This window comes from Microtus pennsylvanicus, chromosome 12 (assembly GCF_037038515.1).
Source record: "Microtus pennsylvanicus isolate mMicPen1 chromosome 12, mMicPen1.hap1, whole genome shotgun sequence".
Taxonomy (NCBI): domain Eukaryota; kingdom Metazoa; phylum Chordata; class Mammalia; order Rodentia; family Cricetidae; genus Microtus; species Microtus pennsylvanicus.
Window position 1 is genome coordinate 5,741,690 of NC_134590.1, and position 576,716 is coordinate 6,318,405.

General features: G+C 41.5%; 2 protein-coding genes across 19 annotated transcripts in view; one reads left to right on the forward strand and one right to left on the reverse strand.

Annotated features, from left to right (window-relative positions):
- Mapk10 (mitogen-activated protein kinase 10) overlaps window positions 1–34,415 on the forward strand; it is a 274,012-nt gene extending 239,597 nt beyond the window's left edge. For 6 of the 12 annotated variants that reach the window (XM_075943979.1, XM_075943981.1, XM_075943978.1 and 3 more), the window contains 3 exons: window positions 19,984–20,047; window positions 21,987–22,064; window positions 33,475–34,415. In XM_075943979.1, the coding sequence (XP_075800094.1) occupies window positions 19,984–20,047; window positions 21,987–22,064; window positions 33,475–33,491 (159 nt within the window). In that variant the 3' untranslated portion in view covers window positions 33,492–34,415. The remainder of the gene's footprint in view (window positions 1–19,983; window positions 20,048–21,986; window positions 22,065–33,474) is intronic. The other 6 variants (XM_075943972.1, XM_075943974.1, XM_075943975.1 and 3 more) reach the window with 1 other exon arrangement.
- Window positions 34,416–51,478: 17,063 nt separating this feature from the next.
- Window positions 51,479–442,829, reverse strand: Arhgap24 (Rho GTPase activating protein 24). 7 transcript variants are annotated; one of them, XM_075942976.1, is made up of 10 exons: window positions 442,311–442,829; window positions 379,324–379,520; window positions 271,725–271,812; window positions 101,688–101,810; window positions 86,336–86,543; window positions 67,486–67,618; window positions 64,769–64,842; window positions 62,666–62,787; window positions 56,449–57,514; window positions 51,479–52,315 (listed from the first exon to the last, which is right to left on the reverse strand). In XM_075942976.1, exons 2-10 carry the CDS (start codon window positions 379,498–379,500, stop codon window positions 52,072–52,074), a joined length of 2,235 nt encoding a protein of 744 aa, XP_075799091.1. In that variant the 5' UTR covers window positions 379,501–379,520; window positions 442,311–442,829; the 3' UTR covers window positions 51,479–52,071. The 7 variants fall into 7 exon arrangements, with proteins under 7 accessions (XP_075799091.1, XP_075799093.1, XP_075799090.1 ...); XM_075942978.1 differs by lacking the exon at window positions 442,311–442,829 and adding an exon at window positions 420,504–420,520; XM_075942975.1 differs by lacking the exon at window positions 442,311–442,829 and adding an exon at window positions 379,670–379,784.
- Between the last annotated feature and the right edge of the window lie 133,887 nt (window positions 442,830–576,716).

Genomic DNA, 576,716 nt, shown 5'->3' on the forward strand with positions numbered 1-576,716 from the left:
ACAACACAACACAAAAGCAAGTTGGGGAGGAAAGTGTTTGTCCAGCTTACGTTTCCAAGGCACTGTTCATCATTGAATGGCATTGGGGCAGGACCTTAAGCAGGGCAGGAACCTGCAGGCAGGAGCTGATGCAGAGGCCATGGATGGGTGCTGCTTACTGGCTTGCTCAGCCTGCTTTCATATAGAACCCAGGACCACCAGTCTGTGGATGGCACCAACAACCATGGGCTGGGCCCTCCCCCACTGATCGCTGAGAGAATGCCCTACAGCTGGATCTCATGGAGACATTTTCGCAATGGAGCTTCCTTCCTTTTGGATAACTCCAGTAGTTTGTGTGTCAAGTTGACAAGCCTAGCCATCACAAGAAATTACATAAAGTTTTGGATGTGCACCCACTCTTATAGAGTCATGAAAGCATCCCTTGTTTTTCTTTAGCTCCTTTAAGTCATTTTTATTACTTTGAATCTAAGTTTGAAGAACCCACGATGAGTTTTTTTCTATATATTTGCAGCTAGACACACCACTACACATAGAGAAGGCCTACCAATGGGTGGCTTTTAGTTTTGAAGAGTAAGGCCCCATTTGCAGATTTGACGAAGAGAATTAGTTTCAGAACGATTCCTCAGCTTGTTTTTGGAATTTTATGAAAATTGGATTAAAATTGTCTCCCATGTATTCAAAAGTAGATTTAAAAATAACCAATGTAGACTTAGAGAAAGAATAACTTCCTCAGTAGTCAACTGCTCAGTGTTCAGTTCCAGAGTCCATTATCACAGTCATTACCCATAAGTCCATTTCCCAAGTACTTATTGTAGTTTGCAAGCTGGTCATGGGTAACCTTTTTCCACAGGACAGACAAAGGCACTGCGAAGGGACTGGGAAGGCAAAAGCATCATTATTTTCTTCTCTCCTCTTTGCTTCCCTTAAATTTTGGTTTCCAGACTAAATGTTCCCAAGAATTCTTTTAAGTATGGCGTGTCCTGTTCTCACGAGCCTGTGAACTGGCTGCATCTCGCTCAGCTGTTGCCTCCATCTGTCCCGACACGAGACCTAGCTCACATGATTTCATATCACAGAGTACCGTGTGCTGTGGGGAATGGGGGGGGGGGCAACAACACAGCGAGCTCAGTTAACTAGTTCAGTGCCATCTATCCGTCACGGAAGGCCCTTGTAGTGTGAGCTGCGCCCTAAGTAGTTAGAATGTATACACATTTAGAATTAAGTGGGAAGAGACAGGAGCCCAACAAATGTGAATTTAATTACGTGTTTAATTATAGAAAAGCACCTCATAGTTTGTAGCTCTTGTTTACTTGGTAGAAGTTAAATCAATGTCGGTGGTTCCTAATATTTTCCATTTGCAGATTTTAAAAAAAATCCATCTGTTCATGTCAATGTATTATTTTAGCAGCAGAATGTGAGCAATTTACTAATTGCCTTCTAGAGAAAATAGAATGTCACTCCACGCTGTGTTGCCAGGATCTAGTTGTTCCAGTGAAGACGTCTTTGAATTACATTCTAGTTGCTTTGATACTGTGTAGTATTATGTTGCTGGGGGCTTGCCACAATGTTTGTTGTAGGTTGACTTGGCCACCTGGTTTTAGAGGCTCCTTTCTCTCCATGACTTTTCGGGGCTCCTTACCCTCCATGACTTGTGCAAACAATGTGCACTTCACTCTTAGTTCTCTCTAATTTTAGAAAATGCTCCTACTAAAGACAAAGATCCATCTTGATTTTAATTTCCTGACATACATAAAATCTGCAGAATGGGTCAAAAACTGGCACGGTTGTGTGGTTTGTTCTCCAAAAATACACCTGCATTGTATACAGAGATGCTCCTGGGAGTCCATGTTAGGATTTCCCACAAGGCACTCAGAGTAACCCTTATTGTAAGCTGCAGATGAAGGACGACATTAGTGCTCTCCCCAGGTGGATGCCCAGTTGGAGAAGTCCGAGACAGGTTTGCTACTTGAAGCCTTTTTTCCCTCTCAGATTCAATGCAGTTTTGCTGAATGATAAAACTCTATACTCTATGATACTTTTCATTAAAAAATACCCAAGTGTCCACCTTCCTGTCTATGGTATTCCCTATTAAATATACTCACTGCATCCCATGCTCACCAATGGTGCCAAACCCATGTCACACAAAGAGGGGAGACAGTTCCCTGCACTTAGGGGTACACAGTCAAGCCCTGTGCATTCTCACTGTGCAATGGATCCTTGGACAATCTGAGGGCTTTTGGAAGTCATTCTGAGATCATATGGGTATATCTTATATGTGTGGCTTTCTGGGCTCTCGGTTCATAGTCTTCGCAAGGTTTTTGGAGTGCCTTTACTCCAAACTTAGTTATTATATAGTTAGCTTTGTTTTTGTTGTGCAGGGGGTCAAATCCAAGGGCTTTCTTATGCTAGGTAGACAGCTTACCACTGAGATGCATCCTTAGCCTCCAGATTTAGTTCTGAAAAACTTCAAAGCATTGATGCAGTGGAAAAGCTTTTGTCTAGGGGCTTCAAAAATGCTGATAATGTACTTAGAGTGAACCATTCATTGAGGCACAACCAAGACAGTTGCTTGCTTTTATAACACTAGTTTATTCTCCTGATATAAATCCCTGATAATATGAAAGGCTACCTTCATTTGAAAAGGTTTCACTATTTTAAGAAGTAGCACAAACTAACTGCTATGCATATGGACATTGTGTTTTTAACTTTCCCTACTGGGACTTCCTAAAACACTGGCATTATAGACCCCCCCAGGCAATTTTTAAATGGTCTTTTTCTAAGAAATAGAAATTGACGGCCACTGTTCAAAAGCTCTTTGGTTGGAGAGTTTCTCAGCGTTAATTCGCAGCTGGTCCACAGATTTATGGTGACATTCTACAATGGGTGACACAGGTTTCACAGAAGTGTCAAGTTCAGCCTGCTTTGTGTCTTGCCTAGGTTGTTCTTCCTACATAATGTTCTATGTCCTTTATAGGGTCCATCTTCATCCTTATCCCAACAATTTCTGTTTGTTTCTGTTTTCAAAGGTATGGACTATACTGAGTGTTGCAACAGAAAGGTGGAGTAAACAAACACTTGACAGATACACCCCATAAGGCTGAGTTTGATGTGCCAGACAGCGGACACCCCAGATTAATCCAGCAACCTGGCTATACTCATAAGGATAAAAGATAAAATAAAACATATAGTCTAGGAGGGTTGGGAGAGTAGAAACGCTGACGATGCTGAAAACAGTATTGTGATCACGTGAGAACAGATGGTTATAAACACTAGAGAATATTGATACAGACCTATTTTTAGAATCAAATGAAGACTGTAGTGATAAAGGTAGAGTGTCCTCAGAACAGCAGAAGTCTGCAGACTCGAGGTGTGCAGCTGGGAGAAGGCTCAGCAGCATGAGAGGCAGGAGCGTTAAGTCCTGGAAACCTGCAAGTCCGGGAAAAGCCTGAGTTTGAATGTTCTTCCTGCACATAGAATCACAGCTCAGGCCCTGGGGCATCTGCTCGAAGAGAGATGGTAGAGTGGATTCATCCAGTGATGAGATGGAGTAGTGAAAAGGTTGCCCTCCCATTTTACAAGTCTATTAAAGGTTGATGGTCTTCCACAGAGTGCGCACTAGAATAAAACTGTTATGTTCCCTTTTTAATGCCAATGCAGTCATAGGAATGATAAAAATCTCTTCCATAACTTGTTTCAGGTTTAATATGAAACTCTCAGTGTCCTTTATGGCCCACAATATCTTTTGAAAAGGTACGGAACTTGTTGTCTACAAAAATACCTTTTATCCCCAAAGATTACCTCCAATTACTCCCTTGTGTATAGTTCCAGGAAAGTGCAGTTTCTATCTTCTTGTACATCATGCAAACTGAACCCTTCCATGTACTTCTTTAAAAAAAAAATAGGAGGGACACGGTGGCTGTGCCTCAGGCGGAGCTCCAGAGAATATCCTATCAACTGTGCGAGCTGCTTTGGACTGGGTTTTGGTGTTTTTGCTTCATGACCCATGTGGCAGATGCTGTTTTCAGAGTGCAGTGGTCTGACACCACCCCTTTACCTGAGGCTGGCTTGCCGCCTCACCTTGCGGTAGCTACTTGATCACAAATCAGGCTGGTTTTCAGCTAAAATTCACACAAATCCCTCCAGAGAAAAAATTTAAAATCTGAGGAGCTCCCGTCCAGATGAAAGGCTTTGCTATAGTTTAGACCAGAAGCATGGTTTGCCATCAGTTGATTGTGAGGATGCTTGCATCCATCCAAGCTTTCCTGATTCGAGATGTCCTAGGCACAGGAGAGGACCAACTGAGGAATACAGAGTGGGAAGCCACACTCCCAATGCAGGGAGAAGGCAAATAAAGAAACCACAGAGGGCAAACAAGACAAAGACCTGGACTCGGGTCATATAACTCAATTCATTCACTAAAGTTTGTATTGCATTTTAATTATGCACCACCCGCACTGGTAAATATTTCTACTAAATTTATTAGTAAGAAACTTATGCTACACAGAGGCTTATATAGTGTGTATGCTCTGCAGTCATATAAATGAGAAATGCTAACCACCCAGATAAATTCTGTGAAGAGGGAATTAGAGGTGGACAGAAGGGCAAAGGTATAATGAAGCCCATTCTTCAGTCGACGACAGGGCTTTCAGGGGGAAAACTAGCGCATCAGTACCGAATGATGAGCAGGACAAGGGAGGACAGCAGAAGAGTGGGCTCGTGGAGGAAGGAAAGCAGCCTTCTCTAGGCTACTCAAGGAAGGAGACCTGGGTGACCCTGGTGGGCTTGGTGCGGTTGGCCTGGAGAAGTGAGAAATGAACTGGGTACTTGGGCAGAGACCAGGGCAGGAAGCGTTTCTGAGTCGATCCCAGGGAGTCCACCTGGGCTGCAGGCTGCTGCGCCACTGTAGTGACTTTAACCAGGGGTTAAAATAATAGGGCTTATGTTGAAGACAGTCATTTTTATTCCAGTTGGTGCAATGATAGCTATTAGCAGAAAGATCAGTTAAAAACCTTGGAAAGTGGTTGGTATAAAAGATAGCAAACAAAGGACTTTAGCTCACGAGGGACAGAAGAAGAATGGAACCCAGAGATGACTTTGCTGTAATTGTCACCACTGATTTCTACCCAAGAAATGTCCCATCTAATAAAGTCTAAGGAATTAGGTGAAGTGCTCAATTAGCTTTGGGAAGGTATGATGCAATTAGAGAGGTTTCTGTGGGTATAATTAAACATTTTAAATCCAGCTGTCCTAATCTATAAAACATAAGGGGGATGAGAAAGGCTTTTATTCCTGTCAAGATAATTAAAAAGCCCACATAGGCTTGTTTTCTTTCTAAATTAGTCCTTCGAATCTCTCTCTACCAGGCGAAATATCTCTTTACTTGGCTTACCAGAAAGGAAATGCCTTTGTAAAACAGAGAAGCAGAGCGTGGGCATGGGTTATACTACATTATAGTTTCTTCCATTGGGTTTATTCTTCTGGAGACACAGCCCCCAACTTCTTCCTGTCATCCACTTACCCATCCGTGTTTTTAAAGGAGGATTTTTCATGATACACGGAGGGTAACATGGAGCACAGTGGGCACATGATCAACCAGAAATCATCCTTGCCTTCAGGCAGTTCTATCCTGTGGAAACCTGAAGCTGGTCGCCTCCAGACTCCCTCTCCTGACTTCAGACTTGATCATTCTAACAGCAACTTGAGGATGAGCATTTTGTCCTAATTGTTGATATCATGTATTGGACTTTTTTTTTTTTAGTAAAGCGGGAATTTAGAAATATTAGTTGAATTATTGATGGTTTTGAATTATTAGCATATCGACTATTTTATGTGCTTTTCCATTGATGCTTCAAGTCTCCATTGCTCTAGCCAAAAGACTCTAGGCTTTTGCTCTTGTTCTAGACAAGATTAAAATGATTTCACACAGACATACAGTGAGAAGCTAAGACTGCAGCCAGACCCATGTAATTTAAAAAGCTGGTCTCCCTTCACAGGGGCAGAATCTTAATAATGTACGGGCTGGAGGAATTTAAAATTGCAATAAATTTAGAATAACAATATTGTCCACTGTTTGGGTATTCATCTTGTATGTTAATGTGGTATACAAATGTGTTCTGTGTAAGATGCTGGGGATGTCAGTCCCTTTAAAACTATGTCAGCAGAGAGAAGTCTTTATAGCTGGTTCAAAGAGTTTATCAACTCAGAACGTAGACCCATTCACAGAAATTGGTGATAAAAAAAAAGATAAAGATCTGGAAAAAATAATTATGCGCTCAACTTGCTAAACATTTGGGAATTAAAAATCTGTTAAAGTTTATGTGAAAATATGATACTGTCCTCTAATGATGGTACAGTGTGTTCAAGCTAGTTTCCCTTAGTGCAGCATCTAACTGTGGTCCAGGATCTCTGTGGGTTTACAGCCCACACTCTGCACTGATGCTTGCTGAGAAGCATGATTCCCTGGTGTGTCTCAGGGCTGATGTGCTATTTATTGACTCAGGAGTTGACCCAAAAACCCTGAAGGCCCTCAGCCTCCTTTCCTTCTGTTTTGTGCCCTATGGCCAACGTGTGAGTGATGCAGGCTTCAGTCGGCTGACTCAGCAGTATCTCTCTCTCTCTCTCTCTCTCTCTCTCTCTCTCTCTCTGTGTGTGTGTGTGTGTGTGTGTGTGTGTGTGGTGTTGACTGTCACACGACTCTTTCTCTACTTCCTCGATAGGCCTTGTCACCTCTTGCCTAGGCCGATAGGTCCTTTAGACCAGCAGAAAGGCCTTCTAGCAGAAGCTGTTGCTCTCAGAACTGTCAGTGGACTCTTCCCTGACCTCTGTGCACACACCATTAACACACCACACACTGTGCTGAACTGATCCATTGGACTCAACTCTACTCTCCCAATACTTCTCCTCCATGTTCCTTCCAGAACGGAGACTCGGTCTGACTGTCTGTGTGCAGACAAAGTGGCACCAGTAAGCAGTGTCGTTTGTAAATGTCACTTGAGTTCTGTTCCTCTGTGTTGTGCCAGTTTGAGCACTTTCCCGCTTTCCCAGTCTCGTCTGAGCCTGTAAAAACTCTGGGAAAGGATGATGTCCTCCAGGAATCTTGGCATCCTGGTCTAAATAAGCTCTCCTCGTCTTGTGAGCCGCACAAGTGCCACCTCTCCCTGGGTCGAGTGCTCATCTAATTTCACACAGCTCCACTGTGGGCAGGCACCTGCAGGTCTTCAAATGTATAACGAGACACATTATCTTAGACATCCTCCAGAAACTTATCATTTTTATACTAAAAATTCAAGCAGCCATTAAACTTTACAGCGCTCTACATCAGCGCTGCTCCAGATGGTGTTTCTTCTATTGCCCACCACCAAGCACTTAGCAAGGGATGTGCACATACTCGCAGGCAAACACGAAAGCTCCTAAAGTCCTTGTACTCGGATGGTCTGTTTCACCCTGCACATCTTGGTGACCATAATAACAAACTCAAGTTCAGAAAGCGTTTCTCCGCTTAAGTTGACAGCTGTCTATACTCTGGCCATCTTTCCTGTGTCATGGCTCAACTGTGTTTCTCCAGTGTTCCAGCCACCTTCGGCTTCTCTGACCATAGCGAGCAAGCTCTTACTTTGAAGGTTTTATGTTGCAGTTCCCTCTGGAACATTTTTCCTCACTGTGCGCACTTGGCTCTCATCGTCAGTCCATTGGTCTTCTCACAGGCTCCTCTGCTAAAAACCCTTCTGTGACCATTCTTCCTAGACAGCACCTGAGTGAGTGCGAGCTTAGTCTCTTCTTGCTACTCAGCATAATGTGTTTAGTTTGTTGTTGTTGGTGGTGGTGGTCAATATGACCTGGATGCCTTGAATCTGACAACCTGACTGGGACAACCAGGGAATGAAGATGTGATAGACACACAACTCCATGCACAGGAAAGTTAGGGTCAGGTGGTGTGCTCACACTTGGATGGATAGGCACCTACTACTGCTACAGCCAGACCTCAGTGTGTTTTTCATGGGAGAAGGAGGTTAGCTAGTCTGAGTAGGAGGTCTCCACAGGTGGCTTAGAGTTAGTATTGTGATGGACAGCATGACCAAAAGCAATGTGGGGAGGAAAGGGTTTGGCTTACACTTCCATATCACAGCCCATCATCAAAGGGAGTTAGGGCAGGAACCTGGAGGCAGGAGCTGATGCAGCAGTCATGGAGGGTCTGCTTACTGGCTTGTTCCACATTGGCTTGCTTAGCCTGCTTTCTCACAGAATCCAGGACTACCAGAACAGGGTTGATACCACCCACAATGGCTGGGCCCTCCCCCATCAATCACTAATTGGGAAAATGTTCTACAGCTGGATCTTATGGAGTCATTTTTGCCAGTTGAGGCTCCCTCTGCTCCTAATAATAATAATAACTTGTGCCAGGTTGAAATAAAACTAGCTAACATAACAGGCAAGCAGTTTCAGGATGTAAACATCAGGGACATCGAAGCTACAGTTGCTGGTTATTGTATACAATGATCAATTGTTTGCACTGGACCAATGAGGAAGGTCGGGCTATCATGCCAACCCTCACCTAGGGGTTGAGGCATTGGAGTCATTGACATGGCTATGCTGGTGTCAACACTGCAGATTCACTCTGGACTTCACTCACCCAGGGCTTCCTCTGCTCCCTACAGTTGATCCTATACATAGAACTGAAGATCAACAAAGAGAGACCCTTTGGAACGTTTCTCAAGTATTTAAAATGCACTTTGGATCTTAGTAGTCAGATAAATATTTGTTAGTAAATAGTTTATACTTAAACTAAGTTCAGAGACTCATGGATTTTAGTAGATGCTAAGCCTTGACAAAACTTATGTGACTGATACGTATACATGTAAAGGTTGGGTCTCTTTGTGTGTTCAACCTGTGGAAGGTTGAACCAGCATCATTCATTTAATTTTGCTAATTGATAGTTTTTTCCAAGTTTGTATGCATACATTCTGAGCACAGTAATTATTCCCACTTGTTGATGATCTGTTTCACATGATGTACAGAGCTACACACCAGCTGAACAAAGGGACAATCATTGTCTTCTGTTGTTTGTACCATAGTAAACTGAGAATATATGTTGAGTGATAGATAGTTCAAATTTTAAACACAATATAACATAATTGCATAGAGAAACAGTTCAGCAATGTGCATTAGAAGAGGCTCCTTGGAGGACTAATCTCTAAATAGAAGTGTGGAGGATAACAGAAATTATAAAGTAGAGAAGAGAGGCAGAATTCAGACCATATACACCCATTCCAAGAGAAAAGAGGTTGAGGGGAATTGCATACCTTTAGGTTAACTGAGTGAGTACAGGTGAGAAAGGAGATTGGGCTGGAAGCAGGAACCAGAAAAGGAAACACCGTTTTGGACCCTGCAACCTCTCTCCACTGAAAAGAAAAGATTTCTCAGAAGGCTGGAGAACACTGTGTTATTTTAAACTTTCAACAAGTCATTTTCTTTGCTAAACAGAACTTCAGTGGATGACAGACAGGTGGCAGGCAAGAAGATACAGCTGTAGTAACAAATCAGAGCTAATGGAAGCCTGGGAGTAGACATAGGAAGACAGCGCAAGAGATGTTTACACACTCACCAAGGGTCTTGGATTCTTGTCTGTTACTGGGATAAAATACCAAGGCAGTCAGGCACGGTGGTTCACGCCTTTAATTCTAATGCTAGGGAGGCAGAAGAAGTCAGATCTCCAAGTCTGAGGCTAGCTTGGTCTACAGAGTGAGTTACAGTACAGACAGGGCTACATAGAGAAACCCTGTCCCTAAAACCAGTCTAAAACCAAACTAATCAAATCAAACCAAAACATAACACTAAGGCAACTTTTCAGAAGGAAGAGGGATGGAGCCCATCAACATCACAGTAAAGAACACAGCAGCAGGCAGGCATGGCACTGGAGAAGCAGCTGAGAACTCAAATCTACATCCACAAACAGGAAGCGGGGAGCATCCTGGGGATGGGCATGAGGCTTTTGGATCCTTAAAGCCCACCTGTGCTGATACACCTTCTCCAATAAGATCAAACTTTCTTCCCCAGTGTTCTACCAACTGGGGGTCAAATATTCAAGCATGAGTCTACATAGGCCTTCTCATTCAAACCACCACACCATGTGATTCTGGTGGGCCGAGATTCAGAACCCTGTACTCATCTCTTACGCAGGAATAAAACAAGTTCTGCCCTTTGCCTAGGTAACAGGGTGTCTTTAGTCTGAACTTTGTGTAATAACTTACAAGGAATTTTAAATCACATTGGAGCTCAGGGAGGTGGAATTCTGGGATGACTAACATGCAGCAGTTGGGTCGTACATGTGTGTGAAACAAATGAATAGATGGATGGTGTGGGCAAACGTGGTTGTTGGTGCAAGTGTTGAGTGGTTTTCGGGTAAAGAATCGGAAAAAAATCTAATGGGGCCATAAAGACAATCTCCATTTCTAAGGCGTGACTAAATCTAGAAAGTGTCTAAGCCAACTGTCTTAGTTAGGGTTTCTATTGCTGTGAAGAGACTCCATGACCACACCACTCTTATAAAGTAAAGATATTTAACCAAAGAGATGACTTAGAGTTTCAGAGGTTTAGTTCATTATCACCACGGTAGAGAGCATGGTGGCTGGGAGTATGGCAGAGTGCAGGCAGACATGGTGGGGCTACACCTTGATCAGAAGGGAACAGGAAGTAGTCTGAGATACTGGGCTGAATCTTGAACATATATGAGACTCAAAGCCTGCTTCCACAGTAATAGACTTCCTCCAATAAGACTACTCTAGCATGACCACACCTCCCATTAGTGCTGCTCCCTTTGGGGTCACTTTCTTTCAAACCATCACACTGACATCTGAAAAAACAAAAAAGCAAAACTCTGCAGTAGGAAAACCACCTGATTTCACCCTAACTTCTCGATCATTGCCTCACTAAGCCCGTTGTTACACTCAGTTCACACAATAATTAAAATGTGCCCTGCTAGATTTTGAAGGGTCCCTGGTCATTTAGTGATGTGATGTCTCCTAGCAGTCATCGCTTGCTTGCTTTATGTAAGCCTTTAAGAGACATAGTGCACCTCACAATGAAGGTTTCAGCAGAAGTTTGGTGATGTTCCTGACAGTGAGCATTTAGAATTAGTCTTCTCTTTAGTAAAGCAAGATGTAAAATGATTTCATTGCAAACCAAGTGGCTTGCACAGGGACACCATTCAAGCCCCGCTGCCATGGTGTCTGAACACCACATTTGATCCCTTTCTGTTGGAAGGCTGCCCTTGACTAGAGGATACAGATCTCATGTTCACTGATCCTCCTGTGTTTTCAAATGTACAGTAACCATTTCAGTCTTCCAAGACAGAGTCCACTGAAGGTTGTCATGTGTTTCCTTAGTGTCTGGATACACGGAGGACACCTAGGTAGAGGACAGAACTTGGTTTTATTACTTTGTAAGAGATGAAAAAAGTGTTAGGGATCACAGCCATGCAGTCTTACCTTTGGGTGCGCTTGTAACCCTCCTCACCTTGGTACAATTGCAGAAGAACCTCTAGCCTGCGTCAATGTGGGCACTGGCATTTTCCATAGTCCCAGATGGTCTTAATGCACAGCCACGGCCTTAGAACTGTTGGTGGAAATGATGAAACTGGAGTATTTTTCTCCTGCTGTGTCCTCTTTTCTACAGCCATAAGGTGGCAGTAGCATTGTACAATGATTCTTCTGGTCCTGGCCTGAACTAGATACTGAACCGGAATCTGTAATTCTAATTAACAGCATTTGGAGGCCCCATCCTTCTGAAGGTAGTGTTAACCTTTTCCCACAGCATTCTAGGTTGATTTATTTGCCTAATAAAACTTTATCTAATATGTATTCAGTCTAACAAGTTCAACAGAGAGGAACCATGTCATTAACCCAGAGCTGTTGAAAGGCGAAACATTTCATGAAATTTATATTGAACTAGGTGTGGGTTAAAACATCGCCACCTCTGACATCTGACAGATGTTTGAGCTTCGTGTTTCCCATGAATGCCTGGATGAGAAGAGGGTTGGCACAAATGTGTGAAATCAGCTTCTTGGAAATGCTAACAGGATGATGAAGTTGTTGAAGGGAAAACCAATGGCAGAGTCAAAAGCTAGGACAGCATTCTTGATTGGGATGCTCCTTTCTGGATTGGAGTCTCTTCTCCTGTGTGTGTCCTACTGGTTTCTGCAGAACCTTATTTAATACAGTAACATACTCCATCTCCTCTCATTTCAAAGAGCAAAGTCAATACCGACTTCAAACAGTTGTGTCTCTGCCTGTAGCCCCGAGATGTCATCACCTTTACAGTGCGTGTCTCCTGAATGTAGTGCTTGTTTGATGATAATCCCCTTTCACTTTTCAGGCGTTGAAACTGTCTTCTCCAAAAATACTAGGCACTTCCATGGCAGATCAAGGAGAACTAGCCCTTCGCGTATCTGTCCTCTGCCCAATTGAGGTTGCCATCCTTCTATTGTGACACCTCTTTCCCTTGGTGTCCATGGTGACAGCACACGCTCCACATTCCAGGTTTACTCTTCCCTTAGATTATGTGTGCAGCTCTTTTTTTCCAGATCTATTTTATCTCTCCCCTGAGCTCTTATCTTCCACTTGGCCTTTCTCCTATATCGCCTTGTGCAGCTGCCCTGAGTTCAGATCTCTAAATCAGTTGCTGGGTTGTGACTGCTGTTTCAGATGAGCATCCTGAATACCAATGTGAGTTAAGTCATCCAAACAGAGTCTTTGCCTCTTCTCGGTCCACCCACCTCCAGCCACAATCCAGCAGCTGCCAGGAGTTACTCAGCTCTTTCTCTCAGTTCCTTCATATCCAGGCCACGGGGTACACTAGCTCTTCAGCATCCTTCCTAACAATAAATCAAGCCAAACCAAAGTAGACATCTCGAAGTAAAACTGACTCTGAGTTGTCCTTTCTTGCCCACTGTTCATTCTCTGCTGGACCTGTCTTTCTCTGGAATGGAAAGTGCTTCCAAGGGACATCCCTAGCCACGAGAGCTCTGCAGTGATGCTCTCCCATCCTGTGAGGCCCCAAGGGCATCGCTGCAAATGGCCACTCGCACCCGAGTCCCGCTCAGCGATTGCTCTAGGAACACAGTTGAAGATGCTTAGGAAGAGTTTGTTGGATTGGATAGCAGGTGTATATGTTATTGTTCCCAGCCTACAGACACTGGGCTATTTGAAAATCTAACAAAAGTTTTGCACATCTACTATGTATGATGGAGTATGTCTTTATTATGAACTGTTAACAGAACTAATTGACATCCTTTCACCTGGCATGCTCAGATCATTGTGTGTGGTAAGAACACGTATAATTTCTTTGTTAATCTCAAGAATACATTGCTGTTAGCTGTCGTCACAGTGTCTCCAACTTTCCCCTGTAAGGGATTTTATGCTTTGACAGCAAGCTTAGATGTTACCGGTTAGCACATTCTTTTCCAGCGTAAAGAACATTTTCCTTCTTGCAAAACATTTATGATAATGATGGACTCCAAAAGCTTTTATTTGTCTAAAGTCTTTTGATCTTTCTTTATTCTTAAAGACAGTTTTTCAGGCTAGTATATTGATTACTAGGTCTTTCTTATTTACTGCTTTTATTTTTGAGATTAATATATTCACAACTTTTCTCCCTCCAAACCTACTACATATCCTTTCTTGTTCTCTTTCAAATTTATGGCTTCGTATTTCATTGTTATTGTATGCATATATGTGTATGTATATAAATATATATTCTTAAATATAGCTTTGTTTATCTCTTTTCCTTCCTTCCTTCCTTCTTTCCTTCCTTCCTTCTTTCCTTCCTTTCTTTTTTTCTGCACTTTGAATGTATTTTCCACTTTTATTTTGGACTCTAAGTTTTCTACTGAGACTCCCTTTTTTTGTTATTTGTTTATTATTTTTCTTACCAAGTGTAAGATCATCAATCTGTTTTTGAATTTTGATAATATTATTAGAATGTATTTTTGTGCATTAGAATATATCTATCTTTGTATCTTTAATCTTGCTTGGCTTAAAATGATTAAAGACCTTTAGTTTTCCTATAATAACTGGATATTCATACCTTTTCCTAAAATTTGGACAGTTTTATTGTGATTAACTTTTTTTTTTTTGGATTTTTCGAGACAGGGTTTCTCCGTAGCTTTTGATTCCTGTCCTGGAACTAGCTCTTGTAGACCAGGCTGGCTTCGAACTCACAGAGATCCGCCTGCCTCTGCCTCCCGAGTGCTGGGATTAAAGGCATGCACCACCAACGCCCGGCTGTGATTAACTTTTAAGTAACTGTTTTATACCACTGTCTTCTCTTTCTTAAACTTACATGATACAAAACTTTTCTGTTTGGGAACTACCCTATGACTACTGTAAAATTTCTTCATTTCTTTCCTTTTCCTCATCTCAAGTTTCTTATCTTTGTGTTCACAAATTTTGCTGCTTGAGTCTGCCATAATGGTATCTTTCACATATTACTTTTTAGCTCATATTTATTTCCATTTAATTTTTGCTTATAGTTTCAATCTTTCTATTAAATTTCTAGTTTTTATTTTAGGTATGTTCTTGGTTTCATTATTTGTATCTCTCTTTCTCTCTGTGTATGTGTGTGTGTGTGTTTTTTATTTTCTAAATTCTATTAAGACAATCATTTTGAATTTTTTGTCAGGTGGTTCATATGCCTCCCTTCCTTTATGGATCAGCTAATAAGATTATTGGATTTTTTTGATGTAGCCATTAAAACTTGTCTTTCATGATTTTTTGTAGCCATGTATTAAATATCTGTAATTTTGAAGAATCGGTGACATTATTTCAGTATTTGAAGATTTGTTTTGTAGAAGTATATTCTACAATATGATATTAGCCAGAGAAGGGGCTGAAAACACAGAACTACATATGACTTAGCGCTGCATGGGACATAATGTGTCCATTTTTGTCTGATCAGGAAAAGAAGGCTTAAAAATGTTTTGTTCATCAGAAATTTCAACTCTTCTTAAATTATTAATCTTCTATAAATAGATTATATTTCAAATAAGATATTCCTTAAATGTGTTTGGTAATCTATCCAATTTTGCACTTAAAATACATTTATTGGTTAAAACTTTTCAATAAGATAGGCGTTTTTGGCAATAATCAAACTGCCAAACTTAGTAAGGGGAAAACAAAGCAGGCTTCAATATAGTAGGCTATCATGTACTTTAAGTCACCTCTTGGCTTAATATAGAATGCACACACAAAATCATGGGGCTATAAATATTTTATTAGCATGTTTTGAAAAGCGGCAGTAGAGACAAAGATGGATAAGCCTGCTTTGGACAGAGGCTGAAAGCACAAACCAACATCTAGATGGCTGCTGTATAGGTCAGAATATAATAGTCACAGAAGAAAATGGCAGATTGTCAAGTGAATGCTGGATATCCTGTGTCCCAAACTGGATAAAAGGAACAACTTTGTTCAACTCTTGTTTCTGTTTCCCATCTGCTTTAAGAGTCAGAATAGAAGTATTGATGTTCAAGATATTTTGACAGAAAGCATTTAGGAATCTAAGTATTGATTGCCGTGTGATGGTTTCCAGATATAGTTACACATGTGAACTAACAGAACATTGAAATAGAAATTAGAATCACAGGCTAAAACTTGTCTTTAATTAAAATATTTTGCAAGTGTTAAATTATCCAATTTAATATTTCTAGAACTCAAAAGGATTTATTCGCTCTGTCTTTTTTTGTGGGAAACTTTAAAGTTTATCCATAGCTTTGCTCTAATTTCCTCTCTGATCATGAGAAGGAGGGGTTGTTTCTCAGTGTTTCTGTATTTTCATTTGCAAATTGTTTCAAGGTGGCACCGAACACTCACTAAACCGTCTTCCATAACTTACATGGAAGTACACAAACCAGTATTGTTTAGGGGACTAGGATCGGATGGACTGAGACATCACGTTCAGTAGAGAAGTTTTGTTTAAATACGTGGTACACAACGACATGGAAAGAAGAGACAATTTCATCTTATAGTGATCAACCAGAGAATGCAAAGGTAGTGACTAAAGAGTTCCCTTCCGCACACCACAGAATGACAGCTGTGTTCCTCAACCCTGGCTGTGTGTGGAGACTTGCATTCTTCCAAGAGCTCAGTCTTACGTTCTTTTTTAAAAAGGTTTATTTTTATTCGTGTACGTGTATATCTGTGTGTGTGTGCGTGTGTGTACGTGTGTCATGTATTTGTGGGCGCTCATGGGGGCCAGTGCAGATGTCAGGTGACCTGGAGGCAGTGGCAGGTGAATCTGAGTCACCTGATGTGGTGTTGGAAACTGAACTCGAGCCCTTTGCAAGAGCAGCCAAAACTCAAAACCTCTGAGTCAGTCACCTCCCCAATTCTGAGTTTAACATTCTGAAAAGCTGAATAATTAGAAGAAAATGCTGACATGCTTTTTTGTAGAAGCAAAAACTTATAGCTGCAATAGTTTAAGCCTGTTATAGAAAAAAAATGAAATGCAAAATCATTAATCTATCCTTAATTTGTCATGCAATTATATACCTCAGATCTCTATCACAGTATCTCCCAACATCCCCATTTATCTTCCAGTCCATCACACTTGGCATTGTGAGGGTAGAAAAGTTTACAAAAAGACAGCGAGCATAAAGTGGGGTTCTTTGGGGCGACTATGGCCATCACATTGGCTACGTGTCTATGCCCTAATATAAATATAGTTTATTTTAGAATAAACTCCACTGGGTCTGGATAACTCCTTATGTTTGGATTTTAATAAAAATTCTGTCACTAATTAGTCATGTGACTTCAAGTTATAGATTTGAATATTCATCATAGTTTCTTGATTCTGATGATTGTTAAGGTGTGTAAACAGCCTACACAACTACGGCCTCTCAGAAAACAAAGGTGCTTAATCCTAACTAGAACAATGATGGTGATCTTCACTTATTCACCTCTCAAAGAGAACTGAGAGTGTAAGGCCCGTCTGTTTTCCCCTTCCATACTTCTTTTTCATATACAGCATCAATATTGGTATTGAAGATATTTCATTATATTTTCCAACATTTTAGATGCTATCTCAAATTTAAAATGTTCTTTCTGTGCCCTGTAGCAGTTTCGAAGAATGGAAAACTCCCTAACAGTGAGCTCATTGAGTTTGGCAGTCAAATTATTCCATTTTGAAGTCTCATTTTTAAGTATCGTCTGGTACGTGCTCAGCAAGTGTCTTAGTTCCTTGTCTTGTTGATATGATAAAATATTAACAGATGTTCGACAGAAACCACTTGAGCCTTTATTCTGGCTTCTAGCTCAAGGGTAGAGTTCATTACGGAGAGAGGCCAAAGCCCAAGGAGCGGGAAGAAGCTTGTCATGTCATCCTCACCCTCAGGAGCAGGGATCAGTAGATACACGGTGTTATTCCCTTTCTTTCTTCCTTTGCTCCAGGCCAGGACCCCCTGCCCACGGGATGGTCCTACCACCATCAAGGTGGGTCTTTCTCTTCAAGATAATTCCCTAGACATACAAAGAAGCCTATCATCCCAGGTGATCCTAGATCCTGCCAAATTGACAGTTAACACTAATTATCACACAACTTAAGATTTTTTATTGAATAAATGAATTCAATAGGTTAGTAAATGGATGATAATATTTACTAACTCATGGTGAAGGTGTGATTTTCTAAAATGCCTCGTGTTTCTTTGCCCTTGTTTTTTTATTTTTTATTTAAAATTTTACCTACCAAAGGAAACTCCTCCCCATTTACTGAGGTTAAGAAAGAGAATAGCTCACTAATCAAACACCAGACATTCCCTTCACATGTGAAGGCCGAGCTATTACGGAACATCACATGCTAATGACTGCTTCCGAAACACGAATATATGAGTGAGTGTGTTATCACTCTACTCTCTTTCCGTTATTGCCAAGAACTCCTTTGCACTGGCATTTTGGTGACATGTTTGTGTGAATGCACTTTTCCACTGTAGGTGATATTTGCTTACTCTCTTCAGGAAAACCTCAAAGCAAAACAAAAACCCAAACTTATTTTTAAAAAACAAAACAAAACAAAAAAACAAACAAACAGAGGACTCATATGTTAAGGTGGTAGCCAGAAACACAAAGGAGCTTAAAGCATCCCTCGTGGCTCACTGAAAGCAAAAATCGCAGACTTAGCACTTCACTTGCCTTTGTAGTTTGTGGTTCGCGTCTGTGTGCTTCGTGCTTTGGACACCAGGGACATCTGCACGCCGAAGCTCCCAGAAAAGCCTCCCGAAAATAGCTTTGCTGCAGAAAATGACATTTACGAATCTTGGCAGGAACTATCGTTTTAAGTCATGTTCAGTTTCGAGACGTGAATGGAAAAATCTCCTCTGCAGGGAAGCCAATCACACAGCATCCCGAGCCCAGTCTTTCGTGAGAGCACCGAGAAATCAGCGATGCTCAGAGTTTCTGGGTTCCAAATGTTTGAGCATGCGTTCTCTCAGGCTTAGTACGCCTCTCACGTTCTCAGGACAGACAGAAGACTGTCTGCCACACCGCAAAATATCTCTTCCAGTCCACACTCCACTTCACTTAGTTTAGAACAGTTTCGTAAATATTGAAAAATAGCTCCAGTTTCATCCATTTTCTTTCTAGAAAGCCAATGTATTCCTTTAGACGTACTTTACGATTTGAAGGAGAGGGTCCTTCCTAGGTTAGGTCTCATTGCAGCGGTCGATGCTCTAGGCCCTCGACTTTGCAGTCCATGTTCAGGGTTCTCCTTTGGGTTGGGGGGGTGCAGAGCCAAGGCCTCCTTTGTTTCACCGTCAGTGTGATGACCACTGAGTAGCGCTGCTCTGTTGGCCGCATCTGAACAACAAGGGCCACACGGCTCTGGTGGTGGCTTCTGGGCCAATGAATCTTGCACAGAAACAAGAATGTGTGAGAAAATCTTCAAGAAAGTCTTCATTGTAAGGACACCCTTTTGTTTGTTTGTTTGTTTGAATCCGTGCTCTAATAGGTGGGAGTTCCTCTGATTCTGTAACACTTTTGAGTTTCCCAAACACTATTGCCGTTAGCCTACTGGGCAAGAATGGATTCCTCCCATTGCAACAGAAACGCTGTAGCTCCTGCCTGGACTGGTCAGGGCTGGATACCGTGTTTCCTCTTGCTCACCTCCCTCCACCTTATGCTGATGCGCTTGTCCAAGACTCCTTTGCCTCTCTGTACTGTGTCACCTAAGCTGGGGCCTTCTAGTTTATATGGCAGATTTCCCCAAGTCCGCATATCAGGAACAAGAGGCCAGACAGTTTATATGGAAACCGCCAGCCTAGGAAGTGTGTGACTGCCTGTCGTACTGACCTCCGTACTAAATAAATGGTAGCTGCATCTTGTCAGGCTGATGTCACCTCAGAGAGCAACCCAGGGGCCACTCTGGGGGTTTAGGTGGCCCCCTTTTCTATATTTCTATATTGATCAAGAAACTTCTTCTGCCTGGAGGGGAATGAGTAGAACCATTTTTTCAGAAAGTGCTAGGCTATGTCTGAAGCATGTTAGAATGTTTCAAGAAAAACCAAAGGTTAATTTCATTCAAATCTCGCTTTACAGTGAAAACTTGTGCTATGCTTTACAGAGCAGCATAGGATAGTCTCTAGAATATGTTGAAATTGAAAAAGTCTGTCATCTGGGAGAGCAGTACCAGCTGTGTGAGCAGAGAACACTGATTCTGGGTCTTTGCAAGCAAATATGCTATCCAGCCACTTGCCTTTGTAGGGATTAGAGACGAAGGGGCCAGGAAGTGAGATTTTCAGGTGTGAGTTGAGCAAGATGTTAGTAAATCTTCCACAAGATTTTGGAGAAAATTGAACTGTTGGGCCTCTCTAATTCCCCAAAACTTATATCAGGGTATGGTCACCACCAAAATCAATGAGTGGCAAGGCATTGTCCACAAATCATTATGAGAGCACTGTCGTGATTGGATCGGTTGTCATAGAAACTGTCTTTTCTCGTCCCGCAGCCTCCTCCTCAGATATACGACAAACAGCTGGACGAGCGGGAGCACACCATTGAAGAGTGGAAAGGTGAGAACTGCGCTGTGTTACTACGTACACTTTGCTTCCCTGGAAGGCAGAATACAGAGAGCATCCTGTTAGTCCGTACAAAGAAAGTCCCTGCACCTTCCTCTTGCACAGCACTTGGTTGAGAAGTGTTACTGCGTTGGCTGTAACTGGGCCAGTGCTGGAGCTCCACCCGTGTCTGCCCAGTATATACTGTGTCTGAGTTTAGTCTCACGAATGAATGAAAAAGGAAATACTTTGAAATTACCTAAAGTTTATCTGTCTTTTATGTTAATAGAAAAATTCTACTTGATGTAGAATAAAACGAACTCAATCATGTACACCTTTGCAAAATAGTATTGATTGCCAAAGTGTTTGTCATGAGGTCAAACTTCATTGAATATTTAAAAATTAAGCTCCTGTGTTTGTATATTAAATTTAAATTAAGTTTGGTAGCTCCAGTGATGGATCAGTGGAGAGACTGCTAATCCTGAAAATCCTCATTTAATCTCTGGACCACAGGAGGAAGGAGAGAACTAACTTCCATAAGTTCTCTGACTATGTCCCCTGTCTCCCAAATACACAAAACATAATCTAAAAATAAGTTTGAAATGCACTTCAAGTTTTAAAAATTAAATATAGTTAATACATAAATTAATTTACAAAATTTACCAGATTTGAGAGTTTATGTAGAATATATGTGAACGCAGGAGGCTTATTTTTTCACCTAAATAAAAGCAAATCAGTGAGTCTATCATTCCATTTTTTCAGTGAAACTTCTCCAAATGCATGCTGTACCTTCAAACTTATCCTGAGAGAGACACAAAAGAGAAAAAAGAGTTAGACCTACAAAGAACTGTTAAACTAATTTAATCAACCACAGAGAAGAATGAATTTAAGGAATCTGAATACAGATGGTGTCTCATGGTCAAAGTAAAATGAGCAGGAACAAAAGAGAAAGGAAATTTTGAGCAACTTTTAAAGAACTCTTCGTACAAGCTGGGAAAAGGAAAATACCAGATGGAGGACACAAGGAGAAACCAATGTTAGAAAGAGGCAGAGGGTCTTAGGAAGAGATGCCACTGGTCACAGGACCGTGTTGATGAGCATGGGAAACAAGCCCATGAGCGGCACCAGGGAGAAACTGAGGGCAGATGGTGGGTACAGAAGGGTGGCATCATTGGGGCTTACGAGGTAGCAAGAGAGGAGATGTAGCCAATGTGAGCAGGGTGCACACTAAACTAGATGTACCTGTGGAGGATGGTGGTGCATAAACCATTGCAAGAAAGGCTCAGTGGCCCGAATGATTTTCAGCTAAGTCTGGCAACAGAAAGAACTAGAGCTCTCAAGGCTAAGACAAGAAATTGGCTGCCAGTCTGGGGATAAACAAGATGGTTTTTAATTCTTAGGTTTCTGTTGTGCTTGGGTTTACAAGTCCAAGGTGTAAGTCTGGAAGGAAAATAGTATTAGAAACGGAAGCTGTAGGGATTGATTATGATATAGAGCTCATAGGATTTGCACGGAAGAAGTTACTATAAAAGGAAACAAGAGCATCCCAAAGTGAAGGCACTGGTTGGGAACACAGTCCAGGGGGAGGGTAATTTCCTAGCACACACAAGGCCCTGGGTATGAACCCCAGTCCTGCAAAAGCCACTCAAGAAACAAGTGAACAAACCAGCAATGTTATTTAAATCATTGTACTCAGTTCAGTTCAGTTCAGAAAACAGTAATGTATTTATTTCTAGACATTTATCGGCTTATCTGCTGTATCAAGGACCTGCTTTAGCTAAGCTTCGTGCTCAGTGCAAGCAATTATAAAAATGGAAGATTGAAAGTCCCCAGTGATTTAATATTCTATTCAATGCCACAGAAATGTTAATTGTCTTTAGTCAGTGCATCTGTTTATAGATTAAGGAAGTCTTTGCTTTTGTGTTAGAATGACACAGACAACTGTTTCTTACAGAACTTATCTACAAGGAAGTCATGAACTCAGAAGAAAAGACTAAAAATGGCGTGGTAAAAGGACAGCCCTCCCCTTCAGGTACTCGCTCTCTGTGAATGACCACAAACCCAGTACTGTGTGTTTTCCTGGCCTATGAGGGCATCGTCACAGACAAAACTGCTTACAGAGTCTGGGAACAGAGATGTCATATGACAGACTATGCCCTATGTTGCATTTATCTTTCTCTTTTGAAACCATGCATTCATTCTGGGAATTCTAATTATAATAACCAAGCATGTTGTTTTTTTAATAACACTTTTATTTTTGAGATTATAGTATAATTACAGTATTTCTCCCTTCCCTTGCCTCCCTCCAAGCCTCCTATATATCCCTTCCTGCTCTCTTTCAAATTCATGGCCTCTATTTCATTGTTATTGCATGCTTACATGTATACGTACATGTACGGGGGTATGGTGTGATTCCCAAATATAAACATCTCGGTCTATATCATGTAACTTTTATGTACATGTTCAGGGCTGACCATTTGGTATTGAATGCCCAGTTGGTGTGCTCTTCGCTGGGGAAGACTCTTTCTTTCACTCAGCAAATGTTCTATATTCCTGGCATCTCCAGTTTCCCAGGGTTCACCTTTTTCAGCCCAGGCTTCACCTTCACAACTTCATGTATTACCTTTTCGTGCTGTGTATCACCCTACCTCTCTGGCCTTTCTTTAAAATATTAGTGGAAACCATTATGACGCCTTAATTCCTGAATTCTACATACCTAAAATATTAGCACCCTCAGGACGACACTATGGTCTGGTGACATCTGGAACACATTTGGGGCTCTGTGGACCTACCGAGCACTTCTGGTTTCTGGAAAGACACTTCCCTGGTTGGTCCTGTGTGATCTGAGCACCTTTCTCCAGGGAAAGCCATCGAGTGAATTTACAATTCTATAGAGCAGTGGTTCTCAATTTTCCTAATGCTGTGACCCTTTAATACAGTTCCTCAGGCTGTGACCCCCAATTGTGAATTGTCTTCATGGGTACTTTATAACTGCAATTTGCTAATGTTAAAAATCGTGATGCAAGTTTTTGTGTTTTCCGATAATCTTAGATGACCCCTATGAAAAGGTCGTTTGACCCTAATGTGGTCTCGACCCACAGGTTGAGAACCAGTGCTCTAGCTCCTGGGATACATGGGGGTTTGACCATTTTCTGCATTTCTCAAGCAAATTCAAAGTATTTGGCTCCCTTTCACTGTGTTTGTTTTTAAAAACTATTTCCAAGTTTCAGCTCACTTCTTTTCTGGCCAGACTACACATAGTTAAAATATTCCTGCTCCACTATTTCCCCCTGATTATCACTTTAAGGTTAAGCATCCAGCAAGAGCCATGCCACAGCCTGAAGGCCAGCTTATCTTGGCATTAGGATAGCTAAATTAATTAATTACTTTTCAGTTTTCATCCATAGTCTCAGGACACAGACAAAATTATAGACAAATTATTTGTGAGACCATGACTCCAATAGCCCCAAGTCAAAATTCTGACAGAGCCCCTGTGCCATAAGAAAGCAGATTTATTTCCAGCATTTCTGTCAACATCCCATCTTCTCTGCTTACAATGCTCTTTGTGTTCTTCAGCCTGGGTCTCCAGACCCTCACAAATGCCTCTGGCCAACCAATTCCACTAGCCTAACCACACAGTCAGGTTCCTGACTGGGGAGCAGAGAATGGGGTACCCAGAAGCTGGGGAGCAGAGAAAGGAGCATTAACTCATCTCAGAGTGTTCAGTCCAGCATGAGGATGTGTACCACAGTGGCTGGGAACAAAGAATGGGGTACCCAGCAGCTGGGGAGCAGAGAACAGGAGTGATAACTCACCATCTCAATGTTCTGTTCAGCATGAGGACCCACATCACAGCAGCTGGGGAACCGAGAAAAGGGGTGCCCACACTCTCTGCTCTCCTCTGCTTTCCCTTTTATTCTTTCCTAAGTCCCAGTCCATGGGACGGAAATACTTATATTCTGGGTATCTTTCGTATGCATACAGTCCTGACAAACAAACCAACAACAATCAAAACACCCTTACAGTTAGCTACACCAAGAGGTGTATCTCAGCATCCAGGTTATTCTAAATCCATCCAATTTCTCCGTAAAGACTGTCCATCTTTACTGGTGAAGAGATAAAGTCCACGGTCACAGTCTCCTTCTGCCCCTCCTTAGTCGCTCTGGGACTGGGCTGACAGAATCTGCGGAAGCTGTTTCTTGGACACATGCTCTGTTGGCTGCTTAGGGAAGAACTCACAGGTAGAATCTAACAGGCTTGAGGTAGAAAGGATCCTGTAGAGTTAAAATCACCATGACACGTTTCCACACTGTCATTAGAGGGTAGAGCGGCCATATGTTATGAGGGAGAAGCTCACATCTCAGGCTGGGTGGACATGGGTTTGCAGAACTGGTTTCAGTCATCTTTGCTTCAACTTATTTTCTTCCCACACTACCCTGTCCAAAGAGAGCTTTCACGATTTCCCCAGATAAGAGCTTCCTGCCTTTTCTACTAAATCTTGTGTTGCAAACATGGACATTTTTCTTATTATCTTTTATTTATTAAGGGTTCATTGAGACAACTGTATGTACTTATCTTTGTGACCATAGAGGGTCTAAGTGCTCTATCTCAGTAAATATTTATTATGTGGAAAATTGGCATTTAGTTCTCTCTCTCTCTCTCTCTCTCTCTCTCTCTCTCTCTCTCTCTCTCTTTCTGTGTGTGTGTCCACACACACACACGCACACACACGCACACACACACACACACTTCAAAGACAGAACTCAAGGCAGGATTGTTGAGTTAATGGCGTATGCAATTAAGTATGTTCTTACACCACAATTATACGTATTTATGTGCCCTGTTAATCTTCTGAAAATGGGTGAGCTGAGTTACTAATGTAGGCAGTAGTAATTAGGGCATTTTCCCCATTTTTAAGATAAGGCTTTCTGGTTTTAAAGGTGATAGTTTGGCTCATTTGTTTTGGAAAATGTACTTCCATAAACCTTTATGTGGGCCTGAGTAGTATAGTGTCTGAATAGTTATTTTTAAAGAAAACTAGTAAGTTAACCTTGTGAGAAAGTTAAGACTCTTTTAACCATTCCAACTACCGGAACCAATCAAGAATTGCCCAATTTTACATGTTCTCTATCGTTAGCAAGCTATCTATAGCTCAAATAGCAGTATTAGACATTATACCAAATAATTTTAGAGTAAAAATATTTTGTTAATTATATGCATTCTGTCTTACATGACGCATTCATGTATAATCTATTTGTGTGTGTCACGTAGAGACTGGATAGCAGCTGGAGCTGCTTCTACCAGCTTGTGTGAACAACCCTGTACATCTCTTCTCTAATGAGAATTTATTGATCTCAGATTGGCAGCTTGAAGCTAACCAGGGAAGATTTACAGCACAGAAGCTGGCAGAACCCACAAATCCTAGTGATTCCCCCCAGAGGGCAAACTGTTGACTTTTTATCTGTATGTCACTGCATGTGTGTATTTACTGTGCATGCATGTGTACCTGCACGTGCAGATATGTACATGTGTGTGCATAGCATTTTGCTTTGTAAGAAGCCAGGATGAAATAGTTTTATCATATAGTTTCTCTTTGATAAATAATCATCTTTGAAAACACAAGGAATCTCATATAAGGAATAAGTTAATGTCCCTCTTCAGGAACAAAGTAGTTCCAATCATATAGTGGTGATTTAAAAATGTAGCTAGGAAGTTAAGTGCACACTCAAAAAATAATTTATAGGTCTGAAATTTATTGACAGAATCATCATATATCAATAAAAATTCATCTAAATTTCAGATATATCCCTAAATAATTGTACCCCCTTCTGCTATCTGATTTTCCCTGCAGAGCTATCTGCTTTCAGTAGCGGCACCATTTGCTTCATGAATTGATTTGTAATGCCTGCCAAGGGAAAGCAGGAGCAGGCATCCATTTTTCTCTGGAAGCAGATGTTACACACTGCTAGCTCTGTAACACATGCAGGAGGTTGTGTGCACTGGCATCCCTCTTCCTCCTGAGAAGTGAGCTGCCCTAAGCAGGTAACTGACTTGCAAAGAGGGAAGGATGCTTTGTCAGAACAGGCAGAGGTTTTTCAGTAGCTCGTCAAAGACGGAGCTTCCCAGGTGTTCTGAGTGTTCAGTCCTTACTTCTCAGGTGCTCAGTCTTCTCCATCCTGGGAGCACAACCCCCTCCCCAACTCCCGTCAGGCAGTGGTCGGACTACTAAGATTGATTGATTAAGGAAAAAAAAATTCAAGCTCAAATAACCTGAGGTTCAAGATCTTGCAGCTACTGGAGAATCTGTCCCTCAATAATTATTTTTTCCCTTTAGTTCTTCCTCTTTGTATTTACGTTTTCATTTGTGATTAGGAAGATGTTATCAAGAAAATAATTCCCATTTTAAAAGCAGCGACCAATGAATAGATAACTTAGGGCCAAAAAAATTTCCATTAATTATTTTATTCCATGAAATCAGTTTTTTCCAATTAAAGCTGCAAGTAGCTAATAATCTTAATTTGTAACACTATTAATATTTTTGATTCATTTAAGCCCCATTTCATTGAGAAATTATAATACTGCACTGATGACAATTTAAAAATTGTATCTCTCTACCTAGTCCTCCTGAGTGCTGCAGGAGAAGGGGGTGTTTGTCATGTGCTGGGATGTGCCCGAAATAAGGACACTGTAAACAGATAAGATATAGCTCAATTCTGTTTAAGAGAGTTTCATAAACTCCTTGGTAATAAATTAACGTGAGCCAAAGTCCATGTTCTTATTCCTTTTACTTGAGTTTGGTTTTATGCTTTACAAAGTCCATTTATTGGCTACTTGTAAACATCTCACAGCCAGAGGGTCAGGTGTCCAGCCAGGAGCGCTCACTGTAGCTCAGTAGAGGACACACACAAAGGCAAACTCATTCATCTCACTGGAATGGGGTCATTAGTGAGCAGCATCCATCTCTAAGAAAGGTGATTAGTGACATTTATTAATATGATATACATATTCTCCCTGTAACTAATCTCAAGAAACCAAGGTGGTACAAAGGCAGATACAAAGGGATGCTGAGGATTGGCTTTAAGACTTACTAAGATCCTGCACCAGGGTACCACTGGCTAGTCCACATCCTGATATCTTTATCACTTAATCTGCTTAATTTCCAGCCCACTAGTATTGAGGTTTTTATACAAAGAAATTAGATGTGTTTCTGTACACTAGCCATGAACAGACAACAAATCAGTTTAAACTATCGCCATGAAGAAAAAACATGTAGCTATAACTTTCAGTAAATGAAGTGCAATCTTTGCACTTGGGAAACTATGAAAACTGAAAGAGTTAATGTGACCTAAGTAGATGAAAGCCCCTCGGTCACTCTCCACTTTCTTGGATGGGTAAGGCTGGTCTTCCCCAGGGTGGTTTATTGGACAGTCAGTTAAAAAAATCAGTGGGTTTTTTTTTTCCAGAAATTTCAAAAGTTATCTTAAGATTCAAAAAAAATAGCCTAAATAATCCTGAGAGAATACAGTTGGAAAATTCGCATTTTTCTGATTTGCATACTAACAAAGTCATGCTACTAAAGACAGTATTCACTACTTTTCTCATTGCTGAAATGTGCCGACAAAGGCACATTTTGTAAGGAAGGGCTTGTTCTGGACCACAGTTTGAGGGGACACAGTCCCTCACAGCAGGAAGGAAGCCAAGGAGGGTAGGTACATTGGTGTGGTGGGAGGGTGAGGCAGCTGGCCAGGGTACTCGTACTCCAGGAGCACAGGGAGGTGATGGCCGAAGCTCAGTTAGCTTCCTCTGTTTTCCATTGCATTTAGTCTGGGACCCTAGGAAACGAGATGAGGTCACCCACATTTAGGGAAAGTATACCTTCTACAGTTAAGCCTACCTAGAAACACCCTTAAAGCTGGGGCAGAGGAGTGTCGTCTGGAGGATTCCAAATCCAGCTAAGTTTATGATGAAAACGACATCACAATCTATGACTGTTACTGAACCCCTTAGGTACAAGGTATTAAAATGGGTCTAACACCTACTAAGGTGCATATAAGGCACACACATTCACACACACACGCTCACACACACGAGTTTATTTGAATTTTCAGCCAAAACTGAGGAAAAATTCTCAGTCTATCTTTCAGTTTGTCTATGAGTTACAATGTTGTAATTCATAGAAAATATTAAATGAAAGCAAGGAAATACATATAAGGAGGTTTAGCTGTGAGCCCCACTTTCCCAAACTTGGAGAAAAGACTTTTCCCTGGAGCCAGAGTTCAGGGCTTTGGGGCCAGGCTGTTTCCACTCCCATTGTTGTTGGTGATTAGGGTCTGACCAGGTTGCCAGTGGTTGGAATCTTTCCAGGTATTTCCAAGTTCTTTTATTTTATTCAAGAAGGGAATGAAGGGACACACGGGTCACAAAGTAGCAAGGATAGTTTCTTCAGCCCGAAGTTTTATTGGGTGGAAATATGGAGGAGGGATGAACTGGTCAGTTTCGTTCTCACTCAGAAGGTATCCATATACCTCTCAGTTTCAGTTATGACTCCCAGAAAGAGGCCCTTGTTTAGGATAAGAGAGGTAAGGAGAAAATGAGGCCTCTCATTTGGCATTTGACCAGGACAAAATAGAAGACTTGGCCTGAGGCAAGGACATTTGGACTGTTATACAAGGAGAAAAATCTGTTCACCTTTGGGGTCCTCTACCCTGAACTGCTAGCCAGTTTCTGTCTCTGTTTTATTACTATGGAGCTACTAGATGTCTAGCAGGCTGCTGGGTATACTGTTCAGAGAAGGTTGCCATATAGCCAAAGCCAACTGAAGTCTCCCGTAGTCATAGGGCCACTAGATAGTTCCTGGCCGCTTGGCCCTGAAATAATCACACAGAAATTGTATTAATTGAATCACTGCTTGGCCCATTAGCTCTAGCTTCTTATTGGCTAAATGTTACATTTTAATTTAACCCATTTCTATTAATCTGTGTATCACCACATGGCTGTAGCTTACTGGGTAAAGTTCCATCTGTCTGTCTCCTGTGAGGGCTACATGGCTTCTCTCTTGACTCTACTTTCTTTCTCCCAGAATTCAGCTTAGTTTTCCCTACCTAGCTCTGTTTCCCTATAGCTCTGCTATAGGCTCACAGCAATTCTTTATTTATCCATGGTAATCACAACATACAGAAGGAAATCCCAGATCAGTCTCCACTTGCTAAGATACTCTGTGCCTGATGGCCTCACCACCATCATATTTTCTGTAGGAAGCTGCAGTTTCTAGAAACATATCCTACTTCCTAGGGCTTTGATGATTTCCATGGCAGCCCAAGTACAGCTCAATGGCAGAACTGAGAGTACAGAAGAGGATTGGTTAACATTTCACAAGAGCACCCTGACAGTTTTAGAGGGGAAAGCACCTTTAGAGTAAATGGTGCCGCAACAAGCAGAGACCCACCTACCAAAGGATGAAGATGGCTCTCTGCCTCAGAACATGTGCTGACGGGAGTCCAAAGTGAGTCACGGAAATTCAGTGTAAAAACCAAAATGGAAAACTCGTAAATGAAATTATGGGAGCAAATATTCACCGTCTTAGGTTAGGGAATGCCTTTTAGAATGAACAACACAAGTTCAGGAACAGAAAGAGCAAATCTGACGTCATTGTGTGTGAAGGGAATCAAAAGAGAAAAGATAATCCATAATAAGAATACCATTTGCCAATCACACCTCTGAGAAGGACTTGTTCCCAAGGATGAAGTGCTTTTATGGCCCAGTAATAAAAAGAAAATGAAGCGATTTTTAATTGATCAAAGCATACAAGCAGATTTTTCTCCAAAGAAAGTATACAAATAACCACCAAGTGCATGCAAAGGTATTTCAAATGCTTAGCTGCTGGGCAATGCAAGCCATCCACAGTGGCATTCAATTTACGCTTACTCAGTGTCTGTAATCAAAAAAGCTGATACATGCTAGGAAAGGTGTGGGGCTAATTCTTTAAAGCTGCCCGTAGGAGAGTAGAATGCCGTGCTCACTTTCAGAAACAGTTCCATGCTTCCTCAAATAGAATCAAGTCAATAGAACTCACAGAGAGTTGCTCAGTACCCAAGGACTATGAAAACATAGCCATACCAAGTGTCCATATGAACGTTCATGACAGCAGTGGGGCAGCATGATTCATAACGCAGTATTTAGCAAATGCACATCAACCAGGAAGTGAGTAAACAGAATGTGATGTGTGGGGTGATAGCTATTATTCCACTATAAAGGCACGGAATGCTGGCATGCCATTTAAGCTTCCTCTCTGAAGATGTATTTTGCTCTAAGCAGTATCGGACAGAAGCCAGTAATGTTCACACTGTATGCTTCCGTGTATGTGAAGTGTTCAGAATGCACAAAACCACGGAGGACAAAAGCTGCTGAGTCCTGCAGGATCAGTTCAGCCTGTGATGATCTCCATTCTATCTCCCAAGCCCCCGGGAAAAGCTGGACACTGCGGTACATGCTTGTGAACCCATTCCTGGAGAGGTAGAGAAAGGAGAATCTTTAGGACTTGCTGGCCTGCCGGTCAGGCCTACTTAGTGAGCTCCAGGCCAACAAGAGACTCTGCCTCAAAAAGCAAGAGGTGGACAGTGCCTGGGCATGACACCTGAAGTTGTTCTGTGGCCTTCATTTGTACATGCAAACATGGATGTACACACATTCACACGCGTATTTTTTCACACAGGGTGCACGTATGTGCACACACACATTTGATGGACGGTGGAGAAATCTAGTGTAAGACTTCCTTCCGGGTGATGAAAATGCTGCACATTTGAGTGTGCGTACTGTACAACTGAGAATTCATTTAAAAACACTGAATTGTGCAAATCGAGTTTATAACATATCTGATACATGAGTTATAGCTTTATAAAATGATTGTGGGGAGATATAAACATGTTTCAACTCTGCAGTAAAAATCTGCGTATAAACTGTGCTCTTTTGATTTAAAAGTCAAACATACCAAAGTTACATCGTCCCAGACACAAATGGACAGCATGAAGAAGCAAACCCTTTCTGTTAAATCTATAATCGATCCTGCACTTATCAGAGTATTGTGCGCTGTTTTTATCCCAGCCATGAAGATGATCCTCCTAAGAGGAGCATCCCAGAAGCACTGGGGTTTTAGAGATTAGCACCTTTGGAAGGAACAGGAAGATACTGATCTGTTGTAAATGCAGGATGTAAACGCAGCTGATGGAGTTCTAGGGCAGGATGTAAACACAGCTCCACTGTGGGGTCCCTGGCTGACTGCGAGCAGTGTGAGGGGCTAGCCTACCTCTGCACCATTTCTATGAGGGTTGTAACTGGGCAATATTGGAACAAACTGAAGCCAGGTAAATTTACTTTATACACCACTTTGGTAAAGGTAGTAATTATTTACAGGAAACTGGCAACTTTTAAGATTAGGAGTATGAGCATTTTTTTTTTAAGAATTTAAAAGGCATGTTACAAATACAGAGTTTCTGTATATGCAACTACCAAGGTACAAAGGTATACAGAGAGGATGATCACAGATAGGGAAATGAATAGTGAGGAACACTAGGGAATACAAGAAGAGCTTAGTCAGCCTGGCGGTGGTGGTGCACATCTTTAATCCCAGCAGCACCTGGGAGGCAGAGGCAGGTGGATCTCTCTGTGAGTTTGAGGTTAGCCTGGTCTACAGATCTAGTTCCAGGACAGGTAAGGCTGTTACACAAAGAAATCTTGCCTTGAAAAACAAAATAGCTAACTAACCAAATAAATAAATAAATAAATTTAGTCATTAACTTGGGCATTGGTGCACACTGAGTTTTCTTTAATGTATTCCTCATAGTTTATATAAGCATTTTACAATCAAATAAAGCTCTAAATGCATGCAAGTGAAGAAGTTGTGTGGGGTAAATGTCTGAAATACCCTCTAGATACTTTTACATTTTTATGAAATTTTCCCATAAAATATCTGCTGTTGGAGCGCATCCTTGAAACGCTTCCTCCTCTTGAGTTTGTCCTACTGTCCAAGTCTGTGTGACAATTCATTTGTCCCTCACTTTAGCTATGGTCTCACCACATAGATCCTTCACACAATTGCTTCTCCAGTGGGAAGTTTTCGTTCTTATAGGTTGGTTAAGCTACAGGTTTGAACAGCATCCTCTTCTACAAAGCACACACTTCATTAACACACCACCCAGGCATCAAGAACATAGAAAAGGGGAAGGCAGGAAACTGGCTGTTTTCAGGTTGCTGTGGTTTAATTTTGCTTTCCGGTGCCTTTGGCTCAACTTTGCTTTGCCATTCTAAGTGCCTTCCCAGAGTTCCAGAGTCTCGTAGCCGGATAAAAATGTTTTCAAATGAATAACCCAATTTTTGCAGATCCCAAGCGAGCCAGTCTGTTGAAGGAAACCCGAACTTAAAGGTGCACACTGGCTTAGTTTTCTGTTTTCTCTTTATTGACTTCTCTCAAAAGTTTTGGCTTTTCTACATGGCTTTACCTTTTGGTATTATATTTAATGATTAACTCATTAATACTCTGTTTTATATACTTTCATTTTCCTAGAGCTGTAGTCATTAAAAAAATCCAGGTCACTGGGCTTCACCTTCACCTGTTTCTGGGCTAAGACCACCGCTTGTGTTTCTTTTGCTTCTTCATGAGGAACATCGGGATCAGGCTGCTCCATTCGAAGACTTTATGCTTCTCTCATCTCCATAACTTAGTGCCTTTCTGTCCCTGGATGCCTACAGTCTCTGTGGTCCTAAGGATGCAAATGCCTTGGCTTTAAGCAAGCTCTGTTACATGACAGCGCTGTGGAATTTAGGGTTGGGGCAGAGTGACTGGTCATTCCTAACTTGGAGTGGAATTTGATAACCATTAGCCTGTGGGTAAATGTGGCCTGTGATGCGGATTCTGAATTGTTCGGTCTGATTTTCACCATCTAACTCAGTTTTCAGTTTCCGGTGTCAGTTCTGTTGTAGTTTAGAAAAAGCAGCGGGAGAAAGACAGGCCATGCAACAGAGGGGTTTGTTTTTAATTGGGGGAAAGTGAATGGGAAAAGGAGAGAGGGGAGAGGAGACTGGCCTCTGGGGACAGAAGAGGGAGAGAGAGAGAGAGAGAGAGAGAGAGAGAGAGAGAGAGGGAGGGAGGGAGGGAGGGAGGGAGGGAGGGAGGGAGAGAGAGAGAGAGAGAGAGAGAGATGGGAGGTGGGCAGGGCCTTAAAAGGTGAACAACTAAATGTGCTCAAGTGGTGCTCTTAGTGGCTACAGCTGAGGACATATACCCACGGTCAGGCCAGTATAGATAAACGCTTGAATACTAACAAGTTACGTGAGGGTTCCCGGCATAGAGAAGATGTGTCTTCTTGTCTGCTCCCATCCCTGTGCTCTGACTAGCACTTACAAGGGTCTAGTTCCAGATTTAGTCATGTTGGTCTTCATTTTCTCAGCACAGGTGCAGCAGTGAACAGCAGTGAGAGTCTCCCTCCATCCTCGTCTGTCAACGACATCTCCTCCATGTCCACCGACCAGACCCTCGCATCCGACACTGACAGCAGCCTGGAAGCCTCGGCAGGACCGTTGGGTTGTTGCAGGTGACTAGCCGCCTGCCTGCGAAACCCAGCGTTCTTCAGGAGATGACGGGATAGAACACAGCACACATGCACACACACACACACACACACACACGGTTCGCACACACATATGCATACACAAAGACACTCTCACACACGCACAGACGCACACATGCAATGTCAAGAAAATAGCAAGAGAGAGATCCAACCTGGAATTAGGATAAATCTTTCTGCCTGCTTCTCCAAAGTTCTGTATCACAGCTAAGCCGAAATGTATACTTAACTTCTAGTAGCTCTCGCTTCGGTCTCCTTCCAACAGTGCTTACTACACAGAACAAACCAGACACAATTAGAGAAGCCTTTCCCTAAAGTGTAATTTAAGTGGCTGCAGAACCAGCAACCCGTAACTGCCCTTCAAATGGCATGACAAGGTGTGCAGTGGCCCCATCCAGCATGTGTGTGTCTCTATCTTGCATCTACCTGCTCCTCTTGGCCTAGTCAGATGGGTGTAGATACAGATCTGCATGTGTCTGTATTCATACGGCACTTCTTAGAGATGCTCCTGTCAGTGTCCTCAGGGCTCCTCCCAAGACACCGTGCACTGGGGTACCACCTGGTCCATTCCATGTGACCTATTACTCTGACATCAATCCATCTGTAATATATTGCCAGTATATAAGCTGTTTAGTTTGTTAATTGATTAAGCTGTATGTCTTATCAGAAAATATGTAAAGGGGGAGGGACATGGGAGAGTGAACTCAGACCCTTCAAGATGTAGCTTCCGAATCTGAACCGATTAAATGGCACCTGTATACCAATTTGTAGAAAGAACATATGTGATGCTTACCTACAGTGTGGGGGGAGGGAGGGAGCAGTAGCTTCCAGATGTCAAAGAGCTTGACCTTCAGGAGGACTGTGTGAGTCAAGGTTACATTCTCTGGCGATGGATAAATAGCAGGGACTTGAGCACAGGCTAGACCATGCTCTGTATTGCTGCAGTATAGACTGTGGATGAAAGGAAATTGCTGCCCAGATACTGGGAGACACCAAAAGCCCATGTTTTAAAGATTAGACACCATTTGTCATTTTAAAATGACGTCAAAAGATAAAGCTTCTGGAGAAAGGGGAAGGCAGAGAGGCAGCATCATTGTGCACACAGCCAATGGTAAAAGCCTTTGCCTAAAATGGTGGAATTACCTCCATGTGATCTCCTTCAGAGAAGATAGCCCTGCCTAGACTAATTCGAGATTGTGGGGAATGTTTCCCAGGTGTGGGCTGCTTCCCAGAGTCATCCCTGCCAATAGTTTTGTTTCCTTTCCTGGACTAGACTAGAATAAAACAAAATGGGATCCCCAAAGCCAGGGTGGTCTTCAGGACGGCATCTATAAGTATCTACATGGAAATGATTGTCCCTCAGAGGGGTTGTTCCTCGTGGGGGCTTCCCAGACTCCTTGATATGACTGGTGTTTCATACTTACTGATTTATTTTCATAAATATGTGTAATTTGAGAAGGGCTGATAACCTGACTTTTGTATTGCCGTAGATCTATGAGAGCAATAATTCTGTGCCAACGCAGCTCCTACTAGCTAGCATTAGAAAAGACTTTGTCTTACAGCCATGAAACATTAACGTGTTTAGCAAAATCATCTGACCTTAGCTGAAATTCATGGAAGATCCTACCTGAGCACTCTTGGAGGCACTACCAAACATCGTGGTTATATACCGGGCAATGCCGGTGCGGTTTCTGAGCAATAACAGGCACCAGGCCCCGCTTCCCTTCTTCCTTCCCCGAGTGAAGCATCCACCACAGCTCTTTGCACTCTGGCCATTTGGTGCTCACCTCTGTGGTGATATTTCACCTGGAGAGGAAGTGAAACGTGCGAGGCGAATGTGACGGGCCTGGCCAAAGGGGAAACCCCCAAGTATTCAGAGTAAACAGCAGCGTCGGAGCTCTGCAAACTGCCTTAAATACAACACCAGGGAAGCCCTTATCCTTTCAAGCAGTAGAGTCAGTTAGGAACTCACCTGCCCAAACACTGCACACCTGCGCACACCACACTGTAGGGCGGCTCTTCCTGGGACTGCCTCCCGCAGCACGATTCTTTGCAAGATGTGGTACTGAAAAGGAGGGTGGAGGCAGGCAACTAGCTGTCTTGAGAGCTCACTTGCAGTTCATCCCCTGGAATAAAGGTATCTCAGTCTCTGTCTTTTCCCCATGCTTTTTGGTGAATGTTGATGATCTTTATAAATGCCGATGAATTTTTACAACGTCTCTCATTTTCCCCTCTGCCATCTTTTGTCCTTTTTAAAAATGTATCTGTATCCCTATTCTGCTCCTCTTTCTCTGTATTTTGCTTTTACGCCTGTGATATTCACCCCTCCAGTCTGTATGACACCAGATTAATGTAAAGAAGGGACAGTGGGCCAGGCGGTGGTGGCGCACGCCTTTAATCCCAGCACTTGGGAGGCAGAGGCAGGCGGATCTCTGTGAGTTCGAGGCCAGCCTGGTCTACAAGAGCTAGTTCCAGCACAGGAACCAAAAGCTACTGAGAAACCCTGTCTCGAAAAACCAAAAAAAAAGAAAAGAAAAAAGAAAAAAGAATGGACAGTGTGTATGGAAGAAGCAAGTCTCAAAGGGCATCCATGGGGCACAAGAAGGCATAACAGACTGGCAGGGTTCCTGGCAGAAGGGCAGGAGAGGAAAGCAGGCACAACAGATCACCTCCCAGCTCCTCAGGCTGGCCTGGGTGCTCCCGTCTGTCTGTTGGTGTATGTGGTGTATGGCCTTGTCCGGCTGAGGATCCTCATGCAGAGATTCCCCCACGGAGAAGAAAAGACAAAACAAGTCCCTTGGGTTTTCAAAAGTCCATCCAAGTGGAGAAGGGGACTGGGATCCTGGATTCCGTGCAGGATTAGTTTTAGCGGATGGAAGGAGAGATTGAAGGCGGGACAGTAAAGAAGGCCACCGTGTTGGAAGTTTCCCTTTCGCCGTCAGACCCCCTGTTATTCTCGCTCTTGGGCATGGTTATACTCTGAGAAATTTCTCAATATGCATTGTGCCCTTCACTGGGTATTCTGAGGGGAAAAAAACAAGTAAGCAACTGGAAAACCAAATATTTAGTTTATGTGGCCATCTATTACTCCCAAAGGTGTTCTTATTTGAGGGGCAGGAAACTGTCCAAGAAGACCTGGACTGTGTCTGTGGGAGAAATGAAGGAGCTACGAGTGTTCGCATCGAAACAGGAAGTTGGCATTCTAAGGACTCGAGCATCTGTGCTTCCATGGGCAGCTGGTTAGACAGTGCAGTGTTCCGTGGTGTTCTGTAGAAAGGACAGGAGTGTACCCCTTACCAGGAAGAACTGGATTGCTACCATGTTCTCGATTTCTTGGCTACTTTAGGGTGTGTTTGCTGGGTGAGTGTACTCATTTTTCCAATGGGATACATTATAGCACAATTGTTTCTTGTTCAATAAAGATTGAAAATAGTCCCTCATCCCTCAGACTCTAGTGTTAGAACTGCCTGGGTCTGTGACCTGCCGCTGTGCCAGGATTTGGCCAAGCCCCAGTAGTTGGAGGAAACTTCTTGGATTGATGGCTTCACACAGTCTGCTACCCCTATCAACAACAAGTGTTGTCTAAAGACACTGACAACAACTGACCAGAAAGTGAAAAACTTGCTCATGGAACACAGAACAAATGGAAGGCATGAAAATGCATAAATCCATTCATGATCTGTAAGTGAAAATGAATAAATATAATTTTAGAGCTCTTAAATGTTTATTGTATAGTCCGGGTTATACAGAGTCTATTTCTGTTTCATTTTCTTAGCAAGTAAAATCTGTGCCTGGAAGAAATCAACAAGTTTTGCTGAAAGAGATAACCTCTATGGTTCAGAGACAAAAGGGAAAATGTTTGGCGGAATTCTGATCCCCACTTCTCTGGGTTTAAAGAAAAGCCCCTCCCAGCTTGGCAATGCTCCCACCCTCACAGACATACACACGCGTTTTAAATAAAAGAAACCAACATTTTCTATACTTATCGTTGGATAAGGCAGTCTTATTTGAAAGAAAGACTAAAGAATCTAAAAATTTATAATGTAAATAACAAAATCAGTTATTTTCCTTGTGATTAAATATCAATTCTATTTCTTTGGGCACCCAAACATGTCTTTAATTGTTAGTACACTTTTCTTTTGTCAAAGCAAAGTGAAAGGCTTGTTTTACATGTGAACCCCTGTTTATTTCATCTTTGATCAGTGGGACCAAAGGCCAGTGTATCCCAGCAGGAACAAACGTCCTAGCCCGTGTATGCCATCACTGGTCCACCTTGCCATGCCCGTCTTGCAGTGCCAGCTGCCTTGCCTCTGCCTGTTATTCTGCATGATTGGACTCCAAAACCACACCCGATGAAGAGAATTGTCCTAGATCAGTGTTTCTGAAATGTATCTAGAGCGCACATGCACATAACATACTTATATATTCTCATGTAGTTCTTTGTCAACCTGGAAGCCAAAACCATGTATGTCTGATTTCTTTGCATAGTCTCAGAGGTGAGACCTGTTGTCAGTCACATGGTAGATACACTGTGCTCTCAATGGTGTCTAATATGGATCAGAACCAATCAGTCCATTCCTGTGTTCTTTCTCATGTTCTTTCAGTTCCATTTGTTCTCTTATTTTAAATGTGTCTGTTGGAAAGAGCACGAGTTGGACTCCCAGGTGGAATCACGTCAACACGTTGTGATTTGTATGTCTTATGGAAGTACACGTCCCTTCTCATAAAGCCAATTGAAACCTAGACTCTGTTGGACTTTCCTTTTGGCAATGCTGTTGCTCGCTCTCCTTTGTTTTCCCACACTGCCAGAGCTATCAAGGGCGTCCAAGATTTCCTTCTGACCTCGCTGAAATAAACTTGAGGCATGGTCAGGTTGTACCATAGAGTAAATAAGAAGGAAGAGATGGTCTCCTTCTCGGCCTAGAGAAAGCAGGTCGAATGGTGTATTTGTGCTTGAGATTCATTCATTCCAGAAAGGCCTCTGCTCCCATCGGCAGACACTAGGGTCGTGGCCACAGTTCAGGAATAGCCAATAAGATAACAATGAACAAAACATTGGTAAGCAGATCAAGGTTACATATTTTTCAGATTAATCAACAAATGATCCAATTGTAACTTTGTCTAAGAGATTAATTTTGTCTACACCATTATCTAACACTTCTTATTGAATTTAAGGATGTGAATGACAGCTTGGTGGAGTTCACCGAACCTATCATGGCTCCCCTGGCAATGTCTGAACGGTATTGAGGAGCTGCCTGCGTATTTCTGTGAACAATACATTTTGCTCGTTCAATTAATAAAGAGCTCGAAAGGCAGACATTCCCATTATTATTTTTTCTCTTATTTAGAGAAAATGGAAATGAAAAGCTGTTTATTTCCTTTGCAATGACTCTTATTCTATTTTCTAATTATTTTAATTTCTTCTTTTTTTATTAATTTTATTTGAGAGAGAGATACATAAAGGTTTCTTCCTGAGTAGGTCAAATGATCCTGGTACACTCAATCCCCCTGCCTCAGATTCCAAGCTTGTTCAACTATGCCTGGCTGCCTATTCTGACTTCAACCCACAACTCCTTACTTTTCTTTTTTTTTTCATTGAAAGTGACCAAACATACAAATCTGTAAATACACATAAGAGTAAAAAGGGAAAATTTATTCTTCATGACAGTTTCCCAAAGAGAGCAAATCGTCCGTCTGAAAACATTACCCTATATATGATTGTTATGATAAAGTTTACAGTGAGGCAAGGTGAAGGTTATTGAGCAGTGTTTTCATGGAGAGACTAATGAAAAACCCAGCCTAGAGGGATGAATCGCCTTGCTCAATAATGATTGTAAAGAAGGTAAAAGATGTTTACCTTACCAACCAGCTCATTACTCATTGCTGTGATTTATACATGTAGCACCCCCTCCCAGGGTCCCGCAACAATGTTTGAAAGGCAATGCCTGGAAGAAGCATCCAAACAGTGGTACACAGGATGTCCCGTGTCTCAGGTCTGTTCAGGCCTTGCACCTCTGCACGATTCTTCCCTTTCCATTCCAAATGGGGGTCCATAGGCTCAGCATCTAAAGCCACTGCAGTATAGTACAGAAATTTATATGTCTCAAACACAGGAAAGATAGGGTGCAAACAAGAATCAAACAACCCTTCTGTCGAATGTTTCTTTTTAAAAAGATATCCTATAGGTGTGTAAAACTCGAGACTAAATAAGTCTAGACTGCTAACTAGAGGGTTCGAGTTCGCTCAGTAGAGCGGTGAGTTCTGGTGTTGTCCTCCAGTCCACCTTGCTCAAAGTCTTTTTGCTCAAACAATAGTCCATATTGTTCGCCTTTCAATAACATATTCAGTGTCTTTGTGTTACACACCCTCTGTAATCTGCTTAGAAGACTGGGTCTTTCATTATGTGGTTTTCACTACAAATGCTAAAGTCCATGTTCATGCAAGCATTGTCTAAAAACAATTACACAGAAAATAAAGTTCTACAATGCTAATAGCATTTCACACAGTTGAAGGAACTGATTTGGAATGATTCTTTTCTAAAAGGAAGACACTTGGAAGCAGTCAGTCGCATGGTCCTTAATGGGTTGGTAACTTGAATTGGCATAAATTAATCTCTGAGAAGGTTATTTTGAATTTTTAGTTTAATTTCTGGGCTACATTCTAAAGTATTTCATCAGTCCATGCAAACACATTTATTGAGTGGTTCGGGGTAGAAGACAAATGTATTATGATTTTTATCCTCAAAAACACATTTATTGAGTGGTCCGGGATAGAAGACAAATGTATTATGATTTTATCCTCAAAATGCACTCAGTAAACCCGTGTCTAAAAATAAATGTCAATGCAAAATACCTTACTTATTTATCTTCTTTTAAAACAACAATGCATTTAAATTAGAGGTGCATCCTAAATGAACCCATTTTTATTATTGGCATAAAGAAGAAATCTTCTTTCAATGTTCTCATTTGTCTGATTTCAAGTATACATAATGATCAGCACAAAGAGAATTGTGGGTATTTCCCATTGTATTGTGGGGATGGGTAATTTTTCAATACATAAAAGAAGTCAGTGTCTGTATTCTTTTCTCCCCATTATGGATTATTTTGATATTTGTTCCTCCGGGAACTCTTGGGTTTTGATGCTGAGCTAGAAGCTCACACTCTGGCATCACTGGCTCCCAAGTCACAGCAGGGACTAGAGAGGCTTTTCAGACACACTACAGTCAGAAGCCAAATCCTGTGTAAATTACTCAGTCTATGAGGCATAGAAGACATCCTAAAATAACAAGATACAACCCAATTACTTCTCATTTTGTATTAAAGATTGAACTCAGAGCTTTCTGAATATCTCTTCTGGAAAATTTAACAACAGACCACAAACATACCTTCAACGGTTCATGCCGCAAATATTTATCGAACATGTCAAATCTCCAAAGATTGCCTCATCATTGAGATGAGTTTACATACATGACACCTCATGCTATCTGCATATCAGTGTGTGGAGTGAGTATATAACTCTGCATGCTGAAAGGACATGCAGATTGAAGGGTAAGGCATAAAAAGGGATGCGTGGGAGATGAGGTGCCCAAGGGACGCCTCTCAGAGGAGGTCACACTTGGTCAGAGGCTTGAATATAGTGAGAGAATAAAAGACATCACCAGGGAATGAGAAACATTCCTGCTGAAGGGAACACCAGGGCAGAGGCCTGGGAAAAGCTGACTTTTACAACATGAAAAAGATATTCAAGAATCCTGAGGATTAAACAGGAGAAGTTAAAAAAAAAAAAAAACCATAACATCCATTGAAACTGGAGCTTAAGCAGGAATCTGAGCAAAGGGATATATTGGGAATGTATTCTACATATGGAGAAACAAAGACTAGAGTTGAGCAAGGGTGTTATGCCATCTACACACACACACACACGTATATGAATTCTTCTGGGTTTCAAGAAGAAAGACGATGGAAGCAATCCAGACATCACAGGTTATAGTGAATATCCAGAAAGAATTATGGGGTTTGGATCAGGGAATAGAATATCCAAGAGGAGTTTGGCCAGGGATGTATTTAGGAATGCACTGTGAACAGGGGTCGGGGGTGCACACTTGTGGTTTTACTTACTTGGGAGACAGAGACAGGGGATTAGAAGTTTAAGGTAAACCTAGGTTCGTAGTTTAGGAGCTTGTCTCCAACTAAAGAGTAAAACAAGGCATGACTTACCATAAATGAGGCTTTAGGCTCAAGCCTCAACACAACAAACATAAATATTGTTAGAATGTATTGAAAATAAACAGAAAGGAAACCTTGCGAAAGTAGAACTGACGCTTTCCTGTGAACTGATATTGTGTAAATGAACGATGAGGAATAATTCCAGAATTTTCCCTTTCACATGAGCATGGGCTATAACGGGCGATTGGTACAGATGACTGACTTAGTGAGCAGAACGTGACTCTGACAGTAAGCAGCCTACAGCTTATATTAAAATTCACCCCTCTCTATAAAACCAGGAACGGAATGCAGCATACAGGGAGAGGGCGGAGATGCTTCCGGTTCCAGGACAGAGACAAAGGGCAGAGTATTCGAGGGATGTCAGTGAGGAACAGGGAAAACCAGACCAAAGACCGAGCCTGGCTTTGCCAAGGTCATTGCTGACTTTAGGACAGCAGCTTCTGTGTAAAACTGGGCAAGAGAGCAATGCCAATGAACTCAACAGGACCCAGGAAGTAGGAAATGAATAGACACAGAAAATCCATCTTCCTTACATGCGGAGCAGCAGACTGATGTTAGAGTATAGTGTAGATTCGATGTTCTCTACAGCACTGGGACCAGTGGGTGGGCAGAGAGAGGAAGAGAAAAGGGATGGAGCCAGAGAAAGCCTTTGTGGCTGAGACCACAGGGTGCCTCAGGCTGGAGGCTGGTGGGCCAGATTACCAGAGGAGAATATTCACTTTCAGAGACAGGGATGCCATAGGAAGAGGCAGGGTGGTACTTGCAAATCTGTATAAAGCAAAAGCCCATTTTTGTTAGATTTTTTTTTCTCAGTGAAGATGGAAGTAACGTTCTTACTTGGGCTAGAGGCAAAGTTTATGGAAACCAAGCAAGAAAACTGTGAAATGGATTCAGGAACAGTGGTGACAGATTGCTCCATGTGGCCATAGTTACATGATATCACTAACCAGGCCTGCATGGCACTCTTTGCTTTCCATTCCCTACTCAGCCTCTTCCTCCTTTCTTTTTAAAAAAGATTTATATGTTTAGGCCTACAAAGGCTATCTTCATATATGCCAGAAGAGGGCATCATATCACATTATAGAGGGTTATGAGCCCCATGTGGGTACTGGGAATTGAACTCGGAACCTCTGGAAGAGCAAGCAGTGCTCCTAACCGCTGAGCCACCTATTACCAGCCTTGCCCCATGCTTAGTTTCTTACATACCAGTTATGAATAAACAAAGTACAATTAGGCAGTTCAGTTGTTTTACTTCTTCTCTAGCTGGGAGTTAAGGGGCATGAGAAGGAGATACCAGAGCACTCACTGATGGAGGAGTTACTTTCATTTAATAAAGAAACTGCCTTGGCCCATTTGATAGGCCAACCCTTAGGTGGGTGGAGTAAACAGAACAGAATGAAGAGAGAAAGAAGCTGACTCAGGCAGTCGCCATGGTTCTACCACTCCAGACAGATGCAGGTTAAGATCTTCCCCGATAAGCCACCTCGTGGGCTACACAGATTATTAGAAATGGGTTAGATCAATATGTAAGAGCTAGTCAATAAGAGGCTGGAACTAATGGGCCAAGCAGTGTTTAAATGAATACAGTTTCCATGTAATTATTTCGGGTTTAAAGCTAGCCATGCGGGCAGCTGGGTGCCAGGAATGTAGCCCGCCGCCCATACTACAACAGAGTGGCATTCCAACGTGATGGACTAAATCCACTTAAAAACCTGAGAAGGCTTAAAAATAAGGAAGAGAGAGTTTAACACAGATTTTGCTATTTGCTAGGGCATGCTGTAGAGAGATTTCCTGATTCAGCAACAGCAGCAGAAAAAAAGCTGCGTCATTTTAAAGTGTGGCTTCCTAGGACTGTGCCGCCAGTGCAAACTCTGGCTTTAAAGCATTTCAATGGCTTTTATGGGACTGGATGTTTGTGTCCCTGCTTGGGATTGGAGAGTGCTCTGAGACCATGCCGATGGCTCAGCGCTCCCTGCCTGCACCTGGGCAGCCGGCAGAATCAGGCTTAGGCAGGCGGAAGAGCATGGCGGATTCCGTGCCATACAGAGAGATGTTTTCAGACTGTGCAGTGCTCTGCGTGTCAGATTTGGCTGTAACTTGGTTGAAAAGAGTTTCTGTGCCGCACGCTTAGTCTCAGAGTTAAACTGCTGACTGCGGCTCCGATGTGGACTTGCTGTGTGCCTGGAACTGTGAATGGTTCAGGGGCATGAAATGGCTCTGAGGCAGGAGTGGCTCAGCTCCGTCATGCTGAACTGTGCTGGTCTCAGGCAGGAACTACCGTAATTATTATAATAATAGCACAGTTAAGGTTTAGACCGGGCAGGACACAGGCAGTACCGTATTACCTGTACATGGTGCAACGTAAGTTTTTAAGAAGTACTTAACATTTTAAGAAATGCTCCTGGATAGTAAAAAAAATTACAGATTCACAATAAAACAGATTCAGACATAAAAGACCACAGTGTTGGATGAGTGTACATAGGCTTGGGAGAGAGAAGAAAAAAATATAGAGAATAAAGTTAATGCCTTAAAAAAAAGGGTAAAGTCTTTAAAGAGACAGAATAAAGTAAAGTGATAGAGTAAAAATAAGCCATGTAAAAATGGAAGATTCACAGAGAGTCTGGATTATGTACATTGTGTTTTCTTTAAATTTTTTGACTGTGAAGGAGCTAGATACAGAGAGACATTTTATTGTGTGGGCTGCCAAGCTGAACCAGAATGGATTTCATAAGGGTATTATGACTTCAGAATTTGGGTCTAAGGATATGATGCTTTGGAAAGGAGTTTCTTCTTTTGTTTTCACAGAGGATGAGACCCTATAGATTACTTCTATCCCAATATGGTATGATAGACCATGCCCTCCTGAAAGGTTGCTGTGAACACCTTCAAAAAAATTGCTTCGCTCAACTGCCAACTGAGATGAAACTAGTACACAGGTTATACCATGAAAGACCTAAATAATAGTGCCCCCATTCAGCAGGAAGCAGTTTGGAGAGAAAAAATTGCACCCATGTTCCCAAATATTGTTTATAAATGTTCTTTTACACTTAAAGGGGGATATGATATAGGTATGAATAATTTGTATCAGTATGGATTTTAAGGTCAATTTTGTTATATGTATATGCATATTTCTAATCTTGATTAAGGTATTGTGATTGTGTAGTTCATTTTTAAAATGTAATTTATAATTAGGAAATATATGTTGTTAATGGATAATCATCGATAATAGTCAAGCTTGTAGTCATATTAGTTAGATTTTCTAGATATAAAGAGATATATTAGATAGGCATTCTTCATATCTTTCAAAGACTACAGAATATGGCATTTAAATGTTTTAATAACTTAGGACTTTTCGTGACAATGAGACACGTCTGCTCCTGGCAGCACCCATCAACTTCAACAGGAAGATGGGCATCGAAGAGGCTCCTTATGGAGTTTAATAGCCATTTGGGCAAGAAACTGCTCTTGCCTGGACTGATGCATGAACTGGACACAAAGAACAGGCAGAGAGAGGACTACTGAACTTGCCTAAAGGTGAGATGATCTTTCGGGGTTCCTGATTCATGAAGGAGTCTGCGAGACATTCTATAGGACACAGCAGATAGTGACTGAACTGCCTTTGAATTTTCCTGCTTCATGGAAATGTCTCTGGATACCATGAGCCTGTAGGCTGAAGATGGATGCCCCAACGGTACAGAGGAACTTTGGGTGACTGTCCAGGCAGCAAAATGTCTCTGTCATTTCTAGAGCTTTGGATTTCTTGTTTGCTTAGGTAATATATCCTTCTGGAGTTTTTGATGGAGTTGAAGAATGGATAGATAATTATAGTTTTCCTTAGTTTTGATAAAAGATAAAATAGATATAAATATTGTAACTGTAATTCTTACTTGATAACTGTTTTGTTATATGTAATTTTACTATGTTAAAGTTAAAGCCTTTCTTTTTTGTTTAAACAGAAAAAGGGGAAATGATGGAGGAGTTGCTTTCATTTAATAAAGAAACTGCCTTGGCCCATTTGATAGGCCAGAACGTAGCCCGCCGCTCCATATCTTCAACAACTCACAGTAAGGAACCACAGACCAAGCTGGTCAACTAGAGAAAGAGCGACCCCAGGGGACCTTCCTAGGTCAGCGGCTCGGAGTCCCTCTTGAGGAAGATCCAAGAAAGGTTGGAGTGATGGGTTTAAGGGACTGACCTGAAAGAGACCTGGTGATTAGAGAGTGGGTGTTTGACAGGGACACCTAGGAGCTTGGAGGATGAGTGACATGTAGTCATGGTGGGGCTGCCTGATGTTCGGGGGCATATGGTTTAAAGACATGGTCAAGAGGACTAGGAAGGGAACCCTGCAATGGGCCTTGGGAATCCAGACCTCTTTAACCAAGGACTATTACGGCCTGGTGGTGGTGGCACATACCTTTAATCGCAGCACTGGGGGTGGGGGCAGAGGCAGGAGGATCTCTGTGAGCTTCAGGCCAGCCTGGTCTACAAGGTGAGTTCTGGGCTTCAGCCTTGCTTACTTTCATGGTACTTAGTCCAAGGTTTTTATCAGCAGCGCAGTACCCTAGGGCATACAGACATCAGCCCACTGCACGTATCCAGTACTTCACTATATTTTACTGGATACCTTTAACACCCAGCACCACCCTCCTTGGCAGAAAGAGATGACAAAGCACAGCTGCTGGCATAGCCCCTTCGATCTCGTGTTTAGTTCTGAGACCCCACTGCCATCATCTCGGAGCAGAAAAAGACAGGTGACTTTGCTGCCCCTTTAAGGTGTCAACCTCAGGCCAAGCTGGGGAGACATGAGAGTTGAGTCCCTAGGACTGGGGCATCCTTTGCTGGTGTATGTGGGGTGTGTTGGGTCTCTAGGACTGGGGCATCCTTTGCTAGTATATGTGGTGTGTGTTGACGGCTGTCTGTGCTGTCAAGCCAGGTCCCTGCTTTAGTCTCCAGATGGAACAATGTGAGGCTGGGTGCCATGACTTGCTAAGTAGCACTACCTTTGCATTGTATTGCTCTAACCACACCAGCCATCCAACTGTCTCCCACAATAACAAGACAAGGGAGGCACAATTGTATTTCCTACTTCAGAGAAATATCAAACATATTCTTACCAACGATGTCTCACTTTTACAAAGATTCTCTAGCTATGAGTTGCAGGGTCAGGGTTTGAAACTAGTTTCAGATCACAATTTCCCCTTTCCAGATGCTCACAAGGAGGTGCCATGGAACGTGTAGCTTACATTGCAGTCTTCAGCACCACTCTGAATTACAAAGGCCACACTTTCCCTCCTGGGAACAATTAGTAAATAAGTAAATAAACAGATCTGAGTGGCTTCCTGTAAGCTATAGTTAGAATTTTTAACATGTAATAGCAACGTTCCAATTGCATAGACAATTCTATTTATAGTGCTCTCCAAAGCACAAGACATGATTTGACCAGTGAAGACAATGGCATAGGTTCAACATCTGGAAGCAAATCCTTTCTCTTGAGCTTGTAATTTACGATCATTTCAGTTGTAAGACCATTTGAAGTCTGTAAATGTAGGATGGAGCAAACATGTTTAAAAATATTATTCAATGCGCATGGGTGTTTTATCTGCATGTTTCCATGAGCACCACATGTGTGCAGTGTCCAGGAAACCAGAGGAGGGTATGCTCAGGATCTGGAGTCACAGAAGGTTCTGAGTCACCATGTGGGTGCTGGGAACTGAACCCCAGTCTTCTCCAAGAGCAGCAAGACTGAGTCATCTCTCCCGTCCCCACAAAGAATTTATTTATACAATCAAATTTGTTAATTCCAAACTTACTAATTTCTACTTCATTCTTGTACCAGATTATAGCAAATGTCCTTTCAGCTTTTGGCTGAAACACAGGTGGCCATGCTGCTCAAGGTATCCATGGCCACTGTCACTGCGATCAGTTGGCAAAGGATCCCTTAGAAATCAAACATTGAATAATACAAGGGCTACTATATTTTCATTAAAAAGTTTTAAACTTTGTATATTTATTTAGTATGAACTGTGGAAGGTGAGAAGTTGAAGGCCGAGAAAATATCACCATGGTTCCTTAACACAGTTTGCTTACCAACTGAGCCATCCATGGTTCTACATGGCCTGCATTGAGTGGCGCATTACATGGGCCTTTTAATCACAAGGATGTCAGTACTTTGTAGGGATTATTTCCAACTCAGACGGCAACACCGGCTGACAAGAGCTTGGTGACTTACCCTTCCTGGTATCTTGCTTAAGAGAGGTTGAGAAGCCATTGTGTTTGTTTGTTTTGTTTTGTTTTTTGCTTTTTTTTTTCTGGACTCTCAATTTCCTCATGTTTTCTCTCTACCATTTTGGCTCCTAAAACGATTCTTGTTCAATGTGGAAAGAAAAGTGAAAAAGAGCTATACATAAATTAGACAACTTTTTTTTTCTGCTTTGAGATTCTAGAGTTCTTCATAGAGAACAAGGACTGAAGCAGAGAATCACTTTTAGTGTCTGGATGAGGCAGTGTAAGAGTAGGGATGACTGCCCTGGAGCAGCTTCCAAAAGAGTGAAGTGGATTCCGGATAAGAGGGGACGGAGACTCTAACAAGATTGAAGTAGAGGACTCTTGGGAACATAGAACCATGCACTTCATTTGTGTCTGGTGAGTCTTACACTGAAGTGGACATGAAGATGATGTTCTGTCCTGGATAGCCTTGCCTTGGCAATAAAATTGCATCTCACCTCCTCAGTTCAACTAAGGCAGAATATTTAAGCACATTCTGTTACTGTTGTAATACCTTGTAGTCGCTAAAAGCTACTCCAAGTGACCCCATACGATAGAAGGTTGTCGGCCAAGTTTAACTGTGAGTTTGTATCTGAGCTTTTGATAGCTTGGGTCAAGAAGGATGGTTAATTGGATTTATTCTTAGTTCACCGTTTAGATTTGTTTACATCAGTTTAAGCCTTGAGGTTTAGTTCAGGTGTTTCTTAACTAAGCTTGATAAGTAATTTGAAGTTTGCTTTCTGAAATGGGAGCATTTAGAAGCTTAAGCCGCCTTTTTGACAGTCTGCCTCTTTTCCCAACGCCCTCTTGGTCTAAATTAACAGAAGTAACAGTGGTTTGACTCTTCAAATATGGAATGTGCCACCCAGAAGGAAAGCAAACAAGACCATAACAACAGTCTACAGGTATTGACTGGCATGTGTTGTTACAGAAATCCATAGGAGATAGGCATGACCTCTTGTTCAAATCCTACACTAGTGAAAATCATCACGTGCCTTTAGCCAAGGCAAACTAGGGTCAGAGGATAGTTTTGTAAGGCAGCCTGGAAACAATGGAGGCAGCAGAGTGGAGATGCCAGACAGGCCCTGGAGAGCAGCTTGTTTCCGTCAGATTAGGTCTGCCGAGAAGAGGAGCACAGGACTAGGGGGCGGGAAAGCCAATCGAAGAGCAGAACAAGGTGGAGTTGGACAACTCAGCTAACGTTTATAGAGTCCTCCCCGTCCACCAGTCATAGGGTCAGCCTGTGACCACATCACAGAGCACGGCTATTTTATTATTCCAACTCTACAGAGTCAGCAAATCATGCACGGAAGATTCCGCAATGGCTGGCACACTGCCAACATGTTGAACCCAGACCATTCGCTAGCCTGACCTTGGTGTGTACTCATTGTGTAGCTCACTGGATGTGCTTGGGGCCTTTTGGAACTGAGTCGCAAGCTGGAGAGAGTTTCCGAAGCATAGAGGGAGGTTCTGAGCTGGAATTTGCTTAATCTGACTCTGAGTTTCTTAAGGGATACCTGGATGAACCACTCTTGTTGTGGACATAGAAAAACAAAAAAGATAGAAGACAAGAACAGTTCTTGCTAGAGAAATATTGATTGAATCCAAATGACCACACGGACTTGCTCAGTGGGGAGATGACTAAAAGCTGGAGTGATAAAGTGATGTCACCTGATAAAATGTATGAAGTGATAAAACGTATTCCCCGAAGTACACAAACATGCCATTTCCAAAAAATGTAAATTACACACACTTCAACAGTATGTGTCTTATAGTCACCCCCCTGTTCCCACCCTATCACTAACTTTCCTTTGGTTGCCTTACTGAAATGCAAAAAACAAAACAAAACAAAACAAAAAAACTGTTTTCCTAAAACAGTAACCTCAAAGAGCTCTGGATTTTTCTAGAAAGTTAATATTGCTAATAGTCACGTATTTGTCCAAGACGTACCTTTACACTTTAATATTTAAAATTATTAATAATGAAAATGTTTTTTGCTAGGGAAAGTGGCATTGTAAAAATAGAAAAATACATTGTTTCTTTCCCATTACTCCCCTGTTCCTCCTGGTCCCCTTTCCCTATCATCTTGCTGGAGACTCCTTTGTCAGCTGTGGTGCAGAGAAAAATCCCAAACAACAGCCAGAGTGAGAGAAAGATGTCACAAAATGACATGCATTCTAGTAGTCTGATCAAGACAGGCACAGGCAGATCATGCATGTGCTGGCAGGTCTGAAGAGGGGGATGGAATTCTGTGGGGGTAACGGTGACCATGCAGCAGTTCCCAGCTTTCTAAGGCTGTCAAGAAATCCCCCAGCAGCCAGCAAGAATTATGGTTATACAGAGTTACTTCCTAAGGGCAAGAAACGCACAACAGATGAAAGCAGTTCCTTACCATTCCTTCCCCGTATGGTGCATCCTGCATGAGAGCTTCCTATCTGTGCTCACTCAGCTCAGCTGGAGGGGGACTTTCCAACAGAGCTTCCATGCCCTTGTGCCAGATCAGCACACAAATGAAACAGCAGCGCTAAATAGTGTGTTGTGTGTGTGTGTGTGTGTGTGAAGTTTGAGCATCCACGTAGGTAGAGGCCAGAGGAGAGTGTCAGGGGATTCTTCCATCATATTCTGCCATATTCCGCTGAGACAGCATCTCTCAGGGAAGCTGGAGCTTGCTGCTTTTCAGGTAGACTAGCGCTGCATAGCAATGAAACTCAGTCCTGGAGGGAGTCTCACTAAGACTCAGGGAGTAAATAATTCACAAGTTTCAGAATGTCCCTAGAACTCAGGTTCATAAGGCCCCTCCAGTTCCAAGATTGTACAATAGGAAAGAGCCCCTCCAGCCTGTTGAGCTGCTCGCGTGCTGGGCAGGGAGCTCCAGGGATACATGACATGAGCTGTCATTCATGATGTGTCTTTCTGAGCTATTGTTCAGCCCAGGGTGGGCTTCTCAGTGATGTAGCGTTTGAGTTGTCTGTGCTCCTGTAAGTGATCCCTCAATTAAACCCCCATAAGTAATCCCAGGTACCTGGCTCACCAAGTTGCATTTTGGTAGAATTATTACTTTGGTCTGGTGTCATTTCCCTGCGTGGACTTTCGTGATATGTCTCCCCACAACATGTTCCTCTCACAACAGGGTTGTTGTCTAGCAAAGCTCTAGCTTCCTCTACTCCCAGTTCTGGAGTTACATAGGTGTGGGAGGCTACATCTGAATCTTTATGTGGTTGTTGTATATCAGAATTCAGGTCTTCGTGCTTACACGGGAAAACCTCATACTCACTGACCCCCACCCCCCACCGCCTGCCAGGCCACACTGAAGAATTTAAAGAATGATTGACAAGTACCTGGTGATTCTTCTATATTTTATAAAACATTCTTACATCTCTCTTTTTGGTCATGGCAAGGTCTATTGGCACAAACAGCACAGCCACAAAGTGTTCTCTGACTTTAATAACTCATCTTATATATATTTATATATTTATATTTCCTCTTATCTCCATTTCCTCAGCAAAAAGGGAAATAAAAATATCGATCTATAAAATAAGCGGATGATAACACGATGCCAAAAATAGCTTATGTTAAGTGCAAGGGGTGAAGCTTGAATGCAAGCTAAATTGCAGCAACATATTGATTCAACATTTAAATACGGGACCTGCAATAAAATAATCATTGAGATATGCTTCTTACTATTAATTGACATTTTAGAAACTACTTTCTATACACATATCCAGTTGTAACACTTGACAGTAGCATTATGGAGCGTGATAGAACTTTGGTACACACTGTAGATATGGATAGTGATGTCTGTAAATGAGATTTCCTCACCAGATGAAGCTCTACACAGACCAGCCACCTGAACCCACACTGTTCCCCTATACTGTTTGCCCCCAAGTTCCCAGAGTCCTCCCTGGAGTTCTCCAGGACAGCCGAGAAAGGCTCACTGGATCCATATCGTGTTTCCTCTCTCGCTTCTCCTGGGTTCCACCGTCAGGTCTCCAAACGTGGAGAAGAACTGCTCCATTTCCTTTTGGAGCATGTCATTCCGTTTCTCTGCATCCTCTTTGGCTCGCTCGGCGTTTCTCATCTTGATCTCTATCATGGTGAACTTCTTCCTTTCTTGATCCAGTTCATCGTGGAGACTCAGCATTTCTGTTTCCAAAGTCAGATTCCGCTGTTCTAAGCTGTAGAGCGTGGGAAGGGGAAACAAGAGACAAGTGAATTCTCTATCTCCGAAAGGTGAGCGCAAACGATATCTGTTTTCTAAACTGTCTACAGCATTTACAAAATCAAAATGAGCCCTGTCAAAGCATCAAAGCCATGTCTAATAAGGTTTTCTCGGTGTTATTGATTTACTATTTGCTACTGTGATTTATTGTCATCATCATGAGTCTCTAGGACATCTCTGGGAAGTGCTTCCTTGTCACTTCATGGTGAATTAGTAGAGTCAGCACAGACAAGCTGGAGACTCAAGCACACAGCACAGAAGGGACAGAGGCGGGGCAGCCTCCTGCTCACTGCTGCAAGTTGCCTCTACTGAACGGATGGGGAAGTGTGATGGAGGTGGGAAGGAAGGAAGATAATCACACAACTTTCTAGGGAAAATGTTTCAGCAATGATCATCATCAGGTTACATCTCCTGATGAGAATAAAGTTTTCAAGAGGGTGTGGTCCTGCTATATGAAAGGACCAATAGTAACCCACATCATAGCCAGGCATGGTGGGGCATGCCTTTCAAACCAATTTAAAGTAGTTTCTTTATAAGAGACTATTTCTCTTGTGTTTGTGTATTTATGATTTTAGAAGAGGAGTATTGGAACTTGGTTCTTGATGGCTTTCTCTGCTAACAGCTGACTTGCACAATTCTCCTTTTCTGAGCTAAAGGATCATGGGGTTTCATTCAAGTTTGTCAGACCAGTAGAACCTAAAAAGCAGATTACCTTAATAGTAACATAAAAAATTAATTTGGTCAGATAAGCAGAGAGTTAAATTGAACATGAAGCTAGCATCCCTTTATGAATAACTTCAATCCAAAAACAAAAACAAAAACACAAAAACAAACCCTTCTTAGTGTGCAATAGCTAAGAAGACTATTTGCAACACACAATCGAATTTTCACTTAAGAGGTTGGAAGCGTGCTGGCTGTCACTCAGGATTACCATACAATGCAACTTCTCTCTATAGTCTCTAAAACTATTTTTCAACTAAATGTGTTAGAAAAAGCTGAAGCTTAAATAACAAGCGAAATAACCCATGCAGAAAATGTATGTCAGAGGCCTTTGTGCAAAACATCCAGAAACCAAAGGACTAAGCAGAAAATAATAAGGAATTTCCTTAACACAAACACATAAAAGTGTTGGATAATTTTAGAAACATTTTATGAGTGCTTTGCCAAGGTTAAAGTTAAAATAATAGTATTTTTTTTTTAGTTCCAGGACAGGCTCCAAAGCTACAGAGAAACCCTGTCTCGAAGAACCAAAATAATTAATAATAATAATAATAGTAATAATAATAATAATAGTATTTTCGTATGTCAGGGCCCAGGAATAAACGCAACATAGGATAGTAAGTAACACAATAGTGTTCCCCTACACTGAAGCCTGAGAGGAGAGACCATTCTCTTCTTCAGCTGGTGAGAGATGGGGACTCTGGTATAAGAGAAACCATAAAGTGCTAGTAGATTCAACTGAGATCTTGAGTCATGAGTTCTCTTTGCAAGTTAGGGAATAAAACAAAATCTATCCAAGAATTTCTACGGGTGGCAGACTTGGATCATTAAAAAAGAGAATTACATTACTAGAAATTAGACTTGAGAAACACAGCATCACATGGGCTAATAATTAGGAAAAATTATACAATAAGCAAAAGTTAAGATAGATGGGGGGGGGAGTAGATTAAAAATGACCAATATACCTTAGTAAAACTATGAAGAGAGAAACAGATGAGGAGATACAGCAGACACAGAGGGAATTGGTGAAATAGGCCATTGGTGAAAAAGAGACGCAGCATTAGATCAATAATCAAGCATGTATTTTGTAAATAAAGCAATGGAAGCAGCACATGGTAAGTCTACAAGGAAGGAAGCCTTCCCACGGTAGTGTCAGAAAGGAGGACTTGGGGGAAACCCTTAATATAAAAATGACATTTATTCCATGATCTTGGATTGATTAGCATGCACATAAATGATTCTGAACATCCTGTAGAGCATCACACTATCCAATACACAACACAGACTCAAAAGGATAAATGGACAAGCCCCAAACAATGGTATGAGACTTTAAGATATCTTCTTCAACATTTCTACCTGTGAAGGAGAAAAATCAGAGAGCTACAGATTTAAGTAGTCTGATTCACAGCTTCGTGATATTGTTATACAGTTATATATTACAGTTATACAGTTATAAATTACAATTAAATACAGTATTCTAAACTAAGAATAGATTAATCAAGCTAAAGAACTGATATAATATAAATGGATTTCTTTGAGTACAATTCAGGATTTTCTATGAAAATATAGGTGGAAACCGAGGAGGGGATGGGCAGAAAAGAATAGTAAACTCATACTTGTATTTGAGGCTAAAAACAATACATCTCATTGGTAGACAAAGGGAAATACTCCACCACTCATTCTGCCATCTCTCTCTCTCTAACCATCCATAGTATTGATGAGGTGGAGTTAGGAGAATGTGAAGAAAGTGTGTAGAATTCACAACAATGGCAGGGAAGTAACGAGAGTACCAATCCTTGCACAACCCATGTGCTGGGTGTGCGACAACCTCCCCTGACCTCTCCCTTGGCTTGGCAGGGGGAGAGAAAGCTTAGAGGCATGGGTCACTGAAATGACACATTCTTTAAAAGTTCTGCTGTTTGTCAAGCTATGTGAAAAGCACTACAGATGTCGTGGCATATATCTATCCCGGTCCTAGGAATGGAGATACCTCAGAAGACGGCAATCTTTTTAAATACCACCTGGTATTATAGTGCCATGGAGAAACATACAAAGGCTCATTTTCTTTCAATGAAGCTCACAGAAAGACTTTGGCAAGGGAAGTAATTTTCCAGGCTCCTAAGCAGTATTTTAATTTATATTTAATTATCCATAGCTTATGAAAGTATGCTATTTTTTGTTTTGCAATTAATCATTAGATGCGAAATTACAATATGTTAAAGACAACTGTGTATATCATCCATTTATCTATCATCTCTGTACTGAAGATATATACATATATCACATCATGTAATTTCATAACTAAATGTGGGGTTTGGAGTTATCAAGGCAGTTGATAGAGTCAAATTATTAACGACCCCAGCAAGCTATGCATGAAGAGGCTCTCTGATAAACATGGCTCGAACCTGGGCCAGCCATTCCTTGTGCCCTGAACCTCAGCACTGCTTCTCCTTACCCCATAATTCAGCACTTGCTGCTATACAGTGAGCTAAAGGAGCACAAGCTTAAACTATTTATAATTCCGTGACCGTGGCAGGGTTGGGTGAGCTTCAGGTCTCTAGCGTAAGGCTTTGTCTGTGAGTTCTGCAATCCAGTCTAGATGGAGCCCTGACTCTCAGGAGTACAGTGGACACAGAACACAGCTACTGGCCCTTAATTCACCCAGGCTGCTTCCCCGAGCAATCTGCTAAGCAAACCGTGTGCCCGGGTCATAAGCAGGGAGCATAAGTTGCTGTGAAATAGATTTTAACATAACCATGCTCTCATAATCATGTAGCTTGCACCTCGCTTGGACCACATTTCCCCAAGCTAGTCGACAGAACGTGTCTGCTCTGGTTCTCCACACATTCCAGTGTCAGAGAAGGGACTGGAAAATGAGCCCTGCACATCCTGGGTCACCTTGGACCAGTTGTCTCTTAGAGCTCATCAGATTTTTCCCAGTCTGAGATGGCTGGGAGCTAAAAATACTGTCTCAGAAGTAAATGGTTGAGAAACGGAAATAAAACTTTTCTTTGCTTTTGAAATTTTATCCTAACATTTTACCCAGCTTCCGGTTTTACTCTGTTTCTTTGCTTATCTTACCAATGAAAATAGCCGGCTGTTGTCTGTCCCTCAGGGCCCTTTACCACAGACAGGGATATTCATTAATCATTCAAGAGGACCTAATTTTATCCCAGAAACAAGGCCCAGTGACTTCTTCTGTGCTTTTGATCTGAGGTAGATGCTACCTAACTTCCCCAACGTTCTTTCGAACACACGGCCTGAATCAGATCTCCTGGGTGGAGCATGCTTGCTTCCGGACGACTCAACGCCGCCTTGGGAAGCTGTCGCAACTCTCTGGTCACACTAATGATTTCTGAGTTTTCTCACCTTTTTATCCTGGACTCATATTCGATCTTCTGCTTGGTCATCTCCTGTTTCAGGCTGGACACCAAACTGTGAAGTGCACTGTGGTTGCTGGTGTTGTTGCCGACAAAGGTCTCACTGTTGTCACTGCTGCTGGTGGCACGGCTACTTCGACCACCCACACTCCTGCGGTCACTTTTGTTCTCGTAGTCCCCAGGATGGGCAAGGTCATCCTGCGGGGGTCCGTCTAAAACAGGGTCCTCAAAGTTCCCACCGTAAAAGTCTTGCTCCGGGCAGGTGGTGGTGGAGGAGCGGCAGGAGGTGGAGTTCTCGGGGAGGGAGATCTCACAGGAGGAGGTGGACCACGTGGCACTGCCCACGCTCTGCTTGTCGTCGAGGTTCATCAAGGAGAACTGCTGGTGAACGTTGTCGTAGGTGGAGAGCCTGTTGTGCTGGCCTGACTCCGCAGCCTGCTCCTTCTGCTTGTTGTCACGCAGGGTCACGTAGCCGTTGGGCAACCAACTCATGCTGCGACCATTCAAGGGGTTCCCTACGGTGTCCGTGTTCAAAACACCCAGGCGGACCGTTCCATTCTGTACACTGTGAGTGCCCATTTTGGTACCAGAGCTCTTCAGGGAAGAGGTCCTTCTGGCTTGTAAACTCCCATTAGGGGTGGTTTGGATTTTCTCGACACCTTCTGCATTACTGCTGCTGAACGACCCGTTGGTGACTATCCCGCTACCCTTATTGAAGGCTGGGTTCTTTTTGACCGTGAGAGGGGGGCTCCTGGAGCTATCCAGCTTGTGAATACTGTTCCTTGGGCTGTTGGTTTTGCTGCCTGACAGAGCTGTGGGAGATCCATTGTCCATGCTGCTTCTCTTTGGGGACTCAGACTTGTCCCAAGAGCACCGTCTGCCCGGGCTCTCCTTGCTGTTGTTATTTTCCTTGTTCTGCAACTGACCCATAGTGGCTTTCTTATGACCGTCATTGTTGTTGCTGCTCAGTCCATCTTGAGGCTCTGTGTCCTTGGGGAAGAGACGGTCATGTTTACTAATCATCACTGACATTAACTGCTGGACCACCACAGTGCCTGTAATTACAGAGAAAATAAAATAGAGTGAGTGAGGTGGTTTTGATGGGTTTCCATTTTGAATTGGACTCTTGAGGAGAGATATTTAGAAAAAATTTACTATGACTATTACCAATAAGAACTTATACTCATGATTATATATTAGCGATACAAACTAGTTTCTTGAGCATCTAGTCTGTGCCATGAACTGTAAAAACATGTATATATGTATGTATGTGTATATACACATATAATCACTATTACATTATTTTAAAGATTAATTATCTTGATTAGGTCACCAAACTAACAGAGGTCAGACTTCTGGCCTTGAAGTCAGAGTAATATGATTTAGAGCCAAGACTTTATTTTATATACAACACTTCTTGCAAGTTTAATATTTCCAGCATTAAATGCTTAAGAAGAGGTCATGTTAATCTAACCATCACTGTTGCTTTAGTATTGTATTTGGGTAGAGCCTTAGATGGACTATGGTGTGTACATGGTCCATCTTTTTACTACAATAAGCCAATGAAGTTCCATGTGACTTTTGTCATTAAAAAGATTTAGGGCTAAGGGACATTGGCTAGAATGGTAGAGTAAGGACCTCTAAAAGTCATCTTTTCCATAAAAGCACTAGTAGCATTTTCAGAATCAACCTCTTCAGAATTATGGGAATTAACTTAAAGATGTAAGCATTATGGAGAAATCTTGATAAAGGACTGTCTCCACGCCGTTTTGAGTTGCTTGGAATATTATGATATTGGTACCCATCATTGGAACTTAAAATTAAAAACACACACGCCCCGTGACAACCAACGGTCCGGCAGCCAGGGCAAAAGAACTGTATCAGGTGGAAGCGCTCTGTTCTGGAGAGCTGCCATCATCTGAAGTCTAGTTTTCCTCCTGAAGACTCCATTCAGTGATGACTTATGGGATCCAATTAGAAGCTTGCTTTAGGCACCAAAAATAGTGCCTTTTTTCCAATTAATTACATAAAGCATCTCAAAACCATCCTTTCCATCTGAATCAGTGAGTAAGAGGTAAGACAGAAAACACTGTACCAATCCAGATGGTAAAGGACAACCCTGGGAATGAAACCGTGTTGCCGAGACTTTAGACAGCAACAGTCTCCCTTACTTTCAGGCTCTGGAAAGAAGGAAGGAGCCTGCAAGCTCTCACCTCTGGCTGACCTTGAAGCACAAACAGAAACTGTAGGCTGACTGAACTTGTGGCCTGCCTGCCCAGCTGAGTGTTGACATGAAGAATTTTATTGGCTCCAGGCACTTAAGCAAATCTCTACTCACTCACTGACAACTGAGTACACCATATACAGATGTAAAAGTTCCATGTAATGAAAAGGATGGACTTACACAATTGTTATTAAGACAATGAACAATAACACAGAAGCAATGTGGAAGGAGAATCACATGCAAGGTCTCAACATGCTAATAAACATGCTCAGTTCTCAACAACAACAAAAAGAAACAGTCAGAGAACAAAGTATCACTGATTCAAGGGGGGGAGGGAGCTGACTCAGAGGAAGTCCCAACACTGTAGTTACTAGAAATGCTTTAAGGCAGCTAACCGGGCTAACTGGGAGCAGCAGGCAAATGCAGGACATAGCTGCCCTTTCCCTTAAAGCACCACGCCACCCAAACACTTAAATTCAGTCTAACTAGGAAAAATGCCACTCTCATCCATGCTCTGCATACTCTTTCTATGATGATTCAAAATTTATTATTTCCAGTGTGGCAGGGTAGCTGTTAGACCAATATTTACGGTTCATAAACATTATATACATTTCTTATTAAAAGTCATATTTCAATGTAATAGTCACTGGGTTGGAGGTGAGATGCTGTGTGTGTTTATGTAGGTTTCATAGGACAGCAAGAAAGTCTAGAAACAGTACTGTCATCTGGAAGCTTCACCGGTTCAGGACCTGCCTGGACACACCTGCGTCTGAATTTGCATCTTCACACTGCTCCTAGATGATTCCTCTGTGTCTGAGAGATGCTGCAATAGGTGGGAACACTCCAAGTGTCTCCACACACACACACACAAAGCCCAGGAGACAGAATACAGCACTTTTTTTTTTCAGATGAGGCAATCGAGGTCAGGAAAGGTTAACATCTTTGCTTAAGGTCACAGATGAACAATGACAAGGTGAAGTTTAATACCCAGTCTTTTGGTTCCAAATTCCGCATCTGTTGTCACACACTTCCATGCTCAGATTTAAAAATGGGGTGACAATCACTAAATCTAGGCCGATTTTAACAGGGAAGCTAAGGGCAAGTTTTACTGAATCACCAGCCGTTATAACAGCGTTGCAGGTGGAAAAGCAAGGCAATGGAAACGCTTTGTGGGTCCATTCAGCTTCTCTTTCCCAGTAAGCTCTGCTTCTTTAGTCACATTTTCAACACAGTGAGCCTAATGAAAAAATTTTAAAGAAATTCACACAGTCTGGGCTGGGGAGACATTTCAGCACTGAGGTCAGTTCCCAGCGCCCACGTGTGGTGGCTCATAACCGCCCGTAACTGCAGCTCTACGGAAGTGACAGCCTCTTCTAGCCTCTGCAGGAGCCTGCATGAGCTGTGTGTGCATACATGAAGACAAAATGACATGCGTACATATGAATAAAAATAGAGCAGGGATGTTCAAAGTGGTCCTCAGCCCTCTCATCACTGAAAGCAAGAACGTGACACTTCTTGTTTGTGTGACAGACAGAGCTGTGAAGATTGACAGCTTCCATCACAAATGGCTTTGACTAATACTGGGGGAAAATGAAGCCTTTCTTCCATCCCCGGAATAATAGCATTTGAAGCTTCGCTGCTTTTTATGATAGTTATGGATTCTGGGCGACATTTAATTAACCGGACAACAAATTTCCTGTGTTTTCAAGATGAGCTTGCGAGCATCCGAGATAAAGTGTGCCATCACAAGGCAGAGTGAGTGTCAAGGCCCCACAGATTGAGAATATTCTTTCTTGTGTGTCGGGACGTTTTCTGCTCCCTAGTCTCGGGGATGAGCCATGGTAATAGTCTCCCGCAAAGGGACTTTCAATTCCGTAACTGGTGATAATGATGTGCACCTGCTACCGCATGAGCTAGCGCTGCTTCCTTTCTTCCATTCCTGGCTGTCGTTTACTTCCTTAGAATGCTGGTGCAGAGAATCCAGTCCCAGTAATGAGGTCTAAGCAGTTGTTATCACCAGCCTCTAATGCAGAGTCCAGGCTAACTCTGGAATCACACTGAGCTGTCCAATCCAGCAATTCCCTCATGGCTCATATCATTCTGTGCAGGTTAAATTAAAAAGCCATATCCAGGCAGTTTGCTTTATAAGCATTGGCTAAGAATCTAATTTTCCTGTAAAGATACATAGGCAGTATTTTATACACTATAACTTCAAATTATATGTTTGTAGCAAATATGTATATAGCTGTCATTTTCTACGTCTGAGGATATGCAATGAGTTATGGCAAGTGTACATAGCCCTGGAAAAATTACCTAATTATAATATGGTTAATTTCCCCTGTGCCCTTTTGCTGTCAGCCTTTTACCCACATCTCCTGTTCGTGGTCATCACTACTGTGATTTCAATGGCTACAGTTTTACTTTTGATAGAAGTTAATATACAAATGCAATTACACAGCTGTTCAGTTTCATTTCTGTTGCTGGGTTAAAACACCCCAACAAATCACAACTTAGGGGAAAGGTGGACTTTTCTAAGTTCACAATTCTAGGATACAGTCCATCATAGCAGGAAATCAAGCAGGAGCCACAAAAGGTCACATCCTGTCCGCAGTCAAGAGCAGAGAGATGAGGCATGCATGAGCAGTGTTCCGCCAGCTTTCTCTGGGCCCCACGCAAGGGAATGGTGTCCGCATTCAGGCTGGATCTTCCCCACCCATCGTGGTAACCCAGAGAGTTTCCCATGGATGTTTGCCCACAGGACTGTGATCACACGGTCTTTCACTGAGACTCCTTTCTCAGTGACTCTAGGATGCCAAGTAGAGCAGCTACCACAGCAGCCTTCAGTGTCCAGGAATCTGAACTTTAATTTGTTGTTCATAGTATTTCAGTATGTAGCTATGACTTTATACATGATTACCTTTTCTCTTATTCTAATTTTTATTAAATATGTTCCTTGACCTTTTCAGATATGTATATAATCCAATCTGGTTGTTCCTGTCAGTGCTTTTTCTAATCCCCCTCCCACCATGGTCAATTTTTCCTCTGCCTACAAGACTTTCACACTCATATTTTTTTATTTTATTATATGATATTATGTCCATTAGACAGAAAGCATCCTTGTGTCTATTAAATTCTTTAGATGGTAATTAAGTTTTTTGGATTATCTTTTACCCAAACTATGATGCTAACTTACATTTCCCTCAATATCAGAAAAGTGCAGCTAAGTGAGAAAAGGTGATGGGCACAAACTTGGTGGCTTTGTCTGCCATACTCAAAATGCAGAATAAAAATCTTAGGACTTGCAAGAAAGGAAGAGCAGCATACTTTCTTTGAGACTAAATTAACTCTGAGTGAAACTAAAGCTAGTTTTCCTCTCTTCTAAGTTGCATATTAAACTCAGAGATGTTCAATCGAGTCATTTTTAGAAAACAATGATAGCAGTACTCACAGGTAAAAAAAGAAAAATCTTCCATTCTTTAAAGTTGCTAGAACTAACTAGAGGTAGACTATTAATGGAAATAGTGTGAAAAGTTTTGTAATTGGAAAAGTAATAATTCCTTTAGGTTTCAACCAACAAGTAAACAGCATTGTCATATAAAAAGTCAAATTTGTTTACCATTTGAAATCATTGAATCTCTTCAAACAAATAAACACTTATTAACTAAAAGTAATCTGACCGTTGCACTGGATGCAAAGTGAGCACTTGCCCCAGCTCTGTCTTCGAATTTTCAGGTGATCAGCTAATCTGTGCATGTTCATTTGTAACGGGATGCTATTGTGGAATTATTTTACAATTTTAGTTCGAGTAACATGAAGAAAACTCCCTTCTCAAAAGAAAATACTTTACATTTAAGGACAAAGCATTGAGAAACTGTGGTCTCACTTATTCTCTTAGTTCGTTGAAAGAAGACTAGGTTCGCGCCAACTAAGGCCAACCACTTGGTTCTTTCCTGGTGAGGGCACAAGGCCATCACTCACTTACCCTCCATTATGGTCAGAGGATCTTCCACCTTTGGGCGCAGGATGTTCGGGCCAAAGACGGTTGCCAAGTTCTGGGCGCTCATCTTGTTAATTCCCGAATAGGATTGCACTTCGTCCAGGAACCTGGTGGTGGCAGGAGTGCCATTGAAACAGTGAGATTCAGTGTCTTCGTGGAATCAAGTGGATCACTGGGAAATGTATGAACTGAAATATATTCAGGGATGGCTATGGAAAATACATGGGGATTCAAACACCTCTCACTGCAGTGCACAGACATTACAAATGCTGAGACATCAAGGTTTGGCACTGTATCGAAGAACTTCTCTGGCTTGGTGCAGTTTCATCTGCACTGTTAATTAAGTGTGTTTGGATGTTATTATGGATTTTGAGCATCAATTACACACATTCCCTTCTGTTGTGGTTTACGTGACAGTGTTTGGAAATAGGGGGAACCATCAAAGATGGGGTCTAGAGGGAGGTTCCAGTCATCAAGAGGGTATCCTTGGGGGAGATATGGAGAATCAGCTCATCATGGACAACAGTGGAGAGAAAGAGAGAAAGAGGGAGAGAGAGAGAGAGAGAGAGAGAGAGAGAGAGAGAGAGAGAGAGAGAGAGAGAGGCAAGAAGAAGAAAGGTAGTAAAGCTTCAATCCTGAAATGCAATAAACAAGGCAGCACATGGCACCAATGAAGGATACGTGAAGCTTCAAAACAGCCCTGGTCACTAAACAGATGGCTTTTTGTCCCATGTTCCTTCCTAGTTCTCCTGCTTCACCACAAGATCTAAGTGATGAGACAGATCACCAATGAACTGAACCTCTGATACTCTGAAACCGCAATGAATCATCCCCAATCATTGATTCTTGAAAGTTGATTTGCTTAGGTGTTTTGTTTCAGTAATAAAAACACACAACTAGCCTGTGTCTAATGTCTTGGATGTTACCAACGATGCACACATTCAGTGAGAGACCAGCACAGGAGATCATCTAGTAAAATCCCGGTTCCACAGAAGAGGAACCACTATCGTCATGGGGAATTTGTGAGCTCCAGTTAAGATCTATTAAAATGTAAGTGCAAATATTTTTTGGAACTAAAATGTCAATTCTATTGATGAAAAACTACAAATACATATATCTCAATTTACTGTGCGTTAAAGGTTAAGGAGCACCAAATAGTCCATCCTCGGGCAGTTTTAGTAGAAAAACCATTCTGTTTCTGTTTCCAGCACCCACATTGGACGGCTCACAGCTATTCCAGACCCAGGCAATCCACCTTCTGGCTTCTGCTATCACTAGGTATACACTTGGTATATACATAGATGATGGTCACACATACACATATAAAAATTTAAAAAATAAAGTTTAAAAAAATCTGCCTAAGTATTTCAAGAGAAGTATTTTCATTGTGTAGAGACTTGCAGTAGACTCAAACAAGCCTATTTTCTCATTTTACTTCAGGAGGAGGCAAACTTCTCTTGCCTAACGCAATAACCTGAATGAATGAAAAAACTGGTGAATGATAGCATTCTGAGTTTGTAAATACGTGTTGGTTAAAACATTTTCTTGCTTTTGGAAGGTGTGACATTCAAATTCCTACTTGTTTCTAAAGTCAGCAATCACTAGAAAGATCTGATAGAGGTCTGGGAACACCTACTGTCTGTGAAGGCCACAGTGCCGAGTACCGAATCTCATGGTAACTGTGTGAAGTATCTGGTTTTATTTCCTCCTTTTACTCAGGAAAAGTAGGGAAATTGCATAAAGAGGTAGAAGAATATAGTCCATGACAGACTGCATTCCCAAGCCGGCTTCTTCATCCTACGGCCCACATGTTGCTCTTTGGAGCGCGAGACACAAATGACTTTGGTGAAAGCTCGGATCAATACAGCTTCAATGTGTGGCGGTAAGAGCTATTTTAAAACCATCAAATTATAAAATCAAACAAATTTTAGTGCTCAGGAACTCTTCGCAATATCTCTGTCAAATTTATTAACTTGCTGTGAGACTAACATGGATTCTCATGTTGCTTTATTCATTGCAACAAGTAAATTACTGCCAAATTAAATATGATGCTGTCTGGCTTAGCTTGGTGTTTAGGAAAGCTCTTACCTGCAGATATACTTCAGGAGGTTGTAGTTAACCACTGGCAAACTCTTCACTTGCTTCATTAATTCCTTAATGCCCTGAGCGCAAACGAGAAGAGAGCGAATACACGTCATCTTTCCGTGTGTTAGTCTTGAGATTCAAGCAGATAGGAAATAGCCAGACAGGCTTTGTGGCTGCTGTTATTAATTTTTTAAAATATAGTCAGTAAATGATCCCACCATGAAAACGTTCCACTGTCACAATGAACAGCTTAGAAATATTTCCAAAGACGCACAGATATTTTAAGTACCCCTATAAATAAAGTCACCTATCATGTGATGAGGTGTCAGTCAAAGACAGTGTTACAATAGACTATCATTCAGAGATGCCGTGTTGTCTCTGTGCAATAAACCAACCACCTAGAGCCACCTCCTTCATGGCAGGTGTGCAACAGGTGGTCACCGTTGCAGAGAAAGTTTGAAAGTGAGGCTATTTTAAACATAAAACACTCTTTGCAGTTGGCTTGTAAACAGAAGACAGCTGTATTTGCAATAAAGTTATCTGCAAAAAATAAACAGCATTGAGGTAGTGGCTGCCATACACAGTCAGACATGCCCAGCCAGAGCCTAGCGCCTCTCTGTGTGGAACGCGTCTAGGACATGCCTACATTATATAGTTGGGGCTAGAGCATTGGGAAGACTGATTCAAGGGATTGTCACAAAGGATGAATTTCTGTGGTTTTGATGATTGTAGAGTGTCCTCTAACATACAAAGGCCAGAGAGAGGTCAGTTGATGTTGGGAGCTGATTTATTCTTTCATTACACGGTGAAGTGGTATGTATTTTAGGTTTCACAAGACAGATGGCCTCTGTTTCAGCAACTTAAGTATTCTCTTTTGGTACAAAAAAAAGCTCCAGACAATGCTATGCAACACACAAGATACGAGTGTTTCTATAAAGAGGCAGCAATTCCGGCTGTGAATGCCAAGACGGCCACTGGTAGAGAGAACACGTTTTTCAACAGTGTTGAGACCATTGAATGTTATGGGCGGAAGAGTAAAGTTACCCTCACCCCATCTCCCTCACACCATAGACAAGAACGGACTCCTGAAGGATTGCAGCTCTCAGTGTAAGAACTGAAGCAAGAGCTAAAAAAGCATGGGCTAGATCCTTATGATTGTCCATTAGACAGAGCTGCTTGGCCAGGAAACAAAAAGAAAGAGCAACAAACATGAGTAAATTAGATGTCATCGAAACTGTTAAAAAAAACAAACTTCTGATACAAAGTTTTGATAAAATACAGCGTCTGGAGGGTGAAGAGATAACACATGGAATGGGAGAACTGTTTTCAAATCATATATGAATATTAGTATCTAAACTGTATTTACAGTTCAACAACAATAGACATATATGGTTGCTTTCCATACCTGAAGACTCAACCAAGTGTAGATTAAAAATATTACTTTTGTATTGCACGTGGGCAGATGTTTCCTAAATAGCCCTCAAATCATTATGTTTAGAACCCCTGTATTGTACTAGGCTTTATACATATATAGGACTGACTTCAAATATACAGAAATTTGTGCAGAGGCTATACAAATAATATACACATTCATATAAAAGACACAGATATCACCTGCTTAGGCATCCTCAGGGAATCCTGGAGCCAAGCCCTTTAGGGATTAGATAAAAAGGCATTACTCATCCTCAGGGATCTACCACTTGTCATGTGGGAGAGTCTATGCTAAGTGTCAGCTCCTGATGGCAGACAGGTGGAGAAGCTGGGAATGGCACATTTGCTGATAAGGTTTGAAAATCTCACGGCCTCTTAAGGCAAAGTTTGAGTAGTCCCAAAATCCCACCTCTTGGGTACATAAGTAAGACACGTGTAAAACGTGTCAGTACAAACTTGGTGGGTACACGGGCATTCATGGAGATATTATTCAATAACCAAATATCGGAAGTAAAATGAGTGTTCCTTACTGAAGAATGGATAAAATAGAATATAATTTGGAATTATAAGAAATGAAATACTGATGTGTGGCACAGCATAAATGAATTCAAGAACATAAGGAAGAAGTTACAAGACAGACAAGACACTGAACAGTGAGATGAAATGTCTGGAAGAGGTAAGTCTATAGGGGAAGCAGCTACAAGGATAGGGGAAGAGAAATGGGAAAATAAGGACTGAGGACTATTTTGGGATAATAAAAACATTACATATTCTAATATTAGATTTTGGTCATGCTTGAACAGCTTGGAGAACATACTAAAAGATACTGAAACACATACTTTCAATGGTTGATTTATAGTGAACAAATAATATCACACACACACACACACACAAAAATGATTTTTAACAAAACAAATAGAGGCACCAGTTGGTACACAGGACATTTTTATGCCATTTTTGGGGGGAAGATAATACTAACAACACGGCACTAAGAAACAGGGGTCAGCCCTCTCCTGGACTAGGAGGCCCAAGGCAGCACTGCCATCGGCCACTAGGGGATCATAAGGGCAGTGATTTCACCTATCCTTCTGTATTCTGTTAATCAAAAAGGGTCAAACTGGGTGTTTGGTTACACATGGCGATCTCGATGTGATGTCACACATAGCACAAGGTAAAACAATTCAAGGATTGGAGTGGGGGTAGGGCGGGGGAGGAAACTCTCAAATTGAAGACAAAAGTGTCACCAACATCCTGAACACAACGTTTATGCAGAAGCAACCTGGACTTACTGCTTCCTCCTCCTTGCTGAGCAGTGTGGCACATGACAAAAAGTCTTCGTACTTTGCATAAGGAATGACAGGTTCAGGAAGTTCTCGGAGGTACAGTTTTAGCAGGGATGCTACAGTGTGGACGTCCGTGTTGCTGCAGAGACAGAAGTTTGGAGACACTCTTTGGCACAGATTCACATGATTCTATTTTTTTTTTTTGTCAAATGTATTTATAAGAAAAATTGGGTCAAAGTTTGCCATTGAATCAGCTGATCCAGTTTTCAGGGGGCATGGGTTTCCACAACGGCCAGTAGAGGTCACCACAGGTGGCAGGAGAGGGACACTGATGGATACCAAATCTCCAGGCTGTCTTGAAAACATTTAAAAGGTCAATCATTCCTTTTTAACATGTAGCTAACAATAAATAAAAGCACCAACTTTGGAAAATAGTAAGAATAGATCAGCTCGTAAATGATATAAGACACGATTTACAAAGCCTCCATCAAGTCTGTGGAAGTGTGAATGCATACATTATTTCTGGCTTCTCACTTCATCTTCAAAAGGTTGAACTTATTTTTGGGAAGACACAGATATGTGGTTTCTGATATCTGAAACTTAGCATGCTTATTTTGAACAGGACTGATTTTGCATAATTCCTTGTCTAGTATTATAAAATACTTATGGGTTCTTATAGCCCCTAGAAGCACAGTGTTAGGAACATTTAATATTACCTTTACGTAACTTTCACAATTTACCCTTGGTTAAATACCCAGAGTGTCAGAATAATCTGCAAGAACATTAATTTACATTTTTGTGGTTCGTGTCTCCCTTTCTTGTGAATTCATGAAGATGTTGACAGTGAAGACAAGTGTGGGATGGTATTTCTGTACACTGTGAATATGTGTTGCTCTCATTGGTTGATAAATAAAGCTGTTTTGACCTATGGCAAGGCAGGATAAAGCCAGGCAGGAAATCCAAGCAGAGATACAGGAGAAGAACAGCAGAGTCTGGGAGACATTGTGCAGCTCAAGGAACAACACGTCAGCAGACTGATAACGCCACGGCCACATGGCAATACTTAGATAAATACAATTGGGTTAAGTTGATGTTAAAAGCTAGCAAGTTAAAAGTTTGCTATCAGTCAAACATTTACAATAAATATTAAATCTTTGAGTGGTTATTCAGGAACTGGTAGGCAGGAAAGAAGCCTTCTATTACAAACGGCATACCTACGTGAGACTCTTGAATTTCTATAGGTCCTGAGAAAGCTATAAAAAGGGGGGTATAGAAGACATAAATGGAGCCCAAACCAGCTTCCTAGTGTGTCTCTCATGTGGGCAGGGTACAGAGACGCAGTGGCATGTGGACCTGAGCACAGCACGGTGGGTTCCTGCCATAGTACATAGGGACATCTCCAAGACCCACAGCATACTGCATGGCAGATTTAGCTTTTGCTCATGCAGACAAAAAGGGCTAAAAGATACGTAGTGAAAGCGGTCTAGGTGGAAAAACCCCTAAACAGGGCACAACGCATTTTACAAAGTATGTAGGCTTAAGAAAGAAAGGAAATGGGTCTAGGCAGGTACAGAAATAAGTAAATAATTTAAAAGAAGAACAAAATCTTTAAAGAGAGGGTAAAAATAATATAAAAGGAAAAAGCCACGTAAAGATGGAAAATACACAGGGAGTCTGGATTCTATATTTCATTGTGTTGATTTTGAATTTTTTTTTTTGATAGCTGATGGGCAAGAGACAGCACCTGAGAGACATGGGACTGAACTAGAGACTTATAAAGTGGACCAACCTAAATATTTTTAAAATGACTTAACTTTAAAACAGAAGTTAAAAATATACTTATAAAGCAGAACTTACAAGACACATTGCTTTGGAGAAGCAGTTCTGCTTTTGTTTCCTCAGAAGATGAGAAGCTACGAATTCCTTCCAGGCTAATGTGGTTTGCTTGAACAAGACCTCCTGAAAGGTCTCGGATGGGAATAATGGCCCAGGTGATCCAACACTCAACAGCTTCAAGGGTGCTGGCTGAGAAGGACCAGCTTCACAAAATACCCCAGTCAGGACTTGAGCTTAATTCTAAATTTTCTCAGGGTTCCTCAAATATTTCCAGTACCCAACTAACAGCAGGAAGCAGTTTGGAGGACATGACATCCACATTCCCAGGAGTTGGGGGGTATAAATGGTCTTTAGTTATTTAGTAGGTTATGAATATTTGCCATATTTATGGGATTGTAGAAATATAAGATAAAAAGACAACTAGTAATCTCAGGTGTTTTTATTGGCATGGATTTTGGTATAATGATACAAATTTAAAGTTAATTTTGATACCCTGTGTATATGTTTCTATTATTATTTAAGGATTTTTGTATATCGATGCAAATTTAAGGTTATTGCTCTTAAACTGCACATCTCTTTCTACTTTTTCTTTAGGTATTACCTACACAGCTCATCCCTATACGTCTTGTTTAATTATGCGATATGAAGTTTTAGTACTTAAAAGCTATTCAAGATAATATAGAAACACAGGCTAATAGTCAGCCATATCTATCAAACTTATAGTCATGTTACTTAGGTTTTCAAGGTAACACGGAGGTATATTTAAGATAGATAGGTAATCTTCAAACACTTGCTTAAATAACAGATTTTTCTCTACATGAGACATGTCTGCTCCTGGCAGTACAGATTATTTCAAGAGGATGATCTCATCCTGAATTTACTGCCTGCCTACTCCATACTGGGTTATGTCCAAGACATCAGGGTTTGAGGAAAAGGCATTATTCTAGCCTGCTCATCACATGAAGTCCAGAAGGCACAGCAGATACCCTAGTCAGAGTGGCTAAGATCACACACACACACACACACACACACACACGCACGCACGCACGCACGCACGCACGGTGGTAAGGAGGCTGGGGAAAGAACACGTCTTCACTCCTATGGGAGTGCGGCTGGGACAGCCACTATGGAAATCGCCTGCAGCATCTTCATGACTCCAGAGACAGACAGCCGCATGACCCAGCTAGACCACTCTTGGGTGTGTACTCAGAGGACTCTACATTCTACTGCAGAGACAGCTGCTCACCCGGGTCCACGGTGGCTCTACTCACAATAGCCAGGAAATGGAAACGGCCTGAATGTTCAGCTGATAAATGAATGAGGAAATTGTGGTATATTTCCACAACTGAATATCTTTCAGCTGTTAAGATGTATGAAATTATGAAATGCTCAAGTAAATGCATAGAGCTGGAAACTGATTTTAAATACAGTTTTTCAACTTTCTGTAAGTAGCGTCATTGAGAATGTTTGGACAGTAGGTGGCGCAAGTGCGAAGTGAGTGAGATTCAGGAGACAGCCTGAAAAGTCTAAAGGGCTGCAAGGTGGTTCCCCCAACAGGCTGTGTAGGGCCAGAGCCTGAAAGCTAGGGGGTGAACACAGCAAGAACGGTATGGGATTCCTTCTCTGCGTGAGATTACAATGAACTGTCTAGCATTACAACACATAGGCAGAACTCTAATTATACAGAAATGATTAATACAAAAATGACCAAGAATAGTTTTCCTTCATTCAGTTGGTAACGGTTGTTCAAGGTTTTTGCTTAAAGCCTAACTTTTAAACTGTGCGGCTGTTTTGTGAGCTTATTACATCTCAGACATTTTGTAGAACCAGAGGCTTCTGCGTTTTTCTCGCATCCTTGGCTTGGACATCCCCCTCTGCCTCTGAATAGAAGAATACAGTCAGTTGTGGAGAGGTTCCAGCACTGATTTACCTCATGGGGCTCTCAGTCACTCTGGCCGCTGCTACCAGGCTGCAGCAGCAGGAAGTTTGGGGCTTCTCTGGAATCTCTCCATTAAAAAAAAAAAAAAAAAAAAAAAAAAAAAAAAAAAAAAAAAGGCAACCAGCAACCCTCCCTCTCCAGCCTCAGCTCAATGGAAATCTACTGCTCCTCCCAATGAACATTTACTTTCACATGTAAAACCAATTAAAGACCAATATTGTTTGTCCATTTGCAGCATACCCAGATATCTATCTCAGCACTCCCCAAAGCGAAGTGAGATGACTTGCCGCAGGAAAATCTATGAACCACAGAGAATAAAACCCCTGAGTGGTAACAGCGACAACCTGTACACACGCAGCCTTCACTGCAGGCCAGCGGGGAGGTCCTGTGACAACCTGACTCCTGAGGGCCTGAACAGGACACTGCAGAGACAGAAGGTCTCCATGGTTAGTCACTCAGAGCTGAGCTACCTCAGAGACAGCATCAAACTCCCTGCCCATGTGTCATAGCACAGTTCCGAGTTCCTCTGCTAAAACCCACGCAGAAATGAAGATGGGCTGTCATATCCACTATGCCCATGGATGGCAAGAAAGCAGAGATGATGCAGACCCCGGTGAAGTAGTGATTAGGGTTGGAGAAACTACGTGACGGCCTTCTGGACTGACTGGCACATGTGTCTTATTCCCACGCCTCAATCTGATCTCACTGTGTGAAGTTCTTAGTGGAGCGTTTCCTGAGGTTTTCTGTGCCTGAACTAATGGCATATTCTTGTGGTTCATCGTCCGTTCATCCCAGGGTCATTGGCTCTCTGGGTAGTTCCTGAATGTGTGGTGCACACTGCCTTTTGCTGCTTGTTAGGAAAAGCAGAAGTCAGTCGCACGGGCCCCTTTATTTTCTGTGGGCTTCTATCCCCAGCTGGACAACACCAATGCTTTTTATTCACGACGCCTCCTTGTGTCCTGCTTCATAATATTCCCTGTATACTCTGCCTGATGTGGCAGGCATGTAATTTCCAGAATACTCCCTAGACTGCCTGGAAATTCTTTGCGCTGTATATATTCTGTGCACAATATGGAACTCTTAGTCATCTGAACAGAGATACAGGATCCTAAAGAAATCCCTTCTTGCTCAGCCTCTAACTCCAGTGTTTTATTCCTCTCTCTCTCTCTCTCTCTCTCTCTCTCTCTCTCTCTCTCTCTCTCTCTCACACACACACACACACACACACACATGCGCATACACACTCATATATTCAAGTGCCAGCATAATTACAAGTCAAATTCTACACAGCAAAACCTTGTAAGGTTTAAGCCTCAAAATCAAACAAGGGAATTTTTCAGTCTGGGTACTGTGTGCAGAACGCAATATAATCAACCCCTCGGTTTAACCCAACACAGTGAGCTTCCAGTGCAGCCACAAGTTGGCATAAGAGGTACTGTGAACGTATCAGCAAGAAGCACAAGAACCTATGGCTCCCTTGAAATTAAGAAACAATAATGTTGTACCCATCATTATGGGATGTCAGACAGGAACACGAGTGAGACTGAAGTCACCCAGCAGCAACATTAAGCAGCAGGTGGCTCTAAACTGCCCTGCTCTAGCAGGGCTCTGCTCCTGTCACAGTTGATCAAGATGCAGAGAAGTCCATCCTAGGACCACACCAAACTTCTATTTGTAAAAGCTTGTCTTTTTTAAAATGTATTTTTTAATTACCTGTCAAAAATGGCGCTGCCTTTGGCAGTGGAACCTGAATCTAGTTAAAGCCTTTTAATGTAGGCCTACACAGGTGCGACCACTGACTCCTCCACAGAAATGAAAGACACTTTCACCTCCAGCAAAGTCCTGGACTAGGCAGAATCACAGCTTGCTCTGATTTAATTCTCCTGGTTTAATGGCTGTGAGGCAGAGAACAACATCACGGTCTGAACTATCAAGTGCACTATCCTCTCCCCCAAAGCCATCTGTGGAGTGATTTGACCCCTAGCAGGAAGGCATGTGGAGGTGGGACTTTGGAAAGGTCCTTAGGGGAAGTGACAAAGTCATAAGGATGTGTCTCTCGTCTGCCAGGATAACTGGTCTTATAAGAAGAGACCCTCAGGAGGGATGCCACTTCCTCCCCACTGGGATGTGCTGAGGGGATGAGGAAGATCTGCATGGTGGCGTAGCAAGAAGGTTCCAGCTGCAGTCTAGGGAGATAGCTATCCCTTGAGGTCAGCTTTGCTGTATGACTGATCATGGACTTCAACTCCCTGAACTGTGAAAAATAAATTTTATTGTTTAAGTTATTATTGTTCATGCATAGCTAACAGCTGTAATGTTTTCTTCCTATGTCTAAGATCACATATGTAGGCATATGTAGCATAGTTTCTTCCTTGCAATGCTATTCACATAAAGGACTGATAATCTCATGCACAATTACTTCAGTCTACCACACACACATACTTAAACATACAACACACACACAGATACACACTCTAACACACAAACTCACACACACAAGCTCTTTCATACAAACTCATACACCCTCTTGCACACACATACAAAAAGAAATCTTTAAAGAAAAAAAGTGTTCAAATTATTGATGATTGTTATACCAAGAAAAAAAGTAAAAAAAATTATGATAATAAAAGAAGCTAGATGTAAGAGAATATCGAGCTATGTGAAACTTCCAGAAGAGAGAAACCATATAGAGACAGGAATTTAATTAGCTGTTGTTCTGGGAAGGAACCAGGGTGGGGCAGGAGAAAACAGGAAATGGGCACAGGAGATATTACTATAGTGATAGAATATCCTGATATATGATTAAGTAAATTTATTAAACTCATTTAGTTTTATCTTTAAAATAAGTTTAACTTCATGACATAGCCAACTGAATAAATTTACTTTAGAGACATGATGCCACTGTGCAAAGTTTCATGCAAAAAATTAGGATCGGAGTTATGAAACATTAAACACATGCTTTAGAGCACAAACCCCGGTGGGTGCTCTATCTCTCCTTGTAGGAACTGCCACTGTGACTTTAAAAAAGAAACGACTTCTCCTGATTTAGAACACTGAAGGGAGTCTGGGTAACCGCTAGTCTCTGCCTTGTGTAGATATGAGTATATGATGTTTTCTTATCACATAGCCAGACAACTACCATTATCCATATCGTGGTTCCACCAACGGTGGTCCCAGCTAGTTTGCCATAATGGCGGTAATAGATGCCTGCCACCAGCCAAGGATTCACTCTCATTACAGTGTTGGTTCTCTGGGTTTTCTTGAGTGTGGGGATGCAAGTGCTTTGCTACCGACTAACCCCACTCCTGTGTTGTTTTGAAATAAATGAACAGAGCAATTCTGTGAGGTTTGCTTTTGTTTTACATGGGGAAACTAGATGCTTTGCGAAGCCAGTAGGCAGTCCTGAGCATTATCATTGTAGGCAGTGGCCATAGACTTTAGTGCCTGGCTACCTGTAGGCAAAGCCTGGACTCTTCTCTCCTATGCCATGCTCTTATAAGTAGGCAAACATGTACAGACTATAGAGCTTCTTTAGTCATTTATTAATTTATAGCCCTGTTGGACACTAGCAGAAGCAAGCCCAATTCTGCTAAAGGAAAGCAAAGGTTTTGCTCCCACCATAGGCAGCTGGGTCTCTAAGTACACAGCAGCGAGAGCATAGAACAAAGAAACAGGCCTGATGTGTAGTTACAGCCCGAGCCACATTCAACCTTTGGTAAGTATCCATTCGTGTGTTTCCCACAGAGGGCAGTTCTCCTAAAAGCCTACTAATTTTTCAGACCTTCTTATGCTAAGAGGGATTCATGGAACCCGTTTGATGGGAGCAATGTTCAAACTGCAGAGTGACCTGATCGTTTCCCCAGGGTGTGGGCTCTTCCAAGTAATGCCACCTGTCATGGGAAAAGTCACTGACATCAGCTTGCCTTGAAGAGCAATAGTTTTTGTTGCTTTCTCTCCTCTTGATCATATCAAAGAGGAAGATTCACACCGCAGTCCTTCCCCATCTCCTTATTTATCAACTAAACAGATCCGCATAGGGGTTAAGACTTTGGAGCAGGCTGGTTTGTTGGCAGGATTCTGTTGTCAGTGCACCAGCTTCACATCCCTGCGAGTGGTACTGTGTTACAATGAAAAACAAAAACAAAGATGCAAAAATACCCACTCAAAAATTTGTATAAAATCCATAATGTTTAAAGAAAAGTAACATTATTCTCAGTAGATGTGTTATATGGGTATAGTGTTGGTGGGGCTGGTCTGGCTCAGTGGTTAGAAGCACTTGCTGCTCTTCCATAGGACCTATGTTTGGCTCCCAGGGCCCATATTGGGCAGCAAACAACTGTTTGGAAATCCATCTCCAGGGTTCCCATGCCCTTTTCTGGCTTCCCCAGGCATCTGCATACGCATGACAGACATACATGCATACACATAATTCAAAATTAAAAAGAGAATAAATTCTAAAATCATTCTGGTATGCAAATAGCAAATGTTTAGAAATTCCTAGAGTTGATGCTAATAAAATCTTGCCACACCTTTGTACCTATCCACGGTGTGACATAAAATGGCACAAGAGATGGGAATGCTAATAGTTACCAAACTAAGCAGGTAGATTTAGAGGGCTGGTCTGTCTGGACTCAGAGAGCTGGTGCTATTCAGCACTGAGACAGGCAGTCAGTCTCCCATCTACACAACCGCGGCTAGCCTTAGGCCAGCTACCAGGGGGTTCTTTCCTCCTCAACCCTTCCGATGTGGGACTCCAGCACACTTCGTTAGCCATCGGTCCTCCAGGTGCAGCTGCCTACTCTACTTCTCCCATCCAAGCCCATCCTTAGATGTCTGGGTCACACTAGGATGCAAAGCTTCCTAACTGTGGGTTTTGCTTGAACTGCAGTGTTTGAATCTTCACTGGGTCAAGGCAAACATAATGTACATAAATGTCCCTTTCATGCTATCCCCCAAATCCAGGCCCTCCAAAGGATGGGTAATTCTGTGTTTTTCACATCAGCTCTGCACTTCATGAAATAACTAATCTTTCATACCCAGTCAGAAACAGTATACAGTTCCTGACGACGTTATTTCCCCAGCTTCTTCCAGACCAACCGAGACGCTTTGTGACCTAAGACATCCCCACATATGCGCACACTGCTGCAGCCTGGCTTCCAGCTAGCACTTACCAGGTTACAGTTTTAGGACTACACAGCTAAAAAGCAAACCACCTGAAGATGCATTTAAAGCACAGACTACTAGGTGCCTCCTAATGTTTAAATTAGAAGAGTGGATTTAAATATTTACCTGCAAATTATTCTCATGCAAAATGACACCTAGGAGCTGTGTTCCCATCTGCAGTGCTCTCTGCTTTGAAGATGCCATGTTATAACTCAGATCAATAAAGCCAAGAGCTCTCTATTGCTTCCCAGAGGATTCAGCACTGTTCTTCTAATTTCATATTTTAAAAAGAAACAACTGTGCTGAGGTATAGTCTGTTATTTTTTTATTTAACAATTATTTTTGAGAATGAATGGGAGGTAAGAAGGAAGGGTGAAGGAATTATGAACACAGTATGTGAGTAGATGTCTGGAGTACTCAGGACATTTGCTGCTTTGCAGGCCCCTTGGACAGAAGGAATGGTGTCCTCAGCTGCACACAACCTTTGCCCTGTCTTGAGCAGTGTTGTGAGTTTGCAGCTTTGTCACCACTGAGCAGCTAATGGTAGGGCAGTGACCCCGGCCCTGCCAAACTCTTGACCCCACCCTGACAGCTGACGCCATCTGGAGAGCTTTGCAAACAACAAAAGATTTCCTAATTGGATTTTACACCTCCCTTATTCTCCTTGCTTTTAAGTGGTAGGGGAGTTTAATACAAAATGTGACGCGTTGGTTTGTTTTCATTCCTAAGGAGCAAGATGGGAACAAGAATGCTTGGAAAGTATGACAGCTATGTGTGTGCTTGCCGTTTTCAACTGCTGAGAGAGACTCACAAACTACAGGGCAGGGAGAAGAGCTTTTCTCACAGAACTTCACTCTTTCAAGGAGGCTGGAGGGGTGTGTCACCATGACAGGACCACAAAGCCACATGCTTTCCTTCACAAGGCTCACGTGCCATGTTGCAGAGAAAAGTTTCAAAAATCCACGACTCCAATACCATGTAAAGTAAATCTAAATCCTGACAAACCCTACCTATAAATCTAGATGTCACCTGAAATTGTATGCTATAGGTACCAGGAGGCTACTGAGCTTATTGAACTTTGAAATATATGTCTCCCCTTTATTCCCCTATATTCTAAATCTTATATAAAATATAAGTATAACTTTAATAATATTTAAATTAAAATTATGACATTTCATGGTGTCAATTTTTTTTAATGTTTTAACTGTCATTAGAAAAGATACTACAAATATCAAATGTCAGGACTTTACAGGAGATCGTTACTGACTAGAGATTATTGGTGAAGAAGAACTTTCCAGAGCCTCTTTCCAGTTTTTAGCAAATACACCCTGACTGGTCAAGATGAAAACTAAATCCTATTGACTGTTAAAAGGAGCCATGATTAGAACACACAGGAAGAGATGGTTATTCATTTAGCTTTTTAATATTAATTTAAATTTAATATCCTACACTAACGGTGAATCTCGGTTGACTGAATCTGAGAGCATGTGAAGCCCCTACTGCTTGCTCTCCTGCGAAGGATTTTCTCAGCCAGATTGTTTGAAGCCAGAAGAGCCACACCGGAATCTGAGAGACTTCTGGTGGAAGTCCAGATAAAGCGAGACAGAAGAAGGAAACTTTGATTTTGCCTCTTGCCTTTAGACTTGCGGGGAGAACCATCTACTCTGTGGCTGCAGCCTTCCTTTACTGATCTTAGAAGCAACCTTGGATTCCCATGCAGACTGGAATCCTCCAAGCATTCAGTGCCAGACTGAACTGCTGAGTCAACCAGCCTCAAGGACTGAACGAATACAAGATTCTCAGTTCCTCCAGTGTGACCAAGCCACAGCTGAACAACCCAGACCTCATCCTGTATGCCAGTCTAATAAATCCCTTTCATGTATATTCATTATGTTAATTTTGTTCCTTTAGAGAACCATGACTAACACATGAGTTTCTACGGCTTTCATTACATTCCCTTATTTGTTGAATTATGAGATAGGCTTTCAAACACAAGCCTGTATATAAGCCACACCCCCTTGTCCTATTACCTCTAGGGGGAAAAACTCATCTAGATTAACTTTGAATAACACACATTCCCAGACAATTCTCTCCAGCTCTTAATGCAGTCTGTTAAGACTTCTGTATGTAAAATACCAAACCTAACTGGTTAACTCAACATATAGATGGAATAGAATACTCTACTTGTTGGAGTTGCAGTGTTGTGTTCTGGAAAATCCCCCCCCCCATCTGTCTTAGTTAGGACTTTTACTGCTGTGAAGAGACTCTATGGCCACAGAATCTCTTATAAAGGAAAACATTTGATTGAGGCTAACTTATAGTTTCAGAGGTTTAGTCCATTGTCATCATAATGGGACGTGGAAGTGTGTAGGCAGATACAGTGCTGTAGCTGTATCTGAGAGTTCTTCTACATCTTGTGCAGGCAACAGGAAGTGGTCTGAGACACTGGGCATAGCTTGAGTGTAAACAAAACCTCAAAATCCACGCCCACAGTGACATACTTCTTCCAGCAAGGCCATACCTATGCCAAAAGAAAACCCACACACTTCCTAATGGTGTCACTCCCGATGAACTTATGGTGGCAAATTCCATTCAAAAGACCAACCACACCATCTCTTTAGCACTTGCGGATTTTTGTCCCCACAACAAAGCAGCTCACAGTCATGTTTGGCCACAGACATGCTGTTGCTGCTACTTCCTGTTCAGCTCACTGATCCAGGAATTCCTCCCCCCTTTCTAAAATCAGACGCATCCATAACTTTCCACATGAAGGAATCAGCAAACTCTCATCACTGGGTCAAATATTTACTGTGCACTGATCATCTTCCACCACTCCAGAAGAGCGTGGACCTGACCTCCCATTTCACCCACGAACAGTGTTGGAGACAGAAGTCCCTCCAGAGTTACTTGGTAATGGATGAATGTTTCATATTGTCTTCCAAGGTAACTGTGGATAATTGATCCATCTCTACATTTCTATCCCACAGTTTCTATTAAAAGATAAATTCATTTTTTCTATTCTTTTAATCTGAGTATATAGGACTTGATTTGCTTTTACCTAATAATATCAGGGGATATTACTCTGTCAAGTTGTAAGCTGTGTCCTTGTGGTTTCCACAAGACTTAAGCTGCCATGAAAAGAATCCCAGTACTCAATAAAGTGTGAAACCCCAAGGATAGATATAAGACTTCAAAGAGCAGACCTGCCACTCAACCAGCCATCAGGGATTGTGGCCAGACCATCTTACACATTTGACTTTATTTATTAAAGCTCTTATTGATGGGAAAAGCTTGTTAGCCAAATCCCAGTTAAGGTGTGGCTTTCTGGAGCCCGAGAAAACCTGGGGCACGGACCAGGTGCTCACTCTCTCTGTGTGATTCCCGTGGGGGCACAGCTGAGCTTGGACTTCTCGTTCCTGTTTCATGAGTTTTACCCTTATAATAAATAAAAAATATAATTGTTTTATCCTTTAGCTAGCCTAGTTATTTCCCCAATAGAGCTACTTTCTACAGTTGGCACCCAATGTGAGGCTAGAGTGTCCAGTGGCTGTGACCAGCAGTGGTCAGGCTCCATGCCATTCATTTTGGGTATAGAATTTCTGGCCATGAGTAGCCGCTACTGTCTGACTTCTGGGTCTAAGGGGGGTGGAGAGATGCGGGAAGCGGAGGCAGAAAAGAGGAGCTCAAGCCTAGTGCTGCCACCGCCACTGTGGGCAATGGCTGAGGAGCTTGCGCCCAGCATCACCATCACCACTGCAGGCAAAACAGTCAGAGACCTTTTTGGGGAGCACACAATCTGTGATTTACACTAAATAAGTGTTTTTAATTTAATCATCTCTTTCAGTATTTGATGCTAAATTCAGATTTAAACCATCCATGTGACTACAAGCACACAGCGACATCTACTGGCAGATAATGGTTATCGCACCTATTCCAGCTAACTCAACCACAGGTAAGATTTAAAAAATATATATAGATATATATATATAGATTTAAATATATATTATATATAAATTGTAAATTTATAATTTAAAAGGAAAAGTGATGAAAAATTTAACAATTCAGAGATTCACTATCTTTTTTACTTATACTATATATGATGCCATGCAAGGTTTCTATGATTTCCCTCCCATATCTTATATTTGATTCTGGGGATTAGTTTTGTTCTCCAAATTTTCTTCTTAAAAACATGGTTTAATAATAGGGTAAAGAATAAGGCACTTTAAAAAAATAATACAGTCTTTGCAGACTGACAATGATCAATTAAAAGCAAAATTCAAAACTCTGGAGAAGGATATAAACAATTTGACTAACAAAACCCAGTCAAATGAGGTACTTTTAGAAATGGTACAGTTTTTACAGACTGATAGTAATCTACTAAAAGGAAAATTCAACACTCTGGAGAAGGATACAGCCAATTTGACAAACCAAACCCAGTCAATGACAGAGGGTGCTGAGACATTGTCTGAGAGAATTCATACTGTTGAATGTATTAACTGAACTCTGTCAAAGGGGTGTGATAGAGTGACTGATAGAATGTCTCTCCAGGAAGGTAATATGCATGCTATAAAAATTATGTCCAAGGATGAGACATTATCTCTACTGGACAGACTTCACACACCTTGGAATCCTCAATGAGGGCGTTAGAGCAGAACACTGGACAGGAGGTCCAGACTTTACAAAGGCAGTGCACTTTATCATGACATTCTGGCAGAACTCCAAATAAGAACTTAAAAAAAAAATAACCTATCAGCTTCTCAGAAGTTGTTTGCAATTTTACTAGAAAATAACCTTGAAATTTAACCATCACTTTACTTTTGCAGGATCCCATAAAGAGAACATCACCCCCATGACAGCTGGAAGCAATTCTAGAGGATGATGCTCCTCTCCCAATAAAGTTTGTCATCACAGTTGGGAACACCATTTAGGGGTTGTTGATTATTACTTGTATCAGGTAGAGGGTTGGGGTGGAAACTATGTAGGTTCAAAAAGGAAAGGGGGATCATAGTAGTGTGTAATAGAGTGAACACTTGTGAGCTACTATTTATGGATAATTTACATTGGTATAGCTTTTATATATTGATACAAGTTCAAATTATATTTGTTATTTTTATTTACATTATTTGTATACCTATGCAAAGTTATTCTGTCAGATTGTATACATGCATGTTTCTACCTCTGTTTAGAACATTTTCTATATTGATACAACTTTTAGGATATATTTTCATATTGCATTATATATTATTCTTACCTCTGATCAAGACACTTATACATTGTTTACTTTTTGAGGTCATTGTTCTCATTTGCTGCACATTTGCTTACAGATTACTTAATATTCTGACATGAAGTTTTGGTCTTGAAGTTATACAGATATTAAATATTATAGGTCAATAGTTGTTCATGTTTGTTATACATATAGTCAGATTAATTAGGTTCTTTAGATACATAGAGATTATATTCTGCCTAGATAGGTAATCTTCAACCACTTTAAGGATCTGTAGAATATGACATTTAAATAACTTAGGGTTCTGTTGACATAAGACATTATTGCTCCTGACAGCACTAATCTATTCCCCAGAGAATGTTGAGCACCAAAGACACTCCACATGAAGCATGTTTTATTCTTGGCAAACCTGGCCTTTGGGCAAGGAACTGCCCATGCATAGACCACTGACAAAATGTACAATGTATGGACAGAACAAGCAGGATACAAGAAAAAGACTGTCAAACCTTGCTAAGACAGGGTAAGACAGTTCTAAAAAAATTCCCTGCCTCTGAAAATGGTCTGTCAGTTATGCTAGGTCTTAGCCAAAGTTGGTTACTTCAACACTGCAAATGAGACTTCGGTGACTGCTCAGGTAGCCAATTGTTTCCATCACATACTGCTCACTTTGGAAGTTGCTTAATTGCACTTCCTGTCTACTCAACTGATATTATCTCCCTTCTCAGGCCTACAATGGGGTTGAAGATTAGATAGTCATAGTTATCTTCCTCTTATGATTTATCTGAGACTCTTTGGAATAAGATGTTTATAAAAACATTTGTCAAGTGTTCCTTGCTTAATATTGTTTATGTTGGTTGCAATTTTATGTGTGATATCTGTTCCTACTGTATATAGTAGTATTAGATTTGGGTCTCTCTTGTTTAGAAAAAAGGGGGAGGTGATGGGGAAACCTTGTTAGCCAATTATCTTTAAGAGGTGGATCCTAGTTATGGTGTGGCTTTCTGGAGCCCGAGAGAAAACTGGGGCATGGACCAGGTGGTGCTATCTCTTTGTATGACTTCTGCAAGGCACAACTGAGCTTGGAATTTTCGTTCCTGTTTTGTGAGTTTTCATCTTATAATAAATAAAAATATAATATTTTTATACTTTAGCTAGCCTGGTTATTTCCCAAATTGGGCTTATTTCTACATCTCATGGATACCACAGTTGTACTAAATTGCAACCAGTATCATGGAGAATAGAGGTAGGCTGGCTATCTCTGACAAGCACTGTCCAAAGGAAGAATCTGAAGATGTTGGTGTTTTAACTCCCTGCCACCAAAATCCATCATGGTTTGTCATATAGCGGTGTGTACTGTGGTACATTGTGTTACCATGAATCTGGAACTGCTTTAATGAAATTCTAAGACAATAAGGTGAATCAAAAATGTCATGTGTGGTTGTAGGAGCACTGGATAAAACTTCTAAGGAGTAGACATCTCACAGAGCCTCTTGGCAATACAAATCTTGTGTTACATTTTTTAGTCTGTTTACACATAACATGCTTCATATAGCAATACATACATTTGCATAAAAATCATATTTTATATAAAGGTTATACAATATTTCATTATAAGACAGTAGCTGGTGAGAACTTGGTTTGGAGAACACTTGCTATAGAGAACATTCATTCTTACAGGTGCCCAAGATTATATAAAACATCACTTAAGTCTCCCAAATTAGCAAAGATTTGCTATAAGAATTAAATAAAAAAGCTAGAGGCATTGGTTAACTTCCTTAGAGAATAAATCCAAGTAGAGGAAGGATTATTTTGCCTCACAGCTCAAGAGTATAGTGTGTTTTGGACAGGATAGTATGGGGCAGGAGTATGTCACATTCTGCCCACATTCTCTGTCGGGATGTAACTTCCTTTCTCCTTGTCATTTAAGTTGGGATCCCTGGATGTGGAAGGGTGCCACCCACACTTAGAGTGGCTCCTTTTTTTGTTCCAGTTAACCTAATCTACAAACTCTCTCAGCTACATGCCCAAAGTTTTGTTTCCATGGTAATTCTAAATCACATTATGCTGGCAAATAATATTAGCTATCATATCATGGCAAAATTATTTTCTAGAATATGCCATAATCTTACCAGCAGGTATGTGTAAAGCCCTTAGAAAAATATTTGAAAAGGATATGAAATTCATTATTTTCTTATGAAGTCCAGTGCAGAGGAAGGTGCTTTTTCCATCACATAACAGCCTACTACATCAGATTCCTCGCAAATCAGTGCTAAAAATGTACACTTCCTCCAGCTGAACTGCAATCTTTGTGGTGTGGCTGTGACTCTCTATATAACTGCTCCTCATCTTCAGAGGAGAGAGGAAGACACCGACTTCTTAGACATAGCATATGGACACTCTTGAAATCTGTCCTCTGATGCTAGTTTTGAAATCATTTATTTATCTTCACACTTAATATTTCTCTCTCAGAGGGCACATGTAACATTTTATAAGTTAGGGGCTGGAGAGATGGCTCAGTGGTTAAGAGCACTGACTGCTCTTCCAGAGGACCAGGGTTCAATTCCCAGCACCCACATGGCAGCTCACAACTGTCTGAAGATCCAGTTGCAGGGGATCTGACACCTTCACACCAATGCACATAAAATAAAGTTAAATAAACCATAAAATATTAATAAAACATTTTATAAGTTATCTATAAAACCTTTGTGAAAAGGAAGGGTTTCAATCAAATTTGTTTTCCCATTTGCCACTATGTACTATTTTGGGGAATTGAAGACACATGCCTCCAAACACTCTGTCTTGTTATTTGGAGGCCATGGAAACTTTGGATGGTAGGGTCTAGAGTGAAATCTTATCAATGGAGTGTGCCCTTGAAAGGGACTGGGGAACTTGACCCGCCCTTCTCTCCCTCTTGTGTGTCAGCCGTGAGATGGACAGCTGTGCCCTGCCCTGCCCTCCCCATCACCACACGCGTCTTATCTCAGGATTATGAGGCATCATCCCATCCCAGACTGACACCTCCAAAGTGAGAGCACCACAGCAGCCTTCTTTTGAAGTGTGTTATCTCCGACATTGTTGTAGCAACAGAAACTTAATGAAGTGTGTTAATATGAAATTAGTATTTTTTCCAATTTTTAAGGTCTGCATAATATATTTGTTCCAAGTGAACCATTATTTCATTCATCATCTGTTGGGAAGAATAGATTTACTATTGTAAAAATCAATAATAAACAATTCTATATTTAAGGTTTTCTTCGCGTATATACTTCACCTCTAGTGATAAACCCGTTTAAAGGGAGCACTTAAGAGCATATCCTGTTTTTTCAGAGTACCAGAGTTTGGTTTCTAGCATCCATGATGGGTAGCTCATAACTGCCTGTACCTCCAACTACAGGGCATCTTACATGCATGCTCTTTTGAACTTCACGTGTGCCCAAACTCACATCCGTATATTCTCTTACACAGATACACATGCCTACACATAATTAAAAATACATCTTTAAAAGAATAATTATTGTTTTGAAGATCATAGTAAGTTCAGTTATTTTAGGGGGACTATGGCATAGCACATGGCTGTGGGACTGGGCAGGACAGAAGCTTCCGTCTACACCATACCGACGCACACTGTGGTTGATACTGGAGTGGATGCCTTGTCCACACCGTCAGAAGCACACTGTGGTTGATGATACTGGAGTGGATGCCTTGTCCACACCGTCAGCTCTGTGATCATCATTAGACCTTTGCTGGCAGGACAGAAGCTTCCGTCTACACCATACCGACGCACACTGTGGTTGATACTGGAGTGGATGCCTTGTCCACACCGTCAGCTCTGTGATCATCATTAGACCTTTGCTGGCAGGACAGTAAAGGCTTTTGAGTGCTGCAGTGAGCATGGCTTGTCTTCTCAGTGAGAACACCCTACACCCTCTCGGTGACCCGCCCCTTACCACAGGTGTTAATGTCTTGTCTTTCTGTCCCCTGGAGCTGTGTCTAGTGGCATTAGTGTGAGGCCAAGGGGTGATTACAGAAGGTACTAGTGGGGAAATTCCGTCTTCATATATGTATGACTAAATGGGCATGTTTCAGCTTTCAGAATGCAAAATTTTCTGCTGTATAATGCAAATGATATTAAGATAAAAGATTATTTTTCCATTAAATGTTAAAGTAAAAGATGGAGATCATTTAAAAAATATCAACAGTGAAGGATACTTAATAGTTTCTTGTCTGGAAGCTTCACTATCAAATTTTACAATTCTTTACTTCTGACTTTCCGAATATATTGCAGACTAAGGCAGAGCTATACATTCTTAAATATGATATTATCATTGAAATTATATTCCTAACATCTCTATCACTTTTTAAAACATCCCTTAACTGAAAGAAAAAAAAAACATTTTAAAAGACATACAATAGACTAACCTCCCAAAACAAAAGTTCAATACAGTTGGAATTCTAGGATGGAGGTCAAGCGTGAGTAATACTGTTGCAGGTGAGGCAAAGTGAGTGGCAGGGAACAACACTGGGTGTTCCACAATTTTTCCTTTGTTACTTGGAAAAATGAATTCAAAATCGTGCTGTCAAATTTAATACTTTGCTCTCCTCATATCTGCCACATCAGTCGCTAGACACTCAGCCAGGACATTGCTTTGTCCAGTCTGAGTGTCTCTTGAGGGATGGTGACCTGTCTGACGTACCTGTCAAAGGCGGGCTTCTCTCCACAGTCGAATGCATCCTGAAGCTCCTTGACAAGGTTGGCCTGGCCTGGCAGTCGGAAGAGGCCCTCTTCCTTCAGGCCCCGCTGTCGGATGAAGTCCACACACTGCTCCACCAGCAGAGGCGCCAGCCGGTTCCCATATCTCTTCTCGTATCGGACGGTGTCTTCCAGTTTCTGTCCAAAAATACCTGGAAAAAGAAAAGATGGAAGTAAACCCGAGATTCCCATTTTCCTCTCATTCACTGCTGTCTTCCTTTCAAACCCACTGTAAAGGACACAGCTTGGAACAGTCACAAGTATCTGAGGTTTGCTATTTCCCATTGGTATACAACCAAGTTCACTGCATTCACTTGTCCAGTGGACCGGGTTTCCCTCTGCCAACCCTTCTGGGGGTATTCTTTGCTTAGATAAAATAGGAAACTGAAAACTCATATGAGTTTCCTGAAAGGAGAAGGAAGAAAAGTAAATGCTATGTGCTAAGATTGTGCAAGTCCCCGGAGGAGTGGGAGAATATTCAGCAGCTATTAAGCCGGGGATTCAATAACAACAGATGGTCTTCTCCCATCTGTTATATAACGCATTTATTTACAGACTCACAATTGCAGAATCATCACATTCCAAACAATAAAACATCTTACTACCAGAGTATTAGCCTGGCTGGAAATGGTACCAATACACAAACGAATTCTTTATCTTGTGCCACATCTAACAAAAATGGAGTTCACATGCTGATTTTATGAAAGAAGAATCAGAAGTGGCATTTTCAGGGGCAGTGGGCATGGCAGCCCGTCATGACAGAGTGACACAGCTTCCTTTGTTGTATTTAGAATGAGCAGTTCCTGGATAATGGTGTGGCAAACACTGTTCAATAATTCAGCAACCATTCGCGCTCCTGTTTTCTCTTGGCATTTCAACTTTAGAAGCCAGGAAATAAACACGTCTCCCATTTCTCTTGCAGCAAGGCAGCCACATCTTATACCACAGCCTGAGAAGGGGTGAGAAGCGCCTGTGGATAGCTGGTTTTCTGTGTGAGAAGGGTTCTAGATAGACTCATCAAGGAACTAACTCCTTCCTGCTTTTGCCTTTTCTAATGAGTTAGGAGTGGAGAAGTATCAGGCACAGCTATTAAAAGGAAGGCAACAGACCCTGGGTAGCAGTGGTAACTGGTGTTGGCCATGAGAAGCAATGAATTACAACATTCACAGGATTAAGAATTACCAAAAATAACTAATGAACTGGATAACCAGGATTTGCTTGTTAGATGTGAATTTTTAAAAATTAATATTAAACTAATACAAAAATGTAAAGGTATTCATATTTATAGGGTACCATGTGATGGTTTAATACATGCACATACTATTCAATGTTTAAACAAAATGTGTGGATTTTCTCAAACAGTTGGCATTCTTTTAGGTTGAAAACATGAAATCCTTTCTTCAGGGTTTGTTCTTTTTATTTATTTGTTTGTTTGTTTATTTTTTTTTTTTACACAGGATTTCTCTGTGTATCCCTGGTTGACCCAGAACTCACTCTGTAGACCAGGGTGTCCTTGAACTCAGAGTTCCACCTGCCTTTGCCTCTGCCTCTCGAGTGTTGGGATTAAGGCATGCACCACTACCACCTGTCTGATTCTATTCTTTTTTCTGGTGACTGCCACCTAAACTCAGCGGCATACCAGACATCTTGCTTCTATCCAGCAATAACACAGTATAATTCACCAGCCTCTCTATTACTTGTTCCTTCCAAGTCTTTTTAACTTCTGGTATTCACCATTGTATTCTTGACATCTGAGAGATCAACAGTTTTGGATTCTGTACATGAATGATCTCATATAATACTGGACTTCCTGTGTTGTTTTGTTTCATTTAACATAATTGTTTCCAGTTCCATCCATCGTTTTGTGAAAAGCAAGATTTCATGTTGTGTGGCTAAGCAGTAGTCCTTTCTGCTTGTACTACTGTTTTTTTTTATTAACTAGTTGATAGACATTGGTGGTTTCACTATAGTTAAGGGACTACAATATACATGGGCATACTAATATTTCTTCAAAACGCTTATTTCTGTTGGATAGACTGATACATTGTATGGTGGCTTTATTTTTAACTTTTCGAGAAACCTCTTGACTATCATAATAACTGCACTAGATTTTAGCTACACTTTCCTGCCATTTGATCAGAACTTTTGTGGATTTTTGATACAATTGTTTTTACTGGAGTGAAATGATTATGGTTTCGCTTTGCATTTCCTGATGATAAATGATATTGAGCCTTTTCATGCATACCTACTGGTATTTAGTCCTTGTTTCTTTTAAGAACTATCTACAAATGTTTAGACCCCATCAGAAATATACTTATTTTGCAATGCAGTTTTCTGTGTGTGCAGTGTGAATCCCTTTTTCAAATGTACCCTATATAATATCATCTCCTATTCTGCACTCTTGGCCTGACACTCTATTATTTTCTATGTAAAACTTTTATAGCTTGATGTCACTGCTCTTTTCTGTTTTCTGGTTTTGTTCTTTTTGCTTTAATCATCTTAAGCAGAGAAAATTAATATTTTCAAGCCAATGACCTTAAGTGTTTCCTTGTATTTTTTTTCTTACACCTTATTCATTACAGGCAGGGTCTCTCGGTCAAGCTCAGAGCTCACCGATATTGCTGGCCTTGCTGCCACCATGCTCTGGAATCATCTTTTTCTGTTTTTTGAGGCTGGAATCACAGATGGGCTGCATGCCTATCCAGCATTTATATGAGTTTCTGGGGATCTGAACTCTGGTCCTTGTGCTTGTACAGCAAACTTGTTAACCATCTCCCAGGCCCCTGAGTATATGACTTTAAGTTAATAATTATTATTTCACTTAAAAAAAATGCTGAACCTAACCCCAGCAGTACTTTCCTCCAGATAGTTTTTAAATATGAGAAAAACAAGTCTGCATTTGTTCAAAGTGACATTAAATCTTTAGCCCCACATTTTCTATAAGTTGCAACAAAGCAAACTTTTAACCCATTGGTGTGATTCCTTTGGAGCTATTCTAGGTTTGCAGACTACTCTTGAGCAAACGTATGGTCTTTATTTCCCTGTGGGCTTCTTTGAAAACAAATGTTAAGTTTGATGCTTTGATGGTATTTTGTCAAAATTCAGAAAATAGTCTTTCATGGCACTGCTAGGTGATTTAAACACCAAGTGTCAATATTGAAGAGTAAACTTCTGTGTCTGTGGTTTTACTCTAGACATTAGATACGTCTTGATACACGCACAACAAAGGCTTTCTCTCCTAATCTGGAGACACTTCAGGAAAGCTGTTCCCATTCACCTCCCAAGTGCACTACAAGTGTGAACTACTCTCTCAGGATGGAGTTTCACTCAACAATAGAATAAAACCATGTCTTCAAGCTCTCACAACTTCTTTTCTCACTGGTTCAGGAGATGCTACCGGGAGATCTGGTCTACCTTTGACTTCTTTGAGTATGGAGGCTTGTCTTTACATTAAAATAAGATTCTCCTTACAAAGAATAGCAAGGAACATTTATTATATATCATATACTAAGTCCTTGATGTATATTCTTTAATTTCCATGAGATATTTAGAACTACTACATTCCCTATTCATGTGCGGGGAAATGGGCTCAGAGAGATTCAATAATTTGTTCAGGTCAGAGCTGCAATGTCAAAGTGGAAGTGACCTCCTATTCAGATCATCCTCTGTAGAACTTTCGGCTATCCCCAAGTGTCAGCCATCCTCCCCTTTAACCACACTTGTCATGCGCCTTCATTTTCAGAAAACTTAAAGTCTTAGACGTAAGCATAATTTCTAGGTCAGGCGTTTTACCAGGCATTTATCTACATTCTCCCATCTCATCTCACAGCGCCCAGGAGGCAGGCACCACCTCCACTGCCGTTTTACGGATGCCTTACCAAAGAATTTGTCGAAAGGTGACCAAGTCAGCCAACGGTGAAGTCTAATTTCTCACAGCTGAGGGATCTCAGAGTCACATGGGCTCCTTTTCTTATACAGTACTTAGGGTGGATAACTGCCGAAAAGAGGGTGGGAAAGAAGCCCTCTATTTCCAACTCTCCAATCTCACTCTGTCTCACCACACTAAGGGGAAAGGGGTTCAGAATACTGAGAATAAAAAAATTTGTGGACCATAATGGTTCTGATTTCAGATATTTTTAAATTTGAGGCTATCTGCAAACATAATGAGATACTTTAGCAAGAGAGTTCACCAATGTCTCCATACATCTATACACATAAACTAGCTATATTTTAGGTAGTGTTTTAAATAATTCTGTGCTTGAGAGAGTTTCATGGTATTGAAGTTTCTACAGTGGAATCGTGTTGCCACTAGAACATCTCAGATTTTGGATTTTCAAATTTGTATTGCTCAGCATATCCATCAGCATCCCCATGGACATACGCTGCTTCAGATTCCTGGAGTATAAGCTCAGCACGGATGAGACTAAAGTCCTGCACAAACATTTGCAGAATGAACTATGCATGCATGAAACCAAAACATGTCATCTTCCTAATTAAACAAAACAAATGAACAACTACACAAAATGAAATGAGATGTGCTGCCAAATTTCTATTAAAAGCCATAAAGATAGAACAGTCCTTGTTTTCGAGTGAAACAAACACATTAAACTTCCTAATTGTTGCTCCAGGTCTTTGCTATTGGTTATTGTAGAGTTTCTGTCCCATCTGGTCACCAGATCATATGCTTAGCAAAGAGGAAAAAAAATGTTCTGGTTCCCCTGTTAACTAAAGCTCTGCTAGCAGACAAATCCTGCTATCGCTGGGGCTGTGAAAGCTTTCAATAAACATTCACGCTTCCTAAATGGATAAGACAAAATAAAAGATGACTATTTTAGCTCAGAACAAGGAAAGCCGGCCAAGGCTTACTTCTGTCTCTCACCAGCTTCCTAGTTCAAAAAAATAATTCTCGCAAGAGTGCTAAATCTAAGAGATAAGATTCGTAGCAATGAGCAGTCAGTGAGTGCAATCATGTGATCAGAAGGAGGAAAGGAAGAGGAAATAAAGACTTGGAAAAATGAGGAAAGTGTTCCAGGATGAGAAGCCTGACACAGTGGTCCCGGCCTCAGAAGAGAACAGCAATTATAGACAGCATCATTTACATCCAGGAATCAAGCCAGAAGATTTACATGTGCTTCAAGGATGTGCTTCACCAGAATCTTCTGTAGCCAAAAGACACCAGGTGGCCTGTCTCAGGCCCCATGTTTAATAAAGAAGCCTATGTAGGTTACAGATAAAGGTCCGTGTGACTCTGAAGGTCTTTCTTCCTCTCTCTTTTACTAATTCAGCTCAGGTGTTTTTCACAAGTGAGCTGCATGTTCCCTTAGAATCATTGAAGGAAAAACTCAGTCTCATGTAGGTTAAGTCATTCTCTGTTATCCAGATGAGCTGGGAAGTCAACCTTTATTCCCAAGCAGCTGAGGCTCCATATAACACTTGGTACAATACTTATCCCAGGTTGGCATTCATTATTCCATTTTCCCTAGGGAGTCTGCAAGATCCTAACTTGAAGCACGCAGTCTGTCTTTCTTACATCCGCAGCATCGCTTGCTGGGGACTCCAAAAAATGCCACTCATTTACAGACAATACAAGTTAAAACTATATGTGTCCGGACAATGGTATTTGGATGGGACAAATCAACTTCCAAAAACATGATTATAATGTAAACAACATTCATTTTCTGAAGATAATTTTGGCTGTATCTCCAAACATATGAAGTCATTGTATTTTAACTCAAATTGCTTACAGACTAACAGGAGAATGCAGAAAGCACTGTAATGCTCTAAGTGTTTATAAATACCAGGCTATATACAGCCACTCAGCTCACAATACATTTTGAATATTAACTGATAGACCTATCACCTCACTTTGGATGGAAATAAAGCGAACAGTGTGTACTAAATATGTGCTGCTTAAGGAGTATGTACACACACACACATATAAAGATACAGTTTCCAAGAAGAAGCTCGTATAAAACACAAGGCTGAATAGCAAGAAGTGTGAAGTGAGAGCCATCCATGTCTTGAACAAAGAGGAAGTTTGAACGCAGGAGGAGCACCATGGTGGAGGACACAAAATGAAAAGGCAAGAGGAGGTGTCAAGTATGTGTTCAGTAGGAAGAACACATACTAACTAACATGGGTTAGCCTGGGAAGCTGGGGGGCTATCTCTTGGTAACCGGTGGAACTGGTTAGACTGTGTTGATGATTATGTAAAGTATGAATTACTCCTGTGGGCAGTAGGACATAGCAGTTCTGGGTGGTGGAACAAGGCTTGAGAGCACAATGAAGGAATAGGGATCAGGCAGTGCTTTATGGAACAGACTTTGATGTAGGAATCTATGAAGGGTGTGACAGACGGGGAGGCCATGGCTGTCCTTGTGAAGAAAGAGCATTGCAGACCCAAGCAAGAAAAGTGCAGAGGCCTAAGGTGGGGTTTGAAGGACCCCAAAGCAAACCCCAGATGTTCTAAGTGTTTATATATAATGTGCCACATTCTATGAATAGCCGCTGGGCAACTAGTAACTTATCTCCAAGAAAGGGACACCTTTGACTAAATTAAGCTTAAACTCAGAAGTTAAAATTTTACTTTAGTTTTTAATTGCAGAGAAAATAGTTCTTAATATGAAGTCATGATGAAATATCAAAGTTTAAAAATGAATAGGTTAAAACTACATTATAGTTTTCTTTTACCAACATACAAATTCCAAATACCACAATCCCCCACTTCCCGACTAGTAGATGTTAGGTTTGTGAAAACCCGCGGAGGGAACATTTTCAGTGACCTAAATTAGTTCTTGAAAAAAATGAAAGGGCAGTGAAGGCCGGAGCAGGTCTGAAGAAAAGCCCTCTGAGAAGTGGCTGGGCTGCACAGCTCAGGGCTGGCACCTACAAAGATCCCCCACTCTACCCTTCGTTCTGGCAGTCGTTCTAAAGCTGCTGAGATCCAGTGAGTCTCTCTTTCTCATGGTCTACCCACGATAACAGTTAAAAACTTATTTGTGGATCAGGAAAACAGCAGCCTCAATGCTTTTGCTTTTCCTGGGTGCTTTCTTAGCTTCACACACTCGGCTTGTTTCTTTGGGGAAATGACAAGTGGGTGTGCGGGCAGCCCAGAAAGCGGGGTCCACCGTGGGAAACAGGTGAGCACAGTCAGTAAAGCACAAAGCCAAACTTTCCTTAAGGTGACACAGTTTGGAGTCCGGGATCGAGAGGGAAGTAATTCTTCTTAGCATCAAAATTTCAGTAAAGATGTGCAGTCCCTACACCCCAGGCTATAATGCAGGGGTGACAGATTAGTGCAGCACGCTAGCCTGGCAACAGTGCAGCTACAGCAGCTGAGGACCTTCCTCTATGAGCCCCAGTGCAGAACTGCGGTTATGCGGACAAGGAATCAGACAGGGAGGGGCTGCATGCTCCCTCCTTGCTTCTAACAGAACGCAGAACACAGCACTGTGGAAGGGCACTATCTCTCGGTCCTTGACTCCAATATTGAACATTCCCTAGACCAGGAAGACTTCCTAAGGAAAAGACAGCTGTAGAAACATAGTATCAGGACGTTCCTCCTTCTGCCTGTGCCAGCCTGTGGGGGACTTTCTCCTCAGAGGCTGCCTTTCCCTTTGTATTTAAGGAAACATAGAAGAAGGCGCAAACACACAGCAGGCTTGCAGGCATTCCCACACATCTACGGTCTACACATCCAGGAGGAGGGGAGGAAGAAAGGGTGAAAACTGCCTTGCTTTGTTTGAGACACATAAACAGTACTCCAAATATCTCCAATTACTTTCAAAGAGCTGAGAAGCTATAACCCAAGGGGCATGGCCTTTGAATATTAGCTCTTGAGCCTCTCTCAGTTTCTGTATGTTTCAATTTCTCTATCAGTGATGTAGTTGGGCAGTAGCCATGAGATGCTCACAGATATTTAAAACTTGAGAGCTAACATTATGTGTTTCTCATTTAATATCTTATGGGTGAACTTGGAACACGAGCAAACACCTTGCTGATAGCACGTAACCATGGTCATTGCTCAAAGAGAAAGACCCAAAAGGAGTATTTCTTACTAAGTTCCCTCTGTATTTAATTTTCATATTTCCTCATTTTTGGGTGACTGCTACGTAGGGGATTATAACGAAGATGTGGCCGACTTCAAAAGAGGAACATAATGGTCCTACATCTCATTCAGCTCTGCGGCTGACGAATCAGTGGTGGTACATTTACAATCGCTTACTTTCCATTGGACATCTTCCTCCACTCTATTGCTCTCAAATTAAGGCAAACAAAATTTTAAAAAATACACATAAACTTTTTTTCTGAGAACATTTATTTCACTAGCACCTGAAAACAATACAATTCAGAAATGCATTAGTTTGTATTGTTGATTATAGTTAATTATACCCACATTTGCCCTTTTCCAATAATATATGTGGAAAGTCAAGGTGATTCCAATTTCTAGCCAATGGGAGTCACCACAGAGAACCTGATGGTCCAGACTTTCTCAGCATGCTAGTGAGGCTGCACACGGAGTCATTTGGAAATCCAAAGGGGTAGGACTCAGAACGTTTTGCAAGGGACCCCTTTCCAGTGATCAGAACCAGAATGCTGGGTTTAGATGTGGGAAGGGCCCAGGAGAACTCTGCCCCCTCTCTTCAGATTTGCTCTGTTCCCTCTCTGTCAAGGTGATCCTTACAGGACCACTGTGTTTAAGCCCCACCTACCCTTCACAGACAGCAACACACAGATCTATAGGAGCCTTGAACAATCAACCCAGGCAAGCAATGTCTTACCCAGCGCTAAGCCCTCCGTTTCCAATGCTTCCCCCCCCCCGCGCCCCCCTCCCCGCGCCCCGCCTGATCCTCACAGACCTGAAAGCTGGCGCTAAGAGACAGACATTCAGACATGAGTTAGAAGGACATTAGGGTACCGTCTACCGACCTTTCCGGAAACTAAAGCACCGTTTGATTCTTCTGTATGTTGTTTTGGGGATGAAAGGAGTTGATGCACCTGAGGGGCGTCCCCCCGAATTTCGGTCTTCAGGCATCATACAGGCCCCAGGTTGGGAGATCAGCTCAGGCTTCCTTAAACCCTGCCTCTGTGCAGAAGCCCATGGGCACTCCTCTCATGCTTGCTTAGGTGTCAAGTCTCAAGTGCTGGTCCCTAGCACTCCCGGGTGGGTTTTGATCGTCCAAGTCCTGAGTTAAGGTAACCTCTCATTTACTCCTTTTTGGTAAGAAATAAAACAAAATACACCACTTCTTTTTCTTTTGCCCAATTCGGGGGGTTTTGAGGATCTTTTTTGCTGTTGATGCTGTTTGTTTTTGTTTTTTTAAGTTTCTGCAGACATTCCAAAATGTCACAGAAAAAGAATTGCAGCAAGCAAGCTGCGACTACCGTCACACGGCAGGCAGGAATTGTTTCGTTTTGTTTATTAAGAACTATCTTCTCAGCTGGACAGAAAGTCCTCTGGAAAGGTCAGCCCTGTGCATAGGGGAAGAGGAACAATGACAAAAGGCCCCTCGGGAGTACTTCAGGACAGTCCCAGCTGGCTCCTTTCATCTCAGGGAAAAGGGAAGAAATCCTTGGCACCTTCTCCAGAATGCATTCCAGTGCATGACAATTCCTTGCAGAGGACTCCCCAGTTCCTTTTATGGTACCCCTCAGCCTTTGATGCTCTCTGCAGGCGTCTCCCTTTCCTCTTCTGTCTTCCAGCTCCCCATGGAGTCGCCACGTCAGAAGAGTCCGGTGCCCATTCTAGGAGTCTCCTTGGCTGTTCCGAGGCGGCTTTGCAGGGAGCTCTCCTCCCCCCTCCTGCTCCGGTTCCCTTTTCTCAATGAGAGCTGGGCGGGAGCTGGCAGGGCTGCTGCTGCCGAGTCACAGCTGTGGCCGCTGCCGCCTCCAGTGCCCGCTGGTCAGACTAAGCAGGTGCAGTCTCATCGTGAGGGGAGGGAGGGAGAGAGGATGCCTTGCGCCCCGTGAAACCTTTTAATTTTTTTTTTTTTGACTCTGCAGTGACCTCACAACTCTTGCCTGACTCAGCACCTTCTCTGCTGCCTGGCTCAACCCCTACACAAAACAGTAGTGGGGGATTTCTGCGTGCTCACTCACACTCTCTTCCCACACGAGATTTTTACGTTTCCTCATTCAGACCCTATGTAGTTCAATCTATTTGCGGATGCTATAGCAAAACGCATATCCTTAAGTCACATTACATATTGATACATTTTATGTGTTTATAAAAGTTAGTTTTGGTGGCCATGAGCCTGCAGGTACAACCGCAAAAAACAAACCAACTCATGCAAGATGGAAATGCATCCACTTCCAGGGTTCGGTCTGAGCAGCAGCTCCTGCAAGCTGTTGCCCCTCACCCGTGTCCTCCCCTGCTTTCAGTCCTGGTCACTGAATAATTTACTCTCTGGGTTAATCATTCATCCACTGGCTGCTCCCTAAGCAGACCTGGAATGCTGGTGCTTTAACCCTAGCTGACCCCCGGCCTCTCATTCCTCCTCAGTCCCTCAGCAGAGCTTCCCCTACCTCTGAGTTGTATGAGAAAGGTAGCCTCCAGAGCAGCATCACTGCCCAGTGTGGCTTTGCCGGTCTGTGACACAGCCAGGGAGGTGAAGTGTGTGTGTGTGTGTGTGTGTGTGTGTGTGTGTGTGTGTGTGTGTTCACTCTAGGTGACTGGAAGCCACAAAGCAGACTAAGTACTCCCTTGAAAGTCTTATTGGTCCCCTGCATGAACACTGACTCAAAATCAACTGGAACAAAATTCAATTTACAGAACAAGCAAGGGGCTGAAGAGATGGCTCTGTGGTTTAGAGTGCACGCTGCTCCAGCAGAGGGAAGTTTGGTCCCCAGAACCCATGCTGGACAGTTTGCAAGAATTATAGACTTAATTTGAGAGTCATCTGGTGCCTCCGATCTCTGGAAACCTATACTCAATATACATGTATGTCTGAATGCATGTATGCATGCATGTATTATGTATATGTGTGTATGAGACACCCTACATATACATATTAAAAATAAAACAAAAAACAAATAAAAAATAACTAAAACTAAACATTTCCACAGTTGAGCACTTTAAGAACCCAATTTTGTGGTTTACTTGTTTCTATGAATTTTTTTGAGAATTTCATGCATGAGTACTCTTTTTATATCATTTTTACCTCTCCCCATTTCAATTCTTGTGTTCAACTCCTACTCCCCTCCAAATTATCTATGCTTCTTTTTAATTATTACTGATACACACTCACGCATACTCACACACACTCATACATACCACATACACAGCCCCTCCCCAACACACATACACACACATCCTCCACATAGTCACAAATACACCCCCCCATAGACTCACAACTCACAGAATTACAGACCCCCCATGCACACACACACACACACTCACACCACACACAGGTCTACACACTCACACAGCCTCACACTTACACACGCACACATGCCATACAGACACAGACAGGCCTGAACACTCACCTTATGCAAAGCCCCCACCTTCTACAGGCTGCCACACCCACACACACTCACACCCACACAGGCCCACACTCAAACCCTCTCTCTCTCCTGATTAACTTATTAACTTTAAAGCCCACACTGTTTCTTCCCCCACGTTGTTAAGTCGTGAACAGGAGGAACTGGTCATGGAACTTTAAGCGCATCGCCCAGTTTGGGAGATCTAGAATCAGTGCTGAAGTTTCCTTTCCCGGCTGAGCGGTTAGTCTGTTCTGCGGTCCAGGTGGTTTGCTTTACTTAGCTGGATAGGTGTAAAATGATTGGCTTCCTTTGACGAAGAGCCCTACACCTTCTCTCTCCTCAGTTTTTTGTTGCTAGGAGAGTGAGGCACCAGAAAAGCTCCCCAGGGATCTTCAGGCCACTGTGGAACGTGGCCTTTCAGTTTGGTACTGAAGCATTTTAGTCCAGGTGCATGGCCACTCACAAACTTATGTATTCATGCAAAGATAGGTGCTTCTTCACACACATACACACACACACACACACACACACACACACACACACACACATTTAATTTCCTGGTGTCAATTCAGATTTTTTTTTTTTTTTTGGTTTTTCGAGACAGGGTTTCTCTGTGGTTTTGGAGCCTGTCCTGGAACTAGCTCTTGTAGACCAGGCTGGTCTCGAACTCACAGAAACCATATTTTTAAACATCTAAAAAACTATTTTAACTAAAACGATCTTATATTAAAATTTTTGTTTGATGTATTTTCAATATCTATTATAAATAAGGCATGAACTTGTGTTTACCACAGTAGAAGGACCAGATAATATTATTATCCTATCAATCAGAGGAAGAAATGAATTTTCCTGGTGCTTTGGAACTTGACAGTCACCCACCTACTCTGGGCCTCAGAACCTAATCCACAGAACAGTAAGCAGAACTAAACAATGACTTTAAAATAAGCTAAATAATGGAAAACTTACTTTTAATGCAAGGATAACTGGAATTTCAAAACATGAAATAAACAACATTTTTAATCATATATGTGTATTGTTTACACCTAAAATTTAGAACTTTCTTCAAATTTCAGCCCATGGTCATGGAATTAGTGCGAGCATTTGAAATGCAGGGTCCAGGGTGAGAACAGCAACAACCGTGATCTAGCAAAGACTCCAGTCTGCTCGGTTCTCGGCACTGCATTTGAAATGCAGGGTCCAGGGTGAGAACCATAACAACCGTGATCTAGCAAAGACTCCAGTCTGCTCGGTTCTCTGCACCGCATTTACGTATGCACTGGTTTTAACACTGAGAGGAATCAGTGAACAGTTTGTGAAAGTTAAGTTAGTGTTTTCAAGCTTATCCTATAATTCCTTAAGACTTAAAAAGGAGAACCTGAGAAATTCATTCTTTGAGGGATTGTTGTTTATTATTGTGAATGACTTATGCTAGAACACACACAAACACACGCGCGTGCACACACGTGCGCACACACACACACACACACACACACACATATATATATATATGAGTTATCACCAGTGAAAACAGCCTACAGAGTGGGAGAATATCTGAGAGGTGAGAGACGAGTTGTATACAAGGGATCAATATCTAGAATACATAAGGAACTGTGAATCCTCAACACTGCTAGGTGCCAACCACTTTCCTGTGTGTACATTTACATGGAGTATGCGGGCAGAGGAGCCCATAGAGTGGTACTAAGGAGGCTTTCAGGTCGTGTGTTGGGAGTGTCAGAGAGCACAGAAGGCAGAAGAGTAGCAGAAGTGGGCAACGGTGAGGCAACCAGACCTAATGATCCGAAAAGGTCACAAGGAAATACAAAATAAAAATCAAACATGGGAACAAATTCATTCATTCATTCATTCAAAAACTTGAACCATGTATTTGTGAAAGTCACTGACGTGGTGGGGGTCGAGCTGTGGATGCAGTGCTTACTGCACAAGCCTGAGGGCCTGAGTCCAGATGCCCAGAGCCCTTGTCGGGGCATGTGAGGCACTAGGCAGCCATAACAGCAGTGCTGGGGGCAGAGTCAGGCGGGTCACGAGGCTCACGGACCAGCCAGTTTAGCTGAAGCAGTAAGCTCCAGGTGCAGAGACCCCTGCCTCAAGGACTGACACTGGGGGTGAGAAACGAAGATACCCTAAGGTCCGTCTCCGACCTCCATGTTTGCCTGTTTGTTATATACCAGCACACGCATGCACATACATGTAGAAGCCTAACGTGTATAAATTACATAAGATCGTGGAGAGCTGGAGTATCCCTTTCAGGCTCATAGACTTGGAGATTCATGGACTGTTGGTGTTTCTATTGGAATCATCTCTTTCGATTCTAGGCTGATAGCAGTGTCTGTGGTCACCAACTTTACCCATCTTTCTTGAGAAGACAGACAGAAGAAAGAAAGAAAAGGAACATGGACACGTTTGATATAGTCACTCTAAAACATTCCCCCTAAGCTGATATTAAGGCTCCTCCTGGACTCGGGGGCCTCAGCAATCTGATGAGAGAGAAGAGGAAGCAATAGGAACTCTGAGAAGTCACATTTGCTGGGTGCCCACAAGTCTCCAAACTGGAACCAGTTGTGCGTTTATTTCTCATGTATGCCAAGGGGAATTCTGGATGAGGGCAGTCTCCATTTGTGGGTCTACAAATATTTTAGACTGTCATGCTAGCTCATGAACAGGGTGAGTGCAGGAACTCCCATACCAGGAAGACCGGAGTAGGAGCGAAGCTAGTACTATGACTCCCTCAGCACCCTGGGCTGGCAGCCGGAAGTCAGGGTGCTACTGGACAGGCTGGGACAGATGGTAGTCTTGCCTCCCTTTCTTTGTTTCCGCTCTGGGGCTCAAACCCAGGCCCTCAAGCATGTTAAACACACAGACTCTACTACTGATATATCCTCAAAGCTCAGCATTTATCAAAACCTAAACAACTTCACATTATAAACTGCTTTGGAAATCATTCTAATATACGAAGAGGTCAGTCATGTTCATAGAAAAGAATGGTTTTGAGAATTCAATGTGCTGACAATTTATAAAAATGAATGCAAAACATGGAAATTATATTTGGCTGGTTAAATGTGAATTTGAGTTAATAAAACTGAGCCTGGTGGTGGTGGCGCACGCCTTTAATCCCAGCACTCGGGAGGCAGAGGCAGGTGGACCTCTGTGAGTTCGAGGCCAGCTTGGTCTACAAGAGCTAGTTTCAGGACAGGAACCAAAAGCTACGGAGAAACCCTGTCTCGAAAAATCAAAAAAAAAAAACCCTGATTTTTGACTACATTAATATTCACATAATTCATTTTTAATAGACATTATCATACCTCATTGAAAATACACTTGGTGGTATACAAATACTTTTATTATTTCTTAAAAAAACATTTCTATTTATGTTATTCCAGCTCCTGTTTCTTGAAGGATAAAATTATCACCTTTAATTTCTTCCTCTTTTCATTCTATCTGACTTAGTTTATTTCCTTTTAGCTTATTTGCTGTGTTCTGCATTTTCAACATTGTTTTGCTGGGATTGTATATATACTCTAATCACTTACTGTTAGTCAAAAATGAGAAAAATCGAAAATAAAAACGAAGTTATTCCGTTTTAGAATTCAACATATTCACAGAAGTTTGGTTCCTACAGACAGGCGATCTGAATTAATTAATCCAGGAGTTATTTAGATATGCATCAGCAATGGTGCTGAATAATTTACTATTCACATTAACGTTCACCCATTTGGACACAGGAGCTGACCCCCTGCCGGCTGGAGGAAAGGTTGACGCATCTACCTTCTGCTTTTCTATGACTACACTCTGCTCACCTCCTCCGAAGGGTCCCCATATGACTCGGCGGATGGACTTCACCCAGTCTTCCATATCATTCTGGGTGCTCGCCATGAGGAGGTAGCTCTCATGATTCGCTGTCATCCGATCTCGGTCACCTCCTGCAGAAACATAAGCACATTGGAAGGACAGTTCAGCCAGTGAGAGCCGAATTTTCCTTGCCAGCCTCGAGGGCTTCCCAAAGGGCTGGGCCTCCTGCAGGCAGGCCCTGCAGCCTGGTGAATGAATGGGAAATATTTACCTTAGCTGCTGGCTGACCTGAGATGGGACTGCTGCTTTAAAAGGAAAAGCTCTTATGTTTCCAGGAGAAAGCAGGAGAACAAATGCCATTCCCCAAACAATGCTCGGGGTTTTCTGTCCTAGCAACAACCCATGGGCCTGCAGTAACTCATAATCCAGTCCATTCACAGACAGAGCTGCTGAATAGGGAGAAACGGCAGAGACAAAAGGAAAGGAGGAGATGATGGGGGTAGTGGGCCACAGGTGCCTGGAACTTCATCAGAAGCACCAAGTCTTTCTGGCAGGTCCCTGGTTCAGGGTGGGACCTTAGGAAGGGAGCAATCAGTTAATATAGGTGACCTACAGTTCCTCTGCTTTGCCTTTGTTGGTCAGGGGGAACTCAGTCCTCAAGGTCTCACTTTAAGGAGTGGGGGAGGGGACTGTTTGCATGCCTGGTCTACTACAAAAGCCAAAACATATCTAATGACCCCGATACCTGAGTAGGAAATTTCAAAAGCCCTCAGGGCAGAAGGGGTGGCCCCTCTTTTATTTCCCCCACCTCATGCTCTGAAAAATCTTTACAGTCTCTAATAACAGATTTAAAGAACTAAAGTCTAAAGCACACAATTTAATCCCTGAGAAACCCTATCGTGTACTTCAGTTTCCCTGGAATGCAATTTTCAGGTGTGTAGAGAAAGAGCGACCGCACCCGACCCTGAACCCTAAGGATCTGTCAGATGTAAAGATGGGGCTCTGAGCATCCTTAGCTATGTTAGCTAGTGACACAGCTGTAGGGCTTCAGTCCTGGGTGATAATTCCTAAGGCGCACAAGTGAATAACTTAAAAAGCAGTTAGTATTTCACCGAATTCTAGTAAGTTATACTTACTGTTCAGGTGCTCTGTAGCTATCAGTACTTAATTTTCACTGAACATTCTAAGCTTGCAGCCTCCGGATCAATAATCCACATTCAAGTGTTTTATTTGGTTAGTTCATTCTAAGTAGACTGGAAGACCTCTCAGAAAGGCTTGTAGGTTTCAGTTACAAAAGACACCTCTGGCCTCTCCCCTCTCACACCCAAACTAATTCACACATTGCAGTGAAAGGTGAAGTGGAGGCATCTGAGTCCTGGATTCCACAGGACCTCCCTGGCTTGTGGCCCTGGCTGGGAAGTCCTGTGTGGCGAGCAGAAGTTAAGTCAGCCAGCCAAGTAACTCATCTTTTCCGTCTCATACAACAGTATCAACATGTGCTCGATGGATGTCCAGTAGCTTTCCCTACACTACCATGCTTCTTAAATAAACAAGGAGTCGATGTTTGTGAGGACAAACCGAAAAGCCCATAAAAATACTGGACTATAGAAATGGAAACCCTTGAAGGAGTGACGCATTTCATTTGACTGCCTGTTACCAGGGAGACAACAGTAACAAGGATTATTCTCTTAAACATTATTTTCCATCCATACCACTATACCTAGGAGGCACATGTAAACCTTATGATGTACATGCCTGTGAATATAGCACACTTCAGCAAACGTGCATGCTCATATCACATACGGATGCCAGAAATAACTAAACGGCGAAATAAAATAATGCTCCAACGGCCCTGCACAGTGCTAAGAATCTGTTTTGCATTCTGATCTGTTTATACCACTGTTTGGAGCCAAAAAAATTAGCATTTTGAAATCAGAATATTTTAATTATTGCCTTTGCCTAAAGGATGCTCAGTGAACTCAGATAGCAATTTCCTGCTGTGTCGCTCTCAGCCCAGGCAGAGAAAGGGCAGGACAGACAGGGACTGCAGAGCCCAGAAGCAGAGGGACACGCGCCTGATAAACACAACTGGCCAGTAGTCCTGGCTTTTCATCTGATTCTTTATCTCTGCTAAGGGTGCTGTGTGTCTGACCTTGAATCTCATTTAGTCCACCACTCACAGCTGTGAAATCTCGTGCCCGAGTTCTACGCATTGATACAGGTCTTGATTCCTCAGTGTATTAGCAAAGAAAAAGAATGTTTTAGAACAGCCTTTGCCACAAGTCTTGGTGGAAACCACACACTTTCTTACTAAAAATGTGATTAAGTCGTCACATAGATTAAGAATGTACTATCCAGTGTTCATATTTTCTGAGAGTCATACAGTTATTTGCTGAGGCCTCAAAAAATTACATGAAAATCCCAGAAATTAACAAATCCTGAAATCCTAAGAATTTACTTCAGTATATCACTACCAACTTTCTCCTTATTGTTGATCAATCATTTCTTACTGAACTAAATTTGTGGAACCTTAATTAGTGTAAGTGTGTGTGTGCTTAGGAAGCATATGCATGGGGTTCCAGGCAGCCACTATGGGTCTGGGGTCACACCCTCTGGGTGGGGATAAGATAGGACCGGTTACTGAAAGCTAATGAACAGGTCCCCTCCTAAGACTACAGATGTCTTCCGCTCTAGTATATATGACCTTTCAGCTACAAGTCACCTGTGGGGCAATGCAATTAAAGATCTCCAAACACAACTTAGCAATATTTTATTCCATAAATGAATAAGTTCATAATTTAAACTTCGAACCACAAAGGTGAAGTTCAGCTTTGGTTGTCATCTCTCTTTAATGGTACCTAATGCTTAATGTAATCAATTTAGAAACAAAAATTATTTCAAGAGGTGAAATTTGAAAACAACATTGAGTTTTAATAGTCACGAGTTTGAGAACTACCTTACATCCAGACATAATATATGGATGCATATATCTGTGCCCCTTACACTGTACCGCAAAGCCTTGGGATTCTACACAGTCTCCATTCTTCCACTTTGCCTGGATCCATGCCGAGTTCAGTTTTTGAAAACCTACTCTAACATACACCAGGGGGTCTGCACACGTATTAAGGGTATGACTTCTGTTGGCAGTCACGCTTACTGCAAGCGCTCCATTGCAAGGCTTGGTGATTCAACAGGAGCTAAGTAGGTCACGTCATTCTCTTGTGTTTGCTCATAGGTAACACCAAATGTTTGCACATTTCACGGAGCTCTGAAAATCACACCTGTTCGCTTTACTCTTCTCAAAGCGAAACAGATTCCCCCAAATAAATTACATACTGGATCTGATTACCGTTTGTACAGTTCCAAGGTAGAGTTACAGCAGCCCGTATGCATGCTTGCAATCAAGGACCTGCACTTGGGACCTTCTTGATGACAAAAGGAACTGCTGCCCCTTACACTCTTCTAAAAACGCAAACCTAGGACATGTTTGATTGGCTCATTGAGTGGAAGGTTTCAAAATCTGCCATGGTTGGTTTCTATTTTAAATGTAACCCAAAAGGCTGAAGGCGGGGTGCTAGCCTGTAGCACTATTGGGCAGAGCTAGAATCATTCTGAAGAGGAACCTAGCAGGAGGAAGTTCAGCCGTTGGACAGATGGCTGAGAGTGACATTTTGTTGTGCCTATCTGTCTCTTGTTTGTTTCTCACTGAGCATGTGCAATGTGTGCCTCGCCATGATACAGAGCTTTACTATAGGCCTGTGGGTTGGGGTTATGTAAGCATGGAACCTTTGGAACCACGAGAAAAAAAACCAACAACTTTCCTTCAAATAAATTGCTTATTTCAGGTATTTCACTAAAGTCACAGAAAGCTAGCTAACCCACACACAAAGATTTTTTTTTCCCTTTTCCCTTAAAGGAAAATAATTATAAGTTGCTAGTACAATTGTGAACTAAAATATAAGATAGTTTCTTGGAAAGAAGAAAGATTTGTAGCAGACTTTATTTTGGGCCACCAAGAAACTCCCAAATCATGACATGGAGATTTATTATTAGTTATGAATGCTCAACCTTATCTTATGCTTGTCCCACCAGCTCTTGAACTTAACCTGTTTCTCTTCATCTATGTTTTGCATCAGGCCTTTTTACCTTTCTTTCATTGTACATCCTATTTCATACCTGTCTGTCTGGCAACAGCTGCCTGTCTGGCCTCATGCATCTTCCTCTTTCTCCCTTGTTCTGATCTCTCCCTCCCGTTCTCTCTTGAGCCTAGATTCCTCCTCCTACCCATTCTCTCTGCCCGCCAGCCCCACCTATCCCTCTACTGCCTAGCTATTGACCATTCTGCTTTTTATTAGGCCAACTAGGTCTAATATCCCACATCATAAATAAATGGAACACATCTTTCCATAGTTAAAGTAATTTCCCACAACAAAGATTGGCGGGGAATCGATTGTTTTCATTTTTTAAATGATTTGCTCAAAGTGAACTGTAGCCCACAAAGTCACAGTACAGACCTGAGGACATTTCAGCGAACACTTTCAATGTTGTTCATAACTTCAAGGGTGAAATGTTTCCTCATTCCTAAGTACAAACAGGACCAAACCCAGATTATTAAACTATTTTATTAGCACTTGCAGAGAAGATATGTCAATGCCCTAAGACTTATTTTCACTCGTCAAGTGAAAAAATATTCAAACAAACAAAGGAACCTATCAATTTCTATAAGCTCTAGTTCTTAGGTCTTTCCTAAGAATGGATTGTGAAGGTAAAAGCTTTGCTCAAACATCACAGTGGAAAGTCACAGAGGTAGAAACACATGACTCTCCTTTTATAGAGACTGATGCTCAGGAAGGAACCAGAATTATATGGCATGCGATCAGGAAACCCAGGGCCCCTGTGGGTGCTCAAACCTTTTAACATATAACAACAGGATGTGATGAGACAACGCACTTCACGGAAGAAGGCCGAAGAAGGGACATTGGGCCCCCTTATACTAACATGCGAAATACATTATTATCTAAAACAAGAAGACTTTTTGTCATGTCTTGTTAATCATTTCCGAGTATTTATTTCACAAATATTAATTTAAAAGGTGCAAGGTCAGAATTTCAATGAATTTTCTCAACAGCAACATTTCTCAATGCTGTACTAAGATTTTTGAATATTTAAAAACATCCCTTAAGTCAGAAAATGAGAATGTATTCAAGGTTTTATAAACAAAAAGCTGCACAACTCTACAGTAATATTTCAAACCTCTAAACCAAAATGAGATCAATTGGAGACCTAGTAACGGTAAACACATTGCTTTTATAGTAAATATATACAACAAGCATGCTGCTAAAATGTTATTTTGTATTTTAGCTCAATTAATCTTAGGCTTCTGTTTCCTGAGGTTTTTATTATATTGATGTCTTACATAATTTATGCCCTCAAGAAGGCTCTAATCTATTTGTGAAAAGAGACCACTCTGTAATGTATCACAAGCTTAGGTTTAAGCTATGAATATTATAATGAATATATGTTAGTTTACTGCTTATTGGTTGGTATTTACTAATTATGGTAAGTTTCCAAGGATTATATTTCAAAATGATTTGAGGGAAGTCTCTCTGCTTGAGTATATACTCAATTTAATATATAACATATATTAAAATTATGTATATATACTATATACATACACAACACACATATACATATATGATGAACTAAAAAGTCTATATCATAATTCCTCAAAAGTTACTATAGAGAGTGAACAGTGAAACACTGGACGGGGCTGGAGAGACAGCTCAACATTTGAGAGCAGTGGGTTCCATTCCCAGGACTCATACAGTGACTCGTGACCATTTGTGACTCCAGAGCAATGGGTCGCATGCCCTTAGCTGGCACTAGACAATCACACGGTGCACACCACACATGCAGATAAACACTCATACACCATAATAATAAAATAATAATATATCAATGTACTGCCTCTATTGATCTGAAAATGCAACCGTGGCTTAAACAGAGGTAGCCAAAGGGGAGTAAGAATTGCACCAGGTAGGCCAGATCCCGGCTTCAGGTGCTCATTTCCTAGCTCTGAAATCTATTATCTTCAGTTGTGGTAATGGGACTTCCTCACAGGGTCACTGTGCACTAATTGAAGAAATGCGACTTCAAACACATCAAAGACTGTTGGGCAATAGGTCATTTGTTGTTTTATTATGAGTTTGTAAGATATTTTTTCATCTAAACTTTTTTCAAGTTTAATATTTTTTAATTGAATCATTTCAAATGCAAGAAAATCGTTTTTAGAAAATATTCTGAATATGATTATAAAGTAAATTTATTTAATAAAGGAAATAATGTTTTATCTTTCAAGCTAATATTTATTTCCATTTTCATGTTTTTTAAAAATAATGATGTATTTATTCTATTAGTTTTGATGCCTTTAATTATATTGTTCTGAGATTGTTTTTCTGTGTATTTATGCAGTACAAGTTGGTCTTGAATGTATGATCCTCCTGCCTCAGCTCTCTGAATGCTGGGATTATAGGCATGTACCACCATAAACAGTAAAAATACATTTACATTAAAATGATTAGTTTTAAAACTTTAAAATTTCAAATAAGCACAGTTTGGATTTCCACTAATTTCCAGCTTTCTCCGGCTCATTCTTCTGAAAAGCACAAGATGTACTGAGCATATTCATGACAATGATGAAACAGTTAATTGTATTTCAGTTACCTGCTACCTACACTGCACTGGGAAGCCAGGAAGATCTCAATTTCAGCCTAACTGGGTATTTGACTTCTAATTTTCTCAGAGGTTACGCACCTAGTCATCTACGCCCAGAAGTGTATTAAATCCTTCTGGTTGAAAGAGCTGGGAAGTAAAGGTACCGCATGCTTTAACACCCTCCCAGGTGGTTCTGAGGCATCAAGAAGTCAGAGCACACCCGCTGTAGGAGGCTTTACTATAACTCGTCAAGATTTACAATTTAAGATTCAAGTCTTTCAACGACAGGCCTCCCATTTGCTTGTATCCATGTCAGTCTCTCCGTGGCAGTTCTTTAATCAGAAAGCCCTGAGCTCTAAAGCTACGGATCATATACTGTGTCTAATTGCTTATTTGCATTGTAAATGATTAACACCACAACCAGTTTTGTAAGAACAAGTCATTTAAGTTAATATTAGCGAGTCTGGCAATTTTGTGAATCTCATGCACTAAAGACAGTTTATTTGATCAAAGTGAACGTTAAGACACTCCTTTTTTTGCATTTGAATACAGATTCGCTATTTCACTATTCCTCATGCCCTGAGTTTGATAAGTTGAATTGTTTATTGAATTTGGAGAGAGATTGTTTGAAGATCTAGAGGAAAATGCTCCAACACATTGAAAAACTTTATGTATTATTTCCCTCTTATTATTTTGGAATATTACAGATTTGCAAGGCTAATAATAAAGTCAGTTGGTAACTTATTTACAGTTTGCAAATTATCTTCATATCTCTTGATCTGGTTTTGAAAATAATCCCAGGAGGTGAAGCAGAACATCACCCATCTATCAAGCACATTGATAAAATAAAAAACATGTTGCTGTTCCCAGCAGCGTTCCAGGTCTTGAGGACACAGTGGTTAGCACAGGTCCTGAGGATACAGTGGTTAGCACAGGTCCTGAGGATACAGTGGTTAGCACAGGTCCTGAGGATACAGTGGTTAGCACAGGTCCTGAGGATACAGTGGTTAGCACAGCAGAAGTGAGAGCTTGTGGCCAGCATTGGACTGAATGTCCTGCTGTGGAGGTCACCATTATAACGCTGTTTAAATCACAGGTTGTATGAGATCAGTAGGGGAAACCAACACCAGAACAGAGAAAATTTAGATTCGACAAACAGAGATCACTGGAGACTTTAAGGTATAGATCACCAGGTTAGGCAATGTGGAGATCATTGACAACCTTGTAAGAGCTACTTCAGTGAACGAGATCAGTCTGGACTAACAAAATGCCTCTAAAGAAATGTGTTCATCAACTGGTGGAGGGGAAAAGAGCAACACCTGGTATAAGCAAACCTCTGAGAATTTCCTTGTAGAACAGAACAGAGAAATGAGGTGTGTGTGTGTTGGGAGGACACAAGGCTTGTAAAATGGGAAATATTACAGAAAGCTTATATGCTTACGAGAATTATCCACAAGACTAAAGAAATGGCTCAGCAGTTTTGAGCACACAGTGTCCTTCCAGAGGACCTAATGACCACATCAGGCATCAAAACCTCCTACAGCTCCAGCTCCCAACATCTGATGCCCTCTTCAGGTCTCCACAAACATCTACACACAGAGAGAAACACACACACACACACACACAAACGTGCATATGCACTCATTACACATACATGTGAATATGCACACATTATACACACACAAACACATACACATGCACACACTCACTTAAAATAAAATAAATATAAAAAGATCACTGGGAAAGTTGTCAACTTGGAGAAAGGAAGCTTAAGACATCTGTAGTTCCTCAAAGCTATGATGAATTTTTCTCATTTTCTTCAGAATCCCAAAAGGGACTGAAAGTTAATATGATTCAGTTTTCCTCAGAGTGATGATTTTAAATTATATAATATTTATAGAAAATATCAATGAGAGAAAAGGGTTTAAATTCATAAATCATGTACAAGGACAAATTTTTAATTGTTTACTTAAATACAATTTTTAGTATTATCCATTAAGACGTTTTCACAAATTTAATTTAATTGGAACAATTTTCTTCATCTCTTCATTTGACTTGCCTAGATGCTAATTATCCACTTGTACACAGCAGCAGCGTCACAGAGTGTTTTCGGGCGTACATGAAGCAAGTGATGCTATAAAACCAAATCTTATCACCGATTCTCACAACCTGATTGCTCTATCCCACGGAGGACAGCCAGTGATTACCATGGTATGCAATTAAGGGCGAGTTAAACCTCAGTTTTAACTTCATTCTGCCGTGCAGCTGGAAATTGCAGCGAGTGTAAGTGAGAGGGGTCGACGTAAGAACCTCAGTGGAAGAGTGATAGTTTGTTTGTGCTGTAACAGACAAAGCTTGCCTGAGGATCAGAGTGCGGAGGGAGGCACCAGTTAACCACAGAGGCCAGGTAGTGTGGGTGCGCACCTTTAATCCAGCGCTTGGGAGGCAGAGGGATCTCTGTGAGTTCAAAGCCAACCTGGGCTACACTAGATTGATCCAGTCTAAAAGAGAACCAGAGCCAGGTGGTGGTGGCTCACACCTTTAATCCCAGTACTTGGGACTCAGAGTCTTTAATCCCAGCACTAGGAAGGTGGAGACAGGAAGGGGTATGGCCGGACACGTGGGAGAGAGCAATATTAAGTGGGAGGAGACAGGAGCTCAAGGCCTTCTGTCTGAGGATTTGTGGATATAGGATCTTGTCCTCTTCGGTCTGAGGATTCAGTAGAGGTAAAAAGGACTCTAGTGGTTGGCTGCACCTTGACTTCTCTGATCTTTCAGTGTTTACCCAGATATCTGGCTCTGAGTTTTTATTATTAAGAACAATTAGAATCTGCACTGCACCTGAAGACTCTGGAATTTCCATAAAGGCCCAGGGCTTCACAGAGCACACAGCCTGATTCTCCAGTGGACACGGATATTCGTGATTCAGGACTGCCACTCCCACTATTAAGAACACATGAACGTGTTTTTCTAATGTACTTCATATGTACAGAGTACAATACATTACTTCATGAAAGTAAACTGTTTTCCCAGTAGAAATGGTGAGAAGAACCCATGTTCACTGGTGACTTTCACCTTATGCCAGGAGTTAAGGGTCTTAGTTAATCATTCCATTCTAATAAAAAAGAGATCAACACATGGGAGATCTGGAGAGTCACTTCTTAGGATGACTTGGCTCATCTGTCCTCATAAGTGTGGATTGTGTGCTTGCTCCGTAGTACCAGGTCTCGGTTTCTGTTCTTTATTAAGTATGCACATGGCTACAGATCTGAAAGTCTATAGGAATTTTGCATCAATGAGCTTTTGATGCAGCCTGGACTGTACTGATAGAGTTTTATATTTAAATATTACAACTAATGTTGCACATTTGAAGAGAAGCATCACAGAGCTCAGAAACCTTCGATTATTTCGTGATTTCCTTTCCATCTCATGAAATAATGTCATTAATCATCAAGACTTAAACCACACTCACTGGGGCGAGGGAGACGGCTCAGTAGGAAAAATGCTTGCAGTACAAGCGTGAAGCCCTGAATCCAGATCCTCAGAACCTTCATTAAAAAAATACTAGCAATCTGCCTGGCATGGTAGTGCATGCCTTTCCCAGCACTGGGGAGGCACAGGTAGGAGAATCTTTGTGAGGTGCAGACCAGTCTGATCTATAGAATGAGTTCCAGGGCAGCCAGGGCTAAACAGAAAAACCCTGTCTCAAAATAAAAATAATTAATTAATAATAATAATAAATCTTGGTTACCCAAGCCTTTGTAACCCCAATGTTGTGTGAGACAGACACAGGAACATTACTGGGCCTTTCTGACCAACATTGCAGTTCCAGGTTCAGTTAAAGACCCCATCAAAGGGGAATAAGGAAGAGTCTCAGAGCAGGACATGCTATGTTCTTCTCTAGCCTTGTGGACTGGCTAGACATGTGTACTGGTGTGTGCAACAAGTGTATGCTTAGTTAGGACACCCTAGTCTCACACACACACACACACACACACACACAGAGGCAGAGAGAGAGAGAGAGAGAGAGAGAGAGAGAGAGAGAGAGAGAGAGAGAGAGAGAGAGAGAAGAGAGAGAGAGAGAAGAGAGAGAGAACAGAGAAGAGAGAGAGAGAGAGACAGAGAGAGACAGAGACAGAGTCTAAAATAAACAGTGGCTCTTCGGCAAAGTGAAATGTAGCACTTACTAACAAGAATATCTTTGGATTTCTCAGAAGTTTCTCTTTATTCACTTAGAGCCTAAATTTGAAAAAAACAAACATCCAGCTTTTATATGAACTTGATAACCGAGTCCGGTAAGAGATTCTTGAAACCCAAGCGAGACCAAGGCAGGGGGAGAATCCAGAGCACGCTCCATGCTTCCAGGCGTTTACACTGCATTCACGACTGTCAGGGATTATCTTTCATATCTTGCGCAAATAAATACTTCTTCGAATTCCTGAAGCTCTTCAGTTTTCCCCTCACCTGCCATACATTACATTTTGATCCTTCCTGCTGATAGATTGGTGCCATATACCTCATAATTGTAAACTGAAGACTAATTGCCCAAATCTACTACAACCCCGCCCAGCCCAGAAACATTTAATGAACACCCCATCTGCATACAGTAGTATTGGAATTGAGAAAAAAAGCTATTGTTTGGAATATTTCATCAGCATATATATGAAAAAATAAAACTACAGATACAGAAACTTGGAAGACAGATTGGCTGATAGACAGGCACATTGTTAAGGTAGAGCCAAAGTTGCTTAAAAAGTATACAATGAGAAGAACACTAGGACATTCCCAGAGGCCCAGGACACCTGCTTGGAGACAGTCTTGGGGATCTGCCAGGTAAAATGCACCCACGAGATACTAGCAGGATGATTTCCTGGAGAAGAGTAGCATAATGACATTGTTGACAGGCCTAGGAGGACCATGGGAATCCCACATGGTTCCACCTCTAGCACAGAGTTACAGGTGCTCAATGGCATCTGAAAGATAAAGAATCAGTGACCCTTGGGGACAAGCTCCAGCATAAGTCATCAAACCCCAAGTGCTTAGCCTTGGACACAGCACACACAAATAACACTAAATTCACTCAGTAAGCTCTATAGACATGTTTATGCACATACCCATATATACAGGTGCATATATGTGCAAACACATGCATATACATGTAATAATAGAAAATGAAGAAGAGATCATTGAATGGAGCAGAGAAGCAATTGAAGGGAAGGAAGGGTAAGATTAAAGTAGATACAATGTTCATGTATGAACTTCTTAAAAATTATATATCAAAAAGAGATATATCTCCCAATATAACTAAGGCACAGAAGAGGTAATAGGCACATGTCTCTTGATCCTGCATGGCATTCACATGCTCCAGGCAGAGAAAGAGGGGCACATGAAGCTGTGCACTTACTAGAGACGATTTTGTAGCTAACAGTAAGAAGGACACAAGTTCACTGGGGATTCCATTACCACCTCAGAGTTGGAGAACTCGGTGATCTCACACAGCAGACAGCGTGCAAGGACCGGCAGCACATATCTTAACGACTGACTTCAAAGCCAGGCCCAGTAGCACACTGCGTCATATTGACATTCCTTGATAGATGACTAGAGAAGTGGAGAATTAGATGACTCCATTAATTAAACTTATTATTGTTCTTTAATATGTCTGCAAGCTAGACCTAAAATATATTAAAACTCATTAGACCTCACAGAGGCTTACAAACACTGAATGCTAAAGCTAATTTGAGTTTATTAGGGCTTTTTGGTTTGTTTGTTTGTTTGTTTTAATTAACTGAAGGCAATTTTCTCCTGGCCACATTATTAATTCCACCTGCGCTTATGTCCAGGTTCTTTAAGTGTATAGTTTGTGGTTGCCTCTGTATCGAGATAAAAACCCGCTAGTCATTTCAGGAGACTACTGTACTAGGATTTTATTTGGAATTCAACAAGGAACACCTTGCTGCTGTGTCTTAGACGGGAAGTGCTTTCACCATGGTTAGAGTCAGTAGTATGTCACGGTTGTTTGTGATTCCCTCCATGCCAGCTCCAGGTCTACAGGACACTCCTAGGTACAGAAATCTCCTGGATTAGTCCTGGGGTCTGCCGTCTTCCTCAGTAAGGACTCATTCATACAGTCAAGTTCAGGCAACTGTTGTATCATGGGTGCAGTATCACAACTCGTACCTCAGAGCCTTACTAATTTAATCATTTACGCCGTGGTAAGTGTGATATGGGGACGCCTGTCTGATAAAGAGACCTTAAAATATGACTCATGGACAGGCACTTGCATGTTTCCTGGGCAATATGAGGTAAAACTGTATGGGATTTCACCGGATTAACCCAGGGTGGTATGCAATTTGAAACTTACGAATTATTTCTGGAATCTTCCAATTAGCATTTTTGGATGGAGGCTTGCCACAGGTAACTGAAACCATGGAGTGAAACTCCTGATAAGAGGAACCCGGGCACATGGCAAGCACTAAGCTAAGAATCCAGGAAACAAAGATGCTTAAGATACAATTGCTGTAGACACGTAGTACAGTGTCAACTAGGGGAAACATTGCATGCATGCACGCACACACACACCCAAGTTTATTAACTACAATTTCCAATACACATAAGAACAAAGGCACACGGGCCATGCTTATCAATGGAAGCATTTTCATATGCATAAGAGCAGTCACGTACCAGCTTGGCCAAGAACTGGTTTGCAGACACTAATTGAAAGCAGAAAGTTTATAATGTTGAGATCAACTTTAGGCTAGGGAGATAGATCAATAGGAAAAGTATTTGTAGTACCAGTGTGAAGACCAGCGTCCAGCACCCATAGAAATGCCAGTAGGGCATGCTGGCCCACTGTAATCCCAGATCTCCAGCACCCATATAAATGCCAGTAAGGCATAGTGACCCACCACAACCCCAGTGAGTAAGAAGATGAAACATGTCCCCCTGGGTTAAGAAGGCTTGTTGACTAGGTGTATCAGTGAGATCCGGGTTCAAGTGAGAGACCCCACCTCTCACTTTACACACAGGTGGAGAGTGATCTAGGATAGGAGGGCATGAATGCCAACCTCTGGCCTGCACACATGTGTACACACATGTAAATCTGCATGCACAGATGCAGGCAGAATATAAAAAGGCACACACGCACATGTACACATGCATACACATGACTTTTTTATTAACAAGATAAAGTAGTTCATCTTTGAAGAATATCAAGCCAAACCTTTTTCTGTATATATCTACTGAGGTTTCATACAGTGGTCTAGCTGAGAAAGTCATGTTGAAAATTTAAATAAACATAAAACTTTTAACAAAAGGAGCTAGATTTTTTGAGGATCCAGGTTTATTTGGCAGTTACAGGAATAGCAAATGATAAATTGGCCCCAGGAGGGCTGTCCTTTTCCTTGGAACCTAGGGACATATTACCAACTACAAAGGAGAAAGGCAGAGACTTGAAAAGCCAGTGTAGCTGCCAGAGCTTGGGAAACAGCTGAGTCCTTATTTTGCAGCAAGATGTCTTAGCAAGCAAGATTTCATGCAAATCAGATTAATTTTCTCTTCACTTTGCTTCTAATGAATATGAAAAGTTCTCTACATAGCCAGTCCACATTTTTGTTCATGTGTACCTTTCTACCAGAACTTTTAAATAAATTTCATCTCTTTGAAATAAAAACTATAGGCCATTGAGATGACTCAGTGGTTAAAGGCACTTGCCTTGAGGCTGACCACCTGAGTTCAATCCCTGCAAAATGGTGGAAGGAGAGAACTGACTTTTAAAGTTGGCCCTTAATTGACGACAGCAGGTGTCCCATGGCACAAATGTGATTGTATGTGCACAGGCAAATAAGCACATACAATGAAACAGAAATAAGGAAATACACCACTGATTCATATAGAACAGGATGAGCTAATGGTAAGGGAAGCTGACTTGATATTTCTGTGCAAACACAGATGATAACAGATGTTTTGTTCTTGCACCCATTTTATAAATCGATGGATGAATAGATAACTCATCTCTGATAATGCTAACAACTGTAAGGCCCAACGAGAGCCACTTCAAAAACTCTCGAAAGCTGCTAATGATGAAACTTGAAGATCTATTACTTATGTACATGCATAAGACATATGGGGTCGGTATGATCTTTTTACATATTATTTATTCAGTTTACCATTTACTTCTTGAGATAGAGTACCCCCACTAGTTTCAAACCCTCCTCCTGCCTTGGCCTCCAGAGATAACTTTAGGCTCACCCACCTCTACGCCTGGCTAGGAGGACAATTTTGGGTGTACTGAGATTTCCTACTGGATTTTGGTATATGACAATTTGTCAAGTTAAGACTAAGGTGGCACAAAATTTTAGGAGCACTGAAACATTCAGCAAGTAAGATAAATCATATTTTAATAATATTTTTGAAGTTAATAAAATGTGTAATGAAGAAAATATTGAAATGAAAGTAGAATCATAATTACTGGTTTCTCTTCTTGTTTTACATCAGTGCCAGTATTAAGAATCTATCTTGTCCCCATCTATTGGAATATTATGAAGCCCTAATACCTTCTTTCTAAGCCCCATTTCTGCCAGATGAGGACAGAATTTGCTGTGAGATGTCACCATTTACTGAGCTGTAAGAAACAGCAGAGTCCTGTAGGCAACCTTTTGAGTAACGGGTTTTATTGTGAAAATCTGTAATGTGCACTCTATGCAATAATGGTGTCAGAATTCTGAAATATCGGCAACTTTCATTATCTATTTTTTTAGGTGAAAAAAAATCACAACACAAAGTTGTCATGTAACACAAATTCTCAGCTACGCAAAGACCTTCAGCTTCCAGCACCAGGTGAACGACAACTCAGCTAAGTCTCTGGTGCAAAGGGAAAATGAGCCGGCGACCTCATTCCACGTCCTTCTTGGCAGACATCCAGGGAACTAACCAGCACCCAGGTGACAGTCCCATGAAATCACTCAAGGTGAGCCCAGTGTGGAAAGGAATCGGGGCAGATGCATAACTCCATGTTGTCTACATCTTGAAGCGGTGCCCAGCAAGGCCTTCTGCTTTCCTGATATCGGGTGGCTGGGCTGATTCTGACTGGCTCACAGTTTATGTTGTGAGATAGAATGCTCTTCAGAGGGATTTCAAGGAAAGACAACAGGAGCTTATGGAGAATAAAACCGGGTCCAAAGGAAGCTGAACGCGGAGCAGACACAGCGCTCACACACTCAGGTGTGGCTCTTCTACACTTTCAACTGTACTTGGGAGTGGATTATAAGGTGGTATTTCTTAAGGGATGGCAGAAACAAGAGAGGTGGGGGCAGACCAAGGATGGCCTGTGAGGAAAAGGAGGGTATGGATGTTAACACAACATCTTTGCGAACCCTAATTATACAATTTTAGTCTTTGCCACACTGATAGCATTTGTGGTTGGTACAGGAAGACTTGAAGAAAATTGCTTCTATTTAAATGAAATAGTTTGTATAAGGTTCTTAGTTACTTGATAGGCCGGCATAACCTGAAAACATCCAAATTGCCCCCAAACTCCCTTTTTCTAGTTTTAGTGAAATACTATATCTTTTGCCCTTTTCTGTGTGTGTGTGTGTGTGTGTCTGTGTGTATATGTGTGTGTGTGTGTGTGTGTGTGTGTGTGTGTACACTGTGGTACACTTGTAGAGGAGGGAAGACTTGTGGAGAATCAGTTCACTCCTTCCATTGTGTGGGTCCAGAGGATGCACCTCAGGTCTTCCTGCTGGAGGCTCCCAGCATGCCATCTTCCTAGCCCTGCCTTTCTTTCTCGTTAATATTTTCCAGTACTATGAAAATGCTTAGGGTCAGGGCCCTGTCTACCTCCTTCAAAATTCTCCATTTTCCTCGTGGGAATAACAAGCAAATCGACTACAACCCACACTGTTTTGAGCTTATTACATTCAACAACAACAACGAAAATCAAGTAACTAAGTTTTGGGAAAATCTTCATTCCCCTGAGGGAAATTTTCAATCTGGTTCTAAAATTAAAGGCGACAATTAATTATTTGCAATTCCTTTTCTTTCCCCACCAGCCTGCTTCTGAGTCATGTGAGGAGAAAGATTGCTCATCAACAAAACGCAGTTATTAAAGAACTTTAACTCAGCACACACTTAAGGACATTATCAAATAGTTAACAGCTCAGCTTCATGGGCCTCTCTTCTTTTCCGGGGATTGGCAACCAAATTACTGAAATCCATTCATTATCGCTGAATTGTTTTCTTCCTGATTACTCCATGGAATGACAAACTAGACCATTTAAAACAGCATGACCCTTTAGGACTTTAGTTTTATATGCCACATTGGTAATTGGAATATTTCATTCCTGGTCTAGAAGGAAAACACTCCTCAGGCCTGAAGTTGTGCGGTTAAAACATCATTTTGCATTTAAAACTAGCAGGGGGGTGACAAGTTCAATCTTGTCAAACTTCATTCAGCAGTATCTCTTGGGGGGGTGTACATCCTGGTCTTAGTGATGTCAGATGACAAAACGTACCCAGCATCAACTCACTAAAGAAAGCTACAGCATCAGTGAGCAAGCCTTCCCACCTGAGAGGAGCTTCCCCACCTGCGTAGACGTTCTGACTCTTTGCATTTAATGCTGCAGAATTCCAAGAAAGGGTGACACAATCAGTATCCCTTATGGATGATGTGAAGGAAATCTTTGCAAATCATGTAGAGAAAATTGTTTTATGGATCATATATGGAAATCATTAATTTAATGTCGGTCGTTAGTGAACAGAAAGTCATGGAAAGGGGTCTTGGTTCTTCACTTGCCTTCTAGTTAATTGGGATTTGCTTGTTCTTCTATAAGCAGACTGCCTCTATGTCGCCCAAGCTGACCTGGAACTCAAGCTGCTCCGTCCACCCCCTCAATGCTGGGATGGCAGGTGCACACCACACAGTCAGCCAGGGAAGGGTGTGGAGCAGACGGGTGGAGACTCCAACTCCCATCAAGGGAAACTATGTCTGTAAGGACAGAGAGGCTTATACATGTGAAAAGCCGGTAAAACAATTTTTTGTGCTTTAAATAGTCTGTGTTTATTTGTATTATTCTTTTGTGTTAAAGAAAACACTGTAACTAGTTTTAAAAATATTTTAATAGATTTTTCTATCTGTGTGTATATGTGTATGAGTGTGTGTGAGTGTGTGCACGGTGTATATGTGAGCATGTGTGAGTGTGCATGGGATGTGATTTTGTGTGTTTATATGTATGTGAGTGTGTGTGAGTGTGTGCAGGGTGTATATGTGAGCATGTGTGAGTGTGCATGGGATGTGATTTGTGTGTTTATATGTATATGAGTGAGTGTGTGTGAGTGTGTGCACGGTGTATATGTGAGCGTGTGTGAGTGTGCATGGGATGTGATTTTGTGTGTTTATATGTATATGAGTGAGTGTGTGTGAGTGTGTGCAGGGTGTATAGGTGAGCATGTGTGAGTGTGCATGGGATGTGATTTTGTGTGTTTATATGTATGTGAGTGTGTGTGAGTGTGTGCATGGGTGTATATGTGAGCGTGTGTGAGTGTGCATGGGATGTGATTTGTGTGTTTATATGTATATGAGTGAGTGTGTGTGAGTGTGTGCACGGTGTATATGTGAGCATGTGTGAGTGTGCATGGGATGTGATTTGTGTGTTTATATGTATATGAGTGAGTGTGTGTGAGTGTGTGCATGGTGTATATGTGAGCGTGTGTGAGTGTGCATGGGATGTGATTTTGTGTGTTTATATGTATATGAGTGAGTGTGTGTGAGTGTGTGCAGGGTGTATAGGTGAGCATGTGTGAGTGTGCATGGGATGTGATTTTGTGTGTTTATATGTATGTGAGTGTGTGTGAGTGTGTGCATGGGTGTATATGTGAGCGTGTGTGAGTGTGCATGGGATGTGATTTGTGTGTTTATATGTATATGAGTGAGTGTGTGTGAGTGTGTGCATGGGTGTATATGTGAGCATGTGTGAGTGTGCATGGGATGTGATTTGTGTGTTTATATGTATGTGAGTGTGTGTGAGTGCTTTGAGGATGTGAGAGGATGTGAGAGTGTGTGTCACACATGCCTCAGCACTCACGTTGGGGTCCGAGGACTGCTTTGTGAGTCAGTTCTCTCTTCACGTGGGTTCAAGAGATGGAACACATGTCCTCTGACTTTCAAGACAAACAGTTTACACACTGAACCAGCTCACTGGTCCTACGTTCAGTTCTAGGATATAAAGTTGGACAGTGCAGCAGCTCTCGTACGACTAACTGCGGAAAAATAAAAGTATGCCACTTTATATGGTTAGTGCAGTATATTTTTATACCTATTAAACTGAGATACCTATGTCCTTATAGAAAAAACAAACCAAAAATACAGCTGTTACATAAGAACTGTAGTGTGAAGACATATAGAAATATAAAAACTGTAACACGAACAAAAACCAATAGCACAATTTTAGACTGTTATAGCCAGGCTGAAACAAATCAAATCCGGTCCCAACCAGTGTCCTTAGCATTGCCAGGGCTAGCACATGACAGGATTTTATACTTTAGATTGCTTTGACAAATAGTGAACTATTCAGCTAACTACAGGAAATACTTTGTGTTTGGAGAATGGTTGTGTGGATAGCTTCTCATTTAAGAACGGTATTCAGTGCTGCCAATATTCCAGGAGGAAAAACCTTTCCCATATATTTTAATTCTAACTTGAATTTTCTTAAAGCATAATGGAAAGCACCTGTTTATGGGAGAAAAATCTAAAAGAAATCAGGATGTGGTACAGAACAACTCAATAGATAGATGGACGCCTTCTCCAAACTCAGGTCAGTTTCAGCCAGAACGTTCTGAATTCTCTGATTCCAAAATCCTGCTTCATTGGCTTGGTCCTGCTATGTTTTGTTTCAGACAGTCTCTTTAAACACAGATTTGTGACCTTGCTGCAGGGGAACACACTGTGAACAGCGACAAGCCACAGTCACCAGACACAGTTACCAGACCATGGAGGTTTTATTTTCTTCTCTCAGCCAACCTTAAAAACAAGTAGCCAGTTAAAAACTGTGGGGGTGGGGTCTGAGCCAGAGAACAACGCGTCACACCGATCTGTGTTGCGGTGTGGAAGAGCATGTGGACATGTGGAAGCAACACATCCTGGGAAGGAAATATCTGACAGCAAACTGACCAGGAGGGCCAGGGCTGCAGCTCCACGCATTCACACCAAGTTTCTTCACGCCCCATTTTATTTTGACTCCTCCAGTTTAACCATTGGCAACTATGGGGGCACTCTTACTAACTCTTCCTTTTTTTCCTTCTCTCTCTTTCTCTCAAGCCTAAACAGTGACCAGTGAAAGAACTTCCATTTTTATCGGGTAGGTCTTAGTCAACTGTTTGTATGTATTGAGTTTCTGTCATTACTATACATGCAAACAAGCGGTATCACATAAAGGAAATAGATTGAAAGTTAGGTAAACTGGGGGAATACGCACCACTATAACTGCTTCAAGAGATGCCCAAGTTACACCAACATGTTGAAATCCTGAAAAGAGCAAGGCTTATTGGACAGGCTTGCATAATTCCAGGGCTTGGAAGAAAGAAGAAACAGGAGGAAGGCCATCCTGAGCTACGAACTGAGTTCTGAGCTAGCTTGGGCCACAGAGTAATAGCCTGTCTCAGTGAAATCAAAACCACAAAATAAATGTGAATTCCCAGGCATATAGTAGTAGTTCCTCAACTTACTTGATCTGGATCATTTAGAAGCATCTCTGCTCTTTTTAGTCTGAACAAATAGACCCAGGTGTGCAGCGTCAGCAGTACTGATATTGTGTGTACCCACAAGCATAGGGTTTAGATATGAATGTGAAACAAAGAGAGGTGTTTTCATGAGAACTGACTTAACGCTTGCTTTCGGGGACTGTTAGGAAATGCAGTTACTACGAGGAGGGCTTGGGTGACTAAGCTGTAATTACCGGTTTAAAAATCATACTTAAGCAAATGCGACTTGAAAACAAGCCCCAGAGAACTAGGAGAGTTCTCAGCTCACATTTTCTCAATTTCTCTGTAATTTTTGTGTGGAAATTATACATAACAAATTATGGGAGAAACTTATGCAAAAAAGACAAAGATAAAACCAAACATTTGAATCAAACTCGGGGGGAAAAAAGCATGGTCTCATATCAAAGTCGACAATGCTCTCATAAAAATGTTTATCATTGGTAGAAAATAGCGTATGTTGAGTGTGTATGTTCTACAGTTTCTGTTTTTTTTCTGATAACAATGGTTTCATTTTTCATTTTGTTTGTAATTGTTCTTCGATTACCTGAGGCTCAAACTTAAAGGGGCACCTGTCATAATTATTTCATAACTCTATAATCCCCACTTCTGCACTGATTGACAGTGAGCAGAACCAGAGGGACTGCCCAACCCACCCATGACTGCCCCACTTACAGCCAACTCTGTGAGAGGAAGCTGATGCTTGACACTGCTGGATGGGACCAGAGGCAGGACAGCCCAGAGACCCAGACAGAACCAAACATGACTGAAAAAAGTCAATGCAATGATCCCTAATGATATTCTGCTATACTCATCTACCTATTGGTGCCTAGCCCAGTTCTCATCAGAGGGGCATCTAGCAACAGATAGGAGCAGATGCAGAGCAGATACAGACAAACACTAGGCAGAGCCAGGGGAACTCCTCAGAAGAGGACAGGAAGGATTGTAGGAGCCAGAGGGGTCCAGGACACCACAAGAACAAAGACCATAGAATCAACTAGGCAGAGCTCATAGGGGCTCACAGAAATTAAATCACGAACCCCGCATGGATCTGAGCTAGGTCCTCTGCATATACCTTATGGTTGTGTAGCTTGGTCTCCTGTGGGAGTTCCTGTGGGAATGGGGAGTGTCTCTAACTCTTCTGCCTGTGCTTGTGACCGTTTTCCTCCTCCTGGGTTGCCTCATCCAGCTGTGATATGAGGGTTTGTGCCCAGTCTCACTATATCTTTATAGGCCATGTTTGGTAGATATCCCTGGGAGACCTGCTCTTGTTTGGGGGTGGAACAGAGCGGGAGTTAATCTAGGGGAGAGGGGAGGTAGGAGAAGAAATACGGAGGAGTGGAAGAAGGGCAAACTGGGCTTGGGATATAATGTATGAGAGAAGAATAAAAGCTAAACACCCCCCCCCCCGTACTCATGGAGTTGATATATCTTTCTGAACATAAATGGGAGGAGGGAGTGGTTTCCATCTGGAGGAAAGGGACAGGATTTAGAGTTGTTCCAGTTTAGAAGTGACCAGAGCTCTGCTTGATGGACTGTATTCCATGAGTTTCTAAATGTTAAGCTGGCTTTTTTCTTAACAGCCCAATTATAGGTACATGAGCCTAGATGTGGTGGTTTGGTGGCTTCAGTCTACAGAATTAAATGAAATTAATCTTCTGCAGGAACCTGTTCTATCTTTATTATCGCAAGAGAAAATTAATAATACAGAGGGTATGCCTGAGTTTGCACCTTCCTCTAAGGGCAATCAAATGGAGGCATAAAGTTCGGGACCCAAGACTTAGCTTTGGTGCCTCCGTTTATTCTGCCTTCCCTGGGGTTTGAAAGTGGAGAGGGTCTCACTGGCGTACTGTACTGAGTCTGTTTATGATTTAGTTCTGGGGTGAAACCTTAATGAAATCATTGGAGAATCAGGAACTGATGAACCCCTGTACCTGAAGCCACATGTGTAGACTCTACTCATGGGTCTAGGAGTCAGTCCTGGTTTGAAAACAGCTGGAAACAGGGGGCCAATAGCCCTGAGTTCTCAGCAATACAATCTGACCCAGCACCTCACACTGGGCTGGGCTGTTACGTGTTGATGGTCTGCTGAGTGAAGAACCCGTCTCAGCTCTTTTGAGCCCCAGAAAAATCCTCTTAATATCAGTACTAGGGTCAATCCTCTGTCTGAAGAAACCATTGGTATGCAAAATCTATAAGCTAAGGCAACTTCAAATTCATTTTTAGATCTTCAAACAGATCCATGAGTTGATTGTGCTTGCTGAGCTCTTGATTTGTTAATAAACCATGAGAGGACATATTGCCATGAGCACTCCACATTGCCCCCAGAAGCTATTGCCCCCGTGTCATCATGGACAGCAGGTGGACAGCTGAAGTGTTTTAATAGATACACGGTTCTTGCTCTGGTCTTTTTATTTTATCAGTCATTTTAATGCTCTAGAAGTTAGTAAATATTTATATACTAAAAACTTTAGGATCTTAACTATTATTGTCTAAGATTCACCACATTTTCACTTGAGCTTGACCAGTGATGGTTTCTAAGCAGTATTACTTATTACAAATGAAATATCGGTGCTCAAGGATGTTTGGTCCTTCAAACACCTTGGGAGAGAACCTAGACTTAAGAATTTGTTGTTTGACCTGTTTGGGTTTAATTTTATCTGGAGTTGGCCAGAGGATATCTTTAGCTATCCCCTGTTATATTTGCTGTGTCATAGTCCAATAGTCTCCTCTCTTTATCACCAGAAGCCACCTTAGCACATTAACCTATTAAAAATAGCTTCTTTATCAACTTTCTCTCTGGTGATTCTGTTTCTACACATGGATTTGTTTATGTAAAGAGCAAAGAGAACAAGTGGTGAGCTCTGGGAATATGAACAGAGCAGTGCTGGGCCCTCAGGAGGTTTGCTGAAGACTGCAGCACAGCCAAGGTCACTCACTCATTAAATGACCTTGCCTCGCACAAGAGCCGTGAAACTGTGTTTTAGTCACCAACATAGTTTCACGCTCCATTTGTGTTCTATGAATCTACCTCAAGCTACCTACCAGTACAGATCTTTATTCTACCTCCTGCCATGACTTTTTTCTTCACAGATAAGAATTTCTAAAAGTCAGCAAAGAGAAATTTGGACCAGAAACTCACCACCAAAAAGCTTGTGATTTTAATTTCCCAGAGAAAAAGGTTATCTGGTTAGTTCAATCTTTATATATTTATATAACTTATGCACACATAAATGTCTTTAATTTCTGGTGGCATAGCTCTTACAGAAGGAGTTGCCAGCTCTGCCAGCTGTTTGCCTATCTTGGTTCAGCTGCTTTTATTTTCCTACGTGTCAATCTTTATTCATGTTCACAGCCTGACATTCTTCTTCTTAAATGATTTACCAAATGCAATTCTTCATCGCAAAAGGAGCATAACCCATACTAACTCCGTTGAGAATGGGCATCTCAATTCCAGCCAGAGGCGGTCAACTTGTTCCTTAATCAAGGAAATGTGTGGCTACAGGGATATAAATGCATATCTGAGTGTGAGCCCACGTTTATGCAAGGAGCTGCCAGTGACCCGTGCAAAGGAAGAAAAAGCTGTTGTTAAGTCAAGCAAAGCTCACAAAGTTTTATCAGCTCATCCTTTTTCCAGAGCTCTCCTCCCAAAGCTCATGTGGTTATACCAGCTCATTTTTTCTTCGGAACCCTCATCCCAAAGCTCGCATGGTTATATCAGCTCATCCTTTCTCTGGAACCCTCATCCCAAAGCTCGCATGGTTATATCAGCTCATCCTGTTTCCCGAACTCTCATACCATGAGGAAGTAGGTGAAACCCCTGGGCCTGTCTAACCTGCATGAGCTGGACATAGCTATGGTTTTCCGTTAGCCTTTCTTCAGACAAGAAGGCAAACACTGGCTGACCAGTAACAAGAAGGTCATGGTAGGCCATAAAAAGGCATTTTAAGAGAGATGGCCATAACTTAATAATTATGAATATAACTTCAATTAGGGTATAAACTCTTATTACTGGAGGGGTACAAGACCTAAAAGAACACAGTGTCTAAAAGAGCAATACAGATGTGCTGAAAACAGAGATAACACATTTGACAGGTTTCCAGAACAGAGGCAGACAATGACCACTTAGCATAAGGGTGGTATAACCAGAGAATTCTGTCTGCACTCTGAACATCAGAAGAGGGAAGCAGTGAAAGAAGCAGTGTCTGGGGTCCTGAGAGCTTTCATCCCATCTCCTAATAAAGAAACAGCAAAGTGAGCACCCAGTATTTGCTGTGGAGAAAGAGAGTCTGCCAGCATCGTCTGCAGTCATCTTTACTGGTGAACTGCTTCCACAAAGGAGTCGCACAGCAGCTTCAGAGGCCAGAAGAAGTGAGAGTCCCCAGCACGGGCTGAGGGAAGGATTCAAATCAGAACAAACACTGTTTATTTCATAGAAGACAACCTCAAGTGAAATGGGTAGCCATGCCTGTTAAAGCAAGTGAGATAAAAATGATGTAGAGATTTCCAAAGGATACAAACGGCAAACACAAAAATGCATTAGTAACTTGACGGAGTGCAGAAGGACCCTGCTTATCGGAGACCTAGGAAATACACGACCAATCAGTTAGCCTGCGCCTGTGTCATTCCATTAGAACATAAATCTCAATATCTCCAAATAGTCTATACTCAGCTGTACATGATATCAGGTATGTATGTACTAAGGAATGTTTGTACATGTTTTTTCCCTCAGTTACTGTTACACACATTTAGTCCAGACTCTATTAACTTTATACTTATTTATCTGACTATGGAATTAATATAAAGCCATACATTATATACTGTGAGACTCATTCAGGACCTTTGAATGAGAATTGACTTTCGCGTTTATAAGAGAGATTAAGGAAACAGCATTTGCTTTATCCAAGTACTGTGTGGGCTGTCTAGACATTGTATCAGTGTTATGAGCTACCACTAATCTAAGGCTGACCTTGTTGAAGTTAGCTTGCTACTCTTAACCTTTCTTCTATACTTCAAGTAAGCAGAGTGGCTGTAGAATACATGTTGGCCATTTGGTGTCTTGATACAACTCTATACTAAGAAATGATACAGATGCCCAAATGTCAGGGTGCCACAAAATCACAAAGAATGTTGCCTCCAAGCTCAACTGATAGAGATAATTGTGCATCAATAGCTACAGGAAGCAAAATTAGGAGTAAAACTGTCCTCTGTAGAGCAAGCATCAGAGCGGGACGATGCAGTGTTCCGAGCACATGGACTAAATTCCATGCTCATGCACGTGTGAGTCTGCCATGAAGGATTTGCTGGCTGGGGAAAGCATGAGAGCGTTCATAGCCCAAGTTTGCACAGGTCACCTTCTAAACTCCTCATTGTGAAATTCTACATCCTGAGCTGGAGAAGCAGGAAGACATTAAATAGGCAAATTGAGTTCTACATATTGTTTCCTTTACTAACTGGTGTTTTACCTCCTACTTGTTAAATATTGTAAGGAATACTGTGGAGTTTGCTCATCAGCATTAATTAGATGGCTAGGTATGCGATGAGAGATGATACAATGTCTCTGTCCCTCATGATTGCTTCGGAAAGAAGATTCAAGATTTTAGAGAAGGAGAAGAAACACCAAAGCTTTCACTCACTCCATTTAACTCTTCAGCCACCTTCTTTTCATGTGCTCTGCTCTATCTCCCATGAGGAATCAGCTGCATGTGGGTTGAGCGCCCTCTGAGCATCTCATTTATCATTTCCCCTGTATTCCCAGCGACCGGCCATGGCATCTGAATCCTAGTTTCCACCTTCCCTTCCTCCATCCATCTAGAAAGTTTATATTTGGTTCATGCATTGGTTTTCACCACACAGTGAACACCAGTCACTCCCCTAACCTGAATTTATCCCTTGCCTTTTTCTATGTTGTTTAAAATTTCATTGTAGAAATATCTAATCTCTAATTCTTGAGGTCCTAAACCTTATCAGTCACTTGGTCCAATCAGCACTGCATCCCTCATTATTACATCATCAGCACCACATCCCGCAATACATAATCAGCACTGCATCCCTCAGTCCCATCATCAGCACCCTATCCCTTATTACATAATCAGCACTGCATCCCTCATTACATCATCAGCACTGCATCCCTCATTACATAATCAGCACTGCATCCCTCAGTACACATCATCAGCACCCTATCCCTCATTACATCATCAGCACTGCATCCCTCATTACATAATCAGCACTGCATCCCTCATTACATCATCAGCACTGCATCCCTCAGTACACATCAACACTGTATCACTCAGTCCCGTCAGCAGTGCACTGGAAGTCTCTGTCTCTAGTTTATAAGCTCAGCTCACTTTTCAATGGCACTTGCTTCGATACAGGTTATTAACATCCCTCTTCTCCTAGATTATCGTACTTGGCGCAAGGACCTCTGGGTTCATCTGTCCATCAGCTGTTCCACAAATGGTAATGTAATTTCACTGCATGTAATTCAAATACATTGGTACTTATTTTGCTCTGGGGATCTTACAACGAATTAAACAAAATACCTGCTTGGATGACCTTATGCATAATAATATTTCTACTCATCACATTTGATAATCACTTGTCTTAGATCTCTAAGAGCAATCCATCACAGAGAAGGTCAGTTTGTGGAGCACATAAGCCCTTACTTCACCTTCTCAACTTGACTTTCTGGAGCATTCCAGCAACAGCAGCCTAAACAAGCATTGCTTGCCTCCCTCTCCAGCACTTCTTTCTTCCCTTGAAAAAATCGTATTCAGTCTTGAGGGTCAAGCTTGAAGTTTGTCCCATTTTCTTCATGGCCCCAGCCTCACTTAATTGACCTTTCCTTTATGGCTGTGCTTATTTGCACTTCTGTCATTTCTCACACTCACAGAATATTATAATTCTTCGCCTGCACATCTGTCTTCCCTAGCAGCTTGTCAGGTTCTTAATTGCAGGAAGAATGATCTAGCCATTTTTTGTATCCTGGGTCCCTAGCAAAATTTCTGCCACATTTAGTTCAGTAAGGGCTTGAATAATGAGGGAAGCAAAATGGTGTGGAAGAGAAGTCTTTAAGGATAGCTTTGGTAATTGAATAGTTAAATGATCTTTATTCTGCACACAGAATAGAAAGGATTAGTAATAGTAATTATTAGTCATAGAAGGATTCTGCACAGAGAATAGCAAGTACTAGATGACAGCTGAGAGGACAGACACTGCAGTCCCCTGCCTAGTGTACATCAATCAAAGCCAAAGTGGTTTGCTTGCTTTAGGATAGAGAGTCTTTGCTCTTCCCCATCCCTGCGGAGTGAGGGGGAGGAACTGGAGACACATATCATCCACTGGAAAATAAACCGTACAACTCCCGAGCCTCCTTCAGCCCATGGATTTAGGAATAAAATAAAGGAAGAAGAAAGAAGGGGCAATAAAAAGAGAACAAAATGGCAATAAAAGTCTTAGCGGGTCAATACAAGCCTGTGTCGGGACTCACATGATTTACACGCCGGTGAGGTGTTTAGGGAGGGAGCAGGAGATGCTGCAGCAGGGATGCTCTTGCTACCACTAGGCCTAAATGATGAGAGGACCAGGAAGTGTGGCGTTATTTATGGAAGAGGCCATTTTAACTGCTGTGTAAACTTTTAATGTGCGGTGCTTTAGCCAATGAAACACTGTGAGTTTTCTCTTGGCTTTCCATCACTGTTGCTCTGTAAACACCACAAGACACGCAACTGAACAGGCCTGAGGAGAAAGGGGTGTGGTTATCACCGTTCACTGACATTTCAAGCACAAAATCCCAGGGTGTGCTATTGATGTGGAGCTAACCCTCACAATGTTAATTACAATTTCACTAGTTAAGGAGGCTTCCAATTATGGAGGCTCATAAAACTACAGCTTATTATTAGAAGACACATCTCATAAATATAAGCATCCCACCTCTGTTTCCTATCTCTAAGGAAGGAAAGCAAAGACCTGTATTTTAAGATCTGCATTTTGTTTACAGCCATCTTAAATTCACAAGAAAGATATTCACCTTTGCAGGCAAGTTCCAGACCTAGGACTTTAGCCTAGTGAGACCTGCAGGCACCAGGCTTTTAGAAAACATTAGCATTTTCCTTTGTTAGTCAACAATCACAGACCCTCAGTATTTACTTATCAGCTAGGGAAGTCTCCAGGCCTGAATTCCAGCAGACCTGACACACCTCCCCTTTCGCCTTGTCCCTCCATTTGCTATATAATAGCCTCTGAGAAAGAATTAATGTGGTGGCTTGATCAGAAATGCTGTCTTGCCATCATTCATTCCTCTTCCTCCTATAGGTTTATCAGGGACCCCTGTTCGCATCCCGCTGGCAGGGATAATTACCAATCTGCACCTTTCACAATGAGCATGGAAAGCTAAACCCTTACTGTGGGTTCACTCTATGTCCACACAGCGCCAACACTGTTAACTGAAATGGTTTGGGTCAGGCTTGCCCTCGAAACAATTGTTCAGTGAGTGTGGAAGGCAGAGCTTTGTCTTTTGACAGGAGATCTAGTGTGTGTGTGTGTGTGTGTGTGTGTGTGTGTGTGTGCTTTGCCTGCCCTATGTTCCTGAATAGCTCGCAGAAGCAAATGAGAAGCCATGCGAGATGCCTTGGAACTAGCTGTATGACAGTTGTGAGCCGCTGTGCGGGAACCTAGGAACCAAATCCCGGTTCTGTAAGAGCAGCACCTCTCTTCTGCTGAGCCACCTCGCCAGCCCCCATTAATATCATTTTTGGCTGACGTAACAGTTACTACTCAGAGCAGTTAGATCAATGGAAATAAATCTGGAGCTATAAATATTACCCCTATGCAGGAAAGCAGAGGTCACTCAGACACAACGAAGAACTTCAAATGATTTCTCAGAATTCAAAGGCCCCCAAAACAGCAAGATTTAGTCTATTTGGAGGGGAAAAATGTAAAAGATAAAAAAGTTTAAAAATAATTTGATGTAGTAAATTTTAAGTTAGTAGGATACAGAACTTTTAGAGAATGGAATTTCGAAACGGAGCTGGCTGGCCGCATCTGCTTACAGTAGAGGCAGTAGAAGACAATGGGAACTAGTGGAGCAAAGGGAGCAGCTGCTGGCTCCACCAGGAAGTCTGGAGGTGGCAGAGTGATGGCACTTTCTCCTTGACCCCAGATAAAAGTGAAGCCTAAGGGGCTGAAGGAATGTAAGACTCTATCACAAAGCTCCCTTCATGGCTGTTAAGACCAACTGCATGAGTCATGGCTGTTGTTCCTCTGCAGAACTATAGCTCCCAGCCTTTCCGCTGGACTACGCTGGCGCAGGACACATTTCCCAGAAGCCTTTGCATTCCCCGTTAAAAAGCAAAGACCACCACGAGTTCCCCCCCCTCTCTCCCCACCTTTCCCATCGTGTCCGCACACCCCTTACCTGCCTGTTACCCCTCCCCCATTAAAGTGCACCCACGTGGGACCGCCACGTGTCTGTGTCTTCTTCCTTGCGTAAGGTCTTTACCCTCTAACCCGCAGACAAGAAAGCCAGTCAGAAATTAAGAACAACAATGGCAACCAATGATTTACTTTACACTCCTAGGGAACTCTCTGCTTGGAAAATACCAGCTTGGATGTTTCTCAGTAACTTAAGAACCAAGACCTTTCAGGCCTTACCTTTCTTTTCCTGGGCTATTGTTAAGCACCATATTTAATTTTCTTCCAAAAGGTAAATAATTACAAACCATTATGAAGAATGCATTCTATGTTGATATGAGTTCACATCGAAAGAGGTCTCGTGGTTGACTTACCTAGGAGTCAGCTCTGGGAATGAGTATATTCCCTGACAGAGAAAGAGGAGTAACTTTGAACAAGAAACATTCTTTTTTATGGGATTTATCATCTGCAGAGCACTGCTGCATGTTTGCAGCCATGCTTGCTTGCAGTCATGCATGCAGATGCTACCTGCATTGCCTGTCCTGGTGAAAGCAGCCTCCCAAATCCTGGAAGTATCAATGTATTTGCTGAATTTATTTCTTGCTGTGTCAATCCCTCCCTATTGTTTTAAGGATAAATTTCCAATTTACATCAAGTTTCCATGAATTTACACATATTTATTGTTTGATTAATAATTCTTACAAGGCAATTAACATGTAATTAATGAACCATGAATCGGAAAATTGGCTTAAAGAATTTCATCATTTTAAGGACTTTTAAAGCTAAACGCTAAAGGCTTCCTTTCAAGGTGTACATTATATAACCACCTGGAAATCTTAATGAAAATATCCAAACATCATCATCATAGCAAGTGAATCTGTTTTTAGCAGTTTACTTTCTTCTAGTGCTTTAAAAAAACGGAGTACATGAAAGACTTATTGGTTAAATTATCAGTTGATAGCGGAATTTGCTTTTGTTCCTTCTAGACTCATACTTGCAATATTACACATAACTTGCAGGTAAATCTATTCTTAGCAATAATGCCAAGGCAGGCAAGGTCAAAGTTACCCACAGCTGATGGGCTGCTGTTACCTCTGCAAAGGACAGACCAGGAAAGCCACACAATTCGTAACCGTACAGTCCATGTGAGTCCATGTAGCTAAACTTTGTCTCATAGAAGAACACATTTTTGATCTTTGGGGTTACTGTTTTAATGTGTGTGAGTATAGGTATTAATTAAATCTTAGGGAGAAAATGGGTGTGGTCTAGGCTCAACCTTTTGGCTATCTTAGGGTACAATTTCACCTATTTAATAATTTTAAACTACCAGAAAAAATGTTTTAGTTTTACAGAGTTGCTAAACATCAAATGACTGTTCTCTCCCTCAACAGCCTCAGAGACGATAAACTCAAGATTGTCTTAGCAGTGATTTTAATGTGGAATTTTGGTCTGTGAAAGCAAGGCTCATGCCCTTTTAAGAGCACCTTTCAGGGAACAATTGTTCATCAGTGAAGTGCTCGCGTGTACAGGCCGTGAGAATGCTAATGGAGAATCTGGATGGAAACTGGGCTTGAAGAGCCATCTCTACGCACAGGACCCTGCACAGCAGGGGCAATCCAAGCTCAACATCCATTTTATTGGTTAAAGGCAACACAGTTGTTAGGAAAGTTCATAACACTACAGTAAATTCTGTTCTCAGATAATGGGGCTTGGAAATCATTAAACCACTCCTGGTTTGTTGAAAGTTGTCTTGGGCCCTTTGACAGTCGCTGCTAAATTAAAGGTAAACACAGCCCCTAACTTGTTTCTTTCTTGTGCTTTGTTTTAAACAACATTAGATGATTAAAAAATTTCTACAGTCACAGGGTAGCGATACAGTTTGGAATAGTGTTCATGTGTAACTCTTGAACGAGTGAAACAATGAAGCTGAAGGACCACAGCATTTACACTTCTGTGTGTGGGATACACTAGGTACCACACAACTAACACAGAATCCTGTTAGCCAAAGCAATCAATAAACAACAAGCAAAAAAGTTGACTCATATTAACTCTGTATTTACAAAACATAATTGTTAGGAATATTTCTTAAGACGAGTCTCTCTGCCCACACAAATTCCTAACAGTAATTACAAAGTTTTACAGTAGGAAAGATAACCAAACTAGAAATATACATTTTTATTTCGACTTCCTGTGTGAAACAGTGTCAAAATTTGAAGGACTATGGATAACATATTAAAACAGCCATGCTTTACTTAGCTAATTAAATATAGTTTAAAATGTATATATTAAAAATCACAACGTAATTATTTTCTATTTAAGTTATATAGTATATATGTGGCTTTTGTTATTTTTTGAATTCTTCCGTTTCAAAGACAAGGAATAATCTTTCAAAAGAATGTGATCTTGAAGATTCTAAATTTTTTTAGCATATTCTCTAAGAAATTAATAAAAGCCCCAAACTGGTTAAAAACTAATAAGTATTTACAGATTTCTAAAGAATGGGAATTTCACATTGGAATTTGTAAAAAGATTTTTTTAAAACTACAAAGAAAAGAATGTGTTTTAAAGCCTGTCAATAAAATGGTTGCAGAAGCAAATCACACTTCAATTAAGCTATGTAGATGACAAAAAACTAACAGATCAGAGGGGTTGTACAACACCCAACTTCAAGACAGACATAAACTCCACAAGAAGCATAGGGAATTTACGATGTACTAAAGAGAAGCTGAACCCTAAACGTCTTCCTAAAACGTCTAAGCTACTATTGAGTGAATCTGAACGCTGAAGAAAGGACATGCATCTTAAGTAGGGAAGTTAAGTTTAAGCATTGATGTTTTCTTATCTGCTTCTAAGATCTGACACAATTCAACGAATTCCAGATCCATTTTACCAGACATATAACTATGTGTAGAAAGTGGCAAACTCTAGAGATTACATTTCCAGAGCTAACTTCTGGATGCAGGAGATACGCTGTTATCTGCAATAACAGACTTTAAAATAAAATTTAAAAAGAAGTTGACGTGATTGTTTTTCTTGCAGTCAACACCCACCCACCTCCAAGGTCCCAACAATTTACCAAAATACTGAAGCTCTTCTACAAGGAAGGAAGTGATGTAACTAGTTTACCTTCTCTGCTTGTAGGAAAAAGCTCAAACATCCTACCCAGGATGGTCCCAGACGTCTTTCTCCAGGGCAGATGTGTTTGGAGACAAGTCAGGAAGGTTAGCTTACAGACCCCTGGAGGAGAGCTCACTGAAGCCTTTCTGGCTTCCTGCTCATCTCTCCTTTTATCAGCTAGGGTGAGAGACCACTGGCTACTCATTCTGCCTCCCTAAGTCTCCATTAACAAATGTTTAGAAGGCTAGTCTACTAGAAACTGATTGCCAGGGTAGGAATCACACCCCTTTGTCCCTTCATGACAAAGAGCTCAACAAGAAGGTTAAGTCAGACTTTGAAGTGGTTTATTGTCCCAGTGGTCTTTTAAGTTTGAGTGGGCAACACGCTTTGTTTTGCTTTGTTTTCCCTCATTAACTTTGCAGGTCTTTTTGTTTTTTTAACTCTAAAATGGACTGGAGTCTTCTCAGATCAGTTGGTGCCTAGAAGAGATTCATTGAAGAAAGTCTTTGCAAAATAGGTCACAGTAATAAAATGGGTTTTTGATTCACAAGGAATGGCTAGACCAGCTGATGGTGTTAATAAAAAAATTTTTTAAATCTTGCTACCAATTACAATTTCACTTATATGTTCTTAAAGAAGATAGACATGCTAGATGCTTATTGATTGTGGGGACAGATATACATGCTAGGTGCTTATTGATCGTGGGGTCAGATACCATAAATAGTTCCCTACACGTGTCTTCAAAATGTTGTAGGTGTAGGGCTTTCTGGATTGAAATAGCTACTTTACATATAAATTGAGATATAGGGCGCTTACTAAGCGTGGATGAAAAATGTCAGCATATAAGAAACCTACAGTAAATGCCCTCGGCATAATCAATCACATAAGATCAAAATACGCAGCCTTTTCAGTTTGGGTGACATTTTGAGAAGTTCTATCTCTGTGTTTGGGATTTTCACTATATCACTATATAATTTCCATAGAAACCGTCACTACCTTTGCTTCCCAGATCTTATTATTTTCTCCTAATTGTACTGGTTGATCAAAGCCATGGCACTGGGCCTCTGAGTACGATGACCTACTACACTTAATTCCCCAGGGACAATGCCCAGAGCGAGCACTCAAAAGTCTGCCCTGAACCAGATGGCTCTCTCTCCTCTGAGAGACTGTCTGGTTGTTGCCTCATGTCTCCTCCCATTGTTCCTGTTCAGTCTCTTGATCCCTTTTGTATATCAAAATATAAGCAACACGGGTAATCTAATTGCTTCTAAAATTTAGCCAGGGTTGAAAACCAGAAAAATAAATACAAAATTTCCCCATCTATTCTGTCTGTTTGGCAATCCTGTTCTGCCAGGTGCCACGTTTGTGTATTTTGGCATTCTTAATCATAAATTTATAGTGATCATTACTAAATTTCTCTCTGAAGGTAAACGTCTAGACCCACCCTTCTATAAGAACCATGAGAGGACGTGATACTGTCATTGTCTCGTCCTCTGATAACTGCTTGCAGGACTGTCCCTGCTGATTGCATTGACTCAGACCATCCAAATCCTGCACAAGAAGCATGTAATGTCTACATTGTCTTTCCTCATCCGTCTGAGACAAGCCAGCAAATTCTTTCTCGCTCTTCCAGATGGTGGAGCAGAGCATGAACTTGTGTACTGGGCAATGTAGATTATGTCTTACACAACCTTCCAGTCGCTAATCTGTTCTGGGCTGAGGTTGCATTACTTTAGACCCTGTTTGACTGGTTCTAGAGTCCACTTTTCTCTGGGTTTTCAGTCCAATCATTGTGTCTGGCTAGGCAAACATTGATACCATTCTTGTTCTTTATGTTTTCTGCTTTTACCTAATGGGAATCAAGAACTCTTGGGAAATTTTTCCTAAATACATCATGAGTCCCTTGACAACAAGGGCGCAACACTTGGATTCACTAGCTGATGGTCACCTTGGCCTACCTCCCTGCCTTCTGTGACTTTAATTGTTGTCCCATGAGTTATACCATGTCTTAAAGCTATTGCTACCTCCTTCATGTATTATAGTGTTAGACACTGACAGGCATTAAACTTGAACTCTAAAGTAGATAAATGATGTGGGATTTCCCTCTGTATGCTGTGAGTAGCACTGGTTAATAAAGAAACTTCTTTGAGCCTATATCAGGGCAGGGCAGGACAGGACAGAACAGAACTAGGTAGGGAAAACTAAACTGAATGCTGGGAGAAAGAAGGCAGAGTTGGGGAGAAGCCATGGAGCCTCCACCAGAGACAGACATGCCAAAACTTTGCCGGTAAGTCACAGCCACATGGTGATACACAGATTAATGGAGATGTGTTAGTATAAGAGTTAGCCAGAAATACGCTTAAGCTATTGGCCAAACAGTATTGTAAATAATATAGTTTCTGTGTGGTTATTTCGGGAGTCTGGGTAGCCAGGAACACACAAGTGGACTCCTACAACAGATAAATGTATACCTTAATTGTCTTCAATATAGTAAGTCATAAAGCACCTAGCATATAATATATTTATATTAAAGTATAAAATGTAAGGTATAGTCAAATGCTTTTGAACTAAAATTTCATTATTTAGATTTCTGTTGTATTTTTTTCTTATCTTTGCCCTTCTGGTTCAAGTAACTCAAATATATCTATTATAGAATGCTTTTAAAAAATTGAAATGAAACTGTAAATGTCTTTGTGTCTATGCCCTCCATTTTACAGATGTTAATTTAGAAATAAAAAAAGCTTAATGAACTGGCCAAGATCAGACAGAGTTCGAAGGAACTCCTTTCTTCTAATGATGTCACTGTAATTATCAAAAACTGCATTCAAGATCAAACATTGGGTAAATGGTTATTGATTACATATATCCCAGAGACTAAATCTTCACGTGCTGTGTCCTCTGACTCTCATAATAAAGAGACAAATGGCTAGATGCAGATAAAGAAGAGGAGAATGAGAGTAACTGAATTAAAATGTATTCTCTAAAGTCATGCACATAGAGCAATTAATAAAGACTTGGGGCCTAAATCTATCCATCTCCAGAGCAGAGCACATGGCTTTGCCTCTGACAACCTAATCATAGAATTAGAAAAAATTTCTAGTAAGAATCTGTGAATGAACTAGGAACTTCATCAAACGCAGTCCCTGGAACAGTCTCTAAATTTTAATTCTTTCACAATAGCTCAGATGCCAATGTAAAAATATGTCTTAGGACATCCTCCTGGGCTAAGAGATAAACACTGCCATGTGATGCAAAGTACACCAGGTTTATGGAAGCTTGCTAGATGAATGTAGTGGCATTTCCAATGTATTTTAATAAATAAAGACTGTCTGAATATCGGAGAGTAAAACAGTCCCACTGGTCAGCCTTACAGACCAGGTTATGGTAACACACACCTTTAATTCCAGGAGCCACCCTAGTAGCCATACAAATCGGGTGGTTCATGCCTTTTTGCTCCCAGCCCTAGAAAAGAATATAAGATGGGGCAAGACAGCTCTAAGATGCAGTCTTCTTCTGAGATGTCAGGAGGCAGGATCCCCATTTTGGACTGAGGATGAGGTAAGAGACAGTGGCTGGCTGTTTTGTTTTTAGATCTTCAATTAGAAACCCAATTTCTTACCCTAATCTTTATTGATCGTGCTTCAGATGAACTACTGCCCACCCTTGTCATCCTTTATGAACAGCATTCAACTGGTAAAACACTGCCAGAGCTGTTTAAACACTGACCAATTACTTTCCACTTCTCTCATTTGTACGTAAAATATTTGTGAGTAGGGGCCAAAGGAAGGCAGTGAGCTGCCTCACGGTGTTTTGTCCAGTGTTAAAACCAGAAGCTTAAGCTTACAGTGGAAAACTGAGAGCCAGGTTGCAGAGGATCCTGGAGCACTGAGGGCAGCAAGACCCGCTTCATCTCGGTTCCTTTGCTCTGGTAGCAGCTTACATGCCTGGTTGGTGATTTGAAAGCCTACCAACCACTCCCTGACTCCCATACGTAGAACGGGCCAGTTCACATTCCTTTGAAATAATCCTGTCTGTGAAATCATATACACATGAAGAGGTGAAAGAAAACTTACCCCCCAAAAGAGCTTACATCATGCCAGACCCAGGCAGCTTAGCTTTTCTCTACTGTGTAGTTTTCTATGTGAATAAATATCCTGGTAAGGCTGATAATCGTAAAACAAATGAAACATGCAGAAACTCTTTATCCCAACAAACCAGTTAACTGTGTGTCTTTGCAGGATTTTAGCTAATGTCCTAGCAAAATTACTACCTATATCATTAAACAAGTATACCGCAACTGCAATAATATTTGTATTTGGAAAGACTATCCTTAGTTTTATAATAAAGAAGACAGAAACCCAAGTTTCATTTCAGGAATGATACCATTTTAAGAGAATGAAAGAGAATTACCATCTTAGTTGTGTGTGCTTTATTTTCAATATTACAATTAACCATTAATTTTTTAAATGTGATTTGTAATGTCACATTTCTATAGGCTATATACCTCTTATTTTTATAAATAAACAAGACCTAGATAGTAATTTCTAGGCCATATAAAAACAGGCAATGTGTCAAAGGAAATCAACTGTATTTTATTGTGCAAAATGCAAACATATTTCCAAACAGTGCTTTTCACAAGCCCTCTGATATAATTGACAAGTTGGCAGGAGAAGGTTTAGTGACTATATTGTGTAGAGGGCAATACACAGCAAGAGAAAACTATGCTGAAATTTCATTTAAAAGGCCAAATAAAATATTTTTCCTTAGCAGACATTCAATTTTTCTGAAAAAAAATATACAAATTAACTACTTCTTAATATTTTCCCTCAAAATGAAGTAGTAACTCCCTTGTCGAGCAGTCATTATGTACAATATTTCACAAACATTGAAACATTTGGTAGCACACGTGGCTGAACAGTCAGTGGACACTGGCTGCCCTGCCAAGTTCCCACTGCAAGCCTTTCTCACAGCCCTTTGATGCCTTCCCCATGAGGACGCCTTAAACCACACAGCTTGGCCAGAGGAGAACAATTCGAGGTTGTGGAGAAAAAGGCTACCCTGGAGATAAAGGGAAAGTGCTGTCTCATTTACCCCTTCAGGGGTGCGGCTGCTAGCTCTTCACGACAAACTCGTGGGACACAGACCATGAGCCCAGTGCACTGTGCAGCTCCACAAAGGACAGGCCACACCCCTTATTCTATGACATGGCTAAGTGATCCATGAATGTAAAGTCTTTTCAATGGAGGGAGTTTGGCATGACTTCAGTATTGCTCAAGGTATCCCTTGAACCCTGACTTTCACTTGCTAATGACCACTAACTACCACTGTGTGCTAAGAAGGGTGTTGTCTATTTCAAAGCTGACAACACCAGATCAGTAAGTAATTAATCCATCTTCTAAGTCACCTATTTTGAAAACTCTACCTTCTACAAAATAAATAAACATGACAGGCACACATGTTGTGGATACATTAAAATACTGTGTTTATTGTCTTTCTGAAATCCTTATCTAGATACAGTAACTATACTCTATGGTACACTGTACACTCTATGGTACAATTCAGAGTTTCCTTTGAAAGCGACAACCACATGAATACACGCATATGCATTCATCTAGACTTCTTAATATTCCTGTTATCCTCTTTTATGTCCTCTGACCCCTGCCAAGCTCCAAATCCCTTCGTTTTCTCCTTAGGTCCTGTTCCCACCCCTCCCACGTACAGTTCTCTGGGCTTGTTGTGACCACTGTATTTAAGCAGGGTTCTTGCACGCACATAGGTAGGAGTTTATTTACTTTAGCTACCATGGCAACTTGCCAGAGGCTACACTACCAGGCTCCGCCTCCTCCATCCTTAGCTTCTCAGGGAGTCCCTCCCTGCTCCACCACCAATTGCTCACAGGTTCAATCTCTTATGGGTAATCACAGCAACTATAAGTTCCTGAGTTTCACAGCCGTGTCCTGTCTAGAAGACCACATTCACGGCCCTTCTCTCCACCCTCTGGTTCTTACATACTCCACACTCTCTTCTGCAATGGCCCCTGGGTCTTGAAGGGGTGCGTGCTGTTCCTTAGGACAATCAGGAGGGAGCACACCCAAAACCGCTGTGAAGTCGGCAATCTGACCTCCACGGGCCCGCACCGACAGGTGTGCCTGGACACGCGCGCCTCTGGAGGACCGAACGAGTTCCAAAGGGGTCAGAGGTCAGATAGCCGAAACCTAAGGCGAGTCCACTGAAATAGATACGCAGGAAATGATGTCCCCGGGAATAAGCACTGGGGGTTGAAAGGACAGGTTGTGGTCATGCTGTAGACAGCTCATTCTGAACATTCTGGATGTGCTGCGACCTCGCTGATCACATTACGATCACATTACTCACGGGCTGGATTTTCTGACCTGCCCTCCTACAGGAGCTCCCAGGGGCAACATAGCTTTTCCAGCCTTGTCAACCAGCCTGGTGGCCCAATAACCTTGGTACATAGTAAATTCTCTAAAGCGTGTGCTGAATGAGGTGATTTAAACGAAAACCTTGTGCCTACTGGAAAAGAAGCATGGAGAAGAACGTGAAAAAGAAAGAGGAGAAGTAACAGTTTCAAGTGGCTGGCCTTAATTTGTTATACAGTGAGTGCATATGTACCATTACAGGGACTCTAGTGTTGGATGTTCCCTGACAGACAGGAAGGTGAAGTCCAGAAGCTTGTTAATCACTCAGAATTAATACCGGCAGCAAGGAGCTGCAGAGTCTGAGGTCTGTCTAATTTAGGAGTCTGCACGACCAGCTCAGGCGTCCCAGCAAGTGGCAGGTGCTGTCACAGTCATGGAATATTTTGTTCATGACACGATGTCAGACTGAAAATTCTTTGAAGTCCGGAGTCCATGATATCTCCACTAAACCTGACTTCCCTATGAGTGAGAAAAGTCAGAAATGAACATTTTTGTCTCATTTTAATAGTTCAGTTCTGGTAGCTCAGGTCAGCTTGCGTACAGTATGTTTTATGATTTAGAGTGATTCCTATGCTAACATGCTGATTGCTTCTCTCGAATGCAACATGAGACAAAGTCCACATATACGAGAAGATGAAAGGTTCCAATACTCAAGGCCACTAGTCCATAACATCTTGTTAGAGAAAAGCAAACATCCATTCAACACGCCTGAAGTGGGTGAGGAAATACTCCATGAGTATTTCATGGTTCTTTCTGTGGGCGCATTAGTAATCTATACTTACAGGTGCCCACTAGAAAAGTTAAATGTGTTGGGCTGGAGAGATGGCTCAGTGGTTAAGAGCATTGCCTGCTCTTCCAAAGGTCCTGAGTTCAATTCCCGGCAACCACATGGTGGCTCACAACCATCTATAATGAGGTCTGGTGCCTTCTTCTGGCCTGCAGACATACATACAGACAGAATATTGTATACATAATAAATAAATAAATATTTTTAAAAAAAGAAAAGTTAAATGTCAAGTTTGGAGAACAAACTTTAAAACATGTCGGCTATACCCATTCCTTTTTATTTTTAAATGAAAGTTATTTCCTCTCATCTGCGTGTTAGTGTTTCAGTGCCTACAATAATTTTAGATGGGGAAAACATATGGGTGATATTTGTGCCTCTCTGTTGGGGAGAGGAAGATCAAGGTGTCTATTCACCTTGTTCCCAAGAGCAGCAATAATTACGAAATAAATGAAGCTCAAGCCTCATAGCTAATCGGTTGCATGAGTCACCTTCAAAGTCCTCAAGGCACTGCTTTAAAGTGCTTAAATGGTTAAATATTTTATTCAGATAACTAAGTATCCTCTCTCTTCCAGTTTACCTGCCACCATACATTGTCCTGCATTGGTAAAGGGAGGGGGACTTGCGCTTCGGTACTCAGCAAGGATGAAATAGACATTTAGTTCCAGCATAGATGAAATATTTACAGTCAAGGAAAGGTTGCCCCCTTTTTCTGAAATGGTCAACATGTGTACAGCCAGATAAAGCATGAAGAGCGATGCATGGACACTTTATAAAGAACAGATCAATTATATTTCTGATTTTTCTTATTTGCCAAATTTCATGTATCATATTTAATTTAATAGAGGTTGATTTTTTTAAACCCACAATGCTGTACTTGCTCCTCAATGAGAAGCTTAGACTGTGTAAACTGTAGTCCCCAAACAGCAACATGAAACATGTCTAAGGCTGAAAACTCTAAGACTATGCATGGGACTGATATACACTTCCTAAAGCAGGTGAGAAAACTGATATTCTCTCTCCTCACTAGCAATTATCCAAGAACCCCTCAGCCGAAGATGAGAATAAACAGGCACAAGTATAAAATCACTACTACCCAGCCAGGCAGTGGTGGCACACCACACCTTTAATCCTAGCACTCGGGAGGGAAAGGCAGGTGGATCTCTGTGAGTTCAAGGTCAGCCTAGTCTAAGTGAGCTAGTTCTAGGACAAGCTCCAAAGCTACAGAGAAACCCTGTCTTGAAAAACAAAACAACAACAACAACAACAAAACAAAAAAAGAAAGAAAGAAAGAGAATCACTGTTGTCCAACAGTCCCTTATTTCAACCTTTCCCCATCCAGCAAACAGGTGTACAATCACTCCATTGAGGAGGTAGAGTACTCGCTCCGAACAAAGAAATGTGAAGTCAACTCATGCAACAACAAAGAGACCTCCAACACCTTTAAGACAAAAGAGGCACTGTACTTTTCTCACCTTCCCCAGAGACCTTTCCCTGATGTGACTGAAAAATATTTCCTTGGTACATACCCAATATCAAAGGGAGAGCACATATGCACTTATTCAAAAGCAAATAAGAACAGCATAAGTGTGCGCACACATGCACAGAGGCATGCATGAACACACACATGTGTGCATACACACCATGCACACACACACACACACACGAGAAGGGGTTTGCGGAAGTTACCCAGGCTAGAGCTGAAATCATGATCCTCCAGTCCTAGTCGTCCAACTAGCTGGGACTGTATGCCTAGACTATTCAGTTCTGGCTTATGAGTGGATTTTAAAGAGATCAGAACACTAGGTGAAACTTACAGACATTTGGTCCCGTGCACAGAACACATAAAACCTTCAAATACTCACAAGTCTACACCCAAACAGTGAATCCATGGAAAATAAGTGTCTACTAGCCAGTGGACCTGGAATTCGCTGACCCATTACTACTGAGTAGTGTGAACACCAAGCAGCCACAGGCAGCGAGAAGCACGAAGCAGAGCCTCTCCTGCCACGCAATGGGTCAGCATGTGTGCTGAGCTTACGTTTCTTCCTATAGAGCAGAATCGGCCACTAAGTGCCGGAAGCAAAGGCCTGCATTGAGATCTGCATTTTGGTTACAGCCATCTTAAGCTCACAAGTTAAGAAAAATATTTACCTCTATCCCTTCTGCAGGGTCTAAGAAATCAACCTGGTATCTTATCTCCTAGCAGAGACCTGTAGGAACCAGGCTCCGGAACTCATTAGCATTTTCCTTGGTTAGTCAACAATTACAGACCCTCAGTATTTACTTACCAGCTAGGGATGTCTCTGGACCTGAGTTCCAGCAGACATGAGCTTCCTGACACCCTTCCCTTCCCCCTGACACCTTTCCCTTCCCCCTTTGCCCGTTTGCTATATAACAGCTTCTGAGGAAATAATAAACAGAACGGCTTGATCAGAAATCCTGTCTTGCCGTCATTTCTCGTGTCTCTTGTCTCCTTTCATTCCTCTCCACTAGGTTTATCAGGGACCCCCGTTCATATCCCATGGGTCGGGATAACTAAGGACATTAAATGTTTATTTCCATAGCAAATGAAAATTTTGAGAGGAAATACAGCTAAGTCTTTTCAAAACCAATAACAATACAGGCAGGGAGCGGTTCCGTTTGACTCAAGGGTTGGCTGATGACATTTAAAGTTAGAGGAAGAGAAAAGGCAGAGAAGAGGCACATCATGCACAGTGCATGCTACTGTGAGAACAAAGGCATTTCCATCGCTCTCATGTGCCACTGCTCCTGTGCTCATAATATGCACAGCTGACATGTATGGAATGTTTCTGTGCCTCAGACGGTTCTGTGAGCGCTTCATATGCATGCCTCAACCCTCACAGCATCTCAGGCCGGTACTAGGACCAGGCAGGTAGTATTTTACAGACCTTGAAATTAAGGATCAGATTGCTGAGCCATCAGTCAATGGCACAGTGACACATTTTGGGCTGGAACATGGACGCTGGCCCAGAGGGCACAGCAGGGCATAGCTCTTCATCTTTATTCCCATGTAATGAGCTAACCTCCAAGCTTGCTCCAAAGAATTCTAATTACAGGCAATCTAGCCTTAATTTTTAATGAAATCTCCCATTTCTCAGGAACAGAACTTTCAGAGATTTGATGAAGTTTGTGACTTTAGCAAGAGGCTTATATTAATATTTAAAAGAAACAAAATGATTATGGAAAATTCATGGGAAATGAAAGTTTTTCCTATTGCCTCAGTTGCTACGCAAACAAAAACAAACAAACATGTTCCCGGGACGGGAGAGACTGCTCAGTGGATAAAGACCTTGCTGCACAAGCATACGCACCCCAGTTCAGGTCCCCAGTGCACACGTACATGACTGGCCTGGCAGTGTGTGTCTGTTATGTCAGCAGCAGTAGAGACAACTGGAGACAGGAGGATTCCTGGGGCTTGCCTTCCAGCCAGAATTATCAATCCGCGGCTCCAGTTTTAGGGAGAGACTCTGTCTCAGGAAATAAGGGATGACTCTGCATGGACGTCCAGCCTTCATATCTGTGTGAGCACTTGTGTACATATGTGCACACACACATGAGCATGTGCACATGCATATGCCACACACGTAAACACAGTAAAGAAACAAAGAAGGAAAAAAGTTTCAAAATGCTCTCCATTATTCTGTTCGTCAGGTAGATATGAAGTGTGAGAGGTTCTCCACAGAAGTTTTCAACTGCCTGAGACCCAGCTCTGAGCCCTCAAAACAGACGGTAGTAACCTGGAGTTAGGGAATAGTAAAGGATAGTTAGACACTCGGACCGTCCTCTAATAGTGATGTCTGGGAGTTAGCTGGTACCAATCACTGAGAACCAAGTTTTCTACAAAGACTGAGAAAGAACCGAGAAAGAGTAGACACACTTGAGGGCAGGGGCAGAGACATGGGTACTATTTCCAACTCAGCTTCTTTGAGGAGTTGCTCAAAATACCCTAGAAGTAGGGCCTTTGGCTGTCCATTGACAGGGCTCTGAGAAATGACATAGGTGTCTGGCACAAGGGGAAAGGCAGGGTAGAAAACTGGCAAATGGCATGGAAGCTGCGGTGCTTTGCCCCCCTTCTTCCAGGTGAAGCCTCAGTAGGTCCTGCACGGCTGGTTTTGACCAATGGGCACCTCTGTGGCATTAGCTTGAACATCCTGCCATGCTCCAAAGACCACGAACTCACTTCTGGACTTCTTGTTTTGTTGGGAATAGAAACCCCTGTTATTTTGAGCACTGCGGTTCGGGAATCTCATTTTTGACAGGAGCAATACTGGCAGACTTGGGGACAGAAAGATAGTTCATCTACATAGTATCTAGGAAAAGTATTCCAGCAATGCTTAGATGATAAGTACTCATGAGATAATGCTATCAATTTTAGAGTGATAAGATCATGGTAATTTTTAAAATACCAACTTATTTTAAGATAGTTTTAGATTAATAGACAATAAGAAAAGTACAAAATTAGTGTGCCATATAACTATGATGTGTTTCTCCTATTATTGACGTTGTGTGTGTGTGTGTGTGTGTGTGTTTAAAGAGCACTTTTTTATTATCTGTCTCTGTGATGTTATCCAGGCTAATCTTCGTGCTTATTTTGACTCAACACTAAATAGAGATTTCACTTTCACAGTAATCTCCTTTCTTTTGTTGGGTGGCATGATTGGAAAGAAGTATCTAGGTGCTTGATTTGGGATTGACTGTGTAGCTGGGTTTTGGTTCTTTAAAATGTTTCTTTAAGTGAAGTGTGATAGTTTAGCATTGCACAGCTCACATCTTTCCCCATAACTTCTGCCTTTTCCCTTTCTTTAATATGCCAGCTCACAATATCCTCAAGGGATCATTGCTTTCCACACACCGAGGCAATGGCATGAAAAGAGATGCCGTCTCATTCAAGTCTTCCCATACAAGGATTACAAGACTTTTTAAAAATCACAGCAGAAAAAAAAACCCTCCCAAACCACATCAACCTTCTGGAGGTGCAATCAGCACTCACATCCATGCCAAGCTGTATACTTCTGTACTGAATATGGCATCTGGGGCAGGTCTGATGCTATACACATTAATTAAATGTGCTATGAATAATATATATACATATATGCATAATTTAATTAAGCACAGCACTTATAGATCATCATTATTGTTTGGCGATAATACAGAGGATTAAAAGTTGACCAAAACTGTCTTTCACGCTGTTCCTCTGAAAAAGCAGGCAGGCCTTTTCCTGCTTCTTTTCTTTTCTCTGTTCCCTTTCTTTCTTTCTTTCTTTCTTTCTTTCTTTCTTTCTTTCTTTCTTTCTGCCATTCTCTCTAAGGAGGCAGTTTTCTGTCTCCCTCTTTCTCTTTGTCTCTCATTTTCTTTTCCGTTCTCATTTTTTTATCTAAATAAACTCCACACTCGAAAAAAAAAGTTGACCATAAAAATGGGATTTAAAAAAAGACTAGATGTAATTTCTAGTACAGTTATGCTTCCACTTGTATTTATTTTCTTTCTAAGAAAGCATGGACGATTAATTCATTGAACAGAACAAATCATTCATGCTATTTTTAGGAAGAGAAAATGTCCCAGAGAAATCCACAAAGGAAAATCATATGTTTATTATTGTTCTTCCCAGACCAACTAGAGTTCTGTCAACATCTCAATCCCTTGGCTGGCTAGAAAACCACATAGTTTCAATATTATCCAATGAACATAAATGTGGTAATTTCTCAGATCTGACATCAAGCACACATAGTCTAGGAGTCCATGGATGAAGCTCAAGGCACACTTAAGCAAGCATGTTAGAGGCAGAGCCCACAGCGCTTAAGTGAAAATGGCATTTTAGAGGCAAAGAACACTATTCAGTCAACATGAAATTTATTTAGGTGGAAATCCATGCAAGTGTCACCTGTTTTTGTATATAAACAAGTTATTTCATGTAACCATCCTGGGTAGTCTTCCTGAACCAAGCACTCCGAATTGCACATTATAAATAATGGTTAAGGGATCTGTTTAAAGACCCTTGACAGCTATGAAGAGCAGAAGGCATTCTTTAGCTGCAACTCATGTAGCGAACAGAGCCACTGTTGTTCTGTGTAGATCAGGCTCCCATTGGGGAATAGCCTAGGTAATACCCATGGATATCTGTAGAGATTTTACTATAAAGACCATTTACAAGGGCGTGGACAGGAAGGGAGGGTACTGCCGAGGCTAGGCACGGAGAGGTTACCACCATGCAAGAATACCTCTCCTCTGTATGAGAAAAAGACGCTAAATTATATGGAGTCATTTTAACCTCTCCCCCCATTGGATGCCTTGGGTGGTCTTCCATGCTCCACTAAAAGTTAAGGAACCATGGAGGAGCTGGGTGGCCCTCACGGATCTGCCTCTTGGAGTATTGAACAGGATGGCGGGAAGGCCAGGGCAGGAAAAAATAAGTGAAGTCCCAGCAAGTGTGGCGTGTTCTCCCTTTGCTTGAGTACGGAAGCAATAGCTAAAGGGAAAATCACATTTCCTGTTGAAAACCAGCAACCAAAGGTCTTTTGTTCTGAATCATCCTAAATGTGTAAAACTCAAAGGTGAATCTGTTCTTGTGGAAAACAACATGCAAAAAAGGTGAAAATCTCAAGTAGGTGGCTCACTGCCGATTGAACCAAAGCAACAGTGTTTGAATTGAAATGTGCGTGTATGTGTGTAGTGACAATTCTTCAAGCATGCTTTGTGTTAGTTGACAAGCATGTCTGAATCGTGAAATACTTTTTTAGACTTCTGAATCCTTAGTTCTCACTCTGATTAAGGAATTAAATGTGCCCAGACAAATTATTAAAAGCTTTATGTCTCAGTTACTTTTTCTGTTTTATGGTATCTGTTGTTTGAGTGCAGAATGTCATAGGCTCCTGTATTTGAACACTTAATCCACAGATGGTGGCTATGCTTGGAAGAGGTATGGAACCTTTAAGACACGAAGTCTGCTGAAGGAAGTATGAGAGTGGAGTCAGGGTTTGAGGTATCCCCTCTCCTACTCTCTCTCTACTTCTGGACTATAGAAACAGCGTGACAGGCTGGCCACAAGGTTTTGCTGCTATACTTCTTCTGCCACTGTGGACTGTTCTATTTCCGCACTAGAACTGTAAGTCAAAACAAACCCTCTCTCCAGTAAGTTGCTTTTGACATAGAAACAGAAAATAACTAAGTTGATACCTTATAATATCGTATCTGTATGTTATATAAATTATGTATAGTATATATAATTATGTAAAATTAATACTAAATCTGATTAATGTGGAGTAAACTGAGAGGAATTATTAAGAGGCTGTGGTGAGTGTCACAAATACATGGCCTTACACGATGAGAAAAGATGCTGTTTCAGATAATATTAAGCACATTTTGAAAATTCATGTTTTCAGCATGGGAGTTCACTTCTCCACCTCATATTGATGATTTTTGTCCTGTATTATTACACTGTCTTGCAGTCCACTGTAAATTATCAAAAACCTTTAGAAGAATACAAGAAATATTTCAAAGACTAAAAAAAAATATAAATATTTAAGTTTAATTTTAAAAATTGGGTCATAGTTTGAATGTAATAATGATTCTTCCTATATAAAAGTCCAAATGGAGCCGGGTGGTGGTGGCTCACGCCTTTAATCCCAGCACTTGGGAGGCAGAGGCAGGCGGATCTCTGTGAGTTCGAGACCAGCCTGGTCTACAAGAGCTAGTTCCAGGACAGGCTCCAAAACCACAGAGAAACCCTGTCTCGGAAAAAAAAAAAGTCCAAATGGAAATCTTTTAAAATATAAACAGTACTTTACAATTAGTTCTACCTATTTTCTATACACCAAGTTCAATATTATCTGCTAATTTCTAACATAAATTATATAATTAATTCCTAAAACATAGAAAAGACATGTTCGTTGTCATGATTTGTGACTGTCTAAAATGAATGATGACACCATGGTAGTCTGGTCAACTTGTGGAGTCACAGGGCATCTGCCACAATCACCATTTGCTCAGAAAATCAAGGACTAGTGATAACTGCTTTCTAGCTATAAAATGCAGCATCGTACAAATGAATGAATGAGTGAGTGAACGAAAGTTATGGCCTGGCAATGCTGAAGCACCCATGGGCAGCTGTCTATGACGGTTCTGTTGAACTTGTCCATATCGGGTTTCATGGTCTAAGTTGATAAGGACGACTGACCAGGTCTCTTCCTCAAGAGGGCACCAGATCTCATTACAGATGGTTGTGAGCCACCATGTGGTTGCTGGGAATTGAACTCAGTACCTCTGGAAGAGCAGGCTGCGCTCCTAACCACTGAGCCATTGTGAAAACCCTATTGTGCAAACTGTCACAGTTAATGCACATGCTTCTGAAAAGACCCCCTCCCAATAAGAGGGCCAACAAGAGTAGACTGGAAGAGCTAGCAAGCACCACCAAGGCCTGCGCCCAAGCAGAGGTGGCTGAGAGGACCGTGTGGAGAAGCAGACAGAACTGAGGTTGGAGCGCTGTAAGTGGAGTGGAGCTGGGTGTCACATATGGAACTAATTTCCTCACAGTAACAGGCTTTTCTCATTTCGGATGTGCTCACATTCTCAAGATGTTACTCCGAGTTATTTTAAACAGTTTGGTAGGAGCGCTCAGCAGAGCTCCTCTTTTGCTCCAGCACATGAAAGGGAAAAGCAAGCAGAGGGGAGGATTGCATGACACCCCTCCCCCGGCTGGACCACATTTTTGGACTCTTCTTGCTAATCTTATCCATCACAGATGAGCAGTGCTCATGGACACTCTTGAGGTCTCTTCTCTCCTTCCTTCTAATCCTATCATTTGAGTCCTCTGTTCCACCCCTCCCTCGAGGATATATTCCATATCGGTTTATCAGAGAGGTCTCATTTTCCCCAATTGTCACATAATTGCTTGTCTATCATAAATCTTGCCTCAACTCTTTGCGCAGACCTTTGCTAGGTCAGAGGAAGTAGTTCTGCGTCTCTTGAGAGGTGCTGAACCTAAGATAAATCTGTACCAAATTTTCTATGGTAATTCTTACATGACTACACTGTTTCCTTTGGCAGGATTTTACTGTCTTATTCAAAGTTCTTGACCAATATTTAATATGAGGAATAATAAGACGTTTCCTCGTAAGTGTTCCCCTCCTCCCCCAGCCTCTTCTCACATGCGCTGTTGGACAATTCAAGGCTCTTACCTAGGTTCTTACTTTACTAACATTAAAAAAAATGAAATTAAAATATACTTAGGATAAGTTGTAGACACTGAAAACAAACAAACAACAAACAAACAAAGAAAGAAAAAACCCCAAGCCACTACCTAATGAACTCATAACAATTGTGCAGAGTCACAAAGAGCAGGATATCTACATTCTCCAATTAATCATCATGTAATTAAAACTGTCTGCTGCCATTGCCAAAGCTGAGTCCCGGGAATGCAAAGTTAAACAAGCAGATCCCTGCTCGACCTCACTGAGCTTACATTCCAGTATTTACGATGGGTCAGTGTAGCAAATGGAGACCATGATATCAAGTAGTCTATGAACAAATCATTAATGATGGGAAGATAAATTTGCCATCAGGAACTAAATAGTGTTGTGCTAGAGTATGAAAACCTGGTGGCCTCTTTATTTGGAATGGTTAGCAAAGGTCTCACAGAAGTATAAGCCAGTACCTGAAAGAGGGAGTGTCACTGGCTAGAAAAATAGATCTGCTAGGAGGAGACGTGACTTTGGCTATGGGGGCAGAAATGTAAGAGTCCTGGTGGTGTGGCTGTCTAGGAATCGGCAGACGTCCATTGTTGTTGGAATGTGGTAAAAGACGGTGAGAGAGGCCTAAAATGAGTTTGAGAAGGGCAACTGCTGTGTCTGTATTTGATGCTAAGACACGTGGGTGGTCTGATTTCTCTGTTTTTGCGTGTGTTAGTAGAGGTTTCATGAAGAATGAATTTGGGTGACTTTTAGGAGAGTATTATAATACTCTTGAGTGATGGTACCCAGTGCCACTGTGGTAGCAATAAGCCCGAGGGAAGACTGAATGATGGGAGATATATTTGGGGGGAGGGCGGAGGGAACTAATAGGACTTGAAGCCAGGTGGGGTTGGTGCACATCTTTAGTCCCACCACTTGGGAGGCAGAGGCAGGCAGATCTCTGTGAGTTCAAGGCCAGCCTGGTCTACAAGAGCTAGTTCCAGGACAGGCTCCAAAGCTACAGAGAAACCCTCTCTCAAAAAGCAAACAAACAAACAAAACTAATAGGACTTGGGAACAAACTGAATGTGAGGAGCAGGAAAAACAGGGATCTTGTTGAAGGTTTGTAGGTGGTGTTGTCCCTTAAGAACAGAAGCAAAAGGGACAGACAGTTGTCAGAGGTCTCACAAAGATAGGCCTTTCAGAGGATGTGGGACACACACGTGTGCAAGGGCTTGGTCTCTGAGAATGCTTGTGACAGCAGAAAGTGGGCAGGGATTCAGAAGAGGTGAGCCTGGCTAGAAGGGCTAGGACAGCAGCTGCCTATTCAAAGAAGATTAGAGCAAGAGAATTGGGTTGGAGGAGGGCGGCACCTGAGGTCTTGGCGTCAGAAACTGACCTCATTGTGGAGCGGGACTGATAAGCCGAGCAGCAATGCAATGTCCTGGGAGGGATTTCTTCAGCAAATAATGGAGATCATCTCAGTCTCAGCTAATACATGTCTGGGGTAGGGTAATTCAGATTTCAAGTAACTGAGCAAAAGTATTGGGAAGGAGGTGTTCGTGAAAGAAGGGTATTGTGAAAATAATTATCAATGTACATTTATTTCTGGTGTTCACAGACGGGGAAAACCCTAGCTGGTGTGGTACTCTTTGAAACATCACTTCGGAAGTTGTGGCATGAAAGGTTTGGCTTATGATGGTGATAACACAGAAAGGAAAAGAACAGGATGTTACCAAGAAAAGGTGGGAAATGGGTTGAGAGGGTAGGAGGGCACAGGAAACATTTGGTAAGCGCTACTCAGTGTTTTTCTTGCTTACCCACATTCACTGGCAATGGGCCTGAGCAGTGCACAGGGCCGGTAGCTTTCTGACTTGCTTCCTCCGCAAAGGTCAGCCGTCATCCACACAGCAGTCAGTTGACACCAGGGAAGCTAATGATCGCCAGCCTGGGGGTGTTCCAGGGAGAGGAGGAACACTGACGGAGAAGACCCATGTCTTCAGAGTCTGTGCTTTGACTCAGGAAATGCGCACAGAGCAATGCGTTACCCAGCCTGCACGGGGAAGCATCTCCTCTTCTCCAGCTCTCCCTCATGTTGGAGAATGAAGGGACAGGAGTGATTAGCATGTAAACATGAAAGTATAGTAAATAAAATGTGTGAAAATATAATAGCCAGCAAGCGCTAGATGAACAACAAGGTATATTAGTGAAAATCCTATACTTAAGTTCTGTATCTTTGCTCTCATTGTGCTATTAGGACTTTATCTGGCCTAGATAGCTCTTGCACTCTCGGTACCCTGGGGCTACCAGGGTAACATCTGTAAAAGAAAATCATCCAATCTTGTTATTTAGAAGAACAGAGTATACGTGTGTGTGTGAATGTATGTGTGTATGTGTGTGTATGTGTGTGTGTGTGTATGTGCGTGTGTGCATTGGATCATAGTATTTGATCATATAAAAGAAAAAAAGAGACACTACACAGATAGGAAATGTTGATAAAAAAGGATCTGAGAAAATAAATATAAAACTTATTTATATCTTTCCAAGTATCTTATTGAAAATATCAGTAAGAAAAGTTGATACCGTATTAATAAGCAACGCTTTCACATAATATAATGAACAGGAAATGCTATGTCATGGTTCATTTTAGCAACTAAAGGAGACACAAGACGGATGTCTGCAAATGCTTTTCATAACACCCAACTCCGTTCTGCCGGTGCCTGACAAATCATTTTGTCTCTCACCTTGAGTACAATAATAAATCCACTCCTAATCAATCATTACTTCCTGACCGTCCTGCCATCGGGGGCTCTGGTTATTTTTCATGCTTTGTTCCTTTAGTGACTGGCTCCTCACTCAGTGAGGAGCCCTCTATTGCGAACCAGCTTTGAGTTCCACAGAGACACAAGCTGTGAAAATCTCCAGTCCTCTTAGCTTACTGGTACGGCCGTCCTTGCATAAGGAGCCCTGCCATAAACTGTTGAAGGCATTCTCTGGCAGAGGACTGACAGGTTTAATATTAAACTGCAATGAAGGGATGTCACAAGAATAACACGTGTACTTAATATTCGGTCTCTTGAGAGACTCCCCCTAACTCGTGGATTCGTCTCAGCTTCTGCCACAGTTTCCACGGAATATACGTCAATGTCCTCTCACGGCGCACTGTATTTCCACAAGTCACCCCGATTCCCCACTCTCTGCACAGTTGCCTTTTATAGTCTTCATAAATTGTGCCTTGTGCTATCATTTATCTTCCATGCCTCGTTCATTCTAAACCTAAGCTTCTTGGCCCTGTTTCTGCCATATTAAAACACTTCCCACGGCAAGCTCATGTTTGAGGAGAAAATCAATTGTTCTGATTCATTTGACAAGAGCTTCTGGGTGTTTTTCTATAATTTACTGCTCTCTCTTAGGCCAATACCTCTATGATACCAGCATTAAATATTAAAGGCCTCCAAGGGCGCAAGCCTTATCAGAGTGCTTTGCCCCATTAATATCTGAGCTATGACCTCCTTCCTGGGAAAATGCATTTTAAAACCACAAACTCTCAGGATTGTCACTTTATGCAGAAGAGCAAATCTGCTCAGGAGCTGAAAGACGGCTGAGCACAAATGATGAGCTGTGCTCCCTTCTCTTCCCCCTGACGGCTACACAAACAGACTCAGTTGTAGACTGCAGCCCTCAAAGGAAATGGAAAGTTAAACTCTGGCCCACAAAAGCTGCAAGAATCTGAGAGTACAAACAGCTTATGCAGCGAAGGAGGTGCACAAGAGTAGTGTGGCTGCCCCTGAACTTGGTATCACACACACACACACACACACACACACACAGACACACACACACACACACACTCATGCCTAGGTGAGCCAGGATGACTCTCCACTCTAGCTACTGCTGCTCCATATAGGACTAATATGTAAGTAAGCCTGTTCATGTGTCTGGTGTTGAAAGTTTCTGAAATAATTCTCAGAAGATATGTAATGGAGTGTCTAATCTTTCCTGACCATGACGGAGGGTACGACATGGTCAGGGAAGTAGTCTATGGACTGCACCATGGGAGCTCAAAGGAGCTCATTCTGCACTAAGCCGACCATGCTGTTTCTCACAGGGGGCAAGGAGCCCATGCACATTGTGTGTGTGTGTGCATGTGTGTGTCTACTGTGAAACTGTATATGAATGTATATATGTGGAACATATTTTATAGGCACTCTTGATTTATGTGCATGTGTGTGCCCGTGCATGTGTGCACATATGTTGTTAGATATGTTGTTATGTATGCACATATTCATATGTATTTGTGTATGTATGTATATGTGCGTGTATGCAGGTGAGTATTTGTGTGCACATAGGTGTGTGTAAGTACTATAGAATTGTATATAAATGTATATGTGTGGGATATAATTTATGGACATACATGTATTTATCTGTATGTATATTCCAGTGAATGGATGCATGTGAGTTTGTAATATTATATATATATATATATATTCAAGTAGGCATTTGTGTGCATGCGTGTATGTGAGTACATAAGGAGGATATCAGATTCCACTCTGTAATACTCCCTGTTTTTCATGTGCAAGTGTGTGTGTGTATCCAAAGGGGAATTCAGGTTGTACTCTGTAATACTCAGTATTTGTGTGCATATATGTGTGTGTGCATATATGTGTGCATATGTGTGTGTGTTGTACATAAGAAGGATATCTGATTGCACTCTGTAATACCCCCTATACTTTTTCCAGGTCAAACAATGTTTTAATAACCATAAAGGACCTATGACAATGTACAAAAGCAAGACAGAGCATTGTCTAAGGTCCCAAACTACAGTGGCATGGATACTACAAATTGTATGTATTGCTCTTATATACCTGCGGTTCAGGCATTTTTCCCTCTCAAGTACCATATAACTTAGCTTAGTGTAAAAAGTTCTTTAGTATGTGCCATCTGCATTCCTCTCTAAACTCACGCTGCTTTATTTACAACAAAGTCAACCATGTTCTTTTACACATAAAGTATCATCTCGCAGGCTTCCCAGGCCCTTCGGACACCACGCTGCTTTTGTCTGTATACATTTCCCAATTTCAGCCACCCCCACTTCTTTCCTGGGTAAGGTCTTGTCAAGGACATTGCTCTTTGGAATCAGCCTGTCCACAGAGGCAAAGACAATCCGCCCTTCTAGATGCGGCCCCACTCTGTTCCACGAATCCCTTTGTTTACATTCGTCCAACACCTTGCTCGTGTATGTAGTCGAGCTGCACTGAGTGCTTGTTTATTGTCAGACAAATGGCGTTGTTGTGTACAGGAAGAATCGAAGAAATATCACATTGGCCCTGGGCATCATAGTCTATGATGAAAGACAGAAATTCCAAAACCTAAGGAGAGGAAGCAAGACTATGCATTCCTATAGGTTTTAGATAAGCATGACAAAATGCAAATCAAGTAAAATATTATGTGCCTGCACTGGCACCTAATGTTAGGGACTCCGGGGACCGACTAAGGGGCCAGGCTTTTTTTTTTTTTTATCTGTTTCTGCTTCACAAATAAAAATGCTCTCTCTCTCTCCAAACATCAAGAAATGAAAATTTATATACAATGAACAACCTTTAAAAGTTCTTAAATGATATAAGGAAAATAACTATTTCATAAAGTCCTGTAATTGTCCCTTTGTCCCCTACTTACTTCACAGAATTTTTATAGTAAAGAAGAATTGGTTCTGTGGAGATGATTAAAATCAGTATTTGTTGCACTTGAAATTCTTGAGTATAAGTAAAAAGGAAGAAATGCCCTATGGCCTCAGAACCAACAGGGAGCTACAGTCTAGGCCTCAAAGGCCTGGAGGATTGGGGAAATAATTCTGTTAAAGTGACAAACAGAGCCTCAGAAGCACAGTCCCCTGTGGGCGACAATAATGGACTTGCATCCATTGGGTCTTCTGAAACTCCCTCAATAGCACAGTGGGAACCACTGACTGTGTATCTTAAAACTCAGAGACAAAACAGATTAGTCAAAGCAAGTCTGTGTGCCTGCTTTCTGACTCTGTGGGGCAAGGAAGGAAGGATCCCATGTTTTTTTCCTTCTTTAGAAAGTGTATAACCTAGAATTTTCCAATCACTAAATGATAGAAACAGTCTCACCACCGCAACTACACAGAGACCTCTTCTGAACGACCAATCCATCAATCAATCAACAAAGACCTCTTCCGAACGATCAATCAACAGAGACCTCTTCCGAACGATCAATCAATCAACAGAGACCTCTTCCGAACGATCAATCAACAGAGACCTCTTCTGAATGATCAATCAACAGAGACCTCTTCTGAATGATCAATCAACAGAGACCTCTTCTGAATGATCATTCAACAGCTCTCTAATGGACTTAACGCCTGTTCCATAAGAGGGAGGGGTTTCTGATACTGGAAACCTAGCCAGCTACCTAGGGCCAATGAAGCCACAGATCTTGAAGGAGAATGTACGATGTCCACTCTATTAATTCAGCGCAGTCACTAAGTACATCCCGAATATCTGTCCTCATGCCCACAGGTAAGTGTCCTCACCCTCGTCAAGGCAAGCCTCTTTGCAACAGCAGAAAAGCATTTCAAAAAACTACAACTTATCAAAATGAAAATGTGTGGAACCCAGTCCCTATGGATACAACAACACAACTCTTACACCCAAGGCTCAGGCACCACTGGGGAGAAGAAGCAGGAAGGTTGTAAGATCCTTCCCCCAAAAGAGGAAATTTACCATGAGATTGTGTCTCTTAGAATTGTCAGAAGATGCATTCATGTTGTCTACAGCATTGGAGCGGAGTGTATGCTAGATTTGTTAGCTATGGGAGACAGGGTATGGGTGTCCTAGGCAGGGCCACCTCCCAAACACTACTATATACTACCCCCATAATCGCTAATGCCCTGGACAGACGATATTGTGTTTAGCCCTAGTCTTTGGCCTGCCCTCTGCCTCCTGCTCACGAAGTCTCAGCTGAAACTTCCACGTGCAATCTCACAGACCCCACACAAGGCCCCCTCACATCGAAACCTTCACCATTGGTGCTCTCCTTTGCCTCCAGAAGCTCATCACACAGATGGCTTCCTGGGGCCTTCACTCAGAATTCACCGCAGATAAGCTGGGCAGAGCAGGGACCCGCTCTGCCTGTCCTCGTCCTTCTGGTCCTTGACTCTCTCCAGCCGCATGGTCCCGTTCTGTCTGCTATAGTCTGCACTCACTTTGCTGGGCATCTAGTACAACTCCCTGTTAGCAAACCCCTTCTGTTGGGCACGCACGGTACCGAGGGCAAGAATTTTGCCAGCCTACTTGACTTCTCTAGTCTTGGAACTCATGGCAGGCCAAATGACATCATCTAAATCAATAGTGGTTTTTGGGGGGAATGCAATCAAACAGCCATTCTGGGTGTGAAAGGTCGGGTGACACTTTAGATCTCCTCAGTAGATCTCTTGTGGATGCTCAAGTGCAGAGGAAAAGTGAGAAACTGAACTATTAGAAAACTTCACTGGTTCAAATTTTCAGCACGTACTTCAGCAAGTTTTGGCAAAGATATTTTTTAGTACTTAAAATAGCCTGCAAAGCTCTGGACCCTCATAACGTCTCCCTCTTGCTTCTACAACTGGCTGGTACTGGGTTTCCCAGAAGAGACTACCTCTAGTCTCCACCCTTCACAAACCACACCTGTATACATTCATTACTCTAAAATTTCACCCTTGGACCACTCTTCCACATTTCACAACTGGATCAAAGTAGTCCAAGTTAGCACTTTGTAAATTGGATAAGAGATTTCCTATATTCACTTCATAAGCAATTGTTAATGACTTACAGTATGCTGGGCATCTGGGCACAGAACTCTGGCTACAGATGTGGCAACGAACGATTTACCCTTTGTCCTCACTCTTCTTAGCAGATTCTGTTGGAGACTGTTCGGCGTTGTATGCAGCGTTTCCTGCTTGTTTCTTCCTCCTAAATTCCTAAGTCTACATCACAAAATTTCCCAGTTCTATTGTGATGAAAAATTAGCAGTTCTGTACCTGTTGCTTTTTGTCAACTTGACACAAAACTAGACCTGGGAAGAGGCGATCTTTCGCAAGATTGACCTGTAGTCAGTCTGAGTGGTATTGTGTTGATTAATGATTGATTTGGGATGGCTCAGTTCCCTGGTGACAGTCCACCTCTGAGCAGATGGTTCTGGGTTGTACGAGCAAACAGGCTAAGTTCCACAGGGAACGAGCCACCCAGCAGAGTTCCTCTGGAGACTCTGCTCACGCTACCTTCCTCAACAGTGACTGTGACCCGAGAGGTGTGAGACAGAAACACACCCATCTGGTGGTGGTGTTCATCACAGCAATGGGAACCCTAAGACCAACACAAATACTACTAGCCAAGGTGGTGTCAATGGAGACATTGAATACTGTATTAAAGGGATGAGCTCTATCTTTTATGTCATAGGTGCTATTTCACTGACCCCTAGTCTTGTTTTTGACAGAGGAGATCAAACTCCAGAGCTCAAATATGCTAGGTAAATGGTCAACTATGGAGCTGCTTCTCTGGCCTCATCTTCTTGTAAGATGTTTGTACATGGTGTGAAGATGTAGTGCTGTGATTGGTGTAATAAGAAGCTGAAAGGGGCTAATGAGAAACACGGCACTAGGGAAATTCCCAGAAATGCACAATGATGACCCAGCTAAGACTCTAAGCAACAGCAGAAAGGATGCTTAAACTGGCCTTCCCCTGTAATCAGATTGATGACTGCCTTAAAAGTCATCATAGAGCCTTCATCCAGCAACTGATGGAAGCAGATGCAGAGATTCACAGCGGAGCACTGTGCCAAACTTCCGGGGGACAGTCCAAGAGAGGGGGGAATGATGATATGATCAGAGGGGTCAAGACCGTGATGGGGAAACCCACAGAAACAGCTGACCTGAGCTAGTGAGAGCTCACTGACTCTGGACTGATAGCGGGGGAACCTGCATGGGATCAAGCTAGGCCCATTAAATGTACAGGATAATTGTGAGGCTTGGGCAATATGTGGGGCCACTGGCAGTGGGAACAGGATTTATCCCTAGTGTGTGATCTGGCATCTTGGAATACATTCTCTTTGGAGAGACACCTTATTCAGTCTAGATATGGATGGGAGGGCCTTGGTCCTGTCTCAAAGTATTGTCAGGCTTTGTTAACTCCCCAAGGGGTAGGGGGGTTACCGTTTCTGGGGAGCGGATGGGGGCTGGGGTGGGGAAAAGGTGGGGTAGAAAGGGGAGCAGTGGAAGTGGGGACGGCTGTGTGGAATGAGAAAAGATTGTGTTAAACAAAAGCTGAATGGCCAATAGCTAAGCAGGAGGTATATGTGGGATTTCCAGGCAGAGAGAGAACTATACATACCTATCTATGTATGCATATTATAGGGAATCAAACAAAAAATAGAAACAAGAGGCACAAAAAATTTTTCGATAAATTAATGGAAAAAGCACAGTCACTTTCTGGAAGGTGGTGGCATTACAATCTCAGCACTTGTGAGGTAGAGGCAGGTGCCTTAGTTCAAGGCCAGCCTGGCCTACACAGTGAGGACAGCTAAGGCTACGCAGAAAAATCCCCCTCTCATCCAAACATACACACACACACACACACACACAAATACCACACTAGTCCTTAACAAAAATTTGCTCCTTATAAAAATTTCAAATATCTTTACCCACAGAACCAGCTAACCTGAGTGCATAGAGGCTCTCAGAGACTGAATTGCCATCCAGAGAGCCTGCCTGGGACTGACGTAGGCCGTTTGCATATGTTACAATTGTGTAGCTTGGACTTCTTGTGGAACTCCTAACAGTGGGAACAGGGGCTGTCTCTGATTCTGCTGCCTGCTTTTGGGATCCTTGCATCCTACCAAATTGCCACATCCAGCCTCAACAGAAGAGGAGGTGCCTAGACTCACTGCATCTTAATATGCATGGTATCTTAATGGTATCTTAATACCATGGCTGGCTGATATCCATGGGAGGCCTGCTCTTTTCTGAAGAAACATAGAGAAGAAGGAGTTGATGGGGGGAGGGGGGAAGGGGGAGAAGCTTGGAGGAGAGAAGGGCGGGGAAACGTTGAGTGGGATGTAAAAACCAAAACGACAACAAACAAACAAAAAGAGTAATTTCAAACATCTTACTGCAGAAGATGGTTCTGTGTTTCCACAGAGTTCTCCGTTTCAGCTGCTAATTGCAGCCTATGGGGTTCGTAGCCCATGCTAGCGTTCATAGCAGTCAGTGGTTCTTCACTACGCTGGCCTTGGAGTGAGACTCACACGTGTTACTTTGAGTTCTTTGCTGTCAGTCAACCTGTAGAAGCCTGGGGCACCATGGGTAGGGCAGCACCTTCCCCGAGGATAGGGATCCAGGGAGACCTAGAGTTACACTGGTTTTACTGCCAGCACGAGATTTTCTCCCCCTTCCCCTGCTGCCAGCTGGCTGGCACACCACACTACACAGAAGAAGGAAGCCGTGCGCTTCTTTTTCCAGACAGCTGGTGACCCAGACATCACAAATGCTGTCTAAACAATGTTGACTAAGTTTTGCCACAGCTGACGTGCATACAATGTAGCCTGGCAGGTCTTCAGTCCGGCTGGATCACTGACCAGGGGATAATGGGATTGTTGTCTTTGTTACCCCTTGTTTGATAGGACCCGAATGGGGTGAAGTGGCAGTTTTATGGATTTCATAGACCTAGTAGGCCTCTTTACCGTCTCGCAACAACAATATAAAGTGCTTTGTATTGCTGGCTCCTGCGCTTCGGCGGATGGTGCCGATAACATCGCCTTCAAATCTGCAGAGCAAATGTGTAGGAGTCCAGGTTAAGCAATATGCCTAGAATTACCTGGAGAATCATCAGAATCAGGATTTGACTCCAGAAGCCCTGACTATAGAGCCTGCACTGAAATAGCACAGAAAAGAAAAGGCTTCATTCATATGTCCCATTAAGTAAACCCAGCATTAATCCCACTTGGTTTAGACTGTGCTCAGTAGTGGGTCAGTCTGAAGGCAGGTTACATTGCTTTATGCTAGTTGAGCATGAGGCAGCCAGCAAGCCAATAGGCAGATTCCTCAATGATTTCTGCTTCTGCTCTTGCTTGAGCATGGGGCCCTACTTCCCTCAATGATAGACTGAAACCTATAAACCAGAATAAACATTTGCCTTCCCAAGATGTTTTGGCCATTTCTACTTATCGCAACAGAAAGGGAACGAGAACAATACAAGTATCTAGTGTATATGCTGGACTGCTATTAGCCAAGAGCAATTCAATTCTAATCTTTACCATATGAGATAGATCCCATTATTCCTGCTTTATAGATGATAAAACTAGAGAGCCCAAGAGATTCATCTCAGTTCTCAGTAAACAGTGTCTGAGTCTGGGCTCTAAGGCACTATGTTATATGTCTTCCAGACAGCAAGGAAAGTTGCTCTTCATATATGCTTTGTAGTTCTCAATCTCTGTTTTTGAACACAAGTATTCTCAGTTAGTAAGGAGAAATGAAAGTCATAGGCTTTCATGTTTACACACGTGAAGAGAGATTCCAGTGAAGAGTGAATGCAGCCTAGAAGCAATGATATGTTACATTTTGGTCTTTGATCCAAATTTAGTTCAGGGAGTGGTGTGGGAGTGATTTCTTTCCAATCTGTTGCTTTCATTGATTAATTAATAAAGAAACTGCCTAGGCCCATTTGATAGGCCAACCCTTAGGCAGGTGGAGTAAACAAAACAGAATGCTGGGAGAAAGAAGCCGAGTCAGGAGTCGCCATGATTCTCCCACTCCAGACAGACGCAGGTTAAGAGCTTCCCTGGTAAACCAGCTCGTGGTGCTACACAGAATATTAGAAATGGGTTAGATCAATATGTAAGAGCTAGCCAATAAGAGGCTGGAATTAATGGGCCAGGCAGTATTTAAAAGAATACAGTTTCCCTGTAATTATTTTGGGGCATAAGCTAGTCATGCAGGCGGCCGAGTGCCGGGGACGCAGCCCCGCTGCTCCTTACAACAAGGGAGCCCCCCTAGGTCCCAGGAATCCAGCAAAGGATCCACCCATTCCCCTTGAAGCTGTGTCAAGAGCAAGTCTCAGTTCACCTTGTTCCAAGAGTAAGGACTTGAAGAGTCACCAGAGATTGGCAGGCTGTAGCAAGGAGGCTGCTCGTTTGTTCCTGGCTGCTTAGTCCCAAAATAACAATATGGAAACGATATTAATTAAAACACTGCTTGGCCCATTAGCTCTAACTTCTCATTGGCTAACTCTTATATCTTAGTTTAATCCATTTCTATTCATCTGTATATCACCACGTGGCAGTGGCTTACCAGCAAAAATTCAGCATGTCTTACTCTGGTGGCGGCTCCATGGTGGTTCTGATTCTGCCTCCTTCTTCCCAGCATTCAGTTCCATCTTCCCCACCTACCCAAGCTCTGCCCTATCAACAGGCCAAGGGAGTTTCTTTATTCATCAGTGGCAATCACAGCACACAGAGGGGACTCCCACACCAGCAGGCCCTTTGGTAGCTACCAGGCATCTCATGAAATACTCTCTTTTCGTCCTGTCATTGAGAACAGACTATCTGCCCAAACTGTTGAAAAGATGACAACTTGAAATGATTTTACAATACAGTACCTTTCTTTCCTGTCATTATGTCTATAATCAAGGTTTCATAAGGATTTTTTTTTTCATTGTGAGATACTGTATGTTTTTCAAATAGCTCAGAACTCAATCAGCTAACAGGCTTATGTTTTCCTGAATGGACGTAGTCTACCACCACTCACTTTGAGTTTCACTTAGAAGTAATAATAGGTAGGTCTAAGAAAGAGCATCCCTTGTGCCACCTCTACCAGGTGTATCATAGCCATTTCTACGGCTCCATTATCGTGGTCTTTGGAACACTTCAGAAAGTCATAAAGCAGAAATTAAGATGAAATGAGACCCTTCAAAATGAGCAGCAGTTTTATGTTTGCTACATTGATATGCACTGTCTGGTCTGGTAATTGAGTCCACTCTCCATCGGCTTGTGCCCTTCACACAGGAGATTTGTAACAGGAACGATCAAGTGACATGATGGATGGGTCTTAGCCACCCTCAAAGCTATTACCAACAAGTTGTGTCAAAATGCTAAAAACATTGATTGGATTTTGATTTATAGATGCTGTGTTTCAGCGTTAGTTCAGCACAGGCGGGGGCTCTGTAAGTATTCATGACAATCCTTTGCTTTGAAGATGTCATAAGTTTCCTTTTTAATCTAGAACCTCAATTATCAAATCCAGTCCCACTAAATATTCCAAATATCTCCCGCACTTGTGATAAGTGAATGATTTGACTCAAATAACAAAGAATGGGACAGAGACATGGAGAATGGCACGGGTCAGCTGCAGAGGTGTCCACAAGGCTGCATGGTCATCAGACCTAGAGAAGACACTGGACAAACTGTACCACGCAAACCTCATCTCCTCTCCATGGTGTTCATTCACATATCCTCCACGCTTTGAGACAAGATTTAAAATGCAGCTCAGAAAAATGATGATTCATTAGGTCTCTTGAGAAACTGTGAAGGTGGAACCAGTTTACTTAAATATATTTTAAAATCAAAGTTTACTTAGTGTGGTGATTTGAATGACAATGTCCTCTGTAGGAGCAGATATCTGAACATATGGTCCTTAGAAGGTGGTGTTATTTGGGAAGGTTATGGGACATTGAGGAGGTGCAGCCTTGCTGGTGGAAGTGTGTCACTGGGGGAGGGCTTTGAGGTTGGCATCCTCCCCACCCCAGTTCTCTCCCTGTATTTCTATGTTCAGCTGAAGACGCCATCTCTTAGCTTCCTGTGGTGCTGACACCCCAGTCACTTGCTATTCTGCCTCCCTGCTAAGATGTCAACTGTCAGCGAATGCAAAAACTGCAATACATACTTTTAAAACACACATTTTTGTGCAGCTATTTTGACATTTTAAAGACAGATTAAGAAACTTCACATGTCTCTCTTGAGACCAGTCTCCATGGTGGTTGAGCCACAAGCTGTGGAATCAGATTTGAGCTCTGACTCAGCCAAGAGCTGACTGAAACTTACTTAGCTGCTGTCTCATTTCCTCAATGGCCCAGTTTCTTTACCTGTTATTTATAGCACCGTTATGAGAATTAAGAGTGTTTGGGTGTGGACAGCACTCAGGAAAGTGTCTGGCACATATGGTCATCACTCTTGCTATGCAATACAACATTTAAAGACCACTAAAGAAGGATGGCTGGGACTTTTAAAATGCTTCTCCTTCTAAATCCACTGATAGTGCCACAGATCTGAGACTCAGCAATTACTTAACATGAGAAGAGTATCCAATTTACGGTCCTTCATTCTTACATAGGGAATTTGTTTGTAATATTATCTACAGCACAACAGTTTTCATTGGAACAGAGCTGTGTGTGTGTATGTGTGTGTGTGAGAGAGAGATGTTGTGACTCTTAGGGGAGCAGACCCCTCATCATGATGTAGTTTTGTGGCACAACCATGTGTCACATGAAGTCCCCACCCCATAGAAACTTCACTTTTGACCTCCCCTTGGGAGGTGCCATTTGTTCTCCTGCTATTTATTATAAGTGCTTTCCCAAGATGACTTGGGGCCAAGTCCAGTCCAGTCTCTTTTATTTTAAACACTTCCTATTCATCATCACGTGCCCTCGATTTCATAACCACAGCTTCCGTCTGACCTGAAATCTTAGTCAAGGGCAGCCTGTCTCAGGACAGAGAAGCTGGACAGAGTCAGGAGCTCACCATGTCTTTTTGCAGCCTTTATATCCCCGCAAATTATTGGTAATTACTTTTCTTTCTGAGTCATTCCATAAAGAAATAAAGCTTGTTCTCTGACGATCACACGATTTGCATTAGTAAATGTGCCATGAATCTAGGTAGAAGGAATGCATCATTTGTTAGTAGATGGGTGAGGTGTCTGGGAACGAGGCTCAGCTGGTAGAGTGCTTAGCGAAGCCCTGGTTAAAATCTCCAGTGCTACGTAAAAGGCATGGTGATTGGGGCCTGTAACCCCATCATTCAATAGGTGGAGGCAGGGGGACCAGAAGTTCAAGTTATTCTTGGACTACACATAATAGCCAGCCTAGAATACCTGAGGCCTTGTCTCCATGAAGAATAGAAGAAGTAGAAAGAATAGGAAGGCTAGGTTATCCAGTTAATCTCACTAGCTCAGTGATGACTTCCTGCAATTCAGACTCATAGTAAGCACATTCCTCAAAAGACTTTATGACTAACTTCTGGAATATTATGGCATGTAATTGGATCTTTTATTTGTTATTGTTTGTTTGTTTTCACATAGAGTTTTATGCAGCTCAGGCAAACTTCAAACTTCTTACGTAGTTCAGGCTAGCATTGAAGTCATGATCTGCCCATTTGTCCTGAAGTGATAGGTTACAGGCATGCACCATCTGAATGTTCCTCCATTTAAATGAACAAAAATATGATTGTGAAATTAATGAAGCGCCAGGTGGGTAGACCTGATTTCTGACGTTTGGCCATTGCAATGGCGGATGTAGTTTGGATGGGTTTGCATCTGCTCACTACTTCCCTGCCGAAGGCTGCTAGCTACCATCCTGATGGGGAGTTTGTGACACGCGAGAGAGTCTGGGCTTTCACACAGAGATGATATTGCCATTTAGTGAGCAAGGGCTATCGAAACAAATACAACACAAAGCAAAGAACAATCAATATTTGTTCTTCACAAATGGTCTTGTAGGTAGGGGCCTGTTTTCAGGCCTGGGTTTCTGCCAGATGGACTCAGTTCTTTTCCCTTTGAGCAGGTGCATCACGTTCTGTGTGTTCCGAGCACACTGAGTCCCTCTGTGTTTTTCCTCTCTATGGACCGATAACGCATTCCTGCAATCAGTGTATCTACACTTCATTATTTGTTGTGGCCTTGTGCCGGGGGTAGGGGTGGGGGGACCAGAGGGGGGGCGTTAACATTACAGGTAAATCTGACCTAAAGAATTCAGATAAGACGTCTTGGTGATATTTTAAAACTACGCTTTCACGCACACCTTTCTTTTCCTTCATCCCGCTCTCTCCATCTTTCTCTGCTTTATTCACCATCAAACACAGTTGAGTGCCTCCTTCTGAGTATGCTATGGTGTTAGCACTGGTGGTGGAGGTCCTCGGTGGTGGTAAGACATCTCTGATAATCACAGCCCTGGGGGTGGAGGTCCTTGGCAGTGGTAATCACAGCACTGGGGTAGAAGTCCTCGGTAGCAATAAGATACCTCTTCTCTGGAAACCACACTGGCCCTATTTATTTTCCACTCATTTTCCTTACTTTCTTTAGGAATCACTACCAGTCCTTATCATCCCCCCTCCACCACCAGTTAGGAAAATTCACAAAATTCACAAGTCCACCAAGTCGTGGAAATCCAACTGTTAAAATATTATGATTCACAATGAACTTTTCATGTCCTCTGCTGTGCAAAGTCTGTGTACATATTGTAGCATTGATATGTGACTTAGGCCAATTTTACAGATGTAAAACTGAAGTCCAGAAAGACTAAATCACCATCCGACAGCTCATTCAAGGTTCTTAACGGAGGTCTAGGTTCCCCTCTTTTCTGTGTTCATTGCTCATAGTAAATATTTCTGATAATAAAGATCACCCCCTGCTGACGTCATATACTCTGATTGTTCCACATCGATATTTTAGCGTCCATACACACAACTCTCATTTTAACTACTTTGACTAATTTTATTGGTGTTTGTTTTTGAAAATGGTTGCTCCTCCCAAGTTTCAGTTAAAGTTAAGTTTTCAAATGTTTAAAAACATTTGTGTTTCTTAACTAATACAAGCCCACAGGCAGAAATTCCAGATCCAACTAGGTGACCTTCTGTTTTCAGTGGCTGCAGCTTTGGAGGTTCTGTGGATTTGCCTTAATCTGTTGCTAGGAACATTGCACATCGCTCTAAACAGGCTGCCAGACTGAGGAACTGAGCGTGAATGACATAAGTCGTTCTGTTGTCCAGGTCACGGTGTGGTGTGAGATGCAGGATAAAGACACTAGCCAGAAGAACAGGAAGTGAGAGATAAGAAATGACAGGCTCAGATGAAAGAAACCTTTCCCAGCTGAAGACCTCCTGTTCACCAGCTTGGTCTCCCCTTGATCACTGGGGATTCAGTGCAGTCCAGCCTGACAACAATGGAGCATCCAAGCACAAATCATAACTCCTCATTCCATTGCCCCACCAACAAGAATTCCAGATCAGAATCCTGCAAACATCTCTCTGTGAGACGTCAGGCAAAACCCACACTTGGGAAGCAACAGTATGAGCAAGGAAACACTCTGGATTTTTACCAAACATGTGTGTGGTTCTAGTATAAAACATACTGTAAGGATTCTGTCATTGTTTGTTCCCGAAGCCTGTCAGCATTGAAGGCCGTGTTGGACCCCTCTTTCCTGCTACAGTAGAATGCCTCTCACAATCCTGCTCAAGGCAGCTCAGAGACATTGGTACAGCACCTACCATGTGCAAGTAGGCACACACTCCTTCCTGCTCTACAATACTCCCGGCTTCATATTTTATGTCTTTGACTCCTTTAGATTTATTTTGTGTATCAGACACTTATTTTTCTTTTCCAAGTGAGTCCTTGGTTGATACTCTTATTGACTCCCCATTTTTTAGATTCATAAGAAAACTTAGAAACAACAGAATATGATACTTTATAACTACAAAATAATATCTCTGGACACGCTGGCATGCTCTGAAGATCCCTGTCAGAGGCACCATTTTGCAGGATGCCAAGAGCTGAAAGAGATGGACTCCCCATACTTTTTCAATACTTCATCATTATACAAATGCACAAAGCATAATGATCTCTAAAATATTTCATCAAAAGAGGATAATAAAAGCATATTTTCATTGATTTAAAAAATACTAAATTAAAATTTTTGGACATCCTCTTAAAGCCCAATATACCATTGGGTACTTGGCAATGCTTTCTTTGTGAAGAATACCTATGCTCCGTGAAAATATTATGAAGTTGTAATTGCACTGTTTTGATGACCCTTTGCTAGTAAAAGTCTGTGTGTGTAGTGGTGGGTCTCGGGGAGTAAACACACACTTTACATGTGCTGAGGAGGTTCTATGTCACAGATCTATGCCCCAGACTCTATGACTTCTGGAACTGCAAATTGAGGAGAATGTTTGAGTTATTACATACAATTTGCTTTTCATTGATAATTAGTATTTTCTTAAAAATTGTGTGTAGGACAAGATGTGTCCTTTTTTAAACCTATGCTAGTACAGTAATTCAAATATTTAAACAGGAATTATATTGATAATAATACATAGATATACACCTTAAATTTCCAAACCCTCAATTTCTAAACCTTCACTACAAAGTGCCCTACAGTCTAGCTTCTCGAAGACCATCCCACTACCATAGTGGGAAATTTCAGCCACGACCTCCCATGGCAAACTGCAGTCACAGCACAGCCCTTCAGAGTTTGTATGGAATTACCTCCCAAAACACTATGAAAGCAAAATGAATTTCATATCTAGACCTGAGATCTATACCCAAAAAATGTCATACATATACAAATATGCCAAACTTCAGAAAAAAGCAAAAACACAAACTGCAGCTGTGATCCCAGGCATTAGGATAAAGAACAATCAGTTCCTTGGGTACCTCCTGTCATGACCAAGGATAATCAGAACTACAATCTAGGTATATCTTTTGGTAACTGCCATTTCCTTTTTCTTAGAAGCCATTGAACATAATATTAAAGACAAGAAGCTAAGGATGCGGGCCAGTTGCTAAAATGTTTTCTAGTGTGCAAGAAGCCCTGGGTTTTAACTTCAAAACTGCATAAAGAAAATATGGTGTTATATGTCTGTGATCCTATCACTCCGGAGGTGGAAGCTGGAAGAATCCAAGTTCAAAACTGCCCTCTGTTCCAAAGCAAGTCTGAGGTTATCCTGACCATTATGAAGCTCTGCCTCCAAAAGAATAAATAATAAAAAAGAAAGGTCTTTTAATCAGACATGCAAGAAATGTCTGTAGCCCCACCTGCTTCTACTTAGTTTCAAAACACTTATAGCCCCAAATTCTACTAAGGAGTTCTGTGACTATCAGGCCTCTGCACTCCTCACCCATGACTGTGACGCGGATCCTATTGTTCCAACTCACATGGAAATCGTGCAGGTGGTAGAGTCAGGTTCCCAGGGTCTTACACAGATTCTGAAAGCAGGAAGCCATGAGCAGAGAGGCCAAGGTACTAAACAATCTGTATGTATGTGAAAACAGGTGACATTCCAGCTGGGCCTCCAAACATTCCTGCTAAACTGGCTAAGGCAGCATGCACAATTTTAATATTCTATATTATTTGTTGATTGTTTTAAAATAAGTTTAAATGCACTGAATTTTAGTTAAATATATGGACTGTGTTCATTTTCAGAGTCTACCTACATGTAAACTAATTTTAAACAAACAGTTTAAAGTATTGTGTTTATTGTTTTTATTTTTCGTGTCAGAATTAGTACAGACAAGTGCATTCTTCAAGTTGACAGCATATTTTACTAAACTTTTTCTGGGCCACATTTCTGCTGACTCTGGATTCCCTTAGGCATGGTGTTGCTCTTTCATTAGAAATTAACGTCTGAGGCTGTGGGGTCCTGCACTGCTCCTCCACACGTGATTTAATTTAGTACAGTGTCTCTTTCCCCACTTAAACTCAATAGCATCCCGCATTGTTTTCTAATCCTACTTAAACAAACCCTGAATACTATACATTCCCCCTTTCTGAGATGTGATTCATGAATGAAAAATATCCTATCTACTTATTTAGTCACTAAGAAACCATATATATATGTGTGTGTGTGTGTGTGTGTGTGTGTGTGTGTGTGTATAATTTTACAGGTTTGGTGTGGTAGCTAGCATGCTGCAGTGGCTAAGGATTAAGGGCCATCTGTTTACCCAAGAATATGGGTTAATTCCTGTTGTTAAAACTCAGGGGGAGTGTGTATTATGTTCCCATATACTTTCACAAGCTACTACAGTATCTGCGTTACTTAGTAGGCACAAAACCTAAGGCTGTACAATTTAAATGTGCTTATAAAAACAGTGTATATGCTGTTAAGATAGAAGCATATCAGAAGGAAAATGTTATTGAATTTTTTTTGGTTCTGAGATATTTTCACACACATACGCACGCATGCACGCACACACACGCACATATGCACACCCACACACATGGCCAAGTAGAAACTTTATTTTGAGAAGCAAATGCACAGAAGCCCCGCACTGCTTCTGTTTTTAGATCATCAGAGAGACTCTAGAAAGTTTCGGTGCTTAGCATGTGGGCAAACAAAGAATACATCACACCATGAACTTTAAAAATAGTAATTCAGACCTCTATCTAAAGCATGCCTTCCAGTTAGCACTGGGAATCTGTATAAGGACAGCGCGACACTTGGCAGCAGCCATTAAGGAAAGAACTGAGGAGACCACGAAACGATCACGCTGCAGGGACAGAGAGCAGCTCTACGTTCAGTTTGTTGCCATGATTCAGACACTTAAGGCGGGGGAGCTGTTTGGACTTTGAAGACGAACCAGGGCACAAACAGAGCCCCCACAGTCAACAACCTAGGTTTGTCAGTGATACACATCCCCCCAAATTATCAAGCATAATCAACAGCAATACCCGGCAATTTGTCTCCAAATTAAGGAAAAGCCCCGCTCTCACCTTGCACAAACACACACTTCAGTGGTCAGTGGCAGATGCAGGCTGGAAGACTGAGCAGCTGCTCTGTCTTGAGCGGCTTAGCGCACACTCCAGCCGGCTCAGGTCCCACTATGTTTGCTCATTGCAGTTTCTCCCATGACTCCATCACCCAGGAATGGAAACCATGGCTTGGTCTCAGCTCCAGTGGACTCTCCGGCTATTGAGCCCAGGTGAAAAATGCTGAGTTCTGCAAGGTTACGAGAAGGTGAACCCAAGCAAGGGGGAGGGCACGGGGGAAGGGGAGGGGCTGTGAAGCAAGGACCCTAAACTCCAGACACCTTGCCTTTGGAGAGAGGCTAAGTCCCATAAATCAGAACTGGGACAATAGGAGGTCAGAGAACAGTGAAGCTGAGATTCTTAAATGGCATAGAGCCAATCAGCCAACCCAGAGGCATGCTTCAAGCAATTCTCTCTCTCTCTCTCTCTCTCTCTCTCTCTCTCTCTCTCTCTCTCTCTCTCTCTTCCTCCCTCCTTCTCCCTCTCTCTCCCCTCCTCCCTCCCTCCCTGTCTCTCTCTCTTCCCTTCCTCCCTCTCCTCCTCCCTTCCTCTCGCCCCCCCTCGCCTTCACACACACACACACACACACACACACACACACGCACACGCACACGCACACACACACATGCACACACACACACATGCACACACACACACACACACACACACACACATAGCACATACCAATGGCAGGCACCAGTGCAGTTACACTCATTAAATAGAAGCCACCTTTTTACGATTTCAAGCCATTAAGGTTTTGCTGATATCTTTAAGGTAACAATGTTTAAGAGGAATCTGATACAATTAAAACATTTGCCCGTATCAAATAGTACTTTTAAGAGAAAAATATTTTTGGTTCATACTATCTCATATCGAATCTTTATTTGAGGTGCATGCTGGAATTATGCAGCAATCACCCACGCTGAAGAAGCAGTAATGATGTGGGCTTTTATAAAGCTGACAGATGAATTTAAAATTTCTCGTAAAAATTCTTGCCATTCCTCTTCAAGAGCGGTCTTGACTTACACACATATTTCAATACTGGGAGGCTTCCAGAAGGCCTTTCTATCTATAACATGTACATGTTCGCTCCAGACTGATACAATTATTGTTGTAGATGATTCTCAATTGCTGGTTTCAAATTTTTAGTTCTCCTATTTTTATTTTCTCTGAAGTGAGTGAAGGAGGAAAATTTTAGGCTTTTGAATGTTTTGTGAAACAATTTTTTCTTCTTAGTGACATGGTTTTCCCCACAGGCAAATAATTATTTACCAAACTATAGGATGATTGCATGGACGAGAGGCTAGCTCTGCCCTTTAGCCACTTCCCCCCTCCTCCAAATTCTGCTCCTCACCTGCTGTGTATTTATCCTCCTAGGCATCAGTCCTTGCTGCCAGCATGTGCTTTGTCTACTTTTTAGGATGGGGTTGGGGGTGGGGATGGAACAATGTGTGGGTAAAAATGCTTTGTACATTGTGGAATCCTGGGGAAAGGGCAGTTAGTTGCCTCCTTCCTCCCTCCGATTGCCCTGCTGAGTGTTGTGGCCTGTGAATTGATGTCTCTTTTTTTTTTTAGGACTCCTTGGCTTATAGAAAGTGATTGCTTCAAGTGGCTCTAAATAGAGTTAAGGATTTTATTGAACCACTGTCCTCTTTGTGGCAGGTCCTGATGGCAGTCGCCGTATGGCCCACGGCTGGAGTGAGTGAATTGTGAGCAACATGGGCTCCATCTAGGCTTAGGGGGAAGAGTGAAGCAGAGAAGTCGAAACTCTGCTGGATTGCCCACGTGCATAACTGGCCTCACTGTCAACCCAGTGCGCTGGTGGACTCTCGCTGGTGGACTCTCGCTGGTGTGGGCTGGAGAAGACGATTAGTGGAGGGGAAAGGTTGGAGATGGAATGCTAAGTTCACCGCTGAGTTAATTCCGTAGCACGTGCATCTGGGCAGTAACGCTGGTGTTCCTGCAGTTACTTCTGCATTATTTAGAAGTCAGGTTGTGGGAGACACAGAGGAGGGAGGCAGGTGAAGAGCAGAAAAGGCGCAGACAATGTGGCTTCATCTGTGTTATATGAAAAACACAGGCCTGGGAGGCTTAAGGAAGGAATGCTACCTCCATTAATTCTCATAATAACCCTATGAGGCAGCTTCTATTATCCCCTTCAGCAGTGAGAATAATTAGCCTGCACACTGTTAACTAGTGATTAGTGGAATTTAAATTACAGCCAAGTCCTTTATGACCCAGAGTCCCCATAGTCTGGGCAAATGAGTTAACTTGTAACTTTCTCAGAAAGAGAAGGAAGTTTTGTTTTCATACTGTGAGAAGGCAGAGATGAAACTTAACAAGAAAATTTCTTCACTTGTAAGTACAAGGCAAGTCTATGGAACACACAGATTTGAAGGAAAATATATTTTGATTTTTTTCAGCAATGAACTAGATGTAAGATGCATAAAAAGAATTTGCTTTTAAGGTTTGCTAAATTTTTAGTTATGTATATGTGTGCATGCCTATATGAGTGTGGTTCCTGTGGAGGCCAGAAGAGGGTGCCAGATCTCTTTCAGCAGAATGTGCCCATAGGGTGTGGGTACTCACAGAGGCTGTAAGAGGATGCAGCTGCAGTTATATGTGGTTTTGAGGTATCCAACATGAGGGCTGGGCAACAAATTCAGATTCTCTGCAAGAACAATACCTTCTTTGAACCACTGAGCCATCTCTATTCCCATCAGTTTTGATATTATGTGCCAGTATTCTTTTTGTTGTTTAAGCAGGATCCTGTCTGTCTTCATATTAAAGAAACAAGTTTAGGCATTTTACTATAATAAAATGCTCCTCTCCTTTCAAAATACAACAAATGCATTATTTGTTTGAATGTGTTTAAATTATGAGACCTTGAAGATTGCCTTAGAATAAAAGAAGGCAATCTCATCCTGATTTATGTGTAAGATGACTATTTATTATTTATCCAATTGTAGTGCTGAGTAGAACTAGAAGAACCAAATTTTCAGGATCGTGGGTTGAGGATGTAAATGAAATGCCAAGTTTATTCATTGAAAGGCTGCTGCAGCAGGGCTCTGAACTACAGTTCTCTTTGGGGTGTTCATACTGCTAGCTCAGTGCCAGGCCCAGCTAAGGGGTATCTCTGTTGTCTCCTACCAGGAAGTGCAGTTTCTACCAGCTTCCCATGCCCCACAGGTTGTTTCTACCCTTCATCCTGTTCCACACAGGTTGCAACTTCACTGAGTGTGCCTGGTGATACAATGTTTCTCTGAATGTGCTTGCTGATACAATGTTTTCTCTGAGGTTGTCTGATGATACAATGTTTTCTCTGAGTGTACCTAGTGATGCAATGTTTCTTTGAATGTGCTTGCTGATACAATGTTTTCTCTGAGTTTGCTTGTTGATACAATGTTTTCTCTGAGTGTGCCTGCTGATACAATGTCTCTGACTTTGAAATCCCCATCTGCAAAGCATTCTGCCCAACAGCTTTCATGAATCCAGGCTTCGCTGTCTTTCCTAACCTAACCAAGAAGGCTGAACATTTGAAGATCTTGTAACAGCAGCAGTATGCTGTTTCAGGTGCTGCCACTACAGGCAGGAGCCATCCTTATCTTTCTTGGCCATTGGCTAAGGCAGCAATAATACAATGATGCAAATAAATGACAAGGAAATCAATTGTAGAGAAAAAGACCAACACAAGGATTTTCATTTAAGCTTTTCTTTTAAAGTTAAGTTCTGAATTAAGGAACAACACATTGCCAGGTGCTCAGTGCATGTCTGTAATGCTAGCCTTGGGAGAAAGAGACAGGAAGATCAGGCATTTAAGGGCTTTCTTGGCTACATTGTGAGTTTGAAGACAGCCTGGCTAAAGAAGGAAGCTGTCTCAAAACACAAAACCATCCAACCAAGCAACCACAGCAACAACAAAACTAGTGGCATCTTAAGTATCCAGTTACTGGCATCAGTGAAGAACCCTCCCCTTCCTGGGGTTTCTGGCATTGCTGTTGAACTTAAAATATTTACTTTAGCGCTTAGTCTGGAGATAGCAGATTTCCCTGAAAAGCTGAGTTTTTCTAAGCTAATGTGCTGTGAAGCCTATCATGACATACACAACATACGTCAAATAGAAATTTTTTATCATGTCTAAAAACATGTTTTCCCAAATAAAGGAGGAGAAAACAGTTACAGTCATAATTATTAAAAAGTAGCATCTATTCAAATGATTATTTAAATAAAATCCATTGACACAAATTAATTGTTTCTTGGTTCAGAAAGTTAAAAATGAACATAGAGTACAGGACAGTGTGTTTAAGCCATTGTACTGCCCAATTCAATACTTGGAACATATTTATAATATTTATAAAGGAATATCTGTATAGTGTAATCCTCCCCATCACTTCTACCACACACAGAGAATATGCCACCACAGGTCATTCTCTGAAGGAACCAGGAGCCTGCCTGCACCAGAAGATTAGAGACCAGATGATTTTCCAATTACATGCTGTGTTCAGGGCTCGTTAAGGAAGCTGATGTGCAAGGGGACTATAACTGTTCTTCAGCAAGCGGAACCTTGAGGGTAAATCTTCTAAAATATGGAACTCAAGGCATCTAGTTCTCAACATGCAGCCAGTTGCCAAAATGCAGTCAGGATTGCAGCTACAGAACTATGTTAAGATTTTCAAAAACACATCTTTTACATTGCAAATTATAATGTATGTATAGTGTGCTCTATTGTATGTATTGCATAGTACATGATTTAATAATGAATCACTATAATTATAATTAATAATTAACAGTACAGAAAAAAATCTGAAATGCTTTACAATGTTAGTAGCATTTAACTCTTTGTAATGAAACAATAGAAATTTTATTTTCCATTTGACGTTTGTTTTTGTAAATGTCCTACACTGACTTCTACATAATAATTACACACAGAGAGAGGAGGACGAGAGAAGAAAGAGAACCGCAACTGTAGGGAATGATGTGGGGATAATTTTTAAAATGTATTTTTTGACAAAGTGACTTTGTCATGCTTTTAATCTCTGCAAGTGGAAAAGGTTAGTCCTAAAACATAGCTACCAAGAATTGTAACACCTGTATCAAATTATTCGTGAGCATTATTAACAAAATTCTCAACACTACAAAGAAAAATACAGATCAGCTTGGGGTTCAGTGATTTTGATTTTTCTGGTTTTTTTTTTTTTTGTTTTTTTTTTGGCAGGGTTTGTCTATGTAACCCTAACTCTCTTGGAACTTGCTCTGTAGACCAGGTTGACTTGGAGCTCAACAGAGATCTGCCTGCCTCTGCCTCCCAAGTCCTGGGATTAAAGGTGTGCACCATCATCAGCCAGGTGAATTTTAGTCTAGACCAAACAATGCAGGAAAATGCAAGCCTGAGTATATGTGTGCACATTCCATCAGGGAGAGAATGGACATGGCACAACCGTCAAGAGCATGACGTGCATTCATGAAAACACAGACACAGTTTTGAGGCCACCGCCTATGACCAGAAGGGGTATAGTGAGTTATCAATGCAAATATGATCCAAAACAAATCTACTATCACCTAAGAGGCCCTGCTGGTCTAGCACATTCAAGTGACCTCAATAATGGCAACATGAATGTTCTTGTGGAGATCAGGCTTTTGGGGGACAGGGCACGTGTGGAGAGCAGAGAGAAGGGGAGAGGGCATGTGTGATGCTACTTTGGATTTATTTGTGCTTTTTTTAAGTACTTTCCCAGGTCTTTGATGTGACCAGGAAGTAGGTGGCAGAGGAATTGGGGTTAGGTACCTTAACCAACAACAGCCTGTTAACGAAAAAGCAAGTGTGGATCTGGTATGTCTATGTTTCTTGGACAGAAAAGTCTTTAAATTAAAAATCTTGGCACCAAGTCAGAATATTTAGACTAAACCTAATGTTAATTCACCTATTCACTGATTTTTTTAGTCTGTTGAAACAATATTTGAAAGACTGGACAAATAACCAGAACAAAACTCACACAAATTAAGCATTTTACTTTTCAAGAGTTAATTTATAGCAATGGGTTGCCCTGTTAAATACAAATACATTTTTCTAACATGCTTACATGAAGAAAGAGCTTCCTTAGTAACACACACCATTTCAAAAGAAAGGGATGTGCCCTGTGGACACGCAATACAAATGTAACTGGGTTTGACCATACCCTGTTACCATTGAGAAGAAACTCAAAGAGGAAACACTTCATATTTTCAATATAACAACCTGACAATATAACAATACTATTAATAAAAGCAGAAAACACTTATGCTCATGTTATACCCTCCCTAGGGCCTGTAGGTAAGCAAAGGTATGCACCGACACTATTATTATTCTATAATTCAGACATTACATTTAGTTATTAAAAATAAGTAACAAGTGAGTACAGTTATGTCACATTTATTTGGAACGAGGTAATGTTCTGCTAAGCTTCATTGTTGTTCATTAAAAAATAAAACATTCCAATTAAACATTTTTATAAAAATAATACTCAAAAATTAGTTTTTGGATGGTACTATATAGAGTGGAAGATAGTGCTATGATTTAGCTTAATGCATACAATGAGACAATCGTATCGTGCCTCCTGTATGAAAGGTAAGAGCTTTCTCTGTGAATATATTTGTATATGAGTATCTTGACTTTGAAAAAAAACTATTACTGAATTTCCTAAATGTTATCTGTATGATCTATTGAATTTCCTGCAAAGACATGCATACACATGTATATTACATATGTGTATTCCAACCCTTTTGTATGGACACATGTGTAGAGTTTCAGAGATAAAATTGTAACAATGCAGTTGTAGTTTCTGCTCCTTCCCCTGAAATATTTTATAAGCATTTTCATACCCATAATCTTAAAATGAGATATTGTAAGATATACTTAAAGTTTAAAAAAGGTTAAAAATAAGCATTTGTTATTTCAAAGCATTTACAGCATTTTGGGCATTAATGGGATACAGTTCTACATTTCATTATTGGGGGCCAATGTGATATAGTTTCTATATTTCACTATTGATGGTGTGACTCGATTTCTTCCAGGCTTCTGATAAAGCTTAATACTGTTACACAGCTGAGAACAGTTCCATTTTCTGTTAGGTGTTATGCTCAAAGTGTTCTTTTAGAACAAATTTCTATAGATAAAGGAGCACGGTGTGAAAGTATATTCTTAAGACTTGTGGAATAAATAGCCTACATTAATGATAAAGCATTTGTTTGTGGCAAACAGACTGGCTACTTACCACTAATTGTCATTAAATTCCATGGATGCCTTAACCAATATGCCAACTTTCTGTGTGCAACCGCTCTAAATTTGTTCACAAACAAAAATTGAATTTATTTTTAATACTAGAACAAGGATAGATATTTATACAAATAAAACATGTAAATAAAATTTGATACTCATTACCACCTGTGGAGAAGCCTTTGCCATCAGTTTCCTAAGGCCCATGTACAGATCCTACGAAGGTTTCAAAGTACCTGACCAATAAAATCTCCCATAATCATAGTTCATAACAGGACTGTTTGCATGCACAAACCATCCATTTGCTATAAAGCCATGTTTGAGCTTCTTCATGGTTCACTTTCGGAGTTTTGGTGTTTGCAGCTGGACCCCTTGGCCACATACATGGAAGGCCTGGTCTCTCCTACTGGGCTACAGCCCCATTTTTTAATAGGCATTTCAAAATTGCTATTTTGGTGCTTACATAATTTATACTAGAAAACATAAAGCAACAATGAAAATGAATTTAGGTCATTGTCCCACCTATACTTCCTGCCTGGCTACTGATCTCCATTTTGTGTTAAAATAATAGTCAACAAGACCTCATTTTAGCTCTGTGATTACATAGTAAAATACAAAGTGAAAAAATAGTAAATAGTGGTCTGTTTTAAGAAATAAAATCTACATATGCAGAAAAACCTATCAATACAGCAAAAGTTTACATTAATAATAATGTTCTTATCCACCACTGTTTCCTCTACCAATTCAAGTTATGGTAAGGGGAATCGGGAAAATCGGGAAATCCACCAGTCAGAACCAACAGCAAAGGTAGAAAAGGGGTGGGAATAGAAATGAGTGGGACTCTCTCATATCTCAGCTGAGCAGCCAGGGCCTGTCACACCGTCTCCACTTCTATCTCATCAACTGCTGGTTAGGAGCTTTGCAGATGTAGGAAGGACAGGTACTCTGAGAACCTAAGAAACTGGCATCAATGAGAGACTGCACCAAAGTGGTTGAGGCTTGCATTGTACTGGTAGCTTGGGAGAATGGTGTGTATTCTGTCAATTATATTTTAAATAAACGCTGATTGGTCAGTAGCCAGGCAGGAAGTATAGGTGGGACAACCAGACAGGAAGTAGAGGTGGGTCAATGAATTCTTGGAAGAAGGACGTCTTGTCTTCAGTGTGACCCTGCCACAGAAGAAGCAAGATGTGACTGCCCTGCTGAAAAATGTACCGAGCCATGTGGCTAACATATACTAGAATAATGGGCTAATATAAGTTATAAGAGTTAATAAGAAGCCTGAGCTAATGGGCCAATCAGTTTATAACCTAATGTAGACCTCTGTGTGATTCCTTTGGGACTTAATGATTGTAGGAACTGGGTAGGACAGAAACTCCAGATAACATAATGGCTTTACCAAAACCTGACATTGATGGCCAGGCCACGCTAGGCATGTGCTATGATATAGGACCATCAACTCATATCTGTATTTATGTGTAAATTCAAGAATAGAAACATGAGAGGCTGCTAAATCTATAAGCATATATATATGTGTGTATATATACATACATATATACATATACATACATATATATACATACACACACACACACACACACACACACACACACACACATATATATATATATATATATATATATATATATATATATATATATAGAGAGAGAGAGAGAGAGAGAGAGAGAGAGAGAAAGCCATTAGGGCTGCACTTTCCAAAATAGCAAAACAATCATGCTCAAAAACTCATCTGATAACCACTTTTTTCCACAGGCCCATGAGAGTGTCCATCAGGAAGGGGTGAGGAGTAGTGGTATGGGAGCTCAGCCACATGGCATTCAAGCAGCCCACAGTGAGTCTAGGGTCAGTGTCCAACACTGAAAGGAAAAGCATGAAAGAAAGGAGACAATTCTCCTCAAGGACGAGGGTTAGAATGCAGCTGTGACCCACTGTGTCACGGAGAAAACTAGGAAGAAGAAAGCAATGGAGCCAGGGGTAACTGAACTGGACAGCTCTAACCCCAGTGAGGAGACAGTAGCAGGTTTGATTTGGTTTTCTGAGACAAGGTCTTGTATAGCCTGGGCTACAGAGGGAGTTCCAGGGTATGAGCTACTTAGGAAGTACTAGGATAGCCTGGGGCACAGCAAGGCCTATCAGAGAAACAGCAAACATAAATGTAAGGAAAAAAAATGTCTTAATGAAAATCAGTATTATTCTGGCACAGTATCAGTGACATTTTAATAACTAAAAATAAAGAGGGATAGAGACTCCAAAAGCTGGGAGGACGGGACACCAGATACAGAACCTTCTAACTTAGAGCATCATTAAACCAGCTAAAATTCCAATTCAAACATACCACAAACTGACTCCAGGACCCTGGATAAAAGGGAAAATTTTAGGTTAAATAATCTCTAGAAGCCACTGCATTGGCAGACTCATCCTCACTCTGCTGCTAATTCTTGCTTTAAAATGTTATCATTAGTACAGTTATCAATCCTGCAAATAAATTATGTTGGAAAACTGCCATGCCATTTTATCTGGCATTTATCAAATTAATAATTCCACAAATGTCCATATGCCTTATCAGGTCCTTTCCTAGCCACAGTCCAGTGTTATTTCCTGCTTAAGGGTTCTGCTGGACACAGAACACTGGAGATTACACATGCAGAAATATTAAATTAAACCCCACCCACCCCATACACAAAAAGTAAGTGAAGCCAAAAGTAAGGCTGAAACTGGGAAACGGTATAGTAAACCATGTGGACGTTAACTTGACCTTGTCCTGGAAAATGATTCCCAAAGTACAGACAGTAAAGTAAAATAAAAAAAAAATGGGGCTAAAGCAAACAAAAACAATTAACAGTACAGAGACCACCTAGAGAATGGGAGAAAATACTTACAAAACATAACTAATTATGGGTTAATATCCAGATATGTCAGAGAGTTCACTGACCAGCAGTAAAAGCCAGGGATATGCAGAGACATTTCTCAGAAGGCACACGATGGCCAACAGCTATGTGGAGCAGCGTCCAGCATTGCCAATTGTCAGCAAAGGACAGATCAAACCACAAGTGGGCCATCACCTCAGATCTCCTGGTATGGCTTTTGTCAGAAAGACAGATTATAGTAAGTGCTGGCAAAGGCGTGGGGAAAGGATGCCCTTGTACACTGTTGATTGGAGTGTAGATTGGTACAGCCATGTCGGGACACAGCATGGGGTTTCATCAAAGAACTCAAAATAGAACTATGATATGATCCAGCAATCCTACTTCTGGGAATATGTCCAATGGAAATCAAAGCGGTGTCTGCTCTCACATGTGTGCTCTGGCATGATTCACAAGAACTAAGAGACTTTGTCTGAGTGTTCCCTGACAGAGGAGTGAGAAAACACTACACCACACACACACACACACACACACACACACACACACACACACACAAATATACACACAACACACTCACACGCGTGTGCACACACAATGACACACACATGCACACAAAGACACAGAGACACACATGCATACTGACACACAGACACAGATACATGCACACACACTAACACACACAGAGACACATGCACACACAGAGACACACACATAGAGACACACATGCACATATGCACACAAAGACACAGACACACATGCACACAGAGACACATGCACACAGAGGCACACACACACTGACACACATGCACATACACACATGCACACAAAGACACAGAGACATGCGCGCACAGAGGCACACAATGCACTCACTTCATAGGTTAATATATCTGTAAATCAAATATCACTCAGTCTTACTACAATCTTTGTCATCTGTTGCTATATGGAGGGATTTGAAAGATGTTTTGCTGGGTGAAGTGGAGCAGGCACGGGAAGACAGATATTGTGTGTTGTTACTTATACTGGCATCTCAAAATGTCATTGTGATAGAAGTAGAGAACAAAATTGGCTTCCAGCATTTGAGGAAGGGAGAATGGGCTGATGTTTCTGAGAGGGCAGGGACTTGTTAGCGGAATGCATAGGCGCTATCTAGGCTGTTGGCGGAATGCATAGGCGCTATCTAGGCTGTTGGCGGAATGCATAGGCGCTATCTAGGCTGTTGGCGGAATGCATAGGCGCTATCTAGGCTGTTGTCAGAATGCATAGGCGCTATCTAGGCTGTTGTCAGAATGCATAGGCGCTATCTAGGCTGTTGTCAGAATGCATAGGCGCTATCTAGGCTGTTGGCGGAATGCATAGGCGCTATCTAGGCTGTTGTCAGAATGTATAGGTGCTATCTAGGCTGTTGTCAGAATGTATAGGTCTATCTAGGCTGTTGTCAGAATGCATAGGCGCTATCTAGGCTGTTGGCGGAATGCATAGGCGCTATCTAGGCTGTTGTCAGAATGCATAGGCGCTATCTAGGCTGTTAGCGGAATGCATAGGCGCTGTCTAGGCTGTTGTCAGAATGCATAGGCGCTATCTAGGCTGTTGTCAGAATGCATAGGCGCTATCTAGACTGTTGGTGGAATGCATAGGCGCTGTCTAGGCTGTTGGTGGAATGCATAGGTGCTATCTAGGCTGTTGGCGGAATGCATAGGCACTATCTAGGCTGTTGGTGGAATGCATAGGCGCTATCTAGGCTGTTGGTGGAATGCATAGGTGCTATCAAGGCTGTTGGCGGAATGCATAGGCGCTATCTAGGCTGTTGTCAGAATGCATAGGCGCTATCTAGGCTGTTGTCAGAATGCATAGGCGCTATCTAGGCTGTTGGTGGAATGCATAGGCGCTATCTACGCTGTTGGTGGAATGCATAGGAGCTATCTAGCTGATGCACACCACACTTAAAACCCTCTTGATTGGTTGAAACCGCAAAGGATCTTATGTCCAAGTTTAATAAATGTATTAACTAGCTTAGCAGTGGTCATCATTTTTAGAATGTTTCCACATATTTTAACTCTCAGCTATATACTATAAGCATATATAATTCTTACTCCGCAGCCATTACCAGGATACTGAAAGGGAGAGAGACAAACGAAGGGCCAGGTTGTCCCTCTATACTTATCCACAATAAAAAGGATTCCCAGGCCCAAGAGTGACAACGGAAGGGTTACTTAGTTTCACTCTGAGTAATTATACCATAATTCAAAGACATGGAAAAGACCACAGGGCTTTATAATTGAGACACTAACTCCTCAGGCAAGTTGTTCCTGGCCAACAGCCACATGGTACTTAATGTCCAAGTCAGACCAAAGAAATGAAGCTTTTCGGTTTGATTTGCAGTATTTTGAATCAAACGTTTTGTTCAAATATTTCTACTCAGATACTCAGGTCTTTCTCTTATTGTTACTGATTCAACTAATCAAAAAAGGAAAGTGGATAGAAATTTGAATGTACCCCTTCATTATGGCACCACGGAACATCCCCTCCCCCTGTCAAATCGGGCACCTGAGGTACACCCAGACTCTTGCTACTCTGTCAAGGTCTTAAGCATTAGTCTCTTACATCATGCTCTGCCTTCAGTCTCCATGAAGGTGTTCCTACATCAGGAAATGCGAAAATGCCTTTCAGAAAGCTAAGAAGGAAGCCCTTAATCTGGGGCCTAAGCGGCATGGCACCTGCAGAAGAGCATCCTGGGACATCAGCTGCACGGACTCAGAAGAGCCTGGGGTGTAAGTGAGAGGTCACCTGGACAGTGTGGTGACTGTGGGAGATGAATTATTTGCTTATTGTTCTGCTTAGTTCCCCTTGGCTATTGCTTTCAGAATCTATCCTTGAGTAGGGAATTCCATCGCCTGTACCTGGAGACAGGTGGAGTTGTGAAAGTGAGAGACTGTGAGGCCAGCGTGGATCCAGAAGTGTGCACTTGTCTTCCGTCTGTTCGCAGAAGGCAAGAAGCTCTCAGAGTCTTTCATTTAAACCCCCTGTGTATCTGATACAAAATCCCTTGCAAGCAATGTTGGGAGTGGTGGTGATGTTCATGCTGATCACCCAGCGATGGAGAACACACTTGGGATAATGAGTAGAGAAACTGTCCTCGATATTGTCTATTTTATATCTACCTTCTCTCCTGTGCCTATGGATCTTGAGGCTGGCATTAACCCTTTTGATCAAAATCGTAAACAGAGTTTGAATGACAAATTTTATCTAAGGTTATGACTCACCTAACCTGGAGAAGAGTGGAGGGCACTTTGTAGCTCATTCGAGGTGTCATCTAAGTGTGACTTCTAGAAGGCACGGTCTGTAGCGCATATACAACAAAGCTGGTTTTCAGTGTGACTTCCAGAAGGCACAGTCTTTAGCTCAAACAAACCTCCTTGTCTGCTTCCCAACTATCTCACCTACCATCATCTCTTAAAAGAAAATTTTGCTTTGTTATTTTCCTTAGCTGCTATTCCTTTTGAGGCCATTTTGTCTTTCTTCTTTGAAACATATAATTACTGTCATGTGGGTATTTAGATTGCAGAACAGGAATAAAAGCTATCTCTCAAATCTTAGAACAGGACAGAGAGTAGAACCAGTAAATCAGAGCAGCTTTATTTAATTCTAAAGCCAGAGCTCACAACCCCTGGATGGTATCTCTTGACCTTCCTTCTCTCTGGTGGCGCTGAGGAATGCAGTATTATCAACAGGACAGAAGGCAGAAGGAGCAGCTGTCCTTCTTCACAGTGGGAATACTGTGCTCAGAGCAGCCTGCCCCAGAAGACTACTAAACAGCACGTGGCATCATGACTTCTCAACTTCAGAAATTCAGGAAAACGCCTCTGTCTGTACAACTCTGAAAGAGCATTAGAGAGAAGCAGATGTGATTGCCTGGAGGAATCAAGCTGAAGCAAAGGGTTGGAAAGGTAAAGTGGCCAGCACTTAGAGACCTCGAGAGGAAGATAGTTTGTAAGGCAGTGTTGGTGCTGGTGAGAAGTTAACATCTGCAAGGCCCGAGAAGGCCAGTTTATAGCCCAAGGGCTTAACTCCCTCATCTTGCTTGCTTTATTCTTAAGTGTACTGTGCAATTCTTTTTCAAAAGGATAACAATGAAAACTAAGTCTATTTTTGGAAGTGTGAGAAAAATAGAAAATGAATGCTAGAACATCTGGTCTCTCTCATTACAAGAAGCAACAAACAATGATATCAAACTGTCAGAACAAGTAAATAAAACACTAATTAGGATCCTCGGTAAGGAAAAACTTTCACCCCCAAGGGAGACAGGTCAACATTGTGCTGCAAAGGCTCCTGGGAGGCGGAAGCTTGGGAAGAGGACAGAGATAAGGGAGGTGCTGTGGGGATAGAGAGCCATGTTGCTGAACTTTGGGGGGAGGGGCATGATTCCTATGACCAGGAATCACAGAACCTCTGGCAGGTGCCTCATCTTGTGCCTCAAGAAGATTGTATAACCAGGAACAGAAAGGCAGTGAGCTTTTCCTCTGGGGCAGCCCTGAGCACAGAGCACATAGAGCAAAAGATGTAAATTATGGAAGGAGCCACACAGACCCACCCAGGCTGAGATAGCTGGGTGGTGGGTGGTCAAGGGAGCTGTAAGACTCAATTCCAGGGGACTGAGCTCTGTGACTGATCCCGAAGCCCCCAGTCACCTAGGCACAGAGGCAGCAGGTGTTCTCATTTGGATGACACACAGGGTTAGCGTGGGGCATCTCAACAGGGGACTTGAGAATTCACCTACGAAATTTAACACAATTCCAGTTCTAATGGTAGAAAACGAGGCTCAGCTAAGATGAAAGAATAAGCGGCAGAGTCTCAGCTTTGTTTATGCCGCATCCTGGTGACCTAAATTTCAGGGTTTGACTTAAGATAATCGGAAAAGCAATAGAGCGGTTCAGTAATAGGTCAATAGCAGAGTGACAATTGCTGTTACAAGCTCACAGTTTTTCACATGCCAACAGCTCCCTGCTTTGAAGACAGCACCTCAGCACTAGGAGAACACATCATCGACCTTGGATTCTGCTGATTTGGTTGAAAGGTCATGTAATTCTCTAAGAATAACATAAAGTGGGTCTTCTATTAAGTTAAAAATGCTCCTATGTGTTTTGTTTTCTATTACGTCAAAGATGTTAAGCTTTATAAAGATTGATGAGGACTTGGGAAAAACCATATGGACCCAAAACTGCTTATTTTGTAATAGTCACAAACTTTCTCTTAATTAGTCCCTGAATTATGTTAGCATTTTCATTTTGCAAATAGAAATGTAAAACTACAGACAATCCCAGTGAATTAATAAGAGCAACAACAGTTCAGTAAGAAATCTGGTTAAAAGGTTTACTTATTAAATTCTCATTTTTTTTCTTGTTTTAGGAGATCACAGGGCATTTAATAGCAAAGTTATCTTCTTGAATTCCCAGTGAAACCTCTGATTTAAAAAAAAAACAAATTAAATCTTTTAGGGACAACTGGTATACCTGTGAGAATGGTGTATACCTCAATTGGATTGTTCCCTACATCTTTTGCCTTATTGCTCCCGAAATCCTTCCATCGCATAGACATCAACAGTATAATCTTAGCCCATGTAATTGATGATGCTCAAACATTGCTGCTGAAAATCATATTTTACCAAAGACCCTGCTTTGCATCTGAATTGCAGTGAGTTGCAGTGAACTTTAACTTCCTTGATGGAAAGCATTTTCTTGTTACTAAGAATGCGATAGAGCACTGTGGATGGAGCATGGCTTGAGATCTAACTCAAGTCTCCCATATTTTCATCCGACATGGATCAGCAGTAGACAGGGGCTAGCACTTGAATTAATTTACCATTCCTTCAGATCAAGAGCAAAAATACTCAATGGAAGGAGACCTTGAGACTGAATCAGCTTAGGACAAGTGTAGCTTCTAAATAAGAAGTTACTGAGGAACTCAAAAAATTCTGGGCAGGGAACATTCCATCGGGGCAGGCTGGTGGAAGGGGGAAAGAATGCAGTGCTGCCTGTACGAGAGACTCGTGTGTCCAAGGAAGGACCTTTGGGGACTGAGAGATGGCTCAGTGGGCAAAAGCCTTGTAATGCAAGCCTGGAAACCCAAGTTCAGTTCTCCAAACTCATTTTAAAAAAATGGATGTGGTGACACATTTATAATCCAAAATTCTTTACAGAAAGATGGGAGGCAGAGAAAAGAAGATAAGAGACTTTCCAGACAGCTCTAGGGCCAGCTAGTGTGGAGTATATTGAGCAGCAGAAACTAGATATTGCCTCAAAGAAGGTGAAAGGGGAGAAATGACTCACCAGAGTTGACCTTTGACCCTAATATGCTCACCTTGGTATGAGAGTGTGAACATGCATCCACATACACAACCTTCCTTTGTGTTTTAAATAAAGATTCCCCTACTAAAGAGAAGAGGAGGAAGGGGAGCAAGAAGAGGGGAGATGTTGGGGATGGGGAGGGTCAGAAAAAGGGCCTCAATTTAGGATAGAGTAAAGCCTTTCAACCTTATCTAGGATTCTGTGATTATGTGCACAGGTAGACTTTTCTAGGGAGACTACTACATTTCTAAATAGTTTTATTAATTGTGGAATGTTCGTACACCCGTTGGTTATGGCCAACCACTTCGTGAAACTCTAAATAAGTTGGTGAAGAGCATGGTAATTTAACGGGTGCTAATAGGACATTAACAAAAGGCCAAGTGGAAACGTCTGAAGTTCAAGGAATTTCCATGCTAATGCAGTGACACACCTGGGCAGAGCACTGCAAACCAGAAGTCACCTGCTGCTCATAAAGCCACCTCGACAGCAGGGGAATCATTCCTGATTAAGACAAGCTGTAATATAACCCCCACTCAACACAGCTGAGGGGGCGATTTCACATCTTCCTGTTCCAGATGTTGCCATTTCATCAGCGTTCCGCTCCTCAGTGGGCTCAGTTAATTAAAGTCCTTACTGACTGTTAATGGCAAACTGACGTAGCAAGCATGGCTCCAGAACAGATGCTGGGAAATGTATCAAAGCAATGGGATATATTGACAGTGCTCTGAAGGGCTGTTCTATCTCTGCCTCGTGGACCCTTGCAGGACCTTAATCTCACCCTTCCCCTTTCCGGCTTTCAGAGAGCAGGCAAGGAGAAAGGGTCATGGTTGGGGCTGAGGAGAGCAAGATTCTTGGTCCAGGTCTTTTTGGAAGTACTCTGAAGGACAGGGGTGTAAGGATTGGGGCATGGCAGCAGAGTCAAAGGCAGCAGTCTTAAGATGATGCATGGTTATGGGGCTCCCTGAATGGCTCACCGCAAACTCTTTAATCAGCTGTATGCAGGCTATAAACTCGCAGCTCGAATAAACTTCTCCCTCACACCTTTGCTCTTGTTGGGTCAGCACATATCTGCAACTGCATCGGCAGCCTATTTTAAGCAGAGATAAGAATGAATAGATTGGGAGGATCCGTTGATTAAACAGCAAAACTGCTGCAGTGTCCACCTTCCCCAAGCTCTAAGAGGCTTTGAATCAAAACCTGCAGAGGAGCAGTGCTGTGGGATTTTGGATCTTGTCTGTTCTCTGGAAATTTCACGTCTTTGTTCTTAAGGTAAGCAAGGAAGCACCCCCAATGATTAGAACAGAAAGCTTTCACAGAATAAAATAAGATAGAATAGCAAATGTTTTTGAAACATATAAGGCCCTATAAGGACACAACACGTTTTTAAAAATTAAATAATTGACTTTTCTCAGAAAGCTTTTAAGTAACAGATCATGATTTTGTGGTTACAAGTTTTGGAGACTAAAGAATCTAGACATTCTTTAAAGACTTTTGGGAAAATTAAGTTCAAAAGCATAAAACAGGGAGATGGACGCAAATACAGTAGTTTAAAAGAAGCAATAGCTGGGTGAGCTGTGATGAAGTTACTGAAAATACTCTCCAGGTCTGGGTGTCAATGTGCTATTCTGCCTGGTACCTTTTCACCTGGGTGCATGGGAGGAGCCCTGGGAAGGAGGGATATATCTTAGGACCGACGTAAGCCCTGTTTTCCTTAAGAAAAAGGTTGTGAGCATGAAGCTTCCCTTTTGCCACAGTATTTTCTACCATTTAGGAAGCCAACTTTTAAATAATTCTTTGTCAAAAATCATTCTTAACTTGCTTTTTCCCCTTTCCGTAAGCCGAATATCTTGTCAGCTCCACTTTGAAGTAGTTTCCTCTTCGCAAAGAGTTTGCAAAAGCAATGCAGAGAGTTCATCTCTGTTATCTACCTTTCCATAAAGATAACATCTTTGGAAATCAGGAAAAAAACCTGATTCCAAGTCAGGAACTTAGCATTTCTGCATTGTGTTGGGGTTTACACGCATTAACTTGGTTGGGGTCTTATTGGTTTCGCTTTATGTGAAGGGAATGATGCATGGCTCTGCTGAGTAACATGAGACATGCTGATCTGTGTGAGCATCATGTGAGCAGGATCCGGAACAGCTCCATCACCTCCTGAAGAGTTAGTTCCCATGCTGCCTCTCCAGGATCATGCCATCCTGGCATGCATGGGTTCCCCATCGCAGTACTTTCTGCATCCCAGGACTATATAAGACGGAATCGCCCTGTGTAGGATTCCTGCCACCTTTTCAGTCAGCAAAGCGTTTTCTCTTGGTTTCCATCTAGTTCCCCCCATGCATCAGCAGTTGCTGGGGCTGCGACACAGGTGGGCTGCTATTGCGATGGGAAAACAGACATCGGCAGAGTAAGCAGGGCGTTCCTCTTTGAAAAATTACATGGTATAGCTTCATGATTTTATTTCAGCAGGCACCTTGGCTTTTAAAAAATACTCATAGTAAATAAATGTCCTGGATTTGATTAAATGAGGTAATCCTTAGCTCTAAGACCTGAAACTTTATAGAAATTACTTTAAGAATTAAGTTCAAATAAGTGTAAGGCACAATTTTGGAGCATTTCAAATTCTGGAGTTGTGTTCACTCCATGTGGCTTTGGCCTATTCAGCAACAATTTATCTTCCTTAAGTTTAACGTGCGGATAAGCATGGGGATGTGGATGTGAATGAGGACAGGGAAAGGACCAATAAGAATCCCCACCCCGGCCACATAGATTTAAAGATGGCATATGATACAGGCCAGGCAAATGAGCCACACAAACTTAATTCTTGGATTTCTTTGTTGTATCATCTTCTATAGCTGAATTTGTTCTAACAAAATATGGAGCTAGCCAGCCCAGGATGAAACCAGTGCAGAGCAAACACATTGAGAGCCAGGAAAGCAAACTGAAACCTTGAATCTGGCCACCTTTTCTCTACACCAGTCCTTCTGTGCTTTCTGTGAAAAGAGGTATGGTCCCTTTAAAACATTTCCTCTGCCGGCTGACATTATACTAACTCCTGCCACTAGAGTCCTTAAGAGAGACATTACAGAAGAAAATGGCATCTGCTCTGCAGGTTCCTGCAGCACTTGTACTTTCTCTAATGCTCAATTCTCCCATACACTATAAATGAGCAAGCACACTGTACACAGGCATATGTGTGTGCACACACAGAGCACACAGATGTGCATACAACACAGCTTACATATAAACACACACAGCACACAGATATGCGCACATATACATTGCACACTCAAACACACAGCAAAGAAAGTGCACACATGCTCAGAGCACACAGACACTCACCCATGCACACTCTACCTGGACATGCAGATGCACAGTACACAGACATGTATACATACTCTACACACAGACATATGCACACACACTGAGCACAGATATGAACACACACTGCACACAGAAATGCACACACCACACACATTAATGCACACACAGCGCGCAGATATGAACACAGACTGCACGCATTAATGCACACACAGCACACACACACACACACACACACACACACACACACACACACACACATACCACCTCTCTCTCTCTTGCACGTGAATGCACGTGTGTCTTCCTTAGGACCCTGCAGAGTGCCCGGCTTCTTCATGAAGGCTTTGCCGTGAGCAATGGCCAGAGAACTCAGGCACTAGAAGGTCTTTCCCACTATCGTTCCTACATGCCTTAGAGTATTCTCAGTGTTACACCACCAGTGAACATTTTCAACATTCTAGAGGGCAAAGGCTCATTTCAGTGATACACAGAGGAAGACTTTCCAGAAAGTTCCATGGGCATAGCCCCAGTGACTTCTGGGATATCTAGTAAGCCAGAGTACATCTTCTCAGTGAAGTCTAGACGTCAGCCTGAAGAACGAGTTCTCACCGGCTGCTCAATTCGCCACAGTGGTCTCCTCACATCTGCTCCCTGCTAGTACTTTCCCCACCACCCACCTCCTTGATTCACTACTGCCCTGTTAGAGGCTATGGTCCTGTATATTAAACTTTCCCTATTCCAGTTGGTTTCTCTCTTCTGACTGAACCCCGAGGGAAATTTCATACCCAAAGCTGAGAGTCCCATGGATACCTCCTTTTCATAGTCTAATAAATGCCACTGTTTTATCAATGTTAGCTACACTTACATTTTTTGAACTGAAGACGTTCCAACAAACCAAGACTGATAAAATCAGTAGGTAGACTATGACACAATAAATATTGCCTTCTTAAGTCCATAAACACAGCTTTAAAAATAGGTCTGAAGGCTGAGGAAGTAATTCAGATGATAAAGTTCCTGCCTCCCAGGCATAAAGACCTGAGTTTCAACCTACAGAACCCACAGCAAAAAGAGCCAGGCATGGTGACCTGAAATTCAAGTGCCACAGAGTTGGAGAGAAGAAATTCTCAGGTGTGCTGGCTGGCTAGCCTAGCTTTCCAAGCTCAGACCAAGGAAGGGTCTTCGTCTCAAATAGAGTGGGGAGAAGCCGGGCAGGGGTGGTGCACGCCTTTAATCCTAGCACTTGGAAGGCAGGGGTAGGTGGATCTCTGAGTGTGAGGCCAGCCTGGTCTACAAGAGCTAGTTCCAGGACAGGCTCCAAAACCACAGAGAAACCCTGTCTCGAAAAACCAAAAAAAAAAAAAATAAAAATAAAAAAGAGTGGGTAGGGCTTGTGGAATGACACTGGACGTTGTCCTGCAGCTTCCACATGCACATGGGTACACACATGGAAATGCACACATATGAGAAAATAGATTTTCTAGTCCAACTCTAGCACAAATTCAAATTCTTACTTGCACAAGAATAATATAGTTTTAGCTTCAAATTTGTCCTCTCTCTCTCTCTCTCTCTCTCTCTCTCTCTCTCTATATATATATATATATATATATATATATATATAGATATAGATATAGATATAGATATAGATATAGATATAGATATAGATATTGAGTAAATATATAGATATATATTGAGTAAACTTTACATTTTGATTCCAGACTGTCTCCTAAGGAACATGCTTCTTGCAGAATGCCCCATTATATTCAGCCAAAATATAATATACTGTCAGGGAGCTGACAGTAACCATTTTCCAATAGTGAATCAATGGCATTAAGGCGACATTAAGCAGTTAATGTTTTTATTGATCTGGAAACTATCCAAGATGGGTTGCATGAAAAGATGAAGATTTAATGTTAAATATAAATAAACTGGGCTGAGTGCTTTTAAGCAAAGAAAAAAAAACCACAGTTATTTTTAGCTTGAATGTTATGTTTTTGTTATTTTATGTGTTTATAGAAGTCGGCTGCTCTCCTCCCACTGTGCTAAACTGAAGTAATCTCTCTTATTCTAGAAATAGAGATGAGTTTTAAATTATAAAAAGCAAAAATAATAAAGTCTGATGGTCACTGAAAGATACTCTAAGAGAAAAGGAGAAAAAGTAACATGTAAGTTAGTAGTCTTTTTTCAGATTCTGTCAAAAACCAAGAAAGGCCATACCAATTTGGACATGGAATCAAGGCCACTGTTGTTCACAACTGACTTCTAAGCAGCAAGAAGCAGAAACACTGTAGGCAGAAGCTGGCACTAAATTTAGGTCAATGCATATTTCAAAACACAAAGAGTATTGATTAAACTCAAACAAGTAGAACTCTGAATCCTGGTTTAGTGTCGTCTTCCATCTCTGGTCTCTCTATAGAACACTATGACTCTGCTGCAGAGAGGAGGGGCCTGAACACGAGCTCGTCTGTCAGCAGGGCACAGAGGGAGGAGTAGTCAGCTCTCTTTCAGGTCTCAGACCAGACCTGGTCCATAATTGTTAGAAGAGGAGCAAAGATGATGATATGACCCATAGTTGAAAACACTATTATTTTTCTCACCTGCTATCTCAAGGTTGGATGGGTGTAAGAAATTCCAAATAATTTGGATCATAGGTCTTGCGAGTGGATTTGGGGCGCTGCAAGGGGTTGGACTATGATAGGCATTTGATGACTATCCTGGGGAAAATGAGATGTTAAGAAGTAACTTGAGCCACAAATGGTGGCACTGACCTGTAATCCTTGCACTTGGGAGGCACAGGCAGAAGATTATGAGTTAGGGGCCAGAAGACCGCACAGTTAACTCTAGGTTTTTTTGTGATACCATCTCTGTCTTTGTCTTTGCCTGTCTACACACACAAACAAAGGCATACACAAACACACAATACACATTACACACAAGCACACACATATGCACATACATACATCTCCCATCTATGCACAAAAAAAACTTTATTGTGATATTTGAAACAAAATTTGAGTTTCTAAAACTTGATCTTTTAGAAACAAAAGGACTACATAGTTTTTTCTGCAAGAGGAGACTGTGCTGACTGAATTTTACATCAGTACACATGGGAAAAGCATCTTCATACTTGTCTTTGTTTAAGGTTTTCTTAACATAATGAAGATTAACTGGAAGTTATATGAGGGCTGGTGAAAAACTAAAACAAATAAGTCAAACAGGAGAATCATCTATATCTGTGGGGACCCAGAATGACGGAAAAGGACACAGTGGTCATCGTCTGTATTGACACTTACACCTGAAATGTCCCCTGGGTGATGTTATAAGACTGCACAGCAGCATAGATCCAGCAGTGTTACTGTTCTCTGACGAAGAGAGCAAAACAACAGAACTGAGGCCTAAATATTGTGCACTTAGGCATCTGGCTTTAACTATAATTTTTTACAGTCTACAGCCAATGACCTTCTCTGAGTAAGAGAAGGGTAGGAAAGAGGGAGAATTTATTATTGTATTTTCTTGCTCCTGAACCAAGGCTGACCCCTTTATGTGAACTTCGTATGAATTTATATAACAACATACACATCAATTCTGAGGGAGACACCAATTTCAAAAATATTAGAGAATAGGCTGGAGAGATGGCTCAGTTGTTAGGAACACTTGAGATTAGCTCCCCTTGCCCATTTCTGGGTAGTTCACAACCACCTGTAACTCCAGCATGAGGGGAATCTTATGCTCTCTTCTGGCCTATGGGGGCACACACCACACACATACACACATAAAAAATAGATGAAATAAATCTTTAAAAACATCAATGAGTACAATGTTATGATGCACAACCAAAGGAAATGACGGCGAGAAGTACAGCTACCCGAACACCTTGTGGGGACAGCTGCAGCCAGGCCCCATCGCCAGCCTGGCAAAGAATCTTTGATGGATTCAGTGTTGTTTCCACCCAACACTGCAGTCCTCCGGCTATGATTGTGAGGAATAACCTGTGAGGTTCATGTTGGTGGATTTTGTTGTCACTCATAGAATGTAACATTCACAGAGGACCACAGGGTTACAAGCTGGTGTGATTTGTCTAAAAGATCACATGGTTAAGGCCAATTAGGTGACTCAAGGATCAAAGGGCAAGTTCATCAAACCTGGTGACCTGAGTTCGATTCCTGGAATCCCCATGAAGGCAGAGGGAGAGAACAAACTCTACAATGTTGTCCTCTGGCCCCCACACATGGACAGTGGTATGACCCTCCCTTCAGACATCACACACAATGATGATAAAGAGGAAGAAGAGCACATTTTTTTCCACGTTCTGAGCTAGCATTTTGAAGATAGAATTGGTGTGGGAAGTCCTTCTGTTTATGTGTTGCTTTTATTGGTTAATAAATAAATCTGTTTTGGTCAGTGGTTTAGCAGAATAGAGTAAGGCGGAGTTCCAAGCAGATAGAGGAGGAAAGAAGGTGGAGTCAGTGATGCCATGTATTCTTCCACAGGAAACAGACACACCCGCACCTTGCTGGTAAGCCATAGCCACGTGGCGATACAAAGATTAATAGAAATGGATAAATTTAAGATATAAAAGTTAGCCAGAAATATGCTTAAGCTATTGGCCAAACAGTCTGAGCATGCAGTATGAGGATTAGTAGGGATAGGATTGGTAGCAGGAAGAACTCTAGAGCCTGATCACTCTGCTTCTCTGATGTTTAGGCAAGCTTTATTTGCTACAGTGTAAACAAAATATCACCACAGATACATTTTTTCCTGTGGACTTTATTCATTAATTCACCAGCTACATAATGTCATAAGAAGAGTGATTGAATACACCAGAGAATAATCTTCAGTGGTGTGTACCATTTACTTTCACTCCATTGCTTTGTTATTTCTACAGAATTCTGCTAATCTCTTATAGATGTGAACTGTATCATAAAATTGTTACTCCACTACACTGTACAACTCTTTATACATCAGGAAAGTAAAATAGCAGACAGATACTTCAGTAGATACAAAGGCTTTCTTCCTTCAAGCTGCAGAATGAATAGCTTTATGCCCTTTGTGTTGTCGTTATTAGATGGGTTGGTTTAGGTCCTGGGCATGAAGAATATCATCTCCTGAAGAAAATGGCAGGAGATATACGATAATATGTACAGTGGCTTCTTCATGCTTCCCAACAAATCATGCTGTTTTCTTCTAGATGAAAGCCTCAATAATTTGCCTCTGAAATAATCTTATTTCTTTTGGATGTATAAACAAGTCATTCTGTTATTTTGAAAGAATAAATAACCCTAATCTTATTTCCTCAAATATATCATTAGAGACAAAAAGAGAATATACAAGCTAAGGGTCATCATTTAAAAACCTTAAAGACATGTTTGGAAATAAAATATGATCCAAGAATTTGTCAGGTGCCATTAATAGAGCTAACCAAGGAGTTATTATCCTGACCTTTGAATATTTTGTGGGAAATAAAGTTTAAAATTTCCACTAACCTTATTTTTGATCATCTTGCTGTATTTTGGGAGCATAGTGACCTCCTCAAAATATTTTAAAACCATGGCAAGAAATCAAAGCACGTATCTTTAAGAAAATATCTTAGGAAATCTTGAAAGAAAAGATAAACTCAACTATGTTTCTATAAGGATTCCTCATCATAGCTCATCATAAATGTACAAGTCAAACTATATTTGGCATTTTCTTGAAAAGCATATTTTAAAGAGATATTTCAGACTCAAGTATGTGATTTAGTCTTACTATTTAGGCAAATTTATCCAAGTAAGCCCCATACTACTTTGTTTTCCCACAAGAAGCAGAAGGGGGTGGATGGTAGATACTGCGACATTCTTGACCTCATCCTAACAATAACGATTCATTTTTAAAAAATGCTTCGTTTTGTGTAAGTGGGACCCATCTCTGCTTCTTTTGTATCTGTCAACTCTGTTTATAATTGTCTTAATTTATGATTCCAGGGAAAATATGCCTCTACATCAACAATAATTTTTTTCAATACCAGAAATAATACGTTTCCTTCATACAATGATATTTTCAAGCCTAATTAATTAAAAAACACTCCAAATATTAGTGGATAGTTACAATTTGTTGATTCGCGACAGTGGTGGCAGAGAGAACTTCAAGTTGTATTATTGCAATAAATCAACCAGATATCCCTCCAATTTCTAGATAGGAGCTCTGTGGGATCTTAGGGATAAGGCATTCCCCATGAAAATAAAGCTAACAGTGTGTGAGGAGGAGAGGCAGATGTGTTCTCTGAATGAATTGCATTGGGGAACCCAAATATGGCCTCAAAATCTCTCAAAAAAAGTTGTGTGACGCAACAGAGAGCTCCGGCAGATTAGATGGCTAACACCTTAATTTGTTCTAGATGCATTCACGGGGGAAATCATTTTACTGTGATTTGTACAGAGGTTTTTACTGCATAGAAGAATGACTTCAGTCAAGATTTGCCTTCCAAAGGAGCAGAAGAGAATAATTATAATCTTCTTATCACAAAGAATTAAGTACTTGAAATTACACTTATGGTCAATATCCTAATTTGTACAATTCAAAGCTGTATTAAAAGACAACACTATATTTTCTACAATACTGCAATTATTATAGCTTAGTTAAAAATGAGATGTTTGAAGGCAGCTTATTGTACAGAGCTGAGAGAGGCATTAATGAAGAGACGCCAAGGGAGAACCCTGCCTTGTGAGACCTGAATGCGAACACATACATGAAGATATGTTCCCCATTCCCATTCTTGATTAATTTAGGACAGTATGCTTTTGACCCTTGGCTCTTTTCGTTTTAAAATCATTCAGGTAGGGCCACCCCTTTCCTGCTTTTGATTTACAGAATCTGTTAGTGAGTAGAGGAAGCTGAGAGAGCCAGGAAGACAGGGCAAGTGAGAGGAAGGGCCATGGTCTGGGGCTCAGGGAAGCAGTTTTGAAGGTTTAGTTAGATAGACTTTGTAAAATTAGAATACGACATTTAGACTTTGGGATTGAGAATTTTTAAAAGATATTGCCGTCAACCATGAACTGGAACATATGTTACACACTTCAAGACTTCACTGGATAAAAACAAGCTCCAGCTCCTGGGCTTCTCTGAAGCAGCCCGTAGACGATGAGTTCCCAGCGGCCTGTTTATACACAAGTGGCATTATGAGCCTCCATTTTATTTCCAGGTCTTCCCTTTAAGGACGCTCCCTCAGGACCAGACTCCGAGTTCTCTTGATCCAGATAGCCATGGTTTAGAGAAACTGGTCATGAAATGTGTCAAAATCTTTGTTTTTATGAGAATATGATGTTAACTCTTCCCATATTTGTATTTTTATTTTAAAATTATTTGATATTAGAAATGATATTTGAATCACTATTAGAAACAGTAGAATCTCCAACTTGTTTATTCTCATTTTCATTTCCAATGTCATTATTAAGAGTTTAATGGTAAGTTTCTATCCTTTTACATTATATTTATTATATGTGTTTTGTTTAATGTATGTCCATATACCACCACGGCTGTGAGCTATCATGTGGGAACTGGGATTGAACCTGGGTCCTCTGGATGATCAGCTGATGCTCTTAACCTCTGAGCCATTATATACAAATGATCATGTATTCTTTGGTATCCTTTTTAGTTCCTTGTAACTTAAGACCAGCCCCACAGTGAGCTCACGTCATTTCCATAAGAGTGTCTGCTGAGTTCTGCTGAGTGATCCATGATCTACACTGCACATTGCTGGCAATCTCCACCGTTATATGTGTTAGTCAAGCTTCCGCATCTCTCTAGCCACATACCTGAGGTAAACAACAGAGGAGGGATGGATTCAGGCTTGTGGTTTCAGAGGGGTCAGTCCGTCATGGAGGGATGAGGGTGGTGTGGGAGGTCCTTCTGTGTATATGTTGCTTTATTGGTTAATGAATAAAGAAACTGTCTTGGCCTGTGATAGGGCAAAAGAACAGAGATAGGTGGGGAAAACTAAAGTGAATGCTGAGAGAAAGGAGGTGGAGTCAGAGAGACACCATGGAGCCACCAGACACACATGCTGGTCAGAACTTTAGCTAGTAAGCCACAGCCATGTGGCAATATACAGATTAATAGAAATGGGTTAAATTAATATAAGAGTTAGCCAATAAGAAGCTAGAGCTAATGGGCCAAGCAGTGATTTAATTAATACAGTTTTTGTGTGATTATTTCGAGTCTAAGCTAGCCGGTGTCCAGGAACCAACAAGCAGCTCCCTCCTCCTACATGAAGGTGGCAGCACAGCTCACACAATAGCAAACAAGAATGAGAAGGAGACTGTACTTCCTAAATAGCTTTCTCTGTTCCTGCTTTTAAATCATCTGGTGGCCAGCCTATGAGATAGAGCCATCTGCTTCTAGGGTTGGATTTTCTTATTTAGTAATTCTCTCTAAATACTCATCCACAGACATACTAGTCCAGTACTGCCCTGGTCTATCTATAGGCACTTCTCATTCTAGTCAAGTGGAGAATCAAGAATAAATGTCATAAACCTTTTCCTTTTGACCGAGGTTTCTGTCCTGCACAGTCCCATAGTCATTCAGTCCCAAAGAAATACACAGAGGTCTACATTAATCATAAACTGATTGGCCAGGTAGCTCAGGCTTCTTATTAACTATTATAACTTCTATTAGCCCATAATTCTTATCTGTGTTAGCCACGTGGCTTGGTACCTTTTTCAGCGAGGCCATCACATCCTGCTCCCTCTGTGTCTGGGTGATGGCTATAGATTCTTCCTTTTCCCAGCATTCTCCTGTTCTCATCGCCCTGACTGGCTACTGGCCAATCAGTAGTTTATTAAACAAGTACAAGAAACAAATCTTTACAGGGTAAAACCATGGTCCCCCAGCATACTACTTGAAGTTTGTTTTCCTCTTGGCCTTTGGGTAAGGAACTGCCCATGCCTCAACTATTGACAAAGTACATGGTATCCAGACTGGATAAGCAGGACACAAAGAAAAGGACTTCCAAACCTTGCCAAGACAGGGAAAAATGGTTCTAAAAATTTTTCTTCCTCTAAAAATGGTCTGTCAGTGACTCTACGCCTTAGCCAAAGTTGGTTGCTTCAAGGTTGCAAATGAGACTTTGGGTGATTGCTCAGGTAGCCAATTGTCTCTGTAATACACTGCTCAACTCAAGTAATAAATATTATATCCCTTTTCAGGCCTTCGATGGGGTTGAAGATTAGATAGTCATAGTTATCTTCTTATGATTTAGGCAAGCCTATTTTTGATGCAAGACTTAGACTCTTTGGAATAAAATGTTTATTAAAACATTTATCATGTGTTCCTTGCTTAATATTGTTTATGTTGGTTATAATTTTATACTTGATATATTTTCTTATTGTATATAGTTTTGTATTGTGTTTGGATTCATCTTGTTTAGACAAAAGGGGAAAGTGATGGGGAAGTTTTGTCAACCAATTATCTTTAAGAGGTGGGACCAAGTTATAGTTTTGCCTTCTGGGACCAGAGAAAAACAGGCGCAAGGCACGGGTGCGCTCTCTGTGTGGTTTCCTTGCAGCACAGCTGAGCTTGGACTTCTCATTCCTGTTTCGTGAGTTTACCCCTTATAATAAATAAAAATATAATTGTTTTATCTTTTAGCTAGCCTGGTTAGATCCCGAACCGAGTTAGTTCACCATTTTCCTATACAACATTAAAGAGTTTCTGGGCTGGTCAAGGTGAGCTCAAATATACCACACTGAACAACAATTCTATAACATGCTTTGTTTCTGACATATCAGTGGTCCAGTTTAGGTCAACAAGGACCTCGTTTTAACATAGGCACCCAAGGGCCCTAGTATGTGCTACTAGAGTCAAAGCACAGAGGAGGGTATGCAATGAGCTGACAGAAACATCCAAACTCCTGGGTTGTGTGTAACACTTCTTGTCAGCTGTGCTAAAGACAAATTACTTCAAAGAAGTGGGAATGTAGTGGTCTTCTGTGCTCCCAGAGGTGCAAGCTGGAAATAGATGGTGAAAGCAATTCAAAGCTGCCGTACTCTTTAACACATATAATTAATCTAGAATCACGTCATAAATCCTGGTTACTTATTAGATGCTAATATTTAATTTTCTTTTTAAAAAGACTTTTATTTTTAACTATGTGCATGTGTGTGTCTGTGTGTAGATTTGTACATGTGAGTCCACACTGCTCACGGAGACCAGAAGGGGCACTGGATCTCCTGGAAATGGAGATTCGGGTGGTTGTGAGCCTTCTGCCATGGGTGCTGGGAATCGAACACAGGGTCCTCTCTGTAACCAGCCCTTAAAGGCTGAGCCACCTCTCCAGTCTGAGATGCCAATATTTTATAGCCATGCCTCCTAATTAATGCCTTAGATGAGACTTTAGTTCTATATAAACATATTAGAGCCCAAGAATCTCTAACAATGAACCCGCTGCTGATAAGACCACCTGACAACAGCCTACTGGACCCACAATGTAGACTTCCAGTTCTAGCCGCTACCTACTGGAGACAATTGGCCTCGCAAATCAGGATCCTAATTTCTCTACTATAACAAAGGCTAAGCATACAGCAGGGATTTTTGTTTTGTTTTGATTTGGTTTGGTGTTTTTTTTTCTAGCACTGGATTCTTGGTATGCTGCATAAGCCTGGTACTGGCTCCTCGCAGTCTTTAGTAACAACGAACGCTAACTGATTCATGGTCAACTGCTTTCTTTAGCTATTTTAAAACTTCAATTTTTTTCCATCACAGTTGAGAAAGAACAAAATCATCTGTGAAACAGTCACACTAGACTTGGCTCAAAACAAAGGCTCTGGCTAGAGAGCTGGAAGAATGCTTATTGGGTATTCCCTAGACTAACATACTTCTCAGCAGAGACAAGCGCATACACTGTAGTCATGGAAAATCTGGGAAACCAAAGTGCTTGAAAATACCGTTCACACTACATCGAGCTGGAGCCCACGCAGGCAACGTAAATCTTTCCCATATGTGACGACTGCTCGCTGCCCAGCTTCCAGTCCTAAAGACACACGACAGCCAGCCAGAGCTCCTTCTTAACTTCTAGCTGCGGCCTGCAGCTGTTGTTATGCCAGCAACTGCAAGGACAGTTCTCTCATAAACTGGAGAGATATTTCATTTTCAGAAGAGCAATACAATGAAAATTTGCATTTCAGGTACAAATTGAAACCATTTTCATATCTCCGGCCAGGTCTAAAACCTAATGAAATTAAATCGCCTTTAAAATTGTAGCTCCACGTAAACTAGAGTTGGCCACAACATAAATGATGTTGAACTCTGACTGATATTCTAAACACTCAATGTTCTGACCCAGGGCATACTGACATTCTCCACTCAGCCAAGATCTATGGCATTAGAGTCATTTGTGCTGTCTCATACAGGACATGAGGCTTCCTAAGAGGGGCAAGGTGGCCAGGGAATTACCACATTTCCCAAGGCATTTGGTTGACTTTAAGTAGGCTTTCTCACAGCACTGTTCGTGTGCCACCAACATTGAAATCACCCGAAGCCCTTGCTAAAGTGCACATCCCAGAGTCCCCTCCAGATGAGCTGGACCAGATGCTTAAGAAAGGGCAGGGGAAATCTTCATTTTAAGCTGTTTGGGTTAATTTCATATTTAATAAAAATAAAACCTAATACACACAGATTTATTGAGGATAGTGGAAAAGGATACGTAAAACTAGGACTTTGGAAAACAAGCCAAAAACACAGGTGATGAGTCAATAAATAGTCCTACTTGGGCATTAAAGTGGGGTGTGCACCAATATGGTGGCTGTGAGGAAAAAGCAAACTGGGGTGGACCTGGCTCTCTCAAGGGAATTTTTCCCTACCCCTACCTAGCCTTACCTCTCAGAGTGGGCACTAGTTCTCTGAGAATGCAGCGAGTAACTGGCACTCACTGCTCACCTAGTGGCTTCGGTAGCCTGCCCCAGACCCCACAAGGACAGACTATGGGATGCCAGCAGCACGCTCAGCTTTGCTTCCCTATCTGGCTTCACTTGAATTCAGACTTCACCCTGGGCTCGGTAGGGTTAATTCACTTCCAATTCTATTGTAAGTTGAAGCTTTGGTTCTTACAGTTTTAGTTCTTGTCAGTTTCCAATGTTCAGTTATTGATGAGTGCATGTCTCATTCTTAAGTAGAGTAAAAAGACGAACAAACCACCATCACAACAATGAAACCAATCCTGCTCCTAACCCCACCTGTCTATTGACTGGCTTTATGGGGCCAGGCTTCTTTAGAAACCCCTTTCTTAGCTTGCTGTTGAATTCCAGGGTAGACTCATGTTATAAAGCAACAACTGTGTAGAACGATTGGGTAAAAAACAAATAGCTTTTTTTTTTTGGTGAGTATTCCTTAAGATAACACCAATAAGGCATTGATGTCTTGGGGAATCATACTTTTGATGAAATGGAAAGGAAACCCAGAAACCCTTCTGAGTTGTCTAAAATGAAGGGTGTCCTGTGGGGTCAATCTCTTTATCCCTTCATCTCACTCGGACTTTGCACACAGAATTTTACATTTGGTCTGTTAAGCTTGGAAATCCCTGTCGTGCCGAAGAACAGCAAGTATACTTTGCACTTTAAGCTGTTATTTCAACACCCTAATTTTCTATGTAATACAGACTACTAACAGTAGCGTGTTTAAGCTGAAATACTGACATGCTGAAAAATGAACGTTGGCTCTATAAAGCCAAGTGTGTATGTTTTTATTCTTTTTTCTACCACAGGCTGAAACTCAATCTAGAAATTCCTTTTAACTGAGCATTGTCTGGTATCAGGAACATAGATTCCTCTTTCTACATCCTGAGACAGGGAAGGTGCCAAGGTATTCAGCCTTGGAACACATGGGTATCTCTGGAATTCATCCCGCAGACCTGAGTCCTTTCCTTTAGCTCCCAATGTCTGGACACCTGCAAGTTTAGCTTGGCCTTTTCCTATTCTACTTGAGGCTGCCCACAGAGCAAGGAGTAACCTGGAGAGTATTCGGTACATGTCTGCGGCAATGCTTATTTCTAGTAGTTTTGTAGCATAAAAGCATTAAAATTTGATTTAAGGTTTTCAGCCTTTATGTCGTCTATATAGAAAGTGGTTTACATTTTCCTGTGATGTTAGATCAGACAACTCTGCTCTGTGTTTCCAATTCTGTCTCCCATGAATCCAACAAGCAGAAAGTAGTAGAACATGGGTTTTATTTAGCATTCCACTGTCTTCCAGTGTGTGGTATGTCTTCATCTCCCCTGTGATTTTCCCCTGTGTCTCATATACCACGTGTTTGTGGGCTGATAGAAAATCATGTGCTTGTGGAGATGTAGGAAAAAACTCTTTTTATTGTTGTTGTTATTGTAAGTTAAACTTTGAATACAAAGCTTTTGTGAAAGGAGGTTGAGTTTTTGAAACTCAAAGGGTACAAACAAAAATAACTCAAACTCCAAGCTGTTATTACAGAAATATACAAAATTCTTTTCCGAATTATCCTTTTTACAGAGAAATCCTTTGTCATAAAAAGAATGAGATGTGAGCAAAGCCAATGGAATGGATTTGGTCATACATTAACATTTCAAATAGTTATTGAGTATTGATGATGGATCTGTTATCATGTAATGGGACAGAAATTGTGATGCTAGGAAGGGCTCTAAAGCAGGTACTCTTAATGAAACACTGACATGATTGCTATTTAGTGAGAAACTGGAATCAGTAAGAAATATATATGTAAAACAAGACACCGAGCCACCCTGCTACTCATTCTTGTATAAATATATATCGGATAGGATACAACCTGTTTGGGCCAGCCACACTAGAGCAATATTGAATCTCAGGTTTTGAGATTTACTTTTTAGGTACCACCCTACCCATTGATCATTAAAGATTTAAGATAGACCTGATGATCAGACAGTAAGCCTTGACCCAAAGGAAGGTCTCAGCAGAGCTCTAGAGGAGAGAAGGGGACAAGCAGGGCTGGGGACAGTAGCTCAGAAGTAACAATTTCTAGGAAGACAAGATCTAGGAATGGTCTACTCTGAAAAAAAAAACAAATAAAATAAAAACCCAAACCAAACCAAATAAAAACAGAGTAGCATCTGTGTGTGGTAAATGCCATGGGAAGATGAGGAGGTGGAGACCATGTCTTTAGGTGAGGTAGAAGGCAGAGACAGGGATAGACCTTCCTGAAGATGGGGAAACATTCATTGTGGATGCATCAACTACTTTATCCTTAGCTACTTCCCCCTGTATCTTTTGTGTGTGTTTATGTTCATAAAATATAGAACTTCCATAACATAATACTGATATTATGGAAACGTACAAGTGAATCTCTGGCATGGTTTACATTACTCCCGAGAACCCTATAATACATTAGAGGGTTTGCCTTGCAGTGAATCATACTTCATTATGCTATGCACATCATGAATTCCCATTCCGGACCCTCAATAAGTTTAAAATCCAGCAAACAGGGCATAAATGCCTCCTATTCCAACCACAGCTCCACACACTGTGTTCTGCATGTCCCCAGCACTGAAAGATGGCTGAGAAAGGAAAAATAATTCCCTGCTTTATTTCTGTGGTGAATTTAGGACTGTAAGTTAATATTCCAAAACTTGATAGTATGGGTGCAAATTTTTATGGCAGAAAACCATTCCAAACGTATGTGTCCATTTAGAGTTCAGTTGTACTAGTTTGGATTGTTTTGAGCAGTGGAAATAAATGGAAACTTAGATCCTATGCTTTTAAGAGCCCTACCCCACTTCTCTATCATAACTGTGCAGCTTGATATGATAATAATCAACAAACTGATTAATGAAATAGACTAGAATGCAGAATTCTAACGCTCTGGAAAATTCCAGTTCCTCTGAAGGAAATAATTGTAGTGATCTCCAGGAGGAACCTCTAGAAAAGACATTCACAACAGCCTTCAGGAAACAGAGACTGGCTACAAGGACACACGGTCATCCTCCAGGAAAAGAGATTGGGTACAAGGACACATGGTCTTCCTCCAGGAAATGCAGACTGGGTACAAGGACGCATGGTCATCCTCCAGGAAACAGAGACTGGGTACAAGGACACATGGTCTTCCTCCAGGAAATAGAGACTGGGTACAAGACACACGGTCATCCTCCAGGAAACAGAGACTGGGTACAAGGAGACATGGCCATTCTCTCTACCTAAAGATCACTTCAGAAAAACTTAACTACCCGAGACTCTAGGACAAAAGTAAAATGAGGAGCTTAAACTGTTGTGGGACATTGTTCACTGTTGAAGGTGTGTCACTGTGGCTGGTTTAATAAAGAGCTGAATGCCCATCGCTAGGCAAGAGCTATAGGTGGGATTTCTGGGCATAGAGAGAAAACTCTGGGAAGAAGAAGGTTACCAGCCAGAGACATAGAGGAAACAGGAGGTGTAAGATAAAAAGGTAAAAAGCCATAAGCAAATCATATTTTACTATAAAAGGGTTAATTTAAGTTATAAGAGCTAATGAGATGAGCCTACGCTAAGGTCTAGTTTTCATAATTAATAAGTTTCTGTCATTTTGGGGAGCTGGCTGGTGCGATAGAGAAACACCCATTACATTAAGCTCTTACACTGAATTTTACTTTCAACTGATTATGGTATCCTATGGAGTTCTTTTTTAATTACTGTTTGTTTGTTTACATAGTATGTGTGTGTGCGTGTGCACGTGTGTGGGTGTGCATGTGTGTGTGTGTGTCCTATATCTCAGGGTGTGCAGGTGAGAGGAAAACTTGGAGAAGCCATTTCTGTCTTCCATCATGTAGTAGGTTTCCAGGTTTGGCAGCAAGTGCCCTTTCCTACTGAGGCATCTCACTTACCGTGGATTCTTAAATCCAAATAGTAGAAACAGTCTGCAAATGGGGTCATGTAGTGTCAAACTGCCCAAGATAGGTTAACTGGCTACTCTGCTTGCTTGTGTTATTATGATTCTTAGACTGAATCTTGAACAAGAAAGAAAGCTAATGCAAACACTGACTAAAGTATTATTTACTTGTGCTGGTTGTTAAAAAGAGAAATAATTTTACTTTTATTGCTACTCTCCCTTTTGAAGATTTATTCTTTCTTTGTTTTACATGTATGTGTGATTGTCTGCATGAATGGCTGTACACCATAGGTGTGCAATGCCCATGGAAGCAAGAAAAAAGAATAAAATCCACTGGAATTGGAGCTACAGATGGTTGTGCGCCACTGTGTGGGTTTTGGGAACTGAATGTAGGCCCTCTGGAAAAGCAACCCCTTCTCCTAACCGAGGAGCCATCTCTCCTGCAGCTGTACCTTTTCTTGAAAACAATAGCCTGAGATCCATTTTCTCAAAATGAGTCCTCTTAAGCATGGATGCCTAAGTGAATGGGAGATGCACAAAGCACAGGAACAGGCACAGAAGGGCTGGAAATACAGTAGTCAATTTGTCTACTTTTAGATGAGGAGGCTGAGCCTCAGAAGGACTAGGGTCTTACATATGTCAACTCATGTACATGTCCTAACAAGACCTCAAATAATGAAATTCAACTCAATAGCTACATTTAGTGTCTGCTCTCGAGGGTGAGAGAGGAGCCACAAAGCGAGGGTCGGTTTCAGTGAGGAAAGCTATGGAGAGCACAGCACTAGTCCCAGGACATCACTTCAGACTTTAAGTTAGTGAGGAAACAGGCCAAGCCCATGCAACAGGGCTGACGTCCACTGTCCTGCAGAGCAGGCATCCCAATACCAGGAAAGCACACACCAGGGAGAGAAGCCCTTCACGACAATTTACGTAAAGCTTAGGACAGGTTTGCTGGGTAGAACCTAAGCTGGTGGCACTGAAGCTATGGGACTGTATGAGAAGGCAGAGAAAGGGAAACAAAGATGCCCTAGAGACAAAGAGAACCAGGGACACAATACCCCACACCAACAGGCAGAATTACATCAAGGAGCCTGTCAGGGAAAAGCATGGATGGCAAAAAGCAGAAGGTACCGACAAAGAAAAATCCCTGCTGAGCCTGGTGGCTGATTCGACCACCCCTGGCAGCCCTTTGGGTAATTTTGGTTTTGTAGTAGATGTGCACACTTCGAAGCACGATGGCATAGAGACAGGTGAGGAAGCACACGCAGAATGCAGAAATACTTGTTGGCGCAGGGGAGAGAGTATGTGGCTGAGAACGCTGATTGTTTATTTTTAGTGTAGTGGAGGCCTGAGCATCAGTTGTGCACCGAGGAAAAGCAAAGGTGCGAGTAGCGGGGCGCAATTTGCCAAGCGAGTTTTGGGGCTGTCTTCAAAAGCATTTTTGTTTAAAAGTCCCATAAACACCAGTGGCCCAGGAAATGCCTTAGCAAATATTCATTAGCAAAATGACAGCCATTTCCCAAGTTCCCATAGCCTTCATATGTTTATCACTCCTTGTGTGAGAATGACCTCTGGCATGGAATCTTGACCTCTTCCTTGGAGGGAAGAGAGAACCTTTCCCTCCCCTGGGAACTGTCAGAGAAGAGGGGACACGGCTGACCTCTTCCTCAGACTGAAGCAGATGATGCTATCCTTCCTGTTCCGAGTGAATGCATCCCCTCAGACGGAACTCATGCGAGATGGAGAGGCTAAGAACAGAATAACGCAGCGCTCTGTCATGCCTTCTCCAAAGCGTGTACAATGGTACAAAGTTTCCCACAATGTCTACAAAAGCAAGCAAGATGAGAGAAACAAAAAACCAGACAACAAATATGTCCCCAGTCTACAACTCTGCCTTTTAAAAAGTCAACTTCAGATTCCATGACGCTTTTTCTTCATAGAAAATTTAAAATTCCAAGTGAACTCTGGATAATAGCAGTTTTATGAGTTTATACCAAAATCTAAAGAAGTGTAGGCATTTTAGTGTGACTCAATGGCAGTGTTTCTTCCCTAACACCCTCAGAAAAGCTCAGCATCAAATATGACTGTTCATCAGGAAATGTTAAGTCTTGTTCCCAGGATTCTAGTTTGGGAGGAGATGGATCACAGGGCTTGTGGAGAACCCTACCAGTTGAAGCTTGACAGGACCATAGCAGATGCTATCTGTGAGTGCAAACCTGCTTTGGTTTATGGAGAGCAGCCTCTTTCCTTCCCTTCCAGTTCAAAACCTGTCAAATCAACCCAAATACACCTTTATTCACAACAACTTTGACTTTTTAGAAATTTTGCCTTGTGAAAATTGAATTTCAGTGAAAATGAGCCCATGATAGAAAGTCCATCTGTGGTTCATATTTCCAGTGCTTAAAGCCCATGCTTCAGCTGGGATAGTATTTTCCTTCCAGGGAAGTCTTTTTATTTATCAAACTCAAGTTGGGAGCAGAAGCATACAAAGATTCTGGACAACACCAATCACACGCAGGTCCAAAGTCACATTACACCCAAAGGACTTTCCCCAGGGTATGGCTTGGAACTGAAGACATTGCCACCAGCGTGGTTCTGAAGGAAGTCGTATGACCAAGTAACTGGCAAAGGATTCTGTGGAATGTTTGAACTGATAATGGTCATGCACTCATATAGCCCCTTTGTCGGTCAGTGGCTTTGCTAGTTTGTTTATTTGGTGTGTGTCGGAGGATATGGGTATGTGGGTGTATGAAGATAAAGACAGATTAATGAAAATGATGATTATCATTCTCAAGACCATTGAGAAACCAGTAACTCAGCTTTGTTCTGGAATACAACACAAAAATGTTGGAAGGTAGGAGGACACATATTGTCATACATTCAACACACATGACTTGTAAAGATTCTTTTATGCCAAGTTTTTGCAGTTTAATACAACTCGAAACTAAGTCAGAATTCCCTTAAGAAACCCAAACCATGGTCCACACAATTAGCCTGGTAGTACCCATTTCTTTCTCCCTACAGTGTGGCCTCCAAACAGAAGAACAGTGGGCACTAGTGGCACTTTGTGTCTCTAGGCTTCCCCACAAAGTCAGATCATGCTCTGTTCAGCCATGCACGCATGTGAGCAGCGTGCCTGTGAATGAGCTTAAATAAAACCCTTGCGCTTGATGAATATTACGTCTGTCCCTCAGGATCAGTTACTCCTTGATTTCTCAACACATACCTCCAGAAACTTTATAAAAAGGAAACCAAACAGCACTCTTTTTTTAATCCAATGCAGGGATGTGTTCTGTTTTCCAGAACAGCCTCCATGGCAACCTCTACTACAAACCACAACTACGAACTTGGGCTTGAGCCAAACATCTCCCGAGCACCCAAAATAGATGTCAGTGTGTCTGTGCCCTTTTCTCAGCAGAGAAACGCACTTCCTCTCGGTCCATCCATGCTTTCACAAGCTTGTGTGCTCTGCTTTGTTCTTTAGGTTGGCAATCACAAATAATTAATAATTATGGAAGAGCATCTGAGGTTGTAGGGAGCCGCTAGAGATAACACAAACTGTTTTGCATGGTAAGACAATTCATTATTTTTAGATGGACAATGCACATAGAAATAAAAATAAAACCTGAAAAACAATACAGGGATTATGTGAACTTTCAATGGAAGTAACACCCTTCACGCAGTAGGACGAACCCAAGAGGCATCACTGCGTTATTGGAAAAAAGTGATCATGTGTCCCCACGCTAATTCCTAATGATCTGGGAAACATCAAATTTCTTTTAGTCCCCCCCAAGAGAGACATACAACCATACAGAAGATTTCAGAGAGGTCAAGATCTGCCAATGGCTGACAGCGCATTTTCACAGGCAAACTTGCCAACTTCCCATGTCAAGAGACCATGTCTCTATTTCCTGTTTCTAGGCAAGCAGCAGATACTTCAAGCTAGCTGGCTAGGTCTGGGGTTAACAGTGGCACTTCAAATGGCAGAGGATCTTGGGATCCATTCTGTCAACCTTCTGACCAGGTTGTAGCCTTTCCTTCTTTGGTTTCTGGGAGTCCCTAGAGGAGTTGGTAAAAAGAAACAGTGGCATGTGCCTTGCTTGGTAGGAAAGTTGCTCCTTCAAGGTGGGTAAGGCTAAACCATGATAAACTTTATCTTATTTTTGTTAAGAGTTTCACATATCCCAGGCTGACTTCAGACTTACTATATGACTGAGTCTGACCCTGAACTCTTGTTCCTCCTCCTTCCATTGTCCGAGTGCCGGTAGTACAGCCTTTTACCCCAATACCAAACTTACACTGTTCCCTGGAATTTTATAAAGAAACAACAACAAAAAGAAGCAAGGGTTAAAATGACCAATTAAGTAGAGAGGCAAGCTAGTGGTGAAACCCTCATTTAAAGTGTTTTTCTTATAAAATCTTCTAAGTCCTGGGCTGAGGAAGTAACAGCGATGCCTGGACCTGCCGCCTCCCGCTCCTCTTCTGGGTGGGCTCTGTATTGATTCTACAGTTCAAGCTGAAGATGTCTTAGCCCCTCCCCCTCGGCTAAGGAAGTCCGCATATACCTCCTATCCAACACATACAATAGAAGTCAAATATCACACAGGACAAGATTGGACACGGCTGAAGACAGCTTCTGGATAAATTGACAAAGATCATTTGGTTCCTGAAAGTAAAACAAAACAACCCCAGCAGCTCCGAGGCCAGCAGCCACAAAATAGTACAGCTAAAACCCAAACTCTTTGAAAGATTGCATTTTCTCACAGTAAGGAGGAAAAATAAAAGGAAAAGCGAAGATCAAGGGCCCACCGAACTCTTGTACCCCAAGCAAACGGACCCTGAAGATTTCAGCGAGGAAAAACAGTACCTTATAAGTAATTGGTCTTGTCTAACACAGCTGGTCCCAGAGTCGACTCGTTTAACTGTCTACTGCCTCCAGTTTAAAGTCAATTCTGTTGGCAAGAAAGCACAGAGCTCGTCTGGAAAATATTGTTTGGACATAAACTGTTCCTTTCGAAGCAGTGGTAGCTATATTTAAGTTTCTTGTAGACAGACTATAAACTCTTCCTGTAGCTAATTTTCTTCCTCCTCCTTCCCCAGACTTAGTCAGTATCCTCCTATCCCATATATTGAAAAAAGAGACAGAGAAACGAAGGGGGGGGAGGAGAATATACCTTAAATAATGTAGTATTTGAGCATTTGGAAAAAGAGTAGAACACAAAGAAGATGATAGAATTATAGAAAGTTCACAGAAGCCCAGTGCTTTCTCATTCTGCTAATCAGGAAAGGGAAGCCCAGAGAAAGCAGAAAGTTTGAGCTGAATGCCATCAGTCAGGCAGCTTGATTGTTAGTGGCTCCATTAACAGATAAGGTTTCATGACTACCGGTTCAGCGTTTCCACCGCACTGGGCGACTGGGAGGAAATGACCTCTGCATCATTATAAACCGCGTGAAGGCAGGGAGACAATTAGAACGTGGGAACCACTTGCCATCTGTTATCTCAGAGATAACATCTTCCTCAGCTTCAAACTCCTTAGTATTGAAAGTTCTCCCAGAATTTCAGTTCTCTTTGCATACTTGGGAATTATATTTTCCGGAGAGTTGTATGATTCTAGAGTTGCTCCTATTGAGGGTTGTTCCTACACACTAGCCTCCACAGAGCCCACTCTAGGAAGAGATCCTCATATGAGTGGGGTTAGGTTTAATCTGTGATATTTCTGTTCAGCATCAGAGAGGGACACACACAGCTCTTACGGCTCCGGAACTAGAAACATCTTGACTCTGTGTGGTTTCTATGTGTGTGTATGTCTATATGTGCACAAGGGTACATGCACACATTATGTGAGTATGTGTGGAAGCCAGAGGGTAACCCTGCGGGCATTCCTCAGTTATTTCTTGAGACAGCATCTCTCGCTGGCTTAGAACTCTTAGACAAGCTTGGGATGGTTCCCCAGGATCCATTCATCTCTACATCTCCAGTGCTGGGGTTACAGACTCAAGCCACAGTGCCAGGATCTTTAAAGATTTTTAAAATCTTCTGTTTACAAGGCAAGGAGTTTACCCGTGGTGTCATCATCCCAGCCCAATGGGAGGGTTCTTCCTGCCTGCAGTGTGTCGAGACATTGTTCACCATCCATGCCCATTTGTTTATTCATTCACTTATTTCTATGTGTGCAGTACACATACATGATTGTGTGGTGTGTTCACACACACACGAAGGTGTAGGTAACTTGTGTGACCATGAATACAGAAGTCAGAGGGAAGTTTGGTATCTTTCTGTATTGATTGCTCACAAGTTATTTTTTTTTTTTTTTGTGCGCGCGTGTGTGTTTCTTGTGTATTGTTTTAAGTCTGTATATCTTGCTGAGCCAGAAGCTCACTGATTGGCTATACTGCTTGGCTAATGAGCTTTAGGAATTTGCCTTTCTTTGCTCCCTGAAGCTCTGGAGTATAACTATATCCTCAAGCACCACCAGGCTTTTATAAGAGTTCTGGGGATTCAGACTTGAATTTCCATGCTTGTTTGATAACAGGTACTTTATCAATTAAACCTATCACTTCAGCCTCATATTTATTTATGGTAATCATTGCTGTGATTTGGTGTGTGTGATGCTGGGGATAAATTGCAGGATATCACCATGCTAAGCAAGTACTCTATCACTAGACTACAATCCAGATCCATTTTTTGTTGACAGTGGTTTCTGTCTCACTGGTCCCACAGCCATTAAGTCCCAAAGAAAGCACACAGAGGTCTACGTTAATTAAAAACTGATTTGGCCTATTAGCTCAGGCTTCTTATTAACTCTTACATCTTAAATTATCCCATAATTCTTGTCTGTGTTAGCCACATGGCTCGGTACCTTTTATCAGTGAGGCGCTCTTATCTTGCTTCCTCTGCAGCTGGGTGACAACTACAAACTAAACCTTTCCTCTTCCCCAAATTCTCATATTCTGGTCACCCCACCTATACTTCCTTCCTGGCTACTGGCTTATCAGATTTTAGTTAGTCAGTACAACTGACAAACCTTTACAGTGTACAAGATCATTGTTCCAGAGCATTTTTCAGAGTTATAAATTAAACTATATATACATATGTGTGTATTACATATATATATGTTTATATGCATGTATTTATTTATTTATATATCTGTTTGTTTCACATGCAGTTTTGCCATGCATACCAAAGTCATGGCAAATCTTACCTTAATTTCTGAGTACTGGGATTATCTTGCCCAGATCCATTAGTTTTGTTAAGAAACACAGATACATAACATAATAATTTTATTAGGAGTCATTCATGTTACATTTTCTAATTACATATAAAGAAACTATCTTCCTCAGACTGAAGGTATAATATTCGTACAATAATTTTAAACTATGATCTGTAATGTATTAATCAATTAATTTATTTGAAAACTATTTATTGGACATTCATGAAGCCACCACACTCTTTTCATGTAGAATTTTCTATACCAATTCTTAAATTCATTTTTACCCTTCAAATGTCTCCCTTTTTCCACACTAACACTGAGTTACACTGACCCTGACAACCCCTGCCTATTTCAGATAAGCCAGAACACAAAAGGGGCCCACGTGGATATCAGTCTCGTCACTGACTCTGTTCTAAAATCCCACAGCCGCACTATTTTACATCTGAAATTCAAACACGATGGGAACTGGCTGTGGCAGGACTTGTCTGTGCTCCCAGCACAGGTGACGCCGAGGCAGGAAGACCATGTGTGTGAGGATGTAAAACCTATCAAGAAGCGAACAACAACAAGACAGACAGCAAATGCTCAGGTTGCCCATGAACCATTTTTAAACTGCTACTTGATTTTGGACTGGGACTTATTATATAGATGATGCTAGCCTCAGACTTACAGCTATCCTCCTGCCTCTGCTTCCCAAGCACAGGGATTATGGGTATATGCTACCTTTGCCCACATTTACTCATCCCTAAACTCTGAAGCTCACTCTTTGGTTTTTATAATTTCTGTTTACTTTTAAGTCATCTGTGTTATATTAGGTTAGGGAGAAATTACCTTATGAGCAGGTAATTATCAAAGTGCAATGCTGCAATGACAACTACATTTGTGGAATGTATTTTCCAAAGTGAGGAATCAATGATTATGCAAACAGTTCTCCCATCTTGACAAATAAGAGACTGAGATCCAAAACATGAGTCTTGAGGAATCTGGGAAAAATACTCCACATTTTTTTTGACACAATGCCAGAATTTCATTTTCCTTTCATGATTTCCAAATATGTCTACTTCAGCTCTGTGAAAAGGTAAAGTCCAGATATTGCCACAGGATGGACAGGTCAAGTGGGGGGCATCCAACGCCCTTATATGTACCAGTTGTGTTCCTTAGTGTTTCTGTATTTCTCGAGCTTGGCTTTTCATGGTGACGTATGTCTTATAGGAGCAGTTGAAGGAAGAAGAGTGGCGTTCAGACATGGGTGGAGTGAGGCCCAGTGACTCAGGCATTTCACACAGGGAAAGAAAGAAGGTGTGGGGAGAGGCATTGACAGCAAGCCATTTAGAGAGGGAGAAGGCTGAGCCACAGGTAATAGAATAGATTACACTGAATCCAAGAGCCAGCTGCTCTCAAAATAGGTTAAGTAAGATGGTCAACTAGCAATTTTGGTGACCAGGACAATCAACAGGAAATTGGCCTTCAATCCTACTTTATTATTCATGCTTGGGAAGGGAACACGTGCTGCTGTTAATTTGTAAATTCTATACAATCTAAAATAGCTCAAGGTTTCACAACTGTTTTAGAAAACATTTCTGCCTTTCTGTTTAGGTCTCTGGCGTGTATTCCAGCCTGACCTGCTTTGCTGTGCCCTGGGTCCAGGATCCAAGGGTGACTTGGAGGGAAAGAGACTGCCTGTGCTTTAAGGTCTAGACTCATGGGGCTAGCTCCGAGGGGTGCTTACACCTGGGAAAGCTGGATCGACGGGCGAGCAGTCTGAACTCGCCACCTCTTCTGCTGCTCTCAGCCTCTGGGTTTATAGGAACAGTAGAAGGAAATGTATGCTTTGCACTTCACTCTGAGAGCTCTCGACTGGTGGTAAAGAAGGTGGCCACACAGCCACAGATGCTGGGTCGCTATTCTAGGCTTCGGGGAGATCTCACGCATGGGAAGATCTCATTAATGGGGAGATCTCATATTTAGGGGGGTTCTCATGCATGGAGAGATCTCATGTTTGGGGAGATATCTGCATGGGGAGACCTCATGCATGAGGAAATCTCATGCATGGGGAAATTTTATTCTTAAGGGAGTTCTCTTGCATAGAGAGATCTCATTAATGGGGAGATCTTATATTTAGGGGAGTTCTCATGCATGGGGGAGATCTCATGCTTGGGGGCTTTGCACACTTTAGACTGTACACAGAACATCTCAAGTCTCAATTTCATCTAATCCAGTGGTTCTCAGCATGTGGGTTGAGACCCTTTAGGGGCTCAAACAACCCTTTCACAGGGGTCACATGCCGGATATCCTGCTCCTCAGATATTTACATTACAGTTCATAACAGTAGCAAAATCGCAATTATGAGGCATCAGCTAAATCATGTTCCAGAAGCTGTTAGAGTTGCAGTCTCAGGAAGGCTGAGAACCGCTGCTTCCTCAACTCCCACCTAAACTGTCTCCAGCTTCCCACAGCCCATCCTCCCATCTCAGAATACTCACTGCCCTTCCACAACGACCAGTGGTTTCTAATCTTTCTCTTCCCCGCCTCCTGACACCCCACCTTTTCTGGGCCTCACTTCTTCTAATGTTTCTATCACTCTGCCACCTTGTGCTGCCCAGTGATTTCCCATAATGCCTCTGTTTCATTCCTTCAGTGCTTCCAAGTACACCACACGTAAATCAAAACTCCAAATCACGGCCTCTGCATGATTTAGCACCTGCTCGTCTTCTACCTTTCCTTAGGAAATTCCCAACATTCTGTTCCACGTGTCTAGAATATTTTGTCCTCATAATTTCACAGACCTTCTCAGCATTCAGGGTTGCTCTTGAATATCACTTCCTCAGCAAAAAATGGCCTCTTTATGTAATATCCTCCTTTGGGGAAACTCCATATCTTGTTTCTATAGCTTAGATTTTTTTCATGGCATCACCAGTCTCTAGAGTGATCTTTTGTGTTTTAGAACATCCCCATTCATCTGAGTACTAATGATTTTCTGGAATGAATTCTGAACTGTATCCGTCTAGATAGATAAGAGCAGATCTAATTTATAAATCACAGTGCCAGTGCTGAGGACCGTAAAATATAAACAGATATTTGGGAAGTACTACTTTTTCCCTGGGGTCCTGGGGTCCTACACTTCAGCTAGCAGAGTTCCTGCGGCATGAGCATAAGCTCACAGTAATCCATCTCTGCAAGTGACTTCCTGCATTTCCTTCTGTGGCTCGGCCACGAGACATGATGGGAAGTAAAGATGGAGTCCCAGAGGGCTCTAGAGAGTTGTATCTATGCAAGCCATCTCTAAACTCCTGAACTCGGGCCAAGCCAGATAAAATCCTTGACCTGCCAGCATATCTTCTATGAATATGTGGTGTGCACTGAACTAGATACTTGTATTTTTAGGTCTTCTAGCTCCAGGACACCCCTCTCCCCCCATTAATTGACCTACTCAATAGCAGTATCTGAAGCAGAAGACAGCCTGGAACCAGCCCTGTCCTATCCCGATTGTTTCAACATGCTTCTGTTACCTGGCAATGCTTCAGGAACAAAAGCAAAAACCTTGCACTTAAGACATACTTGTTCTGAGTGAAAATGAAGGAGATGTTGGAGCAGTGAGCTCACGGGTCATTTCATCTTCTGTCTCAATTTGGATCCACAAGGATTCCAAGCTTTCTGGTGAGCTGTAAATTAGATTTCCTCTCCACTCTCCTGCCCCCACAGCTTCCTAATTACCTGTTCTAGTGAGTCAACTCCTCTGGGTCCAGGGTCTCAGGTTCACTGTGGGATGATGTCACTGGCTCAGAGCATCTGGACAATGGCTGTGGTATGGTCAAGCAGGGTGAATCTTTGTTAGAGGAAGATGACATCCCCCATGTCCTGAGCCTCCTCCCAGAGGCCTCAGAGAAAGGAAATGGCTTTCCTAAAACTGGTGCCACTCAGGAAAATAACTCCATTTACCACATTAACACAATGAGTGTACTTTCATTGTGATATTTAACTATATATTAATATAGGTTTATGAGCGGCATTTATTTGCTTAGTGAATGAAAATGTATTTATTGATTATCTCCTTGGACAAAGACTTGTATAGATTTTGAAGTTAATGATTTTTCTTTCTTATTCCATGACTCATATTTTTCTGTCCTCAGATTACTGTGCAAGTTCCCCCTTCCCGTCCTGGAATGCACTGATCCCCAATTTAAAGTGAGTGTGGAAGATGCCCTGTATACTTATGCATGTGTGTGTGTGCACATGCAGTATATGAGTGTGTGCATGAGCACTTGTTGAGTGTGTGTATGCACGTGTGTGTGTGTTACACACAGATTCTACTGTAAGCATTACCTTTTAGAGATGGGACCAGTTGGTGGACTATAAGGGAGTCACGGTGTTAAAGGCAAGCGTCAATGTGGCATGAAACAAGATTGGAAGGAACCAGAGAGGCTTCTGTGAGGAATGAAATGGAAATGTGTTCTGAACGTAGGAGTGGATTGAGATTCCAGACAGGGTATGATGCACACGCGGGTCACTTCAGCCAGGTCCCCAAAGCTAAAATACGGGATAAGTGATGCTCACAAAGCATACAAAAGAGAAAATGGGCAAAAGATACTTTTTACTGTTTATATATTTTGCTGTTTATTTATTTGACAGAGTCTCATGTAGTCCAGGCTACCCTCAAATACAGCTCAAAAGAACTTGGGATTTCACCTGCCAAGTGTAGGAATTACAGATGTGCCGAGTGCAGGGATTACAGATGTGCCGAGTGCAGGGATTACAGATGTGCCGAGTGCTGGGATTACAGATGTGCCAAGTGCAGGGATTACAGATGTGCCAAGGCAGGGATTACAGATGTGCCGAGTGCAGGGATTACAGATGTGCCGAGTGCAGGGATTACAGATGTGCCGAGTGCTGGGATTACAGATGTGCCGAGTGCTGGGATTACAGATGCGCCGAGTGCTGGGATTACAGATGTGCCAAGGCAGGGACTACAGATGTGCCAAGGCAGGGATTACAGATGTGCCAAGGCAGGGATTACAGATGTGCTGAGTGCAGGGATTACAGATGTGCCGAGTGCAGGGATTACAGATGTGCCAAGGCAGGGATTACAGATGTGCCGAGTGCAGGGATTACAGATGTGCCGAGTGCAGGGATTACAGATGTGCCGAGTGCAGGGATTACAGATGTGCCGAGTGCAGGGATTACAGATGTGCCAAGGCAGGGATTACAGATGTGCTGAGTGCAGGGATTACAGATGTGCCGAGTGCTGGGATTACAGATGTGCCGAGTGCAGGGACTACAGATGTGCCAAGGCAGGGATTACAGATGCGCCGAGTGCAGGGATTACAGATGTGCCGAGTGCAGGGATTACAGATGTGCCGAGTGCTGGGATTACAGATGTGCCGAGTGCAGGGATTACAGATGTGCCGAGTGCAGGGATTACAGATGTGCCCTGCCACACCCAGTCTGTGATATTCTGAGACTGAATCCAGAGCATCATGGTTGCTGCTAGACAAAGCACTCGACCACCTCAGCTACATCCCCAGCCCGTACTGTTTTACCCCAAAGGCAATGATTGACAATCTAATTATTATTCTTTAAGCCACTGAAGAATTTTCTTCAGAGGATATTTTGTTTTTAAAATGATGAGTGGCTATTTCAGGAAAGGGGCATGTAAGGGACAACCGAGGAAATTATCTCTACTCCAAATAAGAAACTGCGATAATTTGGTTAGATGGGAGGGACTGAGGGAGAGATAAAAGTCTCAAAATGTATTTTGAATTTTCCTCATGTAGAAGGGTGCTAGAAAAACAAACATACTCTAAAATTGCTGTGGTTTATTACAGAACAATGAACCTCGTATGAGATGAAACTAGTATTTAATAAATCCCTATTACATAGGAGACATTTAGCATATGTTGTCTTTATGCACAAGCAAGGAGACAGGCAAACAGCTTGAAAGAGGAAAACAGATTCTGAACTTACATTCATCTGACTATAAATACATATACAACATACGTGTATATACACACATCATATACATATGTATACATATACAACACATATAATACATACGAATCATTTACAGACAGTCGTGCGTATACATCATATACATCTATGTATATGCATGAGAAAAACAAGGAAAAAGAGACTGAATTTGAAAAATAACAGAGAGGGGTATATGGGAGGACTTGGAGGGAGGCAAGGGAAGTGGGGAGTGCTGTAATTACAAATCTCAAAAAAAAGAAATAATTAAAATCTTATTCTTTACATTAAATTGCCTCTCTTCGACATTAATTCTGAACATTTTTCAAATCTGGACATTGAGCGACAACACTGCTACTAATTATTTGGAGTGTAACTTGGCAAAGCCCTGAAAGGTTCCCCAAGCAGAACCGCTCAGGAGTCCGCAGCATTACCTTGCTCAGATGGAGGTTCAGCAGACAAGCAAACAAGCAACTGAAGTTCCTTAGTTTCTATGCAACTCTGTATTTAGCTGCCCTGCAAAGCACAGATCCTTCATCGAGTTCATCTTGCTAATCTAATTCCTTTTGCAGCCTGGAGGCCTTGTTCGCACACTGTAGTGGGACGGAGGGGGGAAAGCAGAGGTAAAGCGAACTTGGCAGATAGCCTCGTTCAATCAAGTCAGATATTGTTTTGAGTTGCTTGGAGTTTGAAGGGTAATTCAGTTTCAATGAATCAAGGAAGGCAAAGGTAAAAATCCAAGACCCTAAAAATAGCAGGAGGTAGATATGGCCACATAGAAGAAAACGCTGAGATTTGCCTTGAGGTTGACTAGGCATATTCCTTCTCCAGCGTATTTTAAGCCCCCTGTAGTTACGATACGATATGCTGTTCAAACCACCACTCATGGAAAGTAAACAGAGGCACCATCGCTAATTACAGAAGGATCCAAGCAAGAGTCAGGCTGTGATGGGCAAATCTCTACTCAGGAGATGGACATGAAAGCTGACCTTTAGGTGACAGCTTCAAGAATGAGGTCATAGACTGGAGATGTGAGTCAGTGGTAGAGTGTTTACCTACTAAACATGAGGCTCCGAGTTCAATTCCTAGCACTGTATCCTCCTCTTCCTTATCATCATCATTATCATCATCATCACCTGATGGGGAAGCTCAACCAATCACCTTGTTTGTGGGGTGTGTTCCCCCGGGGCCCCAAATAGCGTATAAAACCATCAATGTGCACTTGTTTTCCCTCTTTGTTGGTTTTCCTGTGCTTCGCTGGAACTCTGGCTTTGTAAGTTCCCCTTTCTTCCCCTTATTAAAGCTGAATATTGTATATTAAAGCTAGTCTGGTTAATTCTATCGACCACTCACCAACAATCACCACCACCACCACCATCATCATTGTGATGGGGTCATAGGATTTAGAGTACCCAGCTTTAAAAGTAAGGCAACATTTGAGAATTCTTAGTCGCTCACAACTCCTTAGCAAAGGCCCCAGCAGCCAATGTATGTGTGATTCATTACTTCAGTGCCGTAGCTTACTTTGTTGGAAAACAGTGATGCTTCTTCATTATATTAGAGTCTCAGATAATAGGGAAGGATTAGCAGTTGTATCTGTCCTGTGACTGGGCCCATCAGCTCAGATGGCTGCTAATAGTTTATTTCTGGTAGTGTCTTTGATAATACTTCCAGGAAGGGTTAGCATTGTGTCAGTTGATGAGAAGCTATACCTCTCTACTGCAACAGGCACTGACCATGCCACTGAGGACAAGAACCTATCCACAGACAGAATGCTAAATCTGCTCTCTCAGCATGAGCTAGGACATCCATCCTCACCTGCCCCCACACACTGCTGCATCTAGATCTCAGAGGTTAGACTCGGGCGTAACAGGTACGGTTTCCTGCTTCTTGGGCTTGAGGGATGGGCAAGCATTCTGTATTGCTCTTCTGAGGTTCTAGTGTGTAGAAAGCAAGTTATTGGGATTCTTTCTTCCAAACTTGGGTGAATCATCCTTTAAAATGAATGTCTTTAAATACATCTATGTGCCTACACATCTCCTATTGGTTCCTCTGAGGAACCCTAATACACAGATATGTATTGTCTCTTCTTCCTTATAAAATAATATATTTGAATAAACACCTTGGCTATAATGGATGAAGACAGTGATAGTAGATAGGGGGTGTCCCCCAAAATATTTTGTTTATTTAGAATAAGCACATACTTGCTTTTGCCGGTGAGTTAGCCATCCGTGAGCCAAAGTCAACAACCACCAAACTGATTAGAACGGCAGCAGGGTCTTCCACTCTCCTCCTAAATCCCTTCTTAAGACGAACGCAAGCTCCCCTTGCCGAGCTGGACAAGGGTGGGAGGGCAAGCATGGGCAGTAAGCACTCCCGGCTACAGAAGGGATATCAACCAGACTTAATTATGTCTCCAGCCTTAGTTAAGTCCACGGTGAGCAGTGTGACCTTGGGTGGAGCTCCGCACTTCACCGGGGCTTAGTTTTGCTTGTATAAATTGCAAGGATTTAATAAGATTACTTGGAAGGTTCTCCTCGGATGTGAAATTCAACTGCTCTCTTAAATAATTATCTCCCATATGTTTTAAATTTGCTTAAGGTTCGTTTGTACTCGAAGACGGAGAGCATATTTTTTTTATATCACAGAAAAATTAGAACAGCCAGTTATTGACAAAACAGCCCTGGTGGTAACAGTAAAAATGATTTTTCAGACTCCCAAGAATACAAACATTAGTGAGCAGGGAGGCATTTCATCTTTTTAGTGTTCACTATGCCGATTAGGAATCCTGAGAGGACAAAACATCAGACATAAAATGCCAAACCTTATTGAGCTTAATAATGCTTAAGTATTAAATTTATGTAAGGCCCCCAACCACATGGAGGATGCTTTGCAGGGCTAATGCAGGAGGAAGGATTTTCTCCAGCAGGGGAAGATTGCTCCCACACTTTCAGATTTTCCTATAGTGAGAGACAGACTCCACATTTACAAGACAGCATGTTGAAGAAGAACAAAGGAGGCCTCGGCGAGGTTGGCAGTCTTTGATTAGTTCTTTAACAAATTTGTGGATGAACAAGCTTCAGAGTGGGAAAAATGAATTGCCCACATCTGGGCAGTTCTTCACATTGGGGCAGACCTTCACATCTGGGCAGACCTTTAGTGTAGCCAGATGGCAGACAGGATGTTGGATTTTTCCCTCATGTTGTATCGATTCCTTTTTATCAGAGAAGTAATATATAAATGAATATTACTATATAATGTAAAAGCTGGTGGCCCTATTGACCCTTACCATTGTTAAAGATCAGTCTCTCTCAACAAAGATTGACCTGTCTACCTATCATATCATTTATCTTCTTAACCCTACCTGTCTCTAGGCATGTGCACATACACTTAATAAGCATATGTGTATATGATACCCAGAAATATGTTTTTTAGGAAATGTTATCTTCTTTAGCTCCAAAATTTTCCAAAATTGTTCACCTTATGGCCTTTAAAGCTAAACTAAAACCCCAAAGAGTCTTCCTTCCTCAAAACCTCTCTACTATTTTAACCTATTAAACTCGTTTGTAGAAATTATCAGATAGCCAAGAAAAATCAGCAGAGGGCTGTTTTACATGTTGCAAAGTGATAAATGTTTCCTGCCTCTTACACCCATTTCTTTTTAAATCAGGTATTCAAGAAGCATTATTCAAATGTCTCAACCATTGAGTTTTATGTATAATAGATATGGCAGTTTAATAGGTATAATATTGAATATATTCCCCTCCTCCTTCATATACTGGATTTCTCTATCATATCTAGCCAGCATTTTACTTAACAATGGTCTCCTAGTACCAAAACCTCTGCTGCCTTACAGCACAAAAGATTAATAGATGGTAACTTGCTTTATTTCAGCCTCATTGTTGGACTCTGTGTGAAGGGAGGGTAAGATTTCCCTGCCTGTGTAGACCAATGACTTCAGTCTGAGCTCAGTCATGTTTCTGATTCACATTTTCCTCTTGGGCTGATGACGGTCTGGAGTCTGCAGTTTGCCTCCCTTGGATAAGATGCACCCGGTCCTGCAGTTGCATCACCCTGCCTTGGAGCCCGTGTGCTCTGAGATCACATTCCTTTAGTTCCTGTCTCATGACCAGCGCGGGCGCCTGTTGTGTAATTCAGATTTCTATCTTGTTTTCGCCCAGCCTAGATTGTTATCAGTCTGCCTTCTCCACCCGATTCTCCTTTGTTCTCATCTTTCTTCCTTTGCTTTTAACTGTTTCATTTTGGGGGATGTACTGTTTTGCTGTAGGGTGTTTGCAAACTACCAAGCCAATTCTGCTCACTTTGTGTTCAGTTAACATAGCAGGGCCCCTTACGTTGTCTATTTTCTCTGAGCTGGTGACAGTAAATATCTCTGACAGCCTCTCACCTTAAAAGAGCCCTGTTCATCTTTTCTTCAGGACCAGAACCATTCTATAGGAGTTGGTACATTTCTCTGGCTAAACCAAAGGAAAATCACTTAAAAGTTTCAAGTGTAAGGACATTTCCCCATGGATAGCTATTTCAAAGAGAAAAGCTAAAAACAAATTTTCATAACAGGAGTGTTGCCGTCTCTTGTATACAAATGTGTTCTGTAGTCACCAGAACACTTATCAGAGAATCATTTACCAAACAAGGATAGAAGATGATGCAATTCCAAGACATCAGAGCTCGGTAACACTGTTCTGTCTCTGGCATCACACCAGACATCTTCACGGCTGATAGAAAGATTTACTACAACAAGATATGCTTCTGGAATTTTATAAGGTTTCTCACTTAGGTATCTTTAGTGGCACTCCATGTATGGCAGAGGATAGACATCATTGTTCTTCTGACTACCCTAGTTATTTTTGGTTTTGTATGTTTGTTTTGATGTGTCTGTAACTCTTCCTTAAATCAATGTACAAAGGAATGTGTGTGCCCAGAGACAAATGTCTTCTGCAGAAATTCCAGCGACACTGTAGACTCTTGGGAGTGTACAAAAGGAGGCAAAGAAACCCTATGAACTTGGTTTAAACATAAACACATACAGTTATAGCATAAGTGTGCTGGGCTGGAAAACACCAATAAGGATTCAGATAATAGGAGACCTTGGAGGAGTATGGGAGGGGCTGGGGATTTGTCTCAGGGTAGAAGACTTGTCCTGCCAGCACAAGACCTGGGTTCTGTGTCAGCATTAGAGGTGAAAACTGCCTTTTCAAAGAGATAATTACAGCAGAAGATCTACCTGTGTCAGATCAGGATGGCTTGTGTCAAACGCCTTCATCCTGGTGAGCATACACACATGCTTCCCCCGCCCCTGAGCCATTGTTCAGAGAGAGAGAACAAAAGTAAGAAAATGACCTTGATTTCTCCTCTGTGCTCACTGATTCTTTGAAGGTACTGAGAAGGCTGGGAGAAGAGGGACCTTCTTATTTCCATAAATAGCTCAGCCCTAACAAAACCTCAGATCTTGCTTCTCAATCAATACCGGACTCCACGGCTAAAAGAACCGCATCAAACCGGTGTTTCATCTGCTTACTGACAGCACAGAGGTTATCTCGGGGGAGAGCGAAGAGGTCACTAATCACATTGCAGAGAAGCCATCACTTCATTACTGCTTGGGGATGCATCCCACTGTCAGTTTCTCTTCCTCCTTTCAATGCACCGACCACCAGGGCAAAGCTAAGACGTGGATCCCCAGGCCTGGGCCATGGTACACAGAATCGTGGCTGACTTCAGAATCTGCTTGTGAAATGAATTGAACCACAGTAAAAAGAAGGGAAACTGATCTGAAGTCGTGAGCATTTCACCTAGAAACTTCTTCGTGGAGAGAAAGGGAGGCCTCTGTGAGTTGTGTCCCGGGCGATTGGTGATGTAGAAAATGCTGGATTCGGTTCTTGCCGTTTAGCTCGTGGATCTGCTTCTTCACAATTCATCAGATTTACTAGCAGAAAACTCGCACTAACAAATATAGTACGACATATAGACTGATGTGAAAAATGCAGATGTTCCTTTTTAAATTTTATATGAGATGTTATTATAGATACCAAGCCTGTTTATTGCTGTGTTTGCATTTTGTGTAAGGGCTAGATATAGAAAAACGTCTTATGTCTGGCAAGAAGGTTAAATCTGTAATGCCTGAGATAGTACTTTAATAAAAGACACCACACGGTTATGAACATTTAAAGGCCATTTTAAATGTTTGGAAGGGTAGGAGAGAAGTATTTAAAACAATCCTAACTTCCAAATAAGGAAATAATCTAGTCAGCAAGCCAGGAACTGAGTGAGTAGGTGATCTGGTTGCCTCTTCTGCCCTTGAGAGCTCCATCTCCTCTGTGTTCCTCCACTGTGGCCCATTCTGGACCTTTCACTTCGGCCTGCTCCCCAGACACCTGTGTCTCCGTGAGGTGTGCCCTGCCTAAGAGGCTGCGGCTACTCTAACTGGCCACCAAGTGACCTAAAGTCTTCTCTATAAGCTGACAAACTAACAAGCTTTATCTCCTGGAAATTACAAGAAACCGTGGTTTATGCAAGTGCCCCAGGCACCCTGGTTAATCATTCTCACAAAGAATATTAAATGGGATACCAGTCTGGTCGGCTACATTCAGGCTGTAATGTGACGGTGTGGGCCTGGTCTTACGGGAGCATATGATGCTGGACCTGGTTCACAGCCCTGGGAGGCCTGCTCTTTCCTGAGGTGGTGGAGGAGGAGCCGCTTGTTGGTCCCGGCCACCCAGAACCGAAATAATCACACAGAGACTGCATTAATTAAATTAAGCTTGGCCCATTAGCTCTACCTTCTTATTGGCTAACTCTTACATCTTAATTTAACCCATTTCTATTAATTTGTATATCACCAAGAGGTCGTGGCCTACTAGCAAAGTTTCAGCACATCTGTCTCTGGCAGCGGATCCATGGCATCCCCTGACTCTGCCTTTTTCCTCCCAGCATTCAGTTCAGTTTTCTCTGCTTAGCTCTGTTCCCCTCTAGCTCTGCTATAGGCCCAAAGCAGTTCCTTTATTCATTAGCGAATCAAAGTAACACATAGACAGAAGGACCTCCTACACCGAGGGAAGATAGAGAGAGAGTTAGCCTAGGTGAGAGGGGAGGAAAGGGAGAAGGCAAAGGGGCGGAAGGGAGAAACTATGGTTAGGATATAATATATGAGAAAAGAATAAAAAATAAATAAAATAAATTTGTAGATTAATCTATAGTACCATTATGCTTGATGACACTACAAATAATAGATGCTCACACGCCTAAAAAGAGTCGGCTAATGCAGGAGAATGTCCACGGTTTATCTTTAGTGTACTCTGTATCGTGTGCTTATTATGTTGGAGAACAACACTAAATCATTCTACTTGGTAAAAAGTAAGTTGGTGTAAAAGGCACATTTTTGAGTGCATATGCATTTAAAATATTGACTTAATGTCTGGAAGATGTAAAAACTGAGCATTAAGATCATTTTATTTTAAACATGAACAGGGAACTCAGTGGACTCAAAGAAGACTTAAGATATCCAACCATTACATTTTAAATATGATTCAAAACAAACAAACAAACAGAAAACCAGAGATGCACTGTGTTGGAGTTTGTTATATTGGATTTCTTTTTTTCCTTAAAAAAAAAAAAGGCCTGACCTTCTTGATTGTTACAGCTATGCAATGACACAGAAACTCTCTTAATTGCAGACACATATAGACTCTTTGAATCCCTACCAACCTGCTTCCCTGTCTCCCAGGGCTGGTGCTGTGGAACCCTGGCCACAAATGAGGGAAGCAGAGCAGCCTATAAAGCCCAGGCTTTCGAACAGTACAAACACAGGGAATTCCAGAGGTTTGCCCGTGTGACTTTGGGCAAATTTGTTTTAATCTTTGGATTTCATCATCCCCTTCATTTTAAAAACATTGGTAACATCTATCTTCTAAATCTGTCTTAAGGAAGAAGTTGAAGAAACTATTCAAAGTCCCATCACAGTCACCTTTAAGAAGCAATACTTCTATAGATAATACTATTCATTATTAAAATAGTTAATTATGCTAATTTACATTTGGGTCAGGGTAGACAGGAAAGTTTGGGAAGCTGGTTGCAGATAATATATTTTTTCTCTCTCAGATCTTTCTTTGACCACATTTTTTCCTTAATCATCCTCAAGCATGGTGTGTCATATGACATCCTGTGGTCGTCAGGTAAATATTTCAACAGTGTCAAACGCATGCACATGATATACTAGGCTATCTTTTTTTTTTTCCAAAAAGGTGGAATAAAACTTCTTAATGAAACCAAAGATTTTTATGGCTTGATGGTTAAGTGTTTGGGCTTGGTTTGGAGCAATCATCTTTTTTTTTTTTAAAGAATGTTTCCTTTTCCTCACCTCATAACCCCTCAAACGGAAGAGCAGACTCAGGCAGAACCTTGACAGATGTGTGTACTTATAGGATGTATTTATGCATCCTCACTGTGCAATCTTGCTATGGCCAGGGGCCAACTGGCACAGGACTTAAAAAGACAATAGAATGGCTAAGAGACATAAACAGGAATGTTGGGGACGAAACAAAATACCACATGTTGACCATAGTACAGGCATTACTATGGACTGCATGCTCCCTCTCTCCGCAAACACCTTAAAACCAGCCACTGATTTCATGAAAGGTATTACTCTCCCCAGGAAAAGAATAGCCAGTTCCAGGAGACTTGAACTCTATGACATCGACTGAGGGAAAATGAGGCTGCCTTTTACACACTGAGGTGTTTTTGAATAACCATCCTTTGTATATTTCAAAATAACTATGGGAGTATCTTGTCTTTATATACCACTGAGAAATAATAAATGTCGTTATTGGTAGAGATGACGCCACACTGGTTTGACAGTGACACAGTACCTACATGTTTTGAGATACCCCCTGCACACGGTTGAGTGTGATCAGAAAGAGTCAAAGAGCAAGGACGCCTCCATGTGGACTTTCCTTCCTTCGCCATTGGTGTCTTTTTCATTTCCTCCTCTCCCTTCACCTTCTCTTGATCCCCCAACTCACAGCTTAGGAGAACAACAGAAGAATTCACTAACAAACGAGGTGCCAATCAGGACTCACGTGCTCCACTGTGTGCTGGGTTCTCTTGTGTGGACACAAAGTGATTGATTGAGGAGAAATCAGAATGGGACAGTAGAGTACTCCAGGCTACTTAAGGTGTCAGTTCAAGCAGAGGCTAAAGAGGAGTCCTTTCAAAGCCTGGAAGATCGTTCTAGGATGTCTTCACTCTACTGAGAAGATTAGGGTATTTCTCCACCTTTGCTATAACATGGGGAGCCTAGAGAATCAAATGAGGACAGCCCTGTGTCTCCATGGCATTTGTGATCTGAAGTCTAATAAGGAAGGATTCCTCAGCACAACGTAAGAATAAGGACTTACATCTCCAAAAGGACCAGACTGCCCTCGTTCCTTCACTCCTCCCATGGACAGTGTAGAGATCGTCTCACTGTAGTTTTAAATTATTGATAAACTCTATAGAGTGAGACTAACTTGCAACTGAAAATGCACAGACAGCCATGACATAACCCAAAGAGCAACTGGAACACAGTAAATACGCTTCTGTCTAAGCCGGAAGGCAAAATAAATAAATAAAATGTATATGACACACAGTTGGGCTGTTCGGTGCATGAGCTACTTGGGGCAAGTCAGAATCTAGTTTGTGAGAATGGCTGAGGTGATGGGACACTTTTCTTCCAAGCTCCGTCCTTGGCTCTCGGCTTTCCAGTCTCCCTGCATCTCATTAAGATGCAATCACCATCCAAATGGCATCCATGGTGATGCTTTAGCTGACTCCAAGCCCTGCTCCAGAGGTAGAACTCTTAGAGGTTTTGGTCCTATTCCTGTTTGGAAGCAGATTACTCAAACAACAGAAATAAAATGGCATTGCTGTCGCCATATGAGATGTTTAATGTCACAGTTAAATAAGAACATATGTAAAAACACTGTTTCTTGAGGCCCGGAATGTTGTTTCCATTGCAGTGGAACAGAATGATATTTCATATAATTGAAACATTTACCAGTAAGGAGTATAAAATTAAATTTATAGTGGATCAATTACAGAGCATTTCCCTACCTTTGTATCTAAACCCATAAATCCCAGGCTGCTCCAGGCATGCATAGCTTGAATGGCATGCTAGCAGCCTTGCAGGAGTTAAGAGAGTGCAACCCCAGAGCAGTTAAGTTGGACTCGATCTCAGTTCATTTAAGGTTTACGCTTTGTTATTTCTCTCTTGGATTAAAATCAGATGTCTTCCCCATCAACACAAGAGTGTGACATTTCATTTAAAATTTCAATTCAGTTAAACATGTCATCATGTAGCTCAGTAAATCCAAGTTTTTCAGAAGAAATAAGGAAGTTTATTTTAGCTTGAGCAAATGAAGCCAAACATCCTACAGCAATCTGTAAACAGCCCCTCGGAGCGCTGAACTGACACACAATCTTGGCCTCATCACTTTTACTTGTGTCTCGGTTTCTCAAGACTATGGATCTTGAAACGGAAGAGGGTTGTCTATTGTTTCCTGCATAGCCCATTGCTGGAATGTGCCAGGATTACAGATCTTGAAAATACCTAGACCTAGAACATTTCAAGCTAATAATCGATTCCTTCCTTAATCATAATCTGTTTTATGTCTCCCCTGCCCTCCATTTCCACAACCATGGTCCTACTTCACCGATTCATTCCCTTCCAGCTAGGCAATTCTAACTGCCTCCTAACCTGCCTTTCCCTGTCAGCTGCAGCTCTACAGAGAAATTTCCCTCAGTGCTGTGCTGGTCACCCAACTCTATGCACCTGTCAGAGTAACCACAGAATGAGTTTGGAACTCCTTCATACTCCGTGTAAAGTCTTCCACAGCCTGGCTCTTTCCCCCACAGTCAACTTTCTGCTGCGGTAACAAAATGCCTGGAAGGATGGACTTAAGAAGAGGTAAAGGTTGATGTGACTTAACGCTTCAGAGGATTCGGTCCATGGCAGTTGACTCTGTTGCTTCTGGCCAAGTCTGTAGTGGAGGAAGATGATCACTTCATGTCAGCTAGGAGCCAAAGATAGGGAGGGGAGTGATGCCCAGGGACCAGTTTTACCACGCAGGCATTTGAGAAACATTTATCTAAACCACAGCTATCTCCTTGATAATGTTACAGCCCGTAGTCACTCTTCTCAGGGTAAAGTATTACCAGTTCATATTGTGCTTCCTTTTGCTGGAATTTTCTTCCCAAATTTTCTGGAAAAAAAACCTATTATGTTTGAGAACCAAGTCCAATGTCTTGTTCTACATTTAATCTTCTCTGACTTTTCTGGCAGAAAATAATTTTCCCCACCTCTCTTCCTAACATTTAATTATACCTTTCTTTTCCATAGCATCCTTATTAGGTTCTTGAGTTACTTGTGAAGGAATTCTCCCTGTGTGATGCTGATGTAAGAACTCCTGTGCTATGAACACTCTGAGACTAAGATGTACACTTCCTCAGAAACTTGAGATCAAAGAGAAATTCCTCTCCAAAAGTCCAGAAAACAACTGGCCTCAGCCTGATTATTCTCCTTCCTCCAGGAAGTCTCTAGAGAGAAGAGATGCTCTCTCACTATGCTAAGACTGCAATCCAAGAGGCTTACAGCCCTGGTCCAGACATCTGTAGGCAACCACAGTCTCATCCTGCAGACATGCAGCTCACACAGGCTCCGGTGCTTCAGCTCCTCCCCTGCTGGTCCTGCATACCACTCCAGGTTAGTAGACACACCTCAGCATTGCTCCTCATCTTAGCTCTAGCCATCAGGCCTCCTTCTCCAGCAACCACTCAGAGGTAGCTTGGTTCCTGATGAAGAACAGAGGAAAGGGGTACCTCCTGAAAAATCTCACACTCTCTTCGGTAATGCAGCGGTTGAATTGATTCATCTCTTCAGGTGGAGAAACTTTCTTCACAGAGCACTGAGTTTATTCTTCACATTTTTATTTAAATTTCTGTGACCTGCACATACTCATATCTACTAGTTATCGGTACTATAGTTTTTCTAACAGAAGTACACTGTTAAAAAAATTTAAAAGGTGTGTTTTCCCCAGTGCCTATAAATGTCAGTGAGTGTGTTGAGTTGGTTCCATTGGCCCCTTGCTGCCCTCTAGTGGGCTACTGGTATATCCCCTAGACAGCTGGGGAGAGGCAGTAGACTGCCAGGTAGGAGCTAACATTGACTGGGGTGAGTTCCAAAGATATAACTGTGTTACAGGGATCAGCAAAAACAAAAGCGATGTGAAAGGCCAATTGCTGCAAGTTCTCCATCATACGTGAACACTTAAAAGACAGATCGCAAAGAAACAGAGAGGGGGAGCATGGTGGTCATTAGAAGCACTGGGAGAGGAAGACTTCACAATGGTACCCCAATCCAGTGAGACAAGGGGTACTTCCCACTGTTTGCAGCAAGGCGGGCAAATGGCGGTTGCTGAAGATTACTATAAGTAATATTAAAAGGAAAACCACGGGAGAAGAGTCTAAGGATCACCAACAGAAAGAAAGGATGTTCATAAGATGCAAATGAAAGCTATTTCCCAAGGATTATCTCCTGCTGTGCCCTTCAAGGGAAGACAGAAAACCGAGACACCACAGGAGGTGTTCTAGCAAGGATAAGGCATGAGGCCTGTCTGCTCAGGCTCTCAAAAGGATTTTGCCATTTGAAAATTAAAACTAAGAGAAAGGTACTAATAAAAAAAAACCTTGCTTAGCAAGTCCATTTACAGAGAACCCGTTATTACACAGAATGACGGATGGTCTAAAAATAAGCCGAAGCCAGTTTAGCTGACAATCACTCGAAAACACATTGCTTGGCACGTAACGCTTGTGTGTTAGGGTCACAGGTTGCTCTGTTGAAGTGTTGACTTCCAAACAGGACTTGGAAACAGGCACCGATTCAAAGGCTAGGCTGATGCCCTGGCATTAAGAGAAAACTTGCTAGTCCTTGAAGGGCAGCCAGGCCTTGGATGCTTTGGTGAGCCTCACTATCTGAGTACCGTAAATACATAGGTTTGATGCCCTCCCCTCCTTGATTTAAGTCCTAATGAAAGCAGCCACATTTAAATTTCATTTTATCTTATGTGCATGGGTTTTCCCTGTGTTTCTGTCTGTGCATCATGTGTGTGTCTAGCGGTTGTGGAGGTCAGGAGAGGGCGACAGACCCCTGGAGACAGGAGTTACAAATAGTTATGAGCAGCCATGTGGGTGCTGGATATTTAATCTGGGGGCTCCAAAAAGAATAGCCAGTGCTTTAACCACTGAGTCATCTCCCCAGCCCAGCAGCCACTTGAAAGTGACTTGATGAAGTAGATACCAGTACCCAAATTATATGGAAAGTAGAAAAAAAAACAAAACAAAAATCAACCAAACAAAACCCAAAGTTACTGAAATAAGTTCCTACCATGAGCAAGCCTCCGGGCCTGTTTGGCAGACTCGGTGGTCTTTTCGTTCTGCGACTGCGGTTTCTAATAAGTATAGGAAGAGCTTCGCAAGGGCGTGCCCTTTCCCTTCCCCACCAGTGACAAGGAGGTGTCTGGAGACCCTTTGTCACTGTGCTGTGTGTCCTCTTACATCATTTAAATGGTTCTTGAATTAAACACTGACCAGGAAGGCAAGCCCAGCTCCTGAAAAGGCTATTTTAGTCAGAGCCTAAAACTGATGCTGCCTTGCAAACCCTTGACTTGCAAACCATTCTGAAACGCATGCATGTAGCAGCAGCACATGCGGCACTGGACTAACACAGCAATGCATGGTGAAAGTCGGCATCTCTATGCTGCCTTCTCCCTGGCCTTGCCCACCATCCTGAAACTCATGAGTGCTGCGGCAGTGTCTTCAGCACCCAGGCTAACACCACGGCCCACGGTGGAAGTTTGCATCTATTCTGGACTTCTTTTCTACTCAGAAAAGTATTAGGCTTATTACACTGATTTTTCTCTTGCTGCACACAGGAAACACAGCCCAGTAATTTTAATGAACATTATTAATTGTCTTCTGTAGAGGAGGAAAACAGATGCTCAGAGAAGAGATGCCATTTGCCCATGGAGCAGGACCCTCCCGCGTCTATAGTGTCCCCTCCACCATTCCAAAGCATGGAAGCACTGTTCCTCTTGCTCTTCTTGTCTATAAAAATACGGAACCTAAAAATACCCCATAGCAATTGATTAGCACTGAATGAGAGCAAATGAAGCATTTGGGCTTTTTATTCAAAAATAAAAATCAAAAGGATCCCACAAAAGAGGCTGGAAAGATGTCCCAAATGGTGACTTTGAACAGAGAATGGCATTTCCCAGGGGCACAGAACATTCTGCAGGCGATGGGGAGTGACATCAGAACAAGCTGTGCTGGTCCCCTGGGCTCCCCTGTTCATGACAGGAGCTGAATTCCTGAGGGCCTGCCCTACACCCTTGGGTGATAGAGTAGAAAAGAACAGTTGCTGGGTAAGAGAAGCAGTGTGGTGTGTGTCTCTCGGCAGGCATGGTTTCCAGATTGCTGTTTATGGAGTTTGGGGATAGGTGACCACAGAGGCACATTTTTCCTCACCACTTCCTATGCGGAGGAAAGCAAAGCACAGAGGGTGATTTGCTCACGTGAGAAGCTAGTGCCCACTGAATACTCTGCCAGCCAGCGTCATAGGCATTATCTTGTCCATTTTTTAAAGGTCACTACTTCAATCAAAATAGAGAGTTAAAAAAAAGTCCCCAGCATGATTCGATCAAAAGACACCCTATAGTCCCAGCCCGTGTCTTCCCTTCTTCCCTATTGGATTATTTCGTTCCTGCAGCGGTGCTTTGGCTATGGGGAATGAGGTAGGGTGTTTCCTGGGAACATTCCTGAGCAGAGATGTGGCTCCAATTAGGAAAACATAAATTTATAGTGATAACAACCCACATATTTTTCCATTTTAGCCAGCAGACCTTAGCATCTGTATTTCCTGTCTGTTTCAACAGTTGTTAGACATTGAAAACAGAGCTGAGCTGAGAGTCCTTGAGAGGAATTTGACACGATCCATTAGGCTAAAAAAATGGTTAAACCATTAGGGCACTTCTAAATCCTAATCCCCAGAATTATTTATGGTCATGGTAATATTGAAAACAAAATACACACACACACACAACACACACATACATGTATTCACATATACACACAGTATTTGAGGCAGTTACTGTGCCCAAGCATATTTGTAAGATGTATAATAGTCACTATTAAAAGAATTAAAATATCTACTACCAGCTGGGATAAAAAATAGAGGGTACTGGCTACTCTTCCAGAGAACCCATATTCAATTCCCAGCATCCCCGTGGTGGTTCACAACTGTTAGACATTCCTGTCCCAGAGGATCTGATGCCTTTTCCAAGCCTCCACAGGTGTGAAAGGACACATTCTTGCAGGCAAAACACTTATAAAATAAAAATAAAGGAAACATTTTATGAATATAATTATTTTGCATACACACAATGAAATATCGTGCAACTATCAAAAAACAATTAGAAAATAGATCTATAATTAGTCCAATGAATACAAACTATAGAGCAAGAACAATACTCACTATTATTCTCAAAGGAATGCGTGACATGAACTCCCAGAGACTGAGGCAGTGTGCTTAGGTCTGTACAGGTTCTCTGGGTATGCATTATTGTTGGGAGCAGTGAGACCCCAGATCCTGAATTTCTTGTAATCCCCCTGATCTGAGTGCCTACAGCTGCTCTGAGCACGAGACCTTCAGACGTTCCTGATGGCAGGAGAGTGGTTTCTGGTGGGTTTGGCTGGGGCGTGATTATCTCTATATAATCTGCCCCTGAACACAATAGAGGGCATTCTTGGGGAATTCAAGGATGACCCGTGTTGCTGTCTCTCAGTCTGTGTGTGTCTGTGTATTTTAACATCCAGCTCCCTTGCCCGAAGCTCACGAATTGGGTGCCAGCGCACAGAGCGCAGACACATTTTGTGCGACATTATTACTTCCAGTTCAGTGTTTTTATGGGATCCCTGAGTGGGCGAACAAGTGGTTCTCTGTGTCTACATCTGTTTCGTGTGCCTTTTCTTGAGTTCTTTTTTTTCTGTTTATTTGTTTTGTCCTATTCTAGTCGGCTAGTTTTTGCTTTACCTTTTATCTTATTTTTTATTATCACTTGGAAGCCAGTTTGTTTTCCAATGAAAGACAGAAAAAGGGTGGATGTTGATGGGAAGGGAGGTGGGGAGGAACTGGAAGGAGTAGAGGGAGGCAAACCATATCATGAAACATTATGTGAGAAAAAATCTATTTTCATTAAAGGAAGACAAATGTATAGATACGAATTATTTGCAAATAAACACATGAATATATCATTTGAATTTGTGCACACTCTTACATACATACATGTATGCCAAATGGGGTGAACCATAAAATAAAAAGAAAACCCATTGATCCATGGTGTTTTGATGTGTGGTCTCTGGCAGCACTCGCATTTTCTTTGCTGTTTTTGTGATACTTTAAAGATGGTTATGGAAGGTGAAGCCAAGCACAAAGCCACGGCAAATCTCTGTAGACAGGAGGACAGATCCTGAAAATTCTGCCCTCAGTAGGCTAGAGGACCATATCTGAGTGCAAGAAACATGGACTGAAGTCTGGAAGGAATGAAAAGATCCAGGAGGGCTCTAGACAAAGGGTGAAGAGGAGCATGTGGCAGGCAGCAACCCTCGGGGACTATGAACTGAACCTCACTTTCCTGGGCATATGTTGCCTATCAGTGGAACCCAAGATTAAATTATAATTTGAGATCCCTCAATTATTCTGGTTTACCATCCTAAAACAATAAGGACCATGTTTTACTGTCCTTTGCTTAAACATTACCAGACACTTTACTGTCCTTCTACGTTATTTTGATGATTACAAATGGGGAAGAATTCTTAGAACTTGTTATCAAACCACTTTGTCTTTGTGCAACCATTGTGAGGGTGGGCTCCCACACAGTAATTCCACACGTCCTCTTGGCGCAGTCAGTAGACACAGGGACAAGGAGGTTCATGCTAGCAGAATAGGATTATATCATGGTGTATCATGGCTGTGGACATAAGTCACGTGTCATGTACATATATGTATAATTGCATGTCTACACGTGTATGGGTGCATTTATTCACGCACATGTATGTCTACATGTGGAGAGAAGTTAACACTGGATGTCTTCCTCAGGCTCTCTGCATCTTCTATACTGAGGTGGGTCTTTCACTGAGACCAGAGCTAGCCAGTTTGCTCTGGGGATGACCTATCCAGTCTTCAGGGTGCTGGCAAACCAAGCCAGCATAGAGGAGCACGAAGGATCTGCCTTCCTGCTTATGTACAAAGTGCTTTACCTACCAAGCCATCTCTCCAGCTCTATTGAGCTGCTTCCAATAACATTTCCCTTGTACATAGGAAGAATACAAACTAAAACAACAATAAAAACTGCTTTTTAGAACTAAATAAAACATATAGCCATTTATTAACGTAAGAAAGTATCTGATGAGGGAAATATCCTCTTGTACACTGTAAAGATTTGTCACTTGAACTAGTTTAATGAAACACTGATTGGACGGTAGTCAGGCAGGAAGTATAGGTGATGTTGTACCAAGGCACATGACAAAGCACAGATAAAAAATAAGTTAATTCAAGTGTAAGAGCTAGCTAGTAATAAAACTGAGCTGAACATTTTAAATTAATATGAGCTTCAGTGTGCTCAGGGAGCTGCTGGTAGAATGGGAAAATTCTATCTACAAGTACCATATACTGTATTTTATATATGATTTTTTTTTACTTTCGTTATTTGTAATTATGTACATGAGGAGGTTGCAGTGGTTTGAATAAAAATAGCCCTCATAGGCTTTGATATTAGGGTGCTTAGTCAACAGGAAGTGGTACTATTTGAAAGGATTATAAGGATTGGGGGTGTGGCCTTGTTGGAGGAAGGGTGTCACTAGGGATGAGCTTTAAGGTTTCAAAAGCCCATGCCTGAACCAGGCTGCCTCTCTCTGCCTACAATCAAGATGTGGAGTGCTTATCTAATTCTCCAACACCATGTCTACCTGCAAGCCGCCATGTTACCCACCATGATGCTAACGGACTAACGTCTGAAACGGTAAGCCATCCCCCATTAATGCTTTCTTTTGTAAGAGGTGCTGCAGTCATGGCGTGTCTCTACAGCAACACAACAGTGACCGGGAGAGGAAGCATGAGTGCAGGTGCCTATGAGAACAGGCATTAGAGGACCGAAGATGCAATTACGGGATGCTGCTGACATGGTGCTGGAAACCAAACTCTGCAACAACACATGTACTCTTAACTTTTGGTCCCTCTCTCCTCTCTCAGCCCCTGGATGTTTTAGTTTCCTATGACAATAGCAGGTAAGTTTGCTTACACCAGCATCACCACATATGAGAGCAAACACTGACATTTCCATAGCTTCGATGTCACTAGATGACAGACGTTTGTCATTCCCATGGCAAATGTGAGACCATAATTATGTGTTTGTTACGGAGAGAAACTTCACTTATGGTGCATGATTGTTTTAAATTATATTTTTGCTTTTGCTTATAACAGAAACAAATTTTAGAAGTCCTGCCTTCCGGAATCCAGAGTAATGCCTGGCAATACCCCACAGAGACGGAGCGATGGATGCGTTCGTGTTCATCTGCACACATCTGTGAGCAAGGGCACAGGCAGAGTGGGCGCTGATGCACTGACTGCATGCTCCCCCCACTCTGTGCCAAGCTTGCGTTTGTGGGAAACGGTTTAGAAAAAAGATGACTCAAAAGCAGCGCATAGTTTCACAATCTGACGAGAGTCTATGAAAGCTCAGCAGACCCGAATACTCTTTAGTGTGATGGTTCACATGAGGAACAGTCTCCATATGCTCCAGCATCTGAATACCCCTGGGGGTGGGGAGTGCTGCTTCAGAGGGGATGGGACTTTTACAAGGTGGGGCTTTGCTGAGGGAAATATGTCACTGGGGGTAGACTTTGAAAGTTTTTAGCCTAGTCCTGTTTCCTGCTTTCTCCTCTCTCTCTCTCTCTCTCTCTCTCTCTCTCTCTCTCTCTCTCTCTCTGTCTCCTCCCCTCACCTCCCTTGCCCCCCTGTGTGTGAATGAAATGTAATCAGGCAGCTTCTTGCCCCTGTCACTACATCTTCCCTGCCTATTGCCATGTCTTCCCCACTATGATGGGCTCAATACATTTGGAGCTGTTAGCTAAAATAAGCATTTTCTCCCCAGTTACTTTTTGTTAGGGCATTTGATCCCATTGACAGAAAAGCAACTAACACCTTTGGCATCTGGATTCATTGACTTCCACGGTCATTAGTAGTAATTTTCCTTTTAAACATTTTTTACCATTTGTCCGTGCAGAATGCATATATGTTCACGTGTAGGTGGAAGGCACAAGGACATCCTCTAGGCCACACATAGAGGTCAGAGGTTAACCTCTGGTACAAGTCCTGTCTTCTACTTTATTCAGGGCAGGGTCTCTTGTTGTCTGCTAGGGCATACTCCAGGCATGTGACCTTCCAGGATTCTCCCGTCCCTGCCTTCCATCTCACCGCCGAGGTGACACGTTTATACATCTGTGAGGTGTGTGCTATGGCACCAAGATCCCATGGGTTCTGGGGATCTCAACCCCTGTCTCCACATTTGCTCAACAAGCGGTTTATCTGCCCACTGACCTATCTCCCCGGGCCTTGGTAATAACTAACCCATGGACAGAATGGCTTTTGGCTTGTGCGTTAGTTTGTTTGCATTTGGAAGCAGGAAGTAGTGGGGCTCTCCCACGAGTGTGACCTATGGCACATAGGGTGCAGTGGACGCAGAAACTTTATTGAGTTCGAAGCAATTTGAACACCAAACCGAACAATGTGAACACCACACTGAACTGTAGCTGCCTATGGGACAAGAATTAAAGGACCCTCTAAATCCACATTTAGAATGTTATCCAACAGCAACACATTTGGTTTATTTTTTCAGTACTTGGTGTGAAGGTCAGTGGCAACCACCTGGCGCTGAGCCATCTCCCCAGTTCTGTACTCTATCCCGCTCGTGGCCAATGTCCTAGTGGGGGCACAGTGAGCTCTTCATTCCCCAAACCCACATGCTCTCACAAGCTCACACAGAGGCCGCGCTCGAGAATAACAGCCAAACACCAACAACTATGCTCACAGTATTGCTCGAAACAGTTCTGACCTTGAACCCCTTTGGTTTTGCTGTGTGCATGGAGAAGCACTGACTTTCTCTCCCACACTGGTGAGGGGAAACAAGTGTCTTCTCTAGAAACTTTGTTTTACAAGCCAGTCATTTTTTTTGAAGATTTCCCATATTATAACCATATGATCATCCATTTCTTATTGTCTCTCAAATGCACCTACAGTTAAACACACACACACACACACACACACACACACACACCCCTTCCACCAAAATCCCCAGTATTTGGCTAGTATTCTAGACAGGGTCATATGCCCTTCCTACTTTCTCATTTTAATTATCGGAGCACCCATGCTTGCTATGTTTTCTCTACAGCAGGAAAACGTGTGACCTCAAGGCCACACTGCAGTTTTCTGTCTTAGCTCATTCTGCAAACCTCACCTATTCCGTCGCTTCTTCGTCATTCTGCAATCAGACGTGTCTGATTTCCTATTGGAAAAAATCCTATTTCCTACTGGACCACAGAATAAGTCTTTTAAGAACCCTCAACATCATATGTTCCCAGAAATAGCAATAATTTGTGTAACTGCTTGTAGCATTTGTTTTCATTACAGGAAGGTGGAGATGGCCCAGGTTGCTTAATTGATAAAACCTGTACCTGTGACAGATACGTTAGAACTCTTTCAGCTAAGCAAGCCTTCAAAGCCAGCCACTTACTGTCTAAGGCAAGGAAGCACCTCGAGTGTCCTGTAGAGGGCAGTGTTGATGTGTCTTCTGTACTTCCGTCCCCACTGCCACAACTCAGGCACGCAAAGAAATGGGTATCTAAGAGCCCAATTAATTTTTTAGGACACCTGATTTATTATTCTGATTTTAAAGTATCTTATAACATATTGCAACACGACTCCTCTACCAAACACCCTGCTCACTTACTCCAGTACCATGGGTATAGATCGCTCTATTCTGGTTTGTTTCAAACACTAAAAATGTTTTTGTTTTAAACTCCAGCTCAATTCCAGGCTACCGTGAGGTCATGACGTAATTGCTTCTGTTTTTCTTTTTTGTTTGCTACGCCCTTGGTGCTTCATTTTGCTCACTACCAACCCGAAGGGAGCTGTCAAGACAGTCTCACAAACAAGGGTTTTGTCTTGTTTGTTTTCTTTTTGAAATTAGATCTATTGTCCTTGGAAACATTTTAATATTGTCCTGTTTGGAAACCAAAGTAAACAAGCTGATGATAAGACATAACAAAATAAAAGAGCTTATATTAGAGGCGGATTTGCTCTAGGGATTTCTTTGAGAGTAGAAAACTAGCTGCTAAGGCTGTGCAGGATGGATGTAAACGAAGGGAAGTCAGGAGCACACCATGGTCATTTGTACCCACTGGCAAAGAGGCACCGCCATGGTCTGGTCACACTGAAACAGGAGTCCTGAAGATCTGCCTTTCTACATTCACATTAGAACATGCCGAGTGCCCTCCCAATGCAGGGGGCTTCATAAGGCCAGAGAGGTGTAAAGCAGCTTCACCCATCTACAGCCTCTTGGGAGGTTAGGGCATAAGAGGGATATTTTAAAGAATGAAATTTTGTAATGGGGAAGAAAAGCAGTCAAAACAACAAATATTCCAATGACAAATGCATCTCTTGGAATTGGGTGGCTCAGGGACTGATCGGTGGGTCTACAGGCTGGCTGGCTAAATCTGGAGAACAGAAAACGGGGCGTGTAGGGCTGCATTAACACAAACTAGTATCGGAATCACTAAGAGGGAACTTTTGACAAAATGGGTGTTGTAGGCCAGCCTGTCTATTCCTGGAAACTGGGCACCCAGTTGCTAATTCCCGCTTCTGTTCACTGTCGCCCAAGTGAGCAATACACACAGTGAAAACACAGCAGCACCTACATCCCAGCTCCCACTGCACCCCTTAAACTGCCCTGGAAAACCGAACAAAACAAAACACACAAAATTACCCTAGGCTTGGCTTGCGTGCTAGTGTGCCTTTTACGTGTGATTGTGCCCATTTGTCAGCTTGTCTCAGTCTCCAAGGGAAGGAAGGGCCTGGGTTTGGGAAAAATAGTTCCAGAATATCAAACTTCGAAGCTAGCTAGGCATTGTGATAACCTGTGGAAGTGATGGGAACTGTCCTTCTAAAAGACTCTTTTGGGATACCATTTCAGAGATCATTTCCTACAGGGTTTACACTTACACTGGCACTCTGTGGCCAGGTAGATCACTACTCAGCAAGGCGTCTGTTATCACTTCTCAGGCTTCCCATACCGTGTAGTATGCAAACGGGTACATTGATTGTGACTACTATTTTACTGACGAAAGGACCTGGTTTTAAACTCACACCCACATTGAAGTACCATGTCAAAGTAATGGTGGAAAATACTAAGGCTACACCAAGGTCCAAGAAGCTCTTCAAAGGAATGGCGTAGTTTGACTTGACTGGTTGTTTACCGGGAACCTTCGCATATGGTATCCTTCACCAGCTGGCTAGTTCTTCTACTTAACTATTATACTTATTAAGAATTCTCTAAGCTAGAAGTTTATAGTGGCATGCATGGAAAAATGTATCTTGAAAGATGTAATGATCATGACAAAGCAAAGGAGTTCTTAGAGCTAGAAAGTCTCCTGGTCTCCTGGAACCATGGCAACTAGGATTCAATGCACACACACACACACACACACACACACACACACACACACACACACACACACCTTTTATTATGAGTTCTCCAGACGTTCCATTATTCAAGAACATCAAAGGCACAAAGGACTGTGTGGTTTGTTTCCAATGACACAGGGCAAGGGTTGTGGTAAAGTCAGCCAGTTAACTTCTCAGCTTCATGGTATTCATATCCTCTCTTGGTCTCAGCATTAGAGTGTCATTCAGAAACCAATATGCAGAATATGTATTCTCATTGAACTTTGCTTCTAGGAGTAATATTTTTACTGTTTATGTGACTTATGTCTTGCCAATTTCATGCACAGACAAGGTAAGGATGTGACTGGGAATAAAGATAGAATTATAAAGATTCATATATTCAGCAGTACATTGGAAGCCAAACAAACAGCCATCCCAAGACACATAAGCGATTACCTTGGCTCTCCAGGACTGAAGTTTGATGCCAAATATGTCTGAACTGTGGAATTATAAGTGAACCACTCTGGACTCATACAAAATGAAAAGCATTTTTTTTTTCAAGTGAAAAATAGTTTCTGCATTTTGTATGAATCTCTAGGTAGGGCTGAAACCATAGGTGATGATCAGAACAAGCTCAGCAGACCCACTGGAGGGATGGACTTAAAAATGGATGGGTTCCTTAAAGAATATGCTTTTTAATAGTAAGGATGAAAAACACATGCAGGACAACATACTGGTAGTTCTCAGGACCAGTGATAACTGGTTTTGGATCTGGGCCACAGGAAAATACCCCAGCCGTTTATCAGTTTGATTTCACCCTCAAGATCACACTGCTGTGTTGAGATGGAGGGAAAGTTGTGACCTTTCTAAGACATTTGCTGATTGGTAAATTAAGCCAATATAAGGTCATCATCACTCAGGTTTGCTGTTTCCCTGGATACAGGAGGAAGGGATGGAGTGGTAGTCAGCTCTTGTGCCACCTGTAGGCAGCCTCAGTTTACTTATGTGACTGTGGCAAGCAGAATAAAATGGACAGCTAGGACTCTAAGCCAGGGAAAATGCATCTTTCTCTGTGTTTTGTTTCTTTGACCATTAACTTTTAAAAATATTTTGAACAATTCATTTACACATTAATCTTATGTTTATGTTTTTTTTTTCCTGCATGTATGTCAGGGCACCATGCAGTGCCCATGAAGATCAGAAGAGGGAAATTGATTCCTTGGAATTGTATTATACATGGTCATGAGGTGCCAGATGGGTGCTGGGAGTGCAATCTGGGCCCTCTGGAGAGTAGTCGGGTGCCCTCAACTGCTGAACCATCTCTCCCGCTTCTGACCAATTCAAACACTTCAGTTGAAGTCATTTAAATTTGTTCCTCAATTTCATATTCCAGGGCTGAAAACTGAAACTGATTAAAGAATCTACCCAAATGGCATTATTGTGAAAATCTGCCTAATGCCTTGTTGCCTCCTGTAGATAATTAATAAATTAATTCAATTTGTATGCATATCTATTCTTACGTCACTGCTTATCCAAGTGCCTACCATGTGCATATCTATGTTTGACAATCTGTTATTTAGCCAGTTCAGGTACCCTGTTCCACTCAGCCACAGAACTGAGTCCATCTCAGGCTTGGGTGAATGGACAGGTTAGAAGGATCAGTATTTCTTGTCTTTATTTCCACACTTCTACTCTTTTCATTTTCTTCCCATTTCCAGGAAGCAGAGCAAGAGCATCAACATCTTGAGTCAATGTACATTTTTCTCTTCCAGTAGAAAGCACACCCTTGGTCAACCTCTAGAGTTGAGGACAGTGGCTCACTCCGCACCCTGATAACTAAGTCCTGCCAAATAGTGCCAGATGGTGTCTCCCTGACAGATGCCTACAAGTCACATGGTAACCAGCAAATGTCCTGGCTCCCTTAGGGCAGATCTATTCCAGCCATTGACTTTTTCACTTCAGCTGTGGCCAATGGAACACAGACTCTTGATCACTGTCATGGTTTCCATCACCTTTTCAACAGAAATGGGTTTTTAAAGAGCAGACTTTTCTTTTTTTCCATTTGGTTTTGTATTTAACTTCATCATCAAATGATAGAAGAGAATTGCAGTTTTGTAAAATTGGGCACCAAAATATCACTAGATCAACCAAGCAAATTTTGTTTCTATCTCAACTGCTGGCCGCATACCCATAGTTTCTCATTAAGGGAAATAAATGGCCACCTCAGAGTAGGAAGGAAAGACAGGCACATAGACATTGTGAGAGTTTTGGATGTCCTGTTTTACTTATTTTTTCTGGAGACAGGGTCCCACATAGTCAGGACTGGCTTCAAACTCACTACATGGTAGAGACTGGCCTTGAGTTCCATATTCTCTTGCTTCCTGCCAAGTTTTAGGGTTCTAAGAATATGTGATCATACTTAGAGGGACTGAGCTTATTTTCTGACTTTTATCTCTGTGTCTTTAATTCTGAGTCAATAAGACCTTAGCACAGATTTTTCTCTAAGATCCATACACAGTTTATTCCAACAAAAGCCACAATGATAACCATAATTTCCATACAATCACAGTATACCAAGAACATGATAAAGACTGAAATGTAATAAAATTCTTCTATTTGAGACATCTTACATAATTTGGAGAGTCAAAAGCAAGCTAGTATGACCGGAAGACCGGCAAGGGCAGCAACAGGAGTCGGGGTGGTTAGGCAATTTTGAGATTTGACGTGGAGCTAGTTGTGAATGCTAAGTGTGAAGGGGAGGTGCTGAAGGTTTTACACAGTAGGGACTTAGTTCAGATGGATTAAGGATGAACATTCTAGAATTTTGGTGGAACATGCATTTCAAGAAAGAAGGTGAAAATGTCTAGGAGAGATATGCCGTGGCTTCTGCGAGAATAAAGAGACAGGCTGGGCAGAAGACAGATGATAGGCACTCTTCGGTAACTGAAGCAGCACTAGTGCCTGACACACTGATCCTCACATTCATGACCACTCAGCAAAGAAACTACAAAGAAAAAATTATAAGGGACTCAAGCTATTCGAGGCCAAGAACACTAACAAAGCAAGAGAAGGGGGGGGGGGCAGGCAAGAGTAGAGCCAGGTGAGAAGAACAAATTGTCCTCCTAGAACAAAGCCAAACGGGAGAAGCAGGGATGTTAAGAAAATCAGCCAACAGAGAGCCAGAGGTGGCATGGTCTCCAAATTTCCCTTTTGAATTTCAGCATTTAATAACATCCAAAGTCAATTCATGGTGTTCCAATCACAGAGAATGGGCATCCACCCTGGGACTAAGGTAGACAGCAAATAGTCAAGAAGGGAATTATTGAAAGAACCTGGCTTTGAAAGAAACATGCCTGGTCTTGTGCTTTCTGTAGTTTACTCTGTCCGAGGAAGAAACCTTCATGAATCAAAAATACAAAAAGTTGTCACAGCAGAGGACAGGTGCTATGTTCACCAAGACAGCTAGATAGAAGGGACTGGGCTCCTTCCTTATAATACTTAGCATGAATACACAAAACTTACTAGTTCTTGAAAGGCAAGATATATCATCTGTGCCAGGTTGCAGAATCATTTACAATAGAAGAACATGGTAGGTGGTGGTGGAGCATGCCTTTAATCCCAGCACTCAGGAGGCAGAGGCAGGCAGAACTCATCTCTGTGAGTTTGAGAACAGATTGGTCTATAAGAACTAGTTCCTGGACAGACTCCAAAGCTACACAGAAACCCTGTCTCAAAAAACTGATTAAAAAGAAAGAAAGAAAGAAAAGAAAAACACACATCTTTTAATTCATTTGAGCTGCATCTACAACTTTAAACATTTACCCATGCTGAGGAGTGAGACCTCTACAATTTTTGTTGTGTATTTGTGTTCTAGATAATATATGTGACAGCTGTCAAGGAATGCCAAGAGGCTTCTTCATTGGTGTGTGTTCTGTTTTTCTGTAATTAAACAGTGAACACTAAATTTGGAACTATCTCAAGCAAATTGCCCTTCAGAAGTACACAGTATGGCTCATATCACAAAAGGGACATGTTCACGTCTGGAAGCAATGTGCAGAAAAAAATTCTATACTCCTGTTTGATTTTGTTATTTGCAGTTAAAGAAAAACTTTATATTATCAGGTGACTCTTAAAAAGTAGTCCTCAATATTTATTTGGCCAAGGACTCCTAGAGATTTGTTTGGTTCAAAGGGTACAGTTCCTGGCTTCAGTGATACATTGTGCTTCAGGAGGCTCAGCCCAGTCTGACACACAGGTTATCCACACAGTCATCTGTCTCTTACAGAATAAAAGCCAAGCTGAGAGTGTGAGGCATCCTTCTTCCTTTCATCATAAACCCTCTCCACTGACCCTTCCAGTATAATTCCTTTGCACTGTTGGCAGATAGCAAGAGCCTAACCTCTCCCATGTCCTCACACAAAGGAACCTGGAGATGAGGGCGAATTTGTAAATGCTATGGCTATCAGAATGCATAGAAGGTCTGGGGTTCACATAGTTGCTATATTTATTATAATCTCCTTAACACCCCAAGTAATTTCCTGTGATGGATGGTGGTATTTTCAGCTATGATCAATATCCTGAGCCACACTGCTCCTGGTTCCTGGCTTGGAACTGAGTCACTGGTCACTAGACTGAACAAAGAGGCAGACTCCTGCCTGCAGCTCCCCTGCATTGGCTCAGCAGCAATAGTCTCATTGGCAGCATCCACAGATGCCCTTGACAGGGAATGAAATGGCATCTTCAGTGCCATGGCACAAAAGGAGCCATTCACATTATAGGAGTCACCAAGTAAATGCCCTGGGGGTCAACAGGTAGACAATGGACTGAGCAGGGCAGATAGGCTCACCATCAGGTTCCAGTTCATCCTGACTGTGGAGATCCGTCATCTTGTGACTCAGAGATGAACTTTCAGCACACAAGAAAGGAAGTAAATGGAGTCTGACAGAAGAAACTCATTTTTTAAACATTGGAATATAAATCATCTTATTTCTTTTCCATTGAGTGCTTTCACACCAATTGATTCTTCGCACATTTCCAGACACAAAACGGTGAGAAGAGGCGTTAGGAAGACTCACCCCTGGATTTCAGTAAATTAGAAGTAACTAGGGCTGCTTTCCTGGGAGGTAAGTAGAAGCAGAGGTGGAGAGAGGGTCCCGGGACTCACTCATAGAGGTCGCCACCCTCATTTGGGTGACAGTGGGATTGATTGCAGGTAGTCATACAATCTACCTTGTCCAGGAAGAGACCCATCTTTCCTATTTGCTCATACTAATAGTGCCAGCGAGCACCCCAAATGGGCTTTATCAGAGTTTATCAAAAGGTTTTGCAGGAGACTACTTCTACTAGATGATCATGTAGATGGTAAGCCATAGTTCTATAAGGACACACATTCCTTATAACATGTTTCACAGCTGATTCATTTTCTTTATTTTTGAATCGAGTCCTTGCCATGTTTCCCAGCCTCTTGAAATCTTCCTGTCTTGGATTCCTAATGGCAGGCATGTACCACCATGCCCAGTTCTGCACACACCTGATTTTAGCTATGTTTGTTGAAACAAACATTGGGCCTGACTTGAATTACCAAGATACTGTAACACACACACCACCCATAGTCTACCATTTACTGATCTTACTCTGTGTCTTCCTCCCTCTTTCCCTTCCTTCTTTCTTTCCTTCCTTTGTCTAATAACTATTTATTAAGTAATAGCTTCAGATATTTTGCTATTAAAAACATAATGACGAGTAAATTGTCTTCCATGTTTTCATGGAACTTTGTATTCTTATAAGAAGAATCAAAGCATTTGAGCTTTCTAAGTGGAATGGCACATATTAGAAGACTCAGTTAGGTATTCATATCCTAAAGAAGCACAGATGAGGACTGGAACAATGGTTCAGCGACTAAGATAACTTGCTGCTCTTGCAGAGGACTGGAGTTTGGTTTACAGAACCCACATTGGCCAACTTACAACCACCTGAAGCTTTAGTTCCAACACCATCTTCCAGCCTCCACAGGTACCCTCATGTACATGCCTGTACACAGACATAGACATGGTCATGAATATGTACATAGACAAACTTACATACACATGAATGATAAAATACATAAGAAGCATAGTTGAGGTTCTATTGGGGAGATGACCTCAAGCTAGCCTGCCCTGTTTATGACTGTGAAGGAGCCAGTCTGAGTAAGGAAAGAATATATACAAAGGATGCCCACAGAGTGAAGTGTGGATGTCAGGAAACCTGAGAACCATGGAGAAGAGGGAAAGATACCAGAGACAGTTTATATAGGGGCTTTCTCGTCTGACTTCAAAAGCATTAGATTTATTGATAGGAATATTTTCCCTACATGTATGTCTGTGAGACACATGTGTGCCTAGTGTTCATGAAGGCCAGAGGAGAGCAGCGGATCCCTGGAGCCGGAGTTAGAGATGGCACTGAGCTATCATATAAGTGTTAGGAAACTCACCTGACCTTTGCGGGAGCAGGAAGTGCTCTAAACGGCAGACTCATCTCTCCAGCCTCTTCTGCTTTGTTTTTTAAATAAGAGAGGAGGGTCATATAAAACATCACTTTGCATATGAAAATTCTCTCTGCTTTTCATAGAAACCTAAAATAGTCTAAAAGCAAAGGCTTACACAAACAACACAATGCTGAGACTGTTTGTCTGTGCTTTCAGCTGTAGGGAGGCTGTGGCAGGGGCATCTTGAACTCAAGGTCAGACTTCATAGGGAGGCCAACTCTAAAAAGGCTCAGTTTGGCAATAGTGTGTAGGATGAACAGAACTGGGGGGGGGGATCATTTTAATTGTTCAGGGCAAAACGGAGAAGGCATTGAATTGAAAGGGCCCGCTGTCACAGTAGACATGAGAGAGAAGCTAGACAAGTAGATGGAGGCTCCTGGAACTAACACACAAAGACCATCATTTTCATTCGAGGGACACAGGCTTGCAGACATTCACACACACTGTTCTCATCTGATAATTCCATTTTGTAATGTTCACTGATGTCACACACAAACGTGCACAGGAAGGTGTGATGTCCTTGAAGTCAATGGAAGAGAAGAATATGAACTGAGAATCAGGGAGTTATCAGCTATGCCTAGTGATTGAAATAGGCAGATCTTATTAGAACAAAAACAATAATTGCAAACAGAAACATTTGCTCACACCAATGACATTAATAAGAAAGAGTCTTCTTAGGAATCTGAAGTGGATTTAAGCCCAACATGAACTAGAGAATAGTGCAAAAAGATGCTTGTTGCGAAAAGAAAGCTAAGTTGATGGTTCCTGAGAGAAGCATGGTCAAGAGACGATGACTCAGCATTTAATCCAAGGTATTACTGAATGCTCGTAGCTTTACAGTTTAAGGTGTGTGAGACTAATGTGATTTTCAATAGAATTGTTTATGAGAATAATGGACCATAGAAGGCAGAGCTACATACAAAGAAAGAGACATCAATAGAGCATACACAGTTCCTGAAAAGATTGGAGTGAGTGGACTTCGAAGACAGAAGGACAACGAGGAAGAAAAGAAGACCAGGAAGGGACCGGGCAGCTTCTCAGTTGGAAAAGAGGAGAAGGAGATAAGATGGGAAATACAAGAAGTTTTGTCTGAGTCCAGCAAGTCTGAGGAATATGTATAAACTTAAGTGGGTCATACAATTATGTAGGAGTCGAAAACAAAACAGACAATAAACTATTGAAATAATAATTGATTTGCCTCCGTGAAATGAGGTATTTATCTTTCAATCAAAGAGCCCATTATGATAAATCACAGGCAACAGATCAGCATCAAACAGCCTCCAAGCACGGCTTAGTCATTATCTCTCTTGATTCCTGTGAGCAAGTGGCACACCAGGGATAATGACTCAAGGGGAAGACTCTGTGATTGGCGTTGAAGAAATGAGCCCTGCATCATGTCATGCCCTGCACTAATTGTTTTCAAGGAGCCTTAATTGCTTGTATTGATGCTCCTGACTCTTCAACATTTCAGCAACATGTTGGTAATTCACAGCAGAAGGCTTGGCTGCTGGATAAGAAGAAGGGAAAGTTGATGGTGGTTTGCTTGCCCTGACTGGATATAGCACAGGGGTGTTTAATGCACTGGCTACTACTTTGGAAAAAGAACTCATTCCCAAATGAAAACCAGTCTTCCTAAAACAAGAGGAAAAGATCAAAATAGCAGTACTACTATAGCTAGTTGTTCGGTCTACTTCTTGTAGGCAGAATGTTAAAAATAAAACAAAAAACCTTGAAAATATGTAAATCAGAGGATTTTTTCCAGGAAAGAGCAAGTACATATTAAGACAAGTTTTTTTGTTTTTTGTTTTTTTTCCTGCAGGCCCCACTTCCATGGTCCTTGTGCTTCTGGCCTCTAGTCTTTATGGGAGGAAAGTCAGGTGCTGAGCTGCAGCCTGATACACATATGTCAAGGTCTGGGTTTAACAGATGAAGGGTCCCCTTTGGTATGGGTTGTGCATTTTAGAATGGGCTGAGGTGTGCTTCCTGAAAACACACACTGAACTTAAGAGTTCTAAGTTCTCAAACTGGAAGAGAGGCTCTTTGAAAAGGTCACTAAGCTGAATTTAGGGTACAGTCCAATACTATTTAGTCTCTACACCAGGACTTAGGTGTGGTGTCAACTGACCTTTTGTTCTAAGATATTGGTGCTCCTTATGTTTCTGTCTCTCCTCAGTATAAACAGAGTTTCTCCGTGTGCTGGCAACTGCTCCTAAATAACCACTCAAATATTTATTATTAATTATAAATATTTGGCCAATAGCTCAGGCTAATTACTAACTAGCTCTTACAACCTATATTAGCTCATTCCTATTAATCTATGTGTTGACACCAGGATCATGCTTTACTGTCCTCCAGCATATCTTGTTCCCTCTGCATCTCCTGGTGACTCCTCAGACTCTACCATTCTTTTTCCCAGCTTCCTCCTCGTCTGACTCTCCCATCCACTCTCTTCCTACCCAGCTATAGGCCAGTCAGCTCTTTATTAACCAATGAAAGTAATACATATTTTCAGTGTACAAAGACTGTTCCACAGCACAACAGTCTGAGGGAGGGATTCATCACTCGTTCTGATGATGCAGAACACCCAGTCTTTAATTCCTTTCCCACACTAGCCTCCAGGGATCCTGGATACTTTCCTTACACAAATGACTCCATTTTCTTCCTTTGTTAATTCTACTGGTAAGTGAAGCTCAATCTCCTTTCTCTACCCTCATCCATCTCAAGAAAACTTAGGGATGAAGTAAAGTTTAAAATCACCCAAAACAAACAAACAAAAATAAATAAAATCATGGTTCTTGCAAGTCTTTGGTGACTTTACCTTCAGCTGCCAAATGTCTTATTTATTGTTCAGGATTCTTGAGAGGAAGGACTGCACATTGTCAGATGCACAAGACCTCTCAAGATTCCCAGTGAACCATACCCTTGACCATTCTAGGACAGACGTCATGGTATGGTATTTTGAAGATGGATAGATTCAGAGACTCCCAGTGAACCTTACCCTTGACCATTCTAGGACTGACGTCATGGTACGGTACTTTGAAGATGGATGGATTCAGTTATTCGCCAGTCCTCTTACAGCTCATTCTCCCATACTCCTCAGCAGCTGTTTGCTGCATACTCATTTCCTCTCAAATATTTATTTCCTGAGAAATATGATTTCTCTAAATTATTGGCTGTTCTCGCTACCAGCCATCAGGTCACTCAAACCTGATTTTTTTTTCCAGCTAAACCCTTCAAGATGTACCTCCACAGGAGAAAACCGCCCTAGGAACTCCATTCACAGGAAGAGCCTTGATATTTGTTTGGGTCTTTGACTGTCTGTTTTCTCAGCCTCATTCAATTACAAAGCCCTTTTCAATTATTGGATGAAAGAGGCAGGTAAGCCCAAGCAGCTTGAGCATGCATAATTAAAACCATGCCCCTAAAAACAATGAGCAAGGAAAATACAATTATTCAGGCAAATAACCTATTAACAAATAGCTTCTGTCACCAAAGTAATAAAAGACCATGGGGACTAGCTTTTGAAGAGAAAAGAGCTAGAGAAGTTAATGGGTTCCTTGAGTCCCTGGTGTCCTAAGGTAGTGGGGAAAGCAGCTATGATCCAGTTCAATAAGTCATATCTGAAAGTTCCTCATCTTGACTAGCCCAGCACCATCATTCCACCAGATAAAACAGGTCATTTTTGTTCATTAAACCAGAAGACATGCATTGGCTGTTCACTATACAATGGCTCCTACTAAACACTGAGGATAGCAGGTGCTATCTCTCTTCTCAATAGCTTCCAAGAAGAGGAGAGAAAATAAAAATTGTCAGCAAATGTCAATACTGGGGACAGAAGAAGCTACAGTTTATGTGGATGCTGACTTTTCAAGACTGACTTCTTTCTGGCTATTTTTTGTGTTCCTAGAACTTAGCTATTAGTATATTCTAGAGAATATACCTATCTTCTGGTGGCAGAAGCTGGCTTGTGGGCTCCAATGGGCATGAAGCCTCAGTCTTAGTACTGGGAATTTGAGTATGTATCTCTGATTGTCATTGAGGGAAGTAATATTGACCATATCACTAAATAAACCACTGTAGGTAAAGCCTGACATACATCAATACCCAAGACCGCAAATGTGTATATATGTGCATGTAACTTCAGCAAACAATAAGTATGAATTGATGGAAGTATTCCTCTCGCTGGTGTTAAAGTCATAACATGGGGTGAATGGTGGGCAGGGAGAGGTTGGCAACTGCTCAGAAGAGAAGTTTTTTAAATTTGTTTGACCTCTCCATAGAAGGGATGTGTGTTTACTTTGTAGGATGCTGATGTATGTGCAAAAGCAAATGTTTAGAAGATGTTCCAAGCCCCCTTAGCCCTGTGAGTGCTTCCAGATCAGAATGTACCTGATCCCTGCCCAACTTGGATGGAGTGGACGAAGTATATGGGAAATAGTTTGCTTCTAAGCACACCCAGTCAACTATTAATGGCAGTCATCATTTCCAGAGTCACATAGATTTGAGCTGTGGCCAGAAGGTTCAGCTCTGGAGGAGCTGGATCAAAGCAGAGACAAACTCAGTTTGGTCCCTGATATTTTCAGCATCACGTGGTATTTTAGAATAATATTCAGAGATGGTTCTTCTAAATAAAACTGTTGACAGTCCCTTTCCCAAGAGTGGCTGACTCAAGGCAATGCTGTGCCCGAGACAGTTTGTCTCCGAGGTCTGATCCCAGCTCTGGTGGCATCAGTAAAGACTTCTATTCGTGTCTTCATACTACCTTTTATAGTTTGGCTTTTTTTAAAATCTGGCACAGGTGTTAGAAAGCCGTGGTCATGGCCAAATCTGGCCCACTGTCTGTATATCACGTTTTTAAGTGACTATAACAGGAATCAAAAGAGAAATAGCAGTTCTTTTATAATTAAATTAAATTATTTCTTCATTTTTGTTTGGTTGGTTTAAGATAATGTCTCACATTGTAGCCTAGGCTGGCCTAGAACACCACATGACATAGTCAGGTTAGCCTCAAACTAATAGCAATCCTTTTATAGCAATTCTCTCTCTCTCTCCCTATCCCGCTCCCTCTCCCTCCCCCCCCCTTGCTTGTATGCTCAAGTGGGAAGGTACATTTATATGGAGGACAGAGGTCAACCTTGGATATCATTTCTCAGAACTGTCTTCCTAATTTTTTGAGACAAAATCTCTTACTGGGGTGAACTTGTCAAGTAGGTCAGACTGGTCAGCCAGTGGGGGCCAGGATTCTCCTCCCCCAGTCTTCCCAGCACTGAAAACACAGGCATCCCACCATGATCTGCTTTATATTAGGTGTCAGGGACCAGAATTGGGTCTTAATATTCACCAGCGAGCACTTTCCCAGCTGAGATATCTTCTCAGCCTTCCTATTTTTGTTTTTATTTAAGAGGAGTTCTCACTGTAGCCTGAACTGGCCTGGGGTTCACTATGTGTCACAAAGTGGACTCAGACTTAAGGCAATCCTCCTACCTTAGCTTTCTGAGTATGCGATGAAATAGCAGTACTAACACATATATTACTGGAAGGCACATTTCAGAGCTGATGAAAACAGTTGTATTGGGACTGGCCAGCCACACTCATCTGCTTGTATCGTTACCAGAGGAGAGCAGTGGGGGCAGACACCCTGTTACCATGGAAAGCTTGTAATCTTAATGTTCCGGTTCTTTCCAGAAAATTCTCACGGATCCCTGATCTAGCACAGAGCTCTGGGGAGTGGACCAGTATGTGCACAGTGTAAAAACTTACTCCCCTCCTACACATCTCCCGAGTGGCCACTTGCTCACATTGTTCATAGGCTCACAAACTCTATAAATGCTCGCTGGTTCAAACGACACAAGCAAGAATGCCAAAGCATTATAAAACATCTAAAACATCCTCTTTGTGCTGGGCAAAGAGGCTCTTTCAAAGTCACACCTCAAGGTATTTTATGTAGGAAGAGAACTGGGAAGCAAAACAAAATCCCTAAACTTGCTCTAAAGAAAAGAATGCAGAGTGGCCCCACACTGAGTGAAACGATGTATTGACTTCATGTTCCAAGTGCTGGCGCACATTCTGCCTTCATACGTAAGCAACTCCTACTCCGGCTCTCTAGATGATCTGCATACCCCACAGAAGACGGCAGGGCTGCCTACGGACCTGGGCAGACAGAGACTGTCACCACCACTCCTGAGCAAATACAACTGCATGGATTCTAGCAGAGTTCTTTTTTTTTTAACTTTAAAAAGAAGCTTTTATTTATTTTGTAGCATGTGCATTACAGGAAACAAAACACAAGAAGCCAAGAACAGTCACCCAGCCACATGCAGCTCAGCTTGCTGCGTCCCTCTGGGTGCTGCAAGTGTACATACATCAGGTGACTGAGGTTACACAGCATGCACCATGCTTGCCCCCACATTGTGATTATTCACCATCTAAAATCCCACACTACATGAGTATGCTGATAACCAAGAATACATCACACCATCTCAATCTGTCATACAAAGCTGTAATCCTGTATTCCTTGGCAACAAAAATTTCATAGAAGACAAAAATGGCAGCAGGCCTCTAGATAGAAGTACTGGCGAAGTAACTTCACCAGTACTTCTAGCATAGTTCTTAAATAAAAGGGGGGAGTTTAAGACACAGCCACTATTGTACAAGTAGATGCCTTAGCAGCATATTTACATAGAGATCCTGACAATAACCAAGTCTTACAGCTAAACCACTTATTGAAAGTATTCCTGGAGAGATAGGACAGTGATTAAGAACATATACTGCTCTTGCAGAAGACCCAAGTTAAGTTCCCAGTATCTGGTAACTTAAGACTCCCTGTAACTCCAGCTGCAGAGGATACAATGCCATCTGTGTTCTCTGCAGGCACTGAACTCATGTACATAGACACACATAAATATACAAAATTAAAAATAAAATCTTTTTTTAAGTATCCCCATATTTACATAAATGCCAAATATTGACTTTCTTTTAAAATTTTGTTTATTTTTATTCTTGTTTATTTATCTTAATTTCATTTTACATTCCAACCACAGTTCTCCCCCACTTTTATTTTATTTTAAATTACATATATGTGTGCATTTGTGTGTGGGTTTGTACATGTGTATGTTGGGGCACCGCAGAAGCCAAAGGCATTGGATTCCCCTGGAGCTTGAGTTACTGGCAATTGTGAGCTATGCAAAATGGGTGCTGAAAATCCAACTTGGGTCCTCTGGAAAAGCAACAAAATCTTAGTCACCAATCCATCACTCCAGTCTGTGACTTGTATTTTGAAATGATAGCAAGTTAATATATCTAATGACTTCATTTGTTCAATCCAGGAGTCACAAACACAGACAAGACTGGTAAACTTTCATTGCCAATATTGCATAATTACCTTCCCAAACTAGAAAATTAGCCAAGTCTTTTCTTTCCCAGAGGCACCCATGGATATCTGTCAGAACTATTTATTACTCAGTTGGCTTGTAACGTAACACAGCTGTACTGACTGTCTGAGCAGATTCAAATTTTGGTAAACAAAGACTTTTATAGACTCCAGACCTATGAAATGTCTTACCCAGGACATGTTCCTGTGGAAATGTGTGACATAGACCCAAGGAGTTTCATGTTGTGGGACAAGAAGAACAATCAGATTGGGGAGGTAAAGTCTGATGGAGAGCACTTCCTACACTAGCTAATAGCTAGCATCCATGGGAAGCTATTGTGTTTGTGTGAGCATGTTACAGAGCTGGGGCAGGAAGTAGAGGGCACAGCATCTAAACACAGCAGCAGGAACTGAAAGATGAAGGTAGTGATTATAGTGATTAACAAAGCCTCAGGGCCTGGAGTTCAACAATTGCACTTCACCCATGTCCATGATTGAAAAGAAGTTCACAAAGTTAAAAAAAAAAAGCATGATTCCGTACACTTTTGGTTAAAAAAGGATCTGTAATACATTTAGTCTACATTCTGAACAACCATGTTTTCTACTAGCTTTTCACTGAGATCCTATGAAATCATGGAAAATACTTAGAATGGATGTATCATTATTAAAACTTGTAGAACCTATATGTTTGTGTGAAGGTGTAGGATATAACTCCATTGTGATGATTGAAGGGGAAGAAAATGGTGAATTGTTCTCTTCCTGAAGGATTTGAACTTTTTTCCAGGGACGGCAATTGCCTCAGAGAGATCACATAGGCCTTTCTGTTTCTGCAACTATTTCTCCATTCCTCATTCCACTTTGTTCTGTATCCACCTCTTCTTTCCTTCCTTTGGACAAGCAAAGACATAAGATGACCTCTGACTTCTTGTTAGACCTTGGGAACTGGTCCCACTGGAGAAGTGAGACTCTGGAATGCTGGCAACTGCCTTTGAGATCTATAATGAGTCACTCTTTGGTTGAGGGACTGGTTCCCAGCATACGGCTGGTGGCACATGTGTTTCTTGGTGGCTAGACAATGAGCTCTCTCTCTCTCTCTCTCTCTCTCTCTCTCTCTCTCTCTCTCTCTCTCTCTGTGTGTGTGTGTGTGTGTGTGTGTGTGTGTGTGTGTCTGTCTGTCTGTCTCTGTCTCTGTCTCTCTCTCTAAGAAAAATACATGTATTTGTTTACTTACTTAATGTCCTGACCGCAGTTTCCCATCCTTGCTCTTTTTCTAGTTATTCTCCCACAGATCCCCCTCATCCCTCCCAACCACTCCTCCTCCCTTTCTATTCAGAAAAGGGCAGGCCTCTGATGGATATCAACAAAGCATGGCATATCAAGCTGCAGTAAAACTAAGACTCTCCCCTTGTATTAAAGCTCGTCAAGGCAACAAAGGTGAGGAATAGGGTATATGGGCACAGATGGTCAATCTTTTACTCAGTGTGTATGGGGAGTGCGTGAAGACCCTGAGAACAGCTCCCTTGGTGCTTATTCTCTGGGCTTCAGAGTCTAATGGTGCTCGTGGGGAGCACATTTTCTTGGAGAGTGTTATTCCCATCAGGTCTGAATACTTTTGGCAAGTGTATTTTCATTTTGCATTTTCTTCACATTCTGCTGTGACCTTAGCAAGGCTTGCAATGAGTCTGTAGGCATCTTCACCCAGTGTTCATTTTATGATGCTTTTAAATATGTGAATAGTTTCAAATAAATTAAAAGGCTTACTCTCATCTCAAGTGTTCAAATTCTCCATCTTAATGGATGAGATGAAGAGAGATTTCTGTTTATCTATTTTGGTCAAAAGCAAGTAACTTCACATGCCTATGTTCCTGAAAATGTGGTCCAGATTCTAATATACTGCTGACTCATTTTAAGCCCTCATAATTACATTTATACACATTTATAGTCTCCTGAAACTTGGCCTGTAAATCAGCAACACACTGTTTTATATGCACAGAGAATCTCACACAGAGACAAGTAGAATACATGTCTATATTTATAGACTCTAGTTAATGCAGTCAGTGTTAGCTTATCACCCTTGAGCAAATTATCTTTCCATGTAGCAGTTTCTTCATGTATGTAATGGTTGTAACCATATTGCTTCCATCAAGGACCTGTGGGGACTAAGAGAAAAGAGTCATGGAAAAGAAGCTGAGATGTTCTCTAATGTCTCAAGGACTCACCAGGCCTGGATTTATCTTGCTTTATAACCAAGGAGTAGTTGATCTTAGAAAATAAAAGCCAGATCCTGTGTCTGAGCAACCTCAAGGGGCATTCCATCTTCAGAGCTCCGTAGACTTAGATACAGCCTCAGCTGCAGGGGCAGGCAGAAAGTTCTGCTCCAGAGAGCACTGCCAGTAAGAGCCCTAACGTTACTCTCCATCTGGATGAGTTTCACAGAAACTTGCTCTAAGATTATAGGTGGAACTGTATTAACATGTCTTCTATGTTATCCTAGAGTTGCCTTGAAGGACTCCTTGAAGAACACAGTGCCCTAGATTCTCAGTTGAAAAGTTGCTGTATGGAGCCCTGCTCATGGCTGACCATGGATGCTGTTTGGAACTGCATTCTTTGCAAACTATGGAAAGAAACCAAGTTAGAGACTGAGCCCCGCCTCTGGCTGACCATAGATGCTATGTGGAGTTGTATCCCTTCCAATCTAAGGATAGAAACCAAGTCAGAGATGGAGCGCTGTCACGATGGTTACAACACACGACCAGGAAACTGGACATGCTTCTCTAAGAGAGTGGCTTCATGGTAGGTGAAGGCGTAAGTCACAAACAATGCCACACAAATTTGGGATTATGATTAATAGGGTGATATTTATTTAAAGGGGAAAAAACTTACAGATCACTGTCAGCCCTCTGCGTAACCAGGAAGGAAGTCAAGTCGCCGGCGGAGCAGGAAGTGAAGAGAGAGAGGAGAGGGAAGTGGCCGCTTTTTTAAAGGGAGAGAGACCACGCCCCAAGGGGCTGGTATCTCAGCGGCGATAGGCTGGAGGAGTGGGAGGACCTCCCGTAACACCTCCCCCTTTTGTTTAAATAAGAGAGTTCTAAACCTACTATGAAATTATATACAATAAGTACAAATATCCTATTCTAACTAGCTTAGGTCTTGTATAATAAATAAATTGGCCAAGTCATGAGAGAAAAGTAACTACATCTATATAGTCTTCAACCCCATCGAAGATCTGAGAAGGGAAATAATGTTACCTGGTTAATTAGGAAGTTCAGTAAAACAACTTCCAAAACATGCAACAAATCACAGAGACAACTAGCTACCTAGACAATCACCCAAAGTCACATTAGCAGTGTTGAAGCAACCAACTTTGGCTAAGGCCTAACATAACTGACACACCATTTTCAAAGGCAAGCAACTTTTCAAAACTATCTTACCCTGTCTTGGCAGGATAAGACAGCCCTGTTTTATCCATTGATGCATGCTCTGTATCTTTGTCAGTGGTTGAGGTATGGGCATTTCTTTGCCCCAAGGCCAGTTCTGCCAAAAGGAAAGGCTCCAGGTGGAGTGTCTTTGGTGCTCAACATTCTCTCGGGAATAGAGTGGTGTTGCCAGGAGCAATTGTGTCTCACTACCACAAAACTCTGAGTTAGATTAAAGGCCATTTTCTACAGCTCTTTGAAGAAGTTGAAGACTATCTATACTGAGTATAATCTCTATATATCTAAAGAACCTGATTAGTCTAATTATAAATGACAAACTTAGATGACTATTAGTCTATATAATTCTCAATATCTATCTAACTTAAAGATTAAGACAATAAACAACTGTGAAACAAATGAGGACAATGACCTCCAAATATAAACAATGTACAAATATACATTGCAGTAGGTAAATATATATCAATACACAAACATTATATAAGTATCTTAATCAGAGGTAGAAATGTATACAGCAATATGGTAAATATATACAATACAATATATGTCAATACATAAAAATGTTTTAAACAAGGTAGAAACATGCATGCATCCAATAGTCATTATAATTTAACTTTGTATCAATATACAAGAATCTATACCAATATATTTGTCTAAAAACAGTAACTCACAATTACAAATCTATTATCCCATCATCCCTCTTTTTTTTTTTTTTTTCAAAATGATCCCTGAGCTTATAAAATTCCTCCCCCAACCCTCAATCGTATACTAATTATAATCAACCCCTAAATGATGTCCCTAAACCCAAGGGCAAACTTTACTGGGAGAGGGGACGTCGTCCTCTAGAATTACTTCCAGCTGTCATGGGGGCGACGTTCTTTCTGGGGGATCCTGTGAAAGTAAAATGATGGTTAAATTTCAAGATCAAGTCTTTTAATATTGCCAATAGTCTCTGAGTATTTTGTGCAGGTCTGGCCAAAATGTTGTATAAGATGTGCACCATTTCAGCTAACCAAGTTGGAATTGTCTTGTGCAGCTGGTACCCAAAGCAGGTCTTGTTGTAGCGCTATCAGTATCATGACGTCATATCAACCAGGTGGAGTTGTTGTTATGGGGCCCCATCTTCTTCCTGGAAACTTCAAATGTCACTTCAGGAAAAACTCATTGTTCATTATGAGAAACTTAAGCATTAATCATATAGACATATATATATTCAATGAAAGACATGATAGATATAGTCAATGAAAAGTATGATAGATATGAAGAAAAGCAAAGATGTTTTCTAAACTCATATTTCTTTCTGTCCCACATCATGGCTCTTGACATGAGACAGAAACTCCAGAAACTCTGGGTTTTTCTCTTACTAACAGGCTTGGAATTGGAGAGGGACTGAGCCAGAGTCCAACTTCAAAACCAGCTTTATAAATTTAGAAATATGGTTTAATATTACTTACACAACCCATTCAGTTTTCTTGATATTTCCTATCGGGCAGGTATTTTTCCATCTGTCAGTATCCAAACATCCAGGGTCCCTTGAATTTCTCAAAGATGAGTGTTTTCCTGTGGAGATAAGAACAGAACCCTGCCCCCATTCTATATGTTTTTCTTACCACCTGTATGAACATCATCATTGTGGATGAGTTGTCATTTCTCCTTTCCAAGAGGTTTCTCTTCTTCAAATCGAAACTTTATTAATTTTGATGGTATCCACAATTTTTCTTCTCCTGTGGAAACAAGAGCAAAACCCCTTCCCCAACGTAGCACATCTCCTGGCTTCCACTGAGAGGTCAGCACATCTTTGAAATAAATCGGTTGATTTAGTTCAGCAGACTTTTCCATTATCCAATGTCTCTCTGCTGCTGTCGTTCCTTTCTCATTAGCGTTAAGAAAATTCAAGGTTAATAAAGCATTATGTAATCTATTTCTGGGGGTATTTTCGGTCCCTTTCTGTTTGTTCAACATATCCTTTATAGTACGATTTGATCTTTCTATAACTGCCTGACCTGTAGGATTATTTGGTATACCTGTAATGTGTTTTATATTATAATAATCAAAAAAGCGTTTCATTTTCTTAGATACATATGCTGGACCATTATCTGTCTTTATTTGCGCAGGTATACCCATGATGGCCATAACTTCCAATAAATGTGTGATTACTGAATCAGCCTTTTCTGAGCTCAGGGCAGTAGCCCATTGAAAACCTGAATACGTGTCTATGGTGTGGTGTACATATTTTAATTTACCAAATTCTATAAAGTGGAACACATCCATCTGCCAGATTTCATTTCTCTTAGTGCCCTTTGGGTTACTCCCTGCAGGCAACGGTGTTTGATTATAGAAAGAACAAGTAGGACATCTCTTTATAATGTCCTTAGCTTGTTGCCAAGTAATGGAAAATTCTTTCTTTAGGCCTTTACTATTGACATGATGCTTCTTATGAAATTCTGAGGCCTGCAACACACTTCCAATCAATAATTGATCAATCTCAGCGTTGCCTTGGGCTAGAGGACCAGGCAGACCTGTATGGGACCGGATGTGTGTTATGTACATCGGACAAAGCCTGTTCCTGATTATGTCTTGTACCTGGATAAACAATGAAGTCAACTCTGTGTCATCTGGTATAAATTCAGCGGTTTCAATATGCAAGATAACTCTTTCTGCATATTGTGAATCTGTAACTATATTAAGAGGTTCTTTAAAATCCCTTAGCACCATAAGAATGGCATATAATTCTGCCTTCTGGACAGAATTATAAGGGCTTTGTTCCACCTTACTCAATTCATCTGACTTGTAACCTGCTTTCCCTGATTTATTTGCATCAGTATAGAACGTACGGGCTCCAGTTATTGGAGCATCACGTACAATTCTAGGAAGAATCCAAGAAGTTCTTTTTATGAGGTTAAGTCTACCACTTTTGGGATAGTTGCTATTAATTTCTCCCAAAAAATTAGCACAAGCTCTTTGCCACGGTTCATTGTCTTCCCATAACTTTTTTATTTCTTCAGTAGTAAAAGGCACTATAATTTCTGCTGGGTCTATACCTGCTAGTTGACGAAGTCTCAGCTTACCTTTTATAATTAATTCAGAGACTTTTTCCACATAAGTTTTTAATTTTTTACTTGGTTTATTAGGTATAAATATCCACTCTAAAATAATATCTTCCCTCTGCATTAGAATCCCTGTAGGAGAAATTCTGGAAGGCAATATGACTAGGATGCAGCTAAGATTTGGGTTCACCCTATCCACATGTGCCTCCTGTAATTTTTCCTCAATCATTGTCAGTTCCTTTTCTGCTTCAGCTGTCAGTTCTCTTGGACTATTCAAATCTTTATCACCATCTAAGGTTTTGTTTAAATGAACTATTAGATCAGGTGTTATCCCAACAGCTGGTCGTAGACTGGAAATGTCTCCTAACAATCTTTGGAAGTCATTAAGAGTCTTTAACCGGTCTCTCCTAATTTGTGCCTTTTGCGTTTTAATTTTCTCTAACCCTATTCTGTAACCTAGGTAATTAATAGAATTTCCTCTTTGAATCTTTTCAGGGGCAATTTGTAATCCCCACCTAGGCAAGACTTTCTTTACTTCTTCAAACATCCTTTCTAAAGTATCTTTATTTGAATCAGATAACAAGATGTCATCCATGTAATGATAAATAATGGACTTGGGGAATTGTTTACGAATTATTTCCAATGGCTTACTTACAAAATATTGGCACAGTGTAGGACTATTGAGCATACCCTGTGGGAGGACAGTCCATTGATATCTCCTATTGGGCTGAGAATTATTATAAGTAGGCACTGTGAAGGCAAATTTTTCTCTATCCTTTTCTTGTAACGGTATAGTGAAAAAACAATCTTTCAAATCAATAACTATAAGAGGCCATCCTTTTGGTAACAGAGAAGGCAAAGGAATTCCAGATTGTAGTGAGCCCATAGGTTGAATTACTTTGTTGACAGCTCTTAGATCTGTCACCATTCTCCATTTACCAGATTTCTTTTTTACAACAAACACAGGAGAATTCCAAGGGCTGGTTGATTCTTCAATGTGGTGAGCATCTAGTTGCTCCTGCACCAGCTGTTCCAATGCCTGTAGTTTATCTTCAGCTAGAGGCCACTGTTTGATCCATATTGGCTTCTCAGTTAGCCATTTTAAAGGTAGGGCTGTTGGTACCTCTAAAGGTTTGGTATTTGCTGTATGTTCTTGTACAGCCTGAATGGCTAGTGACCTTTTTCCATAATACCTCATCATATACTTCCCAGAATTATGAGTTCCTGGAACTACAGGAATGTTAATCTGGGTATTCCATTGCTGTAGCAGGTCACGGCCCCATAAATTTATGGCAATATTGGCTATATATGGCCTTAGTCTTCCTATTTGCCCTTCGGGCCCTATGCATTCAACCCATCTTGTGCTTTGTTTTACACGAGATAGGGTTCCAATTCCCAGGAACTGAACATCTACCTCTTGAAGAGGCCAATTCGGATGCCAAGATTCTGGGGTAATGATACTTACATCCGCACCTGTGTCTAATAAGCCTTCAATAAAAGTGCCATTTATACAGACTCTTAGCTTTGGTCTTTGATCATTAATAGAAGTCTGCCAAAATATACGTTTACTCTGTCCAACTGGGTTTTTTGACTCATCCTCCACATGGATTTCATCATTTAGACCAGTATTACTTTTTACAGCAGAAATTGGAGCTTTTAATTTTCTTGGTGAGGCACATTCTCCACTGTGACTGGGAATGACTGGGCCACTGTTGGCTTGGGGGCCTGCGAGAGGCCCCTCAAGGAGTTTCCCGACGGTATCGGGTTGCCTTGTTTGTCTGTTGTTGACCTGCATTCATTGGACCAATGTCGGCCTTTACCGCATCTCCTACATATACCTGAAGGCCTAGGTCTCCTATCTTTGTCATTCCCAGAGGAGATAATATTCCTAGAAATTCTGTGCCTGCAATCCCTTTTCAGATGTCCTAATTTACCACAATTAAAACACCTGGCAGTTTGATGTCTCCTCATTGCTGTGGAAATCGCTTCTCCTACCCAAGATTCATCGTTATAGCTAAACGTCTCAACATTCATCGTATGCTGAATCCATTCATCCATAGGTGCTGATCTAGACTTTAAAGGCCCAATTATCTTTTTGCATTCTATGTTTGCATTCTCAAAAGCTAGAGATTCAAGAAGTATTCGTCTAGCTTCTGGGTCTGTTACCCCTATGTCCAGAGCCTTAATTAATCTTTGTAAAAAGTCAATAAAGGGTTCTCTCTGTCCCTGCCTAATTCTGGTATATGATTCAACCCTTTTTGCTGGATCTTGTATCCTATTCCAAGCATTTAAAGCTGCTTGGTGACATAAACACAGTACTTCATCATCATAAAGAGCTTGGACCTGTGGATCAGCATATTCTCCTGCACCAAGAATTTGATCTTGGGAAACCTCAATACCTTTTGCTCTTCCTTGCTGTTCCATATGTTTGGATTCTTCTCTGAAATAAATTCCAAACATCAAGGAAGGTCCATTATCTAAAACTGCAGACACTAACTGATGGAAATCATGGGGGGTAGCTCTAGCATTAGAAGCCCAAGTCCTTATCATTTCCTTTACGTATGCAGAGTGCAAGCCAAAATTAACAATAGCTTGCTTAATTTCTTTTAGATCATTCATTGCTATTGGCGTCCATCTAGCTTCTCTGACTCCCTTTGAGCCTTTAGAAGTTGACGCTTTGTCAGAATTAAGTATAGGGTATGCTGCTAAAACCTTTGGTAAGCCAGTTCTAATAGCTGGTGTTGGCATTGTATCCTGTCCTTGTGCCTTATTACTCTGTTCACCAGCTCCAATCATTTCTTCAATCATTTCAAGTCTTTTTATTATTGTCTCTTTTGAATCCTTAATCTCCTGACCTGCATGAGTTTCTAGTAAAGATTGTATGGTTCTTAGGAGTGCCATGATCTTCCTAAATGAAAGAATATGCAAAAGAATACTGAAACCTAGTAACCAGTAAATTAAGTTATCCCCATAGTCATATAAACCTTGCATGATATAACCCATTGTATTGGTAACCAGAACAGTAAAATTCGCGTTGGAAACGAGAACTGCCATATTACCTATTATCCAGCAGGTGGCGCTGTTGCCAAGTCTCGACGAAAACACGGTCCTGTTTCAGAGTCCGCCTAGTATTTGTTAAAAACTGGAAAATGTAAGTTGCTCAACAAAGTAAATGTAATTAAATCAATTCCAGAGATGGAACCAGAAACCTAGAATCCAGGGGTAGAGAAGAGCAATCTGGAAGCTACTTATGCCTCCACGTGACAGAGTCACCCTGAGGGGTTGCAGCTTTCAGCAACCGCGTGCTCTGGTTCGCGCCACTTAAGAGCTGTGCTTGCAAGGGAGATTTGAAAACGACTCAGAAAAGAGCAAATCACGCGGGCAGAGACTACGCGGGCCTGTGGAGTTTAAATCCACAGGCAGCGACTGAGGAAGCAAGGGCTCCCGCCAAGCCGAACAAGCGCCCGCCAAGCCGAACTTGCGGCCGCCAAGCCGAACTTCCGGCCGCCAAGCCGAACTCGCGGCTGCGAGCCGGGAGAGGTTCTAAAACCAAACGTCGGGCGCCAAATGAAGGCGTAAGTCACAAACAATGCCACACAAATTTGGGATTATGATTAATAGGGTGATATTTATTTAAAGGGGAAAAAACTTACAGATCACTGTCAGCCCTCTGCGTAACCAGGAAGGAAGTCAAGTCGCCGGCGGAGCAGGAAGTGAAGAGAGAGAGGAGAGGGAAGTGGCCGCTTTTTTAAAGGGAGAGAGACCACGCCCCAAGGGGCTGGTATCTCAGCGGCGATAGGCTGGAGGAGTGGGAGGACCTCCCGTAACAGGTAGGTACAAACTCTTGAGGGATATGAAAGACTGTCCGCCAGCTATAGAAAATCAGAAAGTGGATAGAGAGATTGCTCAGTGCTTAAAAACACTTGCTACTCTTGCAGGGGGCCTAGGTTTGGTTCCCAGCACCTTTATGGTAGTCTACATCATCCCAATTCCAGTTCCATGAGATCCATCACCTTCTTCTTCCCCCTTGGCCTCCAGGCATAGACATGTCACACATAATTCATGGAGACAAAGCACTCATCACATAAAAAAATACAACAACACTGTACATGCTGGTTTAGGAAGTCAGGAAAATGCAAGGACACAGCTTGCAAACTGGGAAATCCTCCTCCTCCTCCCAAGGTCAGGCCTCCTGCTGGAGCTTGAAGCTGGCAGATCACTGGCTAAGCTATATCCTATGGTTGATGTCCCTCAGAGAAAAGAACAAGCGCACAAGATATGGGAGCAGGGAAACAGCCCGGGCTTCCCTCCCTTTCCAGGCCTGGGAACACGAATGTGCTGGCTGCTTAAATACCCTAAAAGAAAGCAGTTGGACAGTAAGTCCTCTTGTATTCCATCCAAAAGGACCACGTACACAGTGGGAGCAGTCTGCCATGGGAAGTGCATGTACTGCCAATCCCACTAACACAAAGCCCTATGAGTCCACCATGAAAGTATTACCATTCCAAGGGGAGCACAAAGACCAGGCGGTGTGAGGTGCTATATTCCAGTAACAGCATCTGTGGGCCAGAAGCCCTACATTCAGAGACCAAGGCATAGAAGAAGAAGAAGGAAGCAGGGCATGATGCCCCCCCCCCCATTTTAGCCTCCAGTCACAGAAGCAGAAGGGAAGGCCTCCCAGAGCACCAACAGTTCAACACAGCTGCATCTTCTTCGGCAACATCACAGATACACGCAACTGTGTGCCTGGGGTGCCGAGTAATAAGGTTGCAGCTAGAACTGTGAAGATGCTGCTCCTGCCTAGAAGGGTGCAGAGCCCCCTTTTCTCTTTGCCCCTCTTTAGCTGGGTCTGTGTTCCCTTTTACTCTTCTTGGGATGTGATTCTAAGAAAATCAATGCTTTATTGCTCCATTCATCAGTGTGCTCATTTTGTAACAAAACACGGAAAGCTCAACCCAAACACATTTTAAGAAGCAAAGACCAGCTACATTTTCTTTCTTCAATTAAAAAATTTGCCAACATTCTTTTCTCAATCATATTTCCCAAAGGCTTAGTACTTGGCCAGAAACATTTTCTCTAGTCTAAAATTTGGCACATCTGACTGTATAGTCTTCAAATATGCCAATTTGGCAAACATCTTTTTGAAAAAAAAAGTAGAAAATTGGAAAAATTGAAGTGAGATGTTGTAAGTCATGGCACTGTGCAGAAGATAATTCATTTCAGGGATAATAAATCTATAAAAAATCCACACTTATTTAGAATGGATTGTTTTCCCAGTTAGGATTTTACAAGTCTAACATCAGCATAGAAATGTGATATGCAAATGAACATGAATTAGTAATATACAAAGATGCAAGTTTCCCAATTCTGTCGAAAATTCATTATTTTTCTTATTATTTATTAGTTTTAGATATCTCAAATAAATGCAAAATACCCCTAAAAATCCATATATTGGAATACATTATGAAGCTGTAATTTACATGAAAATAAACTGCCCTTTCACACAAATCTGTATACATGTATACAGTGTTGGTATAAATAGCAAAGAGCTTGCTGGAGGTTTTCACTAGCTTTGTGGGAAATCACCAGGAACCAACGGGATTAAAGGATTTCAGTGTCTCATATTCATTCACATAGATTGGGTAGTTAGAGTCTGACATATATGTCCATAAAAACAGGTATGTTGGCTCTGTATTTATTATGTGTAAAATGTAAGGTGACAACTGAGAACTCTACAGAGATAACCAATATAGAATATAGATTTGCCACATATATGTATGCATATATGACAAATACATGTAATACAAAGTGCCAGCCATATAGTTCCAATTCTTTCTTCCTCCAGTTTCTGATTAATGAAAACATTTCACTGTAACCTCTCAAATTCCCATGTTAAAACGTTATGCAGTTGGAAAAACTGGAAAATATCATATTGCCATTCCCATTTGGAAAGATAAAGCAAGTGTCTTGCTGTTTGTAAATAATCCTAATTTTTCAAAAGTCCAGCATTTACTATATACAATAGATCTCCATATTCTTACACTGAGCACACAGGTACTTGCCTGGGAACGTCATTCTGCAGAAATAAAACCCCAGTTACTGAAGTTAGTAACAAAGACAGTTGACGTTCAGAGTTGTCTGTGAGCTTCTAGGTTCCCTTTGAAAGCACAACTGTCATATTCTCTCCGTGACAGTTCCACAGACCATGTGGAACTGTAAGTCTTAACTCACAGCACTGATGATTTAGACAGCGACCTGTCTCACTAGAGGTGTGAGAACCCTGTAAGTACTGCTATGGGAATAGCATTGAGACCTAATTCCCTGTACACTTCTACAGACTCCAGACTTCTTAGCACGTAGCCTTCAGTGTCTTCAATGCAGTGTATCATGGGCCCTACAGCATGTGCACTGTCTGTAAGACACGTGCCCAGGCAAAACATATTGGAACGAATTTTTCACAATCTCTTAGACCTGAAGACATGGCACTCTAACACTGGTTCAAGAATGCCCACCTCACAACAGAGCCTTTTCTAAAATCTGCGATCTATGGACAGCTAGCAAACTGACTGAGTGGACAGACTCTTGACGTTATTACTAGAGATAAAAAGCCAAAGCCATCCATTTAATACCATACTGGTTTAAAAGCCAACAGGCCCTGGTGTGAGAGGATAAATAGAGAAAGAGATTTCCTCTACTGATACTTCAAAGCCTCTGCAACATCTGGAATCTGGTTCCATCGGAGGTATTCCTCTAAGAAGTAAGAATAAACGGACTTTAATAGGGCAAACAAGAGTCAGGTTTCTTACAGTGTGTTCTCCCCGGAGGGAAACAACACAACACATCGGACTAACCTTTCTTCACTTCAGCTGCACTAATTAACATTTAGTCATGGATTCCATCTTGAGCCTGATGAGGTCAACGCTACAGCTGTTTCCACTGAGGGGGAAATATGCTTCCACGTTTTATAATCCCAGTCTTTGTTAATTTGGGAAAATAGGTCAGACTGACTGCTTTTGTGCCGGCGTTATTGATACAAATTACATATTACATACACGAATCAATTCACACCCACCCTACACTGCGTGGAAATCAGTCGTATCATACCAACCAGGCTGTCCAATGCCAACTCTATAAAAACACACTCTTCACCCCCTTTTATTTTTATCAGGGGATAAGGAGACACCAAAGAACTTATCAAAGACATAGGCTGTGGCTTTGGAGGCACAGTTTCAGGGCTATTCTAAGATTTACGTATGGATTAGACAGACTAAACCGGGTAGGAGCGGATAGCCAAGAAGAATGAACACAGCAAAGTGAACAGATGTTGCAGATATTGAACACTCTTGATGACCTGGGAGACAAATCCTCGGTCCACAGGCCAGACATGTGTACGTGGTTGTTTGGAAGCAAAGTGGAGACACAGGACTGTAATAATTCTTACTTGGGCATTGAGAGATTTTTTTTAAATTGAAAAGACTTATTCATAAAGCAGTTTTGCAAGGGAATTTATCAGATAATCCTCTGGGAACAGAATTTGAATGGATCTCAAGAAAAGTTTCCATCACAAGATCCTTATAAAATTAGGCTCATCTCACACGGTCCCTGACAATACCATCTCATCAGTTCCAGCCAAATCAGGAGTCTCATGGGCAAATGAACCTCCTGTGGCCATGAGCACATGCATACACACACGTGCACATTGGTTTGTATCTGTGTGCAAACGTGGTGTCACTGTCTGTGTAAATGATAGCCAAAGCAAATGCTTGTATTCTCAATTAATGTTTTTAGCCAGAATTGAAGGAGATCAAAACCTGCTGTCTTCACTTTCCCCCACACGAAACAGCAATAATTTAATCAAAACAGAAAATTGATCTTACCTGGAATGACTTCAAAAAGGAATTTCCCTGGGCTCTCTTCATTGCATGGATGCTCAATGACTTTATTTCCAGGCAGAAGAATAGTACCCTGTAAACACAAATTCCCCAAATGTCATCATAAGGGCAAGCTCCATGCAGCAGCAAACTGAGAATCCAAGTTGTGTCTGTGACCCAGTAAGTGGCCACGTTCATCAAACCCACTCCCATTTATGATAATCAAATCCCACAAGTCATAATGACATTCATTTACACTTAGTACATATTGTTGAATATCTCATGTGTGTTAGACAACATTAACTTTGGGTTCATTTTAAGTATCAGTCTATAAAGTGTACTGCATGCCAGCAAATTTATTGAGCATTCTACCAATCCTATAATATCTCACGGTTGGTATAATCTTAAGGAGTAGATATTATTTTTTTCCATTTATAACCATAAAAACTCAAGATGAAAGCATTAAAAATAACTTATGCCAAAGTTCAAATTAGCCTTTTATCTTGCTAGAGTTGGTTATGTGCCCTCTAGACTGGAAACTTAATATTAATGCAATATTGTTTGGCATTAGATCGCCTGGAAGAATAGAAAGCGTGAGAATTCTTCAGAATCTAAGTGTATTAATGGCCATTATGATAAAGTGAGGTTGAAATTTTATCTCGTGCTCTCTTTAGCACCCTCCTTGCCTTCCACCATGCGGCAACACTGACAGGATATTGGTCCCTTGCAGTTGGGCTCACAGCCTCCTGAATGTGAACCAAAAGGTTTCTGCTCGTTATAAATTTTCCAGTCTCAGTGATTCTACTATAGTAGCACAAAATGGACTGAGATGTTTTCATTATCCCTCTTATCTGATTTTTCTCTCTTCAATGAATCATTTCCACCAGTAAAGGCAAACATAAATATCTACTGCATTTTTAAAAGGTGTCCTTAATAACTCAATCCATATTATATCCTATTTTGTCTTTATCTAGAAAAATTTGCCTATACTGAATCATTTATTCACACGTACCACTGTAGCCTTGTCTTTGCACCTGTGATTGAGGGCGCATGCCCCTTTTAAGGTACATGCTTGATGAAGCTCAGTTCTCAATGAAGTATCAAACTATTGACTGCTGTTTCTTTTCTTTTTCTTTTTTTGTGTGTGTTTTATTGACATGGGGTCTCCTTAAATAGCTCTGGCAACCCAGGAACTCACTATGTAGATCAGACTGGCCCTGAGCTCACAGGCATCCACCTGCCTCTACTCTCCCAAGTGCTGGGATTAAAGGCATGGCCACTCAACTGGGCTCTGATCATTATTTCTTGAAGCACCTCCTTTTCTTGCTGCTTTGGTTTTCTCTGGGTTTCTCTCTTGCATCTCTGTTGGTGGAGTCTCAGTTGCTGACTCTGGCTGCCCTTATGACATAATTTTCCAAAGACTTGTCCACTGAGTCCATCTTTTCTAACAATTCTTTATCTAATCGTTCACATTCACCCACATTGATGACTTCAATAACGATTAGACATTCAGCATCAAGATGTCTCTAATAATGACTCTTGTCATCTCAGAGCATGTTCGACATTTCTAACTGCATTATTTAAGAAGGTATTTTAAACTCGATTAAATTACATTAAAATTAAAATGTAATTGCACCTAGTCCTCACCGTGAGTTCCCTAGCAGAGTGCCTACCAGCATCCTTCACTCAGTTGCAAAAGCTACGGCTATGGAAGCTATTATCTGCCTTCCACCCTTAGTTTACTGCCAGCCCTCCTCTGTGCCAGGGAGTATGATCTGCTATGCCAGTGTACCCCAACCTCTTCATTGGGTTCTTCGTAATGCTCTTAGCATCTCCAATCTGGTTTTCAGTGCAATATGAGTATCCTTTAGAAACAAAGGTTTAATTTCTCCTTTCCACCATAAAAGTACCTTGTGACATTTTTTTTTCTTCTAGAATGAAGACCTGGATAGCTTCTTCTGACCCATTTCTTTTCATACCCTTTTCTCTTCCTAAGCTAATTTTCCTTCATCAAACTTTAGCTTTTCCTGTGGTTTTTCTATGACCTAGCTAACTATTTTTTTTTTTAGAAAAGTTATCATGTTCCCATAATACTAAGATATTACCTCTCTGGTTATTTGATAGACATAACATTACAATTACATTAATTGATTCTTAATTTGTGACTAATGCCTAGCATTTCGAGCATATAATTAAAACTAAGTATTTATACTTGGACATATATATATATATATATGTATATATTTACTGTGAGTAAATGTGCACTGTTAGTGTAATAAATCCATATTCTAGCTAGAGAAATGTCTAGGTGGTTAAGGGTATGTATTGTTCTTCCAAGGACATGAATTTGCTCCCCAGCACACTTAACAGGCAGTTTACAACTGCCTGAAACTCCAGGTCCAAGTATCCTATTCATCAAGCCTCTACATACATCTGCATATGGGTAACAGGCACACATAATTAAAAATAAAATAAATTATAAAAATATTTTTAATAGTCATATTCAAAGTTGGCTGGACTCCGAAGTCCAGAATTTTGCCCTTTATGTTGTATCATCTTCTCTTTGCCATCTGAAGTAATACTTCGTTCAAGGAATCTTTTCCCAACTCTCACCCTATCCAGTTTAGCACAGAGAATGACTGTCATCAGTGAGTTCCTCCAGGGATTACAGAAAGCCTACATCTTGTTTTTAAAGCATCAGACTTCCCAGGGAGTAACACCCTCTCTGTTTCATTAATTTCATTAACCCTCATGACACTTTCTGATGGGAATGACACTGTGATTTTCTGGCTGGGATCTTGAGACACACAACAGCCAGGGTGCAAGTGTCCATATTTTCTCTTTCAGCGTTCTCTACTGTACCGTGATGCTCAAGATGCTGCACTACAAACTGGAGATATCGAGAAGAAGACTCAGACAGGGGAAGGGAGTATAACATTTCTGATGGTTTAGAATAGGTGGCAATAATTACACGCTAATAGTTAGCATATTCAGACTTAAATTATATTTATATTCATTTCTAATGGTCATATCCTTTACATCTTGTGCCTTTGTAACTTCAAAGTGGAGTATGATAAATACAATCTTTCATAGTATGGCAGCTTAGAGTCGGTAAAAGAAAACAAAGTATGTTTGCAGTTTGATTTCAGCTTAACTTGCTCTTAAAAAGAAATCTCTAGTTAATATCAGACCAGGGAACCAAAGCCATAAGAGCTTAGAGCAAGGCTAGATTCTGTTGAAAATAGACATGAGGATTATTCCGTTGGAACAGATTGGAAAAAAAGTATGTCTGTACAGTAAAGATGTACACACTTCGCTAGTTTCTTGAACACAATTATAAGATTATTTTTCTAGCATAAACAATAATCATGAAAGCTTAAAGAAGAAAGTAGTGTCATTTTGAATTTCTGATGAGATTTTTTATTTGAGGTGAGATAAGGAAAATAAATATTATTCAATAGTTTTCATTGTGGCCACACAAACTGATTCTTTTATATTTGTATCAAGTAATTTTGTTAATTTATTCAGCTAAAGCTAAATAGTGCATAACTATTTGCAGCCCACTTTAGACTTGAAGAATAAAATGACAAGAAAAATTAAGTGAAGAAAGTAGTGTTTGGATGCCATACAGCATATTTAAGAATTACTCAAAGGAGACATAAGGGTATAAAATTAATTTATACAAGGCCTTGTTATTAAAAGCAAACTGGATACTCGTATACTTAAGAGAAGAACAAGGTTGTATCTACAAATGCTCTGGTCATACGATGGCATTTATAACATTGGTTTTGGGTTTGAGAAAGACTGTTCTGGAGTTAGACAGGTAATGTGGGGTTCCCCTCTATATGCTGTGAATATGCTTTATTACCATTGGATAATAAAGAATCTGCTTTGGGTCTAAAGCAGCACAGAATAAAACAAGGCGGGAATTCCAAGCAGAGACAGAGGAGGAAAGAAGGCACTGTCAGAGAGATGCCATGGAACCACCAAAGGAGACAGGCACCGGGCAGAACCTTACTGGGAGGCCACAGCCATGTGGCAACACACAAATTAATTGAAATGGCTTAATTTAAGATGTAAGAGTTAGTTAATAAGAAGCCTGAGCTAGTAGGCTGAGCAGTGTTTTAATTAATACAGTTTCTGTGTGATTCCACTGTTGCCAGGTCTTCTCCAGCACATGGTCATTTTACAGCATTTATTATTTCTCATAGGAAAATAATTGTAAATGTGATGTCTTCAGAAGGTGAGAAAATACAAATGAGGGCTTAGTAGGCTGTGTGTGCATGCTTGCGTGCATGCATATATGTATATGTGTATGCATGTATGTGTGTGCCTACATGTGTTATATGTAACAACAATCATTAAGAAGTTATGAATTTGAGAGGAAGTGAGGGAGCAGAGGAAGAGCTGGAGAGGGGGATAGAGGATTGGGAATGGTGCAAATAACACCTCCATATATAAAATTATTACAAGGGTTTTTAAATTTAAAAAGTAAAAATTTGAAGTAAAGTCTATGGTAGAATAAAAAGAAAGGGAGGAAGAAGGAGGGAGAAAATCGGAGGAAGAGGGAGTGGGAAGAATGTGGTGGGAGGGGAGGGTGTTGTTACTTTGTGAATTTATGATTTTTTATGAAACAAAAAGAAAGAGGGAAAGTGTCACTGCTGTTAAATATTTATTAGGGGAAAAACTCTGAGACCCTGGGGTAAAATAATCCAATAAGCCATCATCAGTGGACCAGAAAAGTGGTGGTAAAATAGCCCCACATAAGCCGCATTTTAATTAAACCCTCTCTGCAGTTAACATTCTAGTGTGCAGGACCCAGAATTAACCTTGAAAGGCAGCGTCTAGCAGCTAAATCTACACCAGACGAACAGAAGACACTGACTGCAGTGATCCCAAAGGTTTGCTGATGGCTAAGGAAAAGTGTTTTTAAATTTCTTCAGTGCCATGCCATTCGTTTTCATATTAAACCTGGAAGCTGGAAATGGAAGAAAAACATGCTGCAGCTGGAGAGAATCAACTCAGGGTTGCTTTAACATTGAGCGTCTTTCTAAGAAAACCCATTCAATGTTACAACTGTCACCTTGAAACTACATTAATATTTTCTCTACTTGCCAAAGAAATCCCAAATGAACATACTATGTGGGGGGAAAAGCCCACAGAAATAGTACTACTCTTCGACTATACTGATGGCTATTATTCTTTAGTTTCTTTCTTTTTTCAGAATTCTTAGTTGGCAAGAATATTACTTTTTTAAAAAAATATAAAAACTGAAACTGTTATGTTCTAAACTGTTTCAGTTAATTCACAGAATTAAGGATACAGCATGCAAACTTTGTTACTCTAGACACACATATCCTTGCACTTGGGAACTGAGACCCTGCTGGGTATGCCAGCTTAAACATGTGCAAAAATGTTACCCAAGCACCTGTGTACAAGGAAATCAAGTACAGATACAGACTTCTTTTTACTTACTTATGTCTTTCTTGTCAAAACAAATAAAGAAAAAAAATACCAGTGCCAGGAGACAGTGTCAGCACAAGACAGCTGGCCCAGGCCGCACCAAGAGACAGCATCAATATGAGGTGTATGAGGTGGCTGGCCCAGACCATGATAGGAAACAGAGTCAGAGTGAGGGGGTGGGTCCAGGCTGCGCCAGGAGAGAGCAGTGACCTCAGAAACTATCAGACTGTCAGAGCCTCAGCCTCAGCTCCATGTGCACCTAGAGGGGTGAACATCTGAGTCTTGGGCCCTTATATACCTGGAGGAGCGATCACTGTGGGCTCAATTCTGCCTGCACCTGAGGGAACATTCAACAGAGCCACGGCTCCCAGCTATATTGGAGGTAGAGGGATGCATCCCTCCAAAGTACAGGCTCCACCCTTACTGATTGGAAGAAGAGATGTGTAGTGGCATTTCATTTGCATTTTAATAAATAAAGCTTGCCTGAAGATCAGAGAGTCAAACAGCCCCTCTGGTCAGCCTTACTACCAGGCAGTGGTAATAAACATCTTTAATCCAGGTAGCCACACTAGTTGCCGTAAAAACTGGGAAGTGCATGCCTTTAATCCCATTGGCGCATGCCTTTAATCCCAGAACTAGAGAGGATTATAAAATGGGAGGAGACGGCTCTTGGGCACAGTCTCATTCTGAGATTCCTGGAGGTAGGATTGCCATTTTCAGACTGAGGTCTAGGTGAAGGCCAGTGGCTGGCTTTTTTGCATTTCTGGTCTTTAGGTTGATCCCCAACGTCAGTTTCTGAGATTTTATCAAGTGTCTTCGGAGACGGGTAGACAACAGGGTAAGAATAACTCAGCAACACAAAAAGCAATACAGGACCAGCAGAAGCTAGTGATTATACAACAGTAAGACCTGAACATCCCAACACAGATGAAGCATAAGAAAGTGTCATTAAAATGAAGATGATTGAGGTCCTTAAAGAGGAAATAAAAAAGACAAGATCTCCTGAGTAAATTGAGAAAGTGTGTGTGTGTGGGGGGGGACAGGGAAGAGGGTGGAAGGGGAAAGGGGAGGAGCAAAGGGGAATGGGGAAAATGTATAGCACAGTCCTATCAAACAATTAAAATGAGAAGGATTAAATATAAATAAATACATAAATAAATAAATAAAGACACCTTTGTTTAAAAGGAAAAGAAAAAATACTGCAAGTACCCCTACTCTTCTTGCTTAGTAAAATACCTTCAAGAGAATACCTGAGATTGAAGGTTGAAGTTCAACAGTCAAATATTTCACATCTCAGAAATCCTTTTGCTCTCATAGACGTTCTCCCAGGATATCATATGATATGAGATGTGAGTTCCAGGAATCTACCCCAAGTTACTCTGACGTTATTGATTCCTTTCGCTACTTTGATTAGGTGCTGACCACTGTGATAAAGAGGCTTCACTTCCAAACACTCATTCCCAGCATGTAACCAGAGACAGCACAGCCATCTAACGAAAACCTGCTTTCATTTCACTTCCATTAATATTAATATTCCAATCTTCCCACTTCCCAAACACACTGAACAGTGAGCCTTTCCTGCAACAATTCTGATGGTTGCTGCTTTTTGTTCGCTGTGTAGGAAACCTGGGGCCTTGCACAGACCTGGCAAGCTCTCCACCACTGAACTACATTCCCACCCCCCTTGGTTGCTGTTGTGGCAACCTTGAATTCCCTACATTAGTGTTGTAACATGACACAAGCCTGAGTTTCCTTCCATCCCTTTCTGAGGCCAGATAATGTTTTAAGAGCTAACAATGGACAGAGTAAAGAAAGTGTATCTGTGCTGCCGTCTGTGCTTCTAACATGTTGGTGAGGAAAACATGCAGACATAAATAAATTATTTCACAGTGTGAGTACTATGCAATTAATTAAGATGAGGTGTGAGATTTGGAAGAGTCCGGGTGCCTGCTTTAGAACTACTGGCCAGGAAAGTCCTTTCATCAGCTGACGGCTCTGCTGAGTCCTGAGCGCTGAGAAACACCTGCCCACATGAGAAGGAAAGGAGAATGGCAATGGTTGCTGGGAGGTCGGGTGTGGCTTCACTTCATCTGGGTTTTAACCTCAGTGCAGTCAGAAGCTTTGAAGGGTGTTGCGCACTAGATCACAGAATTTGTATTTTTAAAAGAAAAGTTTTATCAAACTGATAGCAGGCGAACTCTATAGGAGGGATGAGAATAGAATCAAGACTTTTCATGAGTTCAGCACACAGATCAGCAGCCTCTAAGTGGAGGAAGAGAGGAATTGGATGCAGTGTGTTTAAAGGGAGATGGGAGATGCTGTCATTAGCTATGAGGCTTAGAGAGAGAGATGGTGAGGATAATGGCCATACCCTTGAGAGGCACAGAACATGGGTGATCTCACGTGTTGCAACAAGGAAGAGGGAGGGAAGGGGAAATAGAGCGGGAAGAAAGAATTCAGCTAAGGACATGTTTGAAATACCTTCTCTACTGCAGGGAAATCACAAACAGGAATTGCATGTATAAATGCTAATATCCAAAGAGAGATTCAGGCTGGAAAACTTAGTTTGGAAATTCATCCATCCAGAGTTATAGCTAAACCAATTACCATATTGTGAAAAACTAAGGTGAGGGAGAGATAAATTGGCAGCTACAAACAGGATGCTCAGAGAATGCTTCCAGCTAGAGTATCTCCAGCAGAGAGAGGTCCCCAGAGAAGGTTGGAGGGATGAGAGAAATGGAGAGGAAGCCACAGAACCATAGAATGCAAGATGAGAAATCGCTGTAAAAACAGTCGCCCAGGTCAATGATGTTGTATGGTCAAGTGAGGGCATAATCAGAGAGCTAGCAAATGGATTTGGCCAGAAGGAAGTCATGGGTCAGCGTAACAAAAATAGTCTCATTATGGTGGCAGAGAAGTAATGCAATTCCGGTGTGTGTGTGTGTGTGTGTGTGTGTGTGTGTGTGTGTGTGTGTGTGTGTGCATTTGCGTGCTGCAGGACACATCCTGGAAATGAGCAAGCAAAGACAGTTACTCTCAATGACTCTAAAAGTTGTGATGTAACAGGAATCAGATCTATGAGTGGGTCGTTAAAGGGTGCACCTCTGTGTCCTTTTGTCTTAAGAAAGGGTAAAATGCAGTAGGTTTATCTGATACTAAGAATATTTCTAGGAAGGAGAAATGATAAATAACCTTTCCCCCCAAAAAATTGTTTTTTGAGAAGCCCATTCCTTCCAGCTGATTTTCCCAGCAGGTGCAATGCCTCCTTCCCTTCCATGCAGGCAAGGATCTGTCTCTAGGCTTTTGGTTACTCTGTTGCTTCACTCTCTGTCTATTCCTGAACTGATGCTATACTATACTAGTTGCTGAACCTTCATATTTGATGGTACAGGTTCCCCTGCTATAGTCACTATTAAAAATAGCCCATCTACTTAAGCCTTTATAGTTCCGGACAGCGTTAGAAACTGTTTGGCAATACATCTCTCCAAATGCCATCATGGAATGCTTATTGGCTCCATGTTGAATCCATAAACAAACTTCCCTTCTCACACTATGAACACAGTGCACATGCCGGCACACGCCTGCCTTCCCAGAAATCCAGGGAATGAATTGGGAGGACTGTGGATTCAGTGTTGACCTGGGCTACATGGTGACACTCTTCTTCAAAAACACTCTACTAAATTTCATATAATATCAATAGAATCTTTGTCAGATTGGCTTCCAACCTATAGGCATTCTTACACTATGTTAGGATTTATAATGTCTTTTAACAAATAATTAAAATGAGTGTACTTTGTACATAAATATGCATCTTTACACATTTTTATTTATATATGTACATAGTATATGTGTTGATATATATTACATACTTTGTATATCTCTTTAATTCATGACGCCATTTTAAAGTGTGATATTGGACTGCTTACTGCTAGCATATGTGAATGTGTATTGATTTCATATACAGCATTTTTTTCAAGCTCAATAATTTACAAAATATTTTAGGAATATAATTGAACCTAATGGGAGTGATGAGTATTAAATTCTTAATCGGTTCTTTTGTTTAACCTCTTATGTACTGACAAGATAACTGATAAACCTGAATTGAAGTAGATCACACATATTCTTAACTCCATTCTACAGAGAATTGTTTTAAGGTCATTAATTACGAGACTAGCTAGAGGTTTAGTGTATCATCATCCTCTCCATGATCCCTCTATTCATATGAAGTTGTGATTTTTGCATCATGAGATAAGTGATGCTTTACTAGCCGGCCTCTTGTGTAGCACAGGAATAATCACGTTCTCACTTGCAAATCGTTATCATAGTAGTCATTAATTTCTAAATCTCGACTGTTTCCTTTTCTGCCTGTGTGTACTAACAAACTTCATGTCCCAGGTGCTTTGGTATCTTGCAGACATCACGAGACTTGAGTTCTGCTCAACACAGTGTGGGGAAAGTTCTGTGCTTCCTGAGTAGTCAAGAAACAGCTGTTGTGGTCATCGTCTCCTCTCTTTCCGTGTGTGTAGGGAAAGGTTGTTCTCGGTTCATTGAGCAACAAAGTATTTCATATTGGACATCAGTTCGTGTGTTTACACATAAAGCATGTGTGTGTGAACATGTGTGTGTTCACGTGTGTGTGCGTGTGTGTGCACACTTCATTATCTAGAAATATTTCGAACCACAGATTTACAGAGGTGTGGAGATGATTATAAACTTCCGACAGCTCTGAAACCTCCAGCTACCTATAACGCCATACTGAATCCTCCTGGAATTCTTGAATGACGACAATTCATCTCTAGTTAATACAACTGAAGGAATTTGAGCCCTAGAATGTTGTGGTGTGCAAAGACCTCAAGGACAGGACTGTCTCACTCCTGGATGGCTGGTACGAGAAAGTAGAAAGCACAGATAAAAGGTTATTGGATGGGATGAATAAAGGCGTTCCACCTTCGGTGGGCTCATTATCTGTGAAATGAGAATAATGATAATACAGCACATGCTTAACTAACACAGGCCATGATTCAGAGATTAAACTAAGTACAGCTTTTGGAATTCATTAATTCTAAAAACTATAGAAAAGATTATTCTGTCCTTTCAGGCTCCCATCAGAACTCATTTTGACCAATGATAATAGATAGTGAAAACTTAAATTGGTTTTCTTAGGTGAATAGAGTTATTTTTTTTGTCAGAAGTATTCAAAAGGGCCTGCAAAGTTCCTGGTGCTGTTAGGAAGAAAGTCTAGCAGTAGGCTCTTTCTACCTCCAGCCTCCTGACTTAAGATCAGAGTGATATAAGGGAGCAGGGAAGTATGTGAACTTCTAGGGCGCTTCTGCTAGACTGAGCAGTGGGGGAAGAGTGGGGGTAGGCGCGGGATGAGTTGGCCTTAAATCTGACTTCTTACTAAATATGTGACTTTGTAAAAGTTATTAGAAATGCTTTCACTTCTAATTTCTCATTAGTAAAATGGACTGAAAGGAAGAATGAATGGAAGGGAGGAAGAGAAGAATGAAGGGAGGGAGGGAGAAAGGAAGGAAGGAAGGGATCCTTCCACAGAGAAAATTTGTCTGACATTTAAATAATTTGTGTGCAGTATTTAGCATGGCACTTGACACAGGCCTAGGATTTGCAGACAGCAGTCACTGTGACTTATTCCACTTGTAGGCTGCTATTCATCAGGTACTGATTAGAGTTCAGCATCCTGTAAAGATTATACATTGCTATGTGTGTTTCTAGTCTAATATTACCACCCATGTTACGTAGCGGCTAACAAAGACAAGCCCTATTCCTGAAGGTAGCCCATCCTGAAGAGCACACGAGGCCTAGGCACGGCGCTGCTTGATGTCTGCCAGTTTCTAGGATTAGTGTTCAGGGAATCTTCCTCAGCAAGTCAGGAAATGAAAGCCAGCTAGTATATGACCTAGTCAGTGTTCTCAACTGTCATTTCCTCGGTCACCCAGATCCTTACACGCCTACGAACCACAGGGGCTTGGCAAGTAGAAAGCAGAGGTCTTTGTGGCCTTTCTGTTCTGTGGAAGAAACACAGAATTAGCAGGAACTTCCTGACCTGAAGCAGATGCCCTGTGAGTACTTAAGCTCAGTAATCACACCGGATCCCCTTCCATCACAGGTAGAGGCCACCCTGCTCAGTGACCTGATCTTGAATGGGGCACTAAACTAAAATCCGGGACGTTCTTAAAGAGCTTCTACACTGCATACTTGTCTAAGGCACAGACGCTATTTTCAATAGCTTCTGTTCTTAATAAAAAATAAAAATCCATTGGGAACCGCTATTGGTTATGGTTTATGTGCTTATCTAGCCCTCTCTGGAGAGCTACAATTTGAATTTTCTTTCTACTTGAATTTCCTGATGGCCATAGCCATGGAAGTATTAGTAAACAATCTTATTTGAACGTTTTGCCAGACATAGTGAAAATGAGGAACAAAATACCCAGTAGTTCCTAGCCTCTCAATAAGTCAGAACGTGATACACACAAAAAGACCATCTCTCTTTGGGAATTCTATGTATTCATGTACAGTGGTGGAGAAACTATTGTAGAGGAGCATAGTGATATTACAGAAGAAAGAAATTAAAACACCACTTATTTATTCAGATAATATATTTAAGAAATACATTGTTTTGAAGGACATGGTTCTCATTAAAATATCTTTCCTAGCCAATGAAAATCCATTCTCACTATATCGTTAAACTACATTAATAATTGTTAGTCACAGAAAATATTGTTCTGAAAATGGGCGCTGTAGAAAGCTCTTTATGGTGAAAGGTCATTTTAGTATGAAAGATAAAACTTTGTGTGAGAGGTTTTTGCTGACTAGAAGTTTTCTCTGTGTCCTCAGCAATTTGTATTTAGTAGTGAAATGACTTTTTTGGTTAAACTATCTTTGGTGATTAAGAGGATGCAGTCTGGCGGGCCTGGCATCCACCAGAAGGAGGAATTTTGAGACTTATGCCAGGCTGATTTCTATCTGCATACCTCATAATCTGAGAGGGAGAGAGACCTTTGAAGTTGCTGAGTCCGCCAGACTCTGAGACGTGCCAGCAGGAAGAAATTTGTGATTCTTGAGGTAACTCACCTCAGACCCCCTCCTTGTATTACAGGTACCTAGCTGACACCTGGCTCTAAGACATCCCCGTGCCTTACTCCAAACACTGACCAAGCGTACAATCTCTGAAGACAGACACATGCTCTGAAGACAGATGTCTGAGACGGACATATGCTCATACTATTTTACCTTCCTTTCTTTTTTTATTTCATACAAGACATCAACACATCATGGATGCTGAGCATATTATCCCTTCTCCATGTCCCCTACAGTCCCTCTTTCTTTCTTTCTTTCTTTCTTTCTTTCTTTCTTTCTTTCTTTCTTTCTTTCTTTCCCTTCCCGTTATAATATAATGTCATGCAATAGTCACGAATTTGAAAACATTTTAAAATAATTGAAGATAAAGAACTGAATATCATATTCTCCAACTCCTCACCCCAACCCTTAGAGTTCACAGAACACAACCTTATAAACAATAATGGCAGAACATTCTGTTCTGTTGATCCATTTGGCAAAAGTTAGCTGAGTTTGTTCCACTTTTCCCACCAGGCCTTTGCACTCTATTAATGCTCTTATGGTCTCAATTTGAAAGTGATCCTATAAAAATGATTTTATCATGGTCATCTATACATTTTAGTCTACAAATAAGAAATTTGATGCTAACATTTTTAACCCATTCTCACGAACCTACTTTAAACCTGAACTTGAAGAGGAAATGAGTTTATGGACATATAGGCTGACAGCTACATTAGTGGGGGGCGAGAGATAAAACACAATGCTAAAATAGCTGTGTAAAAAGACACGGGTTTACCAGTAATCATTAATAAATAACCCAATTGTCCTTCAACAAGTCAATGGGTAGATAAAATGTATTGCAGCCACACCAACACTTCTCAATACAAAGGGGGGTGTTAATGATTGATTACAGTGTATTTAATGGAAGAGGCTGGGCTCAGAGCTATGCACTATATCCTGAATATATACATCACTCTAGAAAAGACAAAAATAAGGGAAGGGAAAACATCACATTTGTGACAGAAACTACAAAAAGGAGAGGGGCTGACAGGTAAGGGGCAGGGGCCATTTGGAGGGAGGAGTTGAGGTGTGGTGATCATAAAGTTATATGTAAATTAGACCTCAGTAAACAAGTCTATTAAAACTGCAGTGTTGCTGATGCCCCGGGAGCACTGGGAAGCATTGCAACCTGCTTGACACTACCATGCCAGCGTACTAGGCATAGGTGAGTGCTCACACTCCTGTGCCAGCATGCATTCTCCAGCCAAGCTCACTGACTCCATGCCTATAAGCTTCCTTTATAAATTTCTCACAATAATAATACATAAGGCTTGATTTTATCTTTATTTGTTTCTAGGTTATAGGCTCAAAGATGGAGATTGTGCAATTATTCACTTTTGTAAACATTTATTAATATTTAACAAACTCATACAGGAAAAAAAATCTGTGTCTTTCACGTGTCAGGAAGTCAAGGGTTTGTGTGGAATGAATAGTTGAATAAATTAATTAAACATGTGAATGAATTTCTTATGTAACTACGGCATTGGCGACCAAGCAGGTTTTATTTAATTAGGTTTCTTTTGTTGCCTTATGTTTGTCTTTAACCTGGTGAAGATCAAGTTTCTTCCTTCCAGGTTCCTGTTTGTCAACAGTGACCCAGAAGTCTCAGTCCTAATCTTGGTAGGATTTGGTGTCCAGGTTGCTATTTTCGTTTTATCCACCAACCTTCCTCATGCCAGAATCTTTTCACACAGGCATGTCCTAGACAATGTCCCTGCCAGCTCTGGGCTACACCTTCGCTGTTCTCTCTCCATCTATCCCACATCAAAGCTTCACAGTTCCTCCTCCATCCACCCCATGCTAAGGAAATTCTTCTCCATAGTCTTTGTATCATATCGTGTACTTCTAGTACTTAGAAGTGGCTCTGAAGGATCATTTACAACAAATGAAAATTTCCACACAGGTTGGAAATGAAGCCAAACAGGCATGAGATTGTAGAAACCAGGCAAACAACACGCACATATGAAACGCAAGCCACAGGGCACCCGGTCACTGTGGTAATAACTTTGAAAACGGCCATCCAAGAGGTGAGATCCTCAGACTTGGTGAAACTATGGTCTGTGTAAATACAATGCAGATCTGTTTTAATTAACATAAGATGAGCTGAGCTTTCTAAAGGTTGTTTAACTTCCTCATTTTATTCTGTCTCCTTTACAAAACCGAAGTATACTTCCCCTTCTAGTTCCCTCACTTTATGTTCTCTGTGCAGTCACCAAAGGAAGTTTTGCTGCACATAGGTGTGTCATTTCCTACACATACATGCAAATCAGAAGGGAAAACAAGGACAAGCACACCTCACATGTTGGGTGGAATGGAGCAGAGAAGAAATAACTCATCATGGGTGAAATACGTTCACGGGGCAGATGGGCTGTTTGGACGGTTTGCTTTAGGCTGAAAAACTGGGTCAAATCGGGTTATTTTTGTCCTCTCAGATGAGCAGAAAGTGCACTAGGACCATACTGCAGATGTTTTGGTTGCTCAGCGTTCAAAGAAGAATTTTATTAAATCCATTTGCCATGTGTTTTCATTCAGGCAAAGCCTCAATCTTCTACAAACACATGCAGTACACATATGTCAGCCTATGGACCTCGATGCCCCTCGGCCTTTAGTCTGTGTTAATTGAGAGTTGACTGGTTTCTCGAACATCTGTCAGGACCACCCAAGCAATTCCTGGTCCTAATGAGCAAACTGCAATCAGTCAATATCTGACCAGAGAAGCTGTGAACAGATTTTGCTTTCCTGACAGCTGTTCCAGATGCCTGCTTTGTGAATAATATTTAGTTTACAGTAAGGTGCAATCATGCAAAAAGATGCAGCTTTTGAAAAGTACAATGAAGGTGTCCAATCAAAAGAGATTGTTATTGGCTGTTAGACATTGACTACAATGGGTGGATAATGAACTCATAAAATAGGAAGTGTGGTCTGGTGTGGTCACAAACAGAAACAAAAGACTTGGTGGGGGCTGAGCTTACAGGATGTGGTTGTCATTTCCCTATGAAACTTACCTTTAAGAATCCTCTAATTATAGTGACGAACCAGTAAGAAACCCCAGAGTAACTGACTTTATTTATTGCAATGAAATAATTGTTCCTATTCAGGATATACTTAATATGTTCTGGGGGGGACCTTCAAGGAATAAATATTGTAAGGCATATTTTCACAAGACCATAAAACTTGAGAAGAATGAAAAAGCATTTTACTTAGAGTTTACCTATTGAAAGAAACACCACGGGAGGAAAAATATGTGCAGGCACACAAAAGCAATTAGAATGGACTTTTACCTTCTCAACAGCGGTAGTGTGTAAAGATCCCCATACACACTAGCTCTTACATCCTCACTTCTGACCCAGACTTCCTTCCTTAAACTGTGCTTTCTGTGTCCGTGCTCCATCTCCACTGACTGGTCTGCTGACCAACACAAGACACTAGAGTTGAGCTGCTAGTCTTTCCTTGGCAATCCCCTCATCACCACCCCTATCTCCCCTCTGGCTGTTATGACCCCTAGATGGCAACTTCATCCTCTAGGGAACCCTCCAGGAAGGACTTCCGTTCTTTCTTTTTTCTTAATTTTTTTTTTGCATTTTAAACAAAATGAAATTTTATTACATAATTTACCTCTCCTAATCGGTTGTGTTCCTTCACTCTTGGAACCTCTCAAATTTGTGACTTCCTTTTCTTTAAGTATTATGCAAACACATGTACACACACATGCATAAATACATACAACCTTCTGAGTGTATTCAGTGTTGCTTGTATAAAAAAGATTTCAGAGATGACCTCTTGGTACTAGTTAACTGTGTAGTGGGCTCATTCTTAGAGAAGATGATTACTTTTCCTTCCTTTCCCAGTCTTTGGTTCCTGCAGTTCCTTGTCAAGTGGCTAGTGGTGGGGCTCATGAGATTTTCTTCTTCTAAGTTGGCATGTCTATTGGCATTGTCCCTGTTTGGATCTTACTTAGGCAGTCACATTGATAAGGGTCATGGGTGAAGTTTCTCTGTCATTTCTAGGAGACACTTGCAGTAGATTCCTGTTCCTTTGGTTCTTACTCTGCAATGTGCCTTGAGCCTTGGATGTGGAGCTTATGTCACAGATTCACCAGCTGAGGTGGACACTCCATGGTCGCCCATCTCGGGGTTTTAACCAGCTATGGATTTGCTAAGAGATACTTTACCCCCATACAAATGCATGAGCAGAATTTTGACCATCCCTGTCTTCAAAGTAGACTCATAGATAGTGGTTTCTTATTGCCTCTATTGAATGGTCACTCTAGGAAAGTCAAAGCCATTGCTAGGTCTGGGTTTAAAAATCTCGACTCACTCAATAGTCAGAACATTCCCTTAGCTGTGTCAGTTGTCAACAGATAAACTCACTTCATTAGCTTTGGTTTGAATTTTTGTCATTAAATAATAATATTAGACATTGTGTAAGAGTCATATATTATTCTAGGCAATTTGGTTATATTTATAAACATAAAATGCTTCCTATCAGCGAATCTTACATTGGATGGGAGACAGTCAGTAAAACAAATAACGAGAGAGTATTAAGTGTTATTATACAATATGGTGATGATTATTAGGATGAAAAATAGAGTACAGCAAATGAGACCAGAGGTTATAAAGGGGTGGGTGGATTGTCAGAGTACTAAGTAGGGGGGTCAGGATGTGATTATTTTTTGAAAAGTGGAACTTTTCAATAGACATTTCCTAGTATATTGCCCCAGTCTTTGATTTAAACATCTCATCTTGTGGGCATTATGTTTGAAAAGGAGAAAGGAAGGAAAGAAATAGAGAAGGGATTCCATAAGAAAGAGCCTCTTCTCTGGAACATCTGTGGCCTACTCATTTGTGAGCTAGTATCTAAAAGCCACTGTGACAGTGTTCAGAGATGTGACCCTTAGAGGGCCGCTACAGATAAGGTGGTGAGATGGAGTAAGTGGTCTTAGTCAGGGCTCTTCCAAGAGGAAATACAAGGAGTTTTCTTCCTGTATGTCACTGCTGTGTGGTGACACAGTAGAAGAGTGGCCTTCTGTGAGCCAGGATATAAGAACCCCACTCCATTCTTGCCATGCTGATGCTCTTGCCTCAGTCTTGCCCCCTCAGGATGGTCAGAAATGAATCTACGTTGCTAACCCTTCCAGTCTATTATAGCTTGTTAAGGTCAAAGGAGTAGTCTTAGACTCACAATTCTACCAAGTGTTAAAACACTAGCTGGTTCTTGACACCCAACAGAGTCACTGTTAAACCATCCTACTTGATTTCCCAACTGTTCCCTTGCATCCTTAGGCAGCTCATGTGAGAAACTCAACTAACCTGTGGTTAAAACCATTCAGTGTTTTTTTTTTTTTTGTTTCTGGAGCCCATTCCCTATGGAGGTTTACCTTGCTCAGCCTAGATGGGGAGGAAGTGGGGCGGGGGAGGCTTGGTCTTGCCACAAAGTGATGTATCAGACTTTGTTGGCTCCCCATGGGAAGATGCACCCTTCCTGAGGAGCGGATGAGGGGTGAGGTGAAGGAAGGTGGGGGGAAATAGGAGGAAGGGAGGGAGCAGGAACTGGGATTGGCATGTAAAATGAGAAAAGATTGTTTTAAAAAAAATAACTTAAAAATTCAGTGTCTTAAGGGCATATTTAATAATTAATCCCACAAAATCTTCTAAATTACCCCGTTAAAAATAAGATCTGTATAGTTACCTATATTATGTAGAACTACTTCCACAATCACCTCCTAGTTCGTCTCCTAGTCCTCTCTCTTTCCACGAGCAGTTAGTCACAGCAACCTGACCACAGTCACCTATGATCCCACCAGATCATCCCATGACTGACAATAAAGCTCCTCCGGTAAGAAGAAAAGGTCTAAACTGGTAATAATATCAAAACAATATGGAAATATTGCATACATGACCTAATGCACTGTCATCATCAATGGTCCCCAGGGAGAAAATTATCACCAAGGTTTAGTGGGTGACATGTCATAGCTACAACTGGCTAGCACCTCTTCCAACATCTCTCTACATAGCCACTCTCTCAAACACATTGTTCCTGCTTCACCTTGCTTTATAAAGAACAATATGTGCTTTACTGAGAAAGTGTATTAAACATGAACTCAGAATTTCTATCATTTTCATGCAGCCTTTTCATAAGAGCTGACCGCATTTTAATCTGAATAACTTTCTAGTATCTATCATCACCCTGGTCAAGGCAGCCCTTTTGGTGCCCATTGCCCCTCCTTTACCCTTGCACAAGGGTATCCACCTCCTGGGCTTTATGTTTAACCTTGGATGTACTTCATCTGGCCTTTTTTTTACAACACTGGACACAGTTTTAAAGTTTGGCCTCTCCTCTGCCTACTATTCCTTTCCTCGGTAGCTCTGTCCATTTGATGAGGAATTCGGATGAACTGATTTTCATTCACCTTCATTTGTTAGCCTATCTCATAGAACAGATCCATATATTTATGTCTTTCTTGGTGGAGTTCTGCTTATGGCTCCGACCATGCTATGTTCTAACTTTATACATACATACTTTCTCCCTTCTAGATAGTCAAGCTCAAGTATAAAATAAAGATTGTATTATTATCTATGACATTATTAGGATGCAACCCAATGCTACAGACAACTGGTTCCCTCTGCATAAAATAATTTAAATTAATGCTTGCTGATAGAAGAACATCCTGGTTGCAGAAGTGAGCCAGGATACGGTACATGTAAAATGGCACGGCTCTCCATTTTATTCCATCAATACTCTGAAGACATGCTCCAGGCAAACAGTCTACCGCTAACAGAATCCTCAACATTTTCTCTATCAGCCACATGAGCCTGGTCCAGCTCCTCCATAAATATCTCCCTCTCCCACCCTTTCTGCAACATGGTCCTTCCATGTGCATCAGGAAGGGCTCTGGCAATTTATTCTTTTCAGTTGTAAACGCTGTTCCAATGGGAATCACGGGATTATCTGCTGACTTTTTTTTTTTATTCGAAGTGGAAAAAAATCCAGCTGTGAGTTAAGTTAAAAAATAATTGCTTGGGAAATAAAATGCTTGCCTGTGTGATGCCTGTGTTGCATTCTGAGGAAACCAAGCTGATGTTTAGTGCAAGGCTTGAAGAAGTCTAAAAGGACCTTCAACTTAAATCACTGAATCGCCAGACAATCAGAGGGAAAGTGCTGGAAGCAAGCGACGGGCCGGAGGTGGTGCAGCAGCATCACCCTGTTCACTGCCTATGGCACTGGTCTGCACATTTCGGGAAGATGTGCCCTTAGGTTTTGTTTATGTTGGCTTGTTTTCCAGTTCTGAAAGAAGAGACATACCCTACACGTTGCTTCCTGGTATGGATCTGACTTCCTGGATAGAATGTAGGAAAGGTCGTTTCGGAGCAGGAAAAAGTGATCACATTCAATGCTTATTTCCTTTAAGAAATAGTCAAGAGTCATCTGTCCCTGGGAGACCCAGACCTACCAACTATTCTCTATATCCTTCAAAACAATTAAATCATACTAGTACGATCAAAATGCCTTATTTTCTTTCCTCTGTGTGAGGCTAAATACAGATGAACAGGAGCAGCCCCACACAGCTGATTTGCGGGTTTACTTTCTTTGAGAAAATCAACTCAGCGTCTATAAATCAATACACTTTGGAGGTGGACAGTACTTCTGTATATGTGTTGCTTTCATTGGTTATTATGGAAGCTGCTTTCAGCCAATGGCTTAACAGAAGATAGCCAGACTGGAAAAGGTATATATAAAGAGAGTAGGGAGATTCAGGAAAAGCCACGGAGCCGTCAGAGGAGAAAGACGTCAGCTGCTAGCTGGAACCTTGCTGGTAAGTCTCATGGCAAAATATAACACAATAGAAATGGGTTAATTTAAGAAATAAGAGGAGCTAGAAAAATGCATAAGTTAATAAATCAAGCAGTGTTGTAAATAATATCATTGCTGTGTGATTATTTTCTGGTCTGAGTGGCTGGGGAATGAACCAACAGCCTCCTCCTACACACTTTCTCTTGGGAATTCCAGTGTCTTTGTGACTCGGAAGTGTTGGGAAATATAAACATTGCTGCACGCTGCACAGCTTATTATACCAATTAATTTGCTCTCCTTCAAGTCCAGCAGATTCACAGGAAATTAAATGGACTTATTCTAATGAATACTAACTAATAGTAGTTAAATTGAAAACATTCATCTCTAATTCACTTGATTTCCTGGTGATAGAACTCATCAAACTACTTAGATCTGATTTACTTCAACTTCAGAGTTTTAACATATTAATTTCAATATGTCACGGTCACTGCCAATCAAAATATCAAGCTTACACTAATAGCCACAGTTATTATAGCAATGTCATCTCTTTCTGTCAAGATATAAAATACAAGTTTATAAAGCTGCACTTCTCTCAAAACTTTATTTTCTTTTAGTCGAGTTAGGTGTGTTTAGGAATTCTGATAATGCTAAGTTAAGTTTCAAGTTTGAACTTCTTTCAAATGGGCAAGTATGGGAAGAGAAAGGAAAACTATCCACGTGGTTTATTATAGACAAACACTTTGGGTGATGAGAAACCATCTTCCTATAAAGAACCCACATTTTGGATAAATTCCTCAGGAAATGAGAAACTGTCTTCCTACAGACATCCCCACATAATAGATAAAATCTTAGGTAATAAGAAACTGTCAATTATCAGCGTGAGCTCTCTGCTTTGCTGTATTCTTCATTTCTTTCTAAGAAGTGGTTTTATTTTCTCAAAAGTGAGTGCCCTAAAGTTCAAAATTCTGAGCATGAACAATGGCTGGAGCAGCCAAGCTGGCCTCTCACTTCTCCCAACCCTGGGCAGCTCAAGTTCCTCCCGCGTGACTATTACTCAGGTTGTTTTGCATCATGCCTCTGAATACTCAGATTTTTCTGAATCGTTACATTTGAAGCCTCATGCATATGAAGTCTTTGGCCTCTTTCCTAGAAAAGCTGGGCACTCTGTAGCATGAGTGTGCTTTCCAGATGCATTTGGATAGCTTGGAGCAGCTGTTATCTCCTGCTGACCAGCAGGGCCTGGCTCCAACTTTCCCAACAGGAAGAGAGCCTGGGAGGGGAGCAGAGCTGAAAGTCACATGAGTTAGCAAAGGTTTTCCTGAGCTTGCATCATGTTTAATTGTATCAAATGCAGCTCATTATGTGGCTACGTCAGTGGGCTTCTTGGAGAAAAAGAACAAGGAGAAAAATTTCTGGCGTTTGAACAAAACCAGAAATTTCTGTTCATTTGAGATCTCAAATTAGAATTGAGTCATAGGATTGCCAAATTGCTCATGCTGGAGTCAGCTGGGCTGGTTTGGCGCCTTAAAACACAATATACATGTTCTTAATTCATCTCCCTGTCTCACTAGATAAAAATAGGGGCGAAATATTTGCTTAAAGCAAGATTTGGTAAGAATTACAATACTGCCTTAATGTTAAGTCTTAAAACTCTGCCAGGAGTCTTTCTAAATATTTGAAAATTGAGTGTTAAAACCCTACAGCATTTCTTATATGAAAGCTCTGGTGAACCAGTGCAAAACACACCTTTGGGTGCCAAATGCCTTCTCCCCACAGTGGGAGCCCGGATTCCTTTCTCCTGTATCTGTCATTTTACACCCAGCAAATTATCAGGGTAATATAAAGGACGGCTCACCACTGAGAGTGTTCATTCTTGTTGGGCATGGCTGTTGAACTTTGAAAAAGATGTAAAGTTTACAATTTCGACTTTTATTTCTGCTGCACACAGCCCTGTAGCCATTACATTAAGAAAGAGTGAGGTGACCTCTGTCTGTGGGCTGGCATCTAGAACATTTCAATCGCTGATTTACCCGTGAGAACCTGGGTTTGTCATTCTACCTCCCGACTGTCATGTTGGCTCTGAAGCAGATATAAACACACTCATCTCATGAACTTTAGGATGAGGACCCTGCACTTTCAGGTGAAGACGTCATAAGCCTCCAAGCTACAGAGCTCACAATGCAGTGGCATCAACATTTGAATGAAACAATTGAAATTTCGATGGGTGGAAACTTCCTTGGCACAGTTTTGGCTCTTGTTCTTATTGGTCTTTGCTTAGCAACCCATTTCCAGAACTTGTGTGGGGCTCTGGGAAAGTGTGCTGATGTGTTGGGTGGAAGGTCATACTGTGGAAAATCCTTCTCACTACTGTCCAGTTTCAGGTATATCAGATGAATTTTTCATTTTCAGTGAGAAGAGCCAAGGATAAAAAGAAAAAGTTCAGGATGCTAGGGCTTTGTTGCTGCTTAAACACAGGATAGATGGCACCTGGTACTGGTTAGGCTATCAGAGTCACAGGGTTAGAGGTCACTGAGTAGAGGTGTGGTCACTGAGCTTTGTTGCTGCTTAAACACAGGATAGATGGCACCTGGTACTGGTTAGGCTATCAGAGTCACAGGGTTAGAGGTCACTGAGTAGAGGTGTGGTCACTGAGCGTCTTTGTTTCAGGACCACTGCACGTGCACATCCTGCTTTAGCCCAGAAAGTATCTTTCTTCTTCTTCCTTTTCTCCTCCTCCTAGTCTTTTTCTTTTCCTCTTTTTTCTTTCTCCTTTTCCTTTTTCTTTACTTTTCCTGCTTCTCTTTCTTCTTGATTCTCTCTTTATACTACTAGGAGATCTGAATTCAGAGCCTTTGAATATGACAACTGAATTATCATGAACTACGTCCCCATCTCTGTATTTTTTTGTTTTGAGACAATATCTTACTATGTTGCCCAGGTTAGTCTTAAATTTTCTCTAAATCCCAGGCAGGACTTGGAGCTGAGATTCTCCTCCTTATCCTCCTAAGTAACTGGGATTATAGGCCTGCCCCACCATGCCAAATGCTTGTTCTCACGAAAGAAAGAACTTGAGAAAAACTCCAAATTAAAAGAGGCAAAGTTCCAAAACTTCAGATCAGAAATAGGCTAGGAAGTCAAGTTGGGTAGAAGCTATAAACCTCCTCTTCACCACCTGTTCCTACTTCCTTGTATGAGAGTCCAGAAGAACAATGTTGGGAGTTTGATGTATGTATGCCTACGGCAGAAATTAATAGACTATTGGTGCTGGAGAATTGTCTGTATTCTGTCAATCATGTTTTAAATAAACGCTGATTGGCCAGGCAGGGAGTATAGGCGGGGAAACCAGATAGGAAGTAGAAATGATGTAATGAGAACAGAAAAATTCTGGGAAGGAGGAAGCTGATTCCTCCCACTCCTGCCCAGACCACCAAAGCAGCAGGATGTGATCTGCCCCACTAAAAAAAGGTACTGAGCCACATGGCTAACATAGATTAGAAAAATGGGTTAATCAAGATATGAGAGTTAGCCAGTAAGAGGCTAGAGCTAATGGGCCAATCAGCTTATAATTTATGGAGACCTATGTGTGATTTTCTTTGGGGCTAAACAGTTGTGGGGTACCGGGCGGGACAGAAACCACAATAAAACAAGCCTAGCCCCTCCATGTTAGACTATATATAGCCCAGAGCCAGTAGGACCAGGGATATTGTCTTAACAGAGGCACAATGTGAGTTTCAGGAGGAATGATTTCCATTGCAGTGGTTGCCATGGACTGAACCCACACTGACACTACAGTGCCAGCGACTCCCTGGAATAGAATGCCCAGTCTGGAGTCCAGGAAGGATAGGAACTATTTAAGAATGACTAACATTGTGAGACTCTCATTTAGATTGTCAGTGGGGCAAGAATTTGAAATCCACATCAATATGAACTGTATATGAACAGAGCTACACTTGATTTTACCCTGAGTGGGGGGGGGGAGAAGAATGGGAATTTGGCAGTTTGAAAGAAAATGGCTCCAAAGAGAGTGGGACTACTAGGAGGTGAGGTTTTGTGTGAGTAGGTGTGGTCTTGTTGAAGGAAGTGTGTCACTGTGGAGGTGGGCTTTGGTGTCTCATATAAGCTCAAGCCATGCCCAGTGAGACAGATCACTTCCTGTTGCTTTCTAAATTATAGTCAGCACCATGTCTGCCTGCATGTCCCCATGCTCCCTATCATGATGATAATGTATTGAACCTCTGAAACTGTAAGCAAGCTACCCCAATTAAATGCTTTCCTTTATAAGCGCTGTTGTGGTCATGGTGTCTCTTTAAAACAATAGAAACCCTAACTCAGACAGGAGCCATTTTAGTTCTTTTCAGCTCTGCCCAGGGAGACTAGGGGTACAGACAAACCCAGGCTTCCTGGCATGAGGTGTCCTATTCCAGGTGTTTTCGATTTGATGTTTCTGTCTTTCATTTCATTTCTTTTTACATTTTTTAAATTATATTATATTCTAAAAGTCCATCTTTCATGCAAGTATATAATGCATATATCAAACATATTCTACCTCTCTCATACACTAATTCCCTCCCCTTCCTGTCCCTCTACCATTAGTCTCTCAACCTATCCCACCCCTTCCTGTGCCCTCCCCTATTAGTCTCTCAAACCCTGCCCCTCCCCTTCCTGTGCCCTCCCCTATTAATCTCTCATACTCTGCCCCTCCCCTTTCTGTTCCCCTATTAGTATTCTGTGTTCATAGAAACAGTTTCTTTGGACTTTGATTTTGTACACCTATATAATAATCTAGGACACACAAACAAAGGAAACGTGACATTTGTCAATCCAAGACTGAGTTAATTGGTTTAATGTGATCTTTACATTTATACCTATAAACTTGGAGATATCATCAAACAATTCTTTATGGCCATCATAACTTGCATTCTGAATATAATCGCTATTATCTTTCCACTTTCTGCTGTTGACGGACACCCAGGTTGGCTCTATAACTTCACTATTGTGGAAAGCAAAAGCTACAATGTATATTTTAAAGTCATTTTTAAAAACACTCTACATAAAAATGAATTTGGTCTCTGAATATAGAATGCCTGCTGACAGTATTGTACTTTAATGGATTTTTAAAGCATACATAAGCCTTTTTAATAATTTAATAAAACATATCTCATAGTACCAAACATTAATACAAAATACCAACATAGCATTGGTTCCTGTCTATTTTTTGGTATTGGATATTAAGTGCAAGGCTGATTTAAACAGACTACATGTGTTTGTATTTTTTATAGGCTCACTGTTGAAAGAAGCGAGACCATCAAGGAGGCTTTCAGCTGAAATGTGATCAGAGGGTTTCTAACAATTCTTGATTTAAAATCTGCTTCCCCAACAATCACAGCGGCAGCAGGAATGAATGTATCCTGAGTGGCCTGGCAAGTCCAAGGCTCTCTGAAAATGCGTCCTGAATGTGAAACAGGCTCATTATGCCTGTTGTTCCCTGGATGTCACTCTAAGCGACAGCCTGAGGTTTGGGCTGTGAGCCGAACGAGGCTGGGTACAAACTTGAAGCCCTCCTACCCTCAGGATGGGCATACAAGATGTGGATTCTCTGCCAAGGTCGGGACTCCCAGATGAATCTTTCTATAGAAGCATGCTAACAGATAAATAGAAAAGTCATCAAGCTCTTAGAGAGAGCATAAATAGAGAAGACCATGGAGAAGAAAAGTCACGAACCCTTGTGCCTGCCACTAATGACCTTTGCTTAAAGCACCTTGATTCTTTAGCTCTATGGGCTGTTGGGAGCAAGCTGCATGATAAATAAATTCAGCAAGGGGTCCCCATCACTGCTTCCCCATAGGGTTTCTAGGCAGGGAGGGTTCTTCCACTCCTGCCCCAACCACTCCCCATCCTCCACTGGGCCACTCTCCCTGCCCCACTGGTACTTACTCATATCTTTGAATGGCACCAGGACAGGAAATTTGGAGATCCTTTTCTTAGCATGCTATATAGTGTCCTAAACCACTACTGCTTCTGACAAAAGGGAATCCATGTCAGAATGAGATCTAACTGTTCTACTCACAGTCTGGTTCCTCTGCACCACACTCATCTCCAAACGCCTCTCCTCAAATCCGTCTTATTTTTAGGGATTTTTACCAATTCTTTAAGAATTCCATACAGAGGATTCTGGTCATATTCACCTCCCCTCCTCCAACTCCTCCTAGATCCACCTCCATTTCCTTGCCCATCCCCTGAGCCTGGCCAACCCCAGTGGTCACACCCTAGATGAAAACTAACTCTTCCTCTCCCATGAGTAATCAACTGCCAATCACTTCTCAGCTAGGGGCGGGACTTACTGAGACGGCCTGACTCCTTTATGCTGAGATACCTGTCTGAACGGATTTGCACAGGTCGTATGCCAGTGGCTATAACCACTGTGAGCTCAAATATGAAAACGCCCTGTTGTGTTCAGAACACACTGTTCCCTTACAGTCATCCCCTGCCTCTGGTTCTTATACTCTTACTGATTCCTCTTCTGTGATGAGCTGTGAAAGTTGCACCGAGGGTCTAATAATACAGATGTCTGATTTGGGGCCGAACACCCCACAGGCTCTTCTTCTCTACACATTGAACAGCTGTGGGTCTCATTGTTAGTTTCTGCCTAACTGTAAGACGTGTCTCTGATGAGAGATGTCTCAATCTATTGGTATGGTGATAAAATAGTAGGAGTTGGTTTAGACCTGTGTTCATTTAGCAAAAGAATAGCATTAGGTTTTCCCCATAGCCTACGACCTATCATGGTACAGGTTCTTGGTCCCAGTAACAGTGCTAGGTATGGGTTTCCTCTTGTGGAACAAACCTTATATTTCATAATCAGAAAGTGGTTGGTTACTCTCATACCAACAGTGTTCCTATTGAAATGGTAGGCATATCTTGCCAGGCCAGTCATTACTGAGGTTCTGTGCTCTACCTCCCAGGACTCTTGTCTAAAGCATGATAGCAGCTCCTAGAGCAATGAAAACTAGCCAATAGGGATGAAGCTTCAAGGACAGAACCAGCTCGATTTGTTCCTAGTCTCTGTCTGAAGGATGTGGTGTCTTCAACAATAGGGTCTTACCATCAAGTTCTAGAAAGTTACCAAGAGCAATAGCAAAGGCAATTGCCTGTAATGCTTGGGGTCTCTAGGACCCCACGGGCAACCACTGCAAAAGAGGTAGCTCCATCGCTGGAACATGAGTTTTTATTTGCTAGCCTGTGCGTCTAGTAGGGACATGGTCCTCCATTCTAAGATGACACCATTTAAATTCTGACCTATGCTGTGCATCCAAAAAGAGAATCTGCAAGAGTGCAAGGGCAACCTGACACGGCGGGACAACCATAACAGCACCGAGACTACAGTGCTGTTCTTTTGGTTGTTTGTCCCTGTCTTCACCTCCAGTCTCTCTCCGGTTCCTCAAGTCTTCTAAGCCCAGTCCCATAGTCCACGTCCCAAGACACCATTGAGTTGCAGATATTAATACAATTCTGGGGAGGCTGATGAACAGTTGGAGGCAAATTCTAGTGAAAAAATTAGAATAGCCCCATTTAGAGAAGTTTTGCAAAAATTATCTCACAGAATTCTTGGAACACGAACAGCAGCAGCAAGGCAAAATGTCAGCATTAATTTGATGTGGCTTTTTGTTAAACGCAGAATGGTTCATTAAAGCCTTAAACAGGTGGCAGGTTTGGCAGCCTAGTGTGTGCGCTATGGACAGATTTATTATGCTTCTCATTTTAAAATATTTATGCAGAAACAGACTCAGTGAGATAAATTATCTTGTTCACATGAGCATTCTGCTCAAGGCTGCAATGATAACTGCCATATCAATCAAATTATGCAATGAAACCTTACCATCAATTTTATAATCATCATCAATTATTTATAGTCCAGGAAAACTCTTTTCATTACTTCTTCATTTTAATTTTAGTGTCTTGCAGGTATTTTCTACCCATATAGAGAAAACAGTGTCACAAAATAGAGAGCGTCTGCAGGATGCCGCAGTGGTTATGGAAGTTCAGGGTAGGGATCAGATAAGCATTTTAAAGCAAGCAACATGGAGAGCATTGGCTCTGAACATCCTGCTCGATGACTTCCAGTAGATAAGAGTGTGTCAGTATCCAAGCGTGTTTGAAAGTGGAAAGAGCTCTGCTCTGTCGAATGAGGTGAACTACGATCTGACTAGAGATCAGCAAAATGGCCAGGGAAACCAAGTCCATACTTCAGTCACCATCCAATCCTCCTGCTGCTTCCCAGAGCCCACAGGGTCAAGTCGTCAATTCTTCAGAAGCTGGAATTTTCCACTGGTGGGTTGTCTCAGGAACTTTAAACGGTCCTAGAAATCTTTGTTTGTTTGTTTGTTAATTAAATCCTTCTCAGCTTCAATTGTTTGGATAGGAATGCGCTATACATTTTTCTTCACTCCCCTTCTACCCTTCCCTCTCTCCCCCCCACCCTCACCCCTGTCCTCCATGCTCCCAATTTACTCAGAAGGTCTTGTCTTTTTTTTTTCTATTTCTAGGTGGATCTGAGTATGTCTCTTTTAGTGTCCTCTTTGTTATTTAGGTTCTCTGGGGTTATGGCCTGGACTGGAGAGATAGCTTGGTGGTCAAAGCACTCGTTGTCCCTGCAGAGGACCCAGGTTCAACTCTAGCACCTACATGATAACTTACAACTGCCTATAACTTCAGCTACAGTGGGTCCAACATCCTTTTTGGGGGGGGGTGGCTCAAGCCTTTAATCCTAGCACTTGAGAGTCAGAGGCAGGTGAATCTCAGTGAGTTTGAGGCCATCCTGGTCTACATAGTGAGTTTTAGGACAGCAGGACTGTTTCACAGAGAAACTTTGTCTCTGGGGGGAAAAAAACTTTTTAACTGGAAATCTTTTTTTTTTTTTTATTTTTAACTATAAGGGCATAGACATGGTTACCCACAATCCTTCTTTGCAGAAAACTTGCTAGGACCTGGGGAATTCCACATGCAGTCATCTACCACCCACTTTCTAGTAATTTTGACCTGATAATGCCACTTCCCCTAAGTGTGCAGTGTACTCTCTTAAAGAAAACATGCAGAGAGTTCTAGCATGGGCAGGGAACTGCCTCTCACTTCTTGTTTGGACTCCTGCCTGACTTCCATTGGAGAAATGCTGGTTATCTTCACTGGGGCATCAGCTAAGTATCTACCAGGGATGGACACGTGATCTTACTCTGTCCAGCGGGCTCTCATGCATCTACTCAATCTTTCTGGCACACCCAGCCCTTTGGCTTCTATTGCAAAGAAACTTCCTTTTTTTTTTCTATCCCAGGCTACTATTTCTTTCTTGTTATCAACTATATCAGTTGCTTTTCTCCATTTTTTTTTCAGGAAAAATTCCATGAAGATTTCATTCTGTTTGCAAACTGTTACAGCCCCGCTAACTTGAGACCTGTGAATAGATGTCTAAATATACAGTTCTTTGTGGCTACTTTTGTTCTCAAGTCCACAAGGAACTCTAGGATAAGGAATAGCAAAAACGCCAACCTGGGAGCCTACAACTAAATTCAAGGTGATTCTAGGAGTCATGGAATGTAAATAATTAAGTTCAAGCTTAATGCTAATCTCAGGTGTACACCATATGCTGTGGTAATGTTACTCAGACTGACCTGTTTTGATACAATAATGAGATGATACTACTTCACTGGAGTTTGAAAGACTGAGTTGGTCCTAAGTGTGCTTGTTTCTCCAATTGTGAGCTCTGTAATTATGAGTCACCCATGGTCTTAACAATGTGTGAGCTTCTGTATCAATAGAGTTACTACCGAGGTAGCAATTGTAGAGGAATCAGTTCTGGGATGATGATATATATCTTGGGCTGTTTTTCTGTTGCTGTAATGGACTAGATAACTTATAGGAAAAGAGGTTCCATTTAGTTCACAGTTCCAGAGATCCAAGACCACAGTGCCAGCATCTATTCAATAGTGGATAGGAACTCCATAAATGAGCTTATATGGACAGACAGCATAGGAGGGAGGGTGAAGGACTATGTCAGCCTATGTTAGAGCAAGCCCAGGAACTAATCCAGCTCTGAGAGTCCTAACCCACCTCAAGATTTAGGTAATAATCCCTTTGATTTTTAGGGTTGTGATTCAATAGTATCTTAAAAGTGTCAACAGCTTTCAACACTGTTCCACTGGAAACAAAAGCTGGCATAAATTTCAAATCATATTCAAACCACAGCAATGCATATGCATGCATCTATAGCAAAACAAGAGTGACTTAAGATCCTTGCTGCATGGTCTGGAGTGGTCGCTCATTGCATAAAGGAGCCTGCCATGTCAACATGACAACCGAAGTTCAACTGAGTCCACAGTTAGTCTCTGACCTCCACATGCTCACCCTGACATGCTGCAGTGCCACGCTGGCATCATGCTACCTTGCCATACCTGCATCATGCCACACAGCCACACCGGCATCATGCCACACAGCCACACCGGCATCATGCCACACAGCCACACCGGCATCATGCCGCAGCCACACCGGCATCATGCCGCAGCCACACCGGCATCATGCCGCAGCCACACCGGCATCATGCCGCAGCCACACCGGCATCATGCCGCAGCCACATTGGCATCATGCCACACAGCCACACCGGCATCATGCCGCAGCCACACCGGCATCATGCCGCAGCCACACCGGCATCATGCCACACAGCCACACCGGCATCATGCCGCAGCGCCATGCCAGCATCATGCATATATGTACATGATAACAATAATAAGTTTAAAATGCTAAAATTCCTGTTGATACCATATTCAAAGAAACCCATATTTTGTGGGGAGAGTTGATAAAATGGCACAATGCATATCATCACCTCAAAAAGACATGCATGTTGTGTGAGTGGAAGATGAATGGCCTGGGACAGAGCAGCAGGGCTGGTTGAGTTACATGGTTTAGCTGTTTTTAACTAGTAGACAGAAAGAGAAATAAATAAGAAATGTAAAATAAACTCTGCTGCGACAATGGGTCTTCAGATAGGATCACTGGTCCTTAGCAAAGCGGCATCCAGAAAACACAATTGATTAAGCCCCATACAGATGTACCGAGTCAGCCCCCCCCCCAGCAGTTCTGAGTAATTCTGACACCTGACAACTGGTACCCCATCAATTAGCTGGGCTTAGTTGCAGTTGCTGTCAACTCAGTAACTCCAGGGCTGGAAGTAGGATGTCATGAGCTTTTGAACATTCCGAGCAACAGCAAATTACCTCAGTTTTACCATCAGTGCAGACTCCTTGTGCTATCTCCATGAAATCTGAGTGACCGAGTGACATCTGTGAACCTTTGTGTAAGTATCCACAAGAGTCAGAAAAGACACTTCACCTAACTGGGGAGGCAGGGTAGTGTGTTCTAAAAGGACAGCATCTCCTTTGTGGAGGAGGAATGTGTCTTTAAGAGGTTAGGCGCATCAGAGAGAATAGTGACGAGCTCTCGACAAGTCTACAGAAGTCAACCCTTCAGTGCGTGGATGTGACTGCCATGGGAGAGCTGCCTTGGGTCGTGCCCAGCTCCCCCCACTCTTTACTGTGGATCTTTGTCTTCCTTCTCTGCCTTTCTCTTCCACTCACATCTTGAAAGGTTCTGTTCATTGGACGAAGGCAATAGGAGAAAGGCCAGAATGAAAACTAGAAAACTAGCTGAAGAACAGACAAAAAAAGAAAGAAAAAAAGAAAACACACAGAAAAATGTATTTCCCATATCGTGAGTAATGGAAATAAACCCAGAAAGTGTAAGTAAAATTTATCTCCAGAAAGTGAATAGAGCATCCCATTTGAAGAGCCATACACTAATGCACATTCATCCTTTACAGCAACCCCATCACCGGGATAGCTTGAGGGCTTGGGTACCACTGGGAATGGCTGTGAAAGCTGCCCAGGAGGAACAACACAAGTGCAGAGCTGCAATAGGGAGTCAAGGTCACCACGGGAGGCAAGGCTTTACGAAAAGGGAAGGGAGAAAGTCAGCACACTGCTGCCAGCAGCTCTCTCTCCTCTACTGAGAGAAAGCCTTCCTGCCAGCACTATCTGTTCAAGGTGTCGACTGACTGCTGACCTTGTAAAAGTGAAATTCACACGTCCCAAATACAGAACAAAAACCAAAAGAACGGAGTCAATGTCTCAGCCTCCAGCACCTCTGAGAAACGAAGGCAGAAACCGAGAGTGCTATTTAAATTAGTGTGCTTCTGTGTCAGGCGCACACAGGACATCAAGTAAGACACCAGAAGAAGGAGAAGCGTTTAGTGGGGGAGATGTTCAAGTCCGAGAAGGGCAGCCATTCTTTGACAATGTGGAAATCAGCCCTTTCCATCTCTAAGTGTTTTAAAGCAAAGCTTGTCTCCCAGTCCTCAACTTGATTGCCATGCAGCATTACATGTGCCCAGTGATGGAGAAACCCCCAGAGTCAGCCTCTTCCTAGAACACAAAGCCCAACTTAAACCCAGAAACTGCCTGTCTCTTGGTTGGCATTAGAACTCGCTCTCCTACTCTATGGGTAACTGAGGCACACCTTCTAATACACAGCAAAAATACAACTGGTAGGGCTGGAGAGATGGCTCAGTGGTTAAGAGCATTGCCTGCTCTTCCAAAGGTCCTGAGTTCAATTCCTAGCAACCACATGGTGGCTCACAACCATCTGTGATGAGGTCTGATACCCTCTTCTGGCCTGCAGACATACACACAGACAGAATATTATATACATAATTAATAAATAAATTTAAAAAATACAACTGGTAACAAAAAAGAGAGTGCTTCAACTTCTCTACACAACTCAGCTGAGACTAGCCTCTACCACTCCAGTCAATGGTGGAATGGCTGTGGAGTTAGCAGGAGCTTCAAATTCGGTCATTCAAACCAATGTCGCCATTGAGACCCTGTGTCTATACAATGCTTTGACTAGAACAAAGGCCAGAAGTGCCACAGAGCTGAGAGACCATTGCACACTCCCAATGAGAGTCTGGATCAAAATTGGCTATAAAAATTTTCACAAACAAGAAAGATTGTAGCCAGGAACTAAATAGGCCTTACCTGGCCACAATATAGCTTAATTAAGCATCTTTTTCTAGTTTATTCTAACTTCACTTAAACTTTCTCTCAATGTATAAAGCTAATTATTATTCTTCATAAAAAATAGCTCACATAGTTTGACTCATCTACAAACACAAATAAAACTCATCAAAGTCACAGTAAAATGAGTGTTTTTTGCAGAAAGATTTTTGATCTGATATTTTTCTTCAGAACAGAAAATTCCTATATTTCCATGTTAAACTCATGTTCCCTTTCATAGCTGAGTGTTTCATTCAAAGGACAGAGGTCCCAGGAGATGGAACACAGCGAAGCTTATCAGCCCAGATGGGAAAGCACCCACTTACATCTGACCATGAGCCCTTTTGGTTCCTCCAGTGCCTGTTCTAGGAGATTCTTCTATGTTTGATGGTGGCCTGTTCTGGGACATTCTTCCTTCAAGAAGAGGCATGAATAGGTATCCATTTTAATAAGTCAGTTCAACTCAACTTTCAACTGTAATTCCTAAGCCCAGAATCCAGTGCAATTAAAGCTCGGTAGAAAACACTGATCTCAAGCACACAAAAGCAGTAGGTATGTGAGTTTGCGGACCCTCTTGAGGAATGAGTAACCCCAGCCATCCTCAACAGAAACAGATGCTCTACCCTCACAGTTCCAACACAGGAGGCGGGCACCTGCTGGTGACTTACTCATTCACGGCTTCCAGTGCTCTGTCCCCTCACTCTGTCTTTCTCAATATTCTCCCATGTCACCGTCCCCTTTGAGCCATGATACTGGAATAGGGACATTCATACTAAATTTTGACTTCCTGGAAGAGAGGAAGCTTTGTAGAGAAATAAGAAATAGAATTATACCATTATTATCACTGTTACGTTAGACACGTGGTCAAAATACTGCAGAAACACAAACCATCCAGTTCTTTTGAGAAGCTCAGGAAGGCTTAGCAAATGCAAATCAAAAGTATGTCAGCTTTGAGCAGGGCGATGGTGGCGCATGCCTTTAATCCCAGCACTCGGGAGGCAGAGGCAGGCGGATCTCTGTGAGTTCGAGACCAGCCTGGTCTACAGAGCTAGTTCCAGGACAGGCTCCAAAGCCACAGAAAAACACTGTCTCGTAAAACCAAAAAAAAAAAAAAGTATGTCAGCTTTTTTCTAAGTGAGAAACTCAACATAAGCATAGGCTATTTGAAGCTCGTCGTATCTGTGCAAAAGCACTGGGTTATAAAAAAGACTATATTCTCCACATTTAACATTTTGGAGCAAAACTACAAGGTAGCGTGAGGAAATGCCTGGGGCAGAGCCCAGTAATTAAAGGTTCTATATGATAGAAAAATCAGTTCTTTTTTTTTCTTAGATGGTGTTTCTCTATATAGTCTTGGCTGTCCTGGAACTCACTATGTAGACCAGGCTGACCACAAGCTAAGAGATCCACTTGTGTCTGCCTCCAGTGTGCTGTGATCAAAGGCATGTACCACCACTACTCATCAAAATAATTAATTGTTCTTGTTGATCTAGATTTTCCATTACCCTAGCACATTGGGGTCTAACCTAGGAGACCACTGACATTCTCATTGTACTTTCTTGAACATCTGTGATGCATGTTTTGATCAAATGCTACTTTCATCTCAGATAAACACTACGGACAGGCTCCTTAACAGACAATATGGAGGAATTCCTGCAAGGAAAAAAAAAAGGGCAAGAGAAGTAACTTAGGGCACGTGAGGTCCCGAGGCCAAGCCAGTGAGCTTGAGAAGGGCAGGAATTATTTCACAAAGAAGGGTGACCTGAAATTGCACCCCCTTCCTGTTTTGTTTGATGATACCATTTTCCAGGGGTGGGGGAGTAGGGAGAAGAGAGAAGAAAATGATTTCCTGCCCTTGTTTTCATAACCGGTGAGGTTCAGAATATGAATTATGTAGGAGACTGAGAAGGTTTTAATTGAACATGGCCCCAAGCTTTCTCCTCTGCAGTATTGGTAATTTGGGAGTGGTTTTATTTAATTTGGCTCACATAGTGCTCTCACCATTCCAAAGCCCAGAAGCAAATGATGCAGCTGCAGTTCTAACAAATGATGCCAAGTGAATGGCAAATGGAATCGCTCTGTCCTCCCATGAAGGTTGGAAGAAGACAGCGTGAGCAACCTGAGGAACATTCTCCCCTTCCAGTCTTGTCCCTGTCCTTCCTAGCACTGCCAGACATCCGGGTACATGCTCAGCTTCCTCACAAATGCACACACTCACCCAACGATTTGATAGGAGGATGGCAGTGTGCAAAATACTGGAAAACCAGCTGTTGGTAGGAAAACCAGCTCTTGGGTCAGATTTCAAGATGCAGCCCCCACCATTCCAGTCCTGAGACGTATTTGTTTCTATGACTTTTCCCCTTCCTCCTCGCATTCCTCTGCGTTCTTTTATAGGTCAGTGCTCTGAAGACTTGTACAGAAGCCATGAAAAGGAGTCATTGACCAAGTCCCTTCCACAAGTGGAGAATCTAGCTCACCAATATGTCGTCTGGTTGTCCTGAGTTTCTATGAAAGCCACCTGTTCTATTCTGTGACAGCTCTATGTAGGGAAGTCTATAAGTATCTTCTGAGGACAGTTCAGGCCACATAATAGAAATGTTTCATGTATAACCAGGTCTTACAGATATCTGAAGTTATGGATCAAGGCAAGGTGTCTACCTTTTGTATCTAGGTATTCTACATACATATAACTATTAATAAATGTATCTCATCTTTCTCACAGCACTCTTGCTGTTGAACCTTCTCAGCCTGTGACCACCTGCTCGCACAGTGGTGAAAAGATCTATTTACCCACTGCCACAGCCCAATCTTCAAAAAAAAATGTGTGCTGTGAATTTCTAAGTATATATGTTGTCACAAACATGTGGGAAGTATGGTCCTAGACTCTATCAGAGAGAATGAAGACAAGCTAGTGTCAGAATTCCTCAATTAAATAAAGTTAGGTTCTGCCTCAGACATTTTGTACCCAAGGGAAAGACTGAATTTTCTGGTACCATTATAGTGTGGATTTTGAAAGTTAATTCTTGAATTCTATCCACCTAACCATGATCACTGAGCCAAACAGTGTGGCCCTCTACATCCTGAAGTGATCCTTGCCGTTTAACAATAAAATTGCAAGAAAAATAGAACAGAATTTTAGAAATTCCAAAGCTCAGTCTTGACAAGTTGACCAGCTTTGAGTCCTGTTTACTGAGTGAAAAGTTATCTTTTCTTTGCTTTGATATTCTCTCTCTCTCCTCTTTTCTATGAAACTCGAGCCTTAGTAATCCCTTCCAAAGAGCAAACCACTATTTTAGTTTATACTTTAAACCCCTCCATGATCCTCTGTGGCCCTCTGAATCCCAAGAGTCAGTGGGTGGACTGAATCCCAAGGCCAGTCATGGAGGACCTGGTTCTATGCCTACAGCATTATCTCTCCACCTTCTCTCCCAGATCAGATGTAGTGAGATACAGAGCATACCACAGTCTTTGCAGGGACTCTTGTTCCCTATCATACTTAATCTCAGATTAGAGGCTATTTCTTCAACGATGATACCTCTGGTGCCTCCTGTGAGAACTTTAATCTCCTGTACTAGACTGCATTTATTTTTAGCTCTTTGAAAATGCATCATAATTGTCTGTCAGCTTCCTCAGCTCTTTAACGTCCTCCACTATCCCCTTTTGGGTAAAGTGGAACTTAATTTTCCAGAAGCCCTGGTATCTATCTCTGAGCATGCTCACAGAAGTTTTAAGATCTGGTTATTGAATCAGATGGAATAAAATTGTATACAGAGAAGTTTCTGTTCTGCCAGATCCCACAGTTGTTCTGTCCCAAAGAAACAAACAGAGGCTTATATCAATTATAAACTGTTTGCCCTATTAATTTATGCTTATTATTAACCAGCTCTTACAACTTAAACTTACTCATAATTCTTGCCTATGTTTAGCCACGTGGCTTGGTACCTTTTATCAGTGTGGCGTTCTCACCTTGCTTCCTCTGAGTCTGGCTTGTGACTGTGTTTCTGCCTTTTCTCTGCCCAGAATTCTCCTAGCCTTATGTGCCCTGCCTATATACTTCCTGCACGGCTACAGGCCAATCATCATTTTATTAAACCCATATGAGTGACAAATCTTTACAGTGTACAAAAGGATTATCCCACAGCAGTTCCCCTTTTCTTCTTTTCAAAACAAGACCCTGAATCTATTCTCCTTTTTTAAGCTTTTGCTCCTGACCATTATTCATAACAACTTGTAACCAATACACTACACAAAGGGAAACATCCATAATCCATTTTTGGAAATGTGCATGCAGTTTTCTAGGCTTCTTACTGCTGATTTGGAGCACTGATAATGTTATGGGGACCAAAAAACTTAGGATTATAGTCAAGTCCTGACTGACCATTTGTCCTGTGAGACCTTGGAGGACAGAAACATGTCAACCATCCTCTTACATGGCAACAATGGACCAGGCACGATAGAAACGTGGCAACAATGGACCAGGCAGGACAGAAACACGGCAACCATTGTCTTACATGGCAACGATGGACCAGGCAGGACAGAAACACAGCAACCATTCTCTTACATGGCAACAATGGACCAGGCACGACAGAAACGTGGCAGCAATGGACCAGGCAGGACAGAAACATGGCAACCATTCTCTTACATGGCAACAATGGACCAGGCAGGAAACATGGCAACCATTCTCTTACATGGCAACAACGGACCAGGCAGGAAACATGGCAACCATTCTCTTACATGGCAGCAATGGACCAGGCGGGACAGAAACATGGCAACCATTCTCTTACATGGCAACAATGGACCAGGCAGGAAACATGGCAACCATTCTCTTACATGGCAGCAATGGACCAGGCGGGACAGAAACATGGCAACCATTCTCTTACATGGCAGCAATGGACCAGGCGGGACAGAAACGTGGCAACCATTCTCTTACATGGCAACGATGGACCAGGCAGGACAGAAACATGGCAACCATTCTCTTACATGGCAACGATGGACCAGGCAGGACAGAAACGTGGCAACCATTCTCTTACATGGCAACGATGGACCAGGCAGGAAACATGGCAACCATTCTCTTACATGGCAACGATGGACCAGGCAGGACAGAAACATGGCAACCATTCTCTTACATGGCAACGATGGACCAGGCGGGACAGAAACATGGCAACCATTCTCTTACATGGCAACGATGGACCAGGCAGGAAACATGGCAACCATTCTCTTACATGGCAACGATGGACCAGGCAGGAAACATGGCAACCATTCTCTTACATGGCAACGATGGACCAGGCACGACAGAAACATGGCAACCATTCTCTTACATGGCAACGATGGACCAGGCGGGACAGAAACGTGGCAACTATTCTCTTACATGGCAACGATGGACCAGGCAGGACAGAAACATGGCAACCATTCTCTTACATGGCAACGATGGACCAGGCGGGACAGAAACATGGCAACCATTCTCTTACATGGCAACGATGGACCAGGCACGACAGAAACATGGCAACAATGGACCAGGCACGATAGAAACATGGCAACAATGGACCAGGCAGGACAGAAACATGGCAACCATTCTCTTACATGGCAACGATGGACCAGGCAGGACAGAAACATGGCAACAATGGACCAGGCAGGACAGAAACTTCTCTCTACAAAATTGTCGACTATTAGCTGTTTGATTTTAATTATCTTCAATCTGATGCCAGAAAAAATTACCAATAAAGACAGTAAAATTCTATAAATATAATGTAAGAGGAATACTATGAAGTCACTGAGGAGATGCACCAAACAGAATTTACTAAGAAGTCCACTTCCCTCTGATTTGTTTCTGCTGTGCTCGCAGGTTAGTAATAAATGACTATCACAAAACTGAAGGGAACCCCAAGAGGCAATGCCTGCCAGACAGCCTTGAGGTGTGCACCTTTTCCACATGTAAGAAAAATACTGTGCTCATCTATTACCCTTATAATGATAATTTTTTGTGCTAGCAGATGCTTTCATTTAAGTCTGAATATTTTTATTCTGTGTATCTTCATATAGAAACAATGAAAATCTTCAAGAGCATTACAGAACTCAATGAATATTTAGTACGTACTTCTTTGGACCAGCAAGATGGCTAAGTAGTAAAAACACCAAGCCTGGTGTCCTAAGCTTGATTACCAAGACACACATGATAGAGAAGACTCACACACACACACACACACACACACACACACACACACACACACACACACACATGTACACACATATACACATATACACTCATAACACACATAGACACATCCACACACTTACACACACATATACACATACACATGCATACACACAGATACATACACATACACACATGCACTCTTACATGCACAAAATATAACATTTGTAGAAGATTAAGATAAAAATAAAATCTCTTTTGTTTGGATAATAGGTTTTTAAAAATTCCTGTGTTGGCTTTGATTCATGACACTTATATAAAAGATGTATTTTTCTAATAAAGCATTCAGCAAATTGATTGTTAGGTTCCAGAGGAAAAATACAGAAGAAATTGTACAGCTGAGCCTCACATGGTTGGTAAATTAAAGCAAACTGCCAGGCACCTTGTTTTTGACTATTTCAAGACAAGAGTAACAATAGACTGGGAGACTTTACAGACACTTAATGGTAAACGGACTGTAATAGATTTGCCTCTTTGATCAGCTTGCTTATCATCATCCAGGGGGAGAGAGTCAAGAAGAATATTGGAAAGTGGGTTACTCTATGGCTTCCATGGTTCTTTAAACAAAATCATGCCCCAGTTACCCAACTGAGCAGCTTTCTCTCTATGCCAACTGCTAACAAGGAAACCCGTGGACTGTGTGTTTCTAACAGAATACATGCACTGCATTCAATTGCAGAAAGCACTTGTATCAATTTATCACAAACTTATCTATAGCAAAGTCCAGGTGTGTTGCTGACAGCTTGTCTAGGACTGAAACACATGTCACTCACCTTGTTGTGTTTATAATCAAGTGACTTCAGCTATCTCAGTCTGAAAAGACAATTAAAGGCCACATACATCATAACGTTTCAGCCTGGCTACTTCTGAAGCTTTAATGAAAGTGATATAAATGAAGATAAACTGAAATTCATGGAACAACAAATGGAATAGAAATTGAAATTCTAAAACTAACAGTTGGTGCTACCTGCCAGCAGCTGTCTAAAGAATGCCCATCTACAGATTTTCTCAGGTCAGCTCTGCAGGCTCACCTGCCTTTGCTCGCTCTCATCCTTTGTACCTCTGTTTTATCCAAACCAGATCTGTGAATTAATTGCTCGGTTTGTTATATTTAGATGCACTTAAAACAGAAGTTCCAGAAAGGGAAAAAGGAAATAAGAGCAATAACTACTGGACAGTGTAAACTGAAGTGTAGAAAACGGTCCAACCCTTCATATGTGCATTCTCCTTGTTTCTTGGTGGGCAAGACTAAGAGACCTCCAGATTGTTTCCTCCACTAATGAGAAGTCATACAGGGAGGGAATGAGAGTGGCTGCACCAACTCAAACGTTAGCCACGGAATCTAGTGGAAGGGGTTGGAGAGATGACTCAGTCAGGAAGGGGCTTGTTGCCTTAGCTGCCTTAGCATGAGGCCCTTGGTTCAGATTCCTTTTATTCAAATCTGAAATTCCAGAGCTGGATGGCCAGAAACACGCAGCTCATTGGAGCTTGTTAACCAGTCAAGGTAACCTATGAACCTCAGCCCAGTGAGACACCCTGCCTGCCTTAAAGAGCAACTGAAGAAGATGCCTCTTGTTTCTATGAGTACACACGCAAATGAAATCTAGTGTGCACACTTACAAGTGTGTCCATGCTTGAGCATGTGCGTGCGTGCACGCGCGCGCATGCGTGCACACACACACACACACACACACAGAGAGAGAGAGAGAGAGAGAGAGAGAGAGAGAGAGAGAGAGAGAGAGATGAAATACAATGTAAAGCTACCAACTACAAACTTAAAGACTTTAAGTCATAGAGTTAAGTACATTTTACATTTTCCACATAACCCACTGTCCCGGGCTGGCAAGTACGGAGGCCAGTTTGGCCCACCCTAATGTCATACTGCTTTGAGGTGCTTGCTCAGCTGTAAATGTCCCAGACTTGGATGAAGCCATCTCAGAAAGCAAAGCGATGAAAAGAAAACACATTTTTTAAGGCTGTTCTCATGAGAATATTCTAAAGTACCACAAATGCTTCTTGAGGAAGAGTGTGGTACTATTACTCATTCCAAAATGACGGGGGGGGCATTCAAAAGGGAATTATTGAATTCTGTATCTAGTTGGAAAATTTGCTCTTCACAAAACTTATAGAGAAGAGATAATGTACGTATACTGTATGAAGAAAAATTCATTTGTTGTACTTTAATTGTGCTATGCATGCTCTAAGAGGAAGAGTCAGGTTTTCCAGAGTGGAGTGATGTCACTTCAGATGATACAGAGGACTACAAAGGAACCAAGGACCACAGGCCGTTGTCAGTGCTCACCTCAGTGTACCTGAAATAGCACGCCAGCCTCTCAGACGGCACAGCGGGTTGAAGGTGGTTTGTTGTCTGTGGGAGTTTAATTCATAAAATGATAACTTCAACATGAATTTAAGAATAAACCTCGTGTTTATGTAATATTGACAGTGGCCTCCCTGTACTAGCACATTGAAGTGCTAAAATTCTTGACTTCTCCCCCCTAGAGTGTAGCACCAGCAATGCCTTGCTCCACTTTTCACAGTCCCGTCCCTCTAGTCAGTTCAGAGCATCTTATTCACGTGCTCGCTTGCTCGGTGTTTGGAATCGACAGTTTCAGCGTCCTTGCACGAAGTGTCCTGCACACCATGGGCTTGGAGCAGGATCCTTGGCTTCTTCTTACTTCTCCCTGTTCTTCACTCTCCAGCGTATTCCAGCCTCCTCTCCAGGCACTGCCAGCTGCTCCCTGGGCTAACTCAGCCCTAGTTATGAACCAGCACTTTCTACTCTGTAGCCAAGAACGGGAGATGAATATTCTCTCTACAACATAAATGCAGTCTCCACAGAATTATTATTAGAGATACCTTTAGGGAGTTTGGCTTTTTTCTTAGCATTTTTTATTTCTGTATAATTACTGATTTGAGGAATTAAAATGTAATATTTGTGTTATCAGTAGTATATTGTCAAAATATGAAATTAGCCTCCAATTGCACAACTTTCCTAACCATGGCCCCACACTGAGGAAGCGAGGTAATAAAAGCTGTTGTCTTCACACTTAAGAGAACTAGGAGAACTCTTCCATACTTTCTAATCATTTTAGCTAAAGTTAAATATTGACAAGATCATGTATTCAGTACCGAGTCTTCAAATCCCAACACACTCTAAACACTGAAGTTCACTTAACTGACAACAATCTTTAACTCATCTACATACACCAGGTGATGATGGCCTTTAAAAACTCAATCATGTAATTGGAGAAAAATCCCATTTTTCTTTTACACAGCTTCTTCCAACTCTGTTTCCTTTTCTTTCCCAGCATTCTTCCTTCTTCTCTTTCTTCCCTCCTCTCTCCCTTTTCCCCTTCCCCCTTTCCTTGTTGTTTTGAGAGCCTTGGCTGGTGGCTGTCCTACCAATGTGTCACTGCCCTTGTTCCCCTCTGCTTCTTTGCTCCTTCTTGTAAATCAAAATAGCCCCCGTGAAAACGTCCTTTGATTGCTTGAACAGTGAAAGCCCTTCAGAGAATTTTAATTTTCCCCTCTGTTAGCTTATGAGGGGATATATTTTAATTAACTAAACTTTTCATATCCTCTGGTGAGTATTGAGGATGAAAGGCCACAGGGCGGGAATGTGTGTGCTTACCTCATTGGTAGGGTGAGGCTGTCTTTCCCTTGTACGCTGCCAATAGTACACCCACGGAGCTTGTAAAGAGTGGCTACTTGGTCAGCCATGGAGTTAAAGGGGTCTTGGTCGTCCTCAGGGCTCCATGTTATGACTGCACTGTGTGAGAACTTGCTAAGAGCATGGCAAAGATGGCCCTGAGAGCATCATTCTAAATGCTACAACCCTGGTTGGACTCCATACCCCACATGTGAGACACTTTTACACACAGATGCTCAATGTATAGAAAACATTACTGTATCTATTGTGTGCTTAATTCTATACATAGGAATTCCAGTCTAAGAGCTTAGAGTTCAGATAAGATTTGTGAAAATGGTTCTTTGTACTTTGACCCACATAGGCTCATAGTCTTCACACAAGGAAGTTCAAGCCGTGGGCTAGAAATTATTACCAGTGAAGCTCTTTGGCGTGGTAATTCCAGCAAAAGTACTAAGCACAAAACCTTGTCCCAGGTCTCAGGTAGAAAATTTCACACAAGTACTGGCTCTATGTTCCTTTGAGTTTAATAAGTTTGCCTTGCTCACCAACTAAAAATAACAACAAAACAGGCAGATCCCACCGTCCCAGGAATGATGAATTTACCTGTCCTTTAACTGAAAATATACTTTTTCTAAATTTTATATCAAAGCAGTTGAGAGAAGACTTCTTTCTTCTTTCAACAGAGAAAATAAAAAAGAACCAGCCAGTTGGTCAATAAAAATTCAGCCACTGAGAAAAGGGCTTGGTCAATGAAGTGTTTGTAGAAAAAGCACAAAGATCTGAGTTCAAGCCCCAGAACTCATGTACAAAGCCAGGCATAGGTGGCCTCTGCTTGCAGTCCCAGCCTTAGGGAAATGGAGCCTGGATGATCCCTGGGAGTGTAGCCCATTTGGTGAGCTCCAGGCTGATGAGAAACCCTGTCTCCCAAATTCACACAGCACCTGAAGAATGACACAAGCTTATTGTCTGACCTTGAAATGCATGTTCATACACAGGCAAGCCTGTTCACACATACATGAGCATAGCATGTGCACACATAAAAACATGCAGCCATCAAATGGAGCTGTGACACTTCATAGAACCTCATTTTGCAATTGTCACCTGCCCACCTGAGTATATATGTTCCTTCTAAAAGTGCCTGGAAGAAAAGGCATTGCTTCATTAACCTGCCTGAACCCTGTCCAGGGGCAGGCAGGCCGACATTTTCTGAAGGTTATTCTGGGCTGGTAGGACCGTTCAGCAGGTAAAGACATTTGCCACAAGCTTGATAAACTGAGTTCAGTCCCCAAGATTCAAATAATGGAGACAAGTGATTTCTACAAGCTGTTCTCTGACTATGACACATGAAGACATGTGTGCGCATAGCCCTAGTCACCCCCACCTACCCACACACACAAAAGAAAAATAAAAAACAAAACAAAAAAACACCGCAGCTGTGACCCTTCCGCCATTCATAGTAAGGGCCTCTCTGCTAGCCAAATGCTATTCTCTGTTGCTTCTAGAACACGCGCTCTATGGAGGTTTAAGACAGTAAAAAGAATTAGCTCTCATTTCTCTAAGAAAACTCCTTCTTAAATCTTATGAAACCAAAGGAGAGCAAAGAATTAGAACTCATGCCCTTTGACCCCAAGGCTTCAGTGTGCCCTCAGTACCATATTACAACACAGGTGGGAATGGATGCCAAGAAATTCTTTCTCCAGTTCACAGCCAGCAAGTAGATGCTGGGGGAGATGGAAAATTTTAGCCATAGCCCAGTGGGGAAAAAGAAATAAAAAAGCCAAGAGGAAAATAACATGTAGTAATTTTCATGTTAAAAAAGAGAGAATAATAAGATAAAATATCTTACTCTGTATTCATCAATAGAAAATCACGCTAAAACAAATAGCAATATTACACTTGAACTATATATATATATATATACATATATATATAATTTGACTACATATGTACCCTTCTACATTAAACTTCAATATAGTTTAATTTTGTTTGTTTAAACCAGTTTGCACTTTAGCCAAGAAAAAGCCTCAGTCAACCCTGAAAGGAGTGTGTTCCTGAACTTTCACCTTAGTACCATCAGCAAAGTCACAGCTGTGAGCAGCCCACGGCGTAGCTGCTGTTAAACGTGACCACAGCCTCTGCCATGCAGCCCACGCCGTAGCTGCTGTTAAACGTGACCACAGCCTCTGCCATGCAGCCCACACCATAGCTGCTGTTAAACGTGACCACAGCCACTGCTATCTTGACCTTCTAAAACCTTAGTATTCAAAACAAACCTAAACTAAGTCACTTACACAAGAGGAATTATTTCATTACAAAGGAGGAATATTATACTCTATCAACCTGTTCTTTCATAATGAAGTAATTTTGCACTGAATTATATCAGGCAAAAATAACAATTCTCGTTTTCTTAAAATCTTCTTTGAATTTGGTTAGAAATTTTAATTTCAAACTAGATAACTATATACATTTTTCTTGTTCCTGTTTTGTGTTTTTTGGGGGAAAGAGCTTAGGATTTTCTATAAAGATGAGGAAGAAGTGGCATTTATGGTCATCTGAAATGAGTAGCTCACATGGAATGACACTTTGGGTCAGGATAGAGGACAATCAGGGACCGTGTAGGGGTCAAAGCTAAAGGCATGTGAAACCTAAATATTTCTGTCAGTAAAAGAAACAAAAACTTATTTTATTCTATTGCAGAGTTACTCAGTAAAGGGGACTTTTCCTATGGTTAACAAAAACTGTTAATTTTATACTGATCAAAACCTTCAGATCTTTTGTTTTATTTTTATATGAATGGAAGTTTCAATTCATTTTCTTCAAGTATATGGTATATTTACTTTCTTAACATGCAATATTGCTAAACTTGCACTTTAGAGTTTGATGTCTATGATCGAGAATTGTGCTTAAGGATTCCTTCCAGCAGATATTAAAACAGACAACCTGCTTAAATAGTTAATCATTAAAATTTCCAACTCAGCTGTTTTTTGTAAAATGATTATTATGCACTACCAAAATTCTGGAGGACAGGCAGAACTCAGCAATAATATTGAAGCAGCATGGTGTTATAGCCCATGCAGTTAAACACATGGGGAGCAGTGGCTGAATGTGAGGGTATCTGTGAGCCTGGGCTCTCACACACAGAGGATTCTACAGTTGACTCCAAGTGATGCGGGCCACTGTGCTGTGGAGGAGAGTGCCCACTGCTCACACAGTCCCTAGTGGCTGTCTAACAGACATATGTTCCCTTACTTAAAATATTCAAAATAAGTGAGAATTTAAATTATGAAGCCTTTTGCAATAACAATTGAGAAAAATTAAAATAGAATATCTTATCAAACTGTTGCTAATTTGTAATATTATAATACGAAATACAGACTGAATTATAGTCTATGCAAATTTGTCTGCTGGCCAAGACCTGTGGCCTCTGCTCCTCACTTCACGACTCTGTGACACTATAAAGTGCATGCAGAAACTCACGTTACATGTCTTCATGCGGTGGGCCTGACTATAGTATAATATGTGTTTCCAACGTTTCAAAAGAGAGGCTAACGATCTGCACAGCATCGTTACCCTTCCCAGTGGGGTACAGGTTTTATCAGTAACAGAAATTTGCTCTGATGTTCCATTTCAATTTACAGATTAGCTGATTTGCCTTAATTCACGACCTTAAAATAAAAGCATGAGGGTGAGAAAGATTGGCGTTTGCAGCGAGAGAGGCTTGGATACGAGTGAGGGGATTCAACATCTGTCACGTTGGAGTCGTGGGCAGAGATTCCTCACGTGAGAGCAGGATAACACAGCCTAGCCTGCAGGACTGTCTTAACCTTCTGTATCAATGGGTTTCTAAAGGACTGATTTTCCCCCCACTTAAAAATGTTAAAATTTGAAACCCTAATCCAAAATGTGACTGTGTTTAGGGACAGAACTTCTCAATGGCAATGAAGGTTGGACGGGGCCAGAGCTGTTAGCTCCCTAACCCAATGTGGCTGTGTCCTTACAAGAAGATACTAAAGCCAGGGTGACACTTATACACACAGAGGAACCAACTGTGAAGACTCCAAACATCTCCGATATAAATATACATAATCAAGCATTCTCTTAACGATTTTATAATAGGACAATTGTAAGAAAATCAGGTTTTGCTCTGCACTTAACAATGCTCACTGAGAGAGAAGTCTACAAGCCAGACAATAGCTCAGTTTTGTCAGCATTTAAGAAATCCCCACATCTAAGCTGAATGAAGAAATGGAGTTTTTAGAAAAAAATACCTAAAAATTTCACTATCAGTATTTTAATAGCTTTTAAATCTCTAATAATGGCTGGGTGGTGGCATACGCCTTTAATTTTAGCACTCAAGAAGGAGAGACAGGCAGATATCTGTGAGTTTGAGGCCAGCGTGGTCTACAAGAGCTAGTTCCAGGACAGGCTCCAAAGCTACAGAAAAATCCTTTCTTGAAAAACAGAAACAAAACAAAACAAAAAACTCTAATAAGACTAAGAATATTAAATTAATTTTGAAATAACTAAAACATCTTTTCAAAACTTATATGCATATTAAGAATGAATAATTTTAATGAAGTCTCTAATAATGAAAATCCATTATTTTAATTTACATATGACCTTAAGGAAGAATGCTAATTTGATCAACAAATTATAAACTCATAGAGGGGTAGAATAATGCAAAACCATTGATTATATACTATTGAGTGAAAGCAGGAAAATTTCAACTACATATTCACAATCTGGATAAAGACTAAGCAAATATTTTAAAATGCATCATTGTTAACCCTGAGGAATTGGTGAGGACCAGGCCTTCTCTCAATGAGAGACCTTGTCTCAAAATAGAATGACCTTCCTCGGGAGCCACACACAGTAGACATGTGCCTGTGTGCATACATGTGTACCTCTATATATGAACATATAGACATACATATGCTCACAAAGTTTTTGCATTGTTAAAAAGTACAAATCACACTGACATTTAAATAACAGGACTTTCCCACTTAATACATACAAGCAAAGTCATTATAAGTAAAATTTGGTAATATCAGGGAGTCACCTGTGTATCCCTTATCTCCTATCCACTCCACTGATCAACAGAGCCTGTCCATTTCTACTACAAATGTCATTTGCAAATCCATCCACCTTCTCCAGCCTTGGGGTGGTCCCTAGTGTCCCATTCCTTTGGTTGGGTCCACTGGACAAATCCATCAACCTTCTCCAGGTTGCCACTCTCCCTTCTCCTTGGGCTGGTCCCCACGCTCCCTTCGCCTTGGGCTGGTCCCCACGCTCCCTTCCCCTTGGGCTGGTCCCCATGCTCCCTTCCCCTTGGGCTGGTCCCCACTCTCCCTTCCCCTTGGGCTGGTCCCCACTCTCCCTTGTCTCCTTTTCTCCTACACTGTTTTCTTCTCTGACTCCCCAAACAGCTCTCCACAGAAGCCTGCTGCTTACTGTTCATTATTTCTCCATGCCATTTAGAGACACAGCAGCCCCCCTTGACCTCTGACCCACCTAATTCCTTTCTCCCACCCACCCCTCTTTCTTTCCCGTTAACCATTTTCACTTTGGAGCATTTGTCTCAGTAAGGACTTTAACACACAATTTCCCTCCCACCTGGAACCATCTCCTCATGCTACAGTTAGGTTCCAAGTCCATTCTGTTATATATAGCAATGCCAAATATTCATGCAATATAAAATAATGTAATAATTGATGATTTCTTTAAGTCATTTTTTTCTTCTGATTATATGCAAAAATTTGGAAAACTTATTTTTCTCATGCTCTGCTTAAGATATACCTCCTGCTAATGACAATAAATAGCTCTTAACACTGTTTACCATGCTGCTAAATGGGTCACTCAAATCTACCACAGATTCACTTTCACTTGTAATAACATCTCTGGTAGTACAACCTCTGATAGGAAAATGTGGATTTTCTTCTATGGAATCAGTGTTGGATAGCTGTCGTAATTTGAATGTAATCTGCCCCCATAAGCCCATACGAAGTGGCACTATTGAAAGGTTTGGTTTTGTTGGAGTATGCATGACTTTGTTGGGGAAAGTGTCTCAGTCTAGGGGTGGGTTTTGAGTTCTCATGTCTGCTCAGGCTACTTCCTGGTGCCTCAGTCCACTTCCTGTTGCCTGAGAGTCAAGATATATAACTCTTAGGTCCTCCTTAAGCGCCATTTCTGCCTGCAGGCTACCTTGCTTTCTGCAGTTATGATAATGGACCAAATCTCTGAGCTCTAAGTGAGCCTCCATTAAATGTTTTCTTTATAAGAGTTGCAGTGGTCATGTTGTCTCTTCACAGCAATAGAAACCCTAACTAAGACAGAAGTTGGTACAGGGATTGGGGTATTGCTGTGACAAGCCTGGCCACGCCTTTGCGTGAAGGAATATGGACCTTGGGACTGTTTATTAGAAAAGCATTTGAACGTGTAAGTGCTGCTTAATGGGCCATCCTAGTAGGAGCATGGAAGACAGCGGTGTTGAGTGTGATTTGAACTGTGGGGGTCTGAAACAAGAGGTTTCAGAGAAGAACATTAATATGTGGCCTAGAGATCAGTCTTGTGATATTTTGATGAAGAATAACTGGTTTGGGCTCTTGTCTGAAGAATCTGCCTGAAGCTAAAGTGAAGAGTTTTGAATTAATTCCTTTTGCAGTGAAAATTTCAAAACACCTTAGTACAGACTCTGTCATATGGTTATTAGTGATAATTTAATGAAGATATATAATGAAAAGAGCAAGCTGAGAAAGGAAAAATACAAAATGTGCAATATGATGGGAAAAGGAGGACCAAGAAGTGGAATGGAGCTAAGTCCTGTGTTCAAGGCAATAAACAAATTAAGAAGTGGAATAAAGGGAGTGGTGAGCTCAGGGCAAGATCCCTCCCAGCAAAGTTTCCAACTTGTGGAAAGGAATTAAAGAAAATCTTAAATCATAGTGTATAGTACATGCCTTGAATCTCTGAGTTCAAGGACATCCTGGCCTAAGGAGGTAGTTCCAAGACAGCCAAGGTTAAGCAGTGAAGGAAACCACTGAAAACAGAAAGTTGGTGAAGTTTTAATTGAATGAGGGGGTCATGTTTCAGTCCCAGTAAGTAGCAGAACTTGACAGCTTTTACCACAGATTCTGGAATTAAGGATAAAAAAAGGGGATACGGAATGTGCCTCTACAACTAAGGAAAGTCACCGAAGCCAGGCATGTGTCAGGGGTGTCCTAGCACAGAGGCCTAGAGAGGCCAAGTTTATGGGGGCCAGGGAATAGAATGTTGTAGTTTGAATGTAATTAACCCCCATAATCTCATAGGAAATGGCACTATTAGGAGGTGTGGCTTTGTTGGAGTAGTCATGGCGTTGTTGGGGGAAGTGTGTCACTATGGGGTGGGTTTTTATACTACCTTGTTCCCCAGACCACTTCCTCTTGCCTGAGAATCAAGAGGTAAAAACTGTCAGGTCCTTTTCCAGCACCATTTCTGCCTGAAGGCTGCTTTGCTTTATGCAATGACAATAATGGACCAAACTTCTGAGCTATAAGTGAGCCTCCATTAAATGTTTCCTTTATAAGAGTTAGTCATGGCATCTCTTTGAAACCCTAACTAATACAATAGCATTTATCCAAAGCCTATGTGGTCCTTGTAATAGCATTATATGTCTGGAAAGTATGACACACTATATATAAGGAACATGGGAGGCAGTGAAATGGAACTATAGAGAATTGGATCTAGAAGATCTGAGCTTTGTCCTTTTGGCTCATTGCTATCTATATAATCGTCCTAACGTCTCAGGTATCTTTATGTCTCCAACAGTTTTCTCACCTGTGAAGATAGGAAGGCGATGCCAACCAAAGCATTTTGAGGCCTAATGCATACCAAAGAAATACAAGAAAATCATTGACATCACTGAAGTGGCCACGTACAGGAGGGTATTGCAGAGTGTCAGAACACAGTCCAAGCCCAACCTTGGTGTTTCTCAAATAATGGAAGGAGGGCACAGAAGGGAGAAAAGAAGGGGAGGAAGAACCTGGGGAGGGAGGGATAGACAGATGAAGGGTAAGCTCTAGTCTAAGATTTGTCCTGGTTTTACTGGACAGGGATATTTTCAGAACTAACACATATCAAAGCTAGAGAATAAATCTCAGTGATTGGATCTACACATCACAGCTTCAGGCAGACCCCTGAATAAGTCAGTAACTTCCTCCTGGCAATTAAAACAAGCTGTTTACCCAGGTTATTGAATACTCTGTAATATAGTAACTGTCCAAAAGAATGTCACTGTCACTAAGGATGGGCACAGTGTGTGCTGAGTAACTAGGGTATAGTATTAGAAGCTCTGCAGCCAGTGGCCAACTGAGCCTGAAATGAGGAAACAGCAAGAATAAGGGTCTGACTGCCAAAGGGAAGCCATTCCTCAACTAGGAGAGGGGATGACGATTCTCACAACATATAGCAACCATCCATGAGGCAAACAGTTACTAAATACTATAAAATTATGGGCCATCACACAGAAGAGCTATCCCATGATTTCAGCCAATCAGCTAACTCCTTTGTAGCTAGATGGGGCATTTTACTTTCCACTATAGAACACACATACACACTCCACCTGGAGTTCTGAAGACTCATGTGCAACAGAGTTCTAAACCCCTACAAAGAAGGTTCGTACACAGTTTTTAAAAGATGCAAAACTATACCACATTCCATTTTAAGATATTTATTTAGAGTCTTTATGCTTCAAATGGGATAATTAAAAAGTAGACACCATAAAGCTCCACAAGGACATAAGAATTAAGTTCCAAGGGGCCAAGAGTGCCTATGTCTCCAGCAACAAAGACAAAGCTATTTTTAAACAATTAAAATAACAGGGAGTAATGAACTTCTCAAGTTGAGACATAATTGTTTTCTTCTGTGTAAATCACCCAGTATCTTGACAGAAAGCCTTCCTATAGTAAAAGCTCAGAGGAAACAATAACTCTCTCAGGTGGTATTTTTGATCTTACAGCAGATGACCTTGAGTCTTTGACCTTGACTGTTCAGTTCTGTCCATTCTGTTCTCTGTGTTGGGAAAGGATGAAGCTATGAAGGCCTCCTTAAAATGCAAGGTAAAATAATACTTAAATAGCCCTGTCCCCTGCGTTCTCAAAGAACAGGTGCCTAAGCTCATTTTATCTGTGGAAATCATTTTGTTTCTTCCTAACCTTGATTTAGTAATTAATGTGGCCTTGTACTCCATAGTCAGAACAGTATACCAAACTCACTTAATAACCGTAACGGAATGCCTAAGAATGATACATGTTGTTCAGGAAAAACTCAGAGATAATAATAAAAGATTCTTGACATACTCAGCTGGGCTTTTATAGGATCTGATGGATTAGAAGTACCTTGTTGCCTTCCCATGAGCTTGGGCATGGGGGAGTTTTGCCTGAGATAAATATTCGGCTCCTCCATGTACTAACAGGCACTTCTGTAACTGTTCAATCAAAATTACCCAAACAAAGACAGACACTCAAGGACTGATGTTATAACAACAAACGAAGAAATAATCTCTTCCCTCACACACATCACATAGTGTTTGGGGAAACAGACTCAAAGAAATGAGCAATGTGTATAGAACACTAGATTGTGGTAAGCCCTATGATAAAAAATAAGACAAAAATTTCATAAAGAGTGTGGCTGTCAGCTGCAGCGTCCAGAAAAGTGGACCCTGGTCCTCCCCTGGAAAGCACAACAGTGTTGAGCCTGTTAGCAGAGGCCTGGGCAAGCTGGCCCTCAGGGTGTGAGCATGGAATAGCAGCAACACCTCTCGTCTGCCATGGGGTGGTGAGGGCATGAGAAAGATGCCCTCCCCCTTGTCCCTACCACCTGTGGTGGGAGAGGAAGCTGACGCTCCCTGCACCTAGGCAGCACAGTAGAGCTGACCCTATTGACAGGAGCCTGGGGGTGTTTGGAACCCTCCCTGAGAATATAAGCATGGGAAATATGGCCTTGCCCCCCCATCTGTCATATGGTGGTGTGGGTGGGGAAGAGAGGACAGCCCTTCTCCACCTCTCACTGCCTGAGGCAGGTGGGAGAGCTGGCCCTGGGGTCATAAGAGTGGGAGAATTATTCCTGTCCTCACCAGCTGCAGCACTCAGGAGAGCAACACCTCACCTGTGCCACACAGTAGAGCTGGCCCCGAGGTGTAGGTGTGGGAAAGCCAATGCTGAGGTTGGGAAAGCGGTTGCTCATCATTGCAAAGGCTGAACAAGCTGGGGCAATGGTGGAGAGCTCACCCTGGTGGTGAAGACAGGGAGAGCTGGTGAGCTGACCAATCCTGCAACTACCCAGGCCCGGAACCAGGGCTATGAGTTGGCCCACCCCAGCATCCACCCCATCTGTGATCTGCTGGAGCATGTGAAGGTGCTGGTTCTGCAGACCCAAAACTGCAGGATCCGCACGACACAGATATCCAAGAGGAGTCTCAGTGAGGGTCCAGCATTGTTAGTGTAGTAGAAACCAGAGGCCCTGAACCAGACCAATGACTCTCTGCAATGAACACTTGCAAGTAAAGATAGATGGATGAAAGGAGTTACTGTGTGACTCTGCGTCACACTACAGCTTCCATGACAAGATTTCCCCTTTTTTCCTCTCTTTTTTTTTCTCCTAAATTTTATTTTATTTTATTTTGGGGAGAGGTTGCAAGGGCATAGGGTAGATATGAAGGGATGGAAAATGAGTGGGATTGAGATGTGTGATGTGAAAGACACAAAGAATAAAGAGGCCTCCACGTTTGCAACGTTGGTCTGTCGAGTTTATTTAGACTGTGGTACCAGAGCCCTGACTGCTATCCCTGGCCACTAGGCAGCACCCTCATCTGGTCTTTCGTGTGGCCATTATTACTACACTTCAATTTTACACTCATCGTTGAATTCCATTTTCTGAGGTGCACACACTTTCCAAAATTCTATATATAAACTAGGGAAGTGACAAGAGTTTAAACAATTAGCTCGTCCAACACCACTCCCTTCTGAAGGGGTAGAGTTGGGACTCAAGGTCAGGGCACTGAGGCCTGAAAGTTACGTCCTTACTACAGCAGGCGTGCCATTAGCACGTCACCACAGCTGAAGGGCTCAGAGCATGAGCTGCAGGAGTCAGATGAAGCTGAAAGATACCACACGAGGCAGGGCACAGGAGTGGAGTTGTTCTACCCAACCTGCTCTATGCCGTTAAGGAATCCTATCTCCATTCACGGCGCCGCTCAGTAATTGCAGTGTAAACATACTTCATGAGACATCAATTGTAATAATTAAGTCCAATTATCTTCTGCTCCAAACACCAACATTAGGCCTTTTAGATATGATTGCGTTAGACTCCATCTCCTAGAAAGTGTGGTGCAAATTCCAGTATTTAGCTCTAATGCTATCATATGATCTCTTCCCAATTCCTTAGTTACAGTGAGAATTAATCCTTTCATTCTTAATCCGATTGCCAGACTAGTAAGGGTTTGAAGAAAGTATATCTCTCTTAGTTATGAATATTTACAAGGTAAAGCCAATGCTTTTCCTGTTTGCATACTTCATATTTTATTCAATTACACTCTAAGGTGTAACTGGCCAGATAACGGTGCGTGGTTCACTTACATCTCTAAAGAAGGATAAGAATTAAAGATTCTTAATATATTGATCTTTTAAAAACCATAAGAAACCTAGTAGTCTTGTACCTCGTAGGAATTGTACAAATGCATAGTCATGAAAATACATTATAAAATTCCTATATTAATGTTATAGTCTTAGCATTGCCTGTTTTCAAATGCAATTATCCTTAGTGTTCAGCTGTAGATCAAGAGACGAGTGCATTTGAAAGAGATAGTCTGTTCTACTCTGGGAAAGGTCCAGGTGATGGGACTTGAGCGCCACACAGGAATCAACAAGGCAGTCTAAAGGCAAAGAGTGTAGGATGGAGGCAGAGACAGAAATATAACCTAGAACTTTCTGAAGATTTTCACATAAACACAGGTTAGGACAGGGTAAGCCAGTTCGGAATTGCTTGCTGGTATGAACAGCTGTGGGCTCTGAGGCCTTGGGTTTTATGATACCCAGCTGGGAACAATAAGTTTGGTACCCAGGATGGTCTGGAGTAAAAGGTCCTGGATTCATTTGTTCATATGTGAAAGACCTGATTTAGGGCAAGCCCCTTCTTATCCTTAGAGACTAGAAGATGAAGCATTCAAATACAGAAAAACAGTAAAATTAAATAGATTAATTGGTTAGTAACAGGGATTGATTTACATTTTGGCAATTTGCCAGTTTTCCTCCCAGTAACACACTGAACAATTCACTCTGTTTCCCTGGTCCCTCACCATGGCGTTTGTGTCTGATCGCCCCTTGAGTACTAGCCTTGATACTCAGGGTCCAACAGCCAACAAGCATCTCAGAAGACATTTCATACCCATAAAGGCTCTCTAGTGAGAAAAAATCTTTGAGGGGAAACTATTTACCTGAACAAAAGATGCTCACAGTTAGTAAGACTTGTTCCTACAAGTTTTTGTATGAAAATTTAAAATGACAAAATAAATAATGGAAAATTTCCTTAAGGGCATCAACTCTTCATTGACTCCAACAGTATGCTAGCAATTAGTTTGTCGAATGTACGTGTCTTAGTGCCAATGTAAGAATCCATTATCTATTTAAATTTACTGAACACTAGACAAGGTCTAAATTGCTCCAGCTCTTATCCTTCCTCCTGCCTTTGCCTGAGATTTAGAACATGGAACTTTGTTTCTATAAGTCTACATGCTCAGAGTAGCACCTGTGATGCCAACAGGGAATGGACCCAGAGGAGACGGCTCAGGGAGAAACTGCTTGTCATACATGCATGGCCTGAGTTTGGATCCCTAGGATCCATGTACGAATCCAGGAGTGGCAACATGCTGCAATCCCAACACTGCATGTTAGAGACAAGAATAATCCCAGGCCTTCGTGATCAGCTGTCTAGACAACTGCTGATCTCTGGGTTCAGTGAGAGATCAAAATGAGGACAGAAAGTTTAAGAACGGCAAGAAAAACATGAGACATGGACCTCTACATGCCCACACAGAGGCATCTATAGCTCTATGTTCAAAGGCTATGTCTAGACATACACATACATATACACACATAGATAGAGACATTCAGACAGACAGAGAGACAGAGAGGGGATAGTTAACATGAAAAAGGGGGGAGGAAAAAAGCATGAATATGAACATACACTTCATAACTGACCATTGACTTTATTTCAGGGTTAAAGAGAACTGACATCACTTGCAGAATTTCCCTTCTCAGAGGATTTTGAGAAACCACATGCCGGCTACAGAACACATTCCATTAGTTGCTCAAGAGGAGCCAGAGGTGTTAAGAAAGAACAATAATAAATTAGAGAAGGATCTTCTCAGAATTCATCAGAACAGCTGACTAAAACCACTAAGTCAGCCAGCATCATACTCAGCAGAAATTGTGTCATGTAGCATGCATGAGTGTGAGAAGCATCATTAAAGGGGATGCTTGGCTCTAAAATAAAATACCAACTGACCAGTACAAAAGTATCTCCTCAGCAAAACCACTGCAGGACTTCTTCTTGAACTGGGGCTGATCCACAGTTCACAGTCATGAGTGTACAGGATTTATGGTTGGTGAGGTGGAAAGAGATGATACAAGTGGTCCAAAGAGAGCAAGGACACATGCCTGTGGCTGAGCCCACACCCTGGAGGGGCCAATTACATAGGACAGAGACAGAAAAAATGTGGGATGGCCGAAGTGGTGCACAGTGCTTAGGAAGCTTTCCTTGGGAGATGAGGCTCAGGGAGAGCAGATTTTAGGAAAAGGAATAAAAAAACCACAGTTTGTGTTCTCTGCCATTGACTCATGTTATCACTTATTACTGTTAAAGGCAAACTTCCAGGTATCTCTTTGATCTGGATTCACTCTAAACAGTAGAAAAGCAGTCAGAAGCCAACTCTTAAAAGTTATCTCCTATTCTTCATCAAGGAGGGAAGAACCGTAGGCACTGAGATCAAGTACAACACCAGGGCACATCACACGTGCCATTTTTATTTAGACAGTATGCAGTCATGACACTTTCATGTTTACTAACAAGTAAAAAGTCGAAGCTAAAGAAAAATGAACCTAGAACTTTATGGTTTAAATGTGAACACCAGAAGGACAAAAAAAAAAATGTTGGAAATGCATTCCTAAAAGTGAAAGCTGAGCCAAAGATATTCTACAGAATTTTATATTCTAATGATTTTTAACTTGCTTAAAAGCTGTCAAATTGAAAAAGTTAGAAATTCTAGTGGTAATTAGAAGGAGAACAATTTGTTATATGGAATATATAGTTTAAAAGTTCATGAATTCCTGAAAGCAAATCATTAAGACTGAGACAAGGTATTTTTTAATTTTTCTGTTGCATGTCACATTCTTCCTAGCACTTCTGTAAACAGAGATTGCACTTTGGTTTCCCAGCCGCCCAGACCTGAATAACCAAACAAAAACTATATTAATTACAACACCGTTTGGCCAGTGGCTCAAGTGCATTTCTAGCTCCCTCTTACATCTTAAATTAACCCATTTCTATTAATATATTTATCACCACAAGGCTGTGGCCTACTAGTAAGGTTCCAGCATCTTTCTCCTATGGCAGCTACATTGTATCTCTCCACTTCACCTTATTTTCTCCCTGCATTCAGTTTAGTTTTCCGGGCTAGCTCTACTCTTCCCTACCACAGGTCAAATTAGAATCTTTATTAACCAATGGTAATAAAACATATTCACATCATACAGAGGGAAATCCCACATCTCCCTGCCTTATAAATTTCTGTACTATCTCTGAGAAGAGAAATTATGACCAAGGAAACTTATAAAAGAATGCATTAAACTGGAAGCTTCCCTATAGTTTTAGAGGGTAGGTCCATGGCAGGTAGGCATGGCATTAAAACAGTAGCTAAGACCTTACATCCTGATTCACAGTCAGGAGGCACAGAGAGACTGAGAGAGTTAGATCAGGTCTCCCATGGTCTTTTAAAATCTCAAAGTCCATCCCCACTGATACACCTCCTCAACAAGACCATGCCTACTAATCCTTCCCAAACAGTTCCACTAACTAGAGATGAAACATTCAAACATATGAACCTAAGGGGGCCATTCTTGTTCAAACCACGGTGAGCACTGTATAATACTGAATGGAAGGAGAGCTCACTATTTGTGAGATAGCCTCTTATCTTTTAAAGTTAAATGAGATGGCTAACCACCATAGGCAAAACACCATTTGCATAATTGCATTCAAGTGCAATGCCAAATGATTTAGAAGAACTCACTCAAAGAAACAAAAATCAGTAGTTTCCACAGGGGGAAGGTTCCTGCTGAGTGTGGACAGGGGAAGAATTAAAAACTGCAGGTCAAAGAAATGTTTCCATGGGGGAAGAACCCAGTGTTGATTCACAGATGTCCACAGCCAAACACATTCTAATGTTGGTTCCAGAGAGGAGCAAACGCACCCTTGAGAGGCATAAATGAGAAGGGACTTGTTACAGAGAAGCCTCTTTGACTCTTCATTTGTAATTGCTAGAAAAAAAAGCTAACGACTTTACGAACATTATGTTTTAATTTCCTGTAACTTGGTTGATGATGGATGGTTAGATGAAAAGGTAAAATACCAAATGGTTTTTGGTTTAGCTCGGCTAGAAGATCTTCTTGACAAGAAGTGCTTTACATGGGGCAAAATAAACTGCGAGCCCAGCGCAGGGAGCAATCGTCATTAAAACTGCAGAACCTTGCAGGTGCCTAGAGCTATAAACATTTGCCTAATTGAAGCACAGAATCACAGTCCCACACTGAAAGAAAACACTAAATAAATACTTGATGAGAAAATTGGAATTACATGCTAATTTGTCAAAAATCATTTGTACTAGGTAACTTTCTCTGTACTCCAACACAATCTGGGAACGCCCCAAGGCAAATACCTTCCCCGTGTGGAATCTGTAATTAAGCTGACAGATAATCAAAGATGTGTACTAGAAGGAAGAAGGTTAGAGAAGAATCCAGATGATTGTCAGACAGTGGGGAAAGTGAGGGGAAACACAGATGGACCGGTGACGAGACAGGTGTCTGAATGTCCCCACAGGCTGCCTGGTAATGCCACATGCACACACACACACACACACACACACACACGCACACACACACACACACACACACCTGAAAGACCAGGCTTCTGTCACTAGGATTTGAAAACAGTAGGTACAGACAGCAATGTGTTCTCATGATTTTTCTCCTGCCTATATAAAGCTGAAAATGGTATCTGTTGAGACAAAACTGAAAGGAATTCTTTAATGAGCCTAATAGTCTAACTAAATGATACTATTCCCAGGGTAATTAGTAACTTAGAACATCTGTTATGTAACTGGGTGAAGTGAAATCTAATTGTTTCTCTCGATAGTCCAAAACACTTACAAACGTGCACGTGATGCCTTCCTGCGGTGAAAGAACAAATACATAAGGTAGCTGCAAATGCAAAGCCAAATGGAGCATGGAGCAGTGAGGGCTTAATAAAACACTGCTCTTAGGCATTGATTTGTTATTAATTCAGTCCTGGCTGCTAAACTGTCTACCTGTTAGCAGAACATTGGATCCTAAATCCCACTGTATATATGGAGTAAATGACTTACCACGCAGTGAGGTCATGAGGACATTTTCACTTTATATTTCCTCTAAAATTGCATGCATCCTACCTTAGGTTATGTTATGCAGAATCTAGCAAAATACAGCTCTGAGACCTTGGCTCAAAAAAAATGGCCCCTGTCTCAATGTTTTTATTTAGTGATCACATTTCTGGTTCTCCAGTCATATCCTATGGCATATACTGTAGAAGAAAAAAATTTTCTGTATAGGAGGTCAAACTATGAGTAGCAGAGACTGTCTGTCACTATGTGGTTTATATTTCTTCTAATTGTACTGTGTATAGCACTGTATAAGAGGTCAGAGGACAGACACCGAGAAACAACAAATACCGATTCACCATGAGCTGGTGGAGCTAAGGAAAGAGTGGGGGAGAAAAGCCAAAGAAACAGCTATGGGGTCAGAGTACACAAAAACATAATACAAATGACTGCAAAAGATAGAAGGAAAAATCAAAACATTTAAAGTTCAATGAGTTAAAAAATGATGTATATAGAAATAAAAGAAACACAAATTATTGAAGTAAGACCTCAAAGCCAGGCACGGTGCTGCACACTTGTAATCTCGACATTTAGAAGGCTGAGGCAGGAGGGCATCCATGAGTTCAAAGCCAGAGTAGGCTACATAAGACCATATATATATATGTATATATATGTATAAATATATATATATGTGTGTGTGTATACACACATATATATACAAATACACACATATGTATGTGTGTATATATACAAATATATGTGTATATATATTTAAAATTCTGAAACAAAGGAAAAACTAGATCTATGGCTATGAAGAGTCCAGGCTATCTCAGCACCATTTCACATCGTGACACTTTGCAGTTATAATACAGGCATCTTTATGGCACATTGAGAGTGGAGATGTCTTACTAGCCTAGCTTAGAGACATCGTATACTGAGCATGCCTTTTTTTCATTGTGACTGAGCCTGCTCAGACTTGTGTTCACCTCCACTGCCCAGCTTTGCAAGAGAGCATTATAGCCTACATTGCCAGCCTGGAAGAGTTCAAATTTCAAAGTAAATGTTTTGAAGTCTTATTTTTTTTATAAAATCAGGAAATTGAAAATTCAACCTATAAGTCAAATAGTGTCTACATGTGACTGATGAGGAAAATCCTCTTCAGGCAGTCAGGCAGCCAGAGCAAGCCACTTCCGGGGACTCCAAATCAGTCTGACCATACTCTTCATCACAACAATCAATACTGAAAGACAGCCAGAAAAAGTGACAAGAACTCCAAAGGCCTGAAACGGATAGAAAAGCCTTCCAAAACACAAACTGCTGTATGACAGACAGATTATTATCTATGAATAAATGAAACCAAAGGGTGTTACCATGGGTTCATCTTGAAGAAGCAACTGAGGGATGATTTCTTCCTGAAATAAAGAACAAGACGCCGGGTGGTGGTGGCACACACCTTTAATGCCAGCACTCGGAAGGCAGAAGTAGGCGGATCTCTGTGAGTTTGAGGCCAGCATGGTCTACAGAGTGAGTTCCAGTGTAGCCAGGGCTGTTACAGAAGTCAAAATGAATCTATTTGACCATGTGGGGGCCTCCTGACACATTTGCTGCTGGACCACACGAAAGAATAGTCCAGGAGGGGGGCAGAAAGTTGAGGGTCCTTTCTCTTATAACTAGTTAGAAACTGCATAACACAAAGATGATTGATTAGAGCCTCTCTTTAACCATCCATGAGGCCAGAGACGCCACTGGATACTGAGCAATGCACAGAGCACTCTTTCCCACACAGAGCGGGCTGGAGCCCAGATTGTCACTATTCTGAAGTTCTGCTCCTCAAGTCAACAGAGGGCACAATTTGAACAGAGTGGATCAGGAGTTGGAAATGTTTATCTGTGAGAAACAAACTGTAAATATTTTGAGTTTATGGGCTACATACAGATTGTGTTAGACATTCTTCTGTGCTTAAATTTACAACTCTCCAAAAATACATAAGCCATTATTAGCTCCTGGGCCTGACCAATGCCGGCATAACACTGAATTATGAGACTGCACATTTGCTTTAGAATACAAACACAAGGCCATAGGCTCTTCACAACACAATAAATTCCTCCATAGTCATAAAATTAACTATCAAAAATAATGACTACTTTGAGTGGGCCATGAATATCAGGAACAAAAGCAACAATAATGTGTCCATTGTTATTGCTGATGTTTTATACTTCCCGATTGATGATGGAAGCCCCCAAACATTACGCAATGGAAATAAATTATTTATCATGAAGTTGTTAAGTAGAAACTAGATAGACGATTAGATTTTCTCCGGATGCAGATGTAAATGAAAATTGTTGAATAACTGTGTTCTGCCAATAAAATGCAGACGGAAATGAAAAGTGCTGATCTGGATCTATCTAACAGGAGCTTTACAGTTGATTCTCCCCTTTGTCTTGTAGAGCCAGCAGCATGCAAAGCACACAGAGGAGAGCTCTCAAGTCTTGGGGGAGGAACTGAAGGTTATATTTATGGGCAAAATGAGTCTATAACCTGCTGTCATAAATTATTTTTTATTGTGCTGTCTGTCATGTTTATTGCACATCTTCTATGACTGCTTTCAAGTTAATACTAGAGCTAAGTGGTAAGAGCAAAGACCAGATAAAATTCACCCCATAGAAGCCTAGAGTCCTGCAACCCCTCCTGGATATATGTCCCCTAACCTATCATTCCAATCTAGGCTATAAACAAAACTGAATTGATAAACTACTGGAATTTGGTGTTCACTTCTGTAGTTCACAGTCACAAACTCATTAAGAAATAAAATTATGAGCAGTTATGTCCTGCCCAGCCCTGCAGCTGTTCGGTCCCAATGTGGCACACAGAAGCTTATATTAATTATAAATTGTTTTGCCTATTAGCCCAGGCTTATTATTAACTTGCTCTTACAAGTCAAATTAACCCATAATACCTGTCTATATTTAGACATTTGGATTGGTACCTTTCTTCAGTACAGCTTTCTCATCTTACTTCCTCTGCATCTGGCTAGTGACTGTGTCTGTGTCTTTCCTCTTCCCAGGATTCTCTTAGTCTGGTTGCCCTGCCTATGCTTGCTGTCCAGCTATTGGCCAATCAGTGTTTTATTAAACCAATACAAATTACAAATCTTTACAGTATATAAGAGCATTATCCCAGAGCACAGTTAAAATTGATGAACTGCTGTATCCAAGAGAACTGAATATTAACAAAAGAATGAAATAGAATACACACGCGTGCGCGCGCGCGCACACACACACACACACACACATATGTATTTTGAGATTGTGTACCATAGAGACCAACTTCACCTAAACGTCATTATGCTGCTAAAAATACCTTGACATTCTCATGCCCCTGCTTCTATCTTCCAGGTACTGAGATTACAGGTATGATCCCGCATGCTGGATTATACAGTGTCCATCACAGTAAACAGATTTTAAATAAAGCCTGTCACAACACTAAAGGATCATCGTTAAACAACAATCAAGTAGTTACCTCTAGTGGCATTTCATTTGTATTTTAATAAATAAATCTTGCCTGAAGATCAGAGAGTAAAATAGCCAACTAGTCAGCCTTATAGACCAGGCAGTGGTAACACACCTTTAATGCCAGTAGCCACACTAGTTGCCATGGAAACTGGGTGTATGTGCACGTTTTTAATCCCAGTGGTACACACCTTTAATTCCAGCCCCAGGGGAGATTATAAAACAGGTAGAGTCAGTTCTCAGTCTTAGTCTCATTCTGAGATTTCTGGAGGCAGGATTGCTCCATTTTTGACTGAGGTCAAGGTAAGAGCAAGTGCCTGGCTGCTTTGCTTTTCAAATCTTCAGATTGAACCCCAATTTCTGTGTCTGAGTTTTATTTATTGTGCTTCATTTGATGTCCAGCTTTTGGAGTACAAATTAATGAAAAAGCCATTTACATGAGGTTTTTAAGCCACTGGCACAGGCCAGAGATGTACACAAACTTAGCCACTTGGGTTCAGGAGAAAGACTATCGATCCCAGCTCCCATCCACCCTAGCTTAGCTTCCATGTAAAGATGGAAAATACACAGAGAATATGGCTACTGCATGTGATTGTGTTGTCTTTGAATTGTTTGACTGCTGAGGAAGAATCAAGAGCTGCTAAAAGACATTTGAATATAAATGCTTCTGGATTAATCCAACCTATATATTTTGAAAATGCCTTGACTTAAAAATTTAAGTCAAAGGATATGTTACTTTTTGTAAAAATAAGTTTTGCTTTTGTTTCCACAGGAAATGAGAGTCTGTGGATTCATTCTTGGTTAAGAAAAATAACTTTTGATAGAAACTGGGTAGAGAGCATTATGAAATGGGAGGAGACAGCTCTCACTCTCAGTCTCATTCTGAGATTCCTGGAGGCAGGACTGCCATTTTGGACTGAGATAAGAGCCAGTGATTGACTGCTTTTAGAATCTTCAGGTTGAAACTCAATTTCTGACTCTGAGTTTTTATTAATTATGCTTCAGTTACCTTCTCAGTGGCTGGCACTTGTGGACTGAGACTCCAGGCAGGACCTTGTAGACAACATTCTGAAACCTTTCTGTAGATCCTTACCTATTACAGCACATTCAGAACTTCTACAGCAAGCCCAGAAGAGGCAGCAGTAGAGTCTTTCAATATGATGCGAAGAAAATAGGTAGTCAAAAGCTACCTGTGTCATCAACAGAGAATGCACACATGAAAAGTTGCAGCTCATGAAAGCAAAGGAAATTATGACATCATTGATGGAATAAAACAGAACAATGAAGAGCTACTAATTATGTGACAAACAACTCAAAATATTAGTCTTAAAAGATGTCTGGTGAACTCTAAGAAAAACGAGATACAAAACTAGACAACCTCAGAAGAATGACAGATGGTTGAGAACTTCAGTAAGGATCAGACATCACACAAAAGAACCGTTTGTAAACCTGTGTGGATTACAAGTACTCTAAATATATCTCTCAATATAAATATACATACATACACTTTGAAATGTATCTGTAAATCTATAAATAAATATATATAGCATATTTAACTTTTAAGTATATCTAACAGACAAGCACACATAGCTTGTCTGAGGATAAAGTTAATATAAATGCATAAATATATGAAACATTTTTGCTTTCTATTTGTTGGTTATATATGTAACTATCAAGTCTTATATCTTATAATATTTTGGAAAATGTCTTTCAACAAGGCATATTAAGAACTTTCGGTAAAATGGACTTGATAAAAATGGACACACAGAAATTAATAAGAATGCTTACTTGGTATCTTCTGTAATGTCCATTTTCTAAGCTTCATAACTGACACAAAGTTATGAGCAATAATAAAATTATAGGAAGTGATGTTGGGAGATTTCCAACACAAGAAATGTCAGAAACAGGATAAACAAGAGTCATAATAAAAATTATGTAGTGGTCAGATATTTCAAAAAATTAAATAAATCTATAATTGAATATTTCGTTAGCACTATATAGAGCAGTTTCCTAACAGCCCATCAGCCCCTCTGATCACAATGCTGATGACCTGGCAATGCAGGGAGACTGCAGAGGCAGAGGCCTAATCCTTTGTTATGAATACACTCTCAGCTGCCGGGTTAGATCGCTGCATGTCTTTGGTGTTTAGTCTGAAAATGAGATGACAAACCCAATGAGGCAGATAATACATGAAGGTTTCTTGGGTTGTAAAAGGACCCGTGCAAGCTTATAAAATGGCATTACTCCAATGGCTTGTCTGTGTTCAGACATTTACTAAAACCTGCATCTTCAGCAGGGGGGACAGCACAGATCCACGAGGAAGCTCATGAGGGCAGAACTACCCAAGGGTCCTGCTTTATAGTACACAAGGTCACTGTTTTCTTAAGATAAATAATATAAACTTCTCAGAGACCACATACTTCTGTGGAATTACCCTCCCAGTGCTTACAAAACATTAAAAACAGATGACCATTATTATTCAAGCCTGTAATCCAGTCCTCAAGTGATAGAGGCATGGACTGCTGCAAATTTGAAACTAGCTTGTGCTACAAAGTGAAGTGAGGGAAGCTTGGGCTACTAAGATCTAGTCTAAAAATAAATAAATGAATACATAAGCAAAACGTACATATTTTGCCTAATAAAGCGGGTTTTCTGCACCAAACTTTTCCCTAATTCCTTTGTGGGGAGGATTTGTAATCCATGTGAGAGGCTTTCTGACCACTGGCGTCCTCTCTAGGATCTTACATCTGCTCATTTCACCATTACAATGCAGTTAACACGGGCTTCGGAGAACAACAGAATAAACATTTCTCTTGCAAACATCCCCCAAATGAAGGTATAATATGGGGAAATATCAAGCCACACATACATGGAAATGTTTAGCAGAATGTCTGATAGGAAGTATTTAATAATTTTAAGATGTTAAATCATGTCTACTGTCCTGCAATGGAATATTCCACAGCAGCTAAAACTGATCAGTTATCCTCAATATAGCAACACAGATTATTCAAAATATGTTGCTGAGTAATAAACCTACAAAAGAAGTTAAAGACTGTGATGACTTTTGAACTTTCAAAACTTGAAAATAGTGTCTATTGTTTATAGAGAGAGGAAGCTGCATAACTGCAAAAGCAAGCATGGGCATTATTACAGCACCAACTCCAGGACAGTCGTTGAAACACAGGAGTTGGATGAGCCCCTTTACCGGTATCTTAGCATTTTATTTCTTTATGTAAATGGTATTTGAAAAAGTATATGAAGAATTACTAGGTAGCAGGTTCATGGTTATCCTTAATGTCAGCTTACTTTTCTTAATTTGAGTATTTCATCATTAAGGGAAGAACTCTATTTCATAGAAACAAAAAGCATGTGTCTCAGTACACTGCATCAGACCCGTTATTTCTCGGCTAAAAATCATAAGATTGCATCTGAACTACGAATGAACAATGAGAGAAGCTAGCTCACCCCCATGCTCACCTGACTATCCACTTAGGAAGCAGAACCACAATTATTTGCACCAGTTATTTTTAAAGGATCCTTTCCAGTACATGTCCCGAATGGCACCATCCCCCAAACTGAGAGAAAAGCACAAGCCAGACAGGGGCTTGTTCTTAAACATCTAAATGAAGAAAGAAATACGTGTGCCATGCCGAGGCAGGCGAGGGTTGGGAGGCAAGTGAGCTGCTCCCATGGTCTTCTGCTTCAGCCCATCAAGTCGCAGCAGGCATGTAGTGCCGATTCTCATCAGGTTGGTCAAGTTGCAGCAAGCAGGCAGGGTAGATTAGCATCAGATGTTTGTGCTTGACTCAAAAGATCACCCTGGTCTCCAACAATAACCCGTGTCTCTCAGGTTTCCAGACTGTTTGGAGAGGAGACATTGCCTCAAGGGGAGGTCTGGTTTGTTCCATACAAGGTGAAGAAGTGGACTTAGGGGCCTTTCCTAATGAAAAGCTCAGAGAATGAGCTACTGATTGCATAACGTTAACTTAAAAACATCAAGATTTTTCAAAGAATTTTTTTCTGTTTATTTTTTGGGAGTAGGTTAAAAAAAAACAAAAATAAAGACACATTTTAGAGCTACCCTTTTTCTTTTTATAGATAATTACTGGAGATACAGTCATCCTTTATTATTATGTTTTATTACAATTTTATAATAACATTGCACTGTTTTATTATAATTGCAGAGTCTATTATTTACTTAGGATTAGGCAAATGCGGCCTGTGTATTAATTCATCCACACAGTACTTCTGACTGCTCTTTCTCTTTTTTGAAAGATTTTAAGCATATTCCTACATTTTAGAGATTTCAACATAAGTATACACCAAGAATAATCCCACCTCCAAATATTTACTAGCTCAGCTCTAACAGTAGCTATGGATGTAATTATAACCTAATTTATATCAGATTAAATAAACTACTTACTGTTCTTTTAAGATAAAATCTATCACAACCCAATTTTTACTAATTACCGAAGTCATAATAAAAAAAATCATGTTTTGCTCATTTCTATGAAATTAGATCCAAATCCCCAAATAGAATTATTTTTTTTTTCATTTCTAATTTTCCTTAGTATTGAACTCATGCTGTTCCATTAATATTGACTTTGGGGTGAATAAATTGATGCCTTCCTCTTTATTTCTCTTATATTAAAAAAAATCCACATCAGTAGCCCAGACAAATGCAGTCCAAAATTCATACTTTTAACCAGAGTGCAGCTAAGCTCTGCAAGAGAAAGTGCAAGCCCCACTAGAATTGAAGTATCGTGATACAGAGCTCACTCCCCCATAAAAACAGAGAGAGACATCAATGTACTGAGATCCCTGCCAAAAACAACCCAGAGACAACACAATGACAGGCATCACAAAACAGAGCACCCTCCACCCCCCAAAAAGAAAAAAACAACTTGACAGATACAGGGACAGACTCCTGGTACACAGGAATGGAAATCTGGGCAATTGCAGTAATCAGAAACCCTTGAAAGCTAGAAACACCTGTTCACTACAGTAGTGATGTGGGAGTCCCCGAGTCCCCTCTGTGTGGTGTGATTACCATTAATGAATAAAGAAACTGCTTTAGACCTATAGCAAGGCAGAGCTTAGGTAGGCAGGGAAAGCTAGGCTGAATGCTGGGAGGGGGGGGGGAGTCGGAGAGATGACATGGAGCTGCCACCAGAGGCAGGCATGCAGAAACTTAGCTGATAAGCCATTGTCATGTGGCGATATACAGATTAATGGGGATGGGTTAAATCAATATGTAAGAGTTAACCAATAAAAAAGCTAGAGCTACTGGGCTAAGCAGTGATTTAAATAACATAGTTTCTGTGTGATTATTTTGGGGCTAAGCAGCTGGGAACCAACAAGCCACTCCCTTCTCCAACACAGTAGTAGTAACCACAAGAAAGACACATCTGCCCTAAGGAAACTGATGTCACCTTCATAGAACTGTCTCTGATATCCTTCCAACTCAGCTTCACTGAGTTTAGAGATTCTTCCTCTGGTCTATCGGTCGGTGACAGTGACACAAATGTACTAAAATGTATCAGTTTACCTGGATAGCCCATACTCCTCTCTAAATCATGCATGTGTCATAGTGTGGTTTTCTATTGTCCCTTCAGTTTAATTTACCACATCAATGCCCAATGCATCACTATTCCAGAGCCCCATTAAGTTGAACTGGACTAGGCCTGTGCTTACAGTCTATTTACACAGATAAACAGTGTTCATTAAATTGTCATATACTCCAATGATTGTTGTACAGTTGTTAAAAGGCACACGGCTGTAAAGGTTCAAGTTTGACAGCATTTAGATTGAGAGTACCTGCTGTGAGATAATGCTCTTATACACTGTAAAGATTTGTCACTCATATTGGTTTAATAAAACACTGACTGATCAGAGGCCAGGCAGGAAGTATAGGTGGGACAACAAGACTAGGAGAATTCTGGGAAGAGGAAAGGCAGAGATGCAGTCGCAAGTAAGATGCAGAGGAAGCAAGGTAAGAATGCCTTGCTAAGAAAAAGGTACTAAGCCAAGTGGGTAAGCATAGATAAGAATGGTGGTATAATTTAAGTTATAAGAGCTAATTCATAATAAGCCTGAGCAATAGGCCAAACAGTTTATAACTAATACAAGCCTCTGTGTGTTTATTTGGGACTGAACTCCTGCAGGACCAGGTAGGACAGAAACTTCTGTCTATAATTCCCATAAAGCTAAGCAGTGACCCCTTATTTAAGTTATAACAGAAGCAAATGGATGTGGGATTCCACTCTGTGTGCTATGAATATGTTTTGTTACCACTGGTTAATAAAGAAGCTACTTTAGCTTATGACTGGAAGGTCAGAATATAAGAAGGCAGGAAAACTAAACTGAGTACAGTGGGAATGAAGGTGGACACAGGTAGACGCCATGTAGCTGCTGAAAGAGAAAGGGACCAGAAACTTACCAGTAAATCACAGCCTCGTGACAATACACAGATTAACAGAAATGGGTTAATTTAAGATATCAGAGCTAGTTCGGAAAACGCCCAGACCACTGGCAAACAGTGTTGTAATTAGTACAGTTTCTGTGTGATTATTCAGGTCTGGGTGGCCTAGAAATGGAAAAGCAGCCTCCAATTACAGCAAATCTGTCATCTTCTCCACAAAGGAAAAGCATCAGGTCTCTCATCTTCCACTGAGGTAATAGAACCAGCAAAGAGTGTTAAAAAAACTGAATAATTCATGGAAGAAAAGAAGTAAAAATGTTCCTAGGACAAAGTAAGGGCATTTTAAAGGAAGACAAGGTCATCTTAGCCATCACTAATGACAAAGTTGGAGCATCTGCAGAATGTGACAAAATTCAGTCCTGAACAAATACAGACTCCTATTCCAGGACAGTGGGGTGTTGAAATAGGAGCAGAGCTGCGGGCTGTTATTTTGCTGCCCTGGCTCACGGCCTCCTTGCTAGCTTATGCCCCTAAATAATTACATGGAAACTGTATTTTTTTAACATTGTCTGTTCCATTAGTTTTAGCCTCTTATTGGCTAGCTCTTACATATTGATCTAACCCATTTGTAATAATCTGTGTAGCCCACAAAGTGGCTTACCAGGGAAGATCTTAACCTGCATCTGTCTGGAGTGGGAGAATCATGGCAATTGTCTGACTCAGCTTCTTTCTCCCAGTATTCTGTTCTGCCTACTCCACCCACCTAAGGGATTGCCTATCAAAATGGGCCAAGGCAGTTTTTAGCCAATGACCTTCCTTCATCAGTGGGGTAAACAGAACAGACTTGGCAAGGCAGTGTAGAGAGGCCAATCAGCACAGTGCAGCCTCCTGCTCCCTGGTGATAGTGTCCACAGGCTCCTCCCTGGTGACAGTGTCCATGAAGAGAGCTCAGCCAACAGCAGCACTCAGTGGACCAGTTGTGGGTCTAATTTACTGGCACAAAATAGGGACTACAGAACCTGAATGTCAGGATTTGGACGCAGCCAATCATATCATTCTGGCATATATATTTGATTTCATCACCATATCAATTCTTGTGGTAGGTAATATTTTTATTCTTCTTTAGCAACGGGGAAGCTGAATGACAGAAAAGTTGACTGCTGAGTTGAAGGTCACACATGTGGCACATGGAGAGCCAGGGGTTAAACCTAGATGGACCAGTTGCAGGGTCCATCTCTCAACACAAATAGGTTCACATTGGAGAACACATACTGAGCACTGTCTAACCAAAGGGACTATGTGAAGCTTAGACTCAGAGAGGTGACCTGGTTGTTTACATGTTCTATGCAGACCATGAGCACAGGCATGAGATGAGGCTGCATGGGCCTCAGTGTGCTGCACACGGGAAGGAGTGTCAGCACAAACCGGCTGGCTAATATCCCTAACCCTAACTAACATTCGGTCTGTCTCTGGCCTTCCTAAAAGGTCCATATAGAACATGGACTATTTATGTCCTATAAGTGCCACATATTTCCGCATCTTCTGTTCCTCCCCATTAGGTTTCCCTTCTCTCCTCGCCTTTTCACTTGTGTTTTCTTCATTTTTAATCTTATTAGCATTTTCAAGCATCACCAGAAAAAGATTTTTTTGTTCATTTTCCCAATGAAATATCATCTGCCACTCACAAAGGATCTTAAACAGAAAAAGTCTTGACTTGTTGAGAGATTCCCATTCCAGCCTGGCATGACCCCCATCTCTCCTACACTTTGTGGCTTCCTTTCTGGAACTGCAGGCAGACACTAGATGCTCTTGCATGCACAGCAGCTCTAGAGACTTTGCTTGGCCTGAGGCCAGCAGTGTCCCCATGCTCTTTCATGCTCCATCTCACCAAAGCCCATTGACACCTGAGGACAAAGGACCAACCCCCAAGGAACCTGACCTGGTAACCAGCACCTGGGCCATGCAAAATATGAAACCTATCGCTTTCATACTTTTATGGTCACTCCTTATAATTTAAAATCCATCCCAAGGTGTCTTTGATATATGTGAGTATTAAAATATCCACAGAGGAAAGTCTAGAAGACAAGGAAACAGACTGGGTTTATTGCTGAGGTTAGGGAAGTGTGTAGATAGGATTGCAATGTGGCATTTTGTGAGCTGGTACCAGTAGACTGCTTGACTATGTCTCTTGTTATCACCAAATTACAATTTTGTGCAGAATCACATTGCTTAAAGCAAAAGCACACGAAGGGGCTTGGCTGTGGAAGTGCCACTCGCCAATGGGGGAATGTTTATATCCAGAGGGAGAATGCTCTCCAACAGAGAAAAGGAAACCCCAGCCCTTGTCTTACCAAAGGCAAATTTTCCAGAGAACTATAAGCATCCTTCCACTTTTGCAAAGGCACCCACCTCTTCAGTTTGCTTCTTTCAGTCCAATGAAGGAAGCAAAGTGGTGACTATGGCTGCCTTTCATAGTTGCCAAGTCTTTCCTGTCATGTGCCAGTCTGAATCTGACAATTCGTAACACAGTCCTTCTCTGCCCTGTGCCTCCTGTCTGTCAGTCTGAGATTTTACGTCACAACGCTCACTTCACTCTGGCATGTTATCCATCCACACACACAACACAGTTTTCTTTCTACCTCTGGAAGAGATCCTTTGCTTTGTTCACTGCTCTGTCTGGCTGTAGCAGAGACTGCCAGATAACTTGTTCTCAGTCTTGGCTAACCGAATGAAGAACGAATGGATCATTAAACACAGAGACTTGGACTTGTTCACGTTCTCAAGCTCACTGGTGGTAGATTACAAACTCAAGCTTGGAAATTTCCACCTTCTGCTCCTTCTAGCCGACATGCTAACAGCCTCCTTGAGACCACAAGGCCAAAGGGGAATTATTGCTTGCCACAGAACCAATAGTGATGAACACTCTTGAACCCGACTCTCAGTAACTGAGAAAGCATCCCACTGAATGGTAGCTATGGTTTTCCACGTATCGGGAAGCCGCTGAGAGTACTTCACCAGAGGAGGGGGTTTCCAAGGAGAATTAGAAAAAGTCAGCTGCTGTAAACACTAAAGATGGATGTTTGAAGGGATCCGTGGAGATCCATAAACACTTTGATGACTTCTCACTCCTTCAGCCCTCTCTACCCCTCTGACCTTTGTGAAATGAGGTTTTTTTTTTCTTCTTGTGCTGAACTTGGTGCGTGATTTTGTAAAAATTTAGAAAAACACAGAAAATCCCAGAAAAGGAAACTGAAATCCCCTGCATGTAATCTCATTACTCAGAATACACACAGCTGCCAGCTCGGCTATGCATACTGTTCTCGGCCACACAGGGATAAATGTCAAATGGGATTTTAGTGTACATGGTGTGCGTCTCCTGCCTTTAAACAATTAACGAGTATTCTCAAGCACTGTCCTGTTGTTGCTGTGTGTGATAGGAATAGGGGCAGTTTATGGAGAAAAGGGTGTTCCTAGGAGCGGGTCTGGGCTATGGAGCTGGAATGACAGGTCTCCAAAGCCTCCTTAAGCATTCTTACAAGGCAGCACTAAGTCGGTGCATACCTGTCCTTTGTGTGGGGAATAAATAGTTCACCTTTTCCAATGTTTATGCATTTTATTTTCCATAATTATTCATTTTAAAAATCATGAAAAATCACATAAGTAAAGATGTGCCAATTTCCTCGCTTCTTGGAATTAGTTCCCTTTTGTGGAATTGTTAGGCCAACAGATATGGACTCTTTAAGGGTGTGAGGCACACTGAGGGCTTCTCTCCAAGAAAGGCTGTATTATTTAAGGTTCTAATACTACACTGCCCCAGAGTTATGTCAAATAACAGGGTTAAAGTATGCATTTTTATTGAAATCATCTCTCATGTCAGTAACTTTATTTTGACAAAATAATGTGTGTTCATTTCATAACATAAGAAACATAAAAAAGCATGAATGAAAATCAGCTATAGTCTAGCACAATAACCTCTTAGCACTTTGGGGTTCTTCATGTATGCATGTATGTATCAAAATATAACTAAAAAGTGAATGTCACAGAATATATACAGATCTTTTAACTAAAATTAATTTCTTATCAGCTATTCATATTCAAGAACATTTTAGCAGTTTCCTTGTCTTCTGTTATACAAATAGAACTTATTTCATGAGTTCCCCACTTCTGGCTGTGATGGCTAACTTCAGTCATGTCCAGTTTATTTAAATGTCATAAAAGAATTTTTCACATATTTCCTGACAAGTAGTAATTCTTTAATGAGTTGTCTCATCTACACTTCTTTTCAAACATCACACAAACGGTTTTTGCCTAAGTTCTTGTCAGCTAAGGATGCAAGCGACAGGGAAGATGCCGAGCAAGCCAGAGAGCCACCTTCTACTCTAGCACGCCACTGATGAGGAGTCATCTTCAGCCCAGCTTAAAGCATCCTATTCAGGCTGAATAAGTCATCTGTGTTAGTTACTGGAAAACAGGAAACCCCAGGTTCCAGCCCAGTTCTGACGTCATCGGCTTTTGTAGGCAAGAACAGCATCTTGTTCTGTAGATCACAACAGCTGTGATAGTTACTGACTTGCAGTGGTCAGGAAGATCAAGCATCCTTTCTGCCCATTGCACTATGCTGTGGACCTAAGGCAAATTCAGCTTAAATGATGAAAACCTTATTTGTATACTTGATGGATTCAGAGAGCCTACGCCACTCCATCATTCTCTAGTGATCTAGTCATCTGGCGTTACAAATACTTTTCCTACAATACTCTGCTTCCGACAATACAGAATGCAGAGCCATCTGGTCCCCCAGACTCCCTCTTTCAGGCCTGGACTCATGTCTGTGTAATGTGACCTCTCTTCTTAGCTTAGACACAAATAAAAGTTTCTTCACTGCAGCTAAGCGACCACCTCTTTGGCTTAACCTACCACCACTATACCTCTTTAATCCCCCAAATCATCTCTTAGCTACATTGGAGGTCCTTCTTTTTAAGATAATGAGAACTTTCAAGCTTGTAAATCCCTCTCTGTGTCATGAGAGTTTCCTACTGATAGCAAAATAAAGAATAACTTTATTTTACATGGGCCATCTATATGAGGTTCTCCAAAATTATCTCACACTACTTTGTTCCTGCCCCTATCTATGACCCCAGTCTGCTTTTGGTAACTTCTTGCATCTGGGTTTCTCTATACTGTTCCCTCTTTGTGAACATACAATGCCAACAGCTTCCTGCCCTTGATTTGTCTTCTCAAATTTATAGTCTGTTTACTGACATCTGTACTCAAATACACATCCCTCAATGAACACATCCCACTTTGCAATGTAAGCCACAGCTTTATCTCAAGAGCTATCCTCTTGAGCAAGTCCCTTTGAATTAACTGAGCAAGGCTCATGTGAGCTCACAGAGACTGAAGCAGCAAGCACTGGGTCTGCTCGGGTCTGCATCAGGTCAGCTGTGGATATAGCTTTCAGATTAGTATATTTATGGAACTCCTGAGTGTGTGGACGAGTTCGTCTCTGATTCTTATGCCTGCTCTTGGGTCTCTTTTCCTTCTATCGGTTGCCTTGTCCAGCTTCAATACAACGGCTTTTGTTTTTATCTTATTATATTTTATTTTGTCATGTTTGGTCGTTGTCTCCGAGAAGCCTGTTCTTTTCCAATGAAAGACAGAAAGGGAGTGGATCCAGATGGGAGGGGAGGTGGTGAGGAACTGGGAGAAGTAGAGGAGGAGAAACTGTAAACAGGATATATTGTATGAGAACAGAATCTATTTTCAATCAAAGGGAAGGGGAGAAAAGGAGTTCTCCTGTCCTCAGAAAAGCTCCCTGGCACTACTCTGCATAAAGTCACTGTGTCTGTCTCAGATGCCTAATTAGAAATCCCATTAGCACTTTCACGTTAACGAGCTGCTAATCTCGCAAATGTCACCACTGCCTGGCAGACATAAGCATTAAAGAAGGGACTGAATGAGCAAACCATCACTACCCTTTACTGAGTTTTCCAGCATATATTACCATTTCATACAAACAAGAATTATTCTAGGTCAACTTCACCGTCAACTAAGAAACAAGGAGGTCAGCAATGTTCTGCTTATCTTAAGAATTTTCCCTGGTTTCCTTTTTCTTAAAAACCATAATAATGCCTGTATCAAAACAAAGGCTATTTGGTACTTAAATAATCTTTATAAAGGTGCTCTGAAGAAACATAATAAAAAAAAGTGTATCTAAACTGATATTGAAGGAGAAGGTTAATATATGGGGGGGGTATAAAAATGATAAGTGAATCCCATCCAAGCTGCAATATAAGCAACTATAAGCATTCCTAAGGGGAATGGTTTTCATGAAGAGAATTTCCGAGTGCTCAACCACCTCCATACACTCTTAAACACTCTGCATTACAAATAAATGATCTCTTTCAAAGATAATTTATGTGGATTTTTAGCTCCCCAGTTAATACAGTGAAAGGCTCTATTAATTGGCTATTAAAGGAAAATTTCATCTGAGAATAAAAAAATATTCATTTGCTTCAAAAGATTAAGCAGCTTATTTTTATTTCCTTATCGTCCCCCACACTGGAACAAAGGAAATGGGCCAGTACATTTAGGAAAGTATCTTGTGTGCTTATACCACTGAAGGTGAGGCTCATATAACATCCTCAAAGACCAGGCATTAGCATGGAGTAGGCTTCTGTGCTGAGGTGCGCAGGCCCAATCGAAGAGGAAATCATCATCTCAAGACACACATTTCAAGATTTTTCTTTATAACCAATAGTTTGGAACCAAATATAAAAAGGCCCTTTGTCAAAGACAGAAGAATTCAGAATCAGATCAGAAATCCGTACCCTGATCTTGCCCCAGCAGAAGGTAATCCAGTTAACCAGCACCACCGAGTCGAAGCCACTGAGAACTAAGCTCCCAGAAACACAGGCTGTAACGTCCGGCCTGTCAGTGTATTGCCTTCATTCTGCAATTCTTCCTCTGAAGTCACACTTACAAAATATTTTGATATGCACTGCTGTATTATTTTTCTGAGTTAAAAAAATATCTGGTGATGATGAGTCTGAGGAGTGGGGTTCGGATCACATTTTTGTGTGAAAATGGGTCCTTCGATCATAAGTGACATAGTCTTGAATGAAGCTCCGTTTTTGGTAACTTGCCAAATTAGCAAACAGAGTGAAAAACAAGATATCTGGTAGAGAGCGACCAGGCACACTGCGCCTTGAAGTCACCCTCCTGCTTGAAGCTGAGCCTCATTACCAAGCATATGCTGGCCCTTTGGTTTCTTATCAAGTCTTTCTTGAGAAATAGAGTGAGATTTTTTTCCCTTCAAGTGCTATTTCCTTTATTACACATCATGTAAACTTTTGTCATTAATGTGATTTACTTTGATCAGTAAAAATAATTTTGTCAATTTTCATGCTAACATCCTATGAGGAGCTCAATCACACAAAAAGGTCCTAGCTCATTTCCAAATTTAGAAATCCATTAGCCATTGTGAGTTAACCGACTCACTTCCTCTCCCTTTTCCTGTGCGAGTAATAGCTCTCCCTAATGACTGCCATTGAAGCAAATCACTGGCTTTCTATGTCCTCAGCCTGGGATGCTGTATTCTTATGTTAACAATCTAGTCTTCATAGATTCCCAAAAATTAGTACCTCAGAGATTCCAGGAACTCTTGGACTGGCTTTTGTAAATGGATACTCAGCTGCAAAGAAAGGTCTTTTCTGGTGTAGCTTCCTGATTAGATACCATAAAATATTTTATGAATTATTATAGAATATTACACATAAAAGATCATCAAAATTTGGTGTTGAGTAATACAAAATTTAGGTACTTTCATCATTACTAATTCCATATGAGGAAATAATTCCCTAATACAGTGATTCTTAGCTAGAGGGATTTGTGCTTTCTGGAGCTACTTTTGCATGTCAAGCTGGAGGTCTACTGGGATGTTTGGTCCATAAAGGCTGGCAATGCCCTGCAATACATGGGACACACACACAGGGACCTGTCCAGCCTCTGAAGAGAGTCAATTAAAGGGAAGTTTAAGTAGAAGACATTGCTGCAGAAATGAGGTGAGTAGTTTTCCTCTAAAGGGTATTGAGATACTAAGACTATGGGGCTTAGAGAAACAGCTCCGCCAATCAAATACTTGCATCACAAGCATGAGGACCCACGTTCAGATTCCCATCACCCATGGATAAGCTGGGCAGGATGGTGGGCAACTGTAATTCTTTGTGCTGGAAGATAGAGACAAGCAGATCCCTGGAGCTCAGTGGCCAAGCAATGAACTCGAGGTTCTGTGATTTATGAGAGAGCCTATTGCAAATAAATAAATAATAAATAATAAAATAATAAAAAGATAAAAGTAAATTAATAAATACGTAAGATGGAAAGTAAGTGAGGATCAAACTGCCATTAATCTATAGCTTCCATGTGCGCCGATACTGACACATACATGTGCACACACTCCCAGGAACACATGCACTCCCCACACACACACAGAATATGAATGTTCATTTTCATGTGTTCATTCATCTATTTCATAAACATTCATTGATCATCTTCTAGCACTAAGAACTACAGCTTCCAGCCTTGAATGGAATGGGCATACATTCCTTTCCTCAGTAGAAACAGTTCAGCTGTAAACAGAACAGAATACAAAGACCAAAAATACAGCCCTCATGGGACAAACCTCTGCTTGTTTCTACCTTCAGCATGGATTACCGGTGTCTGCCACTGTGGCCAGCTTAATTCTAGATGCCGGGATCTGAATTTGGGTCCTCATGCTTTGGAAGCATAATACAGAGATATTAATACAGTGATATTAATAACATCATGACATTAAGGAAATAAATGAAAGGCTTTAAATTGCTAAGAGTGAACTAAGAGCAATAAAATAAATATGTTCAACATGTCATAATAGGCCTGCAAAATTTAGATGAAATTAATATTTTATTATGTGTTACTAAAGCTAGCCTAACAACAGATTTATATTTTACTCATAACCTGCCAGTGATCTTGCTGAGGAAGGAAGTCTCATTTGAGAATTCATTTTTTTTTTATAAAAAGAGGACCAGAGTGCAAAACTGAAATAGTTTTTCAAGTCTTACATCAATTTGAATCCAGTGCCTGTGGATTTTTAAGTTTAATTTGATTTTTCTAAGTTTCCCTGAGTGTCCCCAGGGACAGTGAGTAAACACCGAATATCACAAGAACACCTCAAATGCTATGCTGGAGACTATGACATAAAGGAAAAGCAGCACAAGCCTTTCCTCTCCCACGTGCATCTTCCACAGATATGCTTAGGCACTGCATATGTGACCCAAAGTCACCTGTGGACACAGCCCCCAAGGGAAATAAGTGAGCGCTAAGACACTTGGATATCAAAGTCACTCTGTGGCCAAAGGGAGTGAGCTCCAGTATCTGATCTCTCGTTCTCTCTCTCTCTCTCTCTCTCTCTCTCTCTCTCTCTCTCTCTCACACACACACACACACACACACACACACACACACACAGATGAAGGCTCCAGGCTCCCTTCCCTTTCTCCTTACTTGGAGAACAGGGTGGCTTTCCTTTTCCTTTCTTATGGTATGCTCTCCTGAAACCCAGTCTCTGCACAGAGGTCATAGGGAATTATCTGGGCACAACTCCCTCATGTTACATAAACCTCTTCAATATGTTGCCCTGTGACCTGCTGGGGGAACCTGTCCCCTGAGGAAGACCATGAACTCCTCTCTTCACATATATTAAGAATGTATCTTCACTTTAAGACAATTTTTGACTAACTATTAATAAAATTTATAGTTCAGGGATGGAGGGATTGCTCAGTGCTTAAGAGCACTGCATGTTCTCCCAGGGGTTTTAAGTTCAATTCCCAGTATCCACATGGTGGCTCACAGCCATCTAATATGATTTGATGTCCCCTTCTGGCATGCAGGTATACATACTGAGCACTCATACATAAAATAGAAATAAACAAAATTTTAAAAAATTACATTTCATTTTATTCTTTTAAATTTAGCTTCTGAAAAATCTTGAGTATTTACATAGATTGAATTTTTAAGCATTATTATATTTTTCTTGAGAAGTTTGATCTAATTTCTACTGTCTCCAATTATATTTCAGAAATACTCTAAAAATGTTATTTACAAAATTTTTGCATGTTTTAATATATAAAAGTTTCAACAGTGTTGAGTCCTGTGATCAAGAAAACAGGATTATTATTAAGTGCCATACATAGTCCTACATGAGACCTACATCACTAATCAACTCTTTGGGTTATCTTCTGCATCTTATTCTTTGAAAATTACAACTTTGAGTGTAAGAAACCTTAGGAAATCACCACCCATCAATATAATAATGAAATAAACATGCACATGCAAGACACACATGCACACATTCATGGACATGCATACATATGTGCACACACTCATAAATTTACATACATAGACACACATGCACACATGTGTGGACATATATACACGCATATGATGTGGGATTCCCCTCTGTATGCTATGAATATGTGTTATTACCTTTGGTTATTAAAGAAGCTGTTTTGGCCAATAGCTTAGTAGAGAACAGTCAGGTAGGAAATCCAAACAGATAGAGAGAGAAAGTAGGCAGAGTCAGAGAGATGCCATGCAGCTGCCAAAGGAGACAGATGCCAGAACTTTACCAGTAGGTCACAGCCTTATGCTGATACATAGATTAATAGAAATGGGTTGATTCAAAATGTAGGCGCTAGCTAGGAATACACTAGAGTCATTGGCCAAATAGTGCTGTAATGAATATAGTTTCTGTGTGATTATTCAGATCTGAGTGGCTGGGAGATGAACCAGCAGTTTCTGCCTACACACATGCGCATACATACTCATAAACGCACATGCACAGACATGCATATACACATGCACGGACATACATAAACACATGTACATTCACATTCATAAACACACACACAGATACATGTACACCCATACACAAAAACATGCACACTTATGTACACACACTCATATACGCACACACTGGTCATGAAACCCTGTGTGATCTGGGACAAGTAACTTACTCTCTGTGCTGTAGTATCTTATAGATGGTATAGCAGAAGGCTCTTGGGAAGAATGTAAATACCATCGATGCAGACGTGCAAATACAAACAAGCAGACAGAGTGGTTTATTAGGTTAATTGGACTGACTCTTCCTCAAGGCAAGTTCCAGGCCTTCCACTCATTGACTAACTGCATGGAACGCAGGTAATATTTTATCTTATTTCAAAAACAAATTTGGGCTTTCAAAATAAAAAGTATAATTGATACTGTGATGGCTAATCTTGGGCTAATTTGAGTCGTCAACTTGACTGCACTTGGAATTAACCAAAATTAACCCAACCCAAACAGCTGGGCACACCTGTGAGGACGTCTCTTGGTCGGATTATTTGAGGTGGAAGACCCACCCTAAATCCAAATCATTTGAGGTCAGAAGAGCCACCTCAAATCTGCGCCACACCTTCCGTGGGAACCCACTTAAGAGGATGTGGAAATGAAATGCTTTGTCTTTGCAACTTATCATTTGCCCCGTTCCCAGCCCTCAACTTCCCCCTCAGCTTGCTTTCTCTGAGAACTCTACAATCTTCTAATACAGGGTTGAAATTCTCAAATTGGTTAGGCACCCTAAATAGGCAGTTAGCACAGGCATTTAGCTGCAGTGGACAGCACTGGGTGGCATTTAGCAGAAAAGGAGAGAATTCGCCTAGTTATTTATAAAGGAAAGGAAAATCAATATATTTATCTTTTCTATTTCTGATGATCAACTCATACCGATCAAACCTAACATCTTAACATTAGTGATGGAATATTTCTATAGCACAATTTCCAATCTGTAATTTAGTTTTGAAAGTAACACAGGAAACATACGCAAAGGTAATAATGAAAGGTGAAAATCTTGCTCTTAGAAAGTCAGCATTTTGCTGGTCTAGAAGATTCCCACACAACCTAAATTTGCTTGTCCTTGTCTCTTTCAGGTAGACAATTATTGTTACAAATTGTGGCTTTATAAATTTTTAGTAATTTTATTTCAAAAGATGCTTCATCTTCAAATAGTAAGAAATCAGGGGCTGGGAAGATGCTCCCTGGATAGAAGTCAGGGGCTGGGGAGATGCTCCCTGGATAGAAATCAGGGGCTGGGGAGATGAACCCCAGATAGAAGTCAGGGACTGGGAAGATGAACCCTAGATAGAAGTTAGGGACTGGGAAGATGAACCCTAGATAAAAGTCAGGGGCTGGGGAGATGAACCCTAGATAGAAGTCAGGGACTGGGGAAATGCTCCCTGGATAGAAATCAGGGGCTGGGGAGATGCTCCCTGGACAGACATGCTTGCTGCACAGCATGAGATCCTCAGATACCCAGAGCTCATGCAAAGTTGGGCATGGTCGACCACATCTGCAAGCCTGAGGCAAGACACCAGGTGGGTACGGGGAAGCCCCAGGCAGAGTCACTAGAGACCCTTATAACACACTGCTCTCTTCTGCATCCCAGTTTCACTCTGCTTGGATGGTGAAATACTCATACTTTCAGTCCCTTCCACCTTCTATTTTAGAAAGGCTGATCTCAGATCTGAGAGGCATGTCAGAGCAGGGGTAAGGCAGCATTCCGTGCTTAACCACAGGCATCTCCAGCCCCTCAAAAGAGAACTGCCTGAACCCTGGAAAAGTCTCTTTCTTTTGTTACCTCTTGCCCTCAGTTAGCACTCGCCCAAGCATCACTGGGACAAAAAATGTTTTCTAGGGAAGACAAAGCCAAGATTGGGAACTGCCATCCTTTCAGCTGTGTTCACACAATGGTTCTGCTGTGAGGCTGGGGATCTGGACCTCTGAGCTGTCCAGCTACTCACTCTCAAAGCCATGCACGACCCTCGGTGTTGGCACAGCCCTGGCTCCAGCCCAAAGCGTAAAAGACCACAAGGCACAGAATAGTTAGAGGCCTAAAAATGACACAGGACTTACAAGAAAGTGTCATAGTTTCCAAAAAAATCAAATACTTTTCGGGTCACTGCTTGATTGGTACATGTTGTGTTCCATTCTCGCACCATCCAGAAGGTGGACAAGCTCACTCTCAGTGAACCTAAACATCCATGTGACAACGACAGTAACTTCTGACTCAAGAGAAAAGCATCACCAGTCCCTGGGGGAATAGCCACTTACATACAAGTCATAGGCACTGAGAATGGAGTTGTCTGTTTTTTGTTAAACCTAAGACACTTTTTACTGTCTTCCAGCTAGACCATCAGCACCAGTATTGTTTGAAATCCTGCCAGTAATTTTAATACGGCCAACCACCTTGAGACTTACATTGTAATGCCTACACCTAGCAATCACTCTTAGACCCCCCGGGAAGTGATGTGGCTTTTATTATTCACTTAACTTGTGTTTTACATTGGTTTGTGAAATGATTCCTTTCCAATGTCTGCAGCCTCTTGGCCATGTCACGGGATTCACTTTCCTCCCTGCCGCTTTTCTTCCATACTGCTTCCCTAGACCATCTTTATATCTTTTTCTCTACTGGGGCTGTTTAATAGCAGCCTGCCTGTGTTCTCCACAGTGTCTTCTCATCTAAGCCATAGAAGACAGAGAGCTCTGCTTTCCTAATTGGGCAGAGGTATTCTAAACTTAGAAGCAAATGATATACCCTAAAACTCAGTCAGCACAGCAACCCAAGTGAGCTTGACTCGGCTCTTGAAGAATCTGCCACTTTGCCTTGTGTCTACAGTAAAACCACGTCTAAATACCATTCAAGATGTTTGCACTTGAGTGTTGTCCAGCGCTGGGTGTGGGTACAAAGCACACAGCTTTAGAGTGGATCTTCGTTTGAAGAGCGAATGAAAGGAGCCTGCCCCTCCCTCACATGCTCCACCACCCAGAAAGCGGGGATTCTCTTGCTGGGTTCGGGTTACTAGTTCAGTACATGCACAGTTATTTGATCATGTTCTATGAAGTCTGTTCAACTCTCAAAGTGCATTTTTTTTGTCCAAGCCTGAAAGCAAAGAAAGTTAGGTTGTGATGAGCGTGGATGTAGATGGCAGGCGATGGTGATGGGGGCCAGAGGGAGGGAGAGACTGAGGGAGAGGAGAAAATAACACGACAGCAGCATCTGACAGGCAGTACGATTTCCTTGGTGCAAATGAATTGAAAAATAGAGTGTGGATTCTATCTAGGACCTGTTTTGAATCTCGTGGATAGTGAGATAAATTATAAATGATGCTTTCAATTTTGCTTTGTTTTGTTTTGAATTTGGGAATACGGGTGCAAGAACTGGCATAAGACAGCAGGTGACTTTGAACAGTCATGAGACTCCTGTGTCACATCCAGAAGAGAGCAGGGGCCACCCTTGCTTCCTGGTGATTCAGAAAAGAGAAACAAAGAACACTTAGTTGAAGAAAAGCTAGGGAGAGCACGGGGATTTGTCACTCTTTGGTTTCCAGTTGTGGATACAATGTGACCAGGGGCCTCAGGCTCCTGCCACTATGCCCTCCTCGACATGATGGTCTATATCTTCAAACTGCAAGCCAAATAACACTTCATCGTGGGATTCTGAATAGACAGAAAGGAAATGAAATTCCTTGCAGTATGCACTGAGCAGCAAGCCAACGCAATGAGTACTGAATCTAAGGCTGGCATTAACTCTGAGCAGCCTTTCTACAGTTCTCGGATGCTGTTCTGAGGAGGAATTCTCACATCATTCCTAGGCTGGTGAGGAAGAGGTTGAAGGGGAAGATGCAGAGTTTAAGGGGTTAGATTATATGTTAGACCAGAGTATAAACTTGCTTCAGCTTCTGCCACGTTAGGCCTAGTTGTACTGAAAATAGCAAGAAAGGGTTGTTGTTGGTGGGGTTTGTGGGGTGTTTGGTCTTAATAAAATAACTCTGTGAATATGTACAGTGGTTCCTAGACGCCAGGTAGATGGTAGCCCTGTCACATGGAGCAGCACACCCGACAGTCACAAGACTCCGTTAGCTTATGTATGTATGTATGGATGGATAGATGGCCAAATCTCAGTGCTAAAGATGGTGTTATCCCTTCCTCTTTTGATGAAGAAAATGCCAGAGTGCAATTGAGTGAGGATGATAGGGAGACTTTCAAGTGCACTGTGCTTTATAAATAGTAAATTGGTATCAAGATTTAACACGAGAGCTAATGACTTTTGTCTAATGTCTTGTGACTTGACAAATGACTAATTATGAGTCATGAACATGTCCACATGCGGGGTGAGCCCTGCCTTATTACATCCAGTTATTCATTCTCGTGCCACAGACTCGTTCTCTCTCTCAAATTCTCAGCTGCACATCATAGAAATATGTGGTTTAGATGGAGGTAAGCGGCAGATAAGAATTAATAAGAAGTTATGGACAAACACCACTAGAAAATCTAATGAATGGGATAGGGGAATGGATGGCAAGCTATTCTTGCTGACTTTTTACCTAACAATATGAAAACTAAGACCAAGAACTTCCATTAGGACTTGTGGCAAATCTGTTGAAGAAGGAGTGGACTGTGTGTCAATTTAAATAAACACATCCTTACATATATTTCCAATACATTAATCTGAATTAATATACATACACATAAATACTCATATATACATATGTAGCATGAAATCAGAAGGGTTCCTATTTGGGGAAAGGAAAGGGACTAATGGGTTGGGGAAGGGAGATAAGAAAGACAATGGGCAGGTAAATATGAGCAGTGTGAAAGGGTATATATGAATGAAAAAAAAATAATAAAACTTAACTAAATTCTAAGTGGATCTTTATTAACAGCCTTTTCAGGAACATTATAGTGAGTTTCCAACCATAAATTGGGTCTTTTATAAAGGACTTCAGTAATCAGTTCAAAGTCTTTTGGGGACATTGACGTCTAGGCAAGGGGTTGAAGGGATTGATTAGCTGTTCAAACACAAAGGCCTGCATTTGAATCCCCAGGACACACTTCAAAGGCAGGCACAGCATCCTGCAGCTGCGAGCCAGGAGGAGGCAGGCTTTCCTGCTTGCTTGTCACAGCCATAAACTAGATAGCCCCAGTTTCAATGAGAGAATCTATGTCAGTGGAGCAAGGTAGAAAATGACAGAAGAGGACAACAAAAGTCTTTCTCTGTCCTGGACAAGGGTATTGTTCTAGTTACGGCCACTATTGTTCTGACAAAACACCATGACCACAACACTGTTGGTCAACAAAGGAAGTCAGGACAGGAACTCAAACAGGGCAGCAGTCTGGAGGCAGGAGCTGATGCTCAGGCCATGGAGGGGTGCTGCTTACTGACTTTTTCTTTTCTCTTCTAAGCCTACACATATTTTTAAACACACTGTAAATCATTAAAAAAAAAAGAAAGAAAGTAGATGGGTGTGGTGGCATATACCTTTAATCCCAGCACTTGGGAGGCAGAGGCAGGCAGATCTCTGTGAGTTCAAGGACAGCCTGGTCTACAGAGTGCGTTCCAGAACAGCCAAAGATACACAAAGAAACCCTGTCTCAAAAAACCAAAATTAAAAATAAAAATAAAAGAAATAGAGTTTAAAATAAAGCCACATAAAGTTGGAAAATACACAGAGAATCTGGATACTGAATGTTACTGTGTTGTCTTTGAATTTTTTGGTGGCTGAGGAAGGAACAATGGCTGCTAAAAGACATTTGACTATAAATGTTGTTGGATTAACCCAACAAATATATTTTCAAAATGTCATGACGTCAAAATTTAAGTCAAAAGATATGGATACTTTGGAGAAGAAGTTTTGCTTTTGTTTCCACAAGAAATGAGAGGTTGTGAATTCATTCTGGGTTAAGAAAATACAGGTTTGATCAAGGAAGACCCACCCTGAGAAATCTCTAATAGGAGCAGATGACCCAGATGTCTAAGTTCTACATCCAGGACAGATTCAAAACTGCTAACTGAGATGATAAAGCCTCACAGAACACTTCAGTCAGGACTTGATTATAATTCCCAATTTTCTTTAGGTCCCCATAAGATTATCAACACCCCCAATCAGCAGGAAATAGCCTAGAAAACTACACCCACATTCCCCAAAAAATGGATTATAGATGTTTGTCTTTGTTTAGAATGTTGGTTGCAAGTTGTTATGGATAATGGTCAGGAAAAAAGCTAAACAAAAGAGATTCTATTCAGAGTCGTTGTTTTGAAAAAAAGAGGGGAGAGTGCTGTGAGACAATGATCTTATATCCTATAAAGTTTTGTAAGTTGTACTGGTTTAATAACATGCTGATTGGCCACTAGCCAGGCAGGAAATAAAGTCAGGGTGACCAGAATAGGTGAATTCTGGGAAGAGGAAACCATCAGCCTATAGACATTGCCCAGACACAGAGAAAGCAAGGTAAGAACGCCTCACTGACAAAAGGTACCAAATCACATGGCTAACACAGACAAGATTTACAGGTTAATATAGGCTGTAAGCGCTAATAAGAAGCCTAAGATAACAAGCCAACCAGCTTATAATTAAAGTAGACCTCTGTGTTTCTTTGGGGCTGAATTGCTGCAGGACTGGGCAGGACATAAACCTCTGTCAACATACCATTAGGCCAGCGGAGTTTTGTTTTAATTAAGGAAATAACAAAAGGAAAAGAAACAGGGAGGGAGAGAATAAAGGAAAGAAAACAAAGGCAGTAAGAAGGGAGCAGAGGAGAGTGGAGGAAATAGATTTTCCCACTCTACAGAAGTTAAAATCTCATTTACATTAAATAGTCATTTTCTAAACATTATCATCATTGTGCTAGCAATTCTTTGTTTTGCAATTGCACATTAAGAATTTATTTAGGAGTAAATTCTCAACTCTAAAAGAGAAAAAAATATTAAATTAATATGAGGAGTGCATTGCATAGTGCTGGACAAGCAAAGACATATCATGGTGTGGAAATGTGTAGAAATGTCCCCTCAGAAATATCATGTCTAACTATCCTTACAGTTCTGAGGAAAATGTACATAAAATGAAAACACCCTGAATTTTTAAAAAGATTTCATCTATGTTGAAAATATTCTTCAACATCCAGAATTAGTATATACTGTAAGCTTCTCAAAGTATTTTAATGACAGCTATCTCAGATGAGCACCACAGGAAAAAAATCATAAAAATGCAAAATACAAAATTCCATGTTATGAAATGATATCTTGCCCTTTACTATTTCTGTAAGGGACACAATTCTTTGTGACAGAATTGGCAAAGAATTATCAGTTGTGCTTCCCTGAGGTAGACATAGCTTCCACTCTAACTCCAAACTCTAGCCAAAAATAACTTACTAGGGACATCCCAGGAGGGATCTCAAATGAGAGGCTTAGAAGACAGCTTGATGTCTAAAAGCAAAGGAAATTGAAGGTTGAGAGAAGGTGGCTAGAGGGACAGAGGATAGAAGACATTGTCATGAGACAGGTTTATTGGTCAGTAATTTCTCCAATGTGGTCTCATTATATTATACCATATTGTACTATGATTCAACAATATAGAGAACTTCATCAAATAGTTAATTTAAAACATAAAACTTCTTTTCTGAGAGCAGGGGAAATATCTCAGTGGGTAAAGTACTGATGAACATGAAGACCTGAATTCCATCCTTGGCATCCCATGTAAAAGACAGGCATGATGATGTATGCATGTAATCTGTATAATCCAAGGACATAAGAAGCAGAGAGGGAAGGATCTCTGGGGCAGACAATCTAATTAAAGTGCTGAAATCTAAGTTCAGGGAAAGTTCCTGTCTCAAAATGTAAACTGGAAAGCAATTGTGGAAAACATCCTGACATCAACCTTTAACATCAACAAGTCAGTAAGAGTACACACACACACACACACACACACACACACACACACACATGCACACACTTCTTTTCCTTAAGTAAGTTTGGCAGTACCACTGCATCTAATTCTCAGGGGTTTACACTGTTTGTTTGTATTAGAGGACTCACAGAATCCATGGAGTAGTGATAGGAAGTGTAAGTCAAGAGATATAAATTTCCCAATCCCTCCTCTTGAAGTCTTGCCTGGTAACAGGAGGTGGTGATTACATATCCACCATTGTTAGGAGTCTTAGGTGGATCATCTTTGTAGATTCCTGGAAGATTCCCTTATGCCAGGTTTCTATTTGACCCTGAAATACCCCTTGCTTTCCACTAGTCTCTTTCATGTTCCTGCTCCTACAAGTTCCCATCCTGACTTGCCCACAGTATGCTCACAGAATCTCTTCTATTTCTCCTTCCCAGGGAGATCTGAGAATCTTCCCCTTGAACCCTCCTTGTTACCTAGTTATTGTTGGAGGGTGTCCATTCATTTCCCAGCCACCCAGTCTCAAATGTTTCTGGGTAGTTATTTTGAGTCTGGGTGGCCAGGAAACAAACAAGCAGCCTTTGACAACATATTGGCACCCAATGTGGGGCTGACTAAATCCATGTAAAACCTGAGAAAACTTGGAAAGGAATTCTAGACACAAAAGAACAGAGTTAAGCACAGCTTCTTGGTAGCTAGCATTATTTTTCGAATGGGCTCTGTTTGCTGTCAGCATGCCACAGGTCCTTTAAGAGAGGTCTTCCTGATTCAGCGGTATCAAGAATGCACACAACAAAGGCAAATCCAGATGGAAAAGACCTTTAAAAAGGGGATCGTGGTGTTGGACAAATGTATGTAAACTTAGGAGAGAGAAGAAAAGGAGTATAGACAGTTATAAAAGGAAGTAAATGGTTTAAAAAATATAAAACAAAGTCTTTAAAGAGACAGAGTATAGACAGTCATAGATTAAAGGAGTAATAAAAATAAGCCATGTAAGGATGAAATATACACAGAGCTTCTGGATTATGCATACTATTGTATTTTCTTTACATCTTTTGATTGTGAAGGAGTTAAGTACAGAGAGACATTTCATTGTATGGGCTGCTAAGCTAAACCAACACACACACACACACACACACACACACATATATATATATAGATATATATGATATCTTAACTTCAAAATTTGGGTCTAAGGATTTATTGCTTTGGAAAAGAGGTTCTTCTTTTATTTCTTCAGAAGATGAGAACCTGTGGAATTCTTCCAGACTCATGTGGTTTGATAGACCAAGAACCCCCCAAAAGTTCACTATGAACACTCCCCCAAAAATTACTTTGCTCAACAAAAAACAGGAAGCAGTCTGGACAGAACTATGCCCAAATTTCCAAATATTGTTTATAAATGATCATTTTCCTTTAAAGGGGATTGATTGTATGTAATTAATGGTCATAGTCAATTCCATTTTAAAAAAGGAGGATATGCTATAGAGATAAATAATTTGCATTGGTATGGATCTTGATTTATTAATACAAATTTAAGGTCAATTTTGTTATATGTATATTTCTACTCTACCATATTGATTTCCAAAGTGACTGTACAAGTTTGCACTCCTACCAGCAATGGAGATGCGTTCCCCTTGCCACAAATCCTCACTAGCATGAGTTGTCATTTGTGGATTTGATTTTAACCGTTCAGACACCAACCCAGGCAAATAACCTTCAACCTATAGTGTCTGGCCTATGGGATATCTTGGGGAAAGGGTGTCCTAGAAATTGAGGGAGTGGCCAACCAATGACTGGTCTAGCATAAACCCTATGCAGGGAGAGTAAGCACACCCCTGACACTGCCTGGGGCACCAGGACCTACAAGCTGGATGGCCCAGAAACCTAGAATAGAACCAAATAGGAATGAAGAAAAACAATGGCAATGTAGTGATGCCTAAAGTTATTCTGCTATACTCATAGATTGGTGCCTAGCCCACCTGTCACCAGACAGGCTTCATCCAGCAAGTGTTGGGAACAGATGCAGACATACACCCAAGCATTAGCAGAGTTCAGGAAATCCCATAGAAGAGAGGGAGGAAGGATTATAGGAGCCAGGGAGATAAAGGACATCACAAGAAAACCCACAGAATCAACTAACCTGGGCTCATAGGTGTTTACAGAGACTGAGCCAATAACCAGGGAGCCCACACAGGATTGATCTAGGCACTCTGCACATATGTTACAGTTGTGTAGCTTGGTCTTCTTGTGGGACTCCTAACAGTGGGAGCTGGGGATGTCTTTAACTCTTTGGTTGGCTTTTGGGACCTTACTTCTCACACCTTACCCAGTCTTAAAACACGGGGAGGTGCTTAGTTTCACTGAAACGTGATATGCTGTGTTTGGTTGACATCCATGGGAGGCCTGCCCTTTCCCACTCAGAAAGGAGGAAGGGAAGAATGGATTGGGGTTGGGGACAGAGGGCAGAAGGAGGAAGGGACTGGGAGGCGAGGAGGGAAGGAAAATAGCAGCCAGGATATAAAATGAATAAACCAATCTTTAAAATAGAAGTATACATTTCACCCAATAAAAATGCTAGCTGTATGCTAGCTGTCATCCAACTCAACTTTGTCCCATTGAGAAAATCAGGCCAGGTTATAGATTGCAGGCTAGGGCTTCCGACCCTGATGGACCACAATTGCATTTGCAGTCCACGCAAGTCACCTGCCCTCAACATGTCCACAGAAGTTTTGCTGTGTGGAGGAAGAGTGGGGGCCCCCAAGCTGCTTTGTATACACTGACATCTCTGTGGCTGACCGTGCTTCCTTTCATAGAGTTGTGTCTAATTAAAACCTCGTCTTGCCGTTGATTTGCTTTTAGCAATATCTTGGTGGCCTTTAAAACAGACAGTTCCATATACATCTCCATTTTAAATAATTGCCAACATTCAAATGGAAACGCTATGGGTCTGGAACAAGAACTAACTATTTTGGGAACAGAGTCTGCAGCAGCTATTGTCTTGGAACTGTTTTCTCTGGGGTGGGGGTGGGGGATTACACATTGGGCAGCGAAAGGGGAAGATGCGATGGTGCTGAGTGTAGAGAAATGCTCAGGTTAAAAAAAGAAAAACAGTTCTATTTAAATGCACCTGGAGTGAAGAAGACAGTCCTGGAAGCAGCATAGGGAAAGCCTTTTGGGTTGAGGGAATAGCACGGCCAGGGAAAACAATCGTGTTTGTGGATTAACTGCATCAAACTGGATTTATCACTCTGAACCACATATTTGTGAACCCACATAAATACAATGTTAGGTACATCTAATGTCCTGAATAATGATTTAAAGCTGTCTCAGATGTAAAAGGGGCATCATCTTGGGAAGGGGTACGTTTGAGCTTTTTTCTGCATTTCAGAGAATCCTACGTGCCTGTTGTACAGGAGTTGGTGACAGTTCTCCGGTTGGTGGCAATGGACTGGGTACAGACAGTACACCCTACTGTAGGAGACAACCCCCAGCCTCAAGCCACAGTTACACAGGGCAGGAAAGAGAATCTTACATGACAAGAGGTATCAAACAAACGGTACAGGGTTCAAGTACAGTTCACACACAGCCTCCCAAGTTTCACCCCCGTTCTCCAGGCTGGGCAGAAAATGAAGCAAGAGATGATGGGCAGGAAACATGATTTTCCTTTTTCTTCCCCCTAGGCAAGTGGACAAAAGTCATTATATGAAAGGAAGGCACAAGGCATTTAGCAGGCAGGAAGCATTATCAACAGGGATTAAAAAGAACCAGGAAACTCTGCAGAGAGTTCAACCGTGTGTGCACCGTGCAATAAATGAAGGCTGCCTGGATGTGTTCAAGACATGGAAGGTCGGAGTGAGAAATCCAGTTTGATGCAGTTAATCCACAAACACGATTGTTTTCCCTGGCCGTGCTATTCCCTCAGCCCAAACAGCTTTCCCTCTACTGCTTCCAGGACTGTCTTCTCCACTCCAGGTGCATTTAAATAGAGCCGTTTTTCTTTTTTCAACCTGAGCATCTCTCTACACTCAGCACCATTGCATTCTTGCCTGGCTAGTTTCTCGTGGTCCTTGTTTGTACTCCTGGCAAGGCCGTTGCCCTCATCACAACAGAGAACGGCGAAATAGTAGCTCACTTTACAACAAGCAAATGCCAGGCCAATACTAGCATACAGAAATGGGCTCATGAAGAAATACAGAAGCAAGGCATAGGAAGGCAAAGAAGTCCTATGCTACAACGTCTAACGTATTGGCACCACGGCATCTCTTCTGTTAAAATGACTTTCTCACTCCTTCAGATTTCACTAATATCTATATTTCTAGAAGGAAAAAGAATTGTTCACTGAGTGTCATATAAAATTCAAACTAACTTATAAGCATATGCGAGTAAACTGAAATCTACTAAAATCTCAGTGTTTAGCCTGATGACATTCACGATGGTGACCGTTCTCTCCACCACAGGAGACTTCATCCCAACTCTCCCTTTTGCTTATCCTCATTCCAGGTGCTGGAAACCTTAGTCTAGAGCTGCGGCTCTCAACATGTGGGTAGCAAGCACCAGAAAACATATTCTGATGGTCTTAGGAACTGAGACACCACCCTAACAAAACTAAACCTTGAAATAGCAACAAAGATAATTTCATGGTTGGTTATCACCACAACATAAGGAATTGTATTAAAGGGTCTCCATATTAGGAAGGTGTAAGAACACTGGCTTAGAGGTTTCCATGGGCTGAGACAAGTTTTCCTTCACTTAAGTAAATGTAATACTTTCTGTTCTAAATAAACCTTTGTTCTTGTATTAGAGAAATCAAGAAATAACTCTGGCACCAATGTCTGAGAAGACAAAGGGACATAGCTATCAAAAATATGAGATGGTTCTCATTACATAATGGCGAGACTATATTTTGCTATGATAACGTTTTTGTTGTTGCTATTGTTTTATTTTGGTTTTGAGACAAGGTCCCATAATGTAGACTTGGTTGGCCTCCAGCTCGTAAGATTCTCTTATTTCTGCCCCAAAGTAACGAGATTAAAGGTGTGTGCCACCCACGCAGCTTGTTTGTTTTTTAATTTTATTTTTTTTTAATTCTGAGAGGTAAGTCAGCAGATTCCTGTTTTGAGAAGGAAGCATGTATTAGGTCACAGCCCCTTCTTACTGCAGCCCTTTCAACAGAGGACCTAGATGTGAAACTCTGACGAAAATGTTCAATCTAGTATTAGCTATTATGTAAGTATAAATATTTCTCAGCTTTATTACTAATGAAATTCTCTATACGGAACTGTAAACTTCAAGGACTCCCAGCACACTCTTCTATTAGGTTATAGGTGGAACAGTTGAAATTCAAGCCCTGTTCTATTTGAGCTACAGGGGGTGGTATAGTGCTAAGAGAGAATTACAGTGGCCATTGGCAGAGCCCATAGGAATAGTCAAGATTCTTTCAGTCAATCACTTTTCACTATGAGAAGAGGCACATTTACCTCTGGGTTCAGGCTTTGCACCAAACATCCTACTTAGATCACTCACTAGTAAACAGCTGATTTTTCCCTAAGATGAATTATCAATGACCATGATCTACAGCCTCTTGGTTTCTCTATTTGTGTTCAGAACTCAAATTCCCATAACCCCCAACACAACTATCCTTCCATTTGACCATCTCTGAGTTAATGAGAAACAGAATAAAAAGAGAAAAATAGCAAAAGTATTTGGGGTGCCTGAAGTTCTTCCTCTAACAAGGGATCTTGATAAGGAACAAATTAGATGCAAAGGACAAGGAGAAAATTGCTACTCTTTTCTTCTCAACAGTAATCCCTGGGGAAACAAAGGTGGAAAAAGAGACCAATGTCTCGACAGGATATTTAATCAGTTACAAAGATCTGTCACCAGAACAGTGGCCAGTGAGAAGGCCCTCCAACCCTCCACACCAAAGCACTGCCTCATCGCCTTGTGGAAGGGATAAGGGACCTGGAGGAAAGGAATACATGGTTTTATCCTACTTGAAGAACTACACTAATTCCCTTTCCTCCTTGGTGAACATGCCTGACTCTGTCTCCAGCATCCCTGTCAGCAGTGTTCAAGTCCCACAGCCTTCTTTCTTCTACTCCCAACCCTAAAATGGGAATACAGAGTGAAGGAACAGGTTGGCCACATGCTCAGAGTTTTTCCTAGGCCCTCGTCTACCTAGAACACATTGCATTGCAATTCACAAAAGCAGATGGCAGAGGTGGGGCAGACTCACTCACACTATGTCTCTGTCTCAGGCTGAGAAGGAAAACAGTGACATCCGCATGAGCCATGGCCACTCCATTTCCAGCAACTCAGCTGCAATCTTCAGTGCAGACCACTAGCATCTTTCTCTTGTTCCAGGCACTTGTCCATCCCATCTGTTTTGGTCCATGAACTTTCTTCCATGTATGAGTTGTAACGGTGGCCATAAATGAAACTTAACCTCTTATTAGTATTAATAAATCAGAGTGGCATCAGGTGAAATAATGAAACAAGAACTATCTATGAATATGAATGCCTGCAGAGATACTACAATTCCATTAATGGCTCCAAAACCTCCATGTTAACTGTGGGAAGATGAGCTTTATCAAGCCTTACATCATGGTCTGGACACAGGGAGTACATTTCCCAAATAACTAAGCAAGGTCTTCATAAGGCTGACAACCCATCTACTGAAGTCTCTCAATAAATATAATTCTGAATTATTAACATGGTTTGTGTAGTTGTCATGACGCCTCTAATTTATGACTATCATTTTTAAGGCAGAGTTCTTCCACAAGCCTTCCTGAGAGCCATATTCCTACATTTTAAACTTGCTATCCGGCTCCCTTCTTTTCCTTTACCATTTGACAGGTAAATCTCCTCAGAGACCCTTGGCAAAAGATTAGTCCTGCCCACCTCCAGAGAACCATTGCTTTTCTCCTTGCCTGACTTATTTTGTTTCAATTCTCGCCACTCTACATGGTTTTGCCAATTGCTGTAGAAACTGTCTTGAGAATTTGTGAAATAATCACCCAGCAAGTCCTGAGAGCAGAACACATAGTTTAGAGTCAATGTCAATATTACATTTCTGAAGCAATATTACATTACAGGGTACAGTCAGATTTCCTTTAGAATCTGTCTCTAATAACAGATTGAACTCATTTCACTTCTCATTCTAAATATATATACATATATACATATATACATACATACATACATATATATTTGAAACTGAAGAATTATGTAAGTAGGACCCTTTAAAATAAGAAAACTTATTGTTTTCATTGTGGAGACTTCCATAAGATTGCTAATGCCTTTTACAATAAAAATCTGGAACTTCCACAATGACATCCCAATATGAACATTAGAGAGGTATCAGCAGTGAGCTTGCCTCAGGAGGAAAGTCCTTGGGTGCCACATGCATGACCCATTTCACAATCTCAGTTATAAATAGAAAGACTGAGAAAAGGGGGAATAGCCTCCCTCCATGCTTCTGACGGAACACAGGGCCTTGCAAAGTGAAATTTCTGCTGAGGTGTTGGCTGAAGAAATATTAACCTAGAAAGACAGTCCGTGTAGTGTCTAGAAATTATTCCCTCCATCAAGTAAGCATACACCGCTAAACACATTAGGTATGTCAAAAGGTGTCAGTTCGATTTCCAAAGATCCATAAATTTTCAAATGAATGGTGTTATAAACATTAGGACACTGACATGAGACTCTATAGTGATTTCCCAAGACCTATAAATCTTTGAAAACTGGTTTTTAGAACATCCAACAGAAAATCAGTCTAAGTTTAAAAAATAAAAGCAACCAAAATGTCACTCTCATCTCATAACCTTAGAAAGAACTTTCAGAAGAGGCAGCCGTATTGGTTCTTGTACTGGCTGGTTTGTGTCAGCTTGACACAAGCTGGAGTCATCAGACAGGAAGAAGCCTCAGCTGAGGAAATGACCCATGAGATCCAGCTGTAAGGCATTTTCTCAATTAGTGATCAATGCAGGAGGGCCCAGTCCATGGTGGTCGGTGCCATATCTGGTCAGGTAGTCCTGGGTTCCATAAGAAAGCAGGCTGAGCAAGCCCCCCAAGGCCTCTGCATCAGCTCCTGCCTCCAGGTTCTTGCTTGCCCTCTGTGAGTTCCTGTCCTGTCTTCCTTCAATGATGAACAGTGGTGTGGAAGTGTAAGCCAAACAGACTCTTTCCTCCGCAACTTGCTTTTTGGTTGTGGTGTTCAATCGCAACAGCAGTGACCCTAATTAAGACAGCCCCCCCCGCCCCATTAAAATATCCAGAAGCAGAACTAACAAGAAGAAAGCCAAGTTTAAAATAGATACTGTCTCTTTAACAGAAGCGAATGTGAATTGACAACAGTTTAACCAGGAAGGTCTAAGATTGACTCTTAGAGATAAGCAATCATGTCACAGTCTGTGCTGATGGTGAAAACTGCCCTCACCAAAGTTGCTTCAAAATGTATCTAAGTGAGAATATTTACAGAATCTATGTTGGTGGAAAATGAAAATGCTATTCGTCTCCCTGAAAGCTAGCATGCCCAATTTTCAATATCTGTGGAATTTACAGTGCAAATTTTACAGGTAAGGTTTAGGAAATAATTTTTTTCTGCTAGAATCACAATCATTTACTTTTTAGAAAGCAAGATCAAATATGATATTAAGCAAAACCTATATTGAGAGTTGGGAGTGAAAATTAATTCTGAGAAATATCGTTTTCATCTTTGCATTGAACTGAGGAAGTACAGAAAGGAGATGCAAGGTGGCACAGATCATGAATGCCAGAATAAAGATTGCCTTCAGCCTCCACACCATTGTTACTGAAAGCAGCAACAGTGACCGGCACAATATCTCCTTTAAAATCTGAGGACTGTAAGTCACAGCATCAGAAACATCATCTCGGAAAACATTTAAAAATAAACAAGGAGGCTTGGTTCTGCAGAGCTGCCTGAACAATGCATGCGGATCTTACCTGCTGATGTGTTGATGGTCCCTATCTTCTCTGGAGAAAGTTATGAATATTAAATAGCATGGATAACTAAGGGCGATGCTGTTTAATTCAAACAGTGCTGCTCACTTCAAGCTAGGCCAAGATGACAGCATACTGAACAAACATCTAGACCCATGAGCCCAGGACTAGAGGATCGGTTCCTTATCCTGGTCATTCCATTATGACTGGCCAAGCAGGAGGTGGGCATCTAGTCATCTGCATTGAGTCTAAAACCTTAGAATATTTTTCAAGAATACTTGATTGCATATCCAAAGAATTTGTTGAATTAAGAATCTGGGCTCATAAAAATGAGCTAAGGAATGTTCCACAAAAAGACTGACTTTGCTAATCTCTTCTAGTTGCTATGGCATAGGAAGGAATGGTAAGTTAAAAGAAATAAAGTAGTGCAAATTAAAACAAATTTGATGATTAGTATAGCATATTTAGTACCTTAAAATTTGCAAATATAAAAAAATGGTATATCGGCTTAAAGCAATGGATATGGCTCATAAATAGAGTGTTGTTTCAAGTTAATCAGAAGAAACCAAGTATATGACAGAGTTTGACAACTAGACAATAGTTCATGTGAGAATGTTGATCCAACTCATCTGGGAGCATAAAAATTAAACACATTTTATTTATGGGTGTTGGCGGAGGCTGCTCGTTCATTTCTCAGCTATGCAAACCCGAAATAATCACACAAACTATATTAATTACAACAATGCTTTGCCAATCACTTAAGCATATTGTCAACTAGCTCCTATATCTTAAATTAACTCATTCCTATTATTTTATATTTTACCACAAGGCTTGTGGTTTACTGGTAAGGTTCTGGCTGGTGGTTGGTGACTTTCTCCTTCAGCAGCTACATGGCATCTTTTTGACTCCGCCTACTCTCTCTCTCTACATTTTTGTTCGGATTTTCTATGTGGCTTTACTCTGTTAAGCCATTGGCTGAAAGCAATTTCTTTATTAACCAATGGCAATAAAACACATTCACAGCATACAGAAGAAAATCTCACATCATATGGGTAATGATTTTTAAAATCTAAAAGTATGACATCATCTTTGAAAATACGATACTGAATAGGTGTTACACTCAGTCCTAAACTGGTTTCTAGAATCTCAATTCAGAAACAGAGAGGCCTTAAGAGTCCCACAATTTCAAGAGCTACTAAAATAGAATCTAACTTGTCTCACACAATTGCTACAGCCAGCTTCAGCCTGTACTCTCCACCAGATCAAGGACAAAACACCCAGAGAAGAAGTGACCACTGGAGTCACCCCAATAGTACCAAGGAGTATCTGTGACTGGTACCTCAGTTCGTCACATGCTTAGGAGGACTGACATGTGTCTGGGGCATACATGGGAGAATTAGCACAAGATCAAAAGGAGCAGAACTTTCTAGCACATCACATTCCAGAAAGTTAGTGTAAGGATGGAAAGTGGGCCGTTTGGTGATGGCACCCCGGAAGTGAGAAACCAGAGAGTGTACTTGCCATATGCGGAATAGAAGGTAAAATGGACAGCCAGATACAGTTTCAGGCCCAGCTTCAGAGATAAAACAGCAGGGATAGTAGTGGCCACCAGCCACAAATCAGGAGAGCCACAAAAAACAAAAGGCAGGGAGAACCACAAACACATGTGACCCTGATGTCCTGCCATAGTCTTCCTGCTAGTCCCAGGGCAAAAGACATGTAAGAACTGATCCTCCATCTCTCTCTTCCTCTCCCTCCTCCTTCCCCTCCTGCGCTCCCTCTCTCCTTCTCTCTCACACATGCATATGTATGCACAAACACAAATACGTACCACTCACATATGCTCACACACATGTGCACACTCACACACATAGAGTCACACCCTCACATGCACACTTGCACACTCTCACATGTGCTCACACACATGTGCACACTCACAAATACTTTCTCACACAGAAAGACACACATACACACTCTCTCACACATAGACATACACATGTGTATACTCACATATACTCTATTTCTCTCTCACACAGAGAGACACACACTCACATACACACATGCACACTCTCACACACATGCACACACACACTCACACACACAGACATACACGTGCATACTCACACAAACTCGCTCTCACACACACATACATGTACACACACACACACAGAGACACTCACACAGAGACACACACACACATGCACACACACACACAAACACACACACAAAGAAGGTGAAAATCTAGCTTTCTTCTAGTAGTCTAAATCCCCATCGACAATAATGAGCTGTCAAAACAGGTGTATGCTGGGCTGGGTGTGAAGAGGCACAGATGAAGTTTAAACTGAATGAGAGACTTGAATTTTAAATTAGACCAAAATTTAACAATTAAAAATGACCAGTACAGTTCCTCATGCTTGAACATAATTGACATACGACTTAGCAATTTTATGTTCACACACAAAAATGCTCATTTTTAAATATTCATAACAGCATTTTCATAATAGATAAGAAGAAAATGACTCAAGTACTCAATTGACAAAAGAATTTAAAAGTGTGGTATATTCATATGATAGCATACCATCAGGCAATAATAAGAAATAAAGTATAAATATATTCATTCTATGATGTGGTTGAGTCTCAAAAATATACTAGATACCATATATTAAAATTCAGAATATGAAAATAAGAATTTCTATGACACGAGATTCCTTTCTGTATTCTGTGAATACCATTGGTCAATAAAGAAATTGTCTTGGGCCTGTGCAGGGAATAGAGGTAGGTGGGGAAAACTAAACTGAATTCTGGGAGAAAGGAGGCAGAGTCAGGGAGAAGCCATGTAGCCCCACTGGAGACAGATGCCGGAACTTTACCAGGTAAGCCACAGCCATGTGGCAATACACAGATTAATAGAAATGGGTTAAATTAAGACATAAGAGTTAGCCAATAAGAAGCTAGGGCTAATGGACCAAGCAGTGTTTTAAATATTTTGGTTTCCGTGTGGTTATTTCGGGGCTGCCAGTAACAAGCAGCCTTCTCACAACATTTCTGCTTTCAGGTTTCTTCTACAGAAGAAAAAAATAAACAAACCTTTTTCTTATAACTTATGTCGTTTGCATTGATTAACAGTCCTTGAGTTAAGAAACGTGTGGTAATAGCTCTGAGAAAATAGACAGAGGCTGGATTTAGACAGGATAAAGCAGAAGGCAGGCAGATCAACTGGCAGAAGAGTCCTCAGAGAGACACGGTAACAAGTAGCTGTGAAATATCTCATGCCAGGATGAAATCAGCCCTTGAAAGGCATTGTTGTCAGCACCCAAAATGTAACTGTTCAAGTGAATCTTCCACCCTCTCACTTCCTGCTCTTACTTCTGTTCTCTGCCAGCGGGCATACTGTAAAGTGCTGAAGTCTCTGCTAATGAGACTGTGACAATATGGACCATCTGGCTCCATATGTTGACTCCCATCATGAGCTCTCATCCATGATGAACTAAAAAAGCAAAACCCAAGGGATTTGACTCCTGTGGCTTCCCCCACCATAAATCTGTGTTATAGGAAACTAGAAAACCAGGGCTGTCATTCTCTGAAATTTTTTGGAGATTCCTCTTGGATGCCATCATAATCATTTTCAGAAACTCTGAAAGAGCACCCAAATTATCTAAACAAAGAGAAAAATACTGCAGTAGTGAGCCCTGCTTTTGCTATGAGTATTGCATGGGATTCCAGTGTTGACAACACAGGTTGCAAATTAAATAAAGTCAGTCACTGCTCTGAAATTAGCCTGGCCATCCCAAAGAAACTCTTTGTGAAGCTAAGATAGACTGATCATCAAATTGTTATTTTCTTAGTTGTACAATTAATGAGGTGTGTACTACGGATTCTAATTTCTACACTCTGTGCCAGGGTCCTCTGAGCACCAGAAATGTTAGCAGTGATGAAGATGATGGTGATTGTGGTGGTAGTAACAGTAGGAACAATAGCTAACATATACTAAGTGCTTAATGAGACTAGATTCTGTGTTACATCTTGAAACACTTCACACAGCTCCTAGTCTGTAAGGTAGATATTTTTATATAAGCCAAACCAGCTCATATATTTGAATACTTGGTCACAGATGGTAGTTCTGCTTGAGGAAGTAATGAAACCTTTTGATAGATGAAAATGTGATCAGCCAACTTCTTGACCCTGCTACCAGCTCTTCCCACCAACCAGTGTGTGGGGTCTCTGCAAACACCACAGCCAGCAGAGTCTTGAACCACTTGAGGCAAGAAGGAAGTCTGACTCAACATGACTCGGTCCCTGGTATTGGTTCAAACTTCAAGAGTCTGACACCAGGTAGTTTATTTTAGGTATATTTAAACACAGTACAATTGAAAAGTATTTCCTGGTGATAATAAACTCAAACCTGTGTGCACAACAAAAGCTTAAGATGTGACTGCAGGGAAACTCTTGTGAGGCACAAGTGACATCTTCCATAAAGTTAGGTTCTACAGAGGAACTGAGGAAGCAGGCTCAATGTAAGCAAGGCTCCTGATAAGGTTCTTGGGGGAGGATAGCACTATAGACACAATTGAGATAAAAGTCTGGAGGGGTTGGTGTGGCCTTGTCGTACACATAGCACAGATGTCACCATGCTATTAACCACATCTGTTTCCAGTCTTCTGGCTGGAAAACAGGTTATACACCTCTTCCTTTGAAACGACAACCCTGTGTTTATAACATTCCTCGTTTCCCTAGTGCTTATCTATGAGCAAGACGACCTCCATGCTTTTTACAAGGATGGACTCTTCCCTCTGGAACCATAGCTAAAGTCAACCCTTTCTTCCCTAAATGATGCTTGATTGTGGTATTTTATCATGGGACAGGAAAGTAATCAGTATGCTAATCCACTGCTCCCAACTAAGGGTACAAGAACATGAGAAGAGGCATTCTTGATCCTGCTACACATTAACCCTACCTATCCTTCTCCTGGATGACTTGCAGGGAGAAGATGACACGTTGAATTGGGAAGTAAAAGTTACAAGTACAAAACAACTGGAAACCTAAGTGTCTACAGTGCTGCCTGAAACAGATTTCTCTCACTTGTTCAGATTTTTTACCGAAGAAACGAATAAGCTGTGTGCTACTTTTAAAAGCTCCCTGTCTCTTTCTCTCCCTGCACATTCCATCTGCCAGCTGAATGTCTGCAGGGACACTGGAAACCCGTGCACTGAGTTCAGCAATGCTCAGTGCTATGAGCAGCTCTGCTATCATCTGAAAAGGAAGCTCACACATGGACAGTTGGTGCTGGTTCTCTGTTTACGATGTGTGATTGCATCTTGAAATCACCCACATAAATTCTCTCGCTGCTTCTCCACTTCTCAGCCTTTTGGCTAAGACTGTGTGTACATTAATCTCATTTACTCCTCATAGTAACACCATGAGGAATGTGATAATGACCTCATTGTACAAACAAGCTCATCAAAACGTCAACTAATTAGCCATTTGCCCAGTGTGTCACAGTTTGTCAGCAGAAAGCTAAAGTTCAACACAAAGAATTTCACTCCCCAGTCTTTTTGTCTGAAATGAAAGCTATTATACTTACTTTGCTGCATAGAGAAAAACAATGAGAAATTATTCAACAGTGAAATAAAATAATTTGAAATAATCACATCTCCTATCTCTTTACATAACAATGTCTATGACACCCTCCAAATCCCTAAAAACTCATGAAGATATACCATGATATTTTAATTTTTAAAAATACCAAGGACTTCAGATGCCACACATAAAGTCTGTGTTAGATTTGACAGTGAAATTCCTTTTACATTTGCAGTATTACTTTAAGCACTGAGCTGTGGCCTTGGCTTCTTTTGATTCCTATTTTGTAACAGGGAACAGCAAGTTCCTGAGAGGTGTCTAGATTTCATGAACCCACGAGTTTCATTAAGTATATAAAATTAGACCTTACTCTTTAATCAGCAATCAATTCCACACATTTAGAGGTCAGCCCTCAGGTTACAATACTCAACATCATTTTGTTCTCTGAGTTGGGAAAATCTATTGTGATCTAATATAGTGCCATCCTCATTGCAGCCAGAAAAAAGCATTCATTCCCCACACACTGGATCAATATCTGTGGTGGAAAGTCTAAACTGTATTAATTGGGTTGGTGTCTGTCTGGGTTTTAGCCATTTTCTCAGAAGTCTCAGACTAGATTCTAAAAATCGATGTTTCCTGCTACCTTTCTAGCATAGAGGTGTGCAGGAGAAATTTACCAGCATAGTGCAAGACAAAGCTTTGCTTTTATTTATGTTCTAGTATACTCCAGGAAAGAAGTCAAAAGGCTGCCTCAAGAGAGCAGTAACACCAATACTGTTGCCTTATGTTCAGAAATAATAATATGCACACCAAATCTATGACTCTTCCTTCATGCTATGACAGTTACAGTTAAAGCCTCAGGCATTGAGCATGGTTTTTTACGTTTATTTTATCTTATATGCATTAGTATTTTGCCTGAATTTTGCATATGCACCAAATGCACCTGGATTTCTGGAACTGGAATTACAGTTATGAGCGGCCATGTCTGTATTGAGAATGGAACCTGGGTCTTCTGCAAAAGAAACGAGCGCTCTTAAACCCTGAGTCGCTTCTCCAGCCACAGCAATAGTGAAAGATGGCCAAGGGGATAGTTTCATGGCTTAAGTCTGTTTAAAACACCCTTAAAACCCATTGTTTCAAAGTTTAGGAATGGAAGGTGAAGGGAAATATTTTTATAATTTTCTGTATAGCTATTTTTTAACCTTTTCTCCATATAATATCACTTTGTTATAAGATTAAAAATGAAAAGGAAATAAATCAGAAAATTTCGAAAAATATAGTTCTATAAAATGATTAGAACAGTGGCCTCTGAGTGGTGAAACCGAAGATACACAAATGCCCACACAGATGCCCACATGAATGCCCACATGGATCCCTTTCTGCAGTTTTTCCCTAGAAACAGCTGAAATCAAGCACAGAGTTTTCAATTGGCAGTGAGAACAGTGTGTCTGGGCTTCCATGTATTTTCTTGTAGCCAGAGGACTCTCAACAGTTTTACCCTGATGAACTAAAATTGTGAGGCTGATTATCCATTTTTTTAAAAAAATGTAATATGTAATAAAGATATTTAGCTTCCTGTATTTTTAAGCTGAAGAGGCAAGCTATTACTTTCTAGGTGAGTTTCAGCACACTGCCAGGAAGTCTCGGTTGGGTCTGTAAGGCCACTGTAAGTCACCCTTAGGAAATGGCGAACTTGAGGCAAGTTCACCTTCTACTCAACAAGGAAACAGAAGTGGGGGAGAGATGCTGACGTCCTTCAACCTGGGAAGGTGGCTGAGTCTCTGGAAAGCCAAGTGCAATTTGAGGAAGATTATAAAAAAGATGCTGAGACTGCATAATCAAGTCTGGGACATACTAACTGAATATATACGTCAAGTTCTTAAAGAGATGAAAGTTGAAGAAACAGATGAAAAAAAAAAACTGAGAAAATTACATCATTACCAGGTTTTCAACAGATGAGAAATGGCTGCCAAGACTATTCTCTCAGGAAGTAGCACAGGTTCATGAGGTTTGTTAGAACTGCTTCCCACCGTCCAGTCTCTGCCTAGCACTCAGATTCCTTTGTACCAAATATATGACTGCTTCTTTGGGAAACTGAACCCATAAGATCTCAAAGATACGGTTGCCTGAAGAAGACCCACAAAATGGCAACATCAGCTGATGTGCCACCATGGATAGGGGAATCTCCATAAGTTCCCATTCCTAGAGGAAGAGCGACAGGTGGCCACCACCAAGAGAGGGAGAACCAGTCCCTCAAGGGATGAACTCCCACACTGTCCATTCTCAAGTGGTCAGCCCTACACACATGTAGACACAGCAGTACCAATGGGTTGTATATATGTGTATGTGGGTATAGACAGATCGAAAATAATGCTATATAAACCGCAAGTATTTCAGAAGACAATGATGTAAATTCTTAACTCTGGTAAGTATGGAAAAGCTAGCACTATGCCTGGGGTCCCAGGATGCATACACTGTTTTCTGTTAACTGAATCACAGAAATGAGAACCCTGTGAAACTGTCATGCTTTATGAACTTGAAATATTAAAGGTGAGTCCTGATTTAAATTCCTAATTAAGCCATTGAGCTTTCAACACAAGAGGAAGTAGCCTCAAGGACATGCTGTTAGGAATGTTTATAAAAACCACTTGCAAATAATTCTCCTCTCATTTCTATATTCCCTAGATGTAGACAAAGGAAAATTCAAATTATATTTGTTATATACTCCCATTTATGTTTACAATATTTGTGCACCTATGCAAAGTTTTTTTTAGCATATTGTATGCATGCATGTTTCTACCTCTGCTTAATATATTTTGTATATTGTATTATACATTTATACCTCTAATCAAGATACTTATATATTGCTTACATTTTGTGGTCATCATGGTCATTTGCTGAACATTTGTTTAAATATTGTTTAATATTTTAATATGAAGCCTTAGTCTTTCAGTTGTATAGGTATTAAGAATTACAAGTCGCCAGGCAGTGATGGCGCGTGCCTTTAATCCCAGCACTCAGGAGGAAGAGACCAGGCTGATCTACAAGAGCTAGTTCTAGGACAGGCACCAAAGCTACAGAGAAACCTTGTCTAAAAAAACCAAACAAAACAAAACAAAAACAAAAACAACAAAAGAATTACAAGTCAATAGTCATACTATGATTGTCATACTTAGATTAATCAGATTCCTCAGATGTATAGAGATTGTATTCTGCATAGATATGCAATCTTCAAACACTTCAAAGTACTATAAAATATGGCATTTAAATAACTTAGGGTTCTGTTGACATAAGATCTGCTTGTTCCTGGCAACACCAATCTATTCCTGAGAGAATATTGGGTACCAAAGATACTCCACTTGGAGCTTGTTTTCTTCTTGGCATGTATGTTTTTGCCTTTTCTTTGAACAATACTTGATATTTATTCTTATTATATATAATTTTGTATTAGGCTTATAACTCTCTTATTTAGACAAAATTGGAAGGTGCTGTGGGAACTCCTTCAGCCAATAGCCTTTAAGATACTGGCCCATGTTAATCATTGTCTCATGTACTATAAGTGCAGATGAAAAGCACACACAGGCCTCTTGGCTGCTGGATTCTCTTCCAGTTCCTAGTGAACACAGAAAACCACAGATCACTACTCTTACTGTGAGTTTATTGCCAAATAAATAAACCTTTGTTATATTCCATTCCAGACTATTGTGGAACTCCTTTGTATGCCAACAAGACCCAGGGATGATGCTTCTCTCTGCATCTTTCTCCTGTTGATAAACAATGACCAGAGCTGAGAAAATCCAAGAGCTTTTTCTTTTCTCTTTTCTCATCTCTCTCTCTCTCTCTCTCTCTTTATTTTTTTTTTTTGTTTAAAAATTGTGACAAAGAACATAAGGAAATAAATGACCACAAAGGAACCAGAGAGAAACATAGAGAACTATCCCCAGAGGAGTGAGGCTATGTAAGCAGTTTTCCTTAAAATATAGATTTTTTTTTTTCATTTTATTCCTAAGGAAAAAAGAAAAGCTGCCTTGGCTATGTTCTCTATTCCCTAGTAGAGGCCCATCAATATTTTTTTCATGAACTACGTTTGCCTGAGGGATTCAGACATTCCATCCCTTTAGTAAAATTCAAATTAACATTAGACAAGTATAATTTGCCTCTGAGTCTTAACTAGCCAGTTCATCATCTCCAATTCTAAGAAAATCAACAAAAAGAAGCAGAGAAAACGACGCCTGTAAACAGATCCAGTGGGGAGACTGAGACCCCTTGGACTCCATCAGCTGCAGGGATCTCAAAGGTCTGCAGGGACCGTTTTTTCCTACTTACCAAAGGCTTGGTTTCATCTTCATCTTTGAAATAATAAAGCTGATCCCCTTTGAGCACAAACCAGCGGGTGTGCCAAGTCTTGACAAAGCCTCCTTGCTTCCTCAGCCACCCACACTTGGTGGCATTTTGCCGGCCTTGGCTTTGGGGGTTCTCCGTGGCGTCATTGTTCTCCTCCATTTTCAAGCTGATAGGTTTTTCTGTTTAGAAACAAAAGGAAAGAAAAAGAATAAGGTAGTCTGTAACCACTATTCGAAGGAAGGAAGGAAGGAAGGAAGGAAGGAAGGAAGGAAGGAAGGAAGGAAGGAAGGAAGGAAGGAAGGAAGGAAAAGAATGTGTATCAACTCACTGACTGGATTTCTAAGTGCTGACCAGAGACCTGTCACTGGTGTGCCCAAAAGGAAAGCGTTTTTGCCTGTCTTCACACTGGGGGTGAGAACCCTTTCTTCCCGAGTAGAGCTACAGAATGAGAAAGTTCTAGAGGTTTTCAGCATCTAGGCTTGTGTGCTTGCTGTGCAGTGCTGGGGGCCTGCATATGCAAGCCTGGCCTGTGGTTACCTGAGCAAGCACTATTCTATTCCCACACATGTTAAAGCTTAAAGTGACTATTTAAAAAACCTCAGTGGAAGAAGTTTGGTTTGCACATGTGAAAATCTTTTTAGGTTTTGTTCTCTGCTTCCTCCAGAGTATCCACCAAGGGTTTTCTCAGCCTGGGGTCTGTGTAGTAAAGAAAGTTTAAAAGAAAACAAGAAAACAAAACAAACAAACAAAGAAATCCTTCATGGCTAGTTGATTTTTCTTTCCTCCACAGGCTCCCTCAAATTCAGGAATGACGGGGTTAAAATTCCAGGACACTTTAAGCACCTTTTCAGACTGTGAGTAAAGAGCCCAGGGGCATGCACTCCATACAAAGCAAGAAAATGAGCCTCATGAATGGAGAATCAGCAGCACCCATAGGAAGCCAGACTTGCATAGTAGAAACACGGGGGTGGTAGGAGGTGGGCTTTGGGAAGGGGGTGCCCATCCATGGAAACAGATCCTGCAAACCATAGTTAAGAACCAAGAGACTGTTTTGACGTGGTTAAGAATGAAGCGATGTGTTTTTCTGTCTCAGAGGCTCCCTCCAGTTTCTTGCTAGTGTTTATTTCTAAGCATTTACGCAGGAAATGGGAAGTGTTAGCTCATCCTGGGTGAGGACACCAACACGGAATTAACTCACAAAACAGACTGGCCTAAGGCATTTTCATGTCTGCCTTTAATTTAATAATTCCGATTTGCACCTGAAGATGAGCTTCCGGACTGATTTTCATTTCTAGTCCTGTTTTCAAACAATTATAATGTCCAGAGTCCCAATCACAAATTCCATGGTGTTTTTGTTGTTGTTGTTGTTGTTGTTGTTGTTGTTTTGTTTTGTTTTGTTTTTGCCAGCCCTTACCTCCCTGACCTCAGCTGGGCTCCTTAAGTTCTTTGGATGTAATTCTACCACTTGGTGTACAGCAGTGAATTTGAATGTGGGTTTGATCTTTTTATTTTGGTCATTTCAACCATCTTCCAGGTGGTCTCTGTCTCCTCACCTTGCAGACATTCCAATATTCTCCATCCTTCCTTCAATTTTTCCTTTAAGCTATTTAATACTTCATTTGGGTCATTTGTGCATTCTCAGGCTCATTGAGTACATACAGGTGCCCTTTCTACGCTGAACCCCACCCTGTGCGGTGCATAGGGAATGATGAAGCCTTCCCTGCCCCCGCCATGGGGCATTCCCATGGCAGTGACAGCTGATTGCAGTAACACTCACTCCACATGTGTGTGAAGTGTCTGCAGATTGGGTCATGCCTGACACTTCAAGTTTGCTACGCCCCGAGGGCAGGAACTTTCAACTCCTTTCTGTCACAGCACTTGACCTGGCATCCAGAAGCAGGCAAGCCCAGTTCTCCATGAAGAGAAAACACTATGATGTAATTTAGACAGTAAGACCACCTGAAACAATCTTCTCTTTTGTCTCCTGGTGTTTAAATTGTTCCGACTACACAATGTATTTCTTCACCATTTATTTATCCTTGACCAACTATTTGTAAAGTTAGTAAGACAATAAAATAAGCATCCCAACACACACACACACACACACACACACACACACACACACACACCTAGAATATATAACAGCCAAATAAATAAACTAATTCTTTCTTTGGGGACTTTTTCTATCTTCCCTCTCGAATTTAAGTATTTTATTAACTTAAAAAAAAAAACAACCAGCCTCTAAAGATTTGCAAGACAATTAGCAAGCTACCATCAATAATAAAGAAATGTACACAGCCAATTCCCATTTCTTTTCATACTCTTTTGGCCTAAGTGGAAAACGTTTGTGTTAGAACGAGGTTTATGGCCCTTCTTGCATCTGTTGCTTAGAAGTCTAGCGAAAGCCAGGGGAAGCGTTGCCTGCTGAACCCTGGAGAAGCTACAGTTAATTTCATGAGTTTATAATACATCATAAAGAGTCTCAGCAACACTAATTGTATTATTAAAACAAAGGAGCATGATTTATTAAAGACTTAGGGGAAAAGAATGCCATGCCTCCTGCTGTGTGGGAGAAACACAGAATGAAAGGAAACCAAACAGAAACTGAAGTCTTACAAAAATAACCAAGGTGTTTGTAGAAACAGTCAAACCCCCTCCCACCTCTACAATAAAGAGGAGGAGCTAGCTTGTTCCCAACTCCAGGTCCTTCTAGTTTATTTTCTCTGCAATTCCGTAACTCTAGGGACATTAGATATCTTAGCTACCCTCCGTATCCAGTATGACATCCATCTGATACAGGGTGAAGCCAATCAATGTTTGAAGTAATCAGCGTTGCATTAGGGCCTTGTGCTGGGTGACTAATGGTGACGTTATCGCCTCCTGAAACCTCTGGACCCCGATCTGCCACCCTTTCCAGGCCCACACATGTGCACGATAACCACAGCAGCTTCTTTTAAATTTGGAAAGCCCCAAGCTCCCTTATGCCTGGAGTCTTGACCTATGCCGATCTCTTTCCAGAATGCCCCTCGTCTGCCTCTTTGCATAGCCGTTCACTTGAATCCCAGTCTGAAATTTCCCAGGGCTGCCTGGAATCACCTTATGAATGAACTCAGCTCTTTGTGTTCTCTCTTACCCCCATGACCCCTCGCCTGCCTCTCTAACGGTTCCCTGCATTACTGGATATTTTACGGGATTTTTGTTTCTTATATGTTCTTTCACTGTCTGTCACACCCCCAACTCCCACAGAAGCCATAAGCTTCATGAGGTCAAGGCCACAGCTTTGCTGAGCACAGCATCCCGGTGCCCTTCACAGTGCATGCTGGGTACGGTAAGCATCATCTGAATGGAGGGGAGGTCGTGTGTATTCTAGTTTGTTTTTTATTGCTGTGGTAAACAAACAACAAACCGCAAAAACACTGACCAGAAGCAACTTGTGTGTATGGGGCAGGGGAGCTAGCTTACATGCCCCTGTCAGTCAGTCACTGAGCGAAGTCAGAGCATGAACTCCAGAAGGAAACTTGGAGGCAGGAACTCAAGCAGAGGCTGTGAAGGAGTGTTGCTGACTGGCTTGTTCAGTCTGCCTTTCTTATACAACCCTAGACGACTGCTCGGTGGTAGCACTCCTGAGCTGGGCCCTCCTACATCCACCGCCAGTCATGAAAATGCCCCCATGCACCCCTCTAGAGACCAGTCTGACGGAGGAAGTTTTCAACTGAGGCTCCTTCTTCCCACATGACTAACTTGTGTCAAACTGACAGCAATCTAAGCAGCACAACGTGAAACAACCACAAGAGAAGTCCCATAAAGCGTGTCTTGGAGGACTCTCTTTCTTGGTATTTAATGCCTTCAGGACAGTTGTGTACTTTAGGGACTCGGGTTCTTTTCCTTTGATACGGGAGATTTCAGATAAGATGCAGTCAGGATGATCACACTTGAATAACTTTGAATGCCTTTTACAAAACATAACAATCAACACCAACCTTGGTAGTAAACACATGTTCCATTGCTGGGTAGCATTAGACACGTGTGCTTCATATGTTACCATTCTCGGAGCATGACTTCACTAGATGCCCTCTGAGGAGCTCCTTTCCCTCATAGTCAGGGCCTTGCAACTTAGTGGTTCATGAGGAAGCAGAACAGAGTCACGACTGTCAATACTGATCAGCATGGCAAGGGCAATACTACAGCAATACTAATCAATACTGATCAGCATGGCAAGGGCAGTATTATAGCAATACTAATCAATACTGATCAACATGGCAAGAGCAGTATTATAGCAATACTGATCAATACTGATCAGCATGGCAAGGGCGGTATTACAGCAATACTAATCAATACTAATCAGCATGGCAAGGGCGGTATTACAGCAATACTAATCAATACTGATCAGCATGGCAAGAGCAGTATTACAGCAATGGGAATGCATGCATGGTGGCTCTGAACTAAAACAAAAAAAAAAAAACTGAAAAATTAACCAGCATCTTGATGTCACTCTTGGGGAAAGGCTTGATGATGATGGCTCTCAGGAGGTGTCAGGGCTGAGGATGCTCCATCATTTAATGACCTTGTGGCCGCCAATTGTTCAGTGACAGAAACTGACTTTGCATCCACTGATTTAGTCACTTTTGCAAGCAGAGGAACTAGGAACATGTGGTATGATCAGAAGGGAATTCATTTCCCTAACAGAATTTTCCAGACTCAAAGACACATGCAGGAACTTAGATTGGTGACTTCATTCCAACAGAGGATACATTTACAAAACTGCATAGAAATAGGATTGCCAGATGCCACAGGGTTTTACTATATCCCAATTTAGCCATATAGATTCAACTACACATGTCCAGAAAATACAAGAAAAGAGATGTAAGGAACAGAAGTACAAGAGAAGAGGAAGAGAGAACAATGGGAAAGTATTAGCAACCCCACGGCGATGCCTTCTGCTCCCCACTCCGCACAGGAGGGCCACAGCTACGCGAAGCTGCAGTTCTGCAGCCGCTGAGTGCAGCAAGGCTGGGATGAGATGGGGTATCACGGCACTACTGGAAGCTCAAGAGCCTGAACGCCATGATCCCAGGCCTCACAGACCCTCGGCACAGAGGATTCCTGTGGGTCTGACAGTATCTGTTCTATCCTGGGAAAGAAAATGAAAATCGGCAACATTGGCAAAACACTGCAATTTACAAGGTGTTTATGGGGCTTTCTGGAGTAATTTTGGTCACATCCAAATGTCACCATTTTTTTTTTCAGAAAGGGGAAGACATCCACACCAAACTCATTTATGAGGCTACTCCATCACACACAGCATGTGACCACGGACACCGGGCATTTAACTGGATACTCTGCTCTCTCTTATTTTCTAAAATAAACAACAGAAACAAAAACCATGCTATTTTATCAAGCATGCTATTAATAATTTATTGGTTAGATTTCCAAAGTCCAACACATAGCCTTCCTATACAGTTCACATTATAAAAACATACACAATGACTTCCAGCCTCCTTCCCCAGGAATTAAAGGAATTCGTTATTAGTGATCCAAGTTCAAGGATCTTGTTTTGTAAAACAGAAAACAAACTAGTGTAGCATGACTATGTATTTCAAGCCTAACTGGAATCTCCTCCCCACGTGCCCCTACCTCACACATGCACAGAGAGATACATGTCCACTCCTATGAAGGCAAGTGTACGGAGACAGAGAACCACTTCAGAATTGTAGACAACACCCTGTACAAACCCAGAACTCTCACACCTCTTCCTGAATTACTCTCCTGGATTTCTCTCTGCTCCCTGCATCTGCTCTTCCTGCAACAATATCACACATTCTATCCATGAAAGCAGAGTTTCCTTTGAGAAAACAAATCAGGTCATGATATCATAATGTTTGTACTTTGTCAATAATTACTCATTTACACTCAGAGGTAACTCCAAAATATTGGGCCTGTCTTAGAAAGGCCTGTGTGATACCCTCCACCGTTCCCAGAATGCTGCCCTCATGGCTTTGGACGGCTAGCTCTTCCTCACTGTGAGTCTTCTCAAATGTCCCCTTACTCCCGAGGACACATGGGAGTGTCTTGCCTGTCCCTCCATTCCTACTCATCATCCCGCCTTCTCCGCTTTTGTTTTTGTCTCACTTGTTCATCGTGTCTCCCACATACCAGCACCCTATGTTGCTTTGTTTCTATTCAGGGTACAGAGCAGAAGGGGCATGAAGCCGCTCTCAGATGCATAGCTGTGTGTTAGTGCATGAACAACCCCGAGATCCAAAACTGTCAAACAGCATGGCACTAGCTCTTGTAGACCAGGCTGGCCTCAAATTCACCGAGATCCACCTGCCTCTGCCTTCCATGTGCTGGGATTAAAGGTGTGCACCACCACTGCCCGGCAGAAAATGGTTTTTAAAAAAATGGATCATGTAGCTTCAGATTCACACAAGAGTCTGGATGTAGAGAAGACTTTGCAAATACAAACATTAACCAACAACAGCGCACAAGAGAAGATGTGAGATGGGAGCTCACCAAATCCAGCTAGAGTGGGACTGAATGAGCATGGGATTAAACTAGACCCTCTGAATGTGGCTGATAATTGGAGTAGACTGAGAAGCCATTGATAATGGCACTGGGATTTGTCTCTACTGCACATACTGGCTTTTGGGGACCCTAGTCTATTTGGATGCTCACCTTCCTAAGCCTAGATGGAGGGGGGAGGGCCTTGGACTTCCCACAGGGCAGAGTACCCTGTCCTCTCTTAGGACTGGAGGGGGAAAAAGGGGGAGTGGGTGGAGAACATGAGAGGGAAGTGGGAGGAGGGGAGGAAGTGAAAATTTTGATTGGTATTATTTATAAAGCAATAAAAAAGAAAAAAATTAGAATGTTTTCGCTGAATGCTGCCTTTGGTAATCCTTGTTAACCATCCAGTCCCTGACCACATCTGTGAGGGAAACAAGTAGAGAGAAACAAAGCACAGCAGCTGAGGGTGAGAAGTTTAGAATGGCCACCAACGGGGCGTCCTGGAGGACTCAAGGTGATCGCTTCGTACATCTCAAGCTCGATTACACAAAAAAGGTACTGTTTCTTGATTATCTAAAATTAAATCGTTAAAAATGTCAGACAATGGACAAATGCTGGACTACATCATAAACCTCAATGTACATTTTATGTTGTAATAAATATTTATGAAATTATTTACATTTGAAAGAAAAAAGACTCATGAGAATGATAGACTATAACCTCTGTAAGTATTTGCTTTGTGTTTGTTGTTTATCTAATATTTTATTTCATTTAATATTTGTGCAGAGAATGTGTTTCCTGGTAAGGAGGTTTTATTCAATTCGGGAGGGAAAGTTTTTAATCCACCCACAAGTATTTCCTGCCTTCACTCCACCATCTGAGAAATGAGGGAAAGCACAAGTGAACTCGACACCCTCAGCAGATAAACCCTGATGCAGGACTCCCCTCTGTGTGCTGTCATTACCATCAATGGAGAAAGAAACTGCTTTGGGCCTGTTGATAGGGCAGAACTTAGGTAGGCAGTGAAGACAGCACTGAATGCTGGGAGAAAGAAGGGTGGAGTCCGAGACACGATGGAGCTCCCACCAGAGATAGATGTGCTGAAACTCTGCTTGTAGGCCATGACCCTGTCGTGATATACAGATTAATAGAAATGGGTTAAATTAAGATGTAAGAGTTATCCAATAACAAGTTAGAGAGAATAGGCCAAGCAGTGATTTAACAAATACAATTTCTGTGTGGTTATTTCTGGGCTAAGCTAGCCGGGCAAGCAGGAACCAACAAGTGGGCCTTCTCCTACAGAAACTGAGCAACATAATTGCTTTACTGATGGTGGGGGTAAGAGAGCACTGACAGACACACTGTGGATGTCCTGCTCCCGTTTTCCCACTTGACAGACATTGCTAACCACGTAGGTATGTACCTAGATGTCCTCTCAGTACCACAATGGAAGCGGTCGCAGGCCATCCATCACCCACGGAAAGGACAGGGAGACTCTACTCTAATTTTGTGGACAAATAAGGAACTGAAACTATCACTGGACTCTGAGGCGTGTCACCGATGGAATGCCACTAATGCCATGGGGAATAGGTGAGGAAGCCACCTTCTCTACACCAGGGAGAAATGATAGTTTTAAGAAGGCCAGTATATGGCAATTACCATTTGATCTTATAGTTACTAAAAAAGAAAAATCCAGAACAAGGAAATATAAACATGCATTGAATAATTCCTTCTTTATTAAGCCAGTATGACTAGTCTTTTTAAAAAAGCATCAAAAACTTAATATTACAAACACATCAACTTAGAAGCTCCTGCATTCTTCTACACCGCTTGTCCACAGTCAACTTCTGTCTTGAAAAGCAGTATCCAGGAGGTTTCCACAGCTAAGTCTAAGACATAATGGGGTTATGCAAGCAATGGAGATACAGCATTCATCTGAATTTAAGGGACAGAAGGAGAATCAGTTCCTCGGATTCTCAGGACTGCCAAGCCCTGCCGACGGAACCCATCTTCCTGGGCCTCCTCTCTCCTAAGAGCAACAGTCTCTAGGCCTAAGGATTAGAGTCCTCCAACCTTGTTCCCCTATGAGCATATGTTTTGAGCTTGCACAAAAGCCTTCATGAAACACTGCTTTCATATTAGGCTCCTTTAGAGGGTCCAACCTGGGAAAATCCAATGTTATCGGTTCCATTACCATTCCAAGCCTCTCTGTGGGGCTAGCCTGTTATTCAACCACACTTCAAAGGACAGACAAGTGGGCAACTTGACTGAGACAGCCATTTGTCTGCACTGAACCTTCAGGTTCCCCTTCACATCAAAGCCTTGGGTGCTTAATGATTTCCAATAAGAACCGCTTCCTCTTTGTCAATTAATCCTGTGGGCTGAACACTGCCGGGCTTGCTCTGTAGGACCAGGAAAATTATTAGGCTCACTAAGTGTATAAATCCAGACCTAATCACTGAACCTCAATTACTTGCACAGTGGTTTATCGTGCCGAAGTACTGACAAGACAACTTTTTCATTAGAGTTTGGACAAGCTAGGGAGTCAATGTCAGGGTAGAGAGAGAGAAAAAAATATCCAACTTCTGTTCTACTTTCTCAAGATTATTCCTGCCAGAATGGACTGTGAGTTGTCAAATCATGACATTTAAAGAGCTCTAATTACCCTCATAATTTGAACAGATTTTAATTCTCAAAATCATTCATTCATGCTTTATTTTAGATAGCCAAATAGCAAGCTAGCTTTGCTATAATGGGATATACTCAATTATCTTTCATTCGAAAGAAAAAGAAGTCCTGCACATTAAAAATGGAGATTTTTACAAATTTTCTTTGCCTTGGTCCAGTTTGTTACATAAGTGAATCTTTTTATAGCAAACAGAGACACCAGAACATCTCTGAGAAATTCTATCTTTAACAAAGATCAAGGATTACATTATATAGTTTACTATTTGGTATGTATTCTCTCAAGATAGACCCTAAGCTAAAATAGGAAACCCAAGCCTTATAAAAGAAAACATAGGCAAATAAATTTGCAGTCTTGGATAGGAAGTGACTTAATAGGAAAGAAAGCAACAATATGAAATTATAATGTAGTCTTTAAACAACATTTTCTGTTTGTTCAAAAACTGTCTTAAGACAATGCACGTGGTAGACAGAGGTCATGAGATCTTTACAAAGCATCTATCAGCCAGAAGATGTCGGTCCACAATAAAGCCCTCCTAAAACTTAATAATAAAAAGTAGCAATCTTCACTGGACCATATGATTTCAGAAGTATTTTTCAATGTAAGATATGCAAAGCTTCAAGGATCACATGAAAATGCCCCAGCATCACCGGATATCAAACAAATGGATACTTAAATGACCATAAGATATCACTGCATACATATTAGCATCGGAAATATTTACAAGTGCTGACAGCACCAAGTGGTTGGTGAGGACCTGGAATAACCCAGAGTTTCCTCCAGGCTAGGGTGTGTAAATGGTACAAACACATGGACCAAAGGCTTAGCCATGTCATATAAAGTTAAATATTCTCCTACTCATATCTACCAATTCCAATTCTAGATTCTTAATAAAGAAGTGGAATCCATATGTTCATAGAAACGTTTGTACGGCAATGTTCATGTGTATGGTTTCATAGTAGTCCTAAACTGTCAAATGACATCCGTCAGTAGGTAAGCACAGGGAGCAACTGCAAACCCTGAGAGAGGTGGCGATAAAGGAAATTACTTATGTGCATAGAGAAGAATGCACGGCACCACAAGGGAAAGAGGCTACGTCCAAAGGGGTCACTGTGTGATCACATCACACACAGCATTGACTAAACATGTCCCATCCCCCACAAGACCTGCTACCTAGGGGCAGGTATTAGCTTGAGTCATCTAAGATGCTGCAAATGTCTTAGACTTCGATGGCTATGAGCTCCACACACAGAGACACTTGTCTAAAGTCAGGAACTGTTTACCTAAGTGCACCATCCTTATTATCATAAAATGTTCTTCAAACTCATTTAAAAGAGTGAGCTCGAGTCAGTATGCTCGCCTTTTGCTGCATTACTGGTTGGCAATTCTGAAATCCTTTTCTCCGTTCTTCCACACTGAGCAAACAAGCATCAACACTAACCACATAGGAAGCCAGGTATCTTAGGGAAAACTCGACTGCATAGTGAGGTTTTGAATTGGAGACGTGTGAATTTAGTTTGCAATCGATAGAAACAAAATCAGACATGTTTATTTGTGCTTCTAGATGGCCTAGAATATTGAATTACTGCTGCTCAAAGTTGTATACACCTTGGTTTCTTTTCTTCCCTTTCTTTCTTTCTTTCTTTCTTTCCTTCCTTCCTTCCTTCCTTCCTTTTTTTTTCTTTCTGTTTTTTTTTCCAGAGAGGGGTTTCTGTGTGTAGCTCTGGCCTACCTCTGCCTCCTGAGTGGTGGGATTAAATGTATGCTCTACCACCACCTGGCCACACCTTGGTTTCTAAATGTTCCTTTCTTCTACGTAGAACCGGTGCTCCCCAATTAAAGTCTGATTCCAGGACTTGGCCACAGAGTATCAGAAAACAAAGTAACATTAAAGAACTATGGAGTAATATAAAGAACATAGGAATAGCATGAGGTGGTTCCTGCTGGCCAAATATGGGACAGTTTGAGCAGCTGAATAAACGATAGTAATGGATGGTATCCATAGATAAAACACACACACACATACTATTTTATACAAGGTTTGGCGCATTTCAGAATGTGTGGCTGTGTCCTTGAATCAACACTTCATACAGAGTGAGGGATGACTCTACATGCTTGTGTGTGTGTGTGTGTGTGTGTGTGTGTGTGTACATGTATGCATACACCTAATTATTATAATAAATCTGTGAAATGTGCCATGTTATTTTTATATCATAACTAGAAAAGAAAATGGTGCCTGTAGTCTTACTGGTCATAAGTGGCTATTTAAAAATAAAAAATGGGTATCTGGACCTACATAACATGACCAAAGAGACTGTGTTCATAGACACTGGTCTATCATTGCTTCTCAGAGATCATATAAACTCTGTTATAGAGTAGCCCTATGCACTCAAAAACTCCAGAACAAAAGGTGAGTCATAAACAAGACTCAGTGCTGAAATCTAAATATTTAGATTTTGATTCCTGATATGTTTGTGGGCATAGCTTCGGGTTATGGATCTGTCACTCAAATTTGCTCATTTTGATATCTGTACACAGATAACATTTTGGGCGTTTTGTCTCCAAGACCTTCCTCATGAAGGTTTCTCTCCCTGAGGGCTGTGCTAGCTGCAGCTTTGATCCGGATGCCTCCTGGTTCAGCCTGGATTTGTGAAGACCAGCAAAGAATATAACCATGACACAGCAATATTCTCAATCTGGGCCCAAAAGGATCTGGTCTTTTTATTGAAAACGATCAATGAGAGCCGTAAACTGCTTTGTGCTTGTAAAGAAAAGCAGCTAAGGAGTGCTGTCATCTTGGTGGGAAAATTAGAAAGACCTGGGGGCTAAGGATTCTATTATAATGTGAGTGGTATGTGCTCAATTACTCCCGATTCCGGCATCTATAGTCACCTGGTTAGATCATCTAGACATCCATAGACCCTGGCAAATTACTCATGCAAAACTCAAGTGCAACTTTCCCAGGCTGAGAAAAACTAAAATACTGAACAATGTCTAGCAAACACTCTTAATTGGCAGTGGAATTACCTAAGAGAGATGAAAGTCACGAGAATAAGGATTAGGAATTGTTATTGTATTTTCACAGTCAGAGACATTGCCTCACAAAGCAATTGCACACACATGTGCTTGCTTGTGCACACACACATACACTCAATTTCTCATCAAATGCATATGTAGTCTTGAAAGATATTCTTTAGAAATGGTGCAGCCATCCAAGAGCAAAAGCTGATCTGCAGGAATCCAGAAAGGGAGACAGGAACATCTTCTACACCCAGACCAGAGAGGGAGACAGGAACATCTTCTACACCCAGATCAGAAGGGGACACGGGAACATCATCTTCTACACCCAGACCAGAGAGGGAGACAGGAACATCTTCTACACCCAGACCAGAGAGGGAGACAGGAATATCTTCTACACCCGGATCTTTAACTTTCAATTTTCTTTTTTTCCTATTAAACTCTCAGCAGCACCCTTAGGCTTACCCGGCCCATTATCTCGTGTTTCCTGGGGTTTCCCCCATAATGAAGGCATGAATAATGGAACAGAGGGCTGGCAGCTGCATATTTCCCAGACCAAAGCTTCAGGCTGTGTGCCATAAAATAAAATGCTAAGAAGAAATTAACCAGCCATTGGTGGAATGTTCTCACAATATTTACTTTTCGTGGAGCTATGTTAGGGCTTCGCTAATTTCAATGTAAGTGGATGTCACTTGTGAAAATTCTAGTATGTTAGCACAAGTTAAACCACAGCCTAAGCATAAAAGGAAAGCTGCAGTGGAGACCCAGGATGTGGCTCAGTAGTAAGGCTCTGGCCGGGCATGCATGCTTCTCCAGGTTCCATCCCAAGGCCTGCAGGTACGCAGGTGTGTGTGCATGTGTTGGGATCACAAGGCCCTTGCCCACAGAGCTCCAGGGAAAGCAGGAATGTTAAGCAGGTAGAATTGTCTTTTCAATGGAAAAGATGAAAAACCTTTCATACACCCAGAAAGCTGAGAATTGAAAGTGATTAACTGGTGATCTGATGGGCCAGGCCATATCAAGCTCCTCCACCCAGGAGCAGAGGTAACTAACAGCCCAACAGACCTCTACCCTATCTGTATGATCAAGCCCTTAAACTAATGCAGGTAACCTGTATCTAGAACCCATCTTTTCGGAAGATATGACATGTACCCTTAGTTGAGTTCTGATGTCATTATGCTTCCATGTGCACTGGGAATTGCAGTACACCAGGAATCATTTTTTTCAGAATTATAATGTATTTAAATATATTGAAAATAAACCACCTGGCATTCGATTACCAGAAGTTTGATCCAGGTTGGTGTGGTCAGTCTGAACCAAATTTTCATTCTCTTCTCCTTGGGGTTCATTTTCCTGCTTGCCATGATACCTGCAGGAAGCCCCTCATGCTTGTATGTGTGTATATATCTATACATACATACATATGTATATATACACACATATACACATATATATACACATATATAAACAAAAATAAATATGTGAATTTTAAGGACTATAGGAAGTTATGGTTTCTATGATGAACATGAGGTTTTATAGAATAATTAAATATGAGATGCAATAATATCTAATATAACAGAAACAGGTAGCCAATTTCCAATTAGTTAGAAAAGAATCACTTCATAACACCATTTAAGCTTGCTTTGTTGTTCAGAAGCCATTCCAAATCTTGCAGTACTAATAACCCCATCAACAATAGTTCCATCATTAATAAAAACCTAAATCATCTAGACTCAGCCATTCGCTTTTCTCCCTCACATATGCCAAGATCTCATTCTTCCACAGCTAATACCTCACTTCACTTTGTCCTTTCCTGCCCCTCCACGCCTTCAGCAGTTTCATTGCCCCACCACAGGGCTGCCTCCCTTTCCTACACATCTGAATGGTAATGTCACTTTATCCCCAATGTCAAAACTTCCAAGGGCCGGCCTCTCAAAGTTGGTGCCAGGCTGACCATCACCTGACATTAAATTTTATACTGTCCAACTGCACGACGTAGGTTCAAAAGAAGCCTCATTTTCTTTTTATTTATTTATTTATTAAAGATTTCTGTCTCTTCCCCGCCACCGCCTCCCATTTCCCTCCCCTCCCCCAATTAAGTCCCCCCCCTCAGCCCGAAAAGCAATCAGGGTTCCTTGTCCTGTGGGAAGTCCAAGGAACCCCCACCTCCATCCAGGTCTAGTAAGTTGAGCATCCAAACTGCCTAGGCTCCCACAAAGCCAGTGCGTGCAGTAGGATCAGAAACCCATTGCCATTGTTCTTGAGTTCTCAGTAGTCCTCATCGTCTGCTATGTTCAGGGAGTCCGGTTTTATCCCAGGCTTTTCCAGACCCAGGCCAGCTGGTCTTGGTGAGTTCCCAGTAGAACATCCCCATTGTCTCAGTGTGTGGGTGCACCCCTCGTGGTCCTGAGTTCCTTGCTCGTGCTCTCTCTCCTTCTGCTCCTGATTTGGACCTTGAGATTTCAGTCCTGTGCTCCAATGTGGGTCTCTGTCTCTGTCTCCTTTCATCGCTTGCTGAAGGTTAATATTCAGGAGGATGCCTATATGTTTTTCTTTGGGTTCTCCTTATTTAGCTTCTCTAGGATCACTAATTATAGGCTCAATGTCCTTGGTTTATGGCTAGAAACCAAATATGAGTGAGTACATCCCATGTTGCTCTTTTTGGGTCTGGCTTACCTCACTCAGGACACTTAAGGTCATGGTCAACTTCCTTAGCGATCAGGGAAATGCAAATCAAGACAACTTTAAGATACCATCTTACACCTGTCAGAATGGCTAAAATCAAAAACACCAATGATAGCCTTTGTTGGAGAGGTTGTGGAGAAAGGGGTACACTCATCCATTGCTGGTGGGAATGCAAACTTGTGCAACCACTTTGGAAAGCAGTATGGCGGTTTCTCAGGAAATTCGGGATCAACTTACCCCTGGATCCAGCAATACCACTCTTGGGAATATACCCAAGAGAGGTCTTATCATACAACAAAAGTATATGCTCTACGACGTTCATAGCAGCATTGTTTGTGATAGCCAGAACCTGGAAACAACCTAGATGCCCTTCAATGGAAGAATGGATGAAGAAAGTATGGAATATATACATATTAGAGTACTACTCAGCAATAAAAAACAAGGACTTCTTGAATTTTGCATGCAAATGGATGGAAATAGAAAACACTATCCTGAGTGAGGTAAGCCAGACCCAAAAAGAAGCCTCATTTTCAGACGTCCTCTCTGGCCTGATTAGCTACCCATGACCTCTCCAGAGAGTTTCCCATGAGGTCACCAGCCAGGTTTCTACCCTGACAGGCAGTGCTCACTTTATCTTCTCCAACTAAAATCAGCAGTGACAACACTGGAAGCAAGCAAGTTAAATGACAAGGGGGCCATCACTTCAGGGGTCAGGGGTGTGGCTTATTATTAAGAGGAAGTTAGATAATTTAGCCATTGTCCTGATTAATTTATTATCAATTTGACTCAGGTTAGAGTTATCTGAGATGAGGGAACCACAGCTGAGAAAATGCTTCCATGAGATTGTACTATAATTAATTATCTTAATTAGGGATTGACATGAGATCGTCTAGTCCATTCTGAGGAGTGTTATCAGTAGGTAGGTGGCCGCGGAGTATATAAACAGGCCGAGTAAGCCTTGGAGAGAAAATCAGTAAGCATTGGTCCTCCATGGTTTCTGCTTCAGACCCTGCCTCCAGGCTCCTGCCTTAAGTTCTGCCCTGACTCCTTGTGACGGACTGTGGCGTGGAAGTGTTGGTGGACATAAACATGTTTCTCCCTCGCTGCTTTGGTCATGGTGTTTTGTTACAGCAGTAGAGACCAAAACCAAGACAAAGTTCTTCTTAGATACTGAGTGAAGAGAGCCCAGGATGGAATGAGTCATGGTATTTATAAAGGGTCTCTGGACACTCGTCTGTTCTTTAGGACGTCAAGTTTTTAATTTTTATTTGATTATGTTTATTTATAAATATTGATACATGTGCATATCAAGGACCTGTAGCACATGTGTGCTTTCAAAAAATCTCCATAAATACTAAATAATTATTGCACAGATTATTTTAAGAATGTGGCAATTCTTAAAAATGAAGATTCCTGCTAGTCACAGCAAGGATATTAGAAAATAAACATTTTTCATGGCAGAAAACAAATTAATCTATTTAAAAACACATGTTTTGGTTTTCACAGTCAAAAGGGCAGAAAGCATGTCACGTGGAAAGGCACAAACACTGTTTCCTCTCACTTAGGCAACTTAATACAGCAAAATGCTATGCTGTGGGCAAGGTGTCAGTAAGCCCAGCTCTGCCATTGCCTGCACAACTTCCTCTAAAGACTTCCTTGTGATTGTTTTTAGAATTTATGTTAGAGGTGGTAGCTATTTATTTTTAACCAATATTTTACCTGAGTTAAGTATTCCATCAAACTCATATTAAAATAGCTTTTTTAATTCATGTAAAAATAATGCTTGATAAAGATAAGGCAAAACCATATAAAGTCATGAAGGAGTTCATCAGTTTTATTTAATTAAATTACTGGTTAAAACTGTGTCTTCTTCTCTGCTTTTATTATTTTTTTCTGTTGGTTTTCTAATGAAGAGTTAGAAAGAAGGGACATAACTCTCCCTGGTGCTGCTGTTAAAAGAGAACACAGAGAACCATGTCATTCTCAGTTTGATAAAAAAAAGAAATGCTTTTGTGTGCTTGGAGTTTCGACAAGGATAAACTGAGTATTTTGCTACTGGTCTCACAGCCTGCCAACTTCAAAGACAGATATTTTCTTATCTTGTAAATAAGTTCTCCTATTCTATCATATATTTACCATTTACACAACCATATAATTCTCCACAAATTCAATTATTGTACATATTAAATATTCATTAGCATTAACTGGAAAAGAGGCAGTGGCTATCTTGACAAAACCCACCAGGACCCCTAGGTGTTTAACAAGGTGAAGTATACCAGAGTTCTGACATGCAGAGCTGGTCCATTAGTACCAGGCAGTAACATTAACTTTGCATTAGAAGATCAGCATCTAGCAATAATAATATAAAACATTAACTGTTGAATTAGAATATCTTCCTGTGCTGAAGTCACGCTTTCAGAGTACAATGTTAAGTCACTGCAGTTAGACCCTCAAGTAAAACCGCAACAGTGAAAGGAACACCAGCAGTTCATCCAGGTTTACTCTTTCAGTAGGCCGAGATGTAGAATATTTTGTGGTGCTCCCCGATCCTGGTTAGTGCTGATCAAGAGAACGAAACATGAATTGTTTGGTTTTCAAAGTGGTCATGGTGATTGGTGATTTTTTATATGGTTGAATGCATTTCCTTTGTGAATATGTTCTCTAAATTATTGGGCTGTCTTTTAAACTTAGTATACATGTCCACACTTTTAAAAAAGTGCCTCTGCATCAGAAGTGAAGGGAGAAAACCTTGACACTAAAGTATGAATAACAACTTTAGGCAACTGAGTAGTTTAATCACACCAAACACTGGCTTTCCCCAAAAGCATTTAATAATTATCGATACGCTTCCCAATTCCAAATAAGTATTTAGAAGCAAAACTTTGATAAAGTAAATAATGTCTACCAGTGAAACTGTGTCTACCAAATGCTAGACAGGAGTATGGTGTCCAGCCTAGCATCTCACCAAGACAAAGAATTAAGTATGATCTTAAAAGTTTTCTGAGCTTATTATACCAACAGGGGAAAATATAAAAAAGAATTTTAACAATATAAATAAATAGTACTTCATCTAGATATTAAACCCAGCATAGGCTAGAGAATATATTCAAAATTCAATAATACTCATCTTAGTTTTCCCTATGGACCTTGTGTCATCCTCTACAGATTTTCATGGTTTAATTGCTTTTTTTGTTTGTTTTTTCTCTCACATTACTTCATACTAAAGATGTAGTGCTCAAACTAGGAACCTTCTACCTAAGAGCAGAGTCAAAGGCAAAGAAAAAAGAAAGCATGGGAGTATAAATGTCTGGGCACAAGAAGGGAGACTAAATAATTGTGTCTTAGTATTCAGGCTTATTTTAACAACAGACTTGCAGACTTAAAAAAAAAAGGACAATGTTGTGTAAACCATTGCACCATGCAACCTTGTGAATGATAAGGAGACTCAAAACCAGTCAACAGTGGGCTGTCCCAAATTCAACACAGCTTAGCACTTACTAATGGTTATTTTCCTTATCTGAATATTTTTCCATGAGAAAATTAGTGAAATGGGGAGTTTGCTAGTAAACATGGCTTAAAATGTGCCAAGGTATTCCACATTGTCCTCAGCAGAAATGCAAGCCATCCCCATGACCTTCAAGATCTTCCATGCTGTGCTTAGCAGAAATTCAGCACCTCTCTATGACCTTCAACACCGACTAATTTCGAAGAACTTTATAAGACCAACGATGAACTGAAATGCTAAGACGAGATTCTCACTGCATATTTATAAACAGTCACACACAGCAGTGTGTTCTTGTACTTTAAATTACAAAAAGGCAATACCCTTCAAATCTCCTAAACTACATAACAGTCTTTGACACTGACAGCTTTATAAAAGGCAATTCTTCTTCACCTTTCCTCAAGATCTATAGCCAATTTAGTTTACACAACATAACCAGCATAAAGAAATATTGCTTTTCTTGCATGCTGATAGTTTTCCCTGTGTGGCTTCAGGTTCTAAATACAACAATTCAGGCATCAAGGAACTGAAAATACTTGGAGAATCTGTACTGAAAATACAGACTTGTTTTCTTGGCATCACTCTTTGACAAACAGACAACATGTACAAACAAACACAATCACAATCGAGGCATTAGTAAGAACAAAATACAGCATTTGTATGATGAACGATAGATGGGAAGAAGCACTGAGATTTCACCCATTTAAAATTCCTGGGTGTGTGTGTCATTTTCATTTCAAAAATGACACATCATTCACAAATAAAATCATGCATAGGTCATCCAAATGACTGAGATGAAAACAACATGAACTTCCCCATTCACATTTGCTGTCTGTCTTGACAAGAAGCTAGGATGAGCTCTTACCCTCACATACCCCAGCTCTGTGATACTGGCCACAGATAGACTTCTATATTTACTTGTGTGCTTTTTTTCTTAGTGTCTAATAATAGGCCGCAACCATTGAGTACATCCTAAGTTCTTTGACAGCAATAGTTTTTGCTTGGTGTATAAGAGATGGACATCAACGATGTTGTTGTAGGAGGAGCAGGCCCTTCTCCTACCTGTCATCACATCTGTTAAATGAATGAACATGAGTAAAAACTGAAGACTGAGAACGTGAACTGAGTCATGGCTCACCTGTCAAAAGAAACAATTCCAGACACAAAATGTTACCACCTGGGAGGACCCACACAGAAAATCATGCCTTCAACATCCAAAAGCCAAGTAATAGAAACAGGGAAGGAATGGTCGAGGAATTAGTCAGTGCTGTGTCGAAAATAAACACATAGTGTGAGCACATGGCAGACAGAGGGCAGAGCCCAGCTCACTGACTGGAGACCAAGGAGACACTTGAGAAAATGGCAGTTGTAGTCAGAGGCTGCTTGTTAATTTCCAGGCCGCCCAAACCGGAAATAATCACACAAAAACTACTAATTACAAAACTGCTTGGCCTGTTAGCTTAGGCATATTCCTGGCTAACTCTTTTATCTTAAATTAACCCATCTCTATTAATCCGTGTATAGCCACGAGATTTTGGCCCGCCAGTAAGGTTTTGTCCTGCATGTGTCTCCTGCAGTGGCTACATGGCTTCTCCCTGACTCCTCCTACTTTCTCCTCTACCTTTTCTTGGAATTCTCACCTTATTCTATTCTGCCCTGTGATAGGCCCAAAGCAGATTCTTTATTAACCAATGGTATACAAGGGGAATTCCATACCAGCAGTAGATTCATAGGTTTAAGGAAAAGGTTTCAGAGTGATTGAAAGTGAACTAAATGGAAAATGCACAAACAGGAACCATGAGTCCATGCTGTAGGAAATCCTACAGCCAGTAGCCTTTACGTTAACTGCCCACCGGGGCGTGGCCTCTTTTACTATTTATGCCAATATAAAGCATGTGTCCGTCCTCTTTTCTGGCTGCGGGATTCGGTTTCTGTTCTCTGTTCCAGCAGAGGATTTTGATTTGTGAGTCTATCCCTAAATAAATAACCGTCTGTTATTCTCAATTCTGAGCTAGTATGGAATTTATTTTAAGCATCCTTCATCAAATCCAAACTAGCATGATCACACCTCAAAACAGCAACAATGAAACAGCTAAGGAAATAGAGTCTCAGACATCTAGGACTGCAATGGTAGAGATGGTATATATTCATAAATAAATACACAGCTAAAATTTTTGACAAAGTCTCTTATAACCTCCTTAGTCTCCTTTCAAGGATATTATAGGAAAAGGAGATTGTGAAGTACTAAATAGCATGAAGGTTTAGAAGTTGCACAGAAGAATATGTATATATATATATATGTGTGTGTGTGTGTGTGTGTGTGTGTGTGTGTGTGTATTCCACATGTCAATGGCTAGTTTTACTTTTTTGAACTTTATTTATGTTTTACTATGTAAGGCTACTTTGCATTTGGCTTGGAATTATGAGACATAATTTTGGATACAGTCATCATTTTCTACCTCAGAATTCTCTTGATATTAAGATGTAATTTATTTACCATCTATGGAAAGCTATAAATAAATGAAAATATTTGAATAGCACATCTATACAGCAATGAAATACCCATGTGAATCCAAGAACATCTTATAATTACAATCTGCAATTGAACACAAGGACATAAAATCTTGCAAATTTGAGTTAGCCTATACACGGTCCACACATTTTAGCTCCTTGTCTTGGGAGATATGCATAGCACTTAATAAATTACAGAGCTGTAAGACAGTGTTTTCTTTGTCTTACAAATATTATCAACAGAAGTTCAGCAGATGTCAGCCAGGAGTGTTCTGAGTTGAAGAAAAAGTGTTTATTAGTTCCTCGTTCAATTATTTTATCACTGATTAAAGACACTTGCCAGTGAATTTGACCCTGCTAAAACGACCCACATCTGAAATTGGGAAGTAGAAATTGCTCAACCTTACATATGAGAATTAGGTAAGGATCAGGACAATGTGGAGAACGGTTGTCACATGCTGGTTCACTCAGCTGACCCTGAGCTCTGACTTTTTTCCTTGCTTCTTCTGTTAGCAGCCACACACTTACACCCCCATCAGTACTCTTCAACTGTCTTCTCTTCTCTGCTAACCAACAGACCAATGGCCTCTACTATAACCAGGCAAACCTGGTACCATGTGGTCTTCTATGTTAACCCCAGCTTCATGCCTACTAGACAAGGTAACCAGGGGGCAGACCGGGATGAACTAGCATCATTCTACCGTGAGAATCACATCACAACCTTGACACAGCTTCTTCCTGCATCTTAAATATGTTATCTAGAATTCTTCCACACAAAAGCTAAACTTTCCCATTACCAGGTCTTTTACACAAAGTAGATCATCAACTGTCACTTGACTAGAAGGTGCGCAATGATCCCAACATCCTAACTGTTCCTTTTCTCTATGGTTTCTTTTCAAGTCATCCAAAATTCATTATTCCTTTCTGATAATCATTTTATAGCCAATGACTGGTAGATATACAATAAAAATAGATAATGGATATATGAAAGATATGTAGATGATAGATGATATAGGTGAAAGATTGATATATTGGTGAACAATAGATAGATAGATAGATAGATAGATAGATTGATAGATGTATCTCTGTTGCTATAACTTCTAATGTTGTGGCTTCACAACCTCCCCTAGACTGGTTTGTTCCACCTGTACTACACAGTTTCTCTTAGTTATTCCGTCATCTGGGACTTATAAGTTTTTCATATCCTAATTATTGGATCTGATATGCATAAGCTGAGCCTAGTTAGTTGCTCTTTTGCAAAAATAAAAGATTTAATGAAATTTACAATATTTCTGCCCCTTGGAAGAGCACAACGTAACCTGTGATGGTTATTTAGCTGAAGTCTTTCTAGAAGTTTCTGGCTAATGATTGTAGTTATATATTCCAGAACATTTAGTGCAATTTTACTGCATTTGAAGGAGTGTGCTTGCTATTTGCTATATTATCTATAACTACCCACAATAACATCAAATTTGATAACAATATCACTCTGTTTGTATTTCATCAGTGAGAAAGAGAGCTAGAGATATATATTTAGATCACAAATGCCAGAAATGGAATTGAAAAACACATCCCAAGCCAGGTGTGATAGTATATACCCAGCCAGCCCTTGAGAAGCTGAAATTCAAAGCCAGCCTGCAACACAGTCTGACCCCACTTGAAAACCAAACTGAACAAAAGATCAACAAAAGGTCACATTCCAAGCTGTGAGAGAGGACAGAACTTACTGAGTACTCTAAGTCACTCAGGATTTTTTTTCTTATACACTTAAGCACTGAAAACAGCACAGTTGAGAGGCACCGAATGGGAGGGAGAGTGCTCATTTCAAAGTAAGTTTTGTTTAGACATCAACACTAAGCATATCAAACAAAATAGACTATTAAAAATTTGACTGTACTGGTACAAACATATAAATGTAAGATCAAAAGTAAACATAGATGAAAGGAAAACGTAGGGAGAGTCCAGGATGCATTTCCATGAAGCACACTAGCCTAGTCTTGAAAAACCAGGAAATATCTTGGTTGATCCAAAGGACAATGAAAAGATAAAACTGCCCTTGTCAAGATACTATTTCAAAGCTGAGGAGGAGGTTTGGCTTAACTGGACCATTTCTCTCGAGGTTTACCGTTTGAGACGGCACACTTGCAGAGTGAGTGTAGGCACTTGCCCTGCTGTCCTCCCCGCGAACAATCCCGGTATATACTTTGTCTCAGCCTCTCCAAGAACGTTGTGCTTTTGGTGTTTATAATATTTCAGCACAGCCATGCCCTTGAAGGTGACTTTGTTTCAGGTCACCCTGGGTCTTAGCTGAGAGGGTTTCTCTCCCGTGTCAACAGTTTGTAGATGGAATTGGCTTTTGTCTATTGGGAGCTGCTGCTGCTTGGTAAGCAGAATGAACTCGGGAGCTTGAAGCTCTCCATCACTGACAAAAGGCCCTGGACAAGCTAAAAATGGCTTTATCCACTGAGGTTTGCTGAGGCTTCTGAGCAGCTGTGGGGTTAGAATGGTCAGTGCACAGTTTGTTCTCAAGCAATCCGAGCACCAAGAGCCCAGATGCTTGTGGGAAACACGCAGCTGAGGAGAATAGCTGCTGCCAGGTGCCAACAGATGCTCACTGGATTCAGGTTCTCTCATAAAGCTAACACTGCTGTTTCTTTTTCTCAGTGATCTCAACGTTAGTTGAGTTAGTTAACGTTAGATCATGTCTTAGCTTACATGGAGAGGCAAAACTCCACAGGATCAAACTGTGGACAAGGAATGATGGCTTAAAATACCAAGCTTATATTCCTTATCTGGAGAGAATTACACGGACAGAAACATAATTGAAGGCACAAACACAGGTGCTATGTAGAAGTTAACTGTACAGTCCTCAGTGGGAGTCATTTGTATTTAACCTTCTCCACTTGGAACGCACAGCCCTCATCCCATACAATCTTTCTCTACCTTTTGCAATCAAGACTTGCCCTCTCTATCTTAAAGAAATGTAGGGTGAATTCTGTTTCCAGCAAGGACCCAAAATGAGACATTTACAACTCACAAAAAGACAAACTCAAAACCAATAAAATGTCCCCCCATACATCCCCGTTTCAGATCACAGTTTATTTTACTTCACACCATGACATTAAGTCCTAAAAGTTAAGACACACATTGCCTTGACCACCATGCATGATGAGCTGTTCCTTGGTGAATACTTGTGCTCTGTGCTACGCTTCACCCCTGTTACTGCTCATGAGTTTTATCTGACCTTCGGCTTTACCATACAGACTATGCAATGAGTCTTTTAGTACCTCCACTCCAAGTTATTAATGCTAAATATAAAAAATAGTGATAAGTAGCTTGGAAACAAAGCTTGGGTCTGGGAGGTTGTTGCCTGAAGAACCCTGCTTTGTAGGTCTGTCTGCTTCACATGGGTTCCTTCACTTATTAATGGAAGAAACAGGTCCATTTTATAGAATTGTTATGAGAATAAAAATAAACCATGAATGTGTATTTTTTGAAAATACAGTACAATGTCTTGGTTTGTTTATTATCTTATATTTAAAGATCAGTGAGATGTCAATATTATAGATTTGGTGAAACAAAAATAAATTGCAAGGGGTGGCACATTGTCATGAGATGTCTCAGTCTAAAGCCAATAATAAGCTAAAATTATGAATATTTGTGGAATTCCTGTGCAAATAGGAAGACACTGCTTGCATTTTCAACACACTCACCAACATGAGTCAAAATCTCAGACACAGAGAACTCACATTCTTCTGTGTTGCTCATGTGTTCATTCGCTGATGGCTATCTATACTGCTGGTGCTGTTGGAAGTGGTGAGACAAAGCTGACAGAATCCACTACCATAGTTTAGTATGAGGTCCTGTCTCCTTACTTGGTGTGTATGTTCTTCACTGGAATCTTCATTTCTCCCTTTTCTTCTGACCCCACATTCTTGACTTTCTAGGTCATGTTAGCTGCTGGGCTCAGAATGCTCATAGAAAATCCTATGGATGTACTTCACTTGTGTATCACAAAAGGGAAAACGGACTTCTGTACATACAGGAAGGTATAGCATCTGTCTAGATCATGCAACTGGTGTTTCAAACCTACCTCAATGGCCTGCATTATGAAAACCAGCTTCTTCACACCACGAGAATACATGCAACATCCACTTAATCATCCACTATTTATTTGAACAAAATGTGCTAAATGCCTCATCTCTTTCTTGGTTTTGAGAATGAGTTCCCTGTGGGTACTTGAATACTCAAACATTCTGCATAAATTAGTTCAGAAAGACAATCTAGATTTTCCAAGTGACTCCAGATATTTTTTCTTTAAATCTTTGGAAACAAAATAAATATAAGACATAATTTCTGATTATGGAATGCTTATGAAGTAATTGGGGAGCTGTGATATTCCCCAGCAGAATGTTTAATGAAGCAAGGATTAAATATATTAGTATTACATATACTCACTAAAACAATATTTGAGTACTTATGGGAAAATTACAGTATTTTATCCTTAAAAGGAGATTGTTGAAAATGTGTAGCACAGATGTGTTTTATTCTTTGAGACCTTCAAATAATAAACCAAATGAAGCCTGAAAAAGATAAAGTACACCTGTGAGCACTAAACATCACGCAAGCACACTTTGCCCCATCTCTAAGAAGAAAAGTCCAGGAATGAGCTAGCAGTCTTGTAAAGATGAGGGAATGGCTTGTCACCGGTCACATCCTTTAATTAAAGGAAGGAGATACTGCGAACTTCACAGATTCACATCTAATTTTGTCCTAATTTCATACCTATTAGTCTCCTCTTTTTGGATTAAAAAATTAAAGTAGTGGCAATATCATTTGTCCATCAGACCTGAAAAAGTGTGCAGAACTTTACATTTTTTAAATTTATTTAAGAAGCAGGTCAATTTGGGAAGGATTGGTGGGGTAATTCTGTCAGACTACTGTGCCTACAGTAAGGTCCATTTTTAATGCAGTCACAATCCAGAAACATTAACTGAAAACTACTTGATATAAATATACTTGAAAGTTAACTAATTGTCAATCACGGTTAGAAAAGGCTTTTGTTGCTGATGTTTTCTGGTTTTGTTTTTGTGTGATGGCACAAGATTCATAGAAATAATAAAAGCTGCCTCACAGCTAGGTCACTCATTGGGATTTATTTGGCAGACACTTTTCAAATGGGATCCTTAAACACTAATGAGCTGATAGATGATTTGGCAAAAACTACATTTTGGTCTGAAAGTTAAAAACAACAATAACAAACAAACAAAAACCCACCAAAGTTGCTGAGATAAATCATAAACAAATTGATATTTGAATAGACAACTCAAGAAAACTATATCCTTTTCTCATTTTTAGCGAAATTTACACCAGTAATTCTCAGCTGGAGATGAATTTGCCAACATTTCTCATCCCTTGGGACTATTGGCAGTGCCTAGAGATATTTTGGTTGTCAGACTGGTGAGGTTATACTGACAACTTATAAACCAAGGCCAGCACTGATGCCAGCATCCTATTATGAATGAACAGTCAACCCTTCTCACAGAGTTATCCCATTAGAAGTGTCCATAATACCAAGAACACTGGAAGAGTGATAGAAGCTGAGGGAAGGTTGTGACAGAGATCTTCGGGCCAAGGAAAGTCCTTCACAAGTCCTCTGACAGGTTTGACCAATATTTTATCCTCTACCAGCAAATAAATTTCACTTAAGAAGCAGAAAGTGATTTTATTTGTGAGCTGAAATAAACAAACAAACAAATAAATAAATAAAGCAGAAAATGAGACCAGGTGAAAACAAATCTTTTGCAGTACAAATGGGAGCACATTTCCCTTGTAAACCTGTACTTCATTTAACTAGCCCACATACCTCAATGTGCTGGCCAAAACTTCAGCTTGGCTTCTGATGTACATCTAAAACAGTATACCACATCTCTCTTGAGAAAACGTGACTTTCAAGACAATCGTCAACACAACAATAAATTCTTATTTTATGCGCACACATCTAAAATGGTAGAACTGATGTACAACAAAGACTAAAGCGTGGCATGTAAAAGAAGGGCTTACTAACTTAGACCAGGAGCAACTAGAGGAGCTGGGGATGTTAGTTATTTTTGTTTTTTCTCAAAGGACAGAATGCATCCATCTAATAGTATTGAACACACAATATCAACTAAATGGCATTATGATTACAATCAGCCAAGAAGAGAGCTTTTGCAACTGCCTGGGCAAACGACACGGCATAGCTTTTGAAGCCAGGACTCAACTGCAGGCAGAAGATAAAGCAATATCTGCCTTTAAATTCTGTTAACACATAGACATCAACAGTGCAAAAGTGTTTTGAAAATCATGAACCATGTATCCTCAAGTCAACTAACAAATTTTGTACCATTATACCCTGGATATGAACTGACGAGGAACCTGATCTACAGAAGGGCTAATGATGTTCATACCCTTGTCATTGGAATCTAGTTACATCCTCCACATTATTCTTCTAATTGCCAACCAACCTCTCTCCTGTCTCTCTCCTTCCAATCCACGTTCCAAACTGGCAGCAGAAATATTATCATTTTTTCTCTATGTGGTATCTATTCTTTCACTGTGCAAAAACAGTGGCTTCTGATCTCTGAGTTGTTGAACTAGATCACAGTCTCAGGAACAACGGTGTATTTTTTCACCCTCTGTGTATGAATCAGGCCTGCATTAGGCACTTTAAGCGTGATATCTTGTTTGAACCCTGCTTCTGTGCTGTGGAATGTAGGCTCTGCTGCAGTGCGGCCAGACCTTCATGCCTTGCCGCATGTTCCTGCCTCTCTGTGCATTGCTCTTCCTCTTTAGTGACTTTCTTTCCCCCCTGTGCTGTTTTCCTTGTTCCCTCAGAGGTAGACATTCTCTTTGTTTTCTTCACAGTGCACTTTAAGCATCACAGTGGTCCAAGCACTGACCACATAGTCCTGTCACCTAGTCACAATATGCCTGTGCTAGCCAATCACTGACCACACAATCCTGTCACCTAGTCGCAATATGCCTGTGCTAGCCAAGCACTGACCACACAATCCTGTCACCTAGTCACAATATGCCTGTGCTAGCCAAGCACTGACCACACTATATTGTCACCTAGTCACAATATGTCTATGCTAGCCAAGCACTGACCACACTATATTGTCACCTAGTCATAATACGCCTGGGCTATCCAAGCTCTGACCACACTGCATTGTCACCTAGTCACAATATGCCTGTGCTAGCCAAGCACCCACTGAATGATCACCTATTACAAGCTGTCTCTTCTGTCAGGGCTTGAGAAACAAAGTCCACCTTCATTTATGTTCCCAGAACACAAAATGAATGACTCGGATCTTTTGAACCTATGTCTCAGGAAACCAGGGGAAGAAGAAATTGAGTGTTTGTGTAAATGTTGATTGGCAAGAAAAATCTGTGCGTGCCTCTGATCAAGTCAGAAGCCTTCGTGCATGAGGGGAAATATCAGGAGTTACTTAAAATGTGAAAGAAAAAATATTTGGCAGGCGTGAGAGAGAGAAGTGTGGGGTAAACAATAAGATGAAGGCAAAAGAAGTCCTTAAGTTGTCCTCCAGTTCCCACAGAGGTGGAAGGATGCACGGAAGCAAAGGAAGGGAAGACACAAAGGAGACATCTCAGTGTACAGACGAAAAGAAAAGCCCAGTATAAAGTAAAGCCCTCTGGAAGAATAGGACAAGCAACGGGGAGAAATCAGGGGGAAATGGCTCCCTACATCATAAGTAGGTACCTAGATTTCTATTTATCTTTAATAAAAATATACGGCACACAATTGATTTGCCTTTTATTAATACATATGCCTTATCTTCTGATATAGGCAGTGCACAATCATTATATCAGTGTGTTCTTTGCCCTGTTTGACATGAAACTGACGTCCAAACTTAGCTTACAAAGAGGGGGGACAAGACACTGAAATTACACTGAATGCAAGAAATCCACATTTGCTTTGAGTGTCACTGTTAAAGAGCTAGAAATACATCCATGCATGGACTCACCCCATAGCTACACCTGGTACTTACCTTACTTTTCTTTGACCTCATGACGTCTGTTGACACCCTGAATCCTTCTCACATCCCAGAGAGAAATGTGAGTAAAACATTGCTGACTCAGCATAAGCAATGCCATTTGTTAAACTTTAATTAAAATCGATGACAAAAAAAAAAGACAAAACAAAAGACTAACCACCTAAAAAGGAAACACATTCAGGACTTGCACAGACCAGAAGTGACTGTCTTAAATGACGATGCTAATACCATAATAGAATTGCTTTGAAAGTGTCTTATCAAGCAGAATACACCTGAATATATTCATCTTTATTGATGAGATATAAGAAACAAAATGATATTTTTTTCTTATTTTCAGAATTCCAATAAAACAATTCTAAAACTAAAGCATTCAACAATGAAGTGGAGTTTGCTTTCAGGATTTCAGTGGATGGCCAAAGCTAACTCCAGCAGAATCTGATCCCAAGAAAGATGTAGAAGTGATCCAACAATTAGTGGCACCTATGGGCCACCATGTAAACAGGAGAACTGAGCCCACAACCGCCCTTCTCCTCAGAAGCCCTCCCATCTTCTACAGTGGCTTCCAGTCAGGCTCCACGGTTAATGCACAATGCTTGAAATAGCTACGGCTTCCCCAGGCCTACTTCATAATCTGACTGAAAAAAAAGTTCTGTTGAGGTGTGGAAAAAAAATCTTCAAAATGTATTTCATGCTCTGTCCAATGGAGTTAGTGTTCATCAACACAGGTGTGTGAACAAGCAGACTTCATTAAACCCATAATCTCTGTGTCAAAGGAGGGAATTTGACAAAAGGATTGAAAGCACACTCCTCTGAGAACAGGCCTGGAGCATATAAAGTTCTTGGAAGCATGAGTCTGCATAACATAATAGATGAGACAAATTCAAGGGTCACCTTCTAAGAAAGTTGAATACCGGGAACATCCACTACAGCCCTCCAGAACACGGGGTGTGGCCTATACTGTAGACTGTCCTGTGGCTGCTATACCTACAATGTGTCCTGGGAGCCCTCAGCTCTAGAACTAACAACAGGTCTGTTCTGAGGCAGACCTATTAACCCTATATTTCCCTGGAAATCTATCTCCAAAGACTGCTATGGTGACATCATTCACTAAGCTAAAAACATGAACACAGCAAAAATAAAAATGTTGTCTTCCAAATACATGGGTATATGAGACTACTAACAAAGATGCCTCTGGAGGGCCAGGGAGACAGCTCAGGGTGTAAAAGTGCTTGCTACCATGCCTGACGACTTGTGTTCCACCCTTCAGTGACAGGAGAGAACTGGGTCCTGCAAGTTGTCCTTTGACCTCCACACATGGAACCATGGCGTGTGTGCACATGCACCTCTCTCTCTCTCTCTCTCTCTCTCTCTCACACACACACACACACACACACACACACACACACTGCAATACTGGATTTTAGTCTGTCACCTAATACCATCTGTATTTGAAACCAAACTGCATCCTCACTCTATATGTGCCCTCCTCCAGGTTGTTTTCCCCCTCCCACATGTCTCCAAACTATAAAATAGGAGCACCACCCACTCAGCAGAGCTGTTGTGAGAAGTACCTGGCCGCAGATCATTATACTATGTTTATATATTTAGTAGGTAGTATTATTATTTCTACCAGCCTCACAGTTCTATAGCAAAACCTTTAGACAAAATGTATTCAATATTTACTGACTGTACACCAATATTAGCAACATAAACAATATTGGTAGCCAGGCCTGGTAGTGCAGGCAAACAATCCCAGCTATTCAAGACACAGAAGGATTATCTCAAGTTCAAGACTTGTCTGGGCTGTGGAAGGGTGGGGTTATCACTCACTGACAAAGTACTTTCTCTCTCTCTCTCTCTCTCTCTCTCTCTCTCTCTCTCTCTCTCTCACACACACACACACACACACACACACACAGAGAGAGAGAGAGAGAGAGAGAGAGAGAGAGAGAGAGAGAGAGAGAGAGAGAGAGAGAGAACTACTAGGCCAAAAACATAGTTATCAATTATTAAATGCCTAAGAGCACCCAGGGAATTCAATAAGTATGTACCCCATCCTAGATTTCTGAGCTAGCTGTCCAGTTTGGCAGGGTGTGTTCAAATTTGGGAGCAGAGATCCCAGGTAACTTTGACAAAGGTGAAGCAAACACTGCACTGTAGAGAATTAGGCATCTGCACATGAGCCTCTGGACACCGGCCGGAGATACACATGTAAAGCAAAGCCATAGAGCTGAGACGGCCAGCACCTCCTCTGTAGGAACAACTGAGGAATGATCAACCGCTGTGTCCTGGGGTCAAGACTGGCAGTTCTGGAGTCAACGTCCTTTTCTTATCAAATTTTAACTGTTATAATGAAGTCACTGGAGCCAATTATTCACTTATTTTCTCTTCATTTTCTCAACGCGTAACTTTTCTCCACAGGGCAGAAAGTAAGCTTTCATTCTGTGAAATCATCTATAAGACATTTATTCATTTTTAAGCTAAGTATCTGCAGCTAAGTATTTTCCATAAAGTTGAGAATTACACTCAGAAGTTTAATGTGTTCCTTTAAACATAACAACAATCCCCAAAATAAGATTTTCAATTTTATGCCTTTAAGTTGGCAATTATTTTTGGCTAAGTGTCAAATTTTATTAATTAAATTTTTTTTCTTCACCATTTAACCTCAGAGGGAAACAGGATCCCTGAGTTGTTTTTCACTTGGGTTTTTAAGACCACTTAAGACTCCTGAAAGGTAAAGCGAAGGGAGTCTCTCGAGATGACATAGATGGAAAGTAATGCCTTTCAGCTCAGAATGAAAACATCCTACTTCAAAGGTCAGTGTGCCAATAGCGCCTTACCCACAGTCCTCATTCACACAAGTTCCAGATCTGAAAACCCTTAGGGAGTGGGGTTCAAGCCAAGGTCCTTTGGAAACAGGGTTTTATTTTTACTCCCCACTTCACTGAACCCCAAGAAAGAAACAGCACACACTGGATCTGAGCTTAGTGACTCCTGCAGTGTTCTAAAAACCAGCACCCAGCACGTTACACAGCCAGTGTGAGGAGCGGATTTCTGTCAGTGTCCTCGTGTGATAGCTACAGGACAATGAGATCTCAACCAGGTAGCCTGACCATAATCACATTATAAGAAAGGAATGGGAGAGAAGATATAAATTTTAGCATTATTAATAAAAGTCCAGCTTATGGTAATGAGCCTCTTAGGGTGTAAATAACAAGCAATTGCAGGCCTGACAAGCACATGTGTTTCCTTCTTGCAAGGCAGCTGGCCTTTGGTCACATAATATCTAAGCTAGACTGCCCTCAGATTGAAGAATGGATGCACACAAGGAGGTGTTCAAAGGATGTGTGCATATAACCTACAACAATGAGCTGCTCTTCCTGCTGGGGCATCTCAGGGTCACATACAGCCTGCTGTCGTGTGTGTATTTGAATTTTCAAAGGAAATTCAAGTTAACGAATAAATTGTTCTCCTTTCAGTGTTCCCTTGAAAGTGGAGCACTTGGGGAAGGTGCTGTAGAAGAAGCCTTCTTTGCTATCTTTGAAAAGAATGTGGTTGCCATTTCTGCCTGGACTTTGTCCCTGGTAGTAAATAGCTGACATTATCTGAATGTGTTAGATGCCATTCTACCGTGTCAAAGACTGTCAGCCGCCATCAGGCATGTGGTCATGCGGCCAGCGGGCTATTTACATACCCGCCTGAGTCAGAAAGCGTATTAAAGCAGCCAGCTGCTTGGATAAGCAGGAAGAAGAAAGGATGATACAAGGAAAGGCTGTAGATCTTGCATACACCTCTCCTCAGGTCCAAAGTGGGAAGAATCATGCCATTGCATAATTCAGCTGGTAAATATCATGAGAATAACCTGGGATAACGTAGCAGAACAGGTTAATAGGAATTCTGAGGTCATACAAGCAAAATTGCTGCCAACACCAGTGCTCCCAACTGAATTGAGGAGCATGCATCCTAAAAATTTGTTGGGCCAAAATTATCTCAGGGCCTGTACCTCAAGGTTTATAGGACAGAAAAAAGCCTGGCTCAAGTTCAAGGCCTATACTTCGGGTGTAGGACAGAGAAAAGTCTGGCTTGAGTTTGAGTAAGGATGAGACAGCAAAAACTAGGTAAATGCCCCTCCAGCCAGGGGGCGGGTTTGGCTGCCTCTCGTTGGCTGGAGGTGCCCTTACATCATGGGATGTTGCTTACTTTTTATAAGTGGATGCTCAAAGTAAAAAAAATGGGTTCTTGCTTTAACTTGACTCCCTATAGTGTCTGATTGTCCTGCATTGTGGAGTTGCAGGAATGGGTGGATAGCACATTCACCTTTCCCTGGGGAATAAGGAGGCTCGGGAAAGCTATCAGCAATTATCACTATTGTGAGGCTTAATCATCTGAGATTCTTGTTGCAGTTAAAAATCAAAACCACAAACAAAGTAAAAAACTCAAGTTTGGGGCTATCATTCGGTGGAGGAAAAACAAAGGCTCGAAACTGTGGTGGTTTTCAACTGATACTATGAAGTAGTAACTGAATATTTTCAAGAGGCCTCATATAAAGCTTACCTGCTGTCTCACCTAGTGTTCTGCTGCTGTGAAGAGACATCATGACTAAAGCAGCCCTTATAAAAATTAAGCATTTTATTGGGGGCTTGCTTACAGTTTCAGAGGGTTAGCCCATTGTGATCATCATGGCAGGAAGCAGACAGCATGGTGCTGAGCAGGAGCTGAGAGATTTACATTCGGATCCACAGGCATCAGAAGGAGAGATGGTGTGGAGGTCCTTCTGTATATGTGTTGCTTTTATTGGTTAATGAATAAAGCTGTTTCAGCCAGTGGTTTAGCAGAACAGAGTTAGGTGGGAAAAGTAAACCAAATGCAGGGAGAAAGAAGGCAGAGTTAAGGGGAAGCCATGTAGCTGCCCCAGAAGACAGACGCACCAGAACCTTGCCAGTAAACCACGAACCTCATGGTAAAATACAAAATAATGGAAATGGGTTAATTTAAAATGTAAGAGTTAGCTAGAAATATGCTTAATCTATTGGCCAAACAGTGTTGCAATTAATGTAGTTTCTGGGTTGTTATTTCAGGTCTGAGCAGTGGGGAAAGAATGAGCAGTTTCCACCAACAGAAAGAGAGTGAGAGAGAAGAGACAGAGAGACAGAGTGGGGGCAGAGAGACAGAGAGACAGAGAGAGACTGGGCCTGGCATAGGTGTTTGAAACCTCAAAGCCTTCCACCAGTGACACATTTCCTCCGAGAAGACCACACACCTCCTAATTCCTCCTAAACACTTCCACGAACTAGGGACTAAGAAATCAAACATATGAGTCTATGGGGACCATTCTCATTCAAACCACTAAACTCATCTAAAATGCATCAGAAGTCTCCTTGAAAACTGATACTGCCTTGCATGTAGACACGCACTGTTTCCTGTTTTCTTTAAATGTCCCCCAAATTTCTACATGACAGGCCTCAAACACTTCAGTGATGTAAAGGCAGATTTTAACAATTTAGAAGATTTAGCTTTGCCATCGACATTCCAATAAAAGTCATTTCTTTCTAAAACAAGAGCTCATCATTAGCCTGGCTTAGCGCTCCTGCTTGTCAATAGCAAGTGATAGATATATGGGCTTCCTAAATGGTTAGAATTATATCTAACAAAGCAGTTTCCTGTGAGACTCTGGGCCGATGTATGTGCACTAATAGAATTGTAGACAGGTGGCGACTGCTTCAGAGGAACGCTGAGGGTGGCTGTAACTCACTGAATGGCTATGTGAGAACCAGCAGTAGGCACTGAGCCCAAGGGGAAAAGGAGTGACCGTTGAAATCGTGACAAAGAAGAGCATACGGTCTGGGGATTACATACGATGACAGTGACAACGTGTGGCTGCGAGGTTTCCAGGTGGATGACAGACGATGGTGCTTTGGGAGCAAAGTAGCAATATACTTCGAGGGTGGTGGTAAGTGAATGCACAGATGCCTGGATGGAGGTAGGTAATGAAGGGCAGGGAAGAACTGTGTGATATCAGGGATATGATGCGTATATAGTAAGCGAACGCTTACACCTATATGTTGTCATTTCAAGTTGTTCCTAGGACCATTTGGCAGTTGGCCCACCTCCACTCACGTTATGTCTCTCTCAAGCCACTCAGCAATTTTCAGCACTTTTAAACAATGCTGGAGAGGGCTTGCCGGTCGGAGCACCAGCATGTAGAATAATGCTATTGTTGCTTACGTGTGTAGCGGTAAGTCATCTGGAGAGTAGTGTTCTGGGGCTACCGTGAGTGCCTGGGAGAACGACCATTTAAGTGAGTACGTTATAAATTGACCGTCTAATGAGGCTCATTTTTCCAGCCCAGTCTGGACGTTACAGTGAGTTACCTTCCTAACATGAAGGTGTGACCCTGTTTGTCCCCAAAGTCAAACTGCTTCCCTATGAGTGTGTGAACCGTAAATTGAAAGGTTGCTCTTACTCAGCATGGGCCTGGCCGTCCCCTACAATCGCTCTCTTGCTCCTCTAATACATACTCTGTTAGAGTCACCCCTGTCTATCCAAAGCACGCTGCACACTCTAAGTTCATCTCTCAGGACAGTCTTTTCACGAAAATTCATCTATCAAAGCCCAGTGGATTCTAGTTCACTTTTTTATCCTTAAAATTCCCTTCACCAATCATTGTACCTGTTTGAATGAATGAATACCCTTTGAGTTGGCAGCTGAATGAAGGTTCAATGCACCATGGGTAAAAGAAAAGACAAGGATTTACTGCAGTATACACCAGAATGCCAACTGTGGAGAGGAAGCTGGGCCGTGTCCTCTCCCCAATTCCTGCCATATTTGTAAAGTATCATTGCATATGACATGTGTGCCTCCTGAGAGATTCAGAGGGCCGTGCAGCAGAACCAAAGTTTTCAACAGGACTAAATGAAGTCAAAAGAGATTTGACTTGGACACTTGCAATACTCCCTGAGAGAATGGTGTTGTACCCCAGGAAGGAGGCCACCAGGGGCTCTAGTCACTCAGCTTCTCCTTTTTGAGCACTCAATCATGGGCCACTAGGAACAACTTCCTGACCGCTAGGACTTTTTGCACAACAAAAATACATAAACCCTGTATGTTTGCTTATACCAAATATGGGAAACGACCTTTTTCACACACACTATTTGTTTTCTGTAGCTGACTGATGTGAGAAAGGGGACAAAGATGTTTGCAAAGCGGCCATTTATCAAGCAGAAAGGCAAAGGATGGGAACAGCTTTGCTCCATTAGGTAGGTTTGCTTTTGGATGCTCACCAGAGCCACCGCCAAAGCTGGGAGAAGAGCAGTACCACAGCCCAGTAAGCAAGGACAAAGCGACTTGTAGAAGCTGTTCTCCTACACGAACATTCTTCTTAGAAGGAATGTGCAGAGTCGTGTTGTGGAAAAGGACAACCAAGCCACAGGCGGGGACATTTGGAGGACAGATAGTGTTTTCTCCTTCATATCCCTTTCAAATTTGACAACACCAAGAGATACACAATCCCAGAAACAATCCCTTGGAGGGAGGGGCGAAGGACCATGTAACACCAACCAGAGAATCAGTCCACAGCAATCCACTATACAGACTGTGTTCCCCCTAGTAACAAATACATCATGACCCCGGAAGAAGAAAGCTGCTGTTTTGTAAGAGCTACTGAACAGAGTAGATCTGAGCAAATTGCTAAGGTAATGAATTTCACAATTTCACTGAAATCTTATGTGCAATAAAACCCATCCCTCCTACAAAATTATAAACCATATTGCCTGCTCTCCAGGCTGCCATTCATAAGAAGAAATATAGGGTCATTTGTTTGCCCATTTACCTGACAGGGACCTCCATCAACATATGACACCATGAAAGTCACTATGACAGGCAGTTAGCTATACACACCTGCCAGACTACCCCAGGGTCAAAATCAGCCCCACTAACACCTTCTTTTCCTCTGGTCCTCTGTTTCCTCTCTTAGATCAGATCATGAATTAAAAGCAAATATAGAGAATAATGGCTCCCAGTGAGCATTCAGTGCTTTTAATACAAGGCAATGAAGGAATTGGGAAATAAATCATGGGTACTGTTCCCAAAGACTTTATCATCTGGAAAGCCATATAAAAGAGGTAACAAATAATTTTCATGAAGTGTCATATTGCTGGGAAACCCCAGGGAACAAGCCACTCTTCACGGTCAATTTTTCCAGTTAGTGAAGAATTTTATACCTTTGAGCTCCAATTATTCCTTTTCATATGTAATTATCTGAGTTAGAAACACCTCTAAAAATATGTTTTTATGTGTTTTTCCTCATGATTTTCTGAATATCATTTAATATTTTCATGATGAAGCTATAGTTGCTGCTTAGGGCCATTAGGGAGTTTTGGGCATGAGAAGGAGTTGGTTGTACTGTCTACAGCCTTAGATTGCCTACTTTTGAGATTTCTGCGTGATGTTTTCAGAAAGACTTGTCCCTTATGAACTTACAGTTCCTCAAGCTGCCGTTGTACCTATCTGCGTCATTCCTCTGCCTTCAAAGCCATGAGGGGAGAAACTCATCAGGTAAATGGGAATTTTCCTGTGTTTTGAACAAAGTGTATTCATCACTTGTGAACACATATGAAGCCTGTAAATGCTAAATTATTTTACAAAGAGCTAAAAAGTTAATAAAAATATATAGTCATAGTTTTTCTACCTAAAAGTTGCAGCCAGGCAGTGGTGGCACGGCCTGGTGGTGATGACACATACCTTTAATCCCAGAATTTGGGAGGCAGAAGCAGGAGGATCTCTCTGAGTTTACGGCCAACCTGCCCGACAGAAGGTTCCAGCATGGTCAAGGCTACGTAGAGGAAATCTGTCTAGAAAACATACACACACACACACACACACACACACACACACACACACACACACAGAGGGGAGAGAGAGAGAGAGAGACAGAGAGAGACACACACACAGAGAGAGAGAGAGAGAGAGAGAGAGAGAGAGAGAGAGAGAGAGAGAGGGAGAGGGAGAGGGAGAGGGAGAGGGAGAGGGAGGGAGGGAGGGAGGGAGAGAGGGAGAGGAGAGAGAGAGAGAGAGAGAGAGAGAGAGAGAGAGAGAGAGAGAGAACAATTTGGTAAACTGGGAAAACATGACAAAAATGGGATCGATAAAGGGATTTTATGTTCAAGTTCTTGTTAATTACTGAAAACACTAAATAAACCTGACACAGAAAGAAAGTCATAGACATAGAAATTCCCAGTGAATGAGAAGACCAAAACAGGTTTAGGCATTTTAAACAGTCACATCTGTTATTTATTTAGTCAAAATAAATAAATTGGCTGTTCAGTATGAAAATGCTCCAGATAATAAACCAATCCGCAAATCTGCACATATCTGCATGGGCAGAGTGGGTAACGTATGTGTTGTGGAGATTGGGGAAGAAACCCCGGCTGCCTGCAAGCAAGAGGAGATGGAGAAAATGTTTCCTGGGGCCAGATGCAGTAGTGTGGCGGTGAATGACCTAACCCTCCGAGCTCGGCCTCAAGACATGAAGCTGATGTGTTTTAAGACGGTGATCTGGGAATGCAGGAGTAGGCAGATAGACCAACACTTAACAAGAAAGGAAAATTTCAGAAGAGCCAAAGCTGTACAAACCTGTTACTAACAAAAATGCTGTCATAGATCACAAAATTTAAGAGGCAGAACAACCATTTGGGAAACTCCAATGTAGATCCATACTTTATACCATACACCAGAACAAACTCCAATAAAGCAATCAGGATAGTTAATATTCTAAATGAAATTGTAAAACTTCGAAAGCAAACACAGACACCAAGACTTTTTCCAATCATGATTTATATAGTCCAGATCTAATATAAGTGTAATAAATTCAATACCACAAACTTAAGGAGTGGCAAAGACTTCTACACGCTAAATAAAAACAAAGTAATAAAATAATTAGAGAGAAAATATTTTCAATAATTCCTGAAAACATGGGGCTAAATATTCTTGTATGATACATAGACACTTAACTATCCAAGAATCAAAAGTCCAACCGAAATAATTGACAAAATATGGTGTTTATAAAAGATATACAAACTCCTAGCCCTTAAACATAAGTAAAAACTGGAATTCTTAAAATAAGAGAAATCAAAACTATAAGAACACAGATTAGACAGAAAAAAATGCTTATGTTTCACAGCATTCTCTGTGGGCAGGGTTGGTAAAACACCTTCATCATGGAGGTGGTATGCCGTATTACAGAAGCCCGTGTGTATGAATCTGCCTTTACTGAAAAACAATGTGGCTATTTGACAAAGCAATATAATTTCTTGAATTTTACTTTGAAAGTTTGTCTCTAAAGGTATGTGATAACATATATTCCCTGTTATTCCTTGATTTTTTTTTTGGTTTTTTCTTTATGAGACAGGGTTTCTCTGTAGCTTTGGAGCCTGTCCTGGAACTAGCTCTTGTAGATCAGGCTGGCCCCAAACTCACAGAGATCTCCCTGCCTCTGTCTTCCGAGTGCTGTTGTAGTAACAATCTACAGACACAAGCTAAATGTTCATCCATTGGAGAATGGCAAACTACACTCTGTCTCACACACAATCATTTGAGGCTACAAGAGAACAAGAAAGTGTTTTGATAACATCGGGTGGGTGCTATCAGGGCACACTGTTGAATGGAAAGGAAGAGGAACAGAAATGTCTGTGTACACTATCTTACCTTTTGTGGTTCTCTCACAGAAAGAGTGTGTGTGTGTGTGTGTGCGCGCGCGCGCGCGCATGTGCAAGCACCTACAGATAAAACTTAGTTTATTTTTTAAAATCCAAAGGGAAGGGGTAATAGAATAGATTCTGAGGGTGAACTGGTATGTATGGGTTGGAAACAGGAGGGATCAAGTGGGATACTGGGAGAAATGATGGGAATTGGGGGCATTTTGGGGGCAAGGTGGAAACCTAGTACAATGGAATCTATGAGAGTAACCCTAGAAAAGGCTCCCAGTAATGAGGGGCACAGAGCCTGAACTGGCCACGTTCTGTAACTAGGCAAAGCCTGGCTATTGGGATTGAGACACCAGCCTAGCCACACCAGCCAGCCCAGCCACAAAACCTTCAACCTACAGCTTCTCCTGCCTGCAGAGTAGGACCGAGCCATAAAAGAGACCAGAGAGACTTCACCCATCAACCGACAGAAGATGTGGGAGTCCCACAGCCAAATATTAGATGGAGTTCTGAAGAGGATGGGGAGAAAGTACCAGAGGAACCAGATGGGACAGGGACATCATGAGAACACAGTCTACAGAATCAACTGACCATGGTTTTAAACTCCAGAATGAGGCAGTCAATTTCCAGATCTTCAAAGCCCTGTTTTGTGTAACCCTTCCTTACAGTAGCCCTGGGAAGCCCACACAGCATCTAACTCTAAGACCCCAGAATAGGTTGCTTCCTGTCCACCCCACACCAGTTATCTTCCCTGGATTATTAAAGAAACATTTGGTTACATGTAAAATGGAATTTTCCAACGGTATTACATTCTAGTTATAGGAGGACTCATTTTATATAGATGTTTTAAAGTAAAAATTCTCTTATTCTGCCTGTTATGGTAATTCATTTTATAATTATTTTTAAGTATTTTATAAAAACCATATTTTTGGCTTTTCAGAGTCATGTGATTAAATACTTTGGCTTGGCATGTTTGGAGCCTGAACAGACTTAGTCACCAGCACCTGTGACTAAGAAGCCCAGTTGGTTGGGGTCTTTCCCACAGTCTCCTCCTTTGCCCTCTTCTGTGGTTACTTAGTAAGTTGAGTCACGTCTCTAGCCTTCCTCAGCAGCAATGTTCAGCATCATTCCAGACTCTGAGCCATTCCTCATACCTCACAAGGATCTCATGCTAATCCTGTTCTTGGCAAATGGGTTCCCTCTCTGAAATGTTTTGCTTCTGCCATGTTCCCGTGTAAACCTCACAAACTGACGTCTCTGACTCACTACCCATGAAAGGCACAGTCATTTCTTAGGATCCGGTTAGTGGGGCCCGTCTCAGGGAGGACAAAGTGTCAGCCAGAGATATTTTTTTGGTAATATCAATTTTCTGAAAGGCATCTCAAGGGCCACCAGAGCATGGATGCTAGCTCTATAGATAGAAATATGCAAAACTCACATGACAATAAAGAATCTAATATCACCCACTTTACCATAATTTCGTATAGCTTAGAGCTTACATGCGGTCCTCATAGTATTGCATCACCATTTTTATCAACGTTCTGTGGAGCTTCTGTGCTATAATTAGAGTCCATCCAACGTGGCACGGCACTTATGGAGAAAGATGGTCAGTGAGGCATGCGGAGGTGAAAAAGACTCCTTCATCACAGGAGGAGCTCTGTTCTTAGCTACAGGAAGTAAACAAACAAGCACTTCTGTTCTCATCATACCAAGGATTCCTGTGCACAAATCATCAGTACTCCCGTGACCCTAGATCTGCAGAGGACAGTCCTGTCATGTGGTTATACACACAAGCTGTTAGCTGCTGGGCCGAAAAGGACCCTGCAGCACAGACACCCCATATCCCTGCAGGCCAAGGGCAGCGGTGCCATACCCACGCATCTCTCATGAGCGCTCAGTAGCTATACACCCGTGGTGCCTTCCCTGCAACAACATCCCGCAGCTGCAGCTGCATGCCTTCCATAGCACAAGTTGTACGGCCAGCAGCAGTAACATAGAAGAACATAGAGGCTTGCAATCCCTAAGTATGACTAGCCGTGGAAAAGGCATGCCCTAAAAAAACAAACAAACTTTTTCTCTTAATCAAAGCCAATATCTCACAAAATTAATAATAAACTAACTCAATGCCTGTTTGAGTCAAAATCTAACAAGTCAAATTGAAATTCAGTTTTACTTAGTGTAAGGGCTGCACTAAATGACCAACATTCATTTCAGAAACAAAATCATGCAGTGCTCGTAACTAGAGCTGGGGGAAAGACCCCCGAGGAAGCCACTATCACACCTCCATTTCCTCTACCCAAGCGTCAGAAAATACTTTCCACACTGAACCCCGAAACAAGATTAAAAGGAGACACGCTACCAGGGGTCCATTTCACCTGTCTGACAATGGCTGGTTATGAAGCAGGCTCTTGCTATACTTAATCTTAACTAGGCTTAAATTGCTTTTATGCTTTCGATATTTTTGTGCCCTCTTCTCCCTCGGCTCTTTACCCAATCACTCAACTAAGGAGGGATAGAAGAAGGAGGTGAGGAGCTGGGGAGTCCTGGGATGTGTAAGTCATATCCTTCAGAAAGACAGAAGGGTTGTCAGCTTCCAAGGTTATTTCTGATTTAAGTCATTTCTGATCTGGGGACTTTTGTGAGGTTTTAACTTGTATTCAGTTATAGAAACTTGGAGGAAGACTTGTTAGTTCCTGTTTGAGACATAAACCAATATTGCAGAAAGTAAGCTGGTAAAAATTATATATATATAAATCCTTATACTTTAAAGAATAATTCCCCAGGCTGAGGGTGTAGTTCAGTGGTAAGGCACATGTCTAGCATGCGTGAACACCTGGTTGAGTTCTCAGTACAACAATCACACACACACACACACACACACATACACACACCACATACACACACTCACACACACCAGGAGAGGTTGTTACTTTGTTGTCATCATAACCTGGGAAATTAAGGCATCTATCCCAATCCCTTTGTAAGGTAAGGGTAATTGGTTCTACTGTTTACTGAGCCCCGATGGCTGAATGCACCTGCATCCGGTGGTCTAGAATATGCAAGAACAATGATGGAATCCAAAGTAAGGCTGGATCCATAAGGAGCAACTCAGAAGTGATGATATCTCAGGAATGTTGTCTATATGTCAGGCATTTACCAAGCATATCCCATCCATTTAAACTCTATAATAATCACATAAGACTGTAATATTTTGATAATTTCTAGAAGGAAAAATTAAGACCAGCAGTTGATGGGGGAGTCATATATCAATCTGTTGATTTCATTGGTTAAGCAATAAAGAAACTGCTAGGCCCATTTGATAGGCCCACCCTTAGGTGGGTGGAGTAAACAGAACGGAAGGCTGGGAGAAAGAAGCTGAGTCAGAGAGTTGCCATGATTCTCCCACTCCAGGCAGATGCAGGTTAAGATCATTCCTGGTAAGCCAGCTCGTGGGCTACAGCAGATTATTAGAAATGGGCTAGTCCAGGTGCGAGAGCTAGCCTAGAAGAGGCTAGATAGAAATGGGCCAAGCGGTGTTTAAAAGAATACAATTTCCGTGTAATTATTTCGAGTAAAGCTAGCTGTGGGGGCAGCCGGGTGCCGGGGACGCAGCCCCGCCACTCCTATTTCAACAGATTGCCCCCTCCGCTCTTATTACTACAACAAGCAGTGATCAAGCACTTTGATGAGAATGCAAAAGTCGGTGAAGACTGCAATGTGAGCCATCCACCAAGAGCCTACTGTGCGCTGGAGGAATCAGACACACAATGTGAGCCATCCACTGAGAGCCTACTGTGTGCTGGAGGCATCTGACACACAATGTGAGCTATCCACTGAGAGCCTACTGTGCACTAGAGGAATTTAACACACAATGTGAGCTGTCCACTGAGAGCCTACTGTGAGCTGGAGGAATTTAACACACAATTTCCCAAAGACAAAGAACTTACTAAGTGTTGAATGAAGTTCAACTGAGAGAAAATGTAAAAATGACACATTCTCAAAGAAAATGAAACAAAATTTCTTTGAGTACCACAAAAGAGTGAAATTTATGATCCCTATTCCTATCAAATTGCCTGGTTTTGAAGCTTAGGGTAAGGAGATTGACTGTCAGGTTTTAATGGTACCTCAGTGGTCCTCTGCCATTCAGGCTTGTGAATCAACAAATGACCCAGGGCCCTGGTCAAGTATTGTTTATTTGGAACTCGTTTGTTTAGCTCCTTTATCAAATGCCTGTGGAACATCCCTGTAATGACAGCAGATACAGTGACAGAAAAGGCTTCCCCTTGTCTCTTGAGATAAGATTGGTTCAAATATCATATTTTTAGTCACAGTATAAATAAAGAGTGAGCAAATGAAGCAGTACACAACTCCTACCCTACAACCCGAGACTGATTAGTTCTCACTGTTGACTTGAAAGGAAACAATTGGGAGCACAATGTAGGAAAAGTTGGAGTCTAACCCAAGCTAGTGAGAGTGAGCGATACATGGAGTTTTGAGAAAGTATCAGCTCACTATTATCTATAGTATTTTAAGCAAATTATTAAAATAATCTTTATAAATAATCAGCTGAGCTTTTCACACAGAGTCCTGTACAGTTTCTGTGAGGTTTCACACTTTCTAAGTAGGCAGCATTCTTGCCCAGATTCTACAATAGCCTGAAAACACAGGACAAACATAGGACTTTGTTTTCATATTTTAACAAATAAGTTACCAAAATTGGTCTGTTGACAAGAAGTTTTGGCTTGTAGGTGACTTGTTAAGGTACGCAAATACACAGGTCAAGATGACACCACCATGTTATTCATTGGCCAAAGCTTTTCATGAGAATAGCAACCTTACAATTGAAGAACTTGGTTTAATAGTCTAAGGAACAAAAACATATAAAATACTTTGGCTCCGGGTGTAAGTATAAATCTTATACACTATTTAGTCATTTGGATTAGTAATTGAGATTTTTATTTCTGACAAACATTTAAGAAAATAAGTAAATACATTGTAGGAAGAAATGAAATATGTTATTTTATGAATAGTCACATATAAAACCCATATTTTGTGTTCTTAAATTTACATTTAGCATGTGTGCATGTGTGCATTGCATAAACACACACATGTGTCTGTAGATATGCTTGCACATAAAGATATTTGGAAGTTAGTTCTCTCCTTTCACCATGTAGGTCCTGGGAATCAAACTCGGGTCACGCTTGACAGCGTGACAGCAAGCTTCTGTATCCACTGAACCATGTTGCTAGCTCCAGAGCTTGGTTTCTAAATACCGAAATTTAGTTGCTTTAGAAAAAAAATTGATCCAGGATTGAGTTAAAAAGAAGTGTAAGAAGAACCCGGAATATTCTATAGCATTAGAAAGTAAGAAGTATCCTAGAAATTATGGAGATATGAGAAAAGGACACAGGAGACAACTTCAAGAGGACATAAGTCATCAAATGTAGACAACCTGAGCAATAAGATGTATACCAAGTGTAATTGCAGTAGGTTGTGTAAGCTAGTGGCAGATGGTGGAAGAGTCCAGTTTAAGGAAGAACGTCCACCAGATGAACCATGTGACCATTGGCAACCAGGTAATAACAGGTGATACAGGCAAGTACGATGCATGAGCACTAAAATCTATGGGTGCAAGTATGATTTTATAAAAGCTGATTGTGTTGGGATTAAAAACCAAATCCAATTGCTATAGTGGTTTAATTAAGAACTTCCAAGCTGAGTTCTCTTCAGTTTGCAAATACATTGACAGAAAGACATCTATTATTTTTTATTATTGTTTTTGGAGAGAATGTGATCTCTTCCACTCCATCATGATATTTACTAGTCACTAATGATTCTCTTTTTTTACTTAAAAAATATTTTGGGAAATTAAAAACAAAAACTGCTTCTTTGTTCAGTCTCAGAGTGCCTTGTTACATGATGCTTGCTTAGTACAAAAGGGAAATGAGCAACTCCAGACTGAGAGAGCCTGGCCAACCTCAATGAGGAACTGAACTTCCCACCAGCAGAGAAGCACTAACCAAGCGCACTTCCCTTTCCTTGTGCTAAGATGAGCAGAGCTCTGTGGTCCTCTGGTCCAAAAAACACAACCTGATCTTGGGCATGAGAAAACCAATGTGACAGACGTTCTCCACAATAGCCGCCTGCATTCTTCATTGATGCCAAGAACGTGACAAAGGAGAGAGTAGACAACCCCCAGGAAGAAATACACACACGTGACAAGTGACCGCAATGTTGCTTCTTGTTTGCAACTCTTCTAGTAAAGGAGATATTGGCATAATGAGGGATGAACGTCGAATGGCGGCTCTTAAATAGTTAACAGAACCATAGCAAAGTTAATTAGCTTCTCCTGATAACATCTAGAAAAGTTTCATAGGGATAAAAAATTTAGCATGTTGTATCTCACACTATTTCAAAATGTTAAAAAGTAAAATGTGAAGTCTTAATGTACAATGGTACTTACAAAGAACCGCCTTAACAATGTCCCAGCAAAAACAGCTGACATTTACACTTCAAAATGTTTCTATTTGAAACTCTCCCCATTTTACAAAAGATTTAAGAAACTTGGCGGCATTCACGAAGGTGGAAGACTTCTCCAATTAGAGTCTCCTTGGAATCTCTACGACTGGAAGATTGGTGGCGCAGCGGCTTGCCTTGCTGTGCACTTCCACAAGGGCTCTCTGAGGATGTGAGCAGAAAGGAGGCTTTAATAAGAACAATCATTCAACAGGTCACTCAAATGTTTGGGGCAGTTAAAATGGAAGACTAGGTCCACACTTGTATAGGTCCCAAAAGGAACAAAATTAATAATCACTGCAGTACATCCCAGAAAAGCTCAGCTTAAAAAAAATAACGGGGTGGGGTAGATAAATGCCAAGTCTAATAGCCAGAAGGACTACGGGAAAAGGAATCACTAAGATTTGGTGCTCACAGGCTCACAGGAAACAAATATGATGGTCCAGTAAGAAAAAGAGACAGAAAAAGAAGTGAAAGGAAGGAGTAAAGACAGAGGGGAAAAGAAACAAGACCTAACCTTCCAAGAGGAAGGGCCACTGCTCTCTGAAGGAGGGCGGAAACAAATGAGCGGCATCTCCCACAGCTGTCACCTGCTCAGCCCAGGGCCAACCTCATTGGCATTCAGAACCCTAGATGCTGCACTTGCAGGGGAACTTGAGGCAATTCCTACTGTACAGCGTCACAGACACCCGCCACCGGCAGCAGAAGACATCCATAGTCTTCCTTGGCCCAAGAAATAAATACAGATTCAAGGAGAAAAGCAAATGAAAATGTTTTCCAGACTCCAGTGGTCTAGTCAACCCTGCACCTCTTTCAGACCCCAACTCAGAGCCATCTTTCTCTTCATCCTGCATCCCACATGACTACACTGGATATGAACACCAGTCCCACGAGTGCAAGCAATTTCTAGATCACATCTGCTTTGAAACAGGGGTTAGCAGACTTATTAATAACAAGTCACAGAACAGTAAGTTCCAATTAACGACAAACAATGCTGGTTTCCGTTACTCACTTTGTAGTTAACACTTCTGAAATCTATATTTAAAGTCAAACAAAGCCACCAGAGAATCTGACAGAATAAAACCTGTTTCCTCAGCATTAAAAATCATTACACTGTCCAGTGATTAGGTGAAAAGCTGTTATAATCTAAAACTAGCAATTATGAGAAGTTATCAATTCAAAACTTTTCTAAGAAAGTTTATTTTGTGTATTAAGTTACAAGATATTCAATCAAAGTTTTGAAGAAAATGAAGCAAGATAGTAAAATAATTGGCCAACCTAGAATTCCAAGTTTTACATTAATTCTTACAAGTACCACTCACCATCCAAGGGAGTCAGTATCGCTTTATAATAGAAAAGGGCTAAACTCAACAAATCTAGTAATAGAAGGCAAATTGGAAATCACAGAAAGTGGTTTTGTCAGTGAACACAGAGCAATAGAAAGATCTGAAAGTCTTCAAATTGGACTGCATGGTTTCTGAGCACAATTTATTAATACATCATACAATTTTCAAAGCTTTTAGAACGCCATGCAAGCTCTGCTTCAGAAAAAGGACAACTTTTTCAAACAAGCTGTCAAATTCTAATTAGCGGCCATTTACTGCAAACAAAAATCATCATAGTCTTAGATTTACAAGTTGGGGAGACAGCTCAATGGAGAAAGGGCTTGCCAAAACAAGGTGGGTGGGGGCTGAGTTTGGATTCCCAGAACCCACCACTCCTACATGGAAACATGCCAGAATGACAGCCAACACAAAGGCCTGGCTACTGAGAGACCAGAGACTCTGTATTAAATGAGGAGGAAGAGGAGGCCGGACACTCAAGGTTGCTCTTTGACCACTGTAAACAGAGCATATAGTTCTGGCAGGACCACCCACCCCATTAGTAACTTCCTCAAAGTCAGCGAGCAAGTGCCTGATGGTTACATTGTTCAAACAGCTCTTACCAGCAGAAATACCATCGTCCCTGCCAGATTTTCAGTACACAGGTAGGTTGGTGCACAGATGACTCCCCTCTCAAGAGAATCCCTGGGCAATACAGCAAAGAAACTACCAGCTCAGGGAGAGGGCCTGACACTCTCATTTTTAAGCAAAGCTGAAATACAAGTAAACGTTTCTCCTGATGCTGCCTGTGCCCAGGTTTGTAAACACTGCCCTTGAGGATTCACAACACTGGGATCGGGAAGCAGTCTCTGCTTTCTCGGGTGGTCACAGCCCTGACAAACAGCATCTCCACCTGTAATTCACCATGTCCCAAACTAACACAAAATATCACCAGTAACTTCTTCACACTCCACCTTAATATGAGGCATTTATCCATTCTCTCCTCTCTCCAGCTCCCTTCCATGCCCACTCCCTCCTGACTGATGGTAATCAGACCTTTATTTTAGCATTTATCATTAATAATATGTAGTAATATGGGCGGCGGCAGGGCTGCGTCCCCAAACACCCCAGCCGCCTGCCCTGCCCGGCTAGCTTATGCCCCAAATAATTACACAGACACTGTATTCATTTAAACACTGCTTTGGCCCTTAGCTCTAGCCCTTACTGGCTAATTCTCACATATTAATTTAGCCCATTTCTAATCATCTGTGTAGCGCCCCTAGGTGTGCTTACCGGGAAGATTCTAGCCTAAGTCCATCCTGGGTTGGAGCTGGGGCATGGTGTGCGTCTTCCCTGGAGCAGGTAGCATGGCGTCTCTCCTGCGTCTGCTCTGGAGAGCAGAGCTGTGGAGTCTGACCTCACTTCCTCTTCCTCCCTGCATTCTGTTCTGTTTACTCCTCCCACCTATCTCCTAACCAATGAGAGCCAAGCAGCTTCTTTTATTTTAACCAATGACCTTCCTCCATCAATAATAAATCTCATAAACGATCCCATAACCTAATTGCTTGGCATTTCCGCAAACTCATCCAGTAAATTTTATTTTATCTACTGGCTATTTATAAGAGATTAAGAAAAATCTTTGTTACAACAAAAAAAAAAAAACAGTAAAAATGCACGCTTGCTATTGCGATGCATTTGATCTGGAGATTATTTGCCCATATGTAAGCGTTAACACCCAGGAGCACCTAGCACACTGCTTTTGCTTGAAAATTCCCAAGTTGGAGCCCCAGCTGCGACACCATTGAGCCATGAGCAAACATCACAAGAGAATAACGAATGTTTATTCGGTATTCTTGCTGTCTGGAGAGACAGAAGCCACCCATCCTCCACCTCTCGGGGCTGCCTGCACAGGATCGCAGCACAGAACGATGGAGCCCCCAGAGACACAGAGATCTCACCTTCCTGAAATGAAGCCCCGTGTCTGCACCTGAGCCATGCACTGTCCAGCCGACGAGCTATGTCTGTCTTGCACTGCTTGAGAAAGGAATCCCTGGGAGTCCTCGAGCTCCAGTCCCTGGCTCAGGTCAGGGAAGCTAAGGATACAGCCTGGAATGTTCCTTGAATCAAACAGCGGACGGGACCACAAAGGGTGAATATAACACCCACACATGGGTCTGGGATTCACACAGCAGCACCAGGAACAGAATTCTTTCTCCTGCCCCCAAAGATATTTGACTGTACGAGGGCAGAGCTCGTAGGGTATCATTACTTTTGTCTTTGCTTTCCTTGTGTGAAAGCACTGGTGTGTTAACCTCGGCAGTATTATTTCCCAGAATATGAAGGGAAGAATACGTGAGGACAATGTATGCTCATGTTGCAGTTAAGATTTTAACTGCATAAAAATACACACTGCATTAAGAACAATCTATGTCAAGCAGATATAATGAAATCGGTACCATTACAAGGAATACTGAAGAAATTATAATCTAAACAAGAAAACATTGTAAGTTGTATCTTGATATTAATACAGTATATTCATTAGTTTCTGTACAGTTAATCTAAGCTTGGTAAAAAGTTTCCAAAGATATTGGTGGAGTCTGATACTCCCATCCCTCAAATATGTAAGAAATTTATATATTTTCCATAAAAATATAAAATAAATATATTAAATTTTCTCTTGATCTTTTTAAAAATTATTCTTTATACCATTCAAATGATAAAATTATTATGTCCATTAAAAACACTGTTAAAAGTCACACCTTTGGATGATATAGCAACCTCTCCTAGCCTCTCACACCCATGTGCACATGCACACCTGAAACACACAGCACACATGTACACATGTGTGTATGTAAAAGTAAAATAAACTATTTGAAACATAAATAGAGATGAAAAGAGAGTTGTTGACACAGCTCCGTGGTAGAGGGCTTGCCCAGCACTTGTAAGGCCATGAGTGCTCAAAAAAAATTTAAAAAGGAAGAAATTTCGAAGAAAGAAACAACAAAAAGAGGACAATCTTCTAACAAGAGCAATCGTAAAGCTAGGTATGATTAAGCTAATTGTCCTCGGAAAATGGTAGATCTCCTATTATTTAAATTTAAAGAACATAAAATCCATTTGGGAAGGGAGGTAGGGAGAGAGACATGGAAGAAAAAAGAAGGGAGGGAGGAAGGAAGGGAAGGATGGAGAAAGGGAAGAAAGAAAGAGGGAGGAAAGGAGGGAGGAAAGGAGGGAAGAAAGGAGGGATGAAGAAGGAAAATGTGATTCCCCAGAAGTGGGTTAGGTGACAGAGCTTAGGTTGGAGTCAGGTGTCACTGTCCTGCTGAGCATCTAGGACGTATGGAGGCCCAGCATCATAGGGGTCACGGGACAGTTTCTCCATGAGGACCAGTGTCATAACAGAGTCATTGGTGATTAATACTAGATGTCTCCAGATCTCTCGGTTCACTTCTCTCAGAGAAGCCCAGGAGAGAAAGGCTCCAAGGAATAGAACAAACACGACCACCCTACTTACTCTGCTTGTTTTCTGAATGTCTGTCCTAGAACAAACCTGCCATTCCAGACCTATCTTCCTTACTGGGAAATTTGAAGTGAGGTGGTTTCTACAGAAACTTCTATTCAGAAGTTCATCCATTCACTGAGAGAAATGTGGCTAGATTAGATCCCCCACCATTCTCGCTCCTTTGATAAGCAGTAGTCTCCACAATCCAACATCTTTGCACACTTGTGTCTGAAAGACACATAAAAAGTCATCCTCCAAAATTACACTAATGTGCACACAAAAGGAAGGGGCAAACAGACTTGTGATTTAACTGAGTCCAAGACAGAACTTGCCTGCACCTACAAAAGGCTCTTGAAAAGACACTGCTTGGTAACTTCCCTCTGTTGAATGGGCACTATTCTCAGTCTGCTGGATTCATTCTCCACAAGGCTACACACGTGCAAAGCACTAGAGAGAGGAGGGGCATGAAGTTCTGGTGTTATCAGCACACTGTACAGAGCTGTCAAGCAAGGGGTATCTCTAACCATAGCTAGGAAAATCAAAGCATAGTATGTCTTAATCAGCACCGACCTGCACACATGGACTGCCTGGTTGTCCTAGAAGAAAACCTCTGCAAACGGCAACCCTAAAAAATACAGCTTTCATCCAGAAACAAGTAACTTTCCAAAGTATATCTTTAAGATACATTCACTCACTGGACTAATAGAGCCAAGATATCCCCCACTTCCTCGTGGCATAGCCAATGTATAGCGAGGAGAACTGGAGACTGGTCCCCCAGGCACCATAAATATGCTACCATCTAAGAAGAGGCATTGGTTGCCTTTGTGCTACTAAAATAGTGCCGAGCAAATGACATTGTTTCCAATTCCCCCCAGATGATTTAGTTCAATTTGAAGCTAAAACGCATCTTCCGATTTACTCAGATTCTCAGTGGGAAAGGCTTTCTTCACTCCTGAGCATGAAGCACCACTATGTCAGCACGGTCCCTGAAATGAATGAACGGCCTGAATCCACCTTACCTTCCTCTTTGGGAGGGGCATCACCTATCCCTTCAGACAAACAACCCCATGGGCTCAGGACATCCATCAAGGGAAGGCCATGCTAACCATTACACCGTAATATACAACCATCCAGGACTCACTCCCCGGGGAAATCAAAAACCCACACTTCAAAGCCCTGCCAAACACGCACAGTCACAGTCTCCAAAGCAGCTCCTAAGGAACGTCCTGCCATTTGGCAACAGACCGTTTCAGCTAAAGCCACATGAGACAGTCACTGCTCCAGCTCCCTTCACAGATAAGGAGCCGGAAGTCCAGAGAAATGAGAAGGTCTGGCTGGGTTTGCAGAAGCCAGTGAAAGCTGCAAGTCAGGTCCACATCCCAGCAACCCTTCCCCTAGGCCCTTCTCGCTTTTCCACAGCCAGGAAATGTGAAATATGATACTGTCGGAAGCATGTCTCAAGCAACTGTTTAAATATAAAATGTAGCCTTTGGTGAGCCCTACAAATGTGTCTTTCTGAAATGTCTGTCCTTAAACACATATCACGTACCACTAAGTTCTAGTTTTAATAAAAATAGTAATTACCTCTTGAAAGCTACTTTTAAAAGAATTTATTTGTTTATTTATTTAATTTTGAGATAGGGTCTCATACACCTCATTACTGTTCTAGGACTCCCTATATAGCTGAGGCTGACCCTGAAATTCTGATCCTCCCACCTCGCCTTCCAAGGGCTGAGATTATGGACTCTCACCACCCCAATCTATACAATGCTTTGTATATTGTTAGCAAGCATGATACCAACTCAGCTACATCTCCAGACCCAAGATAATCGTTTTAATAGAAAAACCTAAAAGGATATTTGCTACATCTGAAAGTGAAAATCCCTTCCGACCGTTAACCAAATCCAAGAATGCAAGACCACACACAGGGCAAAGCAAGGAAAGCAAACACAATGCTACATGTTCTGCCTGAACTAACAACATATAATCAATACACCTGTTATTTTTATTGAGTAAAAGTTCTCTTGGCATATAAATTCATATCACTCCCACATTATCAAACTACTTTCTTATTAGCATTTTTACCATATCGGCTGGATTGCCAATGTCAACATCTACATGAACTTTCCAAAATAAATATTTCTGGCTGCTGCTCAATCAGTAAAGTTCTTGCTGGGTAAGAATGAGGAACTGAGCTCGAGTCCCCAACACACATGGAAAAGCCAGGTGTGTGTGTGTGTGTGTGTGTGTGTGTGTGTGTGTGTGTGTGTGTATGAGAGAGAGAGAGAGAGAGAGAGAGAGAGAGAGAGAGAGAGAGAAGAGAGAGAGAGAGAGAGAGAGAGAGAGAGAGAGAGAGAGAGAGAGAGAGGAGAGAGAGAGAGAGAGAGAGACGCCAGAGCTGCCCAGGCAGCGACCCTCTGGGGTCTGCTGATCAGCTTGTCTATCTGAATTAGCCAACACCAGGTTCAGGGAGAGACCTTGACTCCAAAACTAAAACTGTGCAGAGTGCGAGAGAAACACACCCAGCGTCAAACTCACTCACCAAGGCTATGTGTGAGCTGCCACCCTAACGGTTCTTCGAGTACACTCTGTTCAGTATTGTCAAAACCCAAGTGCGTTTTTCATTTCTACACAATGTCACAAGTACATGCAGCTGGAATTGAAGTATGTGAGATATATTTTACTTTTTAAACACATAATGAACCCTGACCTTTATATTCAGTTCTATGCTGTCTCAGCGTATTCCCCCTTAATAAAAAAGAAGTGTTGATCAAAAATCACTAATGGGGGGGGGGGGGTTAGAGAGACGGCTCAGCAGTTAAGAGCACCTGTTGCTCTAGGAGACCCTGTTTCATTTCCCAGCACCCACACAGCAGTTCACAAGGGTTTTTAACTCTGGTACCAGTGGACCCAATGTCTTCCTTTGGAGTCGTCAGGGACTGTACACAGGTAATACATACATGCAGGCAAAACACTCATGCACAGAAATTAAAAATAAAGAAAATCCTTTTTAAAAATTACCAATTTGATTGTTTGTCATTGATAGAGCAAATCTTACTACTTGAAAAATATTGATTATGACTCTCTGGTCATTATTTAATGATAATAACTATTGATTTCTATTGATGATCACATGGTGGGGACTTCCTTCCATTTTCCACACACTGTTCACTTCATAAACTTAAGGTGAAAGATGACACTGGGATGTAGGGATCAACAAGCACCTGTTTTGACAAAGAGGAAAGCAGCGTTGCAGGCTGGCGAGGGCAGCCTGCCCGTGGGCACAAGGCTCACCCAGTCTGGAATGCGCTCTAATGTCAGAGCACTTCAACGAGCTTCACTCCTAGTGACGGCGTGATTAGTGACAGGTGACTAAGCCCTCTGGACTTGCTTTCTCAGCTATGAAACAGATACGATAGGGTCTACCTGGTGCTATGGTAACCCACAGCAAGTGCTGGGTAGAATCTCCAGGTTCCCTGACTAGAGGTAGTGGCTGAATCCCTAACCTCCACTACATATATTAAATTTTTCTCCTTTTACTTTCAGTTGTAATCCTAAAATAAATGATCCTTTTCATTACTTTCTCATTTCTGTCAAGTCGCTCACATTGTGTCTCTCTAATCCAGTACTGGAAACCACGTCCCCTCCTGCTCTGGTCCTTGGGTCTGGGCTGGATATAGATGACTGGATTTTCAGGAAACGGATACTCAAGTTTACCTTTCTCCGAGAGCAGATAGCTTCTCAGATGGGCCCCGGCAGAGTTACTCAGTTGTTGATCTGGTGAGGGGAGACTCGGTTCTTGAAAGAGAATTTTGATAGTGGCATACTAGCCACAAGAACGCCATCTTCTGAAGGACCTGTGAGATAGCTCCAAATACTCCATGCCAGTAGCTTTGTGACTGGAATCACACAGTCAGAGCAAACCCATGAAGCTCAGAGATTGTGGTTCTAGAGGTCATTGGTGAGAGTCACGAAGAAGAAAGGGACACAGTGGACATGAAGTGTTTGAACGTTAGCTTAGATACTGTCTCTTCTCTGCTTGCAATAAGAATGACCTTTGAAGTAGATGCAACATAGTCATTTCTAGAACTGTCAATTCTAATTACTTCTATGAATAGAAATAACATCTATAAAACATATGGAGCGGTTGATACTTAGTAAGTATTTAATTTATTAGAGCAATGGGCATTAAGAGGCTTGTAGAAAGAGAAAAAAAGTCACTATAATACAAGAGATGATTCCATCATTGGTGAACATGAACACTGCTTATCCTGAAGCCTCAATCTCATGTTCCGGAAGCAGCTATCGCCACAGCTCCATAACCCTGGAAGCAGCTATCGCCACAGCTCCATAACCCTGGAAGCAGCTATCGCCACAGCCCCATAACCCTGGAAGCAGCTATCGCCACAGCTCCATAACCCTGGAAGCAGCTATCGCTACAGCTCCATATCCCTGGAAGCTTCTATTGCCACAGCTCCATAACCCTGGAAGCCCCTATCGCCACAGCTCCATAACCCTGGAAGCAGCTATCGCCACAGCCCCATAACCCTGGAAGCAGCTATCGCTACAGCTCCATAACCCTGGAAGCTTCTATTGCCACAGCTCCATAACCCTGGAAGCCCCTATCGCCACAGCCCCATAATCCTGGAAGCAGCTATCACTACAGCTCCATAACCCTGGAAGCAGCTATCGCTACAGCTCCATAACCCTGGAAGCTTCTATTGCCACAGCTCCATAACCCTGGAAGCCCCTATCGCCACAGCACCATAATCCTGGAAGCAGCTATCACTACAGCTCCATATCCCTGGAAGCCCCTATCGCCACAGCTTCATAGCCCTGGAAGCCCCTATCGCCACAGCTTCATAGCCCTGGAAGCCCCTATCGCCACAGCCCCATAACCCTGGAAGTAGCTATCGCCACAGCTTCATAGCCCTGGAAGCCCCTATCGCCACAGCTCCATAAGCCTGCACTCGTAAATAAACTTTGCTTTTCAGAGGAACGTTTTTAACTTCACCTTCTCAAAGACACCCCTGAGGGAATTATTCTATACATTCATGAGAAACACATTGATAAGAACCCTCACATTTGGCCCCAAAGTATCTACTTTCAAAGTTCCCATCTCCATTCCCTTTCCAAGATCATTAGGAAAAGTACTATTTGGTGACAAGAGTATCTTCTCTGAGGAGGTACAGAAACCAGGCCTAGAATATTTCAGGGAACTATATTTAGTGACTTGAAAATACTGGCTGTAAAATATTAAAGATACACAATAGAATTTTATAAATATTTAACTATAATGTCAAAAGAGTTAAACAGTACAAAATAAATTCAAGTGCTTCCACGGTGGAAAGTTAAGGTGTTAAAAGTGTCTTAGTTACAAGCGGATGAAATGGGTCGCAAAACCATGCAGACCAGTGTGTCCCAGAAGCCTTCACTGGGGTGCAGCCAGCATCAGAGTTAGTTCTCATCTTTCCGAATTACAAGCTAAAAGGTTCCTTGTGGCTCCTTTGTCAATTCTTCCTTTAAACAAAACACATCAGGCTATCTGGGAGAAGCACACTTCTTTAAATTCCCGGGGATAAAGACCAGGGTGAATTTACCATAAAAATTCTTGCACAACAATACTAAACTATATAAAGTGAAGAGCAAAAATGTCACCCATACAACCCTTGCCTTTATCCTGACTCTCAATTGAAAAAGAAGCAATAGCTTATTAAAGAATTGTTTAGTGGAGGCTTGTTGTCTGACACGTGTCGTGTGAATAGAGTAGGCAAATTCCTAGTCACCTTTCACACAGGTTGGACTAGGAACACTTAACCAGTGGTGAGCCTCCTTCCAATACGCCCAGAGAGGCTGGGGAGTGATGTGTTTGAGGTCCCTGATTAGTATTTTGCCCAGTTGATTGAAATGTTGCCTACATACTAACTGGCAGGGAGGCAAAAGACAAAGGTAACATGGCTTTGAAAATAAAATGAGCCCATTTGTATTTTAGATCAAATGGAATGCACCAGGCAGCAGTAATAATGGGAGACAAAGGCGGAGGTTTCCAGGAAGAAATGTTGGATTTGCTTTAGTGCTCAAATGAGATGAAAAGAAAGCCAAGATAATGAGGAATTGGTGACATGAAAGGAAGCGCCCTTCCGTGTTCCCTCTTCTCTGCTCACTTCTGCTTTTGCCTTTAATTAGCTCTGACTTCCCTCTAGCATTAGCACTCAAGATAATTATTAAATAGCCAAAATTGGCATTTTAATTTTGTTTGATTAATTAAGACTATTGCCCATCCCGCGGGTAGCATATCCAAATTTAACTTTATTATTACTCTTCACAGCTAAACCCAGACCTCCCACGGGGATTTGATAGAACACAGATTGTATAGTATGAGACAAAAATAATTGTGCAAATATATATCCATTAAAACTCTTTATATTACCTTTTAATGGACAAGCATTTGTGATTTATCTTAAAAGTTGATGTTACTGCAGTTTTTGATTGATATTTGCTTTAGAATTGCAAAAGGACATATACATTGCAGGGATTAAATAGTCACGTGTGGGCTGATCTAGGGGGTGAGTTGTGTTTTGTAGTTCTCTTGCATGGGGAAAATAGATGCCACGTCCAAATACGTATTCTTCAACTGACTATTTAGATACAACTATCTGCATGAACCCTAGGCCATCAATATATCATTCACTTACAGCTCTGCTTGCTCATTGATTAAGAAAGCATCATTTAATACATTTGAGACACAGGATTAGTCATTTGTATCTAAAAGGCTTCTTCCTACCACTCACCCAGTGAGAAACTCATAGTAGCTAGGAATAGGGGAGACTTAGAACAAAGAAATCCATACAACATGCAGTATGCCATTCCAAGGTGAACATCAAATGCAAACTGTGGCCACATAGTCGGATTCTATAGCCTTAGCTGTAGCCTCCAGGTTTGTTGAGTACACTGTGAGAGTCCCATAAGGACGAAACTACATAATGAACGGCTCAGAAGAGTCTCCATCATTTGTTGACACATGACCGTAACTATTTAAAGTATGATCAAATTATATTGAGGCAGACAAGATGGAGCTGTTGATTCTTCCTGCACAGAACTGGTTTTTCCAAAGGACATTTCCTTTGAAATTGGCTGCCACAAATCGAGAGGAAATTCCTAGGCAAGAGGAGAATTCCAGAAAAATACATACGCAAGACATCAGAAATATGAACAGGGAGGATCTACTACCATGGAAAAGGAAGTTTCAAGGGAAGAGCTTTTAGACAATATGTTAAGAAGTTAGTCAACCTAAAACCACAGGCCTATAAATCTGGCTATTTCAGAGTCAGATGCAGGAAGATCCCAAGTTCAAGACCAGCCTGGGCAAGTTAGCAAGATCCTAACCAAACAAAACAAAAGGAAGAAAGAAAAACGCAAACTATATGAACAATTTTAAAAGAGCTAGACCTTCAGGAACTTGAAGGCGAGACCCCATGGCTGAAGACACTATATACTTTGGACAAAGACATAGGGAAATCAAAATAAATACCAATACTAAACAAGTGTTAACCAAGACTCTTCCTCCCTGATGGTTAACCCTCACAGCACTAGAAGGTTCTGTGTGGGCTGCTGGAACAAAAAAAATCAATCTAAAGTCTTAACTAGTCATATACCCTGTGATCTATAATAATGACCAGAATGGTATGCCATCGTGCAATAATGGCACAAATGTTATGGGAGCAAGCAATCACTTTCTAAATGTGGCCAAGAATTCACAGTTTGTGAGCTCATATTTGTTATTTTTACCCCCAAAGCTGAATGCATACATTTCCACTTATCAGAGAAGTATCTTTGTGTAGTGGGTAGTGGTTAAAGCAGAAACTGACAACAGGTCTAATTTCAGAGGACAAATGTCAGTGGAGTGCTCAGCCACAAAGAGAGCATCTCTATGACCTCTCCTTACCAAAAGGCTTAGGGATCGTAGTGACAGAAGGGTTGGGAAGAGAGCAAGAAGCAGAAGTCAGGGGTCAGGAGCAAGCCATGCTCATGAACTCACCACAGCTGTGGCTTCTCTACAAGAGATCCCACCAGCCAATGTTACAGCACGGAGGTGGCTGGGTCTCACAAGCCCCACAGCTTACTGAAAAGCTGCTATGGACAATTTATGGCTTCTGGGGTGGAGGGAAGACATTTTCTTTAAGAGTATGATCCCTAGTAAGTCAACAATTCGTGAGATCCAATGGATGGCCCCTCACTCATGAATTTAAGGGCAGCAGAAATTGGAACCAGCAGATTATTAATTTTTTTCAGTGACAGGAAGTTAGGGATAGGTAAAGAGGAGGAAGTATGTCTGGGACAAGTCAGGGAGAGTAATAGGGGTAAATATAACCAAACTACATTGTATGAAATACTCAACTAACTGATAAAACATTATATATTCATATATACGTTGTGGAATAATCCTTTATACACTGGCACTGGGAAGATGCATAAAAAGCTGAAAGGCCAATAGCTAAGCAGGATTTTCAGGCACAAAGGATGCTGAGAAGAAGAAAGGCAAAGACATCAGACAGGAGACACAGAGCAAGCAGCATGGGCATTACAAAATAAACTTAATGGAGTCATGTAAAAGAACAGAGATTAAAGGATACGGGTTAATTCAAGTTGTAAGAGGCAATGGAACCAGCCTAAGCTAATGGCCAAGCTTTATAATGAATAAGAAGACTCTGTGTAGTTATGAGCTGTTGACCTAAAGAAAAATCTAATTACATACATACATCTATATGGCTCACTGATAGAGCACATGCTTAGCATATGTTAAAATGCTTAGTTCCAATCCCAATACCTCACACAAGGAGACAAAAAACTTGAAGTTACTACTATATCTCACTGGGCTCCAACCAAGACTGCAGAACAAGGGATTTGCACATCAATTTTGTATTTGGTAAAAAGATTCATTGTGGATGGTGGTAAGACATACCTTTAATACCCAGCACTGGGGAGGCAGAGGCAGGTGGATCTCTGTGAGTTCCAAGGCCAGCCTGGTCTACAGACTGAGTTCCACGACAGCCAGGGATGCACAGGGAAACCCTGTCTTAAAACTCCCCCCCCCCCAAAAAAAAAACATGTTCATTGTAATGTTACTCTAATAGAAGACAGATGCTACTTCAAGGACAGGTGAGCCCCAAGTCTCTAAACAACGAATATGTTTTGAGTCTTCAATACCACAATCCTTTTCCTTCCAAATATGTTTGACTTGACTGTTTATCCCAATCGTGAAGTGTTACTCCCAGAGCGTAGATGAGCTAGCTGCCCTTGTCAGACTAGACATGAGGGACTCAGCACTGACTTCATGGCTTTGCTGTTCATTTACAATTGTTTCCTAAGATACCTTTCTCCATCTGGGGGAAACCTGAGTCCCTTTAGCCATGGCTTTAAGAGCAAACATATATGATTTTATTCAAAAGAAAAAGTTCTCTCTCTCTCTCTCTCTCTCTCTCTCTCTCTCTCTCTCTCTCTCTCTCTCTGTATCCCTCTCCCTCAACCCCTTTCTCCTGCCTCTTCCCTCTCCCCCCTTCTCCTTGCCTCCTCCTTCTTCTCAGTGTAATCTGATTGGGCAAAAGAGAGACTTGAGAGTGTTCTTTTCTTCTTCATTCATATGTGACAAATCCTGTGGCAAAAATCTCCCCCCCCCCCCCGCCCCTGACATCCAGGTTAAGAGGACACTCACTGCCCAGCTCAGTTTTACAACATTTACCTTTAACAAAACATAATTTAAAAAAATGAGGCAGAAAGAAGCAATCAGCCAAAATACCGGAGGAAACTGATTCCAGGTAAGACCCAGTGTCTAAGCCCTGCGCATACTCAGAACAGGAAGCAAGGGTGCATAGCCAAGATTTCACAGCAGCACTGTCTGCTTGCCACCAGAGAAGCCAACCAGGATGCTAGAAGCCAGAAAGAAAACCCTCCTCAATGGGTCAGTAGGTCACAGTGTGGCTTTTACCGGCACTGTTGGTAAACACGGCTAGACTCTCACAGTACCAGGCTGCTCATCCCATCCTCTGTACAGTTCTCACCCTGCCTAACCCATCGTCACCCTCCACCCAGGGGAGTCCAGGGTTACACCGGACATGAATCTACCATCCAGGACAGCAATCAGAACTTTGGAGATTATTATCTGGAGCACAAACTGGGCAAAGTTCACAGGAGATTTCAGTCAAAGGTGTGTGTATATATATATATGTGTGTGTGTGTGTGTGTATGAAAGATACATCGCTATTGGTTTCCACAGTGGATTTGGGGTTTGTTCTCAAGAAGTGAATTTTATCCCACTTACAATTAAGCTGGTGTTTTAAAAAATACTTCATACTCACCTTACATAAAGCCCAAAGGTATTAGAGAGAAACTACCATGTTTTAAATTCAGGGCCCTCAGATGCTGAAATAAAAGTAACGATAGCAGTGTAGCTAAAAGTTAAGGAACCTGATTTTCTCATGCAGAGAGAATCACACACAACACACCAGTATCCTGTTTAGTGTGTTATTCCATGTAGCTCAAACAGTATTCAGTTCTCCCTAGTTCCCTAAGAAACATCTTCCACCACAAACCCACCTCCCCTCTGTGATAGGATGATATCTGTTATAGAGTTATTTTCAATGGCTCCACCTTCCACCTTGTCTAAGGCAGGGTCTCCAACAAATCTACAATGGCTCCAAGACAGAAGAGAATTCTAATGTTTTCTGGAGGTTGGGCACTCAGGAGAGATGGAAAGGGGAGTTTTACTACCAAGTTCTCTTGGAAGGTAAGACATATCCCCAGAGAGGATGAAGTAAGAACCCAGGAATTTAAAAGGAGGCTGAGAACCTCACGAGCCGTGGGGAGCTCTACACTTGTTGTCTAGTTCTTTCCTAATGTGAGCGATTCTGTACGCTGTATGACGCCCAGTTCAATACCAATATCACATCTTGCCCTCAAGTATAGAAAGCCCTTTATGCTCAAGGGCTAGTTTTGAGGTCTAATTAGAGTTGGGGAAGAGATTATATTGAATCTGCCTGTGCATCTTCCCAGAAACCAAGTAAAGCTTTTAAAAGTCACTGAAAATATCCCCAGAATTTTACTAATTTGTCTTATTTAGTAGAGTCAACAACATAAAACTTTTTACTTACAGACAAACAAATCTTTTACACCGCTTATATTTCAAGTACCTGGCCTGATTTACTCATCTTCTTTTTAAAGAATGGGATGAAGGCTAAAGCGGGAATAATATAAAATATGAAGAATGATATGCTGAAAACAGCAACGAATTGAGAGGCTTATTAAAATGAGTTGGAACAGATTACAATGGAGCTAGGGTCTCTATTACTAACTAATACTGGAAAACAGAGAGCCCCTAAGAAATCCGGAGTAACAATCTCTATTTGAGGGCTTACACAAGAAATGCTACTGAACTTAGTTTTTTAAATGAGAACATGCTGCTTGCTTCTTTCTGTCTAAAAGTAGATGGATACTTCCTCAAAAAGAAAGAAAGAAAGAAAACTACTCGTTCAAAAAGTCTAAAGCTGTCTATGTGTCACCGAAGAATCTCTATCGCTTTCTGGTAGCACAATATTTCTTGAAATCTTCCACATTCCAGTTGTCTAGGTAACTCGGCGACTGGCTAAAACACCACCCTAGGAAAGGCGAAGGTGGATCGCCAGAGCTGTACTAATTGCATCTGTTTGGAAGTCAGAAACACAGGATGTCTGCTTGTTGTGTCACACACACACACACACACACACACACACACACACACACACGAGCGCGCGCGCGCGCCAACACGCACACACAAGCTCATGCACACACTCATGTACACAGGCTCACACACAGAGGCACAATCACTGAAACAGCGTGGGTCGCAGCAGCCCCCTCCCTGTCCCTGTAGCCTGAAGCTGCGACCCACCCGCCGGGTGGTTACTCCACCTCCCATCAGCAATCACATCACCTACCCTGCTGGGGACGAGGGGCCTATGCGGGATGACGACAGCTTCGATGTCCCAGGCTCCTAGGACTGACCAAAAGATGAGTTCAGGCCAGCGGGGTGTCCTTTACTTCCCACAGTCAGGGCAAGCGCAGAGCCCCATTCGCCGGGTCTGTGCGCCGCTGCTCTCGCAGGAGGAAGCCCCGGGTGGCCGCAGTGCCAGCCGCAGCTGCGCGGAAAGTTGGGGGGAACCCCCAGCCGTCGCTCTCTCGCTCTAGTCCTGTCCCCTCCGTAGCCTCGCGGCCCCGCGGGCCTACGATCTCCTCCCGAGTCCCACTGGCTTTCTTTCACCCGGGTTGAGTTGCCACATGCACTTGAGAAATCCTAGCAGTTGCGCAAATAGTCCAGAAGTTAGAAAGAGTGATTGTGTGTGAATGTGTAAATATACAGTACAAGAGGCTGGAACAACTGAGTGGGGCCAGCCCGCAGACGCAGCCGGGTTTCGGGTTTCAGTTGGCAGCTGGCGGCTTCAGAGGACCAGAGCGGCACTGGTGGGGTGGCGGGAGCCCCGCCCTGCACGCCAGCTTCACCTCCCCTCCTGAGCCCTGCTGGGAGCCCCACCAGCCACCACCCGCCTGCCCTGGCCCTCTGCAGTTGGCAGCGTTCCTGCCAAGCCAAGTGCAACAGGAGTGTTGGTCACAGATTCTGTGGGTGATGGCCGTGAGTGAGGGGCTCAGGAATACATGGCTCTCACTCTCGGGTTTCCTCACCAAGACCCGCATACTGGTTACAGGCACTGCCACTGCCTCGCCTCTGCAAGGTCTTCTTTCTTTAGCCTAAATCTTTATTCCTAGATATGCAAAGATATGCATATTTACACGAGTCTCCTCTTGTCAGGCGTTCAGAGAAATGCTAAGTATAATGAAAGGCCCTGCCACGCTTTTAGAGGTCTCAGAATCATGCCCCGAGAAAGAGAACACAGCAGCAAATAGGTTCCTGATGTTGTGTCCCCCACCCCCAAAATCCTTCCCACCGCTCACCCACTGTCTCACACACACACAAAGCCGATTCAGATTAGGAGTTGGGAGCTCACTCTCCACTTTGTTAAAGTCTCTTGTTTTCGATTGTTTAGAACGCTCACCAGGTCATTAGGGGGGTCCAGGTACGTTCTCGGGTTGACAAACACGTCAAAGGAAAGCACGGGTGGACACTAATAGGTGTTTCCTCTTGGTTGCCCTCAGGTTTCCATGGGAAATAATGAATCTGCTCCATCCCAGGCTGAGGTCCCACTAGAAAATTTATTTTTCTGGCCGGAGAAGCCTCAGCCCTTTGATGAATCAAATTAAGTTCTGAAGGTTGGGGGGACAATCTCTTTTTGCCATTTCCTTTAAAGTGTGTGTAGAATTCAGGAGGCCTGTGTTCTAATTGGTGGGAACAAACGACCTTCATCAACTCACAAAGCCTGGCTTGTTGTAATGCCACACTGTCACCCTGGCAAGTGACAGCCCACGGGCAGTTTTAGATGGGAGCGGCAAAACAATGAAATTAACCAAAATGAAATCTGTGCACATTTCATGGCCTAGAAGCCTCCGGAAGTGTCAGCTGGTATGATTCAAGACGGTGACATTTCAAAAAGGCACGAAGGCTATTATGTTGGGCGCCTACCTTGGGATATAACAAATGCTACCACAGCAATTTAGATCCAAGGTGATACAAAATTGAACCCGGGGCGGTTGCTGTGCAGTCCCCAGCCTGAAAGATTAAGACACATCCCATCCTTGTGGCCAAGGCCTTCTGCCTTCATGCCTCTGACTCCACCTTCTCCATTTGACACCACCTCACCAGCGAGTGTGATGTACAGGGATCTTAGTCTAGAGAAGACACAGAAAGAGGGGAAGGTTGTCATGGAAATAGTCGTTGGGATGAAGGAAGATTTGCATCACTAACACAGACCACAGGCTCTCCTGCAGAAAGAGAAGGGCCTTGCTGAAGCTTGTTGGGATTTAGAAGTCTGAGGACTACTGAGAACTCAAGAACAATGGCAATGGGTTTCTGATCCTACTGCACGCACTGGCTTTGTGGGAGCCTAGGCAGTTTGGATGCTCAACTTACTAGACCTGGATGGAGGTGGGGGTTCCTTGGACTTCCCACAGGACAGGGAACACTGATTGCTTTTCGGGCTGGGGGGAGACTTAATTGGGGGAGGGGGAGGGAAATGGGAGGCGGTGGCGGGGAAGAGACAGAAATCTTTAATAAATAAATAAATTAATTAAAAAAAAAGAAGTCTGTGACAAGGGAGTAAAGGTTGAACTAGAAAGCAAGAGTCGCTCACTGGATTCTGGCTGGGTTGTTCTCCCCCTGAGGGTCAGCTGAGTTGGAACACAACTCTCCTATACCCTGTAAAAACTTTAAGAAAGTGATAAATTCTGAAGCTAGTGGAGAGACACCTTATTCTCACCAGAACAGGAGGTTAACACGGCTCCCACAGACCTCTGGAAAATGATGTCTCTCCTTCATCTCCAGGCTTTCTGCTGAGACTTTGCCCAAAGGGTCATTTGAACTAAATGTGTCAAATCAACTTTAATTCCAGGTGGGAAGCACATTTTCAACAAACTCTACAAGAGCCAGAATTGGTTCAGAGGAACAAACTGACTTTCTAAGAATCCTGGGTCCTATAATATATCTTCTGAAGAATAGCTAGGAAAAGGACACAAGCTCTCAGGAAGAACTTGAAGGGATACATTGTAATCATGAAGAGTATAGAATGCCTTCACCATTAGAGAGCTCTCCAGAGACTAGAAATCAAATAGAGTGCAAAAGAAAGAAGATAAGGGCCTCACAGCTTGCCCAGGTGTTAGTCAAGGTAAGGAACACAAAGCCCCCTGGACACTACTCCTGCTCGGTCATTCTTTTGGAATTTAGTTAAGAGAAACTGAAAACCATTTGTAAAATCGATTGGTCTGATGTTTCAATATATGAGTCAAATGTTACTATTGAACAAGTGTGGAATAAAATGATTTCTACTCATTTAAAGATTGCCCTTTCCCAGCAGAGTCCCTGCCAGATTCCTCGGAGCCCTGAGCATAGAGTCAGCCATTGTGGGGCCGCCCCGTTCTTCATTAATGTCACTGACTGGGTTCTTTAATTATATTTTCTTTTAGGAAAACATAAATTCCTAAGAGGGCAAAACACACAGTAACAAAACAGAACAGTCAAGAGTTGCCAAGCTCCTTGCATTTCCTATGGGCTCCCACCAACAGCGCAGAACTTGTGTGGGTGCTGTGTGCATCAACATCGAGTGTCGGAATGGAGCTAGGCAGCTGAACTCTATAGCGTGGCCATTTCTGAATGCCTGGTTTGGTTTTATCTTTTTGTTTACCTTTGGAAATTCTATCCCAAAGTACAGCTTTGTCTTAGTTAAGTGAAATGGTGTATAAACTATAAACTCAAAACATTTTGTTTTTACTATAGATGATGAGACCGAGAACAACCAGAAGCATCTGGAAGAGTCCATAGCAGAGAGAGAAAGTAGCGGACTGAACATGGTCAGCAGATGGGACATGGCCAAGGCTGTCTGTGAGAGAAAGGAGAATAGCAGGGGACAGAGAACAGAGAAAGCAGTGGAACAGAAGAGGAGAGCGAGGGACAGAAGGAGAGAGAGAGTACAGCAGGATTATTAGTAGAACGAGTAGCTGGGGAGGGAAGCCCTGGGAACTGGAAGGAGTTTGGGGTACAGAGCAGGTAAGAAGGTATTAGCAAGGACTTTGAAATGAGTAACAGGTACTTGTGGTACTGAGAGAACTTGGAAGCCCAGCATGAGCTTTGATATGGTAATAGTCGCTAAGCCATATGTTCCTTCTGCTGGAGATAAGGAAAATGGAGAAGCAGCTTCACAAGTTCCTGAGAATTGCTGGCTTTTATCCAACGGCCTGAAATCAGCCTAGAGTCCAGGTTTCTGGATATATGAACTGCCTTGTTGAGTTTGGAGAATTGGAGTTTCCTTTAGACCTAACACTGGAAAGACATTGAAGGACCACACTCTGTATCAGAAGACATTGAGTCACATGATTCAGGTGGAGGGGGTACTGTTGTCTCAATGGGCAGAATAAATCCAGCTCCATCTCCGGTAGAAATGTAATAATGAAGAGAAGGAGTAAGAAGAGCACAGAAGGAGAATCTCCTGTGGTGTCCTTTCCATCTCTGATCCACTATAAATCAGATCAGTTATCAATCAGATCAGCTATCAATCAGATCAGCTATCAAGCAGAGTAGCTATCAATCAGATTGGTTATCAATCAGATCAGCTATAGTCGATGGCTTAAAAGAAAAAATTCAATGTCATTTAGATCCTGAAGTGGCACAGTGTCAGTCATTGGCACACACTCATAAATTGACGTAACTTTGGTGGGAGAAGAAGTCAGATTCCCTGCCTCCCTTACCTCCAGAGTAAACAGTACAAGAAATCCTCAGTGATAAATAGCTACACTTATTCTAATTAAAAGTTAGTCCAACCCCTGGGATTTGGAATGTATAGAGCTGCATAAAAGAAAGAATAAAGAATATCCATGCCTTTCACATTTATACATAAATATTACTGTGTTGAATGTATATAATCTTTTAAAACTCTCGAGTGTATGCCTAGCTTATCTAGTTGTCTGGGTGATGTTATAAACCAAGAAGGCTCCAAATTCCACTAACAGTTTTAAATTTCAGTTAAAACTGTTTTCCTTGATGCCTTTAAATCCTAAATTCAGGAGGGGGAGATGGCTCAGCAGCTAAGGGCACTTGTTTCTCTTCCAGAGGACAAGAGTTCATCTCCCAGCACCCCCACCCTCGGATGTGGCTCACTACCACCTGTAATCCCAGCTCCGGGGCATCTAATGCCTATGGTCCCTCCATAGGCACACGCTCCTGTGGTATGCAATCACACAGACAAGTAAAGTAAAATAATATATAAATAACCCTAGATTCAGAAACCTACCAGATTCTGTCAACGAAATAATCCCTTCCTTTCAGGTTTAGCATGTTTCCTTTAGCTCAGTCCCTGATGGTTCTGCTTTATACTTGTGTGTTGTTTCTAAATATCTCATTATTGTAGAGTTCCTTTGTGTTTGTTCAGTCACAAAGTTTCTAAGACAGACTTTATTTCTATCTGGACTTTATATAGCCTCTCTTCTGTACTTACCCATGAGTGAAGGCAGGTGTGGACATAAATATATGCGCACATATGTAAGTGCATGCACACACAGAAACAAATGCACATACATGTTTACACACATAAACACATGTATGGATGCACATGCACACATGCATGCACACACTATGCACATTCAAATCACATGCACACCCATAAAGTCAAACAGTTCCTTAGACATGTGTCTTTTCTCTTGTGGTCACAGCTATGAATATAAAACTGAGAACATTTAGCAACTCAGTTTTATTTGAGTATATTCTAATCCTTGTAATCTCTCCAGACAATCCTCAGTCATCTTTATTTCATATTTAAGCTTTATAAATAATGGATATACTTTCTGCCTCCAATTTTTTCCCATTCCTCTGTATTGCCTGCTTTATCTATCCTCAGATAACTTGAAAATTAGTGAGAAGAATGAACCACAGTTCATTGTGGATTCATGGAGTCAAGATACAATAAGCCAAATGCAATAAGATCAGACTGCTAAGGGCTCAGATGCTGGCCCTAATGGACTGAATACTTGATGCAACATTGTCTCCCAGGTTTCAGCTATAAATGATACTTTGGGCTAAGGTCATTGCTTTACACCATATAAACCAAACTATCAAGGAGACATCTTTATTTATTGTTACAGGCTACATATTTATCTGCCATAAAGCACTTTTAGTTGTTGTTTTTTGAGACAGGGTTTCTCTGTGTAGCTATGGCTGTCCTGGAACTCACAGAGATCCGCCTTTCTCTGTTTCCTGAGCGCTGGGATTAAAGGTGTGTGCCACCACTGCCCAGCAAACAAAACACTTTTTAAGAGGGGCTAAGAAAAATAAAAAGTAAGCAGATCTGAGTAGCTCATTCAAACACACAAGTAAAGGAAATAATAAAATGTTAAGAACATTCCCTGTAATTTTAAAACTGCTTTCCCACAGTGAAGGACACCTAAAGAAAAGTTGATTCTTGTTTACATTTTTGCAAAAGGAAGGAAGGCATTGTATTGTTCCTTCTCCCATAAGCTAATGAAGGCAGAGGTAAGTCTTGGGCTAAGGCTATCCAAGCAGTAGTCCAGGCTTCTTTTCACTAAGGAGGCAGTGGCAACGTCTCCCTTTGCAAAGGATGGCACAATGTCCCTCTCATATGTTACTTGAATTACCCAAGTACTTGACAACAACTGTTATTCTCTAATGAAGAGGGATATTATTGTCCTCATAAAGACCAATTTTAAATCTTATTAAAGGTATTAATGTGAATGTCTTATCCTATCCAATCTTTTATTCAAGTTTTGCACAAAGTTGAACGGATCGCCTTCCATTTCCTCTGTTAGCAGGACTAATGAACAACGAATTGGTCAAAAAGCAGAGATATCAGTCGGGGGAACAGCAGTGGTTTTGAAAATTCAGGAAAATGAGTATTACATTTTGGATCTTAAAACTAACATTTGGCAGTGAAACTAAAAAGATAATAATAATAATAACTTGTTTATTAAAAACAGAAAAGATAATCCAAGATTATTGCTGCTGTAAGGACCAGCCTTTAGCAGCTCAGGGACTGAGGGGGACTTAAAGCTCTATTTTAAATCCTCAGGGGACATACGAATTCATCAACAGTTTTTATAATACAGAGATGAGAGCAGAAATGGGTACAAAGAATTAATCATCACCTTTGATCACTAACTGACCCTAGAAAGAAAGGTGCATCAGCCAGCAATGGCCAGGTTGACGCTGTTTTGTTCCCTGACCTCAGCGAGTCTTTTGTTCAACTGCTAAAGGTGTGTCTTTCCTTTTCTTAATTTTTTTTTATTAATTCTATTGAGCTATACATTTTTCTCTGTTCCTTGCCCTTCCTCTCCTCTTCCCTTCAACCCTTTCCCATGGTCCCCATGATCCCAGTTTACTCAGGAGATCTTGTCTTTTTCTACTTCCCATGTAGATTAGATTTATTTATGTCTCTCTTAAGGTCCTCATTGTTTTCTAGGTTGGGGTTGTGAATTGTAGGCTGGTTTTCTTTGCTTTATGTTTAAAAGCCACTTATGAGTAACTACATATGATATTTGTCTTTCTGTGTCTGGGATACCTCATTCAATATAATGTTTTCTAGATCCATCCATTTGCCTGCAAATTTCAAGATGTCTTCATTTTTTCTGCTGTTTAGTACTCCATTGTGTAAATGTACTACATTTTCCTTATCCATTCTTTGGTGGAGGGGCATTTGGGTTGTTTCCAGGTTCTGGCTATGACAAACAATGCTGCTATGAACATGTTGAGCACATGTCCTTGTGGCATGATTGAGCATCCTTTGGGTATATACCCAAAAGTTACAGTATTGTTGGGTCTTGAGAAAGGTTGCTTCCTAATTTTCTGAGAAATTGTCATACTGAAATCCAAAGCAGCTGTACCAGTTTACACTCCCACCAGCAATGCAGAAGTGTTTTCCTTTCCCCACAACCTCTCCAGCATAAGCTGTCATCAGTGTTTTTGATCTTGGTCACTCTTGCAGGTGTAAGATGGAATCTCAGAGTTGTTTTAATTTGCATCTATCTGATGGCTAAGGATGTTGAACATTTCCTTACATGTCTTTCAGCCATTTTACATTCCTCTGTTGAGAGTTCTCTGTTTAGGTCTGTACCCCATTTTTAATGGGTTATTTGTTCTTTTGATGACCAATTTCTTGAGTTCTTTGTATATTTTGGAGATCAGCTGTCTGTCCGATGTGGGGTTGGTGAAGATCTTTTCCCATTCTGTAGGCTGCCGTTTTGTCCTGTTGGCCATGTCCTTTGCTTTACAGAAGCTTTTCAGTTTCAGGAGGTCCCATTTATTAATTCTTTCTCTCAGTGTCTGTGTTACTGGGGTTATATTTAGGAAGTGGTCTCCTGTGCCAAGGCATTGGTTCAGGCCTGAGGCAGCAACCTCCACAAAAGTGTGTCATTCTAAACTTTAAATTCCCCCCCCCCCCCCGTCCAAGATTTTCTACTTCAAAGCCATTAACAAAACACCTTAACCAAACCTTACTCACAATCTACATATTTAAATTCTTTCTAAGGGTGGTGGTTCAATCACTAATCTGCTCCAGCAGCAATGCTTGGGAAAAAAAATCAATCACTTATTGTAAGTACCTATAACATTGCCCAGTGAAGGACTAGAAACTCTTTGAGCATTTTCATACAATCTATAGATTATGGGGTGTGTGGTACCATGAAGACAACATTCAGAGATATGCTTCATAATAGCATGAGGTCCTTAGGAGACACAGTCTTCATTCTAGGGGCTTTGCCTCTCCAAGGCTCACTCAGGCCTGGCTTTGCCAATAGGCCAGGAGCGCTCCATGAGTTCCAATGCTGCCCGCTGCTGGTCCCCTCGAATGGCCTCTAACAAAGGATGGCTATCTAAAGATTACAACTGGGGGTCATGAGCGCCTCAATATTTATTGAATTAAATTATTGTAACAAATATTCTGGAAAGTCAGATTTAAAAAATATAAATGTTGGTACATTTTTAAAATCACCTCCTAGATTTCCCAGGACTATTTCTAGAGGAGAATAATCAAAGGAGGTGGCTCCAGATGTGGGCTCCTGGACCAGGAACAGAAGGAGAACCACAGCTCTATCGCTTCTGTTCTGAAGTTTATGGTTGAAAATGCTTATCCTGCAAAGTTGAAAGACTAAACGGAGGGTTGTGTTGACAAACTGGGATTCATATTGAGGTGACAAGTGGAAGAGTTTCTAAATGCTAAGCAGACTGCCCTAGGTGTCCTCAGAGGTAGGCTTTTGTCCTTGTGTATTTATATGAAAGAAATATTGGGGGGAAAGAGCCTTGTAAGTGACAGTAATGGAATCCCAAGAGATGGAAACCGAATCACCAGGGCTTCAGTTGGAGACACTGATGAATATTTAGGAAGGGATGCTCAGCTGCAGGACTTGGGAGAGCGGCCCCTGAACCTCCCATGGGCAGCACAGTAGAGATGACCCTGTGGTCCAGGTGTGGGAGAGCCAATCCTGAGGATGTGAAAGGAGGAGAACTGGCCCCGCCCCTTCCTCATTGCTACAAGGGGTAAACTAGCCAGGAGGATGCTGGAGAGCTCACCTGGATGGTAAGAACAGGGCAGAGCTGGTGGGCTGACCAACCCTGCAACTACCCAGGCCCTGAACCAGGGTTATGAGCTGGCCCGCCCCATCATCCACCCCAACTATGATCTGCAGGAGCACGTGAAGGGGTCGGTCCTGCAGACCCAAAGTTATAGGATCTCCACGACACAAGGTAACAGCAGGATGTTCAAGAGGAGCTCCAGTGGGGGCCCAGCATCAATATTGTAGCAGAAGTCAGTGGCCTTGAGCCAGACCAAGGACTCTTTGCAATGAACACTTGCAAGTAAAGATACATGGATAAAAGGGTTTACTGTGTGACTCACTGTGTCACACTGCAGCTTCCATGATGACATTTTTTTTCTATTTTCCTTTTTTAATTTTCTTTTTTTTTCTCTTAAATTATATTTTATTTTGGGAGGGGCATTACAAGGGCAGAAGGCAGATACCAAGGGATGGGGGAAATGAATGGGATCCAGGTGCATGATGTGAAAGACACAAGAGTAAATAAAGAGAAACTTAAAAGAAAGGATGCTTTGGACCAGACTCTCTCACTCACTCCAGTGTTCTCTGGCGGCAACCTTGTGGAAGAATTTTTTCAAGTCTATTCAGAAAGCCATAACCAAATAAACAAACAGAGAGAGCCCAGTCAAATAATTTAAGATAGGTGTGGGGCAAACTCTCCTCCCTGGGGGGAGAATGGCGCAGAGCTCAGCACTGTAACAGCATCAGCAGAAACAGCGAGATGGGGTCCAACGGTCACTTACAGGTTCATGTCTGGGGCAAAATAAAGCCATCAGGTCAGAGGATAAACAGCAGAAATAAAATCTGTGTTGGGAATATACCAATAGCTCCAAAGGCAGGAGCTGTGATTCTGAAAGCTCAGGGAAGATGCGCAAAGGATTGGGATTTCCACTGATGCTATTGGTTACCCAGAGTCATGCCTACAGTCTGCAATCAAAGCCTTCACAAACATCTCTGATTAACATAAATTCCATATAAATCCCTGACTAAATTCCTTGAAACTGTTGTAGATAGTCAAGGATCAAGTGTTCCACAGGAACTGAGAATTCAGGAGGGTATAATTAAGGCCAATGTATTTGGTTTCAAAAGAAAGGATATTGAAAGAGTAAGAAAATTCAGGAAGTAGCTAGCTGTTGTGGACATGGACGATTTCCTTTATACAGTCAAAAATCTCTTGTCACCTCTGAAATGCAAGACTGCACTGTGAAGTCAAATCTCGTGTTATCTGTCCCCTTATGAAATTTACATTCAGTCACTAAAATGGGTGAATTAAAGAACTTTGTGTAGCTTTCCAGTCATCATGAAACTTTAAAATGAAATGGAATTATTTATTTAAAATACTACAGTTAAAAAGATTTGCATGTGGTCTATATTTTGTGGTGTTTGCTATAACACCATTGGTCATCCCCGAGCTAAAAGAAGTCAAAAGTTATTTACTATAGAAAGCGCTTCTGAATTATTCATTAGCTAAGGCATCAGTATTCAGAGCTTGGAGGAATAATACATACGCAGATCCATTCTTCCTTCTATTTTATTGTGCTCCAATTGCAACTGTAGTATAGATAAATCAGCATGGATGCCGTCTTTCTCATGGGAAGAGAACAATGCTGTCAGATGAGCTGATGATATCAGGGGGACCTGCTCTGTCATCTCCCAGTTATCAGACAGACACCCTAGGAAGAAGCCATACATAAGACCCATGTTTCCCCCTCCTGTGTCCAATGCCTGTGGTCCTGGCCTGAGGATACAGGAAAGAGGAGGAACCGCACAGCAGCTTTGTCTGAGAACAAAAACATCAGGATCTAATAGAAACTGACTCAAACTGCCCCTCTTCGTATGGAATGACGAAAAGGCAAACTGCTATTGATTTCACCGAGTTTTTTAGTCCTTTTATGTTTTATCAATCAGAAGGGTTGATGTAACTCATATGTAAGGATTCATTTTTTTTGACATGAAAACAGTTCTCTTTCTAGCACTCTAGAGGCTGAGGCAGGAGGATGGAGATGTTGGGGCCAATCTAAACTACACAGCAATGCTCAGTTTCCAGAAACAATCAAAGAATCAAACACTTAAGAGTCCCCCCAAATCGAGGAAGGACTTGGGGCTTTTGTCTTATAACCCACCTCTTCTTTGAGCTGGCATGTGCCTCAAAGGTAGAAGCATGCTGTGTTTGTGGGGGGGCAACATCTTTGATTTCAACTGTTCTCCAACAAGCACGACCAGTATTAATTCATTACAGGGTTCACTGTGGAGCTGTCATGGTCACAGCAAGTTCTACAGCTGAAATATCCTTTTACTATTAATCTCCCAACAGGGACGTGAGAGAAGTGTGCATAGGAGATTTCTTATGAAGAATAACACTGTTGAGCTTGTTTCAAAATAGCTGAATCATTATCGCTGCCATTAATGGGACTCATTAAAATGGCTGCCATTAGTCTTTCTAGGTGGTTCCACCATAATTCAATTTTAATTAACTTGATCATTATTTTTAACAATGCTAATAAACAAGCTATGCTACACCCTTAGTCTAACCTTGGCTCTTTCAGCACAGAATTTAGAGATTTAGACCTTTTCCTTCGTCTCTTTTTAAAATTGTTATAGTGATACTGAACAAATTATGTTATTAAATTCCAGTAATTACTGTTTTTGCTAACTAGTCTTTTCTTAGAAACCTTCAATATTTTTATGTTCCAAGTGGGTTTTAACTACCCTCCTGCTGCCGCCAGCTTTATAATACAGCAACCAAGAGCTCTGGTATGAATAATGCATACATTGTTTACATAATACAAATAGATAGGGTCAAGAATTTTGTAATATATTCATGGATGGCAAGCATTTGTATTCCTTTGGAACAAGGGGATCATTTTAAACAGAAGAGCTAAGATCTCAATTCGATGTGCGATAGAATCTGGGTGTTACTATGAATGCTATCAAACTTTGAAATTGTGTATACCAAAAGCCAAAATGTCATCACTACAGAGTATCTCCTAGAAATGCTTTCCAGCCTCATTTTTCTAAACACATCATGGATAGACTGTGGGGATTTCTTTTGTCCTTCATTTTTGTTAATTTTTTTGCAACAATGAAGTCATTTTTCACATCATTATTGTCCAACATAGCAATGTTTTGATCAAAGGCGGACCATATATGAACCCATATATGTGGTTCACATATACCACATAGTCTAATTATATAGTACACTGAGCTATGTAGCTTGGTGTAAACCCATCTAAGATATTCACACAATGATCAAATAATAACATATTTCTCAGAATATGTATCTAATGCTGAGAAATGTATGACTAAACATGTATATATATGTATGTATATACATATATTTTCTGCTTAACAGCATAGGTAGTAATCATAAGATTAATCTTTCTTGGTTTTTATACATTGGTATTCTCCCTACCAGAGATTTTCTCTCCATGTGTTCAAGCCCATGTTCCCATGTTCCACCATCTACATTGTGTTTCTTCAGTTGACGAAACCCACTAGACTCATAAGCTACCATGGAAGATTGCTTCAAACTTGAACTTTTGATTGCATGTGAACTGAGAAGCATTGCATCTGGCATATAGAACACATTTTATTAGAGAGTTATCATACTCCTATCATTAATCCATAGGGAATTTTCCATAGTTCCTACCACCTTGACTCATAGAAAGTGTCCATTTTGTTTGTTTTCAAGACGCTCTGAAGACTGGACTTTCTTGAGTTTACACCATATGATATTATAAAAGGAAAATTTCATTGATCATACAAAGTCCAATATGATCAACATAGTCCATATAAACATTTGTGGCAAGTGCTACAGAAACAGATTTCAGACAAAAGTCTTAAAGATTTTGTTTAGGAAGCTTATATATTCAGTCAGAGATAGTTCTGTTAATTGAAGAAATAAAAATCGTCCCTGCGGTATTAGTTTCATTTCCTATTGCTATGGCAACACACCCTGACGAAACTCAATTTAGGGGAGAAAAAGATTTAAGTCACAGTTCCAGGCTCTGGTCCATCATAGCAGGGAAGTTGCAGGGGCAGGGAACTGACCACTTCACACCCGTATTCACAACCAAGAGCAACAGATGGATGCCTGCTTATGCTTACTTCATTCTGCCCAGTGCTCCACAGTTCAGAATCCCCTGCATAGAGAATGGTGCTGCCTATTGTGGGCAATTCTTCCAACCTCAATTAACAACCAAGACACATGCCCATAGAACAAGCTGATCTGTGCAGTCCCCTCATTGTGACTTTCTTTAAGGTGCTTCTGTGTCAAGCTGACAATTAAAACTCGCCCTCACAATCCCTAGCTGTCGAGGCACTTCCTGATATATTCACACTAGCAACTTTCATACAACTTTTTTTAATGGCCATCTAAACAAATCACTAACTGAATTTCTTATCCTTAGGGTTCATTTAGTTTCATTTTATCTTTTCTCTGTCACTCGGCCCTGCTTCATACATTACTCCAAAATTAACCTCCATGTAACACAGAGAGGGAGGGGTGTCTGGGGATGGCAGTTGCCTCTCTAAGAACTGCTGCCTTCATGCTGGACTGTTGCTGACTACCAGGACAGAATGCCCAGGATGGCTTTCCTTACAAATCCTGGCTCTAATTCTTTTTTAAATGGAGATGAAGCTCATTATAGTCTTTTATGTACCCATATCCTGGTGTGAGCGATGGGAGGAAACATAGCTGCCAATTTAAGTCTGAAGACTATAATTCCAGAGGTAAGTCACTCATTAGGACTACAGCAAGCATTCTTCCCTGAGACCAGTGAAAGGCTGAGACTGACGCTTGAAAAATAGCTTTTCCTTACTATTTCTCATGTTCTCTAAAAATTTACAGAGAGAGAGAGAGAGAGAGAGAGAGAGAGAGAGCGAGCTATCAACTAATTTCGGTGACAGAAGATGAAGGCCAAAACCACAGAGATTGCATTTTCTCACTGTCAACACAAGAGAAGATAAATCCTGTTGGAAGAAAAAAATCATTCATGCCTGGAATGAAAAGGAGATACCCAAGAGCCAGCAGGGGACAATGTCTACAGAGAGCCTGGGAGAGGAGCAGTATTCCTGCAGTTGGCGTTGCCCTGAAGATGAGCACATCCACCCGGGGACACACTCAGCGGAGCTACGCATCCTTGATTACCTTCTTTGAAAGGGTGAATGCAATCCTTTTTGTTAATACTGACATGCGATGATGAGGCCCACAAATACAAATGACTGAGTTTATTAAACTTATGGGGTAAAATGCCACCTTTAAAATATCTTTCCGCTTCTTTTTTGTCTCTACTCTAAGATATTCAATTGCTTTAGGACAAGGATGGTACAAGAAAAACAATAACCAAAGCACCAGAAACTAGGTTCCCAAGGCTGGATAGTAGGATAAATAACTCAAGATTCAGGGGTAATCAGTGGCAAATGAAACCCAAAGACAGTTCCACGTTCTGATCTAGAAAGAATAGCCTAATGTGGAGAGACAGAGCTGATGAAAAAGAGGAACTAAAGGAAAGAGAGAACTGCTCCAATATGTAAGTCATGCCGTCTCTCTCTCTCAGTGATATCTGATCCCGAGGCAAGTGTACGCCTGCCTGACCAGCCCAGGAGCTGCTTAGAACCCAAGCACCGATGATCTAATGTCAGCCACACATCTTGTGTGTTCTGGGTGTACTAGCTCTTGCCTTGTGAGACCTGGTGATTTTCTGACAGTTCGCTACCCTCTACCCACACAGCATGAAAAATGTCCCACTATTCAAGACTCTGCTCTTACATGACTCTACTCCGCCTCCACCTGGAAAATCTCCTTTCTACTACACACTTAGAAAATAGGCATGGGAATCCAAAATGCTGTTTTGGAAAACCAAAGATGAATGGGGAGTAGAAGGAAATGGTTTCCTGGACATCCTAGACAGTGGCATGGTTGAGCCAGCCATGACGAATGAAGTCAGACATCGTGCCATCCACGGCACAGAGTTTGATCTTCATTTCTAAGAGGCTTTCTTTTGCTTCCTTTTTAGCCTGCCCGAGTGCTGCAAAGCTTGATGCAATCCAGTTGGTACTCAGGACAATGAGAGTGGTGATGGGCAGAACACGTAGTCTGGTTCCAGAGGACATCGGTTGTGTTTGCTGCACAACTTCTTTGGTGAACGTGATTATTCAAGGCCTTCATATGTATTATCTTTGTTGTTTTTCCAATGTTATGAAGCTAGCAGAAACAATTTTCAAAGACACTGAATGTCAAATCCAATGTTTCCTAGAGAGAGAGAGCACGGGAGGAGGATCTAAGCCTAACTCCCCGAAGTGTGCTGGTCCAGGCTTCTTCCTAACCTTCACAAGTATTTTGCCCACAGGCATTGATTGGGATCCGGCTGCCCATGGGCACCAACCATGTGTTCTGCTCCCGGTGTCTTCAGGAATGTCTCTGAAACTATTTTTTTTCATCACCACTAAGCTTTGGAACATCAGCCAGTTGTTTCTTTTCAGATAAAAATCGAGGTCATCTCACTTCAAGGTCCTTGAGGATGTATAAAATCTGAGATTCACATCAGGAATCCCATGAGGTACCACGGAGAAAAATCACAGCAAGACAGTTATAAATATACAAGAGACTCTCAGAGAGGACACAGTTGTGCCACACAGTCACTGAAAACAACTTGTTTACTATGCTTGTGAGCGAAAGTAGATGAAGGCCCGGAGCTTTAGGACCAGGAAGCAGCCTCTGTGTGAACAGGAAGGCGGGCCGCTTGTGAGGCTACACCATGGTAAGCAAACAGCAAACATCCTGGAGCAGAAGTGGCGAGAGGCTCAAAGTCCATACGCATAGCCAGCACCCAACGGAATCTAACAACTGCCCTGACAGCCAGATGCCCGAGGCCCAAGTGCCCCAGAAAGCGAGGTACCAAGGGTGTATGATAGCCTATAATGAGGGTATAAGAAGGCAGGGCAGACATCTAACATTGCCTATAGAGGAAAGACCAGGTCTCTGTTAGGGCTTGCATTTGAAATGTCCCTCAAAAGCTTGTGTGTTGGAGGCTCTGTCCCCAGTGTAATACTCCCAGGTAGAGCATTAGCAAAGGGACTAGATCTAGATCGTGAGGGGTGTGACCTCCTCATTCCTGAGCTGACCTGGGACAGACTTTCAATTTGACAGCATTACTGAGTGTTGATGGTAATTTCACAGCATGGAGCCAGGAGAGAGGGTCCCCTGGGAGCCTGTCTTAGGAAGGCTTCTCTTGCCCTGGCTCCTTCCTCGGAGTCTCTTTGCTCTTTGGCTGCCATGACCTGGGCAGCTTTGCTCTACTGTGCACTAGCTGCGAAGAGGCTTTTCCTCAGCACAAGTGAGAGACCTCAGGTCATGAGCCATGGAGTGAGGTCTCTGTAACCCTAGCCAAGATGACTGTCCTAGGTGCTTGTCACATTGCAGACATCTGACAAGGATATCCTCTCTTCTTTGCTGGGAAGCTCTCAGAGCAAGCGTAGACAAGCTGCCTAAAGGTGGAGGTCTATTGAGGCAGAGGTGTTTTTCTGATCAGGCTGGGGGCATTATTGGTCTGTATGGAAAGATATTCACAGCAACTCATCTTAAGAAAGCAAATAAAATGGTTTCAGTGGAAATTATGTTGCTTGCCGTGAAATTCCAGCATCACAGTTGCCATACACAAATGGCAACAAGTAGACATTTTTATCATATATTACATTATTGTGGTAACTAAGGTCCCTCAAATATATATTTTTAAGCTTTTGTAAGTTGTTTGGAGAGGCAGGACAGAGAATTCAACCCAGGAAATAATAAAGAACATTTAATCCTTACTGTGTATGCATATGTATGAAAGTCGGCAAGACCTTCACGGGGAAATTTGAAGGAAATGTCCCTTTGGACCCGGACCTGCTGAGAAGGCTTAATGTAAAGAGGGGCTTGATTTTTATCAGTGCCGTCTCCCTCTCCATGAAGATATGTTTATGTCGGCAGGTTCTGGGAGGCTGAAATCTAGGATGGACCCAGTCAGAGGCAGGTAGGGAGCGAGACACTGAGAGAGGGATGGAGGCGAATGCTCCTGCAAGCATCCAGTCTAAAGATGGACGAGAAAAGCTGCTCTCATGTGTACAGATTTTAATTCAGTTTATATCTTTTTATTTTTCTGATATTTTTCATTAAGGTAAGTTTTGCTCTGTATGGGGCCATAATAACAAAAGGCAGGATCTGGGTTTGTATGTTATCATGATTTATAAGATTCTCAATATGCTAGGTGGACCCCTCCCTTCCTGACCCCTCTTGGGTACCACCGTAGGCCAACAACCAGGCTTCAGTACACTGTGGTGTCTCTTTTATTTAGTAACACTTTATTTGATTTGCTATTTAACATAACATTTTGTGACTAAAATTATGCTATGCCAAAGTAACTATGAGAAAAGAATTCTGTTATGTTTGACCTAGAGAGAATGGAACTATGTTACAAAATAAAACAAAGGCAATATTCAAAAAGATAGTCTCATGTGAGCACGTGGAGTTCTGGCTGAATCATAATCCACCCCTATCTCTCACACACACACACACACACACAAACACACACACACACACTCCTCTTGGGAGTTTTTCTCAACTGTTGGGGTGGAGCAATGCTTGTTTTTCACAAGACCAGTCCATTCTTACAAATTTACCCTCTGTCTCAGCAAGCCTACCACAAGTTTCTTCAAGCCAGCAGCACTGAGCTATTCATCATGTGAACCTGCAAATGCACCGTCGTTATGAGTACGTGAAGTCACGCTGGATAATTTCTAAACAGGAATTGGCTGGCTGTCGTCGTGCATACATATATTAGAGTCTGTGACTAAAAGAGGGGAATGTGTAATTCATATGATACTCCAAAGAATACACAAGACCTCAAAAGATAATGTGTCGTGTAGAGGGTACTGTGATCAAACTGTGATCAAACTGTGGAGGCTGCACCGTGCAACTAGGGGAGGGTTGGCAGGAGCTTTAGCTTGTGACCCTCCGAAAGAAGGCCAGGGCTGGACATTTGTTTTTTTCCTCCAGGGAATGAAGAGAATATCTTTGAGAAGAGAAACATTTTCAACAGTAGAAAGTTCGGAGTTGAGGAGTCCTGGGCCATGAAGTCAACGGACATGGAAGCCAGTGATGAGCCGACCGGCAACAGTCTCGCAGGACAGCGGGTTTGAGAAACACTGGAGCTTGTCAGACCAATGGGAATTTGGTGAATAGCTGAGTAACGAAAAGCGAGGATGGAGCCAAAACTCAGAGGAGTAAACACCGTCAGATGACTGGGTGAGGTCATCCTGTGGTGAGATTCTGGTGAGGTTCTAACTGCACAGAGTGGTTGGTGCATAGCACGCTTTGAGACAACGCTTGAGTCACTTTTCCGTGTTCTAAGGTGGCTGCAATTTCTGTGGTACTGGTTCCAGATTAGGTTTGACACTCACCTCTGACACTCTGCAGTTGGTGACAGGAGTCTTGGTCTCCGTCCTATCTTGACCCCTGTCATTGCTCTTCCTCCGACCAGTGTTCTTCTCAATAAGGGCATCCTGGTGGAGTGGGGGATCAGGGTAAGGTACAACAGAATATTCCGTGTCAGTGACAAAGTCACCGTCAGAAGTCCTGAAAGTCCTTCAGCTCCAGCCTCCCGAAATGGCTCTGAGATCCTCTGTCATCAGTGTGAGCCATGACTATAGATCTAGGTAGTCTAAGTACTTTACCTAGCCTTGAAACAGTCTCGCCTTCTGACCAAAGTAAGTTGATTTTAAAATGTTCAGCGAATGCGTGAAATTGAAGCTAGTACCCACCCCTAAGGACATACACATCAACCCATTATACACACACATATACGTACATACATGCATACATATAAGCCTATGAAAATGTTTAATTTACAAATTAGGCAAGGTAAAAGATAGATGGTAATGAATGATAATAATATCCAAAAATGATAATAAAATCACATCACTACTCTTGTGCTTTGGAGTCATGAATAAGCAAATAAGGCTCCCTGCACACAACACCACGATACCACGATACCACGATACCCAACAAGCCTACTTGATGATGAACAGGCAAGTAGCAAACCCAGCATGCATATGGATGAGTCGCGTCCTTGGTGGGATGGAAAAGGAAGATTATTAACATTTCATTACGCTACTCAAATGGAGGGCTGAATTTGAAACTTGCTATTCATCGCTGTTATCTTCCACTTAATATTTTCAACCTGTAGCTGACCAGGGGCCACTGAAATATCAGGAAGTAAAATGAGATAAGAGGACAGGACACATAACATGTCTTTGAAACTGGTTTATTTAGACAAGGGCACAATGACTGACAACGAACTCCATGGAAATGCAAAATTATGAAGAAAGTAAGGTGGCCATGGATCACTAACCAATCACATATTGTTCATAAGGGAGATAAGTTGAAAATATCATATTAACTCCATCAATTCATCCTCTTCCTTACCAATCGTACTGACACGCTGTGTCTTCAGGTTCCTGTAAGTCACAATGTCTAAATACAGGTTCTATGTCCAGTGTCTATTCAGATACCAAGATACAACTGATCACATTAAAAACAAAACAGAACCAAATTACTACAGTAATAACAAAATGGACCAGAGCAGACACATAAGATCTAATAAAGGCCAATCAGATAATGTCATAATGAAATTAATAGAAACAGAAATTTGGACTAGGGTATGATCCACAGAGCATGCAAGGTCAGTTGTCCACATATGAGTTACTATGTAAGGAGGGAGAGACTCCCGAGAAAGCCGGCATTGACAACACTGATACTCCACTTTGAAATTCATTTTACTATCTTAGCAGGCAGGGATGGGGCTACTGCATGCACTGACACACAGAGAACACAGGGGAGAGGATGGACTTCCTGGAGTCTGTCCTCTGTAGCCGTAAGATCTCAGAGCCAGGCCAGCTGGGGCTGTGCTCTGGCTATTTTAAATGTTTGGAATTTTTGCCTGTAGCTATCCGTCATTGTCAGATCACTGCAGCTCATGTCTTTCTCCTCTTGACTTTGTCTAATAACTAATATCGACAAAAATAAATCAATACAAAACAGACGCTTCTCCCTACCTGAGAAGCCCATAGTTTGTCTAAGGACTGCTGCCAGCAATCGCTCTGACTTTCTTCATCTGTGGGACACTAATATCCAGGAAGTGCATCTTCCTGGCTCTCGGATTGCACACCAAGGGTCTGCTCGGCCCTTCACTGGCATCCCCTTCTATCTGTGTTCCAGCAGGAAGGCCTGCGGAGACTAAGTGCTTCCTACAACTCTAGACCAAGTGTCTGGATCTTCTCAGCAGCCCTCCAGCCACACTTCTGAACCAGCAAACTCCATTCATTCAGTTTGAAAGTGCAACATTTCCCTGGGCTTGATGGTGCAGAGAAAGAGGCATTCGGAAACCAGAAACAAACAAAAGTATATTCTGAAGGGTAGGGTTTCTGGTTTTGCTCAGGCTTATAAGTATGAACTCTAAGTATAAGGGGTAGGGGGTTATAACATTTGGACAGGGGACCTTATGCCACCAAGGGCTCCTAGTCATGACTAAGGTACCCCCACCCCAGAGGGGGTGGTGTTCAGTCAGGGAATGCCTTCCTCTCCACGTTCTTGAGAAGCTGGGATGGTTGCCAGATTTTGAAAACCAACAGAAAGAGGCCACCCCAGTCTGAAAGCTTCTATTATACCCTGACCACACACTGAGTGTCTGGGCAAGCATTACTCAACACGAGATATTTACCTGAGTATCAGTCTCTACACAGGAAATTAGAACAGGTAAACTAAAAGTATGATAGAGGGGGAAGGAATGAGGATTCATGGCTTAGAGAAAGTTTCGAAAACTGTATTTGAGAAAGAGAAAAAGCAAAGGAAGCCAGAGGGTGGGGCCTGATTTGATAAAAACAATTAAATATTAAGCATTATATACATTAATACCACTATTATTTAGTATGTAATCTAGTAAAAATGTAATATTGCAAAAATACATACTATTACCAATTCTGGCTTATTAGTAGTACAACATTAACTACTAAATAAAACATTTGCCACATATAGGCATACCAAATGGTTTCTAAAATATACATTAGCTTTAAAATATATATCTGAATTAAACAGTATGATTGTATGATATGATTTTTTATAACATTTCAAATCTAGGCATCAAAGGAAAAAGTATTTTCCATCAGGCAGTCATACAACTGCCCAAAAATGAATAAAGTGGGCTGAGACTTTGGAAGAAGGAAATAAGACTCATGCTGTTAGACAATGTCTGATGGCAAGCAGGCAAATGCAGAGCTATCACTGAACTTCAGCGGGGACGATGGCAGGGCTGATGGTGGGGCTATGTGATGTGTGACGGAAACCTGGATGAGTTCTGGCATCGTACCTTTACTTCCTCCTCCATAAAACCCCAAGGAACTTGGGGTTCTAGAACTTTCAGTGGTGTGGTTTTACCTCCATTTGTGGGTTTTATTTCAGTATGAGACTATGCTCAGGACACTACACCTTTGAACAAAATCAACTGGACACATTTGAGCCCTCGTCTAATGCTGAGTCCCCGAGTCCTGGTAAAACCTCCAGCCAAAGCATTTTTTACTTGTCACTGGGATATGTAGACATATGGACCCCCTGAAAACAAGCATGCACTATCAAGGGGAAAAAAAACACAAAAGAACAAGAGAGGAGAAAGGACAAGAGAGGAGAAAGGACAACCTATTTCAGGGCACGGCTGAAGACACCGTGTATCTGGAGACTCTGCAGCACAGATTTGAACGAGAATGTCTCTCGTGGGCTCATATATTTGAATACTCCGTCACAGTTCCTAGACCTCTGGGGGAAGGGTTAGCAGGTGTGGCCTTGTTGGAGGAGGAGTATCACCGGGTGCAGGCTTTTAGGTTTCAAAAGCCCAAGACCTTCCCTGTTAGTTTTCTCTTCTCCTTGTTGTGGATAAAGATATAAACTCTCAGCCACTGCTCCACCACCGTGTCTCCTGGTGCCTCTGAAACTGTAAGCCCCAGATTAACTTTTTTTTGGTCAGTTGCCTTGGTCATGAAGTCGTACCATAGCAACAGAAAAGAAACCAACAAGACACACAGTAATGACATCAAGCTGTTGGTGCCTGGGATTCTTCTGCGGGTCTCTATTTTTGCTTCTTTTCAGCCAGAAGTTTAGGAAGGGTTTGTCTTGTAAAGAATACAGAGATTTGTTGGAGGAGGTCGCTTGTTTGTTCCCAGCTCACAGCCCCAAAATAACCAAACAGAAACTGTATTAATTAAATCACTGCTTAATCTATTAGCTCTAGCTTCTTATTGGCTAGCTCTTACATCTTAATTGAATCCATTTCTATTAATCTGTGTATTGCTACATGGCTGTGGCTTACCAACAAGATTCCATCTAGTTTGTTTCTAGCGGGTCTACATGGCTTCTCACTGATTGTGCCTTTTTTCTCCCAGCATTCAGTTTAGCTTTTTCCACCTAGCTCTGTTCTGCCCTGCTATAGGCCCAAAGAAGTTTCTTTCTTAACTAATAAAAGCAACACATATACAGAAGGACCTCCCACACCAGAGGATTGGAGAGATGGTTCAACAGGCAAAGACACTTGCCACTAAGTCTGACCACCTGAGTTTAGTCTTCCAGACTCACCTAGATGAAGGAAGGAACCAACTCCCACAAGTTTTCTTCTGACCTCCACACATGCACCATGGCATGCATATCAAACTCATAAATAAATTAAAATGTAATTTATTTTTTAATCTCTAGAAATAGTTCACTATTCAGTTCTTAGCAACAATGTAGTTTTATGGCAGAATCACCGTGTTCCTAAGTTAAGACAGAAAGAGTAAGGTTGTCCCCTAAACCGAAAGACAGAACTTCTAAATGCTAAGATGATTTGGGGGTGGGGTGCCCAGAGTAACTTAAAATGCCAGAAGAGAACAGAACAAGGTGGGTTGTTGCTTTTTCAAGATACTTGCCAAAGAAAACTGAAGCAAAAGGTAGGTTTAAACAATCAAGTAGAGGGAGCCTGACAGGATGGAGAGATCCCGGCATCAGATCCAGACCTGGATAGCAGACGTGCCCATCAGGGGGTGATGGTGGAATATGTACATGGGAGGAGGGCAGAGTGTGTGCTCAAAAGGAAGCTCAGAGTTTAATTGCCATGGTGCAAGAGAGACGCAGAGACAGGAATATTCAAGCGAAGGAGGCTGAAAGAGAGAGAATCCATTTTTAAAATATTCATCCTGGTACCTCCCTCGGGAAGCCAACATGTGGAAAGATGTCACCAACATATGTCAGTCTCTCTAAAGAACGGCAGGAGAGAGAGAGTCACTCTGGGTGAAGAGCCTCTGGCTCTGTGATTGTTTGAATGACAGTTAAGCTGGTCTGGAAGGCATTGTTGGTTTTATAGCTATGTGCACAGGTCCTTCTGAAGACAGTCTTCCATTTGTACAGCTATGTACATATTTCTTGTCTTTAGAAATAGGAGACAAAATCTGGGCATACACAGGCATGCGTGAGAGGAAGAAGCCCCTCTGACACACATCCTCCTGAAGGGGACTGGTCTGTGTCGCAGAAAAGCACCCCAGGAGTGTGGAGTTTGCTTTTAAAACCGTACCTGATACCTGTAGTGATCACGACAAGATCTCTCGGTGCCGAGGCTAGAAAACCCTGACTACTGAGGTACTCCTGTGTTTTCCGTTTCCCCTTCCAGTGGAGGTTACAGCTTCTGGCCTGCTGCAGCTCTGAACTATACAGAATGAGATGGTTTTGTCACCATAAGGAACGCTGATGTGCTGATGGGCGACATTTCTACTTGAAGTTCTGCCAGCTTTTATCATGATGGATGATACGATGAAAAAACAACCATCTAGTGAAATAGCAATATATTTGATAGGAGGAAAAATTACAACCTAGAGTGATTTTGACTGCAGGAATAAACATTTCAGGCATAATAAAATTTTAATATGGAACTGTTGACAGATAAAAGAATGTTAGTGAACCCAGAATAATTAAGCTACATCAATGTCATCTGATTTGTATGTCAGGATCCTTTGGCCTTTTGCTTGACCATCTACATCCACCATCTAAAGGGCTATTGTTCAACTGTCAGAGCTCGCCCTGAAAGAGAGAAAACTGACCATACAAGAAGAGGATTCCACACAGCCCTCCATTTTCTAGGTGGATTAAAGAAAGAAAGGGGCTGCTGGTTCACATTGTTAGCAGGGAATTGGTCTCCCCTCCATCCTGAAGGTCATATTAGCTAGTTTTGAAATTTATCTAACAAGAAGGTCATATTTTTTTTTCTAAAATGTTCCAGGTCAGGAAATCCATAAGCTCACAAATTCTGGAAAACTATTTGCCCTGAGAGGCTTCAAGTTCTTATTCAGCGTCCTTGTATGATTCTCCATCTGCCCTCATGCCAGCTCTGGATCACGTGCCACTGAATCATGGGAGGGCTTCATTCCCTCTGCTTCATCAAAGTCTAGCACATGACATCTGTGTCAGCCATCTCCTGCAAACCTCTCCCCGGGACTTGTATTCAAACTTGAATTTCTTCCCTACGGTCCCCTGGATGTTGTCTCTCAGGCAAACTAACACATCAGATATAGTTTCTACCAATGATAGAGATGTCATTCCAGCTCATGCCGATACATCACTTAGGTTCTATATAACCGGCTCCCCAGGGAGACAGCACAGCCATATTGTGATGATACAGCATCACTACAGAGAGGCCTGGGCTCCCTGGAGCCAGTCTGTAGCCCAGCTTTGGACTCACTCCAGTGAGTATATTTATTGTCCAAAATGATAATTACTGAGGCATTCATTTTTGTTTGACTTTAAAGCCAATATATGTTATATAACAATTAATGAGGAAAGCGAGCTCATCTTAAAACTTCCTTTGCTTTCATTGCTGACATTTGTCTAATGCACTAGTTGGGTCAGAAGTAGATTGAATTTTTTTTCCAGGATTTGGCCATGCAATCTGAAATTCCATTATTATTCTCATTACAAAGACGATCAAGAAGGCTCAGTGCAATCCTGCAACTTTTCCAAGGTCACAACTGTTTATTGTAGAAGATTTACCAATTATCACAAGAATAAAGAAGAAAAGTGGGATTTTCTGTAAAATCACCACCTGAACTCACCACCGTGAACACTCTGATACGTGTATGTTTCTAAATGTTCCTTGGAGGAGAGTCTGGCTAGGAAATGTCCCCCTACATTTTATGTGTTAAGTGCCAACTTCATACATGGATTAATATGTAGGTAAATATACAGCTGAAAGAACTGTTAGGAAGGGGACGGCTTTTGGGGGGAAGTAGGTCACTATTAATTGATCTCTGGAGGGCACAGGATGCCCTTGGACCCTTCCTCTCTGGTTCTGCCTGCTTCCTGTTGCCAGGAGGTGTGCACCACTGCTCTAACAGAAGTTCCCTGGTACCACATTCTGCTACTGCACACCCAGGCCAGAAGCAACACAAGCGAGTCTGACAGAAGTATCTGTCTAAATAAATCCTCACCTCCTCGCTTCCCTGGGCATTGTCATGGTGACAAGGTCGCTGACACTGCCTTTCATTCAGCACTATGCAGGAATGACCCGTCTCATTTGTAAGTAGGGGTGGAGCAGTACCATGTAGCTTTAATGTGTTCCCAGTAGCAGGTCTCGTACAGTCAGAATCCTTATAGAACTTCTGGAGCTCAAAAGGAGCCTGATCCCAGGTTCTGATGTGCCAAAACCTGCGAGGTAATTGCAAATCACTGTTCCTGACAGATGGCTTCTCTGTCTAGCAGAATGTGAGACCCTGGCTGACTCCTTAACCTTCTAAAATCTGTCCCTGCTCTGTAAAATGACATTACTCCTTACCCTTAACAAGTACTGAAAAGATTAATGGTCCCGCAGGCAAACAAAACCCGTCCCTGGGTGTCGGAGGCAGAGCTATGCTCACTAGGTCACAGTGTGTGCATTCCCACTAACCACTCCTCTTTAGGCCTATAAATGTGTGTGTTAACGGGGGTTATATTAGCTTATTCAAAGTTCATTCGGCCGGTAAGTGTAGATGTAAGGCTATATGACTGCAAGATTATCTTGAAAGGTTTTAGAAAATTATCAACCAAGTCTCATGATGTGGAAGCAACACTTGGAAAGTTTTGTCCATGGCTACACAGGTGGAGTCAGTCCCCCCGCCCCCGCTCTCTACTTACCATCTTTTCCTGACACAATGCAGGTGAAACCAGCACTTCCAGCTCAACCCTCTAGTCACCCTCCTCCAGCTGTCCCGACTCTCTGGTGTCACACACACACACACACACACACACACACACACACACACACACACGTGGGATCACCCCTCCTACCCCTCTTTACTTACTCTCTCCCCCAACCATCTGGCACTGCTGGGTAGGAATCAGGGGGTGAACTCTTGACCACTTCATATAAGTGGTTGCTTGTCTTGATCTGGCTATGTGCACACTGAAGATTATGTCATAGATCATGTTGTTCTTAAAATAAAAGAGCAACACATTCAGGAGACTTATGTGTAGTGCAGTAGACTAGGAATTGTCCTTCTGACATATCTTATGGACTTTTTCATTTGATTTGAACTCTTGAGAAGGAAAGGGATGGACTTAAACTGAGTGTAACTGGATACAGGCACATATACACATGTGTGTGCATCTGTACGAGTGTGTGCATGTGTGTGTATGGTCAAAAGGTATTTACAACATGGACTATTACTACATTGAGTAAGCCCCTTGCACACGTGCTAACACATAAAACAGGGCAAAGGTCAAGGGGGTCATAGCAGAGTACTGAGGCTTTCGGACAGCTGCAGGATCCTGGAAACGAGGATTGCTGCAGTGTATGATGTTCCAGGAACTGTGATTCTAGGATTAAAATTAAAAAGTCCCAGGATTCCCAGAGGCAGCCCGCTGTCTTTGTTGATAAAGAGACGTGAATCTGTAAAAAGGTGGACTCTCTGCTGGCCTCTGATGCGGCAGCAGCTGACAGGAATTTATCAGACTCTGCAGTCCAGAGGAGTGTGCAGACCCTGACTCACACCTGCAGACTGCTTCCCGTGACCCTGGAGAATGTTCCAGTGCGATTTAATGAAATCTGGTGCCATGCCAGAAGAATGTGTTGCAAGGTTGATGAAATCTGACGGGCATTCTGCCTGGGAAGATTCTAAGAAAATGAACCAATGTTTTCCACTGTGGTTATCAGGTCAAGGGAGCTGCACCTCTGATTAGCAGAAACGGGTCCACTGGGTATTGATACAATTGGTATTTAATAGGATATTGTATTAAGTCAATCATCTTTCAATATAAACATCCCAGGGTAACATCAGACCATTTTTCAGTGAAAAACAAGTTGTTGCCTGTGTGGTATCAGCATTATTTTGACATGGGGCTGGGCATCTTGTTAAATCTATTCCTAATCCCTAAATCTCATCTTTTCTTTCTTAGCATCCCCTCACCTCCTGAGGAGGTTTGACTTTAGGAATATTGGGAATGGATTCCTTATATTTAGAGTTCTTTGTCTACATTTTATTTTCTAAAGCGTGTATTTATTCAAGTGTTTAACTTAGATTTCCTGATTAGCCTTTATTTTTCACAGGGCCGTGCATAAAAGAGTTGGCATTTGTGCATCTCCTCCAAGTATTTATAATATTATCTCCTTTGAACCATTCCTCTTCTGCAAATGCCCGCCGTGGATATGTTTTGTTCTCAGACTACCAGATTTCTCTTGATTCTCTACTCTCCATCCTTCCAAGTGCACAAGGAGATGTTGATGGATGATAATTATGTGTCATCACTCTGCCATCTGAGTGACAACTGAGTCTATGAGCAGGTACTCAGTAAATACCGCTCCTATTTTCCTTGATAGCTAAGAGAGGAACCCTAGTGCCACCCAATCAGTAGCTATTTTCATATTATTCGAAATGAAACAATTCACGTGAAATGGCAAAAGGCAAGAAAATAATTTGGACTAGAGGAAACTGCTTCCGAACCAAAGGCTGTTGGTAATGCTTCCAAGCAATGGGAGGGAGAGCCAGGACACCCCTTCTGCCATTGCTATGAATCCTCACCCGCTGGCTCACACTGGCTGCCTTTTCCAGGGATTTGCCTTCTACTGCACCGTTGCTATCAGAGTATCAGAGGGTCCAAAGCCCAGCTGCTTGCCTCAAGCTGGGAAAGCTGGGACCCATTGTTGCTGCGAGTGCCCAGTGGATCCAGATGAAACTGAATTCTCCAGGGTTCCAACCCCTGCTCAGTTTTGTCTCACACCCAGGCTGACTTCAGTTCTCGTTTTCTCACAGAACACTCCAGAAAACTCACCACCTCAGTCCCAATCTCAAGCTCTGCCTCTAGGAACTCAAAGTCAAGACGCTCTGAAATAACCACATACCCTGTAGCCTACATAGGCTACATAGCCTACATACCCTGTAGCCTACATAGGCTGTATGCTCTTCTTGCCTAATGATTAATAAAAGCAAACAGCAAGGGCAGAACACAATGGTGAAATTATCAAATAGTTCATTAACAAGCCCAAGATATGCATTATAAAAATATTTACAGGACGATAAAAACTTCACATATCATAATCAAGGTAAACCATTATGCAGTTTCTTCAAGTATAAACAGAGAAAAATGAATCTTTTGTATTAGCAATATGGCAAAAATATTTGCATCACTTACCTTGTGAGAAAAAAACAAATGTTAGCTTTTGATTAAAAAAAACATGAAGAAACAAAACAATAATGATGATTAGAAATGAGCCTTTGCCCTTCATTTTGAAATGCCTCCTCGTTAGCATGCAGAAGCTGGTCTTGTCATTTCTAACCAAGGGACACACATCTTTTGCTATGATTTCCTGTCTTTAAAGTGTTTTCAATGTCACATATATTATCTTGCTGGTTCTCCCAGCAGACAAAGAATCTGAATACTCTTCCCTTCTCTGATAGAATGTGAAACTCTCCAGATTCTATCCACTCACATTGTCCTTTTGATTGTCCAGGAACCTCTTTAACATGACAGCCTAGAGCCCATACCAATCTGTTTACCCTAAGCCTTTCAGGGAAAAGAATCTGGATAGCCATGTCTGAGAGCGTCCAGATGTTTCTAATATGTCCCTAGTTGAAGAATACGAGATTAAAAAAAAATGGCTAAGTCTCTCCAGCTGCTAAGTTCCAGAGTCATTTCGAGCCAGGCTTAAAAGTTCTAAATTGTCACTGGTTTAAAAGAGAAAACTATGACAGTAAACTCATCGTTTTACAGAGAGAGAGAGAGAGAGAGAGAGAGAGAGAGAGAGAGAGAGAGAGAGAGAGAGAGAGAGAGAGAGAGAGGAAAGGAGAAGGAGGGAGTGTGTGTGTGTGTGTGTGTGTGTGTGTGTGCATGTGTGTGTGTGTGTGTGTGTTTACATATGCAGTTCTGCCTTGAACAAATTTTGGCTAAACCATTTCAGGCTGTATAACTGAAGGTACTCTTTCAAACTTGAGTTTAGACCTGACAAACAGCTTCACAGACAAAGGCTAAGTGAAGTCTGGCTGTTCTCCAAGAATATGAAAACATGACCCTTCAGTTTATTTGCCTAAAAATATGTTCCCATCAACACAACTGAGGAGAACAGCATTGAGTCCTCAGAAGACAGCAAGGCAATGATGAGGAATGTTCAGTAGCGGACGGAGATTTTGTCCTTCCCAGAGAATCAACAATTAATTAGCTGACATTTTCTTCTGAAGCAAACTTTTCTTTATAATTTTTTAAAATTAACTTATGGAGAGGCTTTCCCTGGTCATTTTGAGTTCACTAGTGAAAAATTCAAAGTGATCTTGCTTTTAGGTCTACCGTGGAGTTGAGGATGCTCTCCCAGCTATGGCAGGTGAGAGGGATGGAGTGTTTGACACGCCCCTTGATCCCAGCAGTTGGTGAGGGAGGGCATCTGTTTGATTCTAACAAGGCTGCCCACCCGCCCGTAGGTGGGAATCCAGTGCTGCTCTCAACCTGGCTGAAGGGACTGCTGAGCCCCAGATAACCCCCTTAGACTCTGGAGCTCAAGACCGGTGCTTCTTCAACTCGTGTTGTGGACTCTTTGGCGGTGTGGTGAAGCCCTTGGACCCTATTTCAGACCCTCCAGAACTATAGGATCATATAGGTAGGTGATCAACTATAATCAAACACAGTTCAGAGTCAATATTCTCATTATGTAAAATCCTCCATGACATTTCATTAGAATCCACCACAATCCAAACATCATGCTTAGGTTTATGATCCCCAGAATCAAGGATCCTATGGCTTATGTGCCTGGCTCTCTAGAGGTAGGGTCTGTCATGCTACAGTTGACTTTAATGTTGTGGTGATCAAAGGGGGTGTCTGTGTCATGGGTCCCTAGAGAGTGGGGTGAGTTGTAGATAAACATCGGTGCATCTGGGACAGAAATGACTATCCAATGCTTTCTTTCCCTTGTGGATGTGGACATCACTGCTTCAGCGATCTCCATCACCCTCAAAGACTTACCAGCTGACCTGGACAGGGAAGCAACACTGGCTGTTAATTAGACTGTGATCTGCTCATCTGAGATCATGAGTTTATGACAGACTCTGCAGTTTTCTGTCTTGTTCTGTATTTTTTCTCCAACTGGTCTCTAAAAGCATGCAACAGTTTTCAGTCAATATTTTTTTTTGTGAGTAGATAGAGAAAGTGAGATTAAGACATTTTTAGAGTACAATATACGATTTATTTTCTATTTGAAGCTCACAAAACAAACAGCTGTCACTACCAATGGCTTCATATTTACTCAATTACTGTTTCTCAAAATATTTATGATCAAATACTTCTCGTCAAGTGCTATCTCAGCCATGATCTTTTAGAAGAGAAAGTTCAAATCTGTAAAATACTTAAGGAAGTAGATACACACTCAACGATCATAACACTTAAGAGTTTGTGGTGGGGAAATTGTCGTGAGTTTAAGGCCAGTCTCAGCTACATAGAGATCCTAGAATAGCCTCAGTCCCCATGTGAAACCCAGTCTCAAAGACCCAAAAAAATTTTGGTTAGAAACCTTTGACTTCTTTTTACAAGAAGCACTACCCATCCACTTCTTAAATTTATTTATTTGTAGATTTATGAAAGTAGATCCCCAGAGGGCTTTTTCATAGTTCCTCAGATTTGACCAATCCTCCCCCTCCTCTCTCTTATCCCCTAGTCCAGTGGTTCTGAACCTTTTGACTCCTTTGGGGGGTTGAAGGACCGTTTGACTGGGGTTGCCAAAGACTACTGGAAAGCACAGATATTTACATTAGGATTCATAACAGTAGCAAAATTACAGTAATGAAGTAGCAATGAAAATAATTTAATGGTTGGGGGTCACCACAACATGAAGAACTGTATTATAGGGTCACAGCATTAGAAAGGTTGAGAACCTCTGCTCTAACCCCTGCCCCCCGTTTAACCCTGTCTGCCCTCAGAGTTCCTTCCTTTCATTAGCATTGTGTTCTACTCTCTCCCCTCATCCCTTTCCTACCATACAGACAGTACCTTTATTTAACAAATCCCTAGGGATCATCAATCCCATCGCACCCCAGGCCTTCTTCTGTACAACCAGCGCCATTGTAAGTCACATGACCCTAGATTCTTGCCCTTTGTGGACACTCCAGTTTAGCCACGCTAGTCTAAGAATCTGAAGGTAGGATCTGCATATGAGAGAGAACATTGGTATTTTCCTGAAAATTCCATTTATCACGGAGGGTTCTTTTTGCAATGGACAGCATTGATACAGAGACCTCCAGCTAATCAAGGGATGAGAATAAGCAATGTGGAGTGTTCAGCCCTAAAGGAGTCATCTCCATCATTCTTCGCAAAGCTCTGGGGACCTCAAAGAAGAGGAAGCAGAAAGACCTAGAAGCTGGAGTAAGGAGAAGTTCAATGCCTTCTGGACTCATTAACTCACAGAGGCTGTGGTCACCTGCGTAAGAGATGTAAATGACTGTGCCTGTCACTATTTTATTACACAGGTAGAGGGCTTCATGAGGCTCCGCCTGCCATTATTTCCACCGCCTAAATTTGCCAGTAGCATTCTGGCAGAATGCTTAGCCACCCCAGGTGCTGGCAATTTCAGTTCCATGGCCGAGCATGCACCATCAAGCGTTCAGGCAACTTACATATAGCCACCCAGGGTCCTCAAGCCCTACGTGACCCACGTACAGTATGGTCACCTGATCTATGCGTGACGCAGCTGTGTAAGTCTCTGTGTACATGAGCTGGACGGTCACTCACCCTCTTCCTCCACACCGTTTGAAACAGGCCTGCGCACCCTCCCCGCTTGTCCTCCTCTCTTAATAGAGACTTCGAGTGGGTTCTGCTGTGTGTCTTGTGATCCATCCTCGTGCCCCGTAATTTTACCAACTCTCACGGAGATTCTGTGGACAGTTAGTTACTGGTTGCCGGTAGTGGGCATTTCAATGGCTGGTTACCCCAGGTTCCAAAATCTAAGGTTTATGTAAGAAACCCCAATTACACTCAGTGGGTCATAAACAAAAACAAAGGACATTCAAGTCGAAGAAGGCTGGAGATCACTAAAGCAGAAGAGAGAGTCACGCCAAACGGCCTGCTCAGCACTCCCGTTTACACACTCAGAGCAGTGCTTCTCTGAGAATTAATCCTCTGCCTCTTCTGGCAGCTACTTAATACAGAGATTCACAGCTGATCACAATGATGAGAATAAGTGACTTTGGCGTGCCCCAAAGTCAGTGCTACGCCTACGAAATTGTTAAAGAATGATAAGTAATAAAAGCAAAAATGTTTGCCTTTTAGCAACTTCCTGTATATCTTCTACAATCAAGGCAAAGCCAGTATCATCAAAATATTGCTGATTAAATGATACCTCATACAGATGACAAAAATATCATTTTTCTATAATGGAAAAGCCATATAGTTCTGAAATCACCATTTATTATTAACAGTATGTTTTAGCTCTTCATCGTCATGTGAAGAAAACACAAGTTGTTCAGTAAGGTGATTAGTACAATGATTCTACCTGTTACTTACTGCAAGTTTAACTGTTATTAAATGCTTTATCTTATTTCCTCTCCATTGTAAACGTGTCTTTAATGGAAGCCATGCCTCTCAGAGAAAGGAAAGGGATAAACTGCCAAATTTGCATCCTGTATTTTGACTTCCAGTGATATTAGTATAAACTTAGAGTTGCATAACAGAAAGCTTCCAGATGCTACTGCTTAAGTGACGGAGACACTGAGGCCTCTTCCATGCTCAGCGTCTGTGGAGCAGCTCCACTTCTTAGCTATCTTGTCAGTAATTCAGTAGTAAACAGTGTTGTCGTAACACACAAGTTCCAGATCTGGAACACGACGAACTGCATGGGGAAAAGCCCACGAAGCCTCAACCCTGCACAAAGAACTACAAGCAAGTGAGGAAAACTGCGAGCAGGAGAGGTGGGCTCCACGTTAGAGCGCCCCGGAGAGGTGGGCTCCACGTTAGAGCGCCCCGGAGAGGTGGGCTCCATGTTAGAGCGCCCCCGGAGAGGTGGGCTCCACGTTAGAGCGCCCCGGCTGGTTGTCTAGTGCTAAGTGGTCAGTCCTGGAAACAAACACAAAAACAACACTGCACCGACACATGCATATTTAGAAATACACATGGCTATCCATGTATGCACGTGATAACAGAAATATACATGGCTATCCATGTATGCACGTGATAACAATTAGTGAAGAAGAGACCATACATTTGAAGGAGAGGGGGAGCTATGTGAGGGGGCTTGGAGGATGGGAAGGGAATAAATGCTGTAATTATTTTATAATCTCAAAAATGAAACAAGAAGAAAGGAGCACACTCACACATTTCAAGGATCGTCACCAGCACCTGGCTGAGTGAGGCCACCAGGAGAGCCATTGAATGTGAGTTCTGACCGGGCAGCTGAAAGACTAAGAAGGAAAACAAAGGGGATCTAAGGGACAACTGCTTCTCTCCAACCAGCTGGGTCTGCCCTGCAGCTTATATTTTGTTTTCAGTTTAGAGACGGATGCATGCGTATCTGTAATCAAATACAGACTGCTCTCTGCTTATAGTGACTAACTTAAGAGATTTTTTTTTTAACTTGACAAATGGCATGAAAGTTGTACACAGTCAATAAAAGCTTGGATTTTGACTTTTTTCTCAAGCTGGTAATGTGTTTTTTCTTATAGTGCTAGGCAGGGGAAGCCAGCTGCAACTCTTAGGAGTCTTGTAATCACAAGGTTGACAAAGGATTCTCCGGGCGGAGTGGTGTTTCTAAGCCACCACGTTTGATGTTCTGCAGGTTAAATTATGAAATGCGTTTTGACTTAAAAGAGTGTACTTTTATCCGGCTGGTGGGGATACAAGCCTACCACAAGTTGAGACACATCCCAACAACAAATTATTACAACCTTTCCATGTGTTGGGTTTAAGAAAAGTGGGCATTGTGTATAAACTGTTTCTAATGTTTAGACATCTTTTAAAAGCCTTGTTATGACAATTTATATACAAAATAGAGGGTAGAATTTAGACTTTGATTTTTGCCATATGTTCAAAAATGTCCCAATTTTACATTTAATTTTTCTTTATAATTACACAGAGTTAAGAATAGATTTGGCCCCTAGCATTCTTGTGGAACATGTTTTAAATTATAAAAATGCACTAACCACCCCCATCCAGGAAGTGTTTACATTCTCGTGTTTGATTTAGGCTTTTTACATACATTATTTCCCCGTGTCATAACAAGCAGGCACAGCCCATCCAGTTTAGTGCATTAGAACCCTGGGCTGCACAAGTTTAGGTAACTTGGCCAAGTGCCCAAGGGGAAAAGTTGGGACCGGACACCAGATCAGACTGAGTGCTTCTATTCGTCATCTCGCTTAATCCTCTTCGCATCTCTTTAATGTACACAGCTGGGCTTTTTCTCATTTAATGGAGCATAGAAGTAAGGATCAAAAAGTTTAAGTAGTTTACAAAAAAACCCCACAGTTATTAAGGAAGGAAGGGAGAGTTTCTGATAGTAAAACTCTACACACTTTGAATAGCACTAGTCTTGCATTAGCTTAGCACTGTATTTACAACCTCACCCCATCCTCTCTAGGTTCAGATATGCCACTCCTTACAACACAGATACCTGCCCCCTGCAAGTTTGCCCCTTCATCAGAAGCTCAAACCAACAGGACCACCAGACCTTAGCCTGTGGCAGATTCTCTTACAGTCCCCCCCCCCCCCGGCAGAACGATGCAGCCATGGGAGTAAGACACTTAGTAAACCACCGTCTAGGGGCATCCTGTCGAAGACATGTGTAGCACAGTATCTGCATAGGTACTGTTAATATTGCAATTTCACTGATGGCAAAATTAGAGCGAGGGAAAAACAAGTGGTCAGAAACAGAATAAAAACTGAACAACTTTGTGGCTTGTAGCCGTTACTCCACCATGTCACTCCATGAATTAAACAATCATACTTAGGAAAGAGGGGAAAAGCCTTAGTAAGTTTCAGGAACTCCTCTTCAAGGAATCCTTTCTAAGAAGGAATTAATGCAGCTATGACTTTTTCTCTTCTAGATCTTCTATTCTAGAGTCAAATTAATTTACTTGGAAAATTCTTCTTCAGGGTGTCAAAAATCCTGACTTCAATATTAATGATTCTGTGCACATTTAACTCTCCCTCTCTTGATTTAATGCTGCAACATAGTTAAATCTTTGCTGTCATCAGATTGTGACTGCTGAGAGAGGCGTCTCTATCTGTTATAATAAACAGTGCTGGCCTAACCCCGCTGAGGTTGTGAATTCTGACGGTCCTAGAAAGTAAATATTAACAATTACACAATAAGTTCTTCATGAGTGATGTAATGGAATCACTTCACTTCCATGATGGATAAGTAGAGAAAGTTTTTACAAATGCAGAAAACCACAGCCCGGCATTTTCCTGAGCTGCCTCTCGTTTTATCAACGATGCAGCTATAACAGGCACTTCCAAAGCAGGCTTTGGTCGGTTCGTGCGTCGCTTTGCCTTGGACTGATAGCCAAACCATCTTCCCTACATCATGTAGTCCTTTGAGATCTCAATCCAAAGAGACTGGGAAGACTTCTGTGTGGTCCTATGTGGGGAACTGGAGTGGCCTTTAGGAGACTGGTCTAATCAGAGAAGGTACAGAGCGGCCTCTCTTTCTCCGCTAGTTTGCTAAATTCAGTCATTGTCGTTCTCTGATATCTCACAACCACTTAGATCGAAATGAGCAACACTGCTTTGAATTTTGCCTGTTTCTCTCAAAATCGTTTCCCCTTGTAGGTAGGATAGTAGAAAGGCTGGATCTATACAACCAACATTCCACCTTCACCTATGAACAGAGTTTTGTTTTGTGTGATATGGAGTTAGAAAACAGAACCCTGGAGGATATGAGTACATATTCCCCATGCCCTCAAGGCAAGGGAGAGGAATAGAAGGGCGTGGACTTGCAACCTCTGACCTCTCAAGATTTCTCCTGATCTAGAGGGAACCTGGGGTGCTCCAGTTCCTCCAGAAGGTTTGATTCTGAGCCATAAGAAATATATGGCATTTAGGGTATATTGCTGTAACTCTCCTCTTAAAACTAGGTTGCCTGGAAGTGAGGTGACTCTAATAACAGTTTTTATGGGGAGAGAAATATGAAAGGGCTGTGGGAAAAGTGGGGCGAGGGATGACTGGCGTCTGGGTCCGCGCTGAGGGTACGGCCACAGGCGTGGCAGAAGCCAGGCTGCTCGAAACTATCTCACAGTCTGACTACCAGACCACAGAGGCAGTAGCCGCCGAAGAAGTGAGAATTTCCCCAGGAAATTAATCTCAGGAAAAGAAAAAAGTACTGGCCAAGGGATAATTTGTCTTCCTGAGAGATTTCATACAGTTCTAACAACTTATCAGACTTCCTTGTAGGAGAGACTGAAGCCCAGACAACAGTGAGTGGATGGTGGGTTGGGAGCACCTGGATGGGGTGGGAGTAGGGGAGACTGCTTGGGAGTGCACCCCATGGCCCTTTATTTAAACTCCAGGACTCCCAAAGTGAGACAAAACAGACTTAGGGGTTCATAGATCAATTTATTTCTCTTCCCAATGCAACCACACTGAATAAATCTTTTTACACTTTCTGGTAATAATTTGGCTTTTTAGATTGGCTTATTGAAGATGGGTGCCCAGGCCTACATTGAGTCACAGGTTTTTACCTCCAAGTTTGATAAAAGCACAACACAACAAAAGTGTGTTACTCAAAACGTGGTAATGCTTCAGAGTCCCGCCGAGAAGAGTCCGATAAGGACCCATTTGGATTCTAAGACGTCTGATCCAGTACAGGAAGAGGCTGCTCATTTAGAAACCACTGCAGCATGGTATTTAAAGGAAGAGTTCAGAGGAATAAAGAGGAGGCCAGAGGTGTTCCCTACAGCGGAGTGAAGAAAAGGAGAAACGCGGAGATTAAAGAGGGCCTTCTGATAGTGCATGCAGCTCACACGGCCAGAGGACTGCAGGCCTAATAAGGATTTAGGATTGTGTTTTATGTGAATGGGAAAGCTCTGGCAAGTTTCAAGGGGCAGGAGTGACATTTACAATGAACCATTAATATTTCAAAGAAATTAGTCACACTGCCTTGGAGGAAGGAGGTAAATTAGACAGCCTGTGGCAGTCACAGCAGTGAAGTCTTTGACCATTGCAGAGCCATCAGAGGCAAGAAAGATCTGAATTCTGGAATTATTGTTAGGGATAATGCTGGTTCAGTGAATTAGTGGTTGTAGATTCTCCTCCAATAACCATGAGCTCACTAGCACAGAGTAGTTAGCTAGGTTTTCAAGTCAGGGCATGATATCCCTCCTGTTGTGGGGATCTTAAGCATGATTAGAGCCATGGTTATCTTATCACAAATATCGGATCTTCGTGAAAACTGCAGAGCTTTTAGACAAGGAAGCTTTCCTGTGTTGGGCTGCCGAAGACCGCAGCTCACCTTGCACGTTCCACACAGTGCAGAAATTTGAGTCTCGGTTTAAAATTTGTCAGAATCATGGGGTTGATGTGAGGTCTTCTCTTTGAATAGTGGCTCATGGCCTACAACAGCTGGGATGTTTTCTATTAGCCTGGCTTGAAAACAGTCTTCATGCTTATGAATTTATTTAAAAATTACACCCTTTGCTTTAAGTTGCCTGTGGGCACAGACCCACATAAATCTTCATTAGGTGATGTAGTAACTGCCATAGTTCACAAATAGAGTGGGTGGCAACGCTGATGACTAAACACACCGTCATCCATCAACTAAGAAGTCAACACCTCAAGGTCAGAAAAAGAGGAACTAAAGAAAGGGGGGAACTAAAATAATAATATCTAACTTTAACTTTTCCAGAGAAAAAATTTGGAGGACTATCTCCATTATATTATGCTAGAACAGAGAGATATATTTGTCTCTTTCCCCAATGTCAGGATTTATTGAAGAGCAAAACATTCACTTATGTTCATGTCCTTGCTTGCAATGCACCAAGCTAATCCTGATTCCACTTGATAGTGTAGCTGTTGGCTGCCAGGGAGCCTCTTACCACAGCTGCCTATACCCTCTCTCTGACCGCACACTACAGTCCACACTAGGGTGGCACAGAATGCCAACACAAGGGTCCCCAGAGCCTAGCTGAAGGCAGGAGCTTTTCCTGGTACAGTTTTGACATAGTATGTGTCTGTGTATTAACACAGCTGCATAAGAACATAGGCAGCCTTACGCCATCCGGATAAATGAGTCAGTTGCACATAGGCATCCTCATGCCATCCGGATACACGAGTTTCTTACCAGTGGTTGCTTCACCTCTGGTATCAGACAGGTGGCTGTTGCTCTCTTGCACAAACCAGATCTCTTCACCCCACCCCCCACCCCACTGCACTCAACTGGACCATAGTGTTGCTTTGTAAAGACGAATGACTCAAGGCAAGAAGCAGGCTGGAAGCTGTTATTTAACACAGTGTGTGGTAACAAAGAACATGGCTTGGTCTCTCCAAGAAGGTATGAGAAGGTGGGGGAAAATCATAAATTATATAATCAAAAGTGGGAGCCATTTCCATCCACCCTGATATCTAGAGAGAAGGGTGGGCTCGTAGGCAGTCAAGGCAGAGTGTCTCACACCTGTAGATCACATGTGATTTAACAGCCTGATGATTGGTGGGAGAGTCTGGGTTACACAGAAGCACTAGAGACGGGTGAAATTGAACATCACCCTAACAGGCATTAGGGCTGGAAAGAGCCCAGCTGATATGCTGGCAGAGGAGGAGGAGGACAAGCCGGAGTCTGGAAAGAGCAGTCAGTAAAGCGATCATGGTGGAGGCTCCTACAGCGTCTGTTCACTTAAATACACTACAGAAATAATGATTCTGATTCCCTGAAAGGCTCTATTCATGTTCCAAATGATGGCACCAGTATAAGAGCAGCTTTTCAAAATAATTTGTGGTTTAGCTGAATGCAACTATTTTTCAAATTCATTTGACTGCATTGATGGCCATGCAGACATTCACAGCAGGCAAAAGACCTTCGAAGTTGGAGAGACAGCATCTGTTTGTGCTCCAGATAAGCCCACTAATTACCTAATTTATTTGCCTCTTAGACCAGTCCTGAAACACAGCAGAGTTAGTGTTAATTATGCATATTTGTTCTATTGAACAAATAAGCATGAATCTTATCAGCTCTACTTTTCCCATCAGAAACACAAATTCAGTCATTGCTCCCATCCGAGCTTAATAAGGCACAGCTAACGGCTCTTGGAATCAAATGACACAGAGTAAAGAGTCAGTTCTTAAAAGTGGAAAACAATGCCACTTTTTCAATAATTCGTAAACCATCACCCCATGCTAAAATCTGTACCCCAAATTGTAAATTGTAGTGGTTTATTTTTACTTTATAGTATTTGTATATCTTGAATTATCCTCCTGCCTCAGCCTTCCAAGTACTTGGATTATAGCCACAAACCATCATCCTGGTTGGCTTTGGCTTTGCTTTACTGAGGGTGTGTGTGTGTGTGTGTGTGTGTGTGTGTGTCTAAGCATGGATATGCTTGTGTACATGGGGATATTTTCTTAAAACAATTTGAAAATATATTTCCTTGCACATCTCTTTATCTCTTTCTCCTTCTGGCCTCTGAGGACTCACAGTTACTGTCAATTTTAGATTCTGGGGATCACTGTGACTTTTTTCCCTCCTTTTCATCCCCATTGCTGATGCTTTTTTCCCAATAGATCTTATTTAATTGATGTACATAATTCACAATTTAGAATCAATAAAGCACAGGCACGGAGTGGACATTTAGTTTGTTTGGACAGACGCAAATCCCTGTATCATTTCCAGTCTATTGAGGCGTGAGGTTCCCCACACAGTCGCAGTTGAATGCTCTTTGGGATCACCACAGTCCACCATGGTTAGCCTTGCCTGTACTAGAACTTCAAACAAAAGAAGCTGCACATCCTTAATTCCCCTTGTATGATTTCTTTCATTTCGGAAAACATTATTTGAGGCTCATGCCCAGCTAGTATTAGTAATTTGTTCCTTCCTATGGCTGAACAGGGATTGATCCATTCTGAGAAAGAACTACCGTTAGTTTATGCATTCCCTTGTTGGTTGACATTTTGATTGGTTTCAGTTTGGATCCACAGTAAATAAAGCTGCTATTAGCATTTTACACCAGAACGTTGGTGCCGTGTGTTTCATTTCTTTATTTATTGCATAAACATCTTACAGTGAGATCGAATGGGTTTGATTTCATTTTAAATCTTCCTCCTGTGGAATCTAGACGAGGAAACAATCTCCAAACAATTTGCTTGTTCCACTTTCTCCTCTCATTCTGCAGCACACAGAATAATGCTCACCTCGATTGTCACACACACTACTCTCCAGAACCCATGACTGGTACCAGGCCAGGCAAAGGGGACTTTGAAGATGCACTTAGCTAAACTAAGGGTTTAGACTGGGGATTCTGTCTTCCTTATTCGGTTAGGTCAAAGGATCACAAAGCCAAGGTCTGAGGGTTAGAAGTGGAGAGAGGATGAGAGCTATGAATGCCCTGATGCCTTTGGATATAGAATATGAGCCATGAACCAGGACTGTGAGGTATAGAGGGGACAGAGAAGGCACAGGGCTCTAACAACGAGACAAGGCCTGGAGCCATCCTCCCTTGGGGTTCCAGAAAATGGGTCGTTTCCACAGCTCCGAGTTTGGAACTTCTGTTCTTCAGGACTATGAAGTGGTAGATCTGAGGGTTTTTAACTAGTGACTGTTGTGATAATTTATAATGGCAGCAACAGGAAACTCATTCACACTAGCTAAGCCCTTCCAGTTTATTCTTTTCGCCCTCAGAAAGATCATTTTAACTTCAAAATCAGCTCACTCATTCGCTGTTCAAATGTTTCATCTAGGACTGAAAATTCTCACATTACTGAGGCCCCTTGCCTCAGCCTCCCCCTGCCTATTCCCACTTCCAGCACTCAGCCCCTACTTCATCCCTCTGCTCCACTCCTCAGCAACCCATATCCTTCCCCAGTTTAGGAGATCTGCACCAAACCTTTTCCTTCCTGTCCACCAGGAAAGCATCATCTTCAAAGTTTTAAATCTATCAATCTCTAGTTTAGAAATCCCTCCTAAATTTTCCATTAAGAGTCCAGAATCTTTTTCTGAAGACCCTGCAAGACCTCATGGTGGCATTTTGCCATCGTATATTATTAATGTTCCCTTGTAATGTGCTCCAAACTAGTGTGTTTGTTATCTAAGGAGGGAAATAATCAGATGCCTTGGAGCTGTATTTAAAGAGTGGGTAGCACTTGGAAGGTTGCTGAGTTAAAATTCCCAGTGGGAATACAACCTCAAGTGATTGTTTTTAGCCTTCTGCTCTCTTGGAAACGTCTCTATGGAAGTCAGCACCGACCTTGGATTGGTCTACGTTTTGCCTTGGAAAATCCCGATGCAGCTGGTTGTTTTTCAGCCAAAGTGAATTTTCTCCTTCCATTTTGTCTCTAAGTATTGGTGAAATTGTCACTTCCCACTTATTTTAAAATAAGAATTATGGAAAAAATATTGAGAGAAGGTAAAATGTGTCAAAGAGAGGGAGGAGAAGAGGAAAAGGGGAGATGAGAGGAAGAAGAGGAAGAAGAGAGCGAGAGGGGAGATCCCCATGCTTCTATTGACAGTTCTTCATGCTGCTTACTTCCTAATCCCCACAGGCCTAGCTGGCCCCAGTGGTTCTCCACTGTGTTCTCAGCAATTTCTCCCAAAGCTCTTCCCTCCTAACTCCTTTTGCGGTACAGTGGTTTGTTCTCTAAGTCAGCCTGGCCTTTCTCCATCTCTATCTGATCTTCCTTAGAAACCGTCAAGTGACTGGAGACCCTGGACAGGAGGATGAGGGGCAGTGAAGATGTCTGTATACTGTGGTACCTTTTCAGTTTTTATAGTTTTCTTTGATGTAGCCTTTCTTCCTGCCTGACTGCCTGGCTGGCTCTGTCCCTCCCTCCTCTCATCACCGCTTCTGTAACTCATGATCACCGAAGTTACCCAGATTTTCCTAGTGCTCTTGGGTTCCAGTGAGCCTGCTGCCTCAGCTTCCTCAGTAGCAGGGATTACAGGTTGAGTGACCTCCTTTTGACCCACACAAAGCAACACAGTCCTTCTAAGGCAATATGTTCTTTCTAACAGTTTTGATCTGTTATTAACCAATGTCCTCAGAAGATATTTAACAAATGATGTATCAAAGTTAATAACCAAGCAAGAGGCACATGGCTTATCAATTTTAATCAGCATCCAAATGAACATCTGTGTGCAACTGAGGCTCTGCCAAGTCACCTGTTAAGGCCATTCCTGGTGTGGCAAATGGGTTTGGATGTCTTAATAATGTGCTATTGGCAGCATTACTTCCTCCCCAGTCTCGCCAGTAGCCCTTTAGTATCTCCCTGCAGCACAGAGCAGCATGCATGCTTACTCCCTTGCTCACGACACTGCAGCACAGACCACCATGCATTGCTCGCTCCCTTGTTGGTCACACTGCAGCACAAAGTACCGCGCATGCTTGCTCACTGGCTCATGAATGGCTGCAACCTAGGCATACTAATGAAGAAGAGGATGCCTGGAATTTATTAAACAAATTCAGAAGCTGTCCAGGCCCAGTATTGACTGAGCTGTCGCCTGGTCCTGAAGTTGCTCAAGGCAACTCAGAACACACATAAGACGCAGATTCCTGTTCCCCAGATGACCCTCTAAATCAGGAAGCGGTAGCATGTGCATCTTTCCCTTCTCCACATGGCCAGGGTTAATGAAATCAAACTTGCTTCCTCCTTACCATGTTAAAAAATAGCTCTGAAAATAGAGTTTTCTAGCTTCATACCCCCACTTAAATGTCCCCAGTCAACACAGCAGAGTGGCACCGTGTAAACATGCTGGGGTCATAAATGTCCCCAGTCCCTGGACAAACAGACGCCAAAGTTAATGCTCTTCTCCAGGCTGGTTGCCTCTCCATGATCTACATTGTCTGTACCTCAGACCTGAAATCTTCACCCTTGTAACCCAGTGCCTAAGGGGTCTTCTTTCTAATCTAGACATCAGGTCAGGTTTGGATCTGGGTCCTGCTGTCACCCTCCTGAGCTTGCCTGGAGACCTGGGAAATGCCTGCTTGAAGAATGTGTTCCCAGAGGAAACACCCAACCACTACTCAGGTTCCTCCCATCCTCCCACCAGCTCTTCACCAGGTCTAAGCAGAGCTACAGCTGAGAGGAAGGAGCCTCAGACAAACCTGAACATATTCCATAGCTCCTCAATCCCCTGGCATGCTGGCATCTTCCTTCCCTGCAAGCCAACCTGTGCAAGCTCCCTACAGTTAAAAAAAAAAAATCTCTGTGAGCTTGAGACCAGCCTGTTCTACACAGTGAACTCCAAGATAGCCAGTGCTATGTGGATGTGGAAAGACCCCGTCTCAAAAGTCATAATAACAATATTCCATTTGTTACAGCTTCTCTCAGAAAGTGGCCTTAAAACACAAGCCAGGCTGTTCTGCTTAACCCAATCATTTCCAAGTGGACGTGGAGCACAGTGCAGATTCTCCTGGAGCCTAAAAAGGCAAAACTATTTCTCTTCTCTTCCACTGTAACTACTTCTTCTCTAGTAGCTTCTGCATAAATGCATGCATGTCAACATACAGAGACATGCATGCATGCCTATGAACATACATGGAGGCATACATACATGCATACAGATAAATGCACACAGGGACATACAGACATTGATTGATTAGCATGCATGCAGGCTGTACAAACACACACCACTGGTTTCTCTCATCTTTCAGGGTTTAGTTTCTTAGCAACATTATTCCCAGGGAAAACTGACAGAGAGATGTCTGTCTCCTGATATCTGGATCCTGTGATCGTTTCTTTACACAACAAAGAATTGTCACTGAGGATAGGCTTAGATTGCTCAGCAGCTAACATTAAATAAGGCGCTGCTGAGATGATTTCAAGGTTCCCCAGGGTGGAAGAGGAAGGCATGACGGGGGAAAGGAGGACCGGAACACTTACAGAACTCTTCTAACGAGGAAGGTGAAGGGTCAGGAGCCAACAATGGAAGCTGGGAAGGTCAAGCAGGCACACACTCCTCTAGCCATCAGAAGGAAGTTAGCCGTCAGGGGCACCTTTAGCACTGAGCCCCGATTTCCAACTAGGAAAGACACAGCTGTGTGACAGCGAGTTTGTGTTGTCCTCAGGCAGCAGGGAAGTCAGTGGAAGGTTCCCACAGCAGCGAGAAGAAATGGACACACCATGGTTCTCACTGATACACACACCTTCCCTCCGGAGTTCCTGCTCAACCATTGCTGGTACATTCAACATGAGCAGTGTCCATGCCCCCAAGCCTGTTCTCACTTCTGCAGATGTCCCGGTGAACACAGGGCACAGACATCCCAGATACTAGACAAAAGCTCCTCCTTGTTTCCCAGTCAGAATGTAGGGGTTTTATGGACCTTGATGCTAACTATTTAGGCTTTGATTTGGGAATTTGTCTTTGCTTTCATTACTTTGACTTCATGAGAAATACTGTGTCTATGTAGTTCATCACAATGCCAATTCTGTATACTGTCTTTCATGACGTTACAGTTTGGATATGAAATTCTTCCCATTGGCTTGCATGATGACTGGTGTCCAGAGAGGGTGTCTTTTGGGTGACTGGAAGATGTTTTAAAACATTTAGCATACACAGAAAAAGTGAGTTACTAGGGGCATGCTTTGAAGGTTATGCTTGTCCCTGATCCCTTTGCTTCCTGTTTGCTGTGAAGAATGTCCTTTGACACACCCTCCCACCATCATGACCTGCACAGGAACAAGGGGCCCAACAAACGTGGGTTGAACTACTTGAAACTGTGGACCAAGGTAAGTCTCCTGTCATTCACGTGTTCCTCCCAGGAGCTCCGTACAGCGATAGGGGAAGTAAGAACACAGGCGCCTGAGGTTTAATATGGGAAGGAATCAAACAGTAAGAACGGAAGTAAACAGTCACCAGAAGAGTTCTCCTTTTCTTGAGATTTCCTTTCTTATTTCCTCTGTTTATTCATTGAAATCCCACGGAGCCACATAAGCCCCAAATAATCTCAGCAGGGAACCTATGGATGACCTGGCATTTTCAGCCCCACCTGGTAGTGACATCCGTGACTTCTTCTCCCGCTCTGTGACAGCTCCTTCGATGGTGGCTCTCAGAGGAAAGAAACGATGTGGAATCCTTCCTTGTCCACAGGAACTCACTTTTGTTTCTATGCTCAGAGCCCTCAATGTCTGATGTTTGAATGAAGGAAAGCAACACTGGTTATGCAAATAATTCAAGTTACAAATGTTTACGCAGCTGCAAAAGAAAACGTTGCTTTTTTTTTTTTCCTGCTTCTGAGGTGATGGACATCTTGACTTGCTACAGCAAGCAGTGTTACCCAAGAAAGCAATTCAGTTCTGGCCAATGTTGTCAGACATTTTATTTAGGAGTTTGTGCCGGTGAAATACAGGGTAATTAACCTCCCGCCCTCCCCTTTCAAGGCAGAAATATGCTGACATCTATGAAGACACCGATAATTGATTTCCTGGGAAATTTCCAGCCTGCTCTATAAACCTAAACCTATTGTCAGGGCCGTGTAGGTAGAAATGGGCACTGAAGGACAGACGTGTGGAGAGGGAGGTGGGAGGCCAAGATCAAGGACAAAAAGAAGGCACTAGTGAATAAAATACACATAAAACCAAGACTGCAATGTTTCTTAGTTAAAAACCCACCAAAGTGGTAAAAAAAAAAAAAGGAACCTTTATAGCACGCAGCCTACGGTGCATCAAACAGACTGAATGAGCCGCAGTAGGTTACACATAGGAGAAATGCTCACAGGCTCTTCTAATCCCCCACGTTTGGTTGTCATCTTCATCATCATCATGGTTGTCACCATCCTCCTCCACCTCTTTCTTCTTCTCCTCCTCCTCCTCTCCTTCTTCTCTTCTTGTTTTATTGTTGCTTTGTAGCCAGGTTGGCTTTGAACTCCCAATCCTCCTGAGCCAGGTACTGCAGGCATGCGCTACCACTCCTGGCTTTCGCTTTTCTTTTTAAGGACGAAACAACGGCCCAAGTTTAAAGGAAACTGTGTACTAGGAGGACGATTTCTCTACTCTAAAGTCCCTGGTTTATTCCTACTCTTCTTGAGGTCGATAATCTCCATTTTTAGTTCCAGTTTTCAATTTGTAATAAATGCTGTGTTTTTTTAACAACACTTAAACCACCTGGAATATTAACATAGACATACTGACTTCCATAAAATTAATGAGGCTGGGATTTTCTGCAGATTCATCTATCCCAGCTCCTGAATTTTCCATCACAATTTAATGACTGCAGTAGGACTGAAATGCCTAGCTAGGTTAAAGGCCCGCATTGCAAATCCTTAATCCAAACCACTCAAATGAAGATGCAGAGGGAAAATCATTTTCCAAGAATGAAGGCCATCTCCTTGTGTCGTGAACAGAATGGACTGAATTAGTGCCATTCAAAGGCCATGGGACGGAAGCCGCTTACTTCTCAAGAGGATGAACTATAGGAAGACCTTCAGATCCCTTTTCTTACCTCAGTTTATCTCTTGATTTTTGTACACTTTGGCTAATTGTTGAGATAAACTTAGCTTCGGACCTCTCCATTAAGAAAAATTCTGTTAATGCTAAATATTACAAAGAGAAGAGTGGGGAGTGAGAGGAATGAGGGGAATGCCCAGTGTGGCGGGTCTTGTCAGTGCTTCCAGCATGGACCAACGTGGATGTGAGCGATCCTGACGCAACAACCACAGATGCTCAGGTCCCTCCTGCCTGGAGGATGAGCGGAGCCAAAGTTTTCTCAACCGTGACTTTAAAAATGCTATTTTTCACCGAGCAAATATTCCTAAAATGTCCAAATATTGAATGTATATCTTTCTTATTTAGATAGTATGTGTATAGTAATATTAAAATATATTCTTTTCTCTTTTTGAGTTTCTATAATCAAATTCTTAGCAGGAAGCATTGTAATATCTGGAAAGTTGATAGCTGTATGAATAAAAGAGATGCTATACAGAAATAATAAATTTATAACACACTACAGCTCAGGTGAATGAAGCATGATGTTAGTAATACCAATGCCATCAGTTCCACCAAACACAACTGCGAAGAGCCACACAGGGGGAAGCATGCTAATCAAGGACCCTTTGCCCTGCCACAGGAACGCCAACTGTTTGCTACAAAGGAGCCATATGAACCTTTTAGTGATCATATAACAGTAGCTAAAAAAATTGCAATGTTTTTACTGAAAATAAACCATATTATTTTTTGTTGTATACAACAAGTGGCTGCTTTATGTAGAACATATAAGCAACACAACCAAGCTCGCTATATGGGTCAGTAAGGGATTTGGACATAAAACTCTAAGAACTGTGGCTTTGGATGGCGCTATGTAACTTATTTGTGTGCTGTTTACACTGTCCCAGTCTTCATCTCTCTACCAGCAATCACATATACTGCTCATTGTCCAGTCTTGAACAGGATCAATAATTACTGCCTGGTTAGGCAGAAGTGTTTGAGAGTAAGGGTCTTACTTATCTTTTATTTTCCTGAACCTGACATTGCAGTTTGAGTCAACTAGGTACTTATTGACAATGTTATTAAAATAAACATGGTTTCATAGGCTAAGAATATGAAGACAGAGAGAGAGCCCCTCCTCAAGGAATTCAAGCTAGTAAAAACTACTAGACTGTGACAGTTATTTGCGGTTAGTTACAAATACTGGGTGGTGACCGGTGATTGATGGTAAAAAAAAACAATAAACAGCTAAGCTCCTCCTCTTTTCAGTTGTGTCTGTCACCCAGCAATGCTGCCCTTCCGCGCTGCAACACAAACCCACACGGTGTTCATATTCTTTGTATTGACACTTCTAACCATAGCCATCAAATTAATCGGCCATTAAATGCTACCCATGATTTGAGAAGCTCTATGAGCCAGTTGCCTCTCTTGTGTTTCATTCATTCCAAAATGACTGTAAAGCAAAATTGATAAACAAAACTAATAAAACCAAGACAAGTACTTGAAAATCAAGTAAGATGCTTCCAAATAAGTTTTATTCAAAACAACTGAAAAGCAAACATTTCTGTTAGAAAACTGTGGTGTTGTCTACGGAATGGTACACGCCCTCTATGTCAGAATGTGACTGTCTTTGTAGAAAGTGCTCCCCGGGGAAGGAGTTCAGCTAAAATGGGGACAAACTATGTGAAGGCACAGAAACAGTGACAGCTGGAAGACAAGGAGAAGAAACTGAACCACATTTCCACGTTAACTTCTGTCCTTAGGCCCCAAAGCACCCACTATGGATTTGCTAGGGCGGCCAAGCCAACTGATGCATACGGGGATTTCAGCTAGAGTTCAAGAAGTAACTTCAAACGCACATCCATTGGGAGGAGCTAGCGATTTTGATGGGTGCAAAAGAGCAGGAATCCTTGACCTACTGGACACCCTGGAGTGGCAAAGGGCAACAGTGCTCCAGGGGACAATGACCAAACGTGTGACACCCACTTTGTGACACCTAGGGAACCTCAGATGCCATCGCAGGATGACTTTGAGTTGGATGAAAAGGTTTCTGCTTGGGATGCTAAACATCCAGGGGGCAACACATTTATCTGTAGAAAGAGAAGAGCCTGGTTCCCAGAAAAGAGAGGATTTGAAATACTAGGGAGGACAAAAGTTCTCATTAAGTACATTGGTGCCCAGGAAGCAGTCCCTTGTGCTCTCCCCCCACACACACACTACCCCAAACATACATAGTTTACTCATGCTTGGGTAGTGAGGTCTCATTAACCTTTGCACAGCTTGACTGACTCTATAGTCCCACCTGCTGGCAGAGCTGGGAAATAGTTAACATATTGCTTACATTTTGTACCTGACTATTCCACATGGAGCTGAACCAAGCAAGGTAGGAGGGTTTCGCTTATGACTAAAAGGAACATAGCAATGTGTGCTGGAGAGAAACAAACATTGCACACACGTGGTAATAGGTGAGGAGCTGCCTTAAAATCTGCAAATCGCCACGGGAGGAGGCAGAAATCTTTAATAAATAAATAAATTTAAAAAAAAGAAAAAATTTGCAAATCGATTTTAAAATGTATGTTGTGCATATGTATGTGATATATGTGTGTGTGCACGCATGTGCGTTTGACTGTGCGTGTGAATGTGTACAAGCACATGTGTGCAGAGGGCAGAGGGAAATGCCAGGGTCCTCGGACACTTTGCATTTCTAGTTTTTTGAGACAGGGTCTCTCACGAAACCCGGAACTCACGGGTCCAGCTAGACTGGCTTGTCAGCGAGCCCCAAGGGTTGTCCTGCCTCAGCCCCTCTTCTCCATCTAGTGCTGGGATTACAGATGCTCAACAGCACACCTGACTTTGTGTCCTGAGAACTAAACTCAATCCAACAGGTGCAAAGTGAGCACTTCTAATACAGCTACCCCTAGCCCAAACTGCTCTTTTCATAACCCAGGAAGAGACAAGAGTCTATTCAATTTCTACATCCATACTACTATTAAAATCAACAGAACTCCACTGTCTTCCAAATCTGTGCCAGGTTTTCCATGGAGACTGAGTGTGCCAGTGTGTGTGTGTGTGTGTGTGTGTGTGTGTGTGTGTGTGTGTGTGTGTGTGAGAGAGAGAGAGAGAGAGAGAGAGAGAGAGAGAGAGAGAGAGAGAACATTTCAAACAAGCTTTCCTCCTTTTTCTCTACAATTCAATATGGGGATGCTTTCACACAAAAACAAACAAACAACAAAAAAGTCTTACTGCAAGCCAACAAAAATCAGTCTGACGTTTATTGAAATGAGGCAAAGGTAACTTTACCATCTCCTTAGATGTATCTACTGTTCAAAGAACTGGGTACTTTAGAAGTCTCACGTAAACCTGAATTCAGAAAAGCAAACATTGCCTGTTAGCTAACCCTCCCTTATGGTAATGCTACCTAACACATAACCCCATCTCAGTGGCTCCCTACCACAGATATTCCTTTTAGCCTACAGGCTGGCCAGTGTGGGTCTGCACTGGGCTGTGGGCCAACCCCAGGCTCTGGTTTGTTTTCTGCGCCTCTTATCGTGTGACCAGCAGCTTCCCTGAACTTTCTTCCCATCAGGAAGACAGACGGAGAAATGAAAATGCCCAGCCATGCAAATGGCGTTTGGAATCTGCAAGTGGAACATCTGTGAGCATTTTCTCAGTCAAGCCATGTCGCAGCATCAAATCTGAAGTCAGTGGGGTGGGGCTGTAGAGACACCTAGTCTACTGGGAGGCCACACCAAGGCTGAGCATGTATAGTGCCATGGCACAGCGCGTGAGAAGCAGAACAGCTTGTCAGTAATTGGTAAGAGCTGCTGAGAGCATTGAGGATTAGCATAGAGTGCCCAGCCTTGCTGCCAGGTTTCTAGGAACTTTGAATATATGGTTTCTACAAACACAGCTGTGTGCCTTCTAGCTAGCACATTCAGCTTTCCTAATGGGCTGCATAACTCATCAAAGGAGCATGTCTCAAATCTTTGTCTTTTAGTTGACTGAACTGTAATATAAAATTATTCCTTTGACTTTTATTAAGAGATTTTATTAAGCTAATAAAACTAATCATATATGCCAACTAGACATTTATATATCATCTGGTTGCCAACCGAAGGTATAAAGGAAATTCCCGAAACAAGCTCAGGGCCATCACAATATGTTAGGTGAAGTGGAGGTAACCCCAACATCACACTTTTTTAGTTCAATCTATTATTGAAATGATTGGAGAATTTATGAATGTTGCTGGAAATTGAATTCTGAAAGGGAAATACCGAAACATGACTTTGCCATTGATTGGGGGAAGGGTGGTCAGGAATCACAGATACAGAAGATGCACAACACTTGGGAGGCAGAGACAGACAGATCTCTGTGAGTTCAAGGACAGCCTGGTTAATAAAGTGAGTTCCAGGACAGCCAGAGCTATACACAGAGAAACTCTGTCTCTGAAAAAAAAATATAGAAAGAAACAAAAAAGAAGAGATGAGAGAAAGAAAATTAATGTATTGGAATATTCATGAAAAATAAAATAAAACTGTGTTGGACCAAAATTATCTCAGGGCTTGTACCTCGAGGCCTATAGGACAGAAAAAAGCCTAGCTCAAGTTTGTGTGAGGATGAGACATCAGAAACTAGGTAGACACCCCTACAGCCAGGGGGAGGGTGTGGCTGCCTCTCATTGGCTGGAGGTACCCTTACATCATAGGATGTTGCTTAACCTTTATAATCAGACTCTCACAATAATAAACTGAGTTCCTGCTTTGACTCTACTCCCTATCGCATCTGATTGTCCTGTGTTGTGGGGCTGTGGGAATGGGGGGATAGCACACTCACCTTTCCCTGGGGAATAAGGAGGCTCAAGAAGTCTAGCAAAACTGAAATACTCAAAAGTTCTCTTTCTATTGCACTCCTTGTTTTCCTGTTTGTATTTTGTCTCCCAGAGCTGTTTCATTAAACAAGTCATCGTTAACTTATCCTTGTCAGGCAGAATAACTGGAGTTGTTCTCATACAAAGGCATAAGTTGCTTTCACACACTGCAAATCTTAAGAAACACAGGAAGCTGGCACAGGCAATGGAGAATGTCCTCACTCAGAGTAGGAACTGGGGCCTCCAGAAATGTTCTGTGTCCATGTGCAGGGTTTCACCACTAAAGCACAAACCCATAAGCCGGCATTCGCACTTCAGACTACATACTTCCTCCTTCTGTAGATGAAGGGCGTCATTCCTAACAGAAAACCTGTAATTTAGAATAGAATCTCTGAAACTAGTGTCAGGATAGAAAAATAAATAAATAAATCTAAGAAAATAGCAGGTGTTGATGTCTAGGTTTGAATACTCTTTAGTTGTAGGTGGCAAGATCTGAGAGACTAATGAGGTAAACTCAGGCCAACCAAAACAAAAACAAGCAAGTAAAATAGATATATGTGCATTGTATTTCTTCTATAATCAGCATTTATTTTTAAAATATTTAGCCTTTCTCCTCTGCTCCACTGCATTCTAATGGTTCTGCAGGGAATTCTTTTGCCGGAATTCCACCCTTCTCTTTCCCATTGCCTTTCAGAGTTGACTGCTTGAGTACTAAAGAATCCATGTCAGCATTTTTCCCCAATGGTTGCTACTTTTTTTCAATCACTTGGGACATATACAGATTGTTGCTTTGGTTTAAATGAAGAATATTATTTCCAACAATACTTTTCTACATTTTTTTAAGAAAAGGAAGTTTTCTTCTTGGTGTCTCCATTCTTATTCCTTCCTTAACTTATTGGACATCTATTCAACTATCTGTCCACTCATTAAGTTAACACATATTTAGTAAACATACACTACACACAAAGCATTGCATGAAGTGCTCCAGGAAAACATAGGTGAAAACTTGGATACAGGATGTCCCCAAAACCTTGTATATTGAAAGCTTGGTTCCTATTTGGTAAGAATATTGTGAAGTAATTGGATTGTGAGGGTACAGTCTTCACTGGTCAGATCACTCTGTGATGATTTTGATGAATGAACTACTAGGAAGTGACCTTCAGCTGGAGGAAGCAGGTCACTGGGGCATGACTTTGGAGACTTATCTTCTCCCTAAAATGTCCCCTCCACATCCCCATTGAAATGAGGGATGAATAGCTTTCCTTTGCCATGTTCTTCTATCGTGTTTCTTTCCTGCCGGTCATGAACTGAGACCTCTAAAACCATGTGCCAAAGCAAACTCTTCCTGCCTGTTTTCTGCATGCTAAGAGTAGCAACCCACATTTTTGCATGTATCATCATCTAAGCATGTATCTTGATGCCCAATTATACTCAAAAGTCTTATGTGATTATGGTCACAGTCCCGAAGTAGCCAACATGTATATTATCCAACAGAAACATTAGCAACTAATTAATGCCTTAGGCTACCGATTACAGACTGTATTGAAGAGGACATGGCGGGCAAAACCAGAAGACCCGGGCTCTAGCGCCAAGCAGCTGACAGGTTGTGAAACACACTTAATTACTTGGGCTGTATAATTTCTCTTCAGAATGAAAGGCTGATGGGAGTAAGGTAAAATATGACTTTCTTTTTCTGCTCATAACCAGATGTGAAAAAACAAATTAAACGGAGTGAGTCGGCAATCCAGTGGATCTTAAGAGTGTGTTTCTGAAAGTACCTGGCATAGTATTATTAGTTTTGCATATGTATGTTGCCTTATTTCTCAGAAGCAGACATACATGACTCTTTAGGATACTGAGTTTCTTTTTGTAAACTGTAGCTGGCACAATTGGAAAGCCACTGATGTAGAAGATCCTTTGCAGCCCCAATGTTGTTTCATTCTATGGTTCTGTCTCACGTGTCACTGGCCTTGCGAATCGGCACACAACACATCTGAATCCAGATTTGATTTGGTGCAGCTCCAAACCCCAGGAGAGTAGTCTAGCGGATATTAATGCTTCCGGAAGATGGACACCTGCTTTCCTGTATCCTATCTTCTCTCGGCAACAGATGCCTATGTTTCCACAGTGGAGAAGCCAAGGTAAATTGGGATCCTTAGCTACAGCCACATCCAACGTAATAGAGAATTTTAAAAAGAGCTTCCTGGTATGTCATTGCCCAGACTCTTCTATATAGTAAGAAATACATAGATGTATACATACATAAATACTCAGATGAGATCTCAAGAAATAGATGAGTATGTAAGTAAACCACAGTGTTTAGAGAGCAGACGGCTTAATAAAACAGGGTCAACCAAACCCAGAAAGGCTCTGGGCAGAGAATTCCATGCTCTTCACAGACCTCACTCTCTAAGAATCCTGTGATGCCTGCTTCAATCTTTGCAAGAAATTAACTTGGGTATATTTTTTAAGTTAGATTTTATTTTTACCTATGCGTGTATGTGCACACGCATGTGGGAGTCCCTGGATGTCAGACGAGACTCCAGGTTCCCTGGAGCTGGAGTTACAGGCAGCTGTCAGCCACTAGACATAGAACCTGGGATCTGAACCTGGGCCCTCCGTGAGAGCAGCAGACACTCTTAACCACAGAGCCATTCCTCCATTTCGGGCTCATTGTTTCATAACTAGAGGTTGACAACACTGCCTTGGAGTAAAAGTGACTTATTCACCCGAGGGTGTGTTTGGGGATCCATCCCACCGCTGATTTTCCTCTCTGACTCATGGGAGGAAAATCCTGGGTTATCCCTGCCCACTCAGAGCCTTTAAGAATCAGCACACTCGCTCACCACATCTGAGTTCCATCCCAGATAAGCAGTACATTGCTATGCCTGGAAGTGAGAGTTGTGTGATACCTTTGAAAAACACGCTCTGTCTCTTAGCTATTTTGTCTATACAGAGACTGAAGACCACTTGGGTATGATTTATGCAGTGATCTAGGTCTCCTTGAATACAAAACTCTACAGATGCTCAAATTTACTCATATCCCCCTATATAGCTGAAAACAGCTGTAAACTCCTTAGAACAACTAAACCCGAGTCAATACCACCTAAAAGCTTGTCATTCTGTGATTCATATGATCAAAAAACAGTCAATATATGTTCATCACAGAGGCAATATTTTCTTACATATTTTCTGATCTATGGCTAATTGAGCGACACCTACAGAATTAAGAGATAATCAGTGAACCAAAGATACCAGAAAAAAGAGGACAAAGAGAAGTGAAATTCAAGCAGAGCCAGCGTGTGTGTGTGTGTGTGTGTGTGTGTGTGTGTGTGTGTGTGTGTGTGTGTGTAGAAACTGAACTATAAGGGAAACAATGGAACTATTGAGAGCTATTGGCAGAGTTTGAGGTTCTGCAGGGAGATATGGTTCCAGGTACCTAGATAATAACGGAATCTCTCCTCCACCTAGGCTCTGGGTTGGATTGAGCTGCTGGTGTTTAAGTCCTTATACGACGAACTACAGGCCTATGTGTGCAGACATCATCCATCATAGGTTCGAGTAGTAGAAGCAGCAGCAGCAATAGAGAATGTTAACTCTTTCCTGGCCTGAGTGTTTAGTCCATGATGAGAGGTTTCAGGCAGGCGAATTGTGGTTTAGCTATCACAGAACTTTGTCACAAAGTGGTGAGGTCTCCAGATTGCATGACAACGGGACACCGCTTTAATTTAAACAGCCCTTAATAGAAAACAATAGACCTAGTTCTGATTTAAAAACAAAACAAGTAAATAGTAACCACAGAGAGATTTCTCTCTTGGTCACGAGAACAGACATTAATGAAGACAGTATCGATGGGATGTCCCATCCAGTAGATGACATTTGTCACACTGAAAGAAAGGCAGAGAGCCACACTACCCTTTATACACTCACTAATACCTCCTCATCTGTTTCACTCAAAACTCTCCTGAGAATAAAAGGCGGCAGCATTTACAGTGAATTGAGCAAGAATTAGACTTCTCTTTCTACTGTATTTAACGGGTAAAAGTAGTCAATTATCTCAATCAGCTTTGCTGATTTCAAAAAGTTTAAGGAAAATTACCATTGATTAATCATGAAACACATTTACCTTGTGAACCTCAGAATGAATTTAATTTCTCAGTTCTTGTGCAGTATTAATTCCAGACTTCGTCCTTCCTTTCATGTGGCTGTATTGAACCCACTGCAGCCAGACACTACAGAGACAGAACAGCACCATGGAGGGAAACAGGGCTGAGACACCGCCTAACTTTTTGAGAATCTAGTGTGGCTAAGAAAGTAAGTACTACAAATAAAAACAAGCAGGATGCCGATTTCTAGAATCTTCTTTTTCTCTTTTTACAGAAAACCTATGTGGTCACATGTGTAATTACATAAACAGTTTATTTTCATCTCTGAAGACTAAAATTAACCTTCTTGAAAGATATATATTTAATATATTATATAAATATAATATACAATGTAATCTATATTGAAACTAAAAAAGATAAATGGATGACCGTTACAAACAGTATTCATGATAGAAGATTAATACATCTCTCAACATTTGCTGATCTTGTAGTTCAAATTCAGTAATGTCTGACTATCTTATTGAAGACCAGATATTATAGAAAATGAAGACAACAAAAAGGTATTCATAAAAAGAGTGTAAAATCCATATATATGTATTAAAATATTCAGATTTATTTTATCATATACATATTTAATACAGATATATATGTATTAAAATAAGCACAAGAAGTCTGTTGTCTTTTAGGTGGCTGAGAAATGGTGAATAACTTCAGTTATATAAGCTACAGGCAAGATATTATAAAGCACAGTTAGTTGCTGAATTGGAAAAAGTAAAATAACCTTTTCCTTGATAATTGGTTTGCTTCTCAGGAAGTCATAAACCAGCAGAACTCCTAAATTAGAGAAAACTTTAATTATCCACTTTGAACAGCAATTTAAAAATCAAAGTGCGATGTACTGCACTCTCAGAGATAGAATTGCATCCTTGAAGGATGCAGGTGGGGCTGCGTCTCCCCTCTGGGCCATAGCCTTCCTCCTTCATTATCCATGGACACTAATATGGCCTCAGGTCCCACAAAGTCCACCTGGACACTGCATTCCCCTCAACCGACTACGGAATTCACTTGAGTAGAGAATTGCTATGTATTCTTTTAGCTGTATCGCTTTGATTTCCATGCCTTGTAGAAAGCCAGTTCAAGAGCATTGCTAGTGATGAGCCTTGGAAGCAGAAACAGGCTGGCTTCGCCACAACGCAAGGTTTGGATTTCAACAAATTTTAGACTAACGGTGTTACTTACGATGCACACTAAATCTTGTGATATAGTAGAAGCATTTGTACTTTTACATTTTTGAGTAGGAAACTAGGGCCCAAGGTGGCACTTTGAGATGACAGGGAGGACTCAAGAACTCTTGTTCAGATGACCAGAGTAAGAAATGACATTTGTCCCCAAGATGCAGGGCTACAGCCAGAGGCTGAAAGGGTAGCAGAAAATTCCTCTACCTGTAAATTTTAATGTAACAACCATATATGGAACATACACACACACACATATACACACACACGCCTCTAAGTGTGATTCAATTAATGTCTGATAGTGAATTAATTATTTACACAGATAGTTTCCTTGGGAATCCAGGCAAATCTCACTCTGACTATACTCAATTTATTGTTCCCGAGATTTTTTCAATTTTATGTTGAGATATAATTTATTTACGTAACCACTCAATGACTTGGTGAATGCATTCTGGGTGGCCAGGGCCAGTGTCATGGGTTTGTGATCTGTGCTGGACACAGGAGAGAATAATCAGAGAAAGGGTTTGCTCGCCGCCACGCAGGAAATCCATAAGTGCTTTTCTAGGATTAATCTTCATTTCTTTGTGTGTGTGAGCTTGTGTGTGTGAGCTTGTGTGTGTGTGTGTGTGTGTGTGTGTGTGTGTGTGTGTGTGTGTGTGTGTGTGTGTGTGTGATGACCATGAAAAACATAAGAGGGCATAAGCTTCCCTGAAACTGGAGTCAGTAGGTAGTTCTGAACCACCTGATGTGGGTAGGTGCACAAACAGCTCCAAACATCCTCTGGAAGAGCAGCAAGCTCCCACTGAGTCTTCTCTAGTCCCTCTCAAAAGCCCTGTAATAAGAAGCCATTTTGATTTTGCACCATGTCTTGTGTGTAACCCACACCCTATCTAAATATAGAACACATTAATAGCCCAGACACTCTCTCATATTCTGTTATTACAGTTACCTTCACCAATTCTAGAGCTTTCGGAACGGTGTGTTCTACTTTAAAGGGCCTTGCCTCCAGAGGACCCAGGAGCATTTTCAGTCTAAAACCACAGTGCGTGCGTGTGTGTGTGTGTGTGTGTGTGTGTGTGTGTGTGTGTGTGTGTGTTTGTGTGTGTCTATGTGTTTTTGTGTATGGAACTCTGTCTACTCTCTCTCTCTATCTCTATCTCTGTTCAGATTTCCTACCTGGCTTTACTCTGCTAAGCCATTGGCCAAAACAGCTTTATTCATCAACCAATAAAAGAAACACATACATATACAGAAGGCCATCCCACATTGTGTGTGTGTGTGTGTGTGTGTGTGTGTGTGTGTGTGTGTATGTAATATAATGAGAGCTTAATAAACTTTCCATGTCCGAGAAATGGAAAACGAGAAATGCCCTGACCTCCAACATCTGCCTCTTCAAGGTTAATGCTTTAAGTACATGTCTACTTTTCTTTGAATAATTCTGAGATATTTCACTTTTAAGTATAGAAAACTTGAGAATAAATTGGAAACATACATCTAAGTATATGTTTATCCACTTCTATATTAAATTACTATAAATAAGTACAAAGTATTATCTTTGGGGTTTGTACAATCACTTTTCTTTTGAGACAAGATTCCACTTTGTAGACCAAGCTGTCTCAGAACACAGTACAGCCCAGCCTGGCTTCAAACTCAGGATCTTCCTGCCTCGGCCTCCCAAGGGCTTGCATTGTAGACGTGTGACCTCACCCCTATCTTTTACATTTATTTTTTAGTAGTTACCATTACATTTTATTTTAATAGATGCTTATGAGGCCATCACACAAGTGCGTCAACCTGGCCACGCTGGCTTAGTCCCAGAGGCAGTTCATCTTCCTGTTAATCCCAGGGTGCAGACTAACAGGATTAACAATAACAGCTTGGCAAGTGAGCCCAACAGCAAGGACTTACCAAGCACTTATCACCGGGATATGTGCCAGGACCTTCCCGCGTGTGTAAGACATAAGCTGGTGACTTGGCCATTGTTGTTTAGAAAAATGACTATCGTGTTGCAAGCCTTATTCCAGGGTGACTAAGAAAAAGCACACAGAAACCTTATCATAATGCAGAACAGAAACTGGGCCTCAGCAAACATGGTAGCCTTTTAACCAACATCGCCACGGCCTCTTTGAAGATAAAGGATTCACGTCTTGCAGAAATTGATGAACTTCCCATGAGGGGAGGGTGCTGTTGTCTGAGGACACTAAGCCAGTCCTTCTGAGTCTAGATTCCTTGGTTGAGTCTGAAATATGCTCTTGCAGAATGACAAGGTATGTGTTTCACAGTTCTGAACATAAGCCATAGTTACACAGAATGAATTGTTCTTTTCTGAAAATAACTGCCACAGGGGATGGAGTTTGCCCCAAAGCCTGTTTATCTTCTAGCACCATTGTTTTCTCTGCAAGCCTCATCAAGTAACTTCTGCATGGTTTTCAGCCAGTAGTGGACTGGGCACAGCAGCTTTTTCTGTTGTTTTTGCTAAACATACTCAACTGAAATACAACGAAAGACTCATTTAGCTGCTGCTTGCACAGGCAAAGTTTGGAACCAGATTGACCTGAGTCAGGGCCTGCTGGGGTAGGAGGGTTAGTAGTATTTACTCAACAACGATAATGCAAAACATTTCTATTCTTTGTATACAGGTGACATCTCTATGCTGGTCTTTTAAAAATCAATACAAATTTTGCATATTATTTGTCTTTAATTTTGTAAGTTTCATGTTGAAAATCCAGTGTCATGCTGGATATCTGTCTTCTCTTTGCTCCTCAGATCTACTCTGCACCCTTCCCACTGTGGGATATTGACCTGACAGAATAGCAAGCAAATTACCTAGTGTTCTCACCTTCGGCTCTCCCCTTTGGGCAGCATTCTGCATGGAGCAGAGAAGGAGGGGAGGCCAGGCATTTGTGCCCTCCATTCTCTGGCTCAGCTTGCATAAGCACTATCTTTGTCCTGCAGGCTCTTTCCCTACAGGTCTCCCCCCCACCCTTTCCCCACTGGTTCAGGAGCCTGGGAGCCGTAGGTTTCTGGCAGCCAGTGTTACCCAGGTATCTCACTCACCCTGGTTTATTTATCTATGCTATTTACTTCTGTTTAGGCTGCCCAACATGATGCACCCAAGTCTGCTCCGGAGAGACAGAATACAGAGAGATATTCCCATGAAATGTTTCTGAGACAGAGACAAAGATTTCAAAATACGAACTGCATTAAGGGAAATTTTATGTCCAGGGTGTCCATGGTTATCAATAATCCCCAAGTGGAGGGAATTCTGAGCAAGCTTTCTTAAATATTTTTTTTCTCAAAAAAAATTGTATCTGTCACAATCATGAAAGATTGGAGGCAGGGTTTTAGTGGGCTGATGAAAAAGTGCTGGGTAAGAAGGCTGCTATGACCAGATCCTTCCCTGTGCTGAAAGGGAAGATGCAGAGCCGAGAGTTCCACGGCAGCCCAGTGGTGGTCACCAGCTGTGGGGTCCACCGCTTCTTCTGCCCCCTCCCCGCCTGTCACTCACCATCACTGACTTCTGTCTCTATTCTGGCCACTTGATGTGTGATGAGAATAGCCAGCCACTTTTCTGGAATGAGCTAGGAGACAGATACTTCTACAGAGTCTTTCACTGTCTTCCAGGGTTAGGGTTAGGTTATTTCTTCAGAGCCTCTGGGTCCCGGCTTCAATGAGAACAGAGTTTAATATCTGTTTTTCCTTTCCGTCATTAATTAATCCCCAGTATGTTATGAACTATTTTTGTTGCTTTGGATCAATAGCTGGGTAGGGGAGTTCCAGTGATGATGTTGTTTGTTTTCACATTTAATATTGCTTAGGAAAGTGAACCTTGCCAGCCATCTGAGGGCCAGCTTAGCAACCAGATGTACAGACTATTTATTCTGCTGGATTCAATTCCACTCATTTTACTAATGTGTGTCTGTCTTTCAAGATATGTTGAGACTCTAAGTAGGTTCGAGTCCCACTAAGTACTAAGTTTGCCATGATTTCTCTGTTCTCAGATGTATGTACATATCTAGCTATAAATGACATTCAACTCGAAAGCATCAGATCTGGATGTAAAAACTGCTGATTTGGTCCCCATTGCCCTTCTCACTGGTAGCTGGGTATTAACCAAAAATTATGGATTCAATCTGACCTATAGGTGGGGACAGCCTTAGACTAAAACCATGAGGGATTGAAGAATATCACTGATTATTCCCCTTTGTGGTCTCCCCTCCCATGAGGCTACCTCTGCCTCTGATTCCAGAACTTGAGCCACTGTGTATAGCGCAGCGGAAGCCCAGAGATGTGCCTGAGAGTGAAGTTCGAGGGTGAAGGCTCCACAGGCCACCCATTTGGGCCTAAACTCCTGCTAGCTGGGAAGGCTAGGTTCTTGTGCTATGGTTTTATCATTAAGGGAGTAATAATGGCTTCCACCTCATGGCATTGCTGCCGGGTTTTACATGACTCACAGAAACAGATGACTAAATGATTAGCATAATCTTAGGACCTCCGAGACTTGCATTCAGTCTTCTTTTTATAACTATAATAGTTTAAATCCAAGTCCAGAGAGAGATAGAAAACAACTCAAAATATTCAGACTTGAGATATTTAAAAAAAATAGAGAGAGACTGAGATCTAGGAGAAACACTGAGGAGTTTGAAGACTCTGGCATTCCCAACAATGGCAGCCATTACCACCCATTACACTCCAATCACTTAAGCCCTGGGCTATGGCCACACTCAGAGCCAGAGAAGAGGAACTATATGATATTAGCCGCTTGACCTGGGAAGTCAGAGCCCTGGAGAGAATAAGGAACAGTTCTCCAGCTTCTCTGCCCTCACTCAGGATCCTGCAGGTGCCTTTCGGTGGAATCTTGGCAGTGACATTCACAGGACAGACTTCTCAGGGAATACAGAGAGGACAATGAGCATAGAAAATGGATCTCAGAAACAGACCTAGCCATCCCTGGCCAGGAAGTGAGTCATCAGTAGGACGAGAGTTGCATCTGTGACCTGGGCAGCTCCCCAAATGCCCACTCAGGACTGGCTGCCCTGGAATTGAGCCCCAAGGGCTCCAGGTCCTGGCCTTTCCAAGTAAACTTCCCCAGAGTCAGCCTGTACTTTTTGACCCTCAAACTGGGTCCACAGGGAAGACATTCTGCACAGGCTGCTTTCACATCTGTTATTTTTGGCAATCTTAGTGGCCAGTTTTTTTCACAGCCAATCAGGCCATCTATGAAAAACTGATCCAATTGAGCAATAGGATTACTGAAGTCACCAGTGTTGACATTTTTTTCTCTGCATTGGTTTTGGTTATGAGTCTAAGACGGCAATTGTATTGAAAAGGGAGAATTTTTTTCAGATGCTAAGAAATAGAAAATAAAGAAATAAACTCTGAGCAGCAATTCCCCACAAGCCTCTTGCCATTCTTAACGTTTTCCAAGTAAAGGCACAGATAGCTCCTCACCCCAGACAATGATTGCAAGGGTGATTGTAGAGTCATGGAAGACAACTTTTCACACTAAGGTAGAGGACTACAGTGTTTACTTCTCACTACACCCAAACACGTGATTCCCCAAATTCAGCATCGACTGGATCAGTCAACCCTGTAATATGTGTCTATCATCTGATCCTGTTCATGTCACCTGGTGGGAACCCAGGGTCAGGGACTGGCAGAGAAGTCTGATGATCTGTCATAGGCAGTGAGGCTGATAAACAAGAGAATAAATTAAATAATAAGCTGTGCTCTGTCTCTAGCCCAGGAGACCAGGTCTTTTCTCCAACATACTGTGAGTTCTGTTTGTGTATTCCCAGATTCTGTATGGTGATGCTCTTGTCCCATCTGTTAGAGTATTTGGTGGTGAGGGCGTTTGGAATCAGGTAAGAGGAAAACATACATTTTCCAACAGTAAGACGTTCCAATGGTAGGGATGCCTGCTATCATTTGAATGTGTCCCCCAAAATCACAGGTCAGACTCTTTATCTCCGTGCAAGAAAAGGTTATGGCATGGGACCGTGGTGGGATGTTTTTAGGTTGTGAAAACTTTGCTCTTTCTATTTTTCTCTTTTTTTTACCAAGATCTCATGTACCTTTGGCTGGTCTCCAACTAACAATGTAGCTGAAGGTGACCTTGAACTTCTGATCCTCTTGTTTTCCCCTTCCAAGTGCCAAGATTACAGGCAAACTTCATTACATCAGGTTTATTCTGCCTTGGGAACAGAATCTAGTGTCATACTGTCATACATGCTAGGCTGGCATGCTACCATGAGCCACATCTGTATCCCTAAGGTCTGTGCTGTGTGAGTGGATTAATGGGCTGTCTGACTGTCTGCCTGTCTATTCTCTCTCTCTCTCTGTCTCTCTCTCTCTCTCATCTATCTTTACTGAACTTTCAATATCCGTGACTATGAGATATATGCTTCCCTGTCTATGGTGTTTCTGTCACAGTGGCCTTAGCTGACCAAGTGTCAGAGCAGTAACCTATCTGGTCATGATGCAGATAAGGTACAATCTCAATGTGGTCATGGTGGTTTTGAGCATCTTTAGCTAGTTTAATAGTCAGGACTCTTTAGATAATGACTGGCGCAGCAGACATGCCTAAGGAGGGCTTATGTATCTAAGTGCTTTGTCTGCATCCATATCTATGCACCGCATGCATGCAGTGCCCATGAAAGCCAGAAAATGGCATCAGATCCCCTGGAACTGGAGCTACAGGTGGCTGTAAGCCTCCATGTAGGTGCTGTGAATTGAACTTGGGTCCTCTGGAAGAGCAATGGATGCTCCTAAACACAGAAGAATCTCTCTAGCCAAATCAACAATTTAAAAATATTAAGATATCTTGACTTACAAAGTATAAAAACCCATATGAAATTTTATGACTGAGATAAACCATCAGCTTCACACATTACATCATTTGCCATATGTACCATTCCTAACACACACACACACGCATGCATGCATGCGCACACACAGGCACATGGACACAACACACCTACAAAAGTGCACCATACAAACATGGAAGTATACATAGTCTACAAGACTAAATTGATTGTGTCACAGAAACAATGATCAAATAAGCAAAATTTGTTTGTTTGTTTTGCATGCTGGAATGAAAGCTGGGACTGGAGTTGCAAGTTAGGCAAGCATTCTGCTACTGAGTTACAGCCCAAGTCATTTTTCATTTGTTTTGTGATAGCATCTTTCATGCAAACAAGGATGTCTTTATATGTGTATATTTTGTGTTGGCCTCAAATTCCTTATTCTCCTCCTTGTCTCCTGTGGGCTAGGATTGCAGACATGCACCATCATGCCCGGCTACCTTTTTTTAAATTAAAAGGCCTGAATGTGCTGCTTCTCAGGAGAAAATATCTGGTAAGAAACACAAGCTGCAGCTTCCACATCCACACAGCATGGTCTGATTTGATCTAAAGCTCAGGATTCACTCTGTCATTCTGATGCACATCCTTTGAGCAGCACTCACGATGCTGAACAGTGCCTAGTACTTTATGGGCCATGTTTATACACAGCGGGTTTCTGGGTCTTAAACAATTGGATTTGGCAGAGATTCAGCTTGAGGGTGAGACCGTGGATTATGGGAAGCATGACTGCTTTCCTGTTGAGCCCATTCCCTGAGTCACCCTCACATGAATGAAGTCAGGAGACAAACCTAGCACCAAGTCCTCCAAACCTAAGATGGCAGTGGGGATTCTATAACCATGCTTCAGCATGTGCAAGTGTGGCATGGCCTTTATTTTTTCATTCCTTATGATGTTTCCCCATCTCTGAAGAAGAAAATAGCATAACTGCATATATGAACGGCCTGTGGCACCATAAAGTGCTATACCCTTACCACGAAAGGGAAAAAGAGATAAAAAATAGAGGTATACAAATGCAGAAAATAAAACCAGTATACTGAAGATCTAACCCTCTTTTACATCAAAATAGTACCACCTTGGAACCAGAGAGATGACTCAGGAGTTAAGAGTGTGTGCTGTTCTTGCAGAGGACCAGGTTTTCAATCCCAGCATGCATATTGGGTGTGTGGATCCTAAGACCCTGCAACTCCAGTTCCGTGGGATCTGACTCACTCTTCTGCTTTCTGTGGGTACCAGAACATATGTGGCATATACCCCACACACATACACCTAGACATACACATATACAGAGTGACACACCAACACAGAGAAACACATGCACATACATACAAACAAAAAAACATACAGAAATACACATACATACATACAAAAACATAGATATAGAAACACATACGTACAAAAATACAGATATACACAAAGATACAGACACACACACAGTCATACACATTCACACAGAAACATATACAAAGATAAATGCACACACACACAAATAAAAAACAAATCTACATTTTGACATACAGTTATGCTAGCACCATTTGTTGAAGATGCTTTCTTTTTTCCATTGTATAATTTTAGCTTCTTTATCAAAAATCAGGTGTTCATAGGTGTGTGGATTAATATCCAGGTCTTTGATTTGATTCCATTGATCAACCTCTGTGTTTTTATGCCAACATCAAGCTGTTTTCATTACTGTGGCTCTGTAATAGAGCTTGACATCAAGGATGGTGATGCCTCTGGATGTTCCTTTATTATACAGGATTGTTTTGGCTATCCTAGGTTTTGTGTTTTTCCATATAAAGTTGATTATTGTTCTTTCAAGGTCTGTGAAGAATTGTGTTGGGATTTTGATGGGGATTGCATTGAATCTATAAATTGCTTTTGCTAGAATTGCCACTTTTACTATGTTGATCCTATCTATCCAAAAGCATGGGAGATGTTTCCATTTTCTAGTATCTTCTTCAATTTCTTTCTCCATAGACTTAAAGTTCTTTTCAAATTGGTCTTTCACTTCTTTGGTTAGTGTTGCCCCAAGATATTTTTATGTTATTTGTGGCTATTGTAAAGGTGATATTTCTCTGATTTCCCTCTCAGCTTCATTATGATTTGTGTATAGAGGGACTACTGATTTTTTTGAGTTGATCTTGTATTCTGTCACATCACTGAAGGTATTTATCAGCTCTAGGAGTTCCCTGGTAGAGTTTTTGGGGTCACTTATATACATGATAATATCATCTGCAAATAATGAAAGTTTGACTTCTTCCTCTCCAATTTGATCCCCTTGATCTCCTTTTGTTGTCTTGTTGCTATTGTTAAACCTTCAAGAACTATGTTAAAGAGATATGGAGAGAGTGGACAGCCTTGTCTTGTTCCTGATTTTAGTGGAATCGCTTTGAGTTTCTCTCCATTTAATTTGATGTTGGTTGTCGGTTTGCTGTATATTGCTTTTATTATATTTAGATATGTTCCTTGTACCCCTGATCTTTCCAAGACCTTTTTCATGAAGGGGTGTTGGATTTTGTCAAATGATTTTTCAGCATCAAATGGAATGATAATATGGTTTTTTTCTTTGTTTATTTATATGGTGGATTACATTGACAGCCTAGGGACTGGAGAAATAACTCAGCAGTTGAGGGCACTTGCTGCTCTTGCAGAAGTTTCAGGTACGGTTCTCAGCACCCACATGGCAGCTCACAATCATTTGTAACTCCAGTTCCAGGGGATGCAACACCTTCTTCTGACTTCCATGAGTACCATATCACATGTGGTACACATACACACATGCAGACACATACACACAAGTAAGTAAATCCTAAATGTATTAAAAATGGAAGCCTATAGAACACATGTGAACCTTAGAATTTCAAATGAAGAAGACTTTGTTTCTACTGCCTTGATAAACACAAGGAAGTAACCCATAATATCTATCTGTTTTCTTCTTTATCTCAAACAACTAGCTCAGGTTAACCTTCCTTCAAACTTAAAGCAGCATACATAATTCATAGGTTCAAGTTTACACATATTTCCAGATGTGGAGGTTACCTCCAGACAAAATGTCCTGGAAAACAAACCTTCCTGTATTGATCCAGTTTTCAGACAAGTTCGTGGAAATTTTCCAAGCCTAGCCAGCTCCTCTCTTGCTTCACAGAACCTCAAGAGACTGTATGGATTAATGGAAAATTTATCACCACAGATGCGAGAAAATATGGTTGACTTCTGAGCCAGGCTGTTTCATAGGCTGCAGGCCATTTAGGGCCCAGTGGTGGGTTCTTGGGATAGAAGGCTTTCTGTTCTCTTTTAAACTTTATATTAACTACTGTTAGCTCTAGTAAGACAGGTGTCTTTTGAGCAGTGAGCTCATGTACAGACATGTCCTTACTCATGCATAAAGTACATTTGGACATTTCTCTGATGGCTGTAAGACTCTGAGTTTTGAGCACTGTTCATTCATACTTAATAGGCCCTGGTGGCTCTCAAATTAGCTTTTCAGACAACCATTGGGGGCTATTTTTGGTTCCTTGGACCATTAATTCCAAGTTCAAAACAAAACCCTATGAGAGAATGGATCAAAAAAGTGTCCTTTAAGTTATACAAAGAACCAGAGTTCCCTCCAGGAAATTAATAGTCTAATTATAAACTTTCTGGTTGGGAAAGTTTGGAAAAGCTTTGTCTCTTTGATGAAGTCAAAAGCCTTTGGTTTGGCTACATTTCATTTTTCTCCATTCAAAACATATGGGAATTTTCCTCAAACATCAGAGCAGCTGGCCCTTTCCAAGTCAGAGAGGAAATGCTCGATGCTCCTAACACTGCAGAAGAAATCCGACGTGCTGCCCAGAGAGCCATGCTGATTTTGAAACCCTGTGGCAGTGGTAGGGGTGGCCTGTTTCTCTGATGAAATTACAGCTTTTGATGCTGGACTGAAAAGAGCAGTCATCCATGGTTTATAACTGAATGCAACCAAATTGGGCTTTATTCCAATTTAGCGCATTTAGAATGTTTACAAACATCGAGGCGATTATCACATGGCCAGAGTGTCACACGGTCATGACTTTCTCAGTTTACTTATAAGACTGATGTCCTATTAAAGGCATAGCTATTCTGGGCACTAGTATATGTATTTTCTCCCAGTAATTCCAACTGAACATGGCAAGATAAGAGCACATGCTAAAAATAAAGAGAAAGGAGGTAATGTATTATGAGAAATACATTCAGAGTTCAAAGAGCATCGTAAATCATGTTTGGCCTTGTGATCAGAGGTTTAAATAGATTTAACATTGTAGGGTAAGGTATCTTGGTCTAGTAACTATAGGACCACAGCAAATCACAATTTATCCTTTAACTACTCAACTTACTCCACAAAGCTGACAAACTTACCTAAGTATGACATTCACAGTTCAATATTGAAACTGCAAAAGAAAGTACTTAAAGATTTGGAAATAAAAAATCTAAAATAAATCCCATTCTATAATGCTGGTCAAAGAGTTATCCAGGATAAAACAGTACATAAATTCTATATATCCACCTAATTAATATAATCCAGAGGATGCCAAAAATGTTTACTGATTAAAATATATCTTTATCAAATTTACTAGTCTGGTTTGGCAACAAATCTTTCTTTGGCGAGCCATGTGAATCACCTTGCAAGGAAAGTAACTACTTTTCAGTTCCTGTCATTTAATACTTCATAGATGTGACTTATTTTTAAAAATATTTTTCTCCTATTCCTCTCTCTGGGGCTCCCTGCCCTCGTGGCCTGCCTTTACTTTCTGGGCCCCTGCCTGTTGAAGAGAGCATATACTTCAGGCACAGCACTTGGAGTAGTTGAGCCAGATCTGGCTGGAAGTTTCCTCACTTTCATCAGATGAGCTTTTTATGACAGCAAAAGTTTCTATTCAAGTTGTCAAATGAGGGAAGCAATCAACAACCCTACTATGATACCTTTGATCCACAACAATGGGGAAAAAAATCCTTAATTGTGCAATAGTGGCATTTATATCTTGGAGGTAAACAACAGCTCTCTAATTGAACTTAAGGTCCACTCAATAGTAGGGAAATCATGCCTGGGGCTTGAAACCTCACCAGTTACCAACCACCCAAGGCTAGTGGTGTCGTGAATCTTAGAAGAGGTCCCCCTTCCACTACTTGACTAGACTAATATCATTCCTATTGCATTCTACATGGTTGCCCTTACACTTGCTTTGCAGACAAACGTTGCTCTCACCCTCCACCCAACCAATAAAGTTTCTCTTTGTAGTGGACAGAGACAATCTTAGGAAATGTGTGTAAAAACAATAATCAAAGAAGAGGCCATGAATTTGAGAGGGACTTTGGGTGGGTAATGAGAGGAACTAGAGGAAGAGAACATCGGGTTTGAGAGAGGAGAGGAACGGGTAAATGATACAATTGTATAAGTTATTAAAATTATTCTAAAATTTTCATTTTTATGTGCATGTATAAGTGTCCTCATGTAGGTATGTTCACCAGAGCTCAGAAGACAGTGTCGCATGCCCATGAACTGGAGTTACAGATAGTTGTAAGCTGCCATTTGGATGGTGGGTACTGAACTTAGATCCTTTACAAGAGCAATATACACTCTTCTCTGCTGAGCCATCTTCCCAGACCCACTGACTCTCTTCTGATTGGAAAGTGGATGATAGCCATGTGAAGCAGGAAAAAACAGGAGACTGCACCTTTCAGAGTCACGCATCTGACACCAGAAGACACAGTTCTGACCTTGGTGAGTCAGGTTCTCTGTTCGTTACCATTTCTCCTACACAGAGTGAGTGTGTTCATGTACTAGGGCTACTGCAGGAAACATCACACACTGTGTTGCTTAAACAACTCAAGGTATTCCCTTATAGCTCTGAGTAAGAGATTCAAGATCAAGATACGAGCTGTTGTAACTTCTCCTGGGGCCCGCATGCTGGTTTGCAGATGGCTTCCTCTTGCTGTGTGCTCCAGTGGTCCTAGGCTTTGATGTCTTTCCAGCGTCCTCTTGTTCTTGAAGAAGAATGCAGTGGATTGGACTAGAGCACACATGAGTGGACTGACTTTAACTTAACTGCTTTACGTACACAGTGAAGTTCTGGGTGTCAGACTTCAAATAAATTTTGAGAGGGAAACAATTAAGCCAATAAAAGCATCTCAGTTCCCATGCACAGGACACTGTGGTGCCTTCCTTCCTTGATGGCATGTAGGTCTTCAATATGTTTCGACATTTAGAATAACTGTATCCCCACATCCTGGTATACTTCTAAAGTATTCTTTATTCTTACTATGGTGATGATGGTAATGAGAATTGTTGAGATGATAATTACATTTCTCCTTTTCCTCCCTCCAAACCCCTCCTGACAGTTGACAATTTTTTAGAAACAGGTCTCATGTAGATCAGAGAGACTTCAAACTCCTGTATAACCCAGGATGACCTTGAACTTCTAATCCTCTTGCCTCTACCCTCCCAATTTGGGGGATATTTTGTTCAAACCCCTTTGTTTGAAACTTCTCTAGAAACACCTACATATAAAAATAATTGTGTTTATAAAAAGTAAGCATTTAGAATTTTCATTGTTTTATTATTTTCAGATCCTAACTTAATGTTTATTGAGTTGGATATTGAATGAGACTCATTGAACTTGCTCACTATTCCGAAGGCTGCGAATCGTACAGAATGAAAGCACTGTCTAGATGGCAAGGAAAGCTGTTCAATCACTTCAAAGAATGATCTAGGAGATGGGAAAACAGTTTCTTCTAGCACTAGGGAAGATTTACTTCCAGTTTGCAGAAATGTTTAAATTTGCCAGTTTGGAAAGGACTGTGGAGCTGCCCTCATCCCTAAGAGAGATGAGTCTCAACCCATAGCAGTGAGATCAGTCTGTAGGCACCCGTCAGAAAGCTCACAGATGGTCTTGAGAGGCAGGAATGTGAAAACTAACTCGAAATACTAAGGTTCAAACAGTTCAAGCAGTAGAAGTGAAAGAAAGGAGGGAGGGAGGGAGGGAGGGAGGGAGGGAGGGAGGGAGGGAGGGAGGGAGGGAGGGAGGGAGAGAATGTGTTGGGGCTGTTGTTCAGTGCACAGCCAACATTTTCATGTAAGGAGATAAAATCTGATATAATGTTGTTCCGATAGACAACAAAAGAAGAGAAATGAGAAGGAAATGTCTTGAAAGCACCTCCACCCAAAAGGCGAAAAAGATTAAACAAAAGAGAAGAGAGAAACAGAAGGGTTAAGGCAAGGTCCAGTGAAAGAGGAAAGATGGTCATCAGTCACGCCAATCATGGAGTCAGAATTGCTCTTGTGAGCTGAGAGGCTGGCCCTCTAAGAACACCTCAGGAAATCCCCGTGAGTAAGAACACCCCAGGAGAACCCTGTGAGTAAGTCTTCTTAGAACATTTCTTCTGCAATCTTTAGTTTGGTTATTTATTTTAAACTCTTGAGTAAGGGGGAGAAAAGTTCTTTTTGTTGTCCAGTTGTCAGTGCCTTTTAAGATAAAATTTTCCCAGCAAAATAGCCCTGAAGACAAAGGCTTGTTTGAGACACACTGTCTGTAAGATGGTTTATTTTAAGCCATGATATTACGATATTAGCAGGTTGTTACTCAGAGCAGCGCTGATGAATGTGTCTGTGTCATGGCAGACACAAAGCACCAGCCTGTTCCCCTCGTCTCCTTTCTCTGCCCTCTTTGTGCTCAGGAAGTCTGAGCACATGGCCTGTCACAAAGACCCAATGCCATGTTATTTCAGTCTCCAAAATGCTGTGCTGATCCGGGCCTTTTAGCTCACTGACTGGAAGACATGTCACTGGGAAACATTCGCAGATTGTTTTAGCCAACTCATCTGGAGTTGCCTTCCGTGGTAAGGGTGAAAATGAAATTTTACCAGCAACGAGTTGACAGAGTTTATTTAGTATCTTCTGGAGAATAAACATATGCAATTGACCTCAAACTTCATTTCTCTTTCCAAAGGCAGGCTTAGTTTCCCATAGATTTCATTTTATTTTTTAATCAAATGAATACTTACCACTCAGCTGCCAGCATTAAATATGAACAGATCTTGCTTCCTTTTGTTACATGTAAGTAACAAAAGTAATCAAAGGATGGTGTTATGACAGAAGCAAATGTTTGTAGCTATGTGTGGTATTCAGTGATGATGATGTCATTGTACAATAAGGTCCCTTTGACAAAGTTGTTCAGAGCATGAATTTTAAAACACATGGCATCAAAGGACCTAAACATACTAGTATTCTTTGACCCAAGAACTACACTTTCAGAAACCTGACATAATGGAATATTTATTTATTTCAGTAGCCTTTATAATACTTATAAAGACGAATAATTATTAAGTCATGATAGCTGCATAGAATATCATATCCAGTTACTTATGTTTCTTTGAAGAACCTGATGGCCCATGTACTAAGCAGTGCTTTAACTGTTTAATATCTGTGGACTCATGTGGTCCTTACCCCAACATCCTTCAGCAAGAACCATTATAATTTTCTATTTTATGAGTGTGTTCATTATAAGCTTGTTATTAAAAAAGCTGGACTTAGATACCCTGACAGGGTTGCTTCCTTCTGAAGAATTTAAGATAAACTAACTTCAGGGTGCTTTCTAGTAGTCTTCAGGATTGTGAAGATTATACAAGCATCACCGCCATATTCATGTTCATGTAACATTTCTATCCAAATCTCCCCCTTTAAAAGGACAGCAGTCACACTGGATAGAACCTGCCTTCACTAGGATTGCCCCATCTACACTAATGACCTCCCCAAGAGACCCTTCTATTTGCTTATTCAGGTGGCAGAAATTGGCCTCATCTACATGGCGCCATTTTCTCAGGCATGTAGAAAGAAGTTATGGGATCATGGAACCTTCCCAGACTCTCTAAGAGATCATGTGAGTCCAGGCAATAGGTAGCGGGGCTAGAATTCCTGCAGAACCTCTAAGCATGCTGTCCCTGAAGTGGGGAAGGTGGAGCCTATATTGGAACACAGACTCCAGGATGTTGGAGGAACTTGGGGAATCCACCAAGAAAAGCTACAGACACTGAGTGGGTCTAGGGATGCTTACTCAGCAAGCTTTAATAAAAACATTCACATGCTTAAGTTTCTAGGGTTAAATAATGGCCATAATTTGATAAGTACTACAAAACTGCCCCCTTTTCTTTTGTAATGGGTTTCCTTTGTGAAGTGTCTCCTTACAATGTAATAGAAGCAAGACATCCGGTACTGAAGTAAAGCAGATTCAGAAGCCTCTGGGCAGGGGAAGGTAATTAGGAGTTTAAATATAGTGAGACATTCAATCACATGGCCCAGATTGTTATTGTATTAGTGATAAAAGGTAATTCTTCGTACTCATTCAATAACAAATCACAAGTAAAATACAGCTTACTATTATTACTCCCAACTTTAATTACACCCATTTAAACTATATCTATGGCTCACGTGTCCAGAATACTTCATGCATGCTCTACAACCATCAAAATCACAACCCGAAAGGATTGTACCACAGGTTGATGTCATTTGCTGTTTTCCCCCATGAGTATCTGAAACCACAAAACTGTGAATCTGTGCCTTGTGACCTCTTCTGCATTATAACCATCCTAATATCAATTGTTCAAAAAGTTGCTTAAGTTATTTTTAAATAAATAGGCTTATCCTATTTATTTATGTTTAAATATTATGATTAAAGTTTTATATTGGAAAAACATGTGATTGAGGGTTCTATTAGACTTTGAGGAATTCTTAGACGTGTCTTATTTGGGGCATTCATAGAATATGTGCCTTGAAAATCTCAATAAACTTTTGCTAAATTGAATTAGTAGATACATGCCTCTTTAATTCACACTCAAATATTTATCAATTATTTCCAGGCATTACATATCAAGCACAACTGGAAAAAATAAATCTTTTCTCAGGCAATGAACATTACAGTGGATGATCAGAAAATGAAATGATGCATAATCAAGAACAAATAAGATAAAGAAAATGGGAGCATTTCATGTAGAGACAATGGATGAGGACAGCAGAATGTCCCATGTCCTGTAGAGACTTAAGGATAAAGACAACAGAATGTCCCATGTCCTGTAGAGACTTAAGGATGAGGACAACAGAATGTCCCATGTCCTGTAGAGACTTAAGGATGAGGACAACAGAATGTCCATGTCCTGTAGAGACTTAAGGATGAGGACAACAGAATGTCCCATGTCCTGTAGAGACTATGGATGAGGACAACAGAATGTCCCATTTCCCAGGCAAAATCCATGTTTATCTTCATTATGCCTGAATAATTGCTCATCAGTCATATAAACACTCAGAAGGAAAGAAAGGAGAGAATCAAGTTTAGCTACAACAGTTTTGAATGGTTCAAATATGTAAATCTATGACTCTCTGGGACAAGTGGACAGGTTTGGGGGAGATGTGGGAGGATTCAGAGGAAAGAGTTTCAGGGTATTCAGGAAACAGTCTAGAAACCAGAACAAGAGAACTGAAGGGCAAGGGACTACCATCTCTTTTATGGAAAAGTAACTATCAGTGGTGATGACAAGGTCTGTTGTTGTACTGCTACTCAAATCAAAACCATGAAATGGGGCAGTGTGAAGCTCTCATGGGTCTACAGGTGCACAGTTGCTGCGATGAATTAAAGAAGCCCAGGGTCACTTGCAGGGAAAGGTATCGCCCAGAGTGGGTGGGTATCGGATATCAATGAAAGCAATGGAAATGACCTGACACAGCCGTGCTCAGGATTCAGTCCTCAGGTGGCTCTAGATTCCATCAAGCTGATAACACCACGACACGCACATGTTTGACCAGAGGTTTGTATTTCCTCAAATGTACATTGCTTTTCTGCCGATATCTCGGTGGAGACCTCCAAATGCCGTGCACCGTGCCCCTGTGTCTGCACTCTGTGCGCTGGCACTCAGTTACCGAGCTTCGGGCAAGGGGGCTGGAGGTTAAAATACATTAACACACAGAGACAGAGAGACAACGACACGGGTCATCCTTGAATTCCCCAAGAATGCCCCCCTTAGTGTGTTCAGGGGCAGATTATATAGAGATAGCCACGCCCCAGCCAAACCCACCAGAAACCACTCTCCTGCCATCAGGAACTCCTGAAGGTCTCGTGACAGAGCAGCTGTAGGCACTCAGATCAAGGGATTACAAGAAATTCAGAATCTGGGGTCTCACTGCTCCCAACACTTTTCCTTTTTATTTTATTTTATTTTCTAAAACCATCAACAGAGGGTGAATTGTAAATGATAAAACAACAATATGAATAAGAGATTTCATCTTTTATTTAAAAAAAGTGTGTGTGTGTGTGTGTGTGTGTGTGTGTGTGTGTGTATGTGTGTATGTGTGTAGGGGTGGGTAGGTAGGTACATGTGTATGTCTGTGTGGGGGTATGTGTCTTGGTTAGGGTTATTATTGCTGTCACGAAACACCATGACCAACAGCAACTCAGAGAGGAAAGGACTTATTTGCTTCCACTTCCACCTCCATAGTCCATCACTGAAGGAAGTTAAGGCAGGAACTCAAACAGGGCAGGAACCTGGAGGCAGAAGCTGATGCAGAGGCTGTGGAGGGGTGCAGCTTACTGACTTGCTCCCCATGACCTGCTCACCATGCTTTTTTATAAAACCCAGGATCACCAGCCCAGGAATAGCACCATTCACAATGGGCTGGGCCCTCCCCCATCAATCATTAATCAAGAAAATGCACTATATTCTTCCTTCAGCCCCATCTCATGGAGTCATATTCTTAATTGAGGTTCCTTCCTTTCAGATAACACGAGCGTCTGTCAGGTTGACCTAAAACTAGCCAGCAGAGCATGCACATGTGAGTACAAAAGCCTTAGCAGCCAGGGCACTGGATCCCGGGGGACTGTAAAAAGAGGTGGTGGTTAACTGCTTGGCTTTGGTGCTAGGAACAAAATCCAGTTCCTTGGCAAGGAAAGTGGACACTCATAATGACTTAGGCAACCCTCCAGCCCCCATCTGCTTTTTCCTGATGGTTTGAAAAATCTAGTCAAGTCCAGCAGACCAAGATTTTGGTTTCTGAACCCTTCTACACTTAAACAAATTTCAGGTGTCAGAAATGTTTTTGTATAGATTAAATCTTTTGCTTTTTTTCTACTACTTTAAAATTACAAGTGAAGGTTTCGAGAACATTTGATGCAATTAAAATAAGTCCAATAATGGTAGCATTATCTGTTTTCTTATGAAAAAAAAGTTTCTGAAATAAATCCTTGTAAGAAACAGCATTTTCCATTTTTACATGTTTCTTTAGTATCAGTCTGAATTGAAGGTGGCTTGATTCTCATGTCTGTTTCTTTATTCACTCCGGTGTGCTGTGAAATTGATCAGCAAATGACCTCAGAAAACACCACACAGGCATGAGACAATGGGAATGGAAAAGAAACACTATGAGGATGATTTTCACCCAACCTACTTGAAATAATTTTTGGAACCAGGGTTTGCTGGGCACCCTTTGAGAACTGTTAGTCTGAGGTGTTGACCATGGAGTCAGCTTCGGAATCAATCACCTTCCTATTATGGTAAACACCAGGATCAAGGTAACTTACAGAAGCATAGTAAGAAGGCCGCTTGATTGTCCCAGCTGCCCAGAACCAAAATAATCACACAAAAACCATATTAATTAAATCACTGCTTGGCCCATTAGCTCTATCTTCTTATTGCTAATCTCTTACATATTAATTTAACCCATTACTATAATCTGTGTGTTGCCATGCGACAGTGGCTTACTGGCTACAGTTTCCAGCATCTGTCTCCAGCAGTTCCATCGCTTCTCTCTGACTCCACCCTTCTTTCTCCCAACATACAGCCTAGTAATCCCCACCTACTTCTGTTCTTCCCTGCCATAGGCTCAAAGCAGTTCTTTATTCATTAACCAATAAAAGTGACAGACAGACAGAAGGACCTCCCACACCACAGAAGACGGAGTTTATGTGGGTTCACAGTTTCAGGGGATGAGGGTTTGTCATGGCAGAAAGCGCCAGGCTAGGTGGTTGAAGCAGGAGGTGGAGAGCTCCCATCCTGAACTGTAATCATGAAACAGAGAGAGCAAACTAGAACTGGCAGAAGTCTTCCAGTTCTCAAAGCCCGCCCCCAATGATGACTTCCTACAGCAAGGCCACACCCCCAAGCCTTCCCAACAGCATCAGCAGGGACCAAGAATTCAAGTGTCCAAGACAATGAGGACATCCCATTCAAACCCATGGCACCTCAATGAAAATATAGTACAAAATCACCTGAAGGAAAATGTTTAAGAAGCTGAGGGCCAAGAGGAATGGAAATCTCCCACAATGGCAGAAACTACACCAATATCTTAAAATCTTCAGGATGGATGGAAGTACACCGGGGGTGGCATGAAGAGTTGGGGAGAGAGTCTTCCTTTTGAATTTGAAAAATTTGAGCAAGGAAATAGTTTCCTGCTTAATAAAGGGCAAACTAGAACTGGCAGGAGTCTTCAAGTTATGAACTCTTCACAGAGTGGCAAATTCCATTCAAAGATAGTTCTAGAATTGAGCTGCTCATGTTTTCTCCTTGGTGTGATTTCAACTCATTTACCATTAATGTGTAGTAATTAATTGCAATTACTGTACAGCCAATCAGCGTGCTGTTAGCTCAACCAGCTTTCATTGTTTTGACACTCTCTAAACCCTCTGTGCTACAACAAACCCATCAAGCAGGCATTGCAATCCTTTAAGAAACAGTCAATAGTTTATGACATCTAGAAAGTGATTGACGTGTCTAGTTTTGTTCTTTGCCAGCTAATAGTAGCAAAGGTCACAAAGACAACAATAAGTTGCCTGAAACTTTAAATGGGCTTACAGCTCTCTTATAGACAAATGAGACGGCGTGTCCTCAGAATGTGTTGATCAGAGATCAAAGTGACAGAAAACTGGGAACATCAAGTCTACCGCCCCCAAGGCCATATTTAAGAAGTTTTAAAAATAAATCATATCTAAATCACAGGTCTAAATTTAAAAGAAATTGCCCTCATCTAGTCTTGGCCTTGCGAAATAAGAGCAAAGGGCATCAGGAGGAGGAAATTGGGACAACAGGAGAGGATCCAGAGGCCCCTGCTTTCGCCAGGGAGAACATTATTTAGCAAAGGGAAGGATGATTTGTCAGGCTGATGTTCACATTCCCAGAGTAATTAATTTTCAACCCCATCATTGAGTATGAAGAATGAGAAACTGCATGAAGCAGAGAATTACAAATGTTCTAGGGTGAGACTAAGAAGCCCTTGACAATGCTGGTACTATTTAACACACACTGACCACCAGCGATGAGCAGGACGTCATCCATAGCAACGTGGTGATCTGCCACAGAGCTTCAACAATCGCTGGAGTAAGCAGGGACCCTCGTGGTTCATCAGTAATTCTGTCTGTCAGTCTGAACTAAGTAGCAATTTAAATTCTGGGGATTGTTTGGGAAATGCTTTATTTTGGCAGCTACTGTCCTACCATAAAGCAAACTCAGCAAACGCTTGATGGAGCACATGCCTAGGGGGATATCTTCACTGATTTAGAGCCTAGGTGACAATTTCAAATCTGCAAGCCCCTTCCAAGCTTGCTGCACTCACTGCAGCATTTTGAAGAGATGAGGGGGAAAAGCTATTTTATTCAAATAGGAGGAAGGAAACAAAACAGATGCAAAAGAATTTGGTGAGTGACCAGTTATTATTAAATTCTTATCCTGTGTGTGCCCAAGCGAGACGCATGATGCCACTTCCTCTCTGCTGGCAACATCAGGCCTAGTAGTATAAGGGACTTCTACTTCTGATTTCAGTATAACAGGCTACCTAAAGTGTCTTGAAAATGTATAATCACCTAGGGAGCTAGGTGACAATGCTGGAGCACTGTCAGTTGGGAAGAAGCTATATCAAAACACAAGCTCAGCCCTTGTACATAATCTACCCAAGGGGAAAGGGTAACACTATGTATTTAAGATTATTTTTCTAGAACATCTAAGAGAGCAATCTCCAAGAGTGCTACTCTGTATGACCACCAAACCAAATGGCATGAGTGTAGGATGTTCTTTTTCTTCCTTCCTTCCTTCCTTCCTTCCTTCCTTCCTTTCTTCTTTCTTTTCTTCTCTTTATTTCTTTCTTTAATTTTATTTTTTTAAAATGATAAATTTCTTGCATATCACCATAGAACCTTCATCGGGCGATGGCTGGAGATAGAGACAGAGACCCATATTGGAGCACCGGAATTAGCTCCCAAGGTCCCAATGAGGAGCAGAAGGAGGAGAACATGAGCAAGGAAGTTGGGACTGTGAGGGGTGCACCCACCCACTGAGACAGAGGGACTGATCTATTGGGAGCTCACCAAGGCCAGCTGGACTGGAACTGAAAAAGCATGGGATAAAACCGGACTCTCTGAACAATGAGGACTGATGAGGAAGGGGAGGGAAATGGGAGAATGGGAGGAGGTGGAAAAAATTTTTTTCCAAGAAAAAATAAATAAAAAAAAAATAAAACAACTATCTTTTTCTTCTTTTATTCATTATACATACCCAATCCAAGTTCCCACTCACTCCCCTCCTCTCATTCATTCCCTCTACTTACCCCCACCCCATCCACCATCCACTCATCAGAGAGGATAAGGCACTTTGCTTTGGGGAAGGTCCACTAGATCTAAAGAGAATAGGTTCCCAAAAAAGTCAGTACAAGTAGGTACAAATTATGGTACCACTCAGTCTGCCCCAGCCATGCAACTGTCAACCACATTCAGAGGGACTAGTTTAATCTTATGCTTGTTCCAGTCCTTCTGGAGTTGGTGAACTCCCATTAACTCAGGTAGACAGATTTAGTGGGTGAACCCATCATGGTCTTAACCTCTTTGCTCATGTTCTCATCCCTCTCACTTTACAACTGAACTTTGGAAGCTCAGCCCAGTGCTCCAATGTGGGTCTCTGCCTCTGTTTCCATCAGTTGCTGAATGAAGGTTCTATGGTGATATTTAAGATATTTATCAGTCTGACTACAGAGCAGGGCCAGTTCAGGACCCTCTTCTCTATTGCTTAGGATCTGAGCTGGGGTCATCCTTGTGGATTCCTGGGAATTTCTCTAGAAACAGTTTTTCTTGCTAAGCCCATAATGGCTCCCTCAATCAAGATATCTCTTTCTTTACTCTCATCTCTGTCCTTCCTCCATCTTGACTATCTTGTTTCCTCAAGTTATCGTCACTTTTCCCCTTCTCCTATCCTCTTCCCCTTTCCTTCCTTCCCCCACCCCTATGTCCTAATTTTGTCAGGTGATCTTGTCTATTTTGACTTTCCAGATGAATCTATATGTTTTTCTTAGGGTTCACTTTGTAACTTAGCTTAGGATCATAAACTATAGGCTCAATATCCTTTGTTTACAGTTAGTATCCACTTATGAGTGAGTACATACCGTATTCACCTTTTTGGGTCTGGGTTACCTCACTCAGGATAGTGTTTTCTAATTCCATCCATTTGCATGCAAAATTCAAGATGTCATTTTTTTACACCTGAGTAGTACTCTAATGTTATGTGCAATGTTTCCCTCAGTCTTGGTGATATTGACATGTGGGCAGAAATCCTTGCCTTTGGGGATGCCTCGTGTCTTATATGATGCCTAGTAGCACCACTGTCCTCTATTCACCAGAGAGAACAACACCTCCTCCGAGGTATCCCAAACCAAATGTCTCTTGACACTGTCAAGCCTCATTTGTGGAGTGCATCTGCCCCAGCTGAGAGTCTGTGATCCAGGTGCAACTTTGGGAAAATCACATGACTTCCTGCTCTCAGGAGCCAGGAAAGCCAACTGGCAAGAAGGACTTTTACCATCTAAGACATAAGGGAGGGCTGCCCTTTGACATGCAAAAATTTTGAAAGATCGCTGTTTTACTTAACTTTTTTCCTTATTATAGGATCAAGGAGCTCACCGTCATCTCTTACTATAAGGTTATTGGTACACAAATAATCACTGTCCAATGTTACTCTGAAACATTGTTGAAAGATTCCTGTATCTTTCTTGCCTCTCAATTTTCCGAACTGGTCGAGTAGGCTAAGGAACAAAACTCAGGACTGCCATGCATGACTGCAGAAGCTGCACCCTGTAAAACAGCATCCATTTGAGACCGCAAATGAGAAATGAAGTATAATTTGTGCCTTAAACTCAAGGTCTGAGAACTGGCACATCATAGCATTGCTCATCAAAGAAAAACAAGAATTGCTTTGCAAACTCACCTAAAGACACCATTTCGTTGGGAAACACTTTTGGAGTACATTCAAACAGGGAAGAAAGAAGTGGAGAGTGAAAGAGGAGATGCCGGAGGGACGGACACACAGCGTCAGTCTGACATAGATAACACCACACTCCAGTGGTGTTCCCGGCACAGTCAAACTGAGAGACAGCCATGCAGTATACCAGTCACCAGGACTCAGTCGGCAAGATGCTTCAGATCTTCAGGGATTGAGCGAAAGGAGAGTGGGAGAAAGTTTGAAGAAGTAACAGATGTTGGGCAGAAATGCTGTCCTATAGACAAGAGAGAAGCAGAAACTTTGCCATGGTCAACAACCAGGTAACGGGGGAATCTGGCAGGGGGTAGGTTGTCTGCCTCCTCCTTGCTTCCAGACTGAAGGTGCCACTCACAGAGAATAAGGAGAGTTCCCTCATGACCATACGCTGCAACCAGAAACAGAATCGCATATCATATCGTAGATAAACCATTTTGATTCTTAAATTTACTAAACATGGTAGTTAAAATATGGAATCTCTAAGGAACTGCTACTTCAAAGAAAGGGGAATTGCCAAAAACGCACTGTTCTCAACCATTTCAGAGAAATTAAAACCACCTCCCGTCTTTATTTCATTGTTTCACTGAAAAAAAAATGACACCCAATTATTAACTCTTAAACCCTTACATTCTTAAAATGCATGAGTTACCTGACTGGGCACGAGCCTTGTTTTCCCCTTTTCCTTTCTTTTTTTACCACTAAATGGCTATGTTTTCCCACTAGTGCTTATAATTTCCAGTATTTACTATCACTTCATAATTTGTGGAGTTAGGATTAGTAAACTTTCATTATTATGGGAAATTAATCAATTCTTAGAACTATAATTCTTAGAAGAATCCTTCAAATTAGGAACATATCCAGGCTGAATTAAGAGTTGGAACAATTACGAGTACCCTAAAATTACCGTCCTGTTTTACCTCCATGTACCTTCTGCGATGCTTCAAGGGAAATCCAGACTTTTTTATGCACAGCCAACGAAGCTGGCTATTAAACCGCCTTTGCAGAAGGCCTTTTCATCATCCACAAGAAAACAGGAGCTGCAGGACATGTTTCCTGTGTTTTAATGAGGCACGGCCTTAGCAACCACTTGACAAGGAAGCAGGTTTCCTGAGCGCCCTGCTGCTCTCTAATTCCCTGTGATTCTTCTGAGAAAGAACCCTTAATGACCAGCAGAATAGAGTTTGCACGCTCGCATCTGCATGCACCCTGCAGCTCAACGCTCTTCCTAGCTCCAATGTTACCCTCTGCACAGCACAAGGGAGAGGGCATTCTCTTCATTGCAGGGAAATTCTCAGTATCTTAAACATGTAAAAGGAAGATAGATAGCTACATTCTTTTATTTCTGTTACCGTGGTCTGTTTATTTCTCTGGGAAGGCCAGAGACTAAGGTATTTAGTAGGCAAGATGAAAAGAAAAAGACACACTTCAGGGGTTCAGCCAAAAGCTCTGGGTTATAAAATAATTCAGTCCCCTGAGCTCTTTAGTGTGGGAATGGTCTCAGCTGAGACTCCCACATGGCTGTTTTGATATTTACTCATGCAGACTTCACCAAATAATTTACTTATCTACATGTATGTTTTCATCTGAAGACACAGATTGCTAATTGCCTATGTAATCTATTGTCAATGTAAGAGAATTCCAATGTTGTTGGAGGAGCTAGGCGTTTAACTGGAAAACTACAATTCCCAGCATGCCTTGTGGTCAGTTTGACCACGTGACTAGATTGTGACCAATGATATTCCAACATGAGCAGTTACATTGCACACAGAAAGGCCTTTAAAGATGTGTTAGGCACCTGCTGCCAGCTTCCCGTTTCTGCAGATTTCAACGGTAGTTTTGAATAATCAGAGACTTTTGAGGGTAGGAGGTGACATCAAAACTAAAAACCAAATAGGAAAAAACCCACCTCGTTTCTGAAAACTGTATAAAAATCTTATCATTTCTACTGACTTTTTATACACGTTCACTCAACATTTAACCATCACCAATGGCAAGATACTATCAGAGAAAGGTCGTGGCTAACTGGTGCCATTGCAGTCGCACTGTCGAAGGCAAAATCTCAACATGAGAACAAGACATCGGAGAAGACAAAGGACAACTGGCTGGCGGTTAAAGTTATGTGGCATCCAGAATGGCCTTGGGGCAGAAACGGACATTAGAGACAAAACTGAGGGGATTAAAATAAGCCCTATAATTGTAATAGAATGACCAACACCAACGGCGTGGACAGATCAAATGGCAGTTCAGATTTTCCGTTTTGAGATTCCTCCATACGAGTCCCATATTAGTGTACTAATTTATATAGCTTCCTGCAGTGTGTAAAGGGTCCTCTAGCCACAGCATTCGCTGCCATTTATTTTTGTAGGAGGGACCTCATCATAGGTCCAAGTTTTATCTCCCTTGTGGCTATCGGTGCCGAGTGTTGTGTTTCCTGCCCTTTTGTGCTTCTTCGTCTTCCCCTGGACAAGGTGGGGATGGCTCCAGCTTCCCGACTCAACCTGCTTAGCAGCCATCTCCCTTTGTACTCTCTAAATGTTTAGGTAAGTGTTCATTTGGCACAGCGGGCCCAGCTCCTAAGTCTTACACACCATGTAACCAGCACTTAATTGGTGTTGAGCCAGGAAAAATAACTGAAAATAGGGCTCGGGCCTTCGATCGGGTGAGGGAAGCAGAAAGGAAAATCCAGGACTGACTTGCCCTCCCCCAGCCCAAACCTTCTGAGGCCCTCTAGCCCTGATCATCCTGTGTTGGTTCTGAAGCCTTTGACATCTCTGCTTCCTGCTCCTGTGCTCAGTGCTGGTCAGGTCTCGACTCTGTGGATTCATTAGTGAAAAAAAGCTCAACCTCTCAAGCCAGTTGTACTTTTCCAGTGACAGGAAAGCAAGTGTTTTATTAACTCATGATTTTCCCATTCCTCTTGCTTCTAGATTTCTTTGGTGTTTTGCATGGATCACTCCTGCATGAATCACCTGTCAAGTGACCTTGGCTTTACACTTGAGTATGGTTCCCTCACCACCACCCCCATCTCCATCTATCTCGAAACAGCTTGGCTTGTTTTCTCCTCCTGGTTGGTGTCTCTGGGTTTGTATATGGCAGTGTGAGGTGAGTTATTAAACATACTACCTATATTTCTACAACTGGGGACTGCCATTCATAAATCCCATAGGCGCAAAACCTTCTAAATTCCCCCATGTGGTAATGCTCGCAACACTGTCTACCATGTGTGGGTTTAACAAAAACCAAATCAGAATGAAAGAAAGGAAACAAGACAGGAGACGAAGGACGAGGTGAAGGAGTAGAGTATTATGAAGACATCCAGAACATTCTCAGGATGTAGGTTTTAGGTACATTTAAGCCTGTCTCTGAGAGTTTCCTTGACTCTCGGTGTACTTACAACTCCTAATTGACAGTTGCCTTCCCTGTCAGCTCACCACTGACCGAATGCTGACTTGTTTTCTGACACACTGTAAAAATCTTGCTGAAGAATACTTAGAACAAACAAACTTGTAGACCTTAGCTGCATGTCCTCCCCAGCATGCCTATAGCATCACAGAAATTATTTTGCCTTCTCTTGCCCTTCCTTGCACACCTGACTAATCCTATCTATAAGTAAGTGAAGCTTTAGTGTTATGTCTAAAACAATCTCCTCAACATGAGAACTCCCCAAACCCTGAGCGACAGTCAGAGATGTTGGGGTGCAGCTCCTGTGCCCCGACCACCCAGGGTAGTAACATGGGGTCAGGGACACAAGTGGTGTTAGACTCCAGCAAGCCTTTTTATTCACATAGTATTCCAGGATGCAGTTACAAATAGGATTCTTGTTAACACAATCATCTGTCTTCCAGTAAGCCATGGTATGCTGCGCTGTAAAGGCTTGTGTGTGTGTGTGTGTGTGTGTGTGTGTGTGTGTGGTGTGCGCGCGCATTCATATATAAATGTGTACAGCATGGCATATGTGTGGTGGTCAGAGGACAACATGCAGTAATGTCCTCCTACCATGTGGGTCCAGGTAATCAAACTCAAGTCATCAGATTAACAGCGAGTGCCCTTATCCATTGAGCCATCTTTGTGGGCCAGCAGGGTAGTTTTAAAGCTGGATCCTTGCTTGTGTGCCTTTGTTCTACCGACAACTTGGAATGGTCTGCTTGATGAAGAGGCACTTTAAATTCTTATGTCACAATGAAGGATGACATTAAAAGCCCTGAAACTGCTGTAGCCAGACCTCTCCTTTCCTGGGAGCTTCACCTTTCGCTTATGTATGTGGTGCAAACAAACCCACAATGACTGAAACTCGACATTTGTTCTGCATCCCTTCTATGGAAGGAATTGTTGGTAGAAAGAATACAGGGGACTGACAAGATAGTAAATTCAGAGGCTGTCCAACCAATAATTGTTTCACCACAGAAATTTTAACTTTAATAGCAATTACACAGAACTCTATACTGCCTCCGAGTCCAAGGGGGAGAGCTAGATATTTGAGAAATTTTTTCCTATAAATAATGAGAACATAGCTAAAAGATAGCAGCCAGAAGGATGGATTCAGAATCCATTCATAGCTGCTATGACTGATGAAAAACACTGACCAGAGAGTACAAAGACAAAAAATAATGGAAATAGGAGGAAATAAAAATTCACTGTAGGAAAGGGTTTGATAAAAAGCCCCAAATACTATCCTCAAGGCCAAAGGTAAACCTTTTATGCAAAGTTTCAGCATCAGGAAGTTCTCTGGAAATGTTGTTGTTATGGGGCAAGAGAGATGGCTTGATGGGTGGGAGGAGTGCCGTTGCTCGTTCAGAGAACCCAAGTTTTATCCCCAGCAAGTACCCATGTAAGGCAGCTCACAACTGCTTATAAAACTTCAGTTGGCCTCTGGGGGTGCCCTCACCCATACACATAGCATACACTTACAAAGACAAATACAAGCTAATAATAAAATACAAATGAATTAAACTTAAAATGTATGTTTCATACATATGAGACATGGAGAACTATATGAGTAACAAGACATTAAGCAGTTTTCTTAGTTGAAGCATTTTCCAATTGTATGTGAACACTGTAGACACAAATAAGGCTAAAATTGTCCTTTAAGATACAATAGAAACTTACTGCTTCTGTATGTAGAACCTGCAGTGTGTCTTCTTGCCACCTTTTCTCTGCTAACTGCTGTTCTAGAAAGTTGGGATCCAACACCACTGACACGTGACCCTTGGCTTCCAAGACAACAGACACGGGTCTGTCCATCTGTGTCCATATCCTCAAATGGAAAAGGGAAGAATCCATTCATCCTCATCTCCCATAGTGACAGACAACCTCACAGGCCTTAGAGATGCCAGAGGTGCTGGGAAAGACCTCCCTGGTTGTGCTGTTCTAGAAGACAAACACATCATGAGGGAAACCAAGGCTCTGGTTTTTCTCTAAGATAAATCTGGAGTTTTGTTTGGTTTATACACTGTTTCAGGTTAGAATAATTACATTGGCTTAAAGTATTGCCAAAACAGGTGACATATGAGACAGAGAAAGGGAGAAAAATGGGATAAGTGAGAGAAGGTAAGACAGGGAGGAAGGTAGTGGGGGTCTGTAGGTGAGCAATGTGTAAAGACATATATGTATGAGACTCTCATAGAAAGCTTATTATTTTGTATAATAATGAAGAGATAATTTTAAAACTTTAAAAAAATGAAAAAGAGGAGCTGGAGAGATGACTCAGTGGTTAAGAGCTTCCAGAGGTTCTGAGTTGAATTCCCAGCAACCACATGGTGGCTCACAACCATCTGTAATGAAATCTGGTGCCCTCTTCTGCCCTGAAGTTATATATGCAGACAGATTACTGTATAGAATATAAATAAATCTTTTAAAAATGAAAAAGAGAAGAGCTATTCTATAAATTCAAAACAATATGAATTACATTCTGGGGTGTGAAGTTACGATTGATATGTTAGGGAAGCATGTTGCTCTTCCAAAGGACCCCAGTTTAGTTTCTAAGTCAGGGTGTTTACAAATGCCTATAATTGCAGCTCCAAGGGATCTGGCACTGAGGAAACCCGTGTTGGTACAGCATGTACTCATACTGATACACATGAACAGGAATAAAAGTAATAAACCTCAAAAAATAATTACATTCTATGCAAGTCATGCCAACTAAGAGGCACAGGGTCTAACAGTTCCTTAGTCTTTTCTTATTGTGTTAGTGAAGTGAAAATTTCCAGTCTGAAATAAGGTGCAGATTTGGGTGAATAAAAGTAACACTTTGGAATCATTACACTACTAAGCAGCTGAAAATGATTGTTTTTCTGTTAATTGGACATGAATGTTTATCATGAGATCAGAGGTAATTATCAGCCTATAATTAAAATATTTTGTTAATTCCAGAAACAGAGCACTAGAGTGGAAAGAGCCCTGATGACTGAAAGTATCCCAATAAGGTGAGGCTGAAAGGGAATAGTCAATAAAACTTTGCTTGAACTTTTGGGTTAAATTTATCTGTGGTACTTGTCCAAGGTTACTGCTCAGTCAATTGAAAAAAAAAAGCCCATTTTCACTATGTTAATTCTACCTACCCAAGAGCATTCCACTTTCTGGTGTTTTTTTCAATTTCTTTCTTCAAAAATTTAAAGTTCTAGTCATACAAGTCTTCCACTTGTTTGGTTAGAGTTACTCCACGATATTTTATGCTATTTGTGGCTATTGCGAAGGGTGATGTTTCTCTGATTTCTTTCTCAGCCCATTCATCTTCTGTGTACAGAAGGGCTACTGATTTTTTTGAGTTAATCTCGTATCCTGCTACATTACTGAAAGTGTTTATGAGTTGTAGAAGTTCCTTGTTAGAATTTTTGGGGCTGTTTATGTAAACTATCATATCATCAGCAAATAGAATTTTTGGGGCTGTTTATGTAAACTATCATATCATCAGCAAATATTGAGAGTTTGACTTCTTGTTTTCCGATTTGTATCCCCTTGATCTCCTTATGTTGTTTTATTGCTCTAGTCCAAATGGGTCAAAGATCTCAACATAAACCCAGCAACACTGAACCTCATAGAAGACAAATTGGGAAGTACACTTGAACACAGGAGACCACTTCTTAAATATAACCCCAGTAGCACAGACACTGAAAGAAACAATTAATAAATGGGACCTCCTGAAACTGAAAAGCTTCTGTAAAGCAATGGACATGGTCAACAAGACAAAACAACAGCCTATAGAATGGAAAAATATCTTCACTAACCCCACAGCTGATCAGGACAGACAGCTGATTTCCAAAATATATAAAGAACTTAAGAAATTGGTCATCAAAAAACAAATAATCCAATAAAAATGTACAGACATAAATAGAAAATTCTCAACAGAGAAATCTAAAATGGATCATCCTCCTTAGTCATCAGAGAAATGCAAATCAAAACAACTCTGAGATTCCATCTTATACCTCTAAGAATGGCCAAAATCAAAAATATTGATGACAACTTATGCTGGAGGGGATGTGGGGTAAAGAGAACCCTCCTGTATTGCTGGTAGGAGTGAAAGCTGGTACAGCCCTTTTGGATATCAGTATGATGATTTCTCAGAAAATTAGAAAACAACCTTTCTCAAGACCCAGTAACACCACTTTTGGGTATATATGCAAAAGATGCTCAATCATGCCACAAGGACATGTGCTCAACTCTGTTCATAGCAGCATTGTCATAGCCAGAACCTGGAAACAACCTAAATGCCCCTCAACTGAAGAATAGATAAGAAAAATATGGTACATTTACACGATGGAGTACTATACAGCAGAAAAAATAATGGCATCTTGAATTTTGCCGACACATACGTGGAGCTAGAAACATCATTTTGTGTGAGGTAACTCAGACCCAGACAGACAATTATCACATGTACCCACTCATAAGTGGTTTGTAAACATAAAGCAAAAAAAAAAACCATCCTACGAATCACAATCCCAGAGAACTTAGACAATAATGAGGACCCTAAGAAAGACATACATAGATCTAATCTACATGGGAAGTAGAAAAAGACAAGATCCCCTGAGTAAATTGGGAGCATATGGACCTTAGGAGAGGGTTGAAGGGGAGGGGAGAGGCAGGGAGGGGAGCAGAGAAAAATGTAGAGCTCAATAAAAATTAATAAAATTAAAAAATGGGCAGTAGCAATGGCTCAGTCATTAAAGGCTAGGCTCACGACCAAAATATAAAAAGAAACCCAATGTTTATATATCCACAAACCACTGTTTCAAAATCAAGGGGTAGGGGAATCTCTATGCATTGTGTTCTTGGAACCACTAAAAATGAATCAAGGAAAAATGGAAGTGGATTTGTGCCAAAATTACTCCAGCTGAGTACCACAGAGAAAGACTGATGTTTGAAGTTTCCAAATAAAATGGGAAGTATTAAGTTTTCTTAACAGAAGGGTCCCTCTCTCCCCTCCACAACTTTAAATACTTCAATGACATTTGGAAAACAATTTTCATAAAGTTTAGTGATTTTTTTATAAAATTAAGAAATCCTAGGACTTGGATTAAGAAAATTAGAAATTTAAATTTTTAATAGTTTAAGAAAATTTAGAGATAATACTCTTCTCCCAATGTCAGGTTAAAACAAATCATCTCAAAAAAGATTAAGTGCCCATTAATAACGGAATAGATACTCTGGGAAGGAGATCTTTCATGTGGCCATCAAAATGGTGACAGGATGTATAAAATAAACTGTATGCCGAATCATAAACTCTTTTCTTACAGGGCTGAATTTTTGGTTTTTGGATTCTTCTATCTTTCTCTTGCCTCCCCAAACTTGGACCAGTGCCTCCATCACTGTAGCAAATGATAAACATTGTCACCATTTGTTTTCTCATAGATTAGAAATGTAGCGATGCACTTTGGTGTGAAGGTTCTTTCGCAGTCCACAGCTGATTCAGTGCCGTGTTCTGTAGTCAGACTTGGTTCCACATTTCCTGTCTCTTTGGATAATGATTTAATAACATTCAGCTCCAGTTTCCTCAGCTGTAAAATCCTTCTGTCTTAGTTTGTGTTTTTATTGCTGTGAAGAAACACCGTGACCATGGCAACTCTAATAAGAAAAACATTTCATTGAGGGGGCTTGCTTACAGTTTCAGAGGTTTAGTCCTTTATCATCAAGACAAGCAGCATGGCAGCATGGGGGTAGATGTGGTACAGCTAAGAGTGCTACTTCTTCAGGCAACAGAAAGTCGACTGTCACAATGAGAGAAGTTTGAGCAAAGGAGACCTCAAAGCCTGCCCCCCACAGTGACACACTTCTTCCAATAATGCCACGCCTCTTAATAGTGCCACTGCCTTTGAGGGGCATTTTCTTTCCAAACACCACAGTGGCTCACAGAAGCAATAGGAGCTATATCACATGCTCTTTAAAACATGCAGATAGGGCTGGAGAGATGGCTAATGTGTTAAGAGAGCCAGCTGTTCTTGCAGAAGTCCTCAGTTCAATTCCTGGCAACCAAATGTGGCTCCCAACCATGGATAACGAGATCTGGTAGCCTCTTCTGGTGTGTAGGCAGAACACTGTATACATCGTAAATAAATCTTTTAAAAAATAAATAAAATATGTAGATAAAGTCAAGTATACAATGACCTTGACATAAAAATAGTATATTTTAAGTGTGGCATAATGTTCTATTGCTACATTTACTGAGATCTAGGCACTGTGCATCAGAAACCTCCAGTACCTAAGAGTATCACCCAATATTTGTAACTACAAGGACAGAAAATGCCAAGCCGACAATTCCTTAAGCATTATTCCTACACGACTCAGGGGAGAAACTTCCTGCTTATAATGCCGTTTATGCGTTGTGTGGCAGGAACCCTGGGGAGATGTGAACAGATGTCTGCATATCCCAGATAGAGGACTGGGGACAGAGCCAGGACTGGTGACAGAGCCAGGTAAGGAGACCACTAAAGGCCAACGTGGTCCTACATGAGTGGGAGGGAGGGAGGGCTCACTTAAAGGAACAGGAAAGACTCAAAGATGGCTGCATCTCCAAACCCCACAGAACTCAGTTTGGACTGTATTCCAGGCAGCTTGGCTGGTCTTTGTTTCTTCCAGGCTATCCTGCTCCTCTGAGCCTCTTAGTCTAAGAGTCAGCAGTTCTCATTGCTTATATACCTAGCAATCTAGTCAGTTTCAGGAAATTCCTGGAGTCCCTGAGTTGTCTGTTTCCTCTGCTTAATGAGCTTGCTTGCAGGATGGAATGTTTTGCCTCCTTTCAAACATCCCACTTCTTAATGAGCCTTCGTGCAAGAAGTTGTGAATCTCAGAGGAAACTGCTACACAATGCTTGGTACCGTTGTTTAAGTCACTCAACATAGGAAGCTTAACTGCAAAGCACATTGATAAATGATAGAGCAAAAGTAATCTGTTTTATTTGGAAAGACCTTGGTATTAGGTAAAAAATGACTGATTCTATTCTTTTAAAGAATATCAAGTCAAGAATTTTCACTGTGACTTCTTTTTAATAAAGTCTATAATATTGTCTTGTCTTCATGTCACCATCTTTTCCAACTCAAAATAGCTCATGTGCTTTGCAAAATTTAAGACGCTGACTGCTAAATAATATCTTTCTTTTTCTGTGCTGAGGACCAACAACAGCTCTTATTTAAACCCTGCCTGGTTGTCCCAGGGCAGTAAAAGTGTTACTGTTTTGGTTGTTGTCATTGTTTTCTTCATCTTTTCATTTATTTGTCCAAACATGTTATAGGGTAATAACTTCTTGACCTTGGGATTTTGTGTACATTAGACTCATAAATTTGGAAAAAGGTTTTTTTTTCATTTTCTTTGAGATAAAGCATCTAAAACCCATGCTGCTGATGGCCCTGTCTCTTTAGACGAGTACTTTGAAGGTACTGTTTCCAGGACTGATGCTGAACTTAGAACCAGCCTCACCTGAAACCACCAGGAACAAAGCAGGCGTGCATAATTCCATACTACCCTAGAACCCAAAAGGTCTGAATGAGTCTTTCTGAGACAATGACATCAGGAAATGGCCAGGGTTGACCCACTGACAAACTGCAACACCTTCCTCCCATGTCTCCATTCTCGCTCTGCCATTCCTAGAAGCCTCAGACACAGACTGAAAACAAATGTGGAGGGTTAATGGGAATATAATAAAAGTTCAGGAAAAGGCATTTATTCTGAGATATTTGGAAGCCAATTGAACAGAAATGTTTCAGAGATATTCACATATGATTCTATATTCCCAGCTAACTAACAGCACAAGAACTCAACATGACTAGCTCCAAGCTTCATCCAGGGCCCTAGAACACCTGATTGATTAAATACATTTAAACAGGAGCACGGAGATGGTTCCCACATATAATGGAAGGCAAGTGTGAGCTGAAAGGAGAAGAGTAGAAAATGCCAGTCTCCATTTCCACCCAGTGTGATTCTAGTTGTTCTAGAATGCCCCAAACAGAAAGAACCCACAGCAAGAGAAAACCCTATTAAAAGTGCCCCCTTGTGTTTCCATGTTTATAATTACCCCACCTTATTTAAATTATTTATTCTTCAAAAGGGAGAAAAGGAAAGAACAAGGGTGAATTGTGCATCTCTATGTGTGTGTGCATGTGTGTGCAAGTATGTGCGCACTGGTCTCTCTTTGTCATCTCACAGCTAATCTCACTCACCTACACTATTTTTCTATAATAAACTCGCTGCTACATATGCTGACAGGTTCCCAGATTCCATGTTCATTCTGCACAAACGCTTAGGAAATACTTTTACTGAGTATGAGCAAGCACACAGGTGTTCAGAATAAAAGTGGCTTTTCATTTTCAGCAGAAAATCTGATCGTGAGCAGTTATGTCATCCCACTAATTACGATCTGAGCTCAACACATTTATTAATTCCATATGTTCATCCCTCCACACTGGCCTGAGGGCAGGAAGAAATGAAGCCACAGCAGATTAGCTGAACTCAGGTTTCTCTGACGTGACAGTGTGAAGAGGGCTTCAAGACTGAACCATTCTTTGTCTGAATTACTTCATTATACCCTGTGCTTTTTAGTAGGAAGCAACCAGCACAACATAATAACCAGATTCACGGAGGAAAACAAGATACAATGTTTGTGATACAAAGGCTCTAGAACATGCCATCTTTTTTTAACTACTATTATCATGGGGGAAATTCTATTTTGCATATTGGGGTTTAAGGTCAAGCTTATGAAAGTGTAAGTGTTACATTTATTTAAGTCTGTGGCATTTGAATTAAGTCCTCTAAGTTTTGTGATAGCTAATAAGAGCATTTATTTTAAGCAACCCTTTCTGAATTTTTAACATAATAGGAACTAGAAGGACATGATATAGAGCAATAATTGAAAGGCATGACTACCAGTAATAAAACTATCTATATATGCCCCTTTGTGTTGAAATAAGAGCGGCAGGGCTGCGTCCCCAGCACCCTGCCGCCCGCACGGCTAGCTTTACCAGAAATAATTACATCGAAACTGTATTCTTTTAAACACCGCTTGGCCCATTTCTATCTAGCCTCTTCTAGGCTAGCTCTCGCACCTGGACTAGCCCATTTCTAATAATCTGCTGTAGCCCACGAGCTGGCTTACCAGGAATGATCTTAACCTGTGTCTGTCTGGAGTGGGAGAACCATGGCGACTCCCTGACTCAGCTTCTTTCTCCCAGCATTCCATTCTGTTTACTCCGCCTACCTAAGGGTTGGCCTATCAAATGGGTCTAGGCAGTTTCTTTATTAATAAGAAATCACTCCCACATCACCTTTGTGGAATGGGGAGATTGCTCGGTGGGAAAGATGATTGTGGTTCAAGTATGTAGTCCTAAGTTAGAATCTCCAGAGCTCATTAACGCATACACATCTTCTCTCCCTTTGGGGTTGTCTCATACAGAGCCTTCACTTACTTTACCCATATACCTCACTGGCCCACACTTCGCTAACTTACTAGTCAACTTTCCTATGTGATGCAAAGTCTTCTTCTTGGTCAACTGAAGCACTGGAGAGCAGAAACAATGCATGGAACACTCATTTTACAAGAATGGCAAAATAATGTTTTTCTTTAAATTGATTGTTGCTTAGAGTGTTGTGTTGCAAAACTTGTGAAACTGTTCTTTCTATATAAAAATCAATCTTCTGAGTATTTAGGAAGCACATGTCTAGGGTATGGGGAGAAGATGGGAAGAGCCAAGGGGTAGAGGAGCAGAAAGCGAGAGCACCCACACTCTAAATCATGCTTACACTACAGCAGGGCTTGCTGTAAATTTATGTTTCAAATGCTGCTAGTTCAAATGAGTATGGCTTGTAAAATTTATAACATTAAAAGTCATGGATTTAAATTGCTTGTCTCCCTTCAAATGAAACATGCACAGGAAGTGAAGTTTTGTTATTTTGTTCCAATTCCTACTGTCAAACAGTCCATGGGCTCACAAAAGAATAATAATGTAGGTAATGGGGGTGGGGAGAACATACACATTATTTAAAAAAAAATCACAGGTGCTCTATGAACACATGAAAAAGTTTCCATGTATTTGACTGTAAAGGACAATAAGTCAAAGGTACACTGGAATTATGTCTCCCCACAGGCAGAATGGAAGCAGACAGCAATAAGTACAGCTAGAAGATGGAAGGCAGGAAACACCTATTTGTTGGTGGTTGGAATGTAAAGTCCAGCCATTATCAGAATCAGTTTGCATGCTCCTCAAAATGTAAAATAGAACTTACGTGTAATCATGTTATGATACTCTTGGGTTTATTCAGAAAAACAAAGGCCAACATACAATAGAGATATTTGTGAACCAATGTTTTTCATGGCCATATTCACAATGGCCATGTTATTGAATTGGCTGAATTACCCATCAATGGGTGAAAGGATAAATGAAATATGTATACAATTGAGTGTTACTAGACCATAATGAAGAAATGCATGTTGTTGTTTGCAGGAAGCTGGGTGGAATTGGTAACCATCATGTTAAGTGAAACAAGCCAGACTCAGAAAGGCAAGTGTTAAATGGCTCCTATTACATAAGGAATGGAACAAGGGGCTGGATGTGGGAGTAAAGAGGGTGACTTGAGAAGAGCAAGGGAGTCAATGAGAAGGGTGGGGTCTTAGGTGTTTTCTGTTGTTGTAATAAAACACCGTGACCAACGAAACCCATGGGTTAATCTATGCATAAGGTACCAGACGAACAAGAGTTAATCGGGCAAAATAGCATGGATAGAAATGGCAGGAAAGAAGACAACAACAGGAAGCTGAGAGCTCATCTCAACTATGAGCATGAAACAAAGAGCAAAAACTGGAACAAAGAATTTTAATTCTCAAAGTCCACCTCCAGTGACATACTTTCTCCAAGATGGCTGTACTACCTAGGCTTCCCAAATAGTATTACCACAGGGGACAAAATGTTCAAATGCCTGGGACTATGGGACACATTTATTATTTAAACAACTGCAGAGGATAATAGAGATAATATTTTAGTCACTGATCTATTGTTATGAAGAGACACTGTGACCAAGGCAATTCCCATAAATAAAAAAAAACAGGGGGGTTTGCTTAAAGTTTCAGAAGTTAGTCCATTATCACAGAAGGAAACATGGCAGCATGAAGGCAGGTGCTGGAGCAGTAGCTGAGAGTTCTCCATTCTGATCTGTAGGCAGAAAACGACTCTGGGCTTGGAATAGGCTTTTGAAATCTCCCACCCCTAGTTACATACTTTCTCCAACAAGACCATACCTCTTAATCCTTCTAATCCTTTCAAATAGTACCACTACCTGGTGACTGAGCATTCAAATATGAAACCACCACACATATGATTATGATCAATGTATAGTATATCTAAGTATAAAAATGCCACAATGAAATTAATACATCATTTTGCATGAATATACTTATTTAAAAGTTTTAAAAAAATTTACATTTGTCCCTGCAGTGAATGAAGCAAAAAAAAAAAATCAAACAAAAAACCATATATACCCAGAATAAAGATTCATCCACTATGAGAAGGGCTCACTTTTCTCTGAATAAAAAACTCAGCAACCCTAATATTCTCTATTTCTTAAGTATTTCCTATGGAACAGGTATTAGTAGAGAAGGATAAAGGTGTGACACAGAGTCCTGCCTGGACCTTGCTATCCCTTCACTGGTGGAAAGGACTTCATGCTAATCTTTAGATATGCGTGCTATGTCATCCTCTCTCATATAAGTAAGTAGCTTATTTTGAGCTGGTCATTATGCCATGTGGTGGCTCCTTCACTCCTTGACTAGAGCTGAGAGCTACTATAACCCATGCCTCTGACTGTTGGATCAGAAACCCTCCTAGGAACCATAACCTGCCTCCCCATTGCTGCCTCAGCCTGTTTGCATCTCTTCCCAAGTTTGCAGCTCTTCTTGCACCTGGCCCTCATTGATCTGTCTTCATCAGCACATGCTTTTGAGCCACTGTGTCCTCTGCAAGGCCTCTGGACTCTCAGCTCTGGAATATAATATGGAGGTACCCATCTGATCCACTGTAGTCTCCTTTCCAAGATTAGTGAGATACTAAGTCAAGAACCCCAATTCTAGTGAGCCTCTAAATCCATGGACCTTGTAGTTTATCCCTACCAAAGCACCACAGGAAACTGGGACACATTTGGCTAAGTGCTTTGGTATTGTCTCTTCATTCACATTCTACATGTGGATCCCTGGCACTGCCTTGGCAGGAAGGGAGATTTCTTTTATTTCCTCACGCCACTTCCTCCTTCAATGAGAGAAGGGCTACAATATCAGAAAAAGAAATTTTTCCATAGTTGGAGAAAATTGTAAACATAGTTCTTCAAATTTTGCTTTAGTGGGCTAAAGAGAGAAGGAAAGAAACTGACAACCCTGGACCAAGACAGTGGTAATATTGTAAGAGCTAACCCGGGGCACAACTTGATTGTTCTATTAAGTAAGTCTTCTTTACTGACTTAAACTAAAAGTTCTTGATAGAGTTCCACAAAATGTCCATAAGGCTAGTTTTAAAAGGCAAACGAGGAAAGTACTTTAACAATTGTCAAGATATGTTCTAACTGTACCCCAATGCAGAAACTACATAAAGTGTACTGTGGTTGGTACACTTTTGGAGCAGAGGCAGGACTCAACAACCCAGTCCTGTAACTATCTATTTTGCTTCAGTTGCTCTGTTTATAACCTAAACCAGCTCTCAGCAATACCCACAACAAATTATGCCTGCATATTAGCATGACGAACACTAAAATATCTACAACTGAAATATCGTGAAGAAAACAGAACTAGAAATTTGCACATTGCTGGAAGGTGTAAAGTCATGCAACTCTTTAGAGAACAATTTGTACTTTCCTACAAAAACTAAACAGATGCTTGCCCCAGCAGTTCCATTGCCAGATCTTCACGCAGAAAAATGAGACCATGTGCACATAGAGAATTATGCACACACTCTCACAGATGCTTTACACGTGCAGCAAATTGGAAATCATCGGTGGATCCTCACCTCAGCAAAGAATAAAGCAAATTATGGGATACCCACAATGCAATAGAACACCAGCACAAAATATGGCTGACCCAAACACACTCTGCTAAGTGAAAAACATAGACACCAAAAATTGTACATTCATTCATATTAAGTAATAGTGAAGACTTAGCTAGAGGGAAATCATCAGTGATTGCTAAAGGCTGGAGTGTGGTGGAAAAGACCAAAACAGTGTTTTAGGATGCTGTGCATTCTTAGTAGCTTTGATTGGGATTCATTCCTCTTTCAACCCATCCAACTATGAACCTAAAATGAACAGATTATAATGTATACATAATTATGCCTTAAAATGTTAATGAAATATGAGAGGGGGGGTAATTCAATCTCCTGCTCTCTCAGGGTTACTATTGCTGTGATTAAACACCATTGACCAAAGAAAACTGGGGAGAAAAGAGTTTATGTCACTCACAATTCCATATAGCATTTCATTGTCTAAACCTGTGATGGTAGGAACTCACCCAGAGCAGAACCCTCGAGGCAGGAGCTGATGCAGAGGCCATGGAGGGGTGCTGCTTACTGGCTTGTTCATCATGGCTTGCTCGGCCTGCTCTCTTATAGAACCTGGGGTTTAGCATAATCCACAATGGCCTGGGTCCTCCCTCATGAATCACTAATTAAGAGAATGCTTACGTACATTAAGAGAAGGTTTACCTACAGCCAAATCCCATGGAGGCATTTTCTCAATTGAGGCTCCCTCCTTTCTGATGACTCCAGCCTGTGTCTAGTTGACATAAAACCTACTGATATTCTGCACCTAAGTAGTAAAGCCTTTGTTTAATCTTTGTAAGGTATCCTAATAATCCATAACTTCCAGATACTGTGTGTACACAGTATTGCTGTTCCAGAGTGTAGTTCTTTAGGTATGTGCTGTGTGTCTCTAGGTCATATCTTCTCTCAGGTTTGCCTCTCAGGTGTTGGTTGGAGAATGCTGTAAAATGCTGACATGAGCATGGACTGATGAGAAAATAAAACACAAGCAGGATGTAGTCGTGGGCCCACTAACAGGAGGGCGAGTGACATCGCGTATGAGGACCGATCACTGATGAATTCTAGCGACAGGGAGGGAGGAAGTGTGATAAAGTCGAACTCTCTACTCTTGAACCCAAACTTGTAACTCCATATTGCAAGGACACTCATTGGATTGCTAGACCCAAATGATGCCTAATGTTGAGTATTTATGCAGCTGCCATTGGGAAGACACGGCTCATCCTTCATGTGTCGCCATCATCAAAGGAGACCTGGAAAGCAGGACTTTCTTCCTCGAGGCCAGGGGTTCTCCACCTGCCCAGTGCTGCAGCCCTTTGGTGCAATTCCTCATGTGCTGGTGATCCCAAATCATAAAATTATTTTTGTTCCTACTTCAGAACTGTAATTTTGTTACTGTTATAAATTGTGATGTGAATATCTGTATTTTCTGATGGTCTTAGGCAACCCCCGTGAAAGTGTTGTTTAAGCCCCCAAAAGGGAAAGCCACTGCTCTAGAGGGACCAAAAAACATAACTGCTTTAGAGAAAAAGAAAATAGATAATATCTTTGGCTTTAATTAAGATAGCATTTTAAGTCAAATATTAACAAAAGTATCTTCTTTACTGTTAAGACAGAAGAAAAATTATACTTCAAAATATGTAAAATAACTTTAGATAATCATCTAAAAATAGTTGGTAAAGCCACTCTTATAAACTTCAGCTATTGAAATATAAAAAAAAAAATGTTTACAGGCATGGCTGCCTTAACTGGTTGGGAAACAGTAAGAATAATTCCAATTATTTCTCTCTATCTAGAATTGTTGTACATCATAAATCCTTATTTGAAATGATGCTCCTTGTCCTTCTCATTGCCTACAGGGCAAGTTCCACCCTTATAGTGGAACAGAACAGCCATGGAGACGCTAACCTCTTGTATTAAATAGTAGCCACATTCTGTCTCCTCAGCTGCACTAACTTCAGACCACACACCCAGGTCACTGTGCCTCTGGCCTTTATACCTACTATTTGCTTTTTCTTTGTTATTGACATGGTTATCCTGTACAGTCCTGTTCAAATCCTATCTCTGCTCTGAGATGTAGGCTTTGTTCTTTTCTTCTCGGTGTCTACTGCCAGCATAGTAAGTTTACCCTACCTCAAGACCGCTAACTTTTTGTGCCAAGGTCTCTAGAGTGGGCTAGATTCTTTTATAGGGCCAGAACAACATTCTATGAATTCTGTCTTTGTTTTCTGATCTTCTTCTTCCACCTCTTTGTGAGTAATAGACTGTAATAAATTGAGTTTTACTGGTCCCGGCTCATTTGTGTCAGTAACATTCTTTTTCTCTCCTTCTTCCTTTCGGGCATCACTTATTCCTTTGCAGTGTGGTACAACAGCTGATACAATATGCTTTATATTTTGTGGGACTATTTAGACTTATTGAAATGTTATGTTTAAATTTTTATTGTTGATCAAGATGATTAGAAATGACACAACCCCACGATGAAAATCAAGACTCTGCTACTAGCCTTGCATCCCTGACAAGAGGAAGGCTGCTCTTTTTCAAGGATTTGTGGCTAGCTAACGACAGAATGAAGATTGAAATCCAGAAAGCCTGACTCCATGGCTGTGAGACAGCTTTCCTGGGTCTGTTGCTTCTCCCCTTCCCCTCCTCTCACCCCAACTCACTGCTACCTGCAAAGCAATAAAGCTAGTTCTAGACCAGGAGGGTCTGAACCATCTTTGTCCACAACCTATCTTTCCTAGCTAAGTTGTTTCTACTGTTCTCCCCTCACCCGAGCCTGTCTCTACCTGGAAATCCTCCTCTTTTTAGCACAAAGAACCTGATATCCAGAATATCATTATTGGTTCTATGAAGTTGCTACATCCTTTCCTAAACTTTCAGTTATTATATGGAGTTAGCCTGAGTCATTAAATTTTTCACTTAAAAGCTACACAAAAGGTAGCTATGGTAATTGCAACCACATAAAATTTTGTTAAATACATGTGGTTCTCAGCATTTCATTTTTAAGAATGCCAATTTGTTTCTTTTTTTTTTTTTTTTAGTAATTCTTCAACCATTTTTAAATGTGCAGCTCTTGGAGCTATCATTGACCTCAACTCCTGATTTCAAATGACATTCCTCATTTTTTTTTTGCATTACCAGAAGATTATTCTAAAAAAAGAAAGAGTGCCTCACATGTATTGCTTACCTTCCACAAGTTGTTAGATCAAATTTCTTTCATATGCTACCTCTCATCCTAAAAATTAGCATTAGCTACAGCCACGTGATAGACATGTCTGAAAAATTCTAATGGCCTTGTGATACGGCGAGGGCAGTAGGTGGGGTCAGAGGAGGGTTTAGCCCCATCTCATGCGATGGTCTTCACAAAAATAAGCAGTTATTTCTGTGTGGGCCTCTGCGGTAGTGTGATTATAATTGGCCCCCACAAACTCATAGGGAGTGGCATTATTAGGAGGTATGGCTGTGTTGGATTAGGTGTGGCCTTGTTGGAGGAAATGTGTCACTGTGGAGGAGAGCTTTGAGGACTTATACATGCTCAAGCCAGGCACAGTGTCTCAAACCACTTCCTGCTGCCTGCAAGATGTAGAACTCTCAGTAAATACTCCAGCACTACGACTGCCTGCCTGCTGCCTTGCGTCCCACCATGACAATAATGGACCGAACCTCTGAGCTGTAAGACACCACAGCTAAATCTTTTTCTTTATATGAGTTGCCATTGCTGTAGTTGTGGGGTCTCTTCACAGCAATGGAAACCTTAAGACAGTCTCTAAAATCTGTTTTTCCCACATCTGCAGGAGAACACATGATTCAGTCACGCTTCCGTTTCCCCTCTAAGGTGGGTAATTCCACCACTTCTAAACATGAGTAACTCTCATGATTCAATCACACTTCCGTTTCCCCTCTAAGGTGGGTAAATCCACCACTTCTAAACATGAGTAACTCATCAGACAGTGGTGCTCCGGGCTCTGTTGGTCTTCAGGTGTCCAGTGGATCCCACAGAACTCGGAGTTTAATAATCTGATGTAGGAGCGGAGGCATCAAAAAGGAGAAGTGTTTCATGTGACATGAAAGAGAAGGAAAGGCTACTAGGGTGATAGTTGTAAACAAAGATGGACAAGAGAATGGGAGTGAAGAGGTGATGGGAGAGGTGGAACATAAACTACGGATGTCCAAAGGAGCCACACTGACACCTACTGCTTTGTTAACTGGCTTTAAAAATATAATTTCAAAAAGTACAAACAGAGGTATCCTGTGTAAGACCAGAAGAGGAATGATATCCCTTAAAAGTTAAGGTTTCTGTTTGTAATTAAGAGTAAGTTCCTGTTTCTTAGATCTGATATAAACAGTAAAGCATATTTTTTGACCTACACTAAACTTTCCACCCAGCTCACGTGACATATATCCTTACTTTTGTTCCTTCCCTTTCATTGTGTTGTTCTAACAGTGGGTAACGGCCAACTCTCTCTACCATGTGACCACTTCCACTCTCCTACAAAAGGGACCCTAAGAGGCCAGCAGAATCTGCTCTCTAAGATCCTGACTTAGAGAGAAGCAGCTGGACTGGCCAGTCCTGGGTGCACCCCAAAATAAAGTTTGCTTCAATTGAGTAATTGTGGATTTGGACTTTCTCCTTGCAATTTTCAGGTTTAACATCTGTATCAGTGGGCAATGCTGATCTCAGAAGCCAGGAGTCATTAGACAAAAAGTCCTAGTGCCAGTTGCTGGATACTTCCCAAGAGGGCTGCCAGGTCAACACAGGCTATTGCTATTGCTCTTTGCTCTTGGTTGACCTCAAGAACTATGTGGTAAGAATCAATTGCTGAAGACACCACACATCTTGGTGGCAGAATACCAAAATTATGTTGGGACTGAAGTAGAAATTTCCTCCTTTTTGGTGCCATCCCCCACTGGACCACAAAGCAAGAACAAACACTAAACAACAAGACAGGTGAGTGGGATGGAGACTTGGTGGGGGAGCAGTTGTGAAGGGCAGGAGGGGTGCATAAAGGATAATATACAGGACACACAGTGTGCGTGCGTGGAATGAGAAGAATGCTCTTGAGGAAAGAGGAAGGATGACACTGTGCAGGCTGGGGCAATGATGCTCTTCTCAGATGAAGAGCCATTATCTAGATGAGAATAAGACCTACTTTATGTAGCATCAGGGAGCACATCCAGGGTCAAAAGTGAGAATTAAAAGGAAACAAATCTTACCCATGTGAAAGGAATAAAATGGAGTGTAACACTCTGGTCTATAATTTTCTCCAAGAAGTGAGCTATCACCTCTACCATAATTTTTCTTCTGTATAAACAGCAATTAACTTTTGTTATTTCTTATTGCTTGAATTTCCCAGAAACTAATTTAGCAATACAAAAAAGAAAGGCTTCTCAGACTCTGCAGATAATCAAACTGCCTTACAAATGGTGCCTGTGATTAAAGGGCCTGATTAATTTTACAGTACATTTTTATAATAGGTGTCTTACTGAATACACTCGCATATAGTCATCTTCTGAGGAAACATGAAGCCTCATGCTTTGCAATGACTTACTTACTGGCTTTCCAAGTAAGAAACAATGCCCTTAATTCCTAGCAAGCACTGGGATTTTAAGTTTTACAAAGAATTAAAAACTATACTTCCAACTGGTCCACCTGTGACGGAATAGCAGTTGCCAGCATCCATTTTCCCCTAATTTTTTTCTCTATTAGAGACACAGCATGGACACACTATATTACACTTTTCAGAAATACCCAATTTCAGAGACTTAGAGAGAAGTAAGAATGTGAAATGAGAAAAAAATAGTTCTTTAAGTAGTGTGTCATATCCTTGATCTGGTCTGTTGTCTGTTTAGGGTACAAATCCCTTTACTATGTAGAAAAGCTTAACTGGGAAATTTTTTATTGATGTCTGTGTGTCCACAGGTGAACCTATGACTCTTTCAAAGGTAATGAGCAAGAAAGACACACCACTCATCTCTGCATTTCCGCTTGCACTCCATGACCTGTGACGACCCAGCCGACATACCCCCCAATAACCTGAAAGGGGTGGAGAAGTCTTCACGTATCTTCATCTCATCTCTTGCTATGTCTGATGAGTCTGAGAACATTAAAACTGTTGCTTGTCATCCAGCTTCCCACAGGCTGCAGATGTGTAACCCCACTTCAAAGAGCAATTATTTCAGATGGGCAGTCCCATGGCACAGCTGCTTCCAGAAACCAGTTTCACACAACTCACTGATGCTCTTTCGAGGCTGGGAGACTGGGTTAGGTAGGGAAAAAAATTGGTGCTGCCATTTTTATTTGAGCACAAACCATTTTCCACCTCAGGCAATGCTTTAAATTTCATAGAACCGATCCTTCAGGGAAAATGGCAAACACTGTTTTGCCAACACACACACACACACAGTCACTGGCACACCTCTAAATAAGCAATCTTCCTTATATCTAGAAGTTTAATGACATTTGAGACACAAAATTCCTTTAATGACAAGGGCTAAGTCAGAAAGTTGGAATAAATGTGTCAAACTTGAATAATAAATATTTGCTGGAATGGCCTAAATATTTATATTCTTTGAGCCAACAACTCAGAGAGCTGCCTAAAAGAAAAAGAAAAACACAAAACTCAGGCAAATATTTATGTCCCCAATTTTTTTATTGCAATGAAATTTATAATGGCAAAAATTAGATGTAATAAATATCCAGAAAGGGTGATTAAAGTAAGATACAACCATTTGATTGGACTATTACTGATTGAAAAAGTATACTTTCTAAGACTACATAATGTAGAAAGATGTTCATAATGCTGTTGGCCGAGGTTTCTGTCCCATCCAGTCCTGCACTCATTCAGGCCCAAAGAAATACACAGTCCGAGCTATGAGCCTGCACGGATTATCATTCAGGCAGGGCTAGAATCCACCTTGAAAGAGGAGGAAGCATGAGAACTCTCATCACTGAACACTCACCTCCTAGGGGACAACTGGGGATAAAATGAAGTTTTAAGTATTAAAGATTAATGAATATGGTAAGGGTCTTCAAGTGACACCCATCTTATGAGCTGCAGTTGAATCATAGTGCGTGTTTGACATTAAGAGTTAAGAATAATCTGTAAATTTTCAGCTTTTTGTTTTTTCGGTATTACCACTTCCAAAAAAGCATTCGTTTCAAACACTATTTGGCAGCCTACTGTGTGGATGTCACCACAAGCTACAAGGAACCAAGAGCATGAAAAGCCAGGGTTGAACTATGAGTTACACACTGAAGATACCAGAGTCCTCTTCTGATCAAAGGGCTAGCCTGGAAGTCTCCTTGACACAAGATAAAGTAGCAATTGTTAAGATCATGGTTGGGGGAGGGGAGTCTGCTAAGGGAATCCACCAATGAGATTGGGAGGAATAGAAGCACAGAAGGAAGACTCGTCAGAGTAGAAGATGAACCTGAAGGTTGGAGTGAGCATGTACATGAACAGACATTTACCCACATTAGAATAGACACCTAGGAATTGATATAAAATCTGATGAAAATTAATAAACCCTGGACCAAAAGGATTTTTTTTTAGGTTGTAAAGAACTCGAGAAGGAGCACAACACAGCATCCACCCAAACAGAAAGAAGGAAGACATGCGAACCTGGCTGTTAATTTCTTTTTTGTTACTGTCTAAAGGAAAATGAAAATGCTATACATATAGTCAAAGGAAAACAGTTGCTCCGAGCTTTATATACATAGCTTTAGGGAGATGTTTAAAATTAAAAATTCTTTTGTAGTAGGGAAATCTTCATCAGAAGCTTTTTGCTTCAGATAATTCAGTTTCTTTTTGTTTCAAAGGAGCTTACCATTGTTAAGTGTTGCAAAACTGAAATGCAATGCTTATAAAATAGCTATAAAAAGCAATTCATGTAATTTTCTGAAAGTATTTTTTACAACGCTTATCTGTGTATATGAGCAATAATAGTTTTTAAATGGTGCTATCAATTTTTGACTATTTCCTGGTCATAAAATCTAAACATATCATGCTTTATTCCTTATATACTTTTGTATTATCTACATTTTGCAGGATGTTTTCACGAAAACAGCAATCATGTATTAACAAACAAATAATAGCAAGCTTGACTACCTTAATGTTCGGGTCCCTGTTAATGACTGAACTGGCATTTGAAATGTTTTCACGGGCATGAATAAGTGATTTGAAGGTATTTAATGCTTTCTGTGTGAAAGTTTCATCAGCATCTACTGTCTAGTGTCTTAACAGTAACTGACCTGAGAGTTTAATACAAAAATGTTGTAACAGGTGAAGAAGAACACAGATGACTCACTGTAAGCGCTCTACAATTGGTAACACGAGGATCGGAAATATTTGCTACATCAATGCTTTTGACTAGTGACCTATGCATTATTTTTCTTTAACTAGTTCTATTAGTAAACTGATGTTTCCCTGAACACAATCACACTTTGACAATTAATAGCTGCAGTAAAGCCTCAGAGCATAGGTTAAAAGCCACATGGGTTGTGATGATCGCCAGGATCATAAAGCTGCATCATCACTGTTCCTAACAGAACACTCTCCTCTGTCCTTCCACAATTGGGTCAGATTGGGTGGAAATCTCTTGCTCTCGGGCGGGCACTCTGTTGTTTCTACCAGATCCCACTCCATGGGCTGGCTATGGTAAACCATTCCAGAATGATCCTTCTGAAAGTCCAATCTGGTTTTCTTGCTTCCATTCTTAAAATTCCTCTGTGAATGCTCATCTAACTCATTGGGCCATGGATGGTCCACGATGATCTTCTCTGCTCAGTTATAAACCAGGTTTAGAGACTATCTCCCCACCCGGAGACTGTTAAGAGCTGTATCTCTGCTCAGGCCTGGCCTCTTCATCCTTTTGTAATCATTGAGGAGGCAGCAGTCTGGCTTGTGAGCTGAGGGAATAAATGGATTGTGGCCTGCAAGCAGTATCCACATTTCTCTACAGGCATCTGCTCCTCCAGATTCTGTCCACCCCAGTCTTATTTCCTCGCTGATTCAGTAAATCAAATCTATCCCAGGCTTCAAACCCATCCGGATGTCAATCAAAATCCACATTTCCAAACTGGCCTCATCTAGTTAAAAAGAAACTAAACGTTTCATCCTCATTTGCTAATTTTAACTTATTTATCAACTGCTGTTTTCAGATAGAGGTGAAAGATGGAGCTCACCAGGATCTGCCTGAAATGATGCAATAAAAATCCACATTTAATTTTCTTTAAGTTTATACCATTTAATCAATACAGCCTTTTACCCCTTGCCTTGGCAAGGTTTCATGAGCTTCCTCCCCCAATTCAGTTCTGAAGTCACCTCTTTTCTCCTCTGAGTCAAACGCAAAGAAATGGTTTCATGGTTAAATTTGCAACTTAATAAAATGAGAATAAACCAAGTTATAGCTTGATAAAATGTCATACATACTGATGACCCCCCCTACAGCTCACATGTGCAGACGACAGGTAGTCTGCACATTACACACCTGTGAAATTTGGGTAGGGCAGGTGACTGGGCTGTGCAGCTGACATCTCTGGCTTTGAGATGAAAGGTTAGGTAACAGAAAGGGAATTCTCCTCCTAAGGAGGGTTCACTGCTTGGTAACAAAGCACTCAAGTCTGGCTTTGTTATTGTTTGGTTATATGATTTAAGTGAAAATGATGGCAATTAGTTATATTTTTCCTGATGGCCACATTCACTTAGAACTGGCAAGATATGTTTCTTTCGAGTTGTTTATACAAAGGGTCTTCTCTCTTCCCGAACAAACTGAAGGAACAGTCACAGAAAGAGAAATCCCTTGGGAGTCCTTTTAAAGTTTCATAGGGACTTTGCATGGTCTGTTTCCCTTAATACATATTTGAAGCCACATTAGAGGTGGGGGAACGGTGCCTTTGTTCTGTTTCTATTGCCTGCTGTATCGTTTTTCTTTGTTTTCAAAAAAGGGAAATTTCATTGTGTACTGCTGTGATATGTACTTGAAAGTATAGGAGCCCTTTGAAAACTTAAGTATAGCTTATTTTACTGTCTGAATCTTAGCTTTCTGTTATGTTTCTTATACCAAGTTGCAGACAAAAAATATTTTATTATCTCTGGGGAAAAATGCTATTGACTAATATAGCCATTGCCCTATGTGGCGCATGCTTTGTGCTCCCAAATTTGCTTGTGTTGAATGGTTCCCAGTGCAGTGGTGGGAATTGGCGTGGGACCTTTATGGGGTTGTATCAAATGGGAAGTCCAGGGTCGTTCGGGTCATTCCCTAGCAAAGGAACAACCAGAAGTTACCTACATTGAGTTATTAAAAGAAGTAAAGAAGTTTTCAATTTAAACGTTTATCAAGGTGCTACAATGGATTAAAAGTGACAGGAACTTCTGACCTTCCTTTCCTTGCCCTTCCCCTTTGGACTCCACTTCCTGGTGTAAATGAGAACAATTTCTACTGGAGTGCCAGGTATGGTGCCTTTGTTTCTATGGCACCGTATCCAAGCATCTCAGTTTGTTATTCAAAAGAGCAAGTGTTATCACCTGATGCCTGTCCTGGTTTGGTCAGTGCGTTTTTATCAGGAAGGTCTGCCTTAGAAGCTGTCAGATGACTGGGACTGGTGAGACAATTTCAGGTGTACTGTAAACCGAAAGTTTGGGTCCCTTGTATAAGATCATTGGCCAGGAGTAGAGCAATGTGCAGACCACATACGTGTGAAACACTCTTCATGTGACTTAGCACTGAGCAGCCCCCTCCTCCTGATGAGGTGATTAATGTATGCAGAATGTTCCTTAACCATAAAATACCTGATTAAGAGAAACAAACCCAACTCTAGAAGTTATAGCAATAAACAGATGCATGTATTACTTACTTGTTACTTGGGAGGTGCACTTCTAGGAAAGACCAGTAATGCATTTACATAGTACAGTTGCACAATTGCTTTCACTTTTCTGTTTACAGAACTAAATGCATCAGAGAATAAGAAGCAAATGGGTCTGAGACCAGGACCCATTGCACACTAAAAATATGTTGGGGCTGGGGACAACGCCAAGAGCAAAGTGCTTGCTATGCAATCTCTGAACCCCTCAGTGCCCACATGAAAGCTGAACATGCCGAGCACATCTGTGACCAAGTGTCCGTGGGCAGAGGTGGGCAGATCACAGTAGCTGGTAAGCAGACTGGTCAGCAAGTCCTACTAAAAGGGCAAACCGCATACTGCTGGCTCGGTGAGAATGCCTGTCTCAAAAGTGAGGACGGACTTACAGGGAAGGCCGATTGGTGATGGTGGGATGGAGATCAGAGGAAGTCTGTGAGAGTAACAAGAACATATCACTTACACGTAAGAAATCACCATGGAACAAATTTAACAGAAGTATGATCAAAAGTAAGATGGCAAACAATAGAGGCAGACACTCGGTATTGATCTCCACATGAGCACACATACCTAAGTACCCCCTGTACACACATGTGTGTATATACACACACATAGATGTGCACATAACATATAGATGCAAACAGACATGTATGTGCATGCTTACACACATACAAAATTTAAAGAAGTAACATTTAAGAATATGATCTCAGAAATGGATAAAGAGTTAATCAGGTTGCCTATAATCGCCTCAAGCATTGTCAGCTGTACACACCATAGATGACCTTCACCTTCAAATGGCAAGGTGCAGCCAGAGCAAGGCAAATATAAGCTATATATGACTGATGGTACGTTATTAATCAAGTGCCCCCTATGGACCAGGTACTTTCCCATGGGGCAGGGATGGGACTGGAAAGACAGGATGTCTGTACTGTGAGGCTCAGAGTACAGGAACTGACAGCACAACAAAGAACTTGGCATCCGTGCTCAAATATGCATTTTTATCGATTTATTTGAAAAAGGTTTGTCTAAATGGTCAGATACCAGTAAATGACTCTTTATTTATTCTTTTGAGAAAAGTTATCACATATCTTTGAAAATCCAGGCACTGTCCTGGGATTTAAACTGAATCTGTAATTAATCAGTTGCAGTTCTAATTTATCCTGTTACTCTCAGAAAAGTGACTGCAGTGTGGGCTTCTCTCGTAATCTCCCTTGTCAGTGACTTCAACAGGCATAATTGTCCTATCCTGGGATTTCAAGTGTGTGACAGATAGCACACTGTTTTCCCCTCCTCTGGCCATGACAAGCATCACTAATGAGTCTGAGTTCTTTCCCCTCTGAACACAAGATAGCCTTTAAAGCCCACTAAGATTAACCAACAGCCTTCTGCGATCAATCCTGTAATTGGCTAATGAGGCAAAACCTATTTGCCATTTTTCACAGAGCTTAGACTTCAAAACCCACAGATAATTCCTCAGTGTGATATTTAGGAGAATGGCCGTCTTTTAGCAGCCTCTGTTGCTCAAGGCAATTAATACCCATGGCAGTTTCAACATCTCCTTGGCTTAGCACTACAAGCATCCATGTGCTTCTCACCTCATGGCCCCAAGCAGACACTCGAGGGTTAAGAATGATGGGCAGGCCTCTTTTCCAGGCAGACAAGAAAGCTGGGTCTGTTTGTTTGTTTTACTCTTGTTTTAGTTTCTTAATCTACTTGCCTGCAGATATGTGAACTGAATAACATATAAGCGACACTCAGCATATAGCACCAAACACTCCATAACACTTGAAATTCTGTATTCATGGCCAATATCTGTAAACATTGCTAAATATGTATGAAACCTTCCATTGTCATACATATACAATTAGGCCAATAATACTCTTATCATTTTTATTCATAAAAATTTATTCTATTACAGTTTTGATATGATAAATATGCCTATTTTGTTATAGTTTTTCATGTGAATCCTGAAGTCTGTAGACCTTTATCATTCTATACATAAGTCCTAAGAAAGCTGCATAATTTCTGGGTCAAGTTGACTTTCACTTAGAATGTGGGATCTAGTTTGGAGCTCTGTTTAGGATTTGCACAGCCTGCCAACTGGTGAGCAGAATTATGGATTTCTGGATATCCCAAACTAACATTTTCCAAGTTTCTTATCAGATACCTCCAAGATGGCACCCAATAGGAGAGCATTCCAGGATAAGAGGAGACCCATGGGTTTCTTGTATAAAATTCAGTTCGAAATTAATGGATCTTAAAACACACCTGACTATATGTGATATTCAGTGACATAAATGTTCAAGGTAGAAAGACTCTTAAAGATGATAAAATGTGTGAAATGTGCGTTCTAGAACCCAGAACACTGCTAGTGCCTTCTGATTTGGGTGTGACTCAGAGTATAGTATCAGGAAGGAGACCTAGAGAGAAATCAGTTCTACTGATTGCTTTGTAGCTTTAAATCATTGAAGAGGTGGGTGTGGCCATTAGGGAAGAATGAATTGATAAGATTTACTAGACAAGGAGATTGGGTCAATTGCTAACAATGATTGAGTCAGTGGATGCTACAGGAAGAAAGGATGAGCGGGTGGCTGAAAAGATGAGGAAGGCTGTAAAATGCTCCATGGTTACCATCAAGAAGAGAAAACTAGCTGATGAAAACCATACCTTATAACAGGGGCCTGGAGGACAATATATGTTTTCTTAAAAAATTGAAAACATTTCTGATTTTTTTTTGTTTTCAGTGAAAAAAAAAAAACATCATGAAGACTCCAATATTAAGAGGTCCTATGAGATAAAAAAAAAAACATGTTTCCAGTTGCATAGTATAGAAGAGTAGCAGGAGGGAAAATATATCAATTTAAAAACAAAATTTAGTCAGATTCCATATTCCATCAAGATAGCAATTTATTTTAGATTACAAAAATCAATTCAGTAAAGAAACTATTCCCTAAGAAATGAAGCAATTCTTACACGCAAACACAGAAGTGCCTGATAAAGATGAAGGTGCATAGTTTAAAATAAAAAAAAGAATAAAATAAAATTATGTTTTACTTGTTTTCGAGAATCTTTCCTAAATTGACATTCATGCCCAGTTTTGAACCCACAATTCATCCATCCCACTCCTTAACATGAAATCAAAAAATAGATAAGAAAACCACTTAACCATAGCATGGAGCTCCCACCCCAAATGAATGTAGCGGAACGCAGTGTGTGATCTCTAGAAACATGGGTCCACATTTCCCAATGAATGAAAACAGGAATCCCATGTGAGAGTTTGGGGCTCTGCTTCTATCTGTAGCCAGCAGGATGTGGCTATTGGTTATAAATTCTATGCATCTTAATTTGCAGATTATTTACATTAAATGCCATTCTAGGTAGAATTGTAGATACCAGCCTATGATATAGAGTTAATACAGTCTATCAACCACCTGCTCTAGTATTTTATACATAATTATCTAGGTACTTCTGGAAATGGGCGAGTGGGTAGATTGTGGCCATGGAATAGTAAAAAGCAGAGTTCTCATAGCCATCTTCAGTATTCAGAGATGTGATCTCGGGAGCTTAAAGGCTGAGGTTCAGAATAAATAATTATAAGTAATAAACAGAGCTAAAGGCAAAAATCAATAAGTAACTCCTAAGGTTATGGAAATTAATATGGATCTTATAAAGTAATTCACTTCTGCATCCCAGAAGAGAATCATCACTCAAAAACACAACACATTTTAGGAATAAAATTGTGTAGACTATAATGATGGAATGCCCTATGAGGTAGAAAACAAATAAGATATGTCAACAGTAGACAGTATCACATGAGCAAACCTAAGTGGTACCCAATCCATCCTTTGTACTTATGGGAACAAATTCCTGACCTTACAGAATGGATGGTCTAGTGGTGGTGGGGGGTAAATGTATATAGTTTATTGTCCATCTATTCCTTTAAAAACAACAACAACAAAGTCTTGGTATATATCCCAAACTGGTTTCTTTTATCTTATTAACCAGGTCAGGCTGTCCATGCTACCCTTGGAGCTTAAGTTCTTCTGAGTCAACATCCCAAGTGTGAGAATTGCTGAGATCAGAGAATTTAAATAGTAGCAGATACTTTCCCTATGCTCCACCATCTCTGGGTCTCTACTGCATTCAGGAAAAATCTGATCTTTCTGCACACAGTCCATAGATAAGATGACAATGTTCTCAAGTTTCAAAGCCGAGCCTCAGAGAAGCCTCGGGGCAAAGGAAAACCTGGTGAATTAGTACATTCCTTGTTATGCTTTATGGAATTTGTTCATTGGCAATTTCATACATGCTTATAGGGCATTCTGACTACTGCCACCCTCTTCTCTTATGTACCTGTCTCCTATGCTTGCTACTCACCCACCCCTACTCCATGCATGTCCTTCCTCCTATGCTTGCTACCCACCCACCCCTACTCCACGCATGTCCCTCCTCCTATGCTTGCTACCCACCCACCCCTACTCCACGCATGTCCCTCCTCCTATGCTTGCTACCCACCCACCCCTACTCCATGCATGTCCTTCCTCCTATGCTTGCTACCCACCCACCTCTACTCCATGCATGTCCCTCCCCACATTCATCCCTTCTGGTCTATTTTTGTGATCCACTGAGTATATCCAGCACTACCTGTGTGACCATCGGCTTTCACTGCAACGTATGTTCTCATAGGCAGGATAAAACTGAAGACAGTATCTGTCTGTCCTCTAGAACCAACTTGTAGCTCAAAGATCCAAATAAATTTTTCTTAGGGCATGGGGCGAACTTGAGAATAAGCAGAATGGAGGAATAGTAGAAGCTGGAAAAGATGGAAGGTGTGTAGAGACTACCATGGGATCATCAGACTTTCAGCATCACTACTAGAAAGATGAGTGGCCGTGGTTTCCAACAGAGCCTCAGCTGAGATCACCTGAGTCTATAACAAGCCCGGTAATGACATCAGAAAACTGCGTGTCATTGTGAGGCTGTTGACTGAATAGTTTCACATAAATCGCAGTCCCTAGGGCAGTGTCGCTGTGTGGGGCAGTATCAGAGGCTAGGCGTCGCAAATGTGACCTTCGTCTTCACAGATGCCTGACTGGGGATCTCCAATACATTAGCAGTGAGTCGTGTTATCTGTGCATCTAGCAGGCATCTGGTGAACTGCTATTGGTAGCAGCCTGGCACATCTTACCCACTGGGCATCCCACAGGCTGTGACTTTAGATTACCTCACCTCCCACCCAAGAGGCAAAGACATATGTGCAAAATTCTTCACAGAAATGCACAGAGCTGAGCTTCATTTTAGACGGCCATCAGATGCTGTGTGAAGTTGTAAGGAACTTTATGGAAAGATGAAGGGGAATTTCAAGAGTTGTCTGAATTGAATTTCAATCAAGACAAAAATTTTCACCTTGCCAATATTTTACTGCAAAATCTTACAATTATGTCCTTTTCATGTGACAATCAAGTATTTTAAATGCTTTTGAAAAGAATCCTGGAAGCTGATACACTATTAAATATGAGAATTCAGCTGGGAAGTAAGAGTGGCGGCTCTGGGATTTGTCTGTCTGGCTTTGCTGTCTGTCAACCCCTAACAATTCCCAAAGCTTGAGCAAGTGTCAGATCATCTGTGCTTGTCAGTTTCCTCATCTGTAAAATGTAGTGACAGCGGTACACAAAAAGACAGGTCAGACTTCTAACAACGAACAGAGCTGTACATGAGGTGAAGAATCTCAGGAGGACAAACAATGAGCCAGAGATCTAGGGGTTCATTTTCCATGATCCATGAATGGTCACTCCTGGGGCTGTGCCACTGGGCACAGCAGCCTTGAGAATCTCATGATAGTGAATACGCTTTCCACCACATTACAGAAAAACTGTTTGGTGGACATGAAGAGCAAACAATGGTGTATACAAAAATAAGTCAGAAGCAGGAAAAATAGGACTGAAAAAGTGAAGAGAGCATCAGCCACCTGCTAGTAAACTTCAAAAAGAGAAAGACGAATGAGTTAAAGTCACTGAAGGAAAAGGGGGAAAGGAGAAAAAAATGGAATAAATAAAAATATTCTCTGATACGACAGGAAGCATAGGCCTATGGATTTCATGAGCTTGAATATCACACACACACACACACACACATGCATGCACACATGCACACACACACAGGTAAACGTGCAAAAACACACATGTGTAGGAGAACACAAATAAAAAAAGTCCCACACTAGCTCAGAATTGAGTATAATAAAGGAGTTTTTATTTTTTTTTGGGGGGGGAGATTAACAGATCACAGTCCTCTGCATAAGTAGGCAACAGAAACTAAATCCAGTAGTCACACAGAGGACACAAGATGAGAATGCCTCACTGATAAAATGTACCAAGCCACACGGCTAACACAGACAAGAATTATGGGTTGATGTAAGATATAAGAGTTAATAAGGCTAGGCAGTGGTAGTGCATGCATTTAATCCCAGCACTCAGGAGGCAGAAACAAGCAGATCTCTGTGAGTTCGAGGCCAGCCTGGTCTACATGAGCTAGTTCCAGGACAGGTTCCAAAACTACAGAGAAACTTTGTCTCAAAAAAAAAAAACAATAAAAATAGTTAATTAATAAGATACCTGAGCTAATGGGCCAAGCAGTTTAAAATTAATGTAGGCTTCTGTGTATTTCTTAGAGATTATATGGCTGCGGGACTAGGCGGTTCCACCAACACACACACACGCACGCACTCATGCACACACGCACGCACGCACGCACTAGGTGAGGGAGTATAGCTCAGTTAATAGAGAACACATAGCTAGCACAGCACCATAAATAAGTAAATAAGCAGCAAAACTGCACATAGGAACATCAAATCCAATAGCAGCATTCCATGGCTTTAGCAAACCTGCAAGACCCAACCTAACACCAAATCAATCTGTGCAACAAAGAGGAGTAATATGTTGACGTTCTTCAAATCACACATTGTAAAATCAAAGGATGCAAGCTGCTTAGAGGGAAAACTACCAAAAAATATGAAGCTGGGAAATACTGCTGAAACAAGTTAAAGATACGCTAAGTAGTGTTCATGTCAGTCCTCCCCAGTTTTGATGGGAATCCAATCTCAGGTATGACAGGCACTGTGAAGAGGTACACCAGTTGACTCCCCCATCCATGAGCAGATACAGAGCATCTAAATGGTTACTTCAGTGCTAAGAGAAAAAGAAGGTGGAGGACGTAGATTTGGTGTTAGCAGGCCTGGATGCAAGTGACAGTAGCAAGGCTTGTGAGGGAATTCAGCAGGAGAAGGTTCTTAATGTCAAGCCTGACCGCCTGCTTTCGACTCCCTGAAGCTGTGGTGAAAGGAGAGACTGACTTGCACAGCTTGTCTTCTGACCTACATAGGCACACACACACACATATACACATACAAACATACATAGATACATGTGCACACACATATATGCATACAGGTACTCACAGTAAAATATTTTTAAAGTTAATAGGAGAGAGAGAGAGAGAGAGAGAGAGAGAGAGAGAGAGAGAGAGAGAGAGAGAGAGAGAGAGAGAGAGAAGAAAACTTTGTACCATGGCTCATGCCTAGAAAAAACAAACTTTAATATTCAATGAATATCAATTTAATCTCCAGAATTATAAAGCTTCTAAAGGAAGGCCTTGGAGATAATATTTATGATGTTTTTGTAAAGATATTTTAAACGTTATGCAAACAATGCAAAGTATAATTTTTTAATTTATAAACTGATCATCAGAATTAAAACTGGCTGCTCTTTCAAATACACCACCAGGAAATGGAAGTACTGAAAACTGCAAACTGGGAAAACGTGTTGTCCAGACACTGAAGACATTAAAGTCAAACCTATCACACATAAAGAACTCCCAGAACATAATAACCATGAAAATAATCTGGAAAAGGAGAGATACTTCGAACATGGGATGATTCACTAAGACAGAGTTACAAGAAGAAACAGAAGAATGTACAAATTAGTTGTTCATTGAGAAATGTGCTCTTAAAATAAAAAGCACTAATTACTTATTAAAATAATCAAAATTTTAAAACTAACAAAAGATAGCAAGCTATGTTTCAACAGGAACCCTCTTATACTTTGCCTAAGGACCTTGAAAAGAAGTTGGTTGTCTTTAAAAATCTAAATATGTACCTACCATGTGACTCACCCTCCTTTTGCTTGGTTTGAACCCAGGAAAAAGAGAAACAGACATCGAAGGATTTAAACACGAGAGCTCACCACTCTGTCTTAGGATCTGCTAACTAACTGGTACTAACCCATTTCTCGAAGCAAGTCCATGAAAAAGCAACCACCATTTATGCATGCAACGGACTAGCCTTCAGAGGAACACATCACAATGGCTTAGAAATGGAAGGCAACAACACAATTCCACTTCACTGATAAAGTAAAGCCGAGCATTTTCTGCCACCCTTATGCCTGGGAACTTCAGTCACGCCACAGATATGGCAACTGTGCCAGGAGTTTCTAAACCCACTTTGATTTTGAATATCCTAGCTGTTAGAAAGGCAATATAACAGAATGATATCAAACCGTCAATCAGTAGAAAAGGTTTATTCGTGTTTCTCACGTTAGCCCCCAGGAAATTAAGCACATGCTGGTGGATTTGTCCTGTCACTCATGAGACTGCCATAATTGAAGTCTTCAGCAGCTGAGGCCACAGAGGGCAAAGAAGCCAGTAATTTACATATCACATTAAACACGTGATGACCGAAAGGCCGGGCAGCTTATGTTTTTATTTTCATGCATTCCACAGATGCAAGATGGAAGAGGGAAAGGCATTGAATGCATCCCAAAGGGAAACACGGGCTACAGAACAGGCAGGAAACCCTTGTTTAAAATAGATACATAATTCAGGGGAGAAACACAAAACACTACAGCAGTTGCCTGTGGGAAATAGAAATGGGGATGGAGGAAGGATTCGTTTTCATATAGCTTTTAAACATATTCTCAAACGTGATCATGTGCGCAGGATGTATTTCCAAGGAGAAACTAAACGACAACATTTGAATAGCTGAGTGTAGTCTGTCAGGAAGGTTGCCACCTCCGGTTAGTCCTGAGACATGGATCTAGTGCCAAGACTTCACGCTTCAGATCAGAACTTGAAACTTAGTATTGCTTATGAAAGTTGTATTTGCCATATTAATGGCCACACCTCCTGCTGAGATGATTGGGAAATAGTGGCTGGCCACTCTGCTATTAGAGATGGGGCTGGGATATAAATTATTGACACTGATATGGTATCACAGAGCTGCAGAAACACAAGTCTAATCTGATCTATTGTTCTTTTATGCATAATGAGAAGCTGATCCTCTTCCCTTTACATGATATAGCAAATCTGCATTCACTTGGCATCTTTTGAAACATGTATGTGCACAGCCTTAAGGTCAACTGCTTTCCACAGGGAAGGACAGCATGCAGTTGTTCTTCCTCAGATATGTCACTGAAAGATGCCTCCCTTTGTCATGTGGTATCTCTACTGCCTACTTTAAATGCTTCTGAAACACTGGCAGGCCTCCATTACCATATCAGATATCTCCTACTTGCAAGTATACAGTGAGCAGTTGATGGAGTAAGTGTCCTTTGGGCCTAGACTTTGTCTCCAGGTAGATTTTGCTTGAGGTGGAGGCCCTGTTTGTGTTAAGAAACTTATTAGACTTCTCATCTCACCCTGGTGCACAAATCACAAGAAAAGATGTTGGAAATTGTTCCATACCAACTAGCAAATTTGTAGTTCATCTATAATAATAGTACAGTCTTCATAATAGTACTATGACCTTTTCCTTATACCTTACAACTTCTCTTTATGTTGCCAAAGGGACTCTTACAACAAGCTAACATGGCCAGCATCACTGTAATATACCACATACTCATCTTTAAATCAAGTCCATGTTTAAGGCTCTATAATTTGAAACAATAAAGGGGCTCTCTGTGATGCTCAGAGATGCAACAATAAGGATAACAGTTTATATAAAATCCTGAACATAAGGTTTTAGGAAATGCCAGGTGATTGGTTAGTCATGGTTCAAGAATATTCTGCAAAGTTATATATGGAGAACTCTTGATCAGTATTATGAAAAAGGAAAGAGGTGGTACTTAATCCAATGCTTATCAAGAATTATTAATAGCTTAATTTAATGGATCATTACTACATCTAGAATATTATATAGAAATGTACTTGTAATAATTGTGCATGTAGTAAATAGCTTGGGTCTTGTACTTTCTACAATTGAAAACATGTAACTGTAATCATCAAACTTGTCAATAGACATGCAGTTCCTTCTGTAGTTACTTGGTACAGGCTCATAATGTGATTTTATCTATTTGAAAACTCTTGGCAAAGCCTAATGGAGCATGTCTGTTATCTGAAAACTAAAAATTTATGGTCAGTAGGATCGCTCAAGTTCATGACTATCCTGGGCTGCATATAGGAATGTGATAACTCAAAACAATCAGTCAAATAAAAACAATCAAACAAAACATACTTTCTAAAGTATTAATCATCATTTGAATACTAACATGATTTTAAGACCCAGAAAACAACAGAAGAGCTGATGTGGGAGGCCCCTCTGTATGCTGTGAATGTGTTTTATTACCATTGGTTAATAAAGAAACTTCTTTGACCTATGGCAGGGCAGAATATAGCTAGATGAGAAATCCAAGCAGAGATACAGGGAGAAAAAAAGGCAGGGTCAGGGAGAAGCCAGCAGCCATGGGAGGAGTAGGATACCAGAGCATTAGTGGTAAGCCACGGGGCACGGGGCAATACACAGATTATTAGAAATGTATTTATTTATATGCAGAGCTAAACAGTAAGAAGCCTGAGCCATTGGCCAAACAATGATAATTAAAAGTAAGCCTCTGGGTAGCCATGGGGACTGGCAGGCAAGAGAGAAACTGGTCTAGTGGGACTGGACAGGACAGACAAAAGACTTCCATCTACAGACAGCAAATGAGGCCTTATCACAGGAGCAGATTACCAAACCATACTGAGAAGTGTATCTTAGTGTCTTGGTTGAAAAAGCAAAGATCTAAAGTGATTAATTGACAGTGTATCCACTTCCTAGCAGCCGATGCCAAGCTGTCATCTTGAGAAGATTGACAGTTGAGGGTAGAGCCTGAGAGCATGGGCACTAGACATTGGCTTAGGTAAGAGAAGTCTTGGACAAGATAGCACCTGAACTCAGCCTCATGGAGTGGGAGTTAGCTGAGCCGAATGAACCATGCCTGCACAGACAGGAAACGTGAGGACCCTGCTCAAATGAAAACCTGCCTTCCGCATGAGAGGCTAATGAACCATTTGAAGCACCTGCCTTTGTAACACTAACCAGAGAGCCTGAGGTCTGATTTCACTGCAGCTTGCTAGTCTGCTCCCTTCCCATCTTAATATTGCAAATATGAGCTACAGGGCTAGATGTCCAATGTCACAAGTAATTCGACCTTTATTAATCAAAATGGTTGGACAGCAGATTTCAAGACGCCACATCAGTGATCAGCAACAACCAGTCCAGGCTGGGAGATGAGAGGAGTTAGTTCTTGGAGAGGAGAGCCTGGCGTACATTCAGGTTAAAAAAGGTATGAATTCAAATGAAATCATTAGCAGAACCTAGCAGCCAATCCCTTCATGCACAGAAATGAAGAGCCTGCTGGAGTGGAACACAGTGCAAACCAGTCGAGTAAGAAAGGGCTTGAAATTTTTCATCTTCCCCCACCAAAGAAAGACATCAAAAATACATCAGCTGGCATTTTCTAACTTGAAAGAGTATTACTTCCCTTAATATGGGAATCATGCTAGAAGAAAGATCTAGTTTTGCTTAATCTTTTGTATTTTCCATCACCTGAGGTACAATACACTGTGTATGTTTTCTATACTGGGCACATTTAGATACAGAACCATTAGCCCTCATAATAAAATATCAATACAGGCACTTGAATAAATATCCATCCAGCATGAATGTTTGTTACATCAAGAATCAGAGTATTATAATGGAAAACGAGGTTTTCCTCCCACACATCAAAGAACTCATCACTGGCACTTAGGGAGTTCCATCACAAAAGCACACGCTGCTGGTGTGTGACAGTCCCAACTCCTGATGAATATTGGCAGATTCTTTCCCAACTACAAGTCAAACTCATTAAAATGGCAATCTGCTTGTAGACAATCAGATCGATGATGAGCGCCCGCAGTCACCTTGTCATGTTTTATAACGTGTCATGCAAGCATGGCAAACCTGTCTTCAATATGCAAGCACCCACCACTCAGCGCCACCTAAGGAAAAACACTGCCAGGGTTTCTAACTCAGCTCTAAACTTAACCCCCAAATATAATTTTAATATCAATAGCCCAAAGCATTGTGAAAATAATTTATATGCACATTGGTCTGAGCTAAAGAACAGATGATAAATGAGGTTTTTTTTCCTTCTTTTTTTACGGAAAGGGTAGATATGGTAAAAAAAAAAAATGCCCTTTGAGCTAAATTCCGCCTACAGGTGGAGGACAAGGGAAAGTTGGGTGCCTTATCTTGAGATCTACAGGGCTCAGGGTACATAATCCATGGAGCTCTACAGTTTGGGCTCTAGGTGTGCCTTGAAATAAAACTTGTAGTGATAAAATCATTGGCAGAATAATAAAAAAAAACCCTTCTGGTTGTGTCAGAACCATGTAAAACACCTCCATCCATGCTGCTGATGAGCACTCATTTTGTCACCCCAGATTCTTGTGTCCCTAATTCCAGAAATGGGTGTTTAAACAAGATCATGGCATCCGTTTCCTTCGTAAGGCCTCCCAGCACCTGGTGCGCTGTTTCCAAACAGGAAATGGTCCCCATCTAAAATCATTAGCAGTCTGTAAATGTTTCTCATTTCACAGTGAACTGGTGACTAGCCTCAGACAGGGTCAGATGTTGGCACGAGCCCAGTGTGCCCAAGGAAGAGCGCTTGGCTTTCACTTGCCCTGCTAAAACTTGGCCTTGAGTCTCTGCTCTCTGTCAAATAAGTCAGAGTAGAAACATTACTGCACTCACTCATAAGTGGACACCAGCTATAAGCAAAGGGGATTGAGCCTGTAGTTTGTGATCTTAGCGAAGCTAAGAAATAAGGTGAATCCTAAGAAAGACATATATAGACCCACCTGGAAAGTGGAAACAGAGAAGATCGCCTGACAAAATTGGGAGCAGGGGGGGTGGGTGTAGAAGGGAGGGTGGAAGGGGAAGAGGAGGAGAGAAGGAGAGAGGTGAGGAGAACTTGAGGGAAGAGGATAGTTGAGAAAGGAAGGACAGAGATGAGAGCAAGGAAAGAGATATCTTGATTGAGGGAGTCATTAAAGGGTTAGCAAGAAACTTGGCTCTAGAGAAATTCCCAGGAATCCACAAGGATGACCCCAGCTAAGAGCCTAAGCAATAGAGGAGAGGAGGCCTGATCTTGACTTGCCCTGTAGTCAGACTGATGTGGGAGTGTCATATATCAATATGTGGATTTCATTGGTTAAGCAATAAAGAAACTGCTTGGCCCTGATAGGTGAAAGCATAGGTGGGAGGAGTAAACAGAACAGAATGCTGGGAGGAAGAGGAAGTGAGCTCAGACTCAACAGCTCTGCTCTCTGGAGCAGAGACGCCATGCTCCCTGCTCCCGGGCAGACACACGCGATGAAGCTCCGACCCAGGATGGACGTAGGCTAGAATCTTCCTGGTAAGAGCACCTAGCGGTGCTATGAAGATGATTAGAAATGGGCTAAATTAATATGTGAGAATTAGCCTAGAAGAGGCTAGATAGAAATGGGCCAAGCAGTGTTTAAATGAATACAGTTTGTGTGTTGTTATTTCGGGGCATAAGCTAGCTAGGCGGCTGGGGTGCTGGGGACTCAGCCCCGCTGCCTATATTACAACATCAGACTGATGAATAGCTTAAATATCACCATAGAACCTTCATCTAGCAACTGATGGAAACAGAGGCAGAGATCTGCATCAGAGCACTGGACTGAGCTCCCAAAGTCCAGTTGAAGAATGGGAGGAATGAGAATATGAGCAAAGAGGTCAAGACCATGATGTGTTCACCCACTGAAACAGTCTACCTGAGCTAATGGGAGCTCACCAATTCCAGCCGGACAGGGAAGGAACAAGCATAGAACAAAACTAGTCCCTCTGAATGTGCTTGACAGTTGCATGAGTGGGACAGACTCGGGGTCACTGGCAGTGGCACCAGGGTTTATCCCTACAGCATTTACTGACTTTTGGGGAATCTATTTTCTTTGGATGATACCTTGCTCAGCCTAGATATAGTAGGGAGGCCCTTGGACCTTCCCCAAAGCAATGTGCCTTACCTTCTCTGAGGAGTGGATTGTGGTGGGGTGGAGTGGGGTGGAAGAATATGTAGAGGGAATGGGAGGAGGGGAGGGAATGGGAACTTGGATTGGTATGTATAATGAAAAAAGATAGTTTTTTGTTTTGTTTTGTTTTTTTAAAAATAAGAAATAAAAGGAACATTGCTGGGTGTTTTACCTGCCTCTCCTAGGCCTCTTGGAGAGTTGCCATGAAGGTCCACTGTATAGTAAGCTGCTATTTTTCTGAAACACGAGTTCAGTGTCTTTGAACTGTGACAGGCCTTCTGAGAACTGAGTTTTTCTGTAGCGGTGGTTTTGTCTAGGTATCCTTGGTTTTCACTGGGAATGTTTGTGACCTGAGATTTACTCAGGCTTTAGAATACAGCCCCCACATTTACCTCCTCCTTGCTTCGTAGAAAGCTCTGCCAACTACACATACACACCGCCTGTCCTCATTTCCCATTCTCCCTACATTGCCTAAGTTTATTTATAATGGGAATCATTGCTGAAATACAAACACAGGCAAAGAAGACCAATTGCTCCTGAAGGCAGCCTTCAAAGACTAGTTTCTATGCAGCTCTGACTAAGACCCTGTCTTCTATGCTTACATCCTGGGACAGACATACCTGCCAAAGACTGTGAGGACGACACACACTCAGAACCCGGGTCTTCTCCATTCAGATGGTATATTTTTACTTATTGTAATCTCAGGATATTTCCCTTGAAGTTACATCTTTGATATTTTCAACAGAAGAAATCCCATATCCCAGGAAAAATGGAGGAATGGGATGATGGCTTCCATAACTTTTTTGAAAAAGGAAACTTTGAAAGACAATAGATCAGTATTCAAGAGTGTTGACATAATCAAGCTAGGAAATCTCAAGAGACAGGAAACAGTGGGCCAGCTCAGTGTATGAACCACATTTTACTATAGGCCATGGGTAGGAGGGAGAAGCTATGTCTGGTAGGCCACAGGTATGGAGAAACTTCTAGTCTAGAGAGACTGATACAGGTACAGTTCAGAGACCAAAAGAAGAACACTTTGAGCAGAGAGAACTAAAGTTTGAAAGAAGGCCACTTCATGTCTTCCCCCAAATGTTGATCAGAGTCTGACAAACCAACTCAAGACAACTGAAGAAATATCCCCAAAAGATTACAGGGAGAAAATCCAATTAGAGTACCAAAGTTCATTAGTAGTCACACTGAGAACCTTGAGTTCTGCTGTGATTCATGGATCAAAGTATAACCCCACCATGTGATTATAATTCCATTTAACCATGCGTAAATGCAAGCCTCAAAATGACCAGTGTGCGGTGAACTTAATCATACACCATAAAAATTTAAGCAGCAATTTTAGAAATACTAACATATGTAAAATGTCATGTGCCTGGTATCTAATAATAGAAATAGCAGGGTATAGTGCATATTACTTTAACCATAAGAAAAAAGATGAAGGTAGATCTAAATGAGTTCAAGGCCAGCCTGATCTACATAGAGAGTTCCAGAGAAACATAATGAGACCATGTCTCAATAAATAAATAGATAGATAGAAAAACAAATGAATAGATGATAGATAGATAGATAGATAGATAGATAGATAGATAGATAGATAGACAGATAGACAGATAGATAGACAGATACACTCAGCTGACTCATAATGAGTAGGGGACAGTCAATTACTTGAAACTGACCTTGAAATTGCATTTTTAATAGAATTAATAGAAAAACACAAAAAACTATTCCTGTGAGTACATTCCATATGTTCAAAAGATAGTGAAAGAATGGAATGTACAAATTAGACACATGAATGATTTGAAAGTATACTCAGACTCTTAACAACTAAAAACTATATTTTGTGCTACAAATAAGAAATTTTATAAATATAAATATGAAATATTCAAAAATAAAACAGTCAACTATCTTACAAGACATTAAAATTAATTTTGTAATTTTTTTTTCATTCATAGGCAATAATTTTCTGAAACTATTTCCAAAAAGTGTGGAACTAATATTATCACTGAGCACAGTCATGTACACATGAAAGACATGTCTGCCAGCTGTGGACCCCATGCACATGAGTGGTTCCATAGGTTCATCACAGAGCCGGAAAGTTCCTGTCACATAGTGAGTTCACAGATTAACGTCATGGCACCATATACTGTACACATATCTGTGATGATCCTGATGAGAACACTCCTACCTCATTGCCAGTCACGCAGAAGCAAACACATGTATCACACGTGATACTTGATAATGGCAAAAGTGACTGTCAATGACTTCAGTAAGCACTTATTACTCACTACACTACTTTTTAATGATTTTGGAGCATATCCCTTTAACTTATATAAAATGTTTGTGGTAAAACCATAGCTTTGTCTCATCAGCACAAGCCTTATAGAGCTCATGGTTGCCACGTCTCTTCAGTCTGTTTAGTAGCTAGTGTGAGCAGCTGCCCTACACTTCCTGGGTGTGAGTGAATTCACTCACAGCATTCACATTCACATGAAGCACACCAGTACCCCTCATTGAGTGATAAGTGACTACAGTAGGATTTTGTGTCCATGGTTACTAGTTTTTTAAATAATTCCCAGTATTTCAAAGCCAGTGAAACAACAGAGGCAAACTCATTATCATGTAATCCTATTCCCATGCTTTATGAAAGATCAGCAAGTTAAGCATCTGTTAGCAGCCTATGAAACTTTCAGCAAGAGAACTCATGGTGCCAGAGAGCCTCATTTTTATTTCAAGTGTGTCTAGTACAACATTTCGGCAGATGCTTTACAAACTGAATGTACACAAGTGAGCACATTCCCCTCCACATCCATAAGTATTGTATAAAAGCAGCCATTGTCTTGTTTAGCAGCCTTCAATTATACTTTTACACAGAATAAGTGACACACATAATCATAAGCTACTCAGCTGCAAATTATTAGGTAGGTACAGTTATTAAATGTTATTGTAAAGAAAGACATAATTAAAATTAATATCTCCAGCAAGAAACATTCAAACATGTCAAATAATGCTATAAGAAAAAAGAACACTTTGATACTAATGTAAGCAGATTTGGGATGACAGTCATACACAACACAGTACTTTATAAGTATGAATATGATTGCATATAGTTTCTACAATGTTTCTAAAGTTGCTTTCTTGAAAATCATTTTAAGTCTAAAATGCTTAAATACTTTTTTACTATAACAACAGCAATTTGGAGGTGTTTGCATAGCTTTAAAAATACAAAATGTAAAATACTAATAATTACTTTGTACCATATAGAGTGTTCATTAGGTCACTTGTGCATTTTCAGTTACTCACAGATTCTAACAATTGCCTAGAAAGAACGTGGCTAATAAATAGAAATACAAATGAATAAAGATGCATTCTTCTCTTCAGAGTTGATCATCAAGTAGTTAAATTAAAGGTAAATGTGAATTCATTCTCATAGACTTTTATGAATTTGTATTTTGCTTTTCATCCTACTTGGTAACATCCTCAAAAATATGGTATTATTGTCTTTGCTAGAAATCATAAACAAACCTCATACTTGTTTTTAAAAATAAAGCCTTCACTATTGATGTCTTATCCACAGAGATGACAACCAATCAGGTGGTAAGAAAACCTCATAATGGTTGGGGCAAGGTTCTGTTCTTGTCTTTGCATGAAAATACTCATTCAAGATATTCTGGACATCCAGATCCCTAAAGAGGAAAATATAAAAATCCAGATAGGATCATCAAGCAAAGAGAATTATGACTTTTGAGGACAGGTCATCTGAGGGTAAGAATCTTTAAACATAAACTAGAATAATGGTCATGACTCACTTAAAAATCAAAGCTGGCTTTCGAGTTGGACAATAGCTCTGTCCTTCTCTAAATTCAAGCATGTTGTTAAAAGAAAACTTCAGAGTTTCTTTTTCATGTCAGAAGTCACCTGGTATAGCACAGAAAGAAAGAATTTAGATCTTCATATGTATTTTTGCCTCTATTGTACCTTTCAACAAATATATATCTGTAAAAATTATGTTTAAATTTTCCACAATGAACAATAAATTTTCCTGCAGTAATCTTTGAAGTTTCCAGGAAGAAAATAGAGCCCCACAACAATGACTCTACTTGGTTGGTATGATGTCATGATGCTGATAGCATTACTATAAGGCCTGTTTTCAGTACCAGCTGCTCAAGATGATTCCAACTTGGTTAGCTAAAATGGTATACTTTTTTTTTTTTACAACGTTCTGGCTAGAACTCCAAATAGGAATGTCAGAAAAACCCTACCAAATACTCAAAAACTATTTGCAATTATACCAGACAGTAATCTTGGAACTTAACCATCATTTTACATTCACAGGATCCCATAGAAAGAACATCGTCCCCATGACAGGTAGAAGTAATTCTAGAAGACGACATGCCCTCTCCCACCAAAGTTTGTCCTCAGGGTTATGGATATCAATTATGGGTTGATTATAATTGGTGTAGGGTTGGGGGTTGGGGAAAATTATGTAGGATCAGGGATCTCTTTGAAAAAAAGGGAAATTGATAAGATAATAGATTAGTGTGACTTTACTCACACTAATAGCAATAGTGAGCAATAGAATGAATACTTGTAAGCTATTATTTATAGGTAATTTACATTGGTATAGATTCTTATATATTGATACAAACTTAAATTATATTGAGTATGTTCCTATTTTTGTCTACAATATTTGTATACCTAGGCAAAGTTATTTTCTCATATTGTATGTATGCATGCTTCTACCTCTGCTTAAGACATTTTGTATATTGATACAATTTTAGGATATATTTATCATATCACAATATACACTTCTACCTCTGATCAAGATACTTATACATGGTTTACATTTTGAGGTCATTGTCCTCATTTGTTGCACAGTTGTTTTAAGATTATTTAATATTCTAATATGAATTCTTAGTCTTTAAGTTATATAGGTATTAAGAATTATAGGTCAATAGTCATCTATGTTTGTTATACTTATAGTTAGACTAATTGGGTTCTTTAGATACATAGCCCAAGAATACATTGGACCAGAAGATGGGTCAAGGGTAATTAAAATGCTTTTTCTTATGGAACATATGCAGCTGTCTGCTATGGAGTTTAGCTGTTTTACTAAGACTTCCTAGATTGCTTTTTCCCAGTTTCTGGGTGGTTTTACCATTGTTATGAGGAAGCAAGGCCTTGGAGATCTCTTGCTCACCACTTTGTTAATCTAGAGCCTCCTGAGTTCATAATACAAGTTAAAACTTTTATTCAGTCACCACTATTTAATCACTACTTCATGCAAATTAATCAAGACATTAACATATCTGAAACATTTATAGTGAGAGAGATATATACTGCCTTCCTTTTAAATTTCATGATAAAAGGTAGAAGGCATTTAATACATCATCTGGTTCTTTGGGAAGAAAATCATTCACTATATTACTGTTAGGTCAAATTTTCATGAAAAACATCCGTAATTTTATAATCAGTTCTTAGTAAACCCAATTATGAAATCCCATCAAGGTGATATGCCCCTAAAATATAAGCAACCTACACAACTGACCCTCTCGTGGTCTTCTCTTTGTTCTACTGAAAGTCCTTGTCTCTATTCTCCTCTGTATTCCTCTCTGGGCATGGGCTTCCTCTGCTTTGTTGCCCTTTCTATCACCCACAGGAATTGCAGTTTGAATTCTATTTTGCATACATATTGTATTACCTATTAAGTTAAGATGCAGTGACTTATGGAGATTGTTTTCTGAAAATATTTAAACCATGGCTTCACAGATCAGATAGTTCAATCATGCACGATCCAGCTAAGGACAGAAGGTGCTGCGTCTGCGTAGGTGAACTAGTCAGCCATGAAGCAAACACAACAAGCTCCCTCATTCGTACGCTTGGGTCCTTTTTAATTATTCTATCCTTTTAAATCCATTATCTCAATTACTCTGATAAAACCTAAATTGAACTGTATGGAATAGTCATTTGCAGGGGCAACAGTAAAACCGTCTCACAAGCAGAACTGCTGCTGCAGAGTGCTCACGGACAGTCCATCTTCCGGATCTGAACCCTGCACATGGAGAAGTCCTTGCAAGGCCAGGGGAGGGAGTGAAACAGCTTGCCATACTGAACACACCTCTGGATCAGTGCAGGGAATATTTTCTATGGACGATAGACATTTTCCAATATTTTAAGAGCAGAACTATAGCAAACTAGTCAAATGTAAGGGTCATTTCATTCTTCTGCCTCCCTCCCCTAGTCTCGCTGATGCTTCTAAGATCTTCCTGATGTACAATGTGTTTGGATAAGCCCTATCTTTTCCGAAAAAAAAACATTGGATGATTTACTTAGCGATCTCGCCTGCCTTAGGAGGCTGGTAAGCAACTGGTTGCCAAGCAACCATTAATTTCCTTTTTGCAACAATAAAAGTAAACAGGCTACATATTCCTCAATTAAAAACAGAAAGTCTCAAAGCCTCAGTCTGTAAAGAACTGACAGAAATCAGGTCAAAGGCTCTCACCAAGATCCCTTAAGTACACTGTCCATAATCAGGTAACTAAGACTTTCATTCCTATTCAAGGATACAGAGGAGGATGGGGGAGGGGAGCTCATCACATCAGAGATGAGAGATAGAGCATTCGGGCAGAGCTACATGGAACACACAGCCCCATTCATTTTTGTCCTCACAGCCATGTATTTCAAAGTCATATGTGAGAAACATCATGGTATTCAAACCGAGGTGCAGCATGTTTGCCAGGATTCATGTTTTCCCAGACAAATTAAAACACTTCTTTGATAGCTCTTATTTTTAGGAAAATTCTCGTGCTTACTTCAGCATCAAAAGAAACAGGCTTGCTTTTGAACAAAACCCAAGGTATGACACAATTTTTAAAGAAACAAAGAGTGAAAACATTCTACAATGTGGAGTACCAGTGAGGTACCAACGTGGACTATGTGTGTCTTACTTTTCTAGTGGTGGGCTGTGCTTCTATTAGTCAGCAGCTCTATGTTGCAGTGAAATACCTAAGGCAACTGCTACAAAGAAAACCACCCAAGGCAACTAAAAAGAGAAAGGACCTGTGGAGCTCACAGCAGGAGACGTTCAAAGGCTTGGCACTTACATTGGCTCAGCTAGTGAGGTTGGCAGGTGGCATCATGGAATGCAGGAGTTCACCTCAGAGAACAGTGACATCTTCAAAGTATAACAAAGAAGAGAGAGGAGGCCAGGAGGGATGCTGCATTCCTGTCATGGGTACCCCACAATGATCTAAGAATTTCCTACAAGGTCACCATCTCAAAGTTTCCAACAGCACCAGGAGCCAACCCCTCGCAAAGGGACTTTGGGGCACCCTCAAACTACAAGGAAGCCACAGCAACCCTTAAGCTGGTGTCCATATTAAATTTGTTTCTGTTATCTATTATGGAATAAAAGTCTTTTGAAGCCTTTCATAATTGTTTGGAAGATAGTTCTTGATTTCAACATTGATTGGTTGATTGAATATAAGTGCCTTGCCTACATGAATGTATGTGCACCATATGTAAGCCTGGTGCCCATGGCTGTCAAAAGACAGTGTCAGATCCACTGGAACTAAATTACGCATGGCTGTGAGCCACTGTGTTAGTGTTAGAAACTAAACCAGGGTCTTCTGCAAGAGCAACAAGTGCTCTCCACTGCCGAACCATCTCTCTCGCTCCTGTGTGGCTGTTCTTCAAGCCTTACTTGGGGTCTCTCATTTATCTGCAGATACCGACCACTCATCAGGAACATGCCTGCTTGTCTGACTGTGGATTCATTCTCTGATCTTTAGATTCTTGTCCTCCAATAGACTGGAGTAGATTCGCCAATAAATTGAAAACGAACATTATAAAATGGTTTAAAACTTAATTGTACTGTGACATTTCAGTTACGTTCTGTCAGTCAGGAAGAAATATACACCAGTTCAGCTCATATGCAAAGGCTATGGAATCAGTTCCTGCCTCTTGCTTATAAGAAAGGTATGCCAGGCTACGAGGGTGTGATCATGGTGGTCATTCATCACAAAGGATAAAAGCTACTCCCACAAATCCCATCAACCCCACCGAACTGCATGTCATCCACTTTGCACTGAATATCACTGATTATTTAACTAAATTGATTATTATATGCTAAAGTCTGACCTTGCCATAAGTTTGGAATGAAGTCAACAAGGAAAAGGTTGACTTCTGTAGAGATAACCACATTACTTAAGGCTAGAGCACAGAGAAGTTGATCCCTAAAGAATATAAGTGTTAGGTCTAATAGGAAAACCATGTATATATATTTTACATAAAAGTGTATATACAATGGTTGATATTAACTGTTAACTTGTTATAATTTATAGTCACCAAATAAACAAATTTCTAGAAATGTCTATGAGGGAGTGTGCAAACTAGGTTCACTGAGGTGGGAAGATCTACTTGTTGAGTGACATCACTCCATGGGCCGGGCTCTGGGACTGAACAAACAGGGGAAATGAGCTTAGCATCAGCATCTATAACTCCTTGCTTCCTGAGCCCATATGTCTCCACTCTGCCATCATGCCTTCTTCACTCGATGGACTGGATCCCCACACTGAGAGAACTATTTCCTGCTTCAGTCACTTCTTATCAGGTCTTTATGTCTCAGCTCTGAGAAAAGCAATGAATATATTTATTTTTCTTTAGAATAATTGTGAAGAAGAGGAAAAGTGTGGTGAGCACTCATCATGAGCTATCATTTTATCAGACATGCAAGGAGGAGTCATGAGCCAAAGACCAGGAAAACCACATATACAGAGACACACAGAAACACACACACACACCAAATAAACAAATAAAAAACACAGAGAAAGGGACCTGAATGATCAAATTCTAATCTCCATCAGGAGTCTATGCCAAATAAAACTTAAAGAAACTATTTTTAGGCCACCCACCTGTCCCCTCCGACAGTGGTCTTTGGCCAACAAAATCCTGAATACCTAGTAGATAATTTACATAACTTCATTATTGACTGATTGAACTTATATTATTTTTTATATTTTCTTATTTCTTGAGATTATAATTATATTCCTAAATATATATAGAGTGAATAATCTAGACAAATTGAAAAGAGAAGCATTTGATAGAAAAATATATTAAATAAAAAAACACATTTAGGAATCTTAACATTATCAGGAACAATTAATGCAAGAATGGCATATTTTCCTAACCCTGAACTAAGCTCCAACCCATATAAAGTTAATGACTCTTCATACTACAGTAAGCTTCATAAACCAAGAAGCAAGAGCAGCCACTTCATTGGTTACCATTTAACACAGTTCTTGCTGTGATCTTCCACTTTTGTTATGTTTTCACTTCAGAAACCACATTTTTCTCACTATGTCCATGCAAGTGGATAAAAGAGGAAAACATCAGGAGTGCTGGTGGCTTTTAAAATAAATTAAACTGAAACCCCTTTCTGCATTGCAGCTTTCCTTATCAATATTTAAATAACTTATATAAATGTTTTAATCACAATGACCACCAGAATGATTGTGTGAACTGACTGTCACATTGAAGCTACACACTGATTGTGAATGACTGGTGATGAGTTAGCTCTTTTATTCCCACTCGGAAATGGGAATATTCTGAATGGACTTAATGGATGAAAATCTAGGAACGCTTCTTAGGAAGGGGTATGTGTGTCTGTGGAAACACCACATAGAACATCGTGGCATCAAGGTGAAAGTGGGAGAAAAAAAGGTGTCTTAGTGTTTCTCAGACGACACTGGATAAGGCACAAAAGTGAGACCCACCAAACATGGGAACTGCCGTTGTACATATAAGAATCCAAGGACACAGTCACCATGTCCAACATTCTTTCATGACAATAGTCCAGAAGAAGCTAGAAATAGAAGCTATTTTGTTAATGAGGCCATATTGAAAATTCCTATAGTCAACAAGATACAAAATGGAAAGACTCAACAAATTTCCTCTAAAATCAGGGATGAGGCAAGGGTATCCATTCTCTTCTCTTGTAGCAGTAAGGTGAGAGAAAGAAATAAAAGGGATACAGGTAGCAGAAGTAAACATGTCACTATGTGTGGGTGACATGACCCTACATGTAGTAAAAAGAACAGGGCCCCCATGTTCCATCCTGCCCGGCTAGCTTAACTTCTGAAATAACCACACAGAAACTGTATTCATTTAAACAATGCCTGGCCCATTAGCTCTAGCCTCTTATTGGCTAACTCTCACATCTTGATTAACCCATTTCTATTAAATCTGTGTATCACCATGTGACTGTGGCTTACTGGCAAGATTCTAACCTACGTCTGTCTCAGGCAGGAGATTCATGGTGTCTGCCACACTGCCCTTCTTCCCAGCATCCTGTCTCTTTTCCACGCCTATCTAAGTTCTGCCCTATCAACTAGGCCAAGGCAGTTTCTTTAATAACCAATGAAAGAAACACAAATACAGAAGGACCTCCTATACCACCTACAGTTAGAAGCCCCGAAAGCTTCCTCAAGAAAACAGTTAACTCCGATAAATACTTTCAGCAAAGTAGCAAAATACAAAATCAGCATATAAAAATCAGTTATTTTCCATAATCAACTCAAATTGGATTTAAAATTAAAACGATTCTGCCCAGTAAAACAAGCATTAAGTGAACAAACAGCCTACAGGAAGAGTAAACCTTGCTAGTTATACAGTCAACAGAGGGTCAAATGTCAAAAAGTAAACAGCTTATTTAATGAAAGAGCTAACAAGATGCAGCTGCAGTTCTCAAATGATGAAGTGAGGGGGTAGGTAAATGGCTCAGGGAGTAAGTTCTTACTGCATTATCACAAGGATCTGAGTTAGGATTCCTGACATCCAAGCACACTGGTGAGTACCTGAAGCACCAGCACCGAGAAGATGGAGACAGATCTTAGATGTTAACTAATCCATCTGTCAAGAGGAATGGGTGAGCTTCAAGCCCATATGGATGCATCTCAAAAAATAAGAGAAGGAACCGGATATGAGGACATATAATGTTGA

What these genes read in the sequence shown, in the direction of transcription:
- Arhgap24 (XM_075942976.1), bottom strand. Translation starts at nt 379,500, where the DNA reads ATGGAGGAGAACAATGACGCCACGGAGAACCCCCAAAGCCAAGGCCGG. An exon ending in TCAGCAAGGAGGAGGAAGCA is followed by an intron (nt 64,843 to 67,485) that starts GTAAGTCCAGGT and finishes GTTTGCGCTCAG; the next exon opens with GGCATTAAGGAATTAATGAA. An exon ending in TATGAGTCCAGGATAAAAAG is followed by an intron (nt 52,316 to 56,448) that starts GTGAGAAAACTC and finishes CACGCTCTACAG; the next exon opens with CTTAGAACAGCGGAATCTGA.